The 514439-nt window shown below is 42.0% G+C and overlaps 47 protein-coding genes and 3 long non-coding RNA genes across 95 annotated transcripts; 24 read left to right on the top strand and 26 right to left on the bottom strand.

The window, feature by feature from the left end:
• The first annotated feature begins 17265 nt into the window (after positions 1 to 17265).
• LOC122399895 (cytosolic carboxypeptidase 6) lies at positions 17266 to 19971 on the top strand. The gene is made up of 7 exons (XM_043400952.1): positions 17266 to 17323; positions 17437 to 17801; positions 17865 to 18301; positions 18366 to 18569; positions 18998 to 19221; positions 19396 to 19591; positions 19668 to 19971. Exons 1-7 carry the CDS (start codon positions 17266 to 17268, stop codon positions 19969 to 19971), a joined length of 1788 nt encoding a protein of 595 aa, XP_043256887.1.
• A 4897-nt stretch (positions 19972 to 24868) lies between these two features.
• LOC122399755 (RNA-binding protein 5-like) lies at positions 24869 to 31652 on the top strand. Of its 3 annotated transcripts, none has more exons than XM_043400683.1 (8): positions 24869 to 24961; positions 25745 to 26344; positions 26442 to 26511; positions 27487 to 27560; positions 28456 to 28569; positions 28655 to 29402; positions 29486 to 29649; positions 29725 to 31652. In XM_043400683.1, exons 2-8 carry the CDS (start codon positions 25760 to 25762, stop codon positions 30742 to 30744), a joined length of 2775 nt encoding a protein of 924 aa, XP_043256618.1. In that variant the 5' UTR covers positions 24869 to 24961; positions 25745 to 25759; the 3' UTR covers positions 30745 to 31652. The 3 variants fall into 3 exon arrangements, with proteins under 3 accessions (XP_043256618.1, XP_043256619.1, XP_043256616.1); XM_043400684.1 differs by having other exon boundaries at positions 24889 to 25063; positions 28655 to 29390; XM_043400681.1 differs by having other exon boundaries at positions 24889 to 25063.
• An 11-nt stretch (positions 31653 to 31663) lies between these two features.
• Positions 31664 to 34561, bottom strand: LOC122399754 (beta-1,4-N-acetylgalactosaminyltransferase bre-4-like). 3 transcript variants are annotated; one of them, XM_043400679.1, is made up of 3 exons: positions 34372 to 34561; positions 33571 to 34250; positions 31664 to 33492 (listed from the first exon to the last, which is right to left on the bottom strand). In XM_043400679.1, exons 2-3 carry the CDS (start codon positions 34195 to 34197, stop codon positions 33298 to 33300), a joined length of 822 nt encoding a protein of 273 aa, XP_043256614.1. In that variant the 5' UTR covers positions 34198 to 34250; positions 34372 to 34561; the 3' UTR covers positions 31664 to 33297. The 3 variants fall into 3 exon arrangements, with proteins under 3 accessions (XP_043256614.1, XP_043256615.1, XP_043256613.1); XM_043400680.1 differs by having other exon boundaries at positions 33571 to 34246; XM_043400678.1 differs by having other exon boundaries at positions 33571 to 34561.
• Positions 34562 to 34771: 210 nt separating this feature from the next.
• On the bottom strand, positions 34772 to 39373 carry LOC122400022 (5-aminolevulinate synthase, erythroid-specific, mitochondrial). Of its 6 annotated transcripts, XM_043401201.1 has the most exons (6): positions 39223 to 39346; positions 38906 to 39038; positions 36693 to 36750; positions 36538 to 36628; positions 35172 to 36457; positions 34772 to 35094 (listed from the first exon to the last, which is right to left on the bottom strand). In XM_043401201.1, the coding sequence occupies exons 5-6, from the start codon at positions 36441 to 36443 to the stop codon at positions 34873 to 34875; spliced, it is 1494 nt and encodes a 497-aa protein (XP_043257136.1). In that variant the 5' UTR covers positions 36444 to 36457; positions 36538 to 36628; positions 36693 to 36750; positions 38906 to 39038; positions 39223 to 39346; the 3' UTR covers positions 34772 to 34872. The 6 variants fall into 6 exon arrangements, with proteins under 6 accessions (XP_043257136.1, XP_043257138.1, XP_043257134.1 ...); XM_043401203.1 differs by lacking the exon at positions 38906 to 39038 and having other exon boundaries at positions 39223 to 39373; XM_043401199.1 differs by lacking the exon at positions 36538 to 36628.
• Positions 39374 to 40259: 886 nt separating this feature from the next.
• LOC122400023 (protein disulfide-isomerase A3) lies at positions 40260 to 45459 on the top strand. The gene is made up of 5 exons (XM_043401205.1): positions 40260 to 40760; positions 41010 to 41241; positions 41311 to 41519; positions 41594 to 41710; positions 41776 to 45459. Exons 1-5 carry the CDS (start codon positions 40615 to 40617, stop codon positions 42548 to 42550), a joined length of 1479 nt encoding a protein of 492 aa, XP_043257140.1. The 5' UTR covers positions 40260 to 40614; the 3' UTR covers positions 42551 to 45459.
• On the bottom strand, positions 45239 to 50405 carry LOC122400024 (ras-like GTP-binding protein Rho1). 5 transcript variants are annotated; one of them, XM_043401206.1, is made up of 5 exons: positions 49920 to 50258; positions 48010 to 48089; positions 46552 to 46712; positions 46068 to 46451; positions 45239 to 46001 (listed from the first exon to the last, which is right to left on the bottom strand). In XM_043401206.1, the coding sequence occupies exons 2-5, from the start codon at positions 48065 to 48067 to the stop codon at positions 45810 to 45812; spliced, it is 795 nt and encodes a 264-aa protein (XP_043257141.1). In that variant the 5' UTR covers positions 48068 to 48089; positions 49920 to 50258; the 3' UTR covers positions 45239 to 45809. The 5 variants fall into 5 exon arrangements, with proteins under 5 accessions (XP_043257141.1, XP_043257142.1, XP_043257144.1 ...); XM_043401207.1 differs by lacking the exon at positions 49920 to 50258 and adding an exon at positions 50269 to 50328 and having other exon boundaries at positions 45803 to 45985; XM_043401209.1 differs by lacking the exons at positions 48010 to 48089; positions 49920 to 50258 and adding an exon at positions 50269 to 50405 and having other exon boundaries at positions 45803 to 45985.
• A 1686-nt stretch (positions 50406 to 52091) lies between these two features.
• LOC122399769 (small glutamine-rich tetratricopeptide repeat-containing protein alpha-like) lies at positions 52092 to 54588 on the bottom strand. Of its 2 annotated transcripts, none has more exons than XM_043400710.1 (4): positions 54319 to 54588; positions 53392 to 53763; positions 52870 to 53313; positions 52092 to 52665 (listed from the first exon to the last, which is right to left on the bottom strand). In XM_043400710.1, the coding sequence occupies exons 2-4, from the start codon at positions 53736 to 53738 to the stop codon at positions 52554 to 52556; spliced, it is 903 nt and encodes a 300-aa protein (XP_043256645.1). In that variant the 5' UTR covers positions 53739 to 53763; positions 54319 to 54588; the 3' UTR covers positions 52092 to 52553. The 2 variants fall into 2 exon arrangements, with proteins under 2 accessions (XP_043256645.1, XP_043256646.1); XM_043400711.1 differs by lacking the exon at positions 54319 to 54588 and adding an exon at positions 54133 to 54264 and having other exon boundaries at positions 52093 to 52665.
• Positions 54589 to 54898: 310 nt separating this feature from the next.
• Positions 54899 to 61593, bottom strand: LOC122399894. Its single transcript, XM_043400950.1, has 16 exons — positions 61440 to 61593; positions 61159 to 61367; positions 60888 to 61096; positions 60314 to 60609; positions 60142 to 60245; positions 59872 to 60067; positions 59257 to 59793; positions 59004 to 59198; positions 58732 to 58947; positions 57460 to 58676; positions 56717 to 57404; positions 56437 to 56654; positions 55515 to 56378; positions 55247 to 55451; positions 55105 to 55184; positions 54899 to 55039 (listed from the first exon to the last, which is right to left on the bottom strand). Exons 1-16 carry the CDS (start codon positions 61591 to 61593, stop codon positions 54899 to 54901), a joined length of 5529 nt encoding a protein of 1842 aa, XP_043256885.1.
• A 919-nt stretch (positions 61594 to 62512) lies between these two features.
• Positions 62513 to 64968, top strand: LOC122399744 (guanine nucleotide-binding protein G(i) subunit alpha). Of its 2 annotated transcripts, none has more exons than XM_043400660.1 (4): positions 62513 to 62980; positions 63453 to 63637; positions 63749 to 64035; positions 64114 to 64968. In XM_043400660.1, the coding sequence occupies exons 1-4, from the start codon at positions 62860 to 62862 to the stop codon at positions 64589 to 64591; spliced, it is 1071 nt and encodes a 356-aa protein (XP_043256595.1). In that variant the 5' UTR covers positions 62513 to 62859; the 3' UTR covers positions 64592 to 64968. The 2 variants fall into 2 exon arrangements, with proteins under 2 accessions (XP_043256595.1, XP_043256596.1); XM_043400661.1 differs by having other exon boundaries at positions 63453 to 63643; positions 63752 to 64035; positions 64114 to 64601.
• A 2203-nt stretch (positions 64969 to 67171) lies between these two features.
• On the bottom strand, positions 67172 to 71300 carry LOC122399743 (synaptojanin-1). Its single transcript, XM_043400659.1, has 5 exons — positions 70900 to 71300; positions 69142 to 70710; positions 68498 to 69069; positions 68261 to 68435; positions 67172 to 68191 (listed from the first exon to the last, which is right to left on the bottom strand). The coding sequence occupies exons 1-5, from the start codon at positions 71024 to 71026 to the stop codon at positions 67185 to 67187; spliced, it is 3450 nt and encodes a 1149-aa protein (XP_043256594.1). The 5' UTR covers positions 71027 to 71300; the 3' UTR covers positions 67172 to 67184.
• A 2454-nt stretch (positions 71301 to 73754) lies between these two features.
• LOC122399730 (potential E3 ubiquitin-protein ligase ariadne-2) lies at positions 73755 to 77291 on the bottom strand. Of its 2 annotated transcripts, none has more exons than XM_043400635.1 (8): positions 77086 to 77291; positions 76007 to 76532; positions 75628 to 75859; positions 75440 to 75557; positions 75142 to 75366; positions 74849 to 75061; positions 74627 to 74778; positions 73755 to 74222 (listed from the first exon to the last, which is right to left on the bottom strand). In XM_043400635.1, exons 2-8 carry the CDS (start codon positions 76530 to 76532, stop codon positions 74189 to 74191), a joined length of 1500 nt encoding a protein of 499 aa, XP_043256570.1. In that variant the 5' UTR covers positions 77086 to 77291; the 3' UTR covers positions 73755 to 74188. The 2 variants fall into 2 exon arrangements, with proteins under 2 accessions (XP_043256570.1, XP_043256569.1); XM_043400634.1 differs by lacking the exon at positions 77086 to 77291 and adding an exon at positions 76626 to 77077.
• An 831-nt stretch (positions 77292 to 78122) lies between these two features.
• Positions 78123 to 79168, top strand: LOC122399723 (DNA-directed RNA polymerase III subunit RPC7-like). Its single transcript, XM_043400617.1, has 2 exons — positions 78123 to 78260; positions 78345 to 79168. Exon 2 carries the CDS (start codon positions 78363 to 78365, stop codon positions 79014 to 79016), a length of 654 nt encoding a protein of 217 aa, XP_043256552.1. The 5' UTR covers positions 78123 to 78260; positions 78345 to 78362; the 3' UTR covers positions 79017 to 79168.
• A 464-nt stretch (positions 79169 to 79632) lies between these two features.
• Positions 79633 to 132934, bottom strand: LOC122399721 (cell surface glycoprotein 1). 2 transcript variants are annotated; one of them, XM_043400615.1, is made up of 17 exons: positions 132806 to 132934; positions 106665 to 106770; positions 104652 to 104711; positions 96926 to 97062; positions 94429 to 94708; positions 93857 to 93977; positions 93424 to 93547; positions 92917 to 93014; positions 92406 to 92550; positions 92269 to 92344; positions 91731 to 91960; positions 91428 to 91506; positions 90143 to 90307; positions 88701 to 89042; positions 86531 to 86794; positions 86111 to 86373; positions 79633 to 85913 (listed from the first exon to the last, which is right to left on the bottom strand). In XM_043400615.1, the coding sequence occupies exons 1-17, from the start codon at positions 132932 to 132934 to the stop codon at positions 85512 to 85514; spliced, it is 3021 nt and encodes a 1006-aa protein (XP_043256550.1). In that variant the 3' UTR covers positions 79633 to 85511. The 2 variants fall into 2 exon arrangements, with proteins under 2 accessions (XP_043256550.1, XP_043256551.1); XM_043400616.1 differs by lacking the exons at positions 90143 to 90307; positions 92917 to 93014; positions 93424 to 93547; positions 132806 to 132934 and adding an exon at positions 122819 to 124488 and having other exon boundaries at positions 91731 to 91993.
• A 1107-nt stretch (positions 132935 to 134041) lies between these two features.
• On the top strand, positions 134042 to 147569 carry LOC122399781 (F-BAR domain only protein 2). Of its 5 annotated transcripts, none has more exons than XM_043400738.1 (13): positions 134042 to 134316; positions 135780 to 136091; positions 136494 to 136751; positions 136836 to 137031; positions 137098 to 137223; positions 142106 to 142205; positions 142703 to 142967; positions 143040 to 143083; positions 143162 to 143304; positions 144215 to 144695; positions 144906 to 145122; positions 145189 to 145537; positions 145894 to 147569. In XM_043400738.1, the coding sequence occupies exons 1-13, from the start codon at positions 134287 to 134289 to the stop codon at positions 145962 to 145964; spliced, it is 2592 nt and encodes an 863-aa protein (XP_043256673.1). In that variant the 5' UTR covers positions 134042 to 134286; the 3' UTR covers positions 145965 to 147569. The 5 variants fall into 5 exon arrangements, with proteins under 5 accessions (XP_043256673.1, XP_043256672.1, XP_043256670.1 ...); XM_043400737.1 differs by having other exon boundaries at positions 143040 to 143089; XM_043400735.1 differs by having other exon boundaries at positions 142106 to 142196; positions 143040 to 143304.
• Positions 147570 to 147665: 96 nt separating this feature from the next.
• LOC122399782 (prolyl 3-hydroxylase 1-like) lies at positions 147666 to 157626 on the bottom strand. The gene is made up of 11 exons (XM_043400739.1): positions 157280 to 157626; positions 156319 to 156583; positions 155267 to 155591; positions 154383 to 154508; positions 153485 to 153621; positions 153270 to 153425; positions 152598 to 152834; positions 151888 to 151983; positions 151660 to 151810; positions 150683 to 151100; positions 147666 to 150617 (listed from the first exon to the last, which is right to left on the bottom strand). The coding sequence occupies exons 1-11, from the start codon at positions 157534 to 157536 to the stop codon at positions 150545 to 150547; spliced, it is 2241 nt and encodes a 746-aa protein (XP_043256674.1). The 5' UTR covers positions 157537 to 157626; the 3' UTR covers positions 147666 to 150544.
• A 2907-nt stretch (positions 157627 to 160533) lies between these two features.
• On the bottom strand, positions 160534 to 170286 carry LOC122399780 (microtubule-associated serine/threonine-protein kinase 3). 3 transcript variants are annotated; one of them, XM_043400730.1, is made up of 23 exons: positions 169956 to 170286; positions 169692 to 169851; positions 169413 to 169630; positions 169262 to 169341; positions 169085 to 169187; positions 168501 to 168582; positions 168104 to 168206; positions 167812 to 168035; positions 167645 to 167720; positions 167339 to 167569; positions 167044 to 167275; positions 166632 to 166966; positions 166387 to 166559; positions 166256 to 166326; positions 165955 to 166182; positions 165134 to 165361; positions 164516 to 165068; positions 164144 to 164331; positions 163854 to 164074; positions 163458 to 163790; positions 163182 to 163247; positions 162398 to 162887; positions 160534 to 162251 (listed from the first exon to the last, which is right to left on the bottom strand). In XM_043400730.1, exons 3-23 carry the CDS (start codon positions 169588 to 169590, stop codon positions 161245 to 161247), a joined length of 5202 nt encoding a protein of 1733 aa, XP_043256665.1. In that variant the 5' UTR covers positions 169591 to 169630; positions 169692 to 169851; positions 169956 to 170286; the 3' UTR covers positions 160534 to 161244. The 3 variants fall into 3 exon arrangements, with proteins under 3 accessions (XP_043256665.1, XP_043256667.1, XP_043256668.1); XM_043400732.1 differs by having other exon boundaries at positions 164546 to 165068; XM_043400733.1 differs by lacking the exon at positions 163182 to 163247.
• A 1277-nt stretch (positions 170287 to 171563) lies between these two features.
• LOC122399785 (histone H3) lies at positions 171564 to 172068 on the bottom strand. The gene has a single exon (XM_043400741.1). The coding sequence runs from the start codon at positions 172046 to 172048 to the stop codon at positions 171638 to 171640; it is 411 nt and encodes a 136-aa protein (XP_043256676.1). The 5' UTR covers positions 172049 to 172068; the 3' UTR covers positions 171564 to 171637.
• Positions 172069 to 172926: 858 nt separating this feature from the next.
• LOC122399783 (collagenase-like) lies at positions 172927 to 174485 on the top strand. The gene is made up of 4 exons (XM_043400740.1): positions 172927 to 173027; positions 173097 to 173441; positions 173504 to 173736; positions 174271 to 174485. Exons 1-4 carry the CDS (start codon positions 172943 to 172945, stop codon positions 174433 to 174435), a joined length of 828 nt encoding a protein of 275 aa, XP_043256675.1. The 5' UTR covers positions 172927 to 172942; the 3' UTR covers positions 174436 to 174485.
• Positions 174486 to 175844: 1359 nt separating this feature from the next.
• Positions 175845 to 176304, top strand: LOC122399787 (histone H4). The gene has a single exon (XM_043400743.1). It carries the CDS (start codon positions 175874 to 175876, stop codon positions 176183 to 176185), a length of 312 nt encoding a protein of 103 aa, XP_043256678.1. The 5' UTR covers positions 175845 to 175873; the 3' UTR covers positions 176186 to 176304.
• Positions 176305 to 177670: 1366 nt separating this feature from the next.
• LOC122399786 (histone H2A) lies at positions 177671 to 178117 on the bottom strand. Its single transcript, XM_043400742.1, has one exon. It carries the CDS (start codon positions 178064 to 178066, stop codon positions 177692 to 177694), a length of 375 nt encoding a protein of 124 aa, XP_043256677.1. The 5' UTR covers positions 178067 to 178117; the 3' UTR covers positions 177671 to 177691.
• A 179-nt stretch (positions 178118 to 178296) lies between these two features.
• Positions 178297 to 178804, top strand: LOC122399717 (histone H2B). Its single transcript, XM_043400610.1, has one exon. The coding sequence runs from the start codon at positions 178358 to 178360 to the stop codon at positions 178727 to 178729; it is 372 nt and encodes a 123-aa protein (XP_043256545.1). The 5' UTR covers positions 178297 to 178357; the 3' UTR covers positions 178730 to 178804.
• A 1417-nt stretch (positions 178805 to 180221) lies between these two features.
• On the bottom strand, positions 180222 to 181442 carry LOC122399768 (histone H1-like). The gene has a single exon (XM_043400708.1). The coding sequence runs from the start codon at positions 181329 to 181331 to the stop codon at positions 180648 to 180650; it is 684 nt and encodes a 227-aa protein (XP_043256643.1). The 5' UTR covers positions 181332 to 181442; the 3' UTR covers positions 180222 to 180647.
• Positions 181443 to 183445: 2003 nt separating this feature from the next.
• LOC122400062 (transmembrane protein 145) lies at positions 183446 to 187498 on the top strand. Its single transcript, XM_043401269.1, has 5 exons — positions 183446 to 184463; positions 184532 to 185039; positions 185105 to 185242; positions 185300 to 185555; positions 185620 to 187498. The coding sequence occupies exons 1-5, from the start codon at positions 184090 to 184092 to the stop codon at positions 185808 to 185810; spliced, it is 1467 nt and encodes a 488-aa protein (XP_043257204.1). The 5' UTR covers positions 183446 to 184089; the 3' UTR covers positions 185811 to 187498.
• A 136-nt stretch (positions 187499 to 187634) lies between these two features.
• Positions 187635 to 188109, bottom strand: LOC122400060 (peptidyl-tRNA hydrolase 2, mitochondrial). Its single transcript, XM_043401267.1, has one exon. It carries the CDS (start codon positions 188107 to 188109, stop codon positions 187687 to 187689), a length of 423 nt encoding a protein of 140 aa, XP_043257202.1. The 3' UTR covers positions 187635 to 187686.
• On the bottom strand, positions 188091 to 188445 carry LOC122400061 (cytochrome c oxidase assembly factor 4 homolog, mitochondrial). Its single transcript, XM_043401268.1, has 2 exons — positions 188311 to 188445; positions 188091 to 188231 (listed from the first exon to the last, which is right to left on the bottom strand). Exons 1-2 carry the CDS (start codon positions 188416 to 188418, stop codon positions 188124 to 188126), a joined length of 216 nt encoding a protein of 71 aa, XP_043257203.1. The 5' UTR covers positions 188419 to 188445; the 3' UTR covers positions 188091 to 188123.
• Positions 188446 to 196229: 7784 nt separating this feature from the next.
• LOC122400036 (glycerol kinase) lies at positions 196230 to 205637 on the top strand. The gene is made up of 12 exons (XM_043401231.1): positions 196230 to 196521; positions 196613 to 196889; positions 202680 to 202759; positions 202980 to 203238; positions 203309 to 203526; positions 203612 to 203824; positions 203892 to 204002; positions 204063 to 204319; positions 204395 to 204600; positions 204672 to 204815; positions 204872 to 204958; positions 205085 to 205637. Exons 2-12 carry the CDS (start codon positions 196733 to 196735, stop codon positions 205180 to 205182), a joined length of 1830 nt encoding a protein of 609 aa, XP_043257166.1. The 5' UTR covers positions 196230 to 196521; positions 196613 to 196732; the 3' UTR covers positions 205183 to 205637.
• A 416-nt stretch (positions 205638 to 206053) lies between these two features.
• Positions 206054 to 229672, top strand: LOC122400043 (E3 ubiquitin-protein ligase CBL-B). The gene is made up of 8 exons (XM_043401241.1): positions 206054 to 206899; positions 223145 to 223291; positions 223365 to 223631; positions 223715 to 223934; positions 224011 to 224175; positions 227199 to 227475; positions 227967 to 228557; positions 229548 to 229672. The coding sequence occupies exons 1-7, from the start codon at positions 206334 to 206336 to the stop codon at positions 228551 to 228553; spliced, it is 2229 nt and encodes a 742-aa protein (XP_043257176.1). The 5' UTR covers positions 206054 to 206333; the 3' UTR covers positions 228554 to 228557; positions 229548 to 229672.
• Positions 218781 to 222770, bottom strand: LOC122400044 (probable phospholipid hydroperoxide glutathione peroxidase). 2 transcript variants are annotated; one of them, XM_043401242.1, is made up of 6 exons: positions 222647 to 222708; positions 222043 to 222153; positions 220484 to 220586; positions 219529 to 219638; positions 219357 to 219448; positions 218781 to 219286 (listed from the first exon to the last, which is right to left on the bottom strand). In XM_043401242.1, exons 2-6 carry the CDS (start codon positions 222104 to 222106, stop codon positions 219071 to 219073), a joined length of 585 nt encoding a protein of 194 aa, XP_043257177.1. In that variant the 5' UTR covers positions 222107 to 222153; positions 222647 to 222708; the 3' UTR covers positions 218781 to 219070. The 2 variants fall into 2 exon arrangements, with proteins under 2 accessions (XP_043257177.1, XP_043257178.1); XM_043401243.1 differs by lacking the exon at positions 222043 to 222153 and having other exon boundaries at positions 218784 to 219286; positions 222647 to 222770.
• Positions 229673 to 231270: 1598 nt separating the features above from the next.
• On the bottom strand, positions 231271 to 235066 carry LOC122400042 (peroxisome assembly factor 2). Its single transcript, XM_043401240.1, has 6 exons — positions 234608 to 235066; positions 234090 to 234542; positions 233789 to 234015; positions 233312 to 233714; positions 232926 to 233225; positions 231271 to 232482 (listed from the first exon to the last, which is right to left on the bottom strand). Exons 1-6 carry the CDS (start codon positions 235035 to 235037, stop codon positions 231884 to 231886), a joined length of 2412 nt encoding a protein of 803 aa, XP_043257175.1. The 5' UTR covers positions 235038 to 235066; the 3' UTR covers positions 231271 to 231883.
• Positions 235067 to 235455: 389 nt separating this feature from the next.
• Positions 235456 to 242000, top strand: LOC122400047. Its single transcript, XM_043401249.1, has 14 exons — positions 235456 to 235983; positions 236392 to 236571; positions 236644 to 236848; positions 236931 to 237127; positions 237206 to 237440; positions 237500 to 237659; positions 237729 to 237960; positions 238027 to 239574; positions 239641 to 239810; positions 239901 to 240323; positions 240398 to 240573; positions 240662 to 240909; positions 240983 to 241246; positions 241340 to 242000. The coding sequence occupies exons 2-14, from the start codon at positions 236432 to 236434 to the stop codon at positions 241509 to 241511; spliced, it is 4170 nt and encodes a 1389-aa protein (XP_043257184.1). The 5' UTR covers positions 235456 to 235983; positions 236392 to 236431; the 3' UTR covers positions 241512 to 242000.
• Positions 242001 to 246487: 4487 nt separating this feature from the next.
• On the bottom strand, positions 246488 to 253467 carry LOC122399990 (ras GTPase-activating-like protein IQGAP1). Its single transcript, XM_043401138.1, has 26 exons — positions 253408 to 253467; positions 253168 to 253261; positions 252856 to 253090; positions 252630 to 252774; positions 252403 to 252560; positions 252191 to 252325; positions 252046 to 252130; positions 251883 to 251974; positions 251644 to 251806; positions 251416 to 251579; positions 251212 to 251346; positions 250978 to 251134; positions 250661 to 250906; positions 250433 to 250581; positions 250187 to 250330; positions 249807 to 250112; positions 249465 to 249629; positions 249283 to 249396; positions 248875 to 249212; positions 248581 to 248805; positions 248122 to 248512; positions 247864 to 248043; positions 247672 to 247801; positions 247326 to 247596; positions 246977 to 247258; positions 246488 to 246913 (listed from the first exon to the last, which is right to left on the bottom strand). The coding sequence occupies exons 1-26, from the start codon at positions 253451 to 253453 to the stop codon at positions 246553 to 246555; spliced, it is 4911 nt and encodes a 1636-aa protein (XP_043257073.1). The 5' UTR covers positions 253454 to 253467; the 3' UTR covers positions 246488 to 246552.
• LOC122399996 lies at positions 250416 to 253300 on the top strand. Of its 2 annotated transcripts, none has more exons than XR_006259315.1 (3): positions 250416 to 251309; positions 251412 to 251654; positions 253185 to 253300. It is a non-coding gene; the product is annotated as an uncharacterized LOC122399996 (long non-coding RNA). The 2 variants fall into 2 exon arrangements; XR_006259316.1 differs by having other exon boundaries at positions 250416 to 251331.
• A 1121-nt stretch (positions 253468 to 254588) lies between the features above and the next one.
• Positions 254589 to 257651, top strand: LOC122399994. The gene is made up of 6 exons (XM_043401149.1): positions 254589 to 255046; positions 255315 to 255565; positions 255968 to 256290; positions 256358 to 256601; positions 256938 to 257218; positions 257290 to 257651. Exons 1-6 carry the CDS (start codon positions 254971 to 254973, stop codon positions 257522 to 257524), a joined length of 1410 nt encoding a protein of 469 aa, XP_043257084.1. The 5' UTR covers positions 254589 to 254970; the 3' UTR covers positions 257525 to 257651.
• A 101-nt stretch (positions 257652 to 257752) lies between these two features.
• On the bottom strand, positions 257753 to 259289 carry LOC122399995 (protein lethal(2)essential for life-like). 2 transcript variants are annotated; one of them, XM_043401151.1, is made up of 2 exons: positions 259147 to 259288; positions 257753 to 258714 (listed from the first exon to the last, which is right to left on the bottom strand). In XM_043401151.1, exon 2 carries the CDS (start codon positions 258695 to 258697, stop codon positions 258176 to 258178), a length of 522 nt encoding a protein of 173 aa, XP_043257086.1. In that variant the 5' UTR covers positions 258698 to 258714; positions 259147 to 259288; the 3' UTR covers positions 257753 to 258175. The 2 variants fall into 2 exon arrangements, with proteins under 2 accessions (XP_043257086.1, XP_043257085.1); XM_043401150.1 differs by having other exon boundaries at positions 257754 to 258712; positions 259126 to 259289.
• Positions 259290 to 260493: 1204 nt separating this feature from the next.
• LOC122399993 (D-2-hydroxyglutarate dehydrogenase, mitochondrial) lies at positions 260494 to 268189 on the bottom strand. Of its 3 annotated transcripts, none has more exons than XM_043401148.1 (8): positions 268028 to 268189; positions 262704 to 263218; positions 262173 to 262370; positions 261844 to 262037; positions 261607 to 261775; positions 261237 to 261535; positions 260949 to 261117; positions 260494 to 260869 (listed from the first exon to the last, which is right to left on the bottom strand). In XM_043401148.1, exons 2-8 carry the CDS (start codon positions 262936 to 262938, stop codon positions 260601 to 260603), a joined length of 1533 nt encoding a protein of 510 aa, XP_043257083.1. In that variant the 5' UTR covers positions 262939 to 263218; positions 268028 to 268189; the 3' UTR covers positions 260494 to 260600. The 3 variants fall into 3 exon arrangements, with proteins under 3 accessions (XP_043257083.1, XP_043257082.1, XP_043257080.1); XM_043401147.1 differs by having other exon boundaries at positions 262704 to 262941; XM_043401145.1 differs by lacking the exon at positions 268028 to 268189 and adding an exon at positions 267845 to 268011 and having other exon boundaries at positions 262704 to 262941.
• Positions 265850 to 274729, top strand: LOC122399991 (polyhomeotic-proximal chromatin protein-like). Of its 5 annotated transcripts, none has more exons than XM_043401140.1 (14): positions 265850 to 266509; positions 268378 to 269034; positions 269187 to 269435; positions 269509 to 269790; positions 269859 to 270051; positions 270130 to 270368; positions 270507 to 270726; positions 270808 to 270983; positions 271063 to 271348; positions 271446 to 271700; positions 271778 to 271894; positions 271975 to 272122; positions 272280 to 272460; positions 272976 to 274729. In XM_043401140.1, exons 2-14 carry the CDS (start codon positions 268540 to 268542, stop codon positions 273201 to 273203), a joined length of 3069 nt encoding a protein of 1022 aa, XP_043257075.1. In that variant the 5' UTR covers positions 265850 to 266509; positions 268378 to 268539; the 3' UTR covers positions 273204 to 274729. The 5 variants fall into 5 exon arrangements, with proteins under 5 accessions (XP_043257075.1, XP_043257074.1, XP_043257078.1 ...); XM_043401139.1 differs by having other exon boundaries at positions 265850 to 266716; XM_043401143.1 differs by having other exon boundaries at positions 265851 to 266716; positions 270130 to 270356; positions 272976 to 274728.
• A 1636-nt stretch (positions 274730 to 276365) lies between these two features.
• Positions 276366 to 277868, bottom strand: LOC122399824 (dysbindin protein homolog). The gene is made up of 5 exons (XM_043400818.1): positions 277358 to 277868; positions 276984 to 277273; positions 276747 to 276902; positions 276540 to 276680; positions 276366 to 276454 (listed from the first exon to the last, which is right to left on the bottom strand). Exons 1-5 carry the CDS (start codon positions 277411 to 277413, stop codon positions 276366 to 276368), a joined length of 732 nt encoding a protein of 243 aa, XP_043256753.1. The 5' UTR covers positions 277414 to 277868.
• A 1686-nt stretch (positions 277869 to 279554) lies between these two features.
• LOC122399798 lies at positions 279555 to 289220 on the top strand. Its single transcript, XM_043400761.1, has 12 exons — positions 279555 to 279695; positions 280191 to 280337; positions 280513 to 280848; positions 281155 to 282237; positions 282357 to 282463; positions 283806 to 284254; positions 284322 to 284605; positions 284677 to 285864; positions 286197 to 286489; positions 286725 to 287133; positions 287210 to 287311; positions 287379 to 289220. Exons 5-12 carry the CDS (start codon positions 282364 to 282366, stop codon positions 287716 to 287718), a joined length of 3165 nt encoding a protein of 1054 aa, XP_043256696.1. The 5' UTR covers positions 279555 to 279695; positions 280191 to 280337; positions 280513 to 280848; positions 281155 to 282237; positions 282357 to 282363; the 3' UTR covers positions 287719 to 289220.
• A 696-nt stretch (positions 289221 to 289916) lies between these two features.
• On the top strand, positions 289917 to 292682 carry LOC122399799 (uncharacterized protein C1orf198 homolog). Of its 3 annotated transcripts, none has more exons than XM_043400763.1 (3): positions 289917 to 289983; positions 290738 to 291058; positions 291232 to 292682. In XM_043400763.1, exons 2-3 carry the CDS (start codon positions 290771 to 290773, stop codon positions 291823 to 291825), a joined length of 882 nt encoding a protein of 293 aa, XP_043256698.1. In that variant the 5' UTR covers positions 289917 to 289983; positions 290738 to 290770; the 3' UTR covers positions 291826 to 292682. The 3 variants fall into 3 exon arrangements, with proteins under 3 accessions (XP_043256698.1, XP_043256699.1, XP_043256697.1); XM_043400764.1 differs by lacking the exon at positions 289917 to 289983 and adding an exon at positions 290470 to 290537; XM_043400762.1 differs by lacking the exon at positions 289917 to 289983 and adding an exon at positions 290485 to 290622.
• Positions 292683 to 298976: 6294 nt separating this feature from the next.
• LOC122399904 (cadherin-related tumor suppressor) lies at positions 298977 to 374706 on the bottom strand. Its single transcript, XM_043400962.1, has 22 exons — positions 369352 to 374706; positions 318285 to 318632; positions 315067 to 315303; positions 312721 to 313110; positions 311950 to 312363; positions 311128 to 311460; positions 310793 to 310970; positions 308521 to 308701; positions 308119 to 308372; positions 307382 to 307812; positions 306932 to 307276; positions 306523 to 306852; positions 305265 to 306380; positions 303921 to 305036; positions 303584 to 303860; positions 303227 to 303508; positions 302842 to 303146; positions 302500 to 302765; positions 301990 to 302433; positions 301507 to 301876; positions 301168 to 301383; positions 298977 to 301007 (listed from the first exon to the last, which is right to left on the bottom strand). Exons 1-22 carry the CDS (start codon positions 374704 to 374706, stop codon positions 298977 to 298979), a joined length of 15219 nt encoding a protein of 5072 aa, XP_043256897.1.
• A 4582-nt stretch (positions 374707 to 379288) lies between these two features.
• On the bottom strand, positions 379289 to 380395 carry LOC122399964 (rRNA-processing protein FCF1 homolog). Its single transcript, XM_043401082.1, has 5 exons — positions 380260 to 380395; positions 380051 to 380133; positions 379919 to 379990; positions 379543 to 379852; positions 379289 to 379485 (listed from the first exon to the last, which is right to left on the bottom strand). Exons 1-5 carry the CDS (start codon positions 380260 to 380262, stop codon positions 379342 to 379344), a joined length of 612 nt encoding a protein of 203 aa, XP_043257017.1. The 5' UTR covers positions 380263 to 380395; the 3' UTR covers positions 379289 to 379341.
• Positions 380396 to 381059: 664 nt separating this feature from the next.
• Positions 381060 to 386785, top strand: LOC122399925 (nuclear RNA export factor 1-like). The gene is made up of 10 exons (XM_043401008.1): positions 381060 to 381200; positions 381314 to 381630; positions 381708 to 381794; positions 381875 to 382121; positions 382200 to 382393; positions 382566 to 382678; positions 383058 to 383094; positions 383171 to 383403; positions 383470 to 383638; positions 383720 to 386785. Exons 1-10 carry the CDS (start codon positions 381122 to 381124, stop codon positions 384155 to 384157), a joined length of 1914 nt encoding a protein of 637 aa, XP_043256943.1. The 5' UTR covers positions 381060 to 381121; the 3' UTR covers positions 384158 to 386785.
• On the bottom strand, positions 386352 to 394043 carry LOC122399911 (integrin alpha-9-like). 5 transcript variants are annotated; one of them, XM_043400977.1, is made up of 23 exons: positions 392877 to 394043; positions 392702 to 392796; positions 392407 to 392544; positions 392245 to 392324; positions 391862 to 392017; positions 391552 to 391786; positions 391359 to 391491; positions 391100 to 391152; positions 390883 to 391024; positions 390736 to 390821; positions 390477 to 390668; positions 390311 to 390410; positions 389883 to 390075; positions 389629 to 389810; positions 389444 to 389568; positions 389165 to 389385; positions 388895 to 389105; positions 388119 to 388285; positions 387872 to 388055; positions 387452 to 387797; positions 387278 to 387374; positions 387064 to 387193; positions 386352 to 386990 (listed from the first exon to the last, which is right to left on the bottom strand). In XM_043400977.1, the coding sequence occupies exons 4-23, from the start codon at positions 392304 to 392306 to the stop codon at positions 386886 to 386888; spliced, it is 3120 nt and encodes a 1039-aa protein (XP_043256912.1). In that variant the 5' UTR covers positions 392307 to 392324; positions 392407 to 392544; positions 392702 to 392796; positions 392877 to 394043; the 3' UTR covers positions 386352 to 386885. The 5 variants fall into 5 exon arrangements, with proteins under 5 accessions (XP_043256912.1, XP_043256910.1, XP_043256908.1 ...); XM_043400975.1 differs by having other exon boundaries at positions 390311 to 390668; positions 392877 to 393209; positions 393290 to 394043; XM_043400973.1 differs by having other exon boundaries at positions 390311 to 390668.
• Positions 394044 to 396855: 2812 nt separating this feature from the next.
• On the top strand, positions 396856 to 399056 carry LOC122399966 (probable oligoribonuclease). Of its 7 annotated transcripts, none has more exons than XM_043401086.1 (6): positions 397014 to 397113; positions 397485 to 397732; positions 398247 to 398308; positions 398377 to 398535; positions 398593 to 398813; positions 398892 to 399056. In XM_043401086.1, exons 3-6 carry the CDS (start codon positions 398264 to 398266, stop codon positions 399013 to 399015), a joined length of 549 nt encoding a protein of 182 aa, XP_043257021.1. In that variant the 5' UTR covers positions 397014 to 397113; positions 397485 to 397732; positions 398247 to 398263; the 3' UTR covers positions 399016 to 399056. The 7 variants fall into 7 exon arrangements, with proteins under 7 accessions (XP_043257026.1, XP_043257022.1, XP_043257021.1 ...); XM_043401088.1 differs by lacking the exon at positions 397014 to 397113 and adding an exon at positions 397148 to 397189; XM_043401091.1 differs by lacking the exons at positions 397014 to 397113; positions 397485 to 397732 and adding an exon at positions 396856 to 396899.
• Positions 399057 to 399458: 402 nt separating this feature from the next.
• Positions 399459 to 403712, top strand: LOC122399912 (kinesin-like protein Klp61F). The gene is made up of 16 exons (XM_043400978.1): positions 399459 to 399611; positions 399702 to 399849; positions 399909 to 400058; positions 400159 to 400319; positions 400394 to 400543; positions 400612 to 400848; positions 400929 to 401304; positions 401366 to 401637; positions 401705 to 401844; positions 401914 to 402032; positions 402112 to 402453; positions 402512 to 402739; positions 402826 to 403005; positions 403068 to 403290; positions 403355 to 403476; positions 403555 to 403712. Exons 1-16 carry the CDS (start codon positions 399544 to 399546, stop codon positions 403621 to 403623), a joined length of 2985 nt encoding a protein of 994 aa, XP_043256913.1. The 5' UTR covers positions 399459 to 399543; the 3' UTR covers positions 403624 to 403712.
• An 826-nt stretch (positions 403713 to 404538) lies between these two features.
• LOC122399941 (Golgi pH regulator) lies at positions 404539 to 407052 on the top strand. The gene is made up of 8 exons (XM_043401039.1): positions 404539 to 404809; positions 405226 to 405389; positions 405450 to 405556; positions 405634 to 406044; positions 406117 to 406298; positions 406357 to 406542; positions 406700 to 406765; positions 406834 to 407052. Exons 1-8 carry the CDS (start codon positions 404768 to 404770, stop codon positions 407032 to 407034), a joined length of 1359 nt encoding a protein of 452 aa, XP_043256974.1. The 5' UTR covers positions 404539 to 404767; the 3' UTR covers positions 407035 to 407052.
• Positions 407053 to 407523: 471 nt separating this feature from the next.
• On the bottom strand, positions 407524 to 411276 carry LOC122399913 (neutral alpha-glucosidase AB). The gene is made up of 5 exons (XM_043400980.1): positions 410990 to 411276; positions 410444 to 410539; positions 409960 to 410367; positions 407745 to 409885; positions 407524 to 407665 (listed from the first exon to the last, which is right to left on the bottom strand). The coding sequence occupies exons 1-5, from the start codon at positions 411019 to 411021 to the stop codon at positions 407553 to 407555; spliced, it is 2790 nt and encodes a 929-aa protein (XP_043256915.1). The 5' UTR covers positions 411022 to 411276; the 3' UTR covers positions 407524 to 407552.
• A 3378-nt stretch (positions 411277 to 414654) lies between these two features.
• Positions 414655 to 460198, bottom strand: LOC122399905 (chondroitin sulfate proteoglycan 4). Its single transcript, XM_043400963.1, has 11 exons — positions 460117 to 460198; positions 447795 to 447958; positions 438568 to 438799; positions 428140 to 428356; positions 422733 to 423327; positions 421895 to 422149; positions 420701 to 420895; positions 420039 to 420240; positions 417197 to 419923; positions 416728 to 417134; positions 414655 to 416651 (listed from the first exon to the last, which is right to left on the bottom strand). Exons 1-11 carry the CDS (start codon positions 460196 to 460198, stop codon positions 414675 to 414677), a joined length of 7053 nt encoding a protein of 2350 aa, XP_043256898.1. The 3' UTR covers positions 414655 to 414674.
• LOC122399974 lies at positions 419802 to 422768 on the top strand. 2 transcript variants are annotated; one of them, XR_006259308.1, is made up of 7 exons: positions 419802 to 419932; positions 420307 to 420585; positions 420710 to 421027; positions 421112 to 421189; positions 421279 to 421499; positions 421949 to 422127; positions 422634 to 422768. It is a non-coding gene; the product is annotated as an uncharacterized LOC122399974 (long non-coding RNA). The 2 variants fall into 2 exon arrangements; XR_006259309.1 differs by having other exon boundaries at positions 420706 to 421027.
• LOC122399975 lies at positions 425502 to 443338 on the top strand. Its single transcript, XR_006259310.1, has 4 exons — positions 425502 to 425852; positions 426217 to 426385; positions 428523 to 428604; positions 443223 to 443338. It is a non-coding gene; the product is annotated as an uncharacterized LOC122399975 (long non-coding RNA).
• Positions 460199 to 514439: the final 54241 nt, after the last annotated feature.

Genomic DNA, 514439 nt, shown 5'->3' with positions numbered 1-514439 from the left:
CAAGGGGTGAGAGGTCTTAACCCACTTAAGGGTGAAAAGTCGATGCACCTGTATACCCTCTACGATTATCTCGTTCCTATTCCCGTTTCCGGTATTACGATCACGAGTTTCTCGAAAATTTATGCCCCGTTTTGTGCTTTGGGGGAAACTACCCCTAAGATCGATGGAGTTTCCGGTGTTTTTCTTCGTGGGGATCGAAGAAGCTGGATCCCTGACCTTACCCTGGTCTTTATCGCGCGAAGATCGAGAGCTCGAAACGACGGTGGGCCAAAATTATGCGCCCGGTGACGAAACAAGCAACACTTGGCGGTCGTGCCAATAACCGGCGCCGACTGTGTTTTCGGGGATCCGTGTTTCCGTTATCTCGCGTCACGCGAACACGATCAAACGACGAGAGAAGCATCCCGGGATCGATCGGAGGAAAATGGTGGACCCGGGACGAAACCGAGTCGCGACGCTGGTGCATGCACCAACTGTCCACGAGTGAAATTATAAATACATCCGTCGTATAAACACTATAAATATACGGCGTCTACGTGTGTATAACCTGGAAACAACGTCGTCGATAATATCAGAAACCTAGCCAGAGCGTTTCATTGTAAACGGCTTTACACCGTCGACGGTAATTTTCGATTCTAATTTCGTCGCGATCGATTTCGGGAAGTTTGAAAAATTTATTCCAACGACTCCGCGCCCAATGTCAACGCCGTGGAAACACCATAACGGTGGTGTTGGGAGAAAGGGAGCGAGGCTGGGACCCCGGGACTCGTAACAGATGCGAGACGGTATGCAGAAAAAAAAAATAATATAGGGACACATATGCGCGTCCATTATTCCGCGTAGCTTTAAAACCCAACGGTGCGCGAACGGGGAGGTCGTAACTGCGCGATTTTCCGGAAACCGCCGGCGGAATTATTTGTCGAATTATTATTTTATCGGTTCGATGCGGCTGGTGGATAAAAATAGAAGATTATTCCAGCGCTTCGATGCAAGGGTAGTTGACCCAGTGGTCGATCGGTTGGGTAGACGTCGATTCTCTGATTGGAAAAACTACTTTTAAACCTGGGGGAAAGACGAGTTTTCCTATTCTTTGTAAACTCACCCTTGAGGAATATTAAAATCGTGGTTAATTAATGATTCCTGAGAATTTGTACCCCCCTCCCCCCTTTAGTTTTGTAAATATGTAAAGTTTAGACGCGAGTTTACCCGAATTTTTACGCGACGGGGGATGATCTTTCGTGACGAATCGTTCCATGGAAGATTTACGTTTGCAAGGATCAAAAGGAGGAATCGTAGATCGTGAATCATTCGTAGCGTTGACAAACGCGGTACCCTCTTTCGTTTAGTCATGATCCAGCTGTCGATGGTACGTTTTCGGGGTCCGGCCCCACCTCCGTTCCATCGATCCGACGTGCACGGACATAATTCCGTCGTGTACCAGCCCGCGGGAGCAACAATTCCGCCCGTGAGGTTTCTCCTGGGTCGGTGAACCCCCGGAACGAACAGATTCGTCGATATCTTTGGTATTACTGCTCCGAAAGCTACTCTGGCCCCCAGAAACGGGGCCAACGGACTCCCGAAAACCGATTTTCCCCTCTGATGTGCTCAGTGATGAAACTCAGACTCGTAGTAAGCTCTTTGCTCTTCGATATTTCAGTTTAAACGAAATTAAATATAGATTTCCAAAGATTCTTGTAATTAAATTCCACATTAAGGGGGTTAACTACCCCAATTTCAGTGAAAATTCATCTTCTACTATGAAATCATCGTCTTCTTACTGTAATTTTCGAATATTTGCAATACAGAAAATATATGTCGAACGCATTAGCAAACAAAGTTTTCGAGCCAATGCGGCCTCATCATTGAAGCAGCGCCAGACATAGATACGTCCATAAATACTGGGCTTAAATATACACCTGGATTAAGAATTATAATGGATATATATAAATACCCCAACCTCGGGGAAAATCTATCCTCCTCTATGAACGATGTATCGATCGAGAAAATATCGAAAATATCGAAGTATAATCGATTATCGATGTATTATCGAAGTGCAATCGATTATCGAAGTACAATCGATTATCGAAGTACAATCGATTATATTATCGAAGTACAATCGATTATCGAAGTGTAATCGATTATCGAAGTACAATCGAAAGTATCGAAGTGTAATCGATTATCGAAGTACAATCGAAAGTATCGAAGTGTAATCGATTATCGAAGTAGAATCGATTATCGAAGTACAATCGATTATATTATCGAAGTACAATCGATTATCGAAGTGTAATCGATTATCGAAGTACAATCGATTATCGAAGTACAATCGATTATCGAAGTGCAATCGATTATCGAAGTAGAATCGATTATATCGATATTCCATCGAAGGAATATTTCCACATGTTTTGTTATTATTTATTTACGATGAAAAGGAAAACGGAGGCGCGACAGTTCGGTTCAACGTTTCGAAACATGGCGTACGACGATTCGGACGAGTGTTTGCACGAAAACGAGGAACAACGGCGAATCGATCGAGCGAGGACGTAATCGCCCCCCGCTAATTAAGGCGCGATCGATCGATCCGACGGTTCCCTGTGGTCGCGGGCGTCGAGCCCCGTGTGTCGTTCGCGCGATCGTGTTCTCGCGACGATAATATCGCCAACCATCCCCGGGAAACCCTACGACGCTCCTCGAAGTATGCGCGGGGCGATTGCATAACGTAAACAAACGCTTCCAGGTTGGGGAAAACGATCCAACGCTCGGGATTTAACGCATATTACACCGTTAAAATTGCTAGAAAAAAATTAAAAAAATACCAACACCTTCACTGTCCATGGCACGTATACGGGTCACAGCGCCCACGCTTTTGGATGCGTCGCTGAGAGACCAGACAGTGAACACATTGACGGCGAAACAATTTCCACAAAATACGATATATCAGACTGTAATTATTAAGCAATTACGTTGAACAAGCGTGTAAGGATTGATTCCTTAAAATTCGAGCGCGGTTTAGCGAAACTTTCGTGCAAATGGCGAGAAATTACGGACCCTGGACTTTGAATAACGATCGAACAGGCACGTAGAGGCTCTACGGTCAGTTTGTACGCGAAAAACCGGAAGCGTGGATCGCGTACGCGCAATTAGCAACAGCGCGCGATGATTTATTCAGCCCTAGCCGCGAAGTTGATCGTCGAGGAGTGGCCGATTATCATCGCCACCGTCGTCGGGTGTCTTTCCATCGTTACGTCGCTGTAACTCCCGTCGTAAGGATTATCGAGAGTCTCTGAACTCGAACGAAGTTTCGACAAATTGGTGCGTGGGTATACATCCGCGTAGACAGAGAAAGATAAACCCGGGACTTAATGCTGTGTCTCGTAACTCTGGTAGGGGGAAGGGGGACGAGGGGCGGGGGGCAGTGTGTGTGATGCAATCATATTACGAACGTCGAAAAGGGAGGAAGAGATCGAGGGAAAAAGAATGACGGATGAACGGGGAGAAAGAGAAAGAGAAAGAGAAAGAGAGAAAGAGAGAAAGAGAGAGAGAGAGAGAGAGAGAGAGAGAGAGAGAGAGAGAGAGGGTGAAGAAAGGTAGAGAAGCTCCATTGATTGGTCGGTAGGAACGTTGCAGTTGCCCTGGGGGTATATGAACCCCGGCGATAGCGTTCTCTCTCTCCCTCCCGTGGCTCTTTTTCTTCCACCCTCCCTCCCCCATAGTTTACCCTCGCTACGATTTTACCCCCAAGGCGAAACGCAGGCGCGTCACATGGACCCAGGAACGATCAATACGAGCCTCCCCAACTAGCTGAAACCACCCCTTCCTCTCTCTCCCACTCGTGGACTTTTCTATCCTCCTTCGCTAGCTATCATCCACCCCGGGTTCGCAACCCTCAATCTTTGATATTTCCAGCGGCCAGGCCGGGCATTTTTCCCGTGGAAATATACAAGGACGATCCAACGAGGAGGAGAGTACAGAAGTCCTTTAGCTCGTTTAAAATTGGGGACCATGGGCATCATTTTTTTTGAGAAAATCTAGGTGTTAACTGGTCCTCGGATCAGTAGGATGCAAGCTTTATTATGTTGGGTTCTATTGGTGAAAGGAATGGAAGCTTCAAAGTGGTACCTGAAGGGTTAAACTTTGAGGATAAATATGGAAAAGACTGTCAAGTGTATGCAATTGGTATTCAGGTACTTAGGATGCAAGCTTTATTACTGTGATCTATTGGCCAAAAGGAGGAAGATTGAAACTTGTACCTGAAGGGTTAAGATAATAATAAGGCTCCTATCATAAATATCTAAAAGACTATCAAGTGTTTGCATCAGATACTAAGGCTGCTAGCTTCATTATTGTGATCTATTGGCCAAAAGGAGGAAGCTTCAAAGTGGTACCTGAAGGGTTAAACTTTGATGATAAAAGTCTAAAAGACTATCAAGTGTTTGCAATTGATCTTCAGGTACTTGGGATGCAAGCTTTATTATTGTGTGCAATTGGCAAAAAGGAGGAAGCTTCAAAGTGGTACCTGAAGGTTTAACCTTTGGTTGCAAATATCTAAAAGACTATAAAGTGTTTGCCCCCCATTTTCTTGACCAGGATCTCCAGATCCAGAAGCTTGCAAAGTCTCATTTAAATAACCCTGAGAACTCTCCTCATTCGATCTCGATTCTCTTGTTCTCCATTCCCCTACTCTTTAAGTACCAACTACCTAGTCATCTTCTTGTGAGAAAATCTAGCTGCAATTGGTCTTCAGATACTCAGGATGCAACCTTTATTATTATCTTCCATTAAGAATACTTTAAATTCTTCTTTATCAAAACCTACCCCTAGACCTCCTCTACTTCCTGTTACATCTATGATAATTTCCATTTTTACATTAAATTTGGACAAAAATTGCTTTCATTTTCATCATTTTCAGTCACACTGGTCAGGTCTGTGTTTCCTCCATAAAAATTCGTAGATTTGAGATAGCAATGAAGCTTCCATCACAAATATCTGAAAGACTACATTTAAATGATCCCTCTTTTCCTTCGAATGCGGACTTTGCACCCCTTTTTTGGCGTCTCTATGGGTAACCTATCGCCTCCTCCGGACTCCCAAACCATTCCCTCGAATCTCCGTTCGCGATTAAAAGCGGCGAAATAAATATGCACCTCAGAAAATCGTTCGAAAACAGAAGAAAACGGAAGAAAGCGATACTTGTCTGTGAAAACGTTCATCATCATCGCACTATCTAACAGCCCTTAATCCCTCTCACGCACCATTGTGATCGAGGCCATCATCGCGGACGGAAGCGTCCCTCTCGAGACTTCCTGCTTGTCCTCCACGAGGACCCGCAGTGCCAGTTGCTCCATCCTGGATCTGCTTGATCCTTCATGCACACTCTCGCCGTTATTCCCGGTCATATCCAGTTACCGAGCTCATGTTATTCGCACTCGACCGTCCTCGAAACGATCCTTTTGTCTTTTAACGTTCCCTTTTTTTTTTCGTCTGTCTCTCCTTTCGATACATTCGGAGTTTGTTGCATATCTCGGGGCATATTTCGGGAGCTTCGAACCGAAAGTACAAAGGGGAGAAGGAGCGCGCTCGCGATCCCCTGGCCGCGTTGCTTTTTCCACCCTGCCACGCCCAAACTTCCATGGCACCGCGATACTGCGCCGTGGAATACCTCAGCTGATGCGTTTCTAGGCTACTCGACACCGAACGAACATAAATCACCGATCTTGGGATGAAACGGTTACGGAAAAGAATTTGGAGATATTTCAATTTTGGAAAATCACACGAATGCGCTTTAAAAAGTAATTTTTGCTGGTTTTGGTAACACATATTAAATTGTTTCGTCAGGAAGAACCTAAATTGAATGACAATTTTTGGATAAAATGAAAACACAAAGGATTTTGGACCACTTAAATTTTAAAAAATCACAAATGAGATTTCAAAGCAATTTTTGCTGTTTTTAGTAACACATAATAAATTATTTCGTCAACAAAAATATAAATCAAAACACAATTTTGAGATAACAGGAAAATTCACTAAAATTTTAACCACTTAAATTTTAAAAAATCACAAATGAGATTTCAAAGCAATTTTTGCTGTTTTCAGTAACACATACTAAATTATTTCGTCAACAAAAATATATATCAAATCACTATTTTGAGATAACAGGAAAATTCAACAAAATTTTAACCATTTAATTTTAAAAAAATTATAATTCTGCTTTCAAAGTAATTTTCTCTGTTTTTAAAAACACATTTCGTCACAAAAAATCTAAATTGAATCACAATTTTGAAATAACAGAAAAACACACCAAAATTTTAACCATTTAAATTTAAAAAAATTATAATTCTGCTTTCAAAGTAATTTTTCCTGTTTTTAAAAATCACATTTAAATACATTTCGTCAGGAAGAACCTAAATCGAATCACAATTTTCAGTTAAAATGAAAACACAAAGGATTTTGGACCACTTAAATTTGAAAAAAATCACACATGTGTTTTCAAAGTGATTTTTGCTGTTTTAAAAACACATATTAAATCGTTTCACCAGGAAGAACCAAAATGGCATCACAATTTTGCGATAAAATGAAAACACAAAGGATTTTGGACCACCATAATTTCAAAAAATCACAAATATGCTCTCCAAGTAATTTTTACTATTTTCAGAAGCGCATTTCGAGCCAGAAGATCGCGAGATTAGGTTTTCGGGGGAAGGACAATGATCATGGCTTGGCGAGAGGCATCCTGGTTCATCGGGGATGCATGGGGTGGGGTAGAAACATATATCAATGACACCTGACAGCCGCGCATACCAAAAACACATAGATCGATGGTACACAGAGATCGATAATAAATACTTGCAATCATAACGGTAATAATAACAACAATAATATAACAATATAATAATAGAACGATAATAATAATTCGAACGTCAGAAAGTTCACAGAAGCAACGAAAGTAAAGAAACAAATTAACATACCGGTTAACGATGAAAATCAGTGGTTGGAGGATGCCGATATCTGGGCGTAGAACGAAACGACGGTGGGTTACTCTTAATTATTCTTTTTTATTTTTAAATATATTATCTTTCTCTTTTAATTTCTTATCTATATTAACTAGACTCTCGTTTTTTTTCTCTTTCTATTTTTTTTTTTTTTCTTTCTTTAAATTACTATTATTACTTCGTTTCGATGCTTGTTGTTAAAGTTTCTCTTTTTAAACGACGTATGTGTCTGTGTGCGTGTGCGTTCGATTTACATTCCCCTCGACAACCCGGCGATTTTTACGCGGATCTTTCGAATTTAAACGTGGATTCGCGGGGGAAACGCGAGATTAACGATTCACTATTTATCGATCGGTTCGAATCATCGAGTTTTCACGCGGAACACTTGATTCCTAAACGTTTGGGGCTGGGGGTGGTGTGGGTGGGTGGGGGGGATAAAAAGACCGACGAAATCGCGGAACACACCCTCTAGTGTCTCTCTTTCACTCTCCTCTCTCCCTCTACCTCACCCTTTCTCGTCCGTGTTTTGTCTCTCTTTTTCGTCCCGGCGGGGCCTCTTCTCACGATTAAAGGATCTTCCAGACGACGACGTTGGCTTTTTCGCTCACCAAAAAAAAACCGGATCGCGATATCTCGTTTCTTTTTTAAGCAGCCAAGGGCGCGAACGTCGATCGAGTTCGATCTTCGACTAGTTGGCTGGGGTCCAAGGGTCGAGGGGAGAAAGAAAAGGGATCGAGGAAGGGTGGTCCAGAGGGACGAACGAAATCATAAGATCCCCGACGGCGGACGCACGTGGACGAACCGAATTTCTCGTGTATCTTCCCCGGTTGGTCGATCGTTACTTCTGTTGGTTATTGCACGCTGGTTCTTGCTTATTTTGTGTGTGTGTTTTTTTTTTTTATTTTTATTGTTTCTCGGTCTCGTTAACCCCGTAGTTTATGGTCGAACACACAGACGCACGTGGGCGGGTGGGGGGAGGGGGGGGTGTATAAAGCAAAAATGATGTACAGATATTCGGCGAGGACGACTTTTTGTGTATGTAACCAACGATACGGTAAGATACTCGAATTAAAGGGATTTCAAGAAATGAAGAGAGATGTACAAGCAAATAGTAAGAATGTTGCGGGTATAAACGGTGTCTACAACGCAATGCCTTTATGTGGTGCGGTAACTAAACTGACGCGAGCCGCCAGTCGCCGCCAATCGCCACCCCCGTTACGGTTCTGGCCAGGCAGATGGGGGTGGGGGTAGACGGAGGGTGGATCGAGACGAAACGCGTGGAATCGAGCGAGAGGGGAACCCGCGAGGCGTTGGAATGCACGCAGGCGCCCCCCGGGAAAGGGGCAACGAGTGCACCCCTCCGTATACCCCCTAAGACGTGCCCAAGAAGGACGGAGGGGGAAAAAAACCGGAGGGAGAAAGGCGAAAAAAGTCGCGGCGAACGGAGAAGAATGGAAATCGCGAAGGAGAGGGGTGGATGCACGGTGTACGCGTGCGCCCGGAGACGGAGGCAATGACTGCATCTTCCGGATGCCGTGGTTCACCGCGAGAGTGGGGGCAGGATACGCAGACCGAGATGAGAACTCGAGGGAAAGCTGCGCGGCTGCGCGGACGAGCCAGGACCGTCCGACGCGCCGCCACCCCCTTCGAAATCGTGACGTTAACTCGTTGGGCGCGGTGAGAACGATGACGAAAATCATCCCCCCCCACTTGGGGGCTCTGGGAACCTCGACTTTTTCGAATGGATGTAATGGAAATTGTACCAGCTACGGATTATCGAAAAGAATCTTTTTGAGAAGTGTTCTCAACGATTGAGACCATTTTTGGGTTGGAAAAATGGTTATTGAGGATGAAATTGTTTTAGAAAGAAGGTATATAGTACTCTTTCAACCCCTAATATAATGTTTCTCTAAACTAGGGTCTCGTAAATTATTCTGTAATTTTTGTTTCCATCTAAATTTAGTTTCATATTTTTTTAACCCCCAAGTGGATTATTGGAGCCATTGCAACCCTCTGTAAATTTAAACTAGTAATTAATTATTTGACACCATTTTTTTGGGGATGCAAAGATGGGTATTGAGGGTGGAATTGTTTTAGAAAGAAGATATATAGCACTCTTTCAACCCCTAATATATTGTTTTTCAAAATTAGGGTGTCATTAATTATTCTGTAATTTTTGTGACCATCTAGGAGTGACCAGATCCCACCATATTGGTTCCATAAAACTCTGGGAACTAGATAAAGGGGTAGAAGTCTAGAACAATTATTTTATTTGTTCACTTCTTCGCAAAGGATGTTCACCCCTCAAATAAACAAATATTGAAGTCCTACTAGATCTTGAGACCTCTGAGGTTCTATCAAGAACTAATAAGGGTGACCAAATTCCACCATATTGGTTCCATAAAAATCTGGGAACTGCGTAAGGGGGGAAGTTTAGGATAATTCTAAGAGAAGAAGTCGAGAGAGAGGGAAGTACAGAGTCGAGGGTGCCCAGGAAGTACGCACGCGTCGTCTAGGGTGGGTGGTAAACAATGGCTGCTCATTAGACCCTCTGGACCTCGCAGCCACCGATACTTCTCAAACGAATGTTCACCAAAAACCAAATCAAAGAGAAAAACAAAAATCTATCCCCCAGAAGACTCCAAACTAATTAAATTAATTCCCAAATTTCCATATTACCCCTATCATTTAGTAAAAACTACTGAGAAAACACCCTGAAATGGATGAACAAAGCAGGGGTGCTCGTTTAAAAAATTAATGGCTGCGTGGTTAAAGCTGGATCGGTAAATTCGACGTGGAAATATTGTTTCTCTCGTCTCTGTTGGACTCGAGGGGTGGAAAACATGGCGAGACGCGGGGGTGGCGAGTGGGAGCTGCGCAGGCGCCAGCGGAGGGTCGAAACAGAGGGAAGAAAATTCAGGTTCCCGTAGACGAGAGAGGTTCGACGAAAAGGGGGTGAATCGAGGGTGGAGGGGGTTGACGGGGGGGCTCGAGGGCGCAGGCGCCGCGTCCGAAAACGGAAATCCCGTTCCCCGGGGGTTGACCTCCCTCCAGAAGACCTTTTCGACCGTGCGAATGCGGCCAAATTTTCCCCGTGCCTTTACCACGCACACACCACCCCCCACCCCCTTTTCTACGGTCCTTTTAACGCGCGCGGATATTCACGAAATTTTCCGGGAGAGTTAAGCTTGAAAATCCGCTATTGTCGGGTTTCACTGGCAACCCGTAATCGTTTTGACTTCCTTTTCTTTTTATTTCCTCTGCTCCCCCCTTTCAGATTTCGTCTATTTTATCAGGGGTATGAAAATATTGTGCTTTGAGACGGTGGTTACATGCCTGGAAGAATATTCCAACCCTTGGCGTGGAATCTTAGGAGTACACGTGCTGCATTAATGAATGCACGTGCCTCGAAAACGTAATTAAATGTTCTTGAACGAAACTAGGGTAGTTACATTGCAAAAAGTAATTATTACATTTGGAATTTTGCTTTGTGGGGTAATATTTTCAGCTTGGAGGCTCTAGTCTGTATTATGAGGGAAATAACCGTTACCCAAGCGTGGAAGAAGGTTCGAGTATCGATAGTTCCTCGACCACAATCGAGAAATCGTTCTTCCTTATCGACTATGGTCGACCACAATCGAGAAATTGTCCTACCTTATCGACGATTGCCGACCACAATCGAGTAATCGTACTACCTTATCGACTATGGTCGACCACAATCGAGAAATCGTACTACCTTTATCGATGATTATCGTCCTACGGAGGATCGTCGACCCCAAAACGAGAGGATCGGATCGATACGCGCGCCGGCCCGCGCGAATATCGTTTCCGGGCGTTATTGCCCCGCGCGAGTTAACGAACAGCCACGCGGGGATCCCCGTTAATGACTCAGCCCCGGAATTACGGAGCGCGAATCGATCATCGCGGGAGAAATAATTGGTCGGCGGCACCCTGTTACGTACGCGTTACGAGACACGAGACACGCGGATGAAAAAGCTTGCGCCGAGAAAAGAGCTGCCCCCCAGAAGAGGGGGGGGATCGAAAGAAAGCAAACGAAGGGAGGGAGAGAAAAAAATGAAGGGATGATAATCTAATGGTAAATAGCGTGCGTACGGGGGACAGACGGGACCCAAGGGCGTAGACAGCGAAAAGTCAACTTGGTCGCGGGGACTCCCGGATTAAATATAAGAGGAGGGGGCCAGGTTGGCCTAGGTAAACACTGTTTTTGTGTTTTTTGCGTATATGCAGTCGAAAGTAAAGGTCGAGAATTGACAGTAGAACTACCGGAAGTGGTCATAATGATTGGTAATTTCTAATGAAAAAATAAGAATTTGTTTACCATTTCTTTCAGTATCTATCGTTTTGATTCCTTTGGTAAATAAACGAATAAAAATGGCGAACGATCGGTCGAAATATATTCCCAGGGCTCGATCAAAGTCACGATGATAAAAAGACAGCCAGACAGTCCGTAGCAGGGGACGAGGGGGTCAGGGGGGGACACCGCGTAAATCCCGAATCCCGTCCCGGGCAATTTATAACACTCCTCCTCTTTGTCCCGAACTTCCGTTCCGTCGAGTATCCTGGGAACAGGGAGCACCTAGCCCAATTGCCCCCTCTTCCTACGCCATTGGGCGTGTGGGGCGGCGGGAGAGGAGCTCCGGTGCCCAACGCCGGCACAGGGGGTTTCGAATATCGATCTCTCCCGCGTTCTCTCTCTCTCGTCGCGTCTCTGCTCCCTCCGCGGGAGGGTGGGGACGGGAAGGGTTCACCAGGAAGTCCCCAGCCAAAGCCCAGGAGCGGAGGACATTCACCGGCGACGAGCAAACACACGCCTATCACCGACCCAAACCCGGACCAACGCTCTCCGGTCTCTTCAAACAATTTTTAAACAAATACTCAAATTTTACACATTCTTGCATCTTAATATTTCAAAATTGCTCAGTTGTAATTTTTGTTAATAGCGAAAAATTGTAAAAGATATGCTCCATTATTGATAGTAAAAATTGTTAAAAATATGCCCCACTATTAATAGTAAAAATTGTTAAAAATATACCCCACTGGATTTTTGCAAATTTAACAAATGTAAATTTGGTCTTTTATAAGGGAATGGATAAACATTTCTCCAAATATAATTGTTGGTAGTTCTAGGTCTTCAATGCTGGACCAATATTATAAATTTTCCAAGCTGTTGCAACACAAGTATATTTGCAACAATCATTGCAATTATTAACCCTTAAATACACTCTGTGACTTATTTTACTTAATGTTGATTTTCACCAAACTGATAAATGGAAAGCAACTTCCCCTTAAAGCATTTAAAAAATAACAAACTAATAGCCAATTTAAACAATTATTAGTTTAAACTTCTAAAAGGCCCTCGAGGGTAATAGATGGTTGAGGGTGGATTGGAAAACTGTTTTGGAGGACACGATTTTTGTCCCTAATTACATCTGCCCAACCTTTGGGGGAGGGGGGTACCTGAGGTCACTAACAAGCCAATTTTAAACAAGAATTTAAGGGTTGTAATGCACTAGAAATAAATGTTTAATTTTCAAAAAGTCAATTTTCATCAGAGATTGAGGATCATTTTGACCACCCTTCCCCAGTGCTAAAATAAACAAACCAGAGAGCCTCGAACGGGGTTTCCAAACCTACCAGGTAGACCGTAAGTCGTACTCGTTACGAAAATTGCACGGAGAAGTTCGTGGAACCCAGGAAAGTTCAGCGGGAGGCTCAGGTCTGTGGGAATTATGCAGGTTCATCGATCAACCGACGTCGGTTAACACGGTTACGCGTACCCAGTACGGGGGGTAGAACTATCCGGGAAAGTATCCTCCGGACGTCCCCCTGCAACCAAGTTTCCATAATTCCATCCCCTTCTCGCGGGGCCGCGCCATAGCTGCGCCTGCTCATCCGGGATCCCCGGAGCCTGGCCAAAGATAGATATGCGCGACTCAGGCTCGTTTCGCGCGTTCCCTCCGTTGCACGGAACGTCGCGTGGACCCGCGGAACGAGGCTGCACCCCGGTGCACCGCCTGCTCTGCACCCCCCCTCCCCCACAACGCCATCGACCCGGGGTCGTTACGCGCGCGGATTACGCGGTTCCCGCGCTCACGCGTATTAAATCCATGCCGACCTCGTTAGAGCTGTTTTCGCCCCGAAATTCCGTGCTTACCCCCCCACCTCGAATCGAATTAAACCCTTACACGCAGGGGCAGTTACAATGGTACAACGAAACAATCGTTACTAGTCGTTATCTCTCATCAATATTGATACCCCACTCAATTTTTGAGAATTTGCAATAATTATCCGCGAGGTGGTGTTCCTGCTTCACCCCCAGCCCCCTCATAGTGTATTAAACCCCTACACGCAATGGTAGTTACAATGGTACAACGAAACAATTGTTACTGGTCGTTTCAAATGAAGTAATCTCTGATCAATGTTGATACCCGACTCAATTTTTGAGAATTTGCAATAATTATCCGTGAGCTGGTGTTCCTGCTTCACCCCCAGCCCCCTCATAGTGTATTAAACCCCTCCACGCAAGGGTAGTTACAATGGTACAACGAAACAATTGTTACTAGTCGTTGCAAAAGAAGTGGTAATTTTTGAAAATTTGCAACAATTTTCTGAGAGGGAATGAAACGACATTGCATTGTACGTTTCTTTAGGTATCTGTCGTTTTAGTTTCTTTGGTGTTGTGGCGTCAGGTCGCGTGCTCGCCGCCAGAGGGCCACGGCCTTGACTCTCTCGCAAGCGCTCGCCTAACCCTTCGTTCCTACATATATATAAACTCCTGAATCAACTACCCAATGTCCCAGCGTCTGATGAGTCCTTTTCCATCTCTAATCAACAAATAAATAAATAAACAAAAAAACCGATATCAACACCGCAAAGCATTTAATGCACATGCCCCCCAGGATGTCCCCAAATGTAACCCACTGTGAACCAGTGGTACCAGGTCTATCAGTCTCTCAGAACGTTTGAATTTGAGTTGTTTGTTCGACAAAGAGAGTCGTCAGGGGTTGGCACGGGTGCGATGAACCTGGGAGGGCAAGTTACCCCCCGGGTGCACGAAGGACGAAAACAGGAGGAAAAGAAGACACAGGGACACGTATCGATTCAACAGAACCAAGGAAACCTGGCGTGAACCCGCCGCCCCAGTGTCGTCCAGTCTGCGAAGTTGGAGGTTCGCGTGGACCAAGTCCCCGGGACAAGTCAGAAATCAGAACCGGCGCTCTCGATATGTCCGACACCGAGGAGACTGGTACGTACACGCTCGATACGTCTTCGAGAGTTCGTAACAAGCACGGGGTGGAAACCCCGTTCCGTGACTGAAACGCCGAGCACGTTAACACGTTACCGTGGATCTCTCTCCCCCGCCTACGGCGATCCCGCACCTACACAGACCTGCCAACCGCGTGTTTCCCCCTATATCTCGACGTCCGTTTCCGATGGATCTCCTCTGTGATCCGTCAAGCCGATCGAATCCAGCGGTAAGTCACGCGAGAATCTTAACTGCGACCTGACAAACGTTACGATGATCATTCTCGCACCGCGAAATCCCATTCCGTGTTCTTCGTTATTACTTCCGACTTCCGGGCCAGGGTATCGACGACAGAAGGGAATCGGGGTATCAGAGTGATCACGAACAGAGAAGAGGTAGGATTTTTAAATCGACTCGACGATGGTGAAATTCATCTAATTTGATGAGCAAAATTGTTCGGAAGTAACGATCGAAGCTTCCGTTTTTGTGCCTCGGGGAGCACGTAGCCCGGAATTGTTAAAGATTTAGCGCGAGTTCAGTGGCGCGTATTATTGTGTGTCCTACCCCCCTCCCCCCTCCGCCGCCCCCACTCGTTCCCTCTCTGTTCCAGTAATTGTTCGCGGCTCTTCTCTTCTCCGGGGCTCTTTGTCCCACTTTTAATTGCTCTTCCTAACCGTCGGTTCCAGAGCATCCTCAGACCTTTTTTTCCCCTCCAATTTTCCGAGTATCTTCCTTTTTCACCCCCCGACCACCCCCCTCCACCCACCTCGCGGTAATCGCGACGAAACAACACGCCGCGGACATTTGCCCGGGCAAATTGTGAAAAGTCACTTCCTGGGAGGCTGGAACGCCTGTCCCGTTGCGGACAAGGTGTTTGCCACTGATGTTTTGCCACCCCCCTCTTCGATTATACAAGAGTGGACCAGCAGAAGGTGACTATAATATCTTTCGAGGCGATCGACATTGGAAATTTGTAGGAAATAGAGACTTGAACTTTGCTGCAAGTAGAAAAGGTGATGTATGGTCAGACGCTACTAGTGTTCGATCGTATATCGCGCCTCCTAGTCAAAACGCGTTATTGCTGGTAGTTTTTCAAGATCTAACGGGTCGAGCAATAGTGCTGGACCTTTGTCATGAGACTAACAGCCCAAACTCTCCATAAGAATGTTCAATTTTCCCGTGGGAGATCAATTTCCCAACCGCAAGCAAAGTCACTGTTGGTCACCAAGTTGGACCCCCTAGTCAAAACGCGTTATTGCTGGTAGTTTTTCAAGATCTAACGGGTCGAGCAATAGTGCTGGGCCTTTATTATGAGAATAGCAGCCCAAACTCTCCATAAGAATGTTCAATTTTCCCGCAGGAGATCAACTTCCCAACCGCAAGCAAAGTCACTGTTGGTCACCAAGTTGGCTCCCCCTAGTCAAAATGAGTTATTGCTGGTAGTTTTTCAGGATCTAACGGGTAGAGCAATATTGCTGGACCTTTGTCATGAGAATAACAGCCCAAACTCTCCATAAGAATGTTCAATTTTCCCACAAAAGATCAATTTCCCAACGCATGCAAAATCACTGTTGGTCACCAAGTTGGCTCCCCCTAATCAAAACGTGTTATTGCTGGTAGTTTTTCACGATCTAACGGGTAGAGCAATATTGCTAGACCTTTGTCATGAGAATAACAGCCCAAACTCTCCATAAGAATGTTCAATTTTCCCGCAGGAGATCAATTTCCCAACCGCAAGTGAATTGCGTCACTGTTGGTCACTAAGTTTACCCCCTAATCAAAAGTAGTTTTTCGAGATCTAACGGGTGGAACAACATTCCTGACCCTCTGTCATGAGACCAGCTGAAATACACCACAGAAATTTCCCATTTTTCCCATAGTCGAACGATTGGAACGCATGGAGAACGAGTCACTGTCGGTCACTAACATTGACTGGCTACGCAAAGTTCACGTGTGGTGTAACACGTTGCTGCTTTCAACCCCTCGCAGCAATGAATCATTGATAACAGAACCGTGGAATCTTGACGCAAAACGACCCGCGTAGCCTACGACCGTGCACGATCTCTCCTTTCTTCGTTCGTTTCGTTTCTTCGTCGGCCGGCTATAGTCGCGAAACTTACTTTTATGCGTCATTTAAGTCCGACGGGAATCCGCGAATGGAAATAGACATCGATCGATCTCGATTTAGATCCGCGGGAGACTATGTTTCTTTCACAGAGAATAGAGAAACAGTGTAGGGGGGCAGGCAGCTAGAAGTCACGAGTTCGCGGAACAAACGTGACGTGTCTGTTCGCGCTTGCCCCGTTCTCTGTACGAGCCACGTGGGCCTTCTAGTTTCATCCCTCGAAACATTTAACAGCGTCCTCTAGCACCCCCGCCGCCAGAGGGCCACGATCTCGACTTTCTCGCAAGCGCTCGGTCGACTACTAAATTTCGTGGCTTTACCGATCTCTCTCACTTCTTGCATTCAACAAAAGCAACTAAAGGGAGCAAGGAAGAGAGAATACTAATCTAAAGTTCGTTTGCAGAAGTTTTAACTCCGATCGTTTCGTGACGAGGAGCAACAGCTCCAGCCGCGCTCGAGCGGTTCCCACGTGATCGGGGGCTAGATTAGGATGGGGAAAAGTCGTAAGTCCGTCTGGCTGGACCCACCACCACCCTTCTCTCATTTAGATTTCGATCGAACGGCGCTGGTCGTGACCGCAAACGATTTCCAAACCCGCTGTCGGCGCCGCGGTGGATCTCTGACGCGTGGCAGCCACGCGAATTCCCGCCAACCCGATTCCACCGGGTATTCGAACCGCGCGAAATCACGAACGCCGCGGCGAGAGATTCCTTGCACGAGAACCGACACGGGAATTAACCGTAACGTGCACGATTTCAACTTTATCGCGTAGGTGGGCAAACGTACACCCACGCCCGCGGCGTTAGAGCAACCGTGGAAGGTAGTCAGTCTGCTCTCGCGACTTCTGCCCGGTGGATCAGCGTGTGTCTTTGCTCGACAGAGAGAGGATGGCGCTGGGGGAGGGTCGCGACCCTTTGGAGCACACCAGTCTCTATCAAAGAGCCGGTTCGTTCCTCTGCTCGAGCCATTTGCGTTGCTCAAAATCGATCTTTGAATTGAGAGGGGACGTTAGGAACATCTTAGAAACTAAGAACGATCAACGAACGAAACTGTTGCAGAGAGTGAGGACAGTGACACGGAGGGTGGACTGGGTAACGTGAACAAGATGATAATGCGACCGCCTGGTCACAGCGGAAAGGCGAAGAAAGGACACATCTGCTTCGACGCCTCTTTCGAGACTGGCAACCTGGGCAGAGTGGAGCTCATCTCGGAGTTCGAGTACGATCTTTTCATACGACCCGACACCTGCAACCCTCGACTGCGTCTGTGGTTCAACTTCACCGTGGACAACGTGAAAGCAGACCAGAGAGTGGTCTTCAACATCGTCAACGTGTCCAAGAGCGCCAGTCTGTTTAGGAATGGAATGACACCGCTGGTGAAGAGCAGCACCAAGCCCAAGTGGCAGAGGATCCCCAAGGACCAAGTTAATTAACAATTTACCACGAATGATGATCGAATAACCATACTAGTGTGCATGTTCCCCTAGGTGTTCTACTATAGATCGGCTCAGCACCAAAACCACTACGTTCTGAGCTTCGCGTTCGCCTTCGATCGCGAGGAGGACGTCTACCAGTTCGCCCTGAGCTACCCATACTCCTACAGCCGCTACCTGGCCCACCTGGACAACCTTTGCACCAGGTTGACCTGCACCAGACGAGAGACCCTGACCACTTCCATTCAAAAGAGGAAGATCGAGCTGGTCACCATAACGTCCAACTTGGACGACGCTCAAGAGTACCCTAGAAGAGTGGTGGTCGTCCTCGCCAGGGTTCACCCGGGTGAATCGCCCTCTTCCTTCGTCTGCCAGGGTCTCATGGACTTCCTGGTCAGCTGCCACCCCATCGCCCAAGTCCTCAGGAACTACGTCGTCTTTAAAATAATACCCATGCTCAACCCTGACGGTGTCTTTCTCGGCAATTACAGGTAAGTAGCCAACAATTCGACCTTACAAAACGATCCCAACTTGGTAATCGATTTGGTTCCAAAGATCCACGTCGATAGGGGCGGACCTGAATCGTTCGTGGAACAAAGTCTCGGACTGGCTTCATCCAGCCTTGGTAGCTGTTAAACCGATGCTGAAGAACCTGGACAAGAACACCAGGACCCCTCTGGATTGCGTCCTCGATCTACACGCGCACAGCAACGCAACGGGGGTGTTTGTTTATGGGAACACTTATGACGATGTGTACAGGTAAAAGCTTACTTTACACCTTCGATGTATGGTTTCGATAACTTAACGTAGGCAAAGTGCACAAGAGGTCACCTCCTCAGAGACTCGCCACCAGAGGGCCTGAAAGCTCTTGGTCTCTCTCACAAGCGCTTGTCACTGACCCCTCCCAGCGTCTGAGGCAGAGTCTGGCTGCTAGTAGAGCCTTACTACCGCCTCAGACGCTTGGGACATATTGGGTAGTCAGTCGATCGCTTACGAGAGAGCGTGGCCCTCTGGTGGCGAGTCTCTGAGGAGGTGGAGTCCCCAGGACTGACGGATTCCTCTAGCAGGGCCCTGTCACAGTTTAGTTAGAAACTAGACGCGAGAAAATGTTGAGAAACACCTGGAGTAGCGAAAAAGAGATTTCCATGCCACGGCACTATCTAACCAAATGGCTGCCAGCCTTTCAGGTACGAGAGACACATCGTTCTGCCGAAGTTGCTGGCGCAACACGCCGAGGACTACGAGATTGGGAACACGATGTACAATCAGGACCCACACAAGTCCGGGACCGCGCGACGTTATCTGTGCTCGATTCTGAAGGAGCACGTCAACTGCTACAGCATCGAGGTATCGATGCACGGATACAATAGAAAGACGACGCCTGGCATATTCCCCTACACGGAGGAAGGATGTATCCTTTAAAACACGATCGATCGAGCCTGACTCGACAAAGTTCGTCGTTCAATTACGATTTGGTCGGACCAAACGGAGGCATTGAATAATTCATAGCGTACTGAGATTGGAAAACAAAGTTTGCCTAGTCTGCATATAGATGGCGAAAGAATCTTGACTATACAACTCACAGATTACAGGCTGGGACGCAATCTGGCGAGAGTTTTTCTCGAATACTACAAGCTGATGGGCCTGATACCAGCTGGACTGCCTGATCAGCCATCGACTAAGAAGAATCGTCAGTCGCGACCCAGGCACCGTACTCTGAAGCAACCCAAAGCAAGGATCTCCAGGACACCGGCTCCCATGCATCTGGCCAACATTCACGAGTAATTGGATACACGGAATGATGGTGTTTTTCTGTCGTTGGTTAGGTCTGAATCCCCCGACTGGTTCGATCGGTAGGTACTTCCAAGAGGAGGCAGAGCCGCCGGCGAGCGGCGGTTACCGATCGATGAGCGGCACGCGGATGAGCCAGCTAGGGACCGGAAGTGGAAGTGGAACGGGCGTAGGCGGGTGCAGGAACCGGAGCTACAGGTTCCGGAGCCCCGGGGCACCGCTCGACAGGGTACAGCCGCCGTCGAGACATCCCGCCGAGCCTAGGCTCACCATTATCGATTTCAATCAGCTGACAAGGGGCGGTTTGGAGCTGGCTACCGGCAAGAACAGGGCAAAGGTCACCCACAAACGCGCCAAGTCCAAGAGGTAGCTACAAGGACGTCTCTGACCAATCGTCGACAGGTAAAAACACGACTCACGAAAGAAGCCCCGGGACTGTTCTCCACGGCTCAGTTCACACGATTTACCCCCTTCGGTTACAGCGATTCAGGGCTACCAACGGAACCGGGGACATCAAAGTCGCGGCAGACGGTAATTAATCATACGAGACTGGGGTGGGGGATATTGCTATCAAATTTTTTTCGGATCGCGTAATCGTTAAAATTCCATGTTGTAATTTATATAAAATATATAACAAGTACGCTGAAAAGAATTTTTATAAACAATCTTTATTTACACTTTGTCGATTTAACCCTCGGCGACCGAACGGCGGACTCCGGGTCTATTTTTACCCAAAACTTAATACAAGCTTTCCAATCGAGTTTCAAAATTCATTACTGTCGTTAATTTTATGAATAAAAATGAAAATTTCACGACTCTTAAAGATATAATTTACACGGCTCAATTTTGACCCCGATACAATACAAGATTTCTACTCGAATTTAAAAGTTAATTTTATGAATAAAAATGAAAATTTCACGACTCACGGGTCAAATTTGACCCAATCGAATTTTCGCATTATCGTATTTAAAAATTCCTCCTTTATCAATATCGTTAATTAAACAAGTTGAAAATGAAAATTTCACGACTCTAAATTATACAGTTTGCACAGGTGCAAATGGCCCCGGGAGTCCCCCGACGAGGGTTAATAATTACATCGTCGCGCACAACGCACGATGTAACGAGATCGACAAAATAAACGCGAGAGAAGTAACGAGCGTAAAAATCAATCGTTTGATCGACTTCTCTCGCGTTCAGGAACACCGCGATAGAAAATTATCCTTTTACAAACTCGCGTAAAAAAAAACATAAACATCGCGATGGAAAAATTATATAAAAATTTCCATAATTTTCTACGATCACAAATTTTTAAGCTTAGAAAAATCCCACGACCAAAGGATAATTTCCATGATCGCCAGCCCGCCCCCCGATCGCTGGGGTGCGTCGCAACGAAGATCGTCACGCGCATAAATGAAGCATACTTTGTTCCACGTACCTGCGACAATTACGTTTCCTAAAACTCAATCAATCCGCGGGCTCTGTTGCACGTGCATCGGATGGACAGAGGACGCAGGTACTACGCGGGTAAACACCTGACCGATTACGGGTGCTACAGATACGCGGTGCTGTCGCGGGTGTGTCCGTGCATCGGATCGTACACAAACGTGACGGACGCGGATCGCCGATACACGGGGATACGTATATCGAGCGTGGCGAAACGGCGTCGTCGTCGTCGTCGTCGATATTCACCAAAAACGATTAACCAACAACGAACGGATGTATCGCGTACGTTTTCTGTGTATGTTGCGCGTGACACGAAATATCAGAAGACGTCCGGCGTTACGCGATCGCGCCTCTATGTCCTGCCTCGATACGTGTACGTGTGTGTTGTGTGGGACGCGTAACAGAGTCAGCCCGATGTATACGTTGCGCGTATACGAACCCGCGATGTGTAACGTATCGCGGGGCGTTTATACGTGTTGTACATATGCGTGAACGTGTGCGTATACGTGTATGTATGTATATACGTGTACGTGCATGTGTATGTATGTGTGGTCGTGGATATGTGTGTATGTGTGTGTGTGTGTGTACAATGTGTCAATCAATCGGAACTGAAGAATGAACTAAAACGGAAAGAAATGAAACTATAGCGAAAGAAGGGAGCAGACAAGCGGCCAGTAGCTCTTCTACTCCTGGACTCGAGACTGAACTGGCCCGTGGCCCGTTCCGCTCGACACCGCCACGGCACTACCCTCCCCCCCTCCAACTCTTCCACGCCCCCACTAACCACCCTGCATCCACTGCTTCCTTTCATCCCCCTCGTTCACTCCCCACACCCCGCAATGGCAACGCGCGGCCTCCGAACCGCCCGGTACTTCGGGGTTGGATGAGACTAGGGCGGTGGTCGTTGAACCAAGTATATAGACGAGCTGTCTGCGTCGTACCGGTTGCGCACGAACGCCTCTACCTTTCTTTCTCTTTCGCGCTATGTACCCGACCGCGACCCCTTCGCGCAGTTTGCCTCTCGCACCCCCTCGATTTTTCCTTCTCTTGGTACTATATGTCCTTCTCCCTACTGTTTTTCTCTTTGGTCTCTCTTGTTATTTCAACCCCTCCGCCCTAACCTATCTTAGAATTTCTGTCTCTCTCCCGTGTTCATTGTGTTCGCGCCCGTTTCACTTTTTTTCCCCCGTTCCCGCCACCCTCTCGCCCGTTCTCTGTATATCGCTATTCCCCTCTGAGTTTCCCATCCCTCCTCTCGCTATTCCGTCGTACTGTTATATTTCTCTTACTCTTACGGTTCTCTCGTTATATCCGACCGCCATTCGTAACGTTTCTACCTACGTTCCGTTCGCGTATCCGTTTTCCCGTTCGTTTCCTCCATCTTGGCGCCCTCTACCTCGCACGCGCTCTAACCTCCCTGTTCCCTCTCGCGTGTCGTGCTCCTTCAACCGCGAACGTGCCCCCCAGGTAGAGCTAGCGACCTCTACAAAGCCGAATAAACATGCACGGCTCGTGCACCAGCTACGAACTAACCCTAGAATCGTGTGCTTGGGTCAAGACAGCCCCCCTGCGAACGAACCTTCTTTCCTGATACGATACAGGAAGCAATTTCCTCGCGTCTCTAATAAACCGTTTATCACGACCTGTTATCCTTAAAACCCGAATCTTTCTTTCGTCACGCCAATTACACTAATTTACACCGTTACAACATTGTTCGGAAATTTGGCATTCCAACACGACCGCCATCTATACGGCAAAGTCAAGTACTCGAAACGATCGATGACTACGAGTCTCTTTGATAACTTACTTGCAGGGTATCGAAAATGTAGCCCTGCTAGATATTATAACAAATCAGGTACCAATAATATTTGAAAAATACCCGCGGATGTAATAAGAATGTCTGTAATTCTCGAATATCGACGAAGATGCTCGATTTAAAGTAGCAATCGAGTGTATGCAACGTCGTACCTGCTAGGCTTGCGATTCTCAAATATAAAAATGTTTACGAGATTCGAATATTACACGAAAAATAATTTCAACCTCGCGACAGCCAGGATTGAATTTATGGGATGGAGAAAGGGGTCGAAATGCCCTTTATCCAGCTGATGCTCGTAACCAGATATCCTATGTAGCGGCCACCGACCACCGACGACCACCTAGGAGCCCGAGTGAACCCGAAACTTGACGAATTTGCACGAACCGAGTAGGTACGACGTGGTGGGTGGAGACCGACCCCGGTTACCCGGGCTCGATCCCCTCCACGGACACTTGTTATACAGGGAAAATGTTTCTAGAAATTGCATTTTTTTCGTACGAGTTTCCTGACATCAAGAAAATTATTCCTACGAATCGAAAATAACTTATCTAGCATTGTATTTCGTGCAGTCGTTGTATCGATACACTTGGAATTTATTAATTTCGTAACGGTTAATCGTTTCAGCTTTACAAAGCGTTTATCTCGCCTTTATAACAATCGAGACTGAAATAAACGATTAGCGAAGAACTGAAACTTCGTCCTTGATTCTAGCGATGCATTTTCATGACGTAGTCATTGTTCGTAACAATGCTAGACGACTAATTGTTGTCCACGAGCGAAAAGAATGTGTCTTTGTATTTTAATCGCTCGACTTATAAATAAATAAAGTAAACAATTATGCACTTACGAAATACAGCCACGCGATACATTTCCTTGCATCGGAATATGTAGATTACTTCTAATGTAGAAGATAGGTTAATGACTTCAACACTTTTTCACTGTCTGTTCGATCGATTGTAACAATAATAATTGGTATACCGTACCAATGCACTGACTATCAATGTTTTCGACGTACAATTTGAGGTTATACACGAAACGGCTATTTACACTTTGTACTACACAACGGTTGTTCATTGCAACGTTTAAAATACAAAATTCGATTTAAATAAATGTCTTAAATATGCTATCTCGCATTTGCTCGACGAAAATGAACGTCAAAGGTATCGAAAGATGACTGTACCCGTATATAATAACACATTATTATTAATATCGTCCTCCCAGCGGTCATCCGTTGTTTTCGATACTTTTCGACAAACGAAAACAACGTGCCTTCTGAGAATAAACATCACGCGACACAGTACACGTAAAAACTAATTTCTGTAAAGTGTCTCGTGTTATGTTACAACGGTTACAACGGTCAACAAACGAAACGATTCACTTTTAAATAGGGAAACCAATTTGTAAGACAGCCCATAGATCGAACCGAAGAAGCTACCTTTTTGTTAAGACGTTATACCCTTTTTTATGGGCAATATATTTATCGTAATTATCAACAATCGAGTTTTAAAAGATAAACGAAAGTTTGGGCACGTTGTTACACAGTCGTTTCAATTCTAACGTGACGACGCGGGAGATCAATTGACACAGTGCTGCCACCTTGCGTTCTTTCTCTTAAAAACTCCCTCTTTGTGAATTTTATGCCTAACCATTCACTAGCTTTGTAAATTTCAAATTGCAATACCGTAGATAAATGTAATAATAATGTCTGCGATAAAATTACTTATCTCGTGTTCTCGTGTTGAATCATATTTCTAGAAAAGTTGTCACCAATTCCTCGAATCGATTCGTCAACGAGATTTACGCCCAATGAAAATAACTAGGGATGCCAATGCGTGTATAAAAAGATGTATTTTTAAAAAAATTTCAGCGAGATAAAAATAAGAAGTTCGATCAGTTTCTGAATGATTGAAAAAAATTAATGAAATCATGAAATGCGTCGAAGCGCCATCTCGGAAATATTTCTAACATCATTTGATCATGGACACGTAATGGGTCCTTCCTCCACTGACGCCGCCATATTGTAAGGAAGGAACGAGAGGCGTAACCACGCCATTGTGCGCATCACGCTATTTCTCATCTGATCGTACGAAGAAAGAGTAAAGTAAGTGGAAATTAAGCACGTACGGATTCGCCACGACACGAAGATCATTTTCTCGAGAATTTGGTGCATTGTAAAGAAGACTGGGGATCGCAATAACATCGGGTACGACGGACTATTAATCAACGCCACGATGGTCGTTCGCTTAGCGGTTCATGATTTTATATTCAATTCTTTTGTATTGCTCGATTTCTACTGAATTTTTTTTAACATCACAATGTCCTTTAACCATTTCTCGAGTTCATAACGTTAATAAAACTTCTAATGGAACGTGAGTCTTTACTATTGCCTTTATTGACCGCAGGATCGCGTTTAAAAATTTCGACGAAATCTGTCAAGTAATTTGAAATGTTCGCGAAAAGTATGCGGCATTTTTTATGAAAGTACCTTTAAATCACACTGTTTCCGTGTAAACGTTAGAGTTTAAGTGGAATCGAAATAGTGAATTATACTCGAAGCAGTTAATACGCTTAATGATATTAACGCCGACTTGGTGTTATATTTATGTTGCATTTTATTCAATGAGCTGTTGCTTTATGCTCTGTTATCTAGGTCTGCGTAACGTGAAACGTGTTAATTAAATAAAGTGATTTCTTTGCCGCTGTAATTGAATTTTAAATGCCCATTGCTTCTAATTTCATCGAGTATCCCTAATATTCTAATTTGCAGAGTAGCAGAGAAATTTATTAATTTTCTTATGTTTTGTGTCTTTTTATCAGGAGGTTTATTTTAAAGAAACTAATTGAAATAATTTTATCGGTATTGAAATAATTTTAATTATTTCAGGAACAAGTTAAATGTATGGACAACATGTACAGTAACAATATTGACCCGTGGGAGCCAGGTTACGGGCCTGAGAGAAGGGGACATAATTCTGACTATGACTATCGTAATGATTATGGAAGCAGTAGGTCACCGGATTACGCCGAGCACCGCGACAATGATCATCGCGACAGGGACCACCGTAGTCCCGAATACAGAAATCATCGTGGAAGGGACAGAGACCGCGAAAGGGACCGTTCGAGAGACAGAAGGGATCGCAGCAGAGACGACAGAGACCGTAGCTACAGGGACAGAGAGGATCGTTACGCTAGACAAAGAGACAGAGACTCTGTAGAAAGAGACAGAGACAGGGATCGCGATCGCGACAGAGATAGAGATCGCTCTAGAAGAGACAGAGATAGAGATAGGGATAGGGATCGTAGAGGGAAGCGGGAGGACAGAGATCGTGATCGGGATGACGATCATAGCCGTGAAAGTATGGACTTTGAGCACGACCATGGACGTACTTACGGTTCGTCCATGGAAGGCATCCACTACAAATCTCAATCTCCGAACAACACCATAATGATTCGTGGGCTTGCTCAGCACATTACTGAAAATGACGTAGGTTGTCAACTTAGTGGCCCGACATAATTGGCCACTCATGAGCGAGCGTTTGCACGCGTACATCTCTGTTATCATTATGATGTGTGTATCACAGGTGCGGCAAGACATCCTCAACTGTGGTCTCATGCCAAAGGACATCAGGCTGATTCGTAAAAAGGACACAGGTAATTATCTTCATTTTCGTAACTTAAAACTTCCCCGCAACCTAATGTGTACACAAGTGAACTGCTTTTCACATCGGCAGGTCGCATTAGACTTGTGTAGGTTTAAGTTATTATTGCAATTTTTTAATGATCATCGGGGGAAAAAAAATTGTTGGAAACTTTTGCTCATTTATTAACGTCACGAACGGTTAAGGTTTCAAACAATTTTTTGTCATATTTGGTTAAAATCTCTTCCCTAGTACCAATCATGCATACCCAAAAATTATTCAAGCAGTATAATGAATATAATGACTATCGATTGAATAAGAATCATTAATTCATTCTCTACTCTTGGAATAAGGTAAGTTCTATACGCAGGAAGAATATTTTGAGGAAAATCAGATCATCATTATTCATCTAGCAAGGGTGGCGTAAAATATTTATTAAGAAGTTTATATCTTATACTTAGAATAAGCGAAATGTATATTTTTTGCCAACCAAGTTTACTCGGTTGTTCGGCTGTCTAAGTAACATCTAAAATTTCTGTGACAAATTCTAATGCTTCATTGTACGTTGCGCATACACAATTATCTTTGACAAGTTCTTATCTTGACGAATTTGGAAGAGACATTTTTGTACGATTTCGACTATCATTCCTTCAATCTATAAATAGTAAAAGAAAAAAAGATATACGGAGGCCAAGATTTCGGTAGGTCCTGACATTAGAGTAAATGATAATTCGCGTGAAAAAAAAAAAAAAAAAAAAAAGAAAAAGACTAAGTACGATAGAAAAAAAGATCGTCTTTCATCCGTATAGAATTTGTTCTGCTGAGCTTTAGGCAAATGGAAATGAAAGCAAGCGACGAAGCGAAGAAATACTTCGTTCGAAACTCAGTCTGTCAATGGTTGGTGCTGTGATTGCCTGCCCTCTCAGAGTAGAGACACCCAGGCAAAACGTGGATTAACTTTGGATATGTGTGTATTTGCTCTGTATAGGTGCTTCGCGAGGTTTTGCATTCGTCGAGTTTAACGCGACTCAGGAGGCCGCACGGTGGATGGAGATGAAACAGGTAGAAAGAAGTTCAGTCCAGATTCCCAACCGATGCGTTGTACGCGTGCCACCGACGCCCCGTGGCGGCAAGGCACGGTAACGCAGCCCCCTGGCCTTCCCCATGGCCATGGCTGTGCACCTATCAAAAAGGCTACTTCAACCTACCGTACCTAATTACTTATCTAGGAGTCCCCACATACTTTGCAGACTTTTCTTAACTCGCTCGCAAATTCCGTCTATTGGATTAAAGTTATATATACATATATAAAAGAAAAAAAAAAGGCCGCGCCGCGTGCTTTTTACCTATCCTCTATCTATCATAAAAGTTTGTGGACTAACAATGAAGATCGGAGGAGGGTCATTCCAATCGTCTTATCTTTTTGCGTACAGTGCATATATAGTATCCGGCATGATGATTTATTTGTACGAGTTTCACACACATTTGCTATACTCATTCGATACGAGATGCTTATTTTTTAATTACGTCATTTAAGTCTGCTTCTACCATTTAACTTTGTTCTCGACCGCAATTACCAGTTGAGCATTTTAAATGAATGAACAAATTATTTGTGCACGACTTTCTTGTTCACATATATAAAAAAAAAAGAAAAATTTTTTTACGCAAGCGATTCATTGTACGTTTGCTTGTTTTTTCCACGAGTTAAAGTCCAATTTGATCGAACCAAAAACGAAAAGAAAAAGTTGTCGCGCATGTACATAGAGAGTCGGTCCGCAAGCCGTGTGGAATGGCCCACAATTATAATAAGCCCACGACATTTTCTTTACTGTTCGTTCGAGACGGAAAGCTATGAAGTAGAAAACTATAATTTCGTCAACCAAGAAGGAAGTTTACGGGATAAACAGAGGCTTTGGGAGGATGTTGGACGGGATAACACTGAAATTCTCTGTTTCAGGGAGTACTGATGCTACAGGACCAATACCGTGCCTTGATGCAGTACAGTATACCGAAAGATTGCCATGTGGATAAGCCGCCAGCAAAGAACACTCAGGATTGGCATTGCGTCAAGGTATGCTTACCATTAAAACTCTTCAAATTTAATTATATAATTCAATTATTATTAATTAATTATTGATAATGATTTTCTATTCAAGTGTGGAGCACACAATTTCAAGAGGCGCGAAACGTGTTTTAAATGTTCGGCCTCGCGGGCAGAGAGCGAAGAAGGCGGAGAGGGTAGCGATGAGATCAGCCCTCATCCTACGAACACCGTCCTCCTTCGAGGATTGGACGTGCTAACGACGGAGGATTCCGTATTGCAAGCAATGAAAAACCTTTCGTCGATGCCAATACGGAGTATCCGCATTGGACGCGATTCTCTGACCAACACATCAAGGGGCGTCTGTTATCTGGAAATGGGGAACGTGGTGGATGCAATGTACTTGCACACGGCCCTCACGAAGCAAGGGTTGGTGGTGGACGGGAGAAAAGTGGAGATCACGTATTGCAAACTCCACCAAATAAATAATACCAACACCTGGAAAGCGAACGACAGTCAACCGCAGAGATACACGTTGGACGACGTTGCTCAATTGGCAGAGTACAGCGCGAACCTGTACGCTAAGACGCCTGCGCAGAAAGCTCACTATCTTCAGTATTACACGCAATATTATCAGAATCAAATAATGCAAGGGTCCGCGATCACGTTACCGTCTCTGAATCAGACCGACAGAGTGAACGCTGCGGCAGCGGTGGCGCAGTCAGCTATACAACAACTGCAAGCGTCGAGAAAGTTAGGGGACGCGGATGAAATGAAGAACAGACCAATGCCATCGGCGCCAACCAGCACGTCGTTGGCGAGCGGAAGAGTGCCTGCGCACGCGAGTGATGGTAAAGTATACTGTAAGTTTTATAACAACGGAGCAAATTATTTTTATTTTGCTTTGAAAGGTTTTCACCGATCTACTAATTCCTTGCAATTTTAGCTGTACCGGATGTCAGTACCTATCACTACGACGAATCATCGGGCTACTACTACGATCCCAGTACAGGATTGTATTATGATCCCAACTCGCAATATTATTATAATAGTCACACGCAACAATTCCTATATTGGGACGCCGAATCATTCTCATATCAACCAGCAAAGGTAAGTCGGATTTGCACGTTTTGCGTTAACGAAATTTTAGACGCGTGGGAATAATCCGGTGGGTGTTTTGTGTAGACTGCTACGACCGTTACGCAAGCAACAGGAACCACCACCAGTGGGACTACAATAACTGCCACTGCTAGCAGCACCGACTCGACCAACACGATCACCAATCAGGCGACAACTTCTACGGTAACTAGCGCTGCTCAAGAGTTGTCGAGGGAGGATGAGAGTAAAAAGAAAGACAGCAAGCAGGACAAAGTGAAAGTAGCGAAGAAGATAGCCAAGGATATGGAACGCTGGGCAAAGACGTTGAACCAGAAGAAAGAGAACGCAAAGAGCAACTGGAACTCGGAGTTCGCTGGTGTCGATGGGAATCAGGGAGTCGGGAGTGGAGCAGCGGATGCTGGGTACGCCATATTGGAGAAGAAGTCTCTGGCTACCTCTTACCACGAGGACGAGGATCAAGGTGGAAACAATGGGTTGGTCGCTGCCTATGGAGGCGGCAGCGACACGGAAGAAGAGATAGAGGACGTGCAACAGGAAGAAAGACAACACACGGACTGGACCAAGCTGGCTTGCTTGTTGTGCAAACGACAGTTCCCTAGCAAAGAAGCGTTGCTTCGACATCAACAGTTGTCCGATCTTCATAAACAGAATCTGGAGAATTGGTACCAAGTGCGCGGTTTGGACCCGAACGACCCACAGCAGAGGAATAATAAATATCGGGATCGTGCTAAAGAGAGAAGAGCGAAGTACGGTGAACCGGAACCACCACAGCCGAACAAACTTAAAGAGAAATACTTAAAAACGAGAGTCGAGGATATATCAGTGTCTTACGAGGAGCCGACGAGAGCCGGTATCGGTTCGGACAACGTTGGCAATAAATTGTTACAAAAAATGGGGTGGAGCGAAGGAATGGGACTTGGCAAATCGAATCAAGGTAGGACTAGTATCATCGAAGCGGAGAGAAGAGTACCTACGGCCGGTTTGGGAGCGAAGTCGTCGTCGTATAGTGCATTACCCGGGGACACGTACAAAGATTGTGTGAAGAAGATGATGTACGCGCGTTATCAGGAACTGTCCGACTCATAATATGTCGAGTATCGTTGTACATAGGTTTTATGTATACATACACAAGTACTTGTACTCAATTTTTTCCATAAACGGATAGGTATGTGGCGCGTATTATCCGGATAGTATATACTGGTCTGTGTACTGGTAATTGAGAACGGTGATAATCCATTCTTGGGAATACGTTACATTTTTTTATATCTTTCCTATACGTTTTCACAATATTACATTACTTCTCTATTCTAAGATTCTTAGGTAATAATACATTGGTAACGTTAGTTTTTTGAACTCGCTGTAAATTTTTTTTTTTTCTTTTTTTTTTCTCATTAGATTTTAGTACGTCCTTTTATGTGATACTATTTAAAAATATGCTCGTATTGTCTTGATACTGTTCGCGCGATAGTTATTCGGCTTCGCTTTAAGCAAAAAAAACTATGCTTGTTCGTTTAAGGAAAACTATATTTGTTTCACTATTTACGACCCGTACAGTGCTTGCCCAAGAATGTACTATGTACAAGTACCAGTAGCGAAATAGTTCAAACAAGATTATCACATCAAGCAATTCTCGTCTAACAATTTTGTGCACAATACAGTACTTTTACGTATTTCGTGAACGAAGTATATTATCGAAGCATTGTGAAATATCTCCGGCAACGCGAAACAGTAATATTAATTACCGTCGCGTATTTTAATTTACACAGTTTCCAGCGAATTTCATGATGCTTGGAGAAAGAAAAAATCAATCTACTATTACTTATGAATCCAGTGCGACTAAACTCATCACTGGTGCATCGTATATTTATTATACTGTAACAATTCGCGATGAATTTCATAATTAATTTTATAATAGAATTATGTCAGATTCACCACACACACTACACATCTATATATATAGAGAGAGAATTATATTTATACTCGAACATTTACACGTCGATCCTTCTTTTATTAATTATTATACTTTGCATCGTACTTTTTGAGATCATTCTTCGCTATACATACACATTTCTACAGTCATTCTGACGCTTTATCGTTATTTTTTTAATTACACATCCAAAACCCATGTAATAAGTTATAGGTTAAAAGATGATAATAAAAATACACGCGGCATTATTGCTTGCAATACACTCGTGTTCGTTTTTAAAGAATCGAATCTTTTCTCCATCGGTGTTATTTTTCAATCGAAATAAAATATTTACCTAAAGCAAGTACGTCGCTTCTTTTTTCAAGCGAAACTTAAAATGTCACGTACCGCGAATTATCTATTGTACACATATCTAAACAAACGACAGTTACGAGGTTTCAAATCTTCTTAATAAAATAATAAACGCGATTTGCAACAATTTTATCGTTACACATTTCTCTTTCAAACTCCTTATACGTACATTTTCATTTGTATCGAGACGCTTGTACTTACATATAGTGAAGTAGTTTCGATGATTTGAACTTTGAGCTTTCTACATTTCGAAATTGAATTATTCACAAACTGCACACAATTACAAGCTTTGAAACTTCGTTAAAAGTATTGTAAAGCTGATAAATTTTCGAAGCACAAAGTACACGGGGCCCCGTTGGTTATGGTCTACGTTCTAGAGCCCCCGTTAACGCAATGGCGGATGATCCGGTGGTGGGGATAATTGGAACTAATAGAAAACCTCTCGCTCCCTCTTTTGTCCCGCTTGTAAACCTATCAGCTCCCTAGAATACCTGGGCTCATTTATGACTAGTAATACAAATTCAAAACGTTAATATATTACGCGTGTTTATTCTAATTCGATAATTTACCGTGTCGTACGTTACCAGTGACACTATAATTATAAAACAATAAGTAATGTAATTACAATACTATATTTCTTCGTTTCAGTCGATATAAATATAACGCTAAAAAATATCGAGCATTAAACTAAGTTAAAAATATGTTTGGGAAAAAATTGACTTGATTATATAAACACTTTGATTTTTAGGCGTATCACTAGAGGAACAAACTACAATCCTTTGTATGTATAAAGAAGTTTTGTACTATTAAACCTGCGCTTGCTCGAAGAACTGACTTTTGTAAAATACTGCATCGAACGAAAACGGAATGTAGGAGACACGTGTCTTATATGTACGAGATCTTTGACTCGAATGTAACTTGATGTTTAATTCAGTTACTTTGAAACAGATTATTATATGGCGCCATAAAACAAATCTCAATATTATGGTGAGACAATGTTTATCGATATTATATTTCTGCAGTTATACCCCCCAAACAATTATACGTGGTATTATCTTTGACGTACTAGCATATACCATTCGATAGAGAAATATAAAATGTATATTTCCCTGTATTGCACAGAATGTCATTGAACATGTTCTATCATCGTAACAAATTCAATGGCCACCTTTTCTCAGTTTCACGGAAATAAATTTCTAGGAAATCTCTACAAAATTTATCTTTCCGTAATGTTGCGTTATTTAATTCTTCTATATATGAGCTTCGTTATTATTAACTGAAATTACGACGAACAGTTAAACAGCCATATTTGTTTATAAATTAACAGAGACTAGAAACAGGAAATGGAAACTAAACAAAGACTAAACATCTGCTAAGATCCAAGAATATAACGGCCTTAATTGATGATTTAAAACCCTGTATTCTAAATTGCTAATACCATCAGTCTCGTATCTTCTAGCACTAGTTTCTAAATTCTCGAATCTCGCGCTACTCGGAGGTTCTTTCTTATGCGTTAGCATATAATATTGGGCAATACTCGGTCCGAAGCGGGTGACCTGAAATCCAAAATAAATTTATGTATTATGCACGTCAAAATGTACTCGATCATTTTTGCGTAACAACGATCAACTTACTTGAAAGCCTCGCGATTGAAGACGACTATAAAAATCGTCGTCTTCTCCCCCCCATCCGTAGAAAACATTGGAAAATCCGTTAACTCTTTCAAACTGTTTACGAGTTAATGCGATCGCACCCCCGAATAAACCGGTATAAGGTAGATTGTAACGGAATGTATTTACGCTCGAGCTCATATGCCTGGGCATTTTGGTGCAAGCGTAAATATTGTCAGGATTTTGAGGTATTAAATCTATGTCTTGAAAGATGAAACAATGAAAATCGTTCGCTTTGGTCGCCTCCGTGTATCCAACATTGAAAAGCTTGGCACGATTGAACTCGCGCATAGGACTTTGCTCTATCACAAATATTCTGTAATCGAGGTTTTGAGCTTGCAGGAAAGGATGGATGTAATTCATGAAAATGGTAAGTTGCGTTTGTCGGTTTCGGTATGGTAATATAATGGCTACGTTGAAAAGAGGATGGCAGTTGAGGGGCTTCCACTGGCCACCGGGTAGTATTCCTAAACGTCGTGCCATTGCCACAGGATCCTCACGCGGATGTTCTTCGGGATAGAGCAACTGTGATCTCCTGTGATTGATTGTAATCGTGCAGGAGTTGTCCTTCGCTGGATAGGATCTTTCCATTTCATCGTAGATGTCTTGCGTCTTTATAAATGTGTAATGCGAGGCGAATCTGGCTGGATGTAGGCAGTAACCCAGAACCAGAATCGTGGTGATTGTGTAAGATAATCCGCGTGCATAATCATAAAAAAATGCAACGAACATCTTCAAAATATTAACGATGCTTCTCATCCTAACCTTAAGTTTCAACACTCGATCACCATCTCCGTGAAGTAGGTAGGTTACGTTTAGTTCGAAGAGAGACACTCATTTGTTGACACCAACGATGACTTCGATACAGTTCAAAGTATCATTTCACGATTTTAAAAGCACAAATTAACATTAAATAAGAGTATTTGCATAAGACGTACTTTAAAGCACCGAAGACACAGACGCCATTGTTGGACGTGAATGACGCGCATGCGCAATGCCTGTCAACAGTGGAACCGTACATTTTCAATTTGAATAATCGTAATAAAAGTAATTTTCTAAATTACTAATTAGAAATTATATCAAAAGATACTGATAAAAATTTCAATTTTAATATAAATCACCGGGTAAATTAAACGGCAATAGATAATTTGAAATAGACAATTTTGATTATTCTTAAACATTTCACCAGGAAAGTGTTCATATTTGTGTGTCGTACAATGTTTACATTTATCTTTTATCAAATACATTTAATATCTATTTTATCACTTAACGTCTATTTTCAGTTTTCGGTATTTTCAAACGATCAAACGTATCCAAAGTGTCTTTAACAAATTGGTCCATCATGGATTTGGTATGCTTTGGAGTAGGAGCCAGCCTTAATTTTTCTTCACCTTTTGGTACCGTTGGATAATTGATCGCTTGAACATAATGGCCCTTCTCTTTTAACAACGAGTCGGCTATTTGGCTGGATAGCAACGGATCTCCAATCTGAAAAAACGACCCTAATGAAATAGGAACGTAATTGGAAACGCGTGGGAAATCATAGCACGAATAAATTAATTTACTTTTATAGGAATAATATGCGAGGACGAGGGTTCTACTGGAAGACCCGCGGTATTCAAAATAGACTTCATATAAGCTACATTTTCCTGATGACTAGCTCTTAACATTCGTCCTTCATCCGAGGCTAAAATTTCAACAGCGGCCAAAGCGCCATATAATACGGTCGGTGGCAACGAAGTTGTAAAAATGAATCCTGCAGCGTAACTTCGGATCATATCTATTAATTTTGCGGAACCAACGATGTAGCCACCAACGTTACCAAATGCTTTGCCTAGGGTACCAGAAATAATATCCATTTTGTGAAGTACCCAATCTCTCTCTCCGATACCAGCGCCCGAATAACCGTATAAACCAACAGCATGGACCTCGTCCACGAACGTCAAAGCACCGTATTTATGCGCGACATTACACAACTCTTCCAAAGGGCACGTATCGCCGGTCATAGAATGTACAGTTTCGAATGCTACAATTTTCGGTATTCTTTTATCTACATTAGAAAGAAGCTTTTCGAGATGTTGCACGTCGTTGTGCCTAAATATGTGTTTCGGTACTCCACTATTTCTTATACCCTGGATCATGGAAGCATGATTACCAGCATCGGAGAAGATATGGCAATCTGGCAGAAGTTTCGCTAACGTGTACAGTGTGGAATCATTGGCAACAAAGCAAGAGGTGAACAATAAACCTGCTTCTTTCTGATGCAAAGAAGCAAGTCTCTTCTCCAACATTTCGTGGCCTATTGTATTACCAGATATGTTTCGCGTTCCTCCAGCTCCCGCGCCATATTTATCCAACGCTTTTCGAACGGAACTCGTCACTTCGGGGTGACGCGACATCCCCAAATAATCGTTGGAACACCATACGGTAATAGGTTTCGGTTCTCGTGTATACTCCATCGCAGATGGGAAGTTCTCGGCCAGCCGATTTACTTTTTTAAAGACCCTGTATGAATGGTCTTTCTTCTTTTTCATGATTTGCTCGTCGAAGAATTCTTCGTACGGGAAGCTCGGTTCTACTTTCAATTTAGGCGGTTCGACGTTAACAACGTTCACTTCGTCCACGTGGCCAGCTGCTTTCATAGCAATATGCTCTTTAGCCAGAAATGGACTCTGATTCTCTGTGGCGTCTTGGATCTGCGACGCCTCGACAGATTCAGCCTGAGTGCTACAGAACATAGACATAATTGGGCAAAATTGACGATAACTCATTACCACCGATGATCCATAATTCCGGACGTAATTCGCCGACAGACGTGTTAGGAACGGGCACGGCATGATTTTTTGATTTCCTGAAACAGACAAGATCAGAATCAGTAACGACGGTTCTTGATTATCCTCGATAATCGTTGTTAAAAATAATATCGTGTACGTTTAAAAACGATAACGGGGATCCGTTTGTTGCAAACCTGTCGTAGACGAGAAATCGGGGTCAATTGTATAGAAAGCGATGCGGCTAGTGACTAAAAGAGAAAATAAAACGGCAAATCATGATGACATAACGTTTAAAGAATGAAAATCACTTACCTTTTGCAGCGTGCGGCGAGAAATTAGCGTTAATGTAATTGATGCTCTGTCGAACGAACTGAAAAATGGAAAACAGATGCTGTTGAGTATCGGTATTACGCAAATACTAGCGCGTGGCTGGTGGCCAAATGAACTAATTTAACTTAGAAGAATTAAGAGATAAAGAAAGACGTTTGGTCAACTTATTACTTTGACAGTCGGGCCACGACTGAGCGTATCTGACCAGATCGATCGTAGTGAGTAGTGAACAATCGGGTTCCCGGGCTCGGATTTACCCCCTCCGCTACCCACACTCGCGCATGACGCGACCGCTCGGCTCGCGTTCGGCCAACTTCGGCCGGGAGAGAGAGAAGGCAGACTAGAGCCTTTCCTTCTCGCTCTTGGAACAGCTAAAATCCGACTTAGCGTCAACCGGCATACGATTTCAAGTCTCGACTATCCGAGCATACTTTCCGACCCACGTATACGCGGGTAACAGGAAAGTATTATAATGAAAAACAAATTTCGAAAGCATGTTTTAGCGTCTACTCGAGTTGCACAACGTCAACGACTTTTCCTTTAAGTTGATATTATCGCGAACCGGTGAACATGAAAATGTATTCGATCGAGGAGGTCGAACAGCACAGCCGTGCGTGACCTCATTTCCATTCGCCGTTTTTTATTAACTTTTACGCCAATAATCGATTTCATGCATACCACTTTTTTTTTTTTAAAAAACACATTAAAATTTGATCACGGTTGCAATTGAAAATTCCGCATAGTTACAAGCGACAATACTAGAAATAGAATTTTCATTTGCATAACTGGTTTTCCCGGTATTGATCCAACTATTGATCTCTTTGATTATGTGTCTATTAGGTAAGCAAGGTCTCCCGTTGGTAGGACTGTCATAATCGTTACTGACATTTCGTGAAATTGTTAAGACAAGTAGAACAAATTGTTAAGACAAGTTGAAATTATCGATATTGCGAATTGTGCAAGTAGAATAATAAATATTTAATTGAACAATGCTTCCACTTTTGTGGAAAACGTAAAAGGGTAACGATGCGTATGCAAGTACTCATTTCTAATTTTAAATTCAGTGTCAATAGTGGATTCTCAATCTTTCTCCTTATTTGAATATTTACGTAACGATCGTTTTACAGAGTTCTATCTCGATGAATAATCAATTTGACCATCGGTATCATTGTTAATTCATTTCCTGTGCGGCGATCGTTATTGACGCACATCGATATCACGGGATTACGTACTTAAGCGCGAGACATGCAAGGGAACACTTAAGGGGCCATAAAAATAAAGCAAGTACGATCGACGATTCAAATACAGGGATGTTCCGCCAACCCTGGGAAAAATTTTAATGTGAGATACTAGACGCCAAAATAAGACGAAAATCAAGAATATCAATTTTTCGTTTGAGGCTTCGTTAAAAAGTTATTAACAATTAAATTAAACAATTTCAAATCGTTCTGGAAAAATTATTTTCGATTGCGGGGGTCAATTACAAACGTTTTTGGTGAATAGACATACCCTCGAAATCCTACGTGTTTTCTAGAAAAAAATTCGAGAAAGACAAATTTTTCGACGGGAAAAAAAAAATTTCAAATCGTTTTGGAAAAATTATTTTCGGTTGCGGGGGTCAATTACAATCATTTTTGGTGAACAGACATACCCTCGAAATCCTACGCATTTTCGAGAAAAAAATTCGAGTGGGAGAAATTAATTTCGAAATTAAAAAATTTTGAATCATTTTGAAGAAATTATTTTCGGTTGCGGGGGTCAATTACAATCATTTTTGGTGAACAGACATACCCCAGAAATCCTGTGCATTTTCGAGAAAAAAATTCAATATTGGCGGAACCTTAAACATTAATAACTTTTTAACAAAGCCTCCATCAACAAATTAGTATTCTTGATTTTCGTCTCATTTTGGCCTACAGAATCCTCCATTAAAATTTTTCTCAGGGGAACGCTGTATAAACGTAGAAAAAAAACCAAAACATCAACTAGTTGAATAGTTTCAACAATAGTTGTTACAAAAGTATCGTAAAAAGACTAACGGACGTTACAATTTAAAAAAAATAATAATCATAAAATATTAGCAGTCATAAAAATGATGACACGTGCCGCAAATGTTATAAATAAATGGGCGTATTCGATTGTATTAAAGTATTAACACGGCGCACCCATTCAAAGGCTAATAAAATTCTCGAAACCTGATATCCACTTGTTGCGTATCTTCGTACGTATAAGCAGGCAATTTTCTTCGAAAATAAAGTTAAAACTTTACTCTTTCCAATGATAGTAAAAAGATCACTGCATGGTACTTGATTCGTCACCGAATAAAATCTAAAAACGGAATACATTTGATGAGGTATAACTTGAAAAATTTTGGCGGTATCGAGGTCTAAGGCACGATTCAAATTTGCATCTAGCTTACTCGATTCCATCGTTTCTAATAAAATGATCGATTATTATAACATTTTGAATTAATTCTAATTTACGTATTTATAGTATTCTTAATTTTACTCACCATAATATTAAGGAATATCTTCGTAAAGTTGTTCGACCGACAACGATATCAGATGTTCGTTCTTGCAGTCCGTTGTAAACGATGGCACAGCGTCGCGTCGTCGCGACTAAAATCGAATCTTGTTTGTTACGGGTTACATTACACTTTTTCCCTATTTCTGCAAACTCACGACTACATTATAATTCATTTCGCGTTCCATTACAGCCACAACTCGTTCAAGACATACGCACGCCGGAATTCCCCGAGTTTCGTACACAGGATGTTAGTTCGATCAATAATTATTACGTCTATAGATGGCGCTTCTGGCAATCATAGAACAAGATCACAAACGCGCGAGCTATTTCGCATTAAATCGCTCGACGATCGTTCTCGTGTACATATAATTAACATATGCCACGAAAATTAGATTCAGAACAAACACAATTAATCGAAAACAATCAAATATACATTCGTTGCCTAACAACTGATAATATTAACCTGAAACAATGTAACGACCAAGTCTAGCTTGTGACTAACGTAATAAAACCAGACAAGAATTTAATGATTACACTCGAATAATAAACCCCTATCCTTGATGGAGACATATAACAATGGTTAAATATTATTGTGTCCTTACCCTCGATCTACCGGGAATCGTTTTGACAAGATTTCTAGGATACTCGAATATCCTGGAACATGTTAAGGTCAAGCTTCGTTTCAAGCCAACAATTTCGATCTGCTATATTTACCATCGATCAAATTCACGTTTCTTCATACCTGTTTCTATGGGAACGCGATAAAACGCGGGAATAATGTTCGTGGTTCGTTTTAATTACTACAGAGGGCGTCGGAGGCCGGTTAGCACGGAGGATAAAGTAGCGAGGGAAATTGTTTTTTTTATAAATACCGTTAAAAACTCTTTTGCCATTTCTCCCACCGAGTCGAAACACCGACAAGAAACTGTACCTTTTCGTTGGTGGTCGTCTCGGCGTAGAATTTTGTCGTCTTTTATATGCATTTACATAGGGTGTTCCTAAAATGTTTACCTTCCGATTCCTTCGAAAGATTTCTCCCGGTCATGATGCTGGTCCCCGATGCACGATCCTCGATGTCGTGAATTTTTCATCAGGTTTCGACAGCGAATGAACGTAGCGGATAAGACGACGTCCATGCACGGGCTGCGAAAGTTTCGTCAAACAATTTAGGAACACCCTTTGTGTGTACGTGGCCACAGGAACACGCATACATGTATGCACAGAGAAAGAGCAGCCAATCGGAAGACGACAGCACTGCGCGGGGTATCGTGTACTGCTGGCTAACGTCTTGCAAAAGCCCACCTCTTAGACGGACACTGTCTTTTGAAGAAAGAGTGCGGGTCGTATTCGATTTAGCAAACGTGCACCGTGATCCAAAATGGTGCCTAAATATCTTAGCCTTTTGTTCCTGGTTTTCGTCACCGTCTTAGCGGAGGACAAAGATGTACAAGAGCTCACCGACGAAAACTTCAGCGGCACATTAGAGCGTCAGGAGTACACGCTTGTTATGTTTTACGCACCATGGTAAGAAACTTTCATATGGTGATTATAGATATCCAAAATCCTCCATATATTCCTCTCTCTATTACCGTTTCATTAATAGTACGATTACTGAGATAAGGGAGGAAACGAAATTATGTTTAAAGTTCCGGTTTCGATAACGATATGTGCCGGCTCGCGACACGTCTGACCTTTTTTTTTAAATAAAAAAACCTTGGGTTAATTGCTGTTCTTTCTTAATTCCAGTAACTAGCAATTTTCTGTTGCTTTCAGGTGCGGTCATTGCAAGCGATTGAAGCCAGAATATGAGAAAGCTGCTAAACTGCTCTTAGGCAGCGATCAGCCGATCACTCTCGCCAAGGTGGACTGTACAGAAAGCGGAAAAGAAACTTGTAATAAATATTCTGTAAACGGCTATCCGACATTGAAAATCTTCTTCAAAGGCGACGTTGTTAGCGATTACAACGGGCCTAGAGAAGCAGCGGGCATTGCTAAATACATGAAAGTATGCGCGATATGTTGTAACATAGAAATTGTATAAACATCGTTTGTACCTGTATTTTCGATGTTCCAGGTGCAAGTCGGTCCAGCGTCCAAAGAACTGACCTCTGACAGCTGTTTGAAATCGTTCTTGGACTCCGACGAAGTGGGTGTCGTAGGTTTCTTCGAAAAGGATGATTCTCCTTTGGCAACATCCTTCCAGACAGTCGCTAAAAAATTAAAAGAAAAGATCAGATTTGCTCACACATCCGCAGAAGCACTTTTGGAGAAAGAAGGGCATAAGTAAATAATTTGTTTGTTAAAAGTATCCCGCAAAGTGCGAATCGAACATGAACGTTACTATATTTTAATTCCAGGAATGCTATCGTACTGTACCGGCCAAAAATATTGCAAAACAAATTTGAATCCGACTCTGTGAAACTCGAGGATGGAAATTCGGCCGGCGACGTGCAGGAATTCATTGACAAAAATTAGTATGTTTCAAGAATACGGTAGATTTTTGATAAATATTTATTGTAATTGTAATTTTTTTTTTTAGCTTTGGCATCGCTGGTGTTCGTACGCGAGAAAATTCTGGAGATTTCAAAAATCCACTGATCGTCGCTTACTATGCCGTGGATTACGTAAAAAATCCAAAAGGCACAAATTACTGGCGCAACCGGATCATCAAGGTCGCCAAAGACTTCCCTAACTTCAATTTCGCGATCTCTTCCAAAGACGACTTCCAACACGAATTGAACGATTTCGGGCTCGATTTCGTCTCGGGCGACAAGCCAGTTATTCTAGCAAAGAATGCTAATAATCAGAAATTTGTCATGAAAGGTGAATTCACGATCGACGCGTTCGAAGCATTCCTGAAGGATCTGGAAGAGGATGTTTTGGAACCGTATATGAAGTCGGAGCCAATCCCCGAGGATAACGCCGGAAATGTTAAAATCGCGGTGGCTCAAAACTTCGACGAGGTCGTCACAAATAACGACAAAGACACGCTGGTCGAATTTTATGCACCATGGTGCGGTCACTGCAAAAAATTATCACCTGTCTTCGACGAGCTAGGTGACAAGCTTGCTAACGAGGATGTGGAGATCGTTAAGTTCGATGCGACTGCTAACGATGTTCCAGCACCATACGAAGTGAAAGGATTCCCAACACTGTTCTGGGCACCTAAAGATTCAAAGGACAAGCCTGTTAAGTACGAGGGTGGTCGACAGCTCGATGACTTTATTAAATACATTGCCAAGCACGCAACTAACGAGCTTAAAGGATTCGATCGTAAAGGCAAACCCGCGAAGCCGAAGAGCGACGAATTATAAATTTCTTTTCGTAAAAATATAAGTGATATGTTTATATTACATTTTTTATATAACGTCTCGTCAGCAAAACGTGGAATGAAATTTTCCTTGTGGGACTTTGCGAAGTGTGACAAGAGTGGGATACGATTAATTAAACGTAAGATCTAATCATTTTTCTAGTTCCAGAGACGGGTCTGAGTGAAAAAGGGAAAGAACTTTTCGATAACACGTGCTGCACTTATTTTACAAAGTATTTGAATGCGAAGTGAAATGTAATTAGCATAGGATTCTCTACATATATTAGGTAACATTATGGTATCGCGTAAAACTATGCAGAACTGATTTAGAATTATCGTGGCAATGTTTTCCAGTTCGATGAGCTACGTCTAAGAAACGATTTTCCATTCCATTTTTCGCATTTCGCTATGCTACGTTGAAGTTACTACATTTAAATATTTCTTTATACGAAAAAATAAAAATTGTATGGATTGCAACTAACAATATTCATCGTTGAAAAGTAATTATACTTTTTGAAACTTCCCGGTATATGCAACATTTAGGAACTAAGGAAATTTTGTTCAATAAAATTTGTAAATAAAAATTTTCAGTATGCCTGGAATATGTTTTGCACGATCGCAGATTCCATTTGAATTCGTATTGACTGATAATATGAGAAATAAAAAAAAAAAGATTATTGTGTTAAGCGAATGATTTGATGAATGTTGGTCTATCTACCATCCGAGTTCTTATTATTTGAAATTTTTGCGCACAGTGAATCATCCCGATAGTAGCAATTTACAAATATTGATAAGTTTTATTGTTAATTACAATTTATTATTATAGCAATCGTGGATTAAATACCTTCTTACATATAAAAGCTAATTAATTAATAGACTGATTTTTTGTTAAAACTGAAAAACCTCACTTGAATTCATTTCCCTGACAATCATAAAAAATAATTTTCACTTCTGTATCACTGAAGGAATACTATGTACGAATTACTATAAAGTTCTCGCTCACGTAACTTCTTATATTAGTTAGCTGCACGACTAATTACAACGTCGTCGTAAGATTAGATAATTTTTATAGGACTGCGGAGAACAGAAGACATTTCCTTTCCTTTTTTTCTCTTGCGTACAGTACTTTTTACGCCCCAAATCAAAACGACACGGTACAACGCTACATATATTGCTCGCGACAATTATTACAAGAAAAGGAGAAAACTATTTTTTATTGCTCTCTTTACAAGAGACAAAATGCTAGAAAGAAAAAATCATACAAGAAATTCGTCGAGGCATTATTTCGTCTATTCCAAGAACGATGAAAATTTATATACAATCTATAATCCCATATGGACCAATTTGGAAAAATTTTAATGGGGGATTCTAGTGGCCAAAATCAGACGAAAATCAACAAATTGGTATTCTTGATTTTCGTCTTATTTTGACCTCTAGTATCTCCCATTAAAATATTTTTTTTTATGACAACCAAGGTGATAGTAAGGTCATCATTTTGTTATAAAAATTGCAGTAGAGTTTGTACAAATTTTGTTAACGGATTAGTCTGAAATTGCATTTATTGCAGCGTTAGAGACACGGTCCATAAAGGATTACCCCATACAGTCGCAATTAACAGTATATTCCTTCAGAAATTATTATAAAAGAACACTTGGTAAACTCTGCGACGAACGTCGAATTCAAACGATGAAAGTTTTCGAATCTCAGGACTGTTCTTGCTAGTCGTTTGTTCATTAACCCTTTGACAATCAATTTCCAAAATGCGAATAGCATCTCTTATTCGAGGATTATAAAAAATTTCCCGCTAAACTTTGTGCCCCAAAGAGTTAATCAACCATCTCGTTAATCGTTAGCAAACAAAATTTCTGGTCGCTGGAGTTCCGGTTAAAAGCGTAATTCAACGGTAGTTATGCTAATTGTAAAAAAAAGTTTGTTGAACACAATTCCACAGTCATTCATTGAATCAATGGCCAAGACTGCATTGCAGCCGTTAATTCAATAGTTCTTGCAAGAAACAACTACCTTATAGATTAGTTTTAATAGAAGACGAGTAAGTTCAAGAGTTTAGAATAGTATGTCTACAATTTAACGGGGGGGTGAAAAAAAAAAAAAAAAAAAAAACTACGAGGGAGGAAAGCACAGGATGATTCAATAGGCTCCGATAATCATTCTTTACACGATAAACCTTGAAACTCGTAAATTGATCAACGATTCCGAAGAACAAACATTACTTTCGATCGAAAATTAATGGCCCGTGAAATTCGTTCGCTCTGAATGAAAAGAGTCGCCTAGAAATATTCTGCGAATACATTAATCGTATCGAATGAATTTGAAAACTATTGCGTAATAAAACTTAAATCAGGGCATAATTTGTTTTGCAATGGTTGGGTACAAGGGATGTTGTTGTCGAAATATATAAATATAATATAGCCGCTGTTATAATCCGTAATGTTAGTGTCATCGTATTACAATAATAAAAATAATTAATAATAATAATTAATAATAATTATAATAATAATACATTTAGCCTAGTTGGTATTCTTATAGATCAAAGTGATCCGCTGGTCTACTTACGCATTTTTTATAATTATAATATAATGTTTGTTACTTTTTTTTTTTTTTTTTCGTTTAAGAAATATCGATAATGCGATGGTTCAATAAAATAGCGACGCAATATTTGGAATTTTTTTTCAACGTTTTGCTTTAAACTCTTACATTGCTTTCTATGACTTTGCATTGCGTATTACGTTTCCACTCTCCCCCCCGTTCTCCTTTTATACTCTGTTACGAATTCCCCCAACTCTGTCGTTCGTTTCTTCCACATATTTTTTTTTTTTTTATTACCAAAAATAAACAGCCACTACGTTTAAAAAAAAAAAAAAGATGTAGAATGCATACAATAGTAATGAAATACTAATAATAATAGTAACAATTACTACAATGATATAGATAATTATGTACCGTAAATGTAAATAGTTGGTATGACAATTGTTTAATTGTTTAAACTCGAAGCACAATTCTTTACCATTAAAAAATACAATCAAGTAGTCATTACAATATACATTATGGTTTCTCATATATAGCACATATACTTGTATTGAATTTAGTCAACGTTTTAAGTCTCCAGTTTCATCAACGACAGTTCTTTATATTGCGGGCATGTTTCGTGGTTGCTTTTCTTTTTTTTTTTTTTAATATACATATATATATACATATATGTGTGTGTGTGTATATATATATATATACATATATATAGATTTGTTTTATTGTGTAAAATAAAGATAAGTTGTTGTTATATTATGGTTTCCGCTGGGGGCCTCCTGCATAACAACTAGCTTCATTGCAGCTAGCTCCGCAATTCCATTATTTAGCCCGCTATCGGGCTTACTTGGCATTTTACTTAAAGAAGCCAACATCTTCCCTTCTTCTTCTTTTTTACCTAAAAATTTGGAGAACTATTAGAAGAGGAATCCCATCGAAATAAACTTGGCGTAAGAAACTTTATGGCAAACAACACCTACTTGTAGCGCAGCGCGGGTGGCCGTTTCAAATACTTCCCTAATACCTTCCTTACTTTTAGCAGAACATTCAAGATAAGCAAAAGCGTTGATTTTCTCGGCCATGGCTCTACCTTCTTCTGGTTTAACCGGTTCCTGTTTCATCTTGCTTAGCTCCTTGATGGTATTAGGATCATTGCGCAAGTCTTTTTTGTTTCCGACAAGGATGATGGGCACATTTGGGCAAAAGTGCTTCACCTCTGGTGTCCACTTCTCGGGAATGTTCTCCAGGGAATCGGGACTATCGATGGAGAAACACATTAGGATTACGTCTGTGTCAGGATACGACAGTGGACGCAACCTATCATAATCTTCTTGCCCAGCCGTGTCCCAAAGAGCCAGTTCCACCTGTTACGGAGCATGTTTTTTTTGGGGAAGTTTTACATACACGCTTGAGAACAAGGAGGCAAATAATCAAGTAGAATAAGTAATTTTTCTAAAGACGCACCTGTTTACCGTCGACTTCGATATCCGCGACATAGTTTTCAAATACTGTGGGTACGTACACTTCAGGAAACTGGTCTTTGCTGAAGACTATGAGTAAGCATGTTTTACCACAAGCACCATCACCCACGATAACCAATTTCTTCCTAATGGCTGCCATGAATTCTAAAATTATAACAATTATACATTCATTTACTACTGCTCCTGTATAATTTTTTACCATTAAATTATGTAATTTTATGCACTTAACTCTGACTTTTTAAAAAATATCCATTAACACAAAAGCAAGAAATACACAAATGTTACACATTAGTGACGATTTTTTGCTTAGACAATTTATAAATTTTTAGAAATTGTTATGCCAATTACGTAGAATATATATAAATTTTTATAGTATTGTCCTAATAACTTACCTATGTACGAATAATATTATAAATTCTTTACAACGTATGTAGTCACAGTATATTCCACTTATTCAATTTCAATGAAGTACTTCTCATACTATATACTTTTTGCCAAAAATGACCAGTATGTACAGAGTGTACACCTAACTTTCTTATATACGTGTAAAATAGGAAAAAATGTGCATTTATAATTTCTAATGCTTTTATCCTATATACGCATATACATATACATATGTGTCTATATGCATAAGTTTTTAGATTGCAAATACTAACGAGGAAAATGATATTCTATGTATTAAAAATTTCTATGCTGCACTTTTACATAGTACAGATGTGACGAGTATCTTAAAAACTATTGAAATTCTAATGATAATGAATCTAAATCAACAAAAGTAATATCGTCTGGGAAACACCACCAAAAATTATTTCAACTAAGAGCATGCAGCAAGTGAGCACATAGTACACATAAGGTAATCACAACTTAATAGGAAACACAAGAAGTGCTGAAAAAATGGAATTAATGTCACCGTTAAAAGGAAGTTACTTCTCCTGCACCCTGATGAGGCAGAAACAAGTTAAAAGCAATTTTAAATAGATAGATCCGAGAGCGTAAGAGATACAAAAGAAACAATGAAAGAGACTGAGAAAAAGCATTCTTCAGGATAGAGTTAGGAAGAAGTCAGGGTAATCTTTTGAAATTGTTCACATTAGATTTGCTTTCTGACAATGCTATAAACAACGACTCGGATTCAAACCTCGTAGGGTATAAAAATTTCTTTTCCCTAAAAGTACTGTAGTCACTCATTTTTTAATAAAGTATTATACTATATTGGAATTAGCATTACACGTGTGTATAATAACATACACTCCCTAAAGCCCTCTTTTACTTAAATTTACATTACTAAAAGTTGTGTCTAATTCGATTACTGCCAGCTACTGATATAGTGGGTATTGTAGGTAATATATTTCCTTCTTTCTATGTCTGATATCTACTTTAGTACTATTTAGAAAGCGACCTACGAGGGCTGAAGATTTAAAGGATAGTGACTGGGTCGTACCTGATCCAGGGTACCCCGTATCGTCTGGACCGAGGCATCGGCCCGCATTGCATCCCATGTTTTTAGTTCTTTCAGCTTCTCTGTTTTAAGTGGACATTTTATATGTTAGAACGGATAGGAGGCTGCGAGATAATTGTATGTACCACGCAGTTATCATAAATGTAAATATATATGCATATATCTTGTTTTTGTCATAGCTACGTACTTAAACATCTGTAAAAGTATTAAATACAATCTATGATGATTCGATGTATGATGCCTTTGAATTTTGATTCTTAACTCTTTCCTTCCGATATGTGAAAATGTGTATACTACAAGGCTTTGCAAATCTCTCGAAGACTAAATATAATGTGAGTTTAATGTTGTCATAATCAATGACCTTGTGTACACATTTATATCAAAGTTGACACAATTTTTATTCGCATAAGGTAGGGCCTTTGTACCAATAATCCTAGATAAAAGACTATGCATTTTCACTGTTATTTAAGTAATACCAGATCTTACTTTTTTCATATCGGATCAAAATTTAATCTTTAAACTTTGATCCCTAGAACAACGATCGAGTCGCGTACTAAGTGAAATCTTTATAGTTACGTGTCGAGACGCTCGTGTAAGACTATACCTTATGCCTTAGAGCAAAATAACAATGTCTCCAAAGAACATGCATGAACATATAAGATCAATATTTCCTTGTATTAAACATGCACTAGTAAGAAGTGTGTAAAACCCATTAAACATTATTTTTGGGAAGCATAAATTAAATGCAGTAGGCAAGTACATTCACATTGTACAGAAATAAGATGCTTTATAAAGTTTCATAATTATCGGATACTTATCAACAAACAATCACACTTATAACGAAATATGTCTATATCCACAAAAATATAAAATGTTATAAGTTGGCATTGCAGCTTCTTTGGCACAGGATTTTCGTGTCTTAATGCTTCGATTATAATGCACTTTTCATACTCTCGGCTATTTGTTACACGTATTTTACATAAATTATAGTTGTTAATAACTAAGGAAACACAGTAATTACTTCTAGCTCATAAAATTTCCGATAGACATAAGCACAAATGACTCGTTCCTTACAAGTTATTCAGATTATTGTTCCGTGTAATGGAAATTAAAAGAAGCGCTTAGTAATATTTCGCATTGGAAAGCAAGGATCTTAGCAACGAATAACGCCTAGTACGCAAAAGCAATGCAAACGAACAGAAGACCGTACGTGTCGATTAAGTAAGAAGGGTTACGTATTATTAATGTTACGGCAACTTGTACAAACATTAGACTCCGCATAGATGATAATCGCAAGAACTGTTTTGCCACAGATAAGTTCCTTAAACTTTTGTTCGCCTGAGCGCATAAACTTTTTGTAAACAGTGTATAACTCGTGAATCTGTTCTAAATATACAAAGGTCGATCGTTCATGGAGAATCGACGTTTGATTGGCATTTCTGTTACAGCGGAACGGAAATTCCGATGAAATCATCTCGAGAGGCGAAGAAACGAAAGCAGGAGCAACAGAGTGTACACGGAATACTGGTCGGAATGGACAGAAATGCGACTCCTACCGTGTCAAAGAACGTACCGACCTTTTGTTTATCGTAGATCCGAGACGTAGTTGACGGGATGGAAAACGACGACGACGACGACGACGACGGCGAGGACGATAGTACGGAGGAATGTCACGACGGACCCGTAACACAGATCTTTACTCAAGTTTCCAAAGGAGAGAACCGGAGAGCTTTTTGCCGAATTTTGCACAGCCGGAAGTGCATTGCCGCGTAACGGGGTAAGAGGGGTGAGGGGGTGAGGGAAGACGGGGTCCCAGAGGGGAGGATGGGGGCGCTGGGGGTGCGACAGGATAGCGACGCAGGGGTCTAGAGCCTGGGAGACGATTTACTTACTGAACTAAAACCCAGGTCGTCGTATCGGAAGGCTCATACGAGCATTTCCAAATCAGCGATCGAATTCAGCCGCGAGTGGACAGCGCGTGGCTTCTTCTATGCTAAACTAAACAGTCGTCGTTCGAAGATGCCGTGGATTCGTAACGCATGGCACTCCCTCGGCCCTCTCTCTATCATGGGAGGAGGAGAGGTTTTTTTTTTTTTTTTTCCCTCCTTGACACACACAGTGTTCTTGGTCGCGGCGTTAACAAACCGATCACGCGGCACGCTTAGAACACCCGGGCACACAGCACAGCACACCCTCGCACCACTCCAACCAGTATTACTTAAGAAATAATTGCGTATTTACCTGAAATGTTAAGCGACAGAAAGTCAAGAAAATGGCTGCCCTCGATGGCCACACCTCAATCTGTTGAGTGTGCGGCAATCGAGTAGTGGGGGAACACTATATTCAGGAGCGTATCGATACCTACGAGCACCATCCGCCCGTTTCCCAGAACTCATTCCGGGTTCTTCGAATCTTTTGTGTAAATTTCACGATCCGATATTTATCCTATCGATCAGATAATACACAATAAGCAGTGAAGAGCAGAGGATTTATGAGATAAACCGAACATCGGAAAGTATTGTTTTATCTACGATAAAATATGATTATTGGGATTGAAGTAGCAATATCGAAGAAAAAAATTGATACCATTTATCGCTGTTAATACACAACCGTGCGAAGGTCACGGTACAAAATTGAAAAATCTAGTGTCCATTAAATAACTCCTTGAGATTTCGCACGTATTGTCGAGTTTTCTTCGAACATTGCCAATTTTCTGACAGTTGTAATCTATCGTGGATCCTAACAAGATAGAAGCAACATGTATTCTGTTAGTTTCAATTTCCCGTTGCAAGTCTTCGAATACGATGGAAACGTTATGGTATCGCAGTTACTTAAATTGAATCGACAATAATGTCGAAGTTTGTACGATTAAAGTAAATACAAACACGATTACATATTTTACATTCAATGAAAAATTACTTTGTTCGTGCACCGGTTAACGGTACGCTCCTGGGCGGAACTCCGAAACCGGCGAATCATGCGCCACCCGCGCACGTCCCGAACCTGTGGAGGGACTTTGCGCACGCATCATGTTTCTCGGATGTATTTGTGGGTGGATGACGGAAAGGGTTGGAAAATATGTAAATAATGCCTGCATCGCGGTTTCGTTGATCAGCGCCCCTGGTACATAACACGTAAAAGTCACGATACTGATCGTACGATCACGAACGAACGAAACTTTCCATGCATCGTTTGTACGATTAAAAAAGAAAAAAAAAAGACGAATACTTTTTTTATGACCGTTACGTCTTTGATAAAATAAACGTTATCTTTTTTGAGAGACAAACACGTTGAACCATATACATATATCGTATGTATACTGGACGCGATAAATATAATGTATATTTTCCTCTATCGATCAGTATAGTTAACAAACGTTTAGGGGGATTGCACGGACAATGCAAATGCGTCTGAAAAATTAAATTTAGCCGACGCGGAGAAGAAAAAAAATATACCTTTTGTATCATAAATTCGTTTAGATTGTTCTTTTATGCATGTATGGTTTACGAGTAACTCGATGGTTTTATCGGAATTCAGTAGCAGACATTTGTTATGGTATAGCTAAGAAAGACTAATCGAAGGTGTATGGCTTTTACAGCTACTTGTAAATACGTATTCACGCACACACGCCGGAAACAAATTAGAGCACGAAACATAAAAATGTCCCCCGTGTGTTTACACACAGGCTTTGTAACGTGCCAAATAAGAATGATGTCACTGTATGACGCACGCAGAATTGGCGTCGCGTGCTACCCATCGGTTTAAAAGGATATGCCGAGCGTGAGATTCGAATTTTTGTACGTCCTTGTTTCAACAGGATGTGAATTTAAATATTTCGGGGAAAAAACCATATAAAAAAAGTACACAAAAGTTCCAATTGAACGAACCGATCGATTTCTTGTATACCAGGAACGTTTTTTTTTTTTTTTACTTATGTGCATGTGTTATTAAAGATCCAGAGTTTTGATTTTCATGATCGATTTAAAATTACAAAATATGCACATATTATGGAAGGAACAGGATAAAAAATTATTTATCCTTTAACTTCTTGATTTTCAGTATATGATGTTTTATCCATACATACAATTACTGCTAAAATAAGTAAGGATATATATATTATTACACTGTACAAATCAGTAATAATTAAAATAGACTCAAAGAGATATGTTGTACAACATAAGAATTATAGCAATTAACATGCGTTCGGACGTTCATCCTGTTAACAAAATATTCATCATATTGTGATATTTATCTAGCTTTTGCGTACCAAATACTGCGAACACAGGTTCAAAAAAAAACAAGTTGTTATGTTTATTCAGTAAGTAAGTTATAGGAAAGTTTCTATGTTATATATGTATGAATATTACTTTAACACCATGGTAATGTAAGTTAATTTGAGACATAATTTTTCCTTAGCATATTAAAAAATGACAAACATTGCCCTGTGACTATTCTATGGTTCAATTAAATTTAGTTGTTTTCCATTTTCGCAGGATCTTTATAATAATTCACGATCACAGTTCCTCTTAGTTCTGTTGCGGTGGTTCCGGATCATTTTGATTTCCTCCCATTTGCTGTCTTAAGGATTGAACTACTTCTGGGTTAGCATTTTGAATCTGTTCCGTTAATCGCTGGCCGCTAAAAATTTATTAAACACAATGTACTTGTACGAACCACCATACAGAGCATCGCATAATTTAAAAATGTACAAGTTTGCGATCCAACGAGCTATTTTCAATTTTATTTTTACACAAAGGATCTCCTCTGTTTCGGCAGTACTACAAAGTACGTTTCACCTTAAATATAATGGGGGAAAAAATAACTCTTATAAACAATACTTACGTTTCTAGAAGTACTTCCCGCCCTGCATCATCGTTCACAAGTGAATTCATTATGCTTTGCATAACTGGATTGAACAATATTTGACTTGCCATGTTCACGAGAGCAGGAGTGTTCAAAATTGCACTGAGGTCCATACCTGGTAATGCGCCTGACCCCGTCGTGTCCTGCTGCGCTAATTTCTCTATTGACACTTGCAAATTATTTTTATAACTTTCGTTATCAGGCTCCATTTCCAAAGCTTTCTCGTAGCTTTTTTTAGCTTCTTTATGCCTGTCCAAACTGGAGTATGCTAAACCCAATCGACCGTACGCTTTACAATAAGAGGGATCGATCGATAATGTAGTTTGGCAATCCTTAATCGCTTGTTCGTGATTGCCAATTTTGCTGTACGCTGCTGCCCGATTGCAATAAAATACCGCATTGCGACTATCTAATTCGATCGCTCTAAACAAATAACGTTACATTGTCAAAAATTAGATTCAGAGAAATATATTTGCGTACGCTTAAATATAAATTCTATACTTTGTGTAGTTGGCAATCGCTTCGTGGTGCTTTCCAGCCTTCATAAGAGCGTTTCCTTCGTTCTTTAATCTTTCGGCCGTAGCTTTTGCTTCGGGCGTAGCTTCTGGTATAGCTTCGGCTGTAGTTTCCGAAGATGTTTGAGGTCTTGCAGTTTTCAGAAAGGATGCATACACTTGGTATAAATTAAAATTCGCCGGAGTATCGGATGCTTGTAGGTTATAAGCACTCCCTAAACACTGTATTGCCACTTCGAGACTCTCCCTAGAGTCCTCCGTAATGTCACCACCCTCTTCTAATTGGTGAGTTAAAAACTGAACAATTGCAGCTATCAGCCCCTTGATAGCCATCACTGCCTCGAAGGAACCGTTAGGTCTAAAACAAAAATATTACACTACGTACTACTTTATATTTAGTTCTGAACCATAACGTTGATATAGAACATAGAAAACTTCGGAATAAAACATTTTCCGATACGTGTCATAACCTCAAAGTAGTCTCTTGAGTGCAAACAATATTTTTGACGACCAAGCGGTTTGGTTGAAGTAAATGAATAACTACTGTTTAAACAACGTCGTTCGAAACAACATTGCCGATATCTTGCTAACGAATGATCAAATATTTATTATGCTAATTCATCGTGCGTTAACATAACCAATAAAACATGCCGGATGAAGTAATAAGCGATCAGATTTCATTAGTTATACATTGATAGTTTCACGTTAATAAGTATATTTCGTCTACCTCGATTGTATTGAATACGTTAAATTATATTAACAATTACGAATGTTATTCGTGACTAGCAAAAGGACAGAAAAAAAAGGTGTCCAATTCGACAGAACGATGCACTGACAATCACAACTTCGGCCATCAACTCCCTACTATTTCCAACGCTTTACGAGATAAAAACACGTTCGTGTTTCGATGTACCTTAAAACTCAGTGTAGCGTAGCACAGCAACAACGAGTTACTTCGATGTATTTCGATGGTTTCCACTTCGTGAAAAGCCAGATCTCAGTGGTTCGTTTGACTTTGGTTAAATATCTGTCCTGGGTGCTGTTTGCTATCGAGGGATTCAATAACTCGTAATTGTTCGCGGTTATTTTATTATGCCATCTGTTCACTCCTTCGATCTACTTTACACAAAATGAACGAATTAAAGTCCAGTCGTCCTGCCAGAATTGCGCTGGCGCAATTCAACCGATACCAAACCTGCTTCTTTAAGCGATCATTGGGGCGATCGTCGCAATTGGGCGACGGGTGTTTAGGTTTAATAGATAGGAGGTGTTCTGTTGAAGGTAGTCGAATAAACACCTCACCGCCTTTAATTTTCTCACCCTTTTGTCCGCTATAAATGTAATTGTCCAAATTGCTTGACCGAGTTATCTCATTAGGGTAACGAAATTGTTTAGAATTTGTATATTGTACATATATTAAGTTACAAACAAAAAAATTTCAACGAATTTCGTTTTATAAATAAATATAATATAAATATAGTATCATAAAAATTTTAACGCGGCCCTTGCTGCACGATTCGCAGTATTGTGCTATTTCTGCTCGTACCCATAAAGATATAACGATTTCCGGAATAATAGAACGGTTTCATCGTTCGTAGATCATCCATCCGGTGACGTACACGTATTTGGAACTTCTAAAATCGGGAATGGAATCAAAGCAAAATACACATTTAATATTCGAAAGGTGTACGAAACCTACCTGGGCGAACATGTATTCGTATATGTAAAACTGGTCGTTCTCTGTCGCCACAGCGAGAAAAGAATCGCTTTTGCCAAACTCTAAAACGTACGACGGAAAAACAGTTGAATATCATTTTACTATTGCAACGCATCTATCTTACCGTCCGCGTAGAAACATTCGATTCCATTCACTCTCGAATCGTGAAAGAGACTTTGGTAATTGTGAAAGTTATCGAACTCTGGATCATAGTGGAAAATGTTTACTGCGTTTGTATCGAAGTCGTCCAGCAAAACGAAGCGATCCTCTTCTTGTACCAGACTCTTCGCGTATCGCGTTTTACCCCCGAATGTTCTCAGCATCACGAACTAAAAAGTTTATCGTTATTATCGTAAATATATTTGCGACGCGAGACAGTTAAATTCGCTCACCTTGGACGTGGTTACGTCCAACCTGTACAAGAAAGATTTCTCAGAATTTTCGAAGCAACCTAAAAGTAAATATATATCGTGATGGTTTGTTTGAAAGACTTCAATGTCCCAGACACCGTCGGTGGGAAGTTTTTGATGCAACGATAAAATATTAGTTTTTAAATCGATGTTATAGATCAGAGAATCTGTACGGTGGGTCGCCTGCGATGCATCGTAATATATTGCCAGTATCACGAAAGCTCCATTGTCGTGTGCCACGAAGGCCGCATCCTTCACGAATCCTCTGATCTTGTAATTAGCTTCTTTTATTTTCGACGTTTCGGAATTCACCCAGGAGACCGTCGTGAACTCGTTCGCGCTTCCGTTTAAGGTACATTGGGGACTATACGAGACGGTGTTCGTGATTACGTTTATGCCAAATGTATTGTCCAATTCGTGATAGTTCCTCGCTGTTGTGAACCCGTTTGTTCTCCTCACGCGACAATCATTCTCCGTCAATTCAGCCACGTACTCTGTCGGGCAGAAACAATGGCGGGGTAGTCCACAAGCAGGTCCCGGTTCTTCCCCGTGCATGTTCAGCTTCGTTGTCTTCTCATAATACACGACATCCACGGTTTTGATGTTGGGTACTTGAATCTTCAGCGTCTCTTCCGCCTCTAGGCCAAAGAAAACATTCCTCAACGTCTCAGAGATCAGCAAGGACTGCACGACGGTGTTCTCCATTTCTGTTTCGTTACTCTTGAACGCTCGTAGGGTTTCGTTCTCCACTGTTTTCAGGTCGTCGAGAACGTTGTCAAGGTTCATTCCGTTCACCAGTCCAGAAACTGACACGTTCTCCGGGACGTCGACTTCCGACTCGAAGATCTGAAACCGATGAAAACGTTGATGTGTTTTGGAAAAAGAAACTAGTCAACGATCTCACCAGGTCTCCGACAATCTCCACGTCTTCGTCGCTCTGCACACCGTTCGAATACTCAGAGGATACGTTTACTCCATTGAGCAAAGGTGCGTTGATGTTACCAGCCACCACGACACTTTCTTCGAAGACCTTCGCGCCGTACACGAGTTGCGTTTCTTCCGTCCCGTCGAGGACCAAATCTGAAGGATCTATTCCATTGATTCTTGTCACGTTCGCGTGTCCTAAAAACCAACGAACAATATTAGCAACCAGGCAAGATGAAAGCATAAAATAAGCCCAAGACCTGTTATCTCAACGATCCCGTTGAATTGCACGTTGTCGAACACGTCGTGGTCCCCGTCGATGGTCACACGATCTTTCATGAACCTGTCGAAGTCTATGCCGTCCAGATTTTTCAGGTACACGTCTCCCAACACCATCAGATTTCTAAAGGACACCCTGGGTGGTAGCATATCGCTCGCCAAAGCAAAGTTCTTCAAGGGTAGACCGTGAACGTCGTCGTCAGCTATCATTTCGTTGATCGCGACTTCTTCGAGGAAGGTTACAGGCCCGGTTACCGTTTCATCCTGATCCTTCCTGACCACGGAACTGTTGAACTCCAGGACATCTACGTTATTGATCACAGGAATTTCTATATTATTGGTTACGGATAAAGTATCTATGGATAGGTTCTCCTTGAAGATCTTCTCCCCAAACACTTCCAAGACGCTTCCATCGTCGATGACCGCGTCAGCTACGATGCTGTGTATTTCGTCGAATTCTTCCCATTGTCCAGCTACCGTCGACATCCACACGCCATTTTCAAAGATGGTGTCGCCGTGGATGACTTGATCCTTGATCTTGCTCACCGCGTTTTCGAGCAGGGACGTAAACGAGCCAGGATGCGAGGAATCTATGGTCCAAGAGATACTTCCATCCACTTTTAAATCCTTGATCTTCGTCACTGGTACCTCCAGCAAGCTCTCGTACAACTGAAATGGAAATAATTAGAGACTGTAAGGATACTCTGTGTAATTTGAACCATACTTCCTCGACCGCGTGGCCATTTAAAGTGTTCGTTAGGACGTCGTCCACGAGCAGATCGTCGAACGTAACGTTCCCTGTGAGGAACAGAGGCTCGTCGATCCACTTCAATTTTGAAGTATCTTCATCGTCGATGAACTTGGTTAAAACATTGTTACTGGTAACTTTGTAAAAGGAGAACTTCCCAGAAATAATTTGCTCCCTCGATTTGGACAGAACACCTTCGAAGAAGCTGTCCACATCGTGGCCCTGCAGAGACCTGATCCTCGCGTCCTGGACGATCAGTTCCTCGATGGTCTCTTCAGTGTCGATCACGATGTCCCCTTTAGCCATGTTCTTCAGATAAATCTCCGTTGGTCTGTCGTCGATCCTCTCGATTCTCAAGTCACCCTTCACCGTCAGGTCACCGTTTATCACCAGGTTCTTCAAGTCCCTCATATCCCTCAGCGAAGCTAGCTTCTTCATCTCGATATCGTTGATCCTCTCGACCTCAAGATTCTCCACGCGAAACACTGTGATATTTTTTAAATTCTCTTGCTCCTTCCAAGCGCCTCCTGCGTTTTCCAAGAACGTGACGCTATCCACGCCATTTTCCGAGAGAAAATCAAACCGATCCACGTCTACTTGCTTAGCTCGAACCATCGAGAAGCTCATGTCCTTTGAGAAATCGGGTAGCTGACTTCCGTTCAGGATATCCGACACGAGGAGTCCGTTGTAGACGTCCACGTGCAATTCGTTTCCACGTAGATGCTTCAAGTGCAATCTTTCGTGGATCGTTAATGATCCAGGAGAGACGTCGAAGAGACTGTCGTTCTTTCCTTCCGTGAAAAACGCGTTGTCGATGAGAACGTTCTCGAAGTGCAAGTTCACGAAATTTTCTGGAATTACCGTCCCGGTCGTGTACAGGAATTCATCTTCAGAAAATCCGTTCAAGTATCTCGTTTGCAGCCGATCGATGATCAAGTTACTCTCAAACGTAACATCGTTATCGAATATCTGATCGGTCGATTTCGTCCAGAAGTTCTCAACGATGTCGTGAAGATGTATTTCGTCGCCGTTCAGAAGTATCTTCGAGTTTCTGTCCAAATTGAGAACTTTAACGTTCAAATCGCCTAGAACGGTGACGTTGGAGTAAACGACTGTTCTGGTTTCCGGAAGTATGTGACCAGACTCCCCTGAGAGCTTCTCCGTTACATGCAAGCTTGCAATATTCACTTTTCCTGAAAAACAATGCGTTCAGATAGCTCTGGAAAATAAATTTGCTGTATCGAGTACCTTTTATGGTATTTTCACGGGATACTCGAGCAGCCTCTGACACCAGAACCCCATGGATCGAATCAGCGTGCAAGTTATCCACACGAAGAGAGTTTATGGAGAAGTTGTCGAAGTTCTGCTCAGTTTTCGTGTTCATATAGCTCTCCCATGGTTTTCCATTCAAAGTTTGCGTGGTAAGATTGTAGATTTCTAATGCACCGTTGTACGTAATATTCCCTGAAAAATTGCATTTCAAATGAAATAAGTCAAGGATAATTTTACGTAGAATCTACCTTGAATTGTCTGATTTTTATTCAAAAGAAACAGCTCGCCGAGGAATTTGTTGACATCTACGCCATTTAATGTTTTGGTGGTCAGTTTTGTTAACGAAACGTTTGAATGTAGAAGTATAGTGTCGTTCGAAAATTCGATCTTAGTTGCATCCAGGTTTATTTCCATTTTTGATGTATCGTTACTGGTCGCCCAATCTGAAGCACAGATTTACAAAGATTTTTGTACAGTTTTATTAGGGTATGTTTGACTCACATTGAAACGGGATTCCGCAAAGAGAGTCGATTTCGAGATTATGCACGGTGATATTTTCCCCGCGCAGAGGCCAAATGGTCAAATGATCTGAGCTCTGGTTCCAATCATCCTTTGGTCGAATGTCAACGTTGTTAAGAAAATTCACGTCCATCTTGTCGATTTCTAGCCTTTGGACAGATGCATCGCCCTGGACGACGATATCTCCGACCAAGGAATTTACATTATCCGACGTTAGAAGGTTCTTCGACGTCTCGAAAATGTCGTCAACATCGCGAATCAAAGCGTCCAAGTTTCGTTCAAGCTCCTGCGGAGGAATTACGTCTTCCGCCACGAAGACGTCGATGTTCCCCAAGGTTCCCGATTCCAGTACCAAACCTGGCAGCACCAGGGGCTCCGACAACGTTAAATCTTCGTTTGCTGGGAGCAGAGCCGGCCACGAGGACTCAGCCTCCTCCACGAACGGTCTTCTTCGTTGCAACGCTTCGACGAGCTTCGACAAGTGTCTCACCAGGACATCCGTCTCCACGGTCGAGTGTTCTATAAAGCGAAATTGCGTTAGAAGAGAGGCAAGATGAATTTAGAGACCTAGCAGAGGCTTCAGACAGGATACTCAACCGGAAGGAAGCTCCTTGATCTGCAAATCCCATAATCTGACGCTGTAAACGTTGTCCAGGTTCCTGGTGACCAGCACCATCTTAGATCTCCCAATTTCGGCCTGTACGTCGACCACGGTCTCGGTGTTTAGCACTTTGGTGGAGCTCAATAGGGTGCAATCCGATGCGTTCTCGAACTTGTACAGTTGCAGAGTGTCCTACGACGAGATTAACGCTTTAACACGTCAGTTACTTGATTACGAGAGAAGAGGTAATGAAGATTCACGCTTACATGGCGGCCCACGACGAAGAACGTGTCGTCGTTTGCGTTGATCACGGAGATCAAACTGGGCGCCTCGATTTCAGGTATTTGCTGCCATCTCAGCAACTCTAGCCCTGTAAAGAAAAGCAAATTTAGTCCAAATCAGCAGCGAGGAAAGAGACGATGGAAGAGAGAACCGGACCATCCCACCAAAACAAGCTGCTAGGACCGTATTCGTTCGACAAAAAGATGAAACTGTTGCCAGCGTGGTTGTAATGGTGGACGAACACCGGGTCGTAGGTCGACAGGAACTGTATTCTGTCTGGGCTGGTCTCCTTGAACTCGTACACCATCGAGCCGATGCCAGGGAGGCTTTTATCGTTCTGAGCGAACACTATGATGGTCGACTGTTTGTGCTTGAACGCGGTCACCGACACGGCAGCCGTGGTCATCACCTCCGTCACCACGTCCATGTATGTACCTCTCCAATGATAGATCCTAAACGGACAATTAAACGGTGTACAGTATCTACTACGCTAGCTCGTTACATAAGTCTAGAATTATAGAACATATTGCAAGGATAAACATACAATACATATTGTAAGGATAGGATAGACATAACCCAGATCTAACCCAGACATAACCCAGACATAACCCAGACCTAACCCAGACCTAACTTAATTTATTTTGTCATCTGTAGTTCTTTGTACCAAAGGGTTTAATCCCGTTAATAAATGAATAATAATAATAATAATAAGTTCCATCGAGTTATTTACAAAGATGGCATGGTAAATCGGCCGGAATTATCAGCCACCACGAGATAGAGTCGGTTGACGCGGACGAAGAAGATGGCGTCCATGGGGTATCCCCTGTGTCGCATGGTTTGCCGGTGCCTCAACTGAAAATCAACCGTGCACGTGTAGAGACTGCACGACCCAGTCTCGTAGCAAACCAGCAGATACATCATGGTCTTCCAGACAATGCTCTGCAACACGGTTAATTAATTAATAAATTATAGAAATTAGTAATTTCATCCGTTTTGCTCACCCTGACGAACTTAATGGGGCCATCGGTTCGCGTTAAAGGGACTTCTTGAAACGCGGTCTGGTTCGATTCTGCGTCGATGGGAAACGCTACGACGCGATCCCCATGGACGACGAGAGCCTTGTTAAACGCGTTCACCACGAACGGTCTTTGTTCACCAAAGTCTTTTTCCCACAGTTGGTTCCATTGCACGTTGTACAGTTTTCTTTGAACTGGAATTGTAAATTGTCGATTAGAACCTCGATTTATGCTTCGTCCTTTACTGGCAAACTTGCTTTGTTTACCTGGTGGTTCCTCTCGAAAGTGGAGCTTGGCTATCTCGATTTTCGTTTGCCTCAATCTCTCGTCCAAGTGATCGTCTATCGAAGCCAGTGATAAAACGTTTACGCCAACGCAACCGAACAAAAATTGCAACACGAGAATCGTTAAGGATCCCATTCCGGGGTACCGATTCATCCGCCAGCGAGAAACCTATTGATTCGATTGATCCTGAACTGCGATCACGAGCCCTCGACTACGTTTGTTTATATACAAACGAGTAACGGCTATTTACTAAATTCGGATCTTTCGGTTTTGAATAATCAAGTTCGTAACGTAGATTGTTCATCAATAGTCACGCGGTATCTTTTTTAAAAAAGACAATAAATAATTCTTAACAACATGTATCGTGTTGTTGTCTACGGACTTTCCTACAAGCAATGGGGTTTTCAATGAGACCTGAAATAAAATGAAAACTACAAAAACTAATCTGTTGATCGTTTTATTTTTATGTATATTCGATGAAATTATACATGAGATACAATGTATCATTTATGTGGCCACAACAGCTGCATTCCTTGGAATAATCTTACCACTTTTCCTATCGATCATCCGATTATATTCAAAACGTTTCAGACGTTGGAAACATCAAAAGATTTTGAGTCTTTTGATCATAGAAGGCGTCATGGGTTTCGTCGACTCTCGAGGTGGTTAAAAAACCCAATCGTTAGTACGTACGGTGCATTTTACCGTCCAGAATTCAAACAGGGCCCCTCGTGAACCGGAACTCCTACATGGAAACCACCGAATTGGGTCCACTGGCCCAGAATGATACACAGTCACGGAGAAAAACGAGCCTCAAGAGGCGAGTCCTCCAGTTCGAAAACCGATCGTCGAGTTCGCGGCACGCGCGCCAGATGGCGCTGCAAGGCCGAATTAGGGCAGTACAGAGGGGTGGCCTCTATTGGGTGGAAACGATTGGCGATCGTCGCACGGATTGGCCCGTGGATCGCGATCGAGAGATTTCTGCGAATCCTGACCGGATCCGAGCGCCGTACGGAGTTATGGTATTATACGTAAAAGTCGTCGCCGGCACGTATGTCGAGGCTCGTGTGGTGTGCAGCAGTTTCGTGCCATTGTCATCGTCTTTGACGGGAAAGCGGGGAACGATCTCTCGCGAAATAGATCGCGCGTATGCACGTATCGCACGATAATAACGCGCGTCGACAGAAGAAACTGCGTGCCAGTGTGCGCGGGTGCGTGTCCGATCGGTGCGTGTATGCGAGGGCAACCGCGTGCGGGCGGTTCCCACACGTCCGTGCAACAAGTGTCATTACACGGGAGCGCGACCGAACAAAACCGTCTGTTTCGAGGTAACGTGATAGAGAACCCGTGCATGGTGCTCCATTTTCCATTACCCGGACAGAGAAAGGACCACCGGCGAGGATGGGCTGCGCCGTAAGCACCACCGGCGAGAAAGAAGCCGCGGAGAGGTCCAAGAAGATCGACAAGGATCTCAGAGCCGATGGCGAGCGGGCAGCCAGCGAGGTCAAACTCCTCCTGCTCGGTAATTTCTTCGTGTCTTCTCGTCGCCAACGTTACGATTTCATTCCGTAAAATCGGCGTACCCGCTGTCACCGCGTCAAATGCAAAGTCTCGGTTACTCGGTGATCCGATTTCGTCGCGCTGGGCGGACTCGATCGCCAAGTAGAAACGTATCTTTTTTCCCCTCGATCCTCTCGCGGAACATTTTCGACGATTTTCAAATTCCCGTCCTTTTCTTCTACTCGCACCAGTCGCCCCCCCCGTAATTTGATCAATTATCGGTTTTGCGCAATCGCGGAAACGCAGCGCGGGTGATTTTCCGAAATCTTGAATCATCCCGTCCTTTGCGTGATTCATTTCGATAATGCGTTGGATTTCCTCGTATATGATCGCACCTGCGTTCCGCGATTTTCTACGATTTTCTCACTCGGGGGGAAAAAAATAGAAAATCATTGCACGTTATAGCGGTTTTTTTTCATATTTTTTATTTCAAGGAGCGGGAGAGTCCGGGAAATCTACAATAGTGAAACAAATGAAAATAATACACGAAACTGGTTATAGCAAAGAGGAATGCGAACAGTATAAACCTGTGGTATATAGTAACACGATTCAAAGTTTAATGACAATAATTAGAGCTATGGGACAGCTTAGAATCGATTTTGCAGACCCCAATAAAGCGGTAAATATATTACAGTTTAAAATAAAACGATATATGTTTTATAATCCTTTTATTTTATTATATTTACAATGCACATTTCATTGGTGTTAGCAAGATCTAATTATGTTGTAGGACATAGCGCGCCAATTCTTTACCCTAGCTTCTGCAGCAGAGGAGGGTGAGCTAACCGGGGAACTGGTGCTATTAATGAAACGATTATGGCAGGATGCAGGAGTACAACTTTGTTTCACGCGTAGTAGAGAATATCAACTGAATGACTCTGCGGCATACTATCTTAACGCTTTAGATCGTATAGCGCAACTTAATTACATCCCTACGCAACAAGATGTTCTCAGAACGCGCGTTAAAACGACAGGAATAGTAGAAACGCACTTTTCTTTTAAAGGTTTACATTTTAAGTAAGTGATCGGAATAATCTGCCCGCAAACTTTACGCCGTACCGAATTTTCTAAGGATTTATTTGTCTGTTTTGTCAGAATGTTTGACGTCGGCGGTCAACGATCGGAGAGAAAAAAATGGATACACTGCTTCGAAGGTGTTACCGCTATTATATTTTGCGTCGCATTGAGCGGTTACGACCTGGTTCTAGCGGAGGACGAAGAAATGAACAGAATGATAGAGTCGATGAAACTGTTCGATTCTATCTGCAATAGTAAATGGTTTGTCGAAACATCGATCATTTTATTCTTAAACAAAAAAGATCTCTTCGAGGAGAAGATCACGAGGAGCCCGTTGACTATTTGTTTCCCAGAATATAAAGGTGCGAACACGTACGAGGAATGCGCTTCCTACATTCAAATGAAATTCGAGAACTTGAATAAAAGGAAAGATCAGAAACAAATTTACACGCATTTCACGTGCGCCACGGACACGTCTAATATACAGTTCGTATTCGATGCTGTAACCGATGTCATTATCAAAAATAACTTGAGCAATTGCGGGTTATTAAGTTAAACGGTTCTATCGGATCTGAAAGGATAGATATCTCGGGTTTCTGAACCTATGTGAAAGCACAAAGGATACACGTGAGACTGAACAATAATTGTTAGAAACATAAATGTCCTGTGTCTATTAACATGTACGCGGGAATCGCGTAATGTTTTCACTTTGACATCCTATAGATGTTCACAATATTTTTGTTTAGCGTTACGCAATAATTTACTAGGTCCCTATACTTCTTAATTAAATATTTTCTTCTACGTAAAACTTCATGACATTTTACTGCTATAGGCTAGCTGTTAACTTATTGGTCCGTTTCGAACAGTAATTGATATTAAATTGAAACGATAAAAACAATCCAAGAATCGGAAAATTTATATTTAGTATTCTTTTAAAATGAAAGCGGATACTATTTGCAAACGCAAGGATACTTGGTTTCTGCTGATTGTATTTAGTATATTAACCAGAAACTAGTTAGCTATTAATTTAGTGATACCTTTTTGTATATAATTTATTTGCTAAAAGGACTATGTCTTTGTTGAATGGAAATAATTTCCATGCTCGTGCTCGAAGCCATTCGTTTCTCTTGCAAATGTTCATACTTTAATAACAGACACGGTCCGCCGTGTTCACAGTGTATATACATATACACAGATTAAATTTGATAAAACATTTTTGTAAAACCTTTTTATATGTATTATTAGATAATGTTTAAAGGGCTGTCATTATTGCTCTACCCTGCCAAACAAAATGACAATGATAGAATTAGTTACAGATTTAGAGATCAGTCTCATTATACCGCTGAGATAAATAAACAAAACATTTTTATAAGAGTCAATATTTTTTTACATTCCTATGCTTCGTGTTATTGTGAAATGTATGTAAAACTATTTCGTTATGAAATTCCTAGTTAAGTTGAAGTTTCGAAAATAGCAATAAGACGACTACTATCATTCCGGTGTACATTTGGAAAACATGCATCAATTACAAGACATTTTTTTACTAAAGCCATCTCTATTTACATTCTGTTTTGAATTTAATACACAATTCAATTACAAATATTCTTAAGATCATGTATTTCCACTGTTCTCGTAAAATCGAACATCTTGCATATCTTGTAATATAATCTTTTTTTTTGCAAAATTATGTTTCCTTCCAGAAGAGAAATATCCCATAAAGAATAACACGCGCGTTACACGTACTTATTATTCCGAATCTTGCAAAGTAATTAAGAATGCTTTCTTCGTTGTGTAAATGTAGAATCTCGTTTTTACTCTTCTATCTTGTATTGATTTTTTTTATATGTATATGTACAATAATACAATACATGAAGCTACAAAATAAATATAGTATTGCTTTTGTTCTTTCTAACAGTGTTTTCAATTGGAAGTTTATTGATTGTTTTTATGCTATCATAACAATCTCTTATATTTGCTACTATTTACTGTATTACTATTAACTTAAAAAGAACATTAATTGGTCAACGATTGTATATATTTTATACATACAATACATATATGGAAAGTATTTTATAAGAATACTGTTATCTGAGTATTATTTTTCCTTATTATTATAACCAGTAGTAAACTTAAGTCACATTTTTCTTTAATTCCCGAAAATTATGTTAACCATCGATTTTGCCTTTTATTTTTAGAAAAATATGGTAAGGAACAAGGAACAGACACAGTTAATAAACACTTTTTCACGTTGATCATAAATAAGTTAATCCTACTGTGGGGAATATAACTGTTTCGTGACTTATTCGATCAGATTGTAGGATATACAACAATAATATTTACTTCTTAACATTTTGCTATTATAAATTTTTCGTATGACATTTTTTAACAGCATAGAATTCGTTAACATAATTATTGTTTCATTAGTCTCAACGATTATTAAGAAGCCTTTCAACTACATGCACTTACTAAATTGCATATTTGTTCTATTTATGTATATGATCAAATCTTTGAGGTATATAACGAACTCGATTACATGTAAAGTATTAAGTCGTCACCAAAGTTCTGGCCGTGAAAGGATTTACGTGTGTTTTAACCAAAAATTAATCATCGTCTTCACCGTGTGGCAACGACCTTTACAAAAACAAGTAGCGAAAAATTGTTCGAGGCTCTCGAATCGGGACAATGTGATTTTTCATTTCAGCATGACATGGCAAGATTTTACGTGACGCAGTGTGCCAAAAAAAAAAAAATATTACCACATCCGCCATACTTTCCGGTCATTACCCCATCGGGGATTGCCACCTATTTCGATACAAACAGTTTAATGGGCAGAAATGGGGGAAAAGTCGTGGAACGAGAGCGATTAAATTCTTTTATGATATTTAAATATTATTTTAAACGGCAGGAGCTTGCGAGACGACCTAATAATAATATATGAAAGTGCGCGACAGGAAGCATAAATTCTCAAGAGTGCACGGAAACAGAGTCTGACTAATCACAGAATAGACTTGAGGTTTATGGTAAGCTACACAGCTGTACAACATTACTTGGAAGCGATCTATTTCACTTATAATTTCTATCAACATTCATAAATAATTAGCTACACAATGACGCTTAATGATTCGACTTACATTGGAATGTACCATTATTTAATGTGGATTTCTAGCTGGGATAGGTGGCCCGCCTGATGTTCTTGCCGGTATGGGTGGCGGAACGTTTGACGCGGGTAAACTAGGCGGAGGGTGTTGAGGTGGAGGCGGGGCTTGTCTTTGCGGCAGAGGAGGTGGTTTGGAGTTAGGTGGTCTACTGGATGACTCTTGCGAGGTATCTGTACGAGGTAATGGCGGTGGTGGACGGTTTGGTATGGGATAACTAGGAGATCCATCCATTATCTCCTCGTAAATTGCAGACTCCGGCGACAGTCTTTCACTCTGTTCAGATTCCACCCTTTCTCTGGACAATGGCGCTGGGAATTGATTGGGTAATACACTAAATACGCCAGCGCGCGGTCCTTGTTTTCGTTCTTGCATCGGGCTCTTAGGTGGCTGAGACGGTCGACCCGGAGGAGCTGGTCTAGGTGGCGGCACAACTCCGTTTGGGCTCCCTCTGCTCGGAGAAGACCGTTCCGTTATCTCCAATTGCTCTAACCTTTGCATAGGGCTCCTCACTGGGGAACTTGAAGTGAATTGCGCGACAGTGGTGTTGCTGCAAAGCTCTATTTCCTTTTCAATAAGTTGCACCCAGTTTGGTGACTTCAAGGACAACTTCAGAGTCTGACCGCAGACCTGAGTCATGCCTTTCCTAGCCGCCGACAGAGCACACTGTCCGTCTCTGAACGTCACCCAAATCGTCTCTCCGACAAATCTGACGAGTATCACCTCGCCGATGTGAGAAAAATCTTGCAACAGAGCCATCATGAAATTTTGATCGAACACGCTATCTATGTCGTCGAACTCCTCCACCGCTTTTACTACTATAGTGCCATCCGGCGGTCCTAAATCTTGAATAACTTCTCTAAATACGTGTTCCCGTTTCTCAGGTTCGACGCAATGAATGTCTATATCAACAATCGCGATCACGGGTCTGTGATCGCTTTGTTTCAATTCTACTCTACCGTAATGAATTAATTTTCCTGGATTCCAATCTGCCGGTGAATCTAAAACAACGACACATTTAATAGATGCGTTTAGTAAAAAGGAAATACAATTATTGGCATGACACTAACCGATATCAGGTACTTGTTTTCTGCGTTTCCACAACACTCTGTCTGTCCACGCAGGTTGACGACATTTCTCGCTAGTGTCGTACTCGTCAGAAAAAATATCGTATTTATATGTTGGCGCGAACGTGATAGGACCTTCCAAGAAATTCTTGAAAACATTTCCTTGATCCTGTTGAACCTAAATAAAAAAATCCAATGAGGCAATTTTCTAACATATACATTATATGTTATAATACTTACTTTTAATTGATCATTTTGTAATATCTGATCAAGTTCGTTCCTTTTGATCATTTCTTTCATTTCTTCTTTGTCCATATCGACTCTATAGTTAAAATCCCCACACCAGAACACATAATCGTGAGTGTTCAATGTTCTTCCCATAGGAAAAGTAATTTTCCGCGTGATTTCAGCGTAATCTGCATTACGCTCGTTAACTTGGGACTGTCCAGCAGCAAAGTGCGCGCAAACGAAACAAAATGATGTAGAATACAACACACATCTGATAGCTGCGGCTCCTTTGTTACCCGTTGCACCGCCTAATCCAGTTTTTACACAATCTACAGCTACGTCTCTTAAGTAAGGAGCATGCGCAGGTCGTATAAATAAATAAAGGCAGACACCGACTAATTGTTGGTACGTGATCAAAACGTATTCAGTATCTCGGGAAAGTACTTTCTGCAGTTCCTCTGCCCAGGCTTTCGCGTTATCGGTACTAGCAGCCATTATATTACTAGCATTTAAATCAACAATCTCTTCAAATCCTATCGCAAATATATCTACAGGAACATTGTCATATTCAACCGATACTAGAGCTATAACGAAAAACATGATATAGTAAATAATGATTTTAAATGACATTGAAATAATGTTTAGATTATACTCACATGGTGATTTGAGCGGAGCATCTAATAACCAGTCAGAAAGGGTGATATCTTTGTTTCGAAAATGTTTCCCACCATTTACATTATAAGTACCGACACTTACTCTAAGATTCATCGGTGTAACATACTCGTTATATCTTTTACACATTTCTCTTAGTACGCTTGGAGGAGCGTGTAGCATATTAGAAGGCAAGAGTAATCGTGCTCTGTCTGCTAGTTCCGTGTTCAAAGTTGATCCCAATAACAAGATATCGATAGCTTCTTGTTTACTGGAGTCTAATAAATTATTTTGTATCGTTCTAGCTGCAGATCGCGCGCCATCCATTAATTTCGAACTTCCCTGAATCGCTCCTGTACCAGCATATATTTTACTTACTTCGTTACCATTGTTGATCCACATTTGCCTAAACACTTCTTCGAACCTTGATACCATCTGTTGTTTCTCGAGCAGTTTTAACAACCCAAGCTGTTTACCAAGTATTTCCAACGCAAAGAACGTTTGTACGCAATTCGTTCTATCTAAGCAATCGAGACAATTTGTTCTAATAGTTCCGGTTTGTTCAAAAATAACGCTATTGTTAGCGGCGTAAAACAATGAAAAGGATTCTAAATATTTGTCTACTTTTGCTTTCAATTTCGAAAGATTTTTCATATTTCCACCTCTGCATTCTTGGTGGTAATCGAATAGGATATGGGGCACATCCGTATGTTCAGATCTATTGTGATGAGTTTGAAATAAATGACTCAGCATTGCTTCACCTTCTTTGTTACCCATGACACTGGAGCCGAGGAGATTAACAATTACTTGCTGTCCATATCTTTGTTTTATCATGTTTAAATGTCTATCGAAAGCTGGCCCAGCAGCTTCGAAACCGCGGGATATTTTTACTTTGTGAGAGCCTACTTGAATGCCAGGTTGCTCCCAGAATAAAGGAACCGAGCCTCTTGTTTGAACGTAAGAAGTTACTTCGTTATCTAAATATATCACTTGCTCTGTTTCTACGAAATTTGCTACATGGCCGTCGTCGTTGGTTCCTCTGACATTGAACCTGGTGCCTGCACGTTCGCAGCTTAATCTGGATATAAGGAGAGCCCGAGCTTGTCTGTGGCCGACGTATACGGTTCGAATTTCTACGCTACCGCACATAGCTTTAAGTAACCAACAACTTGTGTCCACTCCATATCTCAATAAATGGATGTGTAACATTCGATTCCAGAAAAATCTATTGTCCGTAGTCGTGGACTTGTATCTTCTCTGCGCACTTAGAGTGATATCGAGAAGCTCTTGATGTCCGGCGGACCAAGAGAAATAAAATGTACCCGAGTTAAGAACCTTTCTAACTTCGGATACTCGATCCCCGTTGCCTTGCGTATAATAGAGAGGAACAAAATGTGTTTGCGTAATTCTGAACACTTCTGATTCTCCTATCTTGCCGACTGAGAAGCATCCGGTAACAAGAACAAGGTACAACAGCGTATTCTCTCCAGCATTTAATTGTAAAACACCTAAGCAACCATACGCATCTAATAACTTTGTATATTTCCCCTTTAGAGATTCTGTCTCTTCCGCAGCTACAAAGTAAGATTTAGAACAAAATAAGGGGCGGTAACACAGAAATTATTGTAGAATTATATTAACAATTGACATAAACAATTGACGATACGTATTTGACAGGTACCGGTTTGTGTATGTTAAAGGAAGGATCAAGGATTCTATGGTATTTGGGGATAAATTGTTATTAACAATTACGGAACACTTACAGAGTACAGCGACGGCTTGCGACTCGAACAGAACAGTTTCCTTTCGATTTCGTTGTTCTAGTATGACGGAATGAGGACTAGGTGGTTTTAGCTTATCGTAGACGCGAAACCCTTTGCCCATCGCCATTGTTGCACTAATGTCTTCGAAGATTTCGGGAATAAAGGTAGACTCTGGCGGAATATGACAGCCTGTCTGTCATACGGGGCAGCGTGATTACCCTAATCGTAATGGTTTCTCTGTGCCGACAGAACACTTCATTTGTCAACCACTGACAATAATACACTTTTCTCTAACAGATCACGGAGGGGAGCAGTGCTCTTCTCGTCGTTTCGTCGACACCTCGATATTTTCGCGATATATGCATCGCAATTCCACGGAGTCTACCCGATGGGCTGCTTGCTAACCGTAACAATCGATCGTACGCGCCATTTTGAAATTTTAAAAACGTAAACGTGCAACGATCTCGCGCCACAAGCCTCGGCGAGATTTTAAAAGCAAAAACGGACCCTTAAAACCAAAATTGTCGCGGAAATTTCATCGATCAAACTACGCAAAAATCTCTTCTTGATCTTGTACAACACACGAATTACAATAGTATTAAAAATATGATTTTCATCTATGACGAAGAACAAATTCGCAGTTAGATTTTTACATATCTTTTGCAACAAAATAAATGGTAAATTATTAACAATATTATACAGTTACTCGCGAAATTAAGCATACGCTTATGTTGATAGTAAAAATTGGCTGAAGACTCGATAAAAACATATATATATTTATTCGTATAGTTCAGTGGACGATTAATAAAAAAATTTAAACAACATCGAGTATTTGTTTATATCTAACTGGAAAATGTTGAAATAGAATTATTTTACAGTCGTACAATTGAGTATACGCATAATGAACTTTTCAAATTTCGCGGGTCTGGATTAGGTTTACATGACCACGCTAGTCAAGTGAAATTCCCGCGAAATGTTTCTCGATATGTAATTGCTAAGAAACTAAAAAATTACTTTTTGTTACCTATTAATAAATACATTTTTAGGTAGACGTAAATAAATATTTAATATTATTTTAATTTCTTTTAAATATTTTTGTTATAAATATGTATTGCCTTTTTATTCTCCCGCCAATTTGTACTACCAACCCAAACGAATGATCAATTTTTTGAGCAACTTTATGTTAATAACAAGATTATAGAAGTATATTTTTGTTTAATAAACGCATTGAAAATTTCCACGATTTTAACAAATTCTCTTTTTCGTTAATCTTTTACATAAATAATTCAACGTTAAAAAAAGCATACAAGGAATAAACAGTTTGATTCACGTAGTGGAACCGGATGTACATTTGCCAAGCGAAAAGTCACGTACTTTTACGCTGCATCTTGGAAGGTAAAGTTTCTTACATTTAAAACTATTCCTCTAATAATAATAATGTATTTAGTATATTCTAACTAATTGCCAATCGTTTAGACCGCATTCTACAAACGATCGAGCCAATAAATCGATGTTGTTGAGGATAGTACTCCGAGAAGAACAATCTGTTCAAGGTACTACATTTTATTTCAAATATTACATTACATCATTATTATTTCACTGAATTTTTAATAAAAGAATAAGTACGTCTGTACATTAATGTTGATATTTACCGAAAGGGGCAATTAATGGTTAATATTTTAAAAAATATTCTTGACAATAGTACTCGTAATTAAATTATTACGAATCGAAATTCAATGTTGTTGCCTAGACATGATTTTTATACATCGCATTTTTCTTATTCGAAATTTTTAGCAGAAATTAATGCAAAGTTTTGTTCATTTAGCTAAAAAGAACAAAATAGTAATTTTTTTCAGGCGTGCCTTGGAATTTGGCGCGGGGTCTACAAGTCATGGCGCACGGAAAAAAGTCGTTACGCCATATTGGAATTCGAAAGTTCGAATGTTCGAATGTCGAGGCTCGCTGCAGGTAATTTATCAATAATTTATATGATTAATTTATAAGTTTTTTGATTCTTATTGTTAAAATCGTATAATGCAGTGCATAGTGAACGAATACAAACTGAAATATGAACGATCAATCGCGGGGTTGCAAGAAACGGAGATGGAAAAGATAGCTGCTTCGATTTCAATTTGCAACATATCTACTACGACATCGGAGACCATACAATTTGTTCAACCGGATAAAAAACAACGATCGGTGAGTTTTTGAACAGTTCAAAGTAATTTATCGGCAATTCTTTACTTGTACCATGATTTCAAAAATTTTAATGACTCAATGGATGCATACAATGGTCCATTTTAATTAATATCATTTTACAAATCGTTCCAAGGTAAAAAATTCTATGCAATATCAGTAAAGTAAAGTACATTGATATTCGTTTCTAATTAATAAACAAAAGTATACAAAATAGGCGTTTATCTCGAAAATGAAAAATAGACTGTTCTTGTCGAGGTAATATTTCAAAATTATACAGCTCTTTTTGTTTCCTAAAGTTTGTGGTCGCATCGCGATAGCATTATCTTTGAAAAAATACGATTGTTGCGATAAAGTTTTATTTCTCTTAGTGACACAGTAGTTGTTACATTCATTTTTGCACAATGGCCATTACTTGTAACAGGATCCTTCGACAAATGGTCTTCTTCGCAGAATATCATCTCTATTCTAGCGTTTCATGTTTAAATAGTTTACAAAGAATGTATGTTCGATTACGGCTATGTTCGTCACAGATGTCTTTGATCGTTGCATACACCTTACATTCTAATTATAGAAAACGTCACGTTCTTTTACATTACCATAGTATTTACACGGCGAGGTACCATTCATTGGCACCTAATTATTTGTTAGGCTACCTGCTTTCTTTTTTAAGACGGTTGGTACTAAAACGTATCTTAAATAGTAGTAATACTTGAAAGAAAATGTTGTAGAGTCCATCGAACAACAATGCCTCGCATTGATATTTGTTTGACAATACGTACTATTGATGTATTTACGTAATTCACATTGTTATTGCGTCTTCTGGTTGGTGTGTGCGGGTAAGCATCAATAAAAATAATTCCTAAATATTCAATTTCGAAGAAAGCGCTGCGTCGTACGATATTTCTGGAAATACTCTTAGACTAGGAAATTAATGTACACTCTATAGAAAATTTTAACAATCAGTCGATACAATTAATACTTTCCTACTCTTCTTCTTTTCTTTTTTTTTTTTTTTTTCGGTGCTCACTTCTCTTCGCACACCTATGGAATTCTTCATTATGTATGATTACATAACTCAGCTTACCGAATCTTATTTTAGAACATTGGAATTTCCGTTCTTCTCTCTGCAAATATCACCCATAACAGAAATACAAAAAATTCCTATTAAATACTATTAATTTAAAGAAAAAGAAAGGATTTAACTAGGGAGAACATTATTTTTTTTTCAGCTAAAGTTTATTAGCGTGTCTAGGAGATTTTTGTTCTCGATAATCGCTCGTTGAATATTTCCCGGTTTCCCTTTTTCTATCCTCTAATACTTTGTCAACCAAAATGGTTCTCTGTACTGCCCCGAGCATTTCTTAATGGCGAATAATTAACTAACACGTACTATATAGAAAATATTACTTCTTGGAATATACGGGTAGTCGTTTCAAAAATTAAACTATAGTCGTTTTATAAGTTTGGCCCGACTGTAAGAGAGATTGTAGTGATTGTAGAACACGATTCATGTTCTGTTAGTGCTTACACCTCGAGGAAGTCCTTTAGCAAAATAACGCGACGCTTTTCGGCAATGTCCATTTGATTCTCTAAATCTCCACGGTCTGTTGTCTCTGCTCGTTCTATTTTCCAAGAGAGATTCTCTATTTCAGCTTCCAACTGAGCTTGTTGATATTCAAACTTAAAAATAAAAGCGACTCGTCATTTCTACTTGTATCGACAGTACTTTGTTATTCGAGTAAAGTTTTACCAATTCTTTGCGCGGTCCGGGTTCCATGTAATAAGCGTAAGGATAAGTGTACTGTAAAGTATAACGACAGCGTGCTAAAAGTGACGCAGCTTCGTACAAATGCTGCCAGTCGATCCACGTTCCGCTAGCGTTCATTACTTTTTTATTTATTCGCATTTTTATGCCCTCCAAAGTCTGTTCTTCTAACTTTAATGATTTACTATGGTTCTCCCACTGAAAATCAAGTTTTGACCAAGTTGCATTCAACGTACATTCATATTACGATGGAATGAATTTTGAATGAAACAAATTACCCTTTCGTAGTAATGGAGATACTTCTTGAGAGCTTCTCGTGCTTGTGCGTGAACACTTTCATGAGCAATGTTGGGATTTTCCTTATAACGTGAACATTCGTAATATTCAGTTCCATGTGCTTTCCAATCTCCAAGGCACATCCAACAAAAATCGTGCTTGCAATTATAACATTGCATATGATTGCAACCACCGTTTTTTTCTATGCAAATGTGACATTTTGGACACTGCGAATAATAATTCGTTTAATAACAGATCGTAATATACGTGTTAAAAATGTACAGTATTTAAGTTACTGACGTCTTTGGTGTGAGCACTGATATAATTAGCTGTCTCTGAATCATCCGCACATTTAGTTAGCCACTTTCTAATTGTATTGCAATCAGTGGGTGCATGGTAATCCATACCGCATCGGAAGCTAGAGTTTCACAATTTTTAATTAAAACATAGTAAAGTCCTATACGCTTTACTAAATTTTTAATATTTACCAAAATATAGTTTTACAGGTTGTACATATAACTCGTTTTGCCCGTTGTTCTTTAGAACGCATAACTATTTGGCAATTGGGGCCAGGACAGAATCTTAATTGCGGATGAGATTTCACATAATCGCAGAAAGCAAATTGTTGATACCTTTCCCTCATATTAGGTTTAGTGAGTAAGGACAAAACAAAATCTTCTGGAACTAATACGTCGCATTCCTGTGCCATGCAGCTTATTCCTGTTACAAGTCCAATTTAAAATATCTTGTTAATACATCAGGTCTCCCTTTGTACAGAGCGTTCAACAATATTTCATTCGATAGAACGCAATTGAAACATTAACAGGAAAGGTATTGGATACCCTGTCTACGCACGAATGGTCTTACCTGTAGAAATACCTTGAGTTATTTGTACTTCAAAATGCATGCACCAACAGTCTTTACAAAATGAGTGCCCACATGTTACTAGCGTAGAAAACTTATCGACCGGATAAATTGTAATGCAAACTGAACACACTCCGCTTCTTTGACCTTTTAACCCTGGCACTGACTCCAATGGAGGCATTGGCTTTACTTTTGAATTAATTAATAAACTGGAAGCATTGGTACGGTATTTTGTGATGATATCTTGTAATGCCCAATTGTGCACATGTAATAAAACTTTGGCTAACGACGGCGTTATGTGAAGACTATTACTTAACACTTCTACATTTTCGTTCAAAAGTCTTTCCACTTCCTCTACTCTCAAACAATCATATACAGCGTATTCTGGATCTCTTCTGTTTTGATCAGGATCTATGTCATTGTCGACTTCGCCGCCCCATGGCTGAACATTATAATAGTCTTCGTAGCCTGGATCTCCGCAGTCTGAATCGGAGTAATCCATTTCGCTGTCATACTCTTTGCTCGACATCTGTGTCACAAAGATTCAGGTTTCATTACGTGGAAATATATTTTTAATTAGACATTTTATTTACAAAAGCTCGTTTAACGTATGAAATATTACATGCATATACACACGACGTGTGTTAATCTTTCATAACCTCATAACCTCCACTTTTATTCAGTCGTAACAGGGACACGGTATACCAAGAGGGAACAACAATGTTTGAACGATACAAAATTAAGTTAATAATTCACTGAAAAATGCAGCGTGAAACAAAGATTGAAAAAACAGAAGCCTCGGGTAACTGTACAAAAAACGATAAATCGCTAGAATTTTTTCCACTTGGAACGATTTGTAGAATCCCTTCGTAATCAGTTTATACATAGAAAAAGAAAATGATATTCGGAAATATTTAAAGGACAATGGTGCGTGCACTGTGTCAAAATATTTTGTACACAAAAATGTAAACGTAGCGTCCTGACGTGACGTTTTGTAAACAATTTCATGGAATTTTCAGAGCTGGCGTCCGTGCTCGAAGTGTTCGTTTATTTAAACCCGTCGCGTAATAACGACGACCCACCTTTACGTTCTTATTTATCAAGAAAAATGCATTGATGTTTCTGTTTCGTGGGTTAAATGGAAAAGTTATTAAAGGGCTGTATCACAGCCGTCTATGCCAGTAATCACTCCAGTGCATGAGTTCTATGGAAGTATAAACTCTCGTGTCAGACCAGGCGTGTGATGTGAACGATGTTGTAACAGATGATTTCATTTAATCTGAAACTAGATAAGAATGTCAAAATCACCTGATAGTAAACAACTGAGGTTCCGTAAAGCGAACATCGTCATATATAATACAATAAATCATTTACAATTCGATTTTAAACGGAATAGAGATTATTTTATGAAATTTCATTTATATTTATCATTCAGTTTTTATTTTATTCTCATAAAAACTTTCAGACTATTCAATTGGTTCTTCCTTTTCGTCCTATTACATTGCCTATTATATTTAAATCATTCTTATGACTTAAAAATGATATTAGAGTGGAATAAAGGTATGAAATTAACGTGGCAGAAAGCAATCATTTTGTGAACTGTATATTGTATATTGTATTATTTATAATCCTGATTGATAAGTAATTAATTTCATGTACATATATTATTTTTCATTAGCGCGGAAGAACTTGTAGATAAGTATCTTTTTATATCAGGAAAAATTAAATTTATAATTCTTCGAGAATTTTTGATACATTAATGGATATATCAGCCAACGTAATTTGTTATAGAATTGTGTTTTTATTTGTTTAATTTGATTTCCAGGCTTTATTAACATTTTTTAAATACTGGTTAATCTACTTTATGTTGTTTGCCATCTATATTCTGCGCATTGACGTTGTTATGGTCACCGAGTTTGTTGATCATGCGTTGCTAACCTATTACATTTAACCTCTTAACCTCAAACCACGCGTGTTTATCATTTATGTACGTTTGAAACTATGTCCGTGTATCACGATGAAGTAGAAATTGAAGATTTCGAGTACGACGAGGACGAGGAGATATATTATTATCCGTGTCCTTGCGGCGATCAGTTTCAAATATCTAAATCCGAGTTGGCTGCTGGAGAAGATGAGGCCACATGTCCTTCTTGTTCGTTAGTGATTAAAGTTATTTACGAGAAGGAAGCGTTTGCAGCTAAACAGGAAGAGCTTGTAAGAAGCGAAGAGAAAGAACTAGTGGCTCAGAAGGCTTGAGGTGAGTTAGGTTATGTTTAAAATTTAGTGTACATGCGCTGGAAATGTTGAACGTGTAACATATACTTTTTGATATTTTTGGAAGAGAAAGTGTATAAGCACTATGGCGGCACGCGGTAGAGGAAGGGGGAAGCCCGGTGGCATGTCATTCAGCGCGGAGCAGCTGGGATTTGCCAAGGGAGAAGCATTGCCACCGCCTACTTTACAACCCCCGCCGAAATATCCAATTTTAGAGTACAAACCGTTATCTTCAACTATTACGAACGAAATGAGTTACTTGTTAGAACTGAAGAGAGAATATGCGGAGTACATGCGAGAGTCCCCCAACAATGTTCTGCACCTTGTGATTAAAAAAGATATAGATCGGTATTCGGATCTGTACCAAGATTTAATAACCGACAAAACCAGTTACGAATCCAGGTACGATTGGAGTAGACTGCCCGCGGAGTTGAAGCCTCTGCCACGAAAGCGTAAAGGAACGACGGTGAAGAAGCCTGAGAAGAAACGGAAGAACGTCAACGTAGAATCGAAGCTTCAGGAATTAGAAAAGAAGGAAAGTACTCAGCAGAGCGACGCGGAAGAGGAAGGCAAGGAGGAAGAAGAGACGGAGGAGAAGGAGGATGAGCATATCGAGGACGAAGAGGAGGAACTCGATGAGGAAATGGACGAAGGCACGGATTACGTGAATAATTACTTCGATAACGGAGAAGGTTACGACGACGAAGACGATAATTTGGACGATGGACCTATTTATTAACGTATAATTGTTTTATAAGAATTGTAAATTCCTTTTGGTACTCGATTATTGGTGATACTTACAAGCTGCTAGTTGAGCACTGTACGGCAATGTATATATCTTTGTTCTCACCGAAATCCGTGTGTACGGACAATAAATTTATTATAATGTTTAAACAACGATGAGATCGTACGCGTTTATGCATGTTAGTGCCCAGTTAGTGTCCGGTTAGTTGATCGAATGGTAATCGAGGAAGGAAAAATAGTTAATAGTTGGAGCGAATGAAAATAGTCCAGGGTCACAGGAAGCGTCGGCGTGTTCTTTATTACGAGTATTTCAATTTCTAATATATAATATATATATTTATATATATAATATATATATATAATAGTCATAATAATCTGCAATTATTGTAATAAATGATCCTCCTCTACGATGCAATCGGAGAGTAAAAACGCAACTTTTTTTTGGACGAGAAGGGGATGCGCAAAAGTTACCGTAGTGTCACGTAATGCTTACGTTTACGCTCGCCGTGGTGGTTTCGAATATTATCCCGTTGGATTTCTTGCTTGCTTGCTCGTTTTTATAAATGCATAGTGTTTCATTTTTTTTTTTTCTGTTTTTTCTTTTATTATCATCGTCATCGTATCGCTCCCGGAGTGTGCGCGTCGAGCGCGTGGAGGGGGGGGGGGTGTAAAAGAACAAAATTACATAGTCTCGCGAAAGAAGAAGTCGGTTTCCTGAAATTTCCAGCCGCTTGCCGTGTCCGTATGCACCCTTTTGCTATCAGGATCGAGGCTGGTGTACATCCGTTACCAAAACCGATCGTGTTGGTTCGCGTAAAAGGGGGGGCGGAGGGTTGCTAAAATCGTAACACGATTTGGCAGTAAATCGAGCAAGCGATTTTTTTTTCTCGTTTTTTCGTTCAATTTTGTCAATAACGAGCAGATTGTTTTCTTTTTAGAGGACACGAAACACGAGCTTCCATAGACCTCCGCCATCTTGGATCACGGACCGTTTTAAGTTTCGCGCCACTTGCTCGATTTCTCGCTACTGTCGATTCGTTTTGTAGAATATCGAGGAAGCTGATCCCTGGCGAAATAAATCGATTGATCCGTTGTCAGCGATCTGACCCGGTAAAAAATGGGTTTCTACGCGTCTGATTCCGTGGATTCCGAGCAACGTTTAAAATAACCGAAATAGAAAATTCTACGAGATGATCGGTTCGCCGTCGTTTCGTTGTATCAAAACATCTCGTCGTCCCTGCAACAATCATTCAAATTTTATTCCGACAAAACAGCTTCTCCTCCCTTCGATCTACCCTCCTCCGTTTCACTTCGTTTATAATACCATCGTTGTTCGAACATCAGTTCCTATCCGCCCGCATCATTTTTAATAATATATTATGTATAATGTATATAGATATATTTATATATATATATATATACTTTGTATATAATCGTCGCATTTTAATATAGTTACGACCTATCTATGTATAAGTAGGCATAAAGACTGAGGCGAGAATACAGGCGAAACTCCGAACAATATAGTCCTTTGTGTTTTTTTTTTTTTATTTTTTTTTTTGTTTAGTATTATTATTATTTTTTATTTTTATCTTCGTCGCGAAAGAAAACGAAGTCTCGTTAATTCCGGTTCTAAAGCGCGAAACAAAAAGAAAAGCGGTTTTCAATCTTCCATTTTTATCGCGTGCGCGGTTTCGTTTGGATCCAAAGTTCTGTTGCTCTCGAAGTTCTCTTTTAGTTTACTTGCGATAAAAACGAATTTACATACGAATCAAAGTAGATTTCGAGAAATTCTGCTTCGCATTTCCTCTGTATCTCGGTTCGTCGAATAGAAAACGCACGTTTTCGGAACGTGGCCAGCACGTTCACGGTTCTGTCGCTTCTTAAGGCCCGTTGATCGATGGTCTTACAACTTGTCCTCGACAGAATCATAAATCCCAATGTGTGAGTCTACGCGTGTACGAGATTTCGAAAGAAAGAAAAGGCTTGTAAAATAAAATCATTTACAAGCCTTTCTTCCCCCAGCGTCTCTCTACACTCGCGAAAGAAACATTCGAGCCTCGCCTAGCAAAAGGTCAACTCTAATCTCGCGAGCGAAATAATCCGTAATTGAAACCGGAAACTCGACAAATGGATAAACGAAAGGTGCAACATTTGGGTATTCGCTTCGGTTCTTCCAAAAAAACAGAAACAGTCTTTGAATCCGCGGCGACGAGCGATACGTTTCTCCGATCGTTCACGATAATAATCGTCGACGTTTGTTCAGCGAATTGCTCGCTCACGTTGTCGAGTTGTTTGTCGTGACCCTAACCGTGGGTACAACGTTCTGGAAATCACAGGAGGAATCAGCTTCTAAATTCGGATGGGCAGTGTAAGCTTCTGCGAGGTGCTTGATCCGACGCGTACGAACGCTCCAACCGCTCTCTACCTTCGTTGCTTACACCAAGCTGTTTCTCGAGTTTTCCCCCTGTCGCGCGTACTTTCCCTTCTTCGTCGTTCGTTCAACAATAGACGTAAGAAGGACGAGCCCGTTCGAACGAAGTGATTCGTCGAATCAGTGGCGCGCAAAGGTTTCTCCAATAACCGTGTGGCAACAATGAAACGTACACATCATATTACAATTATCACAACGAGGCAATTATAATAATAATCATCGTAATAACAGCGCGACGGTAAATAACGTCTACACGTGGAAATCATCGATGAGAAGTCCGATCGTTGAACGATCCAGGCGTGCTACGCCACTGTTCCGAGTGAATGTCGCTCGAAATAATCTATAAACTTTTTATCGACGACGCCTTGCTCGTCGATTACTCAATGATTCGATCAACTCGTACATCGAGTTGCACGGTTATTATATGGAATGCAATAATTCAACACTTATCACAATAGGTCGCGGTCACCGGGCGGCGGTGGTAAGCGCGTTAAAAACAGCCTTCGATATTCGATACGCTTTCGCTAAAATGAAACATCGTGCTTGGGATGTATCGTCGGCCCAAGGTCACTCTCCCCTCCCACTTTGACCACAAATGGGCGGGGCGTAGGGCGAAAGAGGGCGTGGCCGGGCGGAGTGGTGGGGGATAGCCACGCCTCCGTGACCTCGAAAACCTTTTTCTATCCCTCAGCGCAGTCGAATTGCCGGCTCAAGGTCACTCTCCCCTCCCACTTTGACCACAAATGGGCGGGGCGTAGCGCGAAAGAGGGCGTGGCCGGGCGGAGTGGTGGGGGATAGCCACGCCTCCGTGACCTCGAAAACCTTTTTCTATCCCTCAGCACAGTCGAATCGTCGTCTAGGCAAGAGCCGCGAAATTGAACGTCGAAGCAGAGGCGGATCTCACGGTATATCTGTTCTCTTCAACGTACTCGAAACTAAATGATTTGAGTGTCACCCGGGAATGAAATTAGACGATTCGATCCGCCACCGCGTCGAAGAACGTAACGATATACAAACTATAACACCGAATTAAAACTACAGATTCCTCGAATCGGTTTACACGGTCCTTCCGGTAGCTTCCTCAAACAGATCGGTGTAAGCAGTGATCTAATCGTGTTTCTAAACGCAATCATGGGGTGGGGGAGGGAGACTCGAGGATAGGTTAAAGAAAGAAAAATTCGGGATGCAGCCGGTCCTCTTCGATAGGTACGATCTCGAATCGTTTGTATCGATAGTGCGATCGATGTCGATGACGTATAAATCTCTCGATCTTTCGTGTCATCGAGATTCGTCGCGATTGTCTTTTGCGTCGTGTGAGACGGAGAGGATAGGCCGCACGATTGAGAATTTCGAGCAAACTACGACGAAACAGAGGCACGATCGATGTTAGAAATACCGCGAACTCGTTAGATAATCGAGATACATATCGATTCGATTAGAAACAAGAACGATGTTTAAGGGAATTTCTATATATTTCTTCCACCGATCGTACGCGTATAAACGATCTAACGAATAAAGAATCTTTATTCTTTCGCCCATCGTCATCGATCGACTATCCCCGCGCGGACAAGCTGAAAAAAATAAAACGGAAATTAGCCCCGATCTCTCGTCGACATCATGAATTCTTCCTACGGTTTTAGTTTTCATCGAGTCCCTCGTCAGTCGTTCGCTTCTGTATTTCGTATTTTTGCTTTTTTTGTCGTTTTTCATCATTTTTTATTCCCTTAACGGTTTTTTTTTTTTTCTTCTTTATCATTAGAGTTTATCGTTATCATTAATCATTATCGTTATACTGCTTCACTACGGTTGGTTGACTCTTGGACGTGGATCTGGATGGAGTGTGGTGTACCGGTGTGTACCAAAATGCGCGTGAAAGAGAGAAAAGCTCCGTCGTTCGATCTTCATCATCTCTGTTCTCATCTTTCCCTTCCTCCCTTCCATCGTCCCCGAAGCGAGAACAACGGGGCCCCCCCCCCAAATGTCCAAACAAAAAGTCTTTCGCCTCTGTCTCTTGTCGATCAGGAAAAAGATGCGTCTTTGCGTTCGTCGTTCTCTCCTCTCGCTACTTTCTTCGCGTTCTATCGTAAACTCTTTCTCTTCCCGTTCTCGTTTAGCCCTTTTTAGCGCCGCGGCCTGCGAGTACGCTCGACGTTCGACCCTTTAGCACCGACAGGGTTAAGGAAGGGACGGCATTACCTCCCTTTCCACATCGACGATCGTTTCAACGCGTAACGGATCCAACGACGACAGAACGATACTCGTTTTATCGAGTCACGGGGCATCACCCGCGTCTCATCTTCTTTTCGTTCGAAAGAGGAACGCACGAACGAGGTTCTCGCGTAAGAAAATTAGAGACGGAATGTGTGCAGCGTGCGATCGGGAAGGTAGCGTCCACCCTTCCTTTCTCTTCTCGGTTACCTTGCAACGATTCCCCCGTAAGCGGCGTGTCTTCGATGTTGTCACCGACTTGGCACCGGTTTCTGTCGTTGGTCTCGACGCGCGAAACTCGCGGGGAATTCGAATCTCGCCGGTTACGCGCGGAATACAAACACTACGCCTCACTACAGTAATTCGTTCCGTTCGTGGTTTCCGGGGAGTTCCTCGCCAGACGCGGCTCGACCGTTCCCCGAGATACGTAAAAACGCGAAACTAAGCCACCGTTTACCCTTGAAACTAATAGGAACCGGAGAATGCGTCGAGCTTTTCGAATTTCTGTCTTGAAAGGATAAACTTCCAGCAGGTGGCGCGACGGTGAACTTCGAGACGTTCAGAGCCACCCTCGGCGTTCTCGCGAACCACCAGCCGGTCTCCAAGGTACCAGCGCGAAAAATCATATTCGTGTGCAGGAAATTACCTAGAAATTCGTCGTTTCTTCGTTTCTCCCGGAACGGTCGAGGTTCTTATCGAAAAATGGAATGGATTATTAATTTTTCCACACACACAGAGAGAGACGTTCCGTGTTTTCCGAAAGAGACTAATCTCTTTTCCCGCGGTACCCTCGACAATTTTGCGGACCTCGTTACCCTTTATACCCATTTTTTTTTTTAAACCGTTTTAATCCCTCGTTCTACCGCCCCCCCCAAGGCGAAGATCCGCGAAATCGTCTCGGTACCGCGATCACGTATAATCCGCGAGTGCGATACCCATAATGTAGATGTACATACGGTGTACACGTGTATAATTGTTTTCCGTATATAGACGTTATATAAAACGCACGAAGCGGCTGAAGGCTACTTTATTCCTTCTCTCTTTATTTATAGCGACAAAGCCTTTCCTCGCGATTCGATTCATTCACGGTATCTCGTTTTTTATTATTTTTTTTTTTTTTTGTTTTTTTTCTTATCAATGGAAAAAGAATTTGGGCTTAACTACGGCGGATCCCTCGAGATCACTTGGATATCCTAGAAACATTACTGACTCGCGTGTGTGTTCGTCTAGGTGCGTGTCTTCCTATTGTACGTGTCGCCCCCCCTGTACCTGTCCCCTCGTGTCCGTGTAAATATATGTGTACATGTTCGATTCGTCCGTGTGTCCTGCGTGTATGTGTATAGTTTCGTTTATTTCCTTCTAAATACTCTCTTCGTCTCAAGATCACTTGTTGGTCGAAGGAGCCAGCTCTCAGGTGGTCGAGAACCTCGCGTGCTCGCGTATCCTCCATTTTGGATCCGCATCCTCCGAGTTTCAACGAGACCGACGCGTTGCCTGCACGCTCCGTCTTCGTAATCCTCGCTCGTCTTACCGATCGATCGTCGCCCAGTTCTTCGACACTCGTTCATAAAACTCCCTTTTGGCTGTTAATATCCTTCTCTCATACATCTCGACGAAGAACGCTCGACAGGTGACTGGTAAGACGTAAAGGGACCAACGAGATTTCGATTATCGCTCCCGATGAAACAATGCTATCAGGGACGAGCAGACGAACCACGAAAGGAGCCATTTTCGTTCCCCGTTTCTCTTTCCTCTTCCTCGAGTTCTTCCCTAAACTTCCCCCCTTCTTCATTGTTCCGCGTGCTCCTCCGGTTTCGAGGATGTCGCTGTTCGTTTCTCCGCGTGAACGTTCTAATTCTCCGAGCCGCTGCCCTTTCCCCAGAACTTGTCGAAGCGATTTCGCGCCTTCTCCAGCGCCTCGCTCGCCGCTGAGCGTTGCGCCGTACCCGGGACGACCGTGGGCGCCTCCAGCACGTGATAACTACCCCCGCTGCTGCCCCCGACTCCTCCCACGCCACCCCCGGTACTACCCTGAGGCGACTCGGCCTCCAGGATACGGTAACCCGGCTGAGGAACCGACGACGACGACGGTGTCGTCATCGTTGTCGTCGTCGCTGGCTGTTGACCTGCCTCCTTTCTCTCGTACTCGAACCCTGGATCGTCCAGACATCTCAGATTCGTTCCTGCTACAGGCTTTATCGATGGCTCTGGTCTAGGCTGGTCTTTCGACTCCTTCTCCGATCCTCCCGGTTCCTGCAATCAGCTCCTTGTTTTAATTACAGGCGAACAGGGTAACTATTTACTTCAGGCTACCTCCACTTTGACTTCAACAGACCTAGTTTCCCCCAGATATTTGCAAAATTAACAGCAGAGTCTAGGTCTTCTGAAGTAAATAATCACCAGAAATGATTCATAGGCAACTGTAGAGTTCCTCTAGAGCAGGGCCTGACCTTTTCACCCTGCGTGGGTGTGCTGGTACCCTGAGCGATGGTGGGCAACGGGCTGTCTCTTTCCGAGTCCATGTCCTTGTGCCCGTTCAAGCCGCTGAAGCTACCGATGGACACGCTCTCGCTCTCCGGCGATTTGTACCCGGAGTGCTGAGAGTGCTGCGACTTGTGCTGTGCCGCCAGCTCGGGTGGTGCTGACTGAGGCGCCGAGGGCAGGGAAGACGGTGCCCATGTTTTCGCCTCGCTGTGCGGACGCGTCAGGGGTTCTTGAAAACAAAGCAAAGTTACCAAAAATATAACAAAAAAGTTACACGCTTCCAAACAGAATACTCCCTTGCACTTCGTTCTTTGGCAAAATCACAGTCAATCGCGTGTTTTTTTTCTCGAATTTAGGCAAACAATATTCACTTCTCTTGAAAGTACCTTCTCTGACGTTTTGGGTGACAGTGAACGTTTTCCCGGTGTCGAGGGGCACGGTCCAGTTTACCGGTTCCGGTGACCGCATGATCATCTGCTCCGGGGACTTTACCCTGGTCGGTTCCGGCGGGCTTTTCACCACCGGCTCGTCGTCGATCCACGGGCTTACGGCGGTGGCAGAGACCGGTGGCTGGGTTTGCGACGGTGGGGTCGAGGCGATGCTCGAGTCCCCGCCGGTTGCGTCCCCGTTTATTTGCGGCTCCGCCGTCACTGGAACGTTTTAGCGTAGCTTTAGCGACAAGGTATACGTTGCTCTGCTTGGTCGCCCACCCCCCGGGGAAGCTTGCACTCGATGCATCGAGTCCTCGCGTGTCACTTGCGCCGGAGAACCGCGTCAAGTGTCGAACACTCGTTGCTCCAGAAAACCCTGTTCGGAACCCTTTCGAAGCAAACGGTTGGACGTTTCGAGCGGTTCCCTGGCGAGTTCGAAGACTTCGCGAAGGATCAAACTTGGAACGTTTATTGACGCTCGAGGACTCTTCGCCGCTTTCGTCGAAAGCAACGAAGAGTCTTAATTCGAGCAGCATGGAGAAGAATTTTAATCAATGGACGTTCGGTTTGGGCTTGATCGAGTCATCGAGCGCAGACACCGGAAACCCGTCGAGCCGCGGTTTACCAGGAGGTCTACACAGTGGACACAGAGAGCATTTCCCATAGAGAAAGTACACTAGCGTACTCAGAATGCAGGAAACACACGTACAGATATACACACACAGAGAGACACGAGTGAAGGCAGAGACAGTACTAGATCTTGTGTGACGGTGGTGTGTGTAGATGTGAGCCGTGGCTGTGTTGCGAGCACGCAACAGGTTGACAAAGGGCTCTAACGTTTACAGGCTATTGTTCTCTCTCTACCGCGGAAACGTTTTCTCGATCGCGCGACGGACGATGTATGGGACCGTTTCACGCCGAATCGATCATTTTTCTACCCCCAGGGGTTAAGAATCTCCATCGTACAGCACGCTGTAAATTCCAACTTTTCAATATTTTAATCGACTATGAGCAAATCTAAAAATCCCTGACCAGTAAAGAGGGTGGAAAAGCGATTAATTTAACACGAAACTGTCCGATATCGTCGATCCACGCCGGAAAGCATGATCCAGCGGACGCAGAGATCGCAAGACATCGAACATCAAGCGAACGAATCGCGATTCGGCCGATTCAACGATGCGCGTTTCACCTTAGGAAGGCACACTTACGTTTACTGGCCTCCGATCACGTCGATTCGCTTAATAAATACCCGTCACTGTAAAGTCGCAGGGTGTCGTGTTGGAAAGCTGATGATAGATCTTGGCGCGACGTCGGTCGTGAGAAATGCGAAGCTTCCACGAGGCGCGTGTCCTCGTGATCGCAGGGAAGAAACAACGAGAAAGATTCGTTCTGGGGAGGTCCCCGGCGAGCATGTAAAACATAGAGCGTCGGTTACATGCTTCGCGACGAAAGTGCAAGGAAACCGCGCTCTATTTTTTCGCGCGAGAAAAGAGGTACATGAAAAAAAAAGAAAAAAAAAATAATGTACGAGTCTTCATGTTGCCAGAGGCCATCCTCGACGTTGCTCTGAAAGGCACGGAGTAACACAGACAGAAAGGCGGAAAGTGAAATACAGAATAGAGAGCAAGGATTTTAAAGAACCAATGCAAGAGAGAGATATTAGGTCATCCCATAAATAATGCAGCTTTTCTCGAGTGCAACGGATTCTAGAGCCAACAACCGTCGTTGTTCAAGTTCGTTCAAAAGTGTAGATGTTGTGGGTATAACGATGGAGGTAATGCACCTGAAGATTGTACAATAGGAAGATCCTGGAGAAGTGTTCCCTGAGTGGATCGTGCAAAGATATGTGTAGCTTGCGAGCAGTCGACCATCCGGGTATGCTTCCTTGCAGGCTGAAAGAATGATTGTCGAGGGGGTTGTGTGGAGGAGTCTTTCGAGAGAAAGAATATCATGAAGTCGTTGACGTAGTTTTGGTGCACGTGGGGGGTTTACCGAAGAAAGAGCGTGCTACTTATGGGACAACCTACGTAGATAGATACACAACAACGAACACGAAAAGCGTTAGATATATGTTCGAGCGAAACAAATTAGCAACAGGCCGAACGGCAGAGAGCATGCTACTTACTAGGTTGGACGGCGGTAGCGGCTTGGTTTGACGCGTATCGACTATCGGAGGATGATTTGGATGGATCGGCGGCGGCGGCTGCGGCCGCAGCCGCAGCTGGATCGTCGCGGGCCGTTTTTGGCTGAGCTTCGTTTGGACCTTGGCACCGGCTTATATCTTTAACACGGTCCGGCCTGGCCGCAGCGGCAGCGCTCGACGCAGGTGGGTGATGGACACTCGTATGAACTGAATGCTTTACCGGGGGTTTTACAGTGGTACTTGTGTTGGTGGTTGTGGTGGTGGTGGTTGAGGGTTTGGCGTGATGAAGAGGGCGATGGGGAGGAGCGGTGGTTGCGAGGAAGGCTAGAACATACCGTACACAAAGTACAATGATGAATTAAGGCCACCGTCCTTCGGGATCTTACGCGAAACACAATCGCGTCCGTGGACCACCCTGCTTAAAATGTCTTCTAGTAACAGTTGCCACTAGTACGATTCATTATTGAGCCTTATAGCTCACCAGAAACCATAAAAACGGAAGAGCAATAGTGTCCAAGATACTGTGGCGTGCTTTCCTATTAGAGGAAGTGAGAAAAATCAAGGAGAAAGAGAGGAGAGAGGTCGAACGCTTGCGAGAAAGCGAGCCCTCTAGCGGCGAGTACGGAAGGCAGCGCCACCGGAGAGGTCAGTCGCGCTTGCGAGAGAGCGACCCCTCTGGCGACGAGCACGGGAGTTGACGCCACAATACCAAGGCACCCATCTTGCCCCAAATCTCCCAGATACATCGATGCAGAAATGTTTTCTTTGAAAAGGTGGCAAGAGTTGCACTCTTTTGCAGAACCTTCCAAGTTCGATATCAGTCGGGGCACAGTAGTGCGGGGCCGATTATCAAACATTTTAAGCAAGGCTGCGTCGCTTCTTATTGGAGAGGTTATCGAGGGCTGAAGGTTCCCGCGCAGAATCGCGTTCGAACACAGAGGTTCTTCCCTTGCAATCGCGTGTTTCAGTTGTTGCGGTCGCGCATCGACGGAGAGTCGACCGCGGAATTTCATTGCGGTATTCTCCGCCCCAACATCGATCCCCTTAGCAACTATTTTCAAACAGATCGGCCAAGTCGTTGCTAATTACGAGCCCCCCGTAAACGTAAACGTGAATCGAGCAAGGAAATTTTTACTTTACAGAGGAATATACCCCGAGACGTCGGGACCGAGAATTCGGCACGTGAACCCTTTAACAATTTAACGATACCGCGAAAAAGGTGATCGAGTAAAGACAGATGGAAAAGAGCAGAGAGAAATTGCAATCCGTCGGTCGACGTTTAAATTGTTAAAGGGTTATTTGGGTTGGAAGGGTTGGAGAAGATAGTGGTGGTAGTGTCGGGGGTGCAGGACGAGAGGGTAGAGAACCGAGATACGTGAAAGTTTGGGCTAGCGGGCAGCAGGTACGTGGTACAGAGAACGTACATTTCCGATGGACCTGTGGGGGCCTCCTGTGGAACGGAGTAGGCCCTGGGCCCGAGGGTGGTGGCGGTAATGGCGGCACGCTGGTCGACGGACCCGTTGAGGAAATCGTCGAGGGTTCCCGTATGCTCCAACGTACGCGGCCGGGGCCCGTGACTGAAACACCCGCTGCCACTCCTGATCAATCTGATCGTCGCGGTTTCGTCTCGCGCGAGCAACTAAGCCTGATTTTAATAAGTGAGAGAAACACGGTCTGCACCGGGGGGGTGTGGTGTGCTTTCGAGGGCTGTCTAGCACGATGCCGTGTCCAGTCACCGATCTGACCCGATTGAGCATGAATGAGATGGCTGGATGTTCGAGAGGAAGATCGTGAGACGCGAGCGCTCATCGGTGGCGGGTCGATGAACTAGAGAGAATGGCGACGATGATGAAAGATGGCGCACGAAACGAGGAGGTCGTTTAGCGGAGAACGTGAGCTTTATGACGGATGAGATCAGATTTGAACGTGACAAGATTTAGCGTCGATGATGAGAGAATTGTCGATGACGAAGATGGCGGATGGTTTACTTTGCTATGGCGTTCGTAAAAAAACATCTAGTCGAGGGGGTTTCAAAATACACATCAACGTCTAGTTCTCGTTGCTACCGAACGTTAACACACGAGGGGGGGGGTGGAAGACGCGTCGTTTAAGGCTACTCGCGATTTAACTGGAGGCCGTTCAGGATGTGGGGAAACAACATGTCGCAAAACTTTCTGTACGGACAATCAAATAAGAGCTACTTGGTTACTAGATTAGGCAGAGACAGAGAGATAGAAACGATTAAAACACGAGTGTCATGCATCTGCCTAAAAAAAAAAAAAAAAAAATAATAAAAAATACATTAACGACGATTCAACGGACACACACCGCTCAAAGAATCGATCCTCCGGTACGGAACACGCGGTGACAGTCTTTTCCACGAAGAAAAGACCGCCGTACTCTTTCGAAGCGGTGGATGTCTCTTGCGACACGTTCCGAACAAGGTAATAATAATAATTAATAACGAACGTTCGGCTTTCGAAGCCCACAAGAGCAAAAAAACAGCAATCCAAAATATATGTACGAGACTTCTATCCAAATTCCAGTTTATGCACGGATATGCAAACGGAACTTGTGACAGACAACGAGCGCCAATCGATCTGGGGTACGGTCTCATGGATACTAAATCGATCGATACTAGATATGTATCGATACGAGAAGGATATGTCGATAGGGGGATGTCGTGGATGCTCGCTCGGTGCTACTTACTCGGTCGTGGATGCCTTTCTGGCTCACCGCTCTTGTCCCTCAGCTCCTTCTCTTTATCCTTTGGCTCCTTTTCCTTCTCCTAAACAAAAACAACGGAAACATTATCTTCTTCCTACGGGTCACTCGCAAAATCGTCCTTTCATCGTTAAAAATTAACTCTTTTGTGTCAGGATCAAAAATATACCCCTATTTTCTTTTGGTGAAACGTTATCTTGCGTCCAAGTTCGCCGTTCACCTTGGAAGTTCTATCTTTCGTTAAAAAATCAACTCCTTTACGCTAGAGTATGGTGAGAAAAAAAATACCCTAGTGTCTTTGGTGACAGAGGGCGCGCGCGGCGGTTGGCGTTTCGGTGACCGACGCTCGGTGACACAGGGTCCAAGACTCTGAGAACGTCCGGTTCTAGGACTGTTCTTGGGGCTGGACTTGGTCTTAGGCTGTACCTCCTCGCGATGCTCCTTCGTGTCCTCTCTACGTCGCGGTATCACGGGCTCCAGCTTCTCTCTCGTCGGAGAGGGAAGCAGTGCTCCGTCGCCTGTTGCAAACAAATCGTCATCACCTAGGAGGACTTCAAAGACGGATCAGAAAATAGTGTCCCGTGTGCTCGAACAGTCGACGTTCACTGGCCAAAATCAAACACTGTACGACTCCTTTGTAACCGTAATCGCGAATAATTTGCAAAAAACAGAGCGTACAGTGGTTCGAGAACGCAGTGAAATCAGACTCTAAGCTTTGGACCTTGCCTTGTAATCCATCTTTGAGGAGACCTTTGCTACGAAACACTTTGTACATCAATTTCTACGCTCTAAGTCTTCTACTTTTTTTATCATCTTGTACACTTACCGACACCGGTGGTACGATCCAGGTGGTGGCGGATCAAGAAATCCTTTCTTGCGCGAGCGATGGCTCTTTCAGTATCCTGCAAAAAGGATGCACGATGAAAACCGTGGATGAAACTTTTAAACTGTTGTTTGGCGTACCGCTTTGGCATCGTCCTGCAACAGTCCGTGCATAGGTCTAGCCTGCACCGACGACGGTCGTCCCGCGGGAGGCATCGTCATCGTCATAGTGATCGGCGCTACCTTCCTCGTGTTCTCCTTCTCTTTCTCTTCCTTCGTCACTGACCTACACACGCAATCACTCGTCACTCCTCGAACCAGTCCCACCCCCGTTGCTAGACACGATCGCGGCGGAAGAAATAAAACGCAACTACGACAAAAATCGTGTGAAGTTTCGACCCGGATCTTTTGAATCAAAAGACTCGAGTACCCGATTCATTCCACGCACAACTACGGTTGACTCTTTTATACTCGGCTCCGATCTCTCGTTCCGAATTTTGGAGAATCGGACAATTACAGCCTGGTCTCGTTAAATTCAGAAAACTAATGTCCCATCGAAATTTAGCGAGTCGAATTCGGCGGGAGGTGCTGGTGTTCAGGTTGAGCGTAGTTAGGGTTGCAAAATGGACCGATTTTAGTATAGTGTACTGGCCTGGCAAGGGACAGCGCGTTGAGAGCGTGGTTACTGGAGACTCGTTTCCACAGCGAAGCTTCGTCCTCGGCTGCCAGACCGCAACCCCAGTCGCGATGCTAATGTACAAATCAGAACGAATCATTCTGTTGCGTTTTGCACGCAGTCTTCTAACATAACGCGATCGTGGCGACACTAACGCACACACTATAGAACACTGAGCATGCTTTGGAAGACACAGAATCTCTCGCTCGGAGGAACGCATGCACGATAATGCCCTCACAGATCCTCCCATTTATTTCTTTCTAAACGTGTGAATGATATAAAAAAATAACACGACGTTGGATGGACGTGCATGCAAACATCGAACGAATACCGTAAACCGACTTCGTGAGAATGTTCGTGAGAAAGAACTACGAAGTCCTGGGGTGGAATGATTTGTAACACAACGAAGGGAGTACTGTCTCCAGTAAGTCAGAAGAACAAAGGACGGAATCACAGTCCGCGGTCTTCGAATAGTCGAATTACCTTGTACTCGTCAGCGAGTCGCCTAAGCTCGATCACGTCTGTCGTAGGAAACGTAGCTTTCTCCTGCTGTTTGCTCGGCCCTTTATCATCCACTATCATTACGGTTTTACCTGACTTTTTACCCCTGAAAAGAATCAATCGTGATTGTAGCGCGGCTTCACAGCGATTAGGTTCGTCGTAGATGCTTTTGTTCTTCCCTTTAATCGCGATATCCGTGGGCACTACTCTCTTTAATACTGTACGGAGTCTTCTCCATCGCGACTACCTTCGATATTCAAAGTTTCAGGGCTCGAAGATGACTATAGTCACCGGCTAAACGTTAAAGTTCACCAACAAAAAATAAGTTTTTATAACTTTTTTTTCTGCCGCCTCCGCGATATTCAAAGGTGTTCGCGATGAATGGAGATCCCCTACGTCGTCTTAAATCTCTGACCTGAAAGCTATTTTCAAGTCCGAAATATCCTCCTCGCGCTCGTCGCCCTCGGGCACCACCCCGTCGATGATGTCCGTGCCAGTTCCTCCGACCAGGGGCTCCAGTTCCGATGCCTGCACTCCTGCGGGTCATTAAAAACAAATGCCCCTTAGCTCTCGCGAAAACTTAACAAACAAAGAAGTCGAGAGCTACAGAAATTGGCAATCTCCGTTTATCTAGAACACTCTAACGAGACGTCATCAGGTTTATTTTTGAAATACTCAAATTAGGGGTGAGATCCAGGGTACTCTCAGATCAGGGTGCTCTGTTTGACCTCTTTCCAGTTCCTCCACTTATCATATTTAGGGGATGGAGACCTCTACAAAGCTCCAGTCTACTGATAAAAGGACACGAAAGATCGAGTAACTTGATCCCACCCCTAAGTGAGACCGGAGCTTTGCTCGGTGTACCGGTTGGAGGCGGCCATTTTCGAAGGGGTTGGGGGGGTTAGAATGGTGCGTCGATGGTCGAGCGATCTCTGTGGAACGAAACATCCAGATGGTATGTCGGGATATAATCCAAGAGGCATTTACCATCGCGTTTATGATCGACATCGCCGGGTCGTTTCTTGTGAACCGGGGCAGGTCCTGTAGGCGCGATACCCTGCTTAAGAGCTCCCATGCTGAGAGACTTTCTAGGTGGTCCTGTCGTACCTGCAGGCGCTCCCGCGGCCGTCACTCCCGGCGGCACTGTCTCGCCATTTGTAAGCTGAGGTCGTCTAGGCCAGGCGAACTGCAGCCGATACTCGGTGCTGATTCTGGATATCGCTTTGCTCAGCTGACTAGGCGGCAAACTCGACTGCGCTGTAACTTCCTGCAATACGATCGTACAGTTATTGTAGCGGTAAAGTCCCGTTGGATGATGGAAGTTTCGGTACGAGTAACACACTACAGCCCTTGGAGGAATCTGTGTAACCCTTCCGGCGCTGTGGATGGCTTGCGAGCGTCCGGTCGACCGGTGCAACGGGTGCATTGACCCGTACACGGGGTTCAGTGAATATGCTTAATGTGTGCACACACCGGTGTTAAACGGAAATTTTCGAACGCTCCGTCAGAGATCTTAATCCCCACCCTTTGGTTTAACGAGTAGCTTGGAGAGTATGGTACGGTGGAGGTTTGATTATAGGACATCCGGTTGGTCGGTTGCAGGGGGTCAATTGCAATCATTTTTGGTGAATACATGTACCCCCGAAGCCCCCCCGAAAAATATTGAAAAAGTTGTTCTTTAACCCTGTATACTTAGAAAAACCCCATAAAAATTCCACAATTTTCAAACAGCCATAACTCCTACAATAGTTAATATATTTCAATGAAACTTTTTTCTGAAGTAGAGCCTATGAGTACCTACAAAAAAGTATTAAACAAAATTTCCGTACGGCATCAAACAAATTTATTAAAAATGTAAAACTAGTTTTCAAGAAAAATCGACAGGGGGGAAGTCCCTAAATTTTTCGCCGAAAAAAAAAAATTTCAAATCGTTCTACAAAAATTATTTTTAGCTAGGGGGGTTAATTACAATCATTTTTTGTCGATAGACATAACCTCGAAATCCTACCCACTTTCGAGAAAAAAATTCGAGAAGTTGTGAAATTTTTCGTCAAAATTAAAAAATTTCAAATAGTTCTAAAAAAATTATTTTTAGCTAGGGGGGTTAATTACAATCATTTTTTGTCAATAGACATAACATCGAAATCCTGCGCAGTTTCGAGAAAAAAATTCTTTACCGAAAATATAATCTGAGGTCAGAAATGGTCTCTCGAGATTTCATGCATTCGTTTAAAAAATCATAACTTCTGAACGGATGGAAGGATTTTAATGTTTGAGGCGGCAAACGACGTGTATTTTGGTCAAGTATATGTAGAAATTATAAAAATATTGAAAGAGATGTTCTTTAACCCTGTATACTTAGAAAAACCCCATAAAAATTCCCCAATTTTCAAACAGCCATAACTCCTACAAGAGTTAATATATTTCAATGAAACTTTTTTCTGAAGTAGAGCCCATCAGTACCTACAAAAAAGTATTAAACAAAATTTCCGTACGGCATCAAACAAATTTATTAAAAATGAAAAACTAGTTTTCAAGAAAAATCGACAGGGGGAAGTCCCTAAATTTTTCGCCGAAAAAAAAAAATTTCAAATCGTTCTACAAAAATTATTTTTAGCTAGGGGGGTTAATTACAATCATTTTTTGTCAATAGACATAACCTCGAAATCCTACCCACTTTCGAGAAAAAAATTGGAGAACTTGTGAAATTTTTCGTCAAAATTAAAAAATTTCAAATCGTTCTACAAAAATTATTTTTAGCTAGGGGGGTTAATTACACTCATTTTTGGTCAATAGGCATAACACCGAATTCCTAGCCATATTCCAGAAAAAAATTCGAGAAGTTGTGAAATTTTTCGCCGAAAAAAAAAAATTTCAAATCGTTCTAAAAAAATTATTTTTAGCTAGAGGGGTTAATTACACTCATTTTTGGTCAATGGGTATAACCCCGAATTCCTAGCCAATTCCGAGAAAAAAATTGGAGAATTTGTGAAATTTTCATAAAAATTAAAATGTTTTGAATCACTATGAAAAAATTATTTCTAGTTGCATGGATCTATTACAATCATTTTCGGTGATTATACATACCCTCGAAATCCTACGCAGTTTCGAGAAAAAAATTCCTTACCGAAAATACAATGTCTGACCATACCGTTGATACATTCCCCTTAAATTTCGTGTTTATCTTTAAAATACCATAACTTCCGAACGGATTGGAGGATTCTAATGTTTCAAAATGCAATCGACGCGTATTTAGGCGTGGAATATGTAGAAATTCTAAGAATATTAAATACCAGAAAAATGGGCGAAAAAAATACTATTGAATGTAAGGTTGTATCCCTCGGCAGTGATTACATTCCTTGCTTTTATCACTTCGTACGTAGCTGTATTCCAGTTATCCGGTATATCGAATTTTTCGTGATTGCCCCAGATGATCGGAATTTTACTATCGTATACTATAGTTAATTGCCTTTTGCACACGTACCCGAACTTTGTCAGCTACAACGTTCGAGTCGACGGCGTCTATGCCACCTCCGTCGGCCGCCGTTATGAACTCGTGCGTCTTGTACGCGAGCTCCGGGCATTTCTTTCGTCTCGGCAACGGCGGTTCCAAGGTGGGTCCTGAAACGAACATCGTGCCCCGTTGAAAGCCTCCAAATCGCGCGTTCATCGACCGTCTCTTCACCCATCTCGACCGCTTCGATTAACAGAGAACGATTCACCCTCGAGTCGAATCGAATTCGAATCGATTCGATCGTTTATCGTTTCAAACTCGAAAGCTTTCGCTGTCCCTTCTCCACCCCCTTTCCCCCACCCTCGACATTCCCGGTGCGGTTCGACGAAGTCTCGAGTGGCCGAAACACGCTCGAGGCTTCGCTCGAAGCGAAAATCGATTTCTGTTAATGGACTAATTAACATCGGCGGTCGAGAGCGTGTGCGTGCTCGCGCTCGTGTGTGTTGCGCGTGTTCGCCACAGAGAGAGAGAGAGAGAGAGAGAGAGAAAACAAAAAAAAAAAAGACAACACGAACTCACAAATGAGCGAACTTCTCGAGGCAAAAGCATGTTGAACAAGCGGAAGCTGCTACAAATCGTTCGCACGATAAACAAAGCATTCTCTCTAGAAGAAGAAGCAAAACAAAGTGTTCAGCAATGTCCACGGCGGTTGCGCGAGATGCCCAAACTCGCGCTTTACAAACCGTACTCAGGCACTGTTTGCACGCTATACGCCCTGCGGGGGGGATACCTGCAACCGGAAGTGGTCTCTTTTCGCTCGAACGCAAGAATCTCTGAAATACGATCAAAACGACAAAGCGACGAGCGTCTCGAGAGGGTCGTGGTCTCGCGGATAAACGGTTCTGGGGTAAAATAATGGGACTCGAGTCGCGAAAGGTCCTTCCGGCAGGTGGCGCTCGCGCCAGAGTTTCCTCAATGGCGAAGTTTTCTTTACTTTTTATCGCACAACCGGGGCTCCGGTGTATCAACGGCAGCCGTAATATCGATTACGAAACACCGACCGTACTTTTTGTTTCTTTTGAAAGTCTAACGATTTGAAACATCGCGTGCGAAGATTCGAAACAGTTATTTTTCTCGTGGCACGCCAGGGGAGCGGTCCGCGAGAGCCCTTACGCTTTACACGGTGAATTAAGGTCAACGGAAATCGGATTCGAACGGTATATCGTTGAGCGGGGTGAAGTTGAACGACGGGGGGGTCAAGTTGTCTGGAAAGCACGGCGGGGCGTCGTACGACACGCTCGTCCTCGCGGCTTCCTGCCCGCCTTTCGCGAGGACTTCCCCGCGAAATGGCTACCGGAACGTCACCGCGCGCGTTCCGTTATTTCCGGTCGGGCCGCGCGCGACAGCCACGCTTTTAGAACGCGGCTATTCTCGCCGGACGTCGCCAGAGGCGACAATGCACACGACGAAAGATCGATGCGACGCCAGGCGTCCGTAGACGCGTGTCTGCGTGCGTCAGCAGCGTATGTGCTCGAATAATCACGTGTGTGTGTGTGTGTCACGGTGCGTGGAATATTGACTCGGTTATGTAACCGTCTTTGCAATTTTAATGCACCGTCTCCCCGGGGACGTTCGCTCAGGAAACAAAATGGCGACTATTTCGGGGGGGGGGCTCTGAGCTTGGAAAAAGAAAATTTCTTTAAAGGATGTGTCTCCTTTTAATTCTAGATTATCACCTTTGTTTATCACGATCCTGTAAAGAATTTTGCGTTCGAGCCCCCCCCATCGAGTACAAGAACTTACTGATCTTCTACATTTTTTGGTAACTATCACGAGTCCTCTCGTTGCCAGAGATTTCGTCCTTGGAATGTTGACTCGTTTGCACAAGCGTGTGATAAATGATAAGCGGGTAAATTCGAGGGAGAATTTCTCCTAAAAATAAGCGTGATTCGAGTCTCGATCGTGTTTCGGTGGCTACGTTCCAACATCCCCGGCTCGTTGATCAATGAAATCAACGTTACGTCTCTATTTTCCGATCGAACGAGCCCCGACGATCCCGGCGTCTCGGTTTTATCGCCGGAGTCTCGATTCCGCGGCTCCAGTCTCGCGTTCGATCGGTCCCCCGCGACGAAACGATCGATCGATACCCGCGCCCAAGCCTCGTTTTCCGTTCCGCGGGACGAAAAAATCGATCCCTTTCGGGGGGTAGGCCCGCTTTAAGAAATCATCGACGGGGCAAAGGGAAGTGAACAAAAAAAAAGCAGATAACGACGACTCTCGCGGCGCATCTCGCTCAAAGGTAATCGCATCGGATGGATCCCGGCTTTGTGCTCCAGTTGCGTAGCTGAATGGAAATCCGTAAGGGAATGCTTCGTTTTACGGGGGCGGGGAGGGGGGGAGGGCCTGAATTATTAGATCGTGCACGAAGAGATGCATATCGTCCTCGTTCCTCCGGAAACGACTAATACGGAAAATGTCGTGCGATGCGGATGGTGCAGACCCTGGCCATCGAGTTAGGACCACGTGCAACGAACTACCACGATTTGCACAGTTTCGAACGGGGATTACCCTCGGAAGTCTCTGGATCCGATCCGCGGGGAGGTGTACGACCAATGGAGTTAATTTACGGCCGCGAAACGGTGAATTTGGAGCGCAAAACCTTGCAGACAGTTACGGAAAGGGCTCAATTTGTAAGGAGAAGCGATTCCATTAAGATTGCACCGGTGCAATCTGCGAAACATCCGTAAACCAGTAACGATGCGGACCAGCACTTTGTTGATAGAACTATGGGCGCCAAACAATACCAGGAAGTCGTAAAAACAGCTCGTTTCCCCTACTATGTACTTGTACAAACTTGTCTATGCTTGTTACTGAACATAATTTTTAGGAGAACATACATACATATATGGAGGTTTGAAAGTTTGGAGTTGTAATTCGTTGGCCAAAGGGGTTCTTTGCAAACACATGCGATTCCCTGGTTTCAACCCTCTCGAGGCTACCCCGTGGACGGTCGTAAATGTCGTGCAACGTGCAAGTTACTAACTGTTCGAGACGGACGAGCGAAGGTGCATGGAAGATTGATGGAATCTGAAAAGAAACACGCTGCGGAGCGATCGATCGCGGGCCAAGGCGAGAACCAATGGCAGAAACGGGGGTATAGGATCGAAGGATGGAAAGCAATAGCGCGACGGGCACGTTTCCACGCTTTTTTTTCGGTTCATCGAGTCGGAACGAAAGGGTCGCTGAAAACTTTCGCCATTTTCATTTAATTGGAATTCCATTTGCGACGCGGCCCGGTAATACGGGGTGTCCAGCTAAAAACAGCTTTTGGTTGGAAAAATCCATAGGAAAAAGGCTTGCGACAGTGTAGAATTCGTGTCAGTTTCTGTTGGAGCAGCCAGTACACGGTTGGCTGGCCGGTCTTTTCTCGGTCAGCCGCGTCGCGAAGTTGTAGTTTAGCCCAGAAAACCGTGAGGAGGATTTCCGCGTGTATCAATAGCAGCCGTGAATGAAACTGATAAGTACCTCCTCTCTGTCTCTCCTTTCTCGATTTCCAAGCGTCGCTCGACTCGCTGGCTATGAATCAATTATCACCGACGTTTTCATTTCTGCCAATGGAACAACTCGTGCCCGCCGCTCTGAATGCCTCGAGATCGTCGAAAGTAAAAGTTTCGCGATGGGCGGAACAAAGAAAACAGAGAAAAAAAAAAAGGTACGGGAGGAATTCCACCGGGGGAGTCACCGTAAAATTGGTCACATCGAGATACAAATGTTTACGAAAAGTTGTTTTGCGAAACAAATGCGCCTAGAGGAATAGAATCAGACAATGAAACGTGGATTCCAGAATCTGGGACAGACTGTAGTGCTTTTACGAGCGAAGACACCGAAATAGGTGGCTACACTTTGTTTCCTATTTTTCCTGACTCTGTCTGATTCGATACGATCGAGTCAAACGATCTTTCGAGATTTGCGTTCGATCGATGTTCGAGGTTGGAACTTAACGAACGACGGTGTTGATCGGTTTTAGGGGTTGGAACGAGTACAAATACGGGGGGGGGAGGAACGTATGATTACGCGCGGTTTGTTACGTTCAAACAGCGATAACGAATCGCCGGTACGATTCATCAGGTTGATCGAATCGAGTCGATAGCAATTGAGGACACCTGCCGCGAAAGTGTCGCGAGGTTAGCGCGAAACCTAGAGAGAGCCTAGAAAAAGTATTTAAACGTCCACCTGTGCTTGCACATCGATTCCTCGCGGAGTCAAGCGCCGCGTTGGTCTCCAACGGGGTGTTTTTAATCGCAACAGGGGAACGTTCCGCGGATAGGGGTCCTTGGAGAGGTGAAAAAAATTGGCAGTTGACGAGTTTCGCTCGAAGGTTTCCTTGCGGATCGATCCTGGTTTTAAAATAGCCGGGAAGTTCGCGTCGTGGAACGATTGTAGAGATTCGTTGCAATGTGGAGCACGCACGTCGGGAAACATTGGTTAGTCATCTGGCCGGCTGGGGAAAACAGGTCAGAACGGGGAGGAATGATTTTCAGTGGGAACAAAGTGTGATCGTTACCGAAAAAGTGGGTCGCCTCGCGAGTCTTCCGAAACACTCGGGTTTCTTGCACCGCGAGAATTACGGAATATCAGCGCGATAAAAGTTTTACGTCGTTCCGCGAGGCAACGATCGATGAGTCCATCCTCCGGAGACAAATAAAAAAAGGGATGTTTAAACGTTTTAAACATTTCCGCGAGCGTTCGCGACGAATACGAATAGCCTTCGATGAAAAGAATAAAGGGAAATTATCTTTAATCGTGGTTCTCTTCGTTCTCCTTGCCAGGGGTGGGGGGGTGGGGGGGGCCAATTTTCACCGGACTCCGTCTAACGTGTTCTCGTGTACCGCGACGTTAATTAAATTCGTCGCTCATTATCCGGGCGACGCGATTACACTGGCACCTGGTCTCCCGTGCGCAACACGAGATTAATTGTCTCTGGTGATTGTCTCGCCCGATCGCAGGGACGATTAATCGTCGCAATTTGATGATCGAGACTTTTCGACGTACGCGAGGGGCGGGGAACGATCGAGAATCGCTGCGATATTAATTGCTGCGGTCTAATTGCAACGATTAATCGCTACAATCGGCCTGAAGTCCAAGGGGAGGCGCGCACCTTTAACGCTCTTTCAGACGAGACGCTTTTTACTGCGATTAAGCTCGAGATACTGAAGCCACGCTGCCGAAACAAATGCTCCGCATCGTTCTCTGAAAAGTGGCCAGACTTTACTGTCTCGTATCTTCGTTAAAATTTGTCCAAAACTTATTACGGTAATCAAATTGGACGACCCTTCCACTTGTGCGTTCATTACTGGTCGATGCTTCGATATATCGATACTTTGATATGTCGATACGGCGATATATCGATGTTTCGATACTTCGATACGTCGATACATCGATATGTCGATGCTTCGATACTTCGATATGTCGATATATCAATGCTTCGATACTTCGATACGTCGATATATCAATGCTTCGATACTTCGATACTTCGATACTTCGATACTTCGATACGTCGATACGTCGATATATCGATGCTTCGATACTTCGATACTTCGATACTTCGATACTCCGATATATCGATGCTTCGATACTTCGATATTCGATAGGTCTATATAATATGGCGGTCTTTGATTTTCATTATAAAGGTTTGAAGAGTATAAAGGGAACAAAATACAATGAATGCATCCCTTCCAAAGACCGTGATTGAAACTTTAAAGCCGTTTTACTAAAAAGTGACCTGAATATCTCGAAGTAACGCAGCAATCGACTTTAAATTGTACAAGCATGCGTGGAAACGCGTTCTCTTTGTAGGCTACGGAGAATATCGAATAGTTTTCTGTTCGTAAATGAAAAAACCGTTGTTTCTTGTTCTCGCGAGGTCCGACAATGCTCGAAAAATGTTGAACGACGTAAAACCGTAGAGAATGGCGGACGCTTTTTAAAGGTCCCCGGTTATAAATCCTTCGTGCTGTTTCGGTTTGTTTCGAAGGATCGCGACACTAAACGTCAGGGTCGGGGGATAAATTATTGCACGCCACGGTGGACGTGTCACACATCAAAGGGGCTTTAAAAGTCGTCTTTTCTTCAAATTTCTGAACATTCTCGAGCGAGGATCGCACCTTAGACACGAACGAAGTTGGCTGAAGGGGCGAGCAATTAAAAGTGTCTTTAATTTAATCTCTGTCGCGAGTTTTCGGGCAAATTTTAACGAAGATACAAAATTTTTAATATTACGACTACTATTCAGAGTAATTCAGGCGATGCAAGTTTTTTTAGCAGCGTAATTAAATAGATTAAAAACACCTAACATGCTGTCCTTGAATATAAAATATGCGTTGTATGGAAAACTGTGGTTAATAGAGTATTAAAGGCTCGGAAAAGCAATCGAAATTTCCGTACAACGCATAATTTACAAATTATTCGAGATGTTAGACGTATGTATGTATGATTTAAAAAAAATAAACAGAAGAATAATAGTTTTTGATTGCAAAGAGAATGATCGTTTGCCTACAGAAGCCAACGTCCTTTATGAGGTTACTTTTCAAGTAGTCAGAGTAGTCCAAAAGAATAAATGGGGATGTTTTAATTACATTATCTTTAATTAATTTTCGTATCGTTTGAATTTTTTTTGTTATGTTTGGTAAATTTCGAGACCTATTTATTCTTTTCGTTTCGAAGTTCGCTCGACTGGGCTTAAAGGGCCGTCAGTCGTCGAGAGCGTCTCGTTTGAAAGAGCCGTATGCACAGAGACACAGCCCAAGCAGCCGTGAAAAATATTTTCGTGCAGGCGGCTAGATGCACATCTTTCGAGAACGATGAGAAAGGCTGAAATGCGAGACTACTTTGCTCTATCGACGGGAATCGACGCTAAGAACCCCCCCGAGAAGCGTTTGCTCCGCGAGCAGAATGATAATTACGTGATCAACGGTCCTCCTTTTCGCGCCCAGGTAATTGGACTCGTTCCAAACTTTCACCGAAAATAAAAACTCGAGGTAAATAATTTAGAAACCGTCGTTGCTCCAGTTCTCCCACAACGAGCCGTGGAATTCAATGATTGCGTAGGCGTGTGAGCGCACTGTGGAATTTCGTGCAAACAAATGCGGAAGCGTTCGAAACGAACGAGATTCGAGATGCACCTTCGATCGTCGCGTTTCTTTCTCCTTTTACGATCGCTCGAAAGTTCCTATTCACATTCATGGAAACCTAAACACAGCCTAATGGGTTGCATTTCGACGCTGAATTTATGGAAAGCACGTCGAGGGGGGGTGGATGAAAACATTTAGACCTGGTTCGCGCTGTTATCGACCGAGAAGAAGCTTTTTGTTCTGAAATAATAAAAAATACCACTCTTCAGGATCGATCGATCATTTACTGGTTGATAAAAGCTGTCGATACTGGATGCATCAGCGCGAACCAGGCTCGCAAACGCATGATCGATGCACCAGGAAGCAAGCATGCGAAAATTCATCGCCAAGATCGCTTTGGAGCCTCGCGAGGACCCCCGAAAGCGAATGTTTTACGGAAAAAGGGTTGCTCGCGAAACTGGGGAGAAAAAAGGGGGGCGAGCAGGGGTGAGAAAAGAAAAAAGGTAAAATGGAGCAAGGCCAGCGGAAATTCCCCTGAGGGGAGTGGTGAATAAGGGGCTAAAAAACGAGCGAAATAAACCGTAATAATCTAGAGATGTTTGCGTAGCTCCGATCGTTCGTCTTACCTTCGTTGTTCTCATCCTCGGTCGACTTGGCCGATTGTAGCTTCGCGCTCGCTTGCGTCGCTGCAATCAAAATTCGCAGCTGGCACCGTGTGGTCTTTTCTCTATTTTTCCTTAGTTTTTTTCTTTTTTTATTATCTCTCCCATCGCCACGATTCGTCTATTCTCGTTTTCGATTTTCGATGCTGCTCCCAACAAAAAAAAAAACCGACGTCCATCGTCGACGGGGGCCGGACTCGTTGCCAAATCGAACCGTGAATCGTTTTGCGAAATGCTTTACCGGATCACCGATACCCGATAAATTCGAACGGGGCTAATTATTTTTCGACCGGGACGAAAAAACTAGGCGAACATTCCGGGGTCTGTGTCGCTGAATTCTAGGCGATCTACTCGCTTTGGTCACGCAGGCATCGGAATAAGAACAAAAAAAAAAAACAATCGAAGAAAAGAGTAAGAAAAAACGTGATGCTTCACAACATCGAGACGATCCGACGAGTGTACACGCAGGACGCGCCAGAGAAATTGTTTGGAAGCTATTTTACATAAAATCAAAGTTATTCTTGTTATTAGCTGATATCTGAGCCAATTCCTGCGACGCCATTTTGAAAAATCGAAGTTTTCCTACCCACAAAAATTTACAAACGCTCGTGGGTTCAAATTACCTTCGCGAAGTTACGAAGTTTGTGTTTCCAATATGGCGCCTTGGTTCCAACATGGCGTCTTCCAATATGGCGTCACAGTGTTGTGATCTGAGATCGCGACAATATCTAATGGCGAGCCTGCGTATAGATACGTGTTCGGTTGGAGTATAATATAGACGTAGTGATAGAAAATTATTATACATACTTATGGCACGTAAACGAGTCACGAGGGTGAGACATGGCGTGGTTGTGAACCCGTTGGGTGAAACGTGACGACAGAGCATGTGCGATATATCGATACGATATATATATAATTATACATACGAGTGGCAGCACGATCAAAGAAAAGTCACTAAACACCTTTACAAATACTAAAAAAGGGAGAGAAAATATGAAAAGAAAACGAAAATGATAAAAAAAACAGTCGATAAAATGCGAATCATTGACGAGCGTGAATTTCGTTTACCTGGCGGAAACGTGCAGAATGGAAAGTCCACGTACTCGAGATATCAAAATTGCACGTCTCGCCACGCAATTCGTTAACCAGTGGACGCGTCGATTTTCTTAATTACGCGGCGGGAGAACGGAAACGCCGGTGCCCGGATGTACTTCCGCGTAGCGAGAATCTCGCTAAATTTTATATCATTCCCGGGTGATCATCACGCTTAGGCGACGATGAATTTCCAAGGAATTTGCATATCTTGCCGGGTGGCTGCGCGGCGGCCATTTTCTTTTTTTTTTCACGCTCGCGGCCGGATAACATGATTCCAACGAGTTTGTGAAGACAATTAACTTTTAACCAGCATGGTACGAATAGCTGAGCAAAATCTCGGTCCCGAATGGTTCGACATTTAGGTCTCTGTTTGCTCAGACATCGGTACCGAGCCAACTATGCGACGATATAGCTAATGAGACTATCTGATCAAGAAACTGATTTCGCTAGATCGTGAGAAGAAGAAATTATACGAAGTGTCCCGTGCAATTGGGTCAAATCGAGTCCTTCCGACGGTTTTAAATAGCAAAGACTGCCCGGAGGCAAAGTTAAATGGTTTCGAAGGCCTCCAACTATTCCTCTATACATTACTATATTTTGAAATTACAATCTGGTAGGAAATCGTGGGTCAGAGAATTCAGTGGAACCCTTTGATCAAGAATAATGGACTGAAAAGTGCATAAATTTATAATAAAGTGTGTTTATATTTGTGAGTATTGTTTATAGTGTTGTGGACGTTGGAGGCGTCGAATCTATTTGCTTTTATCTCGTGTACGTTTGCTATACTGAACCGTAGGGACGATGCAGCTCGATCCAGTCGCATGGGACAACCTGTATGCAGTATATGAAAACTATTTTAACAAGAAACAGGGGTTAACTTACTCGACGTCGGCGGTGGTTGCGGCGCTCGACGGACGACCGTATGCTCCTGGTGCGGCCCAGTGTATTCGTGCCATGTGTACGTGCTCCTATACTCTGAATGGAGCTGCTGCAATAAAAAATTAACGCAACAAATCAGCACAAAACATCTAACAACAATCATAAAATATAAATTACAAAGTACCCGATAAACACAGTTTGCATCAGCAGTTAATACCAGAAAAACTAGTATGTTGGTTCCTGTACTCGCCACTAGAGGGCCACGCTGCTCTTGTCTTTCTCGCAACCGGTTAACCGAGTCGTCTAAAGCAGAGTCTCCAAACAGAGGACTCGTAACAATATCAAAATAGATCGCGAGAACAATGAAATTATAAGGTAAATTTGACACAACAAAACAGTTTGTATCGAGAATTAATATCAGCAAAGCTATCATTGTTTCGATCGAATAACAAACACAGAGGACTTTCGTAACTTGCAAGCCCGTCTCGAGGTAATCGGGCAGAAGGTTTCGATGCAACGTCGGTTTCCAATTCGTTGACAATATCAAAAGGGACCGCGGGGAACAATGAACGGTCCGAATCCACGGTAAAATCTAAATACGATGAAACTGAACGCCGTCGTCTGATACGTACACTTTAAACGGGGATAAAAAAAAAAAGAAATCGCATCTGCGGGTGACAAGAACGCTTCGTTCGAACGCATCGCATAAAACACGGGACTCGCCTGGCATTGTCAGCCAGTCCCACGTACAATCGAGCACAATGAAGTTGCACATCGGCCCACGGAACGACCAGAGATTCCTTTTCTTTACCTCTCAAAACAGTTTCAACGGACGATCGATCCGGCTCGGTGAATGCACGTCGTCCGCACAATAGAGAAATAACGTTGGCTTCGCGAAGGTGCCAATAAAACGGGACTAAATGGCGCGTCTTAGCCGCGCGAATTTCCTATTAGTCGTCTTGGAGACGTAGAACGAAGGGAAAAACGTTTTTCCGGATTCCCAGGACGGGGCACGGACCCTTCGGAGCTGGAAAGTCGTAAAAACTGCTTGTTTCCTCCGCTACAAACTCGTTCAGACTTGTTCGGACTTGTACAAACTTGTTCAGACTTGTACAAACTTGTCCATATTTGTGTAAACTTGTTCATATTTGGGTTTAAACTTTTACAAACTTATACAAACTTGTCCATACTTGTCCAAACTTGTTCAAGCTTGTCCAAACTTGTTCAAACTTGTTTCTACTTGTGTTCAAGCTTGTACAAACTTGTCCATACTTATACAAACTTGTCCAAACTTGTCCAAACTTGTTCAAGCTTGTCCAAACTTGTCCAAACTTGTTCATACTTGTCCACACTTATCCAAACTTGTACAAACTTGTCCAAACTTGTCCAAACTTGTTCAAACCTGTCCAAACTTGTCCAAACCTGTCCAAACTTGTCCACAACGAAAGGAAAAGAGACAAGATTCTTCGCTTGTCAGCGATCGAGAGGTCGACGTTTGTCTTTTCAGTGATTTTCTTCTTATTTTTTACGAATCTGTCGGATTCGCGCGGCATCGCTAATTGCGTTGTCCTGTTTTCTCAGAGTTGATTGATTTAGTTACTTAACCCAGATAGAGTCGGACTCGGGGCAGAAACGCAGACGGGACAACGCGATTCCGCCCCGGGGTGAAACAATCTCGACGCGTGTGTACTCTTTTCGGAGTGTTTTCATTTCTTTTCGACAAGAAGGGACAAAGAAAAATGACGACAATGGTTTGTTCGTTGTTCTTTCGAACCCGGGGTCTGTACGGGTACGGCCTTCGTACGTTCCCGTTCATTTTATACTCGACAAGTGTAATTGCGCTGCTCGAAATAATTGGAGGAGCGTGTTTTCTGGGCGACTCGGACAAATCAAATATCAAGAACGACGGAATAAACGTGCATACATTAATGCAGTGCCTTGTACAGCAACATCTCATCGAGAATTTTAATGAGAAATTTAGTAATTGGCCACGAACGCCATTGCGTCGAGGTATATTGAATAACGCGATTCGATATCACAGTCGTTTTTATAATTTTTTGTTGTTGTCGAGGAAGAGGAACGTTAATAAATAATAAATGGCGATCGTGACGCAATTATTTGTTGGAACAGACGATCCCGGTGGAACATATTCAACGTTGTATCCGGCGTTCATTGTACCAATTAAAACATGCTGCAAGGTTTCGATAGATAGACAGACAGGTCGATGCTTGGGGCTTCTCCATAATCCATTTGCAAAAGCTTTAGGCTCATATGTCTTTCGAGCTGCGAATAATTATTGTAATTTGAGCCGCGATACTGCCGACGTCGAAGCTGTATATTTTTTTAATCTTCTCAATTGGATCCCCCTCCGGTGGAAAACAGAAATAAAAGAAAAAAGAAAGGAAAAGCCCCGTTTTATAATATCGGGGCCGTGTTCGGGATTCCCCGCTCCGTCCGAGCTTTTTATTTATTCGTTCTCGAGGCTTTTCATAAAGAAGATTACCTATTCTCCGCCACTTTCCACGAGAAAAATTCTGCCCCCTCGAATAATTTAAATAATTTCATACGATTTTCAAAATGGCTGCGGTAGAAATCTTAATTTGTACGTGAAGTAGTTTCAGGCGACGGTTTCCTTGGGTTTCGATGGAGAATGGACGATTTTCGTCGCGTTTGAATTATTAATTTGGAAAAATCTTTAATGCAGGCGATCGAAAACGGACAGGAACGATTTAAAAATACAACAGGCCGACCGTAGACCGAGAAACCAGCACCTACAACTTGTGCGGCGAACTCCCGTATCTACGACGGCCGGTCTATCGATTTTCATACGTTCATTTATTAATGGCGATGTGGGGCACCGTTAACCTTTTCATGTGTCGCCGCGCCCACGCCGTCGCGAACACTTCGATATTTTCGTTCAAACGATACGCCGCTGATACCACTTCAATTACCATTTGGTCAATTTCTCGCCCGATCCTCGCGGTCGTCGTTCACCTAAATCGAGTAAAGCAATCCTTAACGAGTCGACTATCATGCTGGTCGCTAGTCGCCACCATCTTTAAAACGTTTGCCATTAATGGAACCTTAATAACTGTACAATTTTCTAATAATGATGTTAGGAGTACTTGTCAGTGACCGCCATCTTGAAATCTACAACTTCTTTCAAACGTAAATAAACTTTAATACTTCCACATTTATTAATAATGTTAATTTTTTTAGGGATACTACAGAATGAAGAGTACTCGTCAGTGACCGCCATCTTTAAATCTACAACTTCTTTGAAACTCGTCAATGACCGCCATCTTTAAATCTACAACTTCTTCAAAACGTAAGTAAATCTTAATACTTGTACATTTTTTAATAATGTTAATTCTGTGGGGATACTACAAAATGGAGAGTACTCGTCAGTGACCGCCATCTTTGAATCTACAACTTCTCTAAAACTCATCAACAACGCCATCTTTGAACCTACAACTTCTTCAAAATGTAAGTAAATCTTAATATTTGTACATTTTCTAATAATCTTAATTTTGTAGGGATACCACAAAATGACGAGTACTCATCAGTGGCCGCCATCTTTAAATCTACAACTTCTCTAAAACTCATCAGTGACCGCCATCTTTAAATCAACAACTTCTTTGAAACTCATCGATGACCGCCATCTTTAAATCTACAACTTCTTTGAAACTCATCGATGACCGCCATCTTTAAATCAACAACTTGTTTGCAACGTCAGTGCCGCCATGTACAACTTCTTTAAACTACAGTGGCTGTAATCGAGGATGGTGAATAATTTCGTAAGTGGGCCAAGTTTAAGACGCCTAGAAAGATTGTTAAATAATTAGTTCTTGAGAAAATAGCTCATAATGGAAGCGATTCATCTTGTATGGAGTAAGCGTGCTTGGCGGAAGGATTATAGCGAAGTGCTTAAGGCCCACTCGAGCGATGCACAAAGCGATACCCTCGAGGGCACAAAACGACAGATGTGTTTTTTACCACTCGTTACGGGTGCTGGGATCCAGTTAGCGTGGAACGCACATTGTGCACAGGCCCTTAGGCTCTTTCGATGCTAAGATTCGAGGACCCGGTGCACTGTTCGAACGAACGCTTAAAAGCGACCGTGATACTGAAAGAGAGCCCGGGTGCTCTAGCGTGCGAAAACTATACCAGAACTCGTCCCACAGCTCTCAACTTCTTGGCGTTTCAAACGCCCGCGATGTTTCTGCATTTCCGACACGGAACAAGTTACAACAGTAGCTTTCTTGTTTTCGTTATAGCCCGTAACATGCACAGAGTATGTTAAACACTTGCTAGGGAATGCAAACAAACAGATTGTGTTATTTTGCTAGTCCAGAATGTAAATTATTGGAGTAGTTTTAAAAGCGTTTATCGATATAAATGGCAGGTAAATTTAACGTCTTCACCGTGGAACTTGTAGATAAATAAAATCGTGTTCTAACCAAAGCGACGCTGGTTGTAAGTAATCGTAAAAGTTGGACGTATATCGCGAAAGTATCGGGAAAGAAACCGAGCCCATCCGATACGAGATCTTTCGGCCACGCTGGAAATACACGGTTTCCTGGAAAGTATCGATAGCACGAGAGCACTGGTCGAAGACTAACAAGCCTGGCGAACTCGTTGAAAGCGTGGCAACGTTAATGGGCGCCCAAAAAAAAAGGGGGAAAAAAATGGAAAAAGCAACCCGACAGGAATCAAAGGTCGAGACTTCTCGCTTCCTCGTTCGCGCAATTATTTCGATGAAAGCAGATAACGGTGGACGAACGCGGTGCACGCGAAGGTCCGCGGAATAATGACGTTAAAGGTTCCACTTAACGAGGCGGCGAGTTAATTGATAATTACGCGGCGGCCCGGAGAAAACTGCATCGAGGGATATCGCGTGCGCAATTAATCGAGAGAACGGTGCACAACCAACGTCGTGTAATTGAACACGAAGCTGTGACGAACGGCTACCGCCATTCTTGCCCGATCCGTGATGGCAAAGGGACACGGATAGCGATGGGGATTTGAGGCTTAAAGCGTTCCCAATCGGCTACAATTCACTCGGGCTGGCCCGATACACGTGGAATCGACAATGAGAAATAATCAAAAAGCACGTAAAAACGAATCTTCTATTAGACTGTGTCTTCTGAGTTCTGAGAAAAAAACAGTTAAATTAATTGGAGGAAAATTTCACTAGACACGTAGACAATTTATAAACGATTCGACGAAAAGTCCCTCGTTTGGGGGAATTCGTGAGGGGAACTCGACGATTACCGGGTTCGTTGGAATTGTTTGACGAACCGGCCGATACGAGTATCGATTCTGCCAGCCCGAATATAGAATCGCGAACTTTCCACAACGACGTTCCCAATTCATTAACGAAACCGACGTGAATGAAACTTCGGAAGGGTGCATTTTCACTGGCAAGCGGAAAGGGCTCTCTGGGAATTTTAACAAAAGTGTCGACGCCAATAATATCGAACTTTATTACGAGAGTGTGGCGACATTAACCTTAATCTTAATACCGCTTCTTTCACGATACTATAATTGCGAATACAATTGTTCAAATATTAGTTAATAGTCAACTTGTCGAAATGAAAATCGGTCGATAACCGTTGGACTCTCAGAAGTCGATAAATCGGTCAGCGATCGATAACAATGGGACTCACAAGGGTCGATAAATCGGCCAGCGGTCGATAACAATGGGACTCACAAGGGTCGATAAATCAGCTAACGGTCGATAACTGTGGGACTCACAGGAGTCGATAAATCGTCCAGCGGTCGATAAAGTATTAGAAGGTCTCGATTTCAAAGTGCACGAATGGGCGCGAAGTTTGAAAAAACCTTCCGATATTTTTGAAGTTTTACAGAGAAATAACCAGACGCGAAATGCAGATCGAGGTTAAGTTCTTTCATTCTTTCCTCGAGTTTTCCATTCTTTTTCCCCCCGGTGAGCCTGGCATTCGGATGAAACAACTTCCGAGCTCGCAATTTAAACTTTTAATTACTTGTTCGTTCCAAATATTAAGACATCGTATCATTAAGTACATTCTGTTTCTTTATCCGACTTCTTTTTCGAAACTTTTCCTCTCTTCACAAACACGCGGATTTTGAATTTTATATAAATATAAAAAATGTGATTGGAGGCTCGAGTGAAAGTTTGATAGATTCGAACGAGGTGGAAAAGGGTCGGGAGAGGAGACGCAACCGTATTTCCAATCATCGAGATTTTCGATATATTTCGCGTTGGCGTTCCGGCGTGGTTCTTATTCGGTCTTTGCTCGTCCCTTCGCGTGGTAATTTTCGAACGATCGAAGCTTTTTCGCCTCGACCGAGGCCGGGAGAGGAATCCGTTTTTCCGGGCGGCTGCGTGCCGATGAGACGTCGAGATGAGATCGTCGGGGGCGATCCTATCTCCTCCCTTCGCGTATCTCCTCTCCCCTCTTGCCACTCATTACAGTTCGAGGACAATTACGCCGTTGGATAAGCCAAGGGATCTTATATCGCTGACAACATGGCCACCGATCCACCCTCCACTGCTCCAATTACAATTCTTAACTTCTTATTCGACCCCTTTGCATCCACAAACTCTCACGATTCGCGAGAAATACCAAAACAATATTAACAATTAAGAAATAGGTGACATTTTCTCCTATTTTGTTTGATCCCAATATTCCAAAACGCGTTCCAGGATTTTCAGTTCGGGGAACCACTGTAGTCTTACGATATTGATCCGAGCGTTAGAATTTGCGTACTAACTGGTTGTTCGCGGGCGGTAAGCTCGTAACGACTGTCGATTGAACTATTCAACCGACTAATCTTGTTTATTTTGCGGGTGAAAGCTTGATCTAGGAATGGAAGTGACAGATAAGCTGACTGTTCCAGAAAAAAAAACAGCGAAATAATCGCGTTTGTCGTGAAATTTTTTTCGCGGTACGTTCGCCCCACCGTCCGGCGAAAGGTCATCGTATCTTCGGAGTTCACACGCGAAAAGTGCATTTGTACTCGAGGAGGGAGCCCGCGACACGAGGGAAATACGAGCGTACGCGTCGAGCGACCCGAATGCGGCTCGTTGAATTATCGTTTTCGTTATTATCATTATCAACAGCAGAGATCGTCATCGCTGTCGGTGAAGTGAACTCGAGGATTTACGACTAACAACACTCGTAGTATGCGACTGCTCCGAACGCGCGGTATAATAGGGACGCAAAGTGGTTCAACATGAAACCAACAAATGCTCTGCCTTTTGTCGTCCATCTCTCTGCTTTTGTTCAATTTACTTTCCTCGGAATCTCTGCTACGCAAATTTCGGCTCGAAACTATTCAAAATAACCCAAACTCTAACTCAAGTTTATCAGCGTTGAAAGAAAAAAAATTAATGGCAGGATAGTTAATTTTATATGAAAATTATAGAAGCATTATTATTTGTTAAAATTTGAAACGTTTCAATTTTCAATGATATAATATGTAATATTATAAATGATTAAAAGCTATAAATATATGTATAGAATAGTTAATTTTATATAAAAATTATGGAAGAATTATTATTTGTTAAAGTTTGGAACGTTTCAATTTTCAGTTACATAATGTGTAATATTATAAATTATTCAAAGCTATAAATATATGTATAGAATAATTAATTTTATATGGAAATTATAGAAGCATTATTATTTGTTAAAGTTTGGAACGTTTCAATTTTCAATTACATAATGTGTAATATTATAAATTATTCAAAGCTATAAATATATGTATAAAATAATTAATTTTATATGGAAATTATAGAAGCATTATTATTTGTTGATATTTGAAACGTTTCAATTTTCAATTATATAATATGTTAGTTTATAGATTATTTAAAGCTTTGGAATAAGTATATTTCTATGCAATATTTGCTTAAATAATAGTTTTGATAAGCACTCGAGTCAGCACTTTCGTGCGACCTCGTTTCGACGCTTCAATCGTCGAAAAACGAGGAGCGAAAAATGGCGCGCGATTTGAAATTTAAATAAATCTGTCAACGACAGGGGCTGATAAAATGTGGAAATAAAGAGGTCGAGTAATGGGCACGTTAAAACCGCGAACACCGCTCAGAAATATAGAATTAACAAAACGCGATGGTGGAAGTTATGAATCGCGCGCCGGAAGTCTAAGGTTCCTCGCGGTTCAAGGATCCCCCATCGCGAATGAAGGAACGAAGTGTTCACTCCTCGATCGGGAGAGAAAACTCAAAGGGCAAGTTCTTTGCGGTTCGCGAACTTTTTAAATGCACTTTACAAAGGGCTTTCCGCCACGAGCACAATCTGGTGATTTCAAGTTCGAAAGTAAATAGAAAGCATTGATTGCAGTGTGAAACTTTTTATTTAAGTTCCGCACTCCCGTCTGAAGATCCCACGATGGTTAATTGGATACTTATTAATTTAAAATTCATTTTTTTCTACGCCTTGAAAAGTCCCATAATCTGGGCAGCTTTGCTATGCGAAACTTGTTATTTAAGTACTGTATTCCCATCTGAAGATCCCCCATTGGGTTCTCAGCAAAATGACGATGGTTAATTTAAATTCATTTTTTTTTTTACGCCACGAAAAGTCCCTAGACCCTATTAGTCATGATGGTTTTTGTTGATACGGAGAGACTGTATTTCATCGAGTGTTTTCTTGCAGGAGTGGAAGAAGACGTCCTGCATGGGAGAACGATCGTTCCGCGCCGTTTGCCAAGGAGAAGCGTAGAAAAAGGAAGAGGAGGCGAAATTGCAGCGCAGATAGTGACGTAACCGGGCACGGCCCGTTGACTTCGGCGCTGTGGACGGTCTGACTGCGCCTCTACATGCGGGTTATCAACACGATTGCGCGTTGTAAACGACGCTCAGGGGCATATGGCCGAGTAGTAGGAGTCAACGTACTGCACTCCGACACGGGGTGCACGGGCGAATATCGACGGAGCCGGAACGGTGGCGCAGTGCCGGTTCTCCTTCTACCTTTCGTCTTCGTGCCAGCCGCATGCAGACGTTGGCAATACTGCGTGTCAAAGTCGAATCACTGGGACAGCTAGCGTTCTTCCGTCCCACGACGTTCGCACGTTCCCCATGGGCGTCCAAACGCCCGCTTAACCGACCCCGATCGACTGATTTCACACCATCTTCACCGGCGTTTAAACTCTCACCCAACTGGGAAACGTCCCACTAACTTACAAATTTAATTATCACTAGACACGATTATGGGGAATTTTAATTTTTAAGATACTCAATTAGAAACTTAGTTGTCACTAGGCACGATTATAGGGAATTTTAATTTTTAAAATACTCAATTAGTAAGTTAGTTATCACTAGGCACCTTTATGGGGAATTTTAATTATTAAAATACTCAATTAGAAATTGATTTATCACTAGGCACGTTTATAGAGAATTTTAATTTCTAAAATACTCAATTAGAAATTGAGTCATCACTAGGCACCATTATAGGGAATTTGAATTTTTAAAATAGTCCATTAGAAATTGAATTATCACCAGATAAGTATATGGGGAATTTTAATTTTTAAAATACTCAAAAATTGAGTTCTCACTAGGCTCGTTTATAGGGAATTTCAATTTCTAAAATACTCACTTAAAAATTGAGTTATCACTAGACACTATTATGGGGAATTTTAATATTTAAAATACTACAGAATGCACTTAACATGCAAAGGTATAAGAAATACTTAAAATAAAATTCTAATTATTACGTTTGCTCCCATTTCATTAATTCTATTCAACAGAAATATTAATTTGCATAAATATCAGGCTATCACCGACAGAAGCCTCCTACTGTTAATTAAAATGGAGGTTCCCCAGAAATTTAATTTTCAAGAAACTTGCACTTTTCAAAGTTTTATCGAAATTTTCGTCCATACAGGGTCAACGTACTCGAAGAACGCGTGCCCTCCTAAGTTGCTTGAACTTTGCTGGAGATACAGTATTACTTTTTCTACTAATTTCAATCACCCCAAAAATTTAACGAACTCGTGCATTTCCGACAGGATGAGCAAAAGGAAATTTGTTTATCCTTGATTAGAGAACGGGTAATGCGTTGTACGGAGGCGTTGATAAATGTCGGGCACTGTTTTTCGTGATTAATTTTATCTAGTAAAATAATGAGTCTCGCTCATGCGAGACCTACTTTTGCGGTCACATGCGATTTTCGAAGTACAGGTTGAACGCCTGCAGCTAGGTAACCCGATTTGCGTCACCTGCTCTATATTGAAATATTTCGCTCGCCGGAGAATTATAAATCAAAGCCAAGCAGATTTACGGTACATTTGAAAAAAGTACCACCGTGGCTGCACCAGTACGCATGACCTTTCATTTCCAAACTTCTTTTTCCTACCATAAATTCGTCGCATTTTAAAATTCGCGATTCCTCAAAAAGCGATTAATAAATTTCAAAACACCCTGTATTAAGATTCCGATAAGACTTTGCAAGGAATCAATTTTTCTTGACACTCTAAATACTTCAGATTCCTAAATTAAAAAGTAGGGGTTTACGAATTTAATTTTTGATGGCTATCGAAATATTCAATATGGCGGGTCTCTGGAGGGCAGGGGGGGGGGATTGGAAGTGACTGGAATATATTCTAAATAGCATAGCAATTATTCTCCAGCCGTCCGTGGCTGGGCGTTGCGCATTGCAGCGGGCAAGTAGTAAAAGTCAACGTACGTCCCGCGAAGAGAATGGCGGTGCACGTGATAGTGCATATCGACGAACGTGGAGTGGCGCAGTGCCGGTTTCTCCTACCTTTTAGCTTTTCGTGACGCTCGGCCCGCCGCGAATTGTGTTAGGCGATTGTACGGAGGTGACGTGGCGAAAATACAACGGCGATAGTCGATACCGGCCGGCCAAAAACTCTTATCGCTGAGTCGACCTTAAAACGTCCGGCAGCGGCGGCGATCGGGCTCGATACGATTCGACAAATCGACGATAAATCACGCGGAAATTCACGGATGCAATCTCGACAATGGCGTGGAGCTCGAAGAATTTTTTATTCGTCGTATGGGCTCTCGTAAATATTGTTATCGCGTTTCATTGTATTCTATTGCCTTTGATTTTCGTGTTCCCTGCGTCTGGCTTCCCGTACTCGCCGCCAGAGGGCTACGCGCTCTTGTCTCTCTCGCAAGCGTTCATGCGACACTCTGTCCCTATATATAAGCTCCTCTCTCTCGTTATAGAATTCGATTAGCTTCTTCAGAGCCGTATAGGGGTTAATTATAAATTGCAAAGTGAGTCATAATTTATTAGTAGATTCTCAAAAAAGATATTCCCAAAGACTTGTGTGTTGAGAATACAATTATAAAAATAGCAAAAGGGGAAATGGTAGGTTGGGGAATGCTTCTAAAAATTGATGGTTCTGAATAAAAAATATCCCGTTCCCCGGGAATGTTGCTTTATCAGATACTTCCGTAAGCAACGAGGGGAATCGATTTTCCGCGATTGCATATTGCATTCGCAGCGTCGGGCTCGAGGAAAAAGAAGATCATATCACATGCAAGAAGGCAGTTCTCTCGTTAAGCCAATCAACGTTGCCCTCTAGCAATTCTCCTAACTATCCTCGGGGAAAGTAGTCGTAACGCGTCCTAGTTTCGAGAATCACCCTGTATTTCGCGGAAGGGTAGCTTTTTACAGGGTGACTGAGCGATCCACGAGAAAAATCGATGGTCTTTTTGCCGGTGGACGTCGAGGAACAGGCTCTGAGGGGGGACAAATGAAACTTCTTGTCGGTGAAAGAAACGGAAAAGGAGGGATTTCGTGTCGTCCCTGTGATCAACCACGCGTTCATTGCCCAACGTAGATCGCGCCGTGGCGTCAAAGTTCATCGTACAAGGGTCGTTTCCGGGGCCAAGGAGCAGTTTTTTGAAGGGGATATTTAACTCGAACATTCAACGTACAATTGTAAAACGATCTCACGATTGATTGCAAACGTGTTAAGGGTAGATTTACAAAAACCAGAAAACATCTGGAGTGCCATTGAGAGAGCGTCGCGATTCGTCATCGAATCTAATTTGCCGTGTAATCGTTCCACTTTCGAGAAAAGCGCGATCACCGGAACGATAAGAGGAAGTCTTTTCCATCGGGAAAGATTAGACGTTGGAACAACCGGAACCGGAGAATCGGAAAAAAGTTCTCTACGCTCGTCGAAGAGACGCCTACGATCATTTCGCGATCAACTTCCGGACAATGGCGGACAGCGAGGAACGTTGAACGCGTACGATTACTATCTAATGAGACGCGTAATTACAAATAACGCGAGTCGTTAATCACGCCATTGTTCTTGGCTGAAGACGAGCGGAGGGAACTTATTAAAAAACGACTACGGCGGAATTAGCGTACATTCGCGTGGATACAATCCCCGTTTACCGCTAAATAGAGCTAATCACTTTTTTACGCTCTCAACAACGGTCGCCTCTGTGCGAGAATTGCACGGCATTCGTCTGAATGAATATTCAAAGAGCACGGAGAAGCGTGCAAACATTTTCTGGCATTATACAGAGCCCTGAATGCGTCTCCGGCAATTTTCTCTCTGAATTATACGGGCTGAGTACTGCAGAAATTTCTGTAATCTGTTAGAGTAGTACACGTTCATATATATTGAATGTAAAATACAATTTGTTACTATTGGAGGTCTTTATGCAAGTTAATATCTTTGTTAATAGTGTGGATGGTGGAGGAAGTGAGAGCGCTTGTGAGAGAGCGTAGCCCCCTGGTAGCGAGCACGAGAGGTGACGCAACAATAGAATTAATGAAATGGGAGCTTTGTAGAGGGTTAATCTTATGTTTTTGTATATCAAGTGCATTCTCTATAGTTTGTTGAGGATTAATATTTCCCATAAATGCATAAACATCTAAACTAATGATAAATGAATTTTATCCGACAGGCACGCATTACCAACACCTTCCGGAGCGTTGTTCGAGGGTCTGTCGCGCGAAAATGCGAGGGACGAGTCGAATATGGCACGAGACCGTCGACAAGAACACGCCAATTCTCCAGCTTGGAGATTTATGAGCCGTGGTTTAAGGTAAACCGCAACGCGAACAACCGATCCCCCTTTCGACCCTCTCTCGCGGATTAATCCACAAACCATGAAGGTCAAGCATCGCGTTCCACGAGTGTCATTTTTATTCCCCCCCCCCGGGCAACGATAAAGGAAACCAGAGGGAAAAAGAGAACTCCTAAAAATCACGGGAATCCAACGAACCGTGCAACCGCGAGAACCCGGTGGTTTTATAATTTTTTTTAAACACAAACACCACCGATTAAAGCTTGAAAATATTATCAACAACAGAAGGTTCATTTAATAGATAAAAAATCACCGCATTTGACATTAATTTTCAATTAAAATTGTCAGCTCGAGGCAGCCATTTTGGTTCCAAATACGAGTTTAAAAAAGCGAATCGCGATGCGTGCCATTTATTATTAATATTATCCGGTGGAACGCGTGGCTCGAATCGCTGGAATTATATCAGCGCCCCTCAAAGTAAATTCGCGAAATAATTTTCCGAGCTGACGTGTTCCGCGTCGATCAATGTCCACGGTTCGTATTGTTCGGCTCCGACAATGTGCACGCGGATGATTGGCTCCTCCTTTTCGCGAGTAACCGATAATCCCGTAATGCGGAATTACTTATCGAGCGGACGTTCGATTTGCAAGCGGGAAGCGTCGAAGAAACAGCCCCGGGGAGCCGATATTGGCTCCCGTCCTGGTCGCAAAAATTCCGCCGCCTTCGAACGATAAGGTCGAAAGAAGCCGGAGCGTCTCGGAGCCACCGGCGGGCAAGAAACTTCCACGCTCGAGCGGGCCGAGTCTCTCCGCCGCTGGAAAATCGAACCAGCTACCGGCTCCACGCCGAATTCCCAGGTATTTCGGCGTACGTGTGTCTCTGAGAGCGTGTACTCCGCGACTTACTCCACGAGGATTCGCCCCGAAGTCGCTACGGAGCTCCTCGTGCCCGCCGAGGGCGTTCGAGGCGCCTTAAATTATTCAAGAGCAAGTTTAAGACCTCTGACTCTCGACGATGCTTGGATCTAATTGAAAAGATGATCAGGGAGTAACAGGTGCCGGTGAAATATCGATTGTTATCGACAGGGTAAACGTAATCCCTGTAATATCGATTGTTATCGACGGATTTATCGATAATTATTATCGATAGGGTAAAGATAATCCCTGAAATATCGATAATTTTATCGATAGGTAACCCCTGAGATTAAATTTGAAATATTGACGCCGTGAGAACCACGTGTCGTCGTCAGCCGGAAGTGAATAAAAGGAAGCGATCGATGGAGCTGCGAGATTGCGTCGAACATAAATAACGTGTAAAAATAACCGATGGAGGCTGAGGGGTGTTTCTGGACGAGAGTAGACTAATTTTGATCGGAGATTTGGCTGGTTCGAACGGGAATATGCGTCAACGATCGAGAGCGCCGGGTGAATGGGAATTCCCGGTTCGCGTTCAGCACACGAGTGGTCTTTGAATCGCGTTATTTCGAGGTTTTTAACGTCGAAAGCTCCGGGTCTGGCTATAGGAAGGTAAACTATCGAGCTCCGGGGCCGCCTCGATTAGGAAGACAATGGATTGTCAAGCTCGAGTGCTAGCCAAACTTTTCCCCCTCATCCAATAAAGCCACAAATCCCCCTCGGCTAAATCTCTGTCGTACATAGGGACTCCAATACACAGATAATATCAGTACCGAGATATAAAGTGTATATAACCGGGAATCTGAATAGCAAACTCGTGAAATCGACGAGGAAAAGCTCAGGAAGCGCTTACTTTCCGGCCGTCGCGCGGCAACCGGGGGTATTTGGTATTTTGACTCTCGATCGTGCACCCTCGATCGTAAAATCGAGAAAACGTTACACGTATCGTCGTACTTTTCTTTTACGTAAAATCATAAAATTGTATTCGAAAAAAAAAAAAGAAATTCTCCCTAACGGACGTAATCTCGATTCGAACGACCGAACACGAATCCTATTATCAATATCGTATTGTTGGACACACTCCCGGGGGATCCCGCCGGAAGCAGCGAGATCTTGTTTTCGTTAATGCCTTCCCCTCGGAGATGGCCGTCGCGAGCAGATAATTCCATAAGCGACGTCCCTCATTCGAAAAATTCTCGTTTTCAGAATTCCCTCTCGAACCGGCGGCTTTGTTTGACGTTGAAACGCACTCAACGCTGGAGGATCGAATGGAAATTGGAAATGCGCCCAAAACTCCGGGAACGGACTCCTAGGAAACAGCCAACGACGATGTTTGCGCCGCGTCGAGGGAAGGACAAATTAATCTATTATTTCGGAACCTCATTGTCACCGGGGATGAAAAGTGTAGGGGCGAAGAAGAAGACAATGGAGACGCCGGTCCTACGTATTCAAGGACCGGCCTTCGAGAGAAAAGGATTTCTCTTAGGAACCAAGAGCAATCTATTTCGAATTCCTAGGACTCCCCCTCTCTTCTCGCGATAGTTACATAAGCGTCGCGACAATTGTTTTGAACCGTTAGCCACGCTAATCCCACTCGTTAACCTGTTAACTGGGCTTGGACAACTTCACTCGTCATTTGCACGTCGTTCTTTATTACTTCATCCACGGGCCCCCTAATTTTATTATCGAGTAAAATCGTTTTTAAGCGAGGCTGATAGAGTGATAGATTGTTCAAAGTTGTCTCAGCAAAAAAATAATTTAAGAAAAATTTTCAGAAAAAGAGTACCAAAAGACTTATAGTCTCTTTCTGAATATTTACTGAAACTAAGATACTACTTGTGATTAACCCATAAATGGATTATTTTACCTAGTGTTTAAAAAAAAAAAATAATTATTAATATAAACTTCAAGAGGTCTCTAATAATCCACTTAAGGGTTAAATAGCGCTAAACGACCTCGAAAGTAATTGTAGTAATCGTAATCTAGTAATCTTGCGCAGCGTAGGTACCGTTACAAATGGCGGGTAATTTGAATGTCGCTAAAAGCGAGTCAGAGTTTCTCGGTTAAAATTTCCCCCGGGGAGGAAACCTGGTAGCAGGATTAATTGCTTATGCGAGTTGCGAATGGGGAGGTGCTACCGGGTGTCCTTTGTAAATGGTATCGGAGGGTCCCGCTAGCGACGCGACGGGATCTCGCCCGACCGGTTTTCTCTCTCTCACCTTGTCAATCGGCATTGAAGGGCACGCACGACAGAGGTTCCAGAATGAACCAATCATGAGGCCGCAGTGTGTGGGGCAGTGGAACAGTAGTGACACACAGCCGCTGCAGTAGCGACGGGGCCGTTCGGACGACGGGCACGGTCGTCAGGCCAGGTTGATCTCCTCCCGAGGACGTGGCTCCTCGGCGTCGTAGACGCGGCTACACTTGCTTCACTTCCTCTCCTTCTTCGACCACCTCCACCACTAAACCACCTTCAAACTCCTCCTCCTCTCCTCCCCTTCCTTATTCTCCTGCTCCTTCTTCTCCCTTCAAGGCAGTATTCGCGAGCGGCGTTCTGGCGTCCGGCTTGCTCTCTCTCTGTGTGTGTACCATGCGTACGTGTACGTGTGTATATAGTCGTGTGCGTGTGTGTGTGTGTGTGTGTGGACGCGCGCGCGTAGCACGCAGGCACCCGGTGTAACGCGTCACCAGCGTGCGGCGGTGTCGTAACGACGGAATCGGGGAAAAAAGAGACAGAAATAACGCGGTGTGTCGGAGGGTGCAGCCTTAGCGGGACTTTAACCCTTTGCACTCGTGGTGCGTCTGCCCCGTCGGTGCAACGCGACCGTGTTTCGATTCCTATTCGTTTAAACACCGGCGTCGGATCAATCGGGGGGGGGGGGAGGGGGAGAAAAACAAAATGGAGAGAATAGAAATTTTGCTAGATTTTCTCGGTCATTCGGGACGATTGTCGCGTTAAAGATATTCAACTTGGAATCGCGAGAGTTTGGGGGGGCAGTCGTACCGAAAGAGCAAAGGGTTAAACTCGTAGGATGTCGAAGGTCAAACAAACGGTTCGAGGGGTGAGTCACGGGGCCGCCCTCGGACTCTGCGGGTCGCGAGAGAAGAAAATCAAGGACGAGACGTTGGAGGCGAGGGCGCGTAGACACCTCCGTCGAAGGTTACGTCAGAGTTCGTCGCGACGAGCCGCCGTGAGAAAAAAAAATAAACGAAACGGTACCGCGGGACACAAAGAAAGCGAGAAGGAGAAGAAGAGACGAGAGACACCCGGGGAAAGCAAAGGAAGGGGCGGGCCGTCTTGCAAGGCCTACCACTCCATCCTCTCCGTCGTTTGGTTTTCCGGCTTCCTCTCTGGTCGGGCCACGGGAGAGCCTTTCTCTTCCTCCGCGTAACCGGCGAATAAAACTTTCACTCTCTTTCGGCGTTCGAGATCACGATCGTGCGTGCATGGATCGGAACCAGCGTTCACCGGCTGAAATTCACCGCATCCGGTCTACCGGGATCTCTCTTTTGCGTGGGTGTGCGTGTACGCGCGCGTGTACCACCGACGACAAGAGATCGGGGGAGAGGTTCTTTCGACGCACGCGGCGACACGTAAAATGTTCTGTGAACACGTACCCGGCGTTTTAGACTATCTGCACAGCACGCACTCCCTCTCTCTCTTTCTCTCTCTCTCTCTATCTCTCTCTCGCTCTCTCTATCTCTCGCTCACACACACTCTCTTTTCTCTTTTTCTCTCCCTCTCCCTCTGTGTGTCTCCGGTGCTGTGCGTCTTTATCGCGAACGTGCAGCGACTCGTGTACGAAAGAGAGATCTATATGTCGACGATAGGAAGTAACACTCGGACGCGTATACGAACGGAATGACGAGACGGAGGGCAGAGCGAGAACGGAATCGTGAGAGGCACTGGTCCCACCGTCGCACCGATCCCACCGACGACGTTGCGTAGAGCGCCGCGTCGCCGGCAAGACGCCTCCACGGTAGAAGGGGTTGCCAGAGCGCAGGCGTCCGACCGGATCGGGTCGATAGTCCGCAACGTTACTCCCTGTTCTCCTCCTCTCGTTCTCTCTTCGCGTCCATCGCGCCTCTCCTTGTCCGTTTCGCACCGTCTTTCCCGCTGGATTCCCTCCACCCCTTTCGTCCACCTCCCCCGCCCCCTCCCCTCGCCACGTATCGAACTTCAACACTCCGCCTCTTTTTCACGATCCTCGCGATCCTTTTCTTCTCCGCGGTGTCTCTCCTCTGTCCGTCTTCGGTGTCCGCGTACGCCGGACCCTCCGGTCGAGAATTTATCGAGAAAAGTACACCCTCCCAACTCCCCCCCCCCATCTACGTCTTTCATCCTAAGGTTTCCCTTTTCCGAGTTTTCTTTCCTTTGCGCGATCGACTCTTCCCCTCCCTCGATCTGACATTCTCTGTCTTCTTTGTGGGCCCTCGTGTACTACGAGTCTCGCCTCTCTGTCTCGATGAACTTAGGGGTTTCCTCGGTTTCTGTTCCCCGTCGTTCGTTTTCCGTAACGTTCCCCACAGGTACGTGCATTTTCGAATTGCCTTTTCAGCCGCGGCCCTTCGGGGCCTCGATCTTTGCGCCCCTTCGGCGATCCCGCTCGCTTCCGGGAACCGGTTACTCCTTATCGCGGCATTTCCGTATTCTCTTTGAAACTTCGCCGACGATGCAGGCGAACCCGTTGCCCTTTGTGTCGCACGAGACTCTCTCTCGTCTCGTCACTCGTAACGTCGTAAAATTACTCTCCCCCCCCGCGATAATTCTAGAAAATTAAATCGGTAGGTTGGGACAGGTTCCTCCATGTTTCGTGTTTGCCGATGCATTCTCTCGACAGACACGATTTCTAGCAAGTTTCCTTCCTTTTTCCCCTCTTCCTCCTAGCGTTACGCGGTGCTCGATCGTGCGTCCTTTTCTGTTGTTCGGCGTCGTTAGTCGTCCCGTTCCCGTGGCAGGCGCCACGATGTCGAGGCAGCGTCGCGACGCTGGTAACCTTCCTGCGGCGATCCCGCTATAGGCACGTTTTGCGGCGTTTCGAACCGTCGAAACCGCGTTAGAACAATTTCTACCGTCGTGCGGCCAGCTTCGTGGACCATCGTCGTTTATAAATAACAAGTCTCTTTTTCAACGTGCGATACAAGGGTATGTGTCACAAGTCTTGTACTTCGAATCCACCCCCTTGGAAATCAATTGTTCCATACAGGGTGTTTGATCATCCCTGGGGGAAAATTTAGTAGGTGATTGTAGAGACCAAAATAAGTCGAGAATACCAATTTGTTAATCGAAGCTGTGTTAAATGTTGCGCCTGTGGGTAGGCAACCTGCGTACACCTGCGTAATACCTGGTAGTGGCTCTCAGGCTCAAAACTGTAATGCTGTCGATACGTCAGTAAATAGAGTGAGAACCACTATGCACATTGATTGTTAATAACAAAGCCTCGATCAACAAATTGAAGTACTATTTTGGCCTCTAAAATCTTCTATTCAAATTTTTCCCCAAGAATGGCCGAACACCCTGTATATTTGTAATATTATTACAACGCAGTAACTTCATCGCGGTCTGCTAATTTTTATTTACTATTGATCGATACTTACCCCCCTTTTGGCGATAAATATTCTATAGTGTGCTTTGGAAACTTGAGACTGACGCGTGCATTTTTACCGCGGAAGAAAATACGCGAAATTGCGAGCATTTTGCGGGAACGTTTCCACGTTTTGGTACGTCGATGGTCCCCGGGTCCTCGTTGCCGAGAACAATGGAGGGAAAACGAAACGAATCGCGAGCCAGACGAGCGCTCGAAATTCGCGAAGTTTCGGAAACGCAGCCCCGGCGATATGGGTCGCGGGGCACTGATTTTTTCCCCCCAACGAAATGTTCGGCCGATGCGCGAATTGAAAAGCGTCGAAACACGCTCGGGGTGATTCATCGCGGATCGTTTCGATATTACTCGGGAACAGAGGGCGGGCGGAGGTGTGTACGTTCGAAAACAAATCATATCGCGTATCGTTATTTGGCCGAAAGGGTCAGCAGGGTCGGGAAGACTTCGAGTATGTCAGAGTTTACGGGGAGGGGATTCCCTGCTTTTCGGATTTAACTGGAGATTAGGGGCATCGAGGTATCAGTTCGCGATCGTGGCGTGGCGTTACCTCCCGCATTCACCGCCAGGGGGCTACGCTCTCTCGCTAGTGAGATCGACCACCAATTCCTATATATATACACTCCGGGCCCCCTACAAAAAATGTTCCCCTCCCTTTTGAAAATTAATGTTAGATGTTTGTACAAACTCGTTATCAATTTTAATTGAGTTCTTTGAAAGTTGTTAATTGATAGAGTTTAATTATGTTCTCTAATTAATAGAGGAAGAGTATGAGATGAGTGTAAGCGTGTAATAGAAGTCGATATTTAAAAATCTAATATCGTCCAACCGATTGGAGAGGGAGTGTTGCAATATTCGAGCAAAACTGCACGGTAAAAGTCGCAGCCTTCGGCTACACTGACCGGGCAGTCGAGTTCTTCCGCTTATTGCTTCATCTACCTCGTGAAATCGCTGAAGAAGAACCGATGTTCTACCTCTACGGTTGACTGGGAAATGCAGTCGATATTGCTGAAACGTTCGGTGACGGAACGACCCCGGAGCCACGGCAAACATCGATCACTAATTTTAAAATTCGTATCGAAAAAGACGCGGTATCTTTCGTCCCCAAGTTAAATATACAAAGGCGTTGCGTGAATCATGATATATTTAATTATCGAAGCGTGTTCGGGAGTCGTCGAGTCAGTCTCGCGAATGTTTGGAAGAATCGTGTCGGAATGTTATCATAGTTATTTTTAGGGGGGTGATCGCCATAGACGTTACGTAACGCTGCCGTAATATATCCTACTTATCCCTGAATCGCTTATTTTTGTTGGCGGGATGGACACGCCTGCCAACCATATATTCGACCAGTACGCTTCCATCGACCCGGACTCTGCTTTTCCAGCGATGTTCGCCGTAGGCACGTAGATGTTAGCGTACGTTAAATAACATAACCGTGACCCAAATAATCCCTAACTCTCTGCCTTTCTGTCCACGCGATATCCTCTAAGATGAAAAAGCAATTAATCTACGAAAAAAACCCCCGTACAACACGGTACTTATGTTTCGTAAAATTGTAATCGACTATCGAATGTTTATACAATGCGTTTCGTGAACAAAGAAAACAATATGGCCGAAAACATGGCGCCCATAAGTCTAGATTCCGAGTTAAAAATGTAACAAGCTAAATTCGACACTCCCGTAGGTCGCTATTAATTAATTAATGTTATAAACTCGCTTTGTGCGCCCCGATACGCGCGTAATTCACCAAAAGGCCGTCGATTCGTATTCGAGATCCACGTACGCGCGAGAACACATCGTTAATAAGCAATTATCGCGGAATTCCGGCGAACGTCATCGCGTGGCGTACCCACGGGAAAGAAACGCACGTGTGGCCGACATGCGAAATTAATACTTACCTTACTGTTATAAATATTCATGAGCCCACGTGGACGTGGCGTGCAAGCCAAAGGATAAAGCGTTGAATTTTATATACCGTCCGACGAACTATTTACGGCTAGGATAGGAGACTATCGCGTATGCAGGCACGAATTTCAGCGATCTCGACATGCTTCTAACAGCGCTGTTGCAGACTGCCTCCGAAGATACGAAAGTTACTATTGAAAATTCCTACGCGGGATGCATTTAAACTCCGTTGCTTTTTGGGAACAAAGATAACTTCACGGAAGTTTTCCCGCGAACAATAACGCTGATAACAATGGTCAACAAATTCTAAACAACTGCTTCTATTCGTTAGGATCGTTCACAATAGTCTGCAAAAATGGCCCTTTGATAGAGATTAGAACTGATTGTTTTGAAGACCTCCTGTACTCGCCGCTAGAGGGATCGTTCTCTCGCAAGCGTTCGACCAACCTTTTCTACTTATATACACTCGTCAATTATGTACTTAATATTCCCAAAATCAAGACCCCGTAAATTCTAGCGTAATTACAAAATGGTCTACGTATCGAGGCGTATTAACTGTTTAAGTGAGCTATCTAAGGCAATAGTTCTAAATCCACCGGTATTTCTCCATTGATACTCGACTTGGACAGTTATGCTCGGTGCTTAGAGTGTCGTTACTCGGGCATAAATCGGCGCAAGAAATTGTAAAACTGCATCGCGCGCGGTTACACAGCCGTGCAATCATTTCCAGCGTGTAATTTTCTTCCTCAACGGCGGATGAAAATAATTCCAATGTTTGTATCCGGCTCCCTAACTTCGCGCGAGGAATCGCGGGATTTCTAGATCAGTAATTTTGCAATAAGACACAATTCGAGTCCAGCGTGTGTGTATTTTAAAAATCAGTTGTCCGGGAAACCTAGATTTTCGACGGAATTTTCCAAGGAAAGTCACCGTCAGTCCCCACACAGCATTTTAACGAGAAAATTAATTTGATGGAAAAAAATTGCGCGGCCGGTTGCATTGTTGTTTACACGGCACGCAGTAAGTAACTGTCCTAATTTACGCGGTTAATTGAAGGAGCCCCGTTCCCCCCGGCCGGAAACCGCGTTTTTCCTCGCCCGTCGATGCAACGGGCGAGGTATTTCCAAGTAGTGAGAGAAAATAATGAAATTATAGGACATTATGATATTTAACAAAGAGCAGAGACGTTGGCGGCTCGATTTAATTCCCTTTCCGCGGGAATCCCACCCACGGAGTCGTTAAAAACGAACCGGAGCCCAGAGGCGACGTCTATGCAGGCGCAAGTGGGTTAATTAAAATCTTTAGTCGGCCGTCTCGCCGTCTACGCCTATTTCCCCCCGCTCTTACCACCCCCCGGATTTATCACTGATCGTCAGAAATTTCTATAATCGTACGGAACAATAGCCGTTTCCGAAGTTTCCACGGAAACTTATCTCGCGCGACGACTGAGCAACGGTATTTCGCCAGGAACAATAGGTACAGCTAAACAGAGCGAGATTCCTTCTTTCCTGCGCCGATGTTTAACCGGATCGTACCGTTTACGGGATTTTTCGGCCAATGTTGCTCGAATATTACCCTCGAGAATTCTGTTTAGAATACTCTGATTCCCCTCCACTGATTTCTATGTTTGCTTTTGTACGATAGCGCCACTGTAATTTCGAAACGTTTAGTCACACTCGATATTAGAGTTACAGATATTTTATAAATTATAATTTGAGCTAACAAAATGGAAGTTTAAACTGAAATACTAATAATGAGTCAATTATACGCCTAAATATAATTATTGTAATGGACTTGTAAATTATAATTTAAATATTTTTTTAAAGATATTTTATAAATTATAATTTGAGCGTATATAATGGAAGTTTAAACTGAAATACTAATAATGAGTCAAGATATAATTATTTCTTTTGCATAAAAAAAATCTTGAAAATATCTGCAACAATAACTGTAATAAAACACTCAATATTAGAGTAACAAATATTTTATAAATTATAAATTGAGCGAACAGAATGGAAGTTTAAACTGAAATACTAATAATGAGTCAATTATACGCCTAAATATAATTATATCTTTTGCATAAAAAAAATCTTGAAAATATCTGCAACAATAACTGTAATAAAACACTCAATATTACAGTAACAAATATTTTATAAATAATAATTTAAGCGAACAGCATGAAAGTTTAAACAGAAATGTCAATATTGTCAATTAAATGCCTGATATAATTATTTCTTTTGCACAAAAAAAATCTTGAAAATAACTGTAATAAAACACTCAATATTAGAGTAACAAATATATTTTATATTATAATTTGAGCCAATGGAATGGAAGTTTAAACAAAAATATCAATATTGTCAATTATATTCCTGATATAATTATATCTTTTGGATAAAAAAAATCTTAAAAAAACCTACAACAATAACTGTAATAAAACACTAAAAATTACAGTAAGAAATATTTTATAAATAATAATTTGAGGGAATAGAATAGAAACTAAAATGACAATATTGTCAATTATACGCCTAAATATAATTATTGTAAAAATCTTGTAAATATCTGTAGCACTATGAGTGTTTGCATCGTTGTTATCATTTCGAATAATTTAGCCGAGCGGGCGTGTTCGAGCGCGGGAAATTGTTAAATTAGAATCGATCGGTTTTCCGACGCATTTAATTTGCCCGGTAATCGACGGGCCAATTTTAAAATGGTAGAAACGATACCACGTCGCGCGTAGTTCAATAAAGTGTGACGTTGTACGCGTCCGCACGCACGCACGCACCGTTGATAAATTACGCTCGACTTCCGCTTCCGTTCGCTAGCAGCCGCCGCATTCGCTCGCGCGAACACCACCTGCTCGAATTGCATGAATTACCGTTGCCATCCAGTACGGACGTCGTTGTCAATCGTAAAAAAAAAAGAATTTATTTTTTTATTTAATGCTCGAACAATGTATCTTTTGGACCATTTCTTTTCCAATTGTTATTACTGCGTATTTTGTTTAATTTAAATTTAATTTGATTGCAGTTTACGCGGCTCGGTGGAATTATAAAAATAAGGATAGGCGTCCCCGGATTTTTCCACGATAGGTAAGCCAATACCGGCTTTGCCAACTTCTGCGCCTACGAGACATAATAGCAAGTGGTTCAAGTGGACTGCAGAAGTGGAATTGGTGTCGTCTTTTGTTCTCGCCGAATCAGCACCAACCTCTTTTTCTTGGCGTTCTTAGAAATCAATACGTGCTTCCTAAGTTGCTAATACACGGCTAGGCCTGTCTATCGCGTGTTCCGCAGCTCGTATAACCGCGCTACTTTAATGTAAACGCGATTAATCGCGGCGATTCTTCTTTATTCGACCACGCGTCCCGCTGTACGTGATCACTATCACGCGAAATTGCGTATCTACGTAGATCAGAGATGGCCAACACTTTGTTCCAATAATAAACAACCGACAAACACCGTTCGTTCGATCAGAACAATTTTTATTTGGATAACAATTTTGCCCATCTTCGATGTACACACGTGTATTGTATTATAGTTAGCAATGTACGCAACCAGACCTGGCTAAAATACTATAAATAATTTATCTGAATTCACTTGGAAGCAAATAAATTTAGTTTAAATTTATTTTCTAATCGAGAACTTTTTATTTAGAAAAGAAAGATAGAGTATTTTATTATGAATTTTAGCCAGCTCTGCACGCAACATCGAACGTGCTCGATCGAGTAATGTCTAGAGGAACGATTTGTACAGGAGCTAGAGGTACATACTCTAAAGTTTTGCGAGGGATAGGGTCATTTAAGTGCAGGTCCCGTAAAAAAAGTAAAACATTCGAATGATGTATTTAAGTAACGTTGTTTATATATTGTCACATCATACAGTAGGACTTTGAAGGTTCGGAGTGGTCGCTGTGTACGCTAAGTAAATACATCGTATGAAGTCCCTCGTGATCGACTTTTGAATTTCGTCCCGTATCGATTCGTATTTCGCGGAATTGTTACACGCGACCTCCGAACTTACAAAAAACCGATCACGATTACGCAACAAGCGTCTGAAACTTTTATTCGCGGATAACGAATAAAAATAATTTAGATTTATTCGCGGATAATCCTCTATTTTCTTTTTAAATCGATGTCCAAGCAAGAATTAGCTGACGAATTCTCTAAAATTTGTTATCCGTTATTCGCGAATGAATAATTTATTGCGTCGTACGGGGGAAAAAAGGTCAAAACGTTGGAAGTTCGAAGAACGTAAGAGAAATATGGAAATTACTCGGTTGTTTCGACGCGGCGCGTTAAATCACAGGAGGAACTTCAAATGAAAATTGCATCGTGACCGGCACCGAAGCATGCTTGCGCCGGATCGATCGTTGCAACCCGTAACACTTCGACCATGCATCGGTAAAGGTGAACAAACCCTATCGTGTTTCGACTCGAGACGTCTGCGCCACATAACCTATTCCGTACCCGCGAGGCTTTATAAAATTTCACGCGTGATCGTGCTTAAAATTTCGATCGTTCGGACACTTTGTAAACCGAGAGAACCGCGATCGGACGATCCTCCAACGATATTGTATTTTTTTCCCCGACGATCTGTTCGAAATAGTCACGAAATGTTTCGTACAGAAGACGCTCGCATCGCACTCGATCGCAACATGGCCGTTCGCTCGCAATGAATTAACGTTTCGTTTCGGCTCACTCACCAGATATTGCTTGCAATGTTTTTTATGCTTAACGGTGCAGCGTTTCTTCTTCTTTGCGGCGGCGTTGGTTAAACCGTTTCCGGATTTTTCTTTGTGAGGCGTCGACAGGTTCCCCTTGTTCGCGGGCATCGTCGTGATCCTCGATCCACGGAAACTGGGTCGTTCTACCTGTCGACGACCGTCGAGACGAATGCACCTTTCGGTCCAACGACGAGAGTGATTGATAACGCTCGAAACTTCTCTCTTCCCCGTATATACGATACACACGTGAGCTACAGTACATGTGTAACGTATAGCGTATAGCCACTGGATATGCGCAAGGACACTGTACTACCCTGAGCTGATTATTCGAGGCCACGCCTCCCGTCTTCCGACCTTCTCTACGTAACCGCCGCCCCTTTCGAATTTTCCAAACTCCAAACCAACCCATTATCTTTATTTATCCGCTACTCTTAACGTTATCGTTAATTTCATTATCTCCAATATACTAGTCTTTCGACGACAACATATTAGGGCCACATTAGGGGTAAGGTTATCTCGAAAATAATCGCCCACCGGAACTACATCCGTACATTTTAATTTGTTTTCTCCATTTTTTCACGTTGTTTGCAAGTTCCCATTTTCACACAACGTGTAAAAGAAATATGTCGTCAGAAAAAATAGTGGGTTATGACGCTTGGATACCAAAAAAATGCTCGGCCCTGGTCATTTAATAGCGCCGCTGTCCCAATGTGGTAAATCGTTCAACTACGTCGGTAATGAGAATTTAGAACAAGTACCGGTCGTGACACCGGAAGCTGCCGATCGGTTCCTAACCTGCAATTCGCGCCTCTTGATTTTCCGATCATTGTAACAAATAATTAGTGATTTTGCATCTTTAATAATAGAAAGTACCAAAGGTTCGATCACCATTTGATCGTTATGTAACCATCGATGTCTGTATTCTACAAATTCTGTATCATGTTTGTGCTCTGTTCTTGAGGAAGCGGGTCACAGCCGAGAAACTTCAAATTTAATTCACTTAACTTCGCAAGAAATTATTGTTAATAATAAGCAGTATGTCTAAAACAAGACATCCATTATTATTTAAAGAAAATAGGGAAAAATGATAATTCCTGCAGTGAGTTCCTCTGTTACCGACCCTCTCTTCTCAAGTTTCAGTCGTGGCCGGAGAGGTGGCGCTAGGTGGCATGTACTAGAGAGAGAGGGGAGCAATGGCTGACGAGGATAGGCGAAATAAGTTGACCCGTGTCCCCGCGGTCGAGCGCGCTCGTTCTGCTCGAAACGTCCGAGCACGAAAACGTTACGTTGTTGGTTTGTCGTAAATTGAGTTACGTCTCGTCGTACGGCTCAAACGGTTGCGTCGTGTATGGTACCGTGTGTATGTGTGCGTATGTGTGTGTCAATGGTTCGTTATTAACGGTGCAGTGTGGCCTGATACATCAGAAGATAAATTATGATGGTCTGATCGCGGTTCCAACATGACTGTGGATTTCGTCGACTACTTCTGGGTGAGTGTCTTCCAGCTTTTGGCCAGTAATGTCATTCCCGTCGGATTTAGGTTATGTACGGGGGGAGAAACCCCCTTGTAACCTTTCCGTTTCGTTCGTCCTCGAGCGTACAAACTTTCCACGAACTTATCCGTGGACGTCGCGCCCGCGTTAACTCTCGTGTAAATCGACGCATTCCCGTCAATGAAAGCCTTTTTCCTCTCTCTTTCTTGCGTTTTATCATGGTCGTTCTCGTTCCTCTCTTTTTCTCCGCGTTACGCGGCACGCTCTTCTTCGTTCTTCTCGGGAACGCAAGGTTACGCGTTCACCTCTCCCTGTCATCCCATCTTCGTGTCGTCTCCGCGATTCATCGTAGAAAACCACCGAAGAATGCGTACACGGCTGCACGGTCTGACGTGCACGCAATTTAGGCCTCGAATACGGACGGAATTGGAAATGTTACCTTTGTCGTAACCCTTTTTAACAACTTACAGTCTTATGGAATTCAATTGAGAATTAAATTGTCTCAATTATTTCATCCCGTCGTACAATTGTATCAGTTATCGTCAATTTTCACGACACAGTTACGTAGAAACATTTTATTAAACGTAAATATGTTTGTGTTGGGAAGTAGAAAGCTGTCCATGTTATCAGCAAGCTAGTTACAACTTTTTAACGATGTAAAAATTTATATGTTCACCACTATGCGTGTATGATGGTTTTCAGTTCATAAATTTCTCGGAAGACACTGTTCTCTCTGATGAAAACAGGGTTTAGATAAGATAGTTGCTACTTCCTTTTGCTTCCTTCAAAATTCTATCTACGGAAGATTATTATACACAGGATGTGATGCTGATATTTTAAGTAATTGCCTGGAATAAATGTTTGATAGGGCAGTCAAAGGTCTATGCAATGGAACATTATTATAATAATATTCTTTTTTTTTGTTAAAAAAAATTCATTAAGAACAGTTAAATATTTAACATATTTAATTTTGCATAAAAGTTTTATTATATTTTATTTTTAAAATACTTATTGTTTTTTCTGGATAAAGTGTACGGTATGTCGTGTACAGCGAATAATACGTACAATAGGATGACAAGAGTAATAATATGTAATGACAGCTTATTGTGCCGATGTCATTCAAGAGTTCTACACTACGCGAGTTTACATCGTGATCAGGGTTCAACTGTTAAGTGGCTAAGTGGTCTTAAGTACAGTTTTAGTATACCTCCTTCTGCCGTGATATTCTAATTGCAAATGAGACATATTTTTCTCCTACACGAAAATTTTTATTCCAATGATTATCATAAATGTTTGCTGACCGTTTGTTTGTATATAATTTGCATTGAAAGTTGTTAATAATGTACATGATTTCTACTAACAAAACTGTAAAAATGTAGCTTTGTGTTTAAATAATACAAAGCCAGACATATAACAGCAAAGTTTGACATTATAACACCAAAATATTCTTATGATTTAAGGGCGAAAAGAATAATGGATTTGACGTGTTATATCATAACATGAAGCATGGTGTAGTCGCGAGTAAGGAGTTGGCTGAGTTTTTGAAGGAACGATCAGCCATAGAAGAAAACAATTACAAGCTTCTTAGCAAGGTAGCTAAGCAAGTTGGCAATAGCAGTAGTATACAAGGAACTTTTGCACCTGTCTGGGCTGCTCTAAGAGGTGCGGCGGAGAAACTTGCAGGATTGCACTGGCAGATGGCCCAGAGGGTTACCGAACTAATCAAAGATGTATCAAAATATGCGGATGAATTGCATAAAAAACATAAAGCTGTATGTAATGCTTTCTCTGTAATTAATGTACTTAGAAATAAGCGAAATTTATTTAAAGAATCGATCGGTCAAAAATTAGTTACAGCTTTTGATAGTTTTTAAAAGCATAAATATATTTTTATTTGCTCTAATCGTTACAACTATTTATCGTGTTGTATCGTGAATCACTGTATATTTCAAAGCTTATCAGTATCCGCCCACAGTCAGGTCACTAGGTTCCCTCAGACAGTAGTGTCTATAAAGATATAAAGATATTGCTTATCAAATTAGTGTGATAAGTAATTATTTAGAATATCTAATTAATTAATGCTACTTTAAAAGCAACTGTAATTTTCAATTACATTTACATTGCAAGACAAAGATGATAAATAATTATTATTATAAAATGTACGATATATCCAGGTAAAAGAGGAAGAATCGTCCACCTTGGAAGTTGTACAAAGTATACAAAGCATTACAGTGACTTTGCACAAAGCAAAAGATATGTGTATGCAAAAGGGTCTTGAATTGGAAAAATTGAGGAAAGAAAATGCCAGCCAGAAAGAATTAGAAAAAGCAGAAATAAAATTTAAAAAGACACAGGACGATTATAAAACTTTAGTAGACAAATACGTGGTCATAAGAAACGATTTTCAAACAAAAATGACTCAGGCGTGCAGGGTACTTGTCCAAATTATTTATTTTATGACAAAGTTACTTGAAAGGTAAACATAATACTAACGGATCTATTGTTTTATTGATAAGCGATTCCAAGATGTAGAGGAGACACACTTGAAACATATGAAGGAATTCTTGAATATCTATGCAGATGTCTTGCAAACAAATCACGAGCAAGTCGGCCAAGTCCATATTGACTTCAAACGTCAATGTCTTGACATGACGGTGGACAAGTTACTGGAACAGTTTGTTCAGAACAAGTACACAGGTTTCGAGAAGCCAGGTAAATAGTCTTGTAACGCGCAATTTGAACCCTAACATTTTCTGCCATAATGTCTCTGTGAATTAGGTATGATCGAATACGAAGAAGTCATGACAAGTTTAGCAGATATGACCAGTCATTCGCAATCGGATAGCAATGTTGAGACACCCAAGGAAACATCCAAAGGAGCTAACGGGGAAACAGGAGTCGCTGGTAACACTCACAGTTCAAAAACAGATCAGGGATTAAAGGGGGAGGGTAATCAGGTGGATGAGGAAAAGGGGAGGGTACAAGAAAAAGAAAACGAAAGACTGAATGAAAGGGATAGAGAACTGTCACATGCACAAGCCACCAAGGCTTCCCGCCGTACTACCTCGCTACTCAACCTGTTCATGTCCAACTCCCAGGGTAGGTTTTGTTTTTAAAATTGAACCGAATTTACAAGATTTTATTCTCTTTTAATTGCGATAGTTTCTATCTACCTTAACATAATACGCAAATTACGACCGTCGTATCGTAAAAAATTGTCTCCCGTGGACGTGTTATCAAGGAACAAAAGTGATTGAAGAAAGTTATTACTAGAATTCGTTAATAGCGTGAATTTCCAGAACTGATCTCAAGGTTGAATACATTATGTCTTGGTAGATATATTCTGCAATTTTTATTTATGGCAGCAGTATCATTTTACTATTCATATGTATACACTTGTTCAATTTCTTTTTAGCACTCGATCACAGATTTATTAATCTAGGCATATGCAAAACAGTTTTATTGACTTCATGCTTATGTGGTTGTGTTACAATGCTTGTGCGTTACAATCTAACAATAGGTGGAGGATGACATTATAAATTATTATGTATTCCAGGGGGTTTTCACACATACATTCGTTTTTTTTTTTTTTTGTTAGTATGAATATTAAAGCTAGAACGATTTCCATAGTAAAGGAAGGAATACAGACTATACTATGAGAAAAGTAATTATAACATTGCGCGTATTTGCAATTTACACTCTCTATTTAACATATATTAGCATTTGAAAGAAGTACAACACCCCTCTGGAGTGCTATTTATGCCACTGAAAGTGCTAACTGTAATAAAATTGCAATAGTTGTAAGTAATGTTTAAACAGCAAGATGAAGAAAAAAGGGCCATTCGGAGGCACAAATTATTCAAAGATATGAGCAATGAGTGTTGTTTCAGACAAACAGAAGCAAGCAGGGTCTGGTTCGGCACCTGCAACTCCTCAGGGGAACAACCTGCCTCCTGCTGTTCCACCTCCCAGCATCTCCAGGAACCCTCTCAGAGGATCTAAATGTAACTGCTTACATTGTGATTACCTGTACCCTTACCACATCCGATACACACATTTTGGATTAACTCTAGATTAACGGTTACATGGTACTATTATACACGCATACAAAAAAAAAAAAGAAATCTTCGAAGACTTTGCTTTTCTCAGTAATTAGTTACAAAATGATCAAGGTGAGGGCATGTCATTAGTGAATAGCTACAGCTTTCTATAATATTTTTTTCAAATCTTTGTACAAACTATCGTAAAGAATAATATCGATGTCTGTGAAAATTAACAGACTCTAATAGTATCTACTTGGTGGTCTTTTAAGAACATTTAAAATCTAGTTATATTCGACAATTTATTCTTTTAACAAAATTGTCGATAAATCTTAGAAGCTTCAGATTTGAGTCTCTTAAATGCAGTTTCAAGCGACCACCTTTCATTCAGCACTCCTTCTATATACCTTTATCTTTGTCTTGCTCTATTGGTTGTTCTCTATCGGCGGTATTTGGTGACAATTATATGATCATTCATTTTTCTTTATTTATACAATGTTTTTTATGGCCATACAGGATATGTGGTTAAGTGAAATATCTGGTGACTTACAGTGGTAACGCGTATTATGGTTCCTCCACTCTGCACTCTTTTAGATCAGCAGTGTACGTATACTAACATTGTTTAAGCACATTAAATTAATGTTACATGCATAGAATCACATCGTAATGTGATTAATGATTTGATGCTACCTCACTACGCAGTTTAGAAAAGATATTTATGTAACATTGATTTACTCTTAGCGTTTGGAGCACATATAAAATATTTCTTTGCTTTTAAATACGTTTACATTTCACAGAAGTAATGTTAAATTAAATATTTACAATTAGAAGGAAGAAATATTTTTCTGTTCGCGTTTTACTAACACTGAAACAGGCTTGCTTAGACAATAGGCTGTAGCTTTAGGATTATATTGGTAATCTAACAGGTGATTTAACACTTTTCATAAATTTGTTACTTATAAATTGTTTTTCTAACAATCTTTTATGTAAACATAAACCAAGGGGTTCTTCTATCAACACAACTCATTGTAAAATTTTACATGTATATTTGTTTATATTATAATCAATGAAAAATACATCATCGATTCGATACTAGACTTAAGAAAAGCGTTCCATTGGAAAGTTTCTGAAATTCAGAGTTACAATTGCCAGTGTTTCGCTGTGCATATCGTCGTAGATTAATATTTTCTCCTTTTTTTGCGCGCGAACGCAATGTTCTCGAATGCTCGTAAACAAGCCCAACTTGTTAACGTAGATCGTGAAACAATTTTTGAAACTTTCTACCGTTCTCTTAAAATAAACACGTGCTCGTATAGAATTAATCGAATAAAGGGAGTTGGACTTGAATAACGTTGAGATAGAAATGCGGGGTTTGCTACCGACCGGGGCCGAAGGTGAGCCATTTTTAAGAGTCTGATACTGCATGGCTCACTTGTATTTATTTTCCAAGTGCAGATATATATCCGTCGTGATAGCGTAATGTGATTCTGCAAGCAACCATTTTTTATTTGTTAGTCGTATCATCGTCGAAGGTAGTTAAACAGCAAATATGTTCCCAATTGTACCGCGACTATTATTTTATTTTATATTTTTTTAATATATCAATGTTTGTAATTCCGTACTGTAAGTGCATACAAAGTTAAAAAAAATTATGGAATTATGTAAGAAACTGTTCCGTACTTCGTTTTGTACGTATTGTTATTTGCATGTCGATAGTATCCTTGCTTGCAGAACATGTGGTATCGTATGCTCCACGATTTAATAGAGGTATATGTGGAGATTGCGCAACCTCATATCGTTCTGTTGTCTTGAGAAACGTATCTGACGTTAATTTGTAGAACGTGTAATTGTTAGAAAAACAATTTAAGACGAGACTGAACCTTTGCAGATCTCTATAGGATAATTGATTATGGTGATGGTGTATATGGGTTTTTCTATACCTCTGCTAATGTAACGTGCTACCTACGCTACTCTTTTTGTATTCCTTATCTATCGTTATTGTCTGACTTAATGCAGGCGTAAAAACGTAATAGCGTATATTTTCAAAATGCTGACACGAGTTTCTTTTCAGAAGAAAATATTCGATAATTTCGCCCAAGCTTTAGAAAATAATCACAAATAACCGTAATTATGAGCTATTGATAACAAATGCTTGTAATTAAATATTGCCAGCGAACGTGCGAGGACTCGTAAATTTTATACTGGAAAAAAACTTTAATGGGAGATTCTGGAAGCCAAATTAAGACAAAAATCAAGAATATCAATTTCTTTATTCAGGCTTTATTAAACAGTTATTAAAAAATTTTTAGATAAAATTAAAAATTTTCAAATCATGCTAAAAAAATTATATTTAGTTACAGGGGTCACTTACAATTATTTTTGGTCATTAGACATACCTTTGAAATCCTCCCCATTTTCGAGAAAAAAATTCGAGAAGGGGGAAATTTTTCGACAAAATTAAAAAATTTCAAATCATATTAAAAAAATTATATTTATTTACAGGGGTCAATTACAATCATTTTTGGTCATTAGACATACCTTTGAAATCCTCCCCATTTTCGAGAAAAAAATTCGAGAAGGTGTGGAATTTTTTGACAAAATTCAAAAATTTCAAATCGTACTGGAAAAATTATTTTCGATTGCGGGGGTCAATTACAATTATTTTTAGTCATTAGATATACCCTCGAAATCCTCCCCATTTTCGAGAAAAAAATTCGAGAAGGGGGCAAATTTTTTGACAAAATTCAAAAATTTCAAATCGTTCTGGAAAAATTATTTTCGGTTGCGGGGGTCAATTACAATTATTTTTAGTCATTAGACATATCCTCGAAATCCTTGCCACTTTCGAGAAAAAAATTCGAGAAAAGCAAATTTTTCGACAAAATTAAAAAATTTCAAATCATACTAAAAAAATTATAGTTATTTACAGGGGTCAATTACAAGCATTTTTGGTCATTAGACGTACCCCTAAAATCCTATTCATTTTCTAGAAAAAAATTCAGTACGGGCAGAACTTGAAATGTTAATAACTTTTTAACGAAGCCTCCATGAACAAATTATTATTCTTGATTTTCGTCTTATCTTGGCCTCTAGAATCTCCCATTAACATTTTCGCCTGAGGTTAGAGACAATCTAAGGACACCGAAATTCGTGTCAGCATAATTAGAGAATGTGATGATTAGAAAGCTCATAGAGAATGCATCTGCTGATTGTTGATTCGGTGACGATTGATTTCTCCTTTTTTTTTTACCGTAGACATTTATTTGATCACGTTGCGCTACGCCTCAAACACTTGGAAAGTAAATTGATTTCCATCTATCATAAAATTACAAGTTTCTATTAGTTTCTAATGTAAGATATTATTTACATTAACTTTGAGTACAAATATGTTGACACCGCAAACGTAGATTTTCGCTTTTTAGTTTTAGTTTATAATTATTTTATACATTAATGTTTCCAAGAGTGATTATTTAAGACACTCGTCGAAGTAGACATCTTTGATTCAATTTAACAATCTTTACCATAATTGTTCGTCTCCTAGTTTCAATGTATCCAAGTATTTATTTTAATATTTTGTATAAAAAAAAAGAAGTTAATTTATATCAATTTTAATAGGAGATTGATTAGGAGTTATCGTTGTATTTTATTGTTGTTATTTAAAGAGTCTCTTTAATCTACCGTACGGATTAAATATAAAAATTAAAAGTCGCTTTGTTTTCTATATATCGTGCGTCCACGATCAACAGGGTTTCTTCGCAGCAGGAGAGAAAAGCGCAAGGAAAAGAAGGCGAAAAAGAAGAAGGATGTCGTGGAGACTAGCAGCAACAAAGAAGAAAAGTCTGACCTGTCAGTATACGCACGTTCAGCAGATCTAGTGCACTCGAGATATCAATTCCGCATACCAAGATCGTAAAAGTACGATCGATCAAGATCACGATTACACGGTTATCTCAGCGAAAGTGTTCCACCGTTAATCCACGACACTTCTGTTCACCAATTAAGACCAATTAAGAATACATAAGCTCACGAGTCGTCGCAAGAATTCTTGATTGCGGAACTGATGCTCTATATATATTACAATTGTTCTCTTTTGTTTTCGTCAGCACTGTAAAACCCTTTGATGTACAATCACAATAGATTTGTTTTACTCGTCGTTGTACCGCAAAGGAGTGAACCGCTAAAGCACAGTATTTAAAAAAAAAAAACCGTTTGTTATGAGTTTATTATTTGCAACAAAAGAAACGAACTAGCGTAGATCGTGTGGCGTGTACAGAAAAATGCACTAGGCCTGCTGGAACATGTAAACGCTCGTTTTACTGAATTCTGTTAATTGCACACCACAGGGAGGACAAGGAGGACAAGGAGGACAGCAGAAAGTCCGAGACACCAACGCCGGAAGTGGACGAAGATGGTTTCTGTATCCCGCCAAAGTCAGATCCGTGGGAGAACGAGAAGGGATTCTACTCCAGCTCAGATACCGACTCCGAGGACGAGAGAAAGATAAGGGTGGAAATAAAGCCTCTGAGCAACGGAGGAGCACCGATGAGCGCCAGCGTGGACGAGCTGAGGGCAACGGTGGAGAATTTATCGTTATCGCCTGCACCGACGGTATCGTTTCGCTGTTTCCTTTCATCAAAGATACCGTGGACGGTTCGAATAACGTGGTTTTCTTTCCATCAGGGACGCAGAGGATCGAACACCGACTCTGATCACCACATGAAAAGGTCTCAGTCAGTGTCACAGCAATTAGGAGGTAAGCCAAGCTCAGATTTACTTGGCCTAAACTTGTTCAATCCCAGCAGTACACCATCGAGCGCCTCGACGCCGACTGGTAGTCATCCGTACGCGCCATTGCAAAGCCCTCCGCCGCTCTCTTCGTCACCGACGCCTCAACCACAGCCGTCGCAATCCGCACCGCCTACACACCCCCACTCACGGTTCCCTGGTGAGTCTTAAACAGCTCATCGGGACGCTTTTTCTGTCTTGTCGATGATTATGTGCAGGCATCGAGCATTGAGTCTAGGGTCATACGTGTTTTGATATGTGCCGTCGCCACCAGAGGGGTCCGTGCTCTCACAAGCGCTCCACGGACCCCTCAGATGCTATGTGTACGATTCTCAAGAGTTCCACACCGCATCACCACAATTGGTGACTTGGACGGTGAACTGGACAACTAGGAAGAAGGTGTCTCCCCTAATGTGGCCTTGCGTTCACTCAATAGCTTGTCTTGACTAAATCTACCTGTCGAGGCCGTCGTCTCCAGGTGAATATAGATTCACAGGATTTGGAGCAACAGCAATAGCACCCATAGTGGGACCACAGGGCTAGGAGGACAGCAGAGCATATACATAGCAGCGCAAGGCAACGAGAAAGACTCGCCCTACGTTAGGACGATCAGAGAACGACCACGCAGCAGCAGAAAGCACATGCATCATATCCTACGGCGCAATAGAGTCGAAGTTCTAGCCCCAGGATCAGAAAATCCTCTCCAGAGGTCGCGTCAATCGAGATAGAGGCGCTACACGAATACACGACGACGACAAGTCCAAGAGGAACATTGTAAATAAGAGGATTAGTTAGCACTGGCAGGAGGGTAATGTGGCCTCCCAAGCTCGCCACCAGAGGGGTCCTCGAACGACTTCTGAAGGTCCCAGTTGTCTAAGATAGGCTAGAAAGTTAGAAAAAGTTTTGTCCTACGAATTTCCACGAGTTTCTAAGATACAGTAGGGGAGACATACTATTGTATAGGCTGTTCCATTGTATGTACTAGATCCTGGAACTCAATGATCGATGCACGTGTCATCTTCCGAAACAAAAACTAATTATAATGTAAACTAATATATTGTTCTTCGCAGATGGAGATCTATTCTCGGAAGTGGGAGACATCACTCCAGCCTTACCCCCAAAACAATCTGCATCTTCCACTCCGACAGGATCTATTATCATTCCTAGACCGCCGTCCCGACGTGGTGAGGGCCCTTCTCCCAGGGGCAGGATATCACCAGCGCCTATATCCAGAGCAGACAGCGTGGCCAGCTTGGAGTTTCGCACGGCTGGCGTGGGGGTCGGTTCTTCCAGGGGTCCTTCTCCGCTCACGATTGGCCTCGCGGATACGATTCCTCTGGCGGTCGCCTTCCACGAGATTGTGCATTCTTACTTCAGGGGCACCGACGAGACGCGATGTCAAGTGAAGCTCAGCGGCGACATGATGTTGTCGTTCCCCGCCGGTATCGTCGCCGTGCTAGCAAACAATCCTAGCCCCGCGAAGCTTACGTTTCGCGTGAGGAACAGCAACAGATTGGAAAAATTGTTTCCTAATAATCAACTCGTTAGCATGTAAGTTGTATGTATGTGTACAGATAGATCATTACGCAAGTAACGATGCATTTACGGGGATTGTGTTGATCGAGCAATGGAACGCAACTAACTCACGGTACCTGCGGGATGATCTATTAACACTAGAAAGACTGACAACTTAGTATATACCTATATTACCTAAAAGCAGTCAAAATGGCTTCCTTGTAAAGAAGTTTTAATCTGACGCAGGGATGCTACGCAGACGACCGTCGACAGTACAATTTTCGAATTCAACATGAGTGCCTTAACTACATTGTTACGCAAACAGGCTGAACAAAATCCCACGGCTTCCTATTTTAACGTCGACATTCTCAAGTATCAAATCAAGTGTAAAGAGGGCGCTGGTTCGTGCCCCTTCCAGTTGGTGGCGTATTGGAAGTGCGAGACGACACACACCGACCTTAAGGTATATATTTCAAACGCGTGTGGATAGGAATGGAGCTATTATTGAACAATTATACGTGGTTTACAGATTGATTATAAATACAACAGTCGCGCCATGGCTTCTCCAAGTCCTCTGCTTAACCTCCACGTGGCAGCCCCCATAGATGGCGGTTTCAAGTCTCTGAACAGCAAGCCCCAGGCCCAATGGCTGCCGGACACGAATCGGGTGTTATGGAAATTCACGGAACTGTCGCAGCACAGCGAGGACAACGGCGTGGGCTCTTTGAAAGCGCGTGTTGAACTTGCACACGGTCCAGGGAATCAAGGAACGATATTTACCCAGTTCAATTGCGAGGGGACCACATTATCCGGAGTTGAATTCGAACTTCTGGGCCCGGGATATAGATTAAGTTTAGTAAAACGCAGATTCGTCTCTGGTGAGTGATTATTTTCAATTAACAATCGTACAAATCCAGGACTGTTTCCTATGACTGGTACGAATAAACTTGTCGAATGTTGAGTGCGACTGATGAGCATTTGGTGCAGCAATTTGGGATTAAAATCTAGCGTTGTCCAAAAATACATGTCGTTTTGAACGTTGGGTGATACTTGACACGTATGTATGTGATTAAGAGTGTACTAGAATCAGAATTAGAAACGAATGAAGCGTGGAAAGAAGAGTAAGAGAATTAGAGTTAAAGTAAGTCGGTTTAAATGCTTTTATCGTATAAGATTGCTTGTTTTTAATCTGGTTTCTTTGGTGAGGTTAATAATGGTTGTCTGTTTTCTTCAGGAAAGTATATATGCGACGGAGATTCCGACTCAAGGAGCAGATACGCCGCTCCGCCATCCAACGTGGATTGACGACTTCCGGAATGGGCGCCTCAGTGGGAGAGTTTGCCCATTTAATATTGGTATTTGCTTGTTCATTCACTGCCCATACCACGACTAATGTCCGTTCAAACGAAATCGGCGTGGGGAAGCCTGTTGGATACCAAAGAACGCGTGCGATAATGTTGTCCGATGGACAAGTAATTTGTACAAAAGAAACGGCTGAGCGATCGCAAAGTAACCAAGGATCGAGATATATGTATATATCGGTGTGATCTGAACGAAGAGAACTCGGAACGAAGATGTCGAAAAAAGAAAAGCATAGTTGGACTTCGTAAATCACTCGCTACCTGATGAACGGCGTTCTAATATGTGTTTTATAACTTGTATATTTTTCAATTTTCTATAATATGTCCTCGATTAGATTGTACTATTTTTAGTAATGTTTGTACGATGCATAATGAGGCAAAACGACGAGGATGGACGACGGGTTTAACACACTTTCGAAACGTCGGATAAGCAAATAGCAATGGTTCGCATAAAGCCTTTGGTGTCCAGCATATTTTTCACCACGACATTCTCGCCATATTATTGTGTCTATATAATCAAAATACGTTATAAATTTTTTTACGTAAACAAAGATGCAAGAACTCTTTCTAAAAAAAAAAAACAAACAAACACCATCAAACAGTACAACGTCTTAATCTATTGTTACATCTTGCGTTATTTTAACATAATTATATTAGTACTGTATCGTTAAGAGATTTTATGGAGAAGGAATGTAAAGAATCTGTAAACGCCAATCTCGATTATTTCTGTACATTTAGCATTTATAATTTTGCACGAACGGGGGTTGATATCGTTTGTTGTAAATCTGTTCACGAAGTCCTGTTTGTATAGCTGTACACATGCGCAAAAAAATATGTGGAAAAATTGAGCGCAAACAAATGGAATGAACATAAATGCAAGAGTTGTATCGTTTTTGCGATAATTTGTTTGTTGCGGTGAACTCTAAAATAATTCCCAGCGTGTAAAATTCTGAGGAGGATAAAAAACTAAAAATATTCTAGCGCGTTTGCTCTTATAGAAATTCGGTGACCGCAAATAATTATTCTTTAACGAGGAAGGAATTATAAGATAAAACGTTTGTCGAGATTTTAGCGTTGCGACGATCCGTAGTTTTGCAAGTCACTCGCAAAAAAAAGTCTTTCGAAGGTTGCAAATCAACGATGATCCTAGGACTATGATCGTTTCGTCGTTTCCACGATCAATAAATTAATCCAGTATTTCTTGCTACATTTAACTTAGATTAAATCGAACCGGTGGCATTCGCTCGGTTCGCTGGTTCGCTTTTAAGAAGCATACTAACTTCGAGGACGTTAACTTAGTCTTCTCAACTCTTCTAAATGGGAAACGAATATTCTATCTATTAATGTTTTTAACACTTTTTTTTTTTCTCTCTTAGTGTTCTCTTTACTATCAACGTTTACGAATCGAACGTTAGAGGCAGGCCATTTCGTTAGACTGCAGCATGTGCATACATACAACTTGCGTGTGTATACAGGGTGTTAGGAAAAATTTTAATGGTGTATTCTGGAGACCAAAATAAGACGAAAATCAAGAATAACAATTTCTCGATCGAGGCTTCGTTTAAAAGTTATTAACGTTTAAAGTTCCGCGCGCGCAGCTGTTCGCTACCGTCTCGCAAGTGGAACTTTAAATGTTAATAACTTTTCAACGAAGCATCCATCGAGAAATTAGTATTCTTGATTTTCGTCTTATTTTGGTCCCCAGAATCCCCCGTTAAAATTTTTTCCAGATCTGACCTGACACCCTGTATGTGTATGTGTATATAAAACGAAGCAATGACTCTGTAAGAATAAGTCTGAAACGAAACTCGATTATTATTATTATTATAATAGTCAAGCACACACGATGCTTCCTTCGCAGATTTAGATGTCGCCAACAAGTTCACGAATTCTCTTTGTAATTGATTTGTATTCAAGATCGAACATCGAATTATTTCCTAGCGTGTCGATAAAAATTTCTTTTTTTTTATTTTTACATTTCACGAGGGATCTATTATTACCATTTTTGTTTCATTATACAAATAGCGTAGGAAGCTATAGATGTCTGTCTGGATCTATACACGAGTATACATGCGGTATTCGTTGCGAAGTGTTTCGTTATCTGGCTCTAAAAGTGCATTATGCTTGTTAATTATTAACGAATAGTTCGTAGAAGGGCGAACTGCTTTTGGTTACCGGAACACGGCGAACAATACTTGTAGCGAATTCGTCGAGATGTATCGCAATGATTTTACATTTTTAAGAGAACACGTTTGCCGTTCGACGCGTTCCCTAAACCGCGTCTGTATTTTACTGACTTTACAATTTTTTCTTTTTTTTTATTACTCGAGTAAAAGAGAAAGAAACGAAACGAAAAGGTCTACGATGAGCAATATAAAAATAAAAAAATCATCAAAACGATACGATGATGAAATTTGGCGGCCACTCCATTCGATGTTGCTAAATCGCTGGGTACGTTTCATTGGATCTCTTCAAACATCGATTACACGCGGTTCGATCGGATTTATATTGTAGCATAATATGGTTCGTCGGTCTAAAAAGTAACAAACAAAAGGGGGTGTATATTCGGTAAACGTACCGTTCTTCAACGAGAAGAAGGCACAACGTGTTTACATCCCCACTCCTGATGCAGTCCACTGACTCACGGCTATTGGTCGCAGTGAGAGCCAATCAGCGGCCTGTAGCAAGAGTGGGGGATATAAACGCACTGTGTCCTTCGTCTCGCGGTGACGTTTCACGTATATGAATGATACTAACACGACTATTATGGAGTGGTTCCTGGAAGAAGAAAAAAAAAAAAAAATCGACTGAGCTCTCCTGTGATACGCAGATGTCACTATAATTTCATAATAAATGTTTGTAAACGAAACATAATAATGTTAATGATCGCGTTCACTTTCTTCCCGGCTGATCCCGCGATGATCACGGTACGAAATGTGTAAGCACAACCATCATGGTTTTTATTAACGTTAACACGTTAATCCATCGACGCGTACGATTCACCCAGGGCTTGAAAAAGTTACGCTAATAACAATAATTGTCTGAAAAGCGTTGGTCGGAACTGTTACGAGGAATCTAAAAATGAAACTAATCGGTTCGAGTTGAAGTTCTTACGTCAGCTTTCACATAGGTATAGTGTAAATATCTTGATGAATAATCAACGTCTAATCCGACCGTTGGGTACAATAAATGTTTGCATTATATATTATATAGAAACTTTAACTCGAACCGATCCAAGATTTAGGTTCTTTGCGACGCTGGATAAAAATGTTTCAAGAACCTGAACCCTACATTGTAATGGTTTTCAAGCCCCGAATGCGCTCAACAGAGAATATAGATTAATTAATGCGATTCGCTTTTTACATGTACAATTGTAAAGTACGAAAATTCTACACTCGACAGAAAGAAACATGACAACGCATGTACGCCTAGAGCTATTGATTTCTATCGGGTCCCTGAGACACCTTAGGGCCTAATGTCTGTTAGGTGCCTGAGAGAACAAAAATAACACAGGTACAATTTTGAAAATCTACTCGATGAGCCTCGATCAATGTACGATCCGTTTCGAATCACGGTCGAATACGTGTATTACGACATTATTGTACAATTATGAGATTTATCATTTTTATAAAGCTTAATAAAAATAATTAGTCGTAAACAAATCGTCGTCAATCTCATACTTGATCAATACGCGTACTCGACTATGCTCGATTTTACTAGGGTCGTGTCCAACGCAACGGTACCTGTGTGTTTTCTGCCTCACGTGTACCCAGGTAGTTTGGGTGTCAATAGCGCTGATACACACACTCACGCAACATACGATCCGACGACACGCGATTATGCATAAAAAAAAAAAGCAGCGTGTACAGGATTTGAAATCACACGGGAGACGCGATGCAACCGCATATTATACATATGACTCTTATACATAGTATAAATACGACGAGGAGAATAAATAAATTACAATATACATGTTACACGATACATAGGATGGTTATGTAAGCCTGTTGACATGTAATGTCTATGTTCTAATAAAGATTAGGATATTTTATATAAATAAAGCTGTTCGATAGCCGCGACTAATTCATACTATCCTGCATACCATCCCCGTTTGCATCATAGAGAATAGTACACGTACCATTCTTCAACGAGAAGAAGGCATAAAGTGTCTACATCCCCCACTCCTGATGCAGTCCACTGACTCACAGCTATTGGTCCCAGTTAGAGCCAATCAGCGGCCTGCAGCTAGAGTGGGGGGATTCAAACACGTCGTGGCTTCTTCTCGTGGAAGGACTATACTTTGTATGCAACAGAAGCACCACCAACAATTAAGAAAAAATAGTTGTACTAAACAGAGGAATCTTGAATGTACTTTGTAGGATGTTTAGTTTCTGTGAAACTGCCTTCTCAGGTCCCTGATGTCCAATAGAACAAATATATTACTCTTTAAATAACTATTCGCTTATAAAAGATCTGGAACTTGTAATGGAAGTACTAAACGTCTTCTGCAACGGTTCTTCTAGATCATGAAGCGTTGCTTAGGAAATGCCAGAGTAATTCATCGTTGCTGGCATAGTGGATCAGCACGTCCTCATATCTGAACAGAAATCTATGTAAAAATCTTTGTAATGTTTGTGAACCTTGAAACGTCAAGTCACTTACGTTAGAGGCAACTGAATGTCTTCATCCTCGAGAGGTCCAATGGAACCAACTCTTTCTAAGATGGCTCGAGCCAAGATCCTCTCGTACTCTGTGTACTGTTCATCCTGAGTGAACCACAGAGCCAACGCGCATCTTTTCCCTCGAAGAACACCACGTACACCGTGGAGGTTCTCTCTGCCTGCAGAGAATGCCACCATACGACCGCAACGTGGGAAAACCAGGGTGTCTGACTCACGGTCAGCTTGATCCTTGGTGAAGAAGAACTCACCGCCCTGGAAGTCGTTGTTCAAGTAGAGGATCGCTGAATAATCTCTCCACACATAGGCTGGACTCTTGCGTACGCAAGTATCCTTGTCCACCAATATACAATTGTCCGCGTGGACCATGTGACTCAAGTCGTCACGATCCATCGGTGAACCTAGAAATTAAAACATAATTGTACTACCACGCCGGAGCATGTTTATTCATTTGTCGTGCTTTTAGGTCGAAGAAGAAGTTGAAGATTCTGACAAGAAGAGGTAGTTTGACTGTCTAAATTCTAAACGGAGATGCTGCTACCAGGCCAGTCCATAAGTAACGCAAACTACCATTTAGAGTTTTAGAAGATGGAACGCAACAACTCTACATCGTCTTTCATCATTCTACAGGATTCCCCTTTTAATTTAATGAAGATTTTTAGAAAGGTTGTGGTCTGGTTGTACGGGATCCATGGTGTCCAATTGGTTTCTATGTTTTATCTAAATTCTAGTAGCTTAAGTGTTCCGTAGACCAGGCTCTTCTTTGATTGCGGACTTATTTTTGCCCGTGTCGTAGATGGCTCTTCTGAAGTTCACGTTACTTAGGCAATGAACTGATAGCTTTCTTCCGACTGGTCACTGGACGTTACCCCACGTGCCGTACCCGCAAGTGAATCGGTGCATAGCGATTGCAGCTGCGAAAGGAACCAGAAGCACGTTGTTGCATCGGTTGAAAATTACCAGGTAGAGCAGTACGGCAGACCAAATGGGTGTAGGTGATATACAGTGGTCGATCTAGTCCAAAATACCTTTCCACGTGGCTGCGTGCCTCCTCTGTCTTCGCCAGAAGCCGTTTCAGTGGCTCCATTTCCATTTTACCGATATATACCATCTGCAATCAATTGATATCGTTATTGTCAAGTATCTGCTGGGGCAACGATGCAATGCAAAAGGGGTTGAAAACTGTACCAGCGCGATCCTCCCTATCGTTATACCCTCGAATCGCTCGTACTTGGAGTGCGGACTTTTGTACTTGTCGTACCCGTCTCCTTCCACTGCAGTCATCTAGATTTGGTCAGCGTAATTGGTATTAAAAATTAATAATAGTATACTTAAGTTTGTACAATCTAATTATTGTATTATGTAGATTGTAAGCTAGTAGTTTACATTTTTAAGCTAACTCGGTCCACTTTGTTCACTTAATTATAACTATTAACACGTTGACTGCTAGTTTGAAATACTAAGATTGTTTGCAAGACCAACACTTTGATTTTGGTCAATTGTAAACTTAAAGGTTGTCCAAGTAGTTACTTTAGAAATTTATGAAGCCTATTAAAATTTATTTTCTTTAACATTTCAACTAGAGAATTAATTGTTTTACTTCTACTACTAGTTAAAGTGTTAATAATTATAATGTATGTATTATGTAGATTGTAAGCCATTAACTGACTCAATTAGTCTACTTTGTTCAGTTAATTATAACTATTAATAGGATACTTAAGTTTCTGATAAATTTGCATTGCATTGGAAAGATGGCTACTCAGCAGTAAATCGAGTGTTTATCTCGATACTTTTACCAATTTGCAGTCTTGTTTTCTTGCAACTATCGAGTTCTATTTATTCCATTGCAAGTGATTTCGACACTATTTGTAAACATTATTTTTGATCGGATAACACACCGAGGCCAATTGTATCAAGAGATCGCACTCCGTAGAGTTGAGGAATCCATCAGCCACGTAGCGATTCTGTCCATCGAGCTCTTTTTCATCCGCCACCAGATAGACGTCGTCCTTGATCTCGTGGATCCTTCTGTCGCGTATCGCGCGTCCTTCCTCCCGTATCATAGACACATTCTCGAACAACTGCATGCGAGAGATCGAGGAATGACCAGGTGGCGTGTTCAAAGAAGTCAGTTTCTGTAAAGAAAAAGAAATTGGAGCGCGTCGCGACAGAATAAAAATATTGTAGGCGTGAGCGTGTCGCGCCTACGATATCGCGCCAGATGCGCGACGAGAGATCACGGTTGCATTCTGGCAGGCGTCGACAACGAAGAATCGAGCAGCCATGGCGTGTGTCAAAATAAGCGTAGAATTAAAATAGAAAAAAAAATAAAAGCGTAGGATAATGGAGATAGTTTCGTGTACAAATGTTTTATTTATAAAAAATAACGATACAGAAGGGAAGATTTTTCCTAGATTACGTAGCTCGGTCGGCTTAAGTTCTGTATGCGATCGACGGATTAATACGCGCATCGTCCTTCGAACAAAAATTAAACGGAATGAAAGAGACGACGCTCGATGCGCTTGACAAGTTTCTAAAATTCTATTTTAGCTTTATAATTCAGTCTTTACCTTCGACAGTTTCGTCTCTTTCCTCTCGTCGGTCTTCGACTTTTTTTTCGGCTTCTTCGTCGACTTTAGCTTCGCGTCTATCACCGCGAACTCGTTGGCAATGTAATGCAGAAGATGTAACTCATACTCCTGTCGTTTTCCGTACTTAACAGCTTCCTGTAAGAGAATGTTTAAAATGTCATGGGATTGTTAAAAAATTTCGAGAATTTCGTCACCTGTCTAGGGAGGCAATGCTCGTCTGCTATTTTTGGTTGGTCATTGTAGTATTTCCTGTTCTGAAGCATAGGCTCGTCGTTCGGATCGAATAGCAAGTAACTCTCCATGGCTGCACATGCTGCCTTCAAGTTCCCCACTACGCATAAGATTTTCTATCATTATTTATTATTATTTGCTTCATTTTAACGTTGTACTAATTCAGAATATTTTTCAGACGAGGTACTCAGCGTCATGGATCAATTGGAGAGCTTAAAATAATTCTACAAATGACAAGACGCTGCCCTCAAGTTGCCCTCTACGCATAAGATTTTGAAAAATTATCCATTATTATTTGGGTCATTCTGACGTTGTACTAATTCAGAATATTTTTCAGAACTCAATGTTATGAATTGATTTGAGGAGCTTAAAACAATTCTATAAATTACAAGACGCTGCCCTCAAGTTGCCCACTACGCATAAGATTCTACTAATTCAGAATATTTTTTAGATGAGGCATTCAACGCCGTGGATCCAATTGAAGAGCTTGAAACAGTTCTATAAATGACAAGGCGCCACTCACGCGACAAGAGGAGACTACTTAGGGAAGATTAATTCAATTAGAAGCACATCGAGGCACGGAGTAACGACTTCCTGAAGAGTATCGGCTCATTGGATGCCCAAGGATTAATTTACCATCGCTACAAGGCCATCGTAATTCGTTATCGCTCGATTCGCGCACGGAGTCGACGTGTGCCCGTTTTTATCAACGTTTTTATATCTCCCTCTCTGTCGTCCTCATCGAATGGACCGATGTCGATAAGAATTTCAGAAATAGACGCGTCGCGTTCGACAGGATACGTTGTCCAGATAGAGATCGGCTCGTGTCGGCTGTTGCTCCGTTCGAGTGTGTGCACTTACGTTTGTAATAGGAGAACTGCAAATAATTGTAGTGGCTCCAGAGCATGTCCTTCTGTTCGTTACCGTTTACGTTGTTCAGTAGCAGGGAACAATATCGTTTGCACTTCAGACAATGCGTGAAGTGGTCTGAAATGTTAAACGTTTCTATTAATTTATTATTAATCTTAGTACTTACGTAGTAGCTCTTTAACGTAAGTGGTCAATGCTTAAGAATGCGAGTAATGCATGAAGCGGTCTGAAAAACTGACCTCAAGTTTCTATAATATTATTCATTTATATTAGTTCATTATTAATTGTAGCAGTTCTTTAACACTGGAACTACCGACAATTATAGTGAATTTATTTATACCAAAGAAAAAATATATGATGCAATGGAAATAAATGTATGTTCATTCTCTTATAGGAGATTACAGTAAACTTTCAAAAACTCGGTCGAATAAATTTTTTACAAGTTATTTTTACTGCTTTGGTAGTTCTAGCGTTAACGTAAGCGCTCAATGCTTAAAAATGTGAGCAATGCGTGAAGTGGTCTGAAAAGCTGAATGTTTCTATTTATTTATTTATTTCTATTAGTTCATTATTAATCTTAATACGTAGTACCATTCTTCCATTTTGAGAAGAAGGCACAACGTGTTTACATCCCCACTCCTGTTGCTGTCCGCTGACTCGCAGCTATTGGGTCGAGAACGGTGACAAAGTCAGCCAATCAGTGGACTACAGCAAGAGTGGGGGGATGTAAACACTTTGAGCCTTCTTCTCACAGAAGGACGTTAGTTCTCTAACGATTTCGATGCTTAAAAATGTAACGCCACAGTCACGCTTTGCATAGTAGTTTTTCATGCTCGACCAGGCGGAAAATTATTTAAATATCTATGATTACTCACTGGCGAGGGAGGTAGTGAACTCTGGGAGCCAGCCCTGATCGAAGGGAGCCTCGCAGTAGAATCTGCACTCCTCCTCGTAATCCAAGTAGGAATTCAACGACGCCTCGAAAAGATTCGCCGCTTTCGCGTAATTCTCGTCCTCGTAAGCCGACACTGCTCTCATGTAGACGCTGAGGTAGGGCGGTGCTTCTAGGTTTACGACGTTCTCCGCCGCGACGCCGGGCAGCGTCAGATAATTTTTCAAAGTCGTTATACTCGTCGCGTGATCCGGATGCCTGACCAAGTACGTGTAAATTGCATTGGCAGCATCTTGGTAACGCTTCGTCTGTAAAATTATAAGCGTGATATCATGCATACTCGTCAGAAATTACTGAATTTTTATTCGAGCTTAATTAAGATCAATTAACACTTTAATGGAAAATTATAAATGTAAACTCAACAAACGTAATTAGTTGAATGTATGATGAAATGGTGACTGATACAAGTAGATCACGCGCACGTGACAATGGCTGGCGTCTGCTGGCTCGCGAAGTCACGTATACGTGACAATGGCTGGCGTCTGGTGGCTCGCGAAGTCACGTATACGTGACAACGACCGTCAAAGTGTTAATTATATTTGACAAAGATTTCTCAGAGAATCGCCATGTCTGCATCGAGAAATCAGGATCTAGCGTGGTAACCAGTCGCTCCTAAAGATAAGAGCCCATTTCATGCAATTCCGAGGCCCCGATTGTTTCAAGGGAGCGGGAATAGATTATGACGCCGTACGTGTTTCCAGCATCGATTCGTACGCGCGGCGATTATGTAGGCCGAGTATTATTGCCCGCAGTCGGTCGTTCGGAACGTTAAACTCATTATTTACTAAAATGTTGCGAGCGTGGGATTAGCGATGTCGCGATTGCGTAAGCCTCCCGTATTAGAATTAGTCGCGCGCGAGAGACGGCGTGAAAATGTTCGACCTCTGAACCAAATTTAAAACTCGACGCGATAGTGTTAACAGAAATTCGTCGGAAAACATTTGCGGCTGTATGAAATATTGTAGATACGATTACCTGATAGTAGCAGATGTGCAAGTACTCGTAGACCTTGAGGTCCATCAATTTGTACTCGGTGGCTAATGGTAGCCTTTTCAAAACCTTCGCGCCAGCGATCTCCCGGTATTCCCGATTGCACGTGAGAAGACACAACGTTTCCTTGATCTTCTTCTCGTAGAAGTGCAGGTCCTCGATGTTCTCCGCGAAAATCGGCGCTGCACCGGCCGCCACTGTTCTGCACTTTTGCCGACAGTTTATCATCGTGCGTTTGTAAACGTTGTACCTAATAGAAAGTTCACGACAGAGTTGGCCAGATTTAATAATTATTGCGACACCTATCAGGTTTTTGAAAATTGTTGACGGCAGAGTTGGGCAGATTTAATAATTATTGCGACGCTATCAGGTTTTTGAAAAATATTCACTTTTTCGCGCCCTGGAATTAGCTAATTTCGATTAGGGTCACGCATGTCGAGGCACCCTATCTACTTTATCTTCTACCATGTAGTTACAGCTCTTATCAGACCGAATAACATCTATTTGAACAATTTTTTTTTTTTTAGTATTCATGGCCTCTGGATAGGATGTTGCGTCTAACGAAGATCAACAAGTTACTAAGAAGTTTTGGTTGAAAACATTTCAAGTAGAGATGCAAGCAACAGCCATAGTCACGTATACGTGATTTCATCAGTCACGTGTGCGTTCAGTTTGATAAGAACAATTAAAATAATAATTTGAAAAAATGTAAGGATCCCTCTAGAGGCAAAAATAAGACGAAAATTATTTTATTATATTAAAATTTTTCCCCAGGGTACCCGAACACCCTGCATGTCAGGATTTAATTAACAAAAATGAAGTCAGTATCTTTGTTTCTGGTAACGTAACGCTTTATTTGAATTGTTATGGTACATTGTACAAAATTCTAGACCTTAGTTTTTTATTTTTGATAGTTTTCTAATTTTAATTCCAGTTTCAGACGTACCCGTGCGAGACCAGGTTGAAGTTGTCGATGCAGCTGTCCCAGTCCTCCTCGAGATAGGCCTGAACAGCATCGTTGAAGAGATCGTTCAACGTTTTGTTACTCGGGAACTCGTGCTCCTCCACCGTTTTTTGTAAATCCACCGATTCATCGACCGGGATCTCGTTGTAAATGGTGTCGTTGTTACCGGCGATTGTACCGCATAGAAACAACAGCACGACGATCCTCATCGTCGCGGATACCTCACCGTCGCGATTCATACTGAGATCCACACCAGCAACGCTGGATCACGCGAGCCAAGGATGAGATTCTACGCGAGATGATACACACACGAGGCTCGCGCGATTGGCTCACCCCACCACCGCCGCTGGGGACACCAAATGTGGCTGCTACACGCGCGATAGCGACAGATCTACAACCGTCTTAATTTTACATTTACGGATACAGTACAAGCTTCGTTGAAAAATTCGAAATTTATTCCTGTAAACAGCGATACATTTAAATAATAATGCAAAATGCAATTGTTAACGGTTTTGTATACTTACTGTCCTTCCACGAGAAGAAGGCACAGTGTGTTTACATCCCCACTCTTGCTGCTGTCCTCTGATTGGCTGTCACCGATTTCGTCACAGTTTTCGACCAATAGCATGAGTCAGTGGGCTGGAACAGGAGTGGGGATGTAAACACACTGTGCCTTCTTCTTATGGAAGAATGGTACTTTTGGCCATTTGTTAAACCTGTACTCGATGCAGGGTCCAACGACCTTTTCGAGTCTCATTTTTCGTACCGGTTCGTTCCGTCGAACTGGTTCCGATCGAACCGTATTTGGGGTATGTAAATCGAGACATGGTCGAATAAAACACGAGCATACTGTATAGTAAGAAACGAAACTGTATTTCACGTGAAGAGCGTGTAATATAATTATCAAACGTTCGTCGAGTTCGCTGATAAACATTCTCACGGAGAACATCCAGTTCGCTTATCACAAAAAAAAAAAAGAAAAAAGAAATATCTAGAACAACGAAGTCTATCTCGAAAAAGGTGTTCATAGAAAATCGTAGAGGAGAGAAAGGGAAAAGGGTGGCCGCTTCTTTCCCACGCATCCTATCGTCGATTTTTTAACAGAAGAGTACCCCCCCGAGCAACGTGCAAATCGTTTTGCACAAATTTCGGGTCTTCGTGAACAGAATTATAGACAAAGTATCTAACTTTAACGTTTAACGCTCGCTCCTCCGTCCAGAAAACATAAACAAGGGAACCTAAAATATACATGCGCTTCCGCCTCAACGATTATAAAGCCATCGACGAATTCGCTCGGTCCTACAGACCTCACGATCCGCGTAAACGTAACGGAAACAATGTTCAACAAAGTATCGACTCTCGTCCGTAAAGTCGTGCAAATTTTATTAAGGAACAAAAATTTTTTAGTCTTTGTTCGCGAATAAAATTTACTCGACTCCACTGTAATAGCACGCAATGGCGTCACACCTTCTCTTTCCTTTCTTTGCGACGGCTCGAAAACTCTCTCGATTCGACCGAATGTGTCTTTTGACCCCGCAACCCCTTTAGCCTCGTGCAGCTCGAATTCGTCGTTTAAAAACTGTTCTCCGTCTTTCGAGCTGCCTCAAAGTCCTCGTACAATACGATACAAACTACTGGTCTAAACTAGGACGACGAATACGCTAAGCAGAGGAAAGGGTTTGCGTATAACAAGGGAGAGACAATGGCTAAGCCTTGCATATGATTATCGACATTTTTTGCGGATTAGATTCATGGCCCTCGACGATTTAAAAAGAAAAAGAATAAAACGCTCGGGGATAGAAAAAGTCGGACATTTTTTAAAGCCACGAAACGTCAACACCTATGCAAAAATTGTTTGGGTCGAGGGAAGAGAGATGTAAAAAAAGAAGGGTATTCGAATCATGCCTTACTCTTCTAAAGCCTGTGTGTTTTCCTTAAGTATCCTTATAGTATACCCTTACGTTAAGACATATAACACGCAGCTGGTCGCAATAAATATTCGAACGTTTGCGATCTGAAATGTTCTACATATTCCTTTGTTCTTTGTATATTTAAACACGTTGACTATTAGATTTTCTCGCATTAACACATTACCGACCGATAGCCTATTAATCAACGTTTTTACCGACCGATAGCCGATTAATCAACACGCTACCGGTCGGTAAAGTGTTAAGATGCAACGAGTAGAAGTGTTCATAAAAAATTTACATGCATCGTTGATTGCAAGTGTTGTAAAGGCAGTCAACGTGTCAACGATTTACAGCCTGTTTTGCTCGCCTCGATGTTACGCAATTAAACACCGCCAGCGTTCGAATACACCTCGCGAGTCGCTCTACAATGTACTCATGCTCTCGTGATCGCGCTACGTTCAAATTTGCTCGAAAATGAAAAGCGCAGTGCTTCGAACGCGAAGAAAAAAATCCGGTACCTATGGCAGAGACACGTTACATACTGGTTACCGTGTTGCTCTATATGGCAAACTGTATCTTCTTAAGCGAGCACTCGCGCGTGAACCCTAACCGGAAGCGACCCTTCCATCACCGCTGCCGAAATTCACGTATCGAAGCATGCTTTGCCCTCAACTAGTTTACACGTGTTTTCTTTTTCTCGCGTGTGTGTGTGTGTGTATATATATACAGAATAAATTAACGAATACCTAAATACTAAAAAGATTACGCGTCGGAGGCGAATGGCGCTCCGGAACGCTCGCAACTCTTACTCGAAGAAACCCCCCCAAGATGCTTCCAATGCGATATGTTCGTACGTCTGTGATCACTCGACCCCGTTATATCCTTCCATTTTTAGTAATCTTTTTCCATTTTTTTTTTTTTTTTTTTTTTCTCACAACGATTCAGATTCTGAGGGAGCACCAGTTCTCTTTAGCACCAATTCCGTAACGTCAGGACTAAATGCATCGTAACGTGGTACAATTAAAAAGGGACAGATATAATTGTGCATACGGGAGCATCTTGTATGTACGCTAATCGTCGCGACGAAATCTTCTATCGTATACACTCGTACGTAGGCAGACTCCAAAAGCTTCTGTGAAAACGTCGCCATTTTGTTTATAATATCTTCACAATTTCTAGCATTATTTGAATCAACCGTATTTAAATTTGATTTAGTATCGACAAGATCAATCACGCCCAGTAAATCTGATTTCATCCGCCCGTTGCAAATCAAACTTAATAATAATTTAATAACCCCCCCCCCCCCAACAGGTCCAGCCTTCACGAGTATATACGATACATACATGTTGCCTTCTCTTCACGAATGTTGCACGCACTGGAAAACTATCTGTACGCGACTCCGCTAACTGCTATATGCTTGATTCATACAGTGATGTGCTAATATTAGACGTAAACGTAAATGAGATCGTGTAAATACTGTAGCCCGAAGTATATAAATTACTCCAATTACTTGTTCGTTCTCTCCCGACCTCCATCGAGAAATACAGAAGAGCGATTTCGACAAACTGCGCGTTCAAAATCGTTTAAATATAATGGGGTGTCGCAGTTTCTCTACTTTCATCTTGATTCCCTTATATTCGATTAATCGTATGACAAAGATTACAGTTACAAGGATGGCTTGCACACGCCTCACGGATATCCAGAAATACCGGCCATTTTGCTCTCAAAGGTATACGATATTCGATGGAAGCCTATGTAGATATTGATTTCGTGTATAAATTGCTTCCCTTCTTTCTTTTAAAGCTGTTAAACACAGAACTGTCTTACTTTTGATTTACCTTCCTTCCGCTTTTATGTTCGATTATAAGATTGCGCGCGTTCGTTATAGACGTCGAATCTGCTCGGTTCGCGTCTCGATTTGATCGATATCAAGAAACGTTTTCAACGAAAAACTAAAACATAAACGTTCGCAAACAAGTCTAACAAATACGCGGACTTAATTTACCGAACTTCTAATTAAAATTCGCACGACGATCCTCAATTGCATTTCTTGTCCTTTACAGATCCGCCGGCCTCGAACGAGTTCGAGCATCCAGCGCCATCTGAGCTGTCGACCTTGTGTTTCTTCAACGTCTTTCTGCCATCCGGATTACCCTCTGAACATTTACCAGCTGCCTTCAGCGACATGGACTGCAACACTCTCTCGTTGCTCTGTAACGGTGGCTTTTGAGCCGAGGATTGGGCGCATTTCTCGCCACTCAGCGACAGAGATCTCTGAACAAACGACTGGGAGCATTTCTCGCCGCTCTGAGGGAAAGACTTTTGAGTCTGAGAGCCTCTCTCGATGCTCTGCAGCAACGACTTCTGAGCCAACGAACCTTTCTCGCCACATTGTGACGATGGTTTTTGAGCAAAGAGCTGAGAGGCTTTCTCGTTGGTTTGCGATTGCTTGTGAGTAGACTGAGAGCTACGCGCGAGCATATTGAACGGGCTATCGGGCTCTACTTTCGATTCGTGACTGCGACGATTGTCCATAGCTTTCTCTTGCTCGGTTGGCTTGCTGGAGGAAGCGTTAGCCTTGTCAGTTCTCTCGGAAGATAGGGTCTCCTTTGATGAGTAATCGTCAGCCTTGGTTCCTGTCGGCGAGTCCTTCTCCTCCGCTATTCTGGGTAGCTGCGTGCTGCCGCAGGAGTTCGACATACCCACCGCTCCCAAGTTGATCGATATCGCGTGTGACAGCTTGGAGTAGTCGGACTTCTGATCGGTAGACGGTTTCTTCTCGATCTTCGAGTCGTTTGCTTCTTTGAAGCTGTCTCCGCTCTCGTCGAGGACCTCGGAGTGGGACGACGATTGCGCTATGGTCACGCGGGGTGTTACTTTCACCACTGCGTTCGCCAACGGCGATATCGACGTCTTGTTCTCCGCTGAGCGTGGGTGAAGCCTGTCCGGGCTGAGGGCTCTCCTCAGCAACGGGGAACCAGGCTCCGCCGACTTTGGACGACCGTAGCTCTTCTTCTGATTGTTTGGCGTTGACAAACAGACACCTGTATAAATATATTTCTGTGTTAATTGATTCAGAACTGGTGCTCATCAAATAAATTCTCCCTCGATTTAGTTTAATCCTGCCAATAAATGAATAATAATTAATCATTAGAGATGACGATAAATAATAGAGTTGTTTCCACAGTACCTGGACTATAGGACTGCGTAGTATTGGAACTACCAGGCTGGTGTCCCGTGGGAAACGCTAACGGACTGGGACTCCTGGTTGGACTGGCGGGAAGAGGCGACGGGCTCGGTGTCCTGGCCAACGGGGACAACGGTATATGTCCCACGGATTTCCTGCGGTTAGGTGAATGGATATTTTTCGCCGCCGTGTGCAACTTGTGCTTCAAACCGTGAAGAGTGCTGGGTCTCTGATAGTGAGACTGATTGGAGATGGCCGTTAAATTTGCTGCCGATGTGTTGGAACCCGGGGATGAAGAATTAGGGCTGGAGCAGGGGCTCGAGTTGCTGGTGGAGTGATAGGACTCCAAGCTGACGCGATTCGTAGGTGGCGATGGACTGCAAACGGACTTTGTGCAAGCTGCGAAATAGGGCGACGATTCCTGAGAACGCGTGAACGACTGGAAAGATCGACTGGGCGTCACCATCGACGGTGAACAAATTCCTGCAGCCATCTGAGAAAAGGTCATTGAATATTTCGTTTCAACAACTATAACATCATTTGTTACTGTATTACATTTGTCTTTCGGATACTACTGTATAGATTATGCGTTATGGAACATTTTGAACTCTCTGTGATCTGTGTTGTGTAAGAACTTTTGTATACTGTCGCGGATCAGTTAGGAAAGCAACACTTATAAGCTGACGCTCGGTCGTATCGAGCAAATGATAGTTCCGCTTAAAAAGAAATGAGAAACTGAAACGATATTAGGCAAGATGACGGCGAGAACGTTACAGAAAAATCATACCATAAGTGGAGGTTTGCTGTCGCTGGATAGAATGGGTGCTGACAATGGACAACTGATAGTTAATGGCTGCAATAAAGAACAAAAGTAACGCTTAACATAATCGGTGTGTTTGTTATTAAGTCGCCGCGGTGCTTTGGTATTTTTGTCTCGTAGTTTTGTGTAAGAGACAACAAAAAAACAAATCTACACTCATAATTTTAGCCACGAGCACACGTATTAGAAGTTTCTGTGATCAAAGTTACCGATGGTAAAAAGAGGCGAACGGTCTTTTTATACCTGCTGTATCTCCGCGCTATGTCGCTTCGAACTGAGCCTCTTAAAAAGAGACGTGTTTCGTTTCTTATCGGAATGATCGCGCTTCTGTTTGCGCTGCTTGTGCAGCGTTCTGCGCGCCATTTTGCTCTGAGCTAGATCTCTCTTCCGTCCGCCAGTTTTTATGCTGGTGTTCTCCAACGGAGTGCTGCGCAATGTCACGCGATCGACTCCGCTCAACATCAACTGTAGAACTTGTATATGGTATAAACCCTGCACTGGTTCACCGTTTATGTGAGTTATGAGGTCGCCTGGTCTCAAACCAGCCTCGAACGCCGGACTGGACTGGTCGACGGCCTGAAGAACGCAAGAAAAATTCAATAAACCACCCGTATCTATCATTAAATGTTCCAAACGTACCATAACCAGGTGATGCATCGTGTAAAAATCACTGTCCCCATAGTAGACTCTGATGGTGTGTACGGTGAAACCGAATCCACAAGGTCCTCTTCGAATGATGATAGGGGGCTTCAAGCTGGTCACGAGAGGGCTCAATTCACGGCAAGGGGACGTGTCCCTCGAAGAAGCAGTGGACGATCCACCGGGTGACTCGATCGGCTGAGTATTCAAGGACGCGTCATCTTAAAAATACAAGCACACGTTATGAAAACGATCTGACAAAGAGAATACAGATTTATCTGAAGGCGTACAAGAAAATTCGCTGGCCGGTATCACCAAGGACAGTCCACTGGTGGACGCAGACTTGATCACGGATCGTGACTTTTGCTTCGCGGACGACAAGATCACAGGCATCGCGGTGAACGATTCGAAGGAATCGGTGCTGGAGTTATGCTTGCTGTCCTCCGTCATGTCCCTGTTTGCAGCGACGAGATCCAACCTGCGATCATATTCCATATTTAATACATCCCTTCTCTTTGACCACGTAAACCTGAAGGTCAATGAACGATGGGTGCATGTTAGGGTAGCAAATTCAATGGGCGTATTTGATAACGATTAAAGAAAAGTTCGAATGAGGGGGCGATAAAAAGAATTAACACTGCGAAGATGCCTGAACGACTCACATGTGGTCATCATCAACGGATATACTGAACCTGGGCAGCTTATCGCGCGAGTGCACGTGTCTCTTTCTCTGGATCTGCGGACTGATGTCCTCGGACTCCGTCTGGGACGAGTCAGGTGTGCTCAGGCTGATCGATCCTTCTATCTGATTGTTCTTGATGACAGTTAGCTGAGACTCGCCACTCGTCGCCGTGGCTGGGCTACCGAACGACGCGTTCGATTTGTCCGCCTTTGGCGGAGTCTCCAAACAGGAGATGCTCTTTATCGAGGAGGAGGACCGGTTCTTCTCCAACGGGATCGATTCGATTAATTTGGATGGAGGGGTGACAGAGCTGGAGCATCCCAGAGACAGTTGCGCCACCGTGCGTTCGAGCTCCGTACGGAACAGTAGCTTCTTCGAAGCGTCGGACTCCGACTCTGGATTTATTTGCGGTGGACGGGTCTGCGAGATCTTCCGTGACTGAGGAGAGTACGAGGAGAACGATCCAAACAAAGGGGAGTCATCGGTGTCGTCGGTGTCGTCGCCGATGTCGTGATTGTATCTATCCATACGAGCTGCAAGAATATGTTTTGTTACTCTCTGACGTTACACAGCAAGCAATCCTCATTTTGGGACTTACTGTCGAAATAACTCGTGTCCTCGTCGTTGATCAGTTGCGGCACGAACTCAGCCTTCTGTCTGAGCAAACTGTTCCAGTTCACTCCGTAGAAATACGGGTGCTCTTTGACCTCGTGGGATCCCCCGGTTCCCAAACGATCTCTAGGACTCTGTTGCAGCAACGCCGTTATGATGTCTTTCGCTTCCGGTTGAACGGGCCAGTCCTCGTCGTCGGGCCACTCGATGTCATCTATGCAACCGTTCGATCGGTGTAATTTAACTGTAGTATAGTGAAGCTTAAGAGGGGAACACCTCATGTAAAATGAAATTTTTGAGCATTTTTTTTTTTGCTTAAATTGGTAGGAAATTTCAAAACCTAAGCTCAAAAACTAATTACTCGATTTTCATGAAACTTGGCATATATATTCTATAAATAATTGGCCTCGGCATGACGAGCTCCGATTTTTTTATTTTTCACTTAGAACCTTGTTATTAACAATTGTTCATAATCAAAGATCCGGTTATTATTTCAAACCTTCGCCATTTTTGGAATTTTGAAAATTTTAACAAAAGAAGAATGCCATGCTGAGCGTTTTTGCATAATCTAACTATTCCATTTTGATTTTTTTGTTTCACATCATTTTTGTGCATTGGATGCCATTTTCAAGCCACCATTGCACCATTATTAACAATTAAAATTGATAAAAAATATTTTTCTTTACATTATAACGTTATTAAATGATACTTGAAATTTTAAATGAATCTGTGCATTGGATTTTTGAAAAAAAATTCTTGAAAAACATGCCATTTACATGAGGTTCCTCCCCTTAAGGTGATACTCACCGTTCACTGTGTGAGCAAATAATTCTTCCGGAGTGTCGCCAAAAAATGGAACACAGCCAATTAGAAACTGGTAAAGTATAATGCCCATAGACCACCAATCAACAGGTTTGCCATATCCCTGACGTAATATCACTTCAGGGGCAATGTACTCAGGCGTACCGAACACCTGTTTATCCGAAAACTGTCTCGTATCCCTATCGATATATCCCTCGTACAGATTCGTCGCCACTAAAACACGCAAAATTTCTGTTTACCGCTGTTTAAATTGAACAACCTCGAGTCCTTTTGTTCGACCACTTACAGGACATAAGACCCATTTTACTCAGACCAAAATCGGTGAGTTTGATGTGACCAAGGGCGGTAATGAGTAAACTGTAAGTAAAAGAACGAGTGAAATAATCGAAGAACCAAACGAACCATCGATCCACGTACTTATCTGGCTTCAAGTCTCGATGAACGATGCCATAGTTGTGCAAATATTCAACGGCCAAAACGGTCTCCGCGAAATAGAACCTCGCCATATCCGGTGGTAGGGCGCCGATATTTTTTAACAGATTTGCACAGTCGCCCCCCTCTACATACTCCATCACCAAGCACAAGTGTTTCTGTAATCGAACAAACATAGTAAGTCTCATCGAAACTTCACCAGGCTTCTACTATATCTATGAGCCACGTACTTTTGTTTCGAAACTGCAATACATGGAAACTACAAACGGATTATCCGTAAAGCTCATTATGTCTCTCTCGGCAAATACTTGCTCCACTTGATTGCGCAGCATCAGATTGTTCTTGTTTATCTTTTTCATGGCGAACCTCAGCCTCGTGGTTTTCTCCTTTACCAAAAATACCGCCCCGTACGCGCCGTTACTAATCAGCTTCAGCACCTCGTAATCACTCTCGCACGGTACGCGCTGAGACTTTTCATCGTCCTTGTTTGGACTCGAGGTGATCTGCAAGTTGCTATCGCTGGAGCTAGCCGAATCCTCCAGCTTATTCAAATCTTCTTGCAATTCTATGGCGTGAAAATAGCATTGAATTTATATAATTTGTCAGAATTTCAATGAGAAAAACGGGAGTGAAAATTTTTACCCGATATCGGATCTCTGTTGAGGGAAAGTTTATTAACGATATACTGAGGTATATCTGTTTTTATTCCCGCGTTGATTTTTGCTTGACCTTCAGCCTGTTCCAGTAGATGATAGAACTCTTCCGGATCAAATTCTAAGCACTCCAATAGGCGAGCTGGACGCGATATTATCAGCAGTAATTTTTTTATGAGCCCCGTCAGTCTCGTTGCTGCCTCGAGCGATTTTTCTTTGGTCTGCGAACGAACGTTGTTTATTAAAAATCGGTTCGTGTATAACGGATGATTTGTAACAGTTACCTCCATCAATAGATGCTCCAAATTTTCGCTCATTTCGTAAAAATATCTGGTGGTGATCAACTTCTCCTGAGACTTTTGCAAACAATCCCTAGCCATCTCGATCACTTGATGATGCACGAATCGCAAAATCGGCAGAGAGTCCTGAGTCATGTTCGACATCACCTCGTACTCGTCCAGTTCCTTGTTCTCGTTGATGAAATTGGTCAGACGCTCTTCCATCTGCTGCGTCGCCTGACGAAAACATTTTCACGCGTTAAACAGAATTGCCGTAGTATCGTTGAAACATTCTCTGTTAAAAATTTGTACCTTTGGAAACCGTTCTTTATAAAGGGTGTTCATCATAACAATTTCGCTGTCCAACACGGGGGACCGGCTAGGACTGCTACAATTGAACAAACGTACACTATTTTACAAACAATGCTTTCACCAGGTATACTTAAAAACAGCGATGTCGTTCCAGCAACGGTACTTGCCTCAAACTACGGGAACGCGGTCTATGCAACGGCGATCTACGGCCTTCCTCGTCGAGGCTGAGGGACACGCTGCCTGGAATACTGGAGATGTTGGAACCTGGGAATCCAGGATGAGAAGAACACGGCGTGCCAGGTTTAGAAAAATGACAAGAAAGCATACGCAACTCGTCCTTGGTCGGAACATTTGGAAGTTGATGCAAACGTTCTTGGCTCGAGTACTGTGACTAATTAAGTACACGATGATGTGTAAATCGTCGAGAGTTTGTGCTCTAAAAATTGATAAAGGACTAACCGAAACGTTGCTGGAGCCTGGTGTCGTACCGTATCCACTGGAAGGCAAACTAGCCACCGACCATCGTCTGCCATCTCCGGTTCCTGTCGCACCTCCACCGATCCTTCAATATCACATGCAACTTAAGTATCAGTTCCATAATTCAGAAATCTATTTTTATCTAGGCACTACACAGATAACAACAACGTTCGCTATAACGCAACAAGAGATCTTACAACCACGTTCTTCGTTTTTTTTTTAAGATTACACAGCTCGGTTTCTGCAACGGCATATCTTGTTTTGTTTTTCTTTACTATTAATAATATATTAAAAATACAACGACCGCAACGGCGACACCTACTCACATAGGCGATCGGACCAGATTTAAACGCACTGAAAGTAGGTACAAAGTAGATACCTTTTAATTGGAGCAAAAGCAAAATGTGGACTGGATGACATCCTAGGACTCTCTAGGGGACTGCCTACAATCGGGACGAATGCTATATTGGGAAACAAGCAGTAAAAGAAATTATTCCGCTATAATAGTTAAGAGACATAAATAATATAAAAGACACGGTTCTAAGCAGATAGAAAGTAATTTTTCTAGGACACTGTTTCGGGACAGAGTTGCTTAAACGTTCTAGATCTAACACGCTCAAAACTAGATGTATCGCATGTACCCTGCAAATTGTAACAGTTTCACTATAGTATAAATATAAGTGTATGTATAAGTGTGTCTGTGTGTGTGTGTGTGTATAAGTAGGCATGTGTATTCAAATCTTGAATAAAGATGTGCCAGAATACTTATATAATATTCTCTTATAAGATACATAATACTCATGGTCACCAAACATCGTACAATTATATTTTGGTCCCTCTTGCTACATATACTTTTGGAGCATGATGTGTCTGTTAAGAGAGCTTGTAATGTCGAATGGCTAATAAAATTATATTTATATATTAGGGAGTGGAGAACGGAAACAAACAGCGATGTTTACATACCTGACATTGGCGAATGACATCTTGGTAAAGTAGGAGACGTCGTTGCGATAAAAGATTTACGAAGAACTGCTTTGGCAGCACGTCGTGGAATGTTAAAATCACGCTGTAAACATAATATGTGTATTATATTCGCGCGTACCATATAAATTAGAATATTTACAGCAACCATGGACTAACCACATGGACAGACAGAGACGGAGCAGACTTCCCGAAAGCAGAGTTCCTCATTCGAACCAAATTCGACAGTTCTCCGCTGACTGAAAACGTAAGACGGTTAAAAACCACAGAAAACGAAGGCTGTTTACTGTAGAGAAAAAATTGTATCGACCAGGCCGAACTGGAGCCTCCTTGCTTTCCATTTTAGGCAGCGCCGAATGCTTCTGCACATCCGCCTCGGCGCTGCAAGCAGACTCTTCGCTCTCTGCTTGATCGAACACCAGAACCCTGGCAGAATTGCCATGCGAACGAAGGCGGGGCCTGCTAGGCCTGTTTCTGTTTTGATCCATGCTTCTTCTATTATTTCCCTATCTCCAAAGCTCGAGTTACCTGAAATAAAATGCTCAAACGTTTATTATCACCCCTCGAAACAACGGGATCCGTTTTGTACCTCGTTCGATCCATTTCATTTGCAGCAGAGCACGGTAAATAAAAGGCGGGTACGGTCGACGAATTCACAGTCCATTCTTTCCCGTGGATGTTCGATCGTCGCCGAGGCCGATATTTGAAACTGGACGGGGAGCATCCGTGGACGATCCTTTCTCGCGTTGCTGTATGAAAATTCATAACGTGCATAAGAAGGGCAGGAAACCGCGATCGTAAAAGGAACGGAGTAGGTGGTCGTTCGAGGGAACGTCGTCACGGGCGACAGTACCTGTTCAAAAGAGGCGACAGGAGAGTCCCGCGGGTGAGGCGAACCGGGGTGGAAAGAAGGTGTCTTTCGACAGGAACGCGAGAAGAAGACACACGCGATACTTTGGACGCAACGAGCACGGCGGGGACGAAAGCAGAGCGGAGCCGAGCGGGAGAGGTGAATAATGATGAAAGGTGCGCGATTTACCGGGCACAACGAGCATGTCCTCTGAGGACAAGCGCGGCCCGGGTACGTGCAGGTGTCTTGGTCCCGGGACTAGACTCGCATTTCTCTCGTCGACGAGGAGAATTAATTACGAAACGCGGACCGACCATGGGTGCTCTGACTCATGATAGACGTACGCACACGTACACGCGCCCAGTCACCACGTAAAACGCACACGTTCAACGGGCCTGCATGCACGCACGCGCAGACGTACATTCATCATGAAAACGCGCACAAATACATGCATCCTTGGCCGCGTGAGCTGCAACCCAGAGAGAATCAACACAACGAACCCCCTTTACAGGATGTTTCGAAAAGATCGGTCGAAACCTTTGGGCGTGTATTTTACCCGGTTAACTGCAACTTTCAGACCCTTCTGTTTCAAATTCGAACGAAATTCTTTGGTCATTCTCACGTTTCGAACACGACACGAGGAAAAACGCGGCAGAAATGATACACCTATTATCGGTTTAACGATTCTAGTGTTTCTAAAATAATATGAAAAGCAGGAAAAAGGCAGCTCTGGGCCCCGAAAGCTTAATTTCGACACTGCATTCCATCAAAATACTCAACGACGCATTAACAATTCGTGACAGGATACGTTTAGGTGATGGGGAAACTTTAAATGTTCGAATTTAGAAACCAAAATGGTCTTGTAGTCGTTTATACAAACTCAATATTATCTTTATTTAATTTAAAAATGGCATTATCGGAAATACAGAACTGAAACGTTATTTCGAATTGGTATTCCTGCTTGGTTCTCTTCCATAGTGTGTTAACTGCTGACCATATTGGTACTGTTTCGTAGAAACCTCGCCATTGTTATATTGAATGTTTTATTGAACCTTTCCACCTTGGGGATCGATGTGTTTCCTGTCGCTCTCGCGATCGAGTTTAGCAAAAACATTGTTACGCGTTGGGAATACTTTTCCTTTCATTCATATTCAATTGTATTTTTTAATTTCCTCAACGTTGGCACCGACGGAATTGAACATAACCTTTATAAATAGTTTTGGAATTATTAAATACTTCTGAGCAATTAACTGCTTTTTAAATCTTTAATGAGGGGAAATAAAATAAATATCACGTAGTTTGGTAAATACTGACTATTCCACATTCTCAAGATCAAGCATCAGCTACATACGTAAACTGTTCCATCGAGTTTATGATTATTTGACTTTAGTAGCTCCTTAATTCTTGTAACAAAGATTTAATCTTAGTAACAAAGATTAAAGCAAGCAAACAATCTTCTATGAACTTGGTATTACCAATGACTAGAGACTGTGGATTTCAAAGTATTAATTGTATATGGAAACATGAAAAACATGTTAAGCATATAGGAAATATATTTCCTAAAATATGCTATAAAGACAATTATTATATTTAAAATATAATTGGAAGAACTCAAAGTCGTGTCCACGATTAGAAAAATATTGTTGGCCCTGAAAAGGGCCGTTTGTTTTGATCGTTTCAGGAACTTAAGCTCTCTCTCCACGAATCCTTCGTGCCAGTTGAATGTCCTTCGGCATGATGGTTACCCTCTTAGCATGGATAGCACAGAGATTAGTATCTTCAAATAGTCCAACGAGGTATGCTTCGCTAGCTTCTTGAAGAGCCATGACCGCCGAACTTTGGAAACGGAGGTCAGTTTTGAAATCTTGAGCGATTTCACGAACAAGCCGCTGAAACGGCAACTTTCTGATCAGAAGTTCGGTGCTCTTCTGGTATCTTCGAATTTCACGAAGAGCAACGGTCCCTGGACGGTAACGATGCGGTTTCTTCACTCCTCCTGTCGCAGGCGCGCTCTTGCGAGCAGCCTTTGTCGCCAACTGTTTTCGTGGTGCTTTACCACCGGTAGACTTTCTGGCAGTTTGCTTGGTACGAGCCATTTTGTTTATGCGAGGACGATACGAACGTTATGTTCTCAACGAGACAACTGACGGTTGCGGCGGAAACGCGCCGCTTATATGCCTTGCAGGGCGCAAGCTGCGCGCGTCTGATTGGCTCGTTACTCGCGGTGGGGGGTTAAGCGTTCGCAGCTGTGGGCAACCGTTCAATAGTCGTAGAGGAAATGACCCTTGTACCACATAAAGAAGGGTCTAAAAATGTATGGAAAAAGCAACAAAAGAACAACCATTTCTTTCTTAATTTCCCATTAAAATTATCACTTTAGGAAAACTACACTATCGTAATTTTTATAGAACAATTCATACGCATCTCCCGATATTCAAATTCGTTGATAAATCACAGCAATATCGATCGTGTATGTTTATAAACGATATAATGTAATAAATGAGTAGAACCTGTAATAATAAGTAAACGTATGGGAAAAAAGGTTTTGGGACAGTCGTAAATGCCAGATGGTAGACCGGTTTAACGAGGAAACTGCCCCAAGTGGCCGCTGAAAATACAAAAGAGACCCTCGTTATTACCGAAACTTTCCAAGCATCGACCTTGAAGCACCATGGGGTTTTCCCACTTTCTCGATTGCATTTCAAGATTGGAATCGCCCATTTCTAGATAAAACCGGAGCCAGTAAATTTAAAGAATTTCCCAAATTACCTTTGGCACTCGTACTTTTCCAAAGAAAGTACCGTTACGCGTTTACCATTATCGGCAGGGCACGTAAACAGAATTGGTTGTGTATATATAGGAAAGCGACATGGGCATATTTTGCACAGTGCACCATGGTTTCGTTATGCATCGTAACCTGTTTCCTCGTCGTTGCTGCTCTGACGACGAGCAGCAACGTTCATTGCAATCCGGTGTTCGAGGCGTTTAAAATGATCGGTAAATCGAACTCGTCCTCGAAATACGATCGTCCGAATTGCAACGTCACCGGAGCTGGCTATTTTCCTGTTACAGAAGGTACGCGTGAATTTAATAGGAAATAGTTCTACCACGGTTTGATTGAATTTTTAATGTTTGTGGAAACAGAGGATTTGAACCCGGACAGAATAGTCGGCGGAATGTACGCGAGAAGGAATCAGTTTCCCTTTATGGCCGTGGTGCATCGATTGTTGGGCAGAGGAATGATTTCACAATGCGGTGGGACAATCATTTCCCACAGATGGGTTTTAACGGCCGGCCATTGCGTGGCGGACCAGCCACGACAGTTTCTGGTAGTTTTCGGCGATATCGATAAATCCCGCGTCGGTTATAATTTTTACCAAGGACCTGGAACATCGATGATGACCGACTCCGGATTCCTCCACCCTCATTTCTCACCGACCATAAACGACGTTGGTCTGCTCTACATGCCGCGTGATATTCCATTCGGTGGTAAGTAAACTTGTTTCTCGTATTAATTTTCCGTGCAACAAAATAACCACGCTTCTTTTCAGAGGCGATTCAACCGATTCATTTGGCGGGAAAAGACGACACGTATGAAAGTTTTAACGGCAGAATGGGCACTGTTATCGGATGGGGAAAAGATCGATCAAAAAGCACGGGAACAAGGAGGCTGAAATACGCGACTATTCCCATAATATCGAATTCGAAATGTAGCATGACATGGGGCATAACATCGAACAAGCATATATGCACAGCAGCCGGTTACAAAAAGGACGCCTGTCAGGTAAAAGATCATTTTTATTCGTATAAATTTTTGGTCGTCGCTGTAGAGTGCCCGAATACTTTTGATACAGCCTGTACGCAGTCAGTTTTTTTTCAAACGTTCTCTCCTACTGTCTCGTTCAACGGCCCTTTTCCCCCCAAACAGACGTTGCGTGCCAGTTGGCCGTTACACACGCACACTTAGCTCGGATTCGTCCGTTATACATCACAGAAACACGTACAGGCTTGTCCGTTGTGCCTCCGCGCAGCTATCTTGCGCATCTTGCAGTCTACAAGGTCGCGTTGCCCGCCTCCCTCGCAGACGCATTTCGTGCATCGAAAGCATGAAACGATATTCTTCGTCGAACGTTAAACTCGCGTTTCCTTTAAATTAAAGCAGACCGAGAAGTTATGTAAGCAGTTACGATCAAAAATACTAAAAGACAACATACTCGTTTGCAGCTCCCTTAAATCTGTAGTCGGTCACCGATTATGTAACTTTGTCACTTTGTATTTATAGGAATTTAGGTGAATGATTACAAACTAACATTTACAGGGCGACAGCGGTGGACCTCTTATCGTGTTAGAAGATGGCGTCCCTGTTCAAATCGGAATCGTGAGTTACGGAGACGCGAGTTGCCCCAGCAGCAAACCCGGCGTGTTTTCGAGAGTCACGGGATACATCGACTGGATTCAAGAAGCTACAGGGATTCGTTTCTAAGAGATATTTGTGATATTGTCATTTTTATACAATCACGGCGACGAATGTTAATCGTTCGAAGACTTGCATACCTATGTACAAATAAATAATAGTATTTTTATAACCACGAAATTTTATTTTCTGCGTAATAAAATTCAACTAACAGTTGTGCAAGGAATGAGACAGTTTATACTTTGAATATTTTACAATGGAACATAAGCAATAAAGTTTTATTACTTTTGTAACTAATTACAAGCAATATACCCATATAATACCTAACCATGCAATAAAACTTTTTATTGTTGCACTTCAGGTAGATCAGAATTTCCTTAGGCGATATTACCTGTTATCGTCCGTGTTTCTCAAAGATATTAAGAATAAACGATATTGGAATGTTTGAATATACTAATGGATACCGCCTCGGGCAATTTTTACTAATTCACGAAATACCCATAAATACCAGAAATGTTCATCTTCGTTCTACGATGAATTTGATAAGTACGTTAACGTTCGTATTTATTTACTTTGTCAAGGTGTCTATAGCAGCGCAGAAAAAAATGGCCACGAGAAAATCGATACGATCAGTGAGCATATTAGCGACGATTTCGAAAATTCGATTATGGTAGTTATTCATTTTTCACGAATAATTGGTGGTTACTACGCAGCGGACAAATAATTTCCCTTCGTGGCGGTCGTTCCATCGATTTATTATCGGGTGGGGCAAACGATGGGACACTGCGTAGTTTTACGCAGGAATTTTTCGTCATTGTCGGCGTCATCGATAAAATCAGTCACGAGATACGATTTTAACAACGGCCCCGGTATCTCGACGATGACATAAGACGGCTATGATTCATCCAAAATATTATTACACGACATACCGTACATTAGTACGCAATGTAATATTACGTAGCATTCGAAATACGTATATTTTATGAACAGTTGTTTATCGAAACCAGAAACGTTCCTCGAATATTTGCTGGCACTGAAAAGTGCCGTTTTGACGAGAAAACAGGGAATATACAATAAACAATTTATTATTTATTGCGCGTTTCTTTGTAAATTCTGCGCAATTTCTCGAACAAGCCTCTCGAAAGGTTTCTTGGATATCAGCAATTTGGTACTCTTTTGATAATGGCGTATTTCCCGCAAGGATTTCTTCTCCGATGGGTCTTCGACTTTTTTCTTCGCTTTGTTGAATTGATTTATACGTGTCATTGTAACCGAACAATAGAACGTTGTGACCCTCCTCTCCCACTTACGAGCTGCAACAGCAGATGTTCCGCAGATGTTACCCCCCTATGTACCCTCGGTTCGACACGTCACAGCCGGTCATTGGCTGGCCGACCAGTGGTGGGGATACGGCGTCCAGCGAGTATAAAAACCCGGCGCAAACGTCGCTGGCATCAAACGTTGGTCTGCTGGCGAAGTTGTATCACTTTATTCGAAATATTACAAGATGACTGGCCGTGGAAAGGGAGGAAAGGGATTGGGAAAGGGAGGAGCGAAGCGGCATCGTAAAGTACTTCGTGATAATATCCAAGGTATCACAAAGCCTGCAATACGTCGTTTGGCTCGCCGTGGCGGTGTCAAACGTATATCTGGTCTCATCTATGAAGAAACTCGTGGTGTTCTGAAAGTCTTCCTGGAAAACGTTATCCGTGACGCAGTTACCTACACCGAGCACGCCAAACGAAAGACTGTAACTGCTATGGACGTTGTCTATGCGCTCAAGAGGCAAGGACGTACTCTCTACGGTTTTGGAGGTTAAGTGCAACATCATTGACGTGCGGTTGTCATCAATCGTCAAACAAACGGCCCTTTTCAGGGCCACAATTACTTGGAACTGAGAACTCTTTTGTTCAACTTTAATTTTTCCTGCAATCTTGAGATTCCCATATCCTGTCAAACATGTGTTACACAGCTGCTCTTGTGAATTCTAAAACATGGTAAAACATGGTCATTTATTCTACAAAGAAATGCTGTCGAAAATCATGTAGAAGTTTCTACATCTGATCGCATTCATTATCCAAGTCACTTTATATACGAGAAACTTCCATCATTTATGTTCTCTATTATTTATTTTAAAAATATGGAAGTATCATAGGTAATAGATCCGAATTTTCTCTGAATATTTTTATAATTCGTACGAAATGTAAAAATATTCACAGAAAACGGTCAAAGAAAGAGTTTTCTCTTTTTGCGTTCAATGTGAAGTTCGAGTATCGACTCGATATACCAAGAAGTGTGATGCACAATGGAATACGATGTTGCCATATCTCGGCGTCTGTCTGGCTTGCTCTCACATGAATTCTTATGGAACACGATGTTGCCAAATGTATTCTCTCAATAATAAATATCAAGATTTAACTTTACACATTTAAATAAGCATTAATCTTTAGGCAATAATAAATGAACGAATACACAAATTGGATGATTCCTTCTGTCTATTGCAATTTTTACTTTCCCATTACGGTAGTTACAAAATAACGATATTGATTTTATTACGTACAAATAGAATATGGTAGAATAAATACTAAACCAGAAAAAGTTATTAGAATAGCAGTTATATCAATAGGTTAGATTCAATGTTAATTGCACTTAACATAGATGCAATCTTAAAAGAGTTGTGTATCGTAAAAATGATGTCAAAATTACATTAACAAATGCTATACTTTGTGAAGTTGTTTCAAATCTCTCAAGTCATACACAAATTATGTGCATTTTTATATTGCATTGGTCCTATGCACAAATATCTACAATCTGCTAAAATAGTTACTTAAATGAATCCTAAATATAATATAGCTTGATTAAATAATGTTCATCACATTTATGTGAATTTTATATGTCCATAAAAACGAGTTTGTTATTCCCATAAATAATATTCATTGGTGGTCCTAAAAAGGACCAAGTGTCCTATACAAATTATATGCATTTTTATATTACATTGGTCCTATGTACAAATATCTTACAAGTCACTTAAGTGCAAAAACAGTTACTTAAATGAATTCTAAATATAATTTAGAATCATTAAATAATGTTCATCACATTTATGTGAATTTTATATGTCCATTAAAACAAGTTTGCTATTCCCAAATCAAATGTTAGTTGGTGGTCCTGAAAAGGACCATTGGGTTTCAATGAATTCTAAGTATAGTATAGAATCATTAAATAATGTTTATAAAATTTTATATGTTCATAAAAACAAGTTGGTTATTCCCATATCAAATGTAATTGGTGGCCCTGAAAAGGGCCGTTTTGTTCTGAAAAATCAGGATTAAGCTTTCTTTTCTGTCTTTTTTGGTAAAAGAACAGCTTGAATGTTCGGCAATACGCCTCCTTGTGCTATCGTCACTCCGGAAAGGAGTTTGTTCAATTCTTCGTCATTACGGATGGCCAGTTGCAGATGACGTGGTATAATTCTGGTTTTCTTGTTGTCACGGGCAGCGTTTCCAGCCAACTCCAAAACTTCAGCGGCCAAGTACTCCATAACAGCAGCCAGATAAACTGGAGCACCGGCACCAACACGCTCGGCATAATTTCCTTTCCTCAACAGACGATGAATACGACCAACGGGAAATTGTAGCCCGGCCCTGTTAGAGCGGGACTTCGCCTTCCCCTTGACTTTGCCACCTTTTCCACGTCCAGACATGATGAAGAATTAACTTGTACGGTTTAAAAACAACAACGTTCGTCGTTGAACTTCGGCTGGATAATGTGCTGGGGTGGGCTTAGAGGGGGGTTTATATAGCGCCGGAACGAAGAATCGTGCGCCCAATCGGAGCGCTGGGGGGGGAACGCTGCGCTCTGATTGGGCGGAGGTTACGGCCCCTTTCCGTGATAAATACCGGTCGGAAACAGCGCAACTCATTCGCAGCTGTATCTCGTACCTGTACGCATATCGCATTCAAGTAACCACTTTGACAAGAAACTCTCTCTGACAATGCCGCCCAAAGCTAGTGGAAAGGCGGTGAAGAAGGCTGGTAAAGCTCAAAAGAATATAAGCAAAACCGACAAGAAGAAGAAGCGAAGGAGGAAGGAAAGCTACGCAATCTACATTTACAAAGTTCTGAAACAAGTACATCCAGATACTGGTATTTCGAGCAAAGCCATGAGCATCATGAACAGTTTCGTGAATGATGTATTCGAACGCATTGCTGCTGAAGCATCTCGTCTGGCTCATTACAACAAACGATCGACCATAACCTCCCGGGAAATCCAAACTGCTGTACGTCTGCTGCTGCCTGGTGAACTTGCCAAACACGCCGTCAGTGAAGGAACTAAAGCTGTGACTAAGTATACCAGCTCCAAGTGAACATAATCACTACACAAACCGGCCCTTTTCAGGGCCACAAATCATTTCGAAACGTGTGACAATACTTTGCTTCCAACTGTTCTAAATTATAAAGTGTTTGAAATTTTTATTTCAGAACATTTTCTTTTCAGTATAGTGATATTCGAATTTTTAGACTGAATTTTAGTCTTCAATATGTGGTGCAAAATTTTACACAAACCGGCCCTTTTCAGGGCCACAAATCATTTCGAAACGTTTGACAATATTTTGCTTCTAACTGTTTTCAATTATTAAGTGTTTGAAATTTTTATTTTTTCAGTATAGTGATATTCGAATTTTTAGACTGAATTTAGTCTTTAATATGTGGTGGAAAATTTTATTCGGATATCAGTTAACAATTTCTAACATACCTAGATTTATTGACCATAGAATGACGAAAATAACTCGTTTTCTAGAAAACATAACCTATTCTTTCTCACTATATGATTACTATGGTGATCTATTGGTGATTGGCACTTAAATTTTCTCTTTAAAACGCTTGTATAAATGAATACATTTTATTTAATATAGTTCTTCAAAAATTTAATTATTCTATCGAATTTAAATTGCGAATAAAATGTTAGGTTTATTGATTATTAGAAGTCTCTCAGGAATACTCTGTTATTCGAATAAAATTTCGTTTATCTCGAGCCATAACTTGCAATGTTAAACTATGATTTATAATTTATAACCATAACTAGTGTTGTGCCAGTGTCCTAACCTTCAAACTACATGTTCTGTACGTCAAAGTTTTATTAAACTTTTTTTAACGATCGTGTAAATCGTAAGCTAAATATATTTCGAGCAATCTTGAAAACAGAATGTTTCTACGGATAAATAACGGTTTAGGTTTTTAAAAAAGAATAAATACGAACACGTATGTATGTATGTATATCGTACGAACGATGTAGCGAGCATTATATCGTGACTAGGCCCTTGCCACTGCATAAGTGGAATGCGTGCAAGAATAATTCTAAGCTTTCTATTTTCTTAGGGTCTCGTGCAAAAGCCAGGTAGCCCTGGTAAACCCTTGGTAACCAGAGCCCTACGAAACGTTCGTTTTCTTACAAAGCCTCTCTCAATGGGGGCTCTTCACTTTTATTGCCTTGTTCCCTTCCCATAAACCATTTTCCCTTTTCAATTTTCCATGTTCCTCTACCGTTTCTTTTCTTTCCTCTTTTGTTTAGCTTCCTCGGTGACAAAATCGACAGAACTATCGAACAATTCGTCTTGGCTCGTCCCTAACCTACGTGTAACACTTAACCTGAAATAAACTTCTATTTAATCGTGAATAGTTCTCTTGTCGTATTTATTTCGCCGTTTACAAGTCCCCTCGATCTATTTAACGAAGTTAATGGGTAATAGAAATAAATTACTGCAACATTTTAATAAGATATTTACCATATATATATATATATATTTAAATTTGAAGATACAATATGAACGAATATATGTTGCATGATCTTTGATGGGATATATAAATTTATACAGATTATAGGAATGAAACTAAAGTCCACAAATGCTACAAGACATATATACCAAAACGTGTGTACTTTTCAAATCATATTTTATTCGTGTATCATAATCATTCGCTTCTTAAAAAATTATTTTAGACACATTATCTACTAATATTCGAACGTTACTGCGAAGAAAAAAAAGCTACATTTAAAATCCTTATTTCGTACGATTATTATGTACAAATCTTAAACCTGTAATTATTCTATGTCGTATACAAAAAGAATTTATAGGTTAGGGTTTTCTTATTATTACGTATCACAGTTATGGTTCCTAATGTTTAATACCGTTCTAGATTGTCTAAATTGTTCCATGTCAAATAGTTTGTGGCCCTGAAAAGGGCCATTTTCGTTTCGAATAAAATCTCAAAAATTGTGAAGAAAAATTATTTCTTTGCTGCTGCTTTCACCACTTTTGGCGCCGCCTTCTTTGGCTTCGGGGTTCTCGTTTTCGCCGCTGGTGCCTTAACCGTCTTCTTGCTTTTCGAAATGGATTTCGGTTCACTCGCTGGTTTTGCTTTCTCGGTTTTCTCCGCCGCCTTAGCAGGCTTCTTCGCTGCCGCTGCTTTCTTCGGTGTTTCTGCTTTCTTTATCGGGCTGGATTTCTTCGCTGGCGCAGGTTTACGCACTGGCGTCGTCTTTTTCTCAACAGATTTTTTCACTTTCTTCGGTTCGGCCACCTTCACCGCAGCCCGTTGCACTCTCGTCTTGGTCTCTGTACCTTTGGTCATCGGTAGTTTGAACGAACCTGAAGCACCTTTACCCTTCGTCTGAACAACAGCACCGGAGGTAACAGCAGACTTCAAGTATCTCTTGATGAAAGGTGCCAGTTTCTCGCCGTCCACCTTGTACGTGGACGCCATGTATTTTTTGATGGCTTGCAGGGACGATCCTTTGCGATCCTTCAGCTCTCTGATGGCAGATGTCACCATCTCGGAAGTAGGCGGATGAGAGGATTTCGTCCGTTGAGATCTTATTGATTTTCCCTTCGGTGTCGACTTCTTCGGTGGACTGGCGTTGCTCTCGACACTCTCAACCGCGGTACCTCCCGTATTTCCTTTGTCCTCCATTTTATCACTACCGAAACAGTCTTTTTTTTCTGTTCAAAATCGACTCTCTTGTAAATCGCGCAATAAAATTATTCAATCGACAAGCAGACAATAATCACACGTGAACCGACAGTACTCTGACGCATACTAGCGCCACTGAAACGGCGTATATGGTCTGCGAGCACGGACCATGAAGAGTGACCGGCGAATATCTTGAGCGACAAGTTTCTCGAAAAACGACGAAGCGGCAAACGATCGTCCGAATTCGAACAATAATTTCTCTGATTCGGGAGACCATTGCGAATGAACAAAAGTCTGAATAAATGGCCACGTGTATCTAGTTTTATTTTCTATTTCTCTTCGTACGATAAAAGCCACTGGGTTTCGTACACGGCACGATTTTCTGGCAAGTGTCTTTTCGCCAGACTGGGGTACACCACGGAAAAACAATAAAAATTAATGATTTATTGAACAATTGTCTCTGTATTTTTATCCCAAACGATCCTAATGGTACCGTTGCTGAATGCTATGGATTAATTTTTAAGAAAGCTTCTCTAGTTTCTTAAAAATCACGCGTATAAAATAGGCGGTGCCAAAATCTGTATCTGCAAGGTGCTCGTGATAAAGGCTGCTTTAATATTTTATAAACCGACAATATGTAATGCGATATTAAAATAATTTCGATTCCGGTAGAAATTAGTATCACGAGGGGCAAATAAAACGATCGAAATAATGATGTAGGATAAATTGAAACGGAATAAATTTGATGCGTTTTCATAGAACGTAAGTCACGAAAGTCATAACCTCATCGTGCAACATCGAAACGTAGATAATTAATAGAATTTCTATAACGTTGGGTTCAATCCACGAATAATTCCTGATAAGAATGTATTCTAATAAACGTACGGAAATCGATGGTGGTAAAGAGGTTAGGAAAGAAAAGAATTTTATGAAACGAAAAGTCATATATCGATGATACGGTTCTAGCATGAATTCGCTGTGGAATGGTTTCTATTTTTACGATTTTATATTAACCGTTTGCAATTTTAACGTACTTAAGTACAATGTAAACATTGTTTGATCAGAAAGCATTCTTCGATGCGTCATATATTAAAATATTCGATATAGTCAAGGTTACATTACAAAACGACAACGAAATGTCTTCTTCCATGATTATAAAAATGGAGACCCATGATATTTCATAGGATATTCACATTTATTATATCAATTTTACACGGAATGTACAAAAATTACACGGTTTCGCCGAAAAACGGGATATTTCGTGCATGTACATGATTTTGTTAACCTGATATATAAAAAAAATAGGCGAAAACAAATTAACAAATTATTCGAGATCGATGTTCGTCCGCTAGGGTAGACATGTTGTTTCAGAGAGTATTGTTTGGATAGTTGGAATATTTCTTGCGAAATTTTACCGTTATTTAGCGATTTGTTGTTAACGGACATTTCTATCGAGATAACACGACACGTTACACGAACAACAGTTTTTATTCGTTAATGTCGGAAGTCCTTTGTGTTGGCTGAGAACAAGCATTTTCTATTATGCAATTAATCCGGATATTAATTCAGTTCTACGTGTTTTCCCTGAATAACATATCCCAAGATCGGATATGTTAATTGCAGGAACATTTTTGTTGCTTGGCAGTTTTACAATATTCGACGCAATTTGCGTCTTTTGGTCAGGGCATATATAAAAGACAACAAAGAAAATGATTTGAAGACGAAGCCATATAAATATGCCCTGAATACGCTGATAGGGCGCGAAACTTGGCATGATTTACCCCCCAAAAAAAAAAAATATCAAACCATTATTCAAAACGAGGCCTTTATTTCGAGAATTACAATTTTTCGAGTTCAAATCTAAATGCTTGAAATCTACTTGCAATTTATACTGTACTTAACCATTAAATTTTTGTAATTTCTAACACAACTATCATTCTCACGGGAAAAACGTGAAATTTTCGATCTTGTAACGTAAAGTCGATAAATATCCAGTATATGGTTACGAGGGAAACAATTAAAGAGCAAATAGAATTTTTACTTATCTCGTGTCTATTTTTAACTTTTAACAATGTTACTACGCATCGTAGTTTTCATTTTGAGGTTATGTCCACCGAAATCCTATCGTAATCTTGCAAGTGCAATTTCGAATAACTTTTCAGATATCTGCATTTGCAATAATTCATACGAGTGGTAATAGAAAAAAAACTAACAATTTATGTTTCATCGGTATATTTTACCATCCGATAGTTTCTGTACCAAGAAATCGATCGAATGGTTCTGTTTCGTTTGAGGGAATTAAAGGACGAAAGGTGAACGATACGCGTTAATTGAAAACGTAATCTTTTTATGGAAGCGCGGGAAAGTATTCCTAAGGACCGTGTGGTAACAGTAGTGAGAAAACGTTTTGCAGCGGCCGGTCTCTTTGGGTGGGGAAAATCAATAGGAAAACCCGAGTTCAATTCAGAGGTATGGGTCATTAACGTTTAGCGGATGATACGCGTGGTGTTATTTTTGAATGTTTTACCGTGGATACGCGATGCATCCTCGCTCGTGGAACATTCGCAATGACACGTACGAAAAGCTGTGCATCCTGACGCGCGTGAAAGTTCCACAGAACGCATAGTGGTGAATCGGTGATGTTTAACAGCTGTGTTCGATAAGAAGAAAAATGTTATGACATTGTATAATCATTGATGCTTCTCGACGACCAGTTCGTAACACTGTACATACATCGGGGACTGCACACGTAACAACGATGATACTTGAAAAGATTCTGTTCGTTTGTTTCGCGTCGTGTCTCTTGCCATGGATCGAACACGTTGAAACCACTCATATCTCCGGCACGTTCAATACGAGAGAATTTTTTCGCTTTCTCATTAAATTCGGTTTCCAAAAGACCGATCGACATCGGCAGAAGGACTCGTACGGTTATATTTTTGGCAACGTAACGTCGAAAAGCAATTTCTCTGCGCCGATTACCTTGGCAGTCCTGGACCGAGGTGATTTCGTAGAATACTATGGTAATCGTACCCTAAAGAACAAGAGTACCGCCTGTACTCTTATGTTCAATACCTTGAATCAAAGCTCTTACGACGTACACTGTAACAAAGAAGGTCAGGACTTCTTGAGGTACGTTGTTTAATTAACTTATAATCCCCCGTTATAGAATTAACTACCGTTTGTTTATTTTTTAACAGGAGAGTACCCTGTCCGAAAGGTAAACTATGCCCAGACGAAGATTCCATATGGAACATCGTGAAGGGGCACCAATTCACGTACGTCATACAGGATTTTTGGCAGCCACGTTTCTGGTACATGAGTCTAGTGGCGTGTTATAGAAACACAACTACGTGCCAGTGGGAATACTACGAGAAACACGACGAATTAGAGTACGATATTTGGCTGATAAACGGTAACCCGAATACCACAGGCCTAAGCAGTTTAACGTACCAGTTTTCGTACGATAGACAAAACACCACTGGACTGTACCTGTTGGTTTTCATATGTTATATTATACTGGTACCGCTGCAATTGTACGCAGTGAGATTGCAGAAACACCCTGTGACAAGATTATTCACTGCTAGTTTACTATTAGAATTTATAGCAGTGTGTTTAATTTTGATACACGTGTTGAAATTCGCTCTCGACGGAGTCGGCTACGAACAGTTGGAAGTTGCGGGTGATATTTTTGATATTCTATCACGAGTAAGTTTTGATATCTATGAATTTAATTTTTATTAACGTTTAATATTTATTTTAACATGTTTCAGACATTATTCATGTTGTTGCTTCTCTTGCTTGCCAAAGGATGGGCTGTAACAAGAATGGAATTAACGTGGAAGCCTTTAGTTTTTGCTATATGGCTTTGTTACGGAGTGGTCCATATTCTGCTATACGTATGGAACATGGTACGTTTCTATTTATAAAATTAAAATTCGAGATAAAAATATATTCGACGTTTTCAGACGGAAGTCGATATCATCGAAGATATCGACGAGTACCAGACATGGCCGGGCTGGTTCATCCTTTTGTTTCGAAGTACAATAATGATCTGGTTTTTATGCGAGCTAAGAAATACCATGACGTACGAACACAACACTCAAAAGTTAAACTTTTTACTACACTTCGGTGCATCCTCCTTAGTTTGGTTCATTTATCTACCAATTATAGCGCTCATAGCACTTCAAGTAAGCGCATTGTGGAGGTTTAAACTTCTGTTGGGTAAGTATTATTATGTAATGTGAAATTTAACGGAATTCGTAATTTTTACACGATGCATTTCTAGGTATTACATACTCGTTTGATTGTTTTGCATATTACGTGATGGCACATTTACTGTGGCCGACACGGAGCGAACAATACTTTTTACTCGCACAAGGAGCGGACAACGGCGACGAGCTGGATGAATTTAACGAAGCACCGCACGTACTAAATAATTACGTAGAACCGCCGGAACTTAGTAAAATTATTACTTAATATCAGATCACAAACGGCAAAGGGCCACACGGATGAGAAATCAAACTTGCACCTCGGTTTGATGCATGCTACAGTTTGCCAAATGGTAAAATTCTATAGAGTTGATAATACTCTGCTACATGCTACTTGAGACTGATATATTCTGCGCACTCTGTAATTAGGGACACTAATAATCAAATTCATACATGTGATAGAAGGTCAATAATTGACTCGAGAAAAATAAAAAAAATTGGTGAGTATGATATGAGTACTTTCGGATAATTGATTTGTCATTTAGCGTGGGAAGTAAATACACGAATTAAGTTGTAGAAATTTGTAGATATATAATGTTAATGTACGATGTTTATGTAACATAATGATAATGTATAATGAATGTATATTTATAACATTTACGCCAATGTACATAACAGTAACATTTAGATGTCAAGTATTCAATGTTTAGAGGAATCTATTACGGCTAGCGAATATACATAGTCTTACATTACTCGTTTCTACTTGTTTAGTGTTATTAAAAACGAACATTTTAGTGGTACAATCGACATCGTTCATTTACTCATGTCATACTCTTTAATCATGTCTGTTTAATATTAATGATACTGTTTTAACTGTTAACTTATTTTCAGTGCTGTCTAACGATTACGCTTAGGTAATCTATAGAGGTGCACGGGTAGCCTGAAATTCGGGATTAGATAGTCAAGAAAGTGTGACGAATTCGAGGACAACCCGGTACATTTCGATGTATCGAGCTCTGCCTTCAATTTGCCAATTATTCAGCGGCCCAAATTCGAATTTCGGGTTATTCGCATATCCCTGATAATTTAATAAGCTAATTATAAAATAATATGTAAGGAATTTTTTAATCCTGTACTATGGGTGCACATTTTTCATGATAGTACCGATAATGCATTTTATAACTACATAACGTTTGCTCTGTATGGAAACTATTACACTGCGCGCTTGAAGGAGTATGAAAATTGAAATTAAAATCGACGTGATTTTTCTTCGTATTTTTTCTAACGGAATATGTGTTTGCATAAGAACATGTACAACTATAATATGTATTAACGAAATTGTGCATTGATACACTATACACAAGGTTTTCATAAAGAAAGGATATTCTTAATGCATCTATAATTTTTTCAATATTAGGAGCATAACACTATTGCGATTCAAGTAATTAAAAATATAACTTTTATATGCATTTTAATAACAGAAGCCATTGTATTTATATTTCGTTCAACATTTTTTACCTTTTCTTTGTACAAAAATACACAAACATGAAATGTTTAACCGTTCGAGCGCTACTCTTTTGTTCTGCAAATTGTATTCCGCACTTTGAACGTATACAAGAAAAATTCTTCAGCGCTCGAACGGTTAAAATATTAAATTACGCGAAATTTTTATGGAAATTTTTAAGCGTTAATAACGATTTATGGGAGAAGAACATGTATCAGTACCTTTTTACATAGTACAATTTTAAACCCATAGTGTAACGAAACCGATTGAAATTATTATTTTATATTTATCAATACTTCTGTACGCGATTACGTAAGTTAGAATAGTAATATATGTTTCGTTTATAAAGACAAGTAAAAGACATGCAAATTGTGCTGGCATAAACATTGCATGATCTATATTATGTATTATTTTAAAAAACGAAAGTTCCATGTTCCGATCGATCTACAATATTCCATGTATGTTCTTCAAAAATTTTAAAAGCAGTTTTATTTCTACTATCATATATGGGGATAGGAGTAAAACAACATTTTAGCATGTTAATAAAGTATTAATTGAAACGAATTTTAAGAGTTCTGGTACGTTGTAACTTTATTTGAATGTTCATAACAGAAATACCCTTTGTACATGTCTAACAGAATTACAATAACTTCAAATTTGAAGTAAGGTCATCTATGACTTCTTTGGGGCCCGGTCCAATTCCAAGCGCAGAGATCGTACCCGATTCTAACTGAGTTCTTCCTGCATCTTTTATTATGGCGATGATAAGACCAGCTTTACGGGCTTTACGTGCCAACGACAGTAAACTTTCTTCGTCGGATATTCTTAGAACAATTTTAGGCTGACCTCTTAATAACCAAGACTCGAACAATGGTTTGTACTTTGCATTCTCTACTGCTTGACGATAACACTCTACGGCTGCATGTGCACATTGAGCTGCAGTTTTTCCCTTTCCCATGGATATATCTGATCTTACGACCAGCACCATTTTACAGTTTTCGATATTGGAGAAAGTCAAGGCATGACTACACGCGTGTTTTATATAATTTATTATTGTCCTCATGCTTATGAGATTAATTAAGAATACGACTGTTCTCGATTTCTCTGATATTCATTCATGCATACTTTAAACTTTTGTACTTGTTCTTGGCACTTTCTCCAGTCTTGCGTCTCTGCAATACATTCCTAAAAACGTTGTTCAACTGGTATATATTTTGTTACATTGTAGGCTTTCAATATTTAAATATATTCGTAAGATTAATACTTGAACTTGATAATGCAATTCCATACATCCAGTTTTCTTTAACATCTCCTCGACTGGATCTTCGATATTCTTCTGTTCTTGTGTGGTTAGATTCGAAGTGATAGTCATGTTAAATTCGAACAATTCTATACGCGACTTAATGATTCAAATTTAAAGTATAAAAGAACATGTTCGGTGCATCAGAAGCATCGAGGTTACTGCTCTCCGTGTGCTTTTTTAAATCCTATACTACGTACAAAATAAGACAAACGAGGAATGTAGTATGCATCAACGGTCGCTATCGAAAGTAATTGAAATCTAGCTTCACGGTGTTAGGTTTAAATAATACATTTCGGTTGATCGTTCTGAACCGTATCGATCGATTAAAATAATTCATTTAAGCGTGAAGAATAAGTACTTTCGTTATTAATTAGTTTTAATATGTATCGCGAGTGCATTAAATTTTGTTATTTCGTATAAGAAACGCGTTTGTGATCAAATCGTGGAAGAATTTGTGAAATATATGTGCGAGCATTGTGGCCAGATCGGGCATAATTCAGTGCATCGAAATCGACGATAGTGACGACGATTTTCCTTAACGTTTAACGGAGTGATGGGAAAAGCAGACATCTCTTACCGTACAAGCCACAGGTCAGCATTTCATGCAACTTCGGGAAATGGATGGAGAACGTCAAGGGGAAGCCTTTCCTTCTTGCATTTGAACAGCTGACGTCAGTCTTCGCGGCATTCAATTTCGAATCTCCATTGCCCAGGTATTCTTGTTCTTCGATCGTGTTTGAAATAAAACAATACTTTGGAAATAAATCGTTTGAATATAGTTTATCAAGTAAGACTTTCGAAATTATTTTCAAACGATTTATTTTCTAATTGTTCTATTAATTCAAATAGTAATTCTTTGATTTTATAACAAAGAATGTTTATTTAATATTTAATTCAATTTGTATTTCTATATTTTTTGCCTATACAGGCAAATATACCATGCTCAGTTTTATTACATAAATTGTTCCATAACAGAGGTGTTCAGTCTCTGAATTGTTCAATATAAAAGTTGTTCAGTTTTTCTTGGTCTTTAAAAAGACCGATTTGTACCTTGACCGCTGCTCGTCAACCATCTTCTTGGCCATCGTCGATTTTGATTGAATGCAAATCTTCGATTAAATTCTTCATCTCGTTACGATCCGTCTTGTTTGGTGGTTGAACGATGACTGCCGCGGACTCGCCAGGGGGCACGATTTTTATAAACTTTCCTGAAGCTAGCGCGATTGGCTGAGGGAGTCGCTAGTTGACAGATATGATCAGTAATTGCAAATAAAATAAATAAGAATTATTATTTGAAATAATGGAATACTTATAGGTATATATAAATAATTTCTACATATTCTCCATCAAAATACGCGTTGTTTGCAACTTGAAACATTAAGATCCTTCAATCCGTTCAGAAATTATAATGTTTTAAAGATAAATAATGTTCGTTTGACATTTCACTGCGTATGTTTAAAACATTATAACTTCTGAACGGATTGAAGGATCTTAATGTTTCAAAGTGCAAACAACGCGTATTTTGGTGAGGAATATGCAGACATTCTAAGAATATTCGAAAAATTACTCGGTATTTATGCAATTTTGTTGTTTATGCAACTTTGTTAATCAAGTGTCGCCCCCATCGGAATGTCGCCCCAGCGGACTGGATGCTGATTGGCTGCTGTATTTGTTGCCTCCAAGTGCATAAAAGAGGCCACAGATGACCAACAATTTTCAGTACTCCTGGAACCGCCGGGGGTACTGTTACGCGTAATTTCTGTTTCAGATTCTCTGATTCTACGATGCTGACTGGTATCGCCGATTGGTATAATACATACATATATTTATATTTATATAACTAATACCATTATTGTGTTTTCTATTTATATATAGGGATGTATTATTTCGTTGTTTCTGTTCGTCTCTCCAATAATTCATTCGTTTTTTCTTTCAGCTTTTATCTACATATATTACATCGTTGGGTAGAAATTTTTCCAATTATTCTGTTCTTTATTTTCGACATCGATGGGTTGTTATTTTTCGAATTATTTTCTTCTTCATTCTTTACTTCGTTGGGTTGTGATTTTTCAAATCATTTTGTTCCTCATTATTTTCATCGTGGGGTTGTTATTTTTTCACTTATTCTGTTTTTGGTTATGTTGATTGTTTATTTGTATTTGTATTTGCCCCTATATTTGTTCGTATAATTAATTCTAATTTGTGTGTCTAACTACTAATTTTTATTTTAGTTTTTATTCAGATCAATTTTTAGAGGGAGGACTTCGGATTCATCTGCACGTAAGAACATTAAATTTAAGGCGCAGCGCGAGTGTAAAAATTAACGTCGAATATTTCTTTTTCCTTTCTTTCTCATTCCCATGTTTATTTCAATTCCTTAATTTCATTAATTCCACCTACGACGTTAATTTTCAATTTACATTGTATATTATTTTATTTACTGCGTAGATTGCCAAGTGATGAAATAATTAATAGCTTCTTTTCCAGTCTCGTTTCTCCGGTCACCGCTGCTTTAATGTAAAAAGCAAGTGATCGGCCGTTTAGATGGTTCGAAGGGTCGGTTGCCGTCCTCTGGTGGGACAATTCTAGGGAAAGAGTCATCGGCCGTAGAGGGGACCTGTTCCTGTCTGCGGTAGCCCGGATTCAGGATCTCTCTCCTTTGTCAGCCATCCCGAGTTGGGTCCCGTGGGCTCCCAGCAGGATGCGTAGGAGAAATGGAGAACCCGTGCCTGGTGCGTCGATTCTCTTCCCCTTCAATTGGACTCGCTGAGAGGCAACGAGCTGCCCCTTTTGACCCGCTATTCGGTACGTGTCGCACCTCATATTCCTACTGCACTGTGCAGTATTGTGTCGCGTTTCGTCGTGTCGCGTCTCCTACAATATAGCTTCCTCCTTTGTTTTAGAACAGTAATTACTTGGCATCTTTTTTTTTGCGTAATCTAAGTGTGTAAAAAGGAAGGTCGACCGAACTTTGTTCCATCGATCTCACTTTGGGTCTCCATTCGCAGCAACCTCCTCGTGGTGAGACCTGGTAATCGGTGTTACCTTTGAAGAAGAAATTCTTCATTATGGGTAACACCGAGCTAATGGCTGCGAATTTAAAAAAATAGAAATTTGACTTTTAATCTGAATCAAAATGAAATGTTGTCTAATACTTTTTTCTAAGTATTCACGAGCTCAACTTCTAGAAAAAATTTCAATGAGATAAGTTTTACTATTGTAAAAGTTATGATCGTTTGAAAATTGACAATTTTTCTGAACAATTTGAGATGAAGAATTTAATTGAAGATTTCCATTCAATCAAAATCGAAGATGGCCAAGGGACAAATCGGTCTTTTTAAAGACCAAGAAAATCTCATATTTGGGAACAACATCTAAACTGAACAAATAAACTTTTATATTGAACAATTCAGAGACTGAACATCTCTGTTATGGAACAACTTATGCAATAAAACTGAACATGATATATTTCCCTATACAATAGGCAAAAAATATACAAATACAAATTGAATTAAATATTAAATAAACATTCTTTGTTATAGAATCAAAGAATTATTGTTTGAAATAATAGAACAATTAGAAAATAAATCGTTTGAAAATAATTTCGAAAGTCTTACTTGATAAACTATATTCAAACGATTTATTTTCGTAGTAATGTTTTATTTCAAACACGATCACGGTGTCTTAAAACGTGTATTTTCGTGAAAATTTTTCATTCATTATAGACTAAAAATGCGTGGGCAATCGAGATTCAATATTGTATATCGAGAAGGCGGTTCAAGAGCAAGAAGGAAAGGTTCTCTTTCACGTTCTTTATCGATTTTCCCGAAGTTGCATGAAACGTTGACCGAGCGTAACATGTGGCTCGTGCATTAAGGTATGTCTGCTTTAAACGCTAAGGATGTTCGTCGTTACTAATGGCGTCATCGATGCACTCGATTATGGCAAATCTGGCTACAGTGTATGCGAGTGTGCAAATGGCGGGTAAGGCGCTAGCTTCGACATATGGCCACCGATGTCGAAGTTCTCCAGCAGACGACAACAAGCCATGGCGTAGTGTGGTCGGGGAAGCATGACATTTATTTTATCTCGGTGTTCGTGCCGCCAACATCGCGATCTTTGATTTTTATCTAATGTCTCGTGGCCGATATAATGGCGTGTGAGTTTGAAAAACGTGCCGATGATCGTGTATTTGATTATTAATCGCGGTTGCGTCCACATTGGGGCGTTAAGCGTTTATCCGCCGGCCGTCAATAGTAACATTTTCGTAAGTATTTACTGTACATCTCCCGTTACGTTGACTTAAAAGATTTTCCTTGTTCGTAAAGCATCAGAACTGGCCGAGAGATATTATACAATAAAGGTGTTTTAACCGTAATCCGTGTCATTCTTTCATCGTAGTAAATTGTAAGGTGACATAACAATCCCATAATTCCATAGCACGTGGATGATGCACGTTGAATACGAACCTAACGAAATACGATCGTGACTGTACGTTATTGTTGCAACTTTGTAAGTACTGTACGTATTTTGTTGTAATAGAAATCGGTGATATTTGAAGTACGTTTTATTTGATGTAACAAATGTGAAACCACGAACTTTATTTTAGATATTTATTACGTAGAAATAACTTTGTGATAATGAGTATTCAATTCGAATTATTACGCATGAAATTTTGTACAAAGGCGACAGATTCGCTCGTAGTTTGTTATTAACGATGATCGAAAATTATGAAAAACTAGCATGCAGTTCCTTTCTCCTAACAATTCCGTTTCAGTTATTTTCTTCTTTTCTATCATAAAAATTGAATTACCGTTGCATTAACGTCACGTGTGCAGTTAATGCACCAGGGGATATGTATTAGACGTGATAAACGATCTCATCGACAAGGTCGTGGGTGCCCTAATTCATATAGGTTATTCTAATCGGTCGTGCTTCAATTACTCGATGAATAAACCATGCCACCGAGTTCACAATTTTCGTTTGCTTTGTGCAAAAAGTTATGCATATTTCCGAATCAAATACACATTCATATTTTTGTAAACAAAGTGGCTGTTGTGAGAAAAATCGTAAATTAAATTGTAAATTCCTGCAACATGTTTCTCTAGTTCACAGTAATGTCCGTAGATCTTTGTAAAGTTTCGTTGTGTTTGTATCTACCGAATAGTAGTTTGGTATTATCGATAACAATGTTTTTGTACTATCGTAATTGCAAAATTATTCAATGTATATGATGTTTCGAAGTTTTCGTATTTTCCCGCCAAGCGATAGTTACCGCTGGCGCCATCTTCGGAAGAGGAGGGAACCAGGTTAGTTTCGGGGGAATCCGGTAGGTGGCCAGCGACACGAGGTTCTCGCAAGTGCTCGGTAGGGTATGCGGTTTGTATATAAGGACGGAGCGAAGCGTATGCTTTCGGATGGTCCGGTGCTTCTCGGGAAAATCATATCACGCATTACGTGCGGCTTACAGACCAGAGACCACTTGATTGAATTGTGTCGTATCTCTATATGTACTGACGCAAGGTGCAGGTGTGTACAATTTAAAAAAACAAAAGCATCATCAAAAAAATGCTCTTAGATTGTTGTGTTTTCTTTGAAAACTTCTGTACCGTAGAAGCGAACTTGTGACTATCTCTTTTGCCAATTATTTTTCGTTCATTCTGTCGACCTCATTTTTATTTTATTCTTTTGCAGGACGCGTAACGATTTGTTGACGTTCGATGCTGTCGTAAAATTTTTAGACGTTGCATTAAAGATGCCTTGTACGTTATTAATATAAATCAGGTATTATTTCATAGTTGAAGAATGTTCCTGCACCTGTACAGTTCATATTTTTATGGACACGTTAATCAATGTTTCGAAACATGTTGCAAATACAGAGAACGTACGTTGTCGTAAATATATTTCATTTTTTAATTACCAGTCCAACATTAATTACATTATCACGAGTACGAAACTTTTAACGGGTTCTCTGCTGGCACGATCCGATTACGAAATTCGTATATTTCAGTTACAGAATCTAAACGGAAGAACAATTTTGTTTGCCAAATCGTACACACGTTTTCATCATTGGAAAAATATGTACAGGTAGCCCTCCTACAACACGATTAAAATAGTGAACCATAATGGCTTTACATGGAAATATATAAACAAATTACAATTTATTACATTAAGGTTGCTTTAAATTAAAATAATAATTTTCGTTTCGTGTTATACGTACATATATTTATATTTTTAATAAAAGTAAAGTTGCTAACGTAGAATTAACAAAAGAATATTTGTTTTTAATAGGTTTTTGGAACGTAACTGCCATTTTTATACTGGCTCTGGATCTCATACAGGGTGTCTGGCTACCCCTGGGAAATATTTTAATAATAGAGGCTGAAAAAAGACGAAAATCAAGAATATCAATTTGTTGATCGAGGCTTCGTTAAAAAGTTATTAAAAAATTCCGAATCGTTCTGGAAAAAATATTTCTAGTTGAAGGGGTCGATTGCAAGCATTTTTGGTGAAGTAACATACCCCCGAAATCTTATCCACTTTCGAGAAAAAAATTCGAGCAGGAGTTGAAATTTTTGGGTGAAAAAAAAAAATTTCGAATCGTTCTGGAAAAAATATTTCTAGTCGAAGGAGTCGATTGCAAGTATTTTTGGTGAATAGACATACCCCCGAATTTCTACCCAGTTTCGAGAAAAAAATTCGATTTGGTGTTGAAAATTTTGGGTAAAAAAAAGAATTTTGAATCGTCTTGGAAAAATTATTGTTAGTCGAAGGGGTCAATTACAAGCATTTTTGGTCAAAATACATACCCCCGAAATCCTACGCAGTTTCGAGAAAAAAATTCGAGTATGTACTAAAATTTTTAGACGAAATTACGAAATTCCAAATCACACTAAAAAAATTATATTTAGTTACAGGTGTCAATTGCAAGCATTTTTGGTCAAAAGACGTATCCCCGAAATCCTACGCAGTTTCGAGAAAAAAATTCCAGTAAATGCTGAAAATTTTGGGTGAAAAAAAAAATTTCGAATCGTCTTGGAAAAATTATTTTTAATTGAAGGGTTCAATTACAAGTATTTTTGGTCAAAAGACATATCCTCGAAATGCTACGCAGTTTCGAGAAAAAAATTCGATTAGATGCTGAAAATTTTGGGTAAAAAAGAAAATTTCGAATCGTTTTGGAAAAATTATTTTTAATTGAAGGGTTCAATTACAAGTATTTTTGGTCATTAGACATATCCTCGAAATCCTACCCACTTTCAAGAAAAAAATTCGAGTAGGTGTTGAAAATTTTGAGTGAAAAAGAGAATTTTGAATCTTATTGGAAAAATTATTTTTAGTTGAAGGAGTCAATTACAAACATTTTTGGTGAATAGGCATATCGTCGTATTTCTACCCAGTTTTGAGAAAAAAAATCGGGAAGCTGTGAAATTTTTCGACAGAATTGAAAAATTTTAAATCATACTAAAAAAATTATATTTATTTACAGGGTTGAATTACAAGTATTCTTGGTCATTAGACATATCCTCGAATTTCTACCCAGTTTCGAGAAAAAAATTCTAGAAGCTGTGAAATTTAAACGTTAATAACTTCTTAACGAAGCCTGAATTCAAAAATTACTATTCTTGATTTTGGTCTTATTTTGCCTCTAGAATCTCGCATTAAAACATTTCCCATTTTTCCAGGAAGCTATCCACCGTGTTATAGGAGGGCTAGCTGCACCAGTTGTAGGGTTCATTTCCGACAAAGTAAATGAAAATTTCATTGCGGTCACCCTGATACACGTGTTCGGAATCATTCGGTGGAGTTCGTTCGGTCCGAACAGGATGCTCGGCCGAGCATTCATCGAACATCCGAATACTTGGCCCATTGTCCGATTTTCAACACTTTTCTAACTCTAACGCTAAACAGCGCCGCTCGTATCGGAGGGAAGCCGCGGGATCGTACGTTTGGATGGTTTAATTTTAGAGTGTCGTCGTTGGCCATGACCACGAGAGACGGACACACGGGCTAGCGTCGGCAAGACGGAACGTGAAACGGTACGTAATATGGGCCGCGGCGTGAGACGAAGCGGGAGGTAAGAAAAGCCAAGCAGAAGGCGAGGAGGCCAGAAGCACCGGGTGACGAGTCTCGCGCATTCTCTCGGCCGAATGTGTCCGTTGCATCGCGAAGGTGCGCCAAACAAACGAGTCCCCGGACATCGATAAACCGCCCTTACGCGCGTCTACGATTCTTTTTTCTCTCTCTATCGATTTTTTTCCAGTCGAAAGGGATCGCGCCCGGCAGTTGGCCAAGAGATTGCCGCGTAAACCCCGCCGTTCCACGAGGCACGTAAAGGCATTCGCGCGCGTGCCACGCTCTGGAGGACGATCGATCGCGGACCATGGAGCAGGAGAACGGGGACGTGAAGCCGGAGGATCAAAAGGACGAGGAGGAGGAGGATGGCACGTTCGACGAGACGGCCAGCTTTCCCGAGCTGGAGCGCACCCAAACCGGCCGGAAGACCAGCATCTTCAAATATTATGCGTTCAAGGAGAAAGGTCAGTCGAGTCGAACCATATTTTCATCGAGAAAAAAAGGCCACGACTGGGGATAATAACACGCATTAACAAAAATTACAGTACTCGTTGTCCTCGATAGTAATTTACGACTGGAAACGGACCGACTAACTTGCAGTTCTTTTCAACGATTTTAGGGACTCCCCGTGCTTTGGTACGCGAATCGTCAAGGTTACCCGAGATATCTCGTGGCGTTCGATAAGCGGGACTCGACCTTTAATCGAGCCATGGACGATCGAAATTTTAATCGAAATTCCAGCGTGGTTCCCGGGAATCCCAGGACCGTTTTGTTAACCGTGTGGACGTCCGATTTTGATTTAGAGAGCAAGAGGACGAACGCCGCGGTATTCACGGCCGCGGCGGTGCATTAGTAATCTCGCCAAAAATAAAAGGGCACGGAATGACCAGCGAACCGCGTGCCGTGTGGCGTGACGTCCACACACGCTCTACGTGCATGCATTAGCATACCATCGTCGCGCGAATAACGATGTATTTGCGTATCTGTACGATAAACTATCGATTTATAGAAGATCTCTTCTATCAGGCTGTTACCCGCGGTGGGATCTTGCGCTACTAGTTCGATCGATCGTCTATATCGTCGCGGTCCAATTCCCACGTGCTTTCAACATTTACATTATCTCGGGTTCAAAGGTTCCTACGAAACCGATCTCAGGCTACGTTTCCCATTTACTTGACCGCTCGAAACTTCTAATCCTTTGTAAAATTGTTTACAACGTCCAAGTGCTCGTACATTTTTTATCCGGGGTATTGAGACACTCGAGTTTAGAACGCGTTTCTAAATTTTTATCTATGAATATCAGTCGAGATAAGGTAACTCTGTTCGTGTAGACGGAATTATTGTTTCGTCTGTTTTGCAATCGATGGTCGCGTATATGTATCGCCCAGGTGTATAAAGTCATCGCGTGAAGTATCACGAGATCGACGTCCTCGTGTCGTTCGGTGTTCCGTTGCCAAGCAATCCGAGAAATTCATTTCTGCGGTGCAGATGCATACGCGTGTACGTACTATGTATATCGATACACTGTGGGGACATAATCGAACCGGTTATTCGGCAGGAATACTCGCTGTTGAATTAAATACGTGCATTTTCTCGCGACCAAGGTAAAGAAATATTGTAAAAAGGAAAAAATGGAACGCGTGACATTAACATATATTAGTTTGGAACACTTGGTTGATGGATTCCTTGGGTCGTCCATGACAAACAGCAATTACCTGCTATCTGTAATTTGTGAAAACTAGGTAATAATATTTAGACTTTTGCATAGATAACTATTCAGTTCGTATTAATATTTAGTTTGCTTGCATAGTTATTTCCAATTGGAAGCGGAGTCACATTTGTCAACGGTTGTCGGACTTGTGGTCAATTTGAATAATTGTTCGGAACGACAGTTTACATCATGTAAAAATATTGGAATTTATTTTAGTCTGGAAGGAAGCATTATGCAAGTGTGTAATTACAGAAAATGTTAAGGGGGGTTTGAAATAATATTTCGAAGAGCAGCAGGAATTTTGGAACGACCCATTTATTTGAAAAAAAAAAAACTGTGCCAAGCGTAGGATAACTGGGTCACGTGCAATTGCTAGAGCTGTCTTGGTCTAATACTGTTTTTGGCATTTATTTTAGAGATACTTCCGTTTTACCGGAAACTCTGAAAATAAATTGAGAATGTTATTTGCCCCTTATATAGGGTGTTCGGTCATCTCTGGGAAGAATTTTAATCGGAGATTCTAGAGGCAAAAATAAGACGATAATTAAGAATATCAATTTTTTAACATTGATAAATAGTTATTAAAAAATTAAATTTCAAAATTTCAAATCGTTCTAAAAAAATTATTATTGGTTGCATGGGTCAATTACAATCATTTTTGGTCATCAGATATACCCACGAAATCCTCCCCACTTTCGAGAAAAAAATTCGAGAAGTTGTGAAATTTTTCGACAAAATTAAAAAATTTCAAATCGTTCTGGAAAAATTATAGCTAGTTGCAGGGGTCAATTACAAGCATTTTTGGTGAATAGACATATCCTCGAATTCCTACCCAGTTTCGAGGAAAAAATTGGGGAAGCTGTGAAATTTTACGACAAAATTAAAAAATTTCAAATCATACTAAAAAAATTATATTTATTTACAGGTGTCAATTACAATCGTTTTTGGTCATTACACATACCTCTGAAATCCTACGTATTTTCGAGAAAAAAATTCGAGAAGATGTGAAATTTTTCAACAAAATTTCAAAATTTCAAATCGTTCTAAAAAAATTATTATTGGTTGCATGGGTCAATTACAATCATTTTTGGTCATCAGATATACCCTCGAAATCCTCCCCACTTTCGAGAAAAAAATTCGAGAAGTTGTGAAATTAAGTTTCACAAAATTTCACCAGTTTCGACAAAATTAAAAAATTTCAAATCATACTAAAAAAATTATATTTATTTACAGGTGTCAATTACAATCATTTCTGGTCATTACACATATCGCCGAAATCCTGCCCAGTTTCGAGAAAAAAATTCGAGAAGCTGTGAAATTTTTCGACGAAATTAATAAATTTCAAATCGTTCTGGAAAAATTATATTTACTTACAGGTGTCAATTACAATCATTTTTGGTCATTAGACATATCCTCGAATTTCTACCCAGTTTCGAGAAAAAAATTGGGGAATCTGTGAAATTTTTCGACAAAATTAAAAAATTTCAAATCATACTAAAAAAATTATATTTATTTACAGGTGTTAATTACAATCATTTTTGGTCATTACACATATCGCCGAAATCCTGCCCAGTTTCGAGAAAAAAATTCGAGAAGCTGTGAAATTTAAACGGTAACAACTTTTTAACGAAGCCTCCATCAACAAATTATTATTCTTAATTTTCGTCTTATTTTGGCCTCTAGAATCTTTCATTAAAATTTTTCCCAGTCCACCCTGCATTTTAGGTGGGAATCGAGCGGACGTGCGCCTTAGGACAGCAACCCATGAAAGTAGGACTTTCCTACCCGAAAGTAGGGCAGGTGTTTCCGTCCAATAGCCTCGCAGTATTGCCGGTAACGATCTCTCGGCTGAGTTACCTAGATCAGGAGATAATTTTAGCATAATGATTTGCATTGAAACGGTACGCAAAGTTTTCATCGAAGGCATGGAATCCACCTACTCTCGGACCTGTCTTCGCCCAGTTTCGACGGTCGCGGGGGGAAGATCGATATGGCGATTCGATGCGTAGAGAAGCGAGACCGAAGAACAACACACGTGTGCACGAGTTATGCAACACGCGTAGACGCGATGGGCCGTGGAAAAAGTCCTTTGCCCGAAGTGTTGGATGCCTAGCGCTCGATAATGACGCATCGCGGCTGTAAATACGGACGAGCCTCCGCGGGGCTGGGCCAATCAGAGGCCACCGTTCCGTGACGTGCACCCGTCACGGTGCATTCTGTCGAAAGACGCCAGGGATTGCACACGTACGTGCACACCGTACTTCCGTGCACACGTCGCGTTGCACGTGCAACTGGACGGCACTTGGGCCGTGCGTGTACGGCTCCCACTGTTGCACGCCACCGTGACGTAAATTGAAACTACTCGCAACAAGGAACCGGGGCATTTTAACGACCCCGTACCCTCCGCGCAGTTCGCCACGGCCCCTCGGACCCGTATCGCGTGGATTTTTCTATTCCAAACCTCGTGACATTTTCCACGAGATCGATATTTTATTTTTAGTCAACTAACGTCGCTTAATCTAGAATTTCATTCACTTCACCTGCCTGTAAAAATTACTCCAACATAATGAATGTTAATAACGAGTGTTACACTAACTGAATGATTAACGATAATGAAATTTCTTGTAAGGAATGTATGCATCCAAGGTCGCAATTCCGTACACGTGTTCAAAAATTGTAATGTTGTTTGTATATATAGTACAATAGTATTTAATTCAGAGTAGATAAAAAGCGGTTGGAGTTCTGATAAACTTTGATGTTGATTAATTCCACGATGTCGATGATCGAACAAGGCGTTACGTAATTGTTTTTTTTAGCGGTATGTAGATAAAAGTAGGAAGCACCATTTGTAATCATCGGCTTTTATAAATACGGCGTTTCTACGCACATCACTTTTAATAGTAAATCTAGAGAAATGTTAAAAAAAAAAATGGCGACTGCAAATCGAACAAATGTTAGAAACCGTTTAATTCCACGATGTCGATGTCGATGACCGAATAAGGCGTTACGTAATTGTTTTTTTTAGCGGTATATAGATAAAAGTAGGAAGCACATTTGTAATCGTCATTTTTTGTAAATATGTGTTTGTACACACGTCTCTTTTAATAGTAAATCTAGAGAAATGTTAAAAAAAAAAATGGCGACTGCAAATCGAACAAATGTTAGGAACCGTTTAATTCCACAATGTCGATGTCGATGATCGGACCAAGGCGTTACGTAATTGTTTTTTTACGATAAAAGTAGGCATTATCTTTTATAAATCTCTGTTAATAGTAAACCTAGAGAAAGGTTGAAAGAAAAATGTCGACTGCGAATCGAAGAAATGTTCGAAACTCGATAGAATTGTTTAAATGACACGGCGATAAGCGTGTTGGAGACTGTCGACTAACACGGTGTCCCTGTAACTTATCTCGAATTTCACGATGGTAGACAGCGAGTTAAGAGGAGGATACAGGGATAATGAGCGTACCGCGGCCGGCGAATTGCGTCTCTCTCGTTTTCGACGTGCACGTTACAGCGTTACGATTAAAAAAGACGCAGGCGTCCGGGACTCCGGTCATTCCCGCTACATTCGTACAACGCGGAATCTCGCTGGTCGAGACCTCTTCCGGGTTGATGGTCAAACGCGTGGAAAAGTGGTGCGAGAAATAGCGCGGTGCTTCGAGGGGCCACTTGCACCACGATCCACCGGAGTGTCTCGAAATCGTTTCTAACAATATAATATTCTGGCGGTTCTTCGTGCACCGGAAGCCTCAGATTTGACCGCTGGGGTCGTCGACGCGTCGATTTATCGTTTCCGGCGGCGATATCAGAAGGCACTTGGATTGAACTTGGAAAACTAGCGGTTTATTTGAGTGCTCGGGTCAGTGAAACAGTCTCTATCGCCGAGTCGAACAGCTTTTTGCTGAAATACTCTGACAAGTATCCCGTGAGGGATCGAAGAGCATTTGTGAACCAACGTGTAACGCGTGGCCGTGAATTCAAGGTCAGTTTGATGATTGGTGCACTCAGGTAAAGTGCATCCGCGCGGAGTAAATTCTTTAAAGAATCTTTTATAGTCGACAGTCGCCTTTGAAAAATTTGATGATTACTTTGGAGTTCGAAGTGCGATAAATGCCACAGGAAATTGAGACGTTTAGGGCCAAGCATGTTGCAACATAACAGAGCGTTGTGAAAATGTTCTCGCGAATGGCCGATCAGTAGTCTTCCTATTATCGCTTCAACCCACGTGTGGGTCATCGAAGAACTTAATAAGCCGCGATAGCGAAAAATACCGAACATTATTTCATCAGTTTTTCTGTGGTCGTGACACGAGCATGACGGTATTGCATAAATGAGATTGTATGTAAATGGGAACGGAACCTCTATTGCCAGGAATTGGACAGATGACGGTCGAAATAATAAATCACGTTCCTGGCGTTCGGTGAGGGAAGAGAAGAACGTGTCTTATCGGGCGATAAAACTTCACCAGACTGTGGAGGATCCTGTGTTCCCAGTGTTCGTGCAACGTAAATTAAAAGATTGTTCTTTTTTTTTTTTCCAGATACAATGCCGAGCTCGTCGAAGAAACCGGGTCCCCTCGTTGGAGTAATTGACGTTGGCACGCGAACTGTTCGCTTTGTGGTGAGACATTGTCACAGTAAACCTCATGGCTGATAGACGTAGACTTCATTGGCGTCCATTTTCCCTCTGAACCTTTGTTGATCATAGAACTGGTCTAAAGCTAAATCACTATTCGTGAATAAAACAATCCAACTAATCTACTCGACAGATGTGCTATAACCGCGAACGGGGATTCCCCCTCAACGGTAGATTCCCTCTAACACGTTATTGCTTTCAACAGGTGTTCAACGCGAAACACGTGAACGAAGTCGCGTCCCATCATATCGATATCGAACAATTCAGTCCTCAGGAGGGATGGGTGGAACAGGATCCCAGAGAGATCCTTTTCGCGGTGAAGGCGTGCATCAAGGACGTCGTGCGGAAATTCGACGTCCTTGGACTGAACATGGAGGAGCTGGTGACGATCGGTATCACCAATCAGAGGGAAACGACCCTCGCGTGGGATTCAACGACCGGTGAACCGTTATACAACGCCATAGGTGTCTATCACAGATAGCAATATCGATTTTACATGTCGGATGAGTCGTTGATGATCCTCGTTTGTTTCAGTGTGGTCCGATATAAGAACAGTGTCCATCGTCGACCAGATAATCGCCAAGTTTCCTGATCAGAGCAAGAATCACATAAAACCGTTGTGTGGTTTGCCGGTCAGTCCCTATTTCTCAGCGCTGAAGATCCGCTGGATGAAAGACAACGTGCCAGCGGTCAAGAAAGCGATTCGCGACAAGAGGTGCAAAGTTGGCACGATGGACACCTGGATCGTCTGGGTACGTATATTGCGTCCTTGGTCAATTGTTGAGCATGAGAAATGAACATTCATCCGCCAGAGAACTCATTGAAAAATGCTTGCAGAATTTAACCGGTGGCAAAGATGGCGGATTGTACATCACTGACGTGACAAACGCCTCGAGGACCATGTTGATGAACATAGAAACCCTCTCGTGGGACCCCACGTTGTGCAGATATTTCGACATTCCTATGCAACTGTTGCCAGAAATCAGGAGCAGCGCCGAGATTTATGGGGACATCACCATTGAACCCCTAAAGGGCATCCCCATATCAGGTGTAAGTTACTCACTCGTCTTCTTATGGGCTAGAATTCCTACTGATGAGGTAATTTATCTATTTTCAGATTTTAGGAAACCAGCAGTCCGCCTTGGTCGGGCAGAATTGTCTGAAAAAAGGCCAGGCGAAGAACACGTACAGAAGCGGATGTTTTTTGCTGTGTAATACAGGAACGACTGTAAGTATCATAATAAAAAGGTTGATTCGTTTGCATATGAATTGTTTGAATATATTTTAGAGGGTGTATTCGTCCCACGGGTTGGTCACGACCGTGGCCTATCAGTTGGGCCCAAAAAATCCGGCAGTGTACGCGTTGGAGGGCTCGGTTGCTGTTGCGGGAGCTGCCATTAAATGGCTACGCGATAACATGAAGCTCATAAAAGATGTCCACGAAAGCGAGCATCTAGCCCAAAGCGTGTTCAGCACCGGTGATGTTTATTTCGTGCCAGCTTTTACGGGACTGTACGCTCCATATTGGAGGAAAGACGCTAGAGGGTGGGTAGCGATCGTTTGAATCCCCGTTTTTTTGCGATACAAACGCACACCGTGTTGAACGAGTATTTATTTTAGAATTATTTGCGGTCTCACCGCGTTCACCACGAAGCAACATATAATAAGAGCATCGTTGGAAGCTGTGTGCTTCCAAACAAGAGATATTTTAGAAGCTATGTACAAAGACTGTGGTTTTCCATTGACCAAATTACAAACGGATGGAAAAATGTCAACCAACAATCTTCTGATGCAGTTGCAGGCAGATCTTTGCGGTACACCAGTATGTAAGTGTGGTCGAACGAGTATCTTCTAAATGCCAATAGAATTGCACGCTAATTTTTCTGTCTGCTATCAGTCAGGTCAACTATGCCAGACATCACAGCGTTAGGAGCAGCAATGGCGGCCGGTTCTGCCGAAGGGATCGAGGTCTGGGAATTCGAGGGCGAGGAAGTAGAAACAGTAACGACGGATACGTTTCTGCCAACGACTACTCCAGAAGGTAGGAACGGTGGAAATTTATATTTAATTTATTATATATTTAATTTTTCTTTCCAGAGAGAGATGCTAGGTATAAAAAATGGAAGATGGCGGTCGAAAGAAGCTTGGGCTGGGCGGCAGTTAAGAGGTCGGACCAAATGACAGGTAAATTTATAAATATTGGGGTTAAATATATCGATATTGATGATAATCGATTCCTTGGAATTTTATTGCGTTCCCTATAAAAATAAATATATAACCTACTAAGCGAATAATTTGAAAATGTTTCAGACGAGAGATACTTCGTTCTGGCGTCGATCCCTGCGAGTTGGTTCTTAATGGCGAGCTTCGTCTTACTACGATTAAGTTATTATTTCGAAAGTCGGTGACAGCACGTTCACGTTATCGCAATGGAGATCCAGTTAGATGGCAGGTAGCCTATATTTTAATTGCAATCGCAAGTAGAAACAAGGCTGTCGGAACTTAATTATCAATAGTAGATCAGACCTGTCGACATCAGTAACAAATTTACAGAACAGAAAATAGTACAAAAAGTTTGTTCGAAATCAGTAAAAACCACTAATATTTAAGCTTGCCGACAAAAGGTTCAATAATAAATTAAAAGAAGCGCGATATGACAGAACGAGGAGGCCGAGCAAGCAACTGATTTTCACGGTAAACGTTTCAAGAAAAATAATAGCAATTCGAATTCAGACGATGATTCGTTTTTTTCCCCGCAAACGTTCTATCGTTAGTCGATACAAGATAACGTGGTATTTCATGAAGCATTACGATCAAAGTAGGCAAAGTACGAGGTATAGAACCGCGTCACAGTTATGTATAATTATAAGTGTACAAAGGTTCCCGACCTATACGATTTATTAATTAAATCATTATCTTTTAATATTATTTCAATGTGTCCTCTTGTATGTATAATTTATTCATTATATTGCGAAGAAATTTTACATGTACAATGTTAAAAATTATTGTATCATAAAAGCGTACATGGAAATACACGTTTGTCTTGTTGTACCGGTGTGTTTGTTCTTCCAGTATTGGTACACGGGTCTATTTATTTATTTATTTATTGGATGTGGGATAACGCACGTTTGAATCTCGTGAAATTCGCGACCCCAAACGGTTCAAATTGAGCGCGCTACGGCAGCGCCGCCAAGCGTCCGTGGATGGAATTAAATGCATAATTAACGAGTACGGGCACGCTTGGTCATGTCAGTGTCGATTCGTGTGGTTGTCCGCTGTTGTCAGTACGGTGTAGCAAGTCTAGGATGCGGTATCGCGTAACGTTATGGTGCATCTCGTGGCCGCGACTTCGTGAGAAGGTCGTCGACGCAGTGGACGCGTCCCGCTAAAGGGGAAATGCATTGTACCGTATCGCGCGAGTGCGTACCAGGGCTAACCTAACCGGAGGCTTGTTTGTTGGTGATTCTTACGAAGGTGTGAGTGGAAGTGTGCGCGAGGGACTCGCGTCGAAGGCGAGCACCACCACCACCACCAGGGAGTCCCCGGTCGTCGGAGGGATATGCACGCGCACGTCAAGATGTCGTCGGGAGGACACAGCAGTCGTACGCGCGCCGTGCACATAGGTTCGATATTTCAGAAGCTCCACGGTCGGTTCGCCGACCCGATGACACTACCGAAACTCTCCACCGACAAACGAATGTTGGATAAGACCTGGAAGCTGATGGACAAGGTGGTGAAGCTCTGTCAACATCAACGGATGAATCTGAAAAATTCACCGCCGTTCATCCTTGACATCCTGCCCGACACGTACCAGCGACTAAGACTGATATACAGCAAGTACGAGGACAGGATGCAGGTGTTGCACAGCAACGAGCACTTCTGCGTGTTCATAAACAACCTTATGAGAAAGTGCAAGCAGGCGATAAAATTGTTCAAAGAGGGCAAGGATAAGATGTTCGACGAGTCGTCCCACTATCGTAGGAACCTGACAAAGCTGAGTCTCGTGTTCAGCCACATGTTGTCCGAACTGAAGGCCATCTTTCCGAGCGGTGTGTTCGCCGGACACAAGTTCCGTATCACCAAAGCGGACGCGGCCGAGTTCTGGAAAGAAAGCTTCGGTATCAGGTGCGTACCATCGATCCACCACCTTTTCCGTTCTTCCCTCGTCTCGATCGCGTAAACAGGACCACACTCGGCCCGCGTGTGCCTCGCGACCCTGACGTGTGCGTAAAAACGAATAATAAACGCGCGCTGTTTGGGGCTCGCACGTGCGCACACCTAACCTAAAAACGACCTCACGTCTCATTGATATTGACATTACCTATCGCGTAACCGAAAACCGGGACGTGTCGGCTCGTGTGCAGCTGACGGCCCGTTCGCGAAATGTATTTCGCCGGACCGGAAGTGTTCCTTTTCACGCGCGAACCGATATACAGGGTGTACCAAAATAGGTGAACATGTCTCGGTTCTGACACTTGTATTTTCTTTCTCTACAAAAAATCTGTTGGTTTTTCGATTTATAGATTTACAATGTCACGACGATAGGTATTATCGTTTGTTTCGAGATACGGACACGAAAGTATAAGATTTCATTTTCCTCGATGATAACGTTAATTCATTTGAGCGTTATCGCATTTCTGACGTTAACTTTCAGTGGAACTATCTGAGTGTACTTGAAAAGAACACGATGCTTACTTTTACTTTTTTTTTTTTTAAATTGATAATTGATCTATGGGATCGATTCGGATAAAACGAGTCTGGAATGGTCTCGAATTTAGAGTAGTGGGTCAATTCTTCTCGTACGCCGACATATCGCGAGGTTCTTTCGCCGGACGGACCATGCAGCGGCAGTCAGTCATTCATGAATTGGCTCGAACTGCTCTCGCCGTTTATTTATACCGGCTGATAAATCGCTACGCGGCGGCACGTAGCCGGCCAGCACGGCGTCATGACGTATTCCAGTAAAAGTAGGTGTGCGTATGATTTGTAAAACGATACCAAACGAAAACAATCCCAACCCCTTCACCCCCCCTCGTCCTCTTCTAGTCTTTAGAGCGTTTGGTCAACAGTAACCTGGAGAACGAATTTTACAAAATCTATAGTTATCGATAGGCTACTATGATACTAGAAAAATTAATTTTTAAGTAGTAAAATAAATTTTCGGTTATGTAGCTTACAATTGTGTAAAATCAAAATTTTCATCTTGTAGAACGTTATGCAGTTTTGATCTGAAAGTGGACGTGTTAAATTTTCAGATAACGATCGTGACTATGACTTTGGAGACTTAAGACTCCATTTGAAGCAGTTTCTTTCGGTCTTGAAGTTCTACCGTTAGTCGATCGGTTAAATTCTTTTGTCATTGGACCGTGTTCCTGGTTCCCCGGAATCGTGAGAGGATTTCCTTTCTTTTCTTCCGTACCTGCGACCAATGGACAGTAACCGACCGACAATGGTCGGTAACGGTTCGTCCTGACGATTTACACGGTTCGACGCTCGGTAACGAGGTATAAATGGAATTCCGATTACATGCACCGGAAGTAGCTTTGCGCTAATACAGGCGGTAACTGTTCGCCCGGCGGCGTTTCTAATGAAATCACGGATGTGTTTTTATCGGTTGCGTCGCGTACCATTTCCGATATCGTCGAACGGAAACGCGTCATCTTTTCTTCTCGCTGCGAACTGAAATCACACGTCGTAAGTAAACATTATCGTTCGTGTTATTATCAAAGTTTAGTCATTTTTTAATTTGTTCAAAAGTAATGGAACAGTTACCTACGTTCTTTATTTCAGACCCATGGCGTACAGAACAAAGCTCGGTTCGCTGTGACCCCGTTAATGGAATCTGCAATTTAGCAAATAGCCTTAGTCGCGACGGTGACTTTTTCTTGGATTCAATGAGTTCGCTTAGACGCTGTGCACTGATTTACGTGTACAGGGTGTTCACCACCCCGGGAACAATTTTAATGGTTGATTCTGGGGACCAAAATAAGACGAAAATCAAGAATATCAATTTGTTGATAGAGACTTCGTTGAAAAGTTGTTAACGTTTAAATTTCACAGCTTCTCGATTTTTTTTCTCGAAACTGGGTAGGAATTCGAGGATACGTCTAATGACCAAAAATCCTTGTAATTGACCCCTGTAAATAAATATAATTTTTTTAATATGATTTGAAATTTTTCAATTTTCTCGAAAAATTTCACAGATTCCCGATTTTTTTTCTCGAAACTGGGTAGGAATTCGAGGATACGTCTAATGACCAAAAATCCTTGTAATTGGCCCCTGTAAATAAATATAATTTTTTTAATATGATTTGAAATTTTTCAATTTTCTCGAAAAATTTCACAGATTACCGATTTTTTTTCTCAAAAGTGGGGAGGATTTCGCGGGTATCTCTTATGACCAAAAATGCTTGTAATTGACCCCTGTAAATAAATATAATTTTTCCAGAACGACTGAGGCTTCATTAAAAAGTTATTAAAAAATTTCAAACCGTTCTGAAAAAATTATTTTCGGTTGCAGGGGTCCATTATAATCATTTTTGGTCATTACACATTCCCCCGAAATCCTACGCATTTTCGAGGAAAAAATTTAAAACTTCAATCTGACTTACATTTTACGTATATTTGAACGAATTTAAACAAAAGTTTTTTTTACAAAACTGCATGAAATTGCATATTGTTTCATTGTTGAAATTCATAATCAACACTATATACTTTAGTATTAACAGGGTGTTCAGCCTACCCTGGGGACAATTTTAATGGGGGATTCTAGGGTCCAAAATAAGACTTAAATCTCCCATTAAAATTTTTCCCCAGGGGTGGTCGGAACACCCTGTATAAGGACGTGCTAGTTTCGAAACAAACTACGTGGACATTAATTTTGTCGTGTCGCGGGGTTAATCCCGTTCGCGGGCGAAATAAATAAATAAATAAAGAGCCGCGCGACGCAGACGGATGCTTAAAGTTCCACGGGTTTAATATAACCGATTCGCCGGGCCGCATAAAGTATTAATATTTTATCGTTTCCCAGGAAGCTTATTCTATTTTCAGCCAAGTATTTTCTAATTTCACCGGGCGGGTTTCGAGGTAGACTAATGCACCATCGTGTTCCGTTGAAGTAAAGTCTTCGTCCAACCTCTTAGAATCGTTCCTAAACCTAGAATCGAGAATCGATGACCCACAGACAAAATTCGAAACTTCTGCATAACCTAGTAGCAGAATAACATACCTCAATAATAGGATCAGCATTCCAGAAGATTAGTTCCTGTGTGCCCCAGAATATATAGGGGTCGCTGATTCTTAACGAAAGAACTAACCTGAAACCTGTGTGCTGTCCAATATTTTTCGTAAAGACGTGTGTTATTTTTGTCGTTCTGTAGCCTGTGGAACACAAATCTAAATAATAGGATCAGATTAGTTCCTGTGTGTTCCAGAATGTAGGGGTCGCTGATTCTTAACGAAACTAACCTGAAACTCTCTGCTGTGCAATATTTTTCGTAAGGACGTGTGCTATTTTTGTCGTTTTGTAACTCGTGTAGCACATTGCGTTTCCTGGTAATATAAGTGCCCACGCGTTCTTCGAAGGAGGTTAAACAGGAGTGGAGCATTATCGGAGAACCATTCCTGCTCGGAACGGTAGGATGCGGGCGATTGCAGCGCGATTAACATGCGGCGAGCCGATTCGATTACGCCGATGTGCGAACTTTCAGTTTCCGGTCAAACGATCCGGGGACATCCGGTCGCCGCATGCGCGCGCACCGTGCCGTACACGCGACGCTGGCACTCTTTAAATCGAGCATAACACCCGGATTCACGGCGCGTTTAATTCGACCGTGGATAAGATAAACGTGAGCTTCGATTCGGTTTATCCGTACCGGAAATAATATACAAAGCGATTTTAGTAACCGAGTTCTACGTCTCTCTTCCAGGCAAAGATAGAAGAAAAAAAGATTATTTCATAGTACAATAGAGGTCGTTCAACTACACAAAATTTTCCATCACTTTTTTCCTATCTACGCTTCGAACGTAGTTCCGGGAATCACCCTGTGTTTATCGTCATTACGCCTACGCGATAGCTCGGAAAAATCAGCAGTCCGATATAAATTTACTTCCGTCGTGGGCGGGGGAAAAAATACAGGGTGTCCCGGGTGATGTAATCCGAGCGAAAAATAAATCGAGAACACGCAGAGGCGCGTGGTAATTTTTTCTTTTTTTTCTCTCTCTCTTTTTTAACACCGTCGTTGGAACGAATTTAAATTCGTGTTCGGCGTGGAAGCGACCGCGACCACCAGCTCGCCTCGCTAATGGATGTTTTCAGTGATGAGTGTACCGGAAGTCGGTGGCAAGGGGTGAGCTTTTATCGAAAAGGAGACCGAAGTCATCTATCCGACGCATAGAACGGATCGTTGTAGTGGAGCCGGCGAATGTATGGCTGCAGAATCTTCTCTTCTCTTCACGATACGTATAACGATATCCGGATGTGGGCTGGGAAAGCCGTATGAGAAAAAAGTGGTGAGGCAGAATGGAATCCAACGAGGTTGAGCATTCCGGTTTCTTGTCTCCTACGATTATTTCATTAACGTGTCTTTTCTTCCCCCACCCTTGGGTAGATACAGGTTGGACCATTTAACGTCCTCTTTTAATTCGTACGATTTTTATCAGTCATATTTACTGTCGAATATTTTAGGCCTGCCGTGCGACGAATTGTTGGAACACCCTGTATTCGAACCGTCGGTGTATCAAGCGTTTTCGTGGCGGGGCGTCCCTGAATCACCGAATTACCGCATCCGGCCTAAAACAAGACCGTTAATTCGACCCACGTCGAGCTCGCTGGGTGATCGATATATGTATCGATATATTTTGAATTCCGTTTCGAGTACGCATCGCGGGCCCGGTGTGTTGTACGAGAACACGGCTCCTGTTTATTCACGAGATATCGGGTATCAGGTGCAAAGCTCTGGTGTCTCGTAAACTACGCGGATGCAATATGTCGCTGCGAGGTACAATCGGCTTAGCGTTACCATGCAAATACCGAGCCTCCATTGCTTCTTTCCAAACGCAAAGATGGCGTCCTCTGGTCATCAAATCGTTTCCATAGTTTCGGAATTTTCAATCCTAAAAAATTAAATCAAAAGTTAAATTTCTTCAACAAATTAACGTATACGCTAAACTAACCTGTTTGTAATTTTTAATTCTAACTTATTTCTTTATAATATAAATGTATAATAAGTATGTTTTCACATAAGAATTTTCGTTAGCGATCATTTTATACCTTTTCGTATTTTTAAAGAGTTTTGCTTCTTTTTCGTAATAACAAACTTATCATTTATTTAAACAATCGACTGAAACAGCCTAAGCAGCCTTTTTCATTGCTTAGACTACATTACTATACAATTTAAATGTGGCGTATTTGTAATTCTTTGAATTTCCACTGAATTAGTGGAACACTAACGATCACAATTTATGTGAACCGCTACTAAAGCGCCATCTTTCGGATCACGGTCGTAAATGGAGTTTAATCACCATTGTGATCGTGATTTTGTGACCACTGTTAGTGATTTTGCACGCCATCTTCGATCACAGTTCACGTGAACCGCTACTAGAACGCCATCATTCGGATCATGGTCGTAAATGGAGTTTAATCACCTTTGTGATCACTGTTAGTGATTTTGCACGCCATCTTCGATCACAGTTCACGTGAACCACCACTAAAACGCCATCATTCGGATCACGGTCGTGATTTTGTGATCACCGCCATCTTTAATCACAATGAACATTGAAATCTTGCGAGATTTGTTAACCGAACGGGTTTCCTTTCACCTGTTTTCTGTAATTTCGAGGTAGCAAAGGTCGAACAGTGCTTGAAATTCGCAATGCACGTTTGCAACGAGAAGTTCAAAGGCAGTTTGATGCAACGAGGCTTGTTGACCTTTCGTTCCTAAAGTGAATTTTATATTTTTAAGGACCGTTCCCCGCTGATACGTTGTTGCATCATATTTGCGCGCACCGCGGCGTTAAACTTTACGTAAACGAAGTTAAATGGGGATCCATATTTACACGGACCTTTTGCCGCGCTAAATTCGCCTCTGAAATTGTGTCGATTAATAACGAAGCACTCCGTATAATTACTCGAAACGAGTACACGGGCTCGATCCTATAAAAGCGAGTTTTACTCACAAATGAAGGTCACGACCCGGACGAGCGCTTTTTGAATGAAAGTAGGCTTAAATCGAAGACTTTTAACGAAATTCAAAATGGCGGTATTCTCTAACTACATCTAGGAGAGCCTCTCAAAGACAATTCTAATTATATCATTATTTATGATATTATCACTTATATGATATACTTCAAACGACCCTAAGGAGGCCATAGATAGATTTGTGGCTCTCATAACGCATACAATATTAAATAACACGCTTTCTATTCACATTCTGAGCGCTTTTTGAATGAAAGTGGGCTTAAATCGAAGACTTTTACCGAAATTCAAAATGGCGGATCCTCCAGCCAGGTCTAGAAGACTCTCACAAAGGCAACTCTAATTATATCATTATTTATGATATTATCACTTATATGATATACTTCAAACGACCCTAAGGAGGCCATAGATAGATTTGTGGCTCTCATAACGCATACAATATTAAATAACACGCTTTCTATTCACATTCTCATGCAGTATTTCGAGCAGAGTCCAATGGACTATGATTGAAGGTCACTCGAGGTCACTGTAGATCTACCCGGTTAGGTGAAACAGCCTGTAGGCTCGGAGGAACGGAATAAAGGGGTCGTACGCTCTCGCCGTAGGATCGATATCGTACGCGAGTGGGAATATCGGCTGTCTGGAACGCGAATTCACCACCATCGGGTTAGTTTCCGTAGAAAAATTCCGATCAACGGGGGGGTGAGGGGGTCGAACGGCATTGATAGGCCCCGATGTCTATCAGCTATCCGTGTCTGAAGAGTTACGTCGAAAATCCTGTCCCCCCACCCCCCCTCTCTCTCTCTGCCCCCGTTGCCAGTCGGCGAGTTAAGCTCGCATCCGGACGTGGAGCCGAAGCGGAAGGAAGGGGACGTGACGTCGCGATTAAAGCGAATTAAACGAGCGAATTGTACGAATCGTCGTGGCCACGCGTAGACCGGCCATTCACGACTATCCTTCGTCCACGTTTATCGAGATTTTTATTCGGGTTCGTCAAGCTCGAGGAGACGTTTCTCCACCCCCCCGTTTGCACCGTACCTATCTATTAAAATTCTGTCCACGAAATACAAGTGAGAGCGTCTGGTGAGTGCAGATCGCTTAGCAACAAGTGAAATCCTTGGGGTGGAAATCCTCCTGATCGATGAGGCATGAAGCACCGTAGTCTACACTCTAGACTCTAGTATTTGTCAGTGACGTTAGTTTTGGGATGCTCTGTGCGTTTGGAAGATAGACTACGGTGCTTGTACATTTGCTTTACATAGTATCTTGAAAGTTTTCAGTCCCCCGCGTGTCTCGTTGAGAGCACCTTTCCTTCTAGCGACGATCGATGAGGCATGAAGCACCCGTAGACTATACTCTAGACTCTGGTATTTGTCAGTGACGTTACTTTTGGGATGCTCCGTGCATTTGGAAGATAGACTACGGGTGCTTGTACATTTGCTTTACATGGTATCTTGAAAGTTTGCAGTTCCCCCGCGTGTCTCGTTGAGAGCACCTTTCCTTCTAGCGACGATCGATGAGGCATGAAGCACCCGTAGTCTACACTCTAGACTCTAGTATTTGTCAGTGACGTTACTTTTGGGATGCTCTGTGCGTTTGGAAGATAGACTACGGGTGCTTGTACATTTGCTTTACATGGTATCTTGAAAGTTTGCAGTTCCCCCGCGTGTCTCGTTGAGAGCACCTTTGCTTCCAGCGGCGACGATGTTCGATATAACGTCGATAACGCGGTTAACGGTAGGCACCGTCGAGGGAGTAGCCTCACAGATACACACGTGCACGCAGAACCTTTGAAACGAACGGGGCATCCTTGAAACGCGGTCTCCAGCCGTTCCACTGACATTTTCCATGGGTGTATTTTCGCCGTGCGTTGCGTAACTGCGTTCAACCGTCGATGGTTGGAAACCTTACGAACGGGGGGAACCTTTTTGCCGTGGGTAGAAAAACAAAAGGACGGCGAAGGTTTCCAGTTAAAGGCTTCCTTTCTGAAAACTATCGAAGCATAAGTTCAGATCATTTAAACAGTTGCAAAGATAAGAATTGATATTAAAACATCGATCACGTTTCTAACGAGGTCTCGGTTGCCTGTAGAGGCCTTTCATTATCTGCGTGCATCGGGCATTCGTCATCCTTTGTTTTAAAATTCTTAAGCAAGATACGGATTGCCCAGCTTTCCCGTGTCGCGACACGTTCGTTGCAGCGAATCGCCAACTGTTTATCAGCCTGTCGATAAACGCGATAAACAATTCGCTGGAACGCGGGCGCAAAGTATCGAAAGAAAGTTCAATGTTACGGTCAGTTGATTTCGAATCATGGAAGACACGGGCGCGTTGGAAAAGCCAGCGATCTATGAATGGAGGCGAGCCTCGGATCAGTCGACAAGCAAGGACGACTAATTATAGCGTTAGTATCTCTCGGCTTCATTTTGTACATTAACCACGCGCTGGTCTATGCATATGTATGTATGTACACATTACCCACACAGTGTCACGTTCGACTTTATCACCTGGAGGAAGCTCGTTTCTGATAATAATCAAAGAGCGTGCAGAATTTTAGTTGCTGAATATGGACGACATATTGCACCGTGAATGTTGTACAGAAGCTCTCTTGACATTTAAATTCCAAACAATGCATGGGAACGAATAAAATTACATTCTGAGTGGATGACGTTTAATTTTGCCTTAGGGCGTTCTTTTGTACCCGACGTCCGTTTTCGAGATATAAACTTTTCCCCAGTTGCGTGGGACACTGTGTGTATTGTGTACGCGTGTGTGTGTGGATATATCGCGGAACATTCAATTCCGAGACACGGGTTACTCCTGCAATAGAGGACGTGACCCAGTTTTAACGGTGACGTAAAGCGGCACAGGATTGAAATTCAGGAAGGACACGCGCCTCGGCGAGCTTAGGCGTCTTTTCTTTTCTTTACATCCTGCGTACCGTTACCCAGATCCCGGACAGAGTGCCACATTTCATCCAAATGTGAATTTCAACGCTTTGGTCCATCGTCCAGGAACCTAAAAACATTATTCAATATTAAACTAGATTCTATTTGAAGATTACTGATTAGATAAAATAAATACAAATGGAGGCGTAGTAGTACGCCCATCCGTTCTTGAAGTATTAACGCGCAAGAAAAAGAAGAGAAAAAAATATTTCGCGGTAGGTCGAGTGTGTTCGCCTTTCATCCTTGACCCGCTCTCGCACGGGATGGCCTGTAATTATGTCATCGTGTTGCTCGAATGTGCCTGGGATGCATCGACCCATTTTTCGAGATGAGAACGTCGAATTAATTTCTGACACTGTTGGAACGCGCTACGGAGACGAATGCGTGTGCATCGGGTCGTCCCTGAGAGAAACGAGAGTCCAGTCGTTCCACTATAGACACCTACAAAACATTAGCAAGATAGACTATGTCCCTCGAAGTGTCACAAAAAATCACTATGCAGGGTGTCAGGTCAACCGTGGGAAAAATTTTAATGGGAGATTCTAGGGGCCAAAATAAGACTAAAATCAAGAATATCAATTTGTTGATGGAGGCTTCGTTAAAAAGTTATTAACGTTTAAATTTCACAGCTTCTCGAATTTTTTTCTAGAAACTGGGTAGAAATTCGAGGATACGTCTAATGACCAAAAATGCTTGTAATTGACCCCTGTAAATAAATATAATTTTTTTAATATGATTTGAAATTTTTCAATTTTGTCGAAAAATTTCACAGATTCCCGATTTTTTTTCTCGAAAGTGGGGAGGATTTCGAGGATTTGTCTAATGACCAAAAATGCTTGTAATTGACCCCTGTAAATAAATATAATTTTTTTAATATGATTCGAAATTTTTCAATTTTGTCGAAAAATTTCACAGCTTCACGATTTTTTTTCTCAAAACTGGGTAGAAATTCGAGGATATGCCTACTCACCAAAAATGTTTGTAATTGACCCCTGTAAATAAATATAATTTTTTTAATATGATTCGAAATTTTTCAATTTTGTCGAAAAATTTCACAGCTTCACGATTTTTTTTCTCAAAACTGGGTAGAAATTCGAGGATATGCCTATTCACCAAAAATGTTTGTAATTGACTCCTTCAACTAAAAATAATTTTTCCAATAAGATTCAAAATTCTCTTTTTCACCCAAAATTTTCAACTCCTACTCGAATTTTTTTCTCGAAACTGGGTAGGAATTCGAGGATATGTCTATTCACCAAAAATGCTTGTAATTGACCCCCGCAACTAAAAATAATTTTTCCAAAACGATTCGAAATTTTTTTTTTTACCCAAAATTTTCAGCATCTACTCGAATTTTTTTCTCGAAACTGCGTAACATTTCGATGGTATGTCTTTTGACCAAAAATACTTGTAATTGGCCCCTTCAATTAAAAATATTTTTTCCAAGACGATTCGAAATTTTTTTTTTCACCCAAAATTTTCAGCATCTACTGGAATTTTTTTCTCGAAACTGCGTAGGATTTCGGGGATACGTCTTTTGACCAAAAATGTTTGCAATTGACACCTGTAACTAAATATAATTTTTTTAGTGTGATTTGGAATTTCTTAATTTCGTCTAAAAATTTTAGTACATACTCGAATTTTTTTCTGGAAAGTGAGTAGGATTTCGGGGGTATGTCTATTCACCAAAAATGCTTGCAACTGACTGCTGCAACTAAAAATAATTTTTCCGAGACGATTCGAGATTCTTTTTTTCACCCAAAATTTTCACCACCTACTCGAATTTTTTTCTCGAAAGTAGGTAGAATTTCGAGGGTATAATCATTCACCATGGTTTACCTAACACCCCTGCGTATTCCTCTTATTTATTTCAGTTCAATTGAACACATATTCTTCTTACATTCGTAACCATCCTTATACGTGCAAGCATGAACACGTATGACATCATACTGGTTTACGAAAGTACCGGTATTATCAGCAGTAAATTTATTCTGTCCACAACATGTGTTCTTTTACGATCCATTTCTTCTGTATAATTCATTGAATAAATTTAGTACAGCTCGGTTAAAATATTGAAACCGTCCACTGGCAGACACAACGCCGCAATAAATGATCTCTGGCCAATCGACAACAAACAATCCTTTTCTTAATCCGCCCGAGGCGCTGAAAATAAAAAGATGGCTACAGAAGTCTATCGTGAACACCTGGACCGATTGGAACTATCGTTGAGAATGAAACGGCCAGATGTACTCGACAGTGAGTCTCCTTTTGCCAGAATGGCAGGTGACCGCATGTCGCGAAACGGACATTGTGAAAAGTGGAAGAATTTGGTTGAGAAAGGCCGATGAGTCGGGCCAGCCTACTTCCCGGATATTGCATCAACAATCTGTCACCTTTCAGAGGGGAATGAATGCAGCACACGGGACGCGCGAAAGCAATCCCTGTGCTTTAAAGGCACGTTGCAATTATAGATTTCTCTGACGTGCGGACCCATTGTCTTTTTTCCGCGTTGGTAGTGGGTGCCGCGGGCGTGCTTTCGTCCTACGTCACTGCGTTTACGTTTGTTCGTGACCGGGTCTATTTTTAACGCCATTAGTGCCTTTTATACGGTTCAATTTAATTGTTCCACGATCCCTTCAGGTTTCGAATTTTCTTCCACTAAGGCGAGGCATCTAACGAGGCAGACAGACGGTAATCACCAAAATTCAGCTGATTACTGTCTAATTCTATTACAGGGAACACTTCTTGTACTGTAAACAACATAAAAATATTATCAGACGGAGATTCACACGGCTCAGAGGAAAAACATGGCATTGAAATTGGTATTATATTGGTATTACCTGTTTATTATTTCTCACTTATATATATATATATACGGTAATAAAACATTTATTTATCGGTACTTATTTAAAAAAAAAAGATTGTTCGTTTTTATGTAGAAAAGTGTATGTGTCGACAGAAAAATAATAGCAAAGATCTGTTATATTAACACCGTGTGTCTAAAATCTATTACAGTTTGACATAAAATATTGATACGGTTTTTATGTTTTTTTATAGGAACGTGCAGTCGATGCATTATTCTTAAATATGTGTTCCTCAAGTTACAATGTGTGTTGTGTACGAATAGCAGACTGAGAGAACAGTACAAGAATGCTTAGAAATATTTCTCAAGCTTGGTCTTCAGTTTACTGGGATCTACATCAGGGCCGTGTCGCTCCACAACTTTCCCCTCCTTGTTGACGATGAACTTGGTGAAGTTCCATTTGATGAAGTTTCCTATCAATCCTCCTTGTTCCTTCTTCATGTACTTCCAAAGGGGATGAGCCTCGTCTCCGTTTACCTTGATCTTCTCGAACATGTCGAATTTCACCTAAAACAGAACGCAAGCACACGTTGAACAAGTTTCCAATTCTATTTGTATTCGTAAAAGATTCGAATACCTTGTGTTGATCAGCGAAACTGCATATTTCATCGCTGCCGCCTGGTTCTTGTCCATTAAATTGGTTGCAAGGGAATGCCAAGATTCGTAAACCTGTAAAGATATTGTTTTGTAATTGATCGATAGTGTTAACAAAACTGTGTTGGAAAATAGAACTCTCGGATTCATTGTACCTTTGGACTCGGCGTATTCATCGTACAATTCATTCAATTCCTTGTAATTCGTCGCCGTGAATCCGCATTTTGACGCCACATTTACAATCAAGCATACGTGATCCTTGTAACTGTAAATATACAACAAAATGAATGGCATACATGTGTACATGAATATGCAGGGCGTTCAGCCAACCCTGGGGAAAATTCTAATGGCGAAATAACACGAAAATCAACAATATCAATTTGTTGATCGAGACTTCGTTAAAATTGTATTAAACAATTAAGTTAAATATTTCAAATCATATTAAAAAAATTATATTTAGTTAGAGGGGTCAGTTACAATCATTTTTGATGAATAGACATACCCTCAAATTCCTACGCGTTTTCGAGAAAAAAATTCGAGTAGGTGTGAAATTTTTCAAAAAAATTAAATTTCCAAATCGTTCTAAAAAAATTATATTTAGTTAGAGGGGTCAATTACAATCGTTTTTGGTGAATAGACATACTCTCAAATTCCTACGCGTTTTCGAGAAAAAAATTCGAATAGGTGTGAAATTTTTCAAAAAAATTAAATTTCCAAATCGTTCCAAAAAAAATATTTTCAGTTGCGGGGGCCAATTACAATCATTTTAGGTGAATAGACATACCCTCAAATTCCTACGCGTTTTCGAGAAAAAAATTCGAGAATGTGCAAAATTTGTCAAAAAAATTAAAAAATTTCAAATCATTCTAAAAAAATTATTTTCAGTTGCGGGGGCCAATTACGATCATTTTAGGTGAATAGACATACCCCAAAAATCCTACGCATTTTCGAGAAAAAAATTCTTTACCGAAAATATACCGTGTGGCCGGAAATGTTTCTATAACTTTTTAACGGGGCCTCAATCAACAAATTAGTATCCTTGATTTTCGTCTTATTTTGGCCTCTAGAATCTCCCTGTATAGAAAACAATTAACTAGGCGGAATACTTACTTGGAAAGTGGGACATCTTCGCTTTTGATGTTTTTGGCGGTAAAATCGTAAATCGATTTAGCCTCCTTGTAATTCTCATTTCCGCTCATGGTTGCTGCCGCGACTGAAATCGATCGACATTTAGAATATCTCGCTGTTATTTTACGTGGAATATGTCATTTATAATGGATTTAAAGTGCTGCAAACACAACGAATGGAAAGGACGAAAAATGGCGCGAAACGGACACCTCGATACTTTTGGCGGTAAAATTGTTAATCGATTTAGCTTCCTTGTAACTCTAATTTCCGGTCATAGTTGCTGCCACGGACTGAATTCGATCGACATTTAGAATATCTCACTATTATTTTACGTGGAATATGTCATTTATAGTGGATTTAAAGTGCTGCAAACACAACGAATGGAAAGGACGAAAAATGGCGCGAAACGGACACCTCGATGCTTTTGGCGGTAAAATTGTTAATCGATTTAGCTTCCTTGTAACTCTAATTTCCGGTCATAGTTACTGCCACGGACTGAATTCGATCGACATTTAAAATATCTCAATGTTATTTTACACGGAATATGTATTTTATAGTGGATTTAAAGTGCTGCAAACACAACGAATGCAAACAACGAAAAAATGGCGCGAAACAGAAAAAATGCAGTCTTCTATAATTGTGTGTGTTTCTCGTTTCGATCGATTAACCTGTTCGAAGGTTAGAAACTCGCGCTAATTTAACCCTAACCTTACTCGTGTAATGATTACTTGCAACTTCTTCATAATTAATGTATGACGTGTCGCGTATAGATCGTTCTTCTCATTGGTGTGTGCAAGGTGTATTATATCGATTGTGTGTTCAATGCTGTGACATTTAGCACGTATCAAAGTTACGTTACTGTTATTTTATTATACCGCAACACGTTATACCTTCGAGCTGCGAAAGGTAAACGAATATCGTATTTGTCAACAACATAAATTTGGGCAAATAACATTCCGATAACATGCTTGGAACGATACAAAACGCCAGCAGAAATTCCCAACCTAAATTTAGCATGTTTATCAGCCGGTTCACAGATTGTGCTAGCAATCTTTCGTGCTTTGGTGGGCAAATTTTAAATGCTGTACAAATATTTTGTCTGTCGATCCGGTTTATTAAGGTGCGTAGATACGCTAAACAGGTTGGGAACACCTGAGGACGTAGTATCATCCTACTAGTAGGCACGTACGCACGCAGAATATAAGTATTCCACTGACCATGATGTGAAAGGACACGGCAAGATACGCTTGCTTCGTCGTAAAATATTCTGAGCACGTAGGAATTATTAATTTCGAGATCGTTGGATGGTTTTGTTAAAAAAGCAATGATACTTCATTTAAAACAATAGCTGTGCCATCTTTTTATACGAATGAATTTATAATACGAATTGTTTTGCAATGCTATATCATACAATTACTAATAATCGTCTCTGTAGTTCGATCTTCGTATTAAGTTTCATCCTTGAAATAAAAAGATTCCACCTCGGTTTTCTCATAGCAGGAGGGCGGGAAAGCAGGTGTAAAACTTATCGAATTACGTGCCTGTGAAATTTCGAATAAAGTGATCGACAAATCCCACTGGCAGCACCAATTTTATAAAACGCATTCCTCGGCGCGTAGTATTGCTGTACGTACACGATTCTGTCCCTGAAACTGTACTAAACTATTTACGAGGCGAGAGGGTCCGAGATAAATAACGCGTAGTACGTTAATTCACCGTGATTTCAAATTTATCATTGTTTATTGAAGGGATGTACAGATGGTGGATAACGGTAATCGCGATAACATTCGGATGTCCAAACGACGGATAAGATTATAAACAATTGTGTAATTTTCTTGGGTAAACCGTGGTACGATACTGCTGTAAAACAGCGTGAAGAATATATATATATATTTCAAAGAATAATTTTCCAAAAAAACCGTTACAACAATGTATGAAATTTTAGCACACGACGGATTGATATCGATTGCCATCTGTCGTTCGTCGTGCCAACCTCGAAAGGACCGTGCTATCGGGTTGCACGGAGACGTCCGGATGTTTTACACAGAATCACGTTATATTTGCTACGTATTATACGATGAAAACGACGGTGATATGATTCGTGCACGATAATATATGTTCATGGTAATAATCATGCTGTCTTACCAATGATATCTTGACAATCGTTAGAAACAGAGAGAACAGTCAACCGCGCACTAGAAGCTTTGCTTTCACACTGACGAGCCGGTCGCCATCTACTAGCTTAAATGAGCATCTACCGGGCGGCACACATACGCGCGTATACGTGTGTATGACGACGTACGATTACAGTAGAAAATGACTTGGGCATTTTATTTTTCTGAAACTGATTCATTGAATGACATCGAATTTTATGGGGCTTATAGATTTTACTACTTGAATTTCTAATCTACTAAAATAGAACCTCATCAATCGTAATGTCGGAATAAAAATAATTATTTTTAATTATCACATGTTACGACGATGTACACAATTTGCACCCGGTTTTATAATTGACCCTTAACCCTTTTAAGTTCAACCTGCTTCGTAACCTTTCACCAATAAGGTGAAACAAGGTATAATAATAAATGTTACAATTGAATGCTTAATGCGTTAACAGTAGATAATTTCTGGTTTTGTTTTTAGCACGTTGGTCCCATGGAAAGTATTCAGAGACAAGTTGAACGAAGTTCATCCGATTAGTTCTGTGCTGCAAGCTATGGCATTGAAATCTACGATAGATCTCACATGCAATGACTATATCTCTAACTTTGAGTTCGATGTATTTACAAGGTAAGTTTACAGACACGAAAATCAATTATTTTATAGTATTACTAGATTTTAATATCTTTCTTGTCCTTCGTAGGTTATTTCAACCCTGGTCTACGCTTTTACGTAATTGGAAAATTCTGGCTGTGACCCATCCCGGATACGTAGCTTTCCTTACTTACGACGAAGTGAAGGCACGTTTACAAAAGTATTGCAGACCTGGAAGTTACGTGTTCCGGTTAAGTTGTACAAGGTTAGGACAATGGGCTATCGGCTATGTCACGTCCGATGGAGATATTCTTCAAACGATACCTCACAATAAAAGTCTTTGTCAAGCCTTGCTTGACGGATATCGGGAAGGCTTGTAAGTATATACGGAATAGGGGAACAGAAAGTTACTCTAACAGAAGTTTAAAAGGTCTCTAATTTTCAATGGTTCTCTTTCAGTTACTTATACCCTGATGGCCATAACATAAATCCTGATCTAACATGGGCGGTGCAGCCTACTCCGGAGGAGCACATAAAGGTCACGGCGGAACAGTACGAACTGTATTGCGAAATGGGTAGCACATTCCAGTTGTGTAAAATTTGCGCAGAGAATGACAAAGATGTGAGGATAGAACCTTGCGGTCATCTTCTTTGCACACCGTGCCTCACGGCTTGGCAGGTAATTAACGTAAACTTTATTCATTTCGTGCACAGACGTGCACCGAGAAAGAATTTTCCGATGTACGATTTTGTAGGATTCCGAGGGACAGGGTTGCCCGTTTTGCCGAGCCGAAATTAAAGGAACGGAACAGATAGTTATCGATCCGTTCGATCCACGAAGAACACACCGGCCTGGAACACATTCAGCGTCCGTTAGTAATGCATCGACCCCCACGCGGGATCTTGACCCCGACACCGAGGTATCCGACTAGGAGTAGCACCTACCCTCATTATATTAAATGTGCTCTATGTATAACAACTTCTCCCAAGCAACACGCCTCATTTTTTTAAAGAATGCTTCATGCATTTCACGCGAAGATTTCGGAGTTTATACGATCGTCACGTCATATCATTCGTAGGATTATCATCGAACACGTCGCCTCTCGCGAGGCACGCCAAGCTTGAAACGTAACGACAAGAAGGTTACTTGTGAATGTTCGAGGAGTGAACGATGTAAAAAGGGACCAACTTTTTTGTCTCTATGTGAGCTTTGTTCGGATCATATTTTTTTTCGCTTTTGTCTTTTCTTTTTTTTTTTTTTTGTATGTACATAAGAAACACGCAGAATGGCTTAACTGAATAGTTTTCACGAACGATTAATACGAATGTTTTTTGCAGTTTACGAGTGTTCGTTCGGACTAACACGGTTTTTAAAAAAAAAAAAAAAGAAACAAAAATTTTTGCATTTATGGAGACCCTAAGGTAGGTTGCTTTTTTGCATTACACCGTTCAGGGCTTATTGTACGACTCATCCGTTCTTGTTTCATTTACTATGAAGTGTTTGCATTCATTATTCATGCTCCCACGAAGCGAAACACGTGGCAAGTTGTACTCAGAGTACAACGATTTGTTTGAAGCAATGGAACAATACGTTTTAGAGATAACATTATGGCCGAACGCTCCGTGCGCAATTCGCGATAACGATTACGTACGGATCATCCGCTTTTTTGTACCATAGAGTAAAATCTTTTTTTTGCACGCGATCGGTTAAGGAATCAATCGACTTTTTAAATGCATGTGCAAATGCGTATAGCTGGCAGAGCGTCTTCTTTGCAGTTATACGCATAACGCGACCTGTTGAAATTAGTGGAAGCTTCGTCTATGATATACCGAGTACACGCTATTAGCAGAATAGGACATTTGTAATGTCGGATCGATGCTTTTGTTAGCGTGCAGTTCGAAACGAGAATCGTTAATAAATTTACGTTGGCAAAGTAGGAAGTAAAAAAATTCGTCCTCTCTTTGCTTTGCTCCACGGAAGTGATTCACTGGTATTTTATTAATATTTGTACGAGCAGTGATATGATAAAAGCATATAAAGGTGATACTGATAGTAGTCTGGATAAAAAGTAGATAAAAAGCGTAGTTATATTCCGAGGGAAATAGCGTAGCTTACATCGAGCAACAAGAAGTGCTATGTAGCTTGTAGACGAATGTACCGTTCTCCCGCAAGAAGAAGGCAACAGCGTGTTTATATACCCACTCCTGTTGCTGTCCGCTGGCCCGCTATTGGTCGAGATCGGTGACGAAGTCAGCCGATCAGCGGACAGCAGCTAGAGCGGGGATGCAAACATATAAACACAACTGTGCTTCCTTCCCGTGGAAGGACGCTACGCGTTCGTCGTTTTTCTTTTTTTTGTATTTTACTAGACTTAATTACGTACCTGTTGGCGATAGGAACAATGTAATAACATGCGGCATCTTTACCAGGGCAAAGATGTTAATTATTTTCATTACCTTAGATATTTATTATTTATTCCGTTCACGCATAAAACAAGTCTTGAAAGATTTTTTATTACCAATGATCGTGTAGGTAGAGCACTTCATGCCGAATATCGAAGCTGTTGATTTTAATACACAGACACCGCAGATTCTGTATGCACTCGACCGAACAATTTATTCTTTTTAGTTCGTCTAAGATTGGCAGTCGAATAACGAGGAACAGTAATTCTTTGAGCGTAGCCACGTAAGCACCGAAGTATTCTATATACCCGTTGCATCAGAAACACGAGAAATCGAAAGATCAGGCTTCTACTGCGTTCACGTGTAGTCGTTTAGCGTTATTTGTACGACGGATAGTGCTGCTGATCGATCCCCGATTCAGATCTGTTCCAAGCTGCCTGTGTATATCAGCAGCGACATAGAGATCTAAAATAAATATTTCGTAAACATTACTCTGTAGCGTACATTTTCCTCCTAATCATTGTAAAAATGTCAGGGAACCGAGTACGGTTCGTCTCGTTCGTCATGTCTCTCTACCTTTCGTTTTTTCTATCATTTAAATAAAATTGTATGTCATCGTTACATCGAGTTACGTCTGCACATGTATAACACACAACGCCCCCCCGGTTTTGCTGGGACTTTTTAGTTGTGGATCACTGTTTTTGTCGAACATGGAACATTGTACACAAAAAAAAAAAAACGAACCAAGGTGTATTCGTTATTATCGTTCGCATGATCGTTTATACCTTTATTTTCATAACGTTTACCTACTGGGTCCATTGCTCTGCCCGCTGCATGATCGAACGCTAATCGGTAATGTACATAGCCGAAGGAGAATGGTTTGTCACTGCTGGACGCAGGTAAGTGAACAAATGCATTATGACCGTACGCTTTCACGCTTTGTAACTTTGTGCATTTAATTGTGTGATGTTTCCTTCGCATATACAGGGTGGCCTGCACGGACGCGTCATGGGACCATTTATTTGTGGCGACTGTTTGGAACGTTGATAAAATACAGAAGCAAATACCGTACGCTTTATTGCAAGTCACCCTGTATCATCTGTTCTCCGATTCGGATAAAACCACTGAACTGACGCCGAACAATTCCTTCGAATTTACACGCTCGCTTTGCAGTCAACGCTAATTACCCAATTAACCCTTCTCACCGAGTTTACAAATGGCTAACGTCGAGAATTAAAATTAATTTGTACGCCTCATTTTACACTTTATCCGAACAAAATTTATTCCACTAATATCGTTTACAAAAGAATCTAAACGCTGTCTAAAACCTGACTCGAATGACCGTGCATAATGATTTGTATTCGCGAGTGGAAAGTTTCATCGTTCGGTTACAAACTGTGTAATAACGCGAACACCCTGTACAGTCATTCGAGCATTCTGTCGCATTAATTAAAAGATCAGAAGTAAAACCAGTCTCCTTTCTACGTTAAACAGTGGCGTCGAAGTTAATGCAATCTCCTGTTTACCCTAAATGTTTTAGGAAATAATGGATCTGTGCAACGGGCATTGCGGGTTGATATGCGACGATTCGGACGAAGAAGACGACTCGAGTCCAACAAATTCGCCAGTCTCGGCGCGACGAATCGTACCGAGCCCGCCGCTACCTCCTCGACGACCATCACCGTCTCCCACGCCGAACAGTCACTCCAGGAACGGTCGTCACTTGACTGTGCCAAAGGAGAATGCACCGCCACCGCCATTGCCAGCAGCTAACACGGTGTTCAACTCCAGCGCTGACAATCAACAAAATAATAACAGTAAACATCAGTGTATTTAAGGGAGGGGAACCTCATGTAAATGGCCTGTTTTTCAAGAATTTTTTTTGAAAAATCCAATGCACAGATTCATTTAAAATTTGAAGTATCATTCATTAACGTTATAACGTAAAGAAAAATATTTTGTATAAACTTTAATTGTTAATAACAACGGTGCAATGGTGGCTTGAAAATGGCATCCAATGCACAAAAATGATGTGAAACAAAAAACTCAAAATAGAATAGTTAGTTTATGCAAAAGCATGACGTTCTTCTTTTGTTAAAATTTTTAATTATTACCCGTTTACAACAGTACAAGGAAATTTCTTATCACTTTCTAACTTTTTTTATCATATTCCTGAGGAAATTTCCTACCAATTTAAGCAAAAAAAAAAATGTTGAAAAATTTCATTTTACACGAGGTTCCCCCCTTAACAAGTTCTTAAGCTTGAATCAAAGTCCAAGGTCTCACAGCTCTTGTTTTATTTGATCAGTGAACTCTGAAGCAGGATACGACATGTTGCACCGTGCATCCTCACCGTCTCCGGCACCACCGATACCACCAGTGCCGTTTCCAGTTGGCAGAACGCACATTCGTCGCTCCCAAGGAAGCCACGCTGCTCTTACGCAACCTCAACCACCGACGTTGCCTGAGAAACCTAGTCGTTCCAACGGTGCATCCTCCATATCGAGTCAAACAACATCCAGCAATAACGTGCCGCCGGTTCCACCCCCGTTATCGGTGCCACGGCCACCAAAAGCTAGCAAAGAGTACAACAGACAGGATCATCACTATGAGAACACGATCGTGATACCCGGTACAAGACAGCACGTCGTCAGGAACATCAATCTTGAAGCAAACACAGCTAGATTGTCGGCTCTGATGAGGGGTAAAGACGATCCTGCCGGTTCCGCTAAGCCAGAAACCGCGGCATACGAGAATGTAAACGTGGAACACATCACCAAACTGACGGCACTTGGGTTTGCCCAAGATGCGGTGATCAGAGCGCTGGGTATTACTAGGAACGATCTTGAAATGGCTTGCGACATACTCCACGAATTTGCCACGAAATCTTCTTGACCAGGTATACAAATTTTTGAAGAAGTATCGAGTAGTCCGTATGAGTATTCCTGAAACAGTCAACAATGTATTCACCAGTCTACAATTCTGTTATTCAATTGTAATTTTATGTATTGTTTGTCTGGTTATATTTGAGCCTTTTATCAGCTGTTTTTAGAAGACTATGGACACATCAGTATACAGGGTGTTCGGCCATTCTTGGGAAAAATGTTGATGGGAGATTCTAGAGGCCAAAATAAGGGTTAAAAAGTTATTAAAAAATTAAATTAAAAAATTTCAAATCGTTCTAAAAAAATTATTTTCGGTTGCAGGGGTCAATTACAATCATTTTTGGTCATTAGACATATCCTCGAAATCCTACCCACTTTTGAGAAAAAAATTCGAGAAGGTGCCTAAATTTTTCGCAAAAAAAAAAATTTCAAATCGTTTTGGAAAAATTATTTTTAGCTAATGGGGTCAATTACAATCATTTTTGGTCATTAGACATATCCTCGAAATCCTACCTACTTTCGAGAAAAAAATTCGAGAAAGTGCCTAAATTTATCGCCGAAAAAAAAATTTCAAATCGTTTTGGAAAAATTATTTTTAGCTAAGGGGGTCAATTACAATTATTTTTGCTCATTAGACATACTCTCGAATTCCTACCCACTTTCGAGAAAAAAATTCGAGAAAGTACCAAATATTTTCGCCGAAAAAAAAATTTCAAATTATTCAAAAAAAATTATTTTCAGTTGCAGAGGTCAATTACAATCATTTTTGGTCATTACACATACGCTCAAAATCCTACTCACTTTCGAGAAAAAAATTCAGTACGGTCAGAACTTTAAACATTAATAACTTTTTAAAGAAGCCTCTATCAATAAATTCGTATTCTTGATTTTCGCACTATTTTGGCCTCTAGAATCTCCCCTTAGAATTTTTCCCGTGGACGAACACCCTGTATATATTTATTTTCCAAACTCGAGATGCTTCAATATTTTTCTTTTTGTTTCAGGATTGAACACCGAAGGGCAGTGAAAATGCATAAAATGTGTAGAACCTGTTGTCCCTGGTGTACGAGAAATAGGTGTTCTCCGCGTCTCAGACTTTCTTGTTCTATGAGCAACAGACACCTAAAAAATCGACAGAGGATCATTGTGTTATTCGACAGTGTTCTCCATGGTTTGCCTTGAAACCCCAACCGCACGAATCTTTATCGCACGTGTCATAAATTGGTTCTTTTAGGTCCTGTCATACGACTGAACAATCTTCGTGAAAGATGTGAAAACTAGCGTATTTCCTTATAATATACACACACGTCCACGTACGAGCATACACACATCAACACACGCAAAAAAATGAAAAAAAAGAAGACTGCTTAAAAACCGCGACAAGGCGCGACGAAACGTTAATTGTAAGTAAGAAGTGATGAAACGTTGAACTTCGCGAAGAAGTTCGCGCCCGTCGAGTACAAAGTATTTCGTTTTCCGCGATCGACGCGAGCGGAATCGTTCTACCACTTTTCCTCCGTAGCTCTCAATTTTCTTCGCCTAGAGTAATTACATTTCTCTTCTCGAATACTTAAAAAATGGGAATTAAACGAACGTTTGTAACGAAAGAACCACGCATGGATCTACGTAACTGTACAGTGGTAAAACTAACAATACGTAGAACGATTTACAGAATTTTCTCGTTTCGATATTCCCCCCGTTTCTCGTCGTTCGTTTCACGCGGCAAGGAATATCGGTTAGATTTTTACATATTTAAAACGATACCTCTCCTACGTAAGATCGAGTTTTAACTAAGCAAGATCCTTTAAAATTCACGTGCCTCCTAGAAACAGAATTCGCACGGAATTTGTGTGTGTGTTTTTTTTTTCATTGTTACATCGCGCATAGCGACTAGTTTATTTATCGAATGTGATACTTCTGTTAAATCCTCGACTGCACCGAACAACATTTTTTTGATGCGTAGGAAGCGAAACCTGTTAAATTGATATCTCACTTTTGTGGCAAAAAAATGTAAAAAGTAACGTTTTCGGTAGTTCGATGAAAATGAATCACAATGATTTACGGTACGATACAAGGATTAAAAAAATACTCGTAATTGTACAGTCTCTCCTTGCGAAATATATTTTAGCGCATATTCAACGGCAATCCCTTGTAATTTCGTCGCTTTTGTCGTATCGATTCATATCTATATTGTTAACAGCTGTAAAATCTTAATGTATGCACGCGTATGAAACTTTCTTTCGCATAATAAGTTAGTCATTCACGAGTTATCGCGCATCGAAACGATAGCATCGTAATCGATCCTACCTCGCGACCATACCAAAGGCAAATCGTTATTATTTCGTACGAAAAGAAGCGCGTCAATGGCGTCGCGAATCATTATGAACAGAGACACCCAACTTTGCGCGTAAATGCTCTGTTATAAGTTTATCTTCCTATGACCTCGCGTTTTTTGTAAGTTCAACGATGCACCTGTAAAGTGCAATCGCAATCTTCGTTTACTTTTTCAAGTAAATCGACTCTTTCGAATTCGAAATTTTTACGGAAGATTCTGGAGATCAAAATAAGACGAAAATCAAGAATAGTAATTTTTTAATCGAGGCTTCGTTAAAAAGTTATTAACAGTTGCGTCTGGAGATATGCAACTTGCGCGCTGCGTTCAACCTGCGTAGACGCAACTGTCAATAACTTTTTAACGAGGCCTCGATTAAAAAATTACTATTCTTGATTTTCGTCTTATTTTGGCCTCTAGAACACCCCCGTTAAAATTTTTCCCACGGTTAATCGAACACCCTGTATGCAGAATCAGAGCACGGAGTCACAGGGTTGCGATTGTAAGATATGAAAACTGTAAGTACAATTTGTTGTTTGAACTTACAGAATCACCACTATCGGAGGGAATAAACATTTATTTATTTTAACGACTATGAATTTCCATGGAAATAATTGTCTAATTGCAATATCGCACCCACTAACGGAAACCTTGAACCTTCGTTTAATTTGATGTCTGGCATAGGTATTACTCGGTGAACTCAGCTGTCCTATTTTTCTACATTGTATATTTCAGATCGATGTATATTGTCATGTATCAAGGACCATGACATCGAGAACACGTCTCGGCACTGCTATCGTTCTTTATCCGCACACTAGCGCATAAGAGTAACCGTCTCGGTGCAATATCTAGGGGTAGAAACGTAAATACCCTCCATGATTTAACTATTCGTTGTAAAAATTGTTTTACATATTTCCCGAAATAAATCAACACGTCGTTTGTAAGATCAAAAGACGTTCGACTTAATATTTTCATAGAAACACCGTTGACCGGATAAAATGTTCAAAGCTACGATATCGATGACAATTCCGTCTGCATTTTTCTGTATCTTTCAGCTTCTTCCTCGCTGACAGAGGGAATTAACTCGCGGGCAGCTTTTGAGAAATCCTCCGATCCCACGGTGATGGAGTTATTTGACTCCGATTGATCGGATATAGCAATTTGATCGTGTTTGCTCAGAACTCTACGAGCAGCGTTCAACCACGCGTTGGAGCAGACGGAGTATAGATCAGCACCGGTTGTGTGATCTGGTAACTCCTGTATCAATTTCGATAATTCTTCCCCGTTCTCGCGCAGTTGGAACTTACGAGTCAACGCTTCCAGTACTCTAAGTTGCGAGTCACGATCGGAGTGAATTCCCACGTACAATAGTTTGTCAAAACGACCGGGTCTGAGAAGAGCACGATCGATGAGGTCCGGCCTGTTCGTAGCGCCTATGATGAAGATGTTGCTGGAACAATCCAGACCATCCATTTCAGCGAGCAACTGTGATACGACACGATCCATCACTCCTCCGCTGTCGCCGCTGCGTCCACGATTTGGAGCCAACGAGTCCAGCTCGTCGAAGAATATTATGCACGGAGCAGAGGCTCTTGCTCTCTCGAACACTGCAAAGACAATGCAGTATTTAGTTTCACGCTTTGAGATACGTATCTTTAACACTTTGACAGCTAGCAGACGATGGCCACTGTTTACTGTATCAGTCACCATTTCATCATACATTTATAATTTCTAGCTTCTTCGTGTACCTCGCTTTGGTCTACCAAGTGGTGACTGACAACTGTCTTCATGCGATACGTGCAGCCATTAACCATTACCCTTTGCACTCCGAATTATATTTCAATTTTCTTACCAGCAGCTCCCACAACGCCTTTAAAATATCTGTTTTATTTACACTGTTGTTCTCTTTGGATTGGACTTGAAAAAGTGTTGACTGGAACTCGACGAAGGAGCTCCTGAGATAAAAATTGATGTCGAATCACACTCGACATAGAAGTGCAAAGGGTTAAAGCATTAATGTACACTCCATCATCGAGTCTTGGGACTTTACCTTGCCTGACGTTCTTCTCGCTTTGACCAACATACATATTTAATATTTCAGGGCCCTTGATGGACAAGAAGTGGAGTTGATACTCCGTCGCAACAGCTTTAGCCAGAAGCGTCTTTCCAGTACCAGGTGGTCCATATAAAAGCAGCCCAGACTGACCGAATCCTAGAGCGTTCAACAAAGGCAACTGAATCCGACGCATGATTTCGTGTTTCAAGTCTGCCAAACCACCTATGTCTTCCCAATAAACTTTTGGTACACGTGGTGCACCCTTAGAGTCTGTATATATAGATTGCATATATTCTATAAATAAAAATAGAATCATTAAAACTGAGACAACGTGAGTAATCATAATCATAATTTTCTTTACCAGGATACTGTGACTTTACCATAAGCTTTATCGAAATCTTCTTGTAATAATGTTAACGATTTTAAATCTTTATCGCAACATTTGCACTGAAATTTTATCGCGTGATGTATCAGAGCATTGAGGTCCGAGAATCTAAAATCTGAACACATTCCAGATACTTTTGATAAGTTTGCATCGTGATGCAAATTTCTTTTTGCGAGCAGCCATGTGATTAAGGCTGTTCTTTTATCGTGATCCAGATGCTCCGTATGAATTGTTTCGATAAACATTCTGTTTAATTCTGGCGGTATATCAGACTCGTTCGTAGTAGCTACAATAATAATTGGATATTTTAAACGTTTGTCGTACAGTGTGGATATTTCGTTCGAAAATGTCGATATAATTCTTTCGTCCTTTTGGCCATCCGAATTCTTTCCAAATATCTGCGAACATTGTCTTAGATTATTCGAAGTTGGGAAAAAAAAAAGATTAATTAAAACATGCGCGATGAAGATACCTCTATATTGTTTAAGCAAAGTATACACGGTGCAGATTGTTTGGCATTGTGTAACACAATACGAAGCTTAGCTTCCGTTTGTACTGATGTTAAGGCTTGCACTTCCGCAAAGTCTGTACAAAGAAAATTCAAACCCATCTTTACGGATACAGTTTGAACCAAGTTGCATTTATTCGAACCCTTCGAACCCTTAACAAGAAATATTGGCTTTATGGGTAATTGAATATCTATAAGAAACATAAAATGCTTAGACCAAATGCGTCGTTTATACTAAATTATATATTCAAGAATTAATTTTTACCACACTTTACGAATGGTAAGATGCAGCGTTCTAAATGTTTCAAAGGTTCCGCAAAACTTGGTGGACATGGTTCTATCAACATCTTTTCAGTTGTATCGCAATAAGAATGTTTCCGAGGTAGATAACTATGTACATTTGATTCCTGAATAAGCGTCGTCTCTCCGTGTAAAATGTAAAAACTATCGCCGACCGTACAATTCTTATTTACACCTTTAATAGCGTTAACTTTAAAATATATCACAGACATTAAAGAGTTGCTATGTAAATACGCATGATCCGATATGTGCTCTTTCACGTCGATACCAAATAAATCGTTTTTCCTTAAAAATCTCGGCTCGTGAAAATAATTTTCTAACAGAGCGATTACAACATCGTTCGTGTTTTCGTATGGATTCGATACCATAGAAACTTTAGCTTCTACGGCAAAGTTAACGTCATCGTGTTTAATTGGCACTGAAATTAAACAAACGATAAATATTATTAGATCGCTGGAACAGTAAAGAATATATCGTACTCACGTAAAAAACAATTGTCAACAGTGCACCGTAATGCATTCTCTATGTTATGCCTAAGAACTTCAGATACAAACACTTTGTTTGTATCGTTTCTTTCGTTTAAAGGTATAACTAACAGTTTATACTTTCTTAAAGATACTTTAGAACATACGTAGAACCAGGTTGGTACAGATACTTCGAAACACTGTACATTTGCCAATAAACAAGAATTACAGTCCACATAATAGTCCTCCTCGTTAGAGGATTGTTTTACTAAACTCTTGAAAACATTGTCAGGTAATATTCTCCAATTAAATGTTGTGGTGACCAGTACTTTCAGTTTAACAAGTACGTAATGTAAAAACGTATAAAAGAGTATGTACTTGTAATTATAATACATCAACATTCTCGTTAATTCTCGTAAAAAGTTCGTATAAAAATATAAAGAATTCATACTGTGTACTTTTAAACGCGACTATTAAATCTTGTAATTGGAGGGGAATACAGCTGAGTATCGTCCTTCCGCGAGAAGAAGACACAATGTGTTTACGTCCCCACTCTTGCTGCAGCCCGCTGATTGGCTGTCACCGTTCTTCGTCACCGTTCTCGACCAATAGCCGTGGAGTCAGTGGACTGCAACAGGAGTGGGGATGTAAACACGTTATGGCTTCTTCTCGTGGAAGAATTGTAGCTGATTAGTAAGAACAGTGTTCTTTAAAAGCTTTTTAAAGTATTTTATTATATTGTATGAATGTTTGCTTAGTAAATTGTTTTGGAGAAATTCGCATTCTATTGCGTTCATAATTTGTACACATAAAGCCACGTTTTCACATATGTAATACGTGCTCATCGACACGTTGATTTTGCCATAAGTGCGAGTGTAGCTTAATGCGATGCTCCCAGCATAGTAGAGCATTGTATATTATAGCAACATTAGCAACAGAGGCAGTCAGAGCAGATGCTTTATATACTTTCTAGAGCAGTTCCGCAAAGGACTGTTCCAGACAAAGCAGTCGAGGCCGAAGGTTCGAATTTCGATCTGTCGGGGGGGTGGATGCAAGGTCCTGCAACAGCTGTGCCGTTTGGTAATTCACAATCGAAATCTGCGTGAAAACTGTATTAAGCGGTGTGAAGTTATCGTTGTATTGGTCCTCGATTGTCTCGCGTAGCTGATCGAATTAAAATTCGTGGTCAGCGAAACGTAACTCTTGCATCACTTGAGGCACAGCGTAGCAGAAGACAGTGGAAAAACCGTTGGTGGTCTGTAGCCGTTAAATGGAAGACTAACGTAACCTAGACTGATAGCGTCCTTATTGGAGTTATCAAGAACAGATCTGCTACAATTCGAAGGTCCGCCGCTATTCAAAGAATATTATGCAAAGTTTTGATACGTGTGAGAGGTAAGCGTTTCGTGAGAAAACAACTTACGCTTCGCTCCACTGTTTAGTAATTTTCGAAGATTGTTTGCGTTACGTTCGACCGAATGCATCTTGGCGTATAGGGCTGTCCCATAATTAATGCGGCTTTTTACACTTTGACACGAATAAACAATTTTCCGTTTAAAGATTGATCGAGCTAAATAATTCCTACGTTTTACACTTTTCTGTCAGTTATTTATCCGTTAATTCGCAAAATTCTCTCGATTTTGTTGTAAACATCCTCGATCACGCCAATGACGTTTTGCATTGTCCCACTATTGTTTCCATCGAAATAGAGTTGAGGGCACGGAATTAAAAATTGACAGGACAATTGATAACAAATACAATGGTATTGATGATTATCTTGCGTTTTCTCTTTCTTTGTTTTAGAATATAAAATAGTTTGTCTAAGAATATATTGAGTTAAAAAATGGACCCTGCAACAGCCATAGCTCGCTCTAAAGAAAATATACAGCCTTTGCGTTATGGAAGAAATGCTGCACAATTGGGAACCGCGTTAAGAGCACAAGAGGACACTGATGTTCAGCAATTACTTTTACAAGAAAGGCAGTGCGTAAAACGAGAATTAATTCTATTATGTTTTAATTAGTTACGAAACGATTCTTTTATTTTCTATTCTAGAATGTATGAAGCTGCGATAAAAAATTACGAAGGCGATGATCCTTTAGAAAATTGGTACGAATATATACTTTGGATGGAGCAGAGTTGCCCGAAAAGTGGACACGAGTCCCATATCGCTAAACTTTTGCAGCAATGCTTGGCTATATTCGAAAAGGAAGTAAAATATCATCAAGACCGTAGATACATACGTCTCTGGATTAATTACGTAGGGAATTTAAAAAGCTTCTTTTATCCAGAAAGAAGAAGTTTTATTATACATTCTGGTCAATAAAAATTTCCCTGTACAGATAAGTATGCAAAAGAACCCGTTAGAGCTGTATCAACTTTTATACAACAATGGAATAGGGACTATGGTGGCGGATACGTACAGAGCATGGGCTTTTGAATTAGAACAGATAGAGGACTACAAACGCGCGGATAAAGTTTATTTGATGGGCTTGGCATGCAAAGCGGAACCCCTGGAAGAACTGGACTACGCCCACAAGTATAAACGTCGAACGTTAACGTATTAAACAAACCTGTCCCTGTGAATTTTTGTTCAAATTGTTTGTCTTATTTTAAGGAACTTTCAACTCGCGATTGCGCGTAAAACGCTAGGACATTTGGAGGATCGTACCGAAAGATCGCTTCTCGAGCAACGTCAAGCATTTAGCTCTTTGAAAGCGATTAAAGCTGGCAAGAAAGTTAGCAGCGTACGTACCGGGCATCGAGTACGCGAATATTTCCCCGGTACTGTTCTGCAAGTTTCGACAGCGATTCATAACGCCGCATTAAATCCCAGGATACAGATATATCAGGTAGAAAATTATTTTTAACGGTTGGCAAAGAAAACGTGTACATTGAAATATTTTAACAGGAAGATCTTCCCTGCGAAATGAAAAGTTCCAGTATACTGGACCATGTTCCAATAGAGGATACGATACATAAAGAAAATACTATTAAACCCGGTCCGTGGAATGGCGGCGGAAGTAAACGATGTCCCTTAATGACATCCGTTACAAAGCCAGCTTTCAAAGGTAAAATATTGGTCGACATAAAGGTTTCACATATGTTTATGTGTACAAGTAATTTTGTTTAAATCGTAGTTCACGAGGATCAGCCAGATGACTATAACACAGGCAAAGTAAGATTATTCCCAAATCATACATTTTTTTTTGACGGCAGTAATTATCCCGGGTGTTCAACAGTGCCTGTGTTTGTTCCCGACGTTCCAATCCCAAGTATTATATTAAGACCGCATTACCCGAAAGATTTAGTGTACGCCAACAATATGGATTTAAGCATGGAAGAAATAAGGGCCCAACGATATTTGCAAAGGTAACGTTCATTCTATTAAAATAGAACGAGAGCATTGAGTTGTAATTGTAATCTTTTAAATTATAGACCGCAAGTTTTAGAGAAAACGCAAGACATAAGAGAGACGGAGCAACAAATTCAACAAACGGAACCTCAGAGGCACAGTATGTCTCTGCAAGAACTGCTCAGGCAGCGACAAGAGTACAAGCATCAAGAGGAGCTAACAGAGAGGCATAGAAAAGTGCAACAACAAAGGGAGGTCGAACAATTTGAATTAGATAGACAAAGACTTCAGATCGAGCAAGAGAAACTACAGAGACAGCAGTACGAGGCTGAGAATTTAGTTCTGGAGAGCCAGAGGCGCGAGGCGGAGCAACGGGAATTAGAGAGATTAGAAGCGGAGAGGATCGAGACTCAGAGGCTCGAAGCGGAGAGACTCGAGGCTCAAAGACTCGAAGTGCAGAGAATGGAGGCGGAATTAAACTTGCAACAAAAGTTACAAGTCTCCAGTTTTATGCACCAACATCACACGTCATCATTGACCGCTGATCCCGAGGAGCATTTACTCGGGCAAAGTCTTACCGTTAACACGAAAGAGGCGATGTCGGTCGTGCAAGATATGTGGCGTTCGCCAGAAGCGGTGCACACCACTTCCAACTTTCGTAGCTCCATGACGCCTAGAATTCCCGATTCGAAAATTTTAAAAATGTGTTTCGACATACACATGGACAGTTCAATGACACAACACGCAATGTCGAGTAGTAAACACCATTCGGGATATAACGTGCAGCCGTACAACGACCAGGAGAATCATCAGAACTATTCCACCCATCAAAGCTATCCGAATCAAGAGCATCCTAGCTCTTACGGTACTCCTGGATTGCACACCACGTACCAATACGAATTGCAGCATCACGAGCAGCAAGTGGAACAGTCCCATTCTCGGCATCATCAGCAGCTGATACAAACGCATCAGTCGCCTCACGTGATGACGCACCATCAGTCTCTCACTCATCCGTCGCATCTGCAATCTCACAGTCAGATTCAGCATCACCAGACTCATCCTCAGCAACACCAATCGTCCCCCAATCAACACCTCCATCATCAACCGGCGCATCAACACATGCAACACTTGCAGCACACTGTTTACAGCAGCATAACTCCAAACGATATCGCTTACCAACAATATCCCGCGCAGTTGGAGTCCACGTTGTTGCAGCAAAACGTAGAACCTGCTAAACAGCTTCATTATCCAGCATTTACAGAGCCCGACATCGAGACCAACAAACCGTACAGAATGCCACCCGAGTTACCGTATATAAAGTCCCCGGGTATGAATCGCAGAGACATCAAGTATCTCGAAGGCGCCGAGGACAAAGAAAACGCCATTGTCGTTGACTACAACGGATCGATGGAGGAGAATATGACATCAAAGCCGGTCGATGAAAATAATTTATACATCGACGAAAGTCTTGGTATCACGCCATTATCGGGCAACAACGACACGTGCTTCACCGACGCGTTTAACACGCAGCAATTGACCAGCTCCACGCCCATGACCACTCATTTTAGACAATCTTACAAACCACGGGAGGAGACTCCACAGTATTCGAACCAATGCACTCCGCCCCCGCAGTATGTAAATAATACTTGGAACGATAGAAAAAGTTTTTCATTGTTTTAACGATTTAATTTTTGCAGCAACGCCGAGGCGCCTCTTGTCGAAGGCGAGGAAAAATTGAGCGTCATACTGGAATCGACCAGAGAGTATATTTCGAGCAGTTCCGGCAGCAGCACTCACATAAGAACCGCTCCATTGGCTTTCACGTTAACCAAAGAAGATTTGATTCCTATAAAAGAACACAGCCAATGTAATTTAATTTAATTTAATGTACTTGGATATCTTTGTTTATTTTGTTAGTGTCTTGCAAGTATGAAAGGGTTTCATTTTGTTTGATAAGGTGAAAGCGAAGAAACCACCGATGGTACGCTGCACGTGAATCAACTTTACGATCAGAACCTTCAGGCTCAGATTCAAGCTGTTCACGCTCAAAGCCCGCGCACGGTGCAACGCAACGTGGATCAGATTACATCGGAAATAAAGAAGAACTGCGATCTACGGAAGTCGATTAATTTTAAACTTAATGAGATAGAGGAACAGGAGAAGGTTGATTCGATGGAGTGCGAGGAGCACCACGAGCCGATGGAACAAGCAGAGGAAGAGAGTTTTCAGTTCCCTTCGGGGGATATAAATCCTTTTGACAAAAATTTAATCGCTGGTCTTTTAAAGAAAATTAAATTCCCCCAGCCGCATCATGCGGAAGGATATGTGAGACTAGATACTAATTTAAATAAGCTTGTGCCTTCTACTGTGGTTACGCTTGGTTAGTCTATTTTTGTACAGAGTTTAACGAAGGTACATATTGTTTCGGATTTTAATTGCGTTTGATATATTCAGGTAATGAAACGTACGATTTGGATAAGTGCCTTGGAAAGGGAATGTATGGTACAGTATTCAAAGCAACGAGTTTGCAAACGAGTCAAACGGTTGCCCTGAAAACTCAGAAGCCTGCTTGGGTTTGGGAATTTTATATCACTAGGGAGATAAAAGCTCGTTTAACTAATCCGCACGTGGTAACGTACATATTACGTCAGTCAGCATGGTGTTGGAACTATTTTCTGATTTCCGATGTGCTGACTTGTTTTTTTTTTTTATTTTCAGTTGCGTGGATTTATGGATGTCTCGATGGTATATGTTGCGAATAATAGCAGCGTGCTAGTGTCGGAGTATTCCAAATTTGGAACATTGTTATCGGTAACGAATCAGATTAAGATTGCCACGGGTAAACCGTTGGTGGAGCAGTTAGCTATATTCTTCACGATCGAAATGTTGCAAATTGTGGAGTACTTGCATAAATGCCAAATAATACACGGGGACATAAAACCGGACAATTTTCTATTGATGCGTTTGTACGTACTCGATACATTTTCTTGTAATTATTTGACTATATTTACCTAGTTTACTTATCGTATTAACTTGCAGACCTACGGAAGATGTGAGGCCAACGATACAGTTGATAGATTTCGGATGTAGCATAGATATGAGTCTTTTGCCAGAGAAGACGACGTTTACTCAGGTCATAAAGACGGAAGATTTTACGTGTATCGAGATGCAAACTGGTAGACCGTGGACGTACCAGACCGATTTATATTGTTTAGCAGCGACGAGCCATTGTTTGCTGTTTGGTAATTACATGAGAGTCTCGAATGTCGGCGGTCGCTGGTTCATCACCACAAAGTTACCAAGGTATTTAAAACAAATTAAGTGGAGATTTTTATTTTTATAGTGTACGGAGTAAACGGTACAGTTCATTAAAATATTATCGATTAAAATCTTTAGGTACATAAAGAGACCCGTTTGGGAGAAATTCTTCACGGAGCTATTAAATATCGAATCCTGCGATAAAATGCCGGATTTATCGAAACTGCGCAACATGATGGAAGAAACATTGGCGCAGATGGACGCGCAGACAAAAATTAGAAACTTTGTCAATATCTTGAACAAACGATAACACTTACTCAACGCGTTATATCGAATGTTACGTCTCATTGTGTGCACATATTTAGTAAAGAACCAGGAGGTGGGAAGAAGAATGCGGATGATTGATGTTATTGTGCTATTTATTATAAAAGTTAATACTACAGTGATATATGTACTACACAGTTAATAACACATGAAATGCACTTTATGGCCTGCTTCGTGGAGGCTTTATGAACTATATTGCTTGCACATAATCAATTATACTAGGAGTATTGAATATTTGATTCGATTAAAAAGTGGGAAAAAATCGAGTAAAAAAAAAAAAAGAATAAGGAAAACTTTTATATTACTGACATTTTACGCTCCATAAGTTATAAAAATGTCTTTCAAGATACCTCGTGACACAGTACCTGGATGTTAGCATCTGTCACGTAAATTATGTAAAGGCAGATTTGTATAATAAAGTTGAGTAAAAAGAAAAGAAAGAAAAACAAGACTTCAAGAACACGAATATGTAAAAGTAATATTTATAATACAACGCGCGTGTGATAAATGCGGGCTGTTTATCTATGTATGTAGTGTTTATATCGTATATATAAAATAAACTTTTGTTCTACAGATATCAAATTTCTTACACGCACAGCATTTAAAACATGACTGTATGAAAAGTTTTATTATCATTACATGTTCTGTAAAGCAAAAAATAAAAAATATTTACGCTGCGATCGATCGATCAAGATGCTAATGTATTTTGTTTTGTTTTTAGATAATTTTTTAATCGGCATTTAGTTATTAATAAAATATACGATCTAACAGTGAGCGAAATATGACATTGAGGATTTCACAAAATGTGTAAGCAGCTTTTATACAAAGTTCTTCTTAAATGTATATACGATTATCTGCTTTTATTTTGATATATTCTTTTCTTTCAAATGTGCAGGCTTATTCGCCAGTATCCACTAAACAGGCCTTTATGTAGTATATTTTATAAAATAGAATTTATTGTATTAAACTACGCAAACGATAGAAATTTCGGATTTGTGTTCAAGCGATTCGATTTTAGATTTTATAAAATGCACAAGAACGCTAGGTTGTCTGATATTTAAATGATTATATAAATTATATGTATAGCATTACATGACGTATAAACAATAATAGACAGCCTACTGTTCTCATTTAGGTATCTGTAAGAATATGCCTTATTTTGTTTTGACAACGCAACATAAAAATGTTTAGATATTAATGCGATATTATATTACGTACCACTATTCGACACATCTCTTAATAAAAGAATACGATGGAAAAACAAAAATGGTATATAGCCGACGTTAAGTTTAGTTATGGAAACGAATTGGGAAGAAGCATATTCTCTCAGTAATAGGTTGACATTTACTACCGTTAGTTTACTTATTTTTATAAAAATTAGAAAAAAATATAAGTCTCTTCTGAAATTACTAGTCGCATTTAACACTCGAATGGCGGCGCCCGGGCCCATTCGGTCTCCACTCTTGCCACGACCTGCCTCGTATTTCAGAAAGTGCTTTCTTTGGATCGGGCATAATTCAGTGCATCGAAATCGACAATAGTGATTACGAACTTCCATAGCGTCTAATGGAGTGATGGGGAAAGCAGACATATCTTACCGTACGAGCCACATGCTACGCCTGGTCAACACTTCATGCAACTTCGGAAAATCGATAAAGAACATGAATGGTAAGTCTTCACGTCTTGCTCTTGAACATCTGAAGTCCGTCTTCGCAGCATACAATTTCGAATCTCGACTACTCAGGCATTTTTACGTTTCGAGCTATACAGACACGACATATAACCAAACTCCACACTGAATTAAAAATTTTCACGTAAATACATGTCTTAAGACACCGTGATCGTGTTTGAAATAAAACAATACTTTGGAAATAAATCGTTTGAATATAGTTTATCAAGTAAGACTTTCGAAATTATTTTCAAACGATTTATTTTCTAATTGTTCTATTATTTCAAACAATAATTCTTTGATTCTATAACAAAGAATGTTTATTTAATATTGAATTCAATTTGTATTTGTATATTTTTTGCCTATATAGGCAAATATACCATTTTTGCCTATATAGGCAAATATACCATGTTCAGTTTTATTACATAAATTGTTCCATAACAGAGGTGTTCAGTCTCTGAATTGTTCAATATAAAATTATTCTTGGTCTTTAAAAAGACCGGTTTGTCCCTTCGACGCTGCTCGTCAACCATCTTCTTGGCCATCTTCGATTTTGATTGAATGGAAATCTTGGATTAAATTCTTCATCTCGTTACGATCCGTCTTGTTTGGTGGTTGAATGATAACTGTCGCGCGCTCGCCAGGGGGGCACGGGTTTTTATAAACTTTCCTGAAGCTAGCGCTGATTGGCTGAGGGAGTCGCTAGTTGACAGATATGATCAGTAATTGCAAATAAAATAAATAAGAATTATTATTTGAAATAATGGAATACTTATAGGTATATATAAATAATATCTACATATTCTCCATCAAAATACGCGTTGTTTGCAACTTGAAACATTAAGATCCTTCAATCCGTTCAGAAATTATAATGTTTTAAAGATAAATAATGTTCGTTTGACATTTCATTGCGTATGTTTAAAACATTATAACTTCTGAACGGATTGAAGGATCTTAATGTTTCAAAGTGCAAACAACGCGTATTTTGGTGAGGAATATGCAGACATTCTAAGAATATTCGAAAAATTACTCGGTATTTATGCAATTTTGTTGTTTGTGCAACTTTGTTAATCAAGTGTCGCCCCCATCGGAATGTCGCCCCCAGCGGACTGGCTGCTGATTGGCTGCTGTATTTGTTGCCTCCAAGTGCATAAAAGAGGCCACAGATGACCAACAATTTTCAGTACTCCTGTAACCGTCAGGGGTACTGTTACGCGTAATTTCTGTTTCAGATTCTCTGATTCTACGATGCTGACTGGTATCGCCGATTGGTATAATACATACATATATTTATATTTATATAACTAATACCATTATTGTGTTTTCTATTTATATATAGGGATGTATTATTTCGTTGTTTCTGTTCGTCTCTCCAATAATTCATTCGTTTTTTCTTTCAGCTTTTATCTACATATATTACATCGTTGGGTAGAAATTTGTCTAATTATTCTGTTCTTTATTTTCGACATCGATGGGTTGTTATTTTTCGAATTATTTTCTTTTTCATTCTTTACTTCGTTGGGTTGTGATTTTTCAAATCATTTTGTTCCTCATTATTTTCATCGTGGGGTTGTTATTTATTTACTTATTCTCTTCTTGGTTATGTTGGTTGTTTATTTGTATTTGTATTTGCCCCTATATTTGTTCGTATAATTAATTCTAATTTGTGTGTCTAACTACTAATTTTTATTTTAGTTTTTATTCAGATCAATTTTTAGAGGGAGGACTTCGGATTCATCTGCACGTAAGAACATTAAATTTAAGGCGCGGCGCGAGTGTAAAAATTAACGTCGAATATTTCTTTTTCCTTTCTTTCTCATTCCCATGTTTATTTCAATTCCTTAATCTCATTAATTCCACCTACGACGTTAATTTTCAATTTACATTGTATATTATTTTATTTACTGCGTAGATTGCCAAGTGATGAAATAATTAATAGCTTCTTTTCTAGTCTCGTTTCTCCGGTCACCGCTGCTTTAATGTAAAAAGCAAGTGATCGGCCGTTTAGATGGTTCGAAGGGTCGGTTGCCGTCCTCTGGTGGGACAATTCTAGGGAAAGAGTCATCGGCCGTAGAGGGGACCTGTTCCTGTCTGCGGTAGCCCGGATTCAGGATCTCTCTCCTTTGTCAGCCATCCCGAGTTGGGTCCCGTGGGCTCCCAGCAGGATGCGTGGGAGAAATGGAGAACCCGTGTCTGGTGCGTCGATTCTCCTCCCCTTCAATTGGACTCGCTGAGAGGCAACGAGCTGCCCCTTTTGACCCGCTATTCGGTACGTGTCGCACCTCATATTCCTACTGCACTGTGCAGTATTGTGTCGCGTTTCGTCGTGTCGCGTCTCCCACAATATAGCTTCCTCCTTTGTTTTAGAACAGTAATTACTTGGCATCTTTTTTTTGCGTAATCTAAGTGTGTAAAAAGGAAGGTCGACCGAACTTTGTTCCATCGATCTCACTTTGGGTCTCCAATCGCAGCAACCTCCTCGTGGTGAGACCTGGTAATCGGTGTTACCTTTGACGAAGAAATTATTCATTATGGGTAACACCGAGCTAATGGCTGCGAATTTAAAACAATAGAAATTTGACTTTTAATCTGAATCAAAATGAAATGTTGTCTAATACTTTTTTCTGGGTATTCATGAGCTCAACTTCTAGAAAAAATTTCAATGAGATAAGTTTTACTATTATAAAAGTTATGATCGTTTGAAAATTGACAATTTTTCTGAGCAATTTGAGATGAAGAATTTAATTGAAGATTTCCATTCAATCAAAATCAAAGATGACCAAGAAGATGGTTCACGAGCAGCGGTCAAGGGACAAACCGGTCTTTTTAAAGACCAAGAAAATCTCATATTTTGGAACAACATCTAAACTGAACAAATAAACTGAACAACTTTTATATTGAACATCTCAGTTATGGAACAACTTATGCAATAAAACCAAACATGATATATTTACCTATATTAAGGATACGGTATAAAATTAAAAAATGATCGTAGACCAGTTCCACAATTTGCATAATTTTATTACTTTGGCAGTTTGGTAAAATTCATATACATATCTCTTTTTGCACAGTTGTGCTATAATACTCGATCACAATATTACATAAATACATGCGGAGGATTATTATACTAAAAACGTTGATTCTTATAAGTACAATTATTTACATAAATGAATCGTTATTATAAAATTATCGTGTGGCAACTGCAAGTGATGTCAAAACTCAGAGTTAGGATGTCTTATGAGTTTCGAAACACATCGAGACACGTACCATTGTCTGAGGCAACCACGATTACAATAAAACATTGCACGAGTGCGCATAACTGTCATAACCACTAATAATATATTTACGTTTTTCCTCTTCAAGTTTTACCGTAGAACTTTCGATTCAATAAATACAACAACAAATTCACGTTAACCTTTGCCTTACCGAACATGTCCATAATCGGTGAGCCTTCGAATTGTAACTCGAGCAGCTTTTGTATATCGATATCAACTTTCTCCATTTCTACTCCCATAAATTTACAACGTACGCTAAAAAGTCCGCTATGTTCCGTTGGACTTATCTCAAAAATAACGTTCTTAAACTGCGACTGCGGAAGTCCATCAACTTCCAAGAGCACTCCTTTTTCCTGCAATTTCGCGGCTGAGTATTTCAACGTCATTTTCGATCTTAGCTTGCCGTGATTATTTTTCTGAGTCACCTTGAACGCTTGCAAAGATCTGCAAATGATTCAAATCGGTTACAAGCAGAAATCGTTAAATTAAGAACAATCATGTACGTACCCTCTCCCTGTGTGTAAATTTTCCAAACATCTTTGTATATATTCGTTATAAAACTCCACCTGTTCTTGATAATACTTGGATTTTTCTTCCAATCTCTGTTTGGTTAAATGCAAGGTCTGCAGCTCCTTGTTTCGAATAATTCGATACTTCCCTTTGTTACAAAGATCTTTGGCCACCGCTGTTATGATATTTTGATATCCGTCTGCCTGACTGACCCATCCTCCCAATTCAAGTTTATTGAGATACGCGCGCAGTTGATGCTTACAATCGTTCAAAGACGAGCTGAAAATAAATTCAACGATTCATTTCTTCCTTATCTCCTGTTAAATAAGTAACTTCCTCTATATACCTTTTGTGAATAACGTTCAAAGTAGGCGATATACTGGTACATTTTACATCGTACAGTTTTTCTTGGACAGGAGAACATAACGTTTCCAATGCCTCTACTAACGTTTGACCTTTTAAGAATTGAAGTACAGACACCAATAACTCCTTGGTCTTAATAAAAAGCTTGTTCAAATTAGCGTCTTCGTTCTCAGGTACTTGAAATTTGTTAGTAAGTACCAGACACACTTCAGTTTTCCCGTACCTTACTAAATTCGACTCGCATGTCCGATCAGCTGGTAAGTAATTTTAACGTAACATTTTATTAATTCGAATATACTGCAATAACGAACAATAACGTTGTTTCTTACAGATTCCGAGCAAAGATGCAACAGTTGGCGCTGGACCTAAATCATCTAATAGATCGTGCAACGGATCCATTGGATCTGGTGCAATTTGATCCTGATACTCCAACATGAGACAGTGGGTGTCACAAATTTCCTGAAAGAAAAAAAGGTGCGTAAGAACTTTATTTTTGAGTTTTAAAAGGGTAGTTGCCTCACTTGTAACGAAATGTAAATCTCAGGCTTGTGAATGAGCGTGGCCTCGGTATATTCGTGAATAGAAAAATGCTCCTCCAAATCCTCAATCTGGCAACAGTATCTGAAGAATTGTTTGAACTTTTCGTGGCACTCGATTATGAACGAATTCAAACAGAACAAATGCGACGCTTCCTCGCCGAACTGAAAGAATTTTGCACCGAGTATTTATTTTTCACTTATTTTTACATGTCGCCAGATCATAAAAATGAGTATAATTACCCCTTTTTTGGAAGCGGCGAACTGCAATATTTTTGCAATGCTGGCTAAATTTCGTCGTTGATCGTTCGATAATGATCTGTCGATTGGTAATGTGATTATGTCAAAGGCGTCCGGGGCTACGATAGCCGCATTAATAAAATGATAGTAAATCAAATTGCCAACCACTTTCAGTATGTCTTTCTCCGGAGCATTAGGGAATTTCTCGATCAATGAATCGTTTAAAATCTTTGCCATGTACAACATTCCATACGGTATCAGATCACGAGATTCCGTGATTTTATTTAGGAATTCTAAAACGGTACTTTGCAACAATTGTATGCCCCTGTTTAGTCGTTTTTGTACTTGTTCGTAGTTCAAAGCTTGCTGTTGCGTCACCGTGTATGGAAGATCTCTATTAAGAAAAAATAATTATAAACAAACAAATACGCATACATTTTTAGTACATTTTTTTTTACTTACAGTGTTTCTCCCGTCTCCATTTCTAATTGATTCCTCCAACACTTATAAATATCAATTGGATTTGTTTCTATGTTCAGTGTTCGATCGGCTAATATTTTCTCGATAATTGGCCCAACAATTTGCCTCAAAGCTCTTTGACCGTTCAATTGTCGTGCATAGTTTACTACCATTTTCAACACCAGTGGATTCCCGGTTACAACCTCGGATGGTTTTTGAAACTTGGACCTAAAATTAATATAATTAATTTTCCATGTAATTGATTTTATCAGGATTGTTATGTTACGAAAAATATACCTGATTTCTTCTTGCAGCGCGCTTCCAAATAGCTTCAATAATAAATATTCTTCTCTGATATTTGATCCAAAGTTGAACAATGTTAAAATCACATTTTGAAGAAACTTGTTCGTTTTACTTTGAGGCAAAAGAAATAATAATTTCGACAAGTACGACGGATTAGTTTGCAACGCGTAAAACAAATGTTGATATCCCTCTAACATTTTTCGTCCCTCCTTCGTTAATGATTTCAACCCTTTATGAGAAATTACACCGTCCGATAAAATGCTTTTTTGCTCCCTGTTGGAATGTTTCTGTTTCGCGAGCGTTTCTAAACTCTTCCCATGCGCCACGACATCCTGCAAATTAATTTTATTTAAATACGATGCTGCCTGGCAAATATAACTGTCATATTTTTGTAAACATTACTTGTAACGTAATTCTGTTCTGAATGAGCAATCCGATTTTTATGTCCATGCTATCCAATTGTTGCGACAAGGTCTGATTGTGTCGTATACTTTGCACTACTTCGTGCTTCAGGTGCTGCAACGACAATATCATGATCAAAATTCCATAATAAATTTTTAAATGAAAATTAAAAATCCTCTTACTTGTAACTGCAAGTCTCTGTCGTAATCCTCCGCGTTGAAATTTAGAATTGCAGAAAAGTGACGAACAACAGGAAAAGGTGGTTTCTCTAAATACAGCAACGAATGGAAGGCTCGTCTTTCGGCACGACCACGCCATAAAGCTTGTATTTTTATAATGTTTTCCTCCTAAAATATATATAAATATATATATACAAGGTGTTCAGACACTCCTGGGAAAATTTTTTAGAATCCACCATTAAAATTTTTTCCAGGAGTGGCTAAACACCCTGTATAATACTATGCATCGAATAAGGCAAAATTATTTTTACCATATTAACCACGAATAAAATAAATACAGTTTACCTGTTTCCTATAACGATCCAATACATCAGCAAATTTCGCTTTAACTTTTAAATATTTATTTTTATATCTCTCTGTATCTTGTTCTCGTCTCTCCTCTAGCAACTTCAAATAACGTTTTCGCTTAACTATACCACGCCACCACGACTGTATAAAAATTATTTTATCTACGTTTCTATAAAAGTATGAGAATCTATCGGAAATTCGTTTTCGTAATAAATATCCTCGAATACAAGCTTGCCATCGGATTATTTGTTTGTTTATCTTATGTTCCTCGTGTTCTTTTATCGTGGTATTTTTTACTATTTTCTGGGGGAAAAAATACATACTTGTTTTTTATGACTTATCGGTTCAATTATTCTAAAGGGTTAGTTGTAGAATACCTTTATGTCTTCCACATTAACGTAATATGATTCCGATATATGTTTTGGACAATCCCATGTGTAATTAAACTTCTCCAAGTCCAAATATGATTCGTTACCTTTTGGAGTAATAAAACGAACAAGCGCGCAATTGTAATTTTTACCCTGAAATGGTGTAAATTAATTATTTAATTAATTGATGATTCTAGAGGCCAAAATAAGACGAAAATCAACAAATACCAATTATAATTTATTTCGAAATCGTACCTTCTTTGTTCTCACGTTGCACAGACTTTGAAAACATTCAGTCTTATATTTTTCTGGTATTTTCAAGCCAAAAGTTTGCAGACAATCGATCGTGAATAGCATATCGTTTCGCTGTAAACCCAAATTCACCTGTGCCAAAAACGTGCACGCTGCAAAGAGACAAAATGCATTTACCAAATTGCTAAAAATTTTATAAGAAACATAAGAACAATTGTAAATACAGTATACCGTGTTGGACTGTTTCAGCTTCCGCAGCAACGATTTTCGATACGGCTTCTACGTCCTCCAACCATAACTCGGATCCATCCAAATGTTTTTCAGCAAGACATTTTTTAAATAATTTCAGATAAAGGGATGCGTCTTCGGGTGAAGTAGGCTTTAGTAGTTTCAAAGAAGTATCCCTCAAAGCAGTTATAACTGCGTTTCGATCGTTATTGTCAACAGCGAAATTTAACTTACGCAATACTTGTATCACTGCAAAGAAACAAACAGATATGAATATACATATGATATGTGGTGGTAGTCTAAAAAGATACTTAACATACCATCGTCGTTATTTTGACACTGTTGATTCACAACATCGATACATTCTTGGATATCGATATATGTTAACAGAGGACATTCTTCAGCAATCGCTTGCTTTTCACATCGAACCGCCGCCAGTGCTCTACAATATTTTACCTTATTCTCATGATCCAAATCCTAAGATACGACTTATGTAAAAATATAACTTCGCATTACAGTAACCGCACTGACATAAAATAAATAATTATGCTTACAGAGACGTGGCAATTTGGATTTGTCAGTGACTGATAAACTAAATCCGGATTTCCAGTGTCCACTGCCTTGCTGATTTCGGCGATTAACGAGAGTACACGTACGCTAACTATTATATCGTTGTACGAAAGGGTTTTCTGTTAAACGTATCGTTTATATTAATAAAAAAAAATAAATAATTTTAGTGTCTTTCACGTTCCAGTTACCTGAGATTCCATACGATCTGCATTCATTTCTTCGTAATATAATGGCATTGCAAATTCCTCGATTTTATCGCATAATCCAAGACTGGGATTTCTCAGAGCATCATAAAATTCACTCTGTACGCCGGTTTGCAATGTTACATTTAAGAATTTAACACCTTCCTCGCCTGTATCGATAAAGATATTTTAGTACTCGATACAATGCTGCAATTTCTGTTACAAAATACCAACGTGTTCGGTTTGTAAGTGCTATTTCGTTCCCCTTATTAATTCCATTTTGAAGCAATTGTCTCCAGTGATGATTGCTTTCTGAATAAGTATTGTTCCATTCAGGGCTTTCCAGCAGTTGCAATAATTGTTCTTTATAAAATTCTGCATTCTCATGTAGAATGTTCTAACAAAGAAATAGTATTTATATATATTATATCATCAAATAACGGGAGTAATAAATGTAGAGATATAAAATGTACTTGTAAGCATAAAGTAGGTGATTTTAACGTATCCATAAATTGATTATTTTTATAACGAATTGATCGAGTTAAGCTTTCCATTGCGCATTGAACTAAAAGAAATATTAATAATTAAAATAAAAAAATAAAATCATCAAATATTTTCTAATATACCCCAACTTACGATTTACGTAATTGATATGTCCCTGAATTTCTGCTTGAGTTAATAGTTCGTCGTATACGTCTGGTATATAGCTGTCGTTCAAAGACTGCCAAAATTATATAAATTATTAACGATATGCTTTTATTATTTATTAACTTCTACTCACTCTATTAAGCGCAGCCTCTGCTTTAGAATCTTTTGCTTCTGTTAAAACATCACTGTACTCTTTTATATAGAGCGGCACAACATTATTCAATTGTACTACTTTGTTTTGAAGCGCAGTTAATGTTTTCCCGTAATCCTTAAACAGTAATCATCGATTAATAATTATGTAAATTATTATTTAAATTGTTTTAGACACATAAACGACGTACACACTTTTTTTGTAATGGCTTGATTAATTGCTATAACCGCAGCATGAAGCGTTGCAGCATCGGTCTCCATGCTATTCGCCAGCAAGCCCCCAATTTTTTGAAAGGAAGGCATCTGAATTCCATATTTTTTCAGCTCTTTACTGACAGCATTGATTTCCTCGTCTAAAAAATATAACGTTTGTAATATCTTGGTACGTATTTAGCTTGCGTAATATGCAATTGAATAAATACCAGTAAAATTCACTTTTCCATACAAGTCCTGAATCTGTGGGGCTTTTCCAAGTTTAAATAAATGAGTGCTGAGCGCGTGAATGCAATATATCACACGAGGCATATTTTTTTTATCGTAGATGTCGGTAGTCTCTGGCTGAAAGGTCTATTAAAAACAATTTCACTCGTTATTTTGAACAATCTCTTATGGAAATAACTCTAAATTTAGTATATAACAGATGCATACTAGGGGAAGTTGCATAGATTTTAGGGACTTTAAAAAATGATTAATGTTGTCCGTGTGACGAAATTGTAAGCCAGCTGTCCCGTAACGCTTCTGTTCGATGTCATAAATTTTATTCAGAGGCAAGGTTTCCGGCGCCATAAAATGTGCAAGTTTTGCCAGGTATACTCCGTTCCGTAAATTCTCTTCCAATTCGGTCGTAGGAGGAAGCGTTTCCCTGAGACACGCCTCCATCCATCTACGAAATATAAACAGTATAAGACTTGTGAAAAGTGGAATAGCAAACACACGTGTACGACTCATTGACAGTCATACTTCTTTGCCTCTTCTAGATGACAGAGATACTCGTAAGCAAGCGTCTTTTGACGTTGCTCGTCCATTTCTTCGGCTGATTTACGAGCATCTATACCTAGAAAACATTTCCTCGTAAATAAAATATAATTAAATGAGTCCGCTTTGTGACATTGCAAGCTACCGGAAAAACTCTTGACATTCGGTGTCCTGATACAAAATATGGAATAAAAGTGAAGCGTTCCCGCTTATTAGTGATCTTACCTCTTTCATGATTAATTGATTTGTCATTAATATCATTCATACCCATGAATAGGAGAAATATAATCTACAAAGTAAGAAATTGGCAACCGTATGCGATAATGAATCGGTACGTTAATTCCATGTATTTAAACTTGTTCAAATTTGCAGGAATGTTGCAACACTGACCGGTAGTGCCAACAGAAATGCATTCTAGTCTAAAATGCCATTGGACGATAGCATTTATCTAATATTTCATTGGTCCTTTCGATCGAGGATTGAAAGACACTAGCGCCAATTTCACATTCTGGCGGCAACGTCAGTATGGTCTCTCCCGCCAAAGTGAGAGGGTCGTTTGTGAGTATACAACCAATAAAAAACTATCTTTTGATCGTTTGATGTTTACAAAGAAACATTTCCTTCGGTTCAGATTTTAGACAGACTTATCCATACGTTATTTTCTTTTTAAGATTGTCTATCGCTAACATCTATCGATGATTGTAAATGTTCATTGTTTAACATGGAATTTGTTGCAGGAACACGTACAAAAATATTAATGGACTTCTGGTTATATCATATGGTTTATAAATTTATAGTAAGTTATCTAAACTTCTACCGGACACAAATAATATATATTTGAACGATCCGTGTGTGTATGTATTTTATTTATGTTTACTTTAGCAAAACAAGCCCTTTAACTTTTTGATAATAAATAAACGTTAAAGAATCGCAAGGAGCTTATTTATACCAAGTTTACTTTATCGTATCCTCCAGGTAAACGAATATGCTGCAGAGTATGCTGCAAAAGCATTTCCAAGGGAACGAATGCATGATAAAAACATTGCAAAACCTGTAAGAACGATGAAAAATGCCCTTCGGCCATGTACCGTGCACATTCTCCACCGGCTCTCCCAAACATTAGCATTTTCTCAGAATCCAACGTATAGAGGGTATTCGGCTAACTGTGGAAAAAATTTTAACGAGGGATTCTGGAGTCTAAAATAAGTCAAAAATCAAGAATAGTAATTTTTTAATCGAGGCTTCGTTAAAAAGTTATTAACAGTTGCGCCTGTAGATAGGCAACTTGAGTACAGACGCAACTGTTAATAACTTTTTAACGAAGCCTCGATTAAAAAATTACTATTCTTGATCTTTGACTTATTTTGGCCAGAAGAATCCCCCATTAAAATTTTTCCCAGGATTGACAGAACACCCTGTATATTCCTTTGTCAATGGTGAATTCGCGCGAAAGCTCTGACTCATGGCCGAGATTTCTTCACGCGTATTTACACTGTTGTCTCATTAACGAGAAGCACGCGCAACCGTTGGTTGCTGGCGAAGCAGCACAGAATTAAGGGAAGGCTAAGGAGGAAATAACGCATGAATAAGAGGGGCGAGGGGACAAGGAGGGAGGACAGATAAAGCGTTTGACCCTCGCCCCTTCAATGACCCGCGAGATATCGTTCCACTAAATTCACCGACGCGCCTACCAGTCGAATGCGTGGCCTCGTCAACTGCGGGTCACACCGATCGCTGTTTATCCAGACCGCTCGTCGATCCTGACTACGTGCCCTGTCAAAACCGGAAATGCAACTTCCGAAGACACTGTTCCTCGTCTCCTGCTGCATCCTCGCTTGTCGATGCGACGACCAGAAGCCTATCGGTGAGCTGCTCGATGTTCCACAGAAGTGTGGAACTTACTCGATGAGGATTTGCACGATTTTCACATAAATCGATTTTTAATCGTCGATCGAAGTCAAGTTCAAAGGCCGATCTGTCGGCTAATACCAAGAATCTTGCATTTCCTCCGGAATCGATACAAGATTATGTACAGTCAAGAATATTATTTATCCTGGCTGGTATTGAATTAAAATGTACTTGATTCTCATGCTCAGTTGTCGACTCGATGCTAATGTGAGAACACGTTTCAGGGAAAAATGATACGACGTCGCAAATAGCGTTCGGTGAAAAACGACTCGGGGATCATATTCGCGCAATCTTGAAGCATTATCAGCAAGATGATCCAGTGGGGCTGCCAGGAGCCCCGGTACCGGATCCCATGCCAGTGCCGGATATGAAGCACTCCTTCTCCATGTACACCATGAATTTCAAGCAGGTCAACGTTTACGGCCTCTCGAAATTTCGAATCGTCCGCATGGAGTCGGAACTGTCTCTCATGCAAGTGAGGTTCTCCGTTTGCAAAGCGTACAAAGGATTTTCTTGATTTTCAATAAGGTCCTTTCAAATCGCCAAGGTCGCTATAGCAGAGCTTAACTCTTTCCCCGGCGTGAATCATGCCCAAGAAACTGAACTTGACCGGCCAAACTTTTTTGGCTCGATATCGTCCCGATGAGTCCATAGGTTTCGCTATTTAAAGATTGCAATTTAAAGCTTCCAAAGCATTTGAAAATGTTTCTCGTTCCGTAAGCTAATAAGCTAATTATACATTTTTAATGTTCCGCGTTGCTGACTAACGATAGAAACATCCGAGTCAAGAATCTTTGCCAAATTGGTGATTGCATGAGAATTAGCTGACGGAGTAAAAAACAATTAACATACATCTACGCTGTTATGTTTCTCGAAGGTGTCTGTGGCGTTGAGTATCGAGACCTTGGACATTCGCGGATTGTATACATTGTCCTCCTGGTTGTCACGATCTGCTGGCAACTTCACCGTCGAATTAACGGGGGTGACTGTCCAAGGTGTCGCGCGCCTCGAGGTCGCCACCGATGGAAAATTGCATGCCCAAGACATCGACATGGACCTGACGTTCGATAAGATAGACATGGACTTCAAGAATTTGGGCTTCCTGGGTTCCGTTTTCCAAGGGGTGATCAATTCCGTGGGGACCTTCATTTTCGACAGTATTAAACCCTTCATTTTGAAAGAGGTCAATACTAACGTACGGTAAAGAACAATTCGTTCACCGCTATTACGTCAAATGGAGCACGTTACCGATGATTAAATGTTTCAGGGGAGAAGTCAACAAACAGATATCACAGTTGCCACAATACTTCCCCAATTCTATATCACCGTTCGACATGGCGGTCGCTGAGGCTCGCAAGCAAGTCTCCCAAATGGGGTACGACCCGTTTAGGGTGAAGGATTACAGCCAAACTGTCGGTATATTTACCGTGATGTCGACCCATACTTGGATCACCGGTCTAGCGAGTTTCTATCGAATGGGGAACATCACTTTAAACATGGAAAATCGTACAGTAAGCGATACAACGAGAACTACAAATGTAGTTTGTTTACGTTTGTTTGAGTCGACGATCTTTCTTGGCGGTGGGGATAATTGCATTTGCATATATTGTATCGTGCCCGAGTCGCGAATAACTTGGATGTTCGATTGCAACATCCACCTGTGAATGCAAATGCAAGCCAAAGAGCCGATTACCGTAGTTACATCATTTATTACGTCTTACGAATTGTAAATAAAAAAAACATGCTGGCTAATCGGTCACAAATCGGTATCCATAATCGTCGCGATCGTTGTGTCACCGATGTCGTGGGCGTTTACAATATCATCGAGAGGTTGTTTCCTTATAAAGGTGTACGCGACGATCGACGTTGGGACCCAAGAGATCGAGGGAAGGACCCACTGGGAAGTGAGCGTGATCGGTGGCGTTTTGACCAGGGCTGGCACGGTCTCCTTCACCATACAATATTTCAGGGTTCAGGTGACGTTGAGCCAACCGTTGGACACACGGAAGAGGCCCGTACTCGAGGAACTTAATCTCGAGTTGGGTAATATCCAAACGAGAGTCCACGGCGCCGGTACCATCGATTACTTAATCGAAGCCGGTGTCAATGTACTGCCAAATCTTTTGAGGTTCGATGCTTTCGATGTTAATTGTATCACGATTTTATGGGACACCTTGAGAAAGTCTGCTCTGTCGACAGGTATCAGATCATGGACGCGATAGAGGGACCGCTCAAAAGACGCTTGCAATTGGAATTGAGGAAGGTGGACGTCGAGAAACTGATTCACGATAAAATACCGGACATAGAACAACAGGCTAGGTATATTCAAGGTCTGGTTCCTGCCGAGGAGACCATCTTCGAGGAGGTGGTGCCTCCTGAAGATCAGGACGAGCAGCCGTTTTCGGAGAGCGAGGAGAATCGAGGGCCTTCGTAGATCGTACGATAGTTAGATTATACATATGGTCAGTCGTTGAAAGATGGAATTTTTAATCATTTAATTTCGCGATTCACGCTCAGCCGTGTTTTGTAAATACTTTACAAAAATAAATTTTTTAAACATACTTAGGGGGTTCTTATCTTGAAATAAAAAACACCAATGTTACATGGAGATTAACATTTATTGGAAAAAAAAAAAAAATTAATAAAAAGCACAATAGCGTATACACTGAATTATAATTATTCGATCTCTATAATTATAATTAAGTATAGGTATATATATATATATATATATAACGAAAGTGCTAAATATCAATACCAACTATATTCGTGTTTTTAATATACAGTTAAGTATGGCGGTTTCGAGAGTAGAAAGTAAAGTAATACAGTGTTTCAGACTTTCGTTACAACGTCGCGATTAATCGTGCGACGTATATGCGTATAGATTAATATCACTATCTCAAGTTTAAACGACTCGAATCTCTTTGGATGTTTGCGATAATCGGAACCTTGGATACCTAACGTAATCGTGTCGTTAATTGTACGTAACAACAGCTAAATATAACGCATGATATCAAAGAAGAAAATTTAAAACGATTAAAACCCAATCGATGCTGTGATATGTTCACGTATATAGCGACCAAGGATTTTAAGCTCTGATCGCTGGGGTGTTGCTCTGCTCAATTGGTATTATTCTTTCTCCAGGTGCTGGCATGGCGAGTCTCGGTGCAGTGATGGTAAGGATACCGTCGGAGGACAATCTAGGTCTCACGTGGCCAATGTCGTAACCCTGCGGCAGCATGTATCGCCGCACGAATTGCCTGGAAACGTATCCGTGTTGGTCCTTCTTCTCCTCGTGTTTGCCCTCGATGGTGATAAATTTGTCGTCCGTTCTGACGGTGATCTCCTCCGGCGCGAACTGTTGCACGTCGACGATCACTTGGTACTTGTTTTGGTCTCGTTCGATCGTCGTCGAGCCACCCGCCTGTTGTTCCAATTGGTTTATCATATTATTGAATGGACGGGCCATTGCACCCAACGACGGGATCGGTGGTGGCTGCCATATGTCATCGCTAGTAGTTAGCCGTTTGAAATGGTCCTCGAGATTTCGGTGATATCTGTCTATGTCGTCCCACAAGCTGCGGAAGTAATCTCTCGATACCAGTGCCATTATGTCGTGATGGATCTGCATGGAAGAGCGCATTATTTATAACACGACAGAACGATTATATTTCGTGTAAACAAAATATTGATTTTTTTTTTTTAAATTAATGGAAAAAAACGCTCGTAATTTGAATTCGTTAGATCCATTTGACATTAAAAATAAGTCGTACCGAACGTCCTTACGCGTTTCTGGCTTCTATTTTTACGAACTCGAGGACATGTCGCGAAACGTAATGCGAACGTATATGCGCAGATTTTAAAATCACCGATGTTTATCGTCGGTTAAGAAGTGTACATAAAAATGTATATCAAACGCGGTTGTCAAGCGTGATTAAAAGATATAAAAAAAAAAGCGAGTATCAAGGTCCAATAAGATGTCCGTGATATTGTGTGTTGACAAAACGGTCGATGAGATTAAAACAATAAAGGCTTTACCTTTCGTTAAACAACGTTTGCTTCGTTACACGAATCACTCACGAAGGATAAGAAGTAATTGGAATTACTTTTACTTCGGATGAGGTTTCGTTCGATATTCGATCGGAAATTTACACGAACTTGTCGCTTCGAATTGCAGTTTCTAACTGACTGCGCAGTACTGTAAGCCGCCGGTTTATATATTTGGTTTGCCGCTCTTTTCGAGACTTTTCTAGATGCGTCTGCGCATGGACGCATCACGCATCACACCCCCTCCCCTCCACTCCGCTTTCCGTTCGTTCGAGTCATTTCCTAGGAAGTTTTTGGCACCGTAAGACCTGCTTCGATGCAATTCGATGGTTTAAATTTTCTCACGGAACACCATCTTTCTTGTAGTTGATACAAAACGTAATGTATAATTAGATTCCTGTGTATGCTTCCACTTTTTAATAATCCTGAATTATCTTAATACGTTTCTTAACCCTCAGCGACCCATAAGCGTACAGGAGCTTGGATTGGTTAGGATCACCATAAACGTATTCCCCCTCGATGCAGATTATTGGTCGATGTTAGCACTAGGAATTGTCGTGTGAATGTTAAAGTTGCATCGATTAGCAACTGTTATTAACAAGATCTATTCAATGTTTGTCCATTGTCATTAGTGGCACGAGAGGTAATTTATTAAACAGATACTTGTGTAAAATACTAATTATTAATAATGGTATGCAATATGATAATAGCAAAGAAACTATTCCATCTCGTAATAGTAACGTTTTGCATCTGTGAAACGTTAGCAAAGGCGGGAAACAACTTGGTAATGCGATACATGCGATGTTCCATTATGCGTGGAACGTTCGAGATATCATTTGCTCGTTTCTAATTATAATTTCCCCTGAATCATAATTTATCTAAAAAAGGTTCGTATTTAATAAAAGCGTTCGATGGCAATTTCGAGATCGATGATACAAGCTCGAAACTGTCGTTCTAAGAATAATTTTCGATCGGGCACGTTTAATCGATGACGAACATATTTATTCTGGGATTTATTATACTCAAAGGTATCGAAGAATATAGCTGAAACGTTAAGAGAAAGACATGCATCGTCGATTTATTTAGAAATTGAACTCTTGACCCGAAGATAAACATCGATCGAAGAATATGTCGACTGGACGATAACGACCTCTGTGTGGCCCATGGTGTAACCATGCTCGGTAAAGCAGGACTGCCCGCGTTATCATCGATCGATGTAGATATATGCTGATGTCATTATGCATGCATAATCAAAAGGCGCCAAAATTTTGTACCGTTTCATCAGACTTTGCTATTTCTGAAATAGAAAATTTAACAAAAGGCTCTGAATAAAAATGAAGAAGCATTTAATATCCCCCAGGTATTATTTTTATTTTATATGACACATGTTTCATTTACTAAATATTAATTATATTTAACATTATTTACAGGAATGTACATATCTCGGTTGTTATAAACTGTAATTATTATTTCGACGTTGTAATTGGATAGAGGACCTTGTACGGATTGAGTATACCATTCGGGTCCATCATGTTCTTCAGATCGTGCATGAGCTCGATCTCTGAAGGCGTTCTGCTCATATGTAGATACTTCGTTTTCATGAATCCTATTCCATGTTCGGCGCTAACGCTGCCACGGAGGCTCGACACGTATTCGTAAATGAATGGCACCAATTGCGATGCTATATCAGCGTCGTACGACGGTATAGACACTTGCACGTGAATGTTCTCGTCGCCTAATATATAAACAAAAGAGAAAACGTAAGTTGCAACCGTTTGGTCGTTGCAAATTACATGGAAAATACAATTTCTCACCCATGTGCCCGTAACCGCCGATCGTTATGATGCGTGGATCGCGCAATCGTTCCTTGAGCACCTCGACCACCTTGTAGAAAGACAGAAGAGGCACCGAGATGTCGTATTTGAACACGTAACCGTCGTGCAGTACAGCTTCGCTGATGCACTCTCTGAGCATCCATATGTTCTGGAAAAAAAAGGGGGGAAATTCTTCGATCATTGCACAGACAGGGTTCCTATTAAGTTCTCCAGTGAATTTTGGGATCTCTGAGTTGGGTCTGAAGGGTTTCAGGAATTTCTACTAACTTTTACTTTTGCAGGGTCCGAGGTTAGAGTACCGTCTTCGATCATGCCCTCGGCGAGTGATTTCTCCACGAAGGACGCGAGCTTCTCCTCGTCGTGGGCCATGTTGCTCCCGGAAGTCTCCAGGAGAACGTAGAAATCGTGGCCATCGGGTTTCGTGGTCAACGGGCTCTTCAAATCGTGCACCTTGATCGGGAGGTTGAAACACTTCTTGTCCATCATCTCGAACGAGGACAGAATCTCTCCTAACTCGCTCTTGGCCAGTTTCAGCGTCTTCAGCACCTTGTCGAAGCTGTCCAGCCCTGCAATAGTCGGTGGAAGCAGAGGTTCGATGATCTTAAAATCAAGATGGCCACAGGGGGATGCTTCGTACCTAGAAACGCAACGTTTATGGCTTTGGGAAGAGGTGGACACTGGATGGCGACCTTCGTCACGATACCCAGGGTTCCTTCCGAGCCAATGAACAGGTGCTTCAAATGGTACCCGGTATTGTTCTTCTTCAGCGTGTTCAAGCAATCCACCACGTCCCCGTTCGCCTTCACCTGAAAGAACCTGACTCGAAACCGGGGCAATCGGTAGACAAAGACACTGTATCATCCTCAGAACTCACGGCCTCCAATCCCAGAATGTTTCCATGCAGGTTGCCGTAACGCAACAGCCTCAAACCGCCAGCATTCGTTGACACGCAACCACCGATGAGGCAACTGCCTTTAGCGCCTAGATCTAGAGGCATCATCAAGTCTACGGTCGCCAAATGATTCTCCAGGTCCTCCAGCACACAGCCAGCCTCGCAGGTCAACACACCTGACGCGCACGACGATTCGTGAAACAAAAGAAGTTGAGGGAACTCGTTCGATTCCGGTACTCGCGATTACGCAAGACACCTCTGCTAATATTATGTCTCTGCTACCAGGTTACGGCCTCGTCTTCCTTACCAACCTGCCAGCTCGTTCGTTTCGATGATTTTGTTCATGAGTTTCATGGAAATAACGATCTCGTCGAACACCGGCACGCTGCCACCCACGAGTCCAGTGTTACCGCTTTGGGGACACACGGCCAACCGATTGTCGTTGCAATATTTCAGGATGGCGGACACCTCCTCGGTTGTTTTTGGCTTCAAAACCAAGTTACTCTTACCTGAAAGTGTAATCCTTTCGTGAATCGACGGGATCTTGTCCCCTAAGCGGACCAAGATCGAATTTGGCGCGATCCAAAATGGAGATCCCGCTGGCAATATTCTAACGTTGAAGTTCAATGCGACACGATGGTTTCAAGCTTCTGAAATTGCTATTCTAATAAAGCTTCCACTCCAGAAGTGTACACTGAACATTTCATTTGACAAAAGAAACGGAGTTGAAGTCGCCTGGCTCGCTAGAAAAGAAGCTGTTGCGTTCGCCTATGAGTCATACAATTATTTACATAGCTAATTCGCGTGCCAAGTTCGATCTCGCGATATAGATCCCTGTTTACCTCTGACGATTTTCAGGTAATCTACGTTGTAATTCTCGCAGTCCTCCGGGTTCGAGATGACCCTCTGCCGACCGAGCAAACCGTCGAAGAACGTCGCGTGCTGGTCGGAGATCCTGGCGTAAGGACCTCGTTGCACCTTGTACCTGTCGCACGTGTAATCCGACTTCACGTTCGACGAGATCGAGCGGAATCTCGAGGCGTTGCGACACGCACGAAACGGGACGCGCGACAACATGTTCTGCGGAAGATATTTTTTTTGTTTTTTTTTTAAATTCGAGGACCGCGACGGAGCCTTCCTTCGCCGTCGTCGATTTTCCCGACGCGAGCGGGAGATCTGTTCGTCGCGAAGGACGCTTCCTTCGAGATTAATTGCTCGACCGTATCTATCTCTCGTCGCTCTTTAAGTTTTCCAATAAAACGAGTCCTCGTCGGCCTTTATATCAGCGTTTCGGGATAAGTTTAGGCGTCCGTAGGTATTTTCGTACGCGGGCCAGAGATCCCGCGGCGAGCATTTCCTAATTGAGACGTGACATTTACGTAACGCAAAACGTGTCTATGTCATCCTAATATATTACATATCGTTTTGCAGATTGGTTCGGAAAGGGGACCCCAGGACTCGACTCGAAACACAACGAGACTGTGTCGTACGATCCCGAAATGTCTGGGCGGCCATTGTCGTGCAATGCCTCCGAATCGGTAGCGTGAATTTCCACCTCGTGATATCGAGATCGTGACACGATATCAAGGAACACGCGGATATGATCCTGAACATGGGAGAAAAAAAGAGTTTTGGGCGAAGGGGACTGGCTGACCGACAAGAAAAATGGAAGAAAATTTCGTGGCTGGCCGGAACGATCGTCATCGCATGCCGAGGACCAGGCGTGGCGTAATTACTGGTGCCCCCGGCTGCTTCCATTTTCTACACGCTAATTCGCCTCCCGATGTCCGATCGACGGACATCGAATATTATAATCCACGGTGAATCTTGATGGGGCAACTCCCCTCCTCCTCCTCCGCCTTCTTGTGCCGTCGGCCCCCCCTCCCCTCCCCGCCGACCCCCAATCGCGCTGTCGTTCAAGAGGATTCGCGAGGAGGCGACGCGTGGTTGAATTACGATCCCCGCGAAGCGGTGGGGAAAATAAGGTCAGGGGTGGAGGGGTCGAAAGAGCGACGAGAAGAGTTGGGCCAAGAAAGAGGGCAAATCGACGACGGAGATGCAAATCGGGCGAGGGGAAAGGGGGAAGAGGACAGCGCGAATGGAAAACAGAGAAGCCAAGAAGAGATTGGAGTGGGAAGGGGACCAATCGTCGCGACGACTGAAACACTCTGTGTCTCCATCTCCTTCACCCTCTGTATACGTACGAGAGTTTCCTACACATCGAAACGCGCGTGTATCTGTGTACACACACCTATCTCGATCGATGTACGTACACGTACGCCACGGATATTCCGTGTAGTGGTGAGCCTGACACATGGAAACCCTCGTACCAACACAAAGGATGTATCGTGCACGTATAGGGAGACGGACGTTCGATATAGATATGAGAGGCCGCTATATTGAAGCGCAGAGGCAGGCAGGATACGTAGCGGCGAGTTTCCAAGGAAGAACGCATGCGCGACACCGCCACGGAGCGAAGCTAATTTCTCAGTGGCGGCTCGAATCATTAACTTGTTACCTTGGCAACCCCGGTCGACCTAAACCATTGGTTGTCGCTTTCCCCCACTTCCCCTTCGCACGCTCTATCGGTCGAACAACAAACTACACACGCCGCCACGCTCCTTTCCGCGGGATATCGTACTTTTCCCTAACCTCGCGCGATTTGGACTATACACTGTCCGTGTACCTCTGGGCACACACATTAATGCACGAACCGATATATACGGATATGCATGTCAGAGGCACATGCCACCGTAGGGACGTGGTTGCTGGGATTGGCGCGGCCACGACTCTTCCTACCCTTGGCACGAAACATCCTACCGTCTTGCTTCTTTGTCGAAATCCATGACCGGTATTGGAAGATGACCGATAAATCGGTTCCGTTTTGCTCTTTACGCTCGATCTTTTTTCGAATGTTTCACTCCGGCAGGTAGTATTTTATACCAATGCAGATTTTTATACCAGCCACTAGGCTATACAATATTTTCCAAAAAAAAAAAGAAATCACTCTCCTTTCATATCTATAAAGAATAATTATAAAAGAATTGCAAATTGATAACAGACCAAATAAATGATAATTGTTTCAGAGCAACTGGAATCGATCATGGATGATAGTAGAAGAGATCCTGAACTGGTAATCGATACAAATTAAAAATCATTTTTCCCACAATGTAAGCTATACTTTGAGTATTTTAAGTATGCTATTCAAATTGTAATTCTACCGATTCATGATTCAGGATGCAGAGTACAGCGAATTCCAGCGCGCAAACGAGTGCCGCTTTGGTTTTTCGATTAAAAAAATACTGGACATACTCTATATGGATTGGATAAGAATGCAATACAGTACCAAAGGAGAAATCGCAAATAAAATTGCATTACGGGGTTTTGAACAGGACAGTATAAGACTCAACTTAGAAACAGCTGTGCCAGGGACGTGGCTAGCGATCGTGAAATTGGGTCGATAGGTACCGAGAATTAAGAAATTCTTGTTTGAAGTAATTTTTAAATATTGGTAATTAGGTATGTGAACATCGGTATACGATAAAAATATTCAATCTCATTTCGTTCACTTTACCCACATTTTTTTGTTCTCGTGAAATATCTTCAGAACGATGCAAGATATTAAAAAGAAAGATTAAACAAAAGTTACATAAAAAAAATAACTTCAAAAGCATGAATTGAAAGATGCAACTTTTGTTTAACCATTTTTTGTGGAAACATTCCACAAGAAAGAAAAATCTACGTTTGTATCAATTATTTTCTACTCGTATAACGTTTCAAAATTTCTCAAATTTTTAAAGAATCTAAAATCTATTTAAATTGCAAAACCATTAAATCGAGATTCGACCACTCGATGGAAATACCAAATAATCAGACTTTGAATTTAAATATGCGAACGTATCTTCGAAACGTATAAAAATATTAGTACAAATATACGGTAGAATTATATAAAGTTATTTAAAGTATCGATAATTTTCAGCCAGTGGTTCCTGTGCATCGCTACGCAAAGAGGAAAGTCCAGTGATATGATCGAATGCGTTGCTACGGGGCGATGAGGAGATTTTATTCGTCCCTGATGGTATCGTGAAGCTATAATGCGAAATATTCTGCGGACTCTACGCGCGTATACGTGCACGAAAGGACGCACGAGTGTGGTGGTGAGCGTAAAGAGTGTGCCTGAAGTAAGAGTATGAGTACCGTTACGGGGCATGCGCCCGCAGCCACCATATCCAATGGCCCCGCCTTTCACGGTGCAAACGATGCCTTTGGGATTTGTCCTCCCTGGACCAATGGGCGAACGAGGTTGCCATACGCGACGGGAGAGGTGAGGTTATACGAGTCGAAATGGAGGGGAGCAGACAGGAAGAAGGGGGGCGCGGCAAGGGGGAACGAAGAGAAGCGAGGGGTTCTGTGGATCGTGTGGGAGCAGGGAGGCAGACAACGAATGCGACTACGAATGCTTACGAAACCTCGCGACGTCAACGTATAACAAAACTCTGTTTAAAATACCTATAGTGTTTTTTTTAAAGACGTACGAAAGACAAAGGTGCACGATAGAAAGTTTGGTCTAACTGACGGTAGAATCGGTGCGGTGACAGTATCTACGGCGTGTTCGAAAACGTGATAGGTGTGACTGCGCAGTCGCCATGTGAGTACCTGAACAAGTATCCGAAACTCCATGCAATGTTGTGTGCCTTCGATATTTTTAGTTACCCCGTAGAACCGTGTCGCCGGTATTTCGTTCGCTAATACAATGTACACGACTCAGTGATGCTAGACGATCGCCGATCAAAACACGAATTACAGAACACACTGTGCATTATGTCCCGCCGGATCTTCGAACGTGCTTTATTTTGTAATCCAATATGTCGGCGTTAGAGACGCTATTCTGTATTCAACGAGATAGAATTCCACGGCTTGGCATGCTACAGTTCCTCGGCGAACGAGTACAATCGTACGAACACTTCCCGAAGAACCGCGTGTGTTGTTATTATCATCATCGCCGTTATTACCATTATGGCGAAATCCATGTTGTCAACCGCCCCCTAGCACGGTTGCTTCTCCCCTTCTCTTATTTTTCTCTCCCCCTTCAACCCGCCTTTCAATCGTATTTCCCGCTCAGAGTGAACTCTCCCCCTTTCCCTTCGTACCCCCTTGTCCGTTTACTAATTATGGTGGTGCTGGCGGGACGACATTTTGTTCTTTCTACTTCAATCTCAAGATGGATCATGTGTTTTCGATTCGTCGATACTTCGATGCTTTTATGCGGGCACAGGTCTCTTCTTTACCATTCGAGACGCGTTCCAACTTTTTTGAACTTGACTCACATCTTTTGAAATCCTGTTTCACTTCTTGCATGCATTTCTCGGTGAACTGATTCCCGCATGAAAGCAAATCACGCAACATAACAACAAATAAGTCTTCTTTTTTGCGTTATCTTTTTTTTCAATGCACCGTTGACTACCGAATTCGATAAGAAATATTATTATGATCTGTAATCCCTACAACTTATGAAAAACATGCTGCTCAAAATTTTCCATAAACCGATTCAAGAGAACTGCATTTTTAACCAAAAGTAATAGGTTATATGATCCTCAAAATCAATTTTGGCTTCAGCATACTACTGTTTTCTATATTTTTTAAGTTTAAGAAGTGGTGATTAATCAACCACAAACAAATATAGTACTATCTCATGAAATACACCAAATCGAATACGCAAAATTAGTGTTTTGCTATAGCTGTTGTATCCGAGTATTCGTCGTAGCAATTGTTTCATTTCGTCAAAACATATGTTTTCATAGCTGTTGATCACTTCGATAAATGGTTTAATGAGTTCCTTAACAGCAATTATCGCGTCTTAGCAACTCTAATGATTGTAAATATTACTTGCGGTCTAGTTTTTAAGGTTAGCATGCCCAAAGTGCAAAGTGTTACAAAAATCTGGTATATGAAATGTATCGATAGTAATTATTGTAATATTTACCATATACCAATAGAATCGCTGATAATTATTTATAAAACTTCATACTCTGTTTACGATAGACCACATGTTTCGGTATAAAAGCACACAAAGTATTGCATGTTGAACTTTACAAACGTCCGTGAACTTGAATCAATGAGTTTTTATATATCGAATAACAAAAAACAATTGTTTTGATATACTTACATTGTTAACGAATACTTTCCACTTTGTACAACTCACTTTTACACTTTTTTTTAAAATCGTTCAAGTAACAATGGTTTGGCGAAAATCGAATTTAAATTCGCGATATTCCACGTGTATCCAAAATATTAAGGTTATGACCAATAAACATGTTATGCTTGATGCCTCATGCAATTTTTGTACGAATCTGTACAAAATTGTTTACGAATCTGTACAAAACACACATCATATATGAAACGACAACTATCGCAAATAAATAGTTTATTCAATTTATATTAATTGTGATCAATATAAATATATCTTTTGTGTATAATGGAACAACATTTTTAACAGAATAACAATACTTCTTTCAGGTGCAGCAAGTTGAAAAGATTAAAAGTGATATTTTAACACAAAATACCTATATACAATGGCAAGAAAAAAAGACATTAAATTGCTAATAATTTAATAGTGGAAAGAATACTTCTTTTTCTAAAGGAAGTTTAACTTCAAATAATAAAAAGGTATCGAAAAACATGACAGATGTTAAGCCGATTGGAATCTCTCAAAATCAACCGCAACAGACACAGCAACAGCAGCCACAGCAGCAGCAACAACCACAACAGCAACAGCAACAATCGCAGCAGCAGCAGCAGCCACAGCAGCAAATGATGATTGCAACCCATGATATTCAACAACAACAAAATGTACAGCAACAACAGCAGCATGTTCAACAGCAACAACAGTCTCAGCAGCAGCAAGTACAGCAACAACAACAACAGGCACAGCAACAAGTACAATCTCAACAAGTTCAGCCACAACAGCAGATTCAGCAGCAAGTACAGTCGCAACAGCAAATGCAAGTTCAGCAACAGGTTCAACAACAAGTGCAACAACACGTCCAACAACAGCAACAGCAGCAGCAGCAGCAACAGTCTCAGCAACAGCAATCTAATAATGGACAGCATAATGTTGTTCCTGCTCAAGTTCAAGTACAGCCACAGGTAGCAGCAATTATGCCTCAACAACAGGTAAAAATTTACTTTATAACAACTATGCGGACTAGTGGGAGCAACGTAGTATTCTAAATGGCAGCATTTGCAGAAACATTCTATCGCTAATCGTCCACGTATTTTAAGCAATAAAATCTACATACTTGTATAATTATAATAAAATATTATAGGGTGCTGTTGCAGTATCAATGCAACAGCATCAGCAGCAGGGGGGTGTATCTATGACCTTGTCCGGACAACAAGGAGCAACCACTATAACAACTATGGCTGCACATCCTCAAGCGGTACAAGTTATTCAGCAACCCATGCAAAACCAAGCATATCATTTACAACAACTTTATAATACTCAAGGAACCCCCTTACTGATGCCAGGGAACTTAGCTCTTCATCCCGCAGGAATCAATCCTTCCTCTATACAGGTATCTAAACATACTCATGATGTTTTAGTCTTTAAAAAAATACAAATCCTTTTCCAAGTCGGATACTTTACAGGTTATAACGGCTGGAAAGCCATTTCAGTCCGCTGCTCAACTTACACCTCACATGTTGACTACTGCGTCAACGCCGGGTCAAGGCGGAGGTCACCCCGCGGGTGGAACTACTAAAGTACAAGGATTTCCTACGGGTTACTTACCAGTACCTACTTCCGCTACACCTGGTGCAGGACAGACTTTAGTATTTGGTCAACTAGGTGTACTAGGTTCTCCACAACCTCCATCCTTACAGCAGCAACAACAACAACAGTCCGCAAACAAACAGGATCAAGTACAAAAGGTATTAAAACATATTATTTTGATTTCATGAATTCATGTTACATGTATTTTTCTTCCTGAAATGTTTAGTATACTACATGTACCGCGGCTCAGCAATCCGGCGGAAGAGGCGGTATGCAATTTGCTCCTTGGCAATTTACACCGCAAGTTGCTTGGACAGGGATCCAACCACCAGCACTTCTTACTAACCAAATATTTATTAGAGGTCCTACTCAACCCGATATGTTCATACAAAGTCCACAGCCAATCCAAGCTCATAATGGTTAGTTTAATATGACGTTACGTGTTAAATAAGATTTGTAATTTTCTAAAAATTAATTCGTTGTCGCGATTCACATAGCACTGGCTACGCAACAACAAATCCAAGGGGTGCAACAAATTGCTGCGGCTAGTGCCAAACCAAAGGTAATGGATATGCAACAACAACAACAGCAACAGGGTAAGCAAAGCACTGGTGGACAACGACCGTTGAGTATTTTGCCGTCCTCTCTACAAGCGGTACAAGCTGCTAATATACGAGCTGCCAGTTCCGTTTCTACGCAAACCGTTCATGGAGTACAAGCCACGGTATATGCACAGGTTACTATAGTTAAAGTAACAGTTGGAAGAACGATTTCAACTGCTGCGATTGTCGTGTCGCGTGAACACATATCGAAATTCATTTTTCTTTTCGCATAATGAAGAAGAAGTGTTTTTTTTTTGTGTTTTATAACTTAGAGCGGAAAAGGGAGCGGTAGTAGCGGTAAAGGTCGTGGTAAACCATTGCAATCGCCGCAACAACCGCAGCAACAGTCCCAGCAAGCTATGCAACAACAACATCAACAGGTTTTTATTCAACAGAAACAGCACACGCAGCAGCAACAGCAGATGCAACAGCAGTATCAACAACCACAAGTCCAAACATCGCAACAGCAAATACAACCTAAACCAATAATGAGTGAGTTTACGTTCCATATGTCGTCGATAATAATCTTTTAAATAGGTTTTCAAATGTTTAAGATACACTTTATCTCCATAGCGAACATGACTCTACAGCAGCAACAGCAATCTGGTGTGGTTCTCGGTGGAGAACGCCCGATTATGCCTGTGGTATCTGTAGGCGGTGTTGGTGTTGGAGTTGGAGTTGCTACTACGTCTCAAATGAGTCAAGTACAACAATCATCAATGTCTAACGTACAACAATTACCATTACAGGTAATACAAGTTTTTTCTTCTTTTTAACGAACATCTAATTGGGTAATCTAATATCAATATAATATATAATACTTCTTAGGCGATCAATTCGACAATAATTGGTAGTCAAATAGTTAGCGGGACGTCACAGGTCCAAACGATGTCTATGGTGAATCAGTTAACAGATCAAACACACGATAGTAGTAATTCCACCATAATGATCACATCGCCTGATCGTAATCACCAAGCCGAATGTACCTTAGTATTACCATCCACTACGAACACCCCAGTCACAAACGAAGAAAATTCTAAATTAATTTTGAAAAAGGAAGAACCAATGCCCGTTACGATAGAAGAAATTGCAGTAGCTCAACCAGAAGTAACAGGTTTGTCCATAATAGTAATTAATAGATACGATAAATATACTGCATGTGTATATTTGTCCTGTATGTAAAGTTTCCTCGTATAAATATTTTTACATAGACGGGGACCAATGTAAGATAGTTCTTAAAGATGACGAGAGTTTGTCTATAAAGTCGGAAGAGAAATCGTGTAACAATCCTTTAGCTGGATTGGCGAACACAATTAATTCTATTACAAACGGTGTTAACAACGAAGAATCTGTAACAATTCCTGTGTCTGTACCAGTTACTGCGAACAGTAAACATGTGCCTCCAAAAGCAATGGTCAAACCACAAGTCCTCACACACGTAATCGAAGGCTTTGTTATACAAGAAGGTATAAATTTAATTGATTCTATATATTATTACGTTTACGAATTATTGTGTTTACTCTTATAAGTATGTTTACTACAGCGTCTGAACCATTTGCTGTTAATCGAACGTCATTAAATAACGCAGTCAATCAGGATACAAGTAATATTTTAAATCGTAATAATTCATCAGAGAAAGAGAACCATGAAGAACCACCAAGTAAGACTATAGAAAATTAGTATATTCTATACACATACGATGAAAACATAAAACATCTTAAACGTAATAATTCGTTAAAGGGAAAAAGCACGCGCCTAATTATCCCAGTGACGAGGACGGAAGTAATGCTCAAAGTGGAAAATGCGAATCATGTGGTACCTTAGTGGACGAGCAGAATATTAAGTTTAAAAAAGAAAAGCGATTTTGTTCCTCCGGCTGCGCGAAGAGGTTTGTAAATGCATTATTTCTTCAATTATTTGTTGTGTTTGCATGAAAGTAATACCGATAACGTAAAAAACTATAGATGAATACCAGTGTGCAAAACTAATTTATAATAAATTACTAACATTTTCAACATTATTATCATAAGTTATGAATCAAACAGCAAAAAACGTGAAATGAGAGATCGCGACGGTACCGAGAAACAGTGGACTGAATTGATAGAGACTGAATCGAAAAACGTTGACGGAGACATGAAAAAGAATGGGGAAGAAAAGTTATTGTCCACTACTACCACTTCCTCTATTGACGATACACTGCCAAAAATTAATCCCGTGAAATGGACGGTAAGAATACGAGTCGTATGAATTTCTTAAACTGAAATATCTTTACATTAAAACACTCGGGCCCATTCAGACCCCACTTTAAACGAAAGCGCTCGCTTCTTCGATACTTACGATTACGATACTTCGATACTTCGATATCGAAACAAACATGGCGCCGAGGACGCTTCGTCTAGATTCTAGAACATTCTGTGGGACATTGAAAGGTTAAGTCGTATTCTGTTATTTGAACGTGTTTTAACATTTTCCAATTATTTCTAAGAAGAAAGAACAATCTTCGGAAGATAAAGAAGTTCTTCGCGAGCTGATAGGTATTGAAGGTTATCGTGGTAGTGAAATTTTGTCTGATCTAACCTAGAACCAGAAGATTGTCGAAGTGACGAATATCATATTGTAGAATCGGATAAAACTCTAGAAATAATCAATTATGTATAACGTAATGCGAGCTTAGATTGGGGTCCCCGATTGTTGTCCGAGCGTTGATAGAACAAAGTGAGAATATTTTACATTTTACGCAGGTCGGTGAGGTATGTGATTTTATTCGCGGGTTACCGGGTTGTGCTGACTATGCAGAAGATTTCGCGATCCAAGAAATAGATGGGCAAGCGCTTATGTTACTTAAAGAGGACCACCTTATGTCAGCCATGAGCATCAAATTAGGTCCTGCGTTAAAAATCGTAGCCAGAATCGATTCAATGCGAGTAGAGTCGCTATCAAATTCTAATCCCACATCTAATAATTCGTAAACATTTACTGCTTGAGATTTTTGTCTTCAGAATTTCAAGTTGCAGCCTATGGGCTACAGGGTTTGTGCAAGTATTTGATCGGATTGTAGATTTAAGATTTCTAAGAAAAACATACGATGTTTTTTTTATGAAAATACAATGTTTTTGTATTTTTTTTTCCATTTAATTTTCATAAAAGTTTATTTCCTCCTTCGAGTAGGACAACGTATTGATTACTAAGTTATAGTATTTCAAAGTGTACTGATATGATTTAAAGATCGATCTATGTAAGACTAATTCTAAGTTTCGTACTATTTCCTAGTATATCATATGGCTATATCGATATTTCAAATAAAAGCGTAGCTTTCATTATTTTATTTTAATGTACCATACTGGCAATATACATATACGTAATTATACATCCTTTGATAAGTCTTACACCGATTGATTTTTATAAATGTAAATAAAAATCAAGTTTAGTTCTGTATTTTTTATTTTGAAATGTATGTACATTGCATTTAGGAACTTTTTCTAAAATATTATTCTATGAGATATGGTTGACTAGAACTATCAAGAAACTGAGTACAAATTATGTCCATTACACAGAAAGAAAGAAAGAAAGAAGACGTTGTATATAAACTATCCGGCATATATACGATGTATTTTGTACTCGAAAATTACATTTGGGAGGTGTACAAAAATTATTGCCTTCTATAAGATTTACGATAATCCTGAAAGAAAATCCGGCATTTTTAAAACGTTAGCCTTTGTGATGAATAGTAATTTATGTGCGTGACAATTTCAAATTGAGATACGACATTTGACACAACACATTTAACACTATCGACCATGTACTTTGTAAATGTATCATGTGCACTCAACTTGCATACATGTAAATATTAAACATAAAATGTTTATTTAATATACAAATTTTATAACATGAAATTTTAGTTATTAACAGAAATTATCCTTCCATTTATAGTGATGTGCTTTAAGTTGAGTAATTATTCACTGTAAGTGCAAGAAAAATATATTTCTAACGTTTGTATAAAATGTGACATTGAGCAGGAAGCAGGACATTACTTTTAACTTTATATATTATCTCGTGAACGTCTACTATGAAACGTGTTCATCGAAATAGCAAAGATACCAATATGTTATTTATATTATTACTCGGTCTTTACGATTATGAATAATGTAAATATATCTATTCCTTAAGCATTTATTCGATAGGATTATTTAATTCTACATTCAATGATATATCATTCGGCAACTATTATAAAGAATTAAGTGTTTCAAAATTGAAAATGTTTTAACGAAGAATGTATTTGTATCTGTAACATGCACAATACCTTTATATTATAATCTGTACTTAATTTTTGTTTATAGTAAAAAATGCTGAAAAATTGTTTATAAAACGTATTTAGGTAAAAGTGCACTAATTACAAGAATACAACATAAAACGCATTTGTTCTATGTCAAATTTGAAAATCACTCAGGGCTTAATCTCACGATACACGTTTTTATACTCATTTGAAAGACACTACAGTAAGGGATATATACAATTGTGACTTCTTAAATAAAATAAATTTAAGAAAAAGCATAATATGCATTTCAAACTATGCTAAATATAATAACGCAGAAGAGTTTAAATTACAATACCTTCTTTTTTTTTAAAATATAAAAATTTTTGTAGTACAATTTGGCCAACAAAAATTCAAAATTCAATTGTTCATATTACTTGTAAAATTTTTATTAGAATCGCTATTCCACTACAACAAATGATACATATTCACTTGCATTTTAATCGCCTTAATTCGTTTGAATTTCTGCATCCTCTATGGGTCTTCCTTCGCGTAACATTTCTTCTAACGTTTTTGCTTGCAATTGTTTATGAATAGGACGTATATATCGAAAATATTCGTATACTTTATAACCTAGCACCGTGCTACCTACCAATGTAACAGCAATACAGACATTTACAAATCCTCTATGCAACTTATTTAAAATATATTCCTTGCTTTTGTATCTTGGCAACATGTTTTATTTAAGCAAGTAGTATTTAACGTCAAAATCTTCGAACGGTACTGAAAATATATTTAATAATTAAAATAAATAAAAACTGGTTCGTTGAAAAAGTAACGTTAGATAAATAGTGCTTCTAACCTTTCGTTATTATTTACGCACTTATAATTTTTATCCGTTAATTATGATGAGTACGAGTATATCTACAATCGTTTAAATATATTGTATTTAGTCCGATTATTTTTTAAATACTTTATATCCGAGGAAAAGGTAAATTTCACTCGTCTCTACTCGAGAACACAGATACCAAAAAGCCTGTTCGATTACTTCAATCTAACCTACAAAAAGTACTACATACATAGATATTATATAAACAATTTATTCTTTCGTGAACGCGATGATTTATCGAGCTGAATGGATCGCATTAAATTCAAATAGATTTAATGTAATGCAATTCACTTCAAAATTCATTCGTGTTCGATTGTTGTAAATATTAATTGAACACACGCATACTAATTCAAAAAATGACCGGTATGCCAACTAGGTAGAATTAATAATCATAAATTCATACTATGAATAATACATTCTTTGTTATAACGATTTAATTTTACGATGCTTCTGCAAGCTAGAAAGCAAATGACGCGCCCTTTTTCTATTCAAATCGATCGACAAAATTAAGCAATCATAGTCAACTAATACTGCAAATTCAGCGTCTGTAACACTTTTGATACATTCAAAATTAATTACTATATTTAATTAACCAGTCAGTCAATGAATACTCTTGAAAGCATTACTGTGAACAAGCTACATCATCAAACATTTTATATTGTTCTAACGAATGATAATACCTTATCTACATAATATAATAGTGAATTGAAAACGAGTTTGTTGTTCTTATGTGAACCAGAATGTTTGAACCAGGGGCCAATGGACTTTGATCTTGTTCATTATTCTCTCGTATTGATAAGCTACGCAATGATCAATGCCAAATAAACTTATGTCCACTTTTAGATCTGTAAATTAATTACAATTGAATTTGTTATTTATTTCTTGTACACTTTGTACATGTTACTTCTATAATTTAAAAAATAATTTATATATTTTTATGTTTTTAAATATTTACATCATGAATTAAACAATTATTAGAATGTAACATTCTTAATTTTCTAAAAATTCATTGAACGTTGTTGAATCTACATCTAAAACTATTTCATCCAAAGATGGCCCTTGTTGCGTCACTGGTAGCTCTAAAAGAAAAAGAAGTAAATGTAACAACTTTGAATTTAAAAAGATCTTGAACTCCTTTTTTTTTTTAAATATATTCGAACATACTGGATATTGATCCTGTTGCTTTGTATTCTTCGAGTTGCTCTTTAAAGACTTCCTCGAACGTTTCTCGTCTTTCTTTCATCATCTTCTGTATCTTATGTTCATATTGCGATACTCTTTCGGTGTGTTCATTGGCTAACTTTGCTAAAAATTAACAGAATATTTTTTTACATTAATGCAATTAGCATATTTCGAATTTGTACAATTTACCTTTCACAATATTTAATTCTCCAAGTTTCTTTTCTTCGTACAAAGCTAACTGAAATCGATGATCCAATTGCCTACTTTGTAAATCTAACATTTCATTTAAATCTTCTAATCGATAAATAGAAGTTTCTACCTCTTCAAACATCTCTTGTAACGTCCCTTTAATATCAATCAAACTGTTAATTAGTTTGCATTAATTGCTTTATGCTTTTATTATAAATTACATTTAGACGAAAGTACCTATTTGATCCATCAGGTCATGTATTGCATTGTTAATTTTTGGAATATAAGCTAAAGTGCTATTCAAACATGTAATACTTTTCCATTCTTGTTCAAGCCTTTCATAGATACTTCCTATAAGTTTATCTGCCTCTTGAGCCTTCAGTGCATTCTCTTCTGTAAGCTCGTGTAACTCATTCCACTGTAATTGATATCTATGCAAGATATCAGCCCCTGCATTATAATTAACGTTTCGAACGTTAACAGATTTTTTGTGCCGTGGATTCTCAGTGACGGTCAATCCTCGGATACTAAAATAAGAAAGTTATCTACGTAGAAACTATACAAGAAACTCCCTTGCAAAAGAAAACAACTGAGAGTTGAATATTCTTTACCTAGCTGATATACCTTCTTGTACTGTTTGAAATTTATTACGCAAGGAACCAAACATGACTACAGGTTATTATTTAAATTAAAATACTTTAAGTACAATTAATACTATCGTAAAAGTATATACAAAATATAATTTTATACATATCACGTGTAAAATTACATTGATAAAAAAATCAAGTTCTTTAACCAGTAGCTCAGAATTTACGAAAGCTCGAACACTTAATTAGGTTAATAATTCTCGAATTTCAAATATCAATAATAATTTGCAGTTCAAAAAATCACTTGTATTTAAATATTATTGCTAATATCAACGATCGTTAAAGTAACCTCTTTCGTGTATTTACTAAATGGTCGTTTATGGAAAATTATTAACGAGCCATTATACACGGAACTATTAATCATTAAAGGGGATTGTTAATTAGGATATATCAGTTTTTGAAGTTAGAATTCTGAAAATTCCTAACAAGCACAATGCAAATGCAAGCGTAATTGAACGGAGGTGAAGTGCAATAAGGAATTTATTTTTCGACACTTTGTTTATGCTGTTTAATCGTCTTGAACGTATAAATATCTCATATAATTTTTAATTAACATATATTATTTTGTGTTTGATGAAAAGTATAACACTTTGCGTACTCTTTTTTCTTTATATGTTGGTAGTACTGATTTGCAATCCGTTTGTATGCCTTTACATATCCCGTCCAAAGGCATTAATTTTGTACAAAATTGTGTACACGAAATTACTTTGAACAGCATAAAAATAAATTGGATAATAACAATAATTATTTAATTACAATGCTATTATAGGTTGCAATAATATCAGAATCGTACTGTAAGTATAGGTAGATTTAAATAAAAGGCAATGCATTCGTAAGTTTTGGGTTATACATATATTATTTAGCATAAGTTCTAACGATACAATTTAATTTAATATATTATTAAATAAGCCAAGAGAGAAACGATTATTACATGTAAAATATTATTTTCTTTTTTTTAGCAATAAAATGGTGTTTTGTACATTGTATTTTAACCATGTATTTTCGACGTGAAATAATTTGGCAACGTCGCTAAAGCTTAACTCCCTCCCGCTGACAATATGACTGGTGCCTAGCAACCAGTGAGGTCAACAAACGAGGTCAAATTGCAAATTATCTGTGCAAGAAAATTCAGTAGATAGGACTAATGAAATAGCATATTAAAGTATTTTATAGATATTTGTTAAGTAGTATTATAATATATTCGTTATATAAAGTAAGAATTAATACAACAATTATGTTGTTAAACAGTATTTAATATTGTTTCTACTAAAATAAAATACTGATGTTAAAGCATTCATAAGTAATCTGAGACTAGACACATTTTGTTTCTACTGTTATTATTTTAATAACATTTAGAAACATTATCAATAACGTACATGTGCAATTTTAATGTACAATATATGCACCGACGTATTTGCAATTATTATGCAAGATGGTAAAACTTTAAGATTTATCAACAGATCGATCAATATTTTATCAGATCAGTATTCTACGTTAGTAGCTCGATAAACAAAACGGTTCTTGTAGAAGAGCATGGCGGAACCAAAGTGGATAAAGGTATCCCCTATGTTGCCAAGTGTTGCGTTGCTTCATGCTTTTTCAATTCAGAAACGTCTGGCCAGCAATGTAACCACCAATGTCAATAACTGATGTAGAACAGCGGCAAATTCCAGTTTTATATCTGTAAACATATTTTTTATCGTCACGTTGCGATTAATGTTAACACGACTTCAAAGAGTTTCGATTAGTTAACGCGACAGCGACGCGATAATGTAAAACCTCGTCATCTTGGAATGACGGTTGTTTAGTTGATAACGAGCGTTTGTGAAGTCCTGGTAACCAGACCCACCATTGAAACCTTTATCTTTTTCTCTCCCCACTAGGTATGCAATGAGCATAACTTGAACGAACCTCATCGGAAGAGACTCGAGCTTAGAAAGTTGTGCGCAACTCGTAGTGAAACCAGATTTGTGGAGGGTGGCGGTGGAGAGGGAGGCGTGTAGTCAGGGATGTTGGGTCAACGTACGTATCCAAGTATCCCCTTTCTCCTTGCATCAAGTTAGATCACTACTATATCGTGATGAACTCGCTTCTCCATGAAGGCGATTACCTTTCTGCGCATAGCTGCTGCGCATATTAAATAGTAGGAGTTACCAACCAAAGGACGAGGAGTCCATGGTAGGGATGAAATCAATAGTCAAGTATTCTGTGGAATGAGAATGTCAACTGGATATATATTTGGCTATTCAATTGCTTGCTTGAGCTTTATTCACCGTAAACGAAATGACAGAAATAGTTGAAAGTAAGACTCCATTGTGATGGTAATTGAATGTTTTCTTTTTAGGGATATTAATGTTATCTCACTATCCAGGAAAGGAATATTAATATTATCTCATTGCAAAAACGAAGATTTATGTATAAAATACCAACCAGTTGAACGTCATTTAATGTATGCCCAAGGTAGACAAAAAAAACCAAGTATTTATGAAGAAGATGGAATAATTAAAAGAAATATGAATATGCAAGAAGTACTAGTTTGTAATTTTCGTCTTAATGTAATATTGTAGAAGAACGAATGCGGAATTCTGTTTGAACTAAATGTAGAATTCCAAGCACGAGTTGTTTGAGTATCTGCACAGAATATAGCGCTGAACCTGGTACGATCAATAGATGCCAGATTCGGCCGTTTTCGACGTGTTCCGTTAAGTTCCCCTACTATATTCGTTCTCGTCGGCCTCCAACCATTCTTGTCACGCCTTGTTCATATATGTTTTCCCTGTTAAACCGGTTATTTCAGGCATGCGGGTTTGGTGGACGCTTTACCATGGAAAAAGCTGTACGCTGAAAAGCTTCGTCACCGTCACTTCAATGTTAAGCCTTGATCTTTATCTACCATAGAATGCAACATGTAACCTGGGGAAAACATACTTCAAATAGAAAATATGTAACGTATCTTCAACATTGTGTTGCATAATTTAGATAAATTTTAACGGAACATGATGCATTTCCAATGAAATTTTCAGGCAATCATAAAATGTATTATATTTAATATTTTATATTTTTATATTTTGTATTGTATCTATCCGTAAATTTATAGTGCGTACATGTATGTTTTACAGTAATTACGACATGTCTGCGAATAGTGTCAAGGAAAAAGGCTGAAGATCATGCCACTATGATTTGTGGAATCGGGAAAAAATCGCCACGAGTGGATGTAAATTGTCGCAGCTGCAGCAGCATTTAGGTACAATGGATGACAGGTGGCAATTGGATAGTTAACGTTGACAATTCTGTTCCAGAACCGTATGGACTGAAAGACTTTGTGGAACATTGGAGGGATAGAAAAGAGAATACGGGAGGCATAACGAGAAAGCAGAAGTAGAGGAAGCAAACAATAACGAAAAACAAAATAATAGAATTAGCGTAAGAGCGAGAGGAAGAGATGCTAGGCTCTGGTATGAAACGGAAGGAAAATGTGGAAAGGGAGGGGGGGGGGGGAACGAGAGAGAGACAAAAGAGTTTCACGACGACGTCGAGTTGCGCCTGCGTCGGCAGTACTTGGTATGAGCGGATTGGTTCCCTACTCATACTTGAGTGCACGTTAGGTTGACTTAATTTCAATTCGGGCTCCTTCTCTACTTCCCCCTTCTCCTTGAGCTCCAGCGTACATCTCGACCGATTCCTTTTGTATTTGTTGGATTTTGCTCGAAGGGCATACCGCGATGGCGCAATAACGTTTACCGTATATCCTGTATAACTAGGGGCCATGCAGCCAGAGTGAACCCTTCGATCTTTAATAAAAGAGATGCAGCAGTGGAGGCAAAGAGATTGAGAAAGACAAAAGAGAGAGAGAGAGGGGGGGGGAGAGGAAGTGGATAATGGTGGTGATGGTAGTGCAGCGGAGGAGAAGTTAGACACGAAGAAACGGAACGACGGGAAGAGAGGAGAGGAGAGGGAAGCCTAGCGTTTGCAGCGATCGGCGCACGCTACCCCGCGCGCGCGCGTCCTTACAAAACAACGCATCTGAACACTCTGAACCCGTCGCTGAACGCGCCTCAACAGTTCGGCACGAATTCACACTGAGTTGATTATCCTGTCCGACGCGCGGGTTTCATCGCGGCGCCGCCATATTGGCGGCTCGATATAACACGTACTAATAATAAGTTCAGATTGGGTACGGTAGGCATCGCAGTTGACGCGCCGATTTTATATCCGTTGAACGTTGCTACAACAAATGTGCCATAAACAGCGCAGTGATCATGTCATAACAATCGGCAGCCATACTTAATTCATAATGTAAGAAACCCGGGAGAAAACATCATCGTCCGAATATCGACAGAACAACATACATGTTTTTTTTTCTCACACTAGTTGAATAAGTCCGTGGCTTTTGTTTTTTTTTTAAATTTCAACGATAAATTTGTACCGACGTCGCGTCATATCCAGTCGTCGATCGTCAAGAGTAAATCCGATGTTTTTACTTACAAAGTTAACGTAATGAAGTTTGACGCATGTTGAGAGTTTACTTCGCGATTGTTTAATTGACCTTATTTCCACTTAACACTTTGCCATCAATCGTAAACAACAACGGACACTGTTCCGATAAGTTCGAACGAGGCTGTACGTTTTTACGACGAATCGATCTTGCAAAATTCTGGATATTTATCTCAGTGATTGTAAGATGTTGTAATTGTGTTGAACACGTGAACTGTGAATTACTACAATGGATTACTATTTGTGCATCGGTAAACATTTCCGCCGCGTTTGCAGTGAACAATTGTTCAAATCAAGATAAATCCTTGTTGATGACCTTGTGGTAATTTGCATTGTTGATAACAATGCCTGTAAGTATAACAAAATAATTAGTTAAAAACAGCAACATTAAATACTGTGATTAGTAAATAGATCACATGTAAATCACACTGTATTGTGATAAAAAGAAAAACATTAACTTTATTTACAGATTGGAAATGAACAGTCCATTAGATCAAGATATTAAGGAATTTAGGTTTACGGACCAAAGGAATATTTGTAAAGACGATACAAAAGTGGATGATTTACAAAAATTTGGTATGTTCTTTTCCAAGATATTGGTTGTGGTGTATAATGAAACAAATTATATATCAAAATCAAACAATGTAAAACTCGCAACAGATGATATTAAAGCTTAGTGTAATTTTTCTGAATTACTTCTTTGAAATTTAAGAGAAACTTCTATCCTTGTTTAATCAGATACATTATTGTAGTACTAATCCGTAATTTTTTTTTGTTTATTTCTGTTAACTGGTTCATGGATGTTGTAATCATTTTTATGAAAGAACATACGCACGGTGTCTTACATTCTATCATAAGGAATAGGTTTTAAGTATATCGCATATATTCAAAATAATATTGAAACAAATTAAAGCATATGTAATAAAAATTTATTCAAATCTATGTATATACTTTGTAGTATCTATAGCATGAATGCACTTGTTTCTTTTTATTTTGATGTATTTCTATAAATTTTATAGACGTACAATTACGATGGAAATATATGCACTCGGTGTATACGATATAATTTTTGGTTAGGATACATTTAATGATTAGCAACACGGAAATTGCATTACCATTGCATTGACATTGATTCAAGTACAAACAACTTACGTTTTCACTCAATTCCAGTAGAATATTCGTTCGCGTCCTTTTCTTAGCAAAATTAATGCAGTAGTGCGTTTTATTGAATCATGAAAACTATTCTCATTTCTTTTTTTTGTTTAAATCAATCACCAACATTATCACCGGCTCCTTGGTTTAAATATAATCTGAGTTTATACGATCGTTTACGACCGGCTAAGGACAGTTTATGGACGTTCGCAATGCTATCGCGTGAAATATGTTTTAATGCGTGGATGCATTACGGCGGGAATTTTGTGGAAACATGAAACGAGCCAATGATATTCGTTCTTTAGATAGTATCGATTTGAGAGTCCCGTTTTCAATTCTCGGCAAAAGTACGGGCAATTATCTCGCTTGCGCTAGGTGGTCTCTGCTGTTACACCATTTTGCATGGACCTGGTGTTGCTGCATATACATCTGCATCGATTGTTTACATTCGTTGTAACACGGGGTACGCGCGTTGACATACCGAGTGAATTTTCGAAACAAGAAACGTGTATGAATATCAACGATGTGTAGTTATCACACACATCCACAGGCGATGATATCAGTTTAATCGATTTGATAGAAGAGACGAAAGCGCGGCAAATTACCAAGTCGACGTTTCTTTCGGAAATATTTATCTAAGAAGGTGGTTAGGTGTCTCGTCTGTTTGTTAGCTGTTTGTTTTTAAATGTAGAATAACAATTTCATAAAATAATACAATTGGTACGGTATTATTTCACTGTCATTTCTTAGATACATTTAATTTCAGATGAACAAATCGATGATCAAAAGTTAATATTCGATTTACCGTCTCCTTTATTGAGCTGTGAAATTTGCGGGGAACAGTTTGTGTCCAAAAAGCAACTACGTTCTCACATACATACTCATTTAGGAAGAGCGCGCGTAGTTCTGAGAAGGATTACGAATCTAAAAGCTGTAAAAAAGAAGCACAGCAGCACATATTGGCTGGATCCGAAGAAAAAGGGATCTTTGAAATTGACGTTAAAGAAACAGAACTTCTCCGATACTCTTAAGCTCAAGTTCAGAAAGTCATCAGAGTCGGAAGACTTTACCGTTGTAAATAGCAATATTAATCTGGGTACAGAGAACTATCATCAAGGAGACGTGGCTGGGGCAAAGGAGAATGATCAAAGACATGACAATGATTCAGAAAGTTCAATCGATCAACCGTTTGAAAACGTGATGGTAGAACAACAGGTAACATATTGATAATCAATGTAAAGGGTATCGATTGGTATTATCTTACGAATAGTATTGTTAATAGGATGAATATGGGAACACTAAATTTAATAACGACGATCATAATCCGTTGGAAGAAAATGATAGGCCATCCATAGACGTAAATGAAGGTGATTCCGGTGTAGGGAGTGATATGGCAAATCCGTCTGAAAAGGAGGATCAAAATGTTGATGATCTGCAAGGTACAGACCAGTATGATAATTCAGAAAAAAGACTCTCAGAGACAGAAGATCACGAAGAATCAGATGCATTGGAAGCAACGTGTCGGGAAACAATTGAGAACCTAAAGAAGCTTGGCGAACAATCTGGGTAATATTGTCTAATGAAGCGAATCTTGAGATAAAGTATCATTCGCTACAATCTACTGCTTCACTTTTCAGATCTAGATCTATGAGCCAATTAATCAACAATTCAGGAATCGATGAGGATGACGACAGGGAACCTGAATCTAACATGATACATGATTTAGAAGAGAATCCGGCTATTAGTATTATTTCCAAGTCTTCTACATTTTCCAATCACTCGGCAGATTGTGCACCGGTATGCGAAGATGAAGATAAACCTGAAGAATCGGCGGAAGGAACGACAGGCTTCAATTGGAACCAATTATCTACTAACTTGTCTAATAAGAACAACGTGATCTCCAAAGAGAACGAGGAACAGTCTGAACACAGGGGTGACAATAATATCGAAAGTGCTGGATCTCTCCTGCAAAATTTGATAGAACATCAACGACATAATCAAAACGACACGTTAGCGAATAATTTACCATCGGAAACGGAATATGTTTCGCTCGAAAAGCTGGCTGAAACTGTTAGTACCTGTCGCGTTTGTAACGAGAAATTTAAAGATATTGCTCATCTAGACGAGCATCGAAGCAAAGTTGGTCATTATCAGTGCAATGTTCCAGAATGCATTAATCTTATTTTTCATTCGCCGTTGGAAGTTTCTATGCATAAAGCTCAAATGCATGGAACTCCTCTTTCACCAAGCGTGAGCCAATTGTCTCCCCATTTAAATACCAATTCGCCTCATTTGAATCAGAATTCACCCCAATTGAGCCAGGCATCGCCTCAATTGAATACACATTCGCCTCATGCAGTGTCGATGGAATCTCCGAACACACCGAATTCGCAACAAATAAATCGGAATTCCCCATTAACTTCTCCGCATCAAACGAATTCTCCTACATATAATACAGTAGCCAACACTGGACAACAGATAATACCACCTGTTAATTTTGAACAATTACCTGCACCGGTTCAACAATTAGCTCAACAAGTGCAACGTATGCCACTTCCGCAAACGCAAATGGCACCGAGTCTCGCGCCAGGTGCTAACACAATGATCCCTGGACCAAATTACTTTGTACAACCACCAGGAAGGCCACCTCTATATAGAGTACCTGGTCCACAGGGTATGCATTATCCTCCTCATATAGCACACATGTACCAGCAATATGGGCCAGGTCCTTATTCGCAAATGTCTGCACCGCCACCACAAATGCATCCCCAATTGTCTCAACAAATTTCTCGTGGAAGGTATCCTACTGTTGCACAAAGTAGTCGGCAAGTACCATTTAGCGATATTATGTGCCACAGTGGTACTTCTCTAATTATCATAGAATCAAAACCTGGGACGATTAGACAGGGAAGTTTCAGGAAGTTTCAGGAAGTTTCAGGAAGTCACTGCTGTTACTTATTTGTAACTGAATATTAGACAACGCTGGAAAGGGGTTAATATTATAATAGACGGTGACTATATACCGTACCAAAGGGATTAAAACTATGGGGATAGTTACACGATAGTTAGAGAAGCATCGCTGTATTAGTTTCTGCAAAAGAATTGTTGACTTTAAGTAATCTATTAAGCAATTTAATTTACATCCACATATTTCTAGAGCACCACGTGCTCCACAAACCGGACCAGCTCCGCGGCAACGTATGAAACGTCCTATGCAGCAATCGTTACAAGTACAGCAACAGAATAATTCTGCTATGAAACAACGACGAATGGACGTTTTATTGCCAGACAGAAACGAAGACGCGGATTGTCACGTTATCGCGCAACAAAAGAGAAACGACGGTGTGCCCGTCATACAGAACGTTCAAGGCGCCACAACCCAACAGACGAATAGAAATGATTCTACGATACATCTTACAGATTCTATAACGCTCAGTGTACGACAACCAGGTAATTTTAATACTCGTACAGATATGTTTTTTGTTCATGCATTATGTACGTTGGTTTATTTATGTTTTCGAACCTCTTCTCAGAATCAGTTTAATTTGCTCTTTTATTTCAAATTGTATGATATATTTGTTTGAACTGTATTACGAGAAAAAAACATGAGAGAAATTGAAATAACTATTTGCGGAAGAGGTATGCGGCAGAAATAAAGAAAAAAACATATTTTACTAATCTAAAGGTTCCGCTCCAGCTCAAGTGCAGAACACATCAGGTACTGGCGGCAAGAAGTCCGATGCAAAGGCTGTGGCTAATGTACTGGCAGCCAGAGGTATTACTGTTACTCCAGCAGCAAATAAAAATAAAACAAGCGAACAAAACAAACAGCAGATACTTTCACAGCAACAAAGGACTATGCCTTCACAGCAGCCTTTAAATGTTACAGCGCTCAATCTGAATTCTGCTATTTCTATAATACCAGCTAGTTCGCAAAAAAAGCAACAGGAACAAAGCCAGTTCGCCGTTCCTCAGAACAAACAAAACAAAACAGCTGTGAACGAAGTGGAAAGACCGCCGAGACCACCTACTGTTGACTTAACGCAGGACGGTCCATCGCAAGTACCGGTGGTGAGACGTGGAAGACCACCACGGTAAGATTACGTTAGAGAAGAAACACTGTCGTTCTTCCCTGTTCGTGATAATCGAGAGTGTTGTTTGCTGTTGCAGAGCGTTACTCACTTGTCAAGTGTGCGACAAGAATTTTCAGAATCAGGAATTATTGACGCAACACATGGCCACGCATCGCGCCTCGAGTAAATTGCTCCACAAGTAAGTCGAACGAGTATCTTATGCAAAACCGTTACGGCATTAAAACACGATAATCTTTGTTTGCCAGGTGTAATCTTTGTCCTGCTCAATACCCGACCGCTCAGGCGCTGATAACGCACAAACAAGCGTATCACAAGGAGGTTGATACCGTAGCACAAAACGGTGGCGCGGAATTAGCATTGCCGGTTGTAGATTTAAAGTCACCCCACGTGTTGAATCGTTTGTCGAACCTCGGTATACAAAGCTACATACCGCTGGCGCAGCTCAGCGCTCAAACGGGTGGTTACTTCGGACTACCGATAATTACGATAGACGGTGCAAGGAATCCTAATACTTTTAATTTAGGTGCACTCGGTGCTACTTCTATTCTAAGTCTGGGTCCTCTTAAACATTTGTCAAACAGGTAACTGTGGACGATTGTACACTCGGCCTATGTTTCGTGCAATCCTTTAATTACCTTTGTACGTTTCGTTCGTAAGGATTTCTTTGGACAATTATCGCTGTATTGTCTGTCGACCGTGACGGGTAATTTTTTTTTTTTTTCCATAAATTAGAGGCAACGTACAATTTTTTTTTTTCTTCTCCTTTTCTTTTGCTATTTCGAACATTTTTTCTTTTTTCTTTTTCTTTTTAGTTTACGTGACTATTATCATTTTATTAGTTTATTATAGTCTTAAAGCAATACAGTATTTGTAACGAGGTTTAAAGAGACGTACGTGTTATTTTAGGCTAATATAGAACAAGATTTGAGATATGCAATCATTATGAGAAGATAGCGCGAGTCCGCGTGTATGTTGTATATATGTATATATATAGACGCATAAATATATATATATATACACATATAAGTATGTATGTGTACATGTCATATGTCATTATGAAAGAAGTTTTAACGCGCGATTCGATACGCGTGTAAATCATCGTCACTGTTAGTATATTTTTTTTAATAAAGACATCGAATAAAATAAAACTTTACCGCACCGTATTTTTCGGGAATTACTCTGAGGTTACACGTCGCACAGGCGAACTATTGTTCCAAGAAGTTTTGCCACATTTCCATTAATATACGACAGATCATGTTGTGGTACCGTTTGATCTACGGAGGTACGGAACTATACGAAACTATTAGAATTTCATTATGCACGAGATTAGGAAACAGAACATCTAACAGCTATCCAACTTATACAAAAAACTTAATTCGTTTTACACACACGAAAGCACAATTTCATTTTTCGTACGATTGTAACAAGTAATAAATTTCTTTTCGTTATTAATATCGGGAACATTAACCGTATACACATAAACACACGTACTACAGTGAGAGTTACTAACGTACCTAATCAATAGATTTGTTCTCCTAAGGAAAAAAGAGAAAAAGATATAATATATCCTGGATACGTGAAAAGTTTTTCTGTACAGTAAATAATCATATTATTACGCAGTGTTACTAAATCACGTCCGTTTTTTCGAATGAAAGAATATAATTATAAATGATAAAAACGCGCAGAGTTAATACAGAGATACAGCTATAAGATAAAAAGAGTTAATTATTTTTTTTTCGTTGAACAGTTTCGTTTTGTGATTTAAAAGCAAATTACTGAAATACTACCGGTTGTAAATATATTTTGTAAGATGGGGGAAAAAAAAAGAAAATAGATTACAATTGAAGCATACGCCCGTTTATACTTGAAATATCTTTATAAAGAATACTGATAATTGCGTAAGTGATACTTAAGGCAGCCAACGTTAAGTATAATTCTCATGTTATCACACGCGTTCTTTATTTATTATCATTCTTGTTGAAACATTGCGGTCTGTAAATAATTATCATTTCTTTTTGTGTACTGTGTACATTTTAAAATAAGCAATCCGTTCCGTTTAAATTATGGATTATGAAAATGGTTACTAAACACGCAAGAACTGATTTAAAATAACGATGTTGTATATATTTGTATGATAATAAAAAAAAAAAAACATTGACTTATATGATAATTTCAGTGAGATTTCAGTCAGTTACATAACTGATAATAGGGCATTATATTGTTCTTTGTTCATGACAAAATTTCAAATGTTTAAACAACTTTGTTATTAAATACTTTAGTAGGTATCGTTTCGCGTTGATTGTTAGTTTTTTTTTCGAAAAATTATTTTTAACAATCTCAATGGAAAAGAATAAAATAAATATTTGAAATATTTGATACGAATAATTCGATCTATATTCCCGCCCAATTTAATTTTACTGAAATTTACGAAATGTACTACTTGATCATTGACTTCCTGTTTGATTAAAATTTTCTATAAATCTTAAATATATATTTTAGCACGTACATTTTATCATTAACGATTAAACAAAATATTCGAACGTTAAACAGGAAATATCTTTTAAATAATTAATTTATAAGCGAGAAAGATTAGAAATCGTTTTACAAAATTGCACTACATAATCGACCGTGATAAATCATAAAAGAATTTAACAAATGAAACTTTGTTAATGTTTTCAATATTATTATTAATATTTACTAAAGAAAAACTGAATTACGTGTTAACTTAACTATTATTTAAACTCTCTTTTTACTAAAATTTGAACTTAAATTTTTTCGTTTCCGGTAACCGTCCTTTTCAGCGCGGGATTTCGTCTAGTACATGCACTCCAGGAATCTGCTTTCATAAATGTAATTATAACTTGTTTTATATCACTATAATTAACTTTATTACTTTATACGTTCATTACTATGATTTATTACGTAATAAATGTACAAGAAACAATTAATTTCTATCAAATTACACGTTGCGTTCTATTTCCCAACGAACAGCAAAGGGTGTAACGTACTTTTCAATTTTATTTCGCTACGTTCGCGTTCGTTAATTACATATATTTTATAAGGTTTCCGTTAAACAGATCTTTACTCAAATTTATTTCACTTTTTATCATTACAAAGATATCTCGATAGTTACAAATGTGAAAATTTGATAATAATTTTCGCGTGGTTATTAAATTTTTTCGAACCAATTATTCACGGTACAACATATATTTTCTATCGTTCGAGTAAATAATTTAATTCATTTTTGGTTTGTTTAAATTAATCGGAAACTTGTAGGATTGGAAAAGATTCGTAGGTATAAAATTACGCACGCGCCAATGTAATTATGGGCGTCCTGTCACTCGGCTTGTAGACGTTGCGTGGAACGTATCGTTGCTGACGTTTCTATTTTCTTATTTCATTAGGTTTATACTTGTAACAATTGAGCGGTTCTGTCTCTCAAATGTCCGACGATCTTCGTATTTATTGATAATCAGACGTTTCTGCGTGGTATTGTAACCTTTATTCGGGCTAACTCATTGTCAATTTCAGGGTTTATTTTATTATTTCATACCACGCGTTTCCATGGTTAAATTGCTATCATGATTCCGTTCTGTTGTTGCAGATACTTTATTCATATTAGTTTGAAGCTATCGGTATGAGTGCTACCTTGAGTTCGAGGGCAGAACAATATTTCTATAGCATAAATCCGCTGGCACAGAGAATAGGAGAAGATATTACCGCCACCAAGGAAGCCTACGAGGGTCTCTGGAACACTTTGAGTACAGCAGAGCGAAATCAAGCAATCAACGAAACAATAATTCAGCCGGAAGTAGCGTTGAAATATACTTTAAAGAAGGTCGAAGTTACTAAAGAGCTTCCGGAATGGTACCCTAAGTTACGCGTTCAGACTGGTATGAAATACGTCATCGACGAGACTGGTTCTGTGAGTATATTTGTAGTTTTACATTACCAAAGGCTGTTTAGTTAATAAAGTACTTTGAACCTGCCCTATTGTAATAATACAGGTTCATATGTATTTAGGTTCATATGTATTTAGGTTCAAAGTATTAGTTTAAATAGTTTTAGTGTAAAAAATACTTATTTACCATATTATAGACATTACGTTGGAGGGACGAGCATTCGGCTCCGTTTTCATTTATGACTCAGTCGCAAATGAATCTCAGTATAATAGATTCAAACGAAGATGCAAAATCAAAATTAATAAGAGCACAGTTCGGGGAATCACCACATTTCTCAAGCCCTACAAAATTACAGAGAAACAATACAAATTCCCTTACAGATACTTATGCCTCGTCTCATCAAGTCGGTCGTTTTCAATCCGATTGTTTCCCGAGTAGTATTTTTGAGGGTGAACAGTGTGGTAATTTGTTGAAAGGCAATGCAGACAACGACCATTCTGAAAGTATATTTACCAAGTTAATGAATAAAACGTCTCTGTTAAAGTTGCAAAACAATTTAGCGGACGATATGGAGAACTTAGTCAGGGAAAGAGATTCGGATACAGATAAGAGCCAATCGAATACATTAGTTGTAATGTCGCGCACGAAATCGAGCGATATCAACGAGTCGACCGCATTGCTAGAAACGCCTAGTTCTTATAGTAGTTTCCAATCTTCTCAATTAAACCAGGAGGAGGAAGAAGAGAGGACTATACCAAAGACTGGTTTCGAATTTCTCGATAACTGGTAGATGTATTAGAATAAACGCTTAATATAATTACGTTTAATTACACATGGTACTATAATTGTTACTATAAGATTGCGTTAAATAATGTTTGTACAATTTTAGTTCCTGAAATATTAACGCCATGACAGTACTGATTGCTGTCGCTACAGATAATATATTTGCTTTTAAGATATAGTTTCGAGTACCTATATAATATTAGGTATGATCTCAGATTATAATGACATTAGAAATAATCCTGTTATGGAAAGTGTGCTGATTACAAAGTAAGCTTTTATTCTATGAGAAGCTGAGTATATTATTAGGAAAATCTATTAGTCAAGGGTGGAATAAATGCATATCGAAAGTAGCAAGGTTCGTGTACAGTGTATGGAGATTTTTTGTTGCTGTAACGCAGAGGTGTTTGTATACAATTGTTTCGACGTGTGTACAATTGCATGTGTGAAGATAATTGGAACTATATTTAGAGAAAAAGATACTGATTTTATATAAACATTTAATATTTTGATAATCGTTTTATATTTGTATTTTTATTTAAACAGAATGTTTACAAGTTATCATTACGATTTTTCTTCCTAAGGTAACTATTAATTAATCTTCCTTTAGAACTTAGAAAATTCTTAGATATACAAAAAGTATTTAACTAAAGACTGAAGAGGCTATTTCGTTTGATTCGTTATCAACAGATTTCTCAAACAATAGTAATAAATTTTATACGGGGAACCACTAAAAATCTAGTTTGCATAGGATAATAGTGATAATTTTCTGGTGCATCGTAATACATAGGTATTTTTTCAACTCTAGAAACTACTAATGAACAAAGTAACGAAACATTCTTACGTAGGAATGTGTATGTTGTTTGAGTGGGGATGGAACGTGTGTCGGTGTGTTTATTAACAAAAATCTGTCAAGTCACATTTATTAAAAAAATATATATATGTATATATATGATACAGTATTGAAGCATTTATTAACATATTCAAATACATGAACTCATGTACTGTATTTGCGTTCTTCAATGTGTACATTCCTATTGTTCATTCCAAGGTTCGCTCCTTCCTCGATGGTATTCCTGAAGTCCAGCCTCTAAGTAGTCCAAAATCCAGAGAGCCAAACTAGAAGCAAAAATAAGAATTTAGACCAAGTTACAAATTTAATAAACTGTTATGCAATGCACCTTCTGTTCTAGGTGACTGAATGATAGTTATGTTTTCGTCACCACCGCCCATCTTTCCGATTTTCGCATTGTTGTAATAACCGAAGATATTTTTATTCGTCTGCGCGATACAATAAAACTCCTCCAGGTCGGTTGTTCTTGTTAATTTGGCTTCTGATTCTTTCTCGTAGGGTGACACCAGTATCAGACGCCTTTTCGACGATGTTCGGACTGAAACTGGAACGATTCTTTCATCATGTTAAAAATATCAAGGGACAAAGGTGAAGTTGAAGAAACGAAGACAATTTATATGGATTTAGATAGTATTAGTCATTTACCATTTTCATCGTTTTTATCACCTGATGCACCCTTAGACGTGTTTTTCGATTCGTATGTTATTTTTTCGGATAGCGCGGTCAAACTCGTCGATCGACTGTTTTTGTTGTGTAAGGATCGACAAGTGACGTCCGTTTCGCTTTTATTCTCGATCTGCGTGAAACTATCTTGATCTTGCGGGCAAGGATCTAAGAACGTTCACATTTTTAAATAATTTAACTATGCATGAGAAGATAAAAACAAACCTACACATCCTCCATACGATTCTAATAATCGTTCTGTAAAGCATCGTGAAGTGTTCGTCTCTGTTAATTTTAAGTCGTATACAGGGTGTTCAGCCTGAGAAAAATTTTTAACGAGGGATTCTTAACGAAGCCTCAATCGACAAATTGGTATTCTTGATTTTCGTCTTATTTTGGCCTCTAGAATCCCCCATTGAAATTTTTCGCAGGCTGAACACACCCTGTATAAAAGAAAATGGCGAACCTCGTTCCTCTTTCTCGTTTAAATTCACGGGGCTGCAGCGCCCGAAACCGGAACACTTTTGTCCGTCGAAACAGTTCGTGTTCCTCGACTCGTCACCGACTTCTTCGCGATTTTCTGATACGTGGAGCAACGAGCCATCGTCGGGCACGTTCCCACATCTGTATTGCTCCATTGCTTGGCGCTCGAGCTCCTACGGTCAAATTGTTCCCCCTTTTTTTCATTAAACGTGATTTAAAAAATAGAGCTTCTTTACACGTTTGTTAGATGGACACGAGATTGTCGATCTCAAATAGTTCAAACCAGAGCTGTCCAAGTACTATTACAAGCTTAGCTAAAATTGTATTTTCAAGGTACTTGGAGGCCTCTGGTTAAAAAGAGTTGAGGCAAACGATATCGTACTTGGTACTTGAGCGCCAGAGACTCCTCCGAGGTTCTGTATTGCTCCATGGCCTGTTGTTCTAACTCATCGTACCTGTTATCAATCGCATATCGGTCTCTATGATAGTCTTTTATATTCATTAATTAATTAATTATAATAACTATATTGTTAATCGTACCTTTTCTCGAACACGTTCTCCATCATGGCCTGGTTCGCCACAGTGTTCGCCAGAACGTCCCTGTAGAGTCTCTTTCTGCTCCTAATATCGTTCTTGTCCCTCCCATTGGTCGACTTGGCGCTCGAGCTCTGAACGGGGATCCCCGTTTCCGGTTTCGCGCGTTCCACGTTCTTAGAACTGTTCTTTTCTTTCCTGGACAAGGACGGTTTCCTCTCCTTTGCCTCGAAATTCCGTAGCTCGGTGACCAAGGCGTTCGTGGCGGTGAACTTCTTCGCTTTCGCCGGGCAACTTTTGTCCAGCCATTGGAGCACCTCGGTCTCCGACTTCCGGTTCTTCGTGTCCAGAACGTGGCTGGATTTCTGCGCGCCTTTCGATTGGCCCCGATGCGCCTTCATAGCGTTCCTCGTTAACAGTATCAAATTCTTAAAATCCGCGCCTTGGTTCTTCCTTTTCTGGCCCGTCTCGTGATAGAGTTCTATCGGGTGCTGGTAGACCGGTATAGGGATCGGGTTCGATTGTAGAAATCTCTCCTGCACCTGCAGTACGAGGAACAGGTTCGTCATATATCAAAGTAGAAAATATTCACCCAGGAAAATTGGCGCAAGATTGTAATAATTTTGGTAAGAAAAATCGACCATTTTGCACCTGTAAGGGATGATGTGTGATGGTAGTTGCGCGTAATGGTTGCACCGACGCGCACATTGGCGTCGATGCGGTGGATATTTGTATCTGCGTGGGCGGTGGGATCCTCTGGTACCATTGTTGAGGAGGTCTGATAAACGTTGCGGCGTCTGTAGCCGGTAGCAAAGGCACTCCAGTGCTCTGAAATGCAGACACAACAACCACCTCCTCCATCTTGAGTAACTTTAATGCCAGTGGCGCGCCGTTCAAACTACGATAACTCGGTAATAAAAGATCCTACATCGACTTTTAAGGGTGCATTGCAAAGGGGGGAATTTGACCCTTCAAATTAGTCGCGAAAAAAAACCTTGAAAAAATGTATACCGCTCTGTAGAGTCGTTAGAAGTCGAAGGAATGTTAGTTGAAAGATGGCGGATTGAATCCAACATGGCCGAGTCGTGTTTAATTGCAAACCTGGTACAAAGTCCCAGTCTCGTGGGCTCTGTTGTAAGGGAACAGCTCGTTCTGGTAACTCCTTTCGTTCAACGACGGGAAATACCGCATACGATTGTTGTTCTGTTCCTTGTTGCCACCGAACCGCGTCGCCGGAACTTTTGGAAAGAATTCTGGTACTTCCGGGCTGAGTACCGGCGGCAGGTGTTTCCTGGCCATTCCGTAGCTCTCGATTCGTCCAGCCTGGTACTCCGTTCTTAGTATCAAGGGTCGATACTGTAGCGTGTAATAGAATTGCTGTTGACGCTCCTTGTTCTGGTAATTCTGTTCTCGCGGATTAATGGCGGCTTGTTGTGGCTGATGGCACTGTGCACGCAGTCTCTGTTGAGCGAACTGCTGATGGACGGTACCCAGCCTCCACAAGCTGCGAACTGCCTCGCTGGTCACTCGAATGTGCAGCTGCATCTCCATGGAATTCTCGATGGCGTAACGTCGATGCACGTAACACGCGTCTATCTTTTGGTTTGCATCCGACTCTTGAAAGGAAAATAACAGCAACCGTACCAAAAGAAATGGACTTGTTTTTCCACTTTTTATTTGTTTTTAATTTTTCTAAGAGTTACCGATTATGTTTGACTCCTTGATTAACCGAGATTCGTTTCTTGATTCCTGACAGGTACCAGGTCTCTCCGTGGGACTCATCTTCCTGGTCCTGCGTTGCGCAGAGTCCTCCCAACGCAGCTCGAAGCCACGTCCAGTCTTCGATGTATCATCAGGTTCCGGTACCCTCATCGCTGAGCTTGGCAAAATCAATTTTCCCGTGTGTATGTACGTTAACGCAAAGTAACACGAGAGTACAGAAATAGCGATTGCGTTGCCCCGAAATCATTAGTGTTTCAACCCTTTGCGCCGCCATATTGGAAACTTTGTAAATCCTTGTATAATTAGTAGACTGCGGATGTTTATGCATTAATAAGAAATACTTAAAGTAAGATACGAATTATTATATTTAGGGGTTGAGACAGCCCTCTGCGAAGCTTCCGTTTCATTAATTCTATTAATAAAAATGTGAATTTGCATAAAGATCCGCAGTCCAATGATTAGTTTGTGGGGTGCAAAGGGTGGCACACGATTGTTATATGGAAGCTCCGAGATGCTAACAATTCACGTTTCGATCTGCTCGCGGTTAACCAGGCGAAACGTTCCTCCACTTCCGGTAGCATCCAGGGCTCGGTGACTTCCGTCCAGCAGAAATTCGCCAGAGGAACGGACGTTGCATCGTCGTTCGCTTTGTAGATGGTCTCGCGGTCCTCGTTGTACTCGTAATCGCCATAAGTAGCCAATCGCGAGTCCGGAATTACGTCGTTAACACGCCTGGGTCGATAGCTTCCGGTTCCTTTGTATCTCGCAGTCAGCTTACAATTCTATCGCGAAATGAATCGTACTGAGTTTGTTGTCTTTAGACAAATACACTGTCGATATTGAAAATATCCAGTTATACTGTTAAATATATCTGTTACAGAATTTTTTGATACTTCCGAAATGCGATTCGTTTTGTTTGGCGTTTATAGTTAAAATAGGAAATCGTTGTAATCGCGTGTGTTTTACCTGAACCCACAATGATCGATTTAACTTTCGAAAGGTATCCCCCGCGTCGAAGGTCCAAGCTTTGTCGGCGATCAGGCTAATGTTCGCATAGGCGCTGTTCAAAAGCTCTTCGTCGTACGACGGGAATGAAGATATCATTATCTGAACATGTTAACCGGTCAGAAATGTGTATCAGTAATCGAATTATTCAACGAGCTCGTTGTTCCCTGGTTTATCTATCGAAAATATAGATTATCGTCGCGTCTATAGATTCGCGAAATGGTCATGTATTTGACAGCCTGTCGTTTCGTCGAGACAAAATGTGGAATCGATAGCGGAATCGAAGCGCGGAGCACAGTTCAGGGCACAGTGTCACCTTTGAATTTTTACCATACGACGATAATAAATGAACGAACGAGTGTGTCGAAGGGTCGTGAGGGTTCCAGCAATAAAAATGCGTTGATTATTATTTTTTTTTTACAAATGTCTTGTTTATTACAAATACGATCGATGATAAAGTAGCGCACGCACATTCATTCACGCATTTTGTACAGACCAGGCGTACGATATTTACAAAACAAACAATTACGCGGTAATTTACAAAATTTTTACGATCGATGGTGAACGGATAATCTACGATAGCACTTCGAGCATGGAAAAAAATCAGTCTGGTGGTTGCGCTCCGTTCGACGTTCTCGACGATAAAATAGAAAAGTTAAAATAGAAATTTCGTGGGAAATTTCGCTGGTATTTTGCGAGAACGTCGAACGAGCGGTTTCGTAGTCGTCGCGACTACTCGCGAGGAACGCAAAAAAGCGCTAGCACGATGCTAATTTCATCTCCCTTCGACGTTTGATCGTTATTGCGCGACTGTATCGAGATTATCTGGCACAGAGCGTTAAAATACTTTATATACAGTTTGTATTTAATAGTTATTTATAAGTTGCTCGCGATACAGTCGCGCAATGGTTCCCCCGTCAGCGGCGAGTTACGCGTGAACTCGCGGCTGATCGCGAACTACTAAAGTGTTAAGTGTGTGTTTTTTTTTAAATTCGTTAAAGATTCGACGGCAAGCACGCCCTCTATAAATGTATCCCTATCGCGCGATCGCGAGAGTCTCGTTCCCGTAAATTATTTACAAAATGCACAATCATTCGATCCACGGTTAAAAGATAAATCGTCTCGATGATCCTCCTATCATTATGGCAAGAAACAGGAAAACGTAACGATTTGCTTACGAGTCTAACAACGTTTATGGTTTCGCGTTCACTGTTCCACTAGCTGTTCGATCGACGCTAATTGTCTCTCGCGCGATTGCAACGATTCTTTTTGGTCAGCGTTTACGTTTACGTTTAACACACTTCCTTATGCTTCTTCGATAATTGTCCGACGGTTTTAAGCTCGAACGGAGTTAATTGGCCGCTCCAGAGGTTGCTCCACTCGCGCACGAGCTCTCTGTCTCTTAAAACATTTTTAACATATCCATCGAGCCACCGATGGCTAATGATTAGACTGCGGATGTTTATGCATTTATGGGAAATTTTAATTCTCAAAAAACTACAGAATTATTATACTCAGGGGCTGTGAAAACCCTCTGCAAAGCTCTCACTTCATTAATTCTATTGTGGCGTCAGTTTTCGTACCTGCCACCAGGGGTCTACGCTCTTGTCTTTCTCGCAAGCGTTCGACTGACCCCTCCATTACTATATATACATTCCAATGTCCCGTTGTCCGAGGCAGGGCCTGCTAGTAAGTCTTATTGAAGCCTTACTAGGCTTCAGCCTTAGAAAAAATTTGCATAAAGATCCGCAGTTTAATAATGATACACATAAATAGAAGATTGAATCTCCTCTGGGCCTGAAAAATTCACATGTAATTCGAGAAGCGCACACCCGTGTGAGCGGTCAATCCTCCGAGCTCCGTATCCGACCATAAGCGAAATATTCTCTAAAGCACCGGGTTCAAACGTACTCCTCGGAGGGTTTGGGTATGCTGGCCGGCAGTCTGAGCGTACTTGGAACACGATTGGCACTGTCGGGTAATTCGGCGATGTCGATGAACACGCCTACGAGGCTGTCGAAGTTGAGGCCCCAGTTGAGCAGGTAGTCCCAGCTGAGGGCTGTGGTGGTCGTCGACGGCGATCCGTTGTTGGATGGTCTGTACAGCCCGCCCATGTGGGTGGACAGGTCGTCGTCGGAGGCTACCAGAGTGCTCAGCGAGCCGCGGAACGAGCTGTCGAACCCGTCGTAGTTTACGTTGGGCGGCAGCGGCGGTTTGGTCGTCTGCGAGGACTCGTTGCTCCGTTGGTTCACCTCCTCGTCGTCTTGCTTCGCGAACGGGTTGTCCGACCGTTTGTCGCCGACCAGCGACGTGTTGTCGTACTCCGAGCACGTGAAGCTGTCGTTGCCACTTTCGTCGGTGGTGGACGAGTTCCTACGCTCGAGCCTCTCGACAGGTGGCGTGTGCCGTCTGTGGAGGTGGAGGGGCCCGTGGGTGGGCGGGCCCCGTGCCTCGCTGGACGAGCTCACGGCGTCCAGGGTCGACACGAGGCTCGAGGTCCTCGGTCTCGAGTTCAGTCTCTCGATCTCCTCGGCGGTGAGGCCCATGGGGCCCGACGACACGTTGTTCACGGAGTTCTCGTTGTTCGACTGAGGGGCCTTACGACTGGCCGTCGATCCTGACAATTGGCTCATGATCGGCGAGTTCAGGCTCCTCTCGCTGTTCGAGTTCAACGCGTCCTTGCCTACGCCCCCCGACGAGGAGGTGGTCGCCAGCAGCGCGCTCTGCAACGGTTTCCCGCTGATGTCGTGCAGCGTCAGGATCCTCGGTTGCTGGGCGGACAGCTCGCTGCTGGGCGACAGTCTGGCCAACGGGGTGCTCTGTAGCAGCTTCTGAGTGGGCCCCGTCGGCTGGCTGACGTTCGGGGGCGGCAGGGCCCGTGGCGGGAACGGGCCCGCGTGTCTGTGCTGCTGGCCCGTGTGCTTGTGATGATTGGTGTAGTTGCTGATTGGAGGTGGCGTGGCTTTGTACTTCCGCATCCCGTCCCGATAGCCTTTGTAATGGTAGACGATGTCGATGTCGCTAGGCGCGATGGAGCTAGCGTTCTCCAGGTCGTAGTGCTCCGGCATGTCGGGCTCTTGATTATGTTCGTGAGAGTGCAAGGATGTTTGAGCGGGTGGGGGTAGCGGGGGATGCTCGTCTCGTATCGGTGGCGACTTGGTGACCTCCCTTTCGATTATGTCCGGTCTCTGGGGACGATGTTCCGTGGTAGAGTTGATCTCGCGTTCCTTGTACTTCTTCGAGATCAATTCTGGGCCCATATGGCCCACCCCCCGTAGGTCAGACGTGTCCGAGATATAAGTGTTCTCGTGGCGGGACATCAGGTTGTCGTTCCCTGCGCCCACCAGCGGGTTCCCGGTCATTATAGCGTTGGTGTTCTTGTTGACCACCGAGGAGGCCGATTTCTCTTTGTTTTGTCGTCTCAAACGGAAGACGATGAAGCTGACCAAGATGGCGATTAGTAGAATCACGAAGAAAACTATCACCAGGGTGATACCGATGCTCAGGGGATCGGCCGTGGCTGCCGCGCTGATCCCGATCGGTCCCCTGCATCCGGTGTTCACCTTCCCGTGGTACAGCGCCTCCTTGAAGATCGAGCCGGACCCGTTGAACGGCTGGATCTCGTTGTTGATGGTGAAGTTAGCCAAACAACCCTCGAAACTTCTGGCGCCAGCGCTGTGAGCGTAGTACAGGTCTTGGCTAACTCCGCCGATCGATAGGACGGACAAGTAGGGGTCCAGGAAGTCGTGGACACCCGCTGAGTCCAGTTCATCCCCGGTTTGGACACCGTCGATGAACAGTCTCAGCCCACGGAAGTAGGAGTGCAGGGTCAGGTTGTGCCAGTGGCCGTCCGCTAGGCCCCCTTCGATGTTGGCAGACATGTTTACAGGCGATCCAAGCAGGGACGCGTAGAACAGTTGTCCGCCACGGAGCTGCAATGGTCGATATTTTGATTAGAAAACATTCTATTCCATCTTTTTACTGGACTAACACATTCACTGTCTGTGACCTCTATATAGGTCATAGGATCACGCTGTTGGGTACACCGCTGGGGGACCAGACAGTGAACGCGTTAGTTCGTTAATTTCTTACCTCCACGGATGTATAGTGTTTGTTGGTAGCCGCGTATATGAGAATCCCGTCGGTTTTCACCGTTCTGAACATTATACCAATAGTTTTGAACGGAGAGGAGTTGCTTATGAAGCTGGCGTCCTCGCTGACTGCTCTGGTCGCTCTACTTTTGTGCCATTGAGTAGACCCTCCGTATAGGTACTCCAATAATTGCATTCTTCTGTGCTTTTCCGAAATCTGTACAAAGTTAGAGTTAGTTAGGCTTCACTGATAGTATACAAACTTAGGGGAACACTTCCTTCAATTTTAGCGTTCATAATCTCCAAATAAAGGTCACTTTAGACTAAAACTCTCGCTCACCTTGAATTCTACGTATCCACCCTCGCTGAGGGTGACCGGTTCGAGGGCCCCTTCGCAATTAGGCGCGTTCAGCGAGCCACACTGGCACGTGACTTGATGCCACTTGTCGTAACACTTGATGTTAGCTCCGCAAACGGAAACAGAGTCCTTCGCGTCCCTCAGACAGGGATTCTTGTTCGATCTGACGCACGCAGACTTGACGCCCTGCGACGCGAGAGGATTGGACAGGTTCAGGGCTCTGCCGTTTATGGAAACCGAATGCACGCATCCCACGAAGTCGTCAGAATGCACTTGCCCCGGCCTTTCGAGCACCGGATCCGCGTTCTCCAGTCCTCCCACCAAAAGAGGGTTATTGTTAAAATTTAAGGTCCTGTAAAAAACAATTCCACTGATTAGCTTGATGTTTTTCAGGTATTCCTCGTCTTCATCGGCAAATCAATTCAGCAACTCAACCAGAGACTATTCCTGAAGGATGCTACTGACCCAGTTGGTCCAACGTCGTCTGCATAGCACGTGCCATCCCCAGGTCTACAGTCGTCGCAGATGTCACCATGCTCCCTGCACATGGACACGCTCAAGGACACCACGCGTCCGTTTCTGGTCGCTGTCACCTTCCTCCACTCCCCATCAGACACCGAGTGCTCGGTTTTTATAGTAATCGAGGTAATGGCGCTCCTTGCACCCCCGTATGAGAACACTACCCTCCCGTTCATGAGCTCCAGCACTACAAAGTCAGACCGTCCACCTGTCTGCGGGGCATAGTTGTACAATAACAGTGCGTCCGGTTTCGTGGTCGCGAACACGATCGTGATGTCGTTGGTGTTCGAGTCCAGAGCAGGGAACGCCATGTACGACAGTTCCTCGAAGCCAAAGGTGGATCGCTCGCAGTGTCTTCCGTAGCGACCTTCTGGACAGCTGCATCTGTACCTGAACAGGAATTTAAGATGACTACACTGCGACAGACTACAGAATTTATCAATGGAGGAAGCTTACCCAGGCTTCTCTCCCACGCACAAGCCTCCGTAGAGGCAAGGATTCGGTCTGCAAGAGTCGGTGACCGCCTCGCAGTGGTTTCCTCTGTACCCAGCACGACACAAGCAGAAGAAACTGAAACTGTCGGGGCTCTTTCTGCAGGAACCACCATTTCGACAAGGATTGCTAGCGCAGGCGTCGCCTCTTTCCAGCTCGCACAGCTTTCCCTCGCGATCTATCGGGCAGGTGCACTGGAAATCGTACCCCAAGCGTCGACACTGACCACCCTGGATGGTAAATTAAGGATCGTTAGCTTCAAGACCAGGAACAACCGGTAATTATCATGATTGTAAAGTTACTGACCAGTAGACAGGGATTTGGGGAGCAAGGATCCTGCCTCCTCTCGCATCTCTCCCCCGTGAAACCGTCTCGACACTTGCAGGTCATCTCGTGCATCATCCTTGGAGACGTGAGGATCAATGCCTGGCTGTCGGTGATCCTGGCGTCGTCGTAGATGGCCAACTTGTCGCTGCAGGTGCCTCCATTCTCGCAGGGTATATGCTTGCAGGGTGAGTACCCTACGGTGAACGTGGTTCCCTCGAGGAGAGATCGAATTTTGTCACGATTTCGATTCAGTAATTCGGTCACCTCATACTTGGTGCGGTAACCTGCGAAGATGAAGGTATATAGAAGAATGTAGAGGTCATATGGAGTTAATATTATAAGAGTAACGTGGAGTTTCAGTTACCTAGAGGCGATTCCACTGCAAGATGGATGTTCAACTCGGATGCGTTCTCTCCAAGACTGAAGATCTTCAGAGTGTCGCCCACGTCGATCTCCTCCTGCAGGACATCCAACAGAGCGCGGTAATTCTGGCTTAAAAAATCCTTGGCGCTCAGCTTGGAGACCTGCAGGGTCACGCTGCTCTCGATGGTGGTGTTCGTGAAGACCAGGAACTCTACGGTGACTTTGGACACCACGTTTGGATGGCGACCATCGTTACCGGAAACGCTCAGGGAGTAGCCAACTCCTGCAACAGGTACAAGAACGTCAATACCCATTTTTGTTTAAACACTTATCAGTCTTTTGTTCGCTCTGCCCTGACCTGGAGTTATTTTCTTCGTGTGCAGATCACAAGCAGCAGGTATGCTGAGGATTTTGGAATTGGCTCCTTGAAGAATCTTGCAGGAGTAGCTTCCAGTAATGTCTGGATCGTTAGGGTGCACGTCTGCGATCTTACCCAGCGGGATCTGCTCGTTGAAGGAGTGAACTATCACGTGGACCGACCTGGGGGACGATGGACTGTCGTTCTGGTCCGTCACGATGACCGTTATCGTGTGCTCGCTTCTCATTCGTGGTATTCCAGAGTCCTCTACTTCGATCTGCGCAGAAATATTCAAATGTGATACACTGGTATATTTAAGCAATTTTAAAGTACTAACCACAAGATCCAGTTGAGGCATAGCCTCCCTGTCCAGACTTCTGGTGGTCTTGAGCACCCCTGTGTGTTTGTCCAGGGTGACCATGTCGCCCTGTCTGCCACCGACCAGTCTGTACGTGAACGGAGCCCCGTTCGGCGGCAGATCGGGATCGGTGGCGCTCAGGGTCATTATAATCGTCCCTGCAGGCTCGTTCTCGTTCACGTAACCGATCACTTCCGGCGGATCGAAGACAGGACCGTTGTCATTGATATCCAGGAGCTCGATGTGGACAACCGCGGTGCCAGTCTGAGGCGGAGAACCGGTGTCGATAGCGCCAATCGTCAGATCGTACGCTGGAATCGTCTCGCGATCCAACTGCTTGGCTGTCTCGATGTCTCCAGTTTGTGGGTCCACTTTGAACGCTTGACCTATGTTACCGCCGATGATGGAGTACGAGAACTGATTGTTCTGCGGTCTGATGTCCTTGTCCACCGCCCTGACAGTGAGGACGCGAGTCCCGTGAACGGCTCCCTCAGAAACTGTAGCGTCGTACGCGCTCTGCAAGAACTCTGGCGGATCGTTTCCATCCTGAATCGAGACTATAACCTGAGCCTCGTCGGTGTCGTTGCCCCTGATACCACCACCGTTCTTCGTCATCACAGTCAACACCACTCTGTTCTGCGTCTCCCGGTCCAATCTACGCGACACTCGAATCACACCAGTCTCAGAGCCAATGGAGAATCCACGGTCGTTGGACGAGCCCACGAAAAGGTAGTAAACGCGCCCGTCTTCCCCTGCGTCCTGGTCGGTCGCCTGCACCAGGCCAACGGAAGTGCCCACCTCGGCGCTCTCCGACACGTCCATGTGGAACACCGGCTGTATGAACTTAGGATAGTACTCGTTCACGCCTGTGATGTGCACCTGGACAGTCGTGAAGCCCACCATCTGGGGATTCGAGTCGGGATTCGCCGCTACTATGTCCAAGGTATACTCATTGGCCTCCTCGTAGTCGAAGCTGATCAGAGACGTGATATCGCCGGTGTCCTCGCGGATCCGGAAGTGCTCCTTCCCGGTACCACCCAGGATATTGTACTGCACCACCGCGTACTTTGGAGAGTCGATGTCCCGAGCGATCACCTAAACATTTTTACAAGTATTATTCACTTATTCGTATCGATTATGGGCGTTACAAAATTGGTATGTGATATTGTAAATGTTGAACAGATGATTAGGGGTCCTGGGATGCTGACAGTATGTGTGACAGGGGGCTTAAAAGCGTTATATGTAAGTAGTTGAGAAAAATGTGATCTCTAGCTTAAAATTGTCTTTATACCCTTTCTATTTTATTTGTGTGTTCTAGAGTACCTTGTAAACAAAGCTGTCGGGCGGAGAGTTCTCAGGCAAGAAGGCCTCGTAGACCTTCTGGTCGAAGGTGGGTGGATTGTCGTTGATATCCGACACGTTCACAGTCAGCGTAGCGACAGCCAGCTTCGGTTCGAATCCCAAGTCCGTGGCGGTGATGTTCAGCCGATACTCCTGCACCAAATCGTAGTCCAAAGGCTCCAGAATAGTCACAGCTCCGGTGATGTAGTGTACAAAGAACTCGTTCCTCTCATTTCCAGCGGATATCTTGTACCGTATCATACCGTTGGGACCGTCGTCGCCGTCAGTGGCGCTGACGGTGAGGATGGTGGTGTTGACTGGTTCGTTTTCGGGGACTCTGACTTGGTAGCTCACCGCAGCGAAGGTAGGTGAATGTTTGTTCTCCCCGGATATCACTAGACTCAAAGATACCTCGTCTTTTTGAGGTGGTACGCCTCTGTCGATGGCTCGAGCCTTCAGCAGGAACGTCGTACCAACCGCCACGTGGGCCAGGTTCTTGCGAACGTAGATCCATCCGGTGGTCTCGTCGATGGAGAAGTACTCGCTCCCGTTCACGTTCACCAGGTGATAACTGATCTCGGCGTTGACGCCAAAGTCGGCGTCGTCTTTGGCCACCAGCTGTATCACGCGTTTACCAACACCGTAGTTCTCGGGGACAGGGTAGAGGTAAGATCGTTGCTCGAACTTGGGGGCGTTGTTGTTGGCGTCCACGACGCTCACGTAGATCACTGTTTTAGAGGACATAGGGGGCTTCCCGTTGTCGGTAGCCACCACAGTCAGGGAATACAGATTCTCCGGCGAAGATGGACGATGCGTGTGCTTGTAGCGCAGAGTCTTCTTGCTGAACACGTCCCCGGTCGCTGGGTCCACGGTGAAGAGGTCGGAGGGCTGCAGGAGGCTGTAGGATATCACCGAGTTGGGTCCTTGCTTGTCGCGATCGATCGCGGTGACCTGGCCAACGTGTGCTACAGGTGGCTGCAATTCTGGGAAATGAAAATGGTAAGAATCCTCGTCGAACTCCGGTGCGTTGTCGTTTTGGTCCTGAATGGTTATTGTCAGGGGCGTTGATGTCCCCCAGGCTCCGTCCGCTGCCACCACCTAAAATTATTCAATGTTATTAGCATGTTTTGACTTAATGTAGCGTCACCTCCCGTATTCGCCATCAGAGGGCTACGCTCTTGACATTCTCGCAAGCGCTCGACCAACCTCTCTGTTCCTATATATAGTTGTTAATAAGTACCTTCAACAAGTACTCATCCTGTTCTTCCCTGTCCAGGTGTCCATCTACTGTCACGTTGCCGCTCAGAGCGTCGATGGAGAACTTCATTCCGGGATTCTCGGTGAAACTGTAGGTCACGTTGGCGTTCTGACCGATGTCCGGGTCGCTGCTCGTTATCCTAATTACGAACGTGCCGATCTCCGCGTTCTCCGTCACGTTCACGCTGAACAGACGCGTGAAGTGCGGTGGATTGTCGTTCTTGTCCAGGACAGTGACCAGAACGGTAGCTGTGCCTGTTAAAGATGGCTGACCTTGGTCCCTGGCTTCCACCACTAACTCATAGGAAGCAATCTAAAAGGAGATTTATATCAATAAAATTGTCGAAGAGCTAGAAATTTACTTTAAAACAAAATTGGCTCCTCGTCATCACCTCTTCGCGATCCAGTTTCGCGTTGGTGCTAATTTCCCCGGTGTCCGAGTCGATCATGAAGGTCTCCGTGAAATCGTTGACCAAATAATAAGACACCTGGCCATTTTCCCCGGAGTCGCGGTCCTTCGCGAAGACCTTGTTGACGAACAATGGCGGATACTCGTCCTCTGGCACCGTGGCGTTGTAAATGGACGCTTCCATGATGGGTGCGTTGTCATTTGCATCTGTGACGTTTACCAGGAGTTGGACGACGCTCCTCAAAGCTGGCGTGTCCGAATCGCGAACCTCGATCCAGGCTTCGTAGTACGGTGCGGTTTCGTAATCGAAGCCAGACGCGACTAACACCTGTGCAAAATCTGCATCTTAAATCTCTACCCAATAAGTTAAATGTTTGGAAGTCTCTTAGGATCCTCCTTTAATAATCATGGTCTTTTCAGGACCGGGACAAACCTCTCCAGTGTGAGGATCGATCCTCAGAGCATCTCCAACGTTTCCACCAGCCATCCCGTAGACAAGATTGCTGGCCACCCCGACTTTCGGTGTAGTTGCGCTCAACTTCGTGATCGCTCTGCCCTCTGGCACGTCCTCCGGCAGGGTGAACCTGGTGTTCATGGTGGGTCGAAAGCTGGGGAACAGCTGCCTCTCCCACAGATGTATCACCAAGTCGGCGGTGACGGATTGGGGCCTCGCGCCGCAATCGGACGCCTGGATTTGCAACTGGTACGTGGTCTCGTCGTTGGCCAACTCCTGCGTGGCTCTTATCACGCCGCTGTTCGAGTCGATCGCGAACCTCTCGGCGTCCATTCCCTGGAGACGGTAGACGATCCGGGAGTTCTCGCCGTCGTCGTCGTCCACCGCTTTCGCGCCGAACACGAAATCCCCTTTAAAGGAAGGTAACATCGTAGCCGCATGTTTACATTCGAGTTTCTGTGTTACCTAACGTGTTGGGCCTCGCGCGAAATTATTAGCTTGTCCAGTAAAACGTGCTCTCTATCTTTACCAACACATTTCTAATTTCAAGTGCATCGAATGCAAATGGCTACCACAATAGAGACGCGCTACTAGGCTCCAGCTTACCTGGTTTTGGTGGCACCAGGTCTCTATCTTTACTAACACATTTCTAATTTCAGATACATCAAATGCAAATGGCTACCACAATAGAGACGAGCTACTAGGCTACAGCTTACCTGGTTTGGTGGCACCAGGCACGTACGCCGTGTACCTTGGACTGGAGAACCTGGGGGCGTTGTCGTTCACGTCCTTCACGAGAATAGTCAAATTAACAGCAGAAGCTCTGGGCTCCGTTGGACTAGAATCCTGGGCAACCAACGTCAAATGGTACACTGCGGTTTGTTCTCGATCCAGGGGCACCAGGGTGAAAACCTCCCCCGAGTCGGGGTCCGCCGTGAACCGTTCCGATTTCTCACCCAGTAGACTGTATCTGTACGAAATTCGTGTAAAAACAGTTTTATTAGGGGTTGTTTCCGAAACGAGTATTTGTAAGGCACCACAGGGGGTGGAGGTGCGATTTCTCTCGAGTACCTGCACCCCCCAAGGTGTCCCGGAGTCTTAGAATTTTGGTCCCTCACCTGATCTTGGCGTTCAGGCCCTCGTCTTTGTCCGTGGCGTGGGGTTTCGCGACCCACGTACCGGAAGCCGAGTTCTCGGTGACCGTCGCCCTGTATTCCTGCCTGGTGAATTCTGGACTGTGATCGTTGACGTCCAGCACGACGATCCTAACGATGCCCGATCCAGTCAGCGGCGGAGAACCTGCGAAACGGGTTCGCTAATCGTAGATTGATCGTTCTATGATTACACAAACGTGCTCCGCTAATCGAACCACCATAAACGACGCGAACACCGCCGCGTAAAAGGTCGTTCCGTTTATTCGAATTCGGCGCTGGAATTTCGGCGACCTTTCATCGAGATCCAAAGCTTGGTCCTTGTTTTTTTTTTATCAGCGAGAGGAACGACCTTTTTATTTTACCGATACACCATGTCTTTTGTGTCTTCTCTGCGTATGTATATTATCAATTGCAACTAGTTTACTTGCGTTTACCGAAAATCGAGCGCCCGTCGAGATTGCGATCGTGTAACGTTAAATGAGACAAATCACGATTTCACGAAGTATCGGGCGAAGTCGAGTTAATTGCGCCGCCTAAAACAGGCCATTATTCTCCGGAGGGACCCGATTTCTCTGATTGCAGCAGGTACATTGTACCCACGGTGGCGTGGCCGTGGGCCACGCGCCTCTATAAGCGTATATCGTTCAATCACGTGGACCTCTCACGGGGAGGGCACGGACACAACAATTGCGGGGCACAATGGTGTGGTCCACCATAGGCGGCGTTCCCTGGTGGGCAATCCCACGGAAACGGACCTTGCTTAGACGCGTTCTCCTCGTACCGTATGCTTAATCAACGGGCAAAGGGGTCGAACAACCCCTTCTCCGCCCTCTTGCGTCCTCGAGACTAACTTTCCAATTTTTGAAATGTTTCAGGATTCCCCGATGGCGCTAAATTCTCTCTCTCGCGTACTAATAATGCAATGGGACCCCTGCACCATCGTTCGAGGGGCCTCGACAAAAGATTTTTGGGCCCTCAGCGGTTGATGGGGGACACCGATGGCGTACGCGCGATAGCACATACGCGACAGCCATAACGCGTATGAATAAAATAGGAATATAATGCGCGGGCGCGAGTGGGATCTCTCTTTCTCCTCTGAGAGGGGTGGGGGGACAGATAGATAGAGAGAGAGAGAGAGAGGTACCAAAACGTCCAAGAAGCGAAAGCTGGCGCGGAAGGGGACAGTGGGGAGGGGCGAGGGGGCCCCCAGAGAGAGAAGAGAAGAGGACAAGGTGAGGGAAGAAAGCGGAGGGTGGGGGAGAAAGAGAGTGCAGCGTCGAGGCAGAGGAAGGCATTTGAGAGCGATTATCATAATCGCGCGTCATAACTCTGCGGGCTTGTCTACCTCGGCGGGGACCGATTGGGCCATCGGGGGCCCGATGGCCTGGCCCAACCGACCGGGGGGGGTGGGGAGGGGTTGCTCGGCGGCGGCGGGGGCGGGGGGCTACCGACTCCGTCGGTGGAACGAACGATAAAAAAGATTTCGACGAGGAACTGCCCACCGTTTAAAGAATCTCATCGAACAACCCACAAATTTATATCCAATTTGTATATTACCGCTCATTACTTAAGTCCGTCCCATACATCGTCCATTGTTTCGTCTATTCACCGGGGTGACAGTCCGTCGAGCATCCCCCTGAACCCTTACGGGAAATATATTTGATGTAAAAGAACAACTCGAAGCCGTACTACGACTCTAGCATAATTCATAACCACGATTGCGTGCGTTATAAAGAACGCAATGCGTCTTTTCGGCACTAGAATCAGTTTTTTCGTCGGTCGTCCTTCGGTTTTTGTTAGTCAAAGCGCCAAACCCAACATAATTAAGTCCTTTGTCCGCGCTAATTCGCAACCAGTTTACACAGAGGCTAAGACCGGTCAGCGCGATGGCCGGAAAAATATTCTCTCCCGAAGAATACTGGCTACCCTTTGAATGCCAGCCTTTGTGCAGATCGCGCCAGGTACACACCTATTTAGCCGTTCCCCTAAAGCGCGTCTCAAAAGGTCCTACGGGAACACGACTCCGCGCGCCATTCCTTTGTCCCTCATTTCTTACGAACCTACTTTCCTACTCGTATTGAATTTCCTGTCTACATTTTTATACCCCACTTAAACCCTTCCTACGATTTCCAACGCCGTACCCACGACGAGATATTTATTTACAACCCCTCCTAACCATTCAACACATTATTAAACTCTGTCATTGCAATTACAGGGATCCAAATACACAACTTACCAGTGTCCATGGCCACCAGAGTGAGGGTGTATTCCGGGACCAGTTCCCTGTCGAGGGGTCGAAGCAGGAATATGTCCCCGGTACTGGCGTTGATGCGAAATAAATCGGTGTCGCCCTCCTTCAGGAAGTATCTCACCTGGTCGTTGTAAGGTGGTGTGTCTGCATCGTAAGCTTTCACCTGTGGAGCAGAGTGCAAAGGGTTAAAGCATCCACCAGAGTCTTAAAGACACTTGGAACTAATCCACCATTTAATTCTACAAATATTCAGCTAGTTCTAGTTTAAAAATTAACAAAAATTGGTACCATTGACACTTGTCTTTTTTTTATAGAATTACCTGTATGACGAATCCTCCACCAGGTGGTACCATGTTCTCCATCACGTGTGCCAGGTACGGCGAGTCCAAGAAGACGGGCGCGTTGTCGTTTATGTCCAGGACAGTGACGGTGACCTGGGCAGTGTCACCACGTGGCGTTTCTCCGACCTCTGACGCGCAATCCTCCCCTCGAATGGTCAGATGGTACCTGGACTTGCGCTCGAAGTTCAAGTTCTTCGCCACCCTGATCACCCCGCCGTCCTCCGAGATGGTGAAGTCCCGGTTATCGTCCCCCATCGCGATACTGTATCTCACCCTTCCGTTCGCGCCCTCGTCCCTGTCCATCGCAGACACCTGCGATCCAAACACGAGACTCTATCTATTCGAATTAAATATTGCCCCATTTCTCTATTACGGTCGCTGTTAATCTCGTATCGATCATGGCTCGCTCGAGGTACGCTCAGACTTCCTCCGTCGAGCAGTAAATCATTTGAGAGCGCGAGGGTCGTCGAGGAACCCATGGTCGATTCACACCTACGATCACAGGCCTCGTCAAATATTATTCGAGGCTCCTCAAACAAACCAATTCACACCAGAGTGCCTCGGTCACTTTCCACCTTTTTGTGGAAGATTTATACACGTGATACACAAAGTTATATAATTCCGTACACTTTTGTCGCGTTAATTGACCGCATACGAGACGGTGTTGTTTTAGTCGAACATCAAACTAATGACTCCCGGTTGTATAAATGATAGATAAGTAGTGTTTCGATTAAATTTATTTTATACGATTTTACTGATTGTTCCCTTCTATGTAGGTGGCGCTGAAGAGTCTGTACAAACCTGAAGAACGCTGGCCCCGATGCTGGCGTTTTCGGCGACGGTGGCGGAGTACTGTCGCGGGTCGAAGACCGGTGAATTGTCGTTCTCGTCGAGGACCGTGACAGTGACTGTGGTCGAGGACGATCTCGGTGGTTCACCGCGGTCTTTCGCGGTTACCTCCAAGGTGTAGTTTGACCTTAATTCGCGATCCAGCGAGCCAGATACGCGCAGCAGCCCGTCCACGGGGCCCACGGTGAAGGGAAGCGTCGTGTCCTCCAGGGAGTACTCCACGTATCCGTTTCGTCCTTCGTCCCTGTCCACCGCCTTAATGGCCATCACCACCGTGTTGCTCGGCGCGTTTTCTATTATCGAAATCTTCGTCGGCGATATGAACTCCGGCGACATGTCGTTCACGTCCAGCAGCACCACGGTCACCTGTCGATCAGGTTCCAAATTCCAAAAACTTCTCTATTTTCGAATAACGTTAAGTAAAGATTGATCCACGTGATTCGTACTTGGATCGTTCTTTCTATTCCCAAGAGTGAATAAAAAAAAAGAACACGGGAGTCCGGTTGGTAACCTCGTTTAACAAATCGATCGGCCAACTCGCGGCTCTGTGTTCTTTTTATCAGATGTAACTAGGATACCCTACTCCCCGGAACGAGATCTCTTAAGCTACAAACGACACGTGCACGTAACAGCGTTCACAGCCCCGAAAGATCAATCTGCCGGTCGATTTGAATAAATTTACATTCTCTTGTTTTCCACAGTTGGAACGGGGAGTCAACGAACCTGCACGGTGGTCGAGAGTGGTCGAGCTGGCGGCAGAGGATTGTCGGTGGCGCTGAGCACCAAATTGTACAGCGGCTTCTGTTCCCTGTCGAGCAGCTTCCGGGTGAAGAGGGTGCCATTAGGAGCAACCCCAAAGTCCCCGTTCTCGTCACCACCGGCAACAGCGTAGATCACCTTTCCATTGTCACCGGAGTCTAAGTCCTGAGCAGCCACCGTCAGAACAGGGGTACCAATCGTCGTGTTCTCCACAATGTCAGCCGCGTGGGGACCAGCCCCGAAGATAGGCGCGTTGTCGTTCAGGTCCACCACGTTGCAATAGACCGTCACCGTCGACGAAAGCGCCGGGATCCCGCCGTCGGTCGCCTGGACCACCAAGATGTAGTGTTGCACCTGAAACAAACGCATTGTATACTTAAGGGGGGGAACCTCATGTAAATGGCCTGTTTTTCAAGAATTTTTTTTTACAAATCCAATGCACAGATTCGTTTAAAATTTCAAGTATCATTTATTAACGTTATAACGTAAAGAAAAATATTTTTTATAAATTTTAATTGTTAATAACAATGGTGCAATGGTGGCTTGAAAATCGCATCCTGTAAATTCGCCGTGCAGCGTACAATGCACAAAAAAATCAAAATGGAATAGTCAGTTTATGCAAAAACGCTCAGCATGACATACTTCTTTTGTTAAAATTTTCAAAATTGCAAAAATGACTGAGGCCAATTATTTATAGAATATATATGCCAAGTTTCATAAAGATCAAAAAATTTCATTTTACATGAGGTTCCACCCTTAACTCGCGTCCTAGAAACCATTACAAACTGAATATTTTGAGATATCAGTTAAGGGGTTAGTTGTTGAAACTTGACCCCCTCGAAATGGTACTTAATTAATGGTCAGTTTAAGGGCGAAACTGCATAGGGTTTCGTAGACAAAAGGGGGTCAAGAAATTTGACTCGTTCGAGGGGAACGATTCGAGAGAGGGAGGCTCAAGTTTTACGGAAACCTGTTTTTTTTTTGGTCTTGTTAGACACTTCCGCCTGTATCGAGTTCTCTTGCGATCGCCACCTAGCCATTTCGCGCCACTAATACGAGTTTCGTGGAAATAACCGTGCTCTTTTCTCTGTTTCCAGTGCGCTCAGATCTTCCCGACCGGACCGTGAAATGCTCTCGCAGTCTAGTAATGATCCCCGCCCTGGATCTGGAAAGGCCGTGATGAAGGGTTCTATAAACTGCCCTTCTCCCTGGTCTCGTCTGTTACCGTGCTTTTCCTGTTGCTACACGCCTAAACGCGACCAACGTTCCTACATAACAACACTGTTACACGGCGTATCGTAAAGTATACGTCAGTGGCGTAGCCTGCTATTCGGTGTTGGACATCTTTGTACGAAAAATTTGTGGAACCAGCATAGCTACTTCGATGCTATAACAACCGATGTACAGTCTGGAATAATTTAATAGATATAAATTCTGTAAAGCTATGCTGTTTCGTCTACGCCTCATTGTATACAATTTTTGTAATTTCATCGATATTTCAATTATCGAGGAATCGAATTGCGAGTACGTGGGTCGAGCGTCGGCGATTCTATCGATCAGAATGTACGCGTATGTGCCTGTAGCATAACTATGGCTTGTCTCCGAGAGCGTAGACAGCGAGCAGCCATTAAAAACGTCTGTTGATCGATCTGTCGGACTGTTAGCGCTAAACCCTAAATTCTAGCGTTGCCTTCTAGTCAAAAGCTAATATAATAGGTACGCTCGAGCTTGAACGCAGAGGCGTGTTCGTGGTTATAATCGTTGCCCCGGGCTGGCTACGTTCGTTTTACCGTACGTGGACCTATCCTCTGTCGATCAGACCACCGTACCAAAAATCCTGTCGCTCAAACCCTCCGACAGGGAACGTCTAATCGTTCTTACGATAGTTCTCATAATTAATTGTTTGATAGTATTAAGATCGGGCAACGAACCCGCCTCAGCGACGTTCCGGTTTTTCGAGACGAATTTCCATGGTTTTTTCGGCTCCAAATAACGCTATTGTAAGCGACGATTTCAGTGTTTCGTCATCGCGAAAGTGCAGGCTGGGTGATATTTAGACCTAATTGCGTCAAAGGCATCGTCAGCGTCTGCTTTCCTCGTCGGTGCGATCACGGCGCCGGGAAAACATCGATTTAGAAATAATGGCCGGGCACGGTGGATTCAAACATCAACGTGAAAGCGAGACACCGTGAAAGCCATAAGCCCGTGGAGGAAAAAAATCTGCCGGGACACGCGATATACCCTTTACACTTTCTAAATACCGTTGCACGGAGCGGCCCGATATCGCTACAATTGATTGTGTTAACGAACCTGCTCGTAATCGAGGCTGGCCGTGAGCGTGAACACCCCGGTGCTGGGATTCAGGGAGAATACGTCGTTCGCCCAGTCGGATATCAGCGTGTAGCTCAATTGGCTGTTGGGTCCGTCGGCGTCGGCGTCCGTCGCGACGACCTGACCGATCCTGCTGCCACGCGGCATGTTCTCCGGCACGTCGAACGAGTACGCGGTGCTCTGGAACGTAGGCGCGTTGTCGTTCGTGTCCGTCACCTGGTAAACAAAACGATTAAAAAACCATGTAACTGTTCCTAGGGTTTCACGGGGTTTGAATCATAAATGATTAATGATTATTCTCGGACGATCACGCGACCGCCATTATTCCCGACCCGATCGCTGGGAGGAGAAAGGTAGAGTCAACATAAACAATTCGGAATCGAACCGCTTTCTGTACTCTTTCGATCGTACTCAACGTCGTCCCTGAATAAACATATTTCAATCAGAACTCGGGACAGCCAGTCACGTTCGTTTCGTTTTTTAATTTAACACCGACGTTCCAAAAATGCTCGTCGACGTCTCAGAAATTTTTTAATTCATCTGTGTTTTATTGTAATTGCATTATATTTTGTGAAACTATGCCGTTTGGTACCCGATTGTTTTAGAAATTCGCGTAGTCTTATCTTTTCAATATGGCGGCATCGTTCAACCATTTGAAAGTCGATCGAAAAATGTTCGTGGTCGTTTCAGAAACTGTTCAATTCATCTATATTTTATTGTAATTGCATTATATTTTGTGAAACTCTGCCGTTTGGGTCCCGAAATTTGCGTAGTCTTATCTTTTCAATATGGCGGCATCGTTCAACCGTTTGAAAGTCGATCGAAAAATGTTCGTGGTCGTTTCAGAAACTGTTCAATTCATCTATATTTTATTGTAATTGCATTATATTTTGTGAAACTCTGCCGTTTGGGTCCCGAAATTCGCGTAGTCTGTTCAATATGGCGGCCGCGATGCGCGCGCAACATTTCGGCGCGTTATCGGTGCGCACAGGGGTTGACCGATTGTCGCGCGACACGGTTGAACCATTCGCGCCAAGACAGCGGGGCGCGCGAGTCGCTGGTAGAGAAATATAGCCGATAAGACCCGGAATATTACGCGACAATCGAGGTTTCTGCGAGGTGTATCCGGCCGGGTGCATTCCACGGGTCCCGTTCGTCCGTTAAAATTCCACGGGGGCCCCCCGAGACTTTCGGCGGACGGATTTTTCGCGTCGATAGCCCCCGCGTGGAATCGTATCACGGCGAACTCGTTCCCGTAAGTGGCAGGGGCTCCTCTCCGTAGCGATTCTCTATCCGTGGGGGGGAGGGTGCGTGCCGCGGACGTCTCTCTGGTCCCAGGGCCGCTCGGAAGTCGCCCGGTGTACGTCCGGTGAACAGGTTTCCAGCGTCGAGTGGGATCGACACGCGGTGGCGGTATAAAAGAATAAAGCGGAGGTGGGCACGGTTTGATTAAGGAGGGTTCGGAGACGTTTGCAAAAAGTGACGGTTGCCCCGAGACGCGCTGGATGACGAGGAGAGAACCGAAAGGAGAGTAGAGACCACGATGACCAAGTAGAAGAAGAAGAAGAAGACGAAGAAGAGGGGCTCGAAGGTGGAGGAGGAAGAGGTCGACGACGAACGGAGGGAGGAGGGGAACGAAACGTAGGAAGTAGGAAGAGGAGAGAAGAGAAGGACGAGAGGAGGGGGGAAGGAGAGATTCTTGACGGGGCGGAGGGAGGAGGAAACTCTTCTAAGGTCGACCAGGGGGAGGGAAGAGGGAGGGGGGGTATAAGGGGCCAGAAGGGGCAGATTCCGCAACTGTCGGCAGCGGGCCTCTTTCATGGAGCCCCAAAGAGGCGAGCTATGATCGGGACTGGCATTCCTTTTGCCTTTAAGAGACCCGGATAGAATAGCGGACGGCGGTCAGCGAGAACCTTAAAAGAATTCCCAGCCATTACACGTCATAAGGATAATTTTTGCGATTGTCTCCGAAGGACCCTGGGCCCCTGGCTGGCCGTGCCTTCGATGCTACCGTGGATCGCCTCCGCCGTCGTTAAACGACCGGGGGCCGCCCTTCTTCGACGTTTTTTTATCGCCGCGAATCGTTTCGGTCCGCCAGCGTAATGAATTATAAGGCGGAACGCACTGGGAAACCAAAGCGATTCGACGATACCTCGCTGCCGGACAGTTCTCAGGGAAAGTCATTTTTCTAGCCTCTGATCTCTCCAATCGACTTGCTCTCTAATCTACATTGTTCACCATTTGTTGCAGGTCCAGTGAATCAAGGGAGGTCAAGCTCAACACTTTCTTCAAGGGCAAAAAGCATATGTATTTATTTTTAATAAGTTAACTACTAACTTGAAGGATAGAATGATCAATATTTAATATTGTTCACACTTTGTTACATGTCCAGTGAATTGGGGAGGTCATCCAATCAAGACTTTCTTCAAATGGGGGCAAAAAGTATATGTATTTATTATTAATAAGTCAATTACTAATTTAAAGGATAGAATGATCAATATTTAACATTGTTCACCCTTTGTTACATGTCCAGTGAATCATGGGAATTCAAGCTCAAGACTTTCTTCAAGGGCAGAAAGTATATGTATTTATTTTTAATAAGTTAATTGCTAACTTGAAGGATAGAATGATTAACATTTAACGTTGTTCACCCTTTGTTGCATGTCCAGCGAATCGCGTCGGAGGAGATCCTGATCAATACTTAAAAAAGGAAGAATATCGAGAAGGTTAATTCCGGAACAGTAATCCCGTACGATATCTAATCACACTTCTGCCAAACATGGTAGTCCTCGAAAACATCGTTCGCAGTGGCGTGTCTCTCCCGAGATCAATTTGTCATAATTGTTAATTGATTCGGTAATAATCAATAGTGATAGAGTAACGGGACAAGGGATCATAATGGCCGAGATAACAGTAGCATACCGTGTAATTACAGGATAATCAGCCTTCAACGGGACTCGAAAGAACTTGGTCTAAACAGAAAAATCCGCGCAACTGTTTCTCCCCTATTCTCAGCTCGGAACAACAGAACTGGAGGTAGTCGTATATAAAATCGTCTTCGATTATTGATTATCGGTTCTAACGTTCAACCATAACATGACCATTTTATTCGTAGCGAAGATAATCGATCGAAGAGTCAGAACTGGCAGACTTTCGGGGCCCCGAGTAAAAAATTGGACCCAGGGAAAGAAATCTACCTGGATGGTTAACGTGACGTCGGTGTGTTGCAATCCATCATCGGCTCGAACTTTCAGGACATATTTTTCTCTGGTCTCTCTGTCGAGGGCCTCGGCGAGCGTCAGTTGTCCCGTGGTCGGATGAAGCTTGAACTGGCTCTCCTCGTCGGTCTCCTGGTTCTCCTGGTTCGATCCAGGACGATGATTCGGCACCAGGGTGTACGTCAGCGTCCCTATCGTGTCCGGATCGAACGCCTTCAGGACCGTGACGACGGTGTTGGGGGGCGCCTCCTCGGAGATTTTGAATTTCCAGGTGCCGGGGCCCCAGGTCGGCGCCACGTCGTTCTTGTCCAGAACCATCACGCGAACCTGCAATTAAAACACACTCGTAATCGCCAACGATTACACGGGAAACAGACCAGACGCGATCGAAAGTCATTCGTTGGTCTCGTTCTCTTGTAATTATTATAGATAATAATTTAGTTAAAAAGAGCCACAGGTTGTCGACCCCTCTATTGTAACGGGCCTGTGCAAGCGATTAGTTGTTACTATTGGTGTTAAAAAGCCTGAGAGCTACTTTGTCAATGTCCTTCACACCCGTTGGATCATTTTATTAATTAAAATTCGACGGATTTTGAGGGTTACAGAAATTCGCTGTTAAAATGGGGGAGTATCCAGCGAGTAGTGGGAATTAATTGACACGTTTGAATCGTGGAAAGTCGCATCTCGCGGCGAGCGAGAGCGCGCGTTAACGATAAATCGCGACGGAGAGGGTCCGACGTTGGTTTTGTCGGTCGCCAGGATATAATTATGCGCAATCAATATAAATCTACGGGCCGTTGTTGCGCCGAAGTCACGGTATGCATGCGAAGAATCGTGAGAAAGTTTGTTTTTCGATTCGACTTGCGCGCATGTCTCATTTCATTAAATTCTCAGTCACGTCAGCCGGCCAAGGTTTATGTGACTACCAGGAGCCAGTGTATCGAAACGGTGGAACGGTGGTGCTATTGAAAAACCATCGCAACAGTGTAACATCCCGATCGACAAACTATCGTTCGACCAATCGGGAAATCGATTCGCTAGAACGAACACGCGCACTTCCTGTCGAACAAATCTGACTCCATCGAACCACGCGGTGTTTAATCAATTTTTTCACACAGTTCTCAGCTTTAAAACTTACAGAATGTTTTTAAAATTACAGTCCACCAAATATGTTCTCTCCGCTAAGCAAGCTTTCTGAGAATAGGTAATTTATGTAAAACCTTTTTCTTTTAACGAGTTTTAAGGGAACTTCTAAGGTCGTAGTAAATGAAAGATGATGTTTAGTTTTCAGGGTTCCGTTCCTTGACAACTGACACGTGTAACGTAAACACGGATTACGTCTTCAGGGACCGAATACGGAGGACACGTAGGTGATTTTCGAGCTTACATAATCGACGTCGAAAACGCATCGATCTTCCTAGTAATTAGTCTGACTTGGCCCGTCATTGATAAAGTGCGTGCCATCAATTATTGCCTTCGAACCGCCTAGGCGTGCCACGGGACGTACGCTCGTGATGACGAAACAATAGCCGGTCCGCTGTCTCGCGAGAGAAACGCGCGTTTTCGGCGGCGGCGTCGGTTCCGAACGAATTTTACTTTTTAATTATTTCGCAACGTGGCCGGGTTTGAGTACCTCGAGGCCTCATTGCGATTAATCATCCATCGTATGAAGTTAAACAGAGTCCAAACGAAACGAGAAGAATCAAAGGAAGTTGTCATTCTCAATTTTCTTGCTCTCATAATGGCGCTGTCTATGTTGACCAGTTTGAAAAATCTGGTTTCGAGGGAAAAGGGAGGACTTTAGAGTTTCAGGTAGTAATAAGAGATACTTCAGATGTCTGTAATTAATTTGCTATTGCAGCTCGATGAGAGACTAAACGCTTCGTCTTTAAGTATATCCATCTTCCAACGGTTGCGCTAAAGTCAGTTATTATACTAGAGCCACGTGGTCGCTTTTTTCTTTGTCCGGGAACCTGCAGCGACAACCTTCTTATGCACGCATACACTTGCATAGTAAGAGTCATGATCGAGCTAAAGTCAAAAATAGCGAGTAAATGCACCTGGAAACATTTCTAGTTTTCATCACATTTTGGTCTAAAGTGTTATTTTGACTACTTTTTCAGGGGACTTCCGGTTGCATAGCCTCTCATTCGTGGGGTCAAATATCGTTTGCAATCGATGCAGAGGCATAGTGAGTCTAGAAACACAATTCTGAACCCAGAAGACACCCCAAGAAAAAAAGTATCAAAGTCGAAGAATGTTAAGCCTAGGACAAAATTATAAAAATGGTAAAAATTAATTCTTCAGATGGATTGTTCAAGTTTTCAGATTCTTATCACTCACATGGTACGTAGATTCGGGCATAGAATTTTGAAAGGTCTAGAGTGTAATTTTGACCACTTTTTCAGGGGACTTCCGGTTGCATTTCCTCTCATTCATAGACTCAAATCAGGTCTTCCATTATTTATCTCGTTTGCAATCGATGCAGAGGCATAGTGAGTCCAGAAACACAATTCTGAACCCAGAAGACACCCCAAGAAAAAAAAGTATCAAAGTCGAAGAAAGTTGAGCCCTGAACAAAATTATAAAAATTAATTCTTAAGATGGATTGTCCAAGTTTTTGCTCTGATTTTCATCGCTCATATGGTACGTAGATTCGAGCATAGAATTTTGAAAGGTCTAGAGTGTAATTTTGACCACTTTTTCAGGGGACTTCCGGTGGCATAGCCTCCGTATCGCCATAGGGATTAATCGTGGCTAACCTTCCGAATTCTCGGCTCTCTCATTGGAACGTTCAGGTGTGTCTAAGCTGCTCCGTCGGCTGATCATTGAACGGGAACAGTCATCGAACCCTCGAGTGTACCTCGGGATCAGCCGGGCGTCTCTGTCGTTCCGCGAGGATGCTGCCCGTCGAGGGAATAAGGTACAGCCGTGGTCGCGAATTTCGCGGGAAGGAATGTCCGCGGGGACGGTCGCGTCATCGTCACGATCGGGGAACAAGGAGACGGGAACGGCAACAATAAGCAGACAAATCAGTGCGGTCATATAGCTGTCTCGGATAGAATATTCCTTCTTCTTTGCTCCTCGCGGCAGGGGCAAGGAGAGAGGAGAGAGGAGCGAGGTATATGGGCGGTAAGAAACGCCCGGAGAGCATTCGGAGTGCAAGGAAAGATGGTATCTGCGTCAGCGCGGTCGGGGATCAGCGGATCGGATCGAGTCGCTCAGCGGGGGTTTCTTTGGGTCATGCACGAAGTGAGTCCCATTCTTCTGTTTCCCCCCTCGCCCTCCACTGCCCCACGCCCCCTCTCCCGTCCTCTTCCGCCGTCTCTCTCTCTCGCCGTGGCGTTCTCCCTCCATTCGGGGTCCGCGGCAGGCTTCTTCTGTCTTTTCTCAGGCCCCGGACTCCCTCGCTCCGCGAGTCCCTACCGTCTTCCTTGTTCAAGCTCCGAGCCTCCTCCTCCTCTCCACCTCGTCCCCTCCCCCCGCCTCGCGTCCTCCCTTTTACCGAACCGGGGTCCTATGGGTTCTCTATGAGGGGTCGAACCACTGACATCGCCCGATTAATAACGTATCTTCGTGGGGGCCCCCATAGACCACGAAGACGACCACGACGACGACCAGCCCGTGGACCTTAAACCCACGGAATTCTGTGTACCCACCGGGGACAATAAGATATATATCTACTAATAATTCCTCCATCCTGTCTTTTACAGTCTTTTTTACCCCGGCTGTCCCCCTCCTCGCCTGACGAGATAGAGATATTTCAGAAATCCCGATGGACGTCCCTGTCCACAGGTAAGTAGATTCAGGGCATTCTTGAATTGAAAAAAAACTATTATAGAAATTGAAGGATAATTTTGTCTATTTCTGATTTCCTAGCGGTACACAAAGGATAACCTGCCTCTCGAGAGCCACGGGACGACTCGCGGAGTTAATAACGCTCCTCCGAATGGATTCCCATAGGGTACGGCACAGCTAAAGGGTACGCTGTAATTCCGTCTAGCGGCTGGAGACAATAAGATATATATCTACGGTTCTTACGACTAATAGCTTTGTTTTCTCGTGCCACGACACCGTCCGTCCGTGGACGGCTCCGACCGAGTCGTAGATATGTCCACGTCGAAGCCAGCCTCGACGAGCACTCGCGCTTATGGCCCCGTGGGTTCAATTGTTTTTCGATCGTTTAGAACGTTCTGTCGCGACGCATGCTAACGCGCCATTCCCTTTTAAGGCGGCGGTATTATTATCGTTCGTTAATATTTACGGGATTATGCCCTTTGCCAACATTCCAACGCATTCTATTTTAACACATTACCGACCGATAGCCTGTTAATCGACTTTTTTACCGGCCAACACTTACCGACCGATAGCGTATTAATCAACTTTTTTACCGACCAACGCTTAAGTGTTAACACGTTGACTGCCACACCAAAACCGTACAATTTTCTACCGAGATCGAAACTTCGATTTTAAATAATTGCAAACTGCATAATTTAAAATTCGTCTTTGGTACTTATTCTCGTAACCACGTTCAACTTCGTCCTATACAAATTTATTAAACATTTAAATTTCAAGTTCAGAATGAATTGTTTTAGTTCCATAGTGGGGAAAATCTTGACGTGGCAGCCAAAGTGTTAAAGATACATACAAAGCATAAAATATGTTTTATAAGAAAATATCAATCGAAATAATTAGACTATTATACCCGATCTCGTAAAGTATCTGTTTACGCGCCAATAAATATAAAATTCAACATCTCGTTTGCTCTCCATCCGCGTCGTTGCAGTTCATTAATTTTTAAATAGGAAAATTTAAGCGCCGTTTTATCGCCATTCTACTCTGTCAAAGCTCACCTCCGACGGTCTGTTTAACACACCGCCTCGTTGCAAAGTAAAGGCATAAATTTCTTCCGAGACATTTTGCTAAAAATTGTTATACCAAATAGCCTCTCGAGGAAAAACTAGCCTCCTCGCCGCTGATAATTATTGTACCTCGCAAGCTTGAATGTAAATTGGAGGGCCAACGAAAGCAGTTAATTGGAGAACCGTTAACGAGCGCGCGATTCCTTAATAAAACTCATCGAATGTAATCGCCTCTCCGGTGTCCTTGATCTTCGCGGGTCTGGGTATAATATTTCACGCGGTGGCCGTGGATTTTCAGCCATAATTTTCCGCCGAGATTAAACCGACCGCTGGGGGTGGGGGGGACGGCCCCGCGTCAGCGTAATAAAATACAACGATCATCGGTCGAAGAACAACGTAACGCGTATTAATGAGCATTCCTTATGCACGGACGGCTCCAGATCTCGCAGCTTCTCTTATATAACCGTCCGCGCGACCAGTTACACGCCGCCGCTTGTAACTATGTACCACGTATCTTTATTACGAGTGATATGTTAGTTAGCGTACATACTGCGACCGTCCCGCGAGAGGAATGCTTCTGCTGGTAACCGTGCTCGCGTACACCTGTCGACGAAATTGTAACACACCCTCGGAATAGCTGAGAACCTTCGCGTTATATTTCTAGTAAACAATGTTACGTGCAAGACCATTTATCATCGAGTAAAGAATGTTAAGGCATTGTCTTTGAAACTGAGTGAAATTTAATTAAATTGGTCTTGTACTCCACTGCGATTTAATGCTTGTAATTGACGCGGTTAGTATGCTCAGCGAAGTGCTGCAAAGGGTTAAGTGATTGTTAGAAGGAAATTAAGAGCTCCGAGGTACTCTGCGATACTTTTCTAATTTTCTCGAGAAACTGGCCCGTAGAAATTTTTAATTTAAGGACACCCTGTAGATTTGCGTGAGATTCAAGATATATGTATCGAGTTACCGTACGATTAACTCGTGAGTGGTGACGTTAAATTCTCGCGCGACGCTCGGTTCCGTGATAAACATACTAATTTATGCCCCGGCCGGGGCAACATAGTAAACACGTTAAATTAGGAAATTCAAGTAGCCCGGGCAGTGTACGTTACACGGACACGGAGGAACCGGGCGGATGATGAATATAAGTCGATCGTCCGGTTCTTATTCGGTTTTCTCCCCTCGTCGCGACCGTTCGTATTATTTTCGCTCCGAGCGATCGCGTGGGAGTCGACTCAAATTTTTCGTAATGAACGAACACCTCTCGCGCCGCGCTGGGATCGGGAATAATGCACGCCATCCGCTTGTAAATTTTATAGTTCGTTCGCGTGCTCGTATTAAAAATTAAGAGGCTGAGAAAGCGTTCTCTCCTACGATTTTGCTTGCGAGTTCCATCGAACGCCGCCATCTTGTTGCGCAAGGGGTGTTCGTCAATTACGAGAAAGAAAGTTATTCGTAAGTAGACTGCGGATCTTTATGCAAATTCAGATTTTTATTAATACCTTTGTAGATGATTCTCTCAACCCTTAAATATAATAATTCTGTAGTTTCTTGAGAATTAAAATTTCCCATAAATGCATAAACGTCCGCAGTCTATTCAGAAGTCTGGTGATAGTTTGTAAAATAGAACCGGAAGTGTTCGAGAGCGCCTCGTCTCCAATCGAGTCCCGAAAATCTGAAATTCAGTCTTCGTCAAAGGGTGATCGTTTCTCTCATTCCCATGGCGCTCGCGAACGGACTTTCGAAATCGAAAGAAGCCTCCCGTGCGTGGCGGGTGAAAAAAAAAAAAGGAACCAGCGATTCCATCACGGCCATTTTCCGTGACATATTCCTCCTGTAACGGACACTTAACCCGCAAGCTGCGGTCGCCGGACGACCGTAGGCATCTTGCACGACCGTCTCCCGGGTATAAATTCAATATCCCTCGGGTGTCCCCGGGCACTGGTCGAAAAGTCCGCGTTACGAGAGAGGCCCCGTAGGGGAGGAACGACGGGGGTAGAAAAACAAAGCGAACCCGCGCCGCATCAGCCTGCAGCGGAGCCCCGCCGTCGACCGCAACGGAAACTTCGATGGCTTCCCCGCTGTTGCCCGATACACGGCCCCTGCCTCTTTATTCCCCCCCTCGCTCTCCCCCGCGCCCTGGCTTCTTTTTCGTCTCTTTGTCGTTTAATTACATCCTCGATTCGGCGGAAAAAACTCGGCCTCGTCAGAGGATCCCATATGCGCGAGGCAAGGTGCAGGCGGCCCTACGCGACAGACTTTCGAAGGGATACGTGACGCGTTCGACACCGTCTAACAACCAATTCTATGCTTCATTTCACTATGTTTTATCTTTAATTAACCTCCTTATTTTTCAGGCTTTTATAATGGTCCTAAGTATACTCCTGATCGAGGCTCTGATATAAGGGATACCTGCTGATGGTAGAAAAAAGTGTGAGTATACAAAATGCATTCATCTTCTCCGAGCACTAATATCCGTCTGTTTTCAGGTGAAATGGGAATTTTAATCCGGATGAAAAGGTTCTGGAAGATGGAGGAATAGAGCGATCAATGACCTAATGACGGGAACCGATCGCACGACGGAAGAGCGGGAAACAAGAAGCGCCGTTCCGTATTCTTCGTTTACACGGGTGTACCGAGCGCGTGCGCGTTTGCATTATCGCGATAATACGGCGAAGTTTTTTTTCCACCGTTGAGAAATGTCCGACGTACACGCCAAATCCTAATTTAGCATTGCTCTTTCTCCCGTCCCTCTATACGGGCCGGTATCCGGCTGCCCGCGCGGAGAAGGAACCCCGGTTATAGGCAGGGACGTTCTTTATGCGAGATCCGTCAGGGCGTCGTGATGGATCGTCCTTTTCAAAATCCCGACTGGCTCTGTATTTTTATTTCATACCTTCGCGGAATTCGTTAAAATTATATTACAATACCGCTCAAACGAAGAGTAATGAATGCCCCGTTGCCCCGGAGCGATAAACGCGCGCGTCCCGGCGTGGCCCGCGCGAGAAAAAGACTCGCGGGAGGGAAGAAATTGCGATCGTAATTCGCGAAAATACAATCACACGCCGGCAGTCAAAGGGTGCGACAAATTAAAAAAAAAAAAACGACTCGATAATTCTCTTTTCTTGTATATGTATTTAAAGTCACATCAACTACTTTGCTCTTCGTTAGTGGTTTGTTCGACCCTTTCGCTGCTGAGCCCATATAACGTCCAGTGAAAACTTTTAGGCTTACGTGGTAAATTTTGTTAACACTTTAATGGCCGTTGTCCGTCACCACTGATATCGTAGACCAAAGTGAGATACACGAAGATGCTAGGAATTATAAATGTAACCTCAACAAACGTAATAAGTTGAATGTATGTTACTGATACGGTAGATCACGCATACGTGACAATGGCCAAAATCTGCTAGCCCATAAAGTCACGTACACGTGACAGCGGCCGTCAAAGTGTCAACAATTAGAGTCTAAGAGGGATATTGTGGCGTTGACTCCCATTTTCGCCACCAGAGGGATCCCGCTCTCACAAGCGCTCGACTGACCCCTCGGTTGCTATGTACAGGGTGTTCACCTCTGGGAAAAATTTGTAATGGTGGATTCTAGAGGCCAAAATAAGTCGAAAATCAAGAATACCAATTTGTCGATGGAGGCTTCGTTAAAAAGTTATTAACAGTTGCGTCTCTAAGTTGCCATTCTACAGGCGCAACTGTTAATAACTTTTTAACGAAGACTCAAACAAGAAATTGATATTCTTGAGTTTCGTCTTATTTTGGCCTCTAGAATCCCCCATTAATCTTAAATTAACCATCATAAGGTTTAATCAATCTTTCAAGAGGACTCTGGTTTTTTTTTTACCAGACTATAAAACAGACTATTATCTTTGCAGGTTGGTCCCCGAGAATTGACTTCACCGAGTGCGCGGGGAAGTCCAGATGCGGGTGAGAACGGAACACCAACGAGAACCGTAATCGCGTAGGACTTAATGCGAGTCCTTTGGCTAAAATCAAATCGGGATCGTGAGGGGCGGATGAGGTGGAATAAAGGTCGCGAGAGAGGAACAAAGAGGACGGAGGGACGGGCGATGAGAACGGTGGAAAAAAAGGAGGTGGCAAGGTAAGCGGTGTGACGTGCGTGGAAGTAGAATAACGAGAGAAAAAGGGACAGAATGGAGGAGCGAAAGAGAGGACGAGGTGGGGATTGTCTGGCGAAGGAACCTCTAACAACCTATGATCACGTTATTAATTGAAAGAGGACCGCCGATGCTACCGGTTACGCCACCGACTTTACGTGCCGTCTTATGGCCATGTGGCACCGACATGAGACCCATTTTTTAACGAAAACATTCTCGTCGATACATAAAATCTCGACGGGCCCCCGTGGGACCAGTCGCGAAAAAAACTTCCGTGGGTCCCAGATAAGCGTAACTCGCGAAAGAGCAACCTTTTGAGCGCGTTTGCTTCCAATCAGGAGCGTTATAAATTTGACAAACTCTAACAGTTTCTGTTTGCAGGGAAACGTGGACGGAAACAGCGATGGAATTTCTCGGCTACCGGTGGATAAAACAGCGTCCCAAAAAATTGTAAAGCTCGTGGAACCTGGGTGAGCGTTAAATCTCGACGGGCATTAATACCCCACCCCTCCGCGATATTTTATAACCGGGCGGGGAAGTAAAAAATATCGGAGATATACGCGGATGGGCGAGAAGAAAGGGGAAGACCCGGTCGTAAAACGGGAGGATCGGTTTTGGCAAAGTGTTAAAATGTAGAGTAGTGCCCCGTACGTATGACCGGTAGTGTATGTCGTAGGCGTTTTGTATCTGCGTCCCAGGGGACTTAAGGGCCCGCGAAAGTTTCGGGGCCCGACGGGGAACGACCGTTATTTACGGCGCGTCAAAATCGTCGATCGGGCCAGCGAGGGCAGACGAAACGAACGATCCGGGAGGGGTCGTTATCAGCGCGTCGCGACGGCCGATCGGCGGCCTCGACTCTCGAAACGGGGGATCCAAAAAGGGATCTGGTCAACGACGAAAAAGTGACAGCTCGCATACCGGGCATTTTTCCGATAACTACTACCCTTTCCCCTCCGGGGGGAGAGGTGGCGGGAGGAGAGGAACGTGTTCTACGCGCCTGCACGCTCATACACGCGTACGTACCTACACTCGTGACTGTCGTGCAAGAGTTGTTCGACCGGCGCGTTCTTTTTATTCTGCTCCGTCGCCCTGCCCCTCTTCCCGTTCCCCGTTCCCTTGCTCTCCTCGCGACAAGGAGAGAGTGCGTTCCGTGGAGAAAGAATGGGAGAATGATAAAGGGATCGGCGAGAGAGAGGGCAATAGCCACGGGATTTTATGCACTTCGAATAGGCTCGAATTTTATTGATATATTTCATTTTTGTTCCAGAACCCGACAATCTCGGAAGATATTACCGCTTTACATCGGCCATAGAGGACTCCAACATCGTCATCAACCTCATCGACAGCGATTCATCGACTAGCAATTTTCCTTTCACTGTTTCCGCTCTTTATCGGTCGTTGGTGCGCTTGGTCTTCGAATCGCGGTCGTCTTTGATTCATTTATACCACAGTGGTGCCCACATAAGTGACCAGAGTTATTCCCACCAATTCTTAGAAGCCCAGCGGCCTGGAACATCGAGCGTGTAGAGTGTAACTTGACGCCCGTCGTTATCGGTACGTTGTATACAGGGTGTTTGGCCACCTCTGGAGAAAAAATTTTAATGGGAGATTCTAGGGACCAAAATAAGTCGAAAATCAAGAATACCGATTTGTCGATTGATGCTTCGTTAAAAAGTTATGTAGATTAAAGTATGCAGGTTGCCTATCTATAGGGGCAACTGTTAATAACTTTTTAACGAAGCCTCAATTAAAAAATTACTATTCTTGATTATCGTCTTATTTTGGGCTCTAGAATCCCCCATTAAAATTTTATCCCATGAACACTCTGTATATAGCAACCGAAGAGTCGAGCGCTTGTGAGAGGGCGAGCCCTCTGGTGGCGAGCACGGGAACCGACGTCACAATTTCAACGTTGAGCCAAATTCATCGTTACTATGCACGAAACAATGAAATTGCAGGAACATAATTCTCGTATAACAGATTTGAATTCTGAGAACTAACCATGCCCACATAAGTGACCGAGGCTGGTCCCGAGTAATTGTAACGTGTTAAAAATGAGTGCAGATGTCGAAGACAAGCGTATCAATTTAGAGGATCCGTTTGATCGTATTTTAGAGTAAAACATTTTGGCTAGGATTCTCTGTCTCTCTCTCTCGTTGGTACGAAGCGCGTGTCATACCCAACGTAAGCGAAGTGCATAAACTCGGGCCCACGGGAGAGACACGTACCGCCATAAGCCACGTCCCCGCGTATAATTGACGCGACTTTCTCCCGGGAAGCTCGAGATATCCGTCGAGCCCACCCGGCCAGAAAGCGCGAGCGCGATCGAGCAGTCCTAACGATCGAGTCGGAGCAAGGCTGTTGCTCGCGATTTATCGCGCCTCTTCCTCGATTCCGAACGATCAGCGAGGAGATCGGGAAATTAAACCGATAAAACACGAGCCGGCTGCGAGGCTGCCATTCGCCGCGGATTAAGAGGTTAGAACGCGCGCGCGCGCGCGCGACCGAGCGACGATTAAAATAAATCGACCGACCGGAGCGGGCGAATACGAGAGCGGAGGAATTGTCGCGAGAGAGAAACAGGGACGGACAGAACCCGTGTGGAAATATCGGTCGATGTCGATTGCGAATACGCCTGCGAGGAATTCCCATGGAATGCTCCGAACGGAGCCTCGGGATCTTGGTCGAGCCTCCGCTTCTCGTTAGAATATCCTCCAGCGTTAGTTACATTTTCTACGGAGTTTTATAGGTGTCTGATCATCTACTCGTTCTGTAAGATCTCGTACCGATACCTGGGGACATCGATAAACCTAGTGAAACTGGATTGGAAATGACCAGCGTCGGCTATAGAAACTAAGTGGTTTGGTTATTTTAACTTTGGTTATTTTAACTCCAGAAGAATTATAGAAAGATGTTAGTTTTTAAGGTTTGGGACTTCCGAGGAGTCGCGAATGGTAAATCGTAGAGGGCGCAAATGGAGGCCCAGAGATATCAGAGGGCGCTAAAAATGACCAGTGACTAGTATAGAAACTAAGATCCAATCTAACGAGAGACTTCTAAATGTCCTTCTCTCGATCAAACTTTGTACAAATAACCTTTGGTTATTTTAACTCTAGAAGAGTTGTGTAGAAAGATGTTAGTTTTTAAGGTTTGGGGCTTCCGAGGAGTCGCGAATGGTAAATCGTAGAGGGCGCAAATGGAGGCCCAGAGATACCAGGGGGCGCTAAAAATGACCAGTGTCGAGTATAGAAACTAAGATCTAATGTAACGAGAGACTTCTAAATGTTCGTCTCTCGATCAAACTTTGTACAAATAACCTTTGGTTGTTTCAACTCTAGAAGAGTCGTAGAAAGATGTTAATTTTTAAGGGACTACCGAGGAGCCGCGAATGGTAAATCGTGGGGGGCAAATGGGGGGACGCTAAAAAAGTCGCGCAGGGTCGAGACACACGTGTCGGGTCGCGGTCGCAAATATAAGGCTGGCTACCCACGTTATTGGAGACGCAGAAAATCGAGGAATGTGCATGTCCGTGCATTATCGCGCAGCCCACAGCCTCCGGGCCGAATGCGAGAAACGTACCGCGGCCGATATAATACGTGTACGCGGCGTACGTATTACAAGGGCGTAGCCGGCAAAACGTTTCGACGACGATCGTCTCGCTCCGAGACTTATTAGACGAGGAGAACAATGTGCCCGGGTCTCCTTCGGTCGCGTCGAGATGTTTCACGCTTTTCCATTGCAAAAATCGCTCTCGACCCCCGCTCGGTGTCCGTCGTTTGCTTTCGCGGTGCGTGTTTCAACAAATGTCCACGCCAGGGTTTCTCAACCTTCGACCACGCACACTGACAAAATGAGAGGACACTTGATGTATTTGTATATTTTATATAATACAATAGGATATATGTATGTTACTCACCCTATACAGGGTGAGTCATCTAACATTTGCACCTCAAATGTCTTTGTTGTTTTTAAAGATACATCAAATGAGGAGAAAATTGGACAAAATGGGGCCCACACTGTGCCAAAAATAATTTGTTTCTATGTCAATTTTTTTTAAATGGAATCACCCTACAATGATGGTCCCTTTTATTAGGAATTCAGTGACTATAATTGTTCGAGGTCATTCAAGGTCACAGTCGGATAAAATGGTATAAGATGTAAAATATGATAGCAGAATACCTGTATTTTACAAATGTGAAACATTAAATGAATAATATTATACAAGTTTAACTAAACATTAATTTGGTATTCGACAAAAAAATTTCTATTTTAAACAATTGTATTTTTTAATAATTTTCTTTAACTTTATTTCCAACAGATATAAACTTTCAATTCTATATGGATCCATTGTGTTACATGAAATATACAAATACATCGAATGTCCTATCATTTTGTCCGGCAGTGTGTCTTTCGAAACCGAAACACGAAACGTATTTGCCCATATTGACAATTGTTCCTCGACCGAACCGTTCGCAACTCGTCATTAATAGCGAAATTGGTGGGTGGTGCAACCGTAGCATTGCTTCTAATCACCCGGTTGGTGAAATCCCCCATAAAAACGATACTCTACGTAATGATAGACTCACGGCCACGCGATTTCACCAAATTAGCAGATTTCCTCGTACGATGACAGTGACTCGTAACAGCAAAAAAAACGCGGAGAAAATTAGCTGATTTTCTCGTCCAACGACGGCCATTTGTCGCGAAAAAGAAATAACCGTGTAGAACGCGAGACGCGGAGAAAATTAGCTGATTTTCTCGTCCAACGGCGGCCATTTGTCGCCGAAAAAAATAACTGTAGAACGTGAGACGACGATCGGCGATTAAGACTTGCCAGAGCCTTTTAAAACGAGGAATAGAATTAATTTTTAATTTATAATAACGCCGCGACGAGCCTCGGGTCGAGTCAGTTATCCGGATAGTCCGAGTCCGGTGTCTAATCGTGAAAGTGACCTGATTTATGGCGATAAACTGAATATCCTTGAGCCGTCAAACGCCCCGAGAAGCGGAATAATGGAGTAGAACGTGGAAACGCGACTATTCTACGGCGATCGCGGCTTCTAAAAATAGCTCGTACGAAGCGAACGAAATTCCGTAATCATTGTACGCTGAATCGACGCAAAGGCGACCGACTGCAACGGTTGTTTGCTAGGGAATTGCGCAATCAGAGTGGCTAATCTGGCCCGTGATATCGTACACCGAATTATCTATCGGACTTCGCAGAATTTCAATTAACCTTTTATGACAATTTATGCCGCTTAATATGCATATCGGAGTGGGTGTGACGCGAACTATTGGCCCTACGTTTGTAACCGTATATTAGAGCAACTTGTAACTTTATGACCAAGATTAGCAACAACTCGATCACGCTGTTTTATAGCTCTGCATACTTGGCAAAATCTGTTATTCAAGAATTATGTTCCTGCAATTTCATTGTTTCGTGCATAGTAATGATGAATTTCGCTCAACGTTGAAATTGTGGCCGTAGTTTCCCGTGCTCGCCACCAGAGAGCTCGCTCTCTCACAAGCACTCGATCGAACCCCTCGGTTGCTATATACAGAGTGTTTATCCTGGGGGAAATTTGTAATGGGCGGTTCTAGAGGCCAAAATAAGACGAAAATCAAGAATAGTAATTTTTTAATTGAGGCTTCGTTTAAAAGTTATTAACAGTTGCGTCTGCGCAAGTTGCACATCTACAGATGCAACTGTTAATAACTTTTAAACGAAGCCTCAATTAAAAAATTACTATTCTTGATTTTCGTCTTATTTTGGCCTCTAGAATCCCCCATTAAAATTTTTCCCAAGGTCGAGGCTCCGTTAAAAAGTTATTAACAATTGCGCCTGTGGATAGGCAACTTGCGTTTGTCTAGAATAGTTTAGAAATAGTCTTTGGCCACTGTCGATCAGATTTTAGCTTCTCGAATTTAGCCGAATCGGGTGGACTATAATTTCAATTAGGTCCAGTGAAAGCGACTCCCAGTCTTTGAAGTTTTTATTCGACCGAATAATTTCGAGCGACAGAATTTGTTCCCAAGTTTGCTGGTGAACAGCATAATCGTGAAACAATTTGCCAAATACGAACCGTCACTATTTCAGCGGTGGTGGTAATACTTGGCCAGGCAAGGAGCAATCGCGAAAGCGATCGGAATTGTCTCTGTATCCTTGATCGAACAGCAGATAATCAGGAATAATAAGAGCCTACCAAATAGTGTACGAAGTTAGTCGACTGTTGCAAAAAACTCGCGCGCGATAAATCGTCGGTCGGATATAGGGCGCGCGCGAAAGTAGCTGCGCTAAAATTCATAGGCACGATTATTTTTTAAATAACGGAACACGAGGGGCCAGAAACGATCGTGCGCAAATTCCAGAGGAGTTGGGTCGGATCGGCTGCGTGCAGGAGTTTCCCAGAATCGATTCGTTGGGACTATCCGAACGGAACTGATCCGATCCTAATCTTGTTCGGGGTCGACAGAGACGGAGGGAGGGAGAGATCGAATGAAATTAAGCGGAAAAAAGTTATCTCTACGACTCAATTAACGACCACGGCCGTCGTATAATATTTCTGCGCAACCTGGGGAAATAAAACGACCCGGGTTGCTCGTGGAAAGCTGTTAGAGCAGTGCCCGAAAAAAGAATGGAAAGGTTTGGGGAGAAAGTGGCGACGAAATTGTGGAAAATCAAAGGGGACGTAATTAAATCTCGGATTAAGAAGTTAGAAAGTACAAATATAAGTTCTTATTGATTGTTAGATACTTTGTTTACATTTGTTTAACATGATCCATAAATATTTTTAATGTGCTGAGCAGGTCTCTTGTGAATGCAGAGGATTTTTTTATGGAGCTCATGAAGATCAACACTTTGAGAAGAGGGAAGAGTTCACCATTTTTTTCAAAAACTCTATGGTATGATAGTGATTGGTTCACCTAGATTTTTCCCCCAAAAAATGTGCTGTTGCATTGTCTACATTTGTTCAACATGAATCATAAATATTTTAGATGGTGTAAGCTGTAGTATGTCTACTGTCCTAACAGAGGGGATTTTATTATGGAGCTGATGAAGATCAACACTTTAAGAAGAGGGAAGAGTTCACCATTTTTTTCAAAAACTCTATGGTATGATAGTGATTGGTTCACCTAGATTCTTCCCCCCAAAAATGTGCTGTTGCATTCTCTACATTTGTTCAACATGAATCATAAATATTTTAGATGGTGTAAGCTGCAGTATGTCTACTATCCTAACAGAGGGGATTTGGTTATGGAGCTGATGAAGATCAACACTTTAAGAAGAGGGCAGAGTTCACCATTTTTTTCCAAAACTCTATGGTATGATAGTGATTGGTTCACCTAGATTCTTCCCCCCAAAAATGTGCTGTTGCATTGTCTACATTTGTTCAACATGAATCATAAATATTTTAGATGGTGTAAGCTGCAGTATGTCTACTGTCCAAGCAGAGGATTTTGTTATGGAGCTGCTGAAGACCAGTGTTGATCACCACTTCAAGAAGAGTTGACCATTATTTCCCAAAACTCTATAACAATTCACCTAGATTCTTGCCCCCAAAAATGCGCTGTAAAGTTGATCGACAAGCCGTTATCTGTGGAATCACCTTGTACGCGATAAAGAAAATTCTTTGGAAACGACATGAAGGTAGGGATAGGATGAGACAAAAGGGAAAAAGAGCTGGCGCGGCGGATAGCCACGAGAAAAGAGAACGCCGGAGAGGAGGGAGAGGCAGAGGAGGCAGAGGACAAGGATGTAAATCATAATATGTAAATCCGTGTGATTTCGTTTGACTCCGGCTGGCTCGGATGACCGGCGCTCCGAACTGATGGCCACTTGGCGAGAAACTCGAAAAGGCATTCCAAGACTCGCGCCTCTTTCCGGTTCTCTTTCTCGCCGATGCGTCCTCTCCCTTCTACGACCACGCGCGCGTCCTCCTGCCCTTCGTCCCTCCCCTCACCGCCAGGAGAAGGCCTCCTTCGTCGATTTTCTTGGCTCGTCGCAGGAAACCGTTCCCGTCCGCGTCGAAACCTCGAAAAACCCCGTGAAAACCGTGAACCGCGCCGTAAATAATCTCCGTTCGGGCTTCCTCTCCGATCCTCCGGGCCCCCTTTTCGCGCCACCTCGTCTGCATTCTCTCCCCTTCGTCCCCCTGGGCCGAGGAGGACCGCGTATCCCGCAGATTTTCGTCCGGGGACCGGATCGCTGATTAGTAATTCACGCTGATCGCCGATTACGCGTCCCGGTAATTACCGCAAACTCTTATCGCGGTAGCCAATCCAATAAGAAGGTGGCCCACTTACACAATCCGCCACCCCCACCGCTTCTGGCCCGTGTTTGACCCCTTGTGTAATCGGCGGCCACTTTACTCAGCGATCCGCTCTCGTCTCGAACGAAAGACACCGTGCACGACCAGTTATTTGCAACGTCTGAAAATGTATTCCATCTTCGAAACCTTGTATCTTCGTTAGAAACCACAACACAACTGTAAAACTACCGCCATTACATTATAAAATATTCCAGCGTTTAGATTGATAATAGAGTGTTTTAGAATATAAATAGTTTTTAAGCGTGGTCAGGAAGGGGTTAAATTAATAATGTATCGTGTACAATGGCGTAGACTGCATGTAACAGTATCACAGATGCCTTATCGCTAGGCTAAGGTTCTCTCCAAGTCAAGGGCAAGCCAACAGGCTCCGAAGCATTATAAATAATTTCCTGGAACCGATTATAGAAGCGGCGAGCCGAACAGGAACGCGTTTTGCAAGAGAACGTAGCTGGTTTTCGTCCAAAACGATCCTTTTTGAATTTTTAATTTATCTCGGTGTAACTTCAGCGTTAGCCAGCCGATTGTCTGGTACCTCTGGTCGCGTTTCTCGACGATGAGGGGCTTCGTGTACTTGTACGGACTCGTACGTGGCTCGTAGCCAACGCCTTGGCCGGCCAAGGACAACGTGGAATATGGAATTCAATTCCGACGCGCGTAAAAAATTGTCATAGCCGGCGAGGTTCATTCAAACCCGCCAGACGAACCGTGGCGAAATCGTGGCGCATGGAATTTGCTATTTTCTCTATCGCTACGTGTTTCAACCCTTTGTGAACGCTTATCTAAGGTCATTGTGCGGTCAAAGATTCGATAAATGTATGAGTATTCAATTAGCCAGCAGCTGTTTACCAAACGGGAATGTTTGCGATTAATCGCGTTGTCAATTATCTTATTGAAAAACCGAAACTACGAGGCGGAATAACGGGGGATGCAACGTGCATGGATACTTGGCAAAAAAATGTTTCGCCCGGGTCTCGTTTTACACCGTCCAAATCACGCACCCATATGTATAGCGTAGTGCTCTCTGCACGCGAACTACCGATAATTAGCCTCATTACCCGGCTGTTTAAACTTCCCTGTATTCTCGCGTTGCGATGCGGACCACGTGCCGTACGTTACAATGATGTTTGTTCCGACTGCATATTTATCGGGACGACTTGCTCTCGACATAATTCGGTTATTTAAATTGTTGCTTCGTTCCATGTGCTAGTAAAACTAACACAAGCTCTGTGGATGAGGATAGTAATCACGAAGGTATAAAATTAGGGTCGTTTTTGTTCACTTGGTTTCTTGTTACAGGTACTCTGGGGACTCAAACATTGGGAAAACTGCATTCCATGGGCATCAAATTAACACAATGTTTATAGATAACGACAGTAGTTAGAAAGGTATAAAATTAAGGGCATTTTTGTTCATTTTGTTACTTGTTACTGGCTAAAATCCATGTTACAGGACCTCTGGTGACTCAAACATTGGGAAAACTGCTTTCTATGGGCATCAAACTAAGACAATGTTTATAGATAACGACAGTAGTTAGAAAGGTATAAAATTAAGGGCATTTTTGTTCATTTTGTTACTTGTTACTGGCTAAAATGAATGTTACAGGTCCTCTGGCGACTCAAACATGGGGAAAACTGCATTCCATGGGCATCAAAATATCACAATGTCTTTAGATAAGGATAATAGTCTCAAAGGTATCCAATTAAGCTGATTTTTGTTCACTTTGTTTCTTATTAGTTACTAAAATGAGTGTTATAGGCCCTCTGGTGACTCAAACATGGGGAAAACTGCATTCCATGGGCATCAAACTAACACAATGTCTATAGATAAGGATAGTAGTCACAAAGATATAAAATTGAGCTCATTTTTGTTCATATTGTTTCTTGTTAGTGACTAAAATGAATGGTACAGGTCCTCTGGCGGCTCAAACATGGGGAAAACTGCATTCCTTATGCTACCAAAACTACTAGAATCACTATAGATAAGGATAGTAGTCAGAAATGTATAAAATTAAGGTCATTTTTGTCCATTTTTTTTCTTGTTACTGACAAAAATGAATGTTACAGGTCCTCTCGCGTCTCAAACATTAGAAAAACTACATTCCATGGACATCATACTAACACAATGTCTCTAGATAAGGATAGTAGTCACAAAAGTATAAAATTAAGGTCATTTTTGTCCATTTTTTTTCTTGTTACTGACAAAAATGAATGTTACAGGTCCTCTGGCGTCTCAAACATTAGAAAAACTACATTCCATGGACATCATACTAACACAATGTCTCTAGATAAGGATAGTAGTCACAAAGGTATAAAATTAGACCATTGTTTAGTTTCTCATTGCTGACTAAAATGAATGTTTCATGGTGACTCAAACATTGGAAAAACTGCATTCCACATGTTACCAAAACTACTAGAATCTCTATAGATAAGAATAGTAGTCACAAAAGTATAAAATTAAGCTCATTTTTGTTCATTTTTTTTCTTGTTACAGACTGAAACGAATGCCACAGGTCCGGAATAACGACGTTTCATTCGCCCCAGACTAATATCAATGGAAGTCCTCCCCGAGAAAGCGCAGTACCGGCGATAAAGAAATTACCAGAGGAACCCGCCCCGTAAAAAAGACGTAGAAAACAGACGGATCTCGTCCGGTCCCGATCGAACGATTTACGAACCGATCGCGGAATAAATATCGGGTCTCGGGGGCCCCCGAGACGGCCGAAACGGACGAAGATATCGCACGCGAAACTAGCGTCACGTATCGAGGTGAGTCTCGATCACGGGACACGGGGGCCCCCGGTCGGTCTCGCGTGAAACTTTTGACGCGGCGGCATCAGCAACGGCGCCCCTCGGCAGCAGCAACAGCAGCACCGGCGGAGAAGAGAGAGAGAGAAAAAAAGGGGGAAAAACGAAGAAAGAAAAAGCAACGCGAGGAAAGCTTGAACGGAGTTATAATCACCGGTGGGGCCGCCGGTCTAAAGGCCTCACGTACGAAACGCAGCACACGAAATTCAGGCTGTCAGGTTGCAAGATGCGTAATTAAATGTTGCCGGGGCGCAGGAGGGGGGGGGGGCGGGGCGGAAATCGCGGTGGCGCTCTCGCGATCGGTCGAGAGACGCGCGCGCGCGCGTGCACACGCACAGAGGGGTAAAAGATAGGAAGAGAAACGAACGGAGTCGGGGGCCTTGCACGAACTCGCGTGTCGCTCGTAGCCAACGGCTCGCATAGTCAAAGGCAATATAAAAGCTATAGAGTGTGGAATTCAGCCTCTCTCAGCTTGAGACCCGGGGTCCCGGGCTTGACTCGCTTCTTCGAGACTCGATCCTCGAGACTCTCTCCTGAGAGAGAGAGTCTCGTTCGGTTGATGGTGGAACGAAGCATTCTGGTTCCCGTCATGCTAGCCGTAGGCTTCGTGCGGACCCGACCGGAGGAGAGGCCCTCTCTTCTCTCTCGTCTTCGCATGCTTTGGTACTCGGTTCACAAGGCGAGCGGAGGAACGAACACTCTGACCGGGGCCCGGGTACAGAAGGGATCCTCTCCTCGGGCCCGGCTGGTTCGTTTTAAATTGATCGACGACCCACCGTCCACCCGTATCGTCAAAAATATCGAGATTTAAAGTGGACGAATAGATTACGGCGGAATGTCTCGCGCACCGCGATCCTTCAAAGAATTCCAACCATTTCTTTCTTACTTTCTCTCTCCGCCCTTCCCGGCCGCTCTGCCTCTTCGTCCTCCACCTCCTCCTCCTACCCCCCTTCGTTACACGGTTCATTTTTTCGTTCCTTTCGCTCGTCTCTCTTCTCTTTTGTCGATATCGACGACGTATCTGCCTCGTGTCCGATCGCCACGGACGCGTTTAATTCCCCCGTGGATCTTGTTTCTTTATTTAACACGGGGGCAGAATTTGATGTTTCTGTTCGTCTCGTTTTACCCGGTGCAGCTTTAAACGAGGCTGTCCCGTTCGTGGAATCGATACGGAATGCGAGAAAATCCCCCACCGCGAATCGGGGGCTCCCCGGGAAATTCTCGGGTCATTCCGCCGTTATCTAAACTATTTATAAATATTTTTACGATATTCATGTCAGCAAAAATGTAAAAACACACATCTGATCCAAAAAGAAGGATAGAAATTATAATTCTCATGGCCGCCATATTGGTTTTCAACTCTTACTTTCAGATGTGAGTTTATTTGTTAAATAGGTCGCAAAACATGATTAAATTTTCCAAGAAATATATTATAGTGGCACCAAAAATGTAAAGACACACCAAAAAAACGATATAACTTGTAATTCTCACGGCCGCCATATTGGTTCTCAGCTCTTACTTTCAAGATGCGAGTTTATTTGTTAAATAGGTCGCAAAACTTGATAAAATTCTCCAAGGAACATAGTATAGTGCCAGCAAAAATGTAAAAACACACATCTGAACCAAAAAGAACGATAGAACTTATAATTCTCATGGCCGCCATATTGGTTCTGAACTCTCGCTTTCTAGATGTGAGTTTATTTGTACGATATATCGGAAAATATGATAAAATTTTCCAACGAATATGTTAAAAAGACACTACTGTTGCTTCTAAGCAAAGAAAAATGTTAGTTTTGGTATCCCGTGTGTAGTAGGCGGGAGGAATCACGATCGTGACGCGTGCGGTCGCCAGCTGCGATTACGAGGCGGACGAATAGGAACAAAAGCGGGAGAAAAATGTCGCTTTTCCGTGGCGCCACTTTCTAAACCGCGTTGGTATAGTTGGACGGTTTATACGGGGCGCGATAAATCGAGGCGGGGATATTAGAAAGGACGGAATGATAATCGAAGGTCAAGTACTGAGCGTTCCCGGGTACCGGTCCAACGAAGGTGGCTATCGTTTACCGTTACGCGGGAACGACGATCAAATAAAACGAAAAACGAAACGGAAAAGTAAGGGAAAACGAGACCGGGGCAAAATCTGTCGAACGATATCCTCCTGGACCGAGGGGGGGGGAGAACAATCGCGATAAATTTAATTATTGAGGCCCCGGATCGGTCGAAAGTAAAAAGGTTAATATTAGCCCCGGAGGAAAGCGAAACTCATCGATGAAAACGACCGCGAATCATTTCGACACGGACGAACAAACACGAACCGTGTCGATTAATCCAAGGGATAAGGGTGGGGATGATGGGGAAGGAGGAGGAGGAAGAGGAGAGTCCACGCGAGAGAAAACAAAAAGGCTGAGATGGGAGAGAGATCTCGGGACAAGGACCGAATCGAGAGCAAATCGCGTTGTTGGCAGCGTTAATTAACTCTGTAATCAATGGCCGCCGATAAAAGGAGAGATTATTATTGACCGCGTCGACCAACTGAAATTCCGCGGAGGAAGAGAGTGCCGTTAATCGGCTCCATACCGTTCAGGGCTGCGGATCCATTTTTCCAATACCTAACAAACGCTAGCAATTAGTCTGTTCACTTCTAAACGGTGAGTCTTTCCTAATTTCATTTGACAAATCTGAAAGAGTGAACTAGAATTTTATGTTCCAGCAATCCGCATCTGCCCACCTTCTCCAGACATGTTCCACGCGACCACCTTGCGTCTCATGGGAACCAGCAGTCGCCTTATCGCTAATAGCGAAGATACCAAGCTAGTTTCCAACGTGTCGCCTCATGTAAAGCAAATAACAATAATCCTCATTATAATAAAATAGAACTTTTGCTCTCTTTTTAGGGAAGAACCGGGGAGGAAATGCAGAGAGTAATGTAGGCGAGTTCCAGTTTCTCGCACACGTGTCAACGCGGTCGTCGATGGTGAGAAGCAAATACTCAACAGCCGATCGCGGTTGTGTCAGACGGCCGAGATATTTACGAGTTCGTTTTATGACGTTAAAACGACGCCTAGGAGTCGTTACTTTACACATAATTACGTCCAGGATTTATATACCGGCACGGTAGCGCGAATTAAAATCCGAATGACGCAAGGTCCAAAATTGTTTACACGCTCGAACGTTGGTTAAGCAGGCGTATGTAGTTCCTAGCGGCGCGAAATTGTGTCCCTCGCCTCTGGAGATGTTCCAGCGAGATCCCCGCGGAGCCAGAAAACGCGCGGTCGCGCCTCAAGGTTTCGAAATTCTGTTGCAATCGCGACGCGCCACCGACGCGGGTTACGTTTCGCGCAGAAAACGTCTTTCTCCCCGGTGACGAATAAGAAGGTAATCGGCAGTCCCGGCGAACGCGGCTGGATGTCAAACGACGACAAGCGAACGCCGCGGCGGCTCTCGATGTTCAGCTTCCCGCGGACCGTTTTCCAAGGCCCCGTCTGCCAAGCTCCGCGAGGTCACCTTCGTTGGCTCATGCCTCTTTCAGGCCTGAAAAGAGGTTCGCAACAATGCCAGTCCGCGCCTGCTGTATAGCCTCTTGAGCAAGAAACTCGCCGGTATCGTCGTAGCCTCTCTATCTGCGTTTCTTTCATTCCCCCGTCTCGCGCTCACCTTTTCCGTCTCGCTCGCCGCGTATACCGGGTGTAAAAGTGCTTTTTGCTCGTCCAAGGAGCCACGCCGCTCTCCACCCGTTCGATCCATCTTTATTTCGTTCCATCGACGCGAGCCGCTCGTCCTTTTGCACTGATTAATATCGCTTGTTCCTTTTAATCCCTCGCCTAACGATTTCATTTGCCATCCGCGCGCCGTATCGCAATCAGCCACTGAATTTCTCGCACCCCCCCCCCCCTCCCCTCCGCTTTCGCGGCTTCAATTTTCACTAAATTTCAATGTCAACTTTTACTACATCAACTGGAAATGTTTCAGGCGTCAAGAATGCACCAAGTTCGAGCCATCATCCACCTCCAGCGACCCCATCTGGACCAAACTATCAAGGTATCCTCCTTTTTGCATACGTCAAATAATAGTCTAACTGGTATTTTAGACAAAACAGGAGGCTTTGTCTCTTAATTTCTTGCCCCCCCCCCCCTGCTTTTGAAGCTTCAATTTTCACTAAATTTCAATGTCAACTTTTAGTACATCAACTGGAAATGTTTCAGGCCACAAGAATGCACCAAGTTCGAGCCATCATCCACCTCAAGCGACCCCATCTGGACCAAACTATCATCGTATCCTCTTCTCAACGTACATCAAACAATAGTATTTTAGACAAAACAGTAGGCTCTGTATCTGAATATCTCGCCACACCCTGTATACGGGCGTCTCCGGCGTATCCGGACGTCGAAGGGCGTCCGCGAGACGTTTGCGATAAATCAGTTTTTTTAATGGCGTCGCCGGGACCCGGTCGCGGGCCAGGGGAAAAATAATCGGCCATTTGGGGGGAAAAGGGAGGATTCGTATAAAACGAAACGGAGAAACGGTGATTTACAGTTTGAACTCCGATATAAACTTCGGTTTACAGCCCGATCCGCGGCGGGGCCGTAAAGCCGCGTCCTTAAACGCGACGCGACGTCGAATCCTTTGCGCGAAGGAAGGGCCCCTAGCTCCCGCATTCTCCGCGTGGCGCGTTAGATCGCGCGCGCGCGCCTCGTCCGCGGGTAGATCCCCCCGACCGGCGGACGTACTCGCGCCCGGGGACGATCTCTTACACCTACATGGCCGACTATTACCCGGGGGCCGCGGAACAATGCTGGCCCGCGGTGTTCGGGCTAAAAGCAGGAATAGTAATGAACGTGATTGCCGGTGGACGTAAGAACTCTTCGTATATAACAATTACGCGCGCGCAAGGCGGACGCGAGTTGAAAGCAAAACGAGCGGTCGCCGGAAGACCAGGGTCGTCGCTCGGCCTCGTGGCCTTGGAGCCCACGGAACCGTTTCTGGTCGAGCCAAACCTTTCTCGATGTCGCGATGAGAAATTCGCCGACCACTGGTAGCCAATCGGGCACTTCCAGGGCTCTTCGACCATCGTTGCATACCGAACCACCGATTTCCAAATTAATAATTGTAAAAGTGGCTCGATCTTATCTTTATCGACTCTCGTTTATCACAGTGTGCGCAGTTGCCCGCGTGAATTGAGCCATCGCGTGTCTTCAACGTCCCCTTTTTTCAATGACTTAAAGTAGCAGAAAAATAAACGTTGCTAATACGAGCGGTGACAAATACATATCCTTTCTGCGGAGCAGAATAGAACGCGGAGGGTAATTTATGGAAAAATCTCAATTTGTCTAGTTTTGACACCGCAGTTTCTTTGATGGCTTCAACTGTACAATTACGAGCGTGGTTCTGTTAGGATCGAGCGTCACTTTCTCGCGCGAAAGAAGTCTCGCCGGGCTCCGAGTCCATCCCTGTCCGAGCGGCTCGACGATTAATATTCCGCTCGTTTTTCTTTCCGGGGCCAGCGTTCCGCGTGCAACTGTATCGCGAAACGTCGCTTCGAGGACGGGGACGAATCTCTTCTCGCGATCGCGTCACGGAATAACGGGGATTCGGTTGATAAGCATATTTTACCCGCTCGTAGTCCTCCTTTTTACGCGCTAAACCCTTGACTCTTCTCTGCTCAGACTCAAAGCACATTTAGATACATAGGTAATTTAAAAAGTGTCTTACTTTGAAAATTTATTAGTCCTCGACAATTTAATGACTCCTTTCACTACTGTGTTTTCAGAAAATGTATGAAACAACATACGTGGCTAGATTTCAGTTGGAACACCCCATGAATTAGGGTTGCTCTCTAATTTCAACCTACGCGACAGCTAATATATCGTAATAACGATGTTGATGCATCTGGAGACGCGGTTCTGTGGAAGAGAGACCTGGCTCGAAATACAGAGGAAATAAGATCCCGAGGAAACAGAAGAGAACAGCCCCAGAGTGTGGTGATTGTGGGGGAGTACGAGACTGGCCTAAGAAGAGAGTGTCAGCCAGCAAAAGACGGTTTTGATGGAGAAAAAAAGGGGGTTTATAGAGAATACCCTCATTAATAAAGGCTCCATTTTGAAGGTCATCCAGCGGCAGACACGGGGCGAACTTTTGTGCAGGCATGAATTAGAGCACCGCGAGACAAAAACCCTCCGCTCGGTAAATGTGCAATCGGTACAATGGCGCTCGCAACCATTGTGCCCCGCGAGACTTTCGAACGCAATGAGAGCTAAAAAAAGGATCCTCGTGGCACGGTGTACTCGCAAAACGGTCTAATTTCTCGTCCATCGGTGGCCCAAAGTGTATCGAGGCCCTTGGTTCCTCCTCCTCGTCGCAGAACTTCCAATTCTTCATTTTAAAAATTGCTTATTTAGTTGGCAAATGGGTTGTGGCCTCTCATGCTCGCCACCAGGGGGCTCTCAGTTAATTTGCTACATTTGTTGTGAAGAAACAGGTCATGTTATAATTGATCTCATTAGTACATTTCACATTAAACATAAATAGTATACATCTTAAGTAGTCAATTTTTCATACTACTATGTAAAAGACATAGAAAAGGGGGTGGAAGAGAACTATTGACCCATGTTTACACGATGTTGGGCGCTATCGAATAGCCACGTTTGGGAGATACAATTAAACCGAAGTAGGGCGAGGAGAAAAAAGGCAAGAGGGGAGTCGTACGACGGAACGGGCCCCGCCCTCTCGGTCCCCTCAGACCCCATGGACCCCGCGAGCGAGAGCGGTCCAATTCGACAAACGTTTTCATTTAGGGACCTCGAGCTGCCCGGGTGCAATTTGTCAGGGCACTTTTATTCTTGCAATATATTTATACATTGTTGAGGTACTCGACCCAAAACGACAACCTCCCGCGCAAGTTCATCGTTGTTGATTTTCGTCTTATTTCCAGGCACAGAAGTCAAGAAATGTCTACGTCTATTTCGATCCCGTCGTGCATACGCGAAGTGCAGCGATACGTGCGTCTGAAGTTCGATTGGAAACGACATGTCACGGGCAGCCATCCAATTGAAGTTCGTCACGGTGCTCGCCCCCGAACGTACCAAACCAGCGGAATGAGTATCTCTCTCTCTCGTGGCGTTTAATCCGGATGAGTTGTTTCTTTAAACGCTGCTCGGAGCTCGATTTATATCGCCGTTTGCGCCGATCACGATCGGCCGGAATGGAATTTTCTACGGAATTCCCCCGATTATTCCGAGTAAATCGTAAAATATACACGAATCGCGAGCCCGACTCTGTTCGCGAGGAACGATCCAGGCGCCTGGCGAACGCCACGGTGCTGTAATGCGAAACCCCCGTCGATTTCCCGGCGGTAATGTATCCTCGTTGCAACGGCGATTACGCTCGAAAGTAAATTCTAATTTGTACCTTATTTAAAATATCTCCCAGCGGCCGGGGCGTGTTTATCCACTATTTGCGCGTAACATATATTCGGTTCGAAAATCCGCGCGCTGAATCGACGCTTTCCTGCGCCGCGTCCACGCGCTCTGTAATCCCTCGCGCTGCGGAAGCTAATAATTTCGTGTAAATAATCAACGGATCCGATTGGACACAAAGCGAAACGCTAGAACGCGTGACTGATACGATATAATTACGTCCAACTTTGTTGCGCAAGTTGCAACTCCGCGGAATGCCAAGCGTTTGTCGGTACCCCTTTGCCTCAAACTTGTGACTTCAAAACTGGAGAGAAAGAATCACCAGCGCTCGAGCATGAATTCCACAATCAATCTACGTTTTTATGTTTTATATTTAGCAGTTTCCATTGTGAAGAAATAGGTTATGTTTTAATTGATCTCATTACTAAATTTCATAGTGAACATAGCGGTGGTAAATAAGTATATGGTTTGCAATCTTTTAGGAATAATGTACATTGGGGATCATGGACTTTCTTGCAAGGTGGATTGAAGTGTCGCCTCCCATTTGCGCCACCAGAGGGCTCTCAGTTCATTTGCTACATTTGTTATGAAGAAATAGGTTATGTTGTAATTGATCTCATTACTAAATTTCATAGTGAACATAGCGGTGGTAAATAAGTATATGGTTTGGAATCTTTTAGGAAGAATATACATTGGGGACCATCAATTTTCTTCCAAGGAGGATTTAAGTGTCACCTCCCATGCTCACCCCCAGGGGGCTCTCAGTTCATTTGTTACATTTGTTATGAAGAAATAGGTTATGTTGTAATTGATCTCATTATCAAATTTCACAGCAAAAATAGCAGAGGTAAATAACTATATGATTTGCAATCTTTTAGGAATAATATACATTGGGGATCATCGACTTTCTTCCAAGGAGGATAGAAGTGTCACCTCCCATGCTCACCCCCAGGGGGCTCTTAGTTAATTTGCTATATTTGTTATGAAGAAACAGGTCATGTTATAATTGATCTCATTACTAAATTTTATAGTGAGCATAGCAGTGGTAAATGACTATATGGTTTGCAATCTTTTAGGAAGAATATACATTGGGGATCATCAACTTTCTTCCGAGGAGGATTGAAGCGTAGCCTCCCATGCTCGCCACCAGAGGGCTCGCGCTTCTCACAAGCGCTCGACCAACCCCTCGGTTGCTATATACAGGGTGTTCACTCTGAGAAAAATTTGTAATGGGGGATTCTAGAGCCCAAAATAAGACGAAAATCAAGAATACCAATTTGTTGATGGAGGCTTCGTTAAACAATTATTAACACTTGCACCTGTAGATAGGCAACTTGTGTACTTATTTTGGCCTCTAGAACTCCCCTTAACAAATTGTTCCCAGAGTGAACACCCTGTATATACAATCCCCAACCGACTTCCCAATAGTCCAAGGCAGGGCCTGCTAGAAATTACTGATGAGTCCACTAGCAGGCCCTCCCCTCTCCTTTTCTGTTCCCCTACGATTCTCACGAGTTCCCACCCCCGTGAAAAGCAACGCCACAGAAAAAAAGAAGCGCTCATCCAGCGGAGGAGCAAGTGGAATCATCAAGTTACTGGTCAGACCTCGGAACAGTACATATTGCGTTATGAGAAAGAACGTTTCCACATTGTCATATACTACGTAAACACGTGGATGTCGAAAGAAGAGGGGTAACGATGGTGTTTCGAGTCGAATGAAACGAATACCAACGTGGAGACGTCTTCCTCCGGCATCGACGTATCGCCGTGGCGAGGCCGGACCGCGGAAAAATCAAATTCTCGTATCGAGAGTGTGTCGGGGGAAGAGAAACACGTTGCAAGAGCGTCTCGCGGGATCGTGAGAGAGAGAAGCTTGTGGGGGGCGGAGGGGGGTCGGTGGGGGAGAGTGTGGAGCACGGCAGGGCGGAGAGAGGACAGGGGGATAATTGCAGAAGGGCCCCCTCGCGTTGCTCTTGCAAAGAAGTCTTAAGACGAGATAAGGCCCCGGCGATAACGATTGAGCCCCGCGGGAACTCTTGCCTACGTGTTACACGCACACGCGCGCGATCGCGGTCTCGCGCGGGAACACGCTCGATGCTCGCACACGACGTCGGATTTAGAGAGGCCGTCCTCACGCGTGGCATACGTAAACGCTGTGTACCCGGCTATCTCTCTGCCCTCGTGTACGCAAAAATGCGCGCCCGTCTGTGTACCGCGACGAGGCGAAGAGAAAACGAGCGTAAGAAAAAAGAAAAAAAAAAAGAAGGAAAAATGGCGCGAGCACGCACCGTCGTTGTACGCGCGGGGCGATCGTGTGCGTCGAGCGACGAGCCCCTCGAACCCGAAGAAGAATTCGCCGAGGGAAAAATTGCCCGGTTGAATTAATTAATAGCGCTATCGAGGAGCCGTAGAGCCGAGGAGGAACCGACGCGATGCGCCGTAGCTCGGCCTCGAACCAGCTGAAAAATTCTTGGAACGAGTCGACCGCGATTAAATCGATTCCTACTTGCTCCAATAATAACTGTTGCCCGCTCCGTGAATCCTTGGATTTTTTTCATCGGAGAGGGAAGAGAGAATTTTGTCGAAACGCGCTTCCGTTTTGGGTCAGAACTCTCTGTTATGTATAGATATTATGTACGAAAGGAGAAAAATAACGGAGAGTTTTATTTGTCGTTGAATTCCTACGTAGATATGTTGCATAACAAGTTGTTTTAACCGATCGGTCGCTATTGTCCCGTAAACGCATTCCTGTAGCTGTGACTCACGATATTTATCAGAGACAAAACTCTTGTTAAAGGGACCGATCGTGTTGCTCCGGTTCGACGTTGCGAAGCAAAACAATAGGAAATATAATACTGCGAAAAATTGTGTTCCTATACAGTGATACAGTTATCACTTTGTGATAAGTTTCTGGGTACACTTGTTTATATTTACCACCTTCTATTACTTTTTCAGGTTTTTTATAGGTGAAGAGTTGTTCTAGATATCAGGAATCAAATACCAATTCTACCGAGGCCCAGAAGATTCTTTCTGACCTTTGTCACAGTGCCTTTTTGTGCATTCGTTGCCAAACAGAGGTCCACAGAGTCAGTTATATTGACTATACAACTGGATACGCGAGTTCTCTGCTTTCGGTGTCGCAATCCATCGTCGTCGAAGCTAAACAAAAGGGACTTTTGTTGCTATCGCCAGGAACTGGCTCCAAGATGATGAGCGGTTGTGTGCGAAGGCCTTTTCTGTAGGCGCTCGTGCGGGTAATGGTGTATACGCAGACACGAAGAGGAAAATGCATGTTTCCGTCCACAAGAGCACCCTGGCTGACCAGCAAACCATGGAGAAACAGTATCGACGATTTTGAGAACTCTATCACCTCAAACTCAACGGGGATAGTAATCTAAATCTGGATAGTAATATAAATAATTCAAGTCTAGTGAAACCTATATATGATTTTAGGAACTAATTCAGGGGATCACCTGTTACAGGGTGATTCCAAGATGGCGTCTTCTGGAAACTCAAAACTTCTTCAGGATTGTTCATCTTTCATCTTCAGGAAAATTGGTAATAAAGCTTTTAGAGGCTCACTTAAAGAATCGACGATTTTGAGAACTCTATCACCTCAAACTCAACGAGGATAGTAATGTAAATCTGGATAGTAATGTGAATAATACAAGCCTAGTGAAACCTATATATGATTTCAGGAACTAATTCAGGGGATCACCTATTACAGGGTGATTCCAAGATGGCGTCTTCTGGAAACTCAACACATCTTCAGGATTATTCATCTTTCATCTTTAAGAAAATTGGTAATAAAGCTTTTAGAGGCTTACTTAACACTAGAACTACCAAACCAGTCAAAATTTTTAATAAAACTTGTAAAAAATTTATTCGACTGAATTTTTGAAAATTTATCTTAATTTTCTATAAGAGAATATATAAACACTTATTTCCATTACATTATATATGATTTTAGGAACTAATTCAGGATCCTATTACAGGGTGATTCCAAGATGGCGTCTTCTGGGAACTCAAAACTTCATCAGGATTGTTCATCTTTTACTTTAGGAAAATTGGTAATAAAGTTTTTAGAGGGTCACTTAAAGAATGGTGTGGAGAGTATTAATGGGACCGTGCATGCATTCGGTTAAACCGTAACCGTGTTATCCGTGCATCGGTGTACCGAACCGAACAATCGTGTTGCCAACCGGTTAATCGGATACGTTCAAGGTACCCCGGGCGGACCCTGTTCAATCAAGAGCGCTAGTTCGATTCCGATATCGGTAGGCAGTGACGCGCGTCAAATACCCGGCTACCCGATATCTCGCGGTCGCGTTTTACGCCGTGGCGTGTTTAAGGCGATCGGGATTTATCGTCGTCTCGAATCCGTATTTTCGTGGCACCCCGTATGCGCAATGCATATACACGGAGGGGTGCGGCAGTACCGGGCGCTGGTCGGCGGAGGGCCTGACAGTCACTCAATGAATTATTGGCCATAATAGCAGTGGCAGCGAGGTTGGGCCCTGTACTCTCTCGCATCTCGGGCCCACGACTCGGGTTCCCGGACCCCGTAACCCGTTGGCGTTCTACCACGAGACGATACCGCGTATTGTTGCTGTGCACGTTCTCAGTAGGCCACAATCCTTTGTACCCTAACTATGGAATTCCGCAATACGGTCAGAATTCCCATCACCGCCAAATCAAATATCTTCCCAATGGTAATTAATAATTCGTCCAACGCATGACCCCCCATTTTCTACTCGAAGCACCCTAATGATAGAAGCAAAAAGAAAGGTAACTCGACATCGAGTCCTGAACGGATGTCGTGTTGCTATCAGTGAAATTACTATTGCCAATTGCGTCGACCGCTATCCTGTTTCCAATGACCAACGATTACCTCCGAAATAACGATAATTACGCGCGTAAAATAATCACGATTATTATTATTATTATTTTATCATCACCGTTGGTCCCTCAGGTGTCTACGAAAGGGTTGCTGGAACGAGGCCCTCCGCCTGTTGCGATGGTGATGAGGATGGTGCTCGACTTGAGAGTCGGGGCGAAGGAGGACGAGGTGGTTCGAGGGAAGAGGAGAGGTAGAGCAAGGTAGCAGGGCGCGGGGAGGAACGGGGTACAACGGGGGTACAAGAGAGAAGAGGAGGACGAGGAGGTGGAGGAGGGAGGGGGAGGAGGAGGGGAAGAGTACCTACGCATTGCAGCAGACATTATGCTAATCTGCGAGCGAGGATGTATGCCCGATAAGCCGGCTGTGGCTCGGGTATATAAGTCCCCTTCTGGCAGCGGTGAAGCCCAGGGGCCCCACGCCCTCGATCTCACGGACGTGTACATTACCGGGGCCCGTTCGTGTGAGTGCGTGCGTGCCTTACATTACGTTACCTTGCCGTCTCGTACACCGACGTTATCTTCTTTTAACGAAAATCTGGAAGAGCATTTGGGTGTCTCTAGAGGGCTCGAAAACCGCGACTACGCGACCGATTTTTCGCGGCCGTTAGCCCTTCCCGCCGACGTCCTCCTTCTCTTCCCCTTTGGCTCTCCGGGGGTTTTTTTTTTACCTCCCTGTTTACGAAAGCGGCGAGAATAACCGCGCCAGGGCTCGCACGATGCTCCATCGGGCTATAAAGAACGCCCCTCGGTGATATTCTTTACGACGCCCCGATAGAAACGCTATTGCGGTCATAGATTTTAAACATTCATGCGTACTCTTTGTGGATATTGTTAATTTTTTAAGATCCTAGGAGTACACAGAGTTGAATAGCGGTGTTACAGCGGGCGTGTCTCGTTCACCCTGGGTGTCGCTTTAATTTGCCAAAGATAGCTCGTTAGATATCGTTGGGAGGTCGATTCCGTCCGGTGGAGTTACAAGCTTGGCGCGCGCGCTCTCGCTCCGCCCGGAGAATTATACGTTCGGGAAGCCGGCGAGAGAACGATTCCACGAAACGTTTCGAGAATATTTCAATACAATGGTCCATTTACTCGAAATTAAGCTGACCGCGCGTCTCCGTGGGGTGCTTAATTCTACACCCCGCTAAACCCTCTCTATTACACTGTATTTATGTTTCCTATTACGTTTACAGGTTCTACGGGACCTCAAGACCTCGAAATCAACCAAGAAACTCTCCCTGGTGCCTTCAAGAAAAGTCACTCCGTACTGCAAGATCCGAACAATTCTGCCTCTCAACTACTATAGATATATTGGTATTAGTATTAGTATAGAATTCTGTGAAAATACAGCGAGGGTTTATCGCGAATTAAGGGCGGGACAGGGGAGCGACAGACGCAGATCTCGTCGTTATTACACGCGCGTCGTGGCCGCCGTATAAAGTATACCAACGTGCTTTAGATTACGCTCACTCCGGCCGTTATCTGGCTTTAACGAATTTCTGGAAGAGCATTTGGGTGTCTCGGGGGATTTAAAATGTTGCGGCGCCGTGTGTCAGCGGCCGATTGTGACCGTCGTTATCTTTACGCGCGGATAGGCCAGAGACCCCCGGACGAACGGGGGGGCATCTCGCGACAATTGTTCGTCCCCCCCCGTATACTCGTACCAGTCATCATGTTCCTCCTCCTCGAACACGCATTCCGCGAATATTTTTCATAATTCCCGGAGCCCCCTTAAATACATCAACGGAACGCAAAAGGCTGAGTAACCTCGACGATGCACGAAACACGAACCCCCCAAGTTCGCGGGCTTTATTTGTCGGTCGTTAAAACAGTACTATTCCCGCCGAGGCGAAACTGTAATTGATCTGTCACGAGGGTGGCTCGTGACTCTGCATTTGTCACCGGTGAAATGGAATTGCAAAAGCCCCCTGTTATATTTTACGGTGCCTCCAAAGGAGACTTTCGATGGAAATGGGGGTTAAAATTGTAAATATTTTTAGGCATTTTTCACCGGTGAAATGTAATTGCGGCCCCCCAAAAGCCCCCTGTTATATTTTACGGTGCCTCGAAAGGTGACTTTCGATGGAAATAGTGTTAAAATTGTAAATAATTCCAAGCGTTCGTCGATCGAGCATCTTTGTGGTGTATTTTCATAGGCACCCGGGGCCCGAAATCGTACCGATTGTGACGTACAGTAGCGTCTCGCGAGCATGTAGGCTCATTTGAATACAATGCGATTCGAATATCCATCTTCGCGCGTTCCCTCGGCCGCGAAATTCCATGTCTTGTTCTCTAGGCGCGAGCCCTACTGACGGGGACATCGATGCCTCAGAATTTCGGACGCGGTGTCGCGCGCACGCGCGTGCGTTCCACCCTCCGCGGGCGGCCACCTCGTCTCTACGATTCGTAATCCGTATACTATCGTTCTCGATCGACCCTAGTATTTTTTAAATTTAAAATTAATTGCTCCGTCGATTTCTCATTGCCAACATACTCCCTAATTTTGTTATTCGTTCGACAGGTACGCCGTCGAGGGAGAAAAAAAAAATGGCGATAATTTACCACGGAACCTATGGTTATCGGTACAGTTACTCTCGTCGCTGCAAACTCGAGGGAACTTTTATACGAATAAAGAGTCGCTCGTTACCCGGCGAACACAGCGAATAGCGAATAATTATCCGGATAAAGATTTATTCGAAGTTATTCGAGTAATACCCGGCTCCGATCGCAACCAAGGAAGTGCGACAGAGAGAAAAGGAGACAGATTCCGGGGGTGGGGGATCCTGGGAGAGAAAAGAAGAGGGCGGGAGGGGGGGGCCAAATAATATTTCAAAATTAATGTCATGCGGGGCCGTCCAAAGGGGCCCGGTGGGTCCCGCACCACCTTTCTGCATAAGATAAGGACCCCGTTGGCCACCGCGCGAGAGAAAGAGCGGAGAACGGGGCAACGTGACCACGCTGCGAGGCGCGTCGCCGAAGTGGGGATGGATATATGTCTATGGAGTGAAAGAGCCCCGAAGAGACGACGACGGTGCGCGTAGAAACCGCCGTGGCGTGGAGAGAAAGGCGGACGGAGAAGAGAAAATACAAGGAGTGAGAGCAAACAGACCACCGGAGGAAACGGAGAAAGAAGCGTATCCACGGTGAAGTGGAGGGGGGGGTGGGGGGGGGCGAGGGGGGAGGAAAAGTGTGAGGGAAGCTCGAAGGAGACGGTAAGAATGCGTGAGGAAGAATGTAAGAAGCGAGCGAGAGAGCGTGTGTCGTGTGAGAGAGGGCGCGGCGTGTAAAATGAAGGAAGAGGGCACCGGTGGTGGATACGCGAGAGGAAGAGCCCTGGCACGGAGATGAAAAGGACGAGCAGGAAGAGAGCGGAGCGTGTAAGATGGAGAATAACAGTGACTAAGCGTGTAGGATGGAGCGAGAGGCGGAGGGACAAACGCGACGAGGGAAGAGTATCCTGCGTGGCAAGGTAGACTAATACCGTGAGGGGCCCCCGGTGCGAGGCGAGGTGCAACGAGGAGGGAGGATGACGCGGAACGGTGACTTAGGAAGAAGGGGGGACGGTGAAGAAGAGGGCCCCAACGAGGGAGACAAACGAGACTCCTCCGAGGAGTCCTCGGGAGAATCTAAACTCACGGGGTTAACGCGTCTCTTTGCCTGTCTTTCTATTTTTCTTCGCCGCTCTCCGCGCCCGTTCTTCTCCCGTTCGTTTCTCTCTGTACCCAGCGGTCCTCTGTTATTCCTACGTTCCTCGTGCGCTTTTTGTCCAAGGGCTTATATACCGCTCCTTCCTTTTTGGTCCTGCCCCCCGTTCTTCGTCATCTTTCTCCGCGAAACATTCCTCTCCTTTCATGCTACTCTCGGTACCGTCGGCGTCTTCGTTCCTCACCGCCTCACCCCTCGCCCGAGTCTCTTTTAATTCGAACGCTCTCGGGATCGGAGCAAACCCCCTCGGCGCGCGCGCGAACCTTGGGAAAAATCGGATTTCCTTCTCGCGTACCTGGTACTCACTCGCCCCCTTTCTCTCTGGCTAGAGGCGAGCTGGTATCCGCCGCCTCTGTCCAGTTTCTCCCCCTCGTTGCGGCTTTCTTTCCTCCGCGCACTCGCGTTCCTCGCGCAGGCGCCGAACGACGAGGCGCGCGCGTTTCGTTTCTCGTTTCTCGTTTCTCTGTCCTTCTCCCCCCACGTTTCATCGCTAATTCACGATGACGTCCACGCACGCCGGACAAACCGACGGACGGATGACTCTCGCCTAGCGGCCGGGGGACCTGCAATCGCCCTCGCGTTCCTTCCAATCTTCCAGCCGCGACCAGCTCTTACGAACGCCTGGTTCAGAAGTGGATCGAAATAACCACGTGCCTAGGACGCCGCAGAGTCCTCCACCCTCCTCTCTCAAGTTCAAGCAATCAGAAATTACTATAACACTTGTATCTTAGAAAGTTAAATTAGCTTTAGAGCCTATATTGTAGAGTTGCGCTGAGGACATCAGTTGAAATGCCTCCAACTCACTCCATTTGTATGAACATTGAGTTTGAACAGGCTGTCGGGTCACCTGGGACCCTGGAGGACTCAACTCATGCAGGGGATCTCCAAGTTACTCCATTTGCATGAACATTAAGGTAGCAGCAAACTTATTATGATTACCATGTTCGAAAGAATATAGAATAAAACGACGTTGAATTTGAACAGGGTTTGGGGTCTCCAAGGACCCTGGAGGACTCACCTCACCCAGAAGGATGTACCGCCAGACAAATTGGGTCTCAGAAAAAGGAAGAAAAGGCCAGTAAGTCGATTGATCAATGATTTGTAGGATTCCATTTGTACGAACATTTGAAGGAATATACGTTGAATTTGAACAGGATGTCGGGCCACCTAGGACCCTGGAGGACTCACCTCATGCAGGGGGATGAACCGCCCAACAAATTGGGTCGCTCACAATCTCAGAAAAAGTAAGAAAAGGCCACTAAGTCGATTGATCAATGATTTGTAGGATTCGAACACATAAGAGGTGGTGAGGTGTAAGGGGGAGGGGGGTGGTTGACAGATGGAATTGCTTGGGAGCACGGTAGACGTGTAGATATTCGTGTTCCTTGTTCGAGTGTTTGTCTAGACCCTAAATAAATGTAAATCAACCGCGGCAATCTTCGAGTAGCTTCACAGGCTGGAGACCGTGAGTCCCCGACGCACTATGCATCATTCGATTTCACGTTATTGGACGCGTGTACCGCGGGGCACCGGTTCGACCTTTTCCACTACCTGGCTGTGCTCCCTACGGCCAAGCCTTCCCGACGAATTCATTCCAGTCATCGAATAACTCTCGATAAGAATAATACGGGTGCTCCCTGCGATGATATTTTCCTTCCACCTCGGCGGTATGCGCGTCGTTTACTCAGCGTCCCCTCCGCCGGGTGAAAACGAAACATCGACTATCCGTCTCTCGCGTCCATCATCGACCAGAAATAATATTTTTTGTATCCATCGAACGACCAAAGATACGCACAGTGTATAAAACTTTAATTGTAACGTGATTTTTCAGGTAGCCTAGTTGCAGAAAGAACGGATGACTGAGTTTGAAAAATTCGCCCCCCCCTCCCCCGGAATAATGGCCGACTCTGTCGTCGTAACACGGCGTGTGTTTACGTTTCGTCCAATTTATGAGTCACGATGACGATCGGGAATTTCGAATCGTCTCTTAAAAGAATACGTTGTTTGCCAGCGAATAAAACCACCGCGTCGACGAAGAGGAACAAAACGCACGGAAAGAAGATCGCCCGGGCATTATCGAGCAAAAGAGGAGACTTGGTGGAGCGGCGAGGGGACAGCCAGTTAATGGACATTCAATCTCGCGATAACCGAAGGTGTCGGGTTATATTTTAGCGTAAAATGTAAACTCGCGAATAGGCAAAAAAGTATCGCGAACGAACGGATCGGTTAAGATCCCGAGGGGCGCCAGCGCGACTCGTACACCGGGTGTCCAGTTGATACAGAGCTTCCCTATTCGGAGCTTCGATTCGAGGCGATACTATTGTATTTTTAAGTTCTTTCGACCACTTTCAACCGTCACTTTTGCACAACGATTTGTAAGAATTACTTTTTGGGGGATTTTATTTATCAGCTAGAGTACCGTTCGCTTCGAGACACTCGGTATACTTGCGTGTGTAGCGTGTGGCTCCCATCGAGTTTCTTCTCCGTGGGTAAAGAGCGCGGTGAGTCGGCCCGAAAACGCTCCAACTCGTATCTGACGGTCATTAGCGAGCGCGCGCTTCTGAGCCGCGAGATAAAAACCGGAGGACCAACCAAGTAGTATTTTACCGGGGACATAGTTCCCAGGAATGATCACTATGCGAAGGTCGGACGATTATGAAAAGATACAGACTTCTTGGAATCGGTCCACCCCACTAATTTAAGAATTTTTGTGCTGGCGCGAAAAACGAAGCCATTGCAATGTCTAACGTTACACCAAAACACGCTGTTCTCCATTTTTTGAATTTTTCTCTCTCTTTTACCGGGGTCCCTGTGTCTGTATTTTTTCGTCCAATCGTGAGTGGCATCCAGGGTCTCCCAAATAGGAGCAAAATGTCCGCAGGAGACGTTCGGTTGTCGTTAAAAGTGAAACGGGAGTTACTGCTGGCGGCGTAAAAGTGTTTGCACCGCAAACATCGCGATAACTTCATTGGTCGTTCGCGTTGCGTTGCGTTTATACGCGTTTTCTGGCTTAAGTGCCGCCCCGTTCGGTAATTCCCGACGAGATTTTTGCGGTTCGTGGGTCCCTGGACGGCGCATCGAATGCCGCGGGACGTCCTCCGGTAACGCGTTCACGGATCCCGAAGAACGGGGAGAAAAAGGGGACAGGCGGTAAAACGAACCCGAAAGCGCAACAAACCCTTAATGATGTCATAATTGAATAATGCCCATAATCTTCCGCGTATCTGGCCCCTTTTTGCCGTTTCTTACGCTGCCCTCTGCCGATCGCTTTCATGCGAACCAGTTACACGCGACTGTGCAAAAAGAATCGCGACGTCGCCGTAAAAACGTCGCTGATATTAACGAGTATTAATTTGTAACCCGCGACTAGATCGTTCTGTCGAAAAATCAACTACTACCTTGACCCCCCCCCTATTTGAGGTAAATTAAATGCGTACACTTTTATAGCCATAATGTTCCTTTGTACTGATTGTAGTTTGTCTGTTGTAGGAATCGTCCGCCATTTTGTGAGTTGAGATACGAAGATTGCTAGAAAATGGAGATGAAACACGAATCGATGGGACGAGGGGACAAAAGAATGTTCATTAGGATCGCAGATTACACATTGGAGCTTTGAAGAGGAGCAAGGAGGGGGACTTTGGAAAAATTATACGGTGAGAATAGGTTCTGTCCCGAGGGCTCGTGTCAAATGTCCATGGGTACATCGGAAAACCAGGTAGAGATTATGGGGGACACGAGGAGCCGCGCGACCGGTGCCCGTTGCGTTTTGAAGGCGGACGAGTGGCAGCAGAAGCGTAAGTCCTTTAAAGGATCCCCCAACGAACTGGAGAGAGAACGGTCAGAGGATGGAGAAGGACAGAGGAGATCGGGAGAAGATATCCCATCCCCGCGGGGCACGGGGGACCGATCATCCTATGGGGAAACGGTATGCGGTTCTGGAATTTTGTCCTTTTTGTGCGACCGGGTGATTTCAATAGACGAATCTCGAGGTCGGCATTGGTCCCCGCTGCGCGTATTCTACGGTGACATTTCCAGAGGACTAACAAGAGTAATATTTCAATGGGCCCTTATGCGCGTTCCGGGGCCACCTCGCAAGAGACGTCGGGAATTATTATTGCATCTCGAGCCGCGGAATCTGTACTAAAGGATCTGGCTAGGGAAAGATACATAGACGCTGCTGGCCGAAATTATAAGTGAAACATTCTTACAATTTGTAAATATTCTTCACTGAAATGCTCGTTGTTTGCAATCTGAAGCATTGAAATCGCTCAATCCATTGAAGAGTTATGATGGTGCAAAGATTTGCATGCAAGCAGCCATTTTGAGCTCAGATTATATTTTTAATGAAGAATTTTTTTCTCGAAAGTGCGTAGGATTATAGGGGTATGTCTATTCACCAAAAATGATTGTATTTACCCTACCCAACTAAAAATAATTTTTTTAGAGTCATTTGAAATTTTTTAATTTCGTCGAAAAATTTGCCTCCTATTCCAATTTTTTTCTCAAAAGTGGATAGGATTTCGGGGGTATGTCTATCGATAAAAAATGATTGTAATTGATCCATGCACCTAAAAATAATTTTTTCATAATGATTCAAAACTTTTTAATTTTGACGAAAAATCTCACAACTTCCCGAATTTTTTTCTCGAAAATGGATAGGATTTCGGGGTTATGTCTATTGACCAAAAATGATTGTAATTAACTCCCCTAGCTAAGAATAATTTTTTCGGAACGATTGGAAATTTGTTAATTTTGGTGAAAAATTTAGGGACTTCCCCCCTGTCGATTTTTCTTAAAAATTCGTTTTTAATTTTTAGTCATTTTGTTTGACGCCCTATAGAAAAGTTGTCTAATACTTTTTTGTAGGTATCTATGAGCTCTACTTCAGAAAAAAGTTTCATTGAAATATAATAACTGTTGTAGGAGTTATGGCTGTTTGAAAATTGGGCCATTTTCATGGGGTTTCTCTAATTTTAGGTGGTAAAGGAACAATTTTTTCAATATTTTTATCATTTCTATATATACTTGACCAAAATACACGTCGTTTGCCGCTTGAAACGTTAAAATCCTTCAATCCGTTCAGAAGCTATGATATTTTAAAGATTCACATGTAATTTTGGGGCAACATTTCTGACCATAGATTACACTTTCGATTAGGAATTTTTTTCTCGAAAATGCGTAAGATTTCGTGGATATGTCTAATGACCAAAAATAATTGTAATTGACCCCCGCAACCGAAATAATTTTTCCAGAACGATTTGAAATTTTTTAATTTTGTCGAAAAATTTGCCCCCTACTCGAATTTTTTTCTCAAAAATGGTAAGGATTTCAAAGGTATATATAATGACCAAAAATGCTTGTAATTGACCTCTGAAGTCAAAAATAATTTTTTTAGAATCATTTGAAATTTCTTAGTTTCGTCGAAAAATTTGCCCCCCTGCTCGAATTTTTTTCTCGAAACTGGGTAGGATTTCGGGGGTGCATGTAACGACCAAAAATGCTTGCAATTCGCTCTTGCAACTAAAAATAATTTTTCCAGAACGATTTGAAATTTGTTAATTTCGCCGAAAAATTTCAGGAGCTGATGTTGCTGTTGCCGATGAAACGAGTACAGTAAAACGGATCACAGGATTAGTATTCCATCGCATGGACACCAGGCTACCACACCGTACAAAATTTCAGCCCAAAAAACGTATTTGAAAAATGAAAATTCATAGACAGAGGGAGGTCGACGATCAAGACTAAAATTATTGTTTTATAATTACAGGTAGCGTCCGAAAGACACGATTAATGGGATTACCCGATAGCTTGTAACACTTGAGACTGATTGTAAGTATCCCGTAGATAGCGAGGAAAGATAAAGTCCTTTATGACCCCACTCCTTCACTCTCTCTCCATTTTTTAATCGATTTACGGGTCCGTCCTCGTGAAACTTTAGATAGGTCTCTGTCTGCGTACGGACCGAGATCGATACGTCGACTTTCGTTCGAATGTGCAAGCTCATCCAGGATCGTATCTCTTGAAATATCGTTCGGCGTGGTAGGAGATGCGCGCGCGCGCGCGGGCGGAACGGAGCTTAAACCTCCCTCGTTAAGTAACGCTCTCGTGATTATTCCCCTTTTATTTTATTTTATTTTTTCTTTCTTTCTTCCCGTTCGTTTCGTTCGTGTACCGGCGACCGTCCGCTTTTAAATTGTCTCGTTCCTGCTACGATTAATTTTTCTCCTTCATTTTTTCCACCGCTGTCCGTTTCATTTGTTTCTTTTCACGGGCGATTCCCTTATCTCGCGATTGCGGACCTTTCGTAGCTTATAATTCGATCAGCGAGACCTCGACGAGGCGGGCAGCGGTCCTTTTGCGCACGGGACCGCTTCCTGTTTGATACCGTCGAAGCATATAATATCCACCCGGGACACGGAAACACGCATTCTTTCGATAAAGGAACCCATGAAAATCTACATTCCTTCCACCAGTAACGCGTGTCCCACACTGGGTCAGAACTCATTCGCGCCACGATCGATACAATTTACTTATTTTTATTAGATCCTCGCGTTCGACTGCTATTTATATACTGTGTATTTACATGTTCTTTTGTTTTAGAATACCTTTGGACGAGATACTGCAAGATGCTGGTTTAAAAGATGCGCTAGGATGTCTAAAGACCCGTGAAAAACTACTGTAATTTACTTATTTTTATTATATTATCGCGTTCAACTGCTTTTTATACAATGTGTTCAACCACCCTTGGGGAAAATTTTAATGGTAGATTCTAGAGGCCAAAATAAGACGAAAATCAAGAATACTAATTTGTTGATGGGGGCTTTGCTAAAAAGTTATTAACGTTTAAAGTTTCCCCGTTCTGAATTTTTTTTCTCGAAAGTCGGTAGGATTTCGGGGGTATGTGTATTCACCAAAAATGATTGTAATTCACCCCGGCAACTGGAAATATTTTTTTCAAAATGATTTGAAATTTTTTAATTTCGAAAAATTTCTCCACCTACTCGAATTTTTTTCTCGAAAGCGGGTAGGATTTCGTGGATATATATAATGACCAAAAATGATTATAATCGACTTCTACAACTCAAAATATTTTTTTCAAAGTGATTTGAAATTTTCGTTTTTCGTCGAAAATTTCAGCACCGTCCCGAATTTTTTTCTCGAAAGTGGGTAAGATTTCGTGGATATGTATAATGACCAAAAATGATTGTAATTGACCCCTGCAACCAAAAATAATTTTTTCAGAATGATTTGAAATTTTTGAATTTTGTCGAAAAATTAAGGCATTTACTCGAATTTTTTTCTCGAAAATGAGTAGGATTTCGGGGGTATATGTAATGACTAAAAATGATTGTAATCGACCCCTGAAACCAAAAATAATTTTTTCAGAATGATTTGAAATATTTTAATTTATTTGAAAACTACATACACTCTCCATATTGTATATTAACATATTCTTTTGTTTTAGAGCACCTTTGGAGAAGTTACCGCCAGATGTTGGCTCAAAAGATGCGCTAGGATGTCACGAAGACCCGTGAAAAAGTATTTAGTAAAAACAGGCAGTTGTCAGAATCGTTGAATTTCAAGGGTCGTCCCCGACAGCTCGCTTATTCGAGTAATTCGATAAATGAAGCAGCTTGATTAATCGAGCAGCGTCCGTTGCCGGGAGAAATATTCCCCGTGGTATGGTTGTCTCCCTATTTCCGAGCACACGGGCAAACTCTAGCTCCCCGTGAGACAGAGTCGAAGCCGTAGAAAACGGTTTTCGTGCGTTCGGCCTGGCTCGCAATCCCCTTTCGCGCCCACAGATTCGATTTCTCCATCCGTGTCGTTTCGTTCCGATTCTTCGCGCTGCGCCTTCTAAAGAAGACGTTGAAAAATGAACAGGATGACGATTGTGATTACGAGGGGACGAACAACGGCAAAGGAACGAGAAGGAAGATGATGATGATGATGACGAGCGAGTAGAAGATTAGCGTAGCATTAAAGGTGCCATCCCGCTTCCTTTATTTCGTGCCCCGTGAAGGATCGACCGGCCGGAATGAACGCGACGAACTTTATAAATGCGCTCTTGTAAATCATTTTCTGCGCATACTTCTCTTCTTCTGCCTTTCGAAAAAATCAACTCTGCATGCGGACTCGGCACACGCGACGCCTGGAACGGTCACGGAATTCGCCAGAATTTTTAAAAACCTAACAATCGGCTCGGTGTTCCCCGCGACGCGCCATCTTTGATTCGAGTAATCGACGCGGGACAGCGTTGCTCTAAATTTCCACGCGTGGAAAGAAATTTCTCGCGTTCCTCTGTTGCATAAATGATTCATTGAACTCGGGAATCACCAGAATTTTCAAAAACCTAACAATCGGCTCGGTGTTCCCCGCGACGCGCCATCTTTGATTCGAGTAATCGACGCGGGACAGCGTTGCTCTAAATTTCCACGCGTGGAAAGAAATTTCTCGCGTTCCTCTGTTGCATAAATGATTCATTGAACTCGGAATTCGCCAGAATTTTTAAAAACCTAACAATCGGCTCGGTGTTCCCCGCGACGCGCCATCTTTGATTCGAGTAATCGACGCGGGACAGCGTTGCTCTAAATTTCCACGCGTGGAAAGAAATTTCTCGCGTTCCTCTGTTACATAAATGATTCATTGAACTCGTTCGTTCGACGGGAACTTTATGGGAAATACGTCGAACGCTCGCGTGTACCGTTCCCGACCGCAGAATGCGTGGTTCGATCGGTGGTTTTCATGTACCAGACTTTTTACGAGGCTGTGGACTAGACTTTGTTGCAACGGTACTGTTGCATCGTGACTATATATATAAAAAAAAAAAAAGGGGGAAAAACACCGACGATGAGCAAGCTCGAAGCATTAACGCATTAGGCCTCTCCAACTTTGGACCCGGCTTTTCCATAAATCGCTAGAGAGTGAAATTGCGTCTATCGACAATGGACAGAAAACCGTCCAATGAATTATTTATTCGCACTGCGAGAGAGCTATCAATGGAAAGAAAAATAAAAGTTGAGCGATAGAAAGCGGTATATAATAGCAACAACATAATAATAACTTTCACTAACGATAAAACGGAATTTACATTGATACGTCACGATACTTTACGGACTGATTACTTTTATAGTTCGATGTGTAAATATCGAGGCAACGATAATTGTTTGTTGTTCTTAAACGGGCTCCGTTTCGTGCAACGATACCGCGGTGACAAAAACCAAAAGCAAAGTGCTAAAAGAAGAGTATATTGCCTCCAATAAGCCCCCCCATTTTTTGCCTTAATTTATGCTGGTAATAAAAGCCAATTCTAACGATGCATTAAACGGTTGTTGCAGAATCGGGTGCAGCCAACGATGATAAAAGGAATCGTCGTTTATAACAGTGGCGTGTAAACGGAGAAATTACAAGAGATTATATCTGAATAATTAACTGGTCGTTGGAGGCAGAATAACGAAGCGAGATTCCGAAGACTGTGCTTCCGACTCTGGACTGTCCGTTTAACCTTCTGGATGCTGTGGACGTTTGCAAGCGATCCTGTACGATGATCGGTGCTCGTAGTGCGGTGAACGCCTATGGGCGTTCGAATATAAGCTCAACGAACGGGACTATAGGACCCCGCACACCGGGGCCCGTCGGACGATGATAGGTTTTGAATTACTGGGGCCTGGTGATATATGGTTTTAGGCGTAGACGGTTAATAGTTTAGGAGATATTTAGCGTCCATGTCTCGAGAAGCTCTATAAGCAACATTTGGCGAGAGACGGGCGCGTGGCATAATTGGTATGGGCGTTTGCCTACCACAAACGTTGCTCTTTTTTTGCACGGGGTTCTTCAGACCCCTTTGGGACTCTTTCCACCGGTGCATCGGCGCCTTTTCTTATTTATTATACGTATTTTATAAACCCTGAGCGAGGATCATAAATGCCAGACTTTGCTCCAACGCGACCAGTGGGCCCAAATCCCCGAAGGAGTTCTTCGATTTAGCTAAAACTGTAGAGGCGGGGGTTTTGGAGGTCGCTGATTACGAATCAAAAGTCATAATTAGGAAAAACAAAATGGCGGCTCCAAAGGAGCTCACGCAAATGCGCAGGAAATGTAGGGATCACCTGAAATTTGATAGTTTGGTGTTTGAAACTTAGCAATTGTATGTGTAATTAACGTAATATGTTTCAGAGTTATTTTATTACGAATTTTATAAACCCTGGGCGAGGATCATAAATGCCAGACTTTGCTCCAACGCGACCAGTGGTCCAAAATCCCCGAAGGAGTTCTTCGATTTAGCTAAAACTGTAGAGGCGGGGGTTTTGGAGGTCGCTGATTACGAATCAAAAGTCATAATTAGGAAAAACAAAATGGCGGCTCCAATAGAGCTCACGCAAATGCGCAGGAAATGTAGGGATCACCTGAAATTTGATAGTTTGGTGTTTGAAACTTAGCAATTGTATATGTAATTGGGGTAAGATGTTTCAGGGCTATTTTATTTGATAAATATAATTGATTATTAGCGGTTGGAGACCTCAGAAACCAGTATGTATCATTTCTTTCGCATTTGAGTGAGCTATATTGGAGCCGCCATTTTGTTTTTTTAAATTTTGACTTTTGATTCGTAATAAGCGACCTCGAAAACCCCCACCTCTACGGTTTTAGTTAAATCGAAGAAGTTGTTCATATTATGGGAATTGGGCCCACTGTGAGGCGTTTGAGCTCGATGAATATGGAGTTTCTGGATTCCACGGGCATGATATTTGCCAGAGGACGCCGGTGGAGAGAAAAAGATCAGGGTGCAGTTAATTGACGGTTTATCGCGGTTAAACGAGGGCTATTAATCGGGCACCGACATAATTATCATCGACTATTATTAAATTCTCGCGTCCGCGTTCGCTGTTCGCCGTTCGCCAGTTCGCCGGGCGTACGAGCTTTACTCCAGATATATTTATCTAACCCGTGGAGAAAGAGGGGGGGAAAAAAAAAAAGAAATCCAGGCACGAAGGAAACATTACGCCTACATTTCGCGCGAGCCCCGGACCCACCCATTGCAGAGCGAACGTGTGGGTTCGCCGTGCCGTGGCTCGCGCGCCGCCATACATCAAGATCACGTTAAAGCCACTTTCTTAAATCAAACGCCGCGCCACTTACTTTATTTATCCGTGTTTCCACCGTTGTCTCTTTCCTTTTTTTTTTCTCCTCTGTTTTTTTCCCCCCTCGCCTTCACTTTCACGCGAGATTATCGCGTTCGCGTTGAAACCGACTTCTTTTCGACGGTTGCTCTTTCGTCGAACGTGTTCATCGGGAACGTTAGACGCGTTTGCTCCGTTCCGACGACTTAATCCCGACCGTTTCAGAGATCAACGCGAGATCGAAGCTGCCTACCGGATCCCGGTTACCAATTCTCTGTACAGGGTGTTCCGCTTTAACGGCACCAAGCGTGGGAGGATTACTCATCGGGGTATTTAAATTTTATCTCGAGGCTATTCTGGAACTAATGGTTTCCGAGATATTCGGTTACCGAAGCTTGAGGAGCCTCCGTTAGAAAGTGGGTAGGTACACGCTATTATTTTGAATAATAAGTTGTTCTGACGTTTATCTTCATTTTAGGAATTTAATTGCAAGAGTCACCATGAAGAAATCCCCCAAGACAATAGTTAATGTTTTCGCATCGATGGCAGCCAGAGCGAGGCCTCTCAGCGGCACGAAACGTGTATTTACGTAATTTGTTAGCGCGGCGTGCGTTTTAAAATTTACGTCGGAACAGTACCGCTATTAATTTACGTCCAGTCTTAATATTTCCACACGCTTCTATTTGGTCATTTACGGGTAATTCGATTTTAAAAAGCGTGCAAATGTGTGAGGAAACCTCCGTACCAGGTGGCTGGCGAAATGACCAAGCCGCGAAAGACTCATTGCTCAACAACAAGTTGCCTACATTCAATTTCAGAGAGCATTCCGATCTACGCGCGGGGAATCTGCATACATTCCGTTCTATCGGTACGACGTATTTCCGAAGACGCATTTATACATTAACCACGCGATAGTGTGGATGCACGGTTATACAAAGTGTCGAATACATTAGGGGGGTTTCAGCAACTTCGGCGGAGAACGTGAGACGGTCGAGCCAATTTACCATTGTATTATTTAACAGTAATTGTTTTGGTATCATTAGCCGCGCACGACTGTAATTATTACAGCATCGCGTTAATAACAGCCGAGTTGCCGACGCGAGAGTTTAATGCTGGTAATTAAATGCGTTAACGAAGAAAATTGAATAATACCCGGCCAAGAGGCCCAAAAAACTTGTTACAATTCCACGGAGCTTGGAAAGTTGTTTATATATTTTGTTGTAACCGTTGGAGGGGGGGGGGGGTTAACGATCGTGATTATCACGATTACTTTGTGTGATCAAGCACGCGACTAATCACAATGTAATCAATTACAGGGGGGCCCAAGATGGCTGAGCAGGAGGGTTTCTCGGGTTGTTTCCGTGAAACCCCGGCGAGATCGCGCTGTTCACACACGGGGGACGGGGTACTAACGAGTACCGTCAACCGGGGGGGGACGAAAATCCCGGAACGACAGCCGCGGTGGAACGTCGAGGGGGCCTGTTAATTTTTCCCTGGAAAGTCCCGGGGCCTGGCACGATGCAAATACAATTACGCCGCTCGAGGAATGTTCTAATTGACCGTGGAGGGGGGAGAGAAAGGGGGCCGGGGGAAGGTTTAACAAAAATGCCGGGCGATTCGAGACGACATCGGTACGAATATAGTCCCCTCCTCCGCGGTTTCGGGGCCCTCGTTCGGGCTTTCATCCCCGTGGCCCGTGCAAAAAGCCGATCATACGAAGTCGATGGCCGAACGAAGAAAAAGAAGGGGGGTCGGTGGGGTGCGGTACGCGCACAGAGACCCCTGTGAGACGAGGAGGAGGGGGGGGGGGGGACGGTCCCCGAGAGCAGACAGGGAGGAGAGAGAAAGAGAGGAGAGGTCGTGACAAAAACGTTCCGGGACCGCGGTCGGTTCCCGAACAGAGTCACAGATCCCACAGCGAACGATAAAGGCTGAAGGGCCCCAGACGAGACGACGAAGACCAGGGGGAGGGGGACAGGCGGAAGAAGAAACGAGAGATAGGAGACGAAGGAGGACCCGAAAAGGTGGTTCGCGGTAGGTAGACGAGGAGGTGGTGGAGAGGGATCCAGAGAGAGAATCTTCAGAAATGAAGCAGCAGTCGCAACGGGGGTAGAGATGGACCGACTTTTACCTACGGTCCCGGGCTGTTTGTATGCGTTCATCCGAGATCAAGTTTTTCTCGAGTTCCGAACCTCCGGCAGCGAGCCAGCAACGGCGGCGGCGGCGGCCACGGACTCGAATCCAACTTGATTTCCTGGCACGCGGTTCGTCTTGTCGTTTATTCTCTCCCACTCCCGGGTCCCCCGCGTCTCTCTCTCTCTCTCTGGAGATCTGTGTCTCCCTCCAAACGCCATTCCCCCTCGTCCCTTTCGCTTTTGCACCGATCATCCCCGGCTGGAGGGGTGGTAACACGTGCCCTGCTAGGTGTAGCAAGCGAGAAAGATCATAGGAAGGTGGAAAAGTGGGCCTGTTGGTGGGACTCATCGGTAGGGCCCCTATCAGGCCCCGATTTAGACGACTGGATATTGGGTAGTCGGTCAAGCTGTGCATATGTAGACTTGTACTGAGACCTCTGCTGCTAATTTTCAGTGAGAAACGTCCTATGGGAAGGGAATCGACTCTGGATGCTCTAGAGATACACCTTGATGGATGCTTCTGAGGAAAGTGGCCACCTTGCTTTCCTGGACTCGCTTCAGACCAAGGTAAATAGTGCCTCGATGCTGATATTAATTATCGAGCATAAGGAAATAAGGCCCCTGACTAATTTCTATTATTTTTAATTATTGAGCATGAGGAAATAAGGCCCCTGACTAATTTGTATTATTTTAGTAGGCCCAGTTGCAATTCTGGTATTTCCACTCAGGGTATGTATCCTCCCATAACAACCCAATTCACAGTAATATATTTACTATAAATGGAGCAATATTTTTCAGAAATATAAAAACGCAACAACTTTCTACAACGAAAAATCGCTGAGGAAAGGTAATATCCTGAATTTCGTTCACAATGGAGCCATGGAATTTTTTAAATGGATCCATGGGTTGTAACTAGTGCCGGAGAAAGGCATATTCGCGAAGTTTGCATCGTCTCCTATCGCCGACTCTAATTACCTTAAGATCATTGTTACGCAACGCGATTCCCGCACGGACGAGCCACCGTAAGACGAGAAGTCTGCGAAAGCAACGCGTGTCCTAACCGCGGATTAATAAATCCATTCCGACGCGTTCCGCTCGTGACAAACGAGCCGCGTGTAAATTTCATTGCTCGCCAATCTTCGCTGATTTCGCGTTCGCTCTTCGTAATCATATTTGATCCACGACTTCGAGGGAAAAAAGCGATCCCAGGGGAGAAGTTTCGGTTCGGAACGTTAAGTGGACCCGGCTATTATTTACGACGATTGAGTTTTCGGGTCTCGGGACGCTCGAAACCATCCAGCATCCGGTGCTGGCGCGACAGGATATTTTCAAATTAAATTACGGTTGATAGGTCCCACGGGTTCGTGCTTGGCTATGAAAGTCTATCAGATGATCTGACATACACTTATATTTAAAATTCTTTCAGGTATGCTGGTATGCAGAGTGAGACTTCTAACTGTGACCTCCAGGATAATGCGCTTTTGTAAGTCCAATGCGATTTCAAATAGCTTAAAATACCTAAGGGGGAATTGCTCCTATCTAGAATGAGCGTTTCGACCACCGTGTGCCGGATAAAAGGCATCGAATGACTTTCGTAACGCGTATCCATTAATTACACCCGGGAATGATCGATCAGAAACGCGAACTTACTTTGGTAGACGTCGTACTGGGCCTGGTGCCGCCGACACCGATGGCGTACAGCTCCACCTCGTACCACTGGATCCCGGTTTCCCTGTCGAGTGCGGCGGCCGTCGACAGCACGCCCGTCTTCGCGTCGACGTCGAACAATCTGTCGACCTGCGGGCCGCCGCTACCAGCGGTCACGTTCGTCACGTAATACTCGAGATCGATGTTCGATCTACGGCTGCGCGCGGTCACTCTCAAAATGCTCGTGCCGATCGGTTCGTTCTCGTACACGCTGCCTTCTATCTGACCGCGGTGTTCCCAAATCGGTTGATCGTCACCGTCCTCGCCGGGCACAATCAGGGTCAGATATGTCTCCGTGGAGCGTCGTTCGGCCTGCACGGCCTCGTCGGTGGCTCGTACGTCTACCTGGTACTTGGCCACCCGCTCGAGACTGTTCTTGAACGATCGCGGCAGCCTCATGGTCAGGTGGCCGGTGTTGCGGTGTATTCGAAACATGTCCGAGTAGTTGACGCTCGATCTGAGCAGCTCGTAGGTAACCAGACCGTTCGTGCTCGAGTCCAGGTCCCTGGCTAGCAGCTGGCTGACCGTTATCTCTTTCTGAAACTGGTAATTTCCTTTCAGGGGCAGCACCACCGCCGACATGCTGACGAAAATCGGCGCGTTGTCGTTGATGTCCTCGACGATCACGATCACCAGCTTCTCGGCGGACAGTCTGGCGCTGGGTGGTTGGGCGCTGTCCGTGGCCACCACCACCAGCTTGTACGTGTCCACCTCTTCGCGATCGATCGGCAACAACGTGTGGATCACGCCCGTCGATGGATTTATACCGAATCTGCGCACCTGATCCTCGGGATCTTGACTAGCTATAGAGTAGGTTACTATTCCGTTCTCGTTCGAGTCGGGATCCTCCGCTGTGATGGTCACTATAGGCGTGTGGACCAGGATCCCCTCTCTGATCTGCCTGGCGATCGCCGTGTTCGGGAACACGGGCGGGTTGTCGTTCGCGTCGATCACCTCGACGATCAGCGTCGTCACCGAGCTCAGACGCGGATGACCGCCGTCGCTGCAAGTCACGTTCAGCACGTATCTCTCCAGCTCCTCGTAATCCAGCGGTTTCCTCAAGTATAACGTTCCCGTCAAGGGATCGATGTAGAAGGTATCGCGTCGGTTGCCCGCGGATATAGCGAACGCCAGCTCGCTGTTGGGTCCCAGATCGTTATCCGTGGCTTTGAACCTGACCAGTTCCGTGTTCGTCCGCGTCGTTTCCAGCACGGCGATCCTTGATTTATTGTCCACGAACCGCGGAACGTTATCGTTCTCGTCCAGCACCTCGATGTGGACGCTCGTGCTGGACGACAGACGGGTCTCCAGCCCGGCGTCGTGCGCCACCACCGTCAGAACGTACGCGTCGGTAGTCTCGCGGTCTAGTTCCTTCATCAGAGAGATCTGTCCCGTCGCCTCGTCGATGGCAAATCGTCCCCGTTGGTTTCCATCCTCCAGCGAGTAGAACACGTCACCGTTCAAACCCTCGTCGGCGTCTGTGGTGTACACCCTGAGCAACTGGGTACCCGTCGCGGCGCCCTCGTTCACCTGCACCCTGTACGGCAGCCTCTGGAACTGCGGCACGTTGTCGTTCACGTCGGTGATGTAGATGATAACCTTGACCCGATCCCTCAGACGGTTCGCCCCGTTGTCGGTGACGGTCGCCTCCAAGGTGACGTAGCTGCTCCCGGTGTTGGTCACCAGGAGTTCCCTGTCGAACACGCGCAGCGACTTGATGAAACCGTTCCTCGGGTCGACGATGAAGTCCTGTTGACTAGCCGGCAGCGAGAACATCAGATCCGCGTTGCGACCCACGTCCCGATCGGTGGCCAGCAATTTGCCCACGAACGTGTCCGGTGGCTCGTTCTCGCGTAGGTGGAAGATGAAGCTAGAATTTGTGAACTCGGGCGCGTTGTCGTTCTCGTCGATGATGTGCACGACCACCGGTACCACCGAGTTCCTCGACGGGCTGCCCTGGTCGGTCGCCATCACCTCCAGCGCGTAGTAGTCCTGTTCCTCTCGGTCGAGGACATTCTTCACGTACAATTGTCCGTCAGGAAATATCCCAAAGCGACCCTCGGTGTTCCCGTCAGTAACGCTGTATAAAACCCTTCCGTTGGCGCCGAGGTCGACGTCGGTGGCCGTCAGTGAAAAGAATCTATCGTTCACCGGCGTCGATTCCGGCAGCGACGTCTCGTAACTCGTTAGTTTGAACACAGGCGTGTGATCGTTCACGTCCTGGATGGTCACCCTGACCTGGTGTTGCGCCGACAGCGGCTGGTTCCCAGAATCCGTAGCCGTGACCTCCAAGTGCAGCACGGTGCCTGGCGCCGCTCTGACTGGCTTGTCCAAGTAGATGATCCCAGAGTTTTCAGCGACCCTGAACTGCCCACCCGGGTTGTGCGTCAGGGAATAGATTATCCTCGCGTTGGCGCCCGCGTCGCGATCCCTGGCGCGGGCCAGACACACCTCCTGGCCCACGGCCGCGTTCTCCTTCAGATACACCTCGTCGCCTATCTCTCCTTTGGGGAACCTAGGCGGGTTGTCGTTGACGTCCAGCACCGTGATGTTGACAGAAGTCTGGCCGTACGCTAGACCCGCTCTCGCGGACAGTTGGAGGCTGTAGTAGGCCACCTGTTCGCGGTCCAGGCAGCCAGAGGTGCTGATAGTCCCGGTGGTCTCGTCTATCTTGAAGCTCCCCTTGGGGTCCCCGTACACCATCGCGTAAGAGACCTTCGAGGCCCCGTACTGGGTCACCTGGACGGTCCCAACGTTGCGTCCAAACACGCTGGGCATCGAGCTGCACTCGCCCCTGTCCTCCGCCACGCGAAACTCGTAGCCATTGTACGTGTCGAACTCCAGAGTCTCCAAGTCTTCCTCGCGTATGATCTCCACGAGAGCGTTCCTGCTAGCTGTTCTGTCCCCTGTGTCCTTCGCTGAGATCTTCAGTTCGTAGAGAGTTTTATGGGCGACTCTGAGGGAACCCTGAAGAGCTATCTCTCCGGTACGTTCGTCCACCGCGAATAGGCCTTCTCCACCCGACTCCAAGGTGTATCTTACTTGAGCGTTCTCCCTGGCGTCCGCGTCTGTCGCTGTCACCTTCCCCACGGTGGTTCCTGGAGGTGCGTCCTCCGGTATGGGCATCAGATACCTCCAGGGATAGAACACCGGCGAGTTGTCGTTCACGTCCTCGAGAGTCAGGACTACCGTAGCTGTAGACGTTTGCGGCGGCGATCCTTGGTCCTTCGCGATCACCAGGATCCTGTACTCCGCGGTGGTCTCGCGATCTAGGCCGATCTTCGTGGTCAGCTGGCCGGACAGTCCGTCCAGAGCGAACGTTTTCGGATAGTCCCTCGACACGCTGGAGTGGAAACTGTACGCGACGCTTCCGTTGGTCCCCTGGTCGTTGTCCACCGCGGTCAGCGTAGCCACCAGGCTCTGAGGCGGCGTGTTCTCAGATAATGTCACTTCCACTACACTCTGCGAGAACCTAGGCGCCTCGTCGTTCTCGTCCAGTATGGTGACCTTGAGGTGCGTGGACGCGTACTTGGGATTAGGTCCGCCGTCCCTGGCGGACACGTGCAGCTCTATGCTACCCTGCACCTCTCTGTCCAGCGTGGCCACCGTGGTGACCAGACCGGTGTCCTGATCGATCGCGAACCAGCCCTGCTCGTTCCCGGAGTCGAAATCGTAATAAATCCTAGCGTTCAGCCCGGAATCCGCGTCCGTGGCTGAGATACTGGCGACGAAGCTGCCGGTAGGCGAGAGCTCCGACAGCACCGCCGAGTACTCGCTCTGCTGGAAGACCGGTTCGTGGTCGTTAACATCGTTCACGTGGATCACGAGATAGGCGGTCGCGGAACGGGGCGGCGTGCCTTTATCGGTGGCGACCACGGTCAGATTGTATTTCGGTATCTCCTCGCGGTCCAGTCTCCCGTTCACGCGTACGATATCGAAACGGGGCGCGTTGTCCAGCCTGAAGTGTCCCAGTTCGTTGCCCGCGCGAATCTCGACGGTGGTCTCGCCGTTCAGACCCTCGTCGTTGTCGATCACCGCCACAGCAGCGACGATCGAGTCCTTCACAGCGTTCTCGTCCACAGTTGCGTACCCTGGCGTGGACGGATAGTAGCTGAACTTTATTTCGGGATCGTGATCGTTCGCGTCCAATAGATTCACCGTTACGTAGGTTCTTCCGTCCTGCCTCGGCGAGCCGTGATCTCGACCGAAGACCGTTATGACGCAGCTCTTCGGGCAACCGCCGCCCGGACGGGCCGCGATCGTGCAGCTCTGCTGAGGGCAATCCAGAGGCTCCACGGTAGTGATCGTGCCCGTCTCCGGATCTATCGTGAACTGTCTCTCCGTGTCAGGTAGATAGTACGTGAGCTTCGAATTGTCCTCGGAGTCCTTGTCGGTGGCGTGGACGGTGAGTACCTTGGTGCCCACCGGGGCGCTCTCGTTCAGAGCCACCACGTAGTCGCTCTGCTGGAATATCGGTGGGTTGTCATTTACGTCCAGCACGGTGACGTTCACCAATAGGTACCCTAGCCTAGGAGGTCGTCCTCTGTCTCTTGCGCACACGTTCAACGAGTAGAACTCCACCTGTTCGCGATCCAATTTACCGGTAGTCTCCAAGTGCAGATAGGACGTTTCACCGGTAGGGTTGCCAGTCACCTCCAGTCGAAACTTCCCGTCCGTGTTCCCGTCTACTATGAAGTAATCGTCCGCGACACCGTTCTCGGGCGTGTCTCTGTCCGTGGCCGCGTCCAGGAGCAGCTTCGTGCCCACCACGGCCGATTCGGAGAAGCTGACCGCGATGCTCGACTCCGGGAACTCGGGGTCGTTGTCGTTTATGTCGGACACGAGGATCCTCACCTCGATGGGGTATGTAGGCTGGCTGGAGAGCACCACCAGATCGAACCTGTCGCTGCTCAACGCTTCTCTGTCCAACACTTTGGCTGTTCGAATTTTACCGGTCTCTGGGTCTAGTACAAACTCTTGAGGAGGCTCGTTGAACCTGTAGATGAAGCCTGGCTTCACCGGTATGAGACCGACCAGCGTACCCTTTGGCTCTCCCTCCCTGACCTCCAGCTGTACCCTCGTGTCCACGGCTCTGCTCTGCATCGCCAGGCCCATCGTGGCGCTGTCCTGCGGTAACATCGGCGACCTTCGCGGCACCAGCCGCATCACCCTTTGAGGTAGGCTGCGCGGATAGTAACCGGCCGCGTGTTCCTCGTCGCCGCTAGCCTGGCCGCCATTTTGGTCCACCGACAAGAGTCCCAGGACCAGGGCTAGGACCATCGATCTCCTTATGATCATCTCTTCTGTCCCTTCGACGGGCCCCCTTCCTTAGCCAAATTACTCCCGGCGTTCGACGACATAAAAATACCCGCGGACACGTATCCCCCGAGAGGACTACCTCTCGTTCTTCTTCCTCATCGTCGCTGTCGGAGACACGGTGCACGGGACGGGTCTCTTATCGACGGTGACGGCGGACGTGTTCCATATCGCCCTCTGGGACCCGGCGATCGCCAGCTAGCGATCGTAGGCGTTTCTCTTTTCTTATTTTTCGCGCCCCTTGGCGGCGCAAAGTCAAGCGACCCGCTGAGAGTCTTGGTGAAGCCGATGGGGGCACTGACCCGCGCGGAGCCGCGCCTCGCGAAACGCGTCCGCGGCAGATGCTGCTCGCCTCCGGAACCCGGCGAACTTTTACGGTCGAAATCCCGACCGTTTCCACGCACACAACCACCACCTCTTTGTCACTCCTCCTCCGGTTATCCCCCGTGTCACTGACAGCGCGACGGACACTGACGTAAACCTGCACTTCTCGGTGGACCGGGCGCCGGACTACCTCGAGAATCCGGGCACGAGGATTAGTAGCGCGCACTACTGTTTTCAGTCCGGTATGGGGCCCCGGTTGCGAGCGTACCGCGAATTCGGACCCATCGAGGGCACGGAGAGATCGTCGGATCGTGCGAAATCGCGGCTCGTAGTTCACCACGAAGGAATCTCACTCGCGCACGAAGGTGGTTCTCGTGCCGTGCCCCCACGTACGTAGACGTTCGTTTCACCGGGGGTACAACAACAAAAAAAAATAAAGGAACGCACGAGGAGGATAGCGCGAATACGCGAGAAAGAGAGACACACGCGGATAGATAGAGTCAGAGAGAGAGAGAGAGATGGGGAGAAAAAACGAGCGAAAAGAAGGAGTTAACGTGGGCCGTGAGCGCGACGACGTAAGGCCCCGAGAAACGTACGACGAAGAATATCACCTTCTCGAGGACTGACCTGACTCGACTGAACCGAGACGGTCCCAGAACCTTGCCGCTGCCGGGAGAAGCATTCTTCAGGCTGGACGACGTCCGTCCCTCTCCGATCCATCGGGCCCACCGTATGCTTCCGTTTCTCTCGCTCTTCCCTCATTCCTCCGACCCCCCTCCGCCATCTTGCCGCCTCCTCGACCCCCGCTCGCGAGCCTTCCATCGATATCGCTTTTTCTCTTTCCTCGAAAAGAAACCTTTCCCGTTTCCTCGTCCCTCCCACTTGGAAGCCACTCTCCTCGGCTTTCGTCTCTCTCACACTCGCGTCGCTACCCTTTATCGCGATATCTCTCCTCTTGTTCCGACTCGACGTGCCTTTGATCTCCCCTCTCTTTCCTTCGCCTCGATCATTCTCTCTTTCTACTTTTTTCTAGTCCCCCCGTCCTTCTCGGTTTCGCTTTTTCGGTCTCCGTCCGGCGAAGCATTCGCGGGCCCCTCTCCGTCCTCGTCTCTCACGTGGGCCCTGCGATTCTCTCTCTCTCTCTCTCTATCTCGGTGTCTCGCTCCAGCAAGCGCGTTTCTCCTTCTCTACCTCGGGCCACGCTGCCCCGACCGGGCCCCGACTCCCCTCCCGTTGGTCCCACCGGCCCCCCCTCCCCCACGGTTCGCGGGTCCTGCACAGCGCCTTCGTTCGCCCGTCCCCGTCCCCGGCCGTTATCCTCCCACCTTCTGACTCTATCCTCGCACATCCCGGCGCGTCGTCTCGCGCTGAGATATTCTCCCTTTTGCCCTCGAGGAACGAGCAATGCGGAGGCTCAGGTATGCAAGATGGCCGCCGCCGCCGCCGTGGAGCGCTCTCTGCGACGACGGGGACCGCTCACGGGCGAACGCGAGCGAGAAAGAGGGACCGTTCGGGCCCTGAAACGGAAAAGGACAGGGTGGGGGAGGAACGAAGAGGGGCCGCGTTTAGAACGACGCGGACAAGGACGGGACTACTGAGATGAATAATGCGTGGGGGGAGGAGGGGAACTATCGAGGGGGGGAGGGCGAGGGGCAGAACGACAGGGGTGTGGGGCGAAAAAGAGAGGAGCCAGAGGCGGAGGAAAGAAGAGAGGCCCAGAAGACCACGATACACCGTGGATATATATCCGCGTATAGGACTTACAGCCACTTTTATAACTAATCCGTTACCACGATCGAACGTTCCGAACTTTACGTCGGTCCCCCCCCCCCACTCCCCTTTTCTCGTACGTTTTTCGCTCGCGGGACCAGATTCACTCCGGTGTTTTCCTTTAATCTAGTTTACTGGGTACCCGGCGCTGCGTGGGTACCGGCGATATATCAGGCCCCGCTGGTAAGTGCAGAGTGCTAGAAAAGTCCCACGACGCAGCCAGGCTTATCTACGAACAAGTCGATAGCGGCTCTTCCGAGCCACGCGTTTCGTAGACAAGGAATCGAGCAGTTTTCTGGGTGTACACGGTGTCCCGCGAGGTAGGGCCCAAAGTTTCACCAGGTGCTGGTAAAAAAAAAAATTCATGATATCTCTACCTCTAGTTGGGCAACATAAGCTACATAATTCACATAATTCATTCAGATTTTAAAAAAAGTTTTAAATTTATTAAAAGACATTAAAGTATACCAATTGCTCTAAATATCAGTTCCACCAGATAACTCAATTGTGGTCACTAATAACCAACAAGGTGCATGTGACCTAAAAAAAAAAAGATTCATATATGTATATTATTAGAACAATGTTTTTAATTTTATCATTCTGATTTATTGTTATTTTTTAGGTGAACTCTCAGGTAGCAGCATCGAGGTAAGACTGACCACCACATTTATAATTTAAAAATGTAAATTGTACGCATTATCAGTAAATGAATATTTCGTTGCAGGGGTTACTTTCCAAAAATACCAGTGCGGCGGACAATTGAAATTATACTAACAAGTCCTCCAAATAGACGCGAGGAATGCGACGCAAGAAGTGACAATTACTTATGCAATGACCTAATGCGTGGCGATTCAAACGACGCGTCCGGAATTCTCTCCTTTTTCGCCCTTCCTGTTCCACGGAAACCAAGGTGATCGAACGACGTTGCATCGACCGGACAAGGACGCAACGAATACCTGGGCGGTTGGGTCTCGAATGTTTTTGAGAAGTCGTTATCCAGCGGGGAATGCAGAAGGAAATTAGTAATCATCCCCTAAATGCTCCCTCCCTGTAAATTTATAAAATTCTACTTTTAATCCACCCGTTTGTCCATGCGTCCATTTTGTAAGATAATGTCGTTTATCGTTGGAATTGTCGGTGTACGCGTTCGACAGCGTCGCTTCCTGGTTGCCGAGGGTTAATTCGAAGTATTTGTCGCGAGGGAGGGTGCGGCAGGATGCGCCGCTAGTACGCGCGTGATTAATATCCGACGTTCAGCGGTACAGGAACGCGCGAGCATGTGCCATTTGTTGGTCCACGATATTAGAAAGGTTACGGATCCGAAAGACGACGGAGAGATCCTGACATTTATCCGAACGAGCCTGGAATACAATTTATATTTTAGGGCGCGATGTTAAAGTACGAAAAACCATGTACAAACTTGTGTCGTGTTCCTCGGAAAACAAGTAGTAATAACAGTGAAAAGTCAGCCAATTGCACTCTCAGTAGTAGTGGTACGCGAAGTACTCTCGAACCTATTATAAAAATACAGAAATTCTAATATTTATAGGTTTCGGTATAAATGAAAATATCGTATCATTACTTATATGTATAGTCTCATAATCTAAGCAAGTCTGTATACCTAATTGTAACGTTCACTTGATCTAAACAACTTTATTTTTCTTTAAAAATATTTAATTATTAATATTTAATATTTAATATTTTCTTATTTGCGAATAGAATGATCGCAAGTTTGTTTCGCCCGAAACAGGTGTGCAACGTCGTGAGATTCTAATCGGAATAGTATCGTAACAATTATCGTTCTCGGAACGCGCCATTACGCCGACAGGTATTACGCTTCCCCCGCGTTCGATTCGCGAACAGCGATCCTCAGGACGAATTACCCGATCAACGTAACGCGTGTCCGAGAGGCGAGCTTCATAAATCTTATCCGGCTCCGGTATCGCGATCCGCGGAGCGGTAACGATCCGACCGGAAATCTGATCGTTTTCCGCGTAGGTAAGCGTAACGATCGCTAACTCGGGCCTTTATCCAGCGTTGCATCTTTCCCGTGAGCGAGGATGGATCTTTAGCGGGGCTTTGTAACGACTTATTTCGCGGGGCCCCGCCCGCGATCGTTCCTCACGCGAAACGGCCCCTTCGCGCGCCCACCTCTCTAACGTTGTTTCGCGGCTGCTGCCATATACGGGCCAAGCATCGGCCGCGAAACAGTAAAATTCTATCAGTTTCCAGGGCGCCACGTGGGCGTTACACGCAACAGTTTCATTGTTTCACCGAACAATAACTGTAACACGTTCGGGGGCTGCTTTATCTTCGGGTGTCGCGCCGTACTTCCGAATCGTATTCAAAATAAAAGCCACCACCGCAACCTCTTCGAACAATCGTTTCATCAGTTTGCATCGCGATAAAACGCGGCGATACTTAACATACATTTATCCTTAAAGAGAAAAATACACACTTCTTGATAAAATGTACAGTTTATTAAATACACCTAGGTAATAAAAAAATTATAAAATTAAGTAACTATTTCTTGGGTGCTCCGTATGCGTCCGGCATTCTCTCTATGTTATATCTGTGCTGAGAGACGAACATTATAGGCACACCAGGGATTTTTCGTATCCTCCTTTTCAGGTCCTTGTCGTTCGTTGCCACGATATAACATTTGTGCTGAAATATTACAATATTAACTCCACTAACTCCGCTTGAAACTATAATCATCCTTACTTGAGTCACCCTATTGACGATACAGTCGTCCGCATATGTGCCTTTGTGCAAGCAGTTTAATCTTTCGAACCTGGGATCCCTCACGATCTTTAATGCTATTTTATATTTCTGTCCAAGTTTCTCCAATTCCCCCATAACGCAATCCGTTATATACGGTATGCACTTTGCATAGAGACATTCCATCATATTTTCTATAATGTCCAATTTATTCTTTATCGAAAAATTTATAAAGTTTGTGTCTATCAAAATGTGGTAAGGAGGACCCAATTGGGTGTTATATTGAAAGAATAATGCCGAGGACTGTTGAGGCCTGTAAAAATATATATCGCAATATATTTTAATATTCCCAGTAAAATATTAGATTCTCGATACCTACACTTCTGTTACTTTGAGTCGCGTGGGATCTTCCTTCTTAGCTTTCCTCGGTGGTGCACGCTTTTCAGGCTTTCTAAACACAGAAACATATAGTAAACGATCGTAAACAAATAATTATCGTTTAAGGCCTTACATTCTCGAGTCGCTTAAACTTATCATCTTCTTCATTTGTGCAAACTTTTGCATCACGAACTTTCGTGTCTTTTTAGTTTTCCCCTGTAAAGTGGAAATAAAAAAAAATTTTAAACTTTGTCAGAATCATCATAAACTGCCCTTTAAAAACATAACCTAAAATTTTTATCGCGGGACGGAGTACAACATAGAATAATTTCAAATATTTACCATTGACGTTCAGTGTACAGTATCTTGTTCCCTTTTACAAACGAAAGTGCCGTAACACTTTGAACAAAGATTAATCTGTCAAATTAAAGTGTTACAAAGCACATGGAAACCCGCGTCCAGGTTCTCACTATACACTATTTCATTTCGCATCAGTACCAACTTACGCTATTTAAGTTATGCTTATTAAATACGAATAAAATGAACACAAGTTTAAAGAAAATTAATTGATATTGCCTTTTTCCCCAATGGAATTACGATTTAAAAAGATCACGCGTGTGTTTCTTTATTCAAAGATCGTTTTCAGTGCGCGATTTTTCTTATTGGTCCAACTGCGCACTTACACAGTAGGCCGCCATCTTCTCGTGGTTCGTTGGAGGAAAATTTTTGTGCTACGTGAAACATTAGTTTCTATGTTCGGTAAAAGAAGAAAAATATGTTAACGGATCACATGGTCGTTAACTCGTTATCGTTATCGTTATTATTAGGTGTGGCGGTTTATTGACGTAAGAAATAAGTGATATACAATAGGAAAAAAAAGAAAGGCAAAAAAAGAGTGGAGGGGGAGGATACGCGTTTCGCCCTGGGCCTGACCAAATAGTTCTGTTCTACTGTAACAAGGCGAAGCCTTGTTAGAAACGTTAAATAATATATATTTATACGAATAAGTTGGTTAAATATTTATGAAAGTGGTACAGATGGACGTATCCCTCTGTTGACGATTGTGGGAAGTGTCGCCACACTGGTTTAAGAATCGATCAAACGCTATTCGATTAAGTGCGTAGTCTATTGTTTCCTAACCTGTAAATGCTTGGCAATGATAGATACGTTTCACTTGTGATCGAATATTGTTAAACTGTAAAAAATGTCGAGAAAACCGCATAAGTCCGGATGGGGCGGTCGTGGTGGAAGATCCGGCAACCAGGACGACAAACACTATTTCGGTATAGTTTTTTTACGCCGTTATGCATTTATTGTGCACGTTAACACGTTCATTGTTCCATGATCCACGTACGATTATTGTTTCGTAGCTTAAAAAATTCTCTGTTTCACGCAGGTCACGATATTCGTGTGCAAAGAAACAACGATGGCTCGTATCATGGAAGCAGGCCGAAAGTAACGTTCAAAACGCAACAAAACATTATAGCGAGAGCTGCTAGGAATATACGGAAAAATCTGGCATTGTCGTGTTTGGACGACGATGTTCAAATGGCGACAAGTTCTAACAACAACAGCAGAGATTTCACCATCAGCGAAAGAAAATGCATTCGCGAAAGAGTAAACTCTTTGCCTTCGAGATCGTACAGGGGAGGAAAAATGCCTCCAAGACTCAAACAGCTTCATGCTTTCGAACCTACTTGTTATAAAATTACTGTAAGGATAGAATTTGATTACGGCGATCAGTTTGGTTCGCCGCAGGCTGTACAATTTTTTTCCTTTTCTATTCGCAGATACCGTACGGACACAAATACGATAAAGATTATATATTAAATAACCTTCTTAGTTATATTGCGCCGGAAACGTTTGTCCCGATATTAGTAAGGATAAACACTTTAAATATTTTCTGCGATTAAAAACATACTGTAACTTTTTACATTGTGTAAAAATTTGTCAACAGTACGAGGTAGTTGGAAACGAAGCTAGTTTTTACATAGACGATATGAAAGTAGCGATCGCTCTTATTAATTGTAATAACAAAATCACGATCACGGATGGATTTAAACTACAAGTGAGGGTCTCGCAAGAAGGATTTCCGTACTGCGAAATAGATAGCAAACTAAAAGAAAGACTGAAACAAGCCATGGCTAAAAGATACGTAACCGAGACAAACGCATTGGACTTGTCGAAATTTCATCAAGACCCTGGTAATTAAACTTTAAAGTTTACAGCGTGATTGCTTCGCTACCTTGGTAGTACCGATCAAATGTAATTTTCCATTTAAGATCTCGTTGCTGACTATTTCTTTCCGCTATCCCGACCTCTGATGTTAAAAACAGTATTGGACATTGTGTCTGAATGCATACCTAATTTGGAAGCACTAAATTTGGATGCGAACAGATTGCAGATACTCGAAAAGTTAAATGTCCTGGGTAAAAAGTTTTCAAAATTAAAGATACTGTACATTGGAGACAACAGGGTAACTAATTCAAAATTAAACAATTCCTTTGTTTCACCCTGATACAAGATGTTTTCTTTAATACGTGCATCTAGAATGTCTCGTCATTTCTTTCGTGCAATACTCGAAACACGTTGAAGGAAACGCCTTGTATAGGCGGTATACGTTTTATTGCGTGGATTGTATATTTCAGATAAAAGAAATAAATCAATTAGACACCTTCAAAGATTTAAAGCTGGAGGAGCTGAAACTGGCAGGAAATCCCGTTTGCACCAAGTATAAAACTCGACAAAATGACTATATTAGGTAATGTATTGTTTCAATATTATCTTTCTTCTCTCGATAGAAGAGTTCTCCAGGCGGATAAAGTTTCCTGAAGCTGCCATTACGCCGATAACGTATGCAGCGTTCAGATAATATATTAAGTTTCTGAACAGAATCTGGGCAGCTTAACAGTAATCTCGTCGTACTTGAAACAATTTATTTTTCATTTGACATTAATAATACATAAAATTAAATGAGATTGATCGTTAAAAAAAATTCGAGAATAATTTTCCCTGGAAGTTTATCGAATGGTCTGTGTATTTCCTTTGTTGTTATATTTCTTCAATAATAAGGCAAATGTTTCTGTTATTACAACTAACTTGGAGCTTCCGGGCTTCTGGCTTTTCTTTCCCGACCATAGCGACGTGCGGAAACGGTTTCCCAAACTCTTACGGCTGGTGAGTAACCATTGCACTTTGTCGTTAATTAATATTCAACCTAATTGGATGTCTCTGTCTTGTATGCTTGAAAAAGGACGATATGGAACTACCAAAACCAATCGTGTTCGACGTAGCGGACGACGGAAATAAAATGCCATCACCTCAGAGGATGTTCGTCGCGAACGCGAAAGCGCTAGAAGTTGCTAATCAATTTCTCCAACAATATTTTCTCATATTTGATAGTGGGAATCGTCAACCATTGTTAGATGCGTATAACGAACACGCGTGTTTTAGCATGACTATATCTTACTCCCAAAACACGAACAAGTAAGTTATTACTAAAAGTGTTTCATAATTACGTATTTCGTTAATAAATTAATCGTATTTTTATAGATTATACGGATACCTTATGGAGAATAGAAACTTATACAGAATAATAGACACAAACAAAAGGCACAAGCTATTGAAACAAGGACGATTGCCCGTAGTTTCGTTCATTTCTGAAATGCCACAAACGTCTCACTATTTGAACACGTTTACTATGGACATCGGCCTGGTGACAGTAAGATCTTACTTTTCCACGTGTTAAAGGATCGATTGCATATTTTTTTTTATAGTAATCACGTTATTCGAATGCTTTTAGGACGGAATGATGCTGATCACGGTCACCGGTCTGTTCAAAGAACTCGATAAAAAGGAACAACCCGTTCGTTTCTTCAATCGAACGTTCATAATAGGGCCCGAAGGAGGTGGTTACTGTATTCGAAACGAACAGTTACATATCAACACGCCAACGGATTCTCAGCTGAAGCATCTGAATACACAGCTGGCGACGCAAGTGTTGGCACCGGCTCCATTACCTTCGAGCAGCAATAGCATAGGGAAACCAGCAGTGCCGGCTCAGTTGCCCGAGGAGGTGAAGCAACAAATGGCCCTGACGCTCAGCCAACAAACGAATATGAATCTCGAATGGAGCCTGAAATGTTTGGAGGAAGTGCAATGGAACTACGACAACGGGCTCGCGGCATTTCAAGAGTTCTTCAAACGGGGACAGATACCACGGGAAGCATTTAACAAGTAAAAAAGTACAATGTGGGGGAAAAAGTAAGATTCGAAAAGAAGTTCCAATTCTACTCATTGTTCTTTTTCTGCTGCATGCTCTACGATACCACGGGTGCTTCTGCATCACGATCTGAACAAAGACGCAGAGGGAATTTGGGGGTGTCGACGATTTTCTCTTTTTGCTCGGCGAAATTCGGTCGGATTAGTAAATTATATCTTGTATGTTTACTTTGATATTTTCCAGTTGTTTTCACCACCCAAATAGTCGTTCTTTGTCGCTGCAACGCGTGTCTGCCGCGAGCAAGAAGAAGTTCGTTATAAATTGAGAAACAAAGAAGGAGAAGATAAATTTTCTTTCGTATTCGGTTTGCATTAGTTACATGGACCCAACGAGCTTCTTTTTGTTACGATCAAACGAAATGTTTACGATACATTCCTATTAGAAATTCAACGATGTATGTGAAAATTGTACTCGTAACGAAAAAATTCTGCGGCACACGTTGCGTGCGGTATAAAAACGCGAAACTGTTCTTCGTTCAGATTATGATACGAACTCAAAACGAGATTAGAATTTAACGATCAGTTTTAAATTGATAAAAAAAGAAAAAAAATGGGGCAAATTATCCCTTTGTTTTTATTTTTGTGTATTAGACGAATACGGGCTTAAATCTATTTGTTCTAATCTTTAATATACGATTGTTTATAAGTGTACCTTTAGATACTTCCCAATTATCAAAGTATGCGAATCGAACATCGGAAATCCAATACTTAGGATATAAGTAATACTTAGACCCTGTTATTGCCAATTCAAATATCCCTATACATATATACATAATGATGTTTATTCTTCTTTTTTTTTTTTAAAAAGAAGTTTTCATTGTAAGAACTTTATATTCATGTTTGTCGAAGCATACAGATTGTTAGATTTTGCTATTGTCGGTGTTATTGGTTTAGTATTTTTAGTATTTGATTTATGGCAATAGAACCCATTCGATCGACACTGAATAATTGTTGAAAATAGTATGATTGTGCCCGCGTTTGATGAATGTAAATTACGATTGTGATATCTTCATTGGAATAAGCATCATTATGTACTCGATAGACTAGTTTATATGACGATAAGAAAAACTATATGATCATGAGAGGTCATATTTTCCTGAGACAACTCTTTTAATGTTTCAATGGGTACGTGAGATGTCTATTGTAACGCAAGATTTTTTTTTTTTCAGTATAAAAATTGCTACAAGGAAAATAAATAAATGAAATTCCGTGTGTGTTCGACGAGATACCCGTTGGAACATTACATCAGCTCTTCGCGTTGAACATTTATCGCGTATCGTACACACGAATGTACTCTTGTTATCATTCGTCGTCGTTTGCATTGTTTTTCTCTAAATATGCTGTAATTCGTGAGTCTGAAAAGACAAGCGTACAACGTGTGACCATAAATTATTTAACGGCGTCCGTGAGTAGTGACGCGCATGCAACGAAACGGATCATCCCTGGCCCTCCCCCCACGCATATCCAGAAGAAACGCAGTTAGCATTTGATCATGCAAAAAAGCAGTCGATGCTGAAAATGATCGGGGCTGACTTTCGTCACAGAAGTTTGTTACGACGTGAAGATCAAATAGACAACGAAAAACAGAGAGAAGGAGAGAACAGAGTCCCGATGAATATCAGTTCATATTGAGACTTTTGTTAAAAAAACAAAATGGATGTGCACCGGAGACGAACCACGCAAGTTTGCGGTCTCTTTTCTCGTCGTAGCTTGTCGCAACCATGACTAATTACGCTACGACGAACATGATGCATCTAAAAACATATAACAGGCGTCAATACGAAGACAATACCCAACGTTAGTATCGCACAAAATGAAATCTGACTTGAGCTTTCTTCGTGCATCATGTGCTCCCCGAAATCCACGAACCGATTTGTCCGCGGCGCCTAGCGTCGGTCAGACGAAAGCAACGGCCGCGGGCGTCCAGGCGTGTGTTTCCTGCGAAGACACATGATAATGATAATGATAATGATAATGACAGACGTAATTAACGTAAAATATATGGAAAAACAAGACTGTAAAACGTGGATGAAAATCCACGCGATTTGATTCGAGCGGATTCGTCTTTTCGTGATCCGCGAGATCGTCGTTTCCGGTTGGGTGGAACGAGATCGAGATTTGGAACGTTCGAGCCGAGAGAATAGTTTATGTTCACACTCTGTACAGATTTTCATGGAAGACCCCGACGAAAGAGATATTTTTTCCGTCGAATTTCTTTTTTTTTTTTTTTTTTTAGGGACCGCTCGTCGAATCGAATTTCTTTCGTATTGTTGATTTTTTTTTTTGTTGACACCGTACAAAAAATACCGCCATTTTGCTATCCGTTACTCAGTCGTTGACGATTCCACCGATGCACCGTAAAATGGCCGATCGTGAACGTTTTGTACATTTTCATATTCGTTCGGACAAAAAAATTTCATGCGCGGCATGTCGATGTACGTGATTTTTGAGATGTATTTTTGCAATTTATGCGTTCGTTCTTTTCAGTTGAAACGTTTTGAATACGATAGAAATATGTAAATACACAATACGTGATTAACGAGAATAAATATTTGTATACGTAAGTTTGAGATTTTCGTAGGGATCATTGAACGAGATGTAAGAAAAAAAAAATAAAACTTTATTAAATACGGTAAACAAGACCGTTTAATTTTATCACGATATTTATTTGAATTTTTCTGTAGACACTATTCGTCGTCGTTTTTAGCTGTAGATCCTTTTCTTTTTTCGTTGATTTTTTGCTCACTGTTTAGTAAATAGTCTTCTTTTCTTTTCCTTTTAAAGAAACCCAACTGTTTGGAAAATAATATTAGTAGTAATTGCAAAATTTTTTAATGGTATTTGTAATTGAAAAAGAGTTATTACTTTGCTTAAGATCACGACGAAAATGATCAACAGTAGAAGCCCTACGAAAACGGAAACTAAAATGATCCACAATTGTAGTTCCTCGGTTTCAAAATTATTGTAAAATATTGTTAAAATTTCCATCGTCGATCTAAAACAGATTTATCGCGTTTGAAAAGTATTTTACCTTTACGAATCTTGCAACAAATACTTAAAAAAAAATGTGAACATTTACCGGGTACCATTAATCGGTAGACTAACAGCTGGTTTTATTATTTCCACGCTAGCTTCGGTACCAAAATATAAAACCACTTTATTGTTCACAGAGATATCTGAAATTGAGCAAATTGATTGTGAAATTGAATAAATTTTAATTACAGCAAACAAAGGCGCAGCGTAAACAAATTACCTTTGAGTCTTTCAACATTTAAGAGAAGCTTGATCGTCAACTTCCCGACATCTTGGAATGTTTGCAATGCATTTAAATTACATTCTATGATCGTACAATTTTCATCGGTGTTCGAACAATTCATATATAGAATATCAGCCGTCAAGTTGTCGTTCTTAGTCTGCAAAATTTCAGTAGTCTCTATATTGTAGAATTCAATGTTTTTTTCGTTTATATCTCTCTTTTGTATCATACGATCTCCATCAGTGTCATCATCTAACGATGGTTTTTCTTTAATTTCGACCAGTTGACTATCCAACAAAGCATCTTCTGAGAAACACTCGAAACCCTCTCCCGATACATATAACTAACAAAATTAAAAACATGAAAATATTAATAATAAAATTTAAAAATATAACTAATAAATTAAACATTTCTTACCTGAGGTTTATATACGTGCACCAAAGGTTTCGAATGCTCAATAACTGTTGGTACTTTAACAACAAGTCGTGCGTCTTCTATAGGTGTAACACCAAGTTTGTACACCTGATAAGTATGTTGGAAGCTGACGTTCGAAGCGTTATTGTTCATAGCAGACACATAGTACATTTCATCGTTCGCTTTCCTGAAAAACGAGACACTTGAAAAACATATACTTATAAAGGGAGGATTTATAAAGAGTACGAACCCGTTTAGGGATAACGATACTTCATTTGCCAGATCGAGTGTTTTAGTTATATTTAGTGTTCCTTGATTCATGCTACGAGTTTTTATTACTATGTCGAAATTTAATTTATGCTCGTGCAAAGAGCCACGAATTAAGTGTTTCATGTCCAAGTCAAGTGTAATGGTTTTCTGTAACGATATATGTATACATTTAGTATATGGGGTGTTAGGCTAACCGTGGGAAAAATTTTAATGGGGGATTCTAAAGGCCAAAATAAGACGAAAATCAAGGATACCAATTTGTCGATGGAGGCTTCGTTTAAAAGTTATTAACAGTTGCGCCTATAGAGAGGCAACTTCCGTACAAGCGAAACTGTTAATAACTTTTTAACGAAGCCTGAATTCAAAAATTACTATTCTTGATTTTCGTCTTATTTTGGCCCCTAGAATCCCCCATTAAAATTTTCCCCAAGGTTGAGGCTTCGTTAAAAAGTTATTAACAATGGCGCCTCTAGATAGGCAACTTGCGTAAGGTGAAACTGTTAATAACTTTTTAACGAAGCCTCAACCTTGGAAAAAATTTTAATGGGGGGTTCTAGAGGCCAAAATAAGACAAAAATCAAGGATAGTAATTTTTTAATTCAGGCTTCGTTTAAAAGTTATTAACAGTTGCGCCTATAGAGAGGCAACTTCCGTACAAGCGAAACTGTTAATAACTTCTTAACAAAGCCTCCATCGACAAATTGGTATTCTTGATTTTCGTCTTATTTTGGCCCCTAGAATCTCCCTCTAAAATACCTCTTCTTTCCAGAGGGGGTTTCCCGCTTCGCACACTATAATTAGGTTCTCTTTAGACGTATCTTCCTGACAAGAGGGTAAAATGCTATCCAACAGTACTCCTTTGGGAAGTGTGAACTCCAGTGTGGTGAGATATGCAGGTTCCCCATAATTTTTTAAATTAACTTCTAAGCTTATACCAGTTGAACCGATGATCCACGTGTTGTCACCCCTAAAAAAAATTCTCCCAAATTAACAAAGCCAACAAGATTATAATAGATCTGTCCTTACCGCGTGCCATGAAATTTTGCAGATACAGATATATTAGAGTGGCAGACTTTGTCTGTTCCACAGCCGATATTGAAAGGAAGCAAGATTTGAGCAACGTTTAACTTGTTATCCTTTCGTTCTACAGGACAGAATTTACAGAACCTGCCAGATGACGCTTTGCTGTATACAAAATCGTGTTTAGCAAAAATACTGATCGGTTCGATGAAGTCCCGTATATTCTTCTGTAAAATAAGTTACATCAAATGGAAGTGAAGCTACGATGGATATAAAAATAGTTACCAGAATTTTGACCGTGGCTTGTAAACATTTAAATAGTGTTAAATTAGGGGATCTCAACTCCAGAAATGTTTCCTTGGTCCGCCTGTATTGTTCGTCCACGGTGATCGTAATCTTAGATTCTGTATCTAAAGGAACATATTTAATTTAAATAATAGTAAATCCACGCAAGAATTTGTGCGAATTACCTTGCACATTTTTTATGTTATGCCCATAGTATCGCGGGCATATCTCGATCACGAATTTTTTCGCGTTTCTGTCCAAAGCATCGGGTACAGCGCGAATCACAAGTTCCGTTTTCACGACCAGTTTACTGAGAAGCACTATAGCATGCCCACTTTTATACGCTCCTACCGGGATATCTGGATATCTAAACAGGTTGAAAATAATTTTATTATACTTCGTCAATTTTCTATCATCGAGTTAGACGAATTACACCAACCCGTTTCCGTCAATGTCGATGGGCTTGGACAACGAGAATCCAAAGGTCTGTATTTTCACCGGATAAATTGAATTAGACAAACTAATCCCATCGATTCGTTCTGATACTTGTAACTTGTTATGTTTCAGATCTGGACCACCGTTATATATATAAATCGCTCCAGATTCTTCCCAGGGTGCTCCCACGATTATATCTGCCGTGTTTTAAAATACTGATTTTACAAGATATACAGTGAAAAGCAAAACTGAACACATATACATTTTAATAAAAATAATTTTTTATTCAATATTTGACTAAGGTAATATTAAGTATTTTGTCTTTGTATTCTATATGCAAATATTGAAGAAATTATTTCTTTTTAAATGTCACTTGTGTGTTCAGTTTTGCTAATTACTATAAAACACGTTCGACGATCAAGAGACAATTACCATCGAATCCATCAGCATCCAAATCACCGCTAGCAATTGCGTATCCAAAATGGCCTCCGTTGGCGGCTCCTTGCAAAGGCGCGACAGTTTCAAATTGCCCCTTTCGAGAAACGTGAAACACGTTAGCGTTAATAATGTAACATTTCGTATCGTTTGGTGTTCTCACCTTCGATGTACCAAGATACACGTACACTTTGCCGTTATCTTGTCCCCAATTGGGGGCCCCAACCAAAAGATCGTCCAGACCGTCGTTGTTTAAATCACCTACGGCCAAGCTTCCCCCAAAGAACTCGCCTGTGTCGGTACCACGTAGCTCCGTGGCATCCGTCGAATATCTTTCTACACCGATCACCTCTACCTGAGAAGAGATTTCCTTTTACTTAGGAATAAACTTATTCGTAGAGTTAAAAAGATACTTCGATTACCAGGCCCACGTGTTTCCAATTTGGAGCACCACCGACATAAAGTAATTGATTCTTTCTGAAGAAATACCCGGTTTCGACGCTATAACCTGAAGCACAATATCACACATTCAATTTAGAGAAATTAAATTTATAAAATAATAAACTCACCGAAGTATTTCACCCCTTGGCCCCCTGATAGTACGAGGGACGTTAATTTGTTCGAATGAATTATATTCACCTTGCCAGTTAATTGGAACGCGGGATTCCCAACAATACGTCCAATTTTTTTCTTCCCCTTATCTTCGTTCTGCTACATTTTATCGTGAGTTAGCTTAGCGATATTAACGCGTAGTTATCACAATATTACACTGTAGAACTTACGTACCCTCATCGACGCATAACTGATCGAGAAACCATTCGTTTCGTAGGATTCTAAATCTAATCGAGTGAAAGGAAAAACATTATTTTTCGTATCACGGTCAGAGACGATCAAAGGCTACAGTAAAATCTCGATTTACTATTTATGTCTTGCAAAATTTTTACTGATATTCAACAAATCTCCAGAATAGATTGAGAAACTTAAGACATCCCTTAAATCGAGAGTTTATTGTGTTCGTTAACAACAATAATACTGATTACGCAACAAGTAAGATCAATATTTTCGTCCTCGATCGACAGGGGCGAAGAAATCTTCCCATTGTAACACACTCCACGCATATTGATGAAAGGGTTGCTTCCTGTATTCAGAATCCTTACACTTGTTCGAGGAGCACACACCTGGAATTCATGTTACTTAAAGTAAACATAATAGGGAACGGAAAGAACGATCCTACTCACCGTTAATACACCATTGGACCTCTCTATGGACAGAGCAGCCCCGAACCAACCGTGGTTCTTCATTACAATTGCCTTCCGTTGCCTCAAGGAATATGGCAATTCGTTCTCTTTTACCTTTAATTGTATTTCCGTGCACTCGTAGTCCTCTACGTTACAGCGAAATACAACACCGGGTTCGATTATATGCTCTAATCTCTTTTCGGTATAGTTGGCCCTCGGTGCTCCAGCTATCAACCTTCCGGTTACGCAAAATTAATTATTTAAGATGATTTTCTTAAAATTATTTAACGCAGGAAGCAACGTGTGTTACCAAGATGTATTGTTAACTGGCTCGTGGTACAAATTCACGGTATAACCGAAGTAACTATCGTTTTTATTGCTGGAGAAAGCAATTTGAAAGAGTTTGTCTACGTTATATCCATATGCTACGGCTATAAACAGCAGGAATATTGCCTTAACGTCCATTCTGTGAAGTTTAACTGCGGTTACAAGACTTGGTACTGATCCTTACGAAGAATTGTAATATCGTGACTTTTTATTCATCAAACAGGAAGACGAACGATAACGCAACCGCCCAGGAAATGTATCATCGCTTATATTACTTCGGTAACCGACGTGTTATAGGCGAGCAATGTACAAGATAAAAATTTCATGTTTTTCTTTTAATACACGTATATACAGAAAGAATCATACACGTTGGTATGTTCAAAGTACTTTTTTTCTCGTTGAAGCGATCCTCGAAATCCGTCATCCATTATTGGCAAATCAGGACACTGAAATGCATTAATATCCAGGAAATAATAAAATCCATATTAATCATTAACAAATAAAAATCGATGTGATTGGTATAAATACCCCTTCTTTTCATAATACCAAGGCTTTTGGCATCTGAAGAGCAAGTCTCCTTTCTCTACTTTTGCGAGTAGGATGCGTTATTAAAAACATTTCCATAATCTCCCAGAGAACTAGTACTTCCCATAAATCTATACAACTCTGAAAACGTACAAAGTAATTTTACAATAAAAAGAAATCTAAGAATATGAGAAAAGAGATTGCATACTTTCGCGGATAATTGAAAGCCCAATTATTGCTTTGATTTCCAAACGTTTTTTATACGGATTAAACAATAATATAGTATGAAAAATCTTACCACCTAGATGCAAATCGATAATAGCTTTCCATAGCGCGTAAGACATACAAATGGAGAACATTGGAATACTGTATATAATAAGAAAATCCTCCTATCTGAAAACAAACATACAACGATGATTAGTCTGGAGGAGCTTGAGTTACTTTGTACTTTTTTCTTGTAAATTATAACTTACCAAGCGTAGAAGCACAATATGTGATATTTTGTGTGCTAAAATAAATGTTACTAATACTGTATCAAAAGTTGGCGTCTGCAGTCTACGCGTGGTGCGAAAATTTGGCATATAATGTTTCGATCATTGCCATCCTCTATAAAATTTTCTTTGTTGCAGAGAAGATCCACCAGGAGAGATAATAAACGAAAAACTTTGTGCAGCATACATTAGAGTTCTGCTGTAGGTGTACTACAGGCCTTTAAAATGCATCATCCATATACTGATCAACATATTTATATTTTTCTCTTTTATATAATTATTTTTACATCAGATTGGTAACTATTTGCAGCGAAACTATTTTTAAAGGGAGCATAATTGTTGAAAAGAATGCATTTTGTCCATTAAATCGAATACAGAATTTTGATACTACGTACTCGACGAAAAACATGGGAATAAAGAACACTCGTATGTTTCATTTTTTCCGTAATAACAAACTGGTCTTATACTTTACGATAAAATGCTAAAGTTTAAAGCGTAACATTTTCAATTACAACTTTTAATTTGCTCAAGGATGATCAACGAAGGCAGATAATATCAATAAACAGAATCCCAATCTTGTGTATTGAAACATTATGCTTCCTGCTATACCGTATTTAAGAGCAGAATAGAACATTTTTTTCGTGAAAAAGATCGTTATAAAATGCAGCCAGATCGGGCGAGCTTGCGGCCTTGATTCTCTCACTGATGATACTCTCATCCGATGGTACTTGAGCTTTTTGTTATTTAAATTCAACCATAAAGTTGTGTCCATTCGTTCATAAATACAATAAATACATGTAACCCACCGTGGCCAGATCGGGCATAATCGAATGCATCGAAATCGACAATAGTGACGACGAACTTCCTTAGCTTTTAACGGAATGGTGGGGAAAACCGACATATCCTACCTCACGAGCCACATGTTACACCAGGTCAGCACTTCATCCAACTTCGGGCAATCGATGAAGAACGTGAACGGCCTTTCCTTTCCTTTCCTTCTTGCTCTTGAACGGCTGAAGTCCGTCTTCGCGGCAGACAATTTCGAATTCTCGACTACTCTGCCATTTTTACGTTTCGAGCTATGTAGGCACATACGTATAACCAAAGTCACGATTTATTTTCTAATTGTTCTATTATTTCAAATAATAATTCTTTGATTCTATAACAAAGAATGTTTATTTAATATCGAATTCAATCTGTATTTGTAAATTTTTTGTCTATATAGGCAAATATACCATGCTCAGTTTTATTACATAAGTTGTTCCCAAATATGAGATTTTTTTGGTCTTTAAAAAGACCGTTTTGTCCCTTGGCCGCTGCTCGTCAACCATCTTCTTGGCCATCTTTGATTTTGTTTGAACGGAAATCTTCAATTAAATTCTTCATCTCAAATTGCTCAGAAAAATTGTCAATTTTCAAACGATCATAACTTTTACAATAGTAAAACTTATCTCATTGAAATTTTTTCTAGAAGTTGAGCTCGTGAATACTTAGAAAAAAGTATTAGACAACATTTCATTTTGATTCAGATTAAAAGTCAAATTTCTATTTTTTTAAATTCGCAGCCATTAGCTCGGTGTTACCCATAATGAAGAATTTCTTCTTCAAAGGTAACACCGATTACCAGGTCTCACCACGAGGAGGTTGCTGCGAATGGAGACCCAAAGTGAGATCGATGGAACAATGTTCGGTCGACCTTCCTTTTTACACACTTAGATTACGCAAAAAAAAAGATGCCAAGTAATTACTGTTCTAAAACAAAGGAGGAAGCTATATTGTGGGAGACGCGACACGACGAAACGCGACACAATACTGCACAGTGCAGTAGGAACATGAGATGCGACACGTACCGAATAGCTGGTCAAAAGGGGCAGCTCGTTGCCTCTCAGCGAGTCCAATTGAAGGGGAAGAGAATCGACGCACCAGACACGGGTTCTCCATTTCTCCTACGCATCCTGCTGGGAGCCCACGGGACCCAACTCGGGATGGCTGACAAAGGAGAGAGATCCTGAATCCGGGCTACCGCAGACAGGAACAGGTCCCCTCTACGGCCGATGACTCTTTCCCTAGAATTGTCCCACCAGAGGACGGCAACCGACCCTTCGAACCATCTAAACGGCCGATCACTTGCTTTTTACATTAAAGCAGCGGTGACCGGAGAAACGAGACTGGAAAAGAAGCTATTAATTATTTCATCACTTGGCAATCTACGCAGTAAATAAAATAATATACAATGTAAATTGAAAATTAACGTCGTAGGTGGAATTAATGAGATTAAGGAATTGAAATAAACATGGGAATGAGAAAGAAAGGAAAAAGAAATATTCGACGTTAATTTTTACACTCGCGCTGCGCCTTAAATTTAATGTTCTTACGTGCAGATGAATCCGAAGTCCTCCCTCTAAAAATTGATCTGAATAAAAACTAAAATAAAAATTAGTAGTTAGACACACAAATTATAATTAATTATACGAACAAATATAGGGGCAAATACAAATACAAATAAACAATCAACATAACCAAAAACAGAATAAGTGAAAAAATAACAACCCCACGATGAAAATAATGAGGAACAAAATGATTTGAAAAATCACAACCCAACGAAGTAAAGAATGAAGAAGAAAATAATTCGAAAAATAACAACCCATCGATGTCGAAAATAAAGAACAGAATAATTGGAAAAATTTCTACCCAACGATGTAATATATGTAGATAAAAGCTGAAAGAAAAAACGAATGAATTATTGGAGAGACGAACAGAAACAACGAAATAATACATCCCTATATATAAATAGAAAACACAATAATGGTATTAGTTATATAAATATAAATATATGTATGTATTATACCAATCGGCGATACCAGTCAGCATCGTAGAATCAGAGAATCTGAAACAGAAATTACGCGTAACAGTACCCCTGACGGTTACAGGAGTACTGAAAATTGTTGGTCATCTGTGGCCTCTTTTATGCACTTGGAGGCAACAAATACAGCAGCCAATCAGCAGCCAGTCCGCTGGAGCGACATTCCGATGGGGGCGACACTTGATTAACAAAGTTGCATAAACAACAAAATTGCATAAATACCGAGTAAGTTTTCGAATATTCTTAGAATGTCTGCATATTCCTCATCAAAATACGCGTTGTTTGCACTTTGAAACATTAAGATCCTTCAATCCGTTCAGAAGTTATAATATTTTAAACATACGTAATGAAATGTCAAACGAACATTATTTATCTTTAAAACATTATAACTTCTGAACGGATTGAAGGATCTTAATGTTTCAAGTTGCACACAACGCGTATTTTGATGGAGAATATGTAGAAATTATTTATATATACCTATAAGTATTCCATTATTTCAAATAATAATTCTTATTTATTTTATTTGCAATTACTGATCATATCTGTCAACTAGCGACTCCCTCAGCCAATCAGCGTTAGCTTCAGGAAAGTTTATAAAAACCCGTGTCCCCCTGGCGAGCGCGCGACAGTTTTCATTCAACCACCAAGCAAGACGGATCGTAACGAGATGAAGAATTTAATCGAAGATTTCCATTCAATCAAAATCGAAGATGGCGAAGAAGATGGTTGACGAGCAGCGTCGAAGGGACAAACCGGTCTTTTTAAAGACCAAGAATAATTTTATATTGAACAATTCAGAGACTGAACACCTCTGTTATGGAACAATTTATGTAATAAAACTGAACATGGTATATTTGCCTATATATGCAAAAATGGTATATTTGCCTATATAGGCAAAAAATATACAAATACAAATTGAATTCAATATTAAATAAACATTGTTTGTTATAGAATCAAAGAATTATTATTTGAAATAATAGAACAATTAGAAAATAAATCGTGACTTTGGTTATACGCATGTGTCTACATACCTCGAAACGTAAAAATGGCAGGGTAATCCAGATTCGAAATTGTCTGCCGCGAAAACTGGTTTCAGGTATTCAAGAGCACGAAGGAAAGGCTTCCCGTTCACGTTCTTTGAGGTACAATATGTCAGTTTTCCCCACCATTCCGTTAAAAGCTAAAGAAGTTCGTCGTCACTATTGTCGATTTCGTTGCACTGAATTATGCCAAATCTAACCACATTGATGTAACCGCGTTCATGCACATCTCTGTCATGGCAACTTCATAAAATCGTTTACGAATTCTGCGTTGTTCGATAGTGAATCAATTTGAACCGTTGAAACCAGTGAAAATGTAATAAAGTATTCGCTTTTAATGTTGTTAAATTAAATACGAGTCTGATTACGTTACGTGAACACGTGAAAAAAATGTACGAAATATCTCATAGCTTTTGGGAATGAATAAAGAAAGAAAATTAATTTCAAATGTATTACGTCTCTTGTTGTACGTTTCATTTAAGAGATGTTATACATATACAGCAAAAAAATATGATTAATCGTTCAGAACTTATATTCCTGTTAAACCTTCATTTGCAATAAACTTCAGTGATTTGTTTAATGACAATTTAAAGTAGATTTCAATGCTTTATGTAATTATTCGCATACTATTGCCAATTTTTGTCTATAAATTGTATTTTTCTCTGTTTTTATGGGGTCTTGACCCAGTTTCAAACTGGGTTATGGTCACCAGCATTTTGGAAATTCAATTTTAACCGAAAAATCGGTTTCTTACAACCGAAGGAATGATTTAGAGAGGGGGAGAAAGGGAACGCATAGAATTCTTTGAAATTATATCATTTATTGCCCTAGATTTATATTATACAAAGCTTAAATACATATACATATACGTATACATAGTTGCTTGATCTTGAGAATGTGTACACCGTCATTGAATTTATTAGATTGAGTAGTTAGTAAGTAAATTAGATATTACTTATCCATTTACTAAAATACGTAATATTTATTTCATTTCCCTGTATTAAAGAACGTATTTAATAATTTGAAAACCATTTACAAAGGTTATGTTCAATTCTGTCGATACTAACGGTTACTTATAGTTCGTTCACTGGCTCCTACCACTAAGTATAATAGCAAATTTCGCATATATTATTAAACAACTTTTTAAATTTTATTATTCTGGCGAATACTTATTTATAAATTCTTATATATTAATCCCATAACAAGTGATTTATATATATAACACAAGAAAGTATCAAATATTATGTTCCGTTTTCACTTATGCCACGTTTTAACTACGTCTTACAGTAGTAACGTATTTGCGATCAAACCCGCCGTTTATCGAAATGTTTTAACATTGCACAATCGATTTGCATTTGTTCGTGTTATAAATTTAAAAAAATATATGAACAGAATTTTTTTGTATCCTTACAAGAACAGAGAAAAATAAGATGTATTTTAATTTTACAGCTTTCATCGATTAAGACATGGCTTCAATGGAAAACAAATTTATGGTGTGGATAGACGGAGAAGTAAATGATCGGCAATATTTTATTTAACGTTTGTAGTAGAAATATTACATCGAAGCTTCCTTTTTCAGTACACCGGACTTAGAGACGACGATAAAATTTTGGAAATTGCTTGCATAATAACTGACAACGATTTGAACGTAGTTAGCGAAGATTTTAATGTTGTAATTAATCAACCGGATGCAGTATTAGAAAATATGGAAGAATGGTGTATAGAACATCATAATAAAGTAAGTAATCGTTACTTTAGTCGGGTTAAATTTGTTATTCGTTATGTATATTTCCAGTCAGGGTTGGTGGATGACTGTAAATCTAGTAGAATTAGTTTAAAAGAAGCGGAAGAAATGTTACTTAATTTCATAAAGAAGTATGTACTGGAGGGAACTTGTCCAATGGCTGGTAACACAATATACTGGGATCGTCTGTATTTGATGAAATACATGCCATTAGTTCATAAATATTTACATCATAGAATCATTGATGTCAGCACGATTAAACAACTTGTCAGGTCATTACACTTATCTGTACAATTTAGTCATAATTACACCTATGGTTGGTTCTTAAAGTAATATGAATTTTTTTATAGGATGTGGAATCCAAAGGAGTTTGAAAATGCACCTAAAAAAGTATTCTGTCATAGAGCTCTGTCGGATATAAAGGAAAGCATACAGGAATTAAAATATTATAAGAAAAATATATTTATATCTTAAATCCTTTAACATAAAGTAAAAATAAGATAAATTTGTACATACATAGATAATTATCACACTTCTGACATAGTAAATGTGTTTGAAACAGGTTTTCGATTAGTTTATAATAATTTACATTCCAATTTACATGGCAATCGGACGATGAAGAAATTTTAATATGTACATTTGATTTTATGCGCGTTACGTGTAAATAAATAATTATACGTTGACGATCAATCATATTTACAATTGTGTTTTAAAATCGTTTCCCATTTTTCATCCTTAAATTGTATCATTAATATTATTTTCCATCGTACAATAATCAAATAATATAAAAAAATCCGGTTATATTATCATTGACACGCTGCGAGAGACCTCTACCGCGATTTATGCGAATCATCGAAATTTAAATGTTTCAACCGTTAACGCCGCGAGGAAGCTTTGTACACAATATGAAAGGTTGCCAGTTATTTTACAAAAAGGAGAACGAACGTTCGACCGGACGGAATTAAAAGCGATCGAATCAAAAAGAGTACATATTCGTGAAAGATGAACGACATGCGTAGCGAAAATAAGAGGGACAGGAAGCAACACGTCCAAGTTTTTGTTCGCGTCAGGTAATTTGTGCAGTAAACTATCGTTCGCGTACACGAGATTTTTAGTTTAAAATGCAGTGTTATTATTGACGTTGCTTTGTTTCATGTTAGGCCGATAAATAATGCCGAGAAAATTGGGAAGTCGATGACAGTTGTTGATACCCCGTCCAACAAGGAAATATTTATTCGTGAAAGGCCGCACGATAAATTTACGAAGAAATTTACGTTCGACAGAGTATTTGGATCCTTCTCGACGCAAGTATGTATTTTAATGGAATTAATAACATCACTGGATATCTTAACGTCGTAAACTTTCAGGTAGAAGTTTACAATGCAGTCGTCCATCCTATGGTGGAGGAAGTTTTGGCTGGATATAATTGTACAGTATTTGCGTACGGTCAAACCGGTACTGGAAAAACTTTTACCATGGAAGGCGTTGATATCGATCCGTCGTTGCATTGGCGAACAGTAAGTTTCCTAGAACTTAGGCGAATAACTATTAGAAGAAGTCTCTGGTCATTGTTTGTAAACATGTAGCACCCTGTATATACATATACATAATTTATAGGATAACAATGTTGGAATTATACCCCGTGCTTTGAGCGACTTGTTCGACGAGTTACTCATAATGGCGGAACAAGAGTATTCTATAAGAGTGACCTTCTTAGAGTTGTATAATGAAGAAGTATACGATTTATTATCTCCCAGCGACGATGCTGCTAAGATTAGGTAACATACTTTATATGATTTCTTTATGTGGTAGTCGGTTTAATTAACTGAAAAGGTATGTGATATTTTGAAAGGATATACGAGGATTCGACTAAAAAGGGAGCAGTAATAGTACATGGTTTACAGGAAGTGACGATCTATAATAAAATTGATGTATTTAGAATTCTCCAGAAGGGATCTGAAAAACGTCAGACAGCAGCCACGTTGGTGAATGTGAATTCCAGGTTTGTATCGTCCGTAGGCGATGATAAATCCGTTTGATAGATTCTAATATTTGTGTTCTTTGTTTCAGCCGGTCTCACACGATATTTTCTATTACTGTTCACATAAAGGAGAATACTATAGACGGAGATGAACTTTTAAAGACAGGGAAATTAAATCTAGTTGATTTAGCCGGTAGTGAAAATGTCGGGAGATCCGGGGCTGTAGATCGAAGAGCCAGGGAAGCAGGGAATATTAATCAGTCTCTGTTGACTCTTGGACGAGTTATAACAGCACTTGTAGAGAAGACTCCGCACGTGCCTTACCGGTAAATTATATTTGCAAATTCAGAAACTGGATCTATAAAGTTCAATTGAACTTGAACATCTGTTTTTCTTTTATGTACAGCGAATCGAAATTAACGCGATTACTGCAAGAATCGTTGGGTGGGCGCACGAGAACTTCGATAATCGCTACGGTGTCTCCTGCTAGCATTAATCTCGAAGAAACATTGTCAACTCTGGATTATGCTCACCGTGCAAGAAACGTTACGATTCGGCCGGAAATCAATCAGAAGTTTTCTAAAAAAGCTTTGCTACTAGAATACACAGAAGAGATCGAGAAATTGAAGAAAGATTTAGTGGTGACCCGCGAACGAAATGGGGTTTATTTAGCTCCAGACAATTACAATCAAATGCAACTATTAATTAATTATCAAGACAAAGAAATACAACAAAAGTTAAATCATATTAAAGCGGTCGAAGACACCTTGAAGTACAAACAGGTATTTATTTATTTGTTTGCGGAGAAAAATCTGTAATAAAGAATTTTAATTCCTGTTTCAGCAATTATTTAATGATTTAATGGTGAGAAATTCTGAGCAAGCAAATCAATTGTTAAATATAAGAAATCAATTGCATACCACGACGAATGCATTGATGTCAGCCACGTCGAATTTGACGGTGTCTAAACAGGAAAGCGATGAGCAAAAGTACCTTGTCGAGAAACATGCAACCACCGAAAATGTTCTTTTGTCGCAAGTGGAAACAGTTTTGAATGTCGTCGACACGGCCACTGCGGACGTACATAAGCTTCATGACAAAGTTTTTCGCAAAATGTAGGGTATTTCGTACAACGGAATATGAATATTTTTGATTGTACAGTTAACGGCTATGTATTTTCAGGGAGATAGCACAGCGAAATAGCAACGTTGGTCAACAAACTAAAAACAGTATTAAAGAACGATGCAGACAGGTTGAAAGCGACGTTGCAACGCACTCTGCGAGCGTGATACAATTTTGCGCGTCTCTGAAAGAGCATATTAGTAAGAAAACCATTGAATGAAAATATAGTGTATTTTTAGGATTATATTTATCACGTTTTGTCTCTTTAGATGCAGAAAATCGCGCGCTTAGCGAGCGCGTCGATACATTGGTTCAACGTACATCCACGGATCTCATCAATCCGTCGCGAAACATAACTGATGAATTGATGAGACACGTAAACAACTCTGTAAGTAATCAAATGAAATTAACATTAAATAGTGTATACAGACCATTGCAACAAACTATGATGTATATTTTTTTTTAAGTATTCCAGGCATCAAGAGTGGCTCGAGGAAGAAATTGAGAATGTTACAGCCATGACGGAACAAGAATGTAGCATGTTAAATAAGGGTTGCGATACCGCGCAGAAAATTCAACAATTAATAAATAACAAATTGCCGGGAAATTTGCGAGATTTAAGTAACGATGTCTCTGAAAAAATTGATAATTTAATAAAAACTACGAACAACTTTACGTTGTCGATATCCCAATATTCGAACGCGGAGCACAATCGATTAAATAATAATGTTGAAGACATTAGGAGATACGTCGAAGATATTCGACAAAGGCAAATGAACATTATGGAAAAACAGACAAATTTCGCAAAGGTAATGGTTTTTTTAAATTTTATAATTATATCGTATGGTTGATATTTGATATTTTCAGATGATGGTAGATTTACAAAGTAGTTTTGTTAAGTTACGGGAGGAGGACGAGAAAAATCATTCTCTGGCGTGTGCCGCGTTAGATAATATCGACGAATCGTCCGATCTTTTAAACAATGAAGCTTTTAACACTTATAGAGTAAATGTAGAAAAAGAAAACAGTGTACGGGATGAGCTTCAGTGTGACTTGCGAGCAATAGAACAAACGGTTAAAGGGGAAACGGAAAAGGTAAAAAGCATAACAGCCAGCAGCTGAACAAATGCCGTTTCTCCATATTTTAGTCGTATAATTTTGATATTCGTTGCGTTTTATAGTTGAGGATATTGTCAGAAAATTCCATTGCAGAAAGTAAAACGATAGTCGGTGAATTCGAAACGAGTTTGCATAATACTCGCGACACATTAATAGGTCACAAAAGTTGCACAGAGTGTAACATGAAAGAAATGCAGAACAAAATGAAAGAAGACGAAGGTCTAATTTTATCATCGATCAACGTAAGCTTTCTGATCGTTCGTTGGTTTTTATAATATTTATTTACAATTTTAATAATTTACAGGGTATGCACATGACGATTAATGATACGGGCAACGAACGTATAAAATGCTTAAATGATTGGAAAGCATCGTTTATAAATACTTATATGGAAATGATAAAAAAACTTGAAAATGGGAACACAAATGTTGAAAACGCGAGTAGTAGAATTACTGCGGAGATTCAAGCGATACGTGATCGAGTCGACAAATTTTTCACCGATGATTTATATCGAGATGTACCAACAGGTATGTCTATATTTTCTATTTTTATTTGTTAAAAAATTCATCCATTTTTATTAAAATTAAATAGGCTTAACCCCCGCGAGGAAAACTTTTAAATACTCTAAAAAGCTGATTAAAACATCGCCGCCTGATCGAATCCTCAAAAGGTATAGAGAAGCACTCAAAGAATTGAATAACATCGAAGACGAAGTAAGTGTTTTATCACCAATTCTAGTAATATTTTTTATTGTACAAATTTTTATTCAGCGAATATATATACTTTTCCAGAATATACCAGTATCGGAAAACGACACATCGATTAACGAAACTTTGAAGGAAAACTTGAATATACATTGAAAAACAGTTTAGCTAAAATCCCTCTAATTAAGCAAACAATCTGTCGTAAATAAATATAAAGATTTTATTTTATAAGGCAGCGTTTCAACCCGAAGAAGTATATTATATACAGGAATAAAAAAACAATTTTTAAATATATGAAACAATTTAATATTTCTGTGGGGTGTACGCCAATAAATTTCGAGAAGTATCAAAAATTGATCAATTTTATACTTAACACAGCACATCGACTACTGCCACTGAGGTAGCTGTTGTGGCCAGCAGCGTTAAACTATTTTAAATGTGTATTTAAGGAAACTATTTTAAATTCGCAGCCATTAGCTCACTAGGTCTCACCAGGAGGAGGTCACTGCAAGTGGAGACTTGAAAGGAGATAGGATCCCCTTACAATTAAATGCATGATCTTTTTAACATTCTGTCCCGCTTTAAGGGAGTGTATTTTATGCTACAAGACGTGTATAATATAGAAGTTGTGAACGTGTATTTCGATAAAAGCTAGGAAATAAAGGAATAAATGTAAATTGGACATTCTGGATAATCGGTGCAATAAGACATACTTATTATTTACCATTATACTAGTACTAGATATTGTATCTATTTTTATTCTGATATGAAAATATAAAGAATGATACGCCATATTTAATGACTTTATATTTCAAGGTTTTGGCCATGTTAGACACGAGTAGGAGTTGTTTCCTTCTGTTAAAAGTGCAAGAGCTCGTGCACAGTGGTCCGCTGACTCGAAGCCTCGCGGCAGTAATGCGAGAGAAGTAGAGGGGGGCCACGGTACTCCCGCGTACACATAGAACTCTCGCTCGCTATTGGTCGGTCAGGCTATTGGACTGCCTGAGAGCAAGAGAGCTAGATAGATAAATGGGCGGGTCACTTCTGTTGGCCCCGTGTCGTCCCGCGGGACTTGAGCGGAGCACAGTACACGTGGCTGTGCGTATCGTGCATAGCTAAAGGGGCAGTTTCCTCTGGACACCGGTCTACTGTCTGGTAAAACTGGTGTCCAGTGATCAGGGGCTATTACAGTCGCAATATCTGTTAGAGTGCCGCGTGGATTGTTTTGCGGCGTTCTGTCAATTTCCCTGATAGGAATTTAACACATTGCAATGCGAAGTGTGCACGATACTGTAACAATATGGGCTTCTTGGAGGATACATTCGTGATTCTTATTACACAGGTGGAAATTCATCTCCACTAATATACTAAGTTATGCCGGTTCTGATAGACGTTAGACAATTAGGTTATATACGGTTTCTTTGAGGGAGAAAATAATTATAGTATTTATCGTTTAATAGCACATTTACTTTCGTATAAATAAAGCGTGATTATTTTCAATGGTTTCAATAGAAAATAGTGATTAGTAAACTCTAATAACGAGATCACATTGTTTATGTATTAAGCAAGAGAGTAAATTGTATCGTGTAGATTGTAATTTATATTGATTGTATCAATGCCAATGCCGCTACAATAAATCTGGTGATTTATTTCACATACTGACAAATTTATTTATTTACTCTTGCGTAGCTAGATTGCGTATTGTTAGACTCAATGAAATTATTTATAATTTTTTTATACATTTATTTATGATTCCAGGTCATCTTCTTCTTAGGAGGATGGGTGTTTTTTGTAAAGAAATTATTTCGAGACTACGAAGTCCACCACAGATTAGTACAATTAATTTTCTCCACGACATTTTCGCTATCCTGTACCATGTTCGAGCTAATTATATTTGAAATAATAGGAGTTCTTGATTCTAGGTAAGCAAAAAGCAGCCCCCATTGTTTCAATATTAATTATTAACACCTTAAATGATTTAGTTCTAGATATTTTCATTGGAACACCGGCCTCTATATGCTTTTGTTTATGGTAATAGTTGTGATTCCATTTTACATAGCATACTTTATTATCAGTAACATTAGATTTGGTATGTACGGATTTAAAACAATTACATTTGATATTTTCTACTATCCGTTATTGAATCTGATACTTTTTCTTCCACAGTAAGACTGAAATTAATAAGGCCGTTGACAGTCATTGTATATCTTTTTTATCTGTATTTGTTCTGGAAAGTGGGAGATCCGTTTCCTATTTTGAGCCCGAAAAAAGGCCTACTCTCTATAGAACAGGGCGTTAGTAGAATAGGAGTTATCGGAGTTACTGTTATGGCACTTCTATCAGGATTTGGTGCTGTAAACTATCCATATACCTCAATGGCTTATTTTATGAGGCCTGTAACGTACGCCGATGTACAGATCATAGAGAAACGATTGCTGCAAACAATGGACATGATCGTTGCCAAAAAGAAGAGAATAGCGTTAGCCAAAAAGGGGGAAGTCGTGGGTCAAACTGAATCGCGGTATAGACTTTGGGGTATGCTAGGACCTTTAAGCGGCACTAAAAGTAATCAAGAAAGTATGTATCGGTACTTTCCAATACTCCAATCGTTTAAATAATGAGTACAGTCGTAATACCATATGCTTACAGGTATTAAACAGTTACAAACAGAAGTGATGGCGTTAGAAGAATTGTCCAGACAATTATTCCTGGAGGCGCACGATATCCAAAATGCGAGAGAACGTTTGGAATGGGCTGCTACCTGGCAGGGGAAATATTTCAATTTTTTAGGATACTTCTTCTCCGTATATTGCACTTGGAAGATATTTATTGTAAGTGTTATACTTGTAGTTTATTTTGTATAAATTTTACATCCACTTTTCCTTTCAGTCCACGATCAATATAGTGTTCGATCGAGTTGGCAAAAAGGATCCTGTAACGAGAGCGATCGAAATTGCTGTCCATTGGATGGGATTTAACATCGATGTTACGTTTTGGTCGCAGCACATTTCATTTTATCTTATCGGCTGTATCGTCTTAACGTCGATTCGCGGTTTATTACTAACTCTGACAAAGGTATGTTTAAAAAAGAAATTTATTCATCTTTGTAGAATGGTGTTCGATATTTATTACGAGTAATTTGTACATGTTACATGAATATCGGAAAGCACGATCGACACGTCGTAAAAAATTCTTATTACACGTTTAATGTTACCTTTGTTTTTTATTTCAGTTTTTTTATGCTATATCGAGCAGCAAATCATCAAATATTATTGTACTTGTACTTGCTCAAATAATGGTAAGGGCCTTCTTTCTAATAATGTTTTAGGTATACAATTTCTTCAAATATGTATATGTATTTTTTAGGGTATGTATTTCGTGTCCTCTGTGCTTTTAATGCGAATGAATATGCCCGCAGAATATCGTATTATAATAACGCAAGTTTTAGGGGAATTGCAATTCAATTTTTACCATAGGTGGTTCGACGTGATCTTTTTGGTATCTGCATTGTCATCGATAGTGTTTTTGTATTTAGCACATAAACAAGCACCAGCGGAACGTATTTAATTTAATAAAACTTTTTTTTTTTAACTAAATCGGGATAAGTTTTTGTATTTTAATGTTCCACCGTTTCCTCGGTCGCAAAACCAGTTTCTATGCGATTAAATAATTTTTTTAGTTTAGGAACAGATTTTACAGCAGGTGAAATAAAACAATAATTACGAAATATATAGAGAATGGATTCGATATATTACGTATCAATTTGAATATTTTTAGAAACATATTTTCGATTCTTCTACCTCTAATACATGTAAGGTTTTTTATCAAAGTTGACATGCACAATTAATAAGCTTTAAAAGTTGCATATAGGCTTGTCAGTTACCCACTACATGATCAAACGAAAGTAATTTTCTTACTCGCCAAAGTAATAAATATACCATTTACATCATATCTCTACATTGTATTTGTTTTTGTTATAGTATACAATCTCCTTTTGATCACAGATAGCTGAAAAAATTATGCGAATAATAGAAAACTGGCATTACTGTATGGTTACTGAGATTATGATGAATAAAACTGTGATTCTAGTGGATCAATTCGATAGTCCATTCTTCTCCCATATTTACACCCGGCTTGCGCACGGTTAATACATTATTATTTGGATTGTACTTAGCCTCCAAAGTAACTTTTCCCAAATCTGAAAGAAAAAAAAAAATATGTTAATTTTACTTAGAGAGTCTGTTATCATAACGTTTATTCGAATTTTAGTCACTTACTACGTGAAGTTAATACGGCGGACGTGACTCCCTGAGGCGGATTTGCTATATCTACCCTTTCTAACCAGCTCTCCGTCTGATACGAAGCTAACTTATCTATAAACGTCGAGGTTAGTTTATTGCCTTCAAAATTAAGTCTCAAATACAGATATTTTCCATGACGATATTCGAAGCTGGTCTCGTCGTCGATGTACAACGTGCCGTTAGCTTTCCCGTTAGAATCTGTGATGACTACCAGAGTGTACGGATCGTTCTTCATTGCAACCGTGCTACGACGTATTCTCATTTTACGTGGAACGATGGAGCCTCCTCTTTGGAACACCGGGATTTTATGAAGGGTCACAGGTACATTAACTATGCCTGGCTGATGATAGGGTTGCATCGTGTCAACGTCGTACCATGTTACCTTGCCCTCTCCAGGGAAATATACGTTAACATCCGTGACGGATGGTTGAAACACCGGATGGACGAGTATCGAGTCTCCGATCAGTATTTCATCATCGATCGTGTATGTTTCAACTTCGCCTGGGTAATGAGCCCAGAGAGGACGCACAACAGGAGCTCCGGTCACTTCGTGATCTCTGAAGACGGTGTACCACAGCGGTAGATAGGAATATCTCATTCTGAAAGCCTCTCTGACAATTTGCAATATTTCCTCGTTGAACGTCCAAGCTTCCCGTCGTTTAGCCTCGATGTGAGAATGTTGCCGGAAGAAAGGAAGCCAAGCTCCAGCTTGGTTCCATCTGACGAAGAGCTCGGAGTCTGGATTTTTGAAGAAACCGCCAACGTCTGCGCCACAGAACGACATACCAGAAATGGCTAGACTAAGACACATGGGGTAACTTATTCGCAGATGATCCCACTCCGCCATGTTGTCGCCGGTCCACATGGCCGCGTAACGTTGCGATCCGGCGAACAAGGATCTCGTTAGTATAAACGGTCTTAGAGTACCTCCCGATCTTCTGAACAAAGCCTCGTATGTATTCTTAGTCATAAAAAAGCTATAGATATTGTGGACGCTTCTGTGCTCCCAACCACCGTAATGGACCAGGTCCTTAGGCATAGAAATTTCAGGGCCGTTAAATACGCTCGGCTCGTTCATATCGTTCCAGATGTACACGTCGTTTGTAGTCCCATGGAATCTATCCAAGCTATACTGATTTATATAATATTCCTGTACTTTCGGATCGAAGAAGTCCAAGTACGATGTTGGTCCTGGCCAACACCAACCTTCGTAGTCCTTTCCGTCTCTCGTTTTCACGTAGAGGCCAAGCTTGGTAGCGTCATTGTGGAGGAAATAATTCGTATCGCGCTTGATATGTGGATCGATGATAACGACCAACTTTCTACCTTTCGCGGTCAGATTGTGTATCATTTCTATTGGATTCGAGAATTTTCGCGAATCCCAGGTGAAGTACTTTTTCTGATCGGTGTATTCGATATCCAGCCACATAGCATCCAGAGGTAGATCATGTACATCAAAATTCTCTGCTATCTGCATTACGTCATCTTGGTCGTTGTAATTCCAACGACTTTGATGGTAGCCTAACGTGAACATTTGTGGCAAAGGTGCTGTGCCTGTTAGGGTCGTGTACTGTTTGAACGCGTCCAAAGGCTTTGGGCCTAGCATAAAGAATACATCGATCACACCTGCCTCTGACATAAAATGGGCGTCGACTTGTGACTTTTTCGCGTAACCAGACACCAGGTTTACGAGACTCTCGACAACGTTGTTGTCCGCGCTTGATAAAATATTGATCCACGTTTCTGCAGCGTTGTGCCAGAAAATCCCTGTTGTTCTCTCTTTCCCGTGAGCGTACAGTACCGGTATAGACCCGTACACGGACATTTTTTCGTTAACTTCGTATTCAAACACATCTAAATTGTACAATCTGTACGGGTGGCCTTGTTTCGTTGATTTCAAAGCGAACGAATCTGCATGCTCGGGTATACCGTACGCGTGTTCCGCTCCAGGGAAGCTGAAATCCATAGCAATCGCTTCCGGGCCGTAAGGTTTCGAATCGTGATGAGTTTTAAAATTTTCTTCCCACGCTCCCGGATCGCTGTCGGCTCCATCGCCCGGGAATTGATTATCGTGCGTTGCCTCAACGTTTTCCGCATTCTCCTCTTGTTCCGGTTTCCTGCGTTACATTCAGAAAAAAAATTGTCAGTCGTATAGAACAGAACGAATGATATATTCTTTTGTTATACATACGCAGGCTTTGTACGATGATGTTCGAATCTCATGAGGCCTCTTGCGTTCGCGGACACGACCAACGCGTCCTGAGAATATACGTCTACTCTGAACGGAATAGCATATAGAATTACTTTGTTCCCTTCGTTGGATACAGTTATATGATCCGCGGTTCTTTCGACCAAAGTTAATTTAGATATTTGTGGTTGATCCTGAAGGGCGTTCTCCGGTTGATATCTCGGATGTAAAGGATTCTTTTCGTTGATGTGGAGCCTGAACATATTGTCTTTCAGAGCGGTCAATTGCAATATGTAAAGTACTCCCGTATCTTTATTGAATAAATCTATATTTATAGTAGATTCATTATGAGTGAACGTGTCCACCAAGAGTTGATAAGGTGTCTTTCCAGGTTCAACTTTTCGACAACGCCTAACGACACGATAAAAAAATTTAGTAAAATTCCAAACGATTGGAGCAAGCAGCAGAAACAAAATAGTAACTTTACCTGCAAAAACTACTTTGATCACATGTTTTAAACGAGTCCCTGTTAACTGCATTCACAAGGAAGGGAGAACAGGCTAATAATAATAATAATCCGAACCTGTAATACGAATAATCGATCATTTAATCGGCTGATCGATATTAATTACATTTTATTCCCGATTGGTCGTGAAAAAGGATTAAAAAGTGGCTGTTGTTGTGTCAGTCTAATGGAATTTGTTTTACATTGTTTCTAAGTGGCAAAGACGATCTTTAAACGAGCCTGGCCGGACAATATCGATTTTATAAACAAATCGATAAGAGCGAGGGATTGCTGCGTGTCGTACTGTTCGAAAAAATCATGTATATCAAAAACGATGTTATCATGGACACGTCAGCGTGACCATTATTGCAATAGAAAAGTAAACACTAGAAAGTGGGTTGTAGGAATTGCGACTGGTTGTGCGTGGAAATAATTCGTGGGAGAAGGTGTTGCAGCCTTAGTGCGACCAATCGAAGAAAATTTATCTTGATATTTTGAAGGTTAAAAGGCCGAAAATAATTAACTTACCGCACGTACGAAGCCATGTTGAGAAGTAACATTTCCTATACCGCGTTCTTACTAATTCGAACGGGACGGAATCGAATTTCATAGATGGAGCTATGCTCGTTCGAATCGTCATCGGCAAGTTGCTGTTTCCGAATGCCACCAACTATTTCACGTACGTTCTCGCAATATCTGTCTTATTATTTTATCGTTTAAAGTTTATTTTATCGTTCGTAATGTTTTCCGTAGCTTTGAATTCTGGAAATAGTCCAAGAAGGATTTCCAGAAGTTACGCGAGCTGAACCTTTCCCGCTCTTGTCGCCTCCATTTTTGAAACGAACGTTATCGACGAACAAAACCGATCAACTCGTGAATAAATCAGCAATGGATAGGTTCGTTAACGTCATGATGACACGCCTCTTTTAGATAACATCGCACATTCAGTTTATTTGAATTACAAGAGTAATGCGTTCAGTCGGCAGGGAAAATACAGTCCTATATGTATAACTATATATTACACAATGTAAGAAGTTTGGCACTCGGATCGGTTCACTTTTTTAGGGATGGTAAAAAAGCCTAACTGTTCGTATCTAGCATATTCATTAATCAACAAACGGATCTATTATATTAATGGATATGCTACGAATTCGTGAAACAGTATTTTCTATGTAGGAGTGTACATAATTTCATACATACGTACATACATATATTCATACATATATTCATACATACATGCATACATCATACGTACGTACATACATACATGCATATATAAATCTCTATATATGTATGTATGTATGTGTAAAATGATTATTATCCATTATCACTATATTAACATCGACGTTAGAGCGTTTCCTTAATTATACGTTTTCAGGGTTTAAAGAAGTCATCGTTAATTAAGGTCACTGTGAGTTTGCGCAGGCTCAGAAGACGTGACGTTTAATGTCCACCGGGTGGATCGACGAGCGCGGGAATATCGACGTTTGTTGACGTCGAACCGTTGCTGATCATCGATCGTGAGATTTGGATCAATTCGTTATAATACTGAAGAAAAATCGAGCAGAATCCAACCGCCTGCGCGTTTCGTACGCCGCTCGACGACCCAAAGAGGAATAAAATTCGTCATTGCTGAATGAAGAGACCGATTCGCGGCGAATCTTCTGAAAGGCATGAAAAAAAAAATTGACCTTCGAACCGTCGACGATAATGCGGCCAGATTTACGAAACTTCGATGTGGGAGAGCAAGAATTGAAACGTATCGCCTCCTTTGCCCCCCTGCCCCCCCCCCCCCAACCATGCCGTCTAATCATAAGGAATTACCAATAAGAACAAACACGAATAACTATGCGTAATAGATATACAGGGTGTCCTGTTAACCGTGGGAAAAATTTTAATGGGGGGTTCTCGGGGCCAAAATAAGACGAAAATCAAGAATATCGATTTCTTGTTTGAGGCTTCGTTAAAAAGTTATTAACAATTGCACCTCTGAGTTGCCATTTTACAGGTACAATTGTTAATAACTTTTTAACGAAGCCTCAAACAAGAAATTGATATTCTTCATTTTCGTCTTATTTTGGCCTCCAGAATCCACCATTAAAATTTTTCCCCAAGGTTAACAGGACACCCCGTGTACAGGTTAGTTGTACAAATATGTTTAAAGTTTTTGGGACGTTTTTTCCCAGCAAATTGGCGTCATCGAATTCGATGGTTTAGTCGCATTGGTCGACCAGATCGTTTGTTAAAAGCAAAAGACAACGTTGCGCGTTGCAAGCTAGTCGCAAACGCAAATGTACGTAAACAACGCTGGCAGCGTCATCTTTTGTTTTCACGATCGAAGCGCGTCAACGGAAATCACGAACGATTATGTACATCATCGCCGCGGCGTGGATCATTTTTCTGCTCGACAGATAAGAATTGCGCAACGGAAACGAACGAAGTCTAGGGCATCGTCTAAAACGTAAATAGAACTCGTTAGCTTGATCTAGGTACGACGTTAGTCAGTAGAAATACGCGGGAAAGGTGTAAAAAGATATGTGCGAAACTCGTGGTGTTCCATGTTGTACCGCCATACATCGAACACGCGCGTTTACGCCGTTATAAAAGTCGCTGATAATTTCTATACATTTCTCGTGTGCGTATCCGTGTGTATGCGCGCGCGCGTGTGTGTGCGCGCTGAGTATAAATCTGAAATACGCAGTCCCCTTTGTAGTCACTTTTTACAAATGTTTAGGTAACTATATATAGTATTTTGCGCCCCGATACTGTTTACAAACACTCCCGACTTTCTTCTCGAGTTTCAGCGAGCAACGGGAACGCTCGGACAGCAGGTTACGCTCGAATTTCTCGTTCTCTGATTCAGTTATCCGTACGCGGAAATACGCAATATAACGTAGAATTTATTCGATCGGTTTTGTAAACATTGAGACGATACACGAACGCCTTAAAAATTTATTTTGGAACGTGTTTAAAAAACGATGATTTATACACTATGTACAGGATGTAAAAAAATATTTGTCACGCTTCTTGGTCGATGAAAATTAAGGGTAAAAAGATTGCTGCGGAACTCATCTTAACATTCAACGCTCGGCCCTCTGTCCGAGTACTTCCGTTACTCACCGTTTGATCTCTGTGTAACATTGGCCCTCGTTTTTCAGTGATTCGTCGTTTCAACCGCAATGTACCCACTCATGGAACATCGAAGAAGTAGAAAACATTCTGATTGACGTGGTCCCGGCCGAGTTGGGGCTCGGAAACGACCGTGACCGGATAGAAGATCGTTTCAAGTCGACGTCTAACCGAGAGGAAAGACAGCAGCAAAAATCGACGTGGTGCAGGCCTCGTGGCGAATACTCTTACGAGACTCGGTGATCTCTTAGGCACATTCGATCCGTAATAGCGACGATAGTCTTTTGGCTTTGTATCCCTTTGCTATAGTCGAAACGAGATCTGCCGTGCCATCTTTCGCCTCTCCGTGCAAACCTATAGGCACGCGCCTTTGTCTCCCGAACAAAGATGCAATTGATTTCGTTCCGACTATATCATTCCCGGTTTCACTGGGAGACTATAGTAAATACTCTGCGAGACACTGCGCATTATTTCGTTACGGATCACGTAAAATGTACAACGAAGAGCGTAACCGAATCGACAACCACGTGTCTCCCAAAAAGTATTACCTATCTTTGCAAAGAACAGGCGATCGGGGACACATTTTTGTGACACCCTGCGTGATTGTTTATTACCTGTTGTTTAGGTTATCGTCCACTGCGCGTGGCGATACAATTTTAATGAAACGCGTTTGTTATCGGTCCGATTATGCTCCTCCACTGTACGTATATTGTTATTTAGTTGTAGTAGTTCCTGGCGGAGTATCCGTACAAAAACAACAAAAGTAAAAAGTTTGATGGAAACTCCGATCCTCGGACTCGACAGCGTTCAATCTCCAAGTACAATTCTCTCCCAACACGCGGTATAAAATGTCGTTTTGGCACGTTCCGTCGAGGGTATCGAAAGAGAGTTTCCGTCAAGGTTTCGGTATAAAACTGGGGGCTTCCGACATGCCGTATCGGCAGAGTCATTTCTCTTTAGGCACATTTAGACCATAGCGATCGACGACCAATCTCGAGTAGTTCGTAAGAAAAAGAACAGTCTTTCAGAATGTGAGTAGGTGTTACGGCTTGATTCGCGTGAACCGCGAACAGCCCTCCTTTTGCTAGACCCAGTACTGGTTTCTCCTCAACATGGGGTTATTGGCTCTTTGCGCGGTGGCGGACTGGCAGGGCAGGTCCGACGTGTCAAAGCTGCTCCACTCGTCGCCGTCCGCGACGCCGTAGGGATACCTGGCGGATACGTCCACCTCTGACCCAGCGCTGCTCTCCAGAGGACTCAGAGGTATCACTTTGCATTGTGGCAACGTGGACGTCATCGTAGGCGGCACTGGTAGCGGCGTGCTGGCGGCCACGCTGTTATGGTCGTTGGCGAACCGTTTCAAATGCGGCGTCGCGGGCATCAGGTGATCCGGTGGCCTTGGAAGAGGCATCACGCCTACCGCCGGTGACGTTTCCGACTTCTCCTCCTCCGCGTGCTTGTACCTGTTGTGCCTGCACCTGATGGTGATGATCACCAGCACGCCCAGCAGGAACACGCCCAGGAGCATCCCTAAAACCGGTAGGTAATCGTTGCTCATGTTTGGCGCGATGGCCATCTCGCCCTCGTGCCCTACAGGGTCCATTGGCCCGCCCAAAGTAATGTTGTTCTCGTCCATGTCCAGCTTCACCCGGAACTCGAACTCGCCCACGGCTGGTTGGAAGATGGAGGCCGTCAGGACGAACGTGAAACTGTCGAGGACACCCTCGTACTCCATCGTCGGGATCTTCCTGCAGACTATGTAGATCACACCTGACACCACCTCCTGATGGGAGAACCGAACCACCTCTTTTTCCCGGGTTCCACGTTTCTCGCCGGACGACGACGAACTTCTGATGATCCTCTTCACCTTGCCGAACTTTGGCTTCTTCATCACGGCGTAGACAGGGTTGCTGCTGGTCAGTTTCGCCAGCGGTGTGGCGTCCATGTATTTCAGAGATATCCGCGTTTTCTCCCCGGCCAGCGCGATCATAGGGTTCATGATCATCAGCGGCACCACTTTGATCTCTAGTCTTATGTGTTGCTGCTCGAACCCGCTCACCTTGGCGGTCAGCACCAGGCTGTCGTTCGACACGGTCATGTTCTTTTGCATGTACATCACGCTTTTAGACGCTAGGTCCGTTTGCTTGAAGCTGGCCGCCGCCCCGTCTCTCACGTACAGCACCCCGTGCTTTGGACTGTTCGTTATCTCGTAGACAACCAGGTCCCGTCTCGCGTTCGTGTCCAGCTTCAGGTTGCTTTCGGTTATCAGAGCCACGCTCGATCCTTGTTGCAGGTAGACGGGCCCAAGGATAGTCACGTTCAGCTTGATGGGCAGGACGAGGATGTTGAAGACCTTGTACTGGGAGGGGAAACGACCGTCGTCTACCCGGAAATAGAACAGAGCAGCTTGGTGAGGTCCGTCGTGTTCATAGACCAGTCTGTTCGAGTCGATGTCCTGCTGCGTGAACTTGTTCACTTGTTGCACCACCGAGACGTTCTCGTTCGAGGGCAGGAGCAACAGACGACCGTAAGTGGGCCCTGATATCAAGTCGTACACGATTTCCTCCGGCGGTGTGTCGGGGTCCTCCGTCAGCAGGTTCTTGCTAGTTATCGTTTGATTCTGATTCTGCACCACTCTGATGCTAGGGTTGTTCGTGATCAGCTTGAAGGGCTTGTCGTTCACCGGCTCGACGATTACCGGCACGCTGGCGTTGCAGAGGAGGATGTGACCGGGCGTCAGGTACAGCGAGAAGTTGATCCGATCTTCCAAAGTGTCCGAGTGATCGTGGCAGTAGACGATCTCACCGCCCTCTATCTGAGTCTGAGAGAACGTGGTTATGTTCACGTCCGGGAGGATCTTCACGTGGCCGTGGCTGGGTTGACCGATCAGTCTTGAGAGAACGACCGGGTTCTCGATGCCAGCGTGGGTCTGGAGGAACGACACGATCCCACTGATGTTCATGATCACTTGGGCGGATCCTCCTTCCTCCACTCTCACGTTCTTTACGAAAATGTATCTGTTCAATCCGCCGCTGGACACTGAAATGTCTATCTGCAACACCTGTAAATAGAACGTCGTAGTTAAAGTCGTGCGTATTTTTCAGGTATCAGACGACGTACAATGGAAGAGTACTTGCCTGGTTGGTCAAGGATTCCGCGAACCGCGCCTCTACGTCGAACGTGAACGAGTCATTGGCGGCAAGGTCCATGAACTGTTTGGTGTGCTCGTAGTACACTTTACTACCGTTGATGTCTCGCTGGGAGAATTGGTCGACGTTCAGCCACGCGCCCTCGCTCGTCTCCATGATGATTTTGCCCAGATGCGGTCCGTTCCTCACCATGTACTTAATCTCCCGCGTCTCGTCCATGCATTTTGTCAACAACAGCTTATCCGATATCACTTTTCTAGTTAACGGGAATACGTTCAACGCAGCGTTGCGCTCGATGGACAACCGTATCGGTTTGGTGGCCACCAGCACCGTGTAGGTCTCGGACGTGTGCGCCCCATCGTTCAGAACGAAATTGAACTCAGCATCGGACCCATCTGAAACAAGACGAGTGCATAAGGCGGGTGGATTTAACTTGGTCGGTAACCGGGGAACATACTTGTGTGTGTGAAAATGATCCTCGACTGGTCAATCTGTTCCTGCGTGAAATTGTACACGTCCGATTCCGGGGCGGATCTCAGCGATACGAACCCGTTTCTGGCACCGGTCACGTTGAACGTCAAGTCATGAGCCGACGTGTCGTTGTCAATGGCTGCCAGGTTGTCAGGCGTCAAGACGATCGAACCACCCTGCCAAACTGTCAACTTGGTCCTGTTGACCAGCACGGGTAGCTCGTCGTTGACGGGTTGCACGGTCACCCACACGTTGAAGGGCTCGCTGACTTTGTCCTCAGCCACGAGGACCATCTTGAAGCAATCTTTCGGGTACTCGTCGCCATTGTGTTTGTACGATATTACGTCAGCGGTCAGGTGTTTCTGAGAGAACTCTCTAACTGGGGAATTTTTCGACAGATCGAGAACGACACCGTGCCTGGGTTTCTCCGTGATCCGATAGTCCGTCACTTTGCCAAAGTAATAGGGAGTGAGGATGGAGAAGTCCGTCTCGTCGAGGGTGGTGCTCTTCCCCTCGACCACAGCGACTCCCTTCGCCTCGACGTACAGCTTCTCCGGTACGATGACGAAGTTGACGCTGAGGTCGCGTAGCCAGGTTATCCCGTTGGTCGCGTCCACGACGAATCTGTCGTTGGTCTGATTGATCACCGACTGGACGTAGTAGACGCGGCCCTCGTTTATCATCTTCTGATCGAACGTCTTCACCGCGTTGCCTATGTAGTCCTCGCGGATCTCCTCGCTGTGCTCGTCGTGGATCTGCAGCTCCAGGTACCCGTTCTGCGGCCACTCTTTCAAGAAATATACTATCTCTGACTCCGGTATCTTGGGATGCATCACCTCGAGGCTCTTTCTGTTCAGCAGGACGCTCGTTGCCTCCTCCACGAACACCGTTTTGTTGTTCTGGACGATCAACGGCTGCCAGTAGCTCTCCGGGTAGACCTTGATCGGAAATACGCCCTCAGTTTCGGCGCCCTCGATCGTCACCTTGAACCTGAAGTCGTCCTTGACCAACGATCCCCCCAGGTGTTTGTACGCCACTATACCGTTTCTCAGATTCTCCTCGGTGAAGCTGCTCGTCTCTCTGCCGTGCTTCAGCAGCACCCCGTGCTTCGGTTTATCCAACACCGAGTACTTAATGTCCTTGTCGGTCGTGTACACGTTGGTCTCCACGTCCAGCTCGTCCGGCCCTAGGCCCACCAACCGATTGAACTGCACCACTGACCCGTTGTTCTCTTTCAGTCTGACGTAAGGCGGACTGGCTTGGATCTCCAACACGCCAGCGGTGTAAAATCGCCTGTCGGTCACGCCGAACTCGAACTTCCCGCGATCGTCGCCCTGATGCTTGAAGAGTATCTGCTTGTCGTCGATGTCCTGCTGACTGAACATGAGGATCTGCACCGTGGGATTGGACACCCGGTAGACACCGTACCTCTGGCTGTCCAGCCTCGTGTAAATCAGATCGCTGGGCTTCGTGTCCACGTCCCTGTCCGTGTACGCCAGGTCCTTGTTGGTGAGCAAACGTTTGCTCCTCGAGACTACGTGGAACACCCGATCGACCACGCGCTCCGGTGCGTTGTCGTTCTTCATCGTCACCTCGACGCGGAACAGACCTACGTACATGAAGTCCACCGCGTCCGTGGCGATCGCCACGAACTGGAACGAGTCCTCCCGCGTCTCCGAGTCGTCGTGAACGTAGTAGACCCGTTGGGAGTTGAGCTCTTCGGACACGAAGTAGTGGGTGTTGTTCCTCGTGTGGGACCTCGAGCTGTTCGTGACGATCAGCCATCCGTGACGGGGCACTATCGTCAGATTGTACATCAACGACGTGATGACCTTGTCCTCGTAGCTCTTCGGGTTCGTACGCAGTATCCTCACCGGCACCCTGGAACCCTCGTCGACCCTGAGCGTCTCCACGCTGTCCAACGGTTTCACGTTCTTGCTGAGATAGTGCTTCAGTACCAGGTTCCCGTGCATGTCGACGCACTGGGGCGCGCTGACCTTGAACCCGAACTCGTCCAGGATGGTCGAGTAGGCCCTCTTGAACAGTCGGTACTTGACACGCCCGGAGTCGACGTCGTCCTGGCTGAACGCGTCCCCGACGTTCAGCCTCCGACTCGAGAGGAACAGGTTACCGTATCTTGGTCCCGTCTTCAAGGTGAACACGATCTTGTTGAACGCTGTCAGCAGAGGGTTCGTCTGGTACCTGAGGTTCAGACCGGCCACCGTCACCTCGGCCACGTTCGTGAAGTTAATCGGTATCCTCTTCATCTCTTTCAGCTCTAAATCGATGAAGGTGATCCGGAAGTCGTAGGTGTGTTGGGCCCTGACCTCACGGACGCTCGCCTGGAACTTGAACTCGTCCTGGTTCGGGCTACCCTCGTTGTGGAGGTACCGGATCGTGTGCTGCTCGACGTCCCTGCTCGTGAAATGGTCCACGTTCGTCCAGCTGCTCGAGGCATCCCTCAGCTTTTGAATCGCGCCGTACTGAGGCGGCGAGACGATGTCGCAACGTATGTCGATCGTGTTGTCGTCGGAGTTTGTGGTGAAGGAGAGGTTCGCCGGGGTCAGATAGGAGAACGATCGGTGCACCACGACCAGACCCGTGTTCTGCATCAGATTTATCTCCAACGGATGAGCCGCCACCCTCAAGCTCGCCGGCTTGCTGCTGTCTACCCCGTCGCTGACCTGCAGTTCCAGTTTCGCGTTCGGTTTCGCTGTAAATGGTAATTAAAACGACCGTTGAATCATCGAGGAACGGACCTTACGAGTATATGTGCCGATTAAACGATAACGTTTGCTCCGCGTCTCGAATATCGATGAAAATGTTACCGTTTCCACGGTGCACGTAGGCAATTAATCCTTGCATTAATTCCGCCTGGGTAAACGTGTCGATGGGCCGCGACGGGTAAGTCACCCTCTCGACGTAGCCGGCGTCTGCGTCGGTACGTAAGACCGTGTAAACCAACATGTCCGACGGCGTGTCGGCGTCGATCGCCCAAATCAACACTTTCGTCAAAATTTTCCTCGTGCCCTGTAAACGAACGTAATTTAAAATTAACATATATTGGTTTTAACACGTGGAAATTTGTATTTCCAGGTGGACGTTCGCCCGCTGTGTAATATTTAAACGGAGGCAACTCGAGCTCCTCCGCGATCTTGAACACCGAAGGGGTCGACGAGCGAATTTTTACGGCGAGAGGAATTATTTCATTCAAGAAGATTGAAGCACACCGAGCGGTTAATTAAGAGCAACGACTTGGGAGCGACTTAAATCGATTTCGTTACGACTCGACTGGCGCCTCCGTCGAAGACTGGGGACCACAATTTCTTCAATTCTCGATTAATTGATTTACCCCAGGGAGGAGGGTCGCGCGGAGTAAGTGTTGGGTATTTTGCGCCAATTACGCTAACGCGGAGTTGCCCGCCAGACAAAGCATCCACGGTAGAAAATTTCACGGCGTATATAAGAATTGATGGTCTTTGTGTCTCACTTGAGCCAGACGCAGCACGGTGGTCGATATCTCGAGCAACGGTGGATCATTAACGGGCGTCACGTTGACGTGGAGCGGAAACATTAGTCGTCCTTGGAGGTAGCCCGGCAACGTGTAACCAGTTCCTGCCACGAGTGTCACTTCCACGATCATACTGTCCTCCGTGGTCTCGCCCCCGTCGTGCATGTATTGTATCTGGCAGAAATTTGATCGCAATAATGAGACAATGTGCCATACGGTAAACAATGTTTCTAGGGACCTATGAATATGCATGCCTTAAAGGTGAACGCGTCGAAACGCCCTCGAACGCGACAGTCTCGAACGAAGGTGTCAATTAAAACTTGGCTATTAATTGGAAACTTTTTCATTCACGGCGGACTACTTTCATATTTATTTTCATCTATATTGTAGATTGAACAACGGCGGTACCAGCTCAGAAATCTACTTTTTAGAGGACACCTAAAGCAGTTAATGCCCCGACCCAGACCAGTAAGTTAGCTTTCTCCATAAAAAAAACATAGCGTGAAAGTGCTGTAAAATTTCCTCAACGAGCTTTACAGGGATTGTTTTTATTGCAGGTTTTCGACGAAGCGTTTGGAAGTACTATTTTTTAATATCGCGGATCTCGTACGACTGGCCTTGCGAATCACGGTCCGTTCGTAATTAAAATTAATTAAAGCAACGGAGGCGGTCTTATAAATCGGCGATTAGCATACCGGATCGACGTGACTTGGCGCCCCCCTCGGGATTTCCCCGTTCAGGGGGGTGGTTTCGTACGGGGGAAAAGAAATAACCCGCGGTAAGACGAATACGCGGTCCCCGGACGACGCGAACCCCACGAAAAACCATTAATGAGCGGTGGCGGTGTTTATAAATAGTGCACCGTCGCTGGATAAATCGAGTGCAAGTGGAAGAGTAACAGACAACCGCTACAGTACCGATGACACGGCTACCCGGACCCCCAACGGTTCTAAACTTAGTTCTTCTGTCGCAAACTATCTATAGCCTTTTCGGCCCCGTGACGAACTGGAGGAACACGATTTTCTTTTTTCATTCCCGACTTATCAGACATCGTTGAGATTTACTCGTCGTGATCTATCGTTGAGACTGATTTAACCAACGACGGATGTAGGATAGAGGCAACTATTATTATTGCTAGAATAATAATAAAGAGATCCACGTGGTCTGTTTTACCTTATCGCGACTAATGTCTTGGAGAGTGAAGGCATTTTCGGTTCTGGTCGTTAGGTGGTCCAGCGACAGGGTTCCATTCGTGGGTGGCGTTACCAAGGTGAAGATAACACCGTCCTCTTCCACCCCATATTTAGCTATGTCCAACACCATGGCAATGTTATCGCTCGTCACCAGCACGTGCTCCCCCTCGGATACCAGCAGCGGTCTCACTGAGAGAATCTCCAGGTTCACGGGTAAATTTGCCTTCGAATAAACCTACGAACGTTGGAACAAAGTCAAGGATAAATTTAGTCACGCTTAAAAAAAGGGAGATGATCGAAAAGAATGCAAAAAAACAAGTTCGAATACTCTTTTTCTCGTTGTACTCGATGAGTCAATAAATCAGGGATCCCGATGCGATTCCGCTTGGATTTATGAAACGTTTGGTGAAACGTCGAACTATATTCACGGGCAAATATTCGATATCTGTTCTGCTCATTTGGACACGGGCTTGTCACGCTTTTTCTACCTCCCGGCAACAATTTTCGAATCGCCGTTCCGTCATTTACACATAATACGCAATTCCCGGCACTTTATACCGTGTGTATTGTAAATGCTTAAATTTCACGACTCGACGGTCAATGTTATTGTCTCTTGCACGAAAATGTTTCATAAATCCGGGTTGATTTTTTAATTTTTTACAAATCAATATTGTGAATATTTTCAGATAGAATAATTCCCGTAATTTTTATTCTCACAGAATTCCCTGGAAGAGGGTGTCCTATGTAAAGAAGAGAGAAGTTAAGCTTGATCGGATGCTGTTAGCGGGGAGAGGGATTGTCTTGGAGCAACGATTTGCCTTGTAATCCTCGGCGCGGTTCGGCCTGATGCACACTGGCTGGTCGCAGTTGCACTCGAACGAGCTGACGCCCAGCTGGGAGCAAACCGCCCCGGAAACGCAGGGATCGTGCTCGATGCACGGGAATCCCCAGACACAGCCGACCACGACGCCCTGGCTGATCTTCACGTCGGGCAGACCGAGTTCCTTCTTGTCCAGCAGCATGTCCCTCAAGCAACCCTTGTAGCTCACGTCGCCGGACCTCAGACCTTTGCCCAGCGCTCTGGCGCGTTTGTTCAGCTCCGTGCCGCCCACGTAGAGGGTGTCCGCAAGGTCCAGGTAACGATTTCCGCCGGACGGCAGCGTGATCGTTTTTTCCTGCTGGTCGACCGCGATCCCGATTCCGCTCGGATTGAAATCAACGACCACCCTGTGCCATTTGCCATCGGCCACCGGCGTGTCGTGTATCAACTCTGTAGGTCCGTTCCCTTTGTTCATCAGAAGCCGAATTTTACCCTCGAACAACTCGATCCCGAGGTAATCGGCGTACGACGATTGCCCGGTGTTGTAGAGAAGCAGACCAGTCTCAGCGCCGGTCTTCAGCTCGAACTCCCATCTGCAAAGCGGGTCAGAGAAAATTGGAAGGAAGTCGAAGGGGGGGGGGGGAGGTTGGGGATCGAACCCCGGGACGATCGAGGCTTCCGGCTTGCGCTACGAACTTGGATGCACCGGGAATGCGCTTCGTCGAAAAGCTGTTTATCCGATAGACGTCAAATTGTTCGGGACAGAAATTTCTTATTCGACTCCAATTAAACTTTCTTCGGTGATTTCGGGGCCCTCGGGCCAGTGTATTACTGTATTTTGCGCCAGGCTTGACCTCTTTACTCCTTCCTTCGCATTCTTTTGTCTCGTATTACGTGATCTTGTTGCTCTGTCATAAATATTTAGCACACCACTGTATCATGCGCAACGCTAAACTCTTCAATCTTATTTTGCAACGATATTGTCTCAATCGTTACTGACAACACATTTCCTCTGTTTGCAGATTCAAGTTCCAGGAGCGTGAATTGGTAAATAGTAATTAATAGGAATAATTTAGAAGCGGGGTCGTGGAGAGTAACGCTAAAATTCTGTAACAACGTCGCCGAGGGCATTCAGGAACGAGTTAGAATTTCGCAGTTGACTTCTTCGGCCTCTGACTCCCGGAGTCTGAATGGACTCGCTAAACCGTTAAGGGAGCGTTAGTGGAATTCGGAGTTTCTTAACTGTTCGAGTAGAATTACCTGGCCGTTTGCATCTTTCTGGGAAAGTTCGGCTGTTTCGCGCGAAACGTGACTCCGCAATTGATTTACACGCGTTCACCCGCGTATATATAACGTATCATAACGCTGCTATGACGTAATTTATATTAATTAACTTTCCTATTTAACGAACGAAACAGTTCAAACACACGGAGCTTCAAAAATAAAGAAGAGCGAATAAACATGACTTTTAATCTACATTACGTTTATACTAATTTTAGATTCGTTTATGGCTGAAACGTTAAATATTTTCGTGGATATTTTCCTGAAAGTAAATATCATTGGCCCGGTTTAAAAGATCAATAAATTATCGATACTATATTCGACGGTTATATTCCGCCATGTACAAAGTAAAGAATTTAATTTTCATAAATATTTGGAATACCCTGTGTACCTAAATTCATGTTTCGTTATGGCTTGTTTCTGGAATCGTTAACGAGGAATATTTATTGGAAGTTAAATTGTTAATTTTATGCACGACTGGTAGGAGTTGTTTGATAGTGTTTATTCCCAGAAAATTATTCATTAATGTTTCTTAGTAATTTATTTATCGCGTTAAAAAAAGATCTCTGCATTAAGTGTGACATACGTGTACATCGGGTTGTCTGTTGGCAGGGGCGTTTTAAAAGGAAGCGCGAATAAGAAATTATAGTTTGTTTTAATCTTAAAATTGTTTTATAAAAAGAACGAAACGATAAGTAATGTTCAGAATCGATTGAGTTTTATTTACAAGGCGATAAGAAGGTTTATAATAATTATATTTCGGTCGGGAATGTTCGTAGTGTTGGAGATCGTGAGATCGGGTATCCTCGGCTCTGGTCGGCCATGTTCGTGCAGTTGGCAAAAACCGTTACAGAGATTGCAGATTGCACGCCGGGACCGAGCACGTTTATCTTGGAAATAAACATGTAAGTACTTTACAACATTAACTAAAGTCTACAGACACGAATGGTTGATTCCATAAGCTACGTAAATATCCAATAATTAGCATATGCCAATCTATCAATGAATGGAATAAGTGATGTCTATGCAATGGTCGGATATCAAGGCTATTCGTTGCCAGAACATTGTTGCCCAGGGATGTTTTCAGATCCTTCCAGCAATATTAGTTAATTAATGCTGCTTATTTATTTTAATATTCGTTAATCATTATACGCGATTTTTCGATAGAAGAATAATGTTCGAATCAACATTTGACTCGAATAATAAATACTCGATAAGATTAACCTACAGTAATATATTTAATCCTGAAATAATTCATTGTGCGATTGAAATTTCGATTCAACGAATAACAGGTAAGCAATTGCCTTTTATTCGATAATCGAAATTCGTATCTTCGCAATAATTCGTTGGTCCTGTTGCTATGCCAGGCAGAGAAGAGAGGAGCTCTCTGATTGGTCGATCGGGCTCAGCCGGGATCCGCGCGAAGTTGGCTGCAAAGAATCCGTTTTCATTCCCCGCGCGTAATTAAGCGGGAACGGACGGGGGGTGGAAATGTACCGTGAAAGTGACGAAAGTGCATTGCGAAATTAATGGCTACCGCGTAAAAGTTTGAACCGGACTAGCAAAGGGGGATGAAAACTGCATTCGGTCGTTGGATCTGATCGCGATTAACGTCTTGTTTACACGGTCCTGGTCAGAGGACTCGTCGGAGCGTTTAAGGACACCCACCGTTGGCCGAACGACACGTCGACGGTTTAGTTTCTGGCGGAATGTTTGCTGTGGATGGCGTCCCGGCGCCCTGGCCAGCTCATCAACCCCTCGGACGTTCGGTGATTTTCGAGGAAAACGGAATTGCTCGGCGATTGTTTCGACACCGGAGACTTCGAACACGCAACAGGTACTGTACACATTTATTCGCCGGGCCGGGGGTCGAATTAAGAATCGAGGGGACAAAGACCGGCGTTGATTTTGCACGCGGTATGAATCACCGTAAACAGAAGTAATTTCGTTAGTCGTGCTTCGATTCTTACGCAAAGGGTTCCTATGATATCGAGGGTTACAAATGGCGTCGTTCGACGCTGATTTCTAGTACATTGGTGCGTAAGAGATCGAAAATCGGTATCGCCGACGCCATTTTGTTTGCAACAAGTTCGAACCTGCAGGTGGCGCGCAGTTTGAATTCGACCGGCGCTCGTATTTCATTATATCACGTACTGGTATTAATTCGTATTTATAAATGTGATTTATCGAAAACATTTCAGCACGTCCATTTCCATCAGGAATGAATTTACTAACTACTGTGCGGGGATCGTAAATTGTCGATGAATCGAATTACCTGCCTCGAAACACACGTATTATCATCGTTGTCCAGCGAAGGTCCACGCAACCCGGATATTCAAAAAACGATGAAACTTTGGAGATATATAGAACGTAGGTATTTCACTCCAAGGCATTAAAATTAACCATTTACTATGTATAATTGTCAAACTATTTTATCTGTATAAAAAAATGTACTCGCATTGTTTGCGTATTATAAATTACATTTAGCGTTAATAATTTAGTTTTAATATATGTTTGATCGACGACTATGTACCGATATGTTTTGTAAATATTGTTAAAAATGATATCAACCGAAAATTCAGTGGCACGGATATCCCCGTAGGCAAATTACACCGCAAATCGAGATTCCCAACGTTCTATTTGGCTATCTGGCAGTTTGTAGACTATGTATAAGTAGAATAAACATCCGAGCCGCGTCGGTTCGATGCATTGGCTCACTTGCGGGTGTGTTAAGCGTGTGCTTTGAGAGAAAAGCTGAACCAGGGAACGAAGACAAACATTCCCACGTGTTTGTTGGTTTATACACTCGCACTTTCCCCTACGAATCATCATATTTCGTCGCAGGGTACCTGCTTCTATCAATTAATCGACCCTTTAGACCCCGCGTAAGATGTATAAATCCTGTTAGCTGAATTTTTCATCGAAAGGTTCCCCCGTTCAGCTTCGACGGTACAATGTCTCGCGTAGGCCAATTAGTTCGGATAAATGGTGTTCCTCTGCGCTCCGTTCCACTGCCATTTCTCGTCCCGTGCAATATTCCCCGGCGAGGCCGGCAATTATAAATTCAACCACTACAACGGCCGTCAAAATCTGTATCGGGTCGATTGAAAAGCGGTCTCCGTATCGCGCGACGGCGGGGCTTAAGCGTCTTATAAATCACGTATACAGATGAATTTATTATCAAGCGCAAGCGGATCGATGTCTGAAAGCGCCCGTGCGTCGTTCAATATTTATTCAATGCCTCGGTCCGGAAGACACTTTACGGCCACGGTTCTCAATAGAATTAATTCCGCAAACGTCGTTTTTTTTTTTCCATCAAAAAGGGGGCAGAGGTTTACCATTGTTATTCCCGATGCGAATCGAACTGCCTGCCTGAAAGTCTTTTGTTATTCCGAAAAGTGGAACCAAAGTGCCTTCGTCGGGGGGATACGATGAGAGCTCGTTGTAACTATTAGCGACGTCTGCGTCGTAACGCGATTACGGTCGTTATTTGGAGCTTTTCGCCTCGCTTTGACGACGCTCTCGCGAGCTTTTGTTGTTAGAAACGCCGCGGTGACGTTAAAGCCACCGTCTCGGATGCCTTTCGTGCACGCGTCTCGAAAAATTTATTTATAGATCGTGTGTAAACCGTAGTCACGATTAGCCTCTGTTAGCTTTGATTACTACGTGTTACTGCTTAAGTTTACATAGGTAGAATATTGTTATTAGCGTTGCCACTGATAACCACTGATAACCTGTTTGAAGTGGTTTTAGCTAGGCGTATGTTAAACTAAGTCTCCCGGAATGCTAGATAAGGACGCAAAGTGTAAGTCCCAAAAGTATTTTCTGTTCACTCTAAAATTCTAATTTAGCTAGAAATTATTTATGGTAAATTATTTCCAGTTCCAAACGGTATTAACGTACCAAATGCTCGATTCTAACAAACTCGGAGCAACAAGATCGATTGGTAATTAGGAAGGAACCAATTTTGCTTCCATTATCACCGACGAAGGTTGAATATGAAATTAATTCGGTTACGTACGGAAGGCTTAACGGTATTTTCAACCGGGCGTGGGGGGTCGGGTGTAGGCAAGGTGCGCGCTCGGGTGTAATTCACGCGATGAAAGGGCGCTTTAGGTACGTACCTCGAGCCTGAACGCGGAATGGGCCTCGGGATCGCCGTGAACGCGCCATCCTCGACGAAACTGACTTCCGTGCTCCTCGTCGCGTCGAATTCCGGAGAACAGCCCCACGTTACGGCCGTAGCCTGCGACTGGCCCTTCCTCGACTTGGCGTGTTCTATTACCCTCGCCCCGTTGTAGATTATGTCAGCCATGCAGCCACGTAAGTAATCTGTGTGACCTACCACCATAAAACATTCTTATTTAGTATTCCTGATACTTATTACAAAATTTCTGTTTCAGGTCAGCCACGCAGGAAGAACATTCTTCTGTTTATCCCTACATTTTTTCCAGTTACAGGGTTCATCCCATTGTGAGCGTTATTAAAACATGTTATATGTTTTCAGCACCGTGTAGCAGCTACTATCGTAGGCAGTACAACGTGTTCAGTACGTGTTTTGTGGGAGTTTGCTTAGCACGAGGTTGGGGGTGAGTCATTTCAAAATTAGCAACGTAGTTTAAATATTCGTACTGTTGCTAGCTTACAAGACTGATATATCATATTAACTATGTGTACACAGATTTTAACACGTTACCGACCGATAGCCTATTAATCGACTTTTTTACCGGCCAACGCTTACCGACCGATAGCCGATTAATCAACCGCTACCGGTCGGTAAAGTGTTAAGAAAATTTCAAGTATTTCACCTTTCAGATAGCTACTGCCTAATATTTATTCTATGTTCAATTTGTATAGTAAACGAGACATGAAAAATAACCTGGAGTTCCTTCAAGTTGATCCACATCAATATATATATATTTGCACTCCATCTGCATATTAATGAGCGTATTCTGTACAAGTAAACAACTTCAGCAGCCGGATATTTAAACTCCGTAGCACCATCCATTGTAAACCCATCGTTGGGGAAAAATGCGAACCGATTAACGATTAACGATTACGGTCAACGGGCAATCAAGCCATTGATACACGATTATTACCGATTAATCGATTAATTAAAGCAAGTAATCGGACCGTATGTAATCACTGGACGCGAGTAATTCATTAAATATTAATTGCGAAGTTACATTCTCTATCATGACCGGGTCGATAAGTTAATAACGATACTTAACATATTGTCGCGAGAATTAATGAATTATTAAACAGACCGGAGACGCGTAATTTGTATAAATTGTTTTGAGTGCAAGATGATTGTAAGAGTTGTTCAATTCGATCACACGGTAAGTAATTTCTTTATTTATTTGCACACAAAAATATATATGTAAGTACAAAATCACATAAATTTATAAACTATACAATGAACAACCCCTGGGGGAAATTTTAATGGGAGATTCTGGGGGCCAAAATAAGACTAAAATTAAGAATACCAATTTGTTCGTAGAGGCTTTGTTAAAAAGTTATTAACAGTTGTCTATCCAGAGGTGCAACTGTTTAACGAAGCCTCAGTCGAGAAATTAATATTCTTTAAAATTTTTCCCACGGATGACTGAACATCCTGTATAATTTCTGCATGAACACGTTTGAGACAATATCAGAAACAGTTTTATTCAAGTTTCAGAAGTCGCTGTTGGGAATTTCCTCGGAAGGGACTCCACGTGGTGGCAAATAACGAAGCAGGCGGATATTAAACTCGATAGCCAGACGATTCTTAGCCCCCCCCCCTTTTCTCTGGAACGCGGGAATGAGTGGGCATACTTTGGCACGAGTTCCGGAGGTATCATTTAGCGCTAGAGATCTTCATGAAAGAGAGCTGCAATGAAAGCGTCGGTTGCAAACCGCATCGAGGTTGATGGCCAGATAATCTCAGTTTCGGAGGCTGCCAACCAGCGAAGTAGGCTATCGAATCTCCTGGTACCTATGCAACGTGATCTACGGGAGATATTCGCGCGATCCTATAGCGACAGGGTGCATTTATCAGATCCGATGGAAGATACGCATCCTGTCGTTCCAGTAATTATATTCGGGGACCACGAATCTCGACGTCTTAGTAGCCAGGATATTCCATAAGCCCAGCAAAGAGTAATAATAGTCTTCGTAGTCTTTCCTGCTTTGAGACGAGTTTATAAATTTTTATTTCTGAAAAATATTAAAATTGTCAATATCGATGCAGAAAGAGTGATTGACGTATCCGAAAATACCTCGTGGGGCCATTAATGGCCGTCTGTTGCCTCTGTTATAGAGTTGCCCATCAAAATATACCGTGTCACGCTCTGTTCAAATTGTTTATCTATATCAGCGTAGCTAAAAATGTGTAAAAGTGTCAAAAAGTCACAGATCTTTATTAGTCGAATTTTGGTACCATTTAAGGAGGCAATTATGGTTTTGCAATGGCGGATTTCACAGATCCGGTTACGCTGATCGAGGGCACCGAACACATAGACTGTTTTCCTATTTTCATCCCTTTTCGCGACTTCTCGCGTTTCCCTTTGTTTGACCCGCTTTACACGCTCCTTCACTTTGTCATCCCTCACAGCTTCGCTAAATAACCAATCGTTAATCTCTGTCCAACCACGCCCAATTCTTCTCCCGTGCATCAAAGGCTTGATCCCAGCATTAACTCAAAGACATATTTATGTCTCATTAAAAGCCAATCAATTATAGACCTCTTGTTCAGCAGACGCATTGGACTTTCCCAAATCATGATCCCTCAATATCAAAGCCTCTTAGCTAATAAATAATTGTCAGTGCAATAAACAAATCCTCGTATTTTCAGGTCATCAAAGGACTCTAGGAACTCCAGATTTTGAAGATACTTGAAGGAAGTCTACTTTTAAGATAGATCTTAATACTCCATCATGCAACGGGTGGGTCACTTGAGTTTATAATTACTGGGGAAACTATGTATTAGACTATCTTTATACAAATTCATATATTTATTAATAGAATTAACGAGAACTTTGTAGAGTATCTTACTTTAAATATTTCTTATATTATTGCATATTAACACTTTAACACATCGACTGCCAGGTCACCCATATATGGTGATAAATGAAGAGCTAAAAAAATTAATTTTCAAGATCAAGTATCAAAGAAAATAAATCCAGATAGAAGTATTGAATTTTAACGGTTTTCTGAAAATAATTTCAATAAGAAATTATGGGTCTAACAACTGGCAGTCAACGTGTTAATGGCCGCCACTGATAGACCAAAGTGAGATACACGAAGGTGCTAGAAATCATGAATGTAACCTCAAACAAGCGTAATAAGTTGAATGTATGATCAAAGTCACACATACGTGACAACGGCCGTCAAAGCGTTAGGTGTGCTCCATAGCTATTTGAGAATTAAAATGCATAAATATCGCCAGTCTGGGCCACATTTTGCGACACATAGTGTAAAGTAGATTCCGGTGTAGCGGGTCTCGAACGAGCCCTATCGTCGCGTTCCTCCGGAGGGATCGGTTCTTTCGAGGGCAGGGTGCAAGACGACGCCCCTTGAACACCTGCGGCAAGGTAACACGAGCCGCATAAGGGAGCCAAGCGAGCGGTGTTTACGGCTACGGGTATCGTGATGATATTTTCCGGCGGCAGGTGGTAAGAGGGGGTGGAAAGCGGTATTGCAATAAACCGAGCCGTTCACAGTGCGGTGAATCGCTCGTCCCGCAACCCTGCCGCAGCTAGCATTCTACGTGATCCTACCGCCTGCACCACGATTACATTAATTGGAGAAGTTTCGAGGAGGGTTTTTCCTGCGCGACTAAAGATACCCGCGGATAACCGCTAAATGGACCGAGGCCACCGGGGAAAATAGCCAAAAACTTCAACCGGGTACCAGGAAGATTTTAAGGGCTCGTCGCGGTTTCGGTACTCGTATCGCTCATCCACCAAACCGAAGCGGTCAATGTTGAGATATTTCATAAAGTAGAGGAATTTTATATCTTTTGTGAGCTTTGGAGTACGTTCCAAGAAAGAATATACTTATTTATACTCTTATCTAACGGTTGGTCTTTTCTAAAAAATCAATTTTTCTTCCACTTAATTTGAAGAACGTACTCCATAGATATTTCATAAAGTAGAGGAATTTTATATTTTTTGTGAGCTTTGGAGTACGTTCCAAGAAAGAATATACTTATTTATACTCTTATCTAACGGGTGGTCTTTTCTAAAAAAATCAATTTTTCTTCCATTTAACTTGAAGAACGTACTCCATAGCGAAAGGTAGTCCACCGAATGTACAACTGTTTGTCTCGAGAGCGACGTGAACGACAGGCGAGGGCGGTGGAGCCGTTTGAGATATTCGCGGGCACGAAACGAAGTCATAAAATAAATAATTTCCCGGTGTCACCGCGCTCAGTAACGTTCGATTTATTTGAACGTTACTGTGATCGAACGTTCCCTGATAGAACATTGACACCGACATCTCGCAGTGTATGTACTTTTATTGATTTCACCCGGCTATCGAATCCACGTCTAGCATGGGAATATTCTCTTGTATTTCCGGGTAGTCACGGAAACGTCACTCGATAAACGAAACTTATGCCGGGGATTTCAAAGGCAAGCACCTCCACGTCTGCGCGTCCATGCAAAATTCTCTGTGCATATTGTACGCGCAAACACACTGTACGCAACAACCACCCTTAGGCATTTCACTCTCGAGACACTCAAACTATTATTCTATACATTTAAAAATAGGAAAATTAATTATTGTACAAATATTAGCGATGAGATGCTCGAGTTCTAAGATCAGAAACGGAAGTCGAATCGATGAAAAGCGAATTGAGATTGTAAATTGCCAGGGGGTGGCTCTGAGCACTTTAGGGGTGTGGAAATCAAAGCCACGCGTGATTACGGTTTTACCTCCACGTCTGGGTGTCCATGTAAAATTCTCTGTGCATATTGTACGCGTAAACATACTGTACACAATAACCACCCCTCTCGAGACACTCAAACTATTGTTCTATACGTTTAAAAATAGAAACCGTATTAATTATTGTACAAATATTAGCGATGAGATGCTCGAGTTCTAAGATCAGAAACGGAAGTCGAATCGATGAAAAGCGAATTGAGATTGTAAATTGCCAGGGGGTGGCTCTGAGCACTTTAGGGGTGTGGAAATCAAAGCCACGCGTGATTACGGTTTTACCTCCACGTCTGGGTGTCCATGTAAAATTCTCTGTGCATATTGTACGCGTAAACATACTGTACACAATAACCACCCCTCTCGAGACACTCAAACTATTGTTCTATACGTTTAAAAATAGAAACCGTATTAATTATTGTACAAATATTAGCGATGAGATGCTCGAGTTCTAAGATCAGAAACGGAAGTCGAATCGATGAAAAGCGAATTGAGATTGTAAATTGCCAGGGGGTGGCTCTGAGCACTTTAGGGGTGTGGAAATCAAAGCCACGCGTGATTACGGTTTTACCTCCACGTCTGGGTGTCCATGTAAAATTCTCTGTGCATATTGTACGCGTAAACATACTGTACACAATAACCACCCCTCTCGAGACACTCAAACTATTGTTCTATACATTTAAAAATAGGAAAATTAATTATTGTACAAATATTAGCGATGAGATGCTCGAGTTCTAAGATCAGAAACGGAAGTCGAATCGATGAAAAACGAATTGAAATTGTAAATTGTCGGAGGGTGGTTCTGACGACCACTTTGGCGGGTAGAAATCAAAGCCCACGCGTGATTACGGTTGTTTTACGAGGCAAACGAGTAGAACAGCTCGCAATAATTTTCTCTGGGCGTACGCGATAGAGCCACCAAGGGGGATGAATAAAAAGCAAAAATTCATCGGAAGGTGGCCGAGGTGACGCGAACCAAATTGAATAGGATCGGTACAAACACAGAGCAGCGACGGCGACGCCCTCCCCTTTCCACGCCGTTATCCGCCTCGAGCATCTCGCGCAACGCTCGGCGACCAGCTCGAAATTCAATTTACATATTCATGACAATTCATTTGTACCCCGTGCTACGACACAGCCAGGCCCCGCCAAGGCAGAAGCTCTTATTAATTCCTGCTGGCCCGCTCCAACCCCTCGCTGAATTCCCGAGTCGGGGGAAATAAAGAACGGGGAAGGAAGCGGACCGGTAAGAATTCATTTTTTTTGGCCCTGGGAATCCAACATACGGTTAGAAAATACCGAACAGAGAATACAGTCCTTCGATTCTAGTCGGGGGGATTAGAAACTTTAAATTTAAATTAAAAAAAAAGTACAGCGGATGAAACCCAGAAACTTTGGAATTAAGCGAAGCAATCGGTGGGAAAGCTTTTTAAAAGTTTGAATCGTAAATTGAATCGACAGCATTAATCGAACGAAACTCGAAGACTGTAGGCTTTAAGGGGGCAAACTAAACCCCCCCCTTCGGTGCATATTTAACGAGATACAAAGGAATTAGCCGAGATATCGATATGCAGATGTAATCTTAGCTGAGAGATTAGCGAAAGACGCGAACGAAGCTCGATGTTTGTGTTTATATTAGAAGATTAGGATCTTGCTGGGTGGTTCCAAGATGCTAGTTGTAGTTATATCGACAACCCTCTAAGCGATCGTGTGATTCGACGAAGTAGATTAATAATCGAACTGTCAGCGGCTGTGGAGATTAGGTGTTTAGAACCTGGACAACAGTCGACGTTGTTCTAACGCTGTATCGGAATATTCTCCGTGGTAATCTTGCTTCGATGACCAGTGGCGATGATAGATGATGTAAATATCCACCCTGACGCGCGCTAAATAATACTTCCGACTGTCCATTATCGAGGGGCATCCCCCTGCTCGTTTGATCCATGATCCAAGTCGAACTTAACTTCATTTTTAATTGTTACAAGTTACAATTTGCTCCGATAAATCAGAAACAAAGCAGGGGCACGCTCGAGCGATAATTTAATACTTTTCCAGCCCCTGTTCGCCCCTCGACCATCTCGCGAATGGCTCTGTTTTTTTCATAGGAGCGTTCTCGTCATTCCCGGGGGGCATAAAAAACTGTAATTACCATACCGGTTTATGGCTCCAAGGGAGAGATCATGGGGTGGAAATGCGTGTCGGGGGAGCAGGGTGAATTTCCAGTGGCCATATTTTCTTCTTTAAAGAGGTTGTCGAGGGGGGAAGTTTCCATCCTAGTCTCGAAGGCGATGGCGATCGCAGGGTACGAGTTTAACGACGAATGATAATCGCGTTGGGGGGGGGGATGATTGGGCGATCAGGATACATGAACGGAAGTCGAACGATAAATCTGTAAAAGGTGGAGGAAGCTGAAGAGTAACCTTCCTCTCCCTTTTCTGGGGGAAAAAGCTTACTCGAACGGTGATTCTGTATTTTTTACCAGCGATAGGATTTTTGCGATCGAAATACTTAAAGGTTTTCGCAGATTCGATTGCATCGGGCCGGAATAATAAAGCGAAACGTAGCGACGGGTGTACGGTACCGAGGGGGTCCCCTTTTGTTTCTATTGCACGGCGAGAAAATCCCGCCAATAGAGTGGGTGTTACGTAACAACAAAAACAAAACGGGTGCTCTCGAGCCTCTTGTTGCACCGGCGCAGGTTAGCGTAACGCGTGCCTCCGGTCGTTTCAACCGTGTAATCCGTTTGCTGTTTGCGAGAATATGAATTTTTTTTATACGCACCGCCCGGTACTTGGCGCCGACGCTCGAATCGTCCGGTTCCTCTCGAATGGCTCGATGAAATATTCCTCCTGCGCGGGCGTATATTGTTTCTCTGTTTTCAATTCAAATCGTATCGAGGTTTATCGTACCGATGGCGAAAAACCTGTGAAATCGTCGGCTCCGGTGCGCGACTAGGCTTTTATATTAGGTCGTCCCTTAAAGCAATATTTTGAACATATTTCTTTGGTAAAACCACTTGTATCGTTGTTGGAAAGCTTCCTTAAGTTTGTATTCAAATATTTTCAAATTGTTCACCAAATAATTAGCTTGGAGATTGTTGTTTTATGCTAGCGAGTCCCTAGTGACTATCCTAGGTGGTAATCAGTTTTGAATCATTTTGAAAAAATTATTTTTAGCTAGAGGCATCAATTACAATCATTTTTGGTTAATAGTCATACCCCCAAAATCCTACCCACTTTCGAGAAAAAAATTCGAGTAGGTGGAGAAATTTTTCGAATTTAAAAAATTTTGAATCATTTTGAAAAAATTATTTTTAGCTAGAGGCATCAATTACAATTATTTTTGGTGAATAGACATACCCCTGAAATCCTACCCAATTTTTAGAAAAAAATTCGAGTAGGTGGAGAAATTTTTCGAATTTAAAAAATTTTGAATCATTTTAAAAAAATTATTTTTAGCTAGAGGCATCAATTACAATTATATTTGGTCAATAGTCATACCCCCAAAATCCTACCCACTTTCGAGAAAAAAATTCATTACCGAAAATTTCATGTCTGACCATACCGTTGAGATGTTTCACTGAAATTTCAAGCAAATTTTTAAAACGTCATAACTTCTGAACGGATCGGCGGATTTTAATTTTTAAAAAAGCAAACTACGCGAATTTTGACGAAGAATATGTAGAAATTGTAAAAATATTCGAAAAGTTGGTTCTTAACCCCGTAAACTGAGGAAAACCCCATAAAACTGGTCCAATTTTCAAACAGCCATAACTCCTACAATAGTGAATATATTTCAATGAAATTTATTTCGGAAGTAGAGCCCATGGGTACCTACAAAAAAGTATTAGACAACTTTTCTGTAGGGCGTCAAACAAATTTATTAAAAATGAAAAACAAGTTTGAAAGGAAACTCGACAGGGGGTAGGTGCCTTAATTTTTCGGCGAAATTAAAAAGTTTGGAATCGTTTTGAAAAAATTATGTTCGGTTGCAGGGGTTAACTACAATCATTTTTGGTCAATAGACATACCCCCGAAATCCTACCCACTTTCGAGAAAAAAATTCAATACGAGTGGAATTTTGAACGTCAACAGCCACCAACAGCCTCTTAACGAAATCTCCATCAATAAATCAATATTCTTGACTTTTGTCATAGTTTGGTCCCTAACCACTTCTCTGAGATACAGAACTAATATTAGAAATTGATTTGAATGATCCAGGACTCATATTTTTTCCGCTTTAAGAGCATTCATGGAATGTTTCGCAAAAAAAATTTTTTACCGAAAATATAATTCCCAGAGAAAAATGTTTTTCCGAAATTTCATGCATATTATTATGTTGATAATGAAAGTGCTTTAGGAATCTTCTGATCTGACTTATCAATTTCAGAATAACGAATGGCACGGAATTTAGGGGACGACCAAATAGTTATTTTCTTATAATCCGTCGAATGGGAATGTACCAACGGTGGAAGCAAAGCGTGAAATAATAAATCGGTCGGAAGGCGCCGAAACCGAAACCGTAACCGTAACCGTAACCGAAATGGCGATCGAAAACCCCGGAACCGGAGGATCGACTGTTGAAGAAAGTCAACGGTCTGTGTTACGTTTCTTGCGAGAACGCGAAGGACTATAAACTATCGGAATCGATGGACCCCGTGCTCGGAAAAGTATGAAATTCTTCAGCGGGTAATAAAACTTTGGATGGCAGCTGTGTTACTTATGGCGAAAGAAGTTCGTCGAACATCAAACGACATCACGTTACGCCGGTGTTATGAATCAAAGCGCGCAAGATGTAGAAAAACGAGAGGCGAGAGGAGCGAAGCTTAGATGCACGTGGGGTTTTTGTTTGCGTCTACGGCCGGCTGATAGTTAGCGATGGGTTAAACACACGTCCGCGTTCGCTACAAAGTGTATGGAAAGTTAGCTTTAAAGCGCTTTGAAAAGCTCTCGTTAGCCTCGAAAAACTCCGGCCAAATCTTATACGCTTTAACGAATTTTCCAACTTGCTCACTGTGTCAAGCTTGCATGCTTATGTCATGAAATTTCTAATTCTGGTACTCTGTGGAAAATGATTAATTATAGAATAGGGGTAGTTTGTAGAAACAGTGGACTTAGAAGTAACAGAAACTTATATCAAACTTGTAACGCTTAACCTATTTCTCTTTCCTTTATTAATTACATTCCCGGCTTTAGAGAAAACTCTTTTGCATGGCAGTGACGATGCAAGCGCAGCGTACAACGGTTTTTTTTATCACGGGGAAAAGAGTTTTCCTAAAACAGGTCGTATAATTAATAAGAGAAAAATGGTCGAAATGGCAGAGGGTTAAACACGATTTCGTGGTTACGAGTGGGCTACTGAAAACATGCTCTCTCCCTGCGCGAATTTCCGTGTAATTTTAAATTCGCCGCTTTGCACGGACGGACGGTAATTGGCGGGAATTAATTTTCTGTTTCCGTTTGGTTATCAAATGAAAAGACTGTTCCCAGCGCGACGTGTTTCGAGGCACTCGAAGCTTTCTCAGGGCTCTGATTTCGTTCCGAAGCGTTACACGAATCTGCGTGCTTCGTTCAGCCAGTACGGTCACGTGGCGGGACGATTTATCCGAGTGAGTCAAGCCTGCCAGGACGTCTTACCTAGAAATAGCTCGTTGAAGTAACCCTGTCCCCCGATGAAGACGCCGTAGTGTATGTTCAGCTCGAAGAAACGTCCCGGCAGTAGATACCTCGTCGTGTGTATAACGTCGATCTGCAACGTGATGTTAGCCTCCCTTCTGGTCAGGTTCACCTTGTGCCAGCTCAAATCGTTCAGCGTCAAACCATGGGCACTCGCCATCTCGCTCTCCCCTGCTCCCAAATTTATGTGAACCTGCGAACAAAAGTAAACAAACCTCGAATGTATAATTTGTAAAAATTGTAAAAACCAGTATGTACAATAGATTTAAATTTTGGAAATGTTAACAGTAATTGTGATTAGACTGCGTATTTTTATTGATAGAATTAACAAAATAATTTTTTTAACTATTAATATATGGAGTGTTCAGGTAATCGTGGGGAAAAATTTTAATGGGAGATTCTAGAGACCAAAATAAGACGAAAATCAAGAATAGTAATTTCTCAATTGAGGCTTCGTTAAAAAGTTATTAAGAGTTGCACCTACGCAGGTTGAACGCAGTACGTAAGTTGCCATTCTCCAGGTGCAACTGTTAATAACTTCTTAACGAAGCCTCCATCGACAAATTTGTATTCTTGATTTTTCGCTTATTTTGGTCTCTAGAATCTTCCATTACAATTTTGTCCAAGGTTGGTTGAGTACCCCATATAATAATTAAGTATTTTTGTATGTCAAGTGCATTCCGTGTTAAAATTCTCCATAAATGCATAAAGATTGGCAGTCTAGTTACGATTATTGCGCGCGGCGTCGATCGTTGGGGGAAAAGGTGTGTTAAATTATCGGATCCGCGAGGTGAATAGTTCCCGGGGACTTCGAGAGCGTCGATAACGCCTCCGAGCTCGGCGATAAGTTTCTCTGCGGAGGTGATTATTCTTTCGGCGAGTTCGGAGAGAAAGATATCATATTTCCGAGGCGTCGCGAAATTCAGCGTCTTATCGAACGGGGACGTTCCCCCCCCCGGAGAAGATTCGGCTCTTCGAGTAATATTTTTCGCAATTTTCCGTGCAGCTGGACTCGAAAGAAACCTGTCGATCTCGACGTCTACTTCTTCGTTCTTTCCGTCGATGCATCAGACACTCCCAGAACGTATCCGGGGGCTCTATTCGTAAAGGGTACGGGGGATGAACTCTGTGAAACGTGGCGCGCGTGAAGGGAAAAGGTAGACGTCGAGAATGCTTCTAAGTGAATTAGAATAAAAATCAGCATTTGTTTAAGGGAGGTTTAAACGGCCTTGGGAAATATTCTGCCTCGGAGGGCGGGAAGAAAAGCGGCCACGCTAATCCCCCGGGCACCGTTAAAAAGAAACAGTTGACACCGAGAGGAGTGGCTGGTGCATTTTATTAATCCGACGCCGCGGCCCTTTCACGCGGGTCGCCGCAAACGGTGGGGGATTATGCCTCTTTTCTATTTTTTTTTTTAACCTCTACCCAGGCCGTCTTCGAAGCATTACGAGGCTGGTTCGAGCAATGCATTATCGAGTTAGGTTGGGGGGGGGACAAAGCGACAACCTCCGATAAAGAGTCCTTAATCGCGACCTAAATCGAGCAGAGAGACTTATAGCGTTCCAAGGGGGGGGGCAGGATGTCTTCGTGTACCTTCCGTGATCCACCCACCACGGTTGATCTTGTACAGAACGGTATCTTAATGAAAAGTCGATCGTCGGGAATTACGGAAGGCCACGATTGGGCATCCTGGACGCTTTTCGATCGATCCTCCTAATAAAGGCGCGAGCTTTTCCCCGGAGTTGCAAGTTCAGCCGGTAGTAGCGCGATGTCCGATGACTATGCAGAAGCTCCCCCCTACCCACCCACATTAATATGTATAAGCGCGGGAGACACGACACTTCGTCGAGTGTAAACGCGAATCTATACGTTTCCGAAGGTCGACCGTGCCCGGTGCATTATCGATGCAACCGGGCGATTGGAAAACCGACGAATATTCGACTGCTCGATTCCCTGTCGCGAAAAAAGCATCGTTTTTTTTTTTCCCGATGGTCCCAAAACGGATACGGGAACGTATGTTTCATCGTCAAGTTTTCGACGAAAAACCGCACCGATCGATCAAAATGTTTCGACACCGGCGATAAAATCGGACGCGACGCGATAGAATGGGAACCGTTTCGACGGGCAGCGAAGTGGGGAATGATATTTGAGCACTTGGATCTTTACGACAGCGAGTACAGATATCTAGCGGTTGCGTTGAGCGTAACAAGTTTACGCGTTGATGTGGTTAACTGATAGATCGATCGAAATTGCGGTAGTCGATTAGAGGGAACGACGTTGCTCGATCGGGTGTCTCGCGGAATAATCTGGGAATAATCCCGAAGACGGAGGAGGCATTAAACGAGCAGAACCGCGACGAGAGGCGAACGCTCGTCGACGATGAGGCACACGAGACTGTAACGACTCCATTGCACTTTTTGCCCGGCCGTTTATCCCGTTCTCATCCTCCTTAACGATCTTCTTAACAAATTTAATTAAGCTCAGACACCGTCGTCCCGCGTCCCGGTCCGCGGGCTTAGCCCTTTGCGAAATTAGATTCGCGCGGTTTTCACGCTGGATCCGTGCTACCCGAACGGGAGACGGCGTTTCCCCTACGCCCCTAATGCACTTAGACGGTATTTTAGCACCGCGTCACGACACTGGATTACGCGAATTACCGTCCCCCCCCACAAGGTCGGAACTGAAAGAAACCCGAAATAGTCACATACGCGCGATACTCTCGATCTTTCCCCTTTAGTTATCCTCAAGGACCTAGAAAATTGTTTTACTTGGTGTGCAAATAGTTTTAGAAAGATATACTTATGAAGCGTGCGTGTTAAATGAATGTAGAATGTCGTTGTAGTATCGTAAGCAAGGAACCACCGCCATCTTGGAAAATTCTGGGGGTGGAAAGGGTTAAACTATGTTTTTGGAAGGATGCAATCATGAAACGTGTCTATTAGACGAATGTAAACAGTCTATAGTTGTATTAGAAGTAAGGAACCACCGCCATCTTGGAAAATTTTGGGGGTCCCAAGAATCACATGATGGTTTTAGAAAGATACAATCATGAATTATGCTTGTTAAACGAATGTAAATAGTCTTTAATTGTATTAGAAGTAAGGAACGACCGCCATCTTGGAAAATTCTGTATATGCAAAGGATCAAACTATGTTTTTAGAAAGATGCAATCATGAATTGAGCCTAGTAAACGAATGTAAAAAGCCTGTAATTGTACCAAAAGCAAGGAACCGCCGCCATCTTGGAAAATTCTGTCCAGAGTGTAAAACTAATTATTTAAATACACTGTGGTAGGATTAATAAAGCGACCAGATCAATTGGTCCTTTGAATTAGTTTCCAGGATGGCGTTCCCGTTGTTTTCCGAGTTTCTGGAATCGAACATGGACGACCGAGAGTGTTGTAACTACGTAATGGGGGTATTAAAGCAATTAAAGGGAGAAGGTTTCCGAAGGTGTGTAAGGGAGACGCTTTGCGGGATCAAAGAGACTTCTGCGACCCTTTCAGCGGTACCTTCGGCTCCTAAACTCGAAGTTGCATCCTTCCAGCCAGTCAGACGCTGAGCTTTTGTGCGATCCGCGACCACTCTCGAGATTAACTTGTAAAACATCATCTGCCCGGTGGTCCGGAACGACGACTTGGTTTATCGCGCACTGGCATTCTTTTCGATCGCGCGTATCGAACGGGTCGATTAACTTCGAGCAATCTGCACACGTGAAATATCGAGATCTTGCGAGGCACGCGTCGCTGCTTCGGAATCCAATCGTGCAGAATAATGTTTCGAACATCAAACGTTCTCGAATCAGCAGAAAAGTAACAGGGGTCCACTAATAGATAATCGTAATCGATCTGATCCGGTTCAATTTGATCAAAAACTCGTTCGACACGCCTTCGGTCAATTTTCGATGTTTTTGTTCCATTTTTAGATCGTTGCGTCAATACAGTGTTGAACGTTTTTATTCCGCGCCGCCGTTCAAACTTTTTCAAATAATCGTGCTATATATCTGGCAATAAATCCGTCGTATCGTTATATCGCGCTGACGTTATGGACCCTGGAACATAACACCATCGTTGCTGGAATATCAGAACATTCGTGTTCATCGATTTACACCACTCGTAAACAATGCTCTCCTCCTACGCCTTAGTCGACAACAATTTTAAGGAAATACTTCCGGGGAGAGGAAAGTTGTTTCATTTCTCTAAACATTACAGAAACTATAATTCTATTCAAACTTGTAATAATATACTTGTAAATAATTATTTTTAGTAAGCTCGGTATGACTTCCGGTTGGTAACGACTTGTTTCATTTTTTCAAACATCACAGAAACTATAATTCTATTCAAACTTGTAATAATATACTTGTAAATAATTATTATTAGTAAGCTCGGGATGACTTCCGGTTGGTAACGACTTGTTTCATTTTTTCAAACATCACAGAAACTATAATTCTATTCAAACTTGTAATAATATACTTGTAAATAATTATTATTAGTAAGCTCGGTATGACTTCCGGTTGGTAAAGACTTGTTCATTGTTTCTCAGTTTCGACGAAAGAAAGATGTCGCGGGTGGAGATTCCATCAAGAACACAGTGTGCTAATGAGCGTTAATATTTCAGATGTTGCTGGTTTATTGCTACTCACGGACCGTTTTGTCGTACCCCGTGAAGAGGACACCGAGAGACACAGTACATCGGAATCACCGTTAACGAGTCGTGGAGGATGTGGGAGCCCCCGTTATATTAATCGTTATGAAGCTGTGTATCCCGTTGCGGGTCTTGCCGCGTTCCATCGTTCCGATTCTTCTCACGAAATCGTAATTTGTAACCGGAGCTCGTCGACGATTATTACCTAAGAGCAAAGCGGCCCTTCCGGGCGTCTACGTCCCCGGTGCATCATTGTTCGTCGTAATGCAACCAGTGCGCTCCGCGGAGCCGTTTAATTTCAGCGCGACGAGATATTCGTTACACGTGGGGAGGGGGCGGGGGGGGTGGGGAGGCGTCGCGTCGCGGCGTCACGACGTCACGGCGATCGTTAATAACATTCTCGTTAATGCACGGGGAAATACTCGCGACTGTGCGTTCGATCGTGCGATTCCTCGTCCCCCCCGTATCGACCGCGAGCGTCGAAATTAATCTTTTTTTTTTACACTTATAAGACTGAAACTTAGTATACACCTATACATATATGTATATATATTCTGGGTTAGGTCTGGGTTAGGCATATATATATATATATATACCGGAAATGAAGGAGGGGGGAGGTAACTAAAATGATTAATAAACGCATTTATATGTCGTACAAAAAGTCAGAAAATTCTAAGAAATTGTGTCATTATATAAATAATTGTTTTTCAAATTGAAATTAAAAAGCAGTCGAAATGACTTCCTTGGGCAATCTAGTGTTAATCACGATCAGAGGACTTCAAAAGTAATATTATTTGGTATCTCCAAACGGACTGTATTATCATAACGTTTCTCTGGTCGACTTAACATGCTTCAAATCACTGTAATTCCGGTCTTGGTCGGACCACTAAATCCCTGGGATTCTTGTGTCAGACCGCGGCTGACTTCAAGCGACCTTTTTCACTCGGAACGTTGTATTTTTCTCTGGCAAGTTCGCGCTTTAAATACTTGGTCTGCGATTTGTATCGTCTCGCTGTTGAATTCGTTGTAGGGTGGCGCCACCGGAGGGCTCGCGTTCTCACAAGCGCTCGACCCTTGGTTGTTATATACAGAGTGTTAGGTCAAACTTGGGAAAGATTTTAATGGGGGATTCTAGAGACCGAAATAAGACGAGAATCAAGAATAAAAATTTTTTGATCGAGGCTTCGTTAACAAGTTATTAACAATTATGCCTATACGGAGGTTGCCTCTCTACAGGCGAAACTATTAATAACTTTTTAACGAAGCCTCGATCGACAAATTGGTATTCTTGATTTTCGTCTTATTTTGGCTTCTAGAATCCCCCATTAAAATTTTTCTACAGCAAAGCCTGCTAAAAAACGTTAAACAACTGGGATATTGAAAAATCAATTGAAGAATATATATATATATATATATAGCAACCAGAGGGGTAATTCGAGCGCTTGTGAGAGCGCAATCCCTCTAGCGGCGAGCATGAGAGGTGACGCCACAGTAACAAATAATATTATTAAGTTATTAATTCTCAATAGCGTGGAAACCAATGCAGTTTCCTTGCATTAATATTATTCTATAAGCACTCGAAAGAACAATTGTAATGTTATTAGCATAGTTTCCAATAACAAATGGCGTGGTACTTTTAATATAATAATTACAACCGCAGAAGTAGAAACGATCGCTGAGTTCCTATATAAAATTCTCGATGGTCGGATCGCTGGTTCCCCCTTTCCTCGAGCGAACAGAGTCTAAATGCACTCTCGAGAACAATACGCAACTTCCCTTTGTTAAAACCGGAAGCTGTATATCTCGAGATTCGGGGACGTGGCGATGCACCCAGTCAGAGATCGCGAGTTTATTCGATTTCATCGGTATCGCTGTTGTCCCGATTCTCGCCGGTGTTTGACGAGCGACTGTCAATCGTGTTTCAACGCGCGAATGGCAAATGAACGCGGAGTACATTTTTCACGGTGGTGTCGGTCGAGCGAAAAAGTTTTCGATTCCACGACCGTCCAACGTAAATTACAATGTTTTATTTCGCGCGCTCCCGCGAAAGTTAAATTTGAACGCGTCCAGTTTAATTCGATCAAAAATATTGGTTGTCAAAATTGCTCGTCCCGAAACGTCCACGGACAATAAACGCTGTATTTTTTAAAAAAAGAAGCAAGAAAATGATAAAGCTTGAAGCTCGAGTCTCTTTTTCTGATATTAAAATTTTACTTTAGCTCTGCTTTGTCATTTTCTTGTTTTCCCCGACGCTTCCAAGCGCGCGTCGAACAAGATAGGAACTTTTGGCCCGAAAAAAACCAAGCGACAATAAATATCGTGGCCGTTTATTTTATAACGTTTACGTCGAAACTCATTATTGGCTCGACGCTTCGTCGGTCGGGCGGGTGATTTACGAGAGAACTTGATGCCGCGAGATTGGCTCCAGCGAAATCAAAGGGAGGCGTTAACATCGCGCGAAACGAGTTTTATGACCGGTTTTAATTCACCGAAACAAACAGACGATGAAAACAAAAGGAAAACAATTTTCGTTACGTCTACCGTTCCGCTCTCGATAAACTCGACTTCTAGTAAAATGAAACGCATCGATCAACCTTTCGCCACGGTTCGCCAGCGAGCATCGGCCCACATAAATAAGACGCTTTTACTCGCGGGGTTTTAATGGCTCGAATAAAACGGGCGGCAGCGGCGTGACGTTGTTAAAATCAAGACACGGTTTTTATCGAAGTTATAAAACGCCCGCGCGGAGAACGCAGTCGTTCCGTGTGTGTGCGCGCGCGTAAATCGTCCCGTTTTTTTTATGCCACTCGTTGTCGCGTGCTTTAACCGCCGTTGCTCGCCCTCCTTTCACGCATCAAAGCGACTCTAATTTCTTAGCAAGGACAGCTGACGGGGAGGGTAAGTAGGGATCGAGTTCGACACCACCCTCTCCAACTGTCGTCCTTGATAAATAAAAAAAAAATAAACTGTATTTTCTATAAATTTGTTACGAATGTTTTTATAAGCTTAACGGAGTCGGTGGAGCAATATTTGATAGCGTAAAAATTTGCATTCGAAAAATTATGGAGTCTGCGGGAACGTCTCCTGGGTACGGTTCCGGCTACGATATCACACATACGGCACAGGTCGTAATTATTCGGACTATTGCACGTATTATACACAAAGCAAGGATTATGTTTCTCGCACGAAACCCACACCCGGGCGTCCATAAGTCACCGGACACTTGGCCGTTCCGTTTGGAAAATGCAAATTCCAGACGAGCGTGTAATTTTCTTATTACCGTAACGTGTAATCTATAACACGCGTGTGCACGAATCTGCCCTCGTGTACAATTTAAAAAGCAGTAAACTAATAAAATTTTTAAGCTTGAATTATAAAGGCAGTCCAGGTAATTTTCTAACGTCGATTCGTTTTTAAGTGCCAGGCGATTTATGGACCAAAAGTCGCGTCTCGTGTCTTCGATTTTACCTAACTCGAATGTTTCGTGAACCCCGACACGCAAGCAGAAATAACGAGTTCTGGACGGACACGTTATCCAAGTTGTCCTCGATCGCGCGACGCGGCCATTTCCGAAATCGATTTCCTCGAAAACGAAGTTCCGCCCCGGGCAAATTTAATTCCGCATTTTTTTATTTATTTTTACACCGAAATTCGTTCCGCGGGTTTGCGTGCCGCGCGGAATTCTTCCGCGACTAGAATCTCTTGGAATCCTCGTTCCATTCCTCTTATCGTCTTCGTATTGTATTACAGTCCACTCCGTTATCTCGCGACGGTGTTTATATTATCTCAGTTATGTACGGACGCGGAGTGGTCCAGAAACGCGTGGAAATATTTAAGGATCCTAGTCTACATACTAAACTAACTAAGAAAATGTCGTTGGAAAATATTAAGTTTCTAATCCACTCTGTAATTTAGATTATTAAGTTCGACGATTTTTTTTTTTATATATGTAACCGTTTTAGAGATACTGTTAACCCCCATTTAGGGTGCTCCTGCGTTAGGGATTCGTGGTCTGCGTGATTTGTATTAAGGGGCCATTCTACCTTGTGGGCACGAAAAATACATGTTTGTGATTCTTTGCGGGCTATAAATTCGTTAGTTTTTCAAATTTCAATTTAATATTTACTAGATATATTTTCGAGACTACATATTAAAAGAAAAAGCAAAAAAAAAAAATTTAAGTTTTTAAATTCCACAAGGTAGAAAAGCTCCTTAAGTTTCTAATCCTTTAATTTCTCTGTAATTTAATTAAGTTCGACGATTTTTCTTTGTACATGTAACCGTTTTAGAGATACAGTTAGTCCCCACTTAGGGTGCTCCTGCGCGATTTGCATCAACCGAGGGTGGATTTTTAGTCAACCAGCGAGGGATTATTGCGGTTCTGAGATTGTGTGTCGAGCACGTTTGCGCTCGATCCCATTACTTAGGTGTAACGTTGGAGTCTGACATTCGTGCGTCGTAGCACGTGCGGTTGGTTAACGACCAATCCGCGGTCCCCAAAACGGACAGCCTATTAATAGAAGCAAGCATTGAGGGCAAACGAACCTTCAATCTGCCGGCTTCGAGTTTGATCAGGCAGTAATCCGTCTTGCCGGCGGCCAATAGCAGCATAGCGTCCGCGAGATGAGTTCGGAACCGGAAGCTGATGTCGGTCGCACCCTTGGCTTCCTGGACCGGAAGATGAATGTAGCTCGCCCCGTAAAACGACACTGCAATGAATTTTAGAAATTTATCGTCTCAGGCATCGTCTCGCGTCACACGTAGCGCTGGAATACAGGTTTTGCTCTGTCGTTTCGTCGCGTGCTAGCGTAACGAGGTGTTTTTTAGTGACTGTTTTCCAGCCACGTAGAAATCGTACGGTTTTAGGGAAATAACGAGCGGAGCGGATTAAAGATTTTATACTTATTGCGTGCTTTCTGCGATTAGGACAGCCTTCGTGCGTTTCATTGCTTGTCCGGAGATTAATTTTTAATTGGTATTTTTATTGCTTGTAATCGGAGCCAAGGTTTATTGCCGGGTGAATCGTCTTTTATTTTATAATTGCTAGAAAAATAGAATTTTTTTTTTTTTTTTACTGTTGCATCAACCCATTAGGGCCATTAGCAACCACAATACCTTACAAACGTTTGATATAGCATCAGGTTATATAAAATGAATAAATTTTATACGTTTAACATAGAAATATAAGGTACGCTAGATACAGAGATTAAGTTAAATTAAATGAACTATGTTTATATGTTTAAGAAATTGTAGTAGAATTTTACTTGGATATTTTGTTTAAAATTTTGCAATTAAATTAAGTCGAGGATACAAGATAAAAAAATATTAGTATCTTGTTGATAAATACAGTCAGAAATAAATGAAACCTGATATAATGAATTAATTAGGACAGAGTAGCCCAGAATAAATCCGAAATGGTACAAAAATAAACCGAATGGCCAGAAATTAATGGGAAAACACTTCCCTCCGCGTGAGACGAAATAGAGTTTCCGTGAAGCATACGGAGAATATCGAATGTTGATAAAAGACCAATTAAAGATAATAATAACCGTGGCGAGCAATATCGTTTCCAACCATCCTGGATGAAACAGTATCGCTCCCCTTAATTCGAGGAATTATTTTCGATGGAAAGTTATTTCGTAGTACGCTTTTGAAAACGCGAATCAAAGTGTCCGGTTCATTATACGGCGATTTTAATTAATACGAAACACACGTCTCTTTCATTATATATTTTGTAATTAGTCTTATCGAGAAACAACAAATTCGATCGGTCAAAGCTAACGAAATATATTTTATTAAAGTCAGGGTTTATTAATCGAGTCACTGTTATTTTCAATTACTTTGCGATGCGAATAATGTCCTCTGAAAAATATTTGAAACCTCCAAAGAGGCGAGAACCGATCGAGTTAGGCGAACAAGTAAGACACGAACCGCCGGGAAGAATTTCTACGAGTCCCATAACGTTTGCAAGCTCCGCCCCCTTGTTTGCTCACCAACGGGAGCTTAAGCGGCAGCTTTTCTATAATTTATCGCTTTTAACGAAGGTGACGCTCCCGATGGTGAATCATTTAGCAGACTATCGCGAATAAAAGCAGCCACACATATTTGCCTTCTCGTATCGATAACACCCGTTTCTCTCGAATTCGATCTCTTCCTTTCCTCATTTTAGCCGCTTAAATACTTATCATCCCGCGTTTCAATTCAAACTCGATATCTGCTGGCTCCCGGCGAAACATGGCCTCGTCTTCAGGACATGTACTCGCGTTTCGAGCTGCCTTTCACGTCGATTCTAATTCAGGCCATAAAGTTGTTACGCCTCGAAGTTGTCCGGCCACGTGTCTACCCAATTTCCACTAAAAATCAACTGAAACGTGGCTTCGTGAAATTCTGTAATTTTTCTTTACTTTGTTGTTATTAGACTGACGGATGTTTATGCATTTATGGGAAATTTTAATCCTGAAAAAACTGAAAAAACAGAATGCGTTTAATATGCAAAAATATAATACGAATTATTTCATTAATTCTATTAATAAAAATGTGAATTTGCGTAAAGATCCGCAGTCTGGTTATTATTATTTGTATTGTGGCTCGAAAGGAACTCCTTAATTTGCAACGCGATAATTACCGAAGGAAACGAGCCACCCGTCGATCATTATAAAATCGCGGTGGAATATTTCCCATCGGCCAGCGTATAAAAAAAAAAAACGAAGAACTCGAAGGAGGGGGAGGAAGACGATTGAAAAGAGGCTCTCGATGAATGAGAGACTTGAACTCCTTCAAACGACCGGTTCGAAGGAGATTTCGCCGTACCGAGAAATCGGACCCCGGCCGCTCGGGAACTTGTAAAGAGTTTATTTCCCCGGTGGCGTGTAAATGATGTAAGAAAGCGTTCGAGTACGTGGAATAACCGCACGGGTCATTAAGTGCGAAGAATCCCCCTTTTTCTCCTCCCACCGTTCTTTCTGGATCGAGGGAACGCCGCGCCGGTAACGTTAGCGTCGATCCTATCGATCCCCCCCCACGACGGAGTTGCGTATTCCGTTCGTCCGTCGTGTCCGTGACTCGTCGTTTCATGGATGCTCGCCCGATTAGAATCGTAATCCCTGTTTACGTTCAACGGAATCGAGCCTCGATTGTTTGCGTAACGAGAAAGAGCCACTTTCTTTGAAACAACCGTTTTACGAACGATGCAAACGATGGATCATTCTTTGTAGAAATATTACTTTTCTCAACACTCTGACACGGTTCTTGTTGCGATTTTGTATCCATTTGACTGCGGATCTTTCTGCAAACTTGTGTTTTTATTCATAGAATTTTCCAGGGGGTTGTTTCATCCCTCAAATAATTTGTTAAATATTTGTCTACATATTAGTTTAGTCAGATAATGCAGATGTTAACAGTAAGAATCTTAGCTGTAAATCGTTAAACAGAAGCGACGTTACATGTAACCGGGTAAAATGTATTACACTTAAGCGGACTGGCGCATCACCGTTGAAATTATTTGCGTGCACGCAAACGTATCGACGCACGAGTCCATAATCTACCCCTCTCCGGGTATTTTACATCTTTCTTTTTGCTGTGGATTTTTATGCAAACTCATGCTTTTATTAATAGAATTTTGCAGAGGGTGGTTTCATCCCCTAAATAATTAAATATCCGTAGTCTACATATTAGTTTAGTACATAATACAAATGTTAACAGTAAGAATCTTAGCTGTAAGTCGTTAAACAGAAGCGACGTTGCATGTAACCGGGTAGAATGTATGACACTTAAGCGGGTGTTGGCCTATAACCGTTGAAATTATTTTTGCGTGCACGCAAACGTATCGACGCACGATTCCATAGCGAGTCCATAACCCCACCCCTCCTCGTGGTGTTTTACGTCTTTCTGTTTGCCGTTCATTATTTTCGCGCCTCGTGTTTGTCCGTGCCAGCCGCGGCCTAGAAATAACGAGGTCGTGGTCCTTATCCAATTACAAGCAGATTTTGCGCTATCGGAAATGTTCATCGGCCGCTAATTACCGAGATAATAGGGCACGGAAACGGCCAAAACGGTGGCTTCGAGGCGACGATGCCCCCCTCCCCCTCGAAACCACCCCCGCTTTCAACCGATAAAATGGCGTTCTTAACCACGTCAGGACTCTCGAGGAATCGCCTTTCCCGAAGTCGAACTTTAAAAACTTCGATTGTCTATAAACGAAATTGTTTCTATTATTAAGTATCGATTATTATTATTATCAGAGTTCCTCGAATGTCACTTCACGTTTAGATAATTCTAGATTAGTTTATAGAATTCCTGAACGAAAGAATCGAGCGAATTTTTTATCGATAGTTCCGGAGAGTCCACAGAGTGCACTGTTTCCGGAGGGAATTCGAAAAATTGTAAAAGTTACGAAGGTTTTGAAGAGTATGGCACATAAAGGGAGCAAGTATAACCAACACGGGTTCGAGTAGATGGAACTTTAACAGCTTTCTTCTCGAAACTACATAGTATGACGGGATGACCGTAACTGTCCGATGGACTTTGACTTTTTGATGTCTCGCCAAAGGATTTTTCGTGGAGTCAGGTCGAATTTTACTATTTCCTTTTATGCATGGAAATATTGCTCGAATTTCTGTTACCGTACAAGGAAAAATTCACTTTCTAAATGCTTCTGTCGAGTGCCATGGCTCCTTAAACTTGCATACTCCGGTAATCGAACAGGTTCTTTGAGACGAGCGGCGTCTCATTGATCGTCGAACAGGTTCGAAAATTCCTGGCGCGTTTCGAATCGTCTGACACCAGCCACAATGCGGTCGTGGAGGTCTTCTATATTAGCAAATGGTCCCTGGTAAACAGTTTCCTCGACGTGTCCCTAAATGAACTGTAGCGATCCAATTATCAAGGTATTCATCGAAGGGTTCTGATTTATTGGGCGATAGAATGCTAAATTACAGGGAATTCTGGTATCCTGATTCACTGATATCTAAACGATGTACATTATTACATTTAAACAACGCTGGGAGGCTTGAACTGCAACGCAAGTAGAAAAACAGATCGATGGTCAGACATGCCAGATATGAAATCTTCAAATTCAATTATCTCCAAAACTGAGGCTCGAATCAAAAAATTCTATACCATCTTTTTGATCTGTTATTGCATGTAGAATCATCCTACGTTCAGGTCTCCCCACCCTCTATACACTAATTAAAAGAAAAACTGTATTTTAATATAACGAGTTTCAATGGAGTATTAAGCTTAGAAAAACACACGCAAGATATGTATATTATTTTAAATCTACATGAACATGACTGTCAACGATGTTAAAATAATTTGTAAAAAATACAAAATGGCCGCCTCTAGATTCGGAAAAAGTTTGAATTTCAAAGAGATCTTCGACTATGTATTCAGAAATGAATTCTTATCTGTCCATGGCGGCCATTTTGTACGTTATCCTGCATTTTGCATGACCAGGTTTATTGTGTATGCTCGTTAGCGCGAACGGTGAATTTCCGGATCGGTTAGGCGATAAACAACGCGAGCGTTTCGGGATTTCTAACGCGACTATCGGTTCTCGTACCTTTTTAGCCAATTAAATAGCATTGTGTGACAGGAACCGGGAACCCGGTACGAAAATTTTCGCTGATGCGATCGAAAGACGCGATGATCAAGAAAGTTCGTAATTGCTATTCCCCCCCCCGGAGAAGTTCGCCGCGTCCGCGTAAATTACGTACACGAAATTATGTGTTACGCACCGGTTCAGTTTATTCAAAATGGTCCCGGGGGATCTCTACGTCGAAACTTCTACTGTTTCTTCTACGAAAAGAACGCGGAAGCGGGAGTTTTTCGTGCGGAAAACGCGAGCCAGGATCCTCCGGCGTCTGTACGTATGAAGAAGTTCCACGAGTGCGGTCAGTTCGCGGTTAAGTTTCTCTACATCCTCTTACAATTAGAAAAGAGCCCCGGCCCAGTTTCCAGAATCATCTTCCGCATCGTATTAAAACCTTCTTTTCATCCGTGGGGAGGATTTTGGAACGATAGTTCTCTATTTAACAAAGGAATATAATAAATATGCTGATTCAACCCTTAACAGCCATTGTTCTCTATAAATTACCGGGGTCAGAATATCACAAACTCTGCTCAAATAATAAAAATAAATATAATTAGTAATATTGTCAGAGGGTCAGAAAATTTGAGCAAAGTTTGTGGTATTTAGAGTCGATTGTAAACTCTATTTAACAGAGGATTATAATAAATAGGGTAATTCCACCCTTAACAGCCATTATTCTCTATAAATTAGGGGGGTCAAAATAAAAATAAATTCTGTTCATATCACAAACTCTGCTCAAATTATAAAATTAAAAATAATTCTATATTATCAATATTGTCAGAGCCCAGATTTGAGCATAGTTTTTTGGTATCTAGAGTCGATTGTAAACTCCATTTAACAATGGAATATAATAAATAGGGTAATTCCACAATTAACAGCTATTATTCTCTATAAATTAACTGGGTCAAAATAACAATAAAAATAATTACTAATATTGTCAGAGTCTCAGAAAATTTTAGCAAAGTTTGTGGTATTTAGAGTCGATTGTAAACTCTATTTAACAGAGGAATATAATAAATGGGGTAATTCCACCCTTAACAGCCATTATTCTCTATAAATTAGGGGGGTCAAAATAAAAATAAATTCTGTTCATGTCACAAACTCTATTCAAATAATACAAATAAAAATAATTACTATAGGGTAGTAAAAATAAAAAAAATAAAAATAAAAATAATTACTAATATTGTCAAAGTCGCAGAAAATTTGAGGTTTAATATCGAGATTGTATAATGATCCACATATAAAATAAGAGCATCGACGTGTATTAGTATAGTTTACGCGGGCGTTATTAGTGGTGGAATAGTTGTATTTTCTGGCGATCGCGAAGTTATGATGTCTCTTGCTCCCAGTAATTTACTTTGGTACCCGGCAGCGCGGATCGAAACGAATAGTCGCCAGTTTCAACGCCCGCTTTAAACATATCCATTACGAAGTTGTATAAGTTTTTGATACATACTCCGAATCGTCGGGGTATCAGTGATTCCGCGGTACGCATAGAGAGTGGCTCAGAAACTATTAACACTTTAATAGGTTTCGAAACTGTGGCAGTCGCGGGAAAATTTAACGGTGAAAAGTTTGCCCCGCAAAGAATAGATCGCTTATAAAATACACACCACTCTTCCAACGCAAGTTGATATATTTCTTTATGCGTAAATTTTTTAAAAATAGAAACTTCATTGCATCTTCGTTAATTTAATCCTGAATAATGTATTTAAATATAGCAACTTGCTTTGGAATTTTGTGGATCAGCGTGAGCAAAATGTTCGTTAAAAAATCAACCGGATTAAATTAAGCGTCTGTTTGTATTTAAACGACTTCGCGGCTCCAGCGACGGAATCTCGTTCATGGAATTTTGTACGTAGATCGTTAGTGATGCGTATAGTTGGCGAAACATTTTTGATAAAATGTACATTCGAGTAATTTACGGGATAAAATTAAGCATCGTTGCGTGGCCTCCTCGGTCCATATCGCGCTTATCACGCATTTCAACGATCCCTGGCATTGCTTTACCAATGAAATTTTGTTCCGGAATGTTCTATATGCGAACGCCAGAAGTAAATTTTACGCGGTACGTATTCCATTGTAACTCCGCCAAATTCCCTGACGTCGAAAAAAATGATCGATCCGGCCCGTTTCTCTTTGCGTAACGAAGAATTCTCGTGGAATCGACCAAACGTCGCACATGAACGCCGATTTTTCACGGGTAACGTCAGAGTCAATTTAGGAACGCGTCATGGAAACGGAAAATGTTCCTCTGTGGTCGTCAAAGCTGGCCAAAACTTGACCGCCGGGGGACTTTGTTCGAAAGACCATTTCACGCGTCTCCGCTGCGACAAAAGTTTATGCATAATATGCGGTTTTTCATACGCCAAACGATATATTTAATAATCAACTCGAGCAGGAAATTGATCGGAAGTCTGTGTGTAATTTTCTAGTGGAATAACTGCGCTCGAAAGTACTTATTTTTATTAATAATTCCGTGAAAGCTCATATATTGAAAAATGATCGAGAAAATTATAAAAATATTTTTTAAATTATTATTGGAATATATTGTATATTCTATACAAATGTGTTCTTTGAGAGTACTATTATGAAACCATGTAAAAATAATTTATTATTCTATTTTTATAGAACATAGTTTATTGTTTGTTAAATTTTGGAGAATTCTTTCAACCCTTAAGTGAACTAGGGCCTCTGCAATGTTAAACTAATAATTGTTTAGTATACATAAATGTAATTATTTGAAAATTTATGCAATCTTCCATTACTTTTAAAATGCTTTGAAAGGAGGTTGATTTCCATTTATCAATTTGGTAAAAATCAACATTAAAGTGATTCAGTTGAACTTGAGAGTAAACTTGAGGGTTAAATAATTTATGAGACCATGTAATAATAATTTATTATTTAGTCTCATCTATCATTCTATTTTTATAGAACACAGTTTATCATTTGTTAAATTTTGGAGAATTCTTTCAACCCTTAAGTGAACTAGGGCTTCTGCAATGTTAAACTAATAATTGTTTAGTATACATAAATGTAATTATTTGGAAATTCATGTAATCGTCCATTACTTTTAAAATGCTTTGAAAGAAGGTTGATTTCCATTTATCAATTTGGTTAAAATCAACATTAAAGTGATTCAGTTGAGATTGAGAGTAAACTTGAGGGTTAAATAATTTATTCCACGAGACACCTGTAGTGCATATAGATTAGTCGAACGAAAAACGTATCGTCTGCGGATTTTGCTTTTCGAGGGTTGCGTGGGTGCATAAAATCGTCCGGATTACGGGTCGGTTGGATTCGTATCGACGATTATGCACCGAAATTTCCCCGGCGCCGTTTCGAATCGAGATATCCTGGCTTTCGTGCGTTAAGCCAGCGTGGGAGCATATTTAATTAACAAAATCCGTCGATTCGCGCCTTCAGGACGAACAGACATTGCAAAAGTACCTGCTTTTGAACAGTGTATGCGATGCATTAAGGGATGAGACTCATATAAAATGGTGGAACATTATTATGATATCCTTATGTACAGTCTAGCATTTTTTTTCTTTTACTTAGAAGAAAAAATCGAACATTCTGTTTATAATAATTAGACTGCGGATTTTTATGCAAATTCATATATTTATTAATAAAATTAATAAAATAAGAGCTTCGTAGAGGGTTCTTTCAGCCCCTAAATACAATAATTCTCATCTTACTTGAGTTTCTGTTATATTTTTCCATATTAAATGCATTCTATAGTTTTCTGACAATCTAAATTTCCCATAAATGCACAAATATCCGCAGTCTAATAATAATTATTATTTAAAATTGCAAGAATCATTTTGTTTTTGTCAGAGCCATATATCTTTCACAATTTTGCATTTTTTAAGGATTTTAGTTAAAATCAGAATAATAGTAATAAAAAGAGTGCTAGACTAGGAATAAACATTTATTATTTCATTGAAACTCGATAACAAAATAATGAAAAAAAAAATATTTGCTTCTTGAAATGTTAAAAAAATATCTGTGAAAAGTTTACACGAGTCTCCCCCTTTAATTTATAAATGAATTATGGCGGATTAAAGAATTGTACGCGAGATAAATGGGAAATTGATTGTAGCCTCCGCCTATTTAGCGATGTTTCGCGACGTTCGATCGTCACAGAAAGCGCGTCAGGGCCCCCGGGGCATAAAAGATCGGTTTATTGCAAAATTGATACCGATAAATTCCATTCCGTACCCGTTGCAAGCGGGGGGAAGGGTCATCCCCCGTTTCGAACCATCCGCCAGAAAGTTTCTGCACCGTGTAATCCGATCTTCGATGCTCGATATATCCGCCAAACGGTGGATTACGTAGCCAAATGAAAAACTGATTACGCCGTTATCGATCAACGGGGGTAAACCCTTTATTCGTCTCGTATTCTTTCGCGTTCGTTTCCAATCGGCCAAACAAAGAGCCCGCCATCGCGCGAAAAATGATTTTCAAATATTCCACTTTTACCATCGGGCTCGATTTCCATGAAATTTCCGCTATCTCCGGTTAATTTTGATCGATGCGGGAAGAAAAATGTCTGCGAGCTAAATCGATCGTCATTTTACATTTCATGAATGTTGTAACGATCCTCGAGAATTTTCGATCTCGAGGCAGAAATGTTTGTCGATGAATTCTATTAACGATTTCGAACCTGTCGTTATCCGCTGTCGTGACTCATTGTTCGATAAATCGTTACGTTTGTACTCGATACGGATTAATTAGTTCCTCATCGATGTATCGATCACAGTCCACGAAAAAAAAAAACGAACAACCCGAGGGGCAATTCCATTTTTTTTCTTTTTGTTTCGACGTACGCCATCACGACCTTATCCGGGCGGAAAATCGCGATTCAGCGCCGAACCTCGATCGTTCTTTTTCCAGGTTCTACCCCATTTTCCACCCCCGTCTCGCAATTTGTTGCAAAACCCGGGCTTAACAATGCGTGGTCCGTTTTTTTAATTACGCTGCAGTCCATTTTTAACAAAACGATGGAAAAGGAACTCGGGAGGAGCGCGTTTGGATCATCCAAACTAAACAAGCTTTTTATATGCGATCGATTTCTCTCCCCCCCCCGGAAGTTAACGCGGTTAAAACTTTTCGGGGGTAAAAAAACGGTCGAACGATCGATCGATTTCTAAATTGACCGATATTTCCATGTAACGGATCGTGAAATCCGGATTGCTCGGTCGGCGAAACGGAAAGACGATATTTTGAAGAATAAACGGGGGGCCAGGCTGTATCGTTGCAATTACAGATGATCGAAAGCGCGTATCCGGTCGTCCCTTGGCTTTTCCGTATTGCATCCACGTCGCGTCGCGGCGAGCCCCGACCGCGTCTCTTATTACTACATTAATCCTTTTCGCTTCGATTTATTTCCGGTTGTTCCAACCCCCCCACCACCACCCTCTTCTGTCGCAACAGAAGTTGATTTTGTAATTAACCTTTCGATATTTACCGCTTCGTTTATTTTGCCCATCGAGCGCAGGCGAAATATACTTTTCGGCGGCCCGCTGATTGACGAATCCAATTAAAAACGGGGAAAATTCGTGCGCGCAGTCGCTGCCAACGTCTCCTCCGCGTTCGTTTTCCAACCCCCCTTGCCCCCTCCCTGGCTGATACGTTGAATCAACAATTACTAAATTACCGGACGAAATGAAAATTTCGCCCGCGGCGACGACGCGGCTGGATGGCAAATTAGTTGCTCGGGGGAAATTCATTATTTTGGCCACGCTTGAAGGGAACCCCCGGTTTCTTGTCATCCCGCGTCTCCAGAACCGGAACAGAATTACGCAAGTTCAATCAGAACCGTTCGAAGGAGTCAATTTTCTCTTCTGGAGGGGGTCCAGAAGCTTAATACTGTTGTAAATTTAATTTTAAGATTCACTTTCTGTGATATAATCATAATATATTATTATAAAAATATATTAATTAACATAAGTTATATGTTATATTAAGATATATTATTAACATAAGTTATGTAATCAGTGATCTGATAAATCAGAAGGGAATTTCTCAAGTAATATTGTTTGTATTTCAAGGTATTAGACCTAAGTTGCCAAACGATTTGAAACCGAGAATGTATCTGGTCAGCCATCTTGGAAATTTAGTTTTAAGCTTCACTTTCGATAATAGTATGAGAGATATGTTATGTAATCAGTGATCTGATGAACCAAAGGGGAATTCTCATGTCACATTCTATCTATTTCAAGCTTTAAAACTTAGGTATAATATTGTTGGATCATAGTTTTATGTCAAACAGTTTGGAACCGCGAATTTATGTGATCCAGAGGCTCTCAACCCTCTTGCAAGAGATTAATTATATAATCACTGATTTGATGAATCTAAAGTGAATGTCTCAAGTAATAATATTGTTTATATAAAATTGTTGAATCATAATTTCACTCCAAACAGTTTGGAACCAAGAATTTATGTGATCCAGAGGCTCCAACCCTCTTGTCAGAGATTAATTATATCCTCTCTGATCTGATGAATCAAAAGTGAATCTTTCAAGTAATATTGTTTGCATAAAATTGTTGAATCATAATTTCACTCCAAACAGTTTGGAACCGCGAATTTATGTGATCCAGAGGCTCTCAACCCTCTTGCAAGAGATTAATTATATAATCACTGATTTGATGAATCTAAAGTGAATGTCTCAAGTAATAATATTGTTTATATAAAATTGTTGAATCATAATTTCACTCCAAACAGTTTGGAACCAAGAATTTATGTGATCCAGAGGCTCCAACCCTCTTGTCAGAGATTAATTATATCCTCTCTGATCTGATGAATCAAAAGTGAATCTTTCAAGTAATATTGTTTGCATAAAATTGTTGAATCATAATTTCACTCCAAACAGTTTGGAACCGCGAATTTATGTGATCCAGAGGCTCCAACCCTCTTGCATATTTAATTCATATTCAGTACCATAAGCTCCACTTTCTATAATAGTACAAGAAACAAATTATATCCTCACTGATTTGATGAATCAAAAGTGAATCTCTAAATATTGTTTATATTTCAAGGTATGAAATAGTTAAATGATAGTTTTACGCCCTACTAATCCAGTCTTTTATATTTTCCAGAATCCAGGACCTTTCAAGATGCATCCTGTCCAAGAAAAAAATCGCTCCAACCTGCTATAAACATGCATCCGGTAAAGCGTTCATCCCCGTTTGCTCCATGGTCTAGGAACGCGAGAGGGAGGAACAGAGCAAAACCTGGGTTTCTTTCGTCATCGTACAAGGGACTATACGTTACCTTTTTCATCCGTCTGGCAGCAGCCCAAAAGGGACGCCGTTACTGCTAAGAACATTAACAGCCCCATGTCGTTGAGAAACATTAGACTCCTCCAGGAACGTCCTATCCTTCCAGCCTCTGTGTCCCCTCGATCCTCGTCCTCTTCCACTCCCAGAATCCCAAAACTTCGCAGCTATGTTTCCACGCGACGAGTGGCTATTTAAGAACCAGCTTGAATATTTTTCCCCCCCCCAATACGTTTCCGATCGAATACTACTCCTGTCGACGTTGATGACTCAAGCTCAGCAACGCGGCGAGGAGCACCCGTCGTTTCAGTCAACGTTCACCAACACTCGTCTCTATTTTAGGGAACGAATCAGAGGCCAGGTCGTAGCAACGCGGAAACGGCGCCAACGGCGGCTAGCGTCGCACCAAACCGTGAAATCGAACGCTTCCTCGACGACGACGCTGCTGGATGACCTCTGCTCCCGGAATCGACGCTGGCTGGCATCCTCCTCGTTCTCTAGCCACCCCCCCTTTCGCTGACCCGTTCGTTTCTGCAAAGGACACCGGTGCACAGGTGTATAGCGACGGCCACGTTTTCACTCTGGCGCGGTTTAATCAACGCCGGGGCGGGATTTCGGGTTTTAGGACGCGTTTACATTGCCCCCCGCGCGCTCACGGTTTTTGGCGCAGCGAGCCTCCCTCTGCTCCCCGAGCGTTTAACCTTAGCGTAAATTTTACAAAGTCCGGTTGTTTACTACGTTTTTTCGCGACAGTAGGATTATCTTTTACTTCCGGCCGGCGGGACAAGGGTTCCCCCACGCGAGATAAGCCGGATTAGTTTGTTAAACAGTTGCGTCGACAGTCGTTATCGCGAGCTTCACGAGCACTCGTGCAGTTTCCTTAAAAAATGTCCATTTTGATTTGTTTTGGTAGACAATGTTCGATCATTCCTAGGCTATTCTGTGCTATGAGGTACTCTGAGTTTATTGAAACAAGTCCCTCTTGATATTGTACGTCGCGTGTGGTTTATGCATGACGGTGCACCGGCACATTTCAAGTGGCCAAGGCAGGTCCTGAACGAACGATTCTCTAACAGATGGATGGCTCGTGCAGGACCTATTGCCTATCCTCCTCGTAGCCTGGCTTTAAGCCCGTGTTTCTAGTCTCAAAACTAAACCCAAGTTGGCAGAGCTTTTTCTTGATATTAAGGAGACAGAGACATTTGCTGAAATTTGTCAGTTTTATGGGACGATACGATATTATTAATTTCATATATGGCTATTGTTTCCAAGCGTTTTTGGCACTGATTGCTCCAGTGACTCATTTGAGCGAAGATTGATTATATCTGATACTTGGCAGTGAGTTTATTTAGCAACTAATTCTGAAAAAGAGTCACTTTGATGGCTAGATCGATACTGCGATATTATATAAACGTACTCGGTGACGATTCTTTGTTTAAAAATCGTACACGTGGGACAATAGACATTTATGGCACCAAACACGAAAATCCTTTCTAACTCCCAGGCATTGATTTTTTTCCGGCCAATATTGACCCGTGCATTTATTACTCGATTCTGCTAGTACTGCGTGTTCTGGAAGTTTGCACATATTTTTTTTAACACCTTAAACAAAGCGTAGCCAGGCGGAGATAAATACAGCGTGTTCGATAATCCGTTGTTCAGACTGCGGGGAACCATTTCCTCGCGATAGAAAAACGAGCGAAAAATATCGTACACATTGTTTTGATTGCGTGGTTTACGAGAAAGTCAGTTTTCTAGAACAAGCGTAACAGGAAAAGGGATCCTCAGGTCGTTTGAGCTCTTAAAGAGGAAGAAATATGAGTCCTGGATCATTCAAATCAATTTCTAATATTAGTTTTGGCTCTCAAAGAAGTGGTTAGGGACCAAACTATGACAAAAGTCAAGAATTTCAATTTATTGATGGAGATTTCGTTAAGAGGCTGTTGGTGGCTGTTGACGTTCAAAATTCCGCTCGTATTGAATTTTTTTCTCGAAAGTGGATAGGATTTTGGGGGTATGTCTATTGACAAAAAATGATTGTTATTGATGCCCCTAGCTAAAAATATTTTTTTCAAAATGATTCAAAATTTTTTAATTTTTAAAAATTTCTCCACCTATTCGAATTTTTTTCTAAAAAGAGGGTAGGAATTCGGGGGTATGTCTATTGAAAAAAAATGATTGTAATTGATCCATCTAGCTAAAAATAATTTTTTCAAAATGATTCAAAATTTTTTAATTTTTAAAAATTTCTCCACCTACTCGAATTTTTTTCTCGAAATTGGGTAGGAATTCGGGGGTATGTCTATTGACGAAAAATGATTGTAATTGATGCCCCTAGCTAAAAATAATTTTTTCAAAATGATTCAAAATTTTTTAATTTTAAAAAATTTCTCCACCTACTCGAATTTTTTTCTCGAAATTGGGTAGGAATTCGGGGGTATGTCTATTGACCGAAAATAGTTATAATTGACCCCCGTAACCGAAAATAATTTTTCCAAAATGATTTGGAATTTTTTTTTTCAACGAAAAATTTATCCATTTATTGAATTTTTTTCTCAAAACTAGATAGGAATTCGAGGGTATGTGTATTCACAAAAAATGACTGTAATCGACCCTAGTAACCAAAAATAATTTTTTTAGAATGATTTGAAATTTCTCAATTTCGCCGAAAAGTCCAAGTTCCTGAATTTTTTTTTCAAAAGTGCGTAGGATTTCGAGGGTCCGTCTATTCACCAAAAACAATTGTAATCAACCCCTGCAACCGAAAATAATTTTTCCAGAACCATTTGAAACACATGAAACTTCAGAGAGAATCATTCATTCACGATCGGACATATTTTCGCTAACGAATTTTTTTCTCGAAACTGGCTAGGATTTCGTGGGTATATCTATTCACCAAAAACGATCGTAATCGACCCCCGCAACCGAAAATAATTTTTCCAGAACGATTTCAAATATTTTACCTTAATTTTTTAATAACTTTTTAACAAAGTCTAAATCAACAAATTTCTTAATTTTCGTCTTATCTTGGCCTCTAGAATCTCCCGTTAAAATTCAACACCCTGTACAAACAATGTCCGTAAATCTAGTGTTAATGTCGCCCCGGCTAAATTAGAGTATTTGTCCAACGCGAGCCAATGTTGCAACAATGTTCCAGGCGTATTTGTTCACCTAATCGACGACAAACAAACTAGCGAAAATATTTGTAATTAGTTAAGCTAGAATAATAATAATACCAGCGCGCATAATTCCTCTCGCGAGTGGCTGGACCGTCGCTCCGACGTGTTCTTATTCTATATTTACCGAGTGTCCGGTGACTTGCGAGAATATACACGGTACGCTGTGTGGCAATAATTCTGTCCACCGAAAATACTCTCGATATTTTCGAGGGGGGGCGTTAAAAAATGTTTACAAAGTTTCTAACCGCCCGGTGTTCTTTGTGGATGGTAACGTAAAGGAGATTTCATTATGGCTCCATCGATGCCGCGCGCGCGGGTGTCGTAAATAACATTTTTTCCGGGGGGGGCCGGCGTCAAAAATATTGGAAATGTTTCGAGCGGAGAGAGTTATTGCCCCGGCGTATAAGCGTTACAAGGAACAACCAACGAACTCTGCCGGCCCCTTAAAGGCGATCGGAGCTTTTTACCGCACACCTGACACGGAAACACGTGTTTGTTCCGCGACAGAACGTCCCAGCCAGTGTAAACCTGCCCTTACGCGACGTATCGCTCGATTCACCGACCGCCACTTAGGAGACACTTGGAACCAGAGACGTTTTTCTTCCCCAACCAGTACACGCCATCGACTTCTTTTTCCGCTCGCGAGACCGGAAATTATCGCGTCGAAAACCGTCGTAACGCGTTGCAAAGAAACTACCCGGGGACTCCATCGTATTGTTTGCGAAGTTGTAAAGTTCGCCACTGAAATTCAGCGATTAGTTTAACCGCGTAACCGTCTCCGCTAAACGCGTTAAACCGCCAAACTTTTACTTTTACAGTAATTCCCCGTAACTCGTGCAATTTTATTTAATATAGCAAATATTAAGCGTCTTTTTCGCTCTAGAGGCTAATCGAATTCTCGCGCCATTTTTCTCATACATATTCCCAAAAGGAACACACGGGCATCGATACGTAATAAAAGAAATAAAAGCAAAATGGCCGCTCGGAATATGCATTGTATATTAATCGATCCAACACTTTGGCTTTCGATCTTTCGCAATCAATTTACACTTAAAATCTTTCAAGCTTTTAAAATCCATAAGAAACAAAGAATTGCGATGTAAATCGATCGGATATCTTTGCTACCTTCGATGGCCACAGAATTTAATTTAAAATTCACCGAAGGGGTTAATTTTTACAAATGTTTCCGGTTTCCGGTTTCCGGTTTCAGGGAAGCCTCGCGAGGTCGTTAAAAAAAATGCCAAAAGCGTTGGAAACTCGGCGCACATTATTGCATTAAAGTTTCAAATTTATCGCGTTTACGCTATTCCACCGAAAATAGAATTCGCAGCCGACGAACGAGGATACCCCTTTAATTCATTATCGGGAGTCGGATACGTGGGCGTTTTCGGTAGCGACGATGGAATCGTGGCTGGAATTTCATCTTCCAAAAAGGGAATCCGTTCGACGTCGCTTTTTCCACCCCCCTCCCCCATCCACCCGCCCCCTGGTTGCATTTACGGCGCGCATCGGTGAACGAGACTCGAGTGCGCGATGTCGAGCGTAAAAAATCGCTTATTATTCTATGAAAAGCTAACGATCGTCCGGATTCCCGTGCGTTTATTTTCTCGCCGGAAACCGACGAGCTTTTAAATCCGTTAAAAAAATCCATAGCCAGCCCCCCCTCCCCCCACGGACGATGTCGGGTGAATTCGAACGCGAGCGGATCCTTTTCGCGGTCGATCGACTCTCGAATTCCGGCTAGGGGGTGGTGGGGCGGTAAAAAAAGGGATATTTTTTGGTCGAGGCCAGTCTAAACGTTCGAACGACCTTCGTTTCCCTCTTTCGAAGGCGGTGGATCCTCGAAAAGTGAACGGAGGACGTTCATATTTGTCCCCCGGTCGTTTCTATTCGACGAAAGAGTCCTTCGAACGTTTCTCTGTTACCGATATTCAGTTCCAAGCACGTTTTCATCTCGATCTCTCCCCACTCGAATAGATAAATATTTCACCGGGTAGCAAGGCCACAGGACGCGGGAGGCTCTGTCTTCCCGCTGAGGCGAGATCATTGGTGATTTTACGGAGTCTATCTATCCTCTTTACGCCGCGGAGATAAACGTTTCCCGGAGAGCTTTAAACCGAGATAAGGAAATGCACGCGATATCTTCGGAAACTCGTAAAGTCCCTGCGGATTTCCATAATGCAAACCTGCCCCGTTCTCTATACGCAGACGGTACAGGGCTTGTTCGAGGAAAAGGGTTATCCAATGCGAGAAAAGTTCTAATAAAGCTAGTGCACGCCCCATATTGTATCCTCCAAGATTGCAACCTTTCCGTTTGGTGTACTATCTCACCAAACAGAGATCCTTTACACTCTGTGTAATAAAATTCTATTATGTAACATTTCTATCTCTATTGTAATTCGCTAACAGTCACAAAACACTAGAACTAATTATAGTATATTTATTTGAATCAAAGAAAGTAAAACATATGGGTCATTTGGACCTCTTTGGTAGTTCTAGTGTTAAATTGCAGATTTTCTTTCGATAAAATGCTATTATATTTGGCGAGAATGTTAGATTTAGGGAAACATTTATAACTCTATTGTAATTCAGTGCGTTAACTGTTGCATTAACACTAGAACTAATTGTGGTGTTTTTATTTGGATCAAAGAAAGTAAAAAGAATGGGTCATTTTGTCCTCCTTGGTAGTTCTAGTGTTAAACTGCAGATTTTCTTTTAATAATATTCTATTATATTTTGACAAGAATGCTAGATTTAGGGAAACATTTATATCACTATTGTAATTTGCTAACAGTGACAAAACACTAGAACTAATTATAGTGTATTTATTTCTACCAAACAAATTGAAACATCATTTGACTGCCCATTTTGACTGCTTTGATAGTTCTAGTGTTAAACTGATAATTAACCCCTTAACGTTCATGCTCGAGTCTGACTGCTTTGAAAAACGATATTTGTTTAATCTAATGGTTTAAGGGATGATAATATTTGTTTTCCTTCAAATTATACGTTGAATACAACATTGTAATTAACAAAAACCGCATTTTTAGAAACAAATCCAATAAAGAAAACTGATCATTCTTGGTTAACCCGAAAAATATGAGCGTTAAGGGGTTAAATTATACTAATTATATTTGTATCATTGTATAAATTACTAGCAAGTGATATTAATATTTATAAGCTCTGTAATTTTAAGATTAGAGTGTGAAAGTCTGTGAAATCAGCCCCTGGAGCAAAAGTTACAATAATTTTTAAAGTCTGACCAAAATGGCTGACCTTTCTTTTTCCCATCGATATTGTACGGGGGCAAGAAAGATCCAGCTACCGTAGGTTACGCGAAATACAGTATCGCTGGCGAGTAGTACTCTTTCCAGTAATTTTTGCAACAGTTTTTGCGCAGGCTATAAAACGTCTGACCCAATACGGTCTGCAATTACTTCCCAGGGCTGATTTTTCTTCCCCCCTCAGCGTCTATAGTTGCGCGCGGCGCCAAACCATAAAACGTACGATATCACCGCTTATCCGTTGGCGTTTCAACAAAAATGTGGAAACGGTTGCAAATTAGACATGGAAATGATTTTTTTTTAACACCGAAATCGAGTATCGAGATGAGCTGAAATGATGATCGAGAGTGCCTGGCGTTTCGAGTATTTCGAGATTCGACTCTTTTTCGCGGTTTTACGGGTGTATTTGACGCCCCCAATTCTCGTTACCCCCGTCATATTGTTATTTATTACTCCATGCTCTCCCGTGCACGACTGTTTTATTGTTGTAATAATGTCCGTTCCGTAAATTTTATTACCTTTTTTTACGCGTCACGTCGACGCTGAATAAACAAAATACAAATAATCGATCGAGTCCATCGATGAACGAGAGATGCTTGGACCAAACGACTGTATTTTATATTGTTTACTCGTTCCAAAAACATATTTACAATTTTATTTCTTACATTTTTGTCTGCCAATAAAATATAGAATTCTTTATGTTTTGGTTAAAAACGTGTCGCATGAAGCGAGACTTTTATTCAATAAAATTCACAAAGAATTGTGTAAAAAAAAATATGGAAATGCGAGGATCGAGTCTCTTGTTGAAAAAATTTGCAACCGTTTCCACGAACCACCCGGTATATGGTTTCTCCCGCTGGCAAGGAGCCGGCACACTGAAAATCGTCTATCGTAGAATCGGTAATGTTTATAGCGTATTTACGTTTCCCCGGCGACTCGAGGGGGTGGTCGGTGGGGGTAGGTAATGCCGTCAGCGATACTATAGTTCCATCTAATGTAACAAGCTTTCAAACGATACCACGCACACGTACACGTACAGCCAGTCGTTCCGTCTGGGGTGGAAAGACTCCCTTACGCCTTTTCCCGACCGTAGGGATACTATCGATCACGTTGTTCCGTCCGATCGAAACCACTCTTGCGAGTGAAAAAACCGATCCTAATACGAGACGTATGTATGTAATGAACGCGTCTTTCCGTCTGTGCAATTTGATCATTTTATCGCGCACAGGGTCGAGTCCCGACGAGAAGGTCCCGGCTACGGGGTTTTCGATCGCGCCATATGTTCCGTGACCACGGTTTCCGGTCTCTGTTCCGTCACGTGGGATCTCGATAGGTCGTCCCGAGCGTCGGCAAGACGAGGTTTGCGCGCACGCCGCGGCGACTGACCCCGGCGACCGGTCATTCGCCGCCGTCGGCGTCCCCGTCGCTTCACGATTCGAGAGCCGTGGGACCGAGGCTCGGAATCGTACCTCGTTTTTTCCGCCGGCTCGATCGAAGCCTCGCTCGCTATCGCCTGGCAAGGGACGCGCCGTGAGACCCCTGCACGGACAACCCACCCACGCGCGTGGAGAGAGTGAAAACACTGTACAGGGGTTGGAATATTCGTGGCCGTCCAGGGTGCGAGCGGGTCTCGTACACGCGGCTAAAATTTGAACCGTCACTGTCCACAAGGGCCAACAACACCACCACCGCACACCACCACCACCGTATCACCAAACCACCACTGCGACGAGGCTCCGCGGCCGGCAGTATCGTTCTACCCACCCCTACGGCGGAACAATGACAGAGTAGTACGAGCGGGCGAAGAGAGGGTGGCTCGGCGAACCCCGACCGGCGTCGACGTGGAATACACACGACGGAGGGCTCACGGTCGCCATGCACCCCTTTTTTTTTCCCCACCACCCGAAACCACCGGTGTCCCGGGTTGCGTGATTTTACCGTGGACGCGGACCGGAGTCACCCGGCTTCCTCGGCAGCTTCGTTTTCACTCGCCAACGCACCCGCGTAACCGAAGGGAGGCGACGAGGAGGGACACACCGACGGATCAGAGGGTGGGAAGAGAGACGACGGGGTCCAGAGAGAGGAGCAGCGTGCTTCGACCGGGCGTTCCTCGGTCCTCCTCTGCCGCACGACGACTGAATCTTCGGGGTGGACTGGGGAGGCTGCGCGCAGGGTCGTCCCCCCCTCCTTCTATCCCCTGCGCCACCCGCACACCCACCTAGCTGATCTCTCTTTCTCTCCGCTCCTCTCCCGCGTCTTTTTCTGGCCTCCCTCGGACCGTCTCTCTCCCACCGCCTCCACTTCTTGCTCTCCGCCGCCTCTGTCTGTCTACTTCACGTCCCCCCCACTCCGACCTCCCCCTTATGTCGCTAGCGATGGGCATTCGATCCTCTCTGTCGCGAATTTTTGAGCAACCAGGGGGGGCTGCCAAGACGCCTACGACGCTGCTCTTCCACCCATTCGTTTGGCAATGTTTTTGTTACGATTCTTTGTTTAACCCCCTTTGCGAACCATCGCTGTATACAGAATATTCGGCTTTTTTTTTCTCTACTCATTTTTCTGTTTTTCGTTCAATCTTTACCAAAGTACGAACAAACCGGAATAGCGCGAGCATTGATGAATGCACCATATTCGTGCGGTCAGAAGTTTTCTATGCGAATATTGTATGTTGTTCGGCGTGTTTCCCGGCTGCATACCGAATTCAGGGATGCGCGGTAAACAAAAATACTCGTTGTAACAAATGTACACGGTACATGATAAAAAAAACAGTTTGCAGCGTACAGAACATTAATTTTATAGCGGTTTTGGTCGACCTTTTGTTAGTTAAAATTATTAAATTAATTATAGAGAATATTTATTATAACAAATAGAGAATATTTATTGTAACAAATGTATTAGAGGCAGAGTTAGTTTGTAGCATACAAGGACATAAATTTAATAGCGGTTCTAGGTACTCTTTTGTTACTTAAAATTATTAGATTAATAATAGAGATGCTTTCTGTGTTTTCAAGATGAATTTCAAAGATGTGGATTATATATATTCGTTGTAACAAATGTGTAAAAGCAAAGTTAATTTGTGACATACAAGAACACAAATTTAATGGCGGTTCTAGTTGATCTTTTGTTACTTAAAGTTATTAGATTAATAATAGAGATGCTTTCTTTGGTTTTCAAGATGAATTTCAAAGATGTGGATTATATATATTCGTTGTAACAAATGTGTAAAAGCAAAGTTAATTTGTGACATACAAGAACACAAATTTAATGGCGGTTCTAGTCGACCTTTTGTTACTTAAAAATTATTAGATTAATAATAGAGATGTTCTCTTTGTTTTCAAGGTGAATTTCCAAGATGTGGATGAATCTATTTGCTATAATAAAGCTGGAAGTAAGAGAAACGATCATCATAGGTCAGTCCCAGGCCACAGGAGCTATTGATAGTACAGAATTGAACATTATGGAGCATTAAGGGTGCATAATTATACGAGGATTACGAGACAGCCCCCGTTGCATGACGCTTGGAAATATTAAGGTTAAGTCTGTTATATTCGTATCAAGGACAGGAGCTTATTAAGCTCTGATTGTAACATACAGGCGCCATTAATATTATTCGCAAGGCCAAACAGCTTGAGATCTCTCCAGACAGCTGGAATTGTTCTCTAGGTGCTGGAATCCTTAAAACGTTTTCTACAATTTCATTTGTGACCAAATAGAATTAGGAACTATGTACTCGTTAAAAAACAATACTAATGCAATTGGTACACACGTGTAATTCAGGTGTGTTTATATCAAAATTTCATCGTTCAATTCAAATATGGCCGTTCTGGTTCCAAGCTACCTACTTCTTAGTTTCCAATATTTATTTATTGTTATTGAACAATTGACATTGTTGAATTGTATCGAGACAAAGTATATTTTTCTAATAATTTTGTTTACTCAGTCCACATAAAAATTAACTTTACTACTAAAGATTAATAATTACACAGTTCCTCTTTGTAAGAAGAATTTGAATTCATTAATTTCATGTCCCACTGTTGCTCAAGACATTGTTCGCTACATTCATTAACGAAATATTTGAAAAGGCTTCACTTCAGAAATATTACATTTATTTATTTTTATTACAGAGCCCCTCGATATGGAATAATATAAAGGAATAAAGAAACGGGGTCGCAAGGAATGAGAACTTTGCAGCAGAGACAATATCGTGTCCGTGTGAAGGAAAATACGAATCGAGTATGTGACCAGAATGATTCTGCGTGCGATTGGGTTTTTTTATACTATTGTGCTGTTACATCAAAGTTTGTAACCAGCTGGAGAAAAGACTCTTTTGCAAAATAGCTGGGAATTTTAATAACTCTCCATCAAGCAGCTTCCAGGAAACGTTCGTTTCAAACATCCCCTTTCGCTACCGTATTTTATTAGGTCATTTCACGAGTCTTTGTTCATTTAAACATACGCAACGCCTGTTTGTTATACAGTCGTTTGCCTGCAGTTGAAGCAAATTCTAAGAATTAATATTATTCCGTCGAAAACGAACGCGACTATTAATTAATTCACAGACGTTGCAAGGATTATAGCGAGTTTATAAAGTTTTGTTTGGATTAAAAGTCACATTTACGGAGGAGTAGAACATCGCGAGAAATATTTTTCTTATTCCACGATACAATATGGGTTTTTTGCTTCTTGGAAGCTCGGGGGGTTCCCCCAAGAGATTCACGGATCACAGTTTGAGAAACGCTGGACCGATGCATCTTCGTGGAAAGATATTACAATATTTATGGTCGTAGCATTCTCCGAATAATTTCAATATTTATTAATTTGATAAAAATTATACCGCCCATCCCGGGCGCAGTGAACAATTTAAATAATTTAATTCCATGTCCGATATACTTTTTACTCCGTTCGTGGAACGAAATAATAATATTCCATAATTCCGTTATTCTTATTCAGTATTTTAATAATATTCTTACGTAAAAAGTTGCCTTTAAAAATTCTTATTATTTCGAATGTTGCAACGTTTCGACGACTCGGAATTTGCTCGTGCAGCTGAATACCGATTATCGAAGGAATTTAAGACCGAAAATTCCAGCGATAATCAGTAATCAAGTTAGCTGGATCCAATACGAGGCAGCCTCGATCGTTTGTATCGCTTATGGCTCCGTGCATAGCGTCTCCTTACTTGTTGCTTAGCGACCAATCCCCTCCACCGGTCGATAGCGTGCGATGAACGAGGCCCTCGTGCGCTAATCGAGGCTCCTACCGTTTCTGATACGTTGCGAGAAAAATGGCGGGGTTGGTCGCCAATATCGAACCCCACGATTCGTCAATAACGCTTCTATTATAGATGTCGCGATCGTTATCTTCCCGATCGGATTCATTTTAATGTTTAAATGCAAATAATAAATGCATTTCCAGCGTCGATCGACCGATACCCTACTTCGAGCATCGCGTTTTTATCTAGCACGGAACGCGTAAAACGAAACAGTGGTCGCCGAGCGTAAACCTACAGTCGAACAAAAGATTATTTTTTACTTCACGGGCCAACAGATTCGCTGATAAAACCATGGACTTTATGGTAACAAACACACAATAGCTATTTTTATATCGTACAGAAATTTATGTGTCTTTGAGACTTCTGAACTTATTAATAATTAGTTATTTTTTATTTTAGGAAGTGGAAAAATGGCGTCGAAGAGGCCACCGAATTCGTAAATCGCAATAGCTATTTTTATATCATACTCAAACTTACGTGTCTTTGAGACTTCTAAACTTATTAATAATTAGTAATTTTTTATTTTATGACGTGGAAAAATGGCGTCAAAGAGGTCATCGACTTCGCCAAACACAATAGTCATTTTTATATCATACTGAAAGTTACGTGTCTTTGAGACGTCTGAACTTTTTAATAATTAGTAATATTTTATTTTAGGACGTGGAAAAATGTCGTCGAAGAGGCCACCGAGTTCGTGACTCGATCCAGTCGAATTTCTAAATGCACATCAATTCCAACGAGAAAACTAAACACCGAGGAGCGTTTTCCAAAGCACGGCGGATAGTTTTTGCCATTTGGAAAAATTCTATCGCGGAGACTCTCCAGAGAAAAGTCCATACTGTTTGTAATTTCGAGCGCTAGCCGACCGTTCCCGCGCTTCCGCGATCCCCAACTCCAGGTTGAAGTTCCGTTATTTGTTACGACGTATATTTCTATCTTCTTGTCGTCCGCGATTAATTGAACCAGTTTCAACCCGGAATGGGATTTACAACCCCGCGAAGTTCTCCCGAGCCACGGTATAAATGTCGGGGGGGCAAACGTTGCTCGAATATATCTGAATTGCGAAGACACATAGTTCGACGAATTCAGGGGGACGCGGGCGTTCTGAAAGCGACGAAATTCTGAACGTTATGCCGGCCCCTGATACCTCGGGATACCAAAATGCAACAACATCGCCTTTCGATACATTTCGAGCGCACCGAAACCGACCGTGGCTCGAAAGGTACGGTCTCTGAACATTTCGAGAGATAGTTTTTGATCGCGCCTCGAGGCCATCGCTACTTCCTCCGTCTTTCTTCGACCATAGGAGCTCGCGTTCCACCAACGTTCGCCCGTTTCCTCTTTATTTCCCTACGTATCTCATTTTCCGGCTTCGTTTTCGTCCCTTTTCCACTCTCTGTCTCGTTGATTCTCCGTCGTTTGCTCCCACACCTCCCTCTCCGGTGTCTCTTTTTCCCTTGTTTCTCCGTCCACCGCGCGGTTTTCTCTCGATTTCTTCTCCCTTTCTTTTTCACTCGGCGTTCGTCGGGGGCAGCCAACTTTTAGGGTTTCTCTTTGCAGAAAGACGCGTTTATCTCGGGCTCAAAGGCAGCTGGAATTTTTAGCCGCGTTACAACGAACACCGTCGCTACTTTTTTTTTTATGAAAAGGTCGTCCATGAATTTCTACTATTCTCAAATTTATGCCGCTACGGGAGCCCTACGAGCGACACGCTCGGTGATTAATCGTCGAACATCGTCGCGCGGGGGGTTGCGTTGCACGCTTTTTCAATTACTAGTCCCATCCAACCCCCCCCAGGTGGAAACAATTCCCTTTTCCCTATACGGGTCTCGTTATTCACCTGGGGGTCAATCGTAACCCTTTCGTTTAACCGCCCGGGGCCTTCGATGAGGAAAATAGTCGGTGAAAAGGACATGCTTTTCCCTTCTAACTAGCTGACAGACCCTTCCTCGTTCGACAAAATACACATAGTTTGTTAGGGGTTCACTCGAGTGCTTGTGAGAGAGATAGGCAAGAGTGTAGCCCTCTGGTGGCGAACACGAGAAGCGATAATCATTGGGGAATTGAAGGAGGGAAAATAGTGGGTGAAAAGGATGTGCTCTTGATGATCTTTTCCTTGGTCTTGATGAAAGCTTGTAGCTAGCTAATAGGTCCTTCCTTATTCTCGAAGCTATAATCGATACTCTCGATATTGTAATCGATACTCTCGAAACTATAATCGATATTCTCGCTACTGTAATCGATACTCTCGATACTATATCGATAGTCTCGAAGCTATAATCGATATTCTCGCTACTGTAATCGATATTCTCGCTACTGTAATCGATACTCTCGCTACTGTAATCGATACTCTCGATAATATCGATATTCTTGATATTATAATCGATATTCTCGCTACTGTAATCGATATTCTCGAAGCTATAATCGATACTCTCGATAGTGTAATCGATACTCTCGATACTATATCAATATTCTCGAAGCTATGATCGATATTCTCGCTACTGTAATCGATACTCTCGATACTATATCGATATTCTCGAAACTATAATCGATATTCTCAAGCAACAATCATTGGGGAATTGAATGATGAAAATAGTGGAAAGGAGGTGTCTTGATGATCTTTTCCTTGTTCTTGATAAAAGCTTGTAGCCAGCTAATAGGTCCTTCCTCACATTACAAAATATACATAGTTTGTTGAGGGTCACTCGAGTGCTTGTGAGAGAGATAGGCAAGAGTGTAGCCCTCTGGTGGCGAATACAAGAAGTAACAATCATTGAGGAATCGAATGAGGGAAAATAGTGGGTGAAAAGGACCTGTTCTCGATGATCTTTTCCCTTTTTTCGATGAAATCTTGTAACTAGCTGACAGACCCTTCCTTACATGACAAAATACACACAGTTTGTTGATTATTATTCGAGCGCTTGCGAGAAAGAGAGAGAAGAGCGTAGCCCTCTAGCGGCGAATACTTGAACTTCGTACAATTATTCCCACCGTTTTAAAATAGCAATAAACAAAGTTTCGACGCGTAAGGAATCCCTGAAAAGGGAAAGTCCCCCGCGGATGGACGATTTAGGCAAACTTTAGAGGGTGACTCTCGTTTTCTCGCGCGACTTTCGGAATTTTTCGCGAGACGCGTCACGACGCCGGGCGTCGCGTATCCCCGAGAGGGCCGTTTCCGTTCCCCGGTGTGCTTATCGCGCACGTACGACAATTCCGGGGGCAAATTGTTTGTAGCCGAACCGTCTGCGGATTCAAACGAGCCTATTAGCACGCGAACAGGGGTGAGCTGATCCACTTCGCGACGCGATATTCCACGACGAGATCAAAGCGATTCGAATTCGAAAACGTTTTACTGCGAGCGCGTTTCTTTGCCGGTGGCTTTGCGCCGCGCTTTGCTAATCGTTACGTCGTTCTATTAACAAAGCGTATTCCCCTGGCGGTTCTCGGTACAAACCGCCACTTTTCGTGCTTCAAAGGCTCACGCAACCGCTTTTAATACTCTGGACATGATCTCTCGGGTGTCCTTCGTTTATCCGGCCATTCTCAAATTTGTTTTTAACGCTTTGGAGACCTGGAGGGGGGATGAACGACGTGTATTATTTACCGAAGCAAAACTGTAAATTTTTTTGCTTCGTTTCTGGCTTCGGGACGAGGGAATATATTTTTATTTATTATTTTGCTCGAAGTTTTGGTTAGTTACAGACGATTCGACGCATCTGGGAATGAATGGCGCGGTAGACAAGCTTGTACACAAAGGATAAACGCGGAAGCGTAAATAGGGGTCGAAATGCAACGGGGGAGAATAGTCACTTACTGTCAAGTATTCAAACAGGAACTATTATTCGCTGGTCGACCTGATTTTATATGCACATTCGCCCGACGAGGAAAGATTTCAATATCGCGAAAGGGGACTGTAAGTATGGAAATAATAATAGAAGTTGAATTTATTTGAATTCAGTAATTCAGACCAATTAAATTACAGGTGAAAACGATGTTAATAAGACCGTTAACAGACCTGAATAGTAAAACTAAATTGGCGAGGAATAAAGGCTGCGATCCATAACGACGAATGGAAAACTAAAAAACCACACTTATTTCCCATTCATTAATGCAACGCACCATTGTTTTCCGCGCCCTCGGGCTTGTTCATAATTGCTGAAATATTCCACGATCGAAAGTAACACGCTCTGTGCGTAGAAAAAATGATCAAACACTTGAAAACGTGATTTGCGGTAGAATATTTAATAACTTTCTTTCTCGGAATCAAACGTCAACTTCAAAAATATTTTTTCGAAGCTCGTTAGGCATCTGTTCGTAGAAATAAAATTCATTTCGATGGCATGCATGATATCGTTGTAAAAAATTGTTGAATCTGTAGAGATGCGGTCAAAGGTAGCGTAGACGTTCGAAACAATTAACGCCTTCTAGAGAATGAGCTTGCATTGATCAAAAATAAAAAATATTTTTAGGTAGCTTATTAGGTGCATGTTCATGGAAATAAAATTCATTTCGATAGCATGCATGGTATCGTCACGAAAAATTGTCGAATCCGTACAGATGCGGTCAAAGATGATGTAGACGCTCGAAACAATAAATGCCTCCTAGAGAATGAGCTTGCATTGATCAAAAATAAAAAATATTCTTGGATAGCCTATTAGGTGTATATTCATGGAAATAAAATTCATTTCGATAGCATGCATGGTATCGGTCCAAAAAATTAATGAATCCATGAAGATGCGCTTAAGGATGATGTAGACGTTCGAAACAATAAACGCCTCCTAGAGAATGAGCTTGCATTGATCAAAAATAAAAAATATTTTTAGGTAGCTTATTAGGTGTACATTCATGGAAATAAATTTCATTACAATAGCATGCATGGTATCGTCACGAAAAATTGTCGAATCCGTACAGATGCGGTCAAAGATGATGTAGACGCTCGAAACAATAAACGCCTCCTAGAGAATGAGCTTGCATTGATCAAAAATAAAAAATATTTTTAGGTAGCTTATTAGGTGTACATTCATGGAAATAAAATTCATTTCGATAGCATGCATGGTATCGTTGTAAAAAATCATCGAATCCATGAAGATGCACTCAAGGATGATGTAGACGTTCGAAACGACAAACGCCTCCTAGAGAATGAATTTCCATTGATTAGAAAAATTAAAAATATTCTTGGGTAGCTTATTAGGTGTACATTCATGGAAATGAAATTCATTTCGATAGCATGCATGGTATCGTTGTAAAAAATTGTCGAATCCGTGGAGATGCGGCGGAGGGTTGTGTTCGAACCGAAAGATAAACGCTTTCAGAGGTTTTCTTGCGTTTATTGTATTCCGATCCGGGGGGGGTGGTCGGATTCCAGTCGTATTTCCGTACGAATGCGGCAGCGAAGCAAATGACCAGCGTCGGATCCGACAATCACGCCGGACCGTCGATGGCATTTCAAATATTCATCTCTCGACGCGCAGATTGAAAGTACGCGTGTAGTCACTCGACGGCCTGTTTTTCGGGAAACTAACGAGCGCCATTAAACGCGTTCCCGGGCATTTGTAGCCGGCCCCGTAATTAACACGTCGCGCACGAAACAAAGTGATACGCAAATATTTGCCAATTTCGAATATGATCGAGGCGAAGTTAATTCCTGCAACACGCCACTCGGCGAACGAACGGTGGAGAATTAACGGAAGGAAATACACGATGGAACGGCGATTTTCCGTGTCTGGGGTCTTGGCCGGATATCGACTGGGTCTCGTCCCTCCAGCGAAACTTTCGGGCAAACAGATCTTCTTATGTCGTCGACGGAGCACATAACGGCTCGATTTATATACCCGGGGCACCCCCGTCCCCTTTCTTGCCGTACGCGGGAACAGATATTTTCGTTCTCTCATTCTGAAATTGACTCGCCCCAAGGGGGGGTTTGCAGCGACGGGGAGGGACGCAACCAGCAATATAAACCGATGTATCGAAGAAGGAATATCGAGGAAGGAGTCCACAAACCCGGAAGCGTTTTTGTCCCACGAAACGGTTGTTTGCGCTACTTTAAACATTTCCACGGGTTACAGTCGTCCCGGATGCAAGGGGCGTCGCGATCAGGGTCATCGTTTTCAAAGCGATTCGCATAAGGGAGCGTTCCAAACATAGAGCAAACACTGGACAGACTGGTAGCATGTTTACATATTTGTGTATCTTGATGACTTAGGATCTGTGCCTTTTGCGGAGGAAAAGCTCCTGTCTTTGCAATATTTTATGGAATTATGCTTGAAAAAGCAGAGTGCATCTTCTTTTCAAAGGGATTTGCACGATGGAACGTTTCAAACTGTGTAAACTGATCTGTACAAGTATGTATGTCTTCTGCAGAGGAATCAACCCCTCTCCAGTTTCTTGATTTCATAATTTTTTGTGGAATTGTGCTTCAGGAAACGGGGTGCATCTTCTTTTCAAAGGGATTTGCACGATGGAACGTTTCAAACTGTGTAAACTGATCTATACAAGTATGTATGTCTTCTGCAGAGGAATCAACCCCTCTCCAATGGCTTGATTTTATAATTTTTTGAGGAATTGTGTTTCAGGAAGCAGGGTGCATCTTCTTTTCAAAGGGGTTTGCATGATGGAACGTTTCAAACTGTGTAAACTGATCTATACAAGTATGTATGCCCTTTGCAGAGGAATCAACCCCTCTCCAATGGCTTGATTTTTGTCATTTTTTTAATGGAAATATGTTTGAGAAGCAGGGTGAATCTTCCTACTTAGAATTGCAGGAATATTTCCAATAATTTGATTACCCTAATAAGCATTTCTTTGCAGGTCTATGAGAATAGGCGTGGCATTGTCCCGCGTTGAAGATATTAGCCGAGGTGGCAGTCGAGTGTGAACGACATTTTCGACGCACCATTGTACCTTTTGACACAGAGAACAATAGTCCGCGTAACCTGGTCGAGCGAGCGCCGACAATCGGCCCTGTCGGTGCTAGAAATTGGCCCTTTTAAACAGCGATGGCGTCGTTTCGCGTCCCGTTTGTGCCTGGGAACATCTATCTTTAGAAGTCACCGTTCGTCAAAAAACATTTTGGCAACCCGGACGCCCCTCCGGGGTCGAGCGTGTCGGCCCCGTACGTGTTCACGCAGGGTCGCCAACGGTCCGGGGTTTGTTCGTCGACCTCTCCACCGCGAGAAGAAAGGAGGAGTTTATAAATATTTCGCGGTTCCGTCGGTCGCGAGACCCTCGTGCGTCGCGTTAGAAAATAATGTCTGAAGAGCACGAGACAGACGAACCGGAATGGGTTCACCGCCCCTTCCGGGGGCGAGGGATCGATAAACAAAATTCGACTGCCGACCAACCTTGCAACTCGCTGCCGTCCCATTCGGAGATTCTCGAAAATAATCGATATTCGCGATATTGTAATCGATATTCTCGATATTGTGATCGATATTCTCGAATCTATAATCGATACTCTCGATACTGTAATCGATATTCTTGATATTGTAATCGATATTCTCGAAGCTATAATCGATACTCTCGATACTATATCTCGATACTATATCGATATTCTCGAAGCTATAATCGATATTTTCAATACTGTAATCGATACTTTCGATACTCTCGATACTATATCGATATTCTCGAAGCTATAATCGATATTCTCGATACAGTAATCGATACTTTCGATTCTCTCGATACTATATCGATATTCTCGAAGCTATAATCGATCCTCTCGACACAATAATCGATATTCTCGATATTTTCTCGAAACTACATCATCGATTCCTCGAATCGACTCTCGCGAGAGGAATCGAAGACGGACGCTTGGAGCACTTTATCCCGGGCGTTTGTTCGAGAGAAAAATCCATAGTTAGCCCGAGAAAATTTTACACCGCGGATTTCTCGCGTAAGCGGCTCAATTACCGGCCTGGTTTATCGCACCGTCCCCCCGTACGCGTTATTTCCGAGACCTTATTGCCGAAATCTCCAACATGTACGCGTTATTTTCGCGACCCAACTGCTTCGAATTTCCCTCCCCCCTCCCCCCCCCACCCTCCCCCTCGTGCGCCTCGAATAAACGTTACGCGTCAACAATTTTTCATATTATTTCGGTCGAAAGCCGGCGATCTCTTTTTTTAAATTTACGACCGCCCCGGCCTCGAGGAACCAAAACGTAACTCCCAACTATTTTCGAAACGTCCAACGTTTGATCGGTATGGCCGCCACCCACGGCGATCTTTTTCAAATACGAAAAACTCTCTTTCAATATTTTTTTTTTTCAAAAAAAACTCGGGTCACAAATTGTATCAAAATTGAGTTCTTTACTATTCAATAATCCTGTAAAGGCCGGAGCGACAGTAATATCTCCGTTCTAAAATAATTTTAAGCATCTCAAACTGCGCAATGCAACCCCCAAGGCTGCCATCTTTCGAGTCACAATTATAATTTTTTTAAATTTGACAATGTTTATTGTGAGAAATTTAAACTTGTAGGATGTAATTGGTTAAGAATAGTGACTGAAAGACGCACGTTGGGGTTTGTCCACCCTCCCTCGTTGTATCGGGGGACACAATTATAATTTTTTTTAATTTGACAATGTTTATTGTGAGAAATTTAAACGCGAGGGATGTAATGGGTTAAGAATAGTGAATGAAAGACTAATTTTAAGAAAGAATAATTTCAAGCGTCTCAAACTGTACCAAACTGCGCAATGCAACCCCCCAAGGCTGCCATCTTTCAGTCACAATTATAATTTTTTTAAATTTGACAATGTTTATTGTGAGAAATTTAAACTTGTAGGATGTAATTGGTTAAGAATAGTGACTGAAAGACGCACGTTGGGGTTTGTCCCCCCCTGTTGTATCGGGGGTTTGAGTAAATCGCGAGGAAAAGAGGAACCGTAATTCCCCGGAGCGTTTCGCGGTAATAATTCCGACCGAATCACAACGGTCGCGTCTACGTTAGAAAACGGGAACGGAAGTCGATTACTGAGCTGCGAGTTGGCAGCGGCAGTAAACCGTCTCTACACACGGGAATCCGTGCCTTAGTTTTGAACAGTCGTAACCGCATCCGGGAACCTAGAGAACCTCGTGTATACCTGCGATTGCAGTATTACGTGACTCGTCGTCGATGTTAGGATACGATACTCGACCAGTATGATACGCGAGTAAATGCCGTATTCGATTTCGGTACCGATCATCGTTACGCCGTTTAATCTTCGTGGAACACGAAAAGGACATATTCGTGGGGGGGGGGGGCTGAGAACCCCCCTCCCCAGGCTCTTTATTTTCCAATAAATTCCCCTGTACTTTTATTTCACCCGTTAGTAACCGAGTTTCTCATCTCGTTGCTCTTCTTCGGGTTATTAGGATATCTTATATTCCACCGTAGAGTCGCAAGATTCCTACTTTGGTCGACGTTGAGCCCAACTATGATTGGAGAACGCGTAATTGAAAATATTTTCCCTTTGTTTCATCGAAACATCGCGCTTTTATCTCTCGAACTTTTTGTTTCCGTTTGTACTACTTTGTGAAATTTAACAATGCTTATACCTGGCTTCTACTGTCTTTTTTATGCGTTGTAAATCGCGTTGGAACAGTTGCAGGATCGATTAATAAAATGGAATATTTTTTAACGCTAGAACTACCGACAATTTTAGTGTAATTATTTGTACCGTAAAAATTAGATACTAACGTTTGGTAGTTCCAGTGTTAAAAATAGGATTTATCTAGCAAATAGAATATTGAAAAATTGTTTTGTTGCAGGTGGAAAAAAATATATTGAAATCGATGCCAGGGGAACCGTTGAATCAGCAATGTTTAAACGAACTCGTCGAACTCGAGGAAAAATCTTTTACCAGGAGACTCTTTGCTAGATTGCAGATCCTCTTAATAGGATCACTATGAGATAGCTCGGTCCTTTACCTTATTGGTCGGAATAAAGGAGCAGTTCTGACTAATCTCGAAGGTGCATTCGTAGGAATCCTGAGCAGCTCCAGGACAGACGATCCGTACCATTTAAGATTTTAAATAAGAAGATTAGGTTTCGTGCTCCTCTTCTCTGTGCTCCAACCCATCGATACTCACTTTCACCATGATAGAATCATAGTTGTACGCCATAAGGGTAGACACATTTCGTTCAAAACTGTTATAGTTTCGGTTAGCTTATTTCATGTAGTTATTATTACTTTAATAACACTTTATTATAATACGAACATCCCAAGCATCGCGCGGGGAAGTCCCGTTCGAATGACTCTCATAGATGGCGACACTGCATCCCCCAACAAAACCTATTGTATTAATAGAAACTTCAAATACCTTCGTTCTTTTATTTTATTCTCCAATTTAACGGAGTTCTTAGCCCACTAAAAAGTGTAAAATTCTATTTAAAGTCTAGAATTGCATTTTCCAGATGTCACATTCCATTTAATGCTCCTCCTCCAAATTAACTCTGTAAATTAACTTTATTGACTATGAATAAATATTGAAAGGGTGAATTTAATTTGTGGAGCCAATAATTTTATCAATCTCTTTTGATGAAGAGTGTCATAATGGGGGGGATCGTCCCTTGCAGTTGTCGAGGGAACAAATTTCTTCATAAATTCCCAGTGTACTAATATAGAGACGACCTATATCGACTGTAACGCATACAACGGTAATCCTATCGTTAATATCTGTCCATTATTCCTAAAGTAAATTCATTGCCGGTCGTTTGGTTAATACGGATCTTTGCGTTTACCCCGTGGCTTCATATCTAACTCCTTAGAGTCGGGCTCGCTAGTCGACTCTATTTATACTGACTTCCGCAAAGCGTTCGATACCGCCGGTTACCCTTTTCTTGTTGCCAAACTACGCTCCTTGGGGATTAGCAGCAACGTGCTCGCCTCTATCTCGAGTTTATTGACTGACAGCGTACAAATAATTAAATCTAACATTGGTTTTTCCTCAAATCTGACCGTACCTCGTTATTCTCGACGGGAACACCGTTAGGGCGCATATAACTTGCAATAACTGTCGTTTCCAAATTGCAAATCGCGTATACACTACACTGTTTGTGTTCCGTTGGTCAAATAATTGCTCCCAAACGAGTGTAACAAATTTCCAGCGAAGCCACGAGAGCTTAATTTGATTAAAAGTATCGACTGACGCTGCAAAGTCAAACGCTTATCGAGAATCGGTGAATGTTGCACTTGGTAGCCATTTTCATTATCATTTGTTAAATAATTCTGCTACGAGATTCGTTATCGTCGAATTGCGATTATAATATTTTTATTTTGCAGGAATTATGGCAACCTGTAATTTTCAACGTTGGTTGGGTCTTGAAGCTCATCGAGAATCGGTGAATGTTGCACTTGGTAGCCATTTTCATTATCATTTGTCAAATAATTCTGCTATGAGATTCGTCATCGTCGAATTGCGATTATAATATTTTTATTTCGCAGGAATTACGGCAAACCTGTAATTTTCAACGTTGGATGGGTCTTGAAGCTTATGTCGCCATTATGTCGTGGACATAGCAAGTGGGTCTGGGATCTTACGAGTGGCCGTAGGAACTTATTTCGCTGTTGACCGTAATAAATTGTACGTAATTGCGGGTCAGAAAACACTAGGGGCGACGGCGAGTACGTGCGAAAACGGGTAAAAACGTAAAAAAAAAATAGGACGAATCCCTTTTAGACCCCGCGTTTACCAAGCCCTTGTTGAAAGCGTAAATCCGTCGTCGGCCATATTAACGCGGGAAGCAAACTTCCTTCGCCGGTATAATTAGAAAACTTACGTTCGCCTTGAATATTTCGTCGTCGTGGAATTTCGACGCTGAAAATGTCGCGAAAAGGGAGGCTTTACCCACCCCCCTCCCCCCCTCTCCCTCGTAGTCGTTGCCTTTATATCGCGCCGGAAATATAAAATTCCGTTACGTGTCGCCTGACCGAGTTGTTTGTGCATTCGGAAAATATGCAAATTAAACTCGTTCCAGTTTCTTTCGTTGCGCGGTGATCCACGCGAGCCCGTGCTACGACCTCTTACCTTCGCGAGAGCCACCCACGCTTATTCGATTTCGGAGGAATCGTCCAGAGCCAGCTAGATCCGAATTCCAACTCTCGATCATCCTTCCTTGCAACAAGTGTTAGCCAAATTTTACTGTTTCTGCGTCCCCTTCTCCTAAAATCCACCATTTTCTCTTGTTTGGTTCACTCTTTGGTTCATAATGTTCAGTATATTTTGGATAGGGCACATGGTTCAAAAACTGTGTACTTAATTAATATCTTGTGTTATTTAAATGTTATCTGAAACAAGTGTTATCCAAATTTTACTGTTTCTGCGTCCCCTTTTCCTGAAATCCGCCATTTTCTCTTGTTTGGTTCACTCTTTGGTTCATAATGTTCAGTATATTTTGGATGGGGCACATGGTTCAAAAACTGTGTACTTAATTAATATCGTGTGTTATTTAAATGTTATCTGAAACAAGTGTTATCCAAATTTTACTGTTTCTGCGTCTCCTTTTCCTAAAATCCGCCATTTTCTGTTAGTTGGTTCACCCTTTGGTTCATAATGTTCAGTATATTTTGGATGGGGCACATGGTTCAAAAACTGTGTACTTAATTAATATCTTGTGTTATCTAAATGTTATCTGAAACAAGTGTTATCCAAATTTTCCTGTTTCTGCGTCTCCTTTTCCTGAAATCCACCATTTTCTCTTGTTTGGTTCACTCTTTGGTTCATAATGTTCAGTATATTTTGGATGGGGCACATGGTACAAAATCTGTGTACTTAATTAATATCTTGTGTTATCTAAATGTTATCTGAAACAAGTGTTATCCAAATTTTACTGTTTCTGCTTCTACTTTTCCTGAAATCCACCATTTTCTCTTGTTTGGTTCACCCTTTGGTTCATAATGTTCAGTATATTTTGGATGGGGCACATGGTTCAAAAACTGTGTACTTAAACTTTTTTAATATCTTTGTGTTTACATTGTTTACCTAATTAATATTACCTTTGTAATTTCCAGCTTCCTGTTCAGGGAATAAATAAAATAATGGGAATTATCACAAGGAAATAATATGATTCCAAGATGGAGGAAACTAACTCTTGAGTTAGAAACCAAGGTAACTAAATTGTATCATTTAAAGATAGTGTATTTAAACTTTGTTTAACATTTTCTACCACTACTTTGTTCACTAAACTTCCTGTTTAGAATAATGGAAGCTATCATAAGGAAAGAAAATTCCAAGATGGAGGAAACTATCTCCTAAATTAGAAACCAAGGTACCTCAATTGAATCATTCAAAAACAGTGTATTTAAACTTTGTTTAACATTTTTTCTTCCACTACTTTGTTCACTAAATTTCCTGTTTAGAGAACAAATAGAATAATGGAAGCTATCACAAGGAAACAAGATTCCAAGATGGAGGAAACTAACTCTTAAATTAGAAACCAAGGTACCTCAATTCTATCATTAAAAAACAGTGTATTTAAACATTAATTTTACATTTTCTTCCATTACTTTGTTTATTAAACTTCCTGTTTAGGAATCAAATAGAATAATGGAAGCTATCACAAGGAAACAAAATTCCAAGATGGAGGAAACTAACTCTTAAATTAGAAACTAAGGTACCTCAATTGTATCATTAAAAAACAGTGTATTTAAACATTAATTTTACATTTTCTTCCATTACTTTGTTTACTAAACTTCCTGTTTAGGGAACAAATAGAATAATGGAAGCTACCACAAGGAAACAAAATTCCAAGATGTAGGAAACTATCTCCTAAATTAGAAAACAAGGTACCTGAATTGTATCATTAAAAAACAGTGTATATAAACTATGTTTAACATTTTTTCTTCCACTACTTTGTTTATTAAACTTCCTGTTTAGGAATCAAATAGAATAATGGAAGCTACCACAAGGAAACAAGATTCCAAGATGGAGGAAACTATCTCCTAAATTAGAAACCAAGGTACCTCAATTGTATCATTCAAAAAGAGTTCACTAAACTTCCTGTTTAGAGAATAAATAGCATAATGGAAGTTATCAGAAGGAAAGAATAAAATTCCAAGATGGAGGAAAGTACCCCCAAGTAAAAATCGACGGATCCAAAGTAGCTAAATTTGTATTGTTGCGCTTATCTGAGTATAATTTCGAAATTATTTTGTACGAGTTCGGTGAAAGGGTGGTTTAAGTGAAACCGATCCCCGCGAATCAACGATTTCCGTTGTCGCGTGGGTGAGTTACGATCCGGTCAGGAAAGTGAAAAACGAGAGCGTTGCGCTTCGATCACGCGGCATTAGTTTATTTTTATTCAACGCCACCGAATCCGGCGTTAACGCGACCGTAAAATATTGCTAATACGATTATCGATGTAACTGTTCGTTTAATATACGCGCCGGAATTATAGTGTATCGTCTGTTCCGCAGCCGGGTGAACGGAATTTATTACCGGCGTCGTTGTTTTGAAACGTTAATCTGGATTTCGGCTTCATTTTCCACTCTCTTTGTGTTTCGTTGTACAAGTATTACGCTCGCCGGGTTTATTTAACTATAAATTTCGACAGCTAGTTGCCAGAGGCGGCAGCATAAGCTCGTAGCATGTTACGTTCGTTGGCTATTATATCCTCCCTTGCCACTCGCGTGATGAATTTATACGGATCGCTCCGGTAACATAATATTTTAACGATTGTTCTTAAGCTCAAAGACTTCTCCGCTCTTTTAGACTCTCCTAATATCGAGACTAAATAATTCAGATTCAAAACGGTTCAGATTTTGAAACTTTTACGACGCCCGTACGAGAAATCAAACGCCTTCCGCCACGAATAGCCTTTCCCATCGTTAAAAATAAATGAATCGCTCGGGCGATTTGTCTTAAATGCTCGATCCTTGCATAATGCATCTCAATCCTGAAGTTCATGCTAACACTCTTCGCAGCACGCGAGCTAAAACTCTCGTTCAGTTTTATTCTTTCCCCCTCCCCAAGCTCTGCGGGATACGTCCGCCATTTTTATACTTTCTTTTCAAATTTTCACTGGTAGAATACACTAAAACTCGATTATCAGTACGGGGGGATTTATTGTGTTCTTCTTCAACAATTAGCAAGAGATTATATTATCCTAGAGAAATAATTATGGCTGATTAATCGATACAATTGCAATAACTTGGGTTTACGTTTTAGGTTTACGTGTTTTATTTAACGGACATCGAAGTCAAGAAAAATCTCCAAGATCCTTATTTTCGTTGATCTATGGAGCGTCAGGCCAGAGAGTGGTCGTTGGAAGCGTTTCTAATATCCATCGTATGTTCCTCGAAGCGTGGAAGACACACTTCCGTACGAAAGCACTTCAGCCCTGCATACGAAAACTCTTCCGTGGAACACTCGAGCTTTTGCGAAATACTACTGGTTACCGTAGTCGGGGAATCCGAAGGGCGAAATAATTGTATCGGCTGTTTCCGTTGAGCGGCGATTCGATCCGCGTTTAAAATTGTTTTAGAAATAATTCTGCTCCGCCTCGGCTCCCAGGAGTTTGTTATTCGATGAAAGTAAATTAAGATTAAATTAGAGTTTAATTCTCTTTGAGGTACAGTTTTTCAAACGCTTGCGAACTATGAATATACAAACAAAGCTTCGTTTGCATAAGGGATGTAGGCCACTAAGAAGAAGTTAGTACAGTCTTGTTGACATTCCCCATTGCTTCCCTTCAGCAAACGTGTATTTGAAGTTTGACGGAAATATAATATCTGAAGCTAATAAGTTTCTAGACCAAGACGTTTCTTTCGATAAAGAATCCGTAATCGTAAAAAGGCGTTGTTTGTAAAGGTACTTGGGATTATTTACGGGGATTAGATTGTCAAGCGTTGAGAGTTTGCAGTACCGAATGCAATCAATAAGTTTCATTAAATTATACCGTGTACAGCGTTCAGAAAACCCCGTAACCCGGGCTGGAACTCGGTGCAGGGAGTTTAGCGTGCCAGCGAACGTATTAACCACGCTAACTTTCAGTCCATTGTACCGGTACGCGTAAACATAATCCTTCCAGTTCAATCTACAAGACCTCCGTCACTGTTATATATCGAGTCTTCTACCAGTCGTTCGGAGTAATTTTAACTCACGGGAACCGCTAAAACTACGCGTTCCTACCCGTTTAGAATACCCCATAAAGCGTGTTTACGTCTCGATTGTCAAGAGATCGTAAAGTAGAATACTGTTTACATTATTCGAGACTTTGTCCACCGATAATTCATCGATCTAAACTCTCCTTTATCATTAGACTGAAGGATCTTTATGCAAATTCATATTTTTTATTAATTAAAATTAGGGAGGGGGGGCTTTGTAGAGGGGGTTATCTCTACCCCTAGGTATAATATATATTTCTTATTATTTTTTCATATATTTGTGGCGGGGGGCGTTGTGACGCCGTGGGGTAGAAACTCGCGAGAATCTCGTAGGGGGGCCCCCTAGTGGAGACTCGTCACTAAGGCTTCCTAACAGGCCCTGCTTTATATAGCAACCGAGGGGTCGCTCGAGCGCTTGTGAGAACACGAGCCCTCTAGCGGCGAGCATGGGAAGCGACGCCACATATTAATAAACACTCATTCAATACAATTATTAATAGTTTTATATGAAAACTAAATATTCTTATTATCAAATAACTTTTTTCTATACCATAAGACTATTTCATAAGAATTTTATTGTATTCCATTTTAAGTTATCCTCTTATTTGGGGCACACAGTGTGATTCTAAAAGACTTCTGGGGGGGTGAAACCCTTACAAGAACATTTAAATTAGTAATCTGGAGAATTTAGAAAATAATAGGGGTAAATTGTAGCTCAAAATTGAAAATCTCAATTAATTAATTCAAACGAAAGAAATCTCTTATTAGGATGCCTGTAAGTTATTCGAACAAAAATGGAGGCCGATCCGATATAAAAGTTTCTGCACGAAGGGTGGAGAAAACGCCTCGGGCGCGGTTCAACGCCTCCCCCGTCAGTTTTATTTCTTATTTTGTGCCTATACTCGTGCGCCGGAGTTTAGCGAGAAAAAATGAGGCACGTAATATTGGATATCGGCTTGTTCCTCTTGTTCTCTCTGTCTCTGCGTAGCACGCACATGGCACGGAGACGAGGAGACGAGCGGCGCCACATGGAGACGGTAACCCCGGCTCGTAACTAACGATTCCCCGGTAGCCGGCTACGAAAATAAACTATTTATGAATCATTCCGAGAATACACATAATTCCCCGGCTCCCTTCCACCGATCTTCTCCCTTTTTAAACGCCTCTGGTCCCCACCCCTCTTCGTCACCCGTTCGAACTTTATTTCGGTTTACCAGCCTGCGTCGTCATCCTTTTCTTCTCCACCCTTTGCTCCACTCCTTAATTCTCGTAAAACGTCGCATAAATCCTTATCATCGTTACGGACTCACCCCCCCTCGTCCATCGGGGCGCAAAAAAAACTCGCGAAAGATCGGATATTTGTTCGCGCGTTCGCGATGACGAGGGGGGGTGAAAACGAATGGAAATTGTTCACGCTGAAAGAACCATCTAGCGATTATTGACCCCTATCTAGCGACGGAATCGAACGAATTCGAATAAAAAAAAAAATTCGAATTCATTTCGTAGCCATCTTTGACCGTACGAATCTCGATTGCTATACGGTTTACCCTGTGATCTTGACGCGGTGTAGCGGGTGGTTAATAAGCAGCCGCCAGTAAATTTCGTTCTCTGTATATTTTCCCCCGGAGTTGCTAAAACAAATCGTTCAGCGGCGTCAAAGACGTGTTCAAGGAACTTTTCCATGGCAATCGGTGTTTGTAAGGCTGTTTTTAGAACGACGCCCCGCGATTATGATCCAGAATCGCTTTATCCATAGTAGGCATTCGTTTTTTCCAAGGTGGCACCACACATCGGGATTCTATTCCATCGATCGTGAAATCAATAATTATTAACGGTTCAGAACCTCCACGGAACTTTTTACGAATTAGTCTCGTAAGATCTTTGTAACTAACATTTACACGTTTATTTTAATCCTTGGTTTTTTACTAGTTTGGTATTTAAAATCATTTTGAACCAAAGAAATTCTTATAAATTTCACTACCGATGGTAAACGATGGTGGTCTGCTTTACCAAAGTTACCATTGGGTGGAAACATGGTCTAAATCGACTGTCATACCGACATAAAAATTAACTAATGATTTTAGCGCCCTCTCCCCATATGGTGGTCAGCTGTGAAACTGTGCAGTTAGTTCCATGGGGCAGACTGACCGTAGCGTACGTGACTTTCAATCCTATTCCATCAAGTCCGTATTTCAAGTCATCTGTGATGTGTCTAACGTAATAAATATCGTAGCATCGTCAATGTACATAGCTTAGTCAGTGAAAGTTTTGTCTTTGATAAATTAAAGTATTTACGGTCGTTGAGAACGTGTCTGTTTCCGTGGCATTGACCTTGTATGTTCGGCGAGCGAGAGTCGAGCGTTGACCGTAGTTCCGAGAAGGACGAAATTCCGAGAAAACACGCCAGCAGATAACAAGCTTGTCGAAACGTAACGAAACCTATTACACTACGTCGTAATTTCTACCTGAGGTATAATATTACTACGAGAATTAAAGTTTACTTCGAAACGAATAGCTATCGGGAACGTTGAACCTTCCCCCCACCCTCCGCTCGATCCGTGATGTCGCTGCTGGCGGAACAGGTTCGTGCACGCACAAGGTCAGACGCCATTTGTCCTGTAGAGTTTGGTGCGAGCAGACGTGTCGGCAATCTCTCGATTATTAAGGTATATACGTGTTACATATCGACATCTAAACGCTTCTAATCACCATTCTTACTCTTCATTGCTCTCTAACGGTGTCTTTGGTTAGAATTTATACGTTTCTATTACAAATTGAGTCGGAATCGTGACGAAAAGTGAATCGTGTTCGGCGTGCTTTCTCCGACCGGTGTTGATTCATTATATTATATTGTTTCGAGTTTAATTATTGTTTAATTATGATTAGGTATGTTCAGTGTAATGCATTTGACTTTAATTTCTACTTTATTTCTGTTGCAGTCTCCGATTGGAATTCAATCTCGAAGGACGTATCACAACCGACGCCATTACACTTGGAAACATCGCAATGGCGCCAACTTCCAAATAGTCTAATAAGGATTAGTAAGATTTAATATACATATATTAAAGTGTCATTTATACGTTTTCTCATGTATTTTTATATTCTTATCGAGCTATTATGTGTCAGAAGCATGATCAAGGTTAAATAGTAAATAATTTTTTAATTTACTTTAGAATCGATTTCGAGTAAGTTGCAAACTAAATGGGAATTAATTGGCGTATTTTATTGCATTTTGATCGCGATTATATATTTCGGGGTGTCAAATACTAGCTGACTTTTTACAAATCTCGCTATGAGTCGTCGCAATTGCACTTGCATACAATTTCCTACGCAAGTTGAATAAAACTTAGAAATTACGTAACTATTATATGCCATGCGGATACAATTAGATACAAAACTTTAATTGCTGCACGTTTCGGAACATTTATAGAAGTCGAAACATATATTAAATATATAATTCGTTTAATACCATCATGCTTACGACTCTAGCAATAAAACGCTGATATAACTTTTATCTTTACGATCTAATACAATAAGAAGGTACTACATGTATTATTTTAAACCAATAGCAGTATTTCCATAAATAGTTACTATATTAAGTAATAACAAAAGATAGGAAAGCACAGGCGTGCTTCTTGTATATTTCTTGTGTCCTCTCCCATTATTATTTTCAGGAAATTTGTTGGCCGCGCGCAATGCGGCTGGTAGCTTCAGTGATTGTTCGTAGCAACAGTTTTGTTTTTTTGGGGCAAAATGGCCCTCGGTAAATAGTCCTTTATATGTTAGGCAAACGCGACAATAGAATCAGTGTTTCTTACGCAATTTTAAATTATTTCCAGAGCATCGTGGCTCTCTTTGTTTTATGCTCGCGAAAATAGAGTCATTTGTTCGCCGATTTCAATCTTCGGTCGTGGTAATGTAGCTTCATTCCTCCCACTAAACTTAATCAATTTTTCCCTTTGAAATTAAAACTTTTCGTTACCGGTATTAGAGTCAATACATCACTGAAAGGAGTATTGGGCAATGCTCCACAAGCAAACAATGTAGGTATAAATTTATACTTTGAAATTTGTAATTAAAAATCTCTATAGTTTTAACAATAGATTCTAATTGTTTTCTTGCAGTCTTTTTACAGTTTCCAAACCTGATCGTGAAATGCAGCAGCAGTACCCAGGGGGTATCTGGCGCTGGACCATGGGTGGACAACGTAAGTACAAATTTATAGTTTGAAATTTCTAATTAAAAATCTCTATAATTTGAACAACAGATTCTAATTGTTTTCTTCCATTCTTCTTGCAGTGTCTGGACCCGAACCTAACCAGCAGGACAACCTAACGCAGCCATTGCAGAGGTACAAGTTCATCACTGGTGAGTCGCATGTGATTTTTGTTCCTCTGGTCCCCGATCATGTTGTAGGATGAAAGATCCGAATCAACACGGGTGACCAGTTGTATACTTGCTTTCTATGACGAGTTAAGTGACCATGGGTATTGAAAATACCCATGAGTAGTAACACCAATTGCTATATTTCTTTAGCGCAGGCTAGAGTCTTCTTGCACTCGCGTTTTTAAAGTTGCAAATAAATATTAGACAATATGATTATTATAAAATTTGTATAAAAATATATAAAATAGATTTTATAAAATATATGAAATATTTTTATTAACTTTATGTGAATTATATGATTCAATGGAATATGAATGGATATAATGTTTTCACATTATATCGATGATATGATAGAGCATAATATAAATATCAACTTTTATAACATTATGCAATAATGTTAATAACATTAATATAATTCTTATATATTGATCGTTTCCTTAATTAATACATCATATGATGTATTTTATGTGCAAGAAGACATTTCGCGACTGGTTGATTTTTGAGTCAAAGTAACATGTATTGTATACTAGTTTCATCTTTTTAAAAATTTACTTTGACGATAGAATCGACCATGGATTGTTGAATTTTTTATATAATGATTTATTAAACTTATTTCAATAATATATTTCAATTTTCAAATAAATTAATTCAATTTTAATGTAAATTATCATAAAACCTTAAATACAGTCTTTTTCACATAATTAAATTTCAATTCTAATAGTTTGTTTTGAATAATAATATTTTTCAATATTAATGTATTGTGTTGTTGATATATTTGATATAACAAGTCGAGTCTTTTTTATTAAAAATTAAATAAAAACTACCGTTTAGATATATTTAATTAACAACTTTTTCTAGTCAGGATTTTCAGATTATTCTTTCCGTGTTCGTTGCCTAAGTTCATGCACATGCCCAGGTGCTATTTGCATGAGCGAAGGCAACGGGCACGATGACTTAGATTATAACAATTTATAATAATATATCGACGATTGACATTGGCTAGTGTATCGTGCACGATGTACTTTCCACATATGTGTGTGTGGTTAGGTTGTGGGAAGTGCATCGTTTCAGAAGTTTTTGCAATTATAATATCTATGTAGAATTTGCTAAGAATAGATTTTTATCAGTTGTAATGATAATATAAAATTTCTCTATACCATTTATTTGATAATTGTCAATGTTGCATTCACAAAAGTAATATTATCGAATGCTTAATAGATTTACAATCTCAGTACTTTCAAACGTTAAATGAATTAAATAAATAAATTAAAACGTTCCATATAAATGTTTTTATATATAATAAAAATACGCAATGGTCTCTAGCCTTTGTCAATCGATTTCAGAAACTGGTACGTACATTTAGAGTGTGAATGAAGTGTTATGTCCGGGTGTCGGGGGAACCCCGGGGAGTCCCCTCTAGTTTAGGTCGCGCCCGGACATAGAGAATGAGAACCGTGGAGTGTTTGTTTGAGAGAATGAGTTTTGCAATTTTTTAAATATAGCGTTAGGTAGGTAGGTAACTTTCTGGTATGTGTGTTAATTGTAAGTAGGTAGGGCCAGGGCAGGACTGTCCACATTAGTTATTCGGGTAGGCACGTTTTCGCGTGGCAGTCCTGTTCCTGTAGTTACGATTTCGAGAGTAGAAATATTGCTGATTCAAACGGAGTATGCTGTTTGTTTCGGCTTTAGTTTCGACTCCTCGAATCGCGCGACTCTTAAAGTCGCTCTCTCGCGTTCGCGGTCGTGATCAGGTCCCTTTCGAAACGTTCGTCCCCCTCGAGATGACCACGTATGCTCTTTCAACAATTCGTACATTGTTGGAAGACTACGTATTGCACGAAATCTCGAGCCCAGTCTTAAGTAAGTTTCAGGCATCGGCAGGACCGCCGAAGAAAGAAAAGACTCAAGGAGTCGAAGAGGCCCTGACAAACTGTTTCAAGAGCGGGCTGCAACAAATGGCTATTCATCTTCATCCTCGGATGAGGATGGAAAGCCATTCCTGTTACTACTTTGTCACTTTATCTCGTCAGTAGTTTTGTAGTTAGTCTGTTTTTTTTGCTGGCTCACGTATGCATGTACTTTGTACATGATTGCACCATACATGCCAGCCATCTCTCCCCATAACTCGCGGTTATGATATACATAGAGTTGCGAATATGCAATAATCGCGTTTGCTTATAGAGTTGCGAATTACTGTTTTTCGCGTTTCCTTTTCAGGGTAGTGTTGCGACTTGACACGATTCGCGATTGGTTTTCCGCAAACATAGGTACCGAATGTTTGCTTAAAAATAGCGTTGCGAACTATTGATAAACGCGATTGCTCGTAGAGTAGCGAATTACTATTTTTCGCGTTTGCTTTTCAGGGTAGTGTTGCGAATAATCACGATTCGCGTTGTTTTTTTACTCTTGTACATATAATGGATATCAACCGCGTTTGCAATTTTCATATTATAAATTAGCGTTGCGATCTTGATTCATCGTGCGATTTTTTATTTAGCGTTGCGATACTTTGAATGCCCAAATTCGACCCCATTTGTAGTACTAGAAGTAGTTAGATCATCTTGTGGCCAGTACATGTAAATTTACATGTACCATTAGCCCCTGATTAAAGTTAGAGTTGCGAATAATATACAATGTTCGCGTTTGCTCGTAGAGTTGCGATTAAATATTTATCGCGTTGATACGTTAGTGTTGCGAATAAACACGATTCGCGATTGTTTTTATGCAAACCTAGGAACCGGGAGTTTGCTTTAAAAATAGCGTTGCGAATTATTGATAAACGCGATTGCCATTAGAGTTGCGAATTACTATTTTTCGCGTTTGCTTTTCAGGGTAGCGTTGCGAATAATCAGAATTCGCGGTTGCTTTTATTCTTCTAAATCGCGTTTGGAATTTTTCTATTATAAATTAGCGTTGCGATTGTTTATTTATCGCGTTGTTTGCCCCTTAGTGTTGCGTTATTTAAAACGTCTAACTTCATCCCCATATGTGCCACTCTATTGTAGTTTGAAGTAGCTTGAAGTAGTTAGATTATTGTGTGCATGTATGTTTGTAGCTACAACCGAAGACGCCAGCACCTGATCCAGCATTTTTGGGCAAAACGCGATTTGAATTAGCGTTGCGAAACATAAATATAATATTTCTATTAAAGATAGAGTTGCGAAAAATATACAATAATCGCGTTTGCCTGTAGAGTTGCGAATTACTATTTTTCGCGTTTCCTTTTCAGGGTAGTGTCGCGAATTCTATACGCGATTGCTTTTATTATTATTTAAAAATAGTGTCGCGAGTTCACCGATCGGTTTGATCTTAGCGTTGCGAATTACTATTTTTCGCGTTTGCTTTTCAGGGTAGCGTTGCGAATAATCAGCATTCGCGGTTGCTTTTATTCTTTTAAATCGCGTTTGGAATTTTTCTATTATAAATTAGAGTTGCGATCATGATTTATCGCGTTTTTGATTAAGTAGTGTTGCGATACATTGCCCAAAAAATGACGCTGGTCACTGCTGCAGAATCAAGAAGCAGCTGATATTCTTCAAAGCCTCAGAAGGCTCAACGTTATTATTAAAATTAGTGTTGCGTATGATTGAATATAGGTGCACGCGATATAATTAATAAAGCAATCCTTTATCGTTTGTTTTACGAATAATAAGCACCATTCGCGTATACTTTTCTATTTCATAAATTAGCGTTGCGAAATAAAGAATGGTCCACTTCACGGGTTGTTTTCTGAATTTATGAGTGGACAATTTATTTCAACTATGTAAAATATATATTTATCAATGGAAATACTGCTCGAAATTACTGTTCTATACAAATCAAATGTTTCATCTTTCATAACGTGTACAAATTTGTAATTTTTATGAATTTATAATTTTCATGTATTTAATAATGCTCTTTTATAATTAAATTGATCATAGATTTAGTTCACTATTTCAATATATATCAGTATTTATTTATTATTAGAGTTGTTCATTTTTACGTGGTATAGTAACCTTTTCGGCTGCAATATTTATTTGTAAATAGTGGATTTTTTTTATAAATTTTCGGAATTCCTTGCATTGATTAAAGTTTGTTCGCGATCATTCTTTTAATTAATGGAAAATAAAATGCTTGCGTCAAAAGGGTATGCAAATTGCAATTGGATATTTCGTATTGAGAGTTAATTTCCGCGTAGAATCGTCATTGCTTTTTTAGTACGAATCTAATCTTGATTTCAATACAGTAAAATATAATAATTGCAATATATACGTCTTAATTCACGCATCGAATAAAATGAAAATTCTTTAATCGTTCAAAAATTAATTTTATAATATCAATTTTACTGTGATCAATGAACGTGATCTTACTTTGACACTACATTATTATTATTTTCCGTGTGCACTAATACATTTTCATTTCAGCTACTAATCATTTCTACAAGTTCTTTTTACAGAGTACATAAGCATCGAAGAATGAAATTGGAAGTGGTATATGGAATCGAATTTTATCGCCTTTAGGGAAACATCTGTTGCATACAATTTTATTTATCGTCTGAATTTATGTTTCAGGAAAACATCGTGGCATCGATAGAAGATCTTCAAGAAGAAAATATCTCGTCATATTTCTTTGTTTTGTAGGAATTATATTTATGGTTTGCGAGTTACGTTTTAGAAGAGCATCGTGGGATTGACAAAGACATCATCAGGAAGATTATTTCTGCAGATTGCGTTAGAATATAAGTATTAATTATAATTACGCGATTATAAATACTTTGTAAGATACGCGTGCGTACATTTATCGTAACATATTGTAAGAACGGCGTCTTATCACGATTAATATTAAGTTACGTATTAGTATTTTAGCAAGTAAGGTTCATAGGTGCAGTTGTAGATTTGTACGTGGTTTTTCAGTGTCTTATTAGACACCATCAAGGTACAAGATTCCATTTAAATAGGAATAATTCATATTAAGATACCTATTGGTATTCTACAAGTCAGTGTTCGTACGTGCAGTTGCACATTCCAGTTTCGTTCTTAGAAAACATGTGGTGAATTGTCACGCGTGTATCAACATTCTGTTAGATTTTTGATCTCTTGATCGATCATAGTTTGTTCGTGCAGTTGCACATTCCAATTTCGTTCTTCGAAAACATGTGGTGGATTGCCACGCATGTATTTTGTTAGTTTTTGGTCTGTTCTTTCGAGCAGTTCTTTCGAAAACTCTTTCTCCATTGCTAGTTTCTCTGGACGAAGTATAGTTAGGATTCCTCGCCAAAGGAGGGTGGTTGGGGCGAGGTTGGGGCGGGTCTCCATTCGCAGCAACCTCCTCGTGGTGAGACCTGGGTCATTATTATTTAGTATGCAATTAATAGTTATTAATTACATAGCAAATAAAATGAGCTAATGGCTGCGATCTTCCTCGTATAGTTTCACACATGTTCTTCCGAAACTATTCCATTTGTCGTAACAATCGCAAAAGCATTTCATTGTGTACTTAGTTCTCACAAAAATTTCGAGACACTCGAATACAGATCGATTTAGGTTTGGATCATTTTCATGTCGGTTCTCTCGGCATACTTAGTTTCATTTCTTACCGCGAACAGCGTTGCATTCTTATTCCACGCTAAATCAATAGCGTTGAAATGGTAAGGAGGTTTTCTACAGTCGCTAGAATCTTTAAATAGAAGGTTCCATCGAATGTAGTCTGCTCTGTACTTGGTTCGCAAATTTTATTAATATTAGTAATATTTATTCTTTCACAGAATTCTCTCATAATGGGTTCGAATGATCCACGGATCATTTTGCGGTCGGTAACATGAATCGAGTCCATGTTACCGACAGGGAAAGATACCGAAGCGTCGATCGTGAAATTTTATTGAGTCGATGCTCGACACTTTGGTATGTTTCCTTAACACTTTACCGACCGGTAGCGGTCGATTAATCGGCTATCGGTCGGTAAGCGTTGGTCGGTAAAAAAGTCGATTAATAAGCTATCGGTCGGTAATGTGTTAACTTTAGGCAGTGTAATTTTCTGTTATATTTTAAGTTAACCACGAAGAAGTGCTGTTCGGAAAGGGAGATAGATGGAATCAAAGTTCCATCGGTCTCCCTTTCACATTCTTACTAAACTAGAGAGATAGAAGTGAGCAATGTTCCTTCGATCTTCCAGCTTAGTTGTACCAAGTAATTATTTCGTTTAATAAGAGGTGAAGCTAAATTATGGGAGACGCGACGCTGAACCGTGCAGCAGATCTCTTCAGATCGAATCGACGCTGACCTTGGTAGATCGATTTCTATTTGTAGAGATCGATCTATCATTGGCAGGCGACTGGGATCTTCCGGACAAACTGGTAACAGTTCGACTCGATAAGCAACTTTCCCACGCTTTCATTCAGCGTGTGTTCCATTCGACGAAGATCACACAATCGAAAATTTCTGTTTTAATCGTCAATGAATATTAATGGCTGAGGGGGGGGACGTTTCGTTAATTTATTTTCAATTTTATCCCCCGAATATTCTCCGTCTTCGAGGTTGTTTGATTCGTAAAAGAATTTGGCGATTAAAGGGCAGCTTCTGTTACGCGTTCTCGCGCGGTTGGCAATTAAAATTTGCATCGTTCCCGGGAAGTGGTATCACGCGTTATCTATCGGATCGTGTCCCGTCGATGGGAAATAGACGTCGAGCGTGTCTCGCGACGTCTTCGACGCTAATAGAACCCCATTAGAACGCGATAATGATCTACGAACAACGAGTACATCCTGGCATATCGTGCATCGGTGTACATTAAACCGAATATGGGTCTTAACCAGCCGATGTTCTGCCTGGCTCTCGTAATTCAAAGCGCATAATTCATGATCATCGTTCGAGGTGCTCCGCGCTGGACCAAAGAGCGTTATTTCTTGGCCAATATTCGATCTCGCGACTCCCGTATCTCTATCCAGCTGCGTTTCCGTTCAAATTCAACGTATAATTCTTCAAACAATATTCGTTATTTTTTTAGTACTTGTTGGGTACTGTTATTGACACGTATCGATACATTCGCGAGTGTCAATTCGATGCAAAGGAATCAATTTCTGACGGATCGATAGCATGATCCGATAGATGGTGAACGAAATATTTATTTCGAAACAATTACATTTGTAGAGTTTTTCAAAGAGCTTGAAAAGAGCTTTTCTTAATATAGCCTCGTGTGCAGATTGCTCAAACGAAAATAGAATTGATGGGCTGCGGCTGTTTTTTTTGTCGCGGACTGTACGAGAATATACCCTGTGTGTATAGCCTTTGATTCTCATTCGATGCTTCCAGTAATAACTCGTCACGTACCGTTCCGGGGGAATCCATCCCCACGATCCTAAATTTATCTACAATTTGAAGATCAATCGACTCCCGATTGCCAGGAATCCCCGAACCTGGTCACATCCTTTCTCCGTTCAAATACGTTTACGAAACGAAATTTTCCAGGATCACCGATCACCGGTGTCTCTTTCTTCGGGTTTGTCTCTCGAAGTTCGTCGTAATCGTGATTCGACCCCAGGAAGTCGCTGGACCAAGCTTTAGGGCAATGTCGATAATTGCTTTGCTTTAAATTTCTTTTGGTAAAGATGATATTGTTGCGTTCGGTTGATGGAATCTGGCCGTTGACACGTTTGTGGACGGTGGGAATTTTAATCAGCTGCAAAAGTGGCTAGTTTTATTTAATTTTGTAGCGTGTTGGTTAAGAGGGGCTTTTTAGTACACAGGGACAAAATAAAAAAATGTTCGACGAACCCCATTTGAATACAGAGAAATAAAAAGTATATAAAATTGAATATAACGTGGCTTGCAAATTGAAATGTTAGAGTATTCATTTTCATTGTGATCTAAAATTACCATGATTGTTATAGAAATGTTTAAATACACAAAAACAGAACGAAAAATATTGTACCCCTTGGTCCATTGCATTAAAGTGCATAATGTGCACTTTAAGTGCATAAATTGAATATAATGTAGCGTACAGATTCGAATGTAACAGCATTTAAGGCCATTTTGCAGCAGAATAAAAGTGAATTTAAGACAGTTTATTAACAATTACTTAGCCACTGCATTAAAGTGCAAAATAGTTTCAAAAAAATAAAAACTGTATAAAATTGAATATAATGTGGCTTGCAAATTGAAATGTTAGAGTATTCATTTTCATTGTGATCTAAAATTACCATGATTGTTATAGAAATGTTTAAATACACAAAGACAGAACGAAAAATATTGTACCCCTTGGTCCATTGCATTAAAGTGCATAATGTGCACTTCAAGTGCATAAATTGAATATAATGTAGCGTACAGATTCGAATGTAACAGCATTTAAGGCCATTTTGCAGCAGAATAAAAGTGAATTTAAGACAGTTTATTAACAATTACTTAGCCACTGCATTAAAGTGCAAAATAGTTTCAAAAAAATAAAAACTGTATAAAATCGAATATAATGTAGCTTACAGATTTGACCGTAACAGCATTCATGGTCATTTTGCATCGCAATAAAAATGAATTTTAGACAGTGTATTAACAATTAGCCATTGCATTAAATTGCAGAATAATTTAAAAAAGAATATATAAAAAGTATATAAAATGGACCACTCAGCCATTGCATCAAATAATTCAGAAAAATGAAAGCTATAAAATTGAATATGATGTAGCTTATGAATTTGATCATTACTATCCCATTGAGGTCCACGAACGTGTCAAGGGGTTGATGGTAGTATCTCCAATATACTCCATACAATCCTGATTTTATTTAATTTCATTATTTCTTGGGTATCGAACGAATCGTTGCAGTTTTTATTCCTCCGAAAATCTATCGACCGCGTGAGAACAATTTAATTCCGTACGGTACAAGGGTTGGTTCCCGCTACGCGTGTACAAGGGTTCGGCCTAGTACCCGCGGATCAGATATATATCCCTGTTACACCACCCTCGAAAGTTTCGACGTCTCTCCACTAGTCGAAAGGTGGAACCCCACCACCCCCTCGCAACCCCCATTATCGAACGTCCTGCGTGGCGGAGCAGAGCGGCAGCGCCGTCTGTCCAAAAGGGGTTGTTTCGAAACGGCGAACCAAAGACGACGAGTCCTGACGGATTCACATTTTGCTAGCGACCTGGCGTTCCCTGGCCCCCGTCGAGGTCGCCTCCTAGGGCCGATCAGTCATCCTTGATTACGTAACGCGCGGCCCCCCCCCTTCCGGAAGAACCAAGAGGTGGATAACAAACGCTGACCCAAATACGTTCCCGCCAAACCGTCGTAAATCGTGTGCTCCTCTCGCGATCTAAGGTGCCCCAACAGCTATTACACCCTCCTCAAACATTTCTCACGGTTTCTAACCCCCCCCCCCGGTCGGTGAATTCCACCCTTATTTTTTCGGGGGGAAACTGATCCTTTTTCGCGCGATTTGTCGAATTTCCCCGGCTGGCTCGGTTCCGAGTTTTCAGGCGTGCACACACGCGTTTTCACCGTCGCCGGAAGGGAAATAACGACGGGCAGTTGGAACCGGCGCGCGCACGCGCCTCGACGCGGAAAATCCGCTATTCCGTGGCCGTGCACGTTCCGCGCCGCACGCGAGCCTCGATTCCACCCTTTTCCCAGGCCCCAGCCTCGAAAGGGATGCGAAACGAATCGACAGCCTAAAACGCCCACCCAGATATGCAACACGTTACTCGCGAACACACGGAAACGACAACCCTCCCGCGCGCGTAATGGAACCATTAATTTTGATTGACTTCGTTGCGCGGCAGTCACGAGCCGAGAAACACCCTTCTTTCGACACCAGGAGGGTGTAACTCGAGCCTGGCGGGGTTGTTGCGATTGCCAACCGAGGAATTCGATTGATTCCGGGCGAGGTTTTCGATGGAATTGACGGAGTTTCTTTTTTTTCAACCACCCCCCCGTGGCTCTGTGTAGCGGCCAGAAGGAATATTTAGGAACTTCCACCACCACCATAATGCGTGGATTTGAGATATAGTTTTCCCAAGCAACCGGTCGGGGGTTAAAAAGTACAGAGCTCGCGAGACGATTATAGGGATGGTATTATCCCAGGAACGAGGAGCTTAATACGAGAGTGGCAAACGCGAAACAATGATCAAACGATCCTATTAAACGCAAACGTAGATTAATTGCCGGGGATTGAACGGTTCTCTGTGTGTTTGCGCCATTAAGAGTACAAGCAAGAAGTTACGTGGTCTCTCGGTATCTTTCGCGGGGTGCACGCGAGTTAGGAATTAAAAAACAAAAATGAATCGCCACTTTTTAGCAACACAGTCTCCTAGAAATGATCTAATTTTAAAAGTAACACATGATTAGTTAAATAGAAATTCAAGTGCATTGCATTTTACTTTTAATTCTCGTATCTTCACCAGCAGGATCCTGCCTAGAACGGAACTATTAATTCTCCTAACAGTCTCTGATTACCGGATAGTTTATTAGCGCATAAGTAGTTTGGACAGATTATTCAAACGATTAATAGCGTCGCATTTAAGGCAGGATTATCCATTCGAAACTATCTGTCAGATAATCCTCGTGGATAAGTTCCACTGCGCCCCACGAAACGCAATAATATTCAACCAAAAATACCACTCGTTATGTAAACAAGAGTTGTACGCGAAGTCTGTTTTTAAAATATACCTTTCCCTCCTCGATAAGGTAGCCTTAAAATAGTGTTCCACAAAAGAAAATCTCTCAAAAGAACCGTTCAAAATTGAAATATTGTTTCCTTTTGGAAATATTTCTTTAGGATTTCATTTACAATTTATTTCTGAAAGGGGAAACTTTGCTTCCAAGGACTGATCTTCGACCATTCAAAGTTAAATAGGAAATTGGAACGTTTATTTTGATTTAGGAGTAATTTTTCTAAAAATATTGACTAAATTACTTTGGAACTTACATTTGAGAGGTGAAGTTTTGTTTCCAAGGGGTTGACCCTCCCCCCATTCGAAGCTCAATAAAAAATTGTAACGTTTGTTTTGATTTAGGAGTAATTTTTCTAAAAATATTGAAAAAATTACTTTGGAACTTACATTTGAGGTGAATTTTTGTTTCCAAAGGGTTGATCCTCCCCCCATTCGAAGTTAAATAAAAATTGTGACGTTTGTTTTGATGTAGGAGTAATTTGTTAAAAAATATTGAAAAAATTACTTTGGAACTTACATTTGAGAGGTGAAGTTTTGTTTCCAAGGGGTTGACCCTCCCCCCATTCGAAGCTCAATAAAAAATTGTAACGTTTGTTCTGATTTAGGAGTAATTTTTTTAAAAATATTGACAAAATTAATTTTGGAACTTACCTTTGAGGTGAATTTTTGTTTCCAAGGGGTTGATCCTCCCCCCATTCGAAGTTAAATAAAAAATTATAACGTTTGTTTTGAGTTAGGAGTAATTTTTTTAAAAAAACGTGGACATTTTGCTGAGACCGTTCGTCGGATTGTTTCGACTCGACGGGGCGGTTTATCCGTCGAAAATTCGCCCGATGAGGGGGCTATTATCGACACCGAGCCAGGAGCGTGCACCCCCTCCGTGATATGGTTCGCGTTCGAGTGTCGCGTGGGTGTGAAATTGGCCGAGAGGCACGCATGCGTCCACGCTGCTCCATAAACGTTCTCCAGTCACTTCGCCACGAGCTATATACACCACTTATAGGGGCTGTTTACCCATTGGTGGTAAATATTTTCGGGGATGATTCGGCTAGCAAAATAACACTAAAATCAATCTCGTTTCTCGTTCGACTTTTCAACCCCTCAGCATCACTGCTCACATTTCCAAATGTAATCACCAGACTGCGGATATTTATACATTTATGGGGAATTTAGATTGTCGAAAAACTATAGAATCCATTTAATACGCAAAAATATAAGAATTATTGTATTTAGGGGTCGAAAGAACCCTCTACGAAGCTCTTATTTTATTAATTTTATTAATAAATGTATGAATTTGCATTAAAATCCGCAGTCTAGTAATTGCACATAAAATCAATTTTTTCTCTCGATCCCAGCCCGCTTAAAAAATTATTTAGTTTCGAGCAGAAGGTGTCGGAAAATATTTTTAACTTCTGGATTCGTAACGAGTTAATTACTCACCCTTTGAACGAACATTTCGCCCGCATACTGATCGCCAAGCTCAACTTTTTCAAACGTTTAGTGCACGTTTTACACGTTTATTTGGGAATAGTCGCTTGATTTGCGCCGACGGTGTGTTTAATTGCGAAAGCAGTTTCGCCAAATATAAACGTACGAAGCGAGAGAAACCTGGCGAGCGAAAAGAAATCTCCGCCTTTGCATTTCCAGTGCTTTGACGAAAGGTATCAAACTATTGTTACGTTTCGGGGCGACCTACTCCTCGTTTGCCATTTCATTATACACGACTGTACCGTTTTAACGTTCGAATTCCGCAGGCCCAGGGACTCGAAAATAAAGAATAATATTAATTACAAAAGAATTCTTTTTACTTCGACAACAACCATTATCGACCAAGGAAAATAAAGGGGTCGTAAGAATCACAGATTTTTAAACGAGCTTATTTCGTTATCAAACGTCATTTATTCCGCGAAAGATAAAATTATTTCCATTCTGTTCGAAACGAATCGAAGAAAACCAAGGGGTAGTTTTATCGATAACGATTGTTCGATCTCCGGGTAAATTAAATGGTCGAAACGGGGCACGGTTTGCTGTAAGGCGAGGGGGTTGATCACGATTACTGATTACTCGGTAATCACGATCATTAATCACCGGTTTGTTTACGCTGTAATTATTAATCAGGTTACACTTTGGCCTGTTTCGCGAACTAGGCCAGTCCTCCGGGAGGCGGTCGACTAAAAAAAACCCAACAATTAAACGTAAGCATGTCGATCGCACGACGTGCACAGAACGAACCTCCAAAAGGGGGACGCTTTTCCAATTTTTCTACGTCCAAAAATACAGAACAGTTCGCAATAAAAATGAAAAAAGACTATGCGCGACTCCATGGCGGATGGGATCGAAGATACAGCGTATCAGAGTTTTTCACGGGGAATTGTCGAAATCAAGTAAAAATCATTTTTAAACACTGCCTGGCGATACACGGTGTTTTTTAGACTCGTTTTTAGCGAAAATCCACCGTACGGATATTTTCGTTTCACGTATCTCGCGAAATTCTGTCGAGTTTTGGAAATGGAGAAATTAGAAAAATGTGTTTTCTCGAAGTTAATTGATGCAAAATGGTGCACAGCAGGACTTCGAATACCCAAAGTACCATTTTTTATAATGTCAATTATTAAAACCGATTATCTAACCTTCGAAATATGAATTTTTCTTTCATAAACGATTCGAGTAGCTTAAATTTACGTCTTCCAGGGGTTGTAGAATTTTTGTTGAACGTTTAAAAGATGGTCCATCGTATGCACATTTCTGTTTCGCGTCAGAAATTAGAAAAATGCGTCTCCTCGAATTTAATTGACGCAAAATGGCGCACAGCAGAACGTCGAATACCCAAAGTACCATTTTTTATAATGTCAATTATTAAAACCGATTATCTAACCTTCGAAATATGAATTTTTCTTTCATAAACGATTCGAGTAGCTTAAATTTACGTCTTCCAGGGGTTGTAGAATTTCGTTGAACGTTTAAAAGATGGTCCAGAGGGGGCCTGAGGGGTTCCTGTATTTCGCGTTCCGCGAACTTGACGGTCGACTGGTTTCTTCGATGGTCGATATCCCGAGTGAATAGAGCCAGCGAAACGCTAAAGCTGTCTCGACCCGTGGTCGAGACTGATACAAAAGAGTCGTCGGCCAGGCCAGAAATAGAAGAAGAAAAAAAAAAAAGGGAAAAAATGTTTCGAAGTTTCGACGGTCGATAAATCCACGCCGGTGTGCCACGGCGAAAGCTTTGGATGGGGGGGGGGAACAAAAGCGATACGCATTCACGTTTGCAGACGTGTTTCGCAGTGGCCGCGAGCTTCTCTCTACGTCACGCTGACCTCGAGCTAGCGTCATTATTTTTATTGCATCCCCTAACGAATCTCGACGCCCGCCCCGGCGAGTAATTACATCGGCCCGATGGAATGATACACTCGGCCGTAATAATTCCTCCTGTTCTGACGGTTGTGATTATCTGCTCGTTATTTCCCCGATAAGGGTGCTTTCCCCGCCCGGGACCGGGGGGCGGGGGAGTCTCCTCGTAGTATTTCAAGACACCTCCGACCCCTTTTCTTCCACTGTACGACGCCCCGTCCCGGGCTACAGTACTTTCTTTCACTTTTCAACGCCCACGGAATCGAAAAATCAACCCTTAAATGGACACTGTGTATTCTCAATATTATCATGGGTCAGTGGTGACCCCCTTGTACAGTTGTCTTTATTTCACATTGTATATACACACGTAGTTTGTAAAAACATCCCTAGTTACAAAGGGTCGCCATAACAATTGACCCAAGATAACTTATAATTGGACCGCGGTTATTAAAAAAACTATAGAATGCCCTTGACGTGACAAAATATAAGAAATAGTTAAAGTAGATACGAATTATTATATTTAAGGGTGGAGATAACCCTCGACGAAGCTACCATTTCGTTAATTCCATTGAGAAAAATATGAATGTGCATAAAGATCCGCGCGGTCTACTTGTAATAGATGTTCCCAGCGATCCTAGGCTATTTTTTCAATGCTTTGACTTTCGAGAAGCGTGTTACATCGAAGCTAGGGCGTCAAAGAATAATACGTTTCTTCCGCGACTCGAATCGATGCTCGGTAATATTAGAGTGGTTGTATTTCCGCGCAGCTGGACGCCCGACTCGACAGCGAGCGGTGTTTCCGGTTTCTAGACCGTCGGTCGAGTCGGGAATAGCCCCGTGGATAGGTTTTTATACCGCCAGCAGTGTAATTGCGTCGTCGAACGTTCCAGGAGGGTTTTATTCGTTCCCCAAACGGGAAGATCGCGGGGCTGGCGCGGCCCTTCGGGACCGATTTCGCCCCTGCAGTCGGCTAATAAAATTGTTAACGGCCGCAACCCGTGCCGTTTCCCGCGGCCAACGCGGACCCGGAAGCCACATTTTTCGCGGCGTGTTACGGCGGCTGCTCCAACACCGCTCATCCCCTGTCTATTAATCGTATTATTGTCCAGGAATATTATATTCGCGGGTAGAAATCCTGGTAATCACAGACTCACCGTTTTAGTTTGCCTTTTTTCATTCGGGAGCTGGTTAGACTGCGGATTTTTCGGCAAATTTATATTTTTATCGATAGAATTATTGATATAGCTTTCTATTCACGCGGTAGAGTAAAAATAATTCGCAATTTAATTCGATTATCAAGGATAGTAGTGATATGTCCGATCAAAATCAGTTTACACTACTTAAAAACAATAAGTTCGATCGTATTTTTTATTAAATCTGGGCTTATTCTCTGCTTTTTACACTATGTTTACATAGTACAATTAAAATAATTCGCAATTTAATTCGATTATCAAGGATAGTAGTGATATGTCCGACCAAAATCAGTTTACACTACTTAAAAACAATAAGTTCGATCGTATTTTTATTAAATCTGGACTTATTCTCTGCTTTTTACACTATGTTTACATAGTACAATTAAAATAATTCGCAATTTAATTCGATTATCAAGGATAGTAGTGATATGTCCGACCAAAATCAGTTTACACTACTTAAAAACAATAAGTTCGATCGTATTTTTATTAAATCTGGACTTATTCTCTGCTTTTTACACTATGTCTACATAGTACAATTAAAATAATTCCCAATTTAATTCGATTATCGATGATAGTGGTGATATGGCCGACCAAAATCGTGCTGTACTACTTAGAAAACGAATTCTGATCCATTATTTTTTTTTCCACAGCGTGAATGAGCAGAGATTTCTTAAAAATATGATGGATGCTTTGATAGATCCTATTTCGAAGTGATATGCGTCAGAATTCATTTTTTTAAGTAGTACAAAACGATATTGGTCGGACATATTGGAAATATCGTTAATAGACCACTGTAACTGGACATTGCGTTAATTTTAATATGTAAATATAGCGTGAAAAGGCAGAGAATAAGTGCAGATTTATTAAAAAGATGATCGATACCTCGATATGGGTCAGAATTCATTTTTTTAAGTAGTGCAATACGATATTGGTCGGACATATTGGAAATATCGTTAATAGACCACTGTAACTGGACATTGCGTTAATTTTAATATGTAAATATAGCGTGAAAAGGCAGAGAATAAGTGCAGATTTATTAAAAAGATGATCGATACTTAGATATGAGCCAGAATTTAATTTTCAAGTAGTGGAAAACGATTTTGGTCGGACATATCACTACTATCCTCGATAATCGAATTAAATTTGGTATTATTCCAATTCTGACATGTAAAAATAGTGTAAAAAGATAGAGAACAAGCAGAGACCTAATAAAAATATGATAAAACTTAATTTTCAAGTAGTACAAACTGATTTTAGTCGGACATATCACTACTGTCCTTGATAATAGAATCAATCGTGCATTACATTAATTTTATCACATAAACCTAGTATAAATGAGAGCTTCATAGATCCTCAGGGGTTGTCTCAACCCCTATAATAATTTTTATCTCAAGTATTTCTTATATTTTTCCATACGAAGTGCATTCTGCAGTTTTTTCGGAATTTCAATTCCGTATAAACGCATAAATATCCGCAGTCTGATTATCGGTTAAACGCACCCAGGGACGCGTAATGTTTTAAATATACAGGGTGTTCCGGCCACCTCTAGCAAAAATTTTAATGAGCGATAGTAGAGGCCAAAATAAGACGAGAATCAAGAACACTAATTTGTTGGTGGAAGCTTCGTTAAAAAGTTATTAACGTTTAAAGTGCCGCTCTTACTGAATTTTTTTCTCGACAATGCGCAAGATTTCGGGGGTATGTCTGTTCACAAAAAATGACTGTAATTGAACCCTACAACCGAAAATAATTTTTCCACAACGATTTGCAATTTTTTAATTTTCTCGAATAATTTCACACATTCTCTAATTTTTTTCTCGAAAGTGGGCAGGATTTCGTGGGCGTGTCTAATGACAAAAACTGATTGCAATTGACCCCCGCGACCGAAAATAATTTTTTCCACAACGATTTGCAATTTTTTTTTCTCCGTTGAGAAATTTAGGCACCTAATTGGATTTTCAGTAAGGAATTTTTTTCTCGAAAGTGCGTACGATTTCGGAGGTATGTGTAATGACAAAAAATGATTGCAATTGATCCCCGCAACCGAAAATAATTTTTTTGAAACGATTTGAAAAATTTTTTTTCGCCGAAAAATTTCAGCACCTACTCGATTTTTTTTCTCGAAAGTAGATAGGATTTCGGAGGTATGTGTACTCACCAAAAATGATTGTAGTTGACCCCCGCAACCGAAAATAATTTTTCCAGAACGATTTGAAATTTTTCAATTTAATTGTTAATAACTTTTTAACGAAGCTTCCATCAACAAATTAGTATTCTTGATTTTCGTCTTATTTTGGCCTCTACACTTGTAATTTCTTCGTACCGCACAATTAATTTAGCGCGAGTCCGCAAATAAAAGTAGAGCGGAGATAGGTCACGGGGGCGACGGTGGTCAAGCTATTATTCCACCACGGCCAATCCAATTTGATGGATACTGAATCCGAAATGAAGTAGGAAGCATATCGTCCCCTTTCCTGGCCCCACCAACGAATATATCATCTGTTTAGAAAATATCTGCCCCGATAGACGATATATCCTAGCCTGACAAGCTTTGGTCGTCGATAGAGACGATCGTTTCGCTGGAAAAATACCTGGAAACGTAAAAACTATACGAAATTTCACGCCAAGGTGGGAGACAAGTATCATTTGTCTGTGTTCGGAGCCCAATCTTCGACAAATTTTGCAATTCTCTAAGCAGAGTTTTTAAATTCTAGACTGCACATAAGCAATAGCATTTATTATTTCATCCAACAGTCGAAAACAAAATAATTGTCAATTATCACTTCCGGTTTCACCGTTTTACGCGACTCCTCCCCCTTTAATTCTGACGCCAGTAAACATTCAAAGGGATGATATTTAGGAATCGCTGTTTTCCCCCAAGCTTTAATTCGCGAGCGTTTCGCTCCGTTTGGGGGGCGAGGAGGTGGCTAGGTGCTCGACTCCTATCCGCGTGGGGTCGCAGAGGAGCGGGGACGATGATAATAAATCGGGGAGAATGAACGTCGACGGCGAAGAGGCAATATCGGTAAATTATCGCTAAAATTCTGTACGCGCCAGGTAGCAAGAGGGTTCTCGCGCGAGCCTCGTTTAAAATCGGCCCGTCGCTTCTTTTCGCGGAGAATTTTCCTCTCACGTGTCGGTTGGCAGGAAAAGCGGGGAAGCCGCGGAAAGGTGAAACGAGGCGAGAGCTCGAAAGTCCGCCCGCCCCACCGCGGTCCCGGGGGTTCCTCGTCGGTCGCTAATAACTGTAACGACCCCTGGAACATAACGAACCAGCTTCAAGGGGGATGCACGAGCCCGGTTGCACGTGACTCGGGACAAACTCGGGATCTCCCACGCACCGTTTCTCGGGGGGAAAAAACGAACCCCGAGGATCAGAGACACGGGGACACGTTGGTTTTCCGATAGATGTCCCGTTTCCATTCTCAGCTCGGCCCATCCGCGATCAATCGACGAGAATTCTAATTAAATTTGATGGATAGTTAACAGAGTAACCTAAGAAATAGGTTACACGGGAGAATAGGTACACGAATGTACTTGTATGATTCGGCCTTGGGATCTATAATGCACCGCATTCTGAGATGGTTCGCTATTGTTATTAGAGATTGGCATTAGGAAACCTATTTGCTACATCCAGGAGGGTGTGTCTCTTTGTATACGTATTTGGGTATCGTGTCAGCTCCCAAACAAGATCGTCACGACGATCCATTTGCTCCAACAAATTTCATTATCTTCATCTTTCACTGTCCGTGTCCACACACCCAAAGTGAAACGTTTCAAGGACGGTCTAACTTTTATTTTAACCGTCCACCCTTGTGACTTTGTTCGATTTCGAATTTTCCAGTGGTTCGATTTTTTGTAAAGCGTGTCGGGATGTAATTAAGTATGGTTGCGCGCGAGAATGTGGCCTGCATACTCGGCAGTTGCGACTGGGTTCGAGTGTGCACCCCTGATTACGAAGTTCGCGGCGTGCATGCTATTGTCGTCGTTAGGGGAACGTTGAATTAGATACGTTAAGTCGCTCAAAGCGAATCGCGGGACGTCGGCTTGTAATTTCGCGGCTGACAGTACGTTATTATTTTAGCAAACGGTATCTGATCGAAATTCGCACTAATGTCCGCTAACGAGGCCTTTATCGCGACCGAGCCGCCAGCTCGTTTCGTCCACCAAAACGTAGTAAATTCGACGTTACAGTGTTGTTTGGTAATTTTTGGTAATTTTTTTAAGGATAGTTAGAGATTGCTTTGGATTGAAACTTAGGACATATATTCACCAAGGTTTATAGAGTATACATGATTTTTTTCACCCCAAAATAATGAAAATTCTAGGATCTACAAATGATCGAAGACGGTCCCTCTAATAGGGTGGTTTAGTCTGCGCCTGCAATCTATGGGTCTCTTTGGTAATTTTTTTAAGGATAATTATAGATTGCTTTGGATTGAAACTTAGGACATATATTCACCAAGGTTTATAGAGTATACATGATTTTTTTCACCCCAAAATAATGAAAATTCTAGGATCTACAAATGATCGAAGACGGTCCCTCTAATAGGGTGGTTTAGTCTGCGCCTGCAATCTATGGGTCTCTTTGGTAATTTTTTTAAGGATAATTATAGATTGCTTTGGATTGAGATTTAGGACATATATTCACCAAGATTTATAGAGTATACATGATTTTATTCACCCCAAAATAATGAAAATTCTAGGATCTACAAATGATCGAAGACGGTCCCTCTAATAGGGTGGTTTAGTCTGCGCCTGCAATCTATGGGTCTCTTTGGTAATTTTTTTAAGGATAATTAGAGATTGCTTTGGATTGAAACTTAGGACATATATTCACCAAGGTTTATAGAGTATACATGATTTTTTTCACCCCAAAATAATGAAAATTCAAGGATCTATAAATGATCGAAGACGGTCCCTCTAAGGTGGTAGTTTAGTCTAGGCCTGCAATCTATGGGTCTCTTTGGTAATTTTTTTAAGGATAATTAGAGATTGCTTTGGATTGAAACTTAGGACATATATTCACCAAGGTTTATAGAGTATACATGATTTTTTTCACCCCAAAATAATGAAAATTCTAGGATCCATAAATGATCGAAGGCACTCTCCTCTAGTTTAGGCTCAATTTTCCAAAATAAGTCTGACCAAACAACTACTAAACGTTCGATGAGTGTTGATAAATAGATCCCATCGTGTAAAATCGTAATCAGCATTCACGAACGCGGAACCTTGTTTAATTCGAGAGATCGAGCGCCAAGGATGCTCTCGCGCGAGTGTCGCAAACGTCTTCCGTGTAAATAAATTGACAGACACCCCTCGCAAAGTGGCACTTGACCCGATCCCCGCAGTTGCACCGCGAAAAAGAAGCACCGTGGACCGATTGCTTAAAGTTTCGACGTTATCCAACCCCCGAAGAAAATCGTCCGGGCAAAGGTCGATCTCTAGTCTCGCGGAGAGAACAGTGGATATTTCGAAGCAACTTCAACCGGTATCATTTTCTACTCGCGATCGGTCACGTTCTCCAACACGATCACCCGTTGCGTGCTTTCGAATTTCCAAGAGGCAGGTTTGATTTACGGCGGCATCTAATATCGCTCACGGACAGAGTGATTTCCCGAAGATGTCGGACGTTTTTCCCCGAAAACGTAATCCCATATCCTTAAGAGCCTTCCGTAAGAAACGATCCATTCCCAACGATTTCTCGAGCGGTCAAAATTCTCCAAATAATACATTCTCTGCAAGGCAAGTAAACATTTCGAAATTCTTCTAAAACATTGTTTAATTCTTTGGCCCACCACCCCTTCAAAGTCTACTCTCTAACATAATGTTTCTTCTCAACTGATCGAAACTTGCATGTTTGGTGGCCCCCGAAATCGAGATTTGTTTAACATCGGTTCGAAGTGGAGTTTCAATTTTTTCACCTACAACCCTCTGAAAGTCTCCCCTCCGGTAAACATCAAGCAGCTTTCATGGCCACCGTGTTCTCACAGCCATCTGATCGAAACGTGCACGTTTGGTGCATCCAACCCTCCCGCCATTTTTCCCACCGGGGCAAAAACGCATCGCGAAACGCCGTACGACCCCTCCGACCGTGATCGAGGCGACACCCGGTATACGGAGGGGGATTCGTAGCGTAGAGTCGGTGGAGTCGACTCTCCGATATCGAGCGGGAGGCCCAGAGCGAGGGTTGCGCGCGCGCCACACGTACACACGCACTTACACACACGACGCAGTCCAGGAAGCGTACACGTACGTCGCTCCTCGGGGTTTACACGTGCGCAGGCTCCCACCCTCGCGACCTACCGCCCCCCACCACCGGTCACCCACGGCCAGCTGTAGCGGGACGGGGGTTGGATCGTCGAGCGGAACGAGGAGGAAAGTAGGCTGGAAAGGGTCGCGCGAGGGAAACAGTAGACACCGCGAGGGTTGCATGGGGGAGGAAAGGGGTCAGGGAGAGAGAGAAGAGAGTGTGTTGAGGTGGGGTGTTGTCGAAGAAGAGGAATAAGCCACGTAGGTGGAAGAGAGACGGGGAGAGGGTGTGTAGGGTTCCGGCTCGGAGGGGAATAAAGACGACGACACGGCGAAAAACGGAGGTGGCGCGCGGAGGGTCGGAGGGGGAATGTCGGTGAAGGAGATAGAAGAAGCATCGACGAGGGACCAAGGCGAAAGGAAGACGGGGATGGAGAGCGATAGGAGCGAGGAGCGAGGGGAGAGGGTGTTGGGGCTAGGGTGGGGGTCGGGAAGGTAGGAAGGGCGGAGAGAGGAACAGAACGGAACAGGGTTGTTCCAGTGTGCAGCGGGCGGGCATCGCGGCGGGGGCGCCGTTCTGCTGCTCCTGTATATCCATCCAGGGTTATATGCACCATCCACCGCATCCTAGCGACCACGACGGCGACGACGACGACGACGACGACGCCGCCGGGAAGCAGGAGAAGAAGG

Source organism: Colletes gigas, unplaced genomic scaffold, assembly GCF_013123115.1.
Source record: "Colletes gigas isolate AHSC1104 unplaced genomic scaffold, ASM1312311v1 Colletes_gigas_Sc00015, whole genome shotgun sequence".
In the NCBI taxonomy this organism is placed as follows: Eukaryota; Metazoa; Arthropoda; class Insecta; order Hymenoptera; family Colletidae; genus Colletes; species Colletes gigas.
This window is presented reverse-complemented; position numbering and strand designations above follow the sequence as displayed.

What these genes read in the sequence shown, in the direction of transcription:
- LOC122399799 (XM_043400763.1), top strand. Translation starts at nt 290,771, where the DNA reads ATGAGTGCTACCTTGAGTTCGAGGGCAGAACAATATTTCTATAGCATA. An exon ending in TCATCGACGAGACTGGTTCT is followed by an intron (nt 291,059 to 291,231) that starts GTGAGTATATTT and finishes ACCATATTATAG; the next exon opens with ACATTACGTTGGAGGGACGA.
- LOC122399717 (XM_043400610.1), top strand. Translation starts at nt 178,358, where the DNA reads ATGCCGCCCAAAGCTAGTGGAAAGGCGGTGAAGAAGGCTGGTAAAGCT.
- LOC122399905 (XM_043400963.1), bottom strand. Translation starts at nt 460,198, where the DNA reads ATGTTTCTCAACGACATGGGGCTGTTAATGTTCTTAGCAGTAACGGCG. An exon ending in TCGAAGCCGGCAGATTGAAG is followed by an intron (nt 438,800 to 447,794) that starts GTTCGTTTGCCC and finishes TTTTGTTCGCAG; the next exon opens with GTTCACATAAATTTGGGAGC. An exon ending in CGGAATCCTTGACCAACCAG is followed by an intron (nt 416,652 to 416,727) that starts GCAAGTACTCTT and finishes TTCTATTTACAG; the next exon opens with GTGTTGCAGATAGACATTTC.
- LOC122399966 (XM_043401091.1), top strand. Translation starts at nt 398,264, where the DNA reads ATGGCTTCAATGGAAAACAAATTTATGGTGTGGATAGACGGAGAA. An exon ending in TGGTGTGGATAGACGGAGAA is followed by an intron (nt 398,309 to 398,376) that starts GTAAATGATCGG and finishes TTCCTTTTTCAG; the next exon opens with TACACCGGACTTAGAGACGA. An exon ending in GTATAGAACATCATAATAAA is followed by an intron (nt 398,536 to 398,592) that starts GTAAGTAATCGT and finishes GTATATTTCCAG; the next exon opens with TCAGGGTTGGTGGATGACTG.
- LOC122399744 (XM_043400661.1), top strand. Translation starts at nt 62,860, where the DNA reads ATGGGCTGCGCCGTAAGCACCACCGGCGAGAAAGAAGCCGCGGAGAGG. An exon ending in GGTCAAACTCCTCCTGCTCG is followed by an intron (nt 62,981 to 63,452) that starts GTAATTTCTTCG and finishes TTTTATTTCAAG; the next exon opens with GAGCGGGAGAGTCCGGGAAA. An exon ending in ACCCCAATAAAGCGGTAAAT is followed by an intron (nt 63,644 to 63,751) that starts ATATTACAGTTT and finishes ATGTTGTAGGAC; the next exon opens with ATAGCGCGCCAATTCTTTAC.
- LOC122399993 (XM_043401145.1), bottom strand. An exon ending in CGAAACGAACGAGCTGGCAG is followed by an intron (nt 262,038 to 262,172) that starts GTTGGTAAGGAA and finishes CGTGCGCGTCAG; the next exon opens with GTGTGTTGACCTGCGAGGCT. An exon ending in CGGCGGTTACGGGCACATGG is followed by an intron (nt 260,870 to 260,948) that starts GTGAGAAATTGT and finishes TTTATATATTAG; the next exon opens with GCGACGAGAACATTCACGTG.
- LOC122400043 (XM_043401241.1), top strand. Translation starts at nt 206,334, where the DNA reads ATGCACGCGCACGTCAAGATGTCGTCGGGAGGACACAGCAGTCGTACG. An exon ending in AAAGAAAGCTTCGGTATCAG is followed by an intron (nt 206,900 to 223,144) that starts GTGCGTACCATC and finishes TTTTGTTTTTAG; the next exon opens with CACGTTGGTCCCATGGAAAG. An exon ending in ATCTTGACCCCGACACCGAG is followed by an intron (nt 224,176 to 227,198) that starts GTATCCGACTAG and finishes TAAATGTTTTAG; the next exon opens with GAAATAATGGATCTGTGCAA.
- LOC122399913 (XM_043400980.1), bottom strand. Translation starts at nt 411,021, where the DNA reads ATGTTACTTCTCAACATGGCTTCGTACGTGCG. An exon ending in CATCATCGTACAAAGCCTGC is followed by an intron (nt 409,886 to 409,959) that starts GTATGTATAACA and finishes AATGTAACGCAG; the next exon opens with GAAACCGGAACAAGAGGAGA. An exon ending in CGCCGTATTAACTTCACGTA is followed by an intron (nt 407,666 to 407,744) that starts GTAAGTGACTAA and finishes TTTTTCTTTCAG; the next exon opens with ATTTGGGAAAAGTTACTTTG.
- LOC122399782 (XM_043400739.1), bottom strand. Translation starts at nt 157,536, where the DNA reads ATGAATCGCGACGGTGAGGTATCCGCGACGATGAGGATCGTCGTGCTG. An exon ending in TGCACATCTGCTACTATCAG is followed by an intron (nt 155,592 to 156,318) that starts GTAATCGTATCT and finishes ATAATTTTACAG; the next exon opens with ACGAAGCGTTACCAAGATGC. An exon ending in AGCATTGCCTCCCTAGACAG is followed by an intron (nt 153,426 to 153,484) that starts GTGACGAAATTC and finishes ATTCTCTTACAG; the next exon opens with GAAGCTGTTAAGTACGGAAA.
- LOC122400047 (XM_043401249.1), top strand. Translation starts at nt 236,432, where the DNA reads ATGGACCCTGCAACAGCCATAGCTCGCTCTAAAGAAAATATACAGCCT. An exon ending in CAATGCACTCCGCCCCCGCA is followed by an intron (nt 239,575 to 239,640) that starts GTATGTAAATAA and finishes TAATTTTTGCAG; the next exon opens with CAACGCCGAGGCGCCTCTTG. An exon ending in AATTTTCTATTGATGCGTTT is followed by an intron (nt 240,910 to 240,982) that starts GTACGTACTCGA and finishes ATTAACTTGCAG; the next exon opens with ACCTACGGAAGATGTGAGGC.
- LOC122399754 (XM_043400678.1), bottom strand. Translation starts at nt 34,365, where the DNA reads ATGAGAAGCATCGTTAATATTTTGAAGATGTTCGTTGCATTTTTTTAT. An exon ending in TTCAATCGCGAGGCTTTCAA is followed by an intron (nt 33,493 to 33,570) that starts GTAAGTTGATCG and finishes TTTGGATTTCAG; the next exon opens with GTCACCCGCTTCGGACCGAG.
- LOC122400044 (XM_043401242.1), bottom strand. Translation starts at nt 222,106, where the DNA reads ATGCGTTTTATAAAATTGGTGCTGCCAGTGGGATTTGTCGATCACTTT. An exon ending in GAAGATGTCCCACTTTCCAA is followed by an intron (nt 219,639 to 220,483) that starts GTAAGTATTCCG and finishes GTATATTTACAG; the next exon opens with TTACAAGGATCACGTATGCT. An exon ending in TGAATACGCCGAGTCCAAAG is followed by an intron (nt 219,449 to 219,528) that starts GTACAATGAATC and finishes ATATCTTTACAG; the next exon opens with GTTTACGAATCTTGGCATTC.
- LOC122400024 (XM_043401206.1), bottom strand. Translation starts at nt 48,067, where the DNA reads ATGGGATGCAATGCGGGCCGATGCCTCGGTCCAGACGATACGGGGTAC. An exon ending in TACGGGGTACCCTGGATCAG is followed by an intron (nt 46,713 to 48,009) that starts GTACGACCCAGT and finishes TTATAATTTTAG; the next exon opens with AATTCATGGCAGCCATTAGG. An exon ending in TCGAAGTCGACGGTAAACAG is followed by an intron (nt 46,452 to 46,551) that starts GTGCGTCTTTAG and finishes GCTCCGTAACAG; the next exon opens with GTGGAACTGGCTCTTTGGGA.
- LOC122400022 (XM_043401198.1), bottom strand. An exon ending in CTCGCCGCACGCTGCAAAAG is followed by an intron (nt 36,458 to 36,692) that starts GTAAGTGATTTT and finishes TGTCTGTTTCAG; the next exon opens with GAAATCAAAAAATCATGCCG. An exon ending in CGCATATTATTCCTATAAAA is followed by an intron (nt 35,095 to 35,171) that starts GTAAATTAATTT and finishes TCGTTTTTTCAG; the next exon opens with ATTGGAGATCCGTTGCTATC.
- LOC122399895 (XM_043400952.1), top strand. Translation starts at nt 17,266, where the DNA reads ATGGCGCTGGGGGAGGGTCGCGACCCTTTGGAGCACACCAGTCTCTAT. An exon ending in AGAGGATCCCCAAGGACCAA is followed by an intron (nt 17,802 to 17,864) that starts GTTAATTAACAA and finishes ATGTTCCCCTAG; the next exon opens with GTGTTCTACTATAGATCGGC. An exon ending in CCCCTACACGGAGGAAGGAT is followed by an intron (nt 19,222 to 19,395) that starts GTATCCTTTAAA and finishes TACAACTCACAG; the next exon opens with ATTACAGGCTGGGACGCAAT.
- LOC122399911 (XM_043400973.1), bottom strand. Translation starts at nt 392,306, where the DNA reads ATGGATGACGGATTTCGAGGATCGCTTCAACGAGAAAAAAAGTACTTT. An exon ending in ACCCCCTCTGGAAAGAAGAG is followed by an intron (nt 388,286 to 388,894) that starts GTATTTTAGAGG and finishes ATATCGTTACAG; the next exon opens with AAAACCATTACACTTGACTT. An exon ending in CTACCGATTAATGGTACCCG is followed by an intron (nt 387,194 to 387,277) that starts GTAAATGTTCAC and finishes AATCTGTTTTAG; the next exon opens with ATCGACGATGGAAATTTTAA.
- LOC122399783 (XM_043400740.1), top strand. Translation starts at nt 172,943, where the DNA reads ATGATCGGTAAATCGAACTCGTCCTCGAAATACGATCGTCCGAATTGC. An exon ending in GCGTGATATTCCATTCGGTG is followed by an intron (nt 173,442 to 173,503) that starts GTAAGTAAACTT and finishes GCTTCTTTTCAG; the next exon opens with AGGCGATTCAACCGATTCAT. An exon ending in ACAAAAAGGACGCCTGTCAG is followed by an intron (nt 173,737 to 174,270) that starts GTAAAAGATCAT and finishes TAACATTTACAG; the next exon opens with GGCGACAGCGGTGGACCTCT.
- LOC122400023 (XM_043401205.1), top strand. Translation starts at nt 40,615, where the DNA reads ATGGTGCCTAAATATCTTAGCCTTTTGTTCCTGGTTTTCGTCACCGTC. An exon ending in GTTATGTTTTACGCACCATG is followed by an intron (nt 40,761 to 41,009) that starts GTAAGAAACTTT and finishes TGTTGCTTTCAG; the next exon opens with GTGCGGTCATTGCAAGCGAT. An exon ending in TTGGAGAAAGAAGGGCATAA is followed by an intron (nt 41,520 to 41,593) that starts GTAAATAATTTG and finishes TTTTAATTCCAG; the next exon opens with GAATGCTATCGTACTGTACC.
- LOC122400061 (XM_043401268.1), bottom strand. Translation starts at nt 188,418, where the DNA reads ATGACTATCACTTCGAATCTAACCACACAAGAACAGAAGAATATCGAA. An exon ending in AATTGCATTATCAAGTTCAA is followed by an intron (nt 188,232 to 188,310) that starts GTATTAATCTTA and finishes CAACGTTTTTAG; the next exon opens with GAATGTATTGCAGAGACGCA.
- LOC122399781 (XM_043400734.1), top strand. Translation starts at nt 134,287, where the DNA reads ATGACTGTGGATTTCGTCGACTACTTCTGG. An exon ending in CACAGGTTTCGAGAAGCCAG is followed by an intron (nt 137,032 to 137,097) that starts GTAAATAGTCTT and finishes TCTGTGAATTAG; the next exon opens with GTATGATCGAATACGAAGAA. An exon ending in CGACACACACCGACCTTAAG is followed by an intron (nt 145,123 to 145,188) that starts GTATATATTTCA and finishes CGTGGTTTACAG; the next exon opens with ATTGATTATAAATACAACAG.
- LOC122400060 (XM_043401267.1), bottom strand. Translation starts at nt 188,109, where the DNA reads ATGAGGACAATAATAAATTATATAAAACACGCGTGTAGTCATGCCTTG.
- LOC122399785 (XM_043400741.1), bottom strand. Translation starts at nt 172,048, where the DNA reads ATGGCTCGTACCAAGCAAACTGCCAGAAAGTCTACCGGTGGTAAAGCA.
- LOC122399786 (XM_043400742.1), bottom strand. Translation starts at nt 178,066, where the DNA reads ATGTCTGGACGTGGAAAAGGTGGCAAAGTCAAGGGGAAGGCGAAGTCC.
- LOC122399995 (XM_043401150.1), bottom strand. Translation starts at nt 258,697, where the DNA reads ATGGCACTGGTATCGAGAGATTACTTCCGCAGCTTGTGGGACGACATA.
- LOC122399912 (XM_043400978.1), top strand. Translation starts at nt 399,544, where the DNA reads ATGAACGACATGCGTAGCGAAAATAAGAGGGACAGGAAGCAACACGTC. An exon ending in GACAAAGTTTTTCGCAAAAT is followed by an intron (nt 401,638 to 401,704) that starts GTAGGGTATTTC and finishes ATGTATTTTCAG; the next exon opens with GGAGATAGCACAGCGAAATA. An exon ending in TGAGACACGTAAACAACTCT is followed by an intron (nt 402,033 to 402,111) that starts GTAAGTAATCAA and finishes TTTTTTTTTAAG; the next exon opens with TATTCCAGGCATCAAGAGTG.
- LOC122399730 (XM_043400634.1), bottom strand. An exon ending in AACTCAAGGTATTTCTACAG is followed by an intron (nt 75,860 to 76,006) that starts GTAAGACCATTC and finishes GACTTGTAACAG; the next exon opens with GAATAAGCTGCATGGCACAG. An exon ending in ACCTGTAAAACTATATTTTG is followed by an intron (nt 75,558 to 75,627) that starts GTAAATATTAAA and finishes GTGAAACTCTAG; the next exon opens with CTTCCGATGCGGTATGGATT.
- LOC122399723 (XM_043400617.1), top strand. Translation starts at nt 78,363, where the DNA reads ATGGCGGCACGCGGTAGAGGAAGGGGGAAGCCCGGTGGCATGTCATTC.
- LOC122400062 (XM_043401269.1), top strand. Translation starts at nt 184,090, where the DNA reads ATGATACTTGAAAAGATTCTGTTCGTTTGTTTCGCGTCGTGTCTCTTG. An exon ending in TTTTTGATATTCTATCACGA is followed by an intron (nt 185,040 to 185,104) that starts GTAAGTTTTGAT and finishes AACATGTTTCAG; the next exon opens with ACATTATTCATGTTGTTGCT. An exon ending in TGCTATACGTATGGAACATG is followed by an intron (nt 185,243 to 185,299) that starts GTACGTTTCTAT and finishes CGACGTTTTCAG; the next exon opens with ACGGAAGTCGATATCATCGA.
- LOC122399925 (XM_043401008.1), top strand. Translation starts at nt 381,122, where the DNA reads ATGTCGAGAAAACCGCATAAGTCCGGATGGGGCGGTCGTGGTGGAAGA. An exon ending in CTACTTGTTATAAAATTACT is followed by an intron (nt 381,631 to 381,707) that starts GTAAGGATAGAA and finishes TTCTATTCGCAG; the next exon opens with ATACCGTACGGACACAAATA. An exon ending in TGTACATTGGAGACAACAGG is followed by an intron (nt 382,394 to 382,565) that starts GTAACTAATTCA and finishes TGTATATTTCAG; the next exon opens with ATAAAAGAAATAAATCAATT.
- LOC122399768 (XM_043400708.1), bottom strand. Translation starts at nt 181,331, where the DNA reads ATGGAGGACAAAGGAAATACGGGAGGTACCGCGGTTGAGAGTGTCGAG.
- LOC122399904 (XM_043400962.1), bottom strand. Translation starts at nt 374,706, where the DNA reads ATGATCATAAGGAGATCGATGGTCCTAGCCCTGGTCCTGGGACTCTTG. An exon ending in TCGATCCTCACACTGGAGAG is followed by an intron (nt 307,277 to 307,381) that starts GTTTGTCCCGGT and finishes GATTTTGCACAG; the next exon opens with GTGTTAGTCGCGTCTGGCTT. An exon ending in AGGATGAGTACTTGTTGAAG is followed by an intron (nt 306,381 to 306,522) that starts GTACTTATTAAC and finishes GAATAATTTTAG; the next exon opens with GTGGTGGCAGCGGACGGAGC.
- LOC122399994 (XM_043401149.1), top strand. Translation starts at nt 254,971, where the DNA reads ATGCAACTTCCGAAGACACTGTTCCTCGTCTCCTGCTGCATCCTCGCT. An exon ending in CGACGACCAGAAGCCTATCG is followed by an intron (nt 255,047 to 255,314) that starts GTGAGCTGCTCG and finishes AACACGTTTCAG; the next exon opens with GGAAAAATGATACGACGTCG. An exon ending in GAGGTCAATACTAACGTACG is followed by an intron (nt 256,291 to 256,357) that starts GTAAAGAACAAT and finishes TAAATGTTTCAG; the next exon opens with GGGAGAAGTCAACAAACAGA.
- LOC122399964 (XM_043401082.1), bottom strand. An exon ending in AGTTTAAGCGACTCGAGAAT is followed by an intron (nt 379,991 to 380,050) that starts GTAAGGCCTTAA and finishes TTCTGTGTTTAG; the next exon opens with AAAGCCTGAAAAGCGTGCAC. An exon ending in CGACTCAAAGTAACAGAAGT is followed by an intron (nt 379,853 to 379,918) that starts GTAGGTATCGAG and finishes ATATTTTTACAG; the next exon opens with GCCTCAACAGTCCTCGGCAT.
- LOC122399787 (XM_043400743.1), top strand. Translation starts at nt 175,874, where the DNA reads ATGACTGGCCGTGGAAAGGGAGGAAAGGGATTGGGAAAGGGAGGAGCG.
- LOC122399941 (XM_043401039.1), top strand. Translation starts at nt 404,768, where the DNA reads ATGGGCTTCTTGGAGGATACATTCGTGATTCTTATTACACAG. An exon ending in TATCAGTAACATTAGATTTG is followed by an intron (nt 405,557 to 405,633) that starts GTATGTACGGAT and finishes TTTCTTCCACAG; the next exon opens with TAAGACTGAAATTAATAAGG. An exon ending in CACTAAAAGTAATCAAGAAA is followed by an intron (nt 406,045 to 406,116) that starts GTATGTATCGGT and finishes ATATGCTTACAG; the next exon opens with GTATTAAACAGTTACAAACA.
- LOC122399743 (XM_043400659.1), bottom strand. Translation starts at nt 71,026, where the DNA reads ATGGCGATGGGCAAAGGGTTTCGCGTCTACGATAAGCTAAAACCACCT. An exon ending in TACAAAATGATCAATTAAAA is followed by an intron (nt 68,436 to 68,497) that starts GTAAGTATTATA and finishes TTTTTTATTTAG; the next exon opens with GTTCAACAGGATCAAGGAAA. An exon ending in AAAACAAGTACCTGATATCG is followed by an intron (nt 68,192 to 68,260) that starts GTTAGTGTCATG and finishes TCGTTGTTTTAG; the next exon opens with ATTCACCGGCAGATTGGAAT.
- LOC122399824 (XM_043400818.1), bottom strand. Translation starts at nt 277,413, where the DNA reads ATGTTTGGTTCCTTGCGTAATAAATTTCAAACAGTACAAGAAGGTATA. An exon ending in TGACCTGATGGATCAAATAG is followed by an intron (nt 276,903 to 276,983) that starts GTACTTTCGTCT and finishes TTGATATTAAAG; the next exon opens with GGACGTTACAAGAGATGTTT. An exon ending in AGCAACAGGATCAATATCCA is followed by an intron (nt 276,455 to 276,539) that starts GTATGTTCGAAT and finishes TTTTTCTTTTAG; the next exon opens with AGCTACCAGTGACGCAACAA.
- LOC122399780 (XM_043400730.1), bottom strand. Translation starts at nt 169,590, where the DNA reads ATGGATCAAAACAGAAACAGGCCTAGCAGGCCCCGCCTTCGTTCGCAT. An exon ending in CGATGCATCACCTGGTTATG is followed by an intron (nt 163,791 to 163,853) that starts GTACGTTTGGAA and finishes TGCGTTCTTCAG; the next exon opens with GCCGTCGACCAGTCCAGTCC. An exon ending in TACGCAGTCCTATAGTCCAG is followed by an intron (nt 162,252 to 162,397) that starts GTACTGTGGAAA and finishes ATATTTATACAG; the next exon opens with GTGTCTGTTTGTCAACGCCA.
- LOC122399769 (XM_043400710.1), bottom strand. Translation starts at nt 53,738, where the DNA reads ATGGCTATCAAGGGGCTGATAGCTGCAATTGTTCAGTTTTTAACTCAC. An exon ending in GCGATTGCCAACTACACAAA is followed by an intron (nt 53,314 to 53,391) that starts GTATAGAATTTA and finishes TTATTTGTTTAG; the next exon opens with AGCGATCGAATTAGATAGTC. An exon ending in CGGGAAGTACTTCTAGAAAC is followed by an intron (nt 52,666 to 52,869) that starts GTAAGTATTGTT and finishes ATAAATTTTTAG; the next exon opens with CGGCCAGCGATTAACGGAAC.
- LOC122400042 (XM_043401240.1), bottom strand. Translation starts at nt 235,037, where the DNA reads ATGAATTCTTTATATTTTTATACGAACTTTTTACGAGAATTAACGAGA. An exon ending in TGTTGACAATTGTTTTTTAC is followed by an intron (nt 234,543 to 234,607) that starts GTGAGTACGATA and finishes GTTTAATTTCAG; the next exon opens with TGCCAATTAAACACGATGAC. An exon ending in CTTACCATTCGTAAAGTGTG is followed by an intron (nt 234,016 to 234,089) that starts GTAAAAATTAAT and finishes TGTTTCTTATAG; the next exon opens with ATATTCAATTACCCATAAAG.
- LOC122400036 (XM_043401231.1), top strand. Translation starts at nt 196,733, where the DNA reads ATGGAGCAGGAGAACGGGGACGTGAAGCCGGAGGATCAAAAGGACGAG. An exon ending in TGTGTAATACAGGAACGACT is followed by an intron (nt 204,003 to 204,062) that starts GTAAGTATCATA and finishes AATATATTTTAG; the next exon opens with AGGGTGTATTCGTCCCACGG. An exon ending in TGGAGGAAAGACGCTAGAGG is followed by an intron (nt 204,320 to 204,394) that starts GTGGGTAGCGAT and finishes TATTTATTTTAG; the next exon opens with AATTATTTGCGGTCTCACCG.
- LOC122399755 (XM_043400683.1), top strand. Translation starts at nt 25,760, where the DNA reads ATGGACAACATGTACAGTAACAATATTGACCCGTGGGAGCCAGGTTAC. An exon ending in AGCACATTACTGAAAATGAC is followed by an intron (nt 26,345 to 26,441) that starts GTAGGTTGTCAA and finishes TGTGTATCACAG; the next exon opens with GTGCGGCAAGACATCCTCAA. An exon ending in AGGATTGGCATTGCGTCAAG is followed by an intron (nt 28,570 to 28,654) that starts GTATGCTTACCA and finishes TTTCTATTCAAG; the next exon opens with TGTGGAGCACACAATTTCAA.
- LOC122399990 (XM_043401138.1), bottom strand. Translation starts at nt 253,453, where the DNA reads ATGGGTATGAATGATATTAATGACAAATCAATTAATCATGAAAGAG. An exon ending in ATCAATTAATCATGAAAGAG is followed by an intron (nt 253,262 to 253,407) that starts GTAAGATCACTA and finishes AATGTTTTCTAG; the next exon opens with GTATAGATGCTCGTAAATCA. An exon ending in AGCTGAAACAGTCCAACACG is followed by an intron (nt 250,582 to 250,660) that starts GTATACTGTATT and finishes GTCTCTTTGCAG; the next exon opens with CGTGCACGTTTTTGGCACAG.
- LOC122399894 (XM_043400950.1), bottom strand. Translation starts at nt 61,593, where the DNA reads ATGGGATCCTTAACGATTCTCGTGTTGCAATTTTTGTTCGGTTGCGTT. An exon ending in CTTTCGAGAGGAACCACCAG is followed by an intron (nt 61,368 to 61,439) that starts GTAAACAAAGCA and finishes TTACAATTCCAG; the next exon opens with TTCAAAGAAAACTGTACAAC. An exon ending in GATCAAGGAGCTTCCTTCCG is followed by an intron (nt 59,794 to 59,871) that starts GTTGAGTATCCT and finishes TTCGCTTTATAG; the next exon opens with AACACTCGACCGTGGAGACG.
- LOC122399991 (XM_043401140.1), top strand. Translation starts at nt 268,540, where the DNA reads ATGACAGATGTTAAGCCGATTGGAATCTCTCAAAATCAACCGCAACAG. An exon ending in AACAGGATCAAGTACAAAAG is followed by an intron (nt 269,791 to 269,858) that starts GTATTAAAACAT and finishes TGAAATGTTTAG; the next exon opens with TATACTACATGTACCGCGGC. An exon ending in GAACCATGAAGAACCACCAA is followed by an intron (nt 271,895 to 271,974) that starts GTAAGACTATAG and finishes AATTCGTTAAAG; the next exon opens with GGAAAAAGCACGCGCCTAAT.
- LOC122399798 (XM_043400761.1), top strand. Translation starts at nt 282,364, where the DNA reads ATGAACAGTCCATTAGATCAAGATATTAAGGAATTTAGGTTTACGGAC. An exon ending in AAGCTTGGCGAACAATCTGG is followed by an intron (nt 284,606 to 284,676) that starts GTAATATTGTCT and finishes TTCACTTTTCAG; the next exon opens with ATCTAGATCTATGAGCCAAT. An exon ending in AGACGTGGAAGACCACCACG is followed by an intron (nt 287,134 to 287,209) that starts GTAAGATTACGT and finishes TTGCTGTTGCAG; the next exon opens with AGCGTTACTCACTTGTCAAG.
- LOC122399721 (XM_043400615.1), bottom strand. Translation starts at nt 132,934, where the DNA reads ATGCCCGCGAACAAGGGGAACCTGTCGACGCCTCACAAAGAAAAATCC. An exon ending in GACTCGCTGACGAGTACAAG is followed by an intron (nt 93,015 to 93,423) that starts GTAATTCGACTA and finishes TTTGTACATTAG; the next exon opens with CATCGCGACTGGGGTTGCGG. An exon ending in CACCCAAAACGTCAGAGAAG is followed by an intron (nt 86,374 to 86,530) that starts GTACTTTCAAGA and finishes TTTGTTTTCAAG; the next exon opens with AACCCCTGACGCGTCCGCAC.